Raw genomic sequence first — 485,000 nt, forward strand, 5'->3', positions numbered from 1 at the left:
AGCGGCAAGAACACAGCGCGCACAAAGGTATGAGCCGTCTGCAGACGCATTTCAAGATACGGCGCGCGCAACCTCGCGCGGCCGCGCAAAGCACGAACTTGGCGGAGTCGAATCCGCCCCCCCCCCCCCCCCCCGCCGTCTTCCTTCCACGCTGCCTACTCGCTTTCCTCCATATATGGCGCGCGAGATTGAGCCACGATTAGTGTGTACTAGGCTGCACTCTAGCCGCGATGGTCTGTTACCCTTGCACCCGGTCGCGAAATGCGTAATTGCTGCTGAAGCACAACGCCGCCCCCTTCCCCTCTCCCATCCCCCCACGTCTTTTCACGCGACGGAAGACGGCCGCGTTGGCTTTCCGCTTCCTTCCTTCGCGCGCGCCAGATTGAGCCGCGTTCGTCGGCTTCCCTCGCGTGCTTTCACTCGCGCACGCAGCATACGACGCTCGGCGACGGTGTTATCGCCCTTGGACTTTATGCGGCAGCTCACGGCGACGGCGACGGCAGAAATGCGCCTGGAGTGTTCATAGAACTGCTATCGCAATAAAAGGGACGAGGAAAAGTCCAATCGACATATTGAATAACCGTTGGCGAGGGCCCTGGCTGCCGAAAATTTTGAAAGAGAGTGCTAACGTTGCGGCGTCCGGAGCGTTAGTTTACGGGTGGCCCCGCGTTTCGTGTTCACCGTGCATACGCAGGCTGTCTCTTAGAGCAATGCACGCGTCGTTTTCTCTGGACCGGCCTGAGCCAGAATGTGCCATGCGCTGGCCCGCCCGAACCCGGTCGGGTGGTTTCAGACCTGGCCTGTATCCTGCCCGGATCCGAAAGATTCAGGCCTCGCCCGGTTCGGCCCGTTAGCCATTGAGCCTAAACGAATCATGATCCAGTTCTTGGTTATTGTGAAGTTGCGAGCCCGCACAAATATTCCTTGAGAAAGACAGATTTGACTGTGTCAGGTTTACTACTAGAGTTGTTGCTAACAAATGAACAGGTAAAATAAAAATAAAAAATACATTCCCTGTTTATGATGCTCGTGTGTGATATGAACTGTGTGATATGAACGCCCGCGGTACATTTGGCACATAATTGTGCAGCAATATAGGGAAGGCATAGGTGGCTTGCCCTCCGCTCCGCTTTAAGCCAGCCAGATGGAAGGCCTGTCTGATTGAACGAGGTCTTGTGATCATTGTCTCGCTTATCGCTACTGCAGAAGGTGGTAAAAACAGTGCGAAGCACAGGACGAAAGTGTACGTCGTTTCGGTTTTCATCCTGCCCTTCGCGCTGTTTTCACCCCCTTCGTCATGAACCAACCAGCGCAATTAAGCACACTCCCACAACTGCAGAAGGCCGCAAAAGTGCTGCTGCGATTCCTGAAAGCAACCGGACTGAACGATTGTCTGTGATAAAGAGCTGAGAATTTTCACTACGTCAGCAACATCAACAGTGGACTCTCTCTTTCCTTCTCTTAATCTTTTCCTTCTTTTCTTCCAGTGCAGGGTAGCCAACCGGGCTCAGTCCTCGTTAAGCTCCCTGCCTTTCATTTATTATTCTCTACACCACTAGCCATTTCACTTCACTCTTTAACGTCGAAAAACCATTGCAACGTACAGTGCTAAAATTGGAGCGAATAACATTGGCGAGAATGTAAATTTAAATACGCTGGTGTATTAGCTTTCAGAATTCCTTAACACACCGGCGCTGGAAGCGTTCTACTCTATTATACATAAATACACGACACGAGAGGGCAACGCTCATGTGCGGCCACATTGTTACATGGAACAAGAAAATTTGATTGCTTTATTCGGCTTCATTTTTAATGTCGTAAATTTTTTACTGAGCATTATAATCATGCCCACTAAGATAAGCGAATTTCGAATCTGTCTACTTTTTGTTTTAACATTCGGGGTGTATAAGCACAATGCATGTACAGCTTCTGATGCAAAGTTTGCTTCTTTCCGTCAAGTTGAGACGCCATTCTTCATCGCCCCGTAAATTCAGAGCGAATCCGCGTAGTGCCAGAAAAAACAAATGCAAGGCAATTAACACGAAGTTCTTGCCATTTACTGTGTCAAAATTGTGGGCCCTATAACGTAAAACTATTCCAATATGTTTCTATTCCAATCTCCTGACGTCAAATTTGCGTAACCACAAACTCAAGCACCGGGCGGTCACCCGCAGGGTTGTCTGAACAGACCAATCAAACGCTCTCCTCGTTTATAGGAGGTCACTTTTGTTTGCTTGAAGAACGAATACCATCGTTTACACTGAGCGGCTTGTCGTATCTAATTGGCTGACAAGAGGCGAGGAGAACGCTCAAGTGGAGAGGGCTTCGATGGGGCCGAGCCACTGCACTGAAAGTCGATAATCGGATGAAGAGGGTGGTGCCGGGGTCTATGATTGGTCGGCTCTCCCTTACTTAGCTTGCGGTGGCTGGTCGAAAATCGCGGCGGCATGCAACGGAAGCTCAAGAATGACGCTAAAACGGACCCTCAGCAAAGAAGAGTTGGCAGAATGACGGGGTGAACGTGCCGAAAGTGCTCGCAAACGTTACATGGCCACGCAAGAAGTTTCATTATACGCAAATACACCGATGCTCTCCGGCAGGTGCGAGCAGCCAGCGTCTGAGCGATCGCCGGCAGCCATCTTCTATTCCTTTCCGAACGGGGCAGCCTGCGGCTATTCCGAAGAAAATTCAGTTTTGTTCGGCATAATAATGCATCTTTATCGCGTACACGTCACTTTGACGCGGTGAGTTCTTGCGGTTTTGTGACGTCGCGTGACAGGCAGGTGAAGTGGGTGCAGCCCGAAAACTTTTTACCAATAGCCGAGGGCCAATGGCAAAAAGGGGTCGAATCAGAAATAACTGTTTTTCTTTTTTTTGTCAAATCATGCATAATCAGTGTGTACACATCATATCAGATGGGGAGGTATCGCGGTTTTCGTGACGTCGCGTGACAGACAGGTGAAGTGGGAGTGGTCGAAAAAAGTTTTTGACCAATCGTGGAGGGCTGATAGCAGAATTGGAATAGAAAAGTTTGGAATAGTTTTACGTTATAGCGCCCGTGTTAACAAGAAAGCAAGTGCATTGAGAGCTTATACTTTTCTGCGTTCTGTTTTATTTTCTACATCCCCTTCACGAACGCTGCAATATTTTGCGGTATCTGCGCTGGTTTGAAATGTTTATGTAAGAATACTTCAAACTAGTTAGTTATTCAAATTCAGTTAGTTCAAATTTAGTTATTTTGGACTACCTGTGCGATAAACTATGGCACATTATTCAACTTGCTTGATCAGAGAATAAAGAAATTGATGGAAACCAGTAGCGGTGTTGCACTGTGCCGTGGCACGCACCATAATTAATTCTGATAAATAATTATGTTCCTCTAAGAGAAAGTGTCGGCAGGTTGCTTAATTTTTGTAGTTGCAATAAAATGACCACAGGTAAGGCAAAGTAAGTCGGTCCATTATTCATTACTACCAGATGTCAAAATATTCTTGTGCGGAAGCAAAAGATTGTCTTCTGCTTTTCAAGAATGTAACCAGTTGCACTTACATTTTCTTTCATTGCTGGTGCTTGTGGCTGCTCTACGAAGAGCACTCTGTCAAGGAAAGGCGGTCTAGAAAATTTTTTAATTCAAAGCATTCTTGTCGACTGTAGCCCGGTTTTCCTGCCATCTGTATGTCCGTTTTCGTGGAGCAGCTTGAGTTACCAAACGCCTAGATAGTCACCGAAGTGCCGGTAAAACAGTGTGCAATCATTTATCGCTTGACAGATTCGCTCTTGGCTTCACGAAAAAGCCTTCACACTTACAAAGACGCACACACACACGCACACACACGTGTTCCAGAAGATTCCCCACTCAAATAAGACCCGACTACCTCTGCATGGCTTAGAGCGAAGGTGACCCCATTTTGCCGACCGCCAGTGCACATTTTGCTGCCAGTCGGCTTGCCGTCGGTGAACTTATCGTGATGTGCCCTGTTGCAGGTGCAGCAACTTCCAGAACGTGAAGCGAGGCGAGGTGTGCAAAGTACCGGGCTCCACAGTTACGCCAGCTCCTCCGGGCAGCCCTACGCCCATCCGCCTACCGCACGCCAAGCCTGACGTCTTCCAAAATGTCCTTCTTTACGTCTACATGGGCAAGGTAGGATGCTTTCGACCTCGGTTCGCTGAACTTGTGGTAACCTTGTGGTCCACGAGCTGAAAGAAAGTATAGTTGCGAAAAATTGCTGTTGAAATACAATTACGCACGTGAGACTGCCTAGCAAGCGCTCATAATGCGGTGCGTTGCCCTTCACACCACGACCCACCAGAAAAACGACGTATATGTAGCTAAGCTGACAGATCCTTCATTCTCGTATATGACTGATGCAATTCCTTCAGCCTCGCTACATATGCTCCACAGTTTCGCCCGAAAGGTGAAGAATTGATAGCGATAGCAAAGCATTACATAACTGCACGAAGTAAGGTTCGTAGTTTTATCGGCCGTATAAGTTGCTGTGGACATTCGCTTACTAAATAAATGAACAAGCAGGGTTCCACGCATGCAGAGGCAAAAATTAACAGATCTCGCTCAATGAACGCGAACGCTCGCTGTCACAGGGCTGACGGGATGAAGAGCGCAGGACTAGGGAAGTGAATGGTTCAGGCTGCCCCTCGCATGAACGCGTTGCTGACACTTGAGATTACTCTACCTCCAACCTTAGGCGCACGGTAAGACATCGCACGTGAAGCGACCAGCCATCTCGGCTCGCCAAACATTTGTACCCGCCACATATTACCTCAAAGATACGGCACGTGGCCCGCGTATGCGCTTAGCCGCGCGGACAACCATGCACACCCACGGCCGTGGTAGAGGAGAAGACGCGCGCCACTTAACTCCACCCCCCTTTCCTGCACTAGCGCGCGTTTTATCACGTGACCGCCAGCATTGGGCACGCCGGAGAACGGCGTGCATCAAGTCGCCATTGTTCTCGGCTCATCCTCGCGCGTTTTCCCTCGCACCCACAGAAAACAGCACACGATCTTATCACACTGGGACTTTATACGAAACCTCACGCCGACGGCAACGGCGAAAATTCGTGCGCAGTGACCTCCATTCACCTCTTCCTGTTTGCAAACAGCGTGACGTCACTGCGAGTGTCCCCCCCATCTGCCGCACCTTCGAAGTGGACGCTGGGGCCCTATAACGTAAAACTATTCCAATACGTTTCTATTCCAATCTCCGGACGTCAAATTCGTGTAACCACCGACGCAAGCACCGGGCGGTCACCCGCAGGGTTGTCTGAACAGACCAATCAAATGCTCTCCTCGTTAAAAGGAGGTCATTTTTGTTTGCTTGAAAAACGAATAACATTGCCTACACTTAGCGGCTTGTCGTATCTAATTGGCTGACAAGAGGCGAGGAGGACGCTCAACTGGAGAGGGATCCACTGGGGCAGAGCCAGTGCACTGAAAATCGATAACCGGATGAAGAGGGTGGCGCCGGCGTCTGCGATTGGTCGGCTTTCTCTTACTTAGCTTGTGGTGGCTGGTCGAAAATCGCGGTGGCATGCAACGGAAGCTTAAGAATGACGCTAAAACTGAGCCTCAGCAAAGAAGAGTTGGCAGAATTAGGTGGTAAACGTGCCGAAAGTGCTCGAAAACGTTACACGGCCACGCAAGAAGTTTTATTATACGCAAATACACCCATGCTCTCCGGCAGGTGCGAGTAGCCAGCGTCTGAGCGATCGGCGGCAGCCATCTTTTATTCCGTTCGGAACGGGGCAGCCTGCGGCTATTCCGAAGAAAATTCAGTTTTGTTCGGCATATTAATGCATATTTATCGCGTACACGTCACTCTGACGCGATGAGCTTTTGCGGTTTTGTGACGTCGCGTGACAGGCAGGGGAAGTAGGTGCAGCCCGAAAACTTTTTTACCAATAGCCGAGGGCTACATGGCGAAAAAAGGTCGAATCAGAAAGAACTGTTTTTCTTTTTTCTGTCAAATCATGCATAATCAGTGTGTACACATCATATCAGATGGGGAGGTATCGCGGTTTTCGTGACGTCGCGTGACAGACAGGTGAAGTGGGGGTGGTCGAAAAAAGTTTTTGACCAATTGTGGAGGGCTAATAGCAGAATTGGAATAGAAAAGCTTGGGATAGTTTTACGTTATAGCGCCTCTGGTTGACAACAAACGTCCATGCGAGATGTTCTCTCTGCGTAAGATCGCTGCTTGTATTTTGACTGCCGCGATCGTAATTACGGCATATTGCTATTTTTTGAAGCGACAGCATCTGCGAACTGTGCTTAGAAAGTATAATCGTTTCCGCTTTACTGGCACAACAACGTAGCCTTGTTGCCGACTGCATGGTTCCCTTAAGTCAGCTTGTAGGGATTTCGTAAGAGTGTGCTTCTTCCGTAGATCAAACAGCCACAAAAATTTATTACACTTCGAAAGCGAACATTTTTCGCAGATTGTGCACATTTTCACAGTGCCGAAATGATATTTCGCTTAAATGAATGGTCTTCGCACAAAAACTTATATTGCATTGCTGTTAAGGTACTCATTTGCACCCCATTTACACTGTAGCTTTAAACGATATACAAGATGAATTTCGTCTACAACTCTTAGCCATACCCATCACAGCAGTTCAGTGGAGTCGTACCAAGTGGCGGCGCCTAATTCAGATCAGGGAGAAGTGCAGAAACCACTGTTACCGTGCTTTAGGAGCACGGTAAGATCCCCAGGGGGTCAAAATTAATCCGGACCCCTTTTTTTAGTGTTCCCCATAAGGCGCTGTGGAGCTTAGGGAGGCTATAAACACCATAATTTAATTTTAATTATTAGTCATGATCATGTGAACGTACAAAGCAAAAGCGTACATAAGTACTCATTCCGTTGCGTGGTAATTTCGCTGTGTCTGCTGCCTCCTTTTGCTGCTCTCAACTTTATAAGACCCAACTTCGGCATATTTGTGTCCACAATTATAGCATGAAGTCCGTGCTTTAAAGGTGAGCATAAGGGTAAAGAAAAAAAAAAGAAAGTTCAATTTTACGTAATACCCATGAAATACGCGTTAAAACGCGATAACTTTAGTGGTTTGCCTTATGGGTATTCCCCGTGGTGAAATGTATACAAGCGGCTTCGGCAGTGTCAAAGCATGCTAGGACCTCAGTTATAGTCACACCTGTCAGTCGATATATTATGCTCAAACGATGGTTGTTGTTGTTTTTTTCTGCACGCAGCGCAGATGGTACCGAGATACGTGCGCTCACTAATCATCGCATCTCATTCATCCTCAGCTGTTCAATAATTACGGGTCCTGAATTTCTATCGCCGCTTGATCACTGCGGCTGGCCTTATTTCACACAACATGCGTCCACAGTCTCGCAAGCGAGATGCATTGCTCATCGCGTAGTACGCCACACACAGACGCACACACACACGCACACATACACGCACACATAATGTGGTCCGTTTCCCTGCGCAAAGATGAGCCGATATCATCGCTGTGTTTCGCCGCACACTTTACCACACCACAACAAAAGTGGCGCGTCAATTCTCCGAACTGTACGACATGCGACGAGACAGTAGACATTGACAACTTTCTGTGGTCATGCCCAAAATTCCGAGACGAAAGGGACGCTCTCCTGAAAAAATCTGCAACAAAAGGACCTTCCACATACGTGCCTGCAGCACCGTGTGTTCCCCGATGGGTCAGTTATAGCCCGCAAAGAAACTTCACGTCTCCTTATCGGATTCTTAAAAGAGATTTTGGGAAGTTTGCCGCAAGCAAAACACGAGACTTGAAGAAAGGGACAACACGAAGTGGTTCATGTTGTCCCTTCCTTCAAGTCACGTGTTTTGCTTGCGGTATAAGCTTCCCAAAATCATGAATCACCAACTGGCCTCACCCACACTCTGCTATCTTAAGAGCGACTGATCTGATGGACATGTGGTGAAACACCACAGTGATTTTATATGACACGCTCGGGCGGAGCAATTGCCGGCCTTGATCGCCAGGCTAAACCCGCCTGTTGCTACAAACCACCACCACCGCCACCTCCCATGGAAAAGCCGATATTCTTGATCGCATAGCCCATCCAAGACCACCACGTGGTTCACATTCGCAAGTAAAAAAGGCCAGCGTCGCCAGACTTTATCACGCAGAATTTTGGAAGTTCACGCAAAAAAAAAATAGATAACGTGTCCACGTGGCGCCCACGTATACACCAAGCACTACGCGAATGCACCACGCAGAAAGCCGGCGGCGGCTGTGTTTTTCACTGCACGCGCGCCGGTGACGTATGTGTGTGTGTGCGTGTGTTAATGCTATCACATTAGCACTCCGCTCTTTTAATGAGTCTGTGTCTCATACATTAAGGCGAGGAAAGTATAGGTGGGTGAGGTAAAGCGCACGTACAGGAAGTAAATTGCAAGCTCAAAGCTCGATCTGAAATCATTTTTAACCTTTTTTCCTCCCTTTTGATGTTATCGTGAACTAAAGTAATATGTTCAGAGCAGCACGAAATTTCAGCGCATAAACTGAAGTGAGGACGCCTGAAAGGGCGACAGCGACAATGCAGACCTCTTGCGCATCTGCGCATCATAAGAGAGGAAAAGATGGCAAAATAAAAGGTATATAAAGTTGACAAAGTACCAGTGACTTTTAAAGTAGAGGTTAAAGGAGACGCTCTAAAACTAGATGGTTGTGCCATTATGACAGCGCACCTTAGCGGCCATGAATAGAATACACGGTTCGTCGTCGTCGAAAAATGATCAAAAGCCTTCATTAGCGAGTTGCGGGGTAATATTTTAAAGATTTGCATGCATATGGTTGTACATATTGTACCCAATGCAATATATATATATATATATATATATATAGTCGTATAATGAGAAGCCAACAAACACTGACACCAAGTCATAGTCAACATAGTCAACACCAAGTCAACATAGGGGAAATTGCATGTGCTTAATAAATGAAATAAAGTAATGATAAATTAATGGAAATTAAAGTGGATGAAAAAACAACTTGCCGCAGGTGGGAACCGAACCCACAACCTTCGCATGTCGCGTGCGATGCTCTACCAATTGAGCTACCGCGGCGGCGTTTCCCCATCCACTTTCTTGGGTATTTATGTGTACTAGTAGAAACCCGGGAGTGTTAGCCAGCGCCCCCACACACAGACCTTGGCGGCGGACGTGGAACGTCTTTTTTGCCGCAGGTGTCACGAGAACGTGATCTTTTCGGGTGAAGGCAACTGGTCAATAAACCCACATATGCTACCTGAAGGCATCAATGTTGCCGGTTCGAGACCCTCGTTATGTAATAAACGAGAAGAAAGGGGGTTAACCGAGGGACCCGATATTTATTAGTCGTATAATGAGAAGCCAACAAACACTGACACCAAGTACAACATAGGGGAAATTGCATGTGCTTAATAAATGAAATAAAGTAATGATAAATTAATGGAAATCGGGTCCCTCGGTTAACCCCCTTTCTTCTCGTTTATATATATATATATATATATATATATATATATATATATATATATTTATTTATTTATAGATAGATAGATAGATAGATAGATAGATAGATAGATAGATAGATAGATAGATAGATAGATAGATAGATAGATAGATAGATAGATAGATAGATAGATAGATAGATAGATAGATAGATAGATAGATATCACTTGTTTTGTACGTGTATATAGTGCTCACTGGCCTCTATTTCGCGATTGCAACATGCTGTTACAGTAATTATTTGAGAGCTAATTGCGAAACGTTACATAATATGTTAGCTAATCCGTTGTTATCCAGCACTTTTCTTATTCCCTACACCTTATAATATTGCATCCCCGAAGAATAGACATCGTCTTCAGGGTTCTGTCATTCTCTCTTAATAGAAAACTGGAACATCTTCGTTCAAGCAGGTTGCGCAAACACTGCGCTGTATACAAACATTGCGATTATATACATTGAGGATGCTGCTAAGCATCAAACATACACACTGCGATATTCTGTGCATGGTCAGGCCCTCTAGCGGTATGTTGTTTATTTGTAGCGGTTTCATGAAGCATGTCGTAAATAAAACGTGCAGGAGGTATTAACGTACGCACGCAAAGCTACCAACAGCTAAGGATGAGCTGTGGCTTCATTCTCTTTATTGCGGTAACAATTTATACGGACACTCGAGACGCGTTCACGCCGCCGCCCTTCTGTGCCAGGTGCAATGGCTCATACGCTGCCCACGGGCGCAACGTTGGAGGTCACGTGATCTCTCGGGTATCGCAGGCGCCACACAGTGAAACAGTACATGGAGCGGCCGCACGGAACATTCTCTTTGGGTCAAGCACGCGCGTTCCCCCGCGACGTTCGTTCCTCACCACGCCATCGTTGTGACTGCGAGTGCTCACGGTCGTCAAGCGAATTCGCTTAATGCCTCCATATATACAGGCGCGCGAAACCGCGCATGTTTACTGCAATATATACTGCCCATGAAAATGCATGCATCGTCGTCAATCTATGAACTTAACTTCCGGTCAAGTTTAAAATAATTTGCTAACGCTAAGAATTTTTCCGCCCTTCTGACGGAACTGCAACTTTTTTTTTTATGGTAAGATGTGCATGCGGTTGGGCCCTGTCAGGTTCATATGTCGCCCCATTGCCAGCCGGCGATGTATGTAGTTACACGACTCGCGAAGAAAACGCGTCGAGGGACATACAACGTTGTTACATGTTTGTGTTCTATAGTGTGCAAAAGGGACATCAGTGCGATTTGTAGGAACAAGTTCGATTGAACGTGTAATAAAAATTCAAGTTTTTTAATACACCGCTCTATTATTATGCAGCCAATGTCGCAACTTGGCCATAAAACACTGAAATGAAAAAAGTGAACGAAGTGCGAAAAAGAATAGCATTGGAACCGAATCGTTGCATTATTCTGGCCTTGGTTGTAAGCCCAGCGCGTGTCTAAAAAAAAATTTTATAGCATTGTACATGAGCACAGTTGTATTACGTCACAATTTGCTTTTGTACTACCGGCACCATAGAGTTTCGTACAACTCTATGACCGGCACAGCCCCCAGCACACTCGTCAATAAAGCGCGGAGATGACGTGCGGCAACGTATACGTTTGCGGGGTCTAGTGGAAGTGGCGCTGGGTCGAGAAAGTTTCCTTCTCGGTAAGCGGTGCCTTATTGGCACGCCACAGCTAGTGGCACTTATTTCTGTGCAGCGAAGACAGCCGCTATTGCCTACGCTGACCTATCGCATACAAGACAGCCCCGATCGCGTGACCTATCGGTCAGTCGCGACGCCGATAAGATAGGCCTTTGATTTGCGTGGTGACGACTGACGAGGCTCGCCTGGGGTACAGAACGGTATCGTTGATAAAAGGAAACAGTGAATGCCACTGACATAGCGACAAGTCCGAGTATAGGATACCAGTCCATCTGCGAGGTGATGTCCATAGGCACGTTGTCTCGAACCAGCAGCCTACGTTAGTCGGCGCTAACACACTTACGTTACGTGGATGCACGTCCTCCTCTCTCCACTTCCTTCCGCGCTCTAGACAAGTGTGCCGATCGCTTTACGCGTCATTAAACTGGCCAAGGGGTTAAGGCCTTCCACAATATTTTGAGAAGTCCTTGGACGTATTTTACCATTGGCGGCAGCAGTACGACCACGTGGTAAAACTAAGAACCTCACATCAGTACGTTAATGACTTGGTTGTGATAATTTCTGCTAACAGTCTATAATAAAGCACGTAATAAAACGTCACTTCGGCTACCCTATCCATTCTGTCAAACGTTTCAATTTCAACCGGCGCAACGCATGGGTAGTCCGCAGTCACAACCATACACATACCGCAGATTAACTTACGACAATTACAGGAGTAACTCAACAGTCAAAGCACTCCACATTCGGCATTAAAGTTCATCAATTAGCTGTATGATACCATTTTTCTTTTATTACCGAGCACCCCCTAGTGCTGCAGGAGAAAGTACGGGCATTATATAGACTGCGCTTACAGCAGCCAGGTCGCCAGAGTTTGACGTGGAAGGTTCTCAACAAACGTCTGGGCCTCCGAATTGCTACAAGATGCTTCCAGACAAGCGTAGAACAGCTGCCACCGAAGAAACTTGAAGACCACTTCCAGCCATGCGTTCTTTCCTGAGTTGGTAGCGCGAAACGGAACGTTCGGCTTATGCGTCTGCATCGAGGGATATGTCAAGCCACATTCCTGTCGCTCTTCTGAGCCCCGCTGCATCTTCTTCGAAAGAGCCAGTAAGCTGAGTGCTCGCTCTATTTACTTTCGATGTCGTTTCATAAACTGGTAGTAAGGTCCTTCCTGAGTGTGGCTGTTTCAGTTTCTTTTTTTTTTTCGAGTACAGGCTTTCGAGCAGCACTAAAAATACACGTCTTTGTCGGACAACAATAGCCTGGGTTGTACCTGGACGAAAAAAAATTCCTCAAGAGGCCACACGTTCTCGTAGAGAGGTTCCTGCAAGCACGACAACGTTCGTGCAGTCTGCGGAACAGCACGGGTGGAGCTCGTCCGGAACGCTTCTCCGGACTTTTGAGAATAAGCCTTCTTATCCACCTGGGACGTCAAAACCTCGCAGGCAAACTTCCGGCAATTCCTCACGGTATGGGTTGGCTTCTCGGGAGATTCTTCCTCTCTTAGCAGGAGAACCTTTTTGCTGCTCTGCTGAATAACAGTACAATCAAATGGTGTAGTAAGTCACGGCACTATTCCAGAGACAGAAAAACAAAACTTATTACTACTTAGTATGACTTAATAAGTCGTTAGGAAGTGACAATAAGCGGTTGGGGTGGGACGTATTATGACAATATCGCAAACGCTGACGCTCTCGCCTTGCTGTACTGTACTGACTATTACTCTTTCTTGGTTTGTCGAGCATTAATGATGTGCCGGGTGAACATTGGCACGATGAGTTCAAATCTACTCGACTGTCTTTTTATCTTAACCGACCGCGTAACCTCAGCGCTACGTCGGTGGGTTCCCCAAGATTGTGTCACGCACTCGGACGCACTCGGACGTTTACATAGTATATACGAGCTTTGGAACCTGTGTAACCAGAGCAGTGTCCTAAACAGCTTTTCACTCATCTATAATGCGCTTTGTCATGATCACTTTCTTCTAATCATCATATAAAACGAATAGTTGCGACGTACTGTCTAAACAGACCGGGTAATTAATGCAAGGGCACCGTAGTGATGCAACTGGTATGTGACTGCGAAATGCATGACGTCACCAGAAATAACGTCTGACAGGGGAAAGGTAAGTCGGCGCATGGCATGTCTGGTCGGAGAGAAAGATGCTGTCTTTAATGAAAGTTGAAGATCTTTGCTTGGCTGACGGCCTGGCATGCTGCAAACAACCAAACGGCCAACGCATCATCCACACAAACACAAACTCAACCTGCTCATAAAATTTCACCAGGGCCCGTCGCAATGCGCAAGCAGTGTTTCTCCACGGGCCAAGAATGTCTCGTTTTAAGCTAGAGTCGCAGTGCGCGGTGCCTTCTAAGATTGTCTGTCTGATTGTCGTGTTGGTGTCATAAGCCGGTGCGTTCTGATAGCCTGTGGTATAGTATTCAATTACTGTGATTACAAAACGGCAGCCAATTCACGCAGAGGAGGTTCAACAGTCTGCGTGGCAAGTTCCTTCTCCGTGGCTCCATTGTTTTCGTCAACGCAGTCTCCATGGCTGCGCTCCCCAGAACATGCGCAGATGTTGTTGTTGTTGTTGTTGTTGTTGTTGTTGTTGTTGTTGTTGTTGTTGTTGTTGTCGCAACAGTGGGACCGCTTTTAATAGACAACGTTTGCGTGCCATTTTTCGTTCCTCTTGGGCCCGTGTCTTCTATGCCTAATCTTTCGAATCATGGCGAGTTACAAACACGTCATGCCTTGAGCACGACTATATTTGTTTTTTTTTAATTATGGCTCGTTATTGATCCCCAAGATTTTATTCGCTACAAAATTCGTTTCAAGAGACCAAAGTATAATGGAATTTCGGTCCTCTCACCGTCTTTGGCGTCATTTATCTACATCTTCCCTGCATTGCAGCGCGCGAGGCGGCAAAGACGTGTAGTGAAGCAACCTTTGGAACCCCTACCTAAACAGGAAAAGAGAGGGGAGAGAGAGAAAGAGAGAGAGAAAAAGGAAAAACTTTATTTGAATCAAAAACGTAATCCAATCAAATTTGCGAAAATAACTTTAAATGTGCACCGCTAAGAAATTCTCATATGCTGTGTTTTAAGACAAGTCACATCAGCACAAAGCCACTGAATACGACAGCGGGTGCACATGATGATGGAGATCCCTGTTAATTACCTACGAATACATGGTACAAAACAAATTTTGGATATCTTCACAAGCTTCAACGTTGTCGCTCTTAAAACAAAAATTATATCAATTGAACTTTCAGAAACAAATACTGTTATGTTTTGCTTTCAAATGTGCCTTATTTTTACATTAAACACTTCAATGCGCAATACGCGGCTGAATGCACTTCACACAAAAATTTTCTTTTCCTTTTTAACTTCACAAAACGCTAAAGCTTTTTGTTTCTTTTTTACCAATGCACTCATGTTTAGTTCGGTCAAAGGCAGTTGCTGCAGAGTCGAGTAGCGTCAGCGAAGGAAATAACCTATTTTCTGGCCCTTTATTGTTACTTTGCAGTATACATTCACATGCATGTATTGTTTTGTGTTGATCACTAACATACGTTTTCAAGTATCACGAAAAGCTGCCGAAGAGCTCTTAAACGGAGTGTCCCAACAGCCAAGCGCTCGTCGAAAGTCCCACCGAAAACGCCAGAGGTGTGCGCCATCTACAAAAATAGACGCGAACTAGCGAGGACTGCTCTGCGTTGGCGCTAATTTCGGACCACACCGTTACTTGTTGGCTATACATGAATACGTGTGTGTGTGTGTGTGTGTGTGTGTGTGTGTGTGTGTGTGTGTGTGTGTGTGTGTGTGTGTGTGTGTGTGTGTGTGTGTGTGTGTGTGTGTGTGTTCTTTTTTTAGCTGGTCCCCCTTTTCAGTCTTTGGAACATTCAAGATTTCAGTTTTTTTTCCCGATAGCTTAGCCGGTGACCATTTTCTGCCAGTGCGAAAAGAGGCTTCGTTACATATGAGCGAAAGAAAATTATTTCCGGGGTTTTGGGTGCCAAAACCACGATTTGATTATGAGGCACGCCGTAGTTGGGGGACTCACGATTAGTTTTGACGACCTGCGGTTCTTTAACATGTATCTAAAGCTGAGTACATGGGCGTTTTAGCATCGCAATTCGGCCGCCACAGAACCAGAGAAACCACAAGGAAAAATGATTTGGTATGTTTAATTGAGATATAAAAATATTGCGAAAGAAATGCCAATGAAAGTAGACGTGGTGCATTGGCCGCAGCGGAAAAAAAAAAAAAAACATCGCGTGGGTAACCCGGAAGGTGTGGGTTCGGCTTCCACCTGCGGCAAGCTGTTTTTTCGTCCACTTTCATTTCCATTTTCCTCATTATTTCTACCATTTAAATTAAACATAACGGTTAACTTCCCTTATGCTTTCTTTGGCTTCATTGTCGGTTTTCCTCATTTTGGTTGTAACTTTGTTACTTAAGCGTGTAACCTAAAATTTTATCTTATCGCTGTTTGCGATAAGCAACCGCGGCGACTCGGTGTCTATGGCATTCGGGTGCTAGCATGAGATCGCGGCTTCGATTCCCGACCACGACGCATCAGCCGCATGTAGATGAAGGCGGAATACAAAAAAAAACAAAAAACGTCTGCGTGTGTGCACGTAAAGGAACGTCAGGTGGTCAAAATTAAGGCGGAGCATCTCGCTACTGGTATAATCTCCGATGCCATGCGTCGCTAAACCCCATCAGTCGATCAACCATTGTTTGTAATCACATCCTGATGCATATCCGAGCTAATCCACTGCCAATTTTTTTCAGATACACTTGCAGGACAGCACAGTGTTCGAAGCGCTAGCCCTCGCGCATGAACTGGGCATTGAAGAGTTGCGGCAAAGTTGCGAGGACCACGTCACCAGCACCATGTCCATTCACAATGCGTGCACGTTCTTGGCTTCCGCTTTGGCTATGGAAGACAGGGTTTCTAGCTCAGGCAAGTCTCTTCAGTCGTTTATTTGTTTGTTTGTTTGTTTGTTTGTTTGTTTGTTTGTTTGTTTGTTTGTTTGTTTGTTTGTTTGTTTGTTTGTTGCGTGCATCCGCTGACTCACTCGCTTGCAAGGTAGACGCATCACTGGAAGAACTGGTGGAATTAATAGAGACATGTCATACTTAGGTTACCAAGCGCATTATCTGAGATGCAAGCAAATATTATGCACTCTTACTTGTTTTACTTAAAATTAGGGGTGTGCGAATATTCGAAATTTCGAATACGAATCGAATATTTTCCTTATTCGAATCGTATTCGATTCGAGAAATGCATATTCGTAAATTCCCGAGTATTCGAAGACGGCCGAATAATGGTCGAAACGGCGAATATTCGGACAGACTGTGAATAATTTAGCAATTAACGAATTATATGCTTGCTCCACATTCTCCTAAAAACTTGTTTATTCACTGAGAGCTTCACATGATCCGCTCATTATCTGTATGCTCTGCATCAAGATGGCAAGTTCGGCCAGTTGGTTGGGATTCATAGTAAGGTTCGTTACAGTGTAACACAAAACAAGGACGAAAGAAGCTACAAAACAACGACAGCGCGTTACAGCAGTGTGATCTTAAGTGCTGTAACGAACCTTACTATGAATGTGTACGCTCTGTTCCAGTCTATCTGCATCAGTCCCGTGAGACATGATCAGTTTCGATTTTTCTTTTTACCAAGCTTTATTCCAGGGCTCTTTCATAACAATATATGATGTACTTTCGGGCTTTGTAAGTATGCGCAATAAAATATGCACCTAGAAAATGTTACCTGGACAAATGTTGTCACAGCGCATAGAGAGCCCTTACTTTCTGAACATGTTGAGCAGTCAATTTTCTTCGCGATAATCTGTAACAAGTGTTTACCTGAGAGAGCATTACCTGACATTACCTGAGTGCATTACCTATAATGAGTGTCTCTTTAACCTGAAGCAGCCTCGTAAAATGCAATATTATTTTTAAAAGGGTAATAAAGCTATTGTTACCTCGTTTTGCAATTTTTTAATGGTACACATATATTCGATATTCGATTCCATATTCGAAGACAGTTTTTCGCCTTATTCGTATTCGATTCGTATTCGAAAATTTCAATATTCGCACACCCCTACTTAAAATGGTTTAAACCCTGATTTGTAACCGAAATGTAGCCTTTATTACAAAACGTTGAACCGGCAGAGTTGCGCAATTAAAGCATTCTACTATTCATATTCGGGGTCAAGTACGTGTTTCACTCACTGTTTGAGCGCAGGGAACAAATTTTAACATCTTTTTTTATGGGGGGGGGTAACAAAATGAGGAAGCAGATTTCGTTAAAGCTGACTATTCCAAAATCCCATATTCGTTACCTGTCACCTTGTCATCTTTTAGCTGCAAGCAACTAGATAAAATTGGCCAGATATGTGGGGACGTGGTGAGGGCGTCACTGGTACCGAACAGATGCCACTGCTTCAGTGAAGCTTGCTTTTAAAAGTTTTGCGTAAATACCGGCACTCAGGAGTTCCGCTCATTGGCTTAAGGTGTCAGAAGGAGGAAAGTCAAATTAAGCTATGGAAAGTAGCAGCTACTTGGAGCCAGTTCAGCGAGGTCTGACGTGGTTGTACTTAACCGGTGACAACAGACATGGCTGAACTTTTGGGGTGGCTTCGAACAGTATCTGTTCGGGCGTTAGAGTGAAGTTACCAGCACACGAGTACATACCTGGATTACTAAACACACAGTTCACTCACATGCCATACAAACAGTACTATACTTCACTATATGTAGTATAGTATAGTATAGTATAGTATAGTATAGTATAGTATAGTATAGTATAGTATAGTGTAGTATAGTATAGTATATGTATACTACAGTACTATACAAACGCCATCACTTACAGCGCGTACATAGACAGAGACCAAAAGAACTACGAAGACAAGCGCTGACTTCCAACTGATTTTTATTTTGAGTAACACGTATATATACTGAGACACCAAGACAAAAGCGCCCCCCCCCCCCCACAAAGCATAAAACCGACATGAGTATGCATTCAAAATTCAAAGAAAACATGACCGCCGCCTTAAAATGAACGATAGTGCATGTGCGACCTCCAAAAAAAAAAAAAGTTCGTTATCTGTTAATGGAATTGACGGCTTACTAACCGAGTCACCTTCAGTAATCGCTACTGCTTCAACGATAAGTCTAGTGCATTCATTTGAATGACTAGCTAAGACAGTGGTTTCTTCAAAAAGCGGGATACAGCCGCATTGTGCGCAATGGACACCTAGAAACCCTTCCAGCCCTTTGCGCACTTTATTGCTATGTTCTTGCAACCTAACATTGAGACATCTACCTGTCTGCCTTATATAAGACCGACCGCATTTGAAGGGTATCCTGTACACGATACCTTTCGAACAAACTGTACACTTTTCTCTATGATTAATACTGCAAGTCCTACGTTCCTTAGCAACAGGATTAGTTGTGACGCAAAGCTGGGCAAGTTTTTTTTTTTTTTTGAGCAGAGGAAACAACATCGATACCTGCTCTTTGTCCTATTTGTTTAAGTTTTTGGGAGATCCCATGAACGTACGGGATAACAGCTGTTTTGTTTCTTCGATCATGTACCTGAGGCTCAATGCTGTGAGGATCGGTGCTTAACTTACTACGCAAGTTCTCCGAGACTGAGACAAGAAGGTTGCTAGGGTACCCTGCCACCCTCAACCGAGCAATCTGTGAACTGAAACTAGGTTCTATCAACTGATAACAGGATTTTGTTAGTGCATTATGCAAGCAAGCATGAACGATACCTCTCTTAACCAGTTTTGAATGGGCAGATGCGTAGGATAACAGAGGCTGATTAGCTCGCGGCTCATACATCCAGCATACATGTTGCCGGGTAAAAGATAAATTCAAATCTAAAGACCTGAATGACCCATTCTCCTGAAGCTCATGTGTGAGTGTGAGCGGAGACAAGCATTCTTCAAACAGATCCAACGTCTGACGAACATAGGCCACCAAACAGTTGTCCTCACAATTAAACAGAATTAAAAAATCTTGGTCTTGGTCTCTCAGTATATATGCGTGCTACTCAAAATAAAGATCAGTTGGAAGTCAGCGCTTGTCTTCGTAGTTCTTTTGGTCCCTGTCCATGCACGCCCTGTAACTGTTGTTTGAAACAATGGAATACCAACTAGCCCGTACCCAAACCCTGCTTCTATACAAACGCAACTGTGGCGCTGTTGTAGATTGCACGTGGCCGCTCACGACGATGTCGCGATAATGCTGATGATAATTTACGCCTAATCTCGTAAATTTTCCAATCATATTTTTGTTTCTCTTTGGAAAGAAATCTAATCACGAATTTGCAAAGCTTCTCGTTTGAAAGAATTCTTCATCATTGGACACATCGCTAATGAGATGTTCGCTCGTTGGCGGGCGCCTCTTACAAATCGCTCTGGCGTACTAACTGCTGTGTGCGTAGAGGACAGAGTTCACTCGGGGGCTGGGCCTGGAGCTCGAAATTGATGAAGGCATTGTGAAGGTAGCGCACAGGCATGCATAGTGCGTGCGTCAATTTCTGGCAGCATACTTTGCGTAGAAAGCAAAGTTATCTTTTTAGTGGCGACTCCTTTCTGAAAAGCTGTACAGTTAGATCAACGTTAGCACTTGAGACACGTGCCTAAGGACGTTTTAAATTTTTTCGCTCCCTTGGTGCGAACCTTCTTATCTTATGCTTCTGAATAAATTTATTAGTCACGCAACGATGAGTGCTCCTAATCTATTTTATTTTTGTTGATTAAAGTAGCCAGAGGAAAACGTATGATACGCTATCTGAAAAATAAAAATTTCTCCTTGATTACTGACTCAAACTGAGCGTTCATGTTTATACTCTCAAAAATTTTGAGTAATATGAAACCCGAAATTGAAGGGCGTTCTAAGTGTGCTGCACAAGTGCCCACTTGAAACTAAACCTTATCCATCTTATTAATTCGCATCCTTTGATAGGTTGGCGAGCGATGTAGGTGACCCAAACCCGAAGCATTTACTTTCATTCCTTCCATAGTCCACGTGCCTCAAAGCCACACTTTTCTTTATATGAATTGAAAAAAAAAAAGACAGGAAGACAGGCCTGTTTAGGACCGGCTATGCCAAAGTCCCAAACACTACTCAGTAAAAAATAAAAATAGTGAGGAGAAAACAAGATGAATATAACAGATAACAAAATAAAGTCACTAAATTAAACTCTGGTGATTCACGTGCCAAAACAACGATCTGATTACGAAGCACGCCGTATTGGAGCACTGCGGGTTAATTTGCGCCTCGTTATGCCTCTTTAAGAAGCCCCTGAATGCACGATACACGAGCGTTGCAACATTCATCCCCCGTGGAAATGCGGCCGACGCGACCGGAAGCGAGCCCGCGACCTCGATCTCAACTGTGCAACGCCGTAGTCGCCGAGCTAATGCGGCCGGCCCGGTTCAACAAAAATAAGTGTACTCACTAATGCACTATGTTGTTGTTGTAGCCTGTGGCACGTGTGGCTCCTACCCACGATGTGGGACTGGCCAAGAAATGGGCGGATTATTTCAAAATAATATAGAGCATAAATTTCCTAATATCTATGCGAATAGCATTGAATAGAGTTGAATTTCCGGCTAAAATAAAATCAGGAAGCTGCTGTTGAATGAGGAATAATTAATTTAAAAGTAATAAAAAATAGAATTTAGCAGGGCATTCGTTCAGATTCTGTACGGAATCTTTGGACAGCGAAGCATGCATCCCTGTGGCTGAATCCCAAAGTGGACGCCCCAAACAAAATAATTGCACGTTTTGTCAAGTGCAGGCCAATTCTTCGAAAAGGTGCCTCCAACAATCTTTTTCTTGACGCAGTAAAGCGGCGACAAGATAGAAGAAAGTGCTGTATCGTCTCCTCCTCATTACAAAAATAACAGAGGGGGGAGGGAATCAAACCCGGCGTGTGTATATAGAAATTTAGGCAGGGAATGCGGCAGCGTAATTTGGTGAGGCAGACCTCAAGCATCTTTGTGTAACAGGATTCGCTATGCCATGGAAATGCCAGGTGCTTATACTCTGGAGAAGCTGTCAAATGTGGGTTTGATAAGTCTAATCTAATTGATCACATCCGAAATCTTGCCGCCGTGATCTGTGCTGTCACCGGTAGAATAGGAAGAACAGGGCCGGATAGTGATGCATTTGCCAGTGAATCGGCAGTTTCATTAAAAAACAAACCTTTATGACCAGGCACCCAAATCAATGAACACATTGCACATGGGCAGGAACTAGTAGGTGGAAGATTTTTGGCATGGGTGACTCATAAGTAGCGGTAAGGCAAGAGCATACAGAAAGGGAGTCAGTAAGAATAGCAGCCGTTGTAATCAACTCGGCCGTAAAAATAGGCACAAAATCAGACAATCTTAAAGAAAAAGACCAGTCGAGTGCAGGACAAAACATTCCAATGCCAGCTTTTTCCTCACACTGTGAGGCATCTGTTGCAATGATAATATTTGGTTCTAGGGTGCTTAGGTGGTCTTGCAACATGGCGTTTAGGATGCCGTAAGGGAGTAGTTTCGCGTGGTTTGGGAAAATGTCATCGAACCTGATCTCTGGGCAATTTGAATGCGTATTATTGGGAAGCACATCGGGAATTTGCACATTTAGTGGTCCAAGTAATGTTTGCACAAATATAATCTGTGGTCTATGAAACCTGTGGCGATGAACAGGAAAAATAATTCTGGATCGGAGATGAAAATAATTTGAGGACGGTTTAATGGTGTTCCATATAGCTTTAAGAAAGTCTGAGTGGTCAGAAGGTGAAATCGGCATAAAATTGGTGGCATTCTTGCTTCCAGGTATAATACGGCATTTGCAACGTATTTCGGGAGGCCTAAGCACAGACGTAGCGCCTCTCGTTCTAACAAAACTAGTGGCCGAAGCTTGTATGATGGAACACCTGAGAATAAAACACATCCAAATTCTAACACCGGACAAACGCACATTTTATATACCATCAACAGGGATTTTCCTCGCAAACCTGTTCTTCGATTGCTCAACTTGTGCAAAATGCCCATTGTACGAGCTCCTTTTGTCGCAATATATTCAATATGCGGCCGCCAGTTAAGATTTCCGTTGTAAATAACTCCAAGGTACTTGAGTGACTCTACTTGTGGGATATCTTCGAGATGATATTTAAGCGATATGTGTACTGGGTCTTTAACGGGAAAAACAAGGATAGCACACTTATTAGCATTCAGGTTTAAGTGTAAGCTATCCAGCCAGCCTTCCAGTTCCCTTAGATACTTATTAGATATAGTTATTAGTCGTCGTCGTCGTCGTCGTCGTCGTCGTCGTCGTCGTTGTTGTTGTTGTTGTTGTTGTTGTTGTTGTTGTTGTTGTTGTTGTCGTCGTTGGCAAGCACCATGATGAACAAAAAAGAGGCGTTCTTTAATGATACTTTTGGCAAAATTTATGTTTCTTTATGGCAAACTTCAGTGAGCGCGTGGTTGTGATGTCTGGTTGCGTGGTTGGTGAACACCTGGTTATGACGAGGAAAAGAAAATTCAAGAACTTCAAGAACGTTCGTGAGAGTTCCATGAGTTGCAAGTATTTCACGTGTTGTTAAACGTTCCGCTTTTCAGGTACAAAAGGGGGCAAGTCATTCGTGGACAGGTGCACAGCGTTCGTGGGCGAAAACGCCATAGAGTGCGTCAAGACGAGCGCATTTTTTAACCTCCCCAAGGATGCCCTCATCCACCTTGTGTCTTCGGACTACGTGAGTTTCTTTTCGATGGTGATAACTTGACGCCTGCCCGCCTGACTTGAGCCGGCCATTGACTCCGCACGGCGTGTGTTGCGGCGCCAAGCAACTTCGCCCGCTTTCGTGGCGCGTTCTGTCAACCTCGGAAGGGATATATGAACCCCGCTTCACGGGTGGTCACTTCAAAGCCACACAAATTTGAACTCGCATATTGGAGTCTCTCTCTCTCGAAAAAAATGTATTGTTGTTGTACAACTGCGACAATGTGTAATCGCACAAAATCCGCAACCAAAAAATATGGACGGAAAACCATGAATAGAAAAAAAAATTTTACAACGGCCACGTTTGCGAAAAATCTAAATCGTGAAATTTGCGATTAAAAAACGTTTTGTTGCTTGCCTTCTCGATGCCTTTTTCCTTTTTTCGTTATCTTTCTATATACCACCCACAGGTGATATGCTGTATTGCAAAAGAGAGAAACCGCCGCTTTTTCGTGCGCGCATGTCTAACCAGTAGGCAGACATGTATATGTAAAGCTGAAACAAGTTTATACAAGGAAAAATTATTTTAGTGAGCAAATCGTAGGAAGAATGGAAGAAGGCGACAGGAATGAGCGAACTGTCGCTCAGTGTTTACACAGCCTGCTTATACTTTTCCACAACAATTTACTTTGGCGCAGTTGATTCAATTAGACTTCGGAGACGTAAAGTGAGAAAATGTGGTGACCGTGCACTGCGCGTCTTGTTTTCTTCACGCATAAGTTTACGCCATAGATCCTTGCCCAGGTTGCTTTGGTCATGGGTTTTTTTCCTTCCTGTGTTTTCTTTGATTTTCTTTGGTCAAGTTGGCAATGGAAGAAGAGGACGTCTGGCGAGCAGTGTTGTCATGGGCGAAGCACCATGCTGGAGTCACTCAGCCGACTGCGCACTGGACGGAAGAGGAAAGGGCCAGGATTTGCCAGGTATCGTAGCTCCGGCCTTCGACATAAGCAATAGCAGGTCCAATAATGTTTTAGCCATTCATTTCTATCGTGAGATTGTCACAGAGTGCATGCCCGCGCCCCTCTCAAGATGGCCGCCATTGCCGCAGCAGCAGCAACGCCGCTTGCACGGCGATGGGGAAGAGAGCTTCCCATTGTCCCTGAGCTCGCCAGACCGGTTTGGTCACGTGTGTCGCCTGAGCGCGGCGGAGGGACGAGGCAGCTCGGCGAGCGGCAGAGCGGCTTGGAAGACGGAGCAGGTTGGTCGTGCACCGGGATCTCGGCAAGCACGCCACAGTTAAGCCTCGTGTTCCAGCCCGCTCTCAAAACTTTCCGCCGGACTGTCTTTTTTAATCGCGTTTATTCTTTCGTTTAATTATCCATCGAGTGTTGTTTCTTATATGTCCTGTTAGTTTAGTCTTTGCCGCATTTATTGTCACTTGTATTTTTCATTTGTGTCGCGTATGTTTTGTTTATTCGCGAGTCTTAGGAGCTCCCACGTGGTGGGCTTAGTGTCGCGCGAGTGGCGTCAGGGTGTGCGTTGTGTGACCCGCACGCCTTCCGCGAGCTAGGACCCACTACTTGTAGTTGTATGTTCTTTTTCTTTCGTTATGTCTTGCGCATGATTTTAATTTATTAAACTGAATGTGTGTGTTGTACGTCGCCCTCCGTCTCATGCCTCTGGTTCACGGTAGATCAGGCGTGGACCTTATCGCCGGTCAGCAGTCGAACCCTCACTAAACGCACGCGGGGTGGGTTTGTTGTCGCCCCATCCCCTCCGGTTCGGAGAGTGCGAATTACCCCACCACCAATCTTTGACAGAGATATACAAAAGACGAAAGACATGCTTCGTCATAATTGATATTCTCTCCTTTCTTTCGCAAAGACCTTTCCCTGAAATGCAGTTTGTTAATTAATCAAGAAGATCCGGTAAAGGCTGCAGGAACTTGCGTAAACGTTATAGGGGTATTACTCAGGCTCGCGCGTGCGCACCTGACCCTTCTCTGGATCGCACAGCGCCGGCGGAGCGGCAGTCGCTCCCTAGCACTTTCGCAGCAGCCCTAGCAGTCAGAGCTGTGACCCCTAACCCGCGGTTCGCAGTGAGTTGCGACCACGGCGGGTTCAGGCCAGTGGGGACAGGGTGAGTCTCGACCTAAGGTGTTTATTCACCTTGGTGTACACTGATTCCAACAGACAGCAACAGCCACAACACACACAAACACAACACAACACAACACAAAACCTCAGCGGCGGAGCATTCCGCACGTCTGGGGCGAAACAAACCGCACAATGTGGGAACCACAAAAGAGGCTGATAAGAGTTCAGCTCACCCAAAAGTGGATCCGCGCTCGGGCCCTGGGGCGGTGAGTCGCACACCAAGGTCCGGGCGCCACAGGGGGACGGCGTGCGGCGGTCTCAGCGGCTGATTTGAGATGCGGCCGTTCGCTAGCTCTTCCGCCGTGAGACAAAGATGCGTCGGGGGAATAGCGCTTCTCCCGAGCGGCGGAGAGGGGTCTCCCCGGTTCCAAGAAAGGGAAAGGAGGGAACGGGGTGCCTTGGCTGCAGCGTCGCGGCCAGGCGCGAAGAGCAGCGGGAGTGGCGAAGGTGCCCTCTCCACGCTACCCTCCGCGAGCGAGCACGTGATTATCGCGTGATAACCGCGTGGCCGCTCCGGAGATATCGGGATGCGCGTGCGATCCCCACATCCCCCCCCTCCTTAAAATAACCCTTTAGCCGCTAAGAGGCCGCCGTCACCTGAGGCTTTCCTGCGAGAGGGACATGCTACTCCGACAGCAACACGGTTTGAGTCCATCCATGTTGGTGAGGGAGCAGCTCTAGCTGCAGACCGTCGTTGTCGCCGTGTAGGTGGTCGCGAGCCAGGCCGGAACGCAGGAGGATGGTACGGAGCAGCTTGACAGCAGCGGGATGCAGTGGGAGGCAAGAAGGGCGCTGGGTCCGGGTCATCTTGCGTCTCGGCGGCGTCACCTGCCCAGTCGGACGTGCCGGGTCCGTGGTGGCGAAAGGGTCCCTGGATTTTTCTTGGCTGCCTCGATTACGCTGACGCGATCCCCGAACCAGCCTCGAGATGGCGCAGGACAGCTCTTTTGATGTTCTCGGAGGTCGTTGCCCTCTGGTATTGGCGCACCCTCGCGGTTTTCGGCAGGCAAGATCGGCAAAGGCGCGCCGACCCACCCCTGACGATGGCTTGCACCTCGCTGCGCAGCAGGGGTCCACCCTGTCCTTGCGGGCGAAGTCTTTCTTTCGACCTTGAGGCTGGGTGCTTGGTTGCGGGGCTCGCAACTCGGTCGCGGAGCTGTGCGGCGCGGTTCGGCGAATTCTGCGCCGCCGCGACCATTCCGGACCGGAAGTCGCCCGCTGCACCTCTCACCTCGCTGTTAGCCGCCGGAGGATGTTTTCTCGCCGCCCGTTGCCTGCACTGCGCTGCTGACTGCTTGCGGCCTGCTCGTCCCCACCGGCAGTGGAGATGGTCTTTTCCTTCTTGATTGATGGTTGTTGCACGGCTCCCGACGGGCGGTCTGCTGCTGCGACAATTCTGTTAGCCCCTCTCGCTTCTTCCAAAGAGAAAGCGCGTGCTCGCTCTGGAAGCCTGCATGCTAGACATCGGAGGAGCATTCCGTCCGATATCGCGCACAATAAAATAGCCTCCGCGAACCGGACAGAGTTAGTTCTGCCGAGATCGCAAGTTATAATGCCGCACCGGGCTCGAACCTCGAGCCGTGCCACCCGATGCCGCTGCCTGCGGGCGCGGGAGAGCATTCTCCTCGGGCCACTCGTTCCCTCTGTCATAGTAGGGTTTGAGATCGCAGACATGCACCGGTCGGCTGATCGGTCTTAGCTTCAAGTCCGCCAGCCTGTACACGAGCGAAGAGACAGTCTCTCGCACCCGGTACGGTCCTGCCCATTTTGGCGCCAGAGAAGCTGAGAATTTCTTACTGGCGTCGCTCAGGACGTGATTCCGTCTCAACACCAGGTCGCCCACTTTGTACTGAACTTCCCGATGAGAGCGGTCGTACTGCGCTTTCTGCTCGGCACGTGCAGTGCTCAGGTTCCGTCGCGCTTTTCGTAAAGCCTCCGTTACCTTCGCGCGCAGCCCAGTCGCATAATCGGCGCGTGCCGACGAAACAACCAGTTCCGTGCTGCATCGTTCCTGTAGAGTAAGTTCTACCGGATTCAACAGCTCCCTCCCAAGGTTGAGGGTGGCGGGGGTATACCCAGTCGATCGATTCACTGTCGACCTGATAGCAAATCCAATTTCAGGAAGACAAGCGTCCCACTCATTGTGCGTCCCCGCAAATGCAACTAGCATGTGCTTGATGTTGCGGTTCACACGCTCAGTGGGATTCGCCTGGGCATGGTACGTGGTTGTTCTCCTGTGCTTAATGCCGAGAGCTGCACAAGAGTCCACGAAGAGTTTGGCAGTGAAGTAGGACGCATTGTCCGTTATCAGCTGCTCAGGATAGCCGAATCGTGTAAACACCTCGATCAGCTTTCCCATGATAACGCGTGCCGTCAGCTTCCGTAGGGGGAACAATTCCGCCCACTTGCTGAAATGGTCTGTGACTACGAGAAGGAATCGGTTCCCGCTCGGTGTCCTGGGGTAAGGCCCCATGACGTCACATGCCGCAATTTGCCACGGTGTTCGGCTATTGATCGGCTGCATGAGCCCGGGTGGGCGTCCACCACGCGGCTTCACGCGTTGGCACACGTTACACGAGCGGGCGTAGCGCATCACCTCCCGCTTCATTCCAGGCCAGGTAGCAAAGCGGCACAACTTTAGATAAGTCTTAGGGCCACTTGCATGCCCGGCGATGCACGTATCGTGAAAGTAGCGTAAAAGTGCTCCTCTCAGCGTGCGTGGAATCACCGCTTTGAAGGACTCGTGTGTATCCTTCTCCGCGGGAATGTATCTCAGCAGGACGCCGTCAGAGTCTAGCAGGTAGGAATCCAACGCGCTCACAGCATTACCAGCTGTTTCGGAGCGCCGCGCACCCACAGCAATACCAGCTGCGACCATGTGCGCCGCGGCCGCGCCGCCGGGCTCCCGGAGCCCCTCAAACACTTTCTTACAAAATGGATCCTCCCGCTGTGCCTCTAACAGCTCCTTTCTGCCGAACACGCTCCCCACAGAACTGACGCAGTCCAAGTGGTTCACGCTTTCGTCCTGAGAAGGGGGTTCATCCGCCCTTCCTTCGGGACCAGCGCCGTCGAGCATTGTAGCAGTTACTCTGCTCTTCGGCTGAGTCACTGAGGGGTCACGATGGGTATTAATATTACCCCTCCTGACAACCTCAATCGTTGCAGCGGTTAGTCCGCTCTCAAGCTCAGTTTCGGGCGAGGTGAGTTGAGTAGTAATATCACTCTTCTCACAGTCAACGGGCGCGCGCGAAAGTGCGTCCGCCACAACGTTGTTCTTTCCTCTCCTGTAGCGCACGGTAAAATCGTATCGCTGCAGGAGAAGTGCCCATCGCGCGAGCCGGCCGCTCGGCTCTCCTAAGCGCCTAAGCCAAGTTAGTGCCATATGATCGGTCTCAATTATGAATGGGACTCCATCAATATAGTAGTCAAACTTTTTGAGAGCGAAAATGATCGCCAGACATTCCTTTTCGGTCACGGAGTAATTTTTCTCTGCGGCAGTCAAAGAGCGGCTGGCAAAAGCTACCGGGCGCAAGCTACCTTCGTGCTGTTGGAGCAAAACCACTCCTAGGCCAAGGTCGCTGGCGTCCGTATGAATGACAAATTCTTTGTTCAAATCAGGTAGCCTTAACTCGGTGGTTTCCACGAGCGCGTTTACGAGGTTGCGCAGTGCCTCCTCTTGCTCGGGACCCCACCTCCACTGCTCACCTTTCCTCAACAGCATTGTCAAGGGGGCTTGCAGTGCAGCGCAGTTTGGGATGAACTGTCGATAGAAATTCGCCAGCCCCAAAAAGCGTCTCAGTCCGCCTATGTCTTCCGGTGACGGGTAGTTCAATAATGCCTGAACCTTGTCATCACACGGTAGAAGGCGTCCATTATCCAGTTCAAACCCCAGTAGCGTTACTCGGGTTGCCGCAATCTGGGTCTTGGTCGGGTTTAGCGTTATCCCCGCAGACCTCAGACGCTCCAACACGTCCCTGAGATGGCGTAAGTTCCCATCAAAGGTACGCGAGTATACCACAACATCGTCCAGGTAAGCAAGAGCGTGGTGCCACCTTGCGTCACCCAAGACACGGTCCATCAGGCGCTGGTAAGTCGCAGGCGCACCGACAAGTCCGAATGGCATACGGGTAAACTGGAAAAGTCCCCTGTGACAAGTGAAGGCAGTCTTCTCTCGGTCACTGGGATCTACCTCCACCTGAAAGTATCCTCTGCTTGCATCGAGCGTAGTGAAGTACTTCGCTCCGCCAACGTTGGATACGATCGAGGGAATGCTAGGAAGCGGATATGCGTCCTTGCGTGTCACCTCGTTCAGGCGGCGATAGTCAACACAAAGGCGGGGCGTCCCATCCTTTTTAGGAACCAACACCACAGGAAAACCCCATGGGCTGTCCGATCGTTCAACAACGCCTGTATCGAGCAGTTCGTCCAGAGCGCTGTCTAGTGCTTTCCTCTTAGCCAAACTCACCGGCCGAGGATTACACTTCCACGGAGAGGCGTCGCCAGTCTCAATTTTGTGCCTGTATAGCGTAGTGCAACCAGGCCGCTCTGTGAATACGGCATCGTATTCAGTCAGAAGCGCTGAGAGGCGAGCCTTTTCTTCCCCCGACAAACTGCTTGAGTCGTCCAGCAGCGGGTGGTATCGTTCGCCCCTCACTGCGGCACAGTCTGCCACCGCAGCGGGGGTTATGGGCTTTGCGGGAGGGGAGCAGTTCCCCTCCGCGCCTCTTTTCTCAGCGCGGTTGGCCGGACGGCATTTCGACCCGGCCGCAACCGTTCTGAGGGACCTTTTCGGGCAATCGTTTGGTCGGTCTGCGCGCGAAGCATCATCGAACGAAGTTGTCTCTGACGCTTTTTGAAATGAAACGAAAGGTTTCAGGGTGCCACATGCTCGCTCCCTATATCCTCCGTTGCAGACGTCAATAACAATGCCCGTCTTGGCGAGGAAATCTCTACCAAGAATTATAGGAACCGACAGGCCGGGAAGGTGAGCTAGGCGCTGTCGCCTCACTCGTTTCTCCCACCGCACCACAAGCCTAGCAGCACAGCTCGCGTGTGCCGTGCCGCTGGCCAGTCGGAAGGTCACATTACTCTCTCTCAGTCGGATAGTGCTCCGACGGAGATGTTCACACACCTCGTCGCCAAATAGTGAAGCGCTTGCTCCTGTGTCTAACAGCGCAAAAAACCTGCGCCGGGCGACTGTAACCTCTATGAGCGGGACTGGCGTGTCGCTGGGCAATCCAAAACGACAAGCCAGCGGGGCAAGGAGTTCGTGTGTCTCACTTCGCACCGCTGTAACCGCCGCCGGCCATGCAGCATTGCTCACCGGCGGCCCCGCTCGTTTCCCGAAAGCGCGTGCTCTCGGTTCGCAGGCTGTCTGCAATCCCGGGCGTAGTGCCCCGGCTGGTTGCACCGATAACAGAGGAGAGCCGGCCTTTGACGGGCTTGGCGTCCAGTGCCTCGCGCCGTTTGACCATTGTTCCTCTCTATCGACTGCTCCCTTGCAGGCACGCTCTGCTCTCGCATCATCGAGCCGGCATATCGACCACGATTCTGCATACCTCGGCCATCGGCAGCGCATGCTGCACGCATGGCATAAGTGTATGGATCGAGAGCCCGGTCAGATAAGCCCCAACCGTTTCTCAGTTGTCCGTCACTGAAAGCAACCACACCATCTCCACCGGAACGAGTGCGAAAAGTGTCCCCGTTCCACGCGCATCGCGGCTCAAGTGCCCTCGACGCTGGGGGTGGAGGTCGGTATGAGCGCAAGGCGAGTATGTCCGCCTGTATGCGCTTTGCCTCCGAGGCCAGCTCATCCAAATCCCTGAACTTGCTGCCTCTTAGGTACGCTGCGAAGGTGGGATGAGCTTGTCGTGTGACTCTCTCCACCTTATCGCAGTTCGGAGCGGTAGGGTCAGCGGTACGATAAAGTTCGTCCATCGCCCTGACGTACTCGAGCAAGGATTCGTCCGGATGCTGAGTACGTAACTCCAACTCGCGCCGCAGACGACGCTCGTAATCTGCGGGCAGGAATTCCTCGCGTAATCCCGCTCGGAACTCAGCCAGCGTGCTAGACCGGTAGCCAGTAAGCCGGAACCAGCGGGCAGCGTGATCAGTTAACGACACTGGTACGACGCGTTCCAGCATCTCGTCATCGGACAGCCCCGTTGCGCGCTGGTAAGTCAGCACGCGATCGAGGTATTCGTTGACGCTAACTGAATCATGATACCCGCTGTAGGTGGGTAAGTCCACCCTCACTCTCGGTCTAGCAGCGGCGGCAGATGTCAGCAGAGTGTTCTGCACGGCACCTGTCAACCTCTCAATCAAGCGCATCGCATCCTGCAACAGCGCCTGTTGAGGCTCGCTCTGGCCAGTAATGCCTGGCACAGGAGCAGAACGCGTCGAGCAAGTATGCCGCAGTGGCTCCATGCTCTCCGCAAACACTGGCGAAGGGTTCGGCGTAATGTGCCTCCCGCCTTCAAGGGTACGAGGCTCGCTCTGGCCAGTAATGCCTGGCACAGGAGCAGAACGCGTCGAGCAAGTATGCCGCAGTGGCTCCATGCTCTCCGCAAACACTGGCGAAGGGTTCGGCGTAATGTGCCTCCCGCCTTCAAGGGTACGAGGCTCGCTCTGGCCAGTAATGCCTGGCACAGGAGCAGAACGCGTCGAGCAAGTATGCCGCAGTGGCTCCATGCTCTCCGCAAACACTGGCGAAGGGTTCGGCGTAATGTGCCTCACGCCTTCAAGGGTACATCCTGCCGGAGAGAGCGCCTCGTGTGTAGCGCTACCCTCTTCGAAGCTTATCAAATTCCCAGGGCTAATGTTCGCCGCAGGGCATGACTGAGCGGTAGCAGTTACCGCCGCTTCGAATTGTTGCCTGTTGGTAGCAACCTGCGACAGCGTATACAACGGCTGTAAATCAGCCCCGTATGCTGCCATGGTTCGTTCGTGTCGTGGCAATCACTTACACAAACAGACTCAACCTGTCACACCTCTGGCCCCACGTTGGGCGCCAAATATAGGGGTATTACTCAGGCTCGCGCGTGCGCACCTGACCCTTCTCTGGATCGCACAGCGCCGGCGGAGCGGCAGTCGCTCCCTAGCACTTTCGCAGCAGCCCTAGCAGTCAGAGCTGTGACCCCTAACCCGCGGTTCGCAGTGAGTTGCGACCACGGCGGGTTCAGGCCAGTGGGGACAGGGTGAGTCTCGACCTAAGGTGTTTATTCACCTTGGTGTACACTGATTCCAACAGACAGCAACAGCCACAACACACACAAACACAACACAACACAACACAAAACCTCAGCGGCGGAGCATTCCGCACGTCTGGGGCGAAACAAACCGCACAATGTGGGAACCACAAAAGAGGCTGATAAGAGTTCAGCTCACCCAAAAGTGGATCCGCGCTCGGGCCCTGGGGCGGTGAGTCGCACACCAAGGTCCGGGCGCCACAGGGGGACGGCGTGCGGCGGTCTCAGCGGCTGATTTGAGATGCGGCCGTTCGCTAGCTCTTCCGCCGTGAGACAAAGATGCGTCGGGGGAATAGCGCTTCTCCCGAGCGGCGGAGAGGGGTCTCCCCGGTTCCAAGAAAGGGAAAGGAGGGAACGGGGTGCCTTGGCTGCAGCGTCGCGGCCAGGCGCGAAGAGCAGCGGGAGTGGCGAAGGTGCCCTCTCCACGCTACCCTCCGCGAGCGAGCACGTGATTATCGCGTGATAACCGCGTGGCCGCTCCGGAGATATCGGGATGCGCGTGCGATCCCCACAACGTCAACAAACGCCTCTATGAGAAATCTCAGGGGACACCGTTACATTTCTTCAAGACAACTTCTTGCAGCAAGTTTAGTTGTCAAACTTGTGTAATACACTGTGACAGTCAGTGTACGCCTCTTGGGTGGGTCGCTACTAAGACGCGGGCAGAAGGAGAAGTTAAAGAAAAACGAGCTAGAGGAAGACTTTACTTTGGCTTTCTAACAGGGTGGTTCCGTGCGAGAACACTGTAAAATAAAAGGCAAAAAAGGAACAGACAAAGAAAGTGCAACAGAGTGATCTGGATTGGTGAGGCTTTTACCAAATAATATATGCGGAAATGTTTTTCACTCCCGTGGGACCTTGCAGCACCCTCTATAAGCAAAGGCATGTCATGCGATCTCTCACGTAGTGTACAGTTGCGCCACTGGCGACAAATTCTAAGCAGAAGATTTCATACTTATGTCGCACGAGAAAGTTTGTTGCTTGAATACCCTGGAACACCCACGAAAGACTAGATGGTCTTTATAGTTATGCTGTACAGGCTGTATTACATTCGGGGGCAATACATCATCACTATTTGCTTCCATTCATTTCTGAGACCTGAAAAGCGACGGCGGCCAATGTATGCGAACGCCGACGTTGTTTCAAAAGCGCTTATACGTACATGATTGCTTCAAGTGAAGCTAAAAAGGAATATAAGGTTAATATTTACTATTAACTATAGTGCCTCGGCAATTGGAAAGCATGGGAGCAGCAGGGTAAGCCCGAAAAGGCCGAAAAATCGAAAGACGAGTGGCAACGCCGCCCTGAAGTTCCCGCGCCAGATCACCGTGACATCGCGAATATTGTGAGCGACCAATCAGGTCCTCTTAAGTGTATATCGCTAGAAGGACATCGTTTCATTTTAAAGGAACCAAAAGGGCCGGTGCGGCAAGTTTCAAAAACTTTCCCAGCGTCAAAACGGCTCAAATACGCGAGCATACTTGAAAATCCGTGCCACCATACTAACGCAGCGGCGCTGAGCAGTGGGAAGTGAATTGAAAAATGTAGAGATTGGCTTTCATTTTCCACAGTAAAATACAGACTTTAAAGTACTATTTTGAAAGATAGTATCCGAAATAGTATTTTGAAAGAATGCTTTACCAACCTAAATTGATTATCATTGCTCTTTAAAACCCCTTAAAGGGGCACTAAAGGCAAATAGTAAGTCGACATGGACTGTTTAAATACCATCACAGAAACCTCGCAACACTTGTTTCGCGCCAAGAAAATACTTAGTTTACGAGAAAATTGCATCTGAAGGGTTCGAATGCCTTTTTCGAAATTCAAATCTTCCGCCACCCAACCGGGGGAGTGGTGACGTTGCATACGCCATCACCACCCTTTGCTGCCGTCGTTGCCTGTCAGACTGCGGTACCAAGCCAAGACAGAGCGATGGATTCGCCGCTGCAACTGCTTTTTGGTCAAGTGGCGTAGACCGTTCGGGCATCCCGCGACATCGCATGGAAGTTGAATTATCTGCTACTTGCAGTTTGTGCGAGTTTCGCGAGCCAGCAAAACCAGGGCAGCACTACGCGATAACGGAACTACTGAAATGCTAAAGCGTGGGTGGCGCGGAGTCGAGCGAAAACGAAACCTGTCTACCGCCCGCGTCGTTGTCAAGGGTAATTTCAAGGAGTTTTTTCTGAATATGAAATAGAACTGGACAAGTAACATTTTATTTCGTCTTATATTACAATACAAGGATTGTTTTTGCAACGAGTGGTTGAGTACTAGTATGGTATGGTATGGTAAAACTTTCTTCGGGTCCTTCGGAATGCGCGTCAGCACGTAGCGGGCCGCTCCCACGTCGGTACAGAAAGGCCGAGCCTCTCTGCGGCGTCGCGGGCCCGGTGGACAGCCCATAGCTGTGCTTTACGATCGGGGCTGCTTAGGGCATCCTCTCATTCGGACGACGCGACGCCGTCGCTGTCGCGTAATGCGGGGCACCGCCAGAGCATGCGTTCTAAGTTAGCTAGTGACAGAATTTAACTGAGAAGTGTTTGCGTCATCGGGCAAGTACTTGAATGTCCCGGGGGTCTCTAATCATGCCCTGCATTTACCTCAATTTCTCGATTATTAAGGCTCTGTTAGCGATAATATTGACGCCTTAGAGGTTCTCGAGCACTAATCTATCGCCTTAGCTTAACTTTATGTTTGCCTTTAGTGTCCCTTTAAGTAAGCGTCTGTAAAGCTGGCTTCTCCATTGATAGGGTCTTTCTGGGGAGAAGCCCACTTCTGTAATTCCCTCCAGATTTTCTTAATCAGCTCCACGGCATCCTTTTCTATGGACGCCGCCGACCTCGGACGATTCTACCGTCGGCTCACTTTAAATAATGTTTATTCGTCCTCCTACGCCTCTCATACATACATACATACATACATACATACATACATACATACATACATACATACATACATACATACATACATACATACATACATACATACATACATACATACATACATACATACATACATGCATGCATGCATACATACATGCATGCATGCATACATACATACATACATACATACATACATACATACATACATACATACATACATACATACATACATACATACATACATACATACATACATACATACATACATACATACATACATACACATACATACATACATACATACACACATACATACATACATACATACATACATACATACATACATACATACATACATACATGCATGCATGCATACATGCATGCATGCATGCATGCATGCATGCATACATACATACATACATACATACATACATACATACATACATACATACATACATACATACATACATACATACATACATACATACATACATACATACATAAATGCGTGTGTGCGTTTCTTGGCGCTTGCGTACGTGCTTGAACACAACCTCCTCCTAGTCTCCTTCGTCGCAGTTACTTAGCTTACCTGACCTCTTCGTCATGTCAGCTGAAAAATTCGGGTTACTGAATGAGCATTGCATTAAGCAAGCGCGAGCCATTACAGGAGGATAAAAGTTATTATGTCTATCATGATCAAACCATTTTGTAATCGTGTAGACAGAGCTGTTCTACCGTATTATACTGGTCTTTTTTTCAGATGTTCATGCGCTAAAGCTACTAGTTATAACGCGCGTTCCAAAGTGCTCGTTTTCTTTCTTTCTTCCAGCAACTTCTGGGAGTCATCAATCACGTGCGATTGCTGCTCATCGACAGTCAAGTGTTTGCCGAAGAGGTTGAACCAACGGGTGCTGTTCCAATGGAATTGACGTTGGAAAGGTAGGAAGTCGGTTATTAAACAAAATAAAAATGCTACGTTGCCCGTTGGTTGCTTATCCGCTGTGCCGCATGGTCAAGGAGATTTTTCCTCAAGAGACGTCTGGCGCAGGTACCGGTACGCGGCGCTGCCGAGCAAATTCACGCACCTGGAGGAGCGGCATCTTCAGCCGCGCACCTCGCTGCGACTCTTCCAGGGCTCGCAACTGCTGACTGGGCCCAAGCTGCGGCTCCAACAAGTGCTGAACGCCTGGTACGGTGCACCGAAGCAGCTATGGCGGCTGCTTTACCGGGCCTCCAACCATGGCTACTCGGCCGAGTCATTTCACCACCTGTGCGACGGGCACAGCCCCACCTTTGTCATCGCCCTGGTAAGCATGCGTTCAGGCTAACTGTCGTAGACGCTCCAGTTGTACGGTAACTAAAGATAGATGTCCCAATTCTCTAGAGGTTTAGAGAACTTGTCGTGTTGGAGAAAACAAAGCGCACAATCTAACATCAGTGGCACTCGGGGGCTAAGTAGACCTTAAACTTTTGGCGAAGACAACATACCAGTGATGATTGAGGGCACGCTGTACCGTCAGAATTCTTAAATCCACAGTTATCCGCGGCGGCAATGGTGGGAGCCGAGTGGCGAGTATGAACGGGCCTGCACACGACGCCTTCTGTGCCTCTTGTTCTGAGCGTGCGGCGGTGACATGCAGGGTTCTCAGGGACAGCTATGCGGCGGCTTCAGCGACGTACCTTGGGGCAAGACTGGAGGCCGCGGCCGGTACATTGCCTCGGAGAAAGCCTTCCTCTTCACGCTGATCAACAACGCGGACCTACCGCCCACAAAGTTCGACATCGTTAAGAAGATGTTCGCCATCTCCCACCACCCCGAGTAAGTACCCGCGCACGCCTTGATAGAGAGAGACAGAGGTTAATTTTGAATCCAGGGCTGGCAAATTGTCCTGAAGAATCAGATTCTGGACAGCTAATTGAAATAGGGGGATGAGAGGGAAGCTGAGAAAGTCAAAAGAGTGACGTCCAATAACGGTAATGTAGACTACAAGAAATGCAGGTTCCACGCACTTGTGAACATTTATGTTACGCGAAGAATTTTGCAAGTACTTGGCTATCCAGCATCGTCTGGGGTTCTGCAAGGCGTTACCAAATGGAACAATATGTTTGTGTAAGGCGAACAATTTTGTGTGTGTGACAGCAGCAAGGTGACGTCGGTAATATGACGCCGTTGACATGGCCAGTGATTTATTGTACTCCGGCGAAGAACATATCAGTAATGGGAAAAGATATACCACATCCTTTTATCCCTCAGGCAAAGTTTCGAAAAACACAACCGTATGAAAGAAACTGGCGTGCTCTCGCTTTCATAAGCAACTTGTTGCTATGCGACTTGGCGCGTGCGAAGGACCGTGGTGAGGTTGACATTTGTTCTGGACTTTCATTCCTGCGTGTGTGGCCCGCCCCTGCTCGTGCTCGCGCCTATATAAAGAAATAGTATATGCGACGTGACGCGCGCGCCATTCGTTTACAAGCACTAGATGGCGCTGGCACTAAAGAAGAGCTCATGCAGTAATGAAACAAGCAAACCGCACGTCACCATATAAATGAGGAGTGTTATGTTCGTTAAAGGAGGTATATATGCAATAATGTAGCACCATGTATTGTTTTAAATCTATAAGAACGTGGTGAGGCTGGCCAAGTAAACTGCCTTGCATCTATCGCGACTACAAATTCGTAGGCTGTCTAAAGACGACACATCTTTTTGAATGACTGAAAATTGTCGAACAGTATCTGACTCATCCGTGCGTTCGCTCAAGAAATGGTTCCACTTTGCAACAACCGCTGGTCTCCAGCAGCAGGATCATTCGAGACAGTCACCACTTCCACCGATCTTTATTTCTGTAGACTGCAGTAAGTATTGCGTATAGTCCTTGCTATTCGATTCGTGTTCTAAATTTCCAATATTCGCACACCAGTACTTTTGTTTGTTACGTTTGTTTTGTTTCCTGTGTTTGTTATGTTCAGTTTGCTTTTTTCTAAATATTCGATGACGTGACATATGGATGAAAGAAATATCTTACGTTATCATTGTCAAGTAAAAAAGATAAATCGCATTATGATGCACCAAATCGCATTTCTGGTTTCGAGGCGGCGGGCTTGTTGCGACACTCAAGCCAATAATATCAGTTCCTCTACCGGCCGTGCTTTTTGTCTGTTTATTGCGTTCGGAAAAGTAGCCGTGCAAAGCACAGACGCAAGAAGAACGAGAATGACAACACAAGCGCTTGTTGTCCTTTTCGTTCTTGGTGTGTCCGTCTTTTTGCACGCCGCCCCCCTTCTGCGTTCCACGAATTTCTGCAAACTTCCTCAGCTCTCTGTCGTTTTCTTATCTGTTCATCGCAGATACGGGCCGATTTTCGGGGCTGGCGCAGACCTGAGCATCTCTAATCACTGCAACTCCAACATGGAGAGCTACTCGAACCTACCGCACTCTTACGACGGAGAGGGCGCTTCGTGCACTCTGCTCATGGGCGACTACAACTTTACAGTGCTGGACTACGAGGTCTTCACGACCGTTGGAAAGTGATATACGCTGCGATCGATAGTTCCTTAGGCCTTTTCTTTTTTTTTATTTCTCTCTCTCTTTCTTGTACATTGTGCTGAACTGAACCTGTATATGCTCATTTTACACAAGTTGCGACAACCCTTTTTTTTTCGTTTTTTTTTTCTTCTTTTTTGGCATACGGCGCGCCCTTTCTTAAGGCTCATTTACAAGCCTTACCGAGACTGGACGAATAAACATGCACAGTTTTGACGTCTTGCTGTTCAAAGTGCTTTCTCATTTGTGGAGGGGGGGGGGGCGGGAAGGGGTTGTATTCGTGCCTTTGTACTCTTGTAATTTGTGCCTTATTCATAGAAAGAGTATTCCTGACCAACTATCGGAGAGGATGGCGTTTGACTGAACAGCACTCGGCCTCTTCCGGACATAAATTATTTTGCGAGTCTCTCTCCCGGGACAGCAGTCGGAAGCCCGAAACTGGGTTCGCTCTGCACGTCTATCCTTTTCGCTGTGCCGTCGTTGCCAACCTCAAGACGTCGTCAGGTCACCCCCTCATTCTCAGCTTCATAGCCGCCGTATGGCGACGAAAAAAAACGAAAGGAGAAAAAAATTCAGAGCCATTCCACTCTGTGAAGGTGGATGACCAGTGGATCTGTGTATAACTATAAAGAAAATGAAATAAACAACAAAACAATATTGCACAAGTATGCACTGTTTATGCATGTTTATTTGTATTAACGTTTATCTCGTGACCACAGTAAATACTGCTATATAGTCGCTATGAGAGACGGCCATGGGCTCTGTGATGACACTGGAGATCTTCTTAGCGAACGTTATGTCCATGCACGAGCGATGGCGCGTCGTGGAGACGTTGGTCTTGGGGCGACATTGAAGGCCAAACCTTCCCAAGAGAAACGCTAAGAACCACTTTCCGTAGGGACGAGACACATCGACGTTAATGTCACCTGCATTGACAGCGGGATTGGGGTCCACCGGAAGGATCCACCCAAATCTGTCGTTCTTAAATTCTTCAAGGTCCCTCTTTTACGTTCCGGGATGAACGCATGCGGTGGCGACAACGATTCCGTCCCCAGTTTGTACAGTGACCGCACTACCTTAAACCACCGGAAACTGCCTTCGTCGGCAATTCAGTCCGGTCTTTCTATCCGAGATGATCGTGAATGTACGAAACTAGACAGGCACTATATAAGCCATGATCTTGATCGCCCGTCTCCGAGCAGCATACGCGAAGGGCTTGGCTTTGATCTTAGCCAGACGGCCAGTATCTGGCACATCAAATTTTACAGAAATGTGTACTGCATCGCGCGCGTAGCCTTCCCTGTACTATATCTCTCCGGGTACACTGACGGTACCGTTCACGAGTTCGTCCTTCACATCGATGTCGCAGATCGCCGCACATTATGATTTCCGGACCGCCGAATGGCTTGTCGTCTGGCTCGCCGAAGGGCTCGTCTTCTTCTCAATGGAAACATATGAACTTCTTGCTTCCTGTTAACTTATTGATCTGTGTTATCCATATTTATTTAATAGTTAATATAAATTATTTTTCTGTTTCTGTTTATTGAATAGTGGCTATGCCAATTTTGACGAAGGTGCTATATTACGAAAATAAGGCGATTTATTGTTAATATTGAGGAAAATGTGCTTAACATGAGAGTCTTCCAGTCGCAATAACGTACTCCTGTACAATCTGACACACTTCCTTTCGAGCTCGGCCAAGGAAGGCTCATACGCAATAGGTGCTGCTCTAAGTAGGTCTTTCTCTCAGAATTATATTTTCGGCAAAAGAGGAGAAAACTTCGCGTTATTGAGAGGGACAAAACCGATCATTCCAGGGGAACGCTTAATGTTCGAAGTCCGATGCAGCAAGGAGGGGCTCATTTTTTCTACCTATAGGACTTGTCGCCTTCTTAATCTTGTTGCCGCTAGCAGAGTAAGGTTGGGTAAAAAGAAACTCACTGGCCCAGCAAGCGCTGCCTTTGCCGAGTTGTCTGCCGTCTCATTAGATGCTAGTCCACAATGTCCAAGTGTCCGCAAAAACCGAATTCCTTTAACATGATGGGGAATAAGAAGCGTAGCGATCGGTGCAATAGTGAATTATTGTGCTTTCTAGCGACATAAGAACTGACAGGTAGTCTGAAACAATATTATGTGTGACACATTTTTCGGAATTTTGTATACGGCCAAGCATATGGCCATGAATTCGGCCACATAAATTGGAGTGTAATCGGAAAGACGGATAGCAAAGCTCCCTAATAGTATTTGAGAGCACATGCCTATCGCTGATTTCTCATCTTTTTGTGATGCGTCCGTGGACACTACATTGTAAAAGGAAAAATATTCCAGATACTCACTCAAGAGTCCGACTAGTGTCTGTTTGGCTATGAATTTAGCATTCTTTGGAAAGAGGTCATCAAACTTACAAGTATTATATGTTTTTATTGGAGTGACACATTGAACTGATCATAGGTTAACGTCTATATTTGCTAAAAGACTGCGCAAACACGACTTGGGGGAGCTTGTATCTTGGCCATGTAGAATTGTGCGGCAAGCACCGGGTAACTTGTCCCGTGAACATGTTCGTATGCTCTAAGAAAAGTTTTTGCTGTTAGCCGGTGAAATCTCGATGCTAAATCTGGCATGTTTGCTTCGAAATACAGCACAGAGTTTGCAACATACTTAAGAACGCCAAGACACTGACGTAGGACCCGTCTCTCTATAATAAATAAAGTTTACAACTTATAAGTTTGGAGAGCCAGACATCAGCACACAACAAAATTCAAGAACCGGTCTTGCATAAGCGCGATAAATGTAGATTATCCCTACGCACACCAAACTTCCTGATGCATTTTCTCGTCAACTGGACAAGAGCGATTTCATATTTTCTCACAGCGTTTTTTTTTTATATGACGACGCCAATCTAGGTCAGGATCGTAAGTGACTCCCAGGTACCTTATAGTGTCTACCTGCGGAATCATTTGATTCTGATACAGAAGAGATAAGGAAACCGATTGATGCGTAAGGAATACAAGAAGGGAACTTTTGTTAATGTTAAGGACCTTGCGCAAATTATCCAGCCAGACCACAAGATTTAAATACGCTTGCACTTTTGGTAAAGCATGTGAATATCTTTAGCGCAAGCAAAGAATGCCATGACATCCGCACACACAAACAGCGTGACATCCTGTATAATTGGAATATCATATAATTGTATATTAAACAATAGTAGGAAAAGCACTGAACCCTGAGGTACACCTCTGGTCTGGGAGAACCACTCAGAAGGATGCTTTCCGGTCTGTGCAAAAAAATGTCCTTCCGTGCAAGAAATGCTTTATCCAAACGATGATATGCGATGGAGAGTTTAAGGCAGCAAGTTTATTCAGTAGAATGCTATACTCTACGCTGTCATAAGCTTTTGCAACATCTAGTTTTACGAGGGCCGAAACTTCCAAAATTCTTTTAGCTAACCGTATATTGCTTTCTAAATCGAGTTGCGCGGGCTACATAGAACCACTGCGAAATTCAATCTGAGCGATGCTTAATGCATTAATTTAAAAAAAAATTTCTAATAGACGAATATAAACAACTTTTTCAATTAATTTTACCATCTTAGAAGTTACAGCGATTGGCCGAATGTTGTCCAAATCAAGCCTTTTCCCAGCATTCTTTAGAAGCGAGATAATTCTAGCTATATTCCGCTCGTCGGTAGCCATGTTTTCTTAAGGGAAATGTTCACAATATTTAGCAACTCTCCCCTAAGGTTATGTGCCAAGAATTTGAGCACGCTGACAGATATAACATCATAACCCGGAGCTGCCAATCTCATACAAGCTACGATTGATAGAAGTTCCGACGAGTTTACTTATTCAAAGTCATTTCACTGTGACGGCATTCTGAACACTACTGAGCACTGTGCCTGGAATCGCAATGCAAGGCCATGTGCTCTGCAATCAAGATTAGTCTTAGCTTCCACTGGGGTCAGTACAACGGAGTTCAAAACATGGCTGACAGTAGGTTTCTTATTGTGCTTCATGAATCTGTGTATGGCTTTCCTGTTTTTTGAGTCATAAGTAAGTGTTTGCATTAGCGTTATAATCATCCTTAGCTTTCGCAGTTGTCCACTTAAAGGAGGCCGCATAAAATTTGTAGTTAAAAAAATTTAAGGGGCTCTGGTTATGAAGAAGGCTGGCTCTTCCACGCAGCTTTCCTACGACGATACGCCCTTTCACACTCTTCAGTCCACCACAGGGAATTTTTTTTTTGTTGTTTCTAGTAGAAACTCCTATGTAAATGTGGACTGTTCTGTTGCGTCACTCAGGCATTTTATAACCTGCTCGTCGCGCTTAGCCTTATCAGGCGAAGTTAATGAGTTAATAGGAGATTTCGCAACATTTTTATATCTACCAATATTGACAAATTTCATCGTTTTATCACTGACTCTGCGGGGAACACATGATAGAGAAAATAATGTGGAAATGATCACTGGAAGTCCCACTATCTTGAGATGTCTATGAAGTCACGCTAACTCCAGCAGCCGCTAGAGTTAGGTCAATCACGGATCTTGAATCTGAGCGCATAAATGTTGCAGCCCGCATATTTCAGCAGCGAACATTTTTTTTTATGATAACCATGACCACAGGACTTCACCACTCGTATCTGAGCGAAACCCCCACGTAATATGAAGTGAATTAAGGTCCCCTGCAATGACAACTCTGTCCAATTTACTCATTAACCCATCAAAGTAGTCTGTTCTACGAACACCCGTAGGACACTAAATGTTTAATATGGTAACGGGAGCACATCTGGGAAGGGCTCTTCGTACTCGTACGTGATCTTCACTCCGTTCCCCTGTAGAGTCATGCCCCCTACAGGCTCATACCCTCTTAAGCAATGGCTCACACACCCCTCAACGCGGCCCACGTGGTGATAGTTTTTGCACACGCACATCACGAAACGCCGGAAACGAGCCCAAGACAGCTCCGCTGTGAAAACATAAACACGCTAAGCTTGTTTGTGTTAGCGAGGTAGCAACAGCATACCGGAGGACTCCTAGCTCGTCGCCTGTAGCTGTCTGTGTCACCAGTGCGACGGCAATTGTGGATGGTTGTTCAGGGAAGAATGTTGATGAGAGGTGCATGAACCGAGGAGCACGACACACGTCCAAATACATTTAAGGTTTCTATACCCCTTGTCTCACAGTGGAACATACCGATTGCGGGGAATTGACCGGGGATGGCCACAGGCCCAGTGGCATGATACCCAGTGCCGAAAATGCAGTTGTCTGTTCGGGTTCAAACCCAGTGAGCCAAGTTGTACACTAAACCAGACAACAGCAAGTTGTTCGGGCGCACACACAGTGGACCTATAGTTGTCCACTGGGCAAGACAGAAACCACCACATACCCAATGACACAAGTTGTCTACATATCTATATCCACAAATGAATCCGGCGAGAAAACGACGACGAATGCGAAACCCCTGGGAAGAGGCAAAGAAAGCTTCGATTTCAGGCAAAGCTTATCCCACCGCTTTGGATCGAATTTATGCCCGACGCTCCACTGGCAATGTACAGGTAAAAGGCGGGTGGGGGCCCTGTCGCGCAGCTTTAGTGTTTGGAATTTCGTGCGGGGCTTTGTTCACCACGCAGACTCTGAGATTGGCGGCGTCTGTGCATGTACTTTAGAGGCTACAGCCGGCCATACGTAGCGTACACGAAAACATTTATTCATTTATTTATTTATTCATTTCCTCAAAGGTCTCTGTTGAGACATTACATGAGGGAGTGGGGAGTTAGTGACAAAGAGATACTACAAATTACAAAGGGATATTTCCGATGAGTCGCTTGAATGCAAGTGGGTCGATGATAGTGGCAACGGGCATCTTCGGTTATCCATCCCTGAGAGTCCCGGAGCCAATGAATGTTGCGTATGCGGGGTATCGGGTAGTCCTGGACAGTCCGGGGCGACAAATAAAAAAAGCCCACTGTGTACATCGCAAAGAATATTTTTTTATTTTTTTTTTGAAACGACGGCGGTTTTCGCTGTGAGAGCCTGCTGCTGTAAGTCTGCTGATCTCTGCGATGCTGACCTCCCTCTCCATCTCTTTCCCTCTTGTACGAATGTTGTTTGCATTGAATCACTGGTAGCCTTTCTAGTCGGCCGAAGAAGACCACGGCGAGTTCAAGAGCAAGTGCGTCTGAAAATGTACCGCGTATGCTCCGTATGTGACGACAGAAAGCGTCAACGGAACCACATTAAGAAGACATTCGGAATACACTAGAGTGCCTCCTCTACAACGAATGCCTCTACAACGAATGCCTCTACAACGAATGCTTCTACAACAAAATGACCTGTATAACGAAGGAATAATTACGTCCCGGTTCTATTGTGAGCTGTGTGGGACGCGAAATTTACAACGAATGATCTGGGAAGTCCCAAGCACTTCGTTGTAAAGGCGTTCGACTGTACCACCAAAACGCTTCCACACAAACGATTCCAATTTTCGTTAAGAAAAAGGAAAAGTTCCCTTGTTGTGATCTGTTGAGACCTAAACGCATAAAAACTAGCAGGAAACTAAGCTGCTGAATAATGAAGATCAGCAAAGATGCGCAGGACAAGTGGTTTAAGTTAACGAGACAGCAATGACACGACACAGGCGAGACAGCGTCATTCCAGACATGAAAAAAGAAAACGATCACATAACTAGGGTACTAACCGACGCAACTCCACACCATGAGATAAATGTCACATATAATACGTAAAGCAATGGATCGCTATGAACTCCAGGAAACCGTTATGGCTGACCCGGCCAATCCGCACTATCCGGAATATCGGACAATGAAACCAGACGATCTCATTTTAACGAGGCAAATAAGGATTTCATAAAGACACTGGCAACTAAATCAGCCGAGCTTGCATTACTGGATATAAAGAAAGATAGATGATCATTTTGAGAAAAAAACTATACGCACATAAAGTGTTTGTCGATTTGCGTAAAGCATTCGATACGATGCGCCATGGTGTTTTAACCTAACTGAATAAGTATGGCGTCTGCGGAGTCGCATATTAGTTATTGCAAAATTACTTAACAGACCGATACCAATATGTCGTCCTAAATCACGAGGCATCTTCGCGCGCTCAAGCGAGAGAAGGTGTCCCACAAGGATCAATACCTCGACCACTGCTATTTATAATTTATGTAACTCACCTGTGTTGTGTTCCAGGTTTTACAAAATCAATTATGTAGGCTGACAATACTAATATTCTTTTTTGTTGTTGATGCTTTCATATCTGGCCTTGAAAGCATCGTGAATACATATTTAAGCCAGCTGCTTGGTTGGCTCATGATCAACAAGTTAGGACTTAACGCGAGCGAAAGTAAACATAAGTAACCCGCGGAATTATAACTTGTACGCTTCCAATGAAGGCCAGGCGTTTGAGCATATTAAGGCTCAGAAATTGCAGGGGTTGGTGTTCCAGAAAGCCCTGTCCTGCAACGAAAGCATAGATAAGTTAGCGATAGAATGAAGTAAAAGCGTTGGAGGCGTGTATAAATTAAGTCACTTATGACCAATTTTGCTCACGAAAGCGTTATGCTATACACTTTTTTTACTTACGGTTTAGTGCTGTGTGTTGATCTGAGACACAACGACAGCTCAAAATTATACTAGAATAATCACATTACAATGAAGGTACAACGAATATTTGAGGGATATTGTGGTCACCTGCAACATGTCAATGCTCGCCCGCCTTTCCTAAAAGCTTTCCTATTGAGAGCTAGCCAAATTTATTACCTTAAGCTAATTTTACATATCTGAAATAATAAACTACACGTACAGGTCTTCTCGATGCGTTGAATGCTGTCTCCGAATACAGAGTATAAGAACACTACAGATGAACTTCCTGGACGGCAGCATATTCAATACCATGTATCCATTCTTCTTAATAAAATTGAGAATATTTTCGACTTACATAAACAATTCCCAAAAATTGGTTTAAACAAATTCGTCTTGAAAAATGAATTGAATGTGTTTAAATACTGTTTTAGTGTTGATTAAAAGTGGCATGGGGTTCAATTTTCTCAATTTTTTCCCCCTCAGTGTTCGTCAGTGTACTGCTCGTTTTCTTTTCATGCGTATATTTTTTATTGCGGCTTGTGATTTTACACGTTTGTAGATTTGTCTTTTGCGTTTGTTTTCTGAGTAAATATTGCAATATTGTTTCATATTCTTTATAACTATGACGACAACATATTGTATATACAATTAACGTGTCTTAAGTTTTCTGTAAGGGATACTTGATATTTGTATTAGGCCTGCGTGCCGAACTGTATTCGAAGCAAAAGCCTCCGTCAGGCCGTTGAGCATTCTGCTTTTGCTTCGATTTTTGTATATACACAGAAAAAATCAATAAAGAATGAATGAAAAGGAATGAATTAATGTCAAGACTAAAACGGACCACCGTGAAAACAAAAAGCCTAATAAAGCACCAGACAGACAGACAGACAGACAGACAGACAGACAGACAGACAGACAGACAGACAGACAGACAGACAGACAGACAGACAGACAGACAGACAGACAGACAAACGGACGGACGGACGGACGGACGGACGGACGGACGGACGGACGGACAGACAGACAGACAGACAGACAGACAGACAGACAGACAGACAGACAGACACAGACAGACAGACAGACAGACGGACGGACGGACGGACGGACGGACGGACGGACGGACGGACAGACAGACAGACAGACAGACAGACAGACAGACAGACAGACAGACAGACAGACAGACAGACAGACAGACGGACGGACGGACGGACGGACAGACAGACAGACAGACAGACAGACAGACAGACAGACAGACAGACAGACAGACAGACGGACGGACGGACGGACGGACGGACGGCGTTGGTTCGCGGAAAGGGCGTCTAGTTGCGGAAGGGCGGCTGATGCGCTCTCTCAGTTGGCGTCTTCACGAGTGCGCCTCCGCGGGTGGCAAACCGCAGGTCCGGGATAGTAGGCCCTTATCCTTTCTTCAAGGTGACATTGGTTAGAGGAAGTTCTCCTGTAGAACTTGACAGTTCGAGGAAGGATCCCTCTAAAGTCGCACACACACAAAGGGGCCTGTAAGCACTGCGGGTAGCCAGCCAGACCGGCAACCCCTCGAGACAACCAAAACAAATTGGGAATTCACCCATCGTTTTGATGAGGCATGGTGGTCGAGCATCCTTTTTGCATGCGGTGCTACACGCCAACTGTAACAGAGCATAAAGTATCGCAGAACGTTTACGAGGAGCAAACGGGGCGGAGGAAGTATAGGCGGGCGGGATAGGTGGCACTGCACTGAAGCCACAAAAGCCACAACTGAAGTAGGATAATTGTTGCGGGAAAGTTCAAGATGAATGGCTTCCAAATCTTTTTCTATGTCCTTAGGGGAACTGCGGTTTGTGGCGAACGTTGTATGGGCGCTGCGGCGACGGAACGTTTGTGGCAAGCAGTTCAAGTAGCATCCCGTGTGCATAGGTTTTCGGAACACATTAAAGCGAATTTCTGTTCGTTCACGTTGCACCATAACATCCAGAAAAGGCAAGCAACGATCCTCCTCCAATTCAACCGTAAAACCCTAAACTATGAGCAATCCCGACCAGACGAGTTCTCGTCGAACTCTTGATTACATCGTCCTGTTCATCACCACGAAATCACCCTCGTTATCCTCGGGAATAAGTGTGAGCGCATTGTATTTCAGGAACTTAGCCTTTTTCAAGGAGAACATTTCGCCAAGGGGACGGGACCGCGTTAGTACATCCACTCCCTCTGATACACATCTTTCCGACTCGGCTTCAGGTACTCATAAAACTTCAGGTTTATGGCTTTGATATGACTTTATGACTTCAGGCTTTGATACTTGCCGTATCATTGCCAATTAACAGATCGGGAGCAGTCTTCTATGACTGAGTCGCGAACTTCGGCCCACATCTGAGTACTTGCTGCACCTTGTCTGGTAGTACCACGTCACCGGCGATGTGTACCTGGCTTGCTGATGCTGAACATTTCGCCAAGGAGACGGGACCGCGTCAGCACAGCCACTCCCTCTGATACACACCTTTCCGACTCGGCTTCAGGTACTCATAAAACTTCAGGTACTCGCTTTGATACTTGTCGTACAATTGCCAACAGATCGGGAGCCGACTTCTTTGGCTGAGTCGGAAACTTAGGATCACATCTGAGTACTTGCTGCACCTTGTCTGGTGCACGATGTATACCTGGCTCGGTGATGCTGAAGGCTTCATCTGTACTCCTGCCTCAGGCTTGGTAGAACATGCTGCCATAGGGATTCCGTCGTGCGGTCGATGATCCGGGAGTAACGTCGCCACGAGTGCTCACTTGTTGCAGGTTCCAGAAGCAGCCGCAAGTTTTCTAGTACATTCGCGCTTGCCGATGCCATTCCGAGTGTATCAGTTTGCCGTGGTGCATCAGTTTGCCGTGGCCTGAATCTCGTGGTTAGCTGAGGGTTGATTTGGGGGTGATATGGGGGGGAGGGGCAAGGTACATTTGGGGGTGATATGGAGGTGTACAAACCTTAATTCTGGGGTGATATGGGGATGGACCAACCTCAATTTGACGGTGGTACGGGGATGGACAAACCTGAATTTGGGGGTTCTATGGGGGGTAAACCAAGCTGAACTTGCGGGTGATATGGAGGTTAGCCAACCTGAACCCGGGGGATATGGGGGTGGGCCAACCTAAATTTCGGGGTGACATGGGGATGGACCGACCTGAATTGGGGGGTATGGGGATGGTAAACTTGAAATTCGGGGTGGGCCAACAGGGAAAGAAAAGCCCAAACTAGGCTAAACACAGGGAAAGAAAAGAACGAGCTGAACCAAAGAATGCTATCTATATGCATTAGGAGACAATTCTCTGCATTACTGTAATTTTTTAATCTTTTTTTTTTTTCCTTGAGCAACTTGGCTAGCGTTAGCTGGCACGCACGGTATAATAGGCGCCTCGATACTTGTATTCCAAAACTTCTTCTACAGGACCGCCTTTTATAGTGCAAGTATAGAGAGCCCATGTGATTATTTTCTTGAAAATCTAACGCATACTGTTTTGTTCAAATTCAGTGACATTCTCCATTTTTACACCATAATTGTATCAAGTTGAGATCATCTTGAATTTCGCAACAACCGTTATCAGTACATAGTTCATTATAAAGTATGCAATCGTCGCCAAAAACCCTCATTTGCGAAGCTATATGTACGTTGATATCATTCATATAAAGTACAAAAAAGCGTGGGTCCCAAAACCAATCCCTGTGGCACTCCTGGTGTTGCGTCCGACACACTTGATTGAGCTCAGTCTACAACAACATACTGGCGTTGTTCTGAAGTCGGGACGTCCCAAGTTCCGTGAGGTCGATCTCACCGCTGCCCACCACTGTTGTGAACTCGGGGGTCCGTGTGGCCAACGAAGGTTCCATGGATAGTGCCGTGCCGGGTGCCGGGAGAAATAAGGGTTCCGAGCCACGTTGAAGAGAATGAAAAAAAGGATTATATTAAAATCAAAGTACACCGTTCAGTTTTACTACACGGCTCCATCTATCGGAGCACACTATGGTAGCATCTTTGCATGTCCGAGCGTCTGTCTATTCCACAGCCGTCCGGTTCGGCTTTTTATGCCCTTTTCTTCCCTCTTTCCTTCGTTGAGGGAATCCACTGGCCAATCACAAACACCGAATCGTTCACACCTCCATCGCCCCTCACTGGTCTCCAACGTGGTGCTCATGTCTTCAACGTGCTGCTAGCGGTGCTCCTGTCCTCAACGTGCTGCTCGGGTCTCCAGCGTAGTGCACCTGTCTCCGACGTGGCACAATAGGAGGCAACCACCTGCCGGCGATGCTTTTCCCCGGGATTTCTCGACGATGAGCCTGTCATCGATCAGTAGCCTCTTCGTGACGGTCAGCAGAGGCGACGTTGCTGTCTTCAAGCGAGCTGCCTCGAAGTGAATGGTGAGGCGTGAACATCAACCGTGACAACTGCATGCCGCTGGTGGGGCGTTGCCCGCTCTGAAGGACCGTCAGGCATGACAGCGTCTTTTAAGGCCAAAGCCTGAAGTGCCTCATGGGTCGAAACATCCGTTGTACGACGTTAGCGAAAAATTGACCGTCCGGCGTTATGGCACCAAAATTCAATGGAACCAGAATTGATGGGAGTCGAACTCACGACCTTTAATGGTAGTCGAACCCACGACCTTTGGTGTTAATTAGAACGAAGTTAAATAAGGTACAGGTAATTAATATATCGTTAATTAAGGCACTCGAACCCACGATCTTTGGTGGGAGTCGAACCCACACGAAGATATGGGCGAACCGGCCATACCTCCAAGTCGGATTTTAATGGACATCATGAAGGTCGAGAGTCGAACCCACGACCTTTCGTGCTATTGAACCCTCGTGTGAACCCTCGACCTTTGGTGTTAATTAGGGCGAAGTTGATTAAGGCACTCCAACCCACGACCCAGCATGGAGATATGGGCGAACCGGCCATATCTCCAAGTTGGATTCCAATTGACATCGTGAACGCCGAGAGGCGAGCCTGCTACCTTTGGTGTTAATTAAGGCGAAACTAATTAAGTCACCGTTAATTAAAATATAACTAATTAGGAGATTCGTACCCGCAACCTTTTGTGGGAGGGGACCCCGCGACCTTTGGTGTGAATTAGGCCGAGAATTCGAATGAGAACGCAAGTAATTTAATCAATGTCTCGTGTGCGCGCAGGCTTTCGCCTTCATCGCTTTTAGCGTAAGCTAAAGGGACTGTCAACTTTTTTACATAAAAACAACGTACGCACGCTTTTATTGGAGCTTCAAATAAATAAAGCCACTACAGCTATCTACATAGAAAGATTGAGAGAGACAAGGAACGGCAGGGAGGTTAACCAGGCGCATGTCCGGTTTACTACCCTGCACTGTGGGAAGGGTATAGAAGGGTGAAGAGAGCGAAAGAAGGGAAGAGACAGAGCAAAAGTTGCGTGCACACTTGAACGAGCACATCAGGTCTACAACCCCCCCTTCATCGGAGGCCTGACGACCCGAACGGCACCTCCGCTGTCGCCGTTGAGCCAGTCCTCGACACCAGCTAACTTTGACATGACATCACGGACACCAAACCCTTTCTGCTTACTCAGACCGGACGATCTGGACGTTGACGATCCCTCATTTGGCACAGACGCTGCCACCAGTGGTAATGCCCGTGCATCGCCTAAACACGACGAATAACTTTATGCGTCCATGCTTCCAGTCACCCACATGTCCGGAAGGAGGGAAGCAAAGTTACCCAAGCCTGCCTCCCCTTCATCACAGCCCCTTCCTGCCGCTGGCAACTTTCGCATAGGAGAGGATGCTTCTCACAGCGCCCAGACATCCTCAATTCGTGCTGCGCAAGGTCAAATGACTATAACAATCATATTCCGCCCCAAATACGTTTATTAGGGTTGACATGGTAGCAGTCAGCCTTAAACGCATTGGCATCTTCCACGCAAGCCGAGCCGTGGAACGCCAGGTGAAGACACTCCCGACAGCTGAAACATTCCATATGCACTCGAATTTTTGCTCCGTTGCTTTCTGCGCCAGCGACGCGCACGGCCATGGTCCACGCATGAGATGTATCGTACAGGAAACAACTAGATCCATGGTTTCTGAAGGTGCTCTACAAATCTGCGCATACTTGGGGTCATCGGCCAATAATGAAAAAGTTGGGTAAATAAACTTAATTAATTATGGTGTTATGGGGAAAACTAAAAATTGCCTGAGTTGTTGTAGGCCAGTGCGAATAGTACGCGTTGGGTTCAATTCGCTTTCGACGCGCCTTTTGTTTTTAAAATCTTGGCTCAAGTTACGAGGGCCACCCTGTATATCATTGAAGATTGCAGTCTTCGCGCTGCAGTCGTTTAGGTGGATGAACTGCATGGGCGCGTTCACGGATCCCAATTGGGGAAGTGGTATCTATGTAGCCTCTTCTTTTTTTTTTAAATCCCTGGAGCTCTGCAGACACTTGTGCTACGAATAAAGTATCGTTCTATTTGTGTTGGTATATCAGTCAAATGCACTCCATCGTAATTCCTGCCCGCCGCGGTAGCCAAGTGAACAGAGAGCTTTAGATTAGAGGGACGCTAGCGGGCCCCAATGCTTGCGTCTCCCTAACCTAAAACTCTCTAATATGTCGGTGCGCTGCATGCATAGCTCGAGGTAGCGGGTTCTATCCCGGCAGCGGAGGCCGTATTCCGATGTGGGTGGAATACAAGAACGCTTGTGCACCATGCAGTGGTGCACGTTAACGAATACCAAGTGGTCAAAATTATTTCTGAGCGATCGCCCCCCCCCCCTCCTCACACACTACGGTGTGCCACATTCTCAGATCTTGTTCTGGCACGTAAAACCCCATAATTTAATAACTAAATAGTTCATTCTTAATTACTGCATAGTAAGATCGCCGAAGCGCGTTGCGCCCTAGCTAAACTGCTCCTAAGATTAAATTACGGGGCTTAAAGTCCCCGAACTGCACAGTGCGTTATGATGGACGCTGTAGTGGAGTACTCTGGATTGATTTCGAGCGACTGGGGCTCTTAAAAAATGTGCCTAAATCTAAGTGCACGCTCTTCTTTACATTTAGCCCCCATCGAAATGCGTGGCCGCTGCAAGCTGGGAATCGAATCCGGCACCACATGCTTAGTAACGGAACGTCATAACCTAGCCTGCTTCTCTAATAAAACTTTGTTACTTTATACACATATACCTCTGTTGAAGAGCAAGATCTACAGTCATGCAGCACGTTTCAGCGCCAGCAAAATTAGCCGACTACTTATTCACACACACACACAAAACAGAAACAATGAAAAAAAAAAGGAAACGGTAACCTCATCAACCGAAAAAAGCTGGGGAAATGTCATCCAGAACAATATATTTTTCCAACGAAAAAATTGAATGAAAAGTGAAACACTTCTCGCGTCGGTTCTCGGCCAAGGCAGTGGTCTGACGCCTGCAAAGGCACTGTATTTGCTTGTATCTATAGGAGATATTCCATTCATATGAGCAGAAAAGCGAATTAAATTAGTAAAAGCATCAGCAGTGCAAAGCAAAGGACTCTGGTCGATTTTCTGAGCTGACGTGTTACTTGCTGAGCGGGGAACTTATACAAAGCCAACTTCGTGTGATTAAATTTCATGCTTAACTGGTTGGAACCTAAAGTTATATCTGTTTTACTTCAACAATACCGAAGTGTATATTCATTGTTCATGCATTGGAGCTATGAAGGTGCTCAAGCTTTAGTTTTTTGTCCTACTTCATTAATGCATAATTTTTGTCCCCTTTTATTTCGTCGTAATTACCACGTTTGGAACGTTCATCATCGCTATACTGCGCACCGTGATTATTTTATTACCTTTCCCCAATCGATCTGCTTGCGGAAAGCCGACTGATTTAAGTAAAACGCATTCTAGGACGAAACGGTAACCGTTTGCTATTCGGCGAGTATGCTAGATATTTATTTCTGTCGAAATAAGAACCTGAAATGGTGTGCATATATTTTACTTAATTCACGTCTTCGTCGCTCTGCCAGCTCTGCCATCACCACCTTCCATTACAGAAGCGAAAGCGTCGTCTTTCGATTTTCGGTTTCGTTTCTACGATAGCCAATCACAAACTACCAGCAGACCGCTCTTGAGGTGACGCAACTCTCGATCCTTACCCAGCATTCACCTTGATACACGTGTATAACACAACAATGGCGTCACCGGCGCTCGGGTTGCTGACTTGCTACGTTCTTTTGCTTCTAATTGCTCAAAGTTTAGCCGGGTAAGTGTTCGGAATCCAGTGTTCAGCGTCGGTTAAGCATAATACATACTAGTGCCTTCAGTACGCTCGCTGCTTCGACTGTTTGTGTTCGTTCTGTAACTGATTGGAATGAATGAGATTGTCGGCTTGATCTCGCCCCTAGCGATGCTTTGCTGTCAGATCATATCTTGCTCTAAAAAATTAGTGTGTGTACCGAAGCAACTGTATATTCCACTGTAATTTAATGTGCGCCCCTCGGCTACATGATTACAATTTCTTTGCGATATCGGCTTGATCTGATTGCTCAAAGCTTTCAGTACACTTTGCTTCTTGCTTCGCACCACGTCAACATTATGCAGCCAGCTCAATGGCTTTTATCAGTTCTTGAATATGCTGCTGCTGTTTTAGTTAGTATGTTACTGAGTACGATAGTGGTAGCATCGTGTTTTGTTGATGTATCTTACATGTGTTAGTGGCGAATCCGTTGCAGCAGCCTCGTTTTACGGTGCCTACACGGGGGGTTTTATCGAAATGTATGCTCAAAGTTTAGTTCAGCTTGCTTGGAAAGGTGCGTTGGCACTGTGTGCGTGTACTGGGCCTGCTATAGGTTTGCCAAGAAACAGCGCAGGGAACGCGGACGTAGCGAAGTGACACGCAAGCGCTACGCTTAAAGCTTATCTCTTGGCTTGATAGGTATTGGTAGACGTTAACACATCCATCTTATGTTTCAGGAGGGACTTTTACAGTATTTTGGGTGTGCCACGTAACGCTAATACAAACCAAATCAAGAAAGCATACAGGAAGCTTGCCAGAGAGTTGCATCCTGACAAGAACAAGGAAGATCCCCATGCACAAGAAAAGTTCCAAGACCTGGGAGCAGCGTATGAAGTACTGTCAGACGAAGAAAAGCGAAAAACGTACGACCGGCATGGCGAAGAAGGATTGAAACATGATTCGTTTGGTGGAAGTGATCCGTTCGCAAGGTGACATATCCATTTTTTTTTATTTTGCTATTTGTAAATGCAGTTTCTACAGTTTGTAAGCAGCAAAAAGATTGCCTCTTCTGCTGGTTACAAAATATGTTTCTAATATTTGATTACCGTTCTTTGTAGTCACATACATATAGCAGTTTGGAGTTGTTGCAATCCAGGAAATTAGCATTGGGCAAGTGCTGTTGGGTGCGACTACCTTTGATGCTATGTTGGGGGTGGTGTTTTGGTGCTTTCTAGAGAATAAATAAGCAAGACAGTGCTTTGTCAACCTCTGCATTATGTGCCACTATGTCCAAATGGTTGCTATTCTTGTGTTATTTCATAGCAATACTCCACTTGAATACTTCAAATTATTTTATATGCCTAGAGTGATGAGTAGTATGGAAGCAGACTTTCACATTTACTTCAAATTTTCTAATGATCATTTTAAGACTATTCTCCTATACCAGGTCTTAGCAGTTACTATTATGCTATTGATACATGTTGGTAGTAGTATATACAAAATTTGTATATTTGTAATTCTGTGTAACTTGTTTGTGGTGTACCCAACATATGACAGCCCACATTCTGGCAGTTAGTGCAAAACTCTTCTTTATTCATGCTTTCTGCAGCAGCAGTGAATAAACTTTCTAAGAAAATTTTCTAACAGTATGCTGTTGGTGCCAGGTGCATCAAGTTTGCTTTTTCAGAACTGTTGTTTTTGTCGCTAATTGATGTGCTTTCATCTCACTTTCTTGTCGTTTCACTTTCTTTTGGTAGTTTCTTCGGAGATTTTGGCTTCTTTGGTGATGGACATCGAAATGAGCAACGTGAGATCCCACGTGGTGCAGATGTGGTTATGGACCTTTGGGTCACGTTGGAAGAGCTGTATCAAGGCAATTTTGTGGAGGTTGTCCGCAACAAGCCTGTGGCAAAACCAGCCAAAGGCACCCGCCGTTGCAACTGTCGCCAGGAAATGGTTACCCGACAGCTGGGCCCCGGCCGTTTCCAAATGATGCAGCAGACAGTCTGTGATGAATGCCCCAATGTCAAGTGAGTTCGTATCTTTATGTAATAGTTAGCAATTTTAAACTGGGGAGGGGGACAATTACATAGTGTGAAAGATGAACTTCAATGAAACAACCAGAAAAAAATGGCAGATAACCTTTATTTTAATGGGATAGCAATTATACAGACAATCCAGCAGCACTTACGGCATCGACGTCATTTTTTGGCTTTGCGCAGTGAAAGAAAGACAAAAATAATTGCATTTTCAACTTGCAGTGAGCCCTCTTTCTCTCCCCTTTTCATCTCATTTCCTTCTACCCACAGTCTGTGTTCAGTTAGTGTCCTTGAACACTGAGTAATGCATCATCCCAGCAAGCACTTGATGTCGGGTTGTGTGTGGGATGAACAGTGCAGCTCAACACCGGAGGCGCCAAGACATGGCAGTGCAGGAACATAAGGCTGAAGCAAAGCAGAAATGCTGATAAGGCCCTGCAGTTCAGTAGCAGGATGCGGACACACATCGCACTTGGCGTGAGGCTGCAAAAGTGCCCACAAAGAAACCAGCCTTACTCTGTGTAATGGTCCAATACTTGGTTATTGCTCTTTATTCCCCCTTTGAGAGAAACTGTAGTAGTTTACAGAAAATTTTCGTTGCTTTTTTGAAAAGCTCATATAAAGAAGAGCAAGTGATGTCATTAAAGGGGCATTGAACCCGCCGTGGTTGCTTAGTCGCTACGGTGTTGAGCTGCTAAGCACAAGGTCACAAGGATCAAATCCTGGCCGTGGCAGCCGCATTTCGATAGAGGTGGAATGCGAAAACACCCGCGTACTTAGATTTAGGCGCATGTCAAAAAACCGCAGGTGGTAAAAATTTCCGGAGTCCCCCACTATGGCGTGCCTCGCAATCAGATCGTGGTTTTACGTAAAACTCCATAATTTAATTTTTAAAGGGGCATTGACATATTTATTTTTGGACACATTAACATTAGCCTTCCCAGTTTGTAGCTTTTGTTTTCAGATGTGTATCCAAGCACACCCGCAGCACAGTCCACCTGTTAGGTGAAATATGGCTGAGCCGTGCTGTGAAGCATTTTAGCTTTGACTGACCATTGGTACCTAAAGAAAGAAAAATAAAACCCATTGTTTATGTTAGATGTAGGCGAACAGTATACATTTGAGGTCTATGAATTATTATGGTACAGCTGAATGATATCTCTCTGCTTGTGAACGTGAAGCACAGAAAGTATAAGTCTCCATGTCTCTTATTAATGCTGTGATGTCTGCCATTCTTTTTTAGGTTGGTGAACGAAGAGAAACTTTTGGAGGTGGAAGTTGAGGCAGGCATGAGGGATGGCCAAGAGCAAGTCTTTGTGGCAGAAGGTCAGTAACAAATATAAATGCTTACGTAGATATTGTGCACATACATAAATACCCGTGAATGTGGACATGGAAACAGTCAGCGCTGTAGCACCATTAGTAGTGCAACACAATTGTAATGCAGAGGTTGTGGGTTCAGCTCCCACCAGCGGCAGGTTGTTTTTTCATCTACTTTCATTTTCACTTAGCTTACCATTTCTCAATTAAAACTTTAAATTTCCTCTTCACTTTCCTTGGCTTCATTTGGTTGTGACTGATAAACATCGGGGCCCTCTATTTTCTTTCTCGTTCACATGTAGAAGCAAGGCATATGTAAACCATTTACTGCTCAAAACTTCTCGTTGGCTTTCTTTTTTTCCAGCACTTTCATTTTGATATCTGTGTTCTTAATGGGAATTGCAGTAGAACTGCAGCATTAGCTCAATGCTTTGTACTTGCCAGCACCTTTCCAGCAATGGTGCTCATGAAGTTCCACATGACAGGAATAGAGGTAATGAAGGGTTCAAGGAAATGCATGCCTCTCGAGAAGATGACTTACAGGCCTTTAGTGTTGCTCAGCACAATTCTTGGTATTGATAAAGAAACGCAGGGGGGTCTCCTCAAAGGTGAGGTTTCGTTTGATGCTAGCCATGTTATGTGTTGCAAAATTAAGATGACCACGAGCACCGTTTTTAGGTCAAATCTTGTGCGAGAAAAAAGTGACCAGCAATTGCCCGATGTTGATCTAGGTGATGGCAAGTGAGCTTGAGTCATGAGAGTGTACATTTGATGTGTCAAGCACCATCTAAAACATCTAGTTACTGAAGAAAATGCAGTGCTTTGCTTCTCGTCAGCTTAAATTCGGGGTGACTTTTTCCCGACCTTTTGATTTAGGTGTCAGCTTATATTGGGCAAATATGTATGCTCTGGCTCCTAACACAAACAATAGGATAGGTGATCTATTGTTGTATTTTATAAAAACATTTTCATTTTATCTTGTGTGTGTGTGTAATGAGCAAGGTTAATCGGGAGCCGAAGTGCTCGATTTATGGTAACCACCAAATGAAGCCAACAGACAATGAAGCTGCGGAAAGCATACAAGAAATTCACTATGTGTGTTTGGTGTAACTGTTGAAATGTGTGTGTGCGAAATTGAAATGTCTTAAGTGAGAGGGAAAGAAGAGGGTGTATGATGACGGGGACATAACAGTAGTTGCGATGATTACATAATATTGACCTGGCATGAGCCATATGTTTAATCACCTACTTTTTCTTTATCATTAAGCGTGCTTTTTATGTTTGATTTTGCACCAGATGGTTTACATATGTATATATTTAAAGGTACTATTGAACTGAGGTCAGTAGCTTGTTCCAAACTTTTTCTTTTTCTTGTCCCTATGCAGGGGAACCTCATATAGATGGCGAACCTGGGGACCTCAAGTTGCGGATTCGAACTATGCCGTAAGATTGTTGACTTATGCAGTGTTGATATTTGTTTACTTTAGAAAATCAGTCTGAACATTAATTTATGCTCAAGCAAGTGTTGAAAAAAAAATATACTATATAGGGAAAATATCAAGACTACAGATCCACACACATGAGCTGTTCAGCTGTTACTGGGCTGAGGGGCAGTGATAACAGCACATGTATTCTTTCCGTGACGCACCACAATTGTTGCATACCTCATCAAGGAAACTCGTTGCCCTGAGCGGCAAGCCTGAGGTGAACAGCTTGAAAGTTGCGAGTTCAATCTCAGCCGTAGTGACTCCATTCTGATGGGAGTGGAATGTAAAAACATCAGTGTACCATGCAGCAGGGGCACATTAAAGAACCCCAAGTGGGTCAAAATTAATCCGGAGCCCCCCACTACCTTGTGCCTCATAATCAGATTTCGGTTTTGGCACATAAAACGCCATAATTTTATTGAAAGTAACAGCTTGGTTTCCAGTTGAGACGGTTTGATTGCACTGTTGTCTTATGCGCATGGGTGCACAGTTAGGTGGTGTTTTCCATATTTCAGGGGCTCTCTTTCTTCACTGGAAAAAATGTGCATGTGATGTGTGCCTTGCTAGAAATGCCTCATTTTGACATATCTTACAATTTTTTACAATCGGTAATCTGGATAATTAAAATGAAAATTAAAAAGTTAACTAATTACTTTGAACTAATGGGATGTCAGGCGCTAAACAAAATTACTTGTGGTTTCTCTAAAGAACATGCAGTTAATCTTATTTTCGTAGAATAATCTCTCTCTTTTATTGTGGCGCATGATAGCTAGGAAGGATGCATTATTTCAGGGTTTTCCTAAGGATTGCTTTTTTTTTCACAGAAGCTTACATATTAAAATAGCTCAAGTTAGTAATTAGAGAATTGTGAAAATTGGACTAAATCTTTAACCAATAGAGCAAACCATTGATCCTAATGCATCAATTAAAGGAGTTTATAATTGGTTCTAGGCATACATAAAGCAGATGCTGCTAATTTCTGCAGCGGAATAAACTCTCGACACTTTCACGCAGGAAACCTAAACTAATATGCCAATGAGCACAACTGTTACGTGCTCAGTAGGTATCCTTAAGTGATGGTATTGTTCGCGTCTCACTGTTGGGCAAACATGAAGCGAGTGATATAGCAAGTTGATAAAGATGCTTGTCCAACAGTGATAAGGACACTAGCCCAACAATTATTGCATCTTCGCTACGTTTAAGAATTTGAACGCATTTTCTGAAACCCTGTATATACGTAGTCGCACGCACTTTGCAGGTGGCAACTGGATCGGTGACTGGGAATGTTTATGCACAGAAATGTTTTGGGCTTGGCATAAGAATTAAAAAATGACAACCAAGCATCATACAGGGGTTTGGTTGAACAGAAGAAGCAGATGGGAGCAGATGCAAAGGAGGCACTTAATGAACCAACTCTTACAATGTTTTCTACTTTATCTCTAGTCCCAGCACCGATCCCCATTCTTTTACTCTTTTATCATCGTGGCCTAGTGTGCTGACATGGTAGTATTGATAGTGGTAGTCAACTATATCGCCATTAGGCACTACCATATTTTTCCACATATAGCCTGCGCCCTTAGTTACAACAGCCCGGAAAGAAAAAAAAATCGGTTGAATGCAAAGCTTTTTCCCAATGCAAACTGAATCAAAGTCCAAAGCCAACTACCATGCAACAAACCCAAGAAATGCTGAGCGACCTGATACTATGCATATGTGATTTGATTGCTTGTTTAGTTTGAGCGTTGAAGTTCAATGAAGACACATTGCATTAAATTGCATAGCCTTTATTTTAGATCATGTAGCTGTTGATTACATGCCCACACTTTCAGAGACGACTCTACACTTGCGTTTGTGTATGGCAGCCTCTTCTGTCGTGTGCCGCACCCGCGGCCTACCCATGGTGACGGTCGGGAATGCATTTCGTGATGTGCATAATGCAATGCAGATATATACAGTTCGTCTGAATAGGGTGGCGTTCAACCATCTTTCTTTAAGAAAGGGGGCTTTGATTTTTTTTTCTTTGCAGGTTTAAGACGAGCCCGTGTTGATGCGCACTTGCTGTCTCTGATAAGCAGGGAAGCTTAGTTAATCGCAGCAGGGGTGGTGTCATGCCAAGCAGATGTAACTTGCGCTTCCGGTAAACTTTGTGGGTGCACTACTCTTGCTGAGCTCGTCACTTCGCGCCGTTATCAGGCACTAACCGGCCAGCCAGTCGACGCTGGCGCGGAACTGTAAATGTAAACTGTAGTGTTCTGCACAGATGTGTAAGTTGGCTTTCCTGCAGTGCATTTTTGGCGTTCATGGAGGAATCAGTGAGACATAGAAACCTTCACTTTACAACATTTGCGCGGATAATCCGTGGAAATAATTGCATGCAGCGATGCTAAAATCCTTGCAAAAAGTTTCCATTCGCATTTACACGACTCGTCCATGTTGTATCTTCTGGGAAAGTGGTTCTTTGCCCCTTCCCCCTCTCCTCCTGCGGACATGATCAGAGATGAATCAGTCATGTAACATGATTAGGGTCACTTCGCAGCTAGCATCCGTACAACATGATGACAGTGTGGACAGAGCAGCCCTTGCATCGGCAACGACGATGGAGCAAACGCGACTGAGCCGTATCGTGAAGTGCTTCACACGAACTGAGGAAGCACTGCATGCTTGGGTGATGTGCGTATGATCACATAATATGCAAGCTCAAAGTGCAATGTGCTCCATCGTGTGACAGCTTTCTCATCGGCTTCTGCTGTGGTAGGGCAGCCATTGAGCTCAGCTCATTGTGATCCGAGTTCTAGTTTGCCGGCGCCGCTTAACTACTAAACTCAAGATGGCAATCTCATAAAGAGGAGGAAAATGGGCGACCATGGAAGGGAGAAGGGAGCTTCAACACATGGGTGGGTAGAGGGTGGGGATCCCTAGGAGATAAACTAAATGGTGGGGAACCTCGCCATAATTTTTTTTGCTATTTGTACTAGAGGTTTGAAAATGGAGCCAATTATAGAGTTATTGAAGCAGATGTTGAATATGTAATTAGGTTTTGTCTAGCTTCTGTATTTCTTTAGTTACATTCTACACGACAAAATATACTGATCATTGCAGGCACTTTCTTGTGTATTAAACTTTCACAAAAAATATCCTGCTGTAGTTCATTTAGGGCTTTGTAAATTGCAAAGTGCCAATATGTAACCAAACCGCTTGTGCAATTAGTGGAACTATGCAAAAAAAAATTGGTACACTTAACTAATTTTTCACACTATCCCATGAAAATAATCTTGTGCACTTATAAATGTTCTATACTTAAGAAATTTGGCGTACATACTCAAGATATGTACAATGCTGATATCTACTTCAGATTGTAATCTCTCTCAGCAGAAGTTGCAAAAGTACAAGGTTATATTTCATGGGATTGTGAAAAAGATTAGCTGAAATGTCCTAACTTTTCTTGCATAGTTCCAGTAATTGTACATGCTGTTTAGATAGATATTGTCACATTGTGGTCTACAACAAACTAAATAAGACGCAGCACAATGCTTTTTGTAAAAATTTAATGCGCAAGAAAGTGCCTGGAAAGATTGCTAAATTTTGCCATCATGTAGGACATAACTATATAAATCTAGCAGCTACACAAACGCTAATGACATATTTGAACTCTGCATTGGCAACTTTATAAGCAGTACAATGTTAAACGTCCTAGTACTAATAATAAAAAGAAAGTTTCAAGGAGCATCTCGTCTTATGGTTTGGCTTAATGGTAACGTGTGCTGCGCTGCTGTGAATCCACACTTTAAGGCCAAATTTGCATGTAACCCACATTCAAACTTCACTGTTAACTTTTTAGCATTTTTGTTGTGGGTTATATGTGCAAAAATGCAGAATTGCAGAATGTGCACAGTTGTGCATGCGAAGATAGTGAATCAATGTCAGAAGCACTGATTAAAATTATAATATATAGAATGTCTCAAAACATTTCGAAATACTTTTGATTGGACATGTGCTGCAAGTTTGAATAATAAGTGTAAAGTGCTTCAGTAAGTTGAGTTGGAAGGTAGACAGCTAGATATTTGCCTTCTGTGTCAGTTTGTCTTCATGAAAGGGAAAAGCAAAATCCACCTGAATGTAGCGCGAAGCTACAAAGGAAACCCAAACGGGTTTCTCAGAAAGCTTCACAATTGAGGAAAAATTCGTCCTGGTCCAGGATTCGAACCCTAGACCAGTGCCTTTTTGGGGTGGTCGCTCTACATCCGAGCTAACCATTAGGCTAGCAGACCGCAGTGCAAGAGTGAAATAATTTACAACTCGAAGCACAGGGACACTGAATAAGGCAAATCAATCTTCACGTAGCGAGTTCACTTATTTCATTGTTTTCAGAATGTTTTACATTCGGTACATATTTTGGGTCGGGATAGGTGCTTTCCAAGTATTCGACATTAAAGGAGTACTTACACAAAAGTTTGAAGTGGAGATAATATGCGAGATCGATTTATGTGGACACACACTCATCATCTGCAAGATATCAACGGCGAATATAGCCTAGAACATATTTAAAATCAATTTTAAGGTATGTGTGTGCAGCCAACCACAAAACACAGCACCTCGCCACTTCAACATCAAGGAAGAATTGTAAATAACCGAGAAAACTCTACGTCACGAATTTTCATTGGCTGCCGAGCTGCTTGCGCGTGCTCTTCTCGCTTGTTGCTTGTAGTGAGACGCTGTCTGTGTCGCTGCAACTGCAGAATTAAGCGGCAGTTCTTGTCCTGTCCGCAGATTTCCTGCACTGTCAGCTTGACTCTGCAGCACTGACCACGCACGTATTGCGAGTACAGCACAGTGCCACATATATACTCCGTTGTGGACTTCTGCCGAACACATTCAGGGTTGGGTATAGTGGTGCATCGTTTTCCCCGCGATAGCCTTCGCTGGCAGAAGTGGGCCAAGTTTGTGTGTGCCACTGGACGCTTAGAGTAGACCTCGCTGAAGGACAGCCCGATTTGCTCCCTTCATTTCGACCGTGCTTGCTATAAACAAAACCCACTGATTTGTCCATTGAACATGGTCGATGCGAGGGTCTTGAGGTTCGTCCTTGCCGTCGCCGGCCACAATATCTTAGTCGCTGCTTTCTAGTGGGTTGAATGGAAAGTGATTGGCAAAGTCTAATAGGGTAACGACCCCCCCCTGCAGGAAATTGTCGCCGCTGGGTGACGAAAACGATGACGACAATGGTTGCGAGAACATCGCAAAGCATGTGCATGCGTAGCAGGCAAACTAGTAACATGAAGCTTGTGCGCAGCACGTCAGAGCATACATCATAAGTTTTTGTGATCACGTGCCCAGCTGTGTTTACATTGCTTCTCTGGCCCATCTCCTCGCTCTCTGAAACCGAAACTTGAACTGGTTGCTACAAACAAGACTCCAAATAATTACCTGCTGCACTCTGACGTAAACGAGGTTTCGTGCCATGATTGCTGGGGCATTAGCTACTTAATAAAGCAGAAAGAAAGCAGATAAAATTTTTGTGTCAGTACTCCTTTAAATAGTTCTCATATCTGACATTCCTATGAGGCGTTCTCACATGGAGTCCATTTTCTTTAATCTTGACGAAACTCACTGAAGAATTGAAAATTCCCAATTAATTCGGAAGTTCTACTGTTTTCATGATTCGGAAAGTACAGGAAATATGATGAAACTAAATTTTTAATCGACAGAATTAATTGGCACCTGAAGGGGGTACATATGGATCACTCACAGCCGATTGCATATGTTTGTTTGTAATATAGGACAGTTAATGTATAGAGAAAATGTGTCTATAAAAAATATCTTGGAAATCGGTAAGGTTTGAACTCATTACCGTTCACTTTTGAGCCAGGTTTTGATACACAGAGCTGTGGGTTATGGGCTCGGCACGTTTCCATCGGTTTCCTTTGAGCCAGGCATTACAAGCATTAGAAGACTATGCGCAACAGTGAAAAGGCCAGTGGCAATGAGACATGCCACTTCATGCCTGCTTTGGGAATGACTAGAGCGTGGCATTACAAGCACTGGAACACTATGCACTGTAGTGAAAAGGCACTTATTTCTATGTGTATCAAGATTCCTCGTGGGATGGATAAACCTGAAACAGTCAGAGGGAATGTTGGTGAATAAGCAGTCTGCACACATCACAGTATGGCGATAACATATTCTAAAAAACTAGAGCATTATGAGGTGCTTTTAGAAACACAATTATCAGAAGTATGGCTGTCCCTTAACTATTAAAAGCAGAGTCCCATGTTTTATTTTTTGAAAGATAATTTTAGTTCTGATTAATTTTCTGCTTATACAAAATAATCCAGCAATTGTTTCAATTTGGACATTGTGGTTCGTCATATGTACAGTATGCAAAATATTCTGCCATTTCAAGCCGGGTATATTTCTCCTGACTTGATCAGCCAGTTTACAGTGTTTGGCAGCAGAAGCAAATTATACCTGAGCCACGCAGACCCGTTTCAAAGGCCCTTGAGTCGAGGGCCTTTGAAACTCCCAAACTCCATCGAACTCAAACGAGTTGTGTTGCCTGCAGTTTTCAACAGTCATCAAGAGTTACTTGTTTTTTTAGTTACAAATGAGTGATGCAATAGTTGCCATACCATAGTTGTACAAAAAACAAGAAATAGGGATTGATAATTTGCACTATCGGCTTATATATTAGTAACTCGATGGCTGTCAAATCTGCCTACCTATGTAACACCGGTATTAGTCTCACTATGATGCAGTGGTATTCCCTCAACACAGCAGCTCATAGTTAATGGCACACTAGGTTAAATCCTGCCACTTCAGGCTTTAGGCTTAATCATCTACACCAAGTGGCTCCCATTCTTGCTCTGGTGAAAAAATACCACAATTTGCCTTTAACATTATACATAACCAAATGGAACTCTCTTAAAATCTAACATCTCTGGCATAACAGATCCATCATTATTTCACTCTGCATTACTGGGCTAGTTACAAACAGAAAAACATGGTTAACTTGACATTCCTGGCTCTGTCTTCATCTTGTTCACTTTGTGCATGCTTAATTTTTGCATTGTTATTTTCAATGCTGGTATAGTAGAAGTTTGCACCTTTTTTATTGCCTAAGTGTTAATATGGGTTTGGTCTGTACCCATAGTTACTGTATCTAGTTGCATGATTTCTTTTTTTTCATCATTGCACTCCCAACTGTAAAGCTTGCTGTAATGCATCTTACCCTGTATTCTATAATGGTCCTTGACTTCAAGCTCTTCCTGGATCAGCTCCGCTGAATTGAGCGCAGCACCGCCCCTTGAATGAAGAAGACACACTATGCTTCTCAAGAATTTCTATAGTGCATCATTAAAATGCAGTGACCACTTCTGTTGAGGGGCAGTGCTGCCATCCTACTTCTCAAGTCGAGGTTGAGTAGAGGAACATTCTATAATACAGGGGTTAGGGTTAGCAAGCACCTTGAAGTTCAAGCTTTTACATTTGCTTCATTGTTCTGTTACAGGCACCACGTTTTTGAGAGGAGGGGTGATGACCTTTACACAAACATAACCATTTCACTGACGGATGCTCTAGTGGGATTTGAAACTGAAATAACCCATCTGGATGGTCACAAGGTAAAGCAATATATTTTCACAGTGCTCTCTTCTGTTCCCTTTTGCACTTGTGACCAGCCATGGTTGCCTAGTGGCTTTGGCATTGCGCTGCTGAGCACAAGGTCGCAGGATCGAATTAACGGTTTTTGCATTTCAGTGGGGGTGAAATGCAAAAATTCCTGTGTACCATGCATTGTGTGCACCTAAAAGAATTCAGGTGGTCAAAATTAATCCAGAGTCTCCCATTGTGGCGGGCCTCATAATCATTGGTAATGGTAATTAAAATTGGTAATGCGAAATTCAGAGGTGTCGAGCAGTCATTAGTATCTGCTCAGTAATTTGACCTTCATGCTCCTTGCCTGCTTTGCAACTAGTGACCAAGTGAAAGTGCTTGTTATCCAGTACACTGTATTTGTGCACGTATTGCTTGTAAAAAATTTCAAGAAATTCCAGTTCAAAGTTGGTCTGTGAATTAAGCAAGTATTTTGCCTTGCCATGAGGCCAAAAATCGGCACTGTATACTGTGGTCAGCAGCTGTGAAAGTGCTCATAACTAATCATAAAAACAGAATTGTTTATAAAGATATTCTTCGTGCCTATATTTTGTGAGATTGTTTCTAGGGAGATATGTGCATTGTATGCAGTTATATGCATTTCCTCTCTTTTTCCAAGTGTTAATTGTAATTGAGGCTGTTGGTTACATTCCAGAGAGAGTTCATGGAGCTGTAGAAAAAAACATCAGTTTCTGCTTAATATTGTGCAGTCAAAACTGAATGGGGTTCTAGTGAGGCTTTCACAAACTGTAGGAGTAGGTTAACTTAACCTCAGTTTGCAGACAATCGCAGTGCTCACTTCTACTTGTACAGGAGTACTGCATTAACTGTTGCATAAATATTCTCCAATGATCTCGCAAAATTTGTACAATGTATTGGACGGGGGATGTTGCGTGCTGTGGCCACAGAAGCCTTGACGATCTCAGTAATTTATTTATTTATAGTATATACAGTACACCCTGCAGCGCCGAAGCATTATAGCAGGGTAGTGGGTACAACATGAAGCGACTAGCACGAGAATATAATCACACAAAAGGGAGGGATGACAAATGAGCAATGCATCAAGATAAAAAAAAATATACATGAAAAAAGTACATGAATAACAGTACAAGAAAAAAAGTTCATTCAGCCTGCAGTCATTGGTTGGAAGAAGATTGCAATTACAAATTATTGATTAGTCTTAAAAATGCATCCCGAGGAGCACTCACAACTTTGTCAGCTACTACAGTCGAAACCCCCGATAACAAAATCCTGCAACTATGAAATTCTCGCAACTAAATATTTTCGTATCCCTGGCGAATGCCCATGGGATTCAATGCATTTTGTACCTCTTAACAACAAAATGTTGCTGTACTACATTCTCACATCAACGAAATTTGCCGGAACGTAACCCCACATATTACCTACTTGTGCAAGGCAAGCAGGCTCCAAAATTTGCTCAAATGCGATTGCTTTGCACTAAAATTGCATAAATACCACCACATTAAACTTGTGTGGGCGCTGCCACTTTCCAAAGGGGACGCTCATAACATCCATCCATCCATCCATCCTCGTTCGCGCAACGCGCGATTTTGCGTGCTGTGCACAAGGAAACATGACTAGCGGTATAATTCAGTGCTACATGAATACTGAGGCAGAACAAGCGGATCGCAGAGCGGGATCACATGCTGGAACACTGTAGAAAACGGCAGTTTCGGTACCTGCGCACGTGACCTCACGACCGTGGGAACAAGCAGACGAAGCGGAAGTACATCTCTCTTGCTTACGTGCGAAGTAAAACAGGAAACACGCAGATATTCCGTTTGTGTGTTTTATTATTTCTCTAAACTTTCAATTCGTCAGTTTAAGCAACAAATTGAACAGATAATAGATGTATTGAATAATTCTCGAAGTCACGTGTCACCACGACCGACGTCACACTGCGGACACAATTACGTCACCGTCCGGCTTGGAGCATGGCGGCCGCAAGTGAAGAGGGAAATGGAGTTCGGATTGAAGTTTCAGAAATTTTTTGCGGCGTGTAGCGATGTAATACTTTGCAGGCATGATTGTTATCACGCAATGTATGCTCTGCGCTTGTCAGCTCAATATGGCCAGACCTGGTGAGGGACCCTTTAACGGTGCGGCCGCGCGGGCGCTCTTTCTTGAAACCAGTCTGCGATGTGGACAAAGTACACACCAGCGCGGGCGCTGTATCTTGAAAGTGATCTGCGATGTGGACAAAGTACGCGCGGGCACCGTATCTTGAAAGTGATCTGGGATGCGAGCAAAGTGCGCGTCCGTGCAGGCCACATGTTCAAAGCGATCTGCGATGTGGACGAAGTGCACCCAGTGCCGGTAGCTTCGTATGTGCTGTGCTTTCAACGTTTGCGTTGAAGCGAGAGACAGCACGAAGGTGAATTTGCTCGCTGCTACGGCCGCGCTTATCTTGCTTAATTTGCTGTCGCAATCGATGCTTCGCTTTCGGGCGAAACTGTGACTTTTTTGTTTGTTTTTTACTTTGGACATTCCTCACTCACTCTCTGCAATAAAGTTGTTAGACATCGCAATGAAATTTTTGGAAGTGAGGTGTCTCAGATATTGCGTACTTTGGATAAAACGGACGTTTTTTGTCTGATTATCAGGGTCCGTTGTAACGACAGTCAACTGTATATATTATTTTTCTCTGCAGGTACCAATTACACGTGAGAAAATAACATGGCCTGGAGCAAGGCTACGCAAGAAGAATGAAGGCATGCCAAACTACGAAAACAACAACCAAAAAGGAACCTTGTATGTCACTTTTGATGTGGACTTTCCAAAGGGTGACCTTAGCACCGAAGACAAGGAAGGTATGCCTACCAGTTATTCCTTTCTTTTTCTAAAGTGGGCCTGTTGCATGGTGCACCGAATGCCATGATGTAAAGCTGGGAGAAGACTTGTCAAGGTTTAGTTGAAACATAGAGGATGTCACACAAAGGGGCTTGTATACTAGCATCATGTACATCCTTCTCATAGACAATTGTGATCATCCTCTGTTATAGGCCTGTTTCACCAAATACATATGACACACTGCATTTAAGCAGGTAGTGACAATAGGTGCAATGCGAAAAAAAAAGTAGAGGAAAGCAAAAAGAAAACACATTTGCCATGCCTACTTTGTGAAGTGAAGGTCTTGGCAAAACCCTGTTTGACCTCAATTTTGCTCCCTAAGCTTGTTTTATCTCTACTTTTTGCTGTATATATGAAGGGCAACACATATCCACTCCTTGTCTCCACTATAAATATTGTATAGCCTATGAACATGTGTGACTGGTGCTGTCACATGTTTGAGATGATTATATTGCATTTTTATCATACTTTTGGTGCCTTTCATTTTTTGCAGCCATCAAGAAAATACTTAAAGAGGAAAGCAAGACAAAAATTTATAATGGACTGCGGGGATACTAGTGTGTCCCAGTGGACTGCTATAGTTGTACAGATTTCTTTTCTTTTTCACACATTTCTTATCCCTTCTGTGGAGGGCCCCAAGTGGCATGCCAAGCATGGTTTTAACATGCAGTGTGTACGTGTACAGACTATCTGAAACTGGCCACATTGTTTGTATGTGAGCATTTTCTGTTTTTCATCTTTTGAGTGGTTGCATCTAGAGGATGGAGGGGGAGGGGAGAGTGAATAAAATGAAGTCAAACTTTTGGCCTGCCTGTTAAAATAACTGCTAAGTCAGTGCTGTTCTCTTTTTGTATACTCAAGCTGGTAGAAGTTTCTAACCCAGAATATGACTGAAAAAAAAAAAAAAATACTGGTGAACAGTACTCTTGGTATTCTGGTATAAGGCAGTCCAATCAGAACTGTATCAGCTCAATCAGTCATCTCAGATTATTTGCATTGATTTTCCTTTGTCAGAACGAAGCATCACATTTGCAGATGTGACGTTAAATCATATTTATATAACTGTTCAGAAGGAAGGCTCTGCACCCCTCTCCCACTTTTAGACTACTTTCTGGCAAAATTTTATGCAATTTAGGATATTTAATGCATCATTAATGGCGTGGTTTTGTGCCATTTACAACACAAATGCAGCAGCTGGAACCCTTTGTGATGTCAGGTGAAGGGTTCCCATGACAGCTCTGTGCAGGATCGGAACGTGGCTCCTGTTGTACAGTCAGTTTTTTCTAAGTCGCACAACTCGTGTTCATCACATTATTGAGCCCATTGTTTTTTATTGTTTCACACAAGTATTTCATCACAACTGCAGTGTGTGTTGAAAAAGAGTATGGAGTATGTACTATGCCTAGGATTTCCAAGTCATGTGAAATAAATTATGCTTGTTATACAGAGGACATGTGTGGTAAGGACATGAATGCTTCAGTGCATTTGTGTGTGTGTGCTTGTATCTGTGGTGTTGCTGAACAGCAGTGTTCTGCTTGCCAGAATAGCTGCAATATTGAGTGGTGATGTTTTGGCTCACTTAGAGATAATGAACCAGTGGGGCCTTTATGGCTGAGTTTAAAGGCTAACTGCAACAGAATTTCAATGAAGTTTCAGAGAGTGCAGATATAGAGAAGTCTCTGAGCAAAATTTTGCGTTTGAAATACAAGTGAATGTGTTAGGAAAGGCTGGCAAAAGTAGATATTTTCGATACTGAAACTGAAGAAAACACTGCCATTACTGCTCACCGGAAATTATGCATTAGTCGGAATGCACAGATCCTTAGCATGACCTTGGCAAGATTGGGGGCTGCCCACGGCACGCTTAAAAATCTGCAAGGCAACGTGCCGGGAATTGTGTCGTATCTGCTAACTACCAGAAGCATGCATTATCTGTTTAAGTGCTATCTAAAGGCTGTTAATAAGAAAGTTAGAGAAGTGCCAGCCTTGTAGGTTTGCCAAGATTGCTTCAGTAGCATATACTTCTACTTTATTATCTGTTTCGCCAGAGTGAAATTTTGTGAAGTTGGCCTTTTATTGTAAAGAGCTTGTCCTCACCTTGGGGATATTCAGAAAGCTGCTTTCAAGTTCACCAGTTTCACTCCTTGCTTTTGTGAAATGGCAGCAAATTCCTTACAGTGCAATACAGTAAAAGCTGTACAAAGTACAGCTTTTACAGTGAAATGACAAAAATATTGTCATGGTGCCACTGGAGGGACAAAGACTACGATCACCAACAAAACGAAAGAGATGACGTAGTGGGGCTAACCTAACGTTTGGCTGTACTGGTTGTACCGGCCATATCTCCTGAAGAGTAAGCACGGTCCTATTTAACCTTATATCTCTGCCCGTTTCATTTTTGGTGGAGGTGCTAGGTATTGCACAAGACTGAACCCCGCAGCGGGCTCGTCCTCGGCCGTCCTACCATGCTGACAGATGACCAGGCCGATGGCTTAAGTACAGTGTTAGCATCCGTGACACCGCAACCGTCAGTCGTCTTGACCCATCCGCACGACTCCGGCTCCTTCTCTGGTAACGGCACCGAGAAAGTCGACATCGAAGAATGGCTTGGCATATACGAACACATTGCTGCATGCAACCGATGGGACCTGACAGTGATGCTCGCAAATCTTCTCTTCTACCTCCAGGGACCAGCACGCACCTGGTATGACACGCACGAAGAAGAGTTGACCAGCTGGGACTTATGCAAGCAAAAACTTCGCGATCTCTTCGGCAAGTTTGCTGGTCAGAAGTGCGCCGCTGCGAAAGACCCATCCTGTCAGCCTCAGACAGCCACCAAGTCATACGTTGCGTACATCCTTGATGTCCTAGCTTTTTGCCGCCGCGTCGATGCCAGTATGCCCGAGGCTGGCAAAGTGAGGTACATTCTGAAAGGCATTGCCGATGATGTGTTTAACTTGCTCATTTTTAAAAACTGCTCGACGGTAGACAGAAATTACTCTTGAGTGCAGACGTTTTGAAGATGCAAAGAGCCGTCGCATTGCCGTACAGTTTGTGTGGCTTCCCAACACCGCCGCTAAGTCGTCGTGCAAAGACTCTCATTTGGCTCTTCAATCGTCCACTACAGATAGCGTTGTCCGAATTGTGCGATGCAAAATCAAGGTTGCAGCGCCATCTTCTTTCGCATGCCCTTCTGAGGATACGCAAACGACGATCTCCCTCATACACGCAGTTGTCTGCGAAGAACTGGCCAATGCAGGAATTCAACTCGTGTGCTCCATCACGCGTCCTCCGCTTAGCGCTGCCCCTCTTCATTGACCTCCACCGATGTTTCGACGCCATCGAGATCCAGCCCAATGGTGAACACCAGTCAAGCCGATATGCTTCCATTGCAGCGGTCTGGGGCACATTTCTCACTTCAGCATCTTCAGCCCTCGTTTTCACGCTCCACGTTCTCCTACCGCCACAATGACAACCAGTGCCAGCCATTTCATGCTCCAAATGACCCAACATACCATGACTACGGCCCGTCTGCGTCCCTCAGACGCTCGAGCCGTTCGCCGTCGCCGCACAATCGTCGGTCCCACTTGTCCCTGCCCCGTCGTTTTTCATCGCCTTGCCTTTCTGTATGCTCATCACTGAAAAACTGACAGATGCAGCTCCTGGAGGTGACGCTGCGTTAGACTCCTTTACGGCGTGTGGGTCTCTCGGAAAAACTGCTTTCCCGGTACTCTGGCCCTTACCGCGTCGTTCAACAGCTCAGTGACGAGACTTATGAAGTAGCTCTAGCCGATGCTTCCCCATCGTCCACGTCAACTGATATCGTCCAAGTGGGTCATCTCAAGTCCTATCATGCGGCCGCCATCTAGAAGGCACCGCATTGGCGCTTTTGCTGCCGGTGGCTATGTCACAGTGCCACAAGAGGGACAAAGATGATGATCACCAACAAGACGAAAGAGACGACGTAGTGGGGCTAACCTAACGTTCGGTCATACTGGTTATACCGGCCATATCTTCTGCAGAGTAAACACTGTCCCTTTTAACCTTATATCTCCGCTCGTTTCAATATAATTAGTAAAATCCTATGATTATCTGTTGTGCAGTCACTTGCAAGATGGGCTCATTATTAAAAGCTGTCTTCATTAAGATCTGCTAGCCCTTGCTAATATATCATAAGTCTAGTGGTCAAAATTTAGTGCTTCTCCCTCCAGAAGTTCCTTGGGCATGGTCAATTTGTGCCTCCCTTTCAAACACATGAATGTGACTGCATTGCCTTCACTCCTATTTTGTGCCTGTCAAAGTGCCTGTAAAAGGTCACAATATACAGTGTGTGGTGACCATAACAATGGAGATTTTGATGCTCAAATCACCTTCGCGAGCAATGTATGGTCATTCGTACATAGCTTGTAGCAATATATTAAGTGGTCCTGCGGCCCGTCAGCACAGATACATTGTGCTGCACATATAATTAATCATAGATATAATAATAGATTGCACATATAAGTGCAAAAATCTGGATGAGTTGGCACTTATTTGTAATGTAAAAGCGGTCCAAGCTCTCGAAGTGAATTTTGCAGAAATTTTAGAGATGGCTTTTTAAGAGAGGAGTGGCAGTTTTCGAGAAGGTTCCTCGATCCAGGGTACCCCCGATGCCCGAGTTGCGAGAAAGGTGGCCAGCTACTGCTGAGCCTGCAGTTGAGCCTGCAGGTTGAGGGTAAGGAGGGCAGGAGACCCACTGGGATGACCGCAACACTTGTGGCATCGGGAGGTGGTTCTTCCATGAATGTGTGAAGATGTAGATGTGCGGGAAAAAGAGAAGCTGTTTCAGCTTTTCATATAAGGATGCTGTGCTCAAGAAAAGCTGGGGTGTAGAGGCATAAACACGTAGCAGCCAAGTTGACACGGCTAGAGACAAATTCGAGAAGGTTACGAATCGTGAGCTTGGCCCAGGAAAGTTGGGATCTTGGCAAAGAGTCACAGCTGAGCAGCCTCTGTGGGGAGCAACCTCTAGGATGACCAGGTATACACATGATCTTAAAAGATGTGGGAAGATAAGTTTGGAAAATGATGCTAGAGGAGGAGACAAGCTGCCATAAGTTCCTAAAAATAATGGGTAGATGGGCGAAGACAGTGTGGATGACTGTGACAGGGAGCTGTGGTGGCGTGTAGTTCGGTAAGCATTGGGCTTAACTGAGAGAACTTCCCTATGAAGGATAGCATAGGCGTTCGAAAGAACCACTGTGGCAAACTTAAGTGGGGGTCCGTTAGCGTTGGTGTAGTAGAAATGACTGTTTGCGTGGTCAGAATGACTTCTGCAGCATTGTGGATGCCCAGCTGCATTGGCGGTCGTTGCTGGCACTGATGGAGAGGCCCCAAGCAATTTTCATTGCTTTGTGCACAAGAGTGTCGAGACGATTAACCCTGTTGGGCCCAAACCAGTTCCACATCCAAAAAAATTAAAACAAGTTGTCCACCTTTATCTCTGTGCCAAAATAACTATGAAATGTTTTTTTTTAGTTATAACTTAATTATTACAGTACTTTGTAATTGTTACTGTCCCCGAAGGGATAAATAGGGGAGCTGGTAGCAATAACGAGAGTGCATCCCGAACATGAAATTCGGCTATATTTAGTGACACAGCGCATGAGGTGTAGGTTTTGGTCACCTTGTCGAAAATGTGGCCACCATCATCTTGGATGTGGAGGCCGAGAATTTTTAGGGATATGACTACAGGGGTGGGATGACGATTCAGCTAACGATCCAGTGTTATGAGAGGTGGGTTCTATCAAGGGTGATGGACCAAAGAAAACAGATTTAGCAGGGGAGCTAGAAAGCCAAATTGTTTGGGTGGCAGTCCTGTAGGCGATCTTGTAGATCCTGGTGAACCTAGGTAGCACCAGATGGCTGTGATTGCACAGTGTGGTGCATGCAGGTAATGGATGATGCGCATGACCAGGTTGAAAAGTAGGAAAGAACTGAGCCTTGTGGTAATGCCAAATTGAGGGTGCAGATGTACAGATTATGGAAGGTGTTGGCGAATCATTGGAGGAGCATCCACATGGAAGGAGTGAACATAATGGTACGTATAAGCGAGTTCCTGCAAAATGGCACCATGTTCACATTATCAAAGGCTTTCCCAAGATGAAAAGCTAGTATGGGCACGCAATTTTGAAGTGCTGGGTTCGAAGAGTATATTATGTTGAAGTTGTTAAAAGGCATCTTGTGTCAAGGTGTGTACACGATTGCCCGTGAGAGTAGGAGGTAGGTCGGATGCATCCTTTAAAAATCATTGAAGGTGAAGTACTGAGCATTCCATGAGCTTACTGATTCAGGAGGTGAGGGATAGGTTGAAGAAATAGAAGGGTAAGTGGTTTCCTTGGTTTAGATATGTAAATGATGTATGCATGCTTCCATGCCGCAGTAGTTTAAGTGTTTTAGCAGGGAGTAGGAAATTGCAATTTGAATCGGAGAGATTGCTAAGGTGACAGTTGGTAGTTTACATGTGCCGGTAGTCCAAGTGTTGCATATAACAGGGAGTAAAAATCTTAATTCGAATCAGCAAGATAGCGAACAGGATAATTAGAGAACCTTATCTTGACCCAGACAGATGTTTGTTTGTATAGGCCGGAACAGCTGCATGGAGTTCATGAAAAGTGAAGGGATCTGAAAAATTTGGACTTGGTTAGGGGGATCCCGTATGTAATCAAGATAGCTTGGTTTATGGTATGGAGCAACAGAGCTGTTGTGGAAACCTTGATCGAGAGCCTCGACTGTGTTGTAGGACTTGAGGTATAGTGCTCTGGCTGGCTGTGTGGTGGCAGGATTAAGATGAAAGAGGAGACACCATGTGGAGCTGAGATGCATGGTAGTGGCTTAACGATTGCAAGTTTGAAACGAACTTTCACACATTAGTGTGTTTGAATAACTGGCTATTTTTTCATGAAGTGGGTAATTCGAGCATGTAGATAGTGGTTATGTATGTTGCAGTGCTACCGTTGGAGAAGCCTGCCTCATCATGCATCCCAGAGGGGATTGAGGTGAGTAAGGCGACAGTAACAGTAAGGAATAAGTTGAGCTGGTTGGAGAAACGTTAGCTATGGTGAGCCTCTGCTTTTTGCACGAGACCCCTGCAGTTCTATTGCCATGCGATTAAATCCGAAGTTGTATATATACAACTTCGGATTATTCGGCCATATATGGATGCCGCGCGAATTAAAAAGTAGTCGATCGGCTCATAGTAGGGTGCGGCAGCAACTACGCTAGCAGCGGTAATGATCCGTATCACGGGAACAGTGTGCCAGACGATCGCCTTCACGTATACGAGATTTGGAATAGGGGTGATAACTATATGGTAGACAGTGCATGGTCAATGCAGTCTCGACCCTAATGTGGTTTTAGAACTTTTAGATTTGCATGTATAAGCTTTCACCTCAATGAAATCGGCAGGATTGGCGAGAAGAGGGCAGGCCTCGAGGCAATACTGCTTGTATATATAACTTTTAATGCAGGCCCCAAGATGAGTGGCATCTCCAGAGCAGAAATCTGAGCTGTAGCCTAATATGTGATTTATGAGAAGGAATGTTGGCATCCAGTAGCACGTAACTAAAAGGAAACGCATACGAATTCTTGAGAACGAAAGCTTCAAAGTTGCCCTCTTATGGTGACTGAACCCAGCAGATGTGAGCTAGCTGTGCTGAATTTAATTTATTCTGCAACTAATGTTCGACGCTCCTATCTGTACGATCGACGTACGTAGCTCATATGGCCTATAGCGATGTGTTCCACATCCGTGTGTGCTGTAATTAACTCAATTCTAAGCTGTTTCAACTACAGTAAATTGTGCACAGTTGTCACAGACCTGTGAACGACATGAAGGCACCACGTGTTCTATCGAACAGACAGCGAATGTGGGCACGCTTCAGCGTGCACTATCATATGGCGATTTCGTTTTAAGAATTGCCAGCCTGGCGAAAGCAACCCGCGTTACATTAAGAACCATGCCCCGAATGTAACGCGCAAATTGTTTTGTTTTGCGCTTCGAAATGCGACGCTCAGCCACTAGTCAACTAAGCTATGAGAGGAAGCCGACCACTCGGCGGCAGCAGGTTCTGATGTACCTATATATACAGCACTTAAAATGGGGGAGGGGGGGGATGCAACTCGGCGCCAAGAGGAGACATATAGGGGCGATGGATCAAAGATGCCCGAGAATAGTAAGAACACTTAATTATCAATGCACCCTTGTTGCGGTGGTTCTATTACTGCAGCGGCGCATGATTCTCGCTGCGCAAACGGGCTGCCTCGCGCGCGCGTACAGGGCATTCAGGGCACCCCAGCGCGTCGCCCTCATTAAGCTATTCAGCTTTGGCGGGATCACCATTTTACGCATAGTTTTGGTTCTGGGCAAGTCGTGATTTGATATGCATATATATATGGCGCGAAAACAGCACGGCCGAAAAAGAAAACATTTTGAGGTTTTAGGTTTAGAAAAATTTCCTGTAGTAGATCCCATATGTGCTTGGTCTACTCGAAGAGGCGGGCATTACTTGCAGACACACACAAAAAGTTGAGAAATGCATGCCAAATCGACTGATAAAAAAAGTAGCAGTTTCGCCCAAAAGGCGATAGCATCGATTGCGAATTAGTAGACAGCTATAAGAATTAAGGATAGTAGTTTTGTCAGCCGCATAAACTTGCAATTATAGGCTTTCTAAATAAACTAACAAGCATGGTGTCACGCTCGCACAAGCAAACATGAACACATATCTCGCGATGACCGCGGAAACTCGCTGTCAAAACGCTAGAGTGAGGAAGCGCGGCAGCAGCAACGAGCGAATTGACCGTACGTGCTGCGTCTTGTAGCAATGTGAACTAAGCCGCGAAAACGCAGCGCGCGGCGGACTCTGTCCCCGCCGCAGATGGCTTTCAATTAAGATACGGTGACGGCAGAAATGCGCCTGGAGTGTCCGTATATAGTTGCAATAAAAACTATTGATTTCGTTTACTAGTTGGCTTATGAGCTCAGGATGCATTCTGACTCTACGTATGTACCCCTGCACTTTTCGACGGCATCACGTTTTAAAAGCTGTGGCAATTGATGGTATTGCTCGGGAGACGCACCACGAAACCGGATTCTTGTTGCTTATAATGGATACTGATCCAGGCGCATTTCAGTCATCGGCGTCGCTGTGATGTTCCGCATAAAGTCCAAGTGCGATAACATATATGGCGCGACGTATATGCTGGTGCGAGTGAAAGCGTGCGAGGGTGAATGAATGAATGCATGAATGAAAAACTTTATTTTCGCAAAGGAGGTATACCGGCGAAGGTGGAGACCTCAGTCCAGGGCCCCCAGCTGTGGCCTTTCAGCCGTCGGTGGTGGCTTAGTCTCGCGCGCGAAAGAGGAAAGTGCAGAGGTAGCGCGTCGTACGTCTTCCTCCATCGTGTGCAAGGCTCCGGGTGAGAGGAGGGACGGGGGCGTTCTACTCCGACAGTGGCTGCGTATGGCGCTGCCGCGCGGGCCCTATCTTGAAAGCGATCTGCAATTGGAGCAGAGTGCGCCGAGTGCTGATAGCTTCGTGTGCGCTATTTCTCGTCACTTAGTTCGCGTTGAAGGAGAGGCATCACGATCGGTCAATTCGCTCGCTGCTGCTGCCGCGCTTCCTCACTCCAGTGTTTTGACAGCGAGTGTGCACGGTCATCGAGTGAGATGTGTTCATGTTTGCTTGTGCGCGCGTGACACCATATACTTGTTAATTTAGTTAGTAACCCAGTAAAAAATTACTCAAACCAGTTAAAATTTTCCACTTGGAACGAATTGTATCAGTCTAATCGTGTTTTGCGACACCCATTCGAAAAATCCAACAGGTCCAATTGGCCCAACGGGTTTTTTTAACACAATTGCATGGACCCGATAGGCCTCGTTAATTGGGACCAACATGAAAAACAAAGGAAAGAGAAAAAGCTTAGATGGGCCCTAAACTCCTTTTGAGAAGCATACTCATGCATGAACACACTACGGGATTTCTCTTCATTGACATACCCAAGATTCACCACTTCACTATATGTGAGATACGCACATGGCTATAGGCGATATGTAAGCAAAACCTGGTTGACTAAGTGGTTCATGAGAAATTAGTAAAATTTCAAGGGAGAGCTTTAACTTTATAGAAAGCTAAATTGCTTCTCTCTATCGATCACACCAAAGTACGAATAGCTATTAGTTTACTTGAAACATTATATAATTGACCTATTATTATTATCAACTATTTTGTTTCACGAGATTACTCACCTAGCTGGTGACTTCCAATTGAGACCAATAAGCATACCAAACTGCACTGATGTCCAACTGGACTTCTGATGATGCCCCATTGGAACCAGTTGGGTCCCATTGAAAAATCCAACTGGGCTCATTGGTTCTTTTTGACTGGTTTAAGCGACTGTTTGCAAGTTTATACGGCCGATAAAGCTACTATCCTTTCTTATATAGCTGTCTACTAATTTGCTATCGCAATTGATACTTCACCTTTCGCACGAAACTGCGACTTTTTACCTTCATCAAAGCATCCTTGAATGCTGCCTACAGGTCCCCGAGGTGCAACGAAAACAACGCAGCAGTTCCGCAAGCTAGCTTCTCCGCACAGTTCGCATTCAAGTACCTATCGTTTTTTTTTTTCCCGGATATGCAGTTGCTTTTAACATGTATGAGTGCGCGAAGAGCGTTCAAATTAACGGCATTTTCCATATAACGATTATGATAGCAAAAAAACTAAAACCTCTAATAAACACGTGCTGTGGATTTGCCGATTCGTGCGTGCTAAAGCATTAGCACGTGCATATTGGCTGTGCGGTGAAGCTTAACCATGACCAACTGGTGCTCGTCTATATCTGTGCTCCGCAAGCGAACCTGTGAAGCCGCGCGAAAAATGTGCGACACGAGCTCTATGAAAAGCAAAAAATGAGGAGATGTTATTCATGATTTTTTTTTTATTTTAGACGTTGACATAGCGCTTATTTTTTGTGCGCGCGGCATGAGTCGCCCACCGCGCGAACTTATATAGTATAGATACTTGGTAGGTATGGCACAAATCTGTCCACGGTACTTAGTCTGCGTACTTCGTCCAGCATTTGCGCAAACTCTTCCAAGTCTCATTTTGCAGCCCGAAAGGTACGTATATTGTATATGGCACATATGGTACTAGCGCCCCATCCAAAGAGGCCTCCAGATGATCGACGTTTTTCCATGAGGATGTTGCTTCTGCTCCGACTGGACGCAATTGCTAGATGTTACCATCAGGGAGGGAGACAGTCGGATCTATTTCCACGCAAACAACCAACAATCTGCCTATTCAACTTGCCACAATTCTGGGGGACAATTAAGTTGATTTATGCAACAGGCAACATTACAGTTCAGAGGGATCAAGTACAATCGAACGCAGTCAGCAACCATACAGTTCGCGCACTCCGTGCCGCTCCCCTCTTTTGCTTCCCAACAGGCTTCAAACTGTCTAATATTTCGTTGCAACACCAAGAACAGGCAGGGCAAGCAATGATAATAACAACGAAACGCCAATGGAAATTTCGCACTCAATTCATACAGATAGTGATCAACGCGGTACTAAAGCATTCAAAACACTTAAAAATCTAGCTACGTGTAAATAGCGTTCAGATGAAACGCTAGAAATGTCAAAAAGCCGATTATACGACGGTCAGAAAGGTTTGAATGCCATAAAAACGCACAATTAACAGCTGCACGCTGCACTAGGACCCGCATGTCAGGTGTTGGGTATTTTTGGTTTCTGATGCTTACTGCCGGCAGCTCCGCACCTAATATGAACCGCGTTTCCAAGAATATAAGATGCCGAGTCATAAAAATGCGTTTTTACTGTCTAATTATTTAACAACAGTATTTACCACAGTTTATTGTTGTGATATTTATTTGGATATAAAACAAGTCTTTGATTTATCGACCAATGGTGACAGGAGCGGCGATGGATGTAAACATGGCCGATTAGTGATGCTGTATTTTGAAGTGCAATATTGGAGCTCTCCCTATTTTCACGCGTCATCATGATGTTTTGGTTAACATAGATAGGTGATGTGTGCGACCAAGTCATCTACTGATGGTCCAGTCGACAGCGACGGAGCTTTTCGCTACAAGCCTGGTAAGGATCTTTTGTACAGCGAAGAGTAAGCGCAGAGTTCTGCTCTAGCCTAACGGTACTACATGTCAGATCGATCCTTCGTAGTCTGATTTGCCTTCCGATGCAGAAAGGCGAACTGCCTTCTTAACAGGCGTGAAGAAAAGAACTGTACGAGAAGTTTCTGTTGGCCTATTTTCTCTGTACAATTGTTGCCATCCATTATAATCACATCATGCATTTATGGTGTTGACAGCCGTGAATGCTTAGCGAAGCTGCACATGACGAGAGCGAGGGAGAGAGGAGAAAAAAATAATCGTATGAACATTTTACACCGTCTGGCTTAAGTACTGACGCCTAAAGTGTGGTATTATGAAGGCAATGTAGCGACTGATGGACGTGTAGTAGTTAATATTAAGAGGTTTCTTGTGGCGCGTTGGAATACCGTTATGCGTTTTTACTGCTACTGCCGCATCTTATTTTGTTCAGCTGTTCTGTGGCTCTCATCTGTGGCTACATTGCTCCTATGTGTTGCGCGTGCTCTTGACACACATCTCGTGTCACGATGTTGCTTTGCATTTCACTAGAATATGTATCTGGCGAAATCGTGCGTGCAGTTTTGGGCCGTATTCGACTTTGCAAACGATTAAATTCAGCTGTCGTGACGCAGACGACGGAGCGCACAGCGTGATTAAAATTAGTAATCGCGTCTGGTTCGTTACAAAAGTAGCATGTGCGTTTTCCGTTTGCAAAGCGACAACTGCTAGAGTACTTATTGAATGACAGGCTGCAGTTAATACTTTCGGCAACGTTGGGTTGAAGTGTAGTGTTGTCTATGTGACGTCTGGCATTATACCCGTGCAGACAGTGTCAAAGCGCACCTGTTTTTGGACAGTTCTTGAAATTTCTTTTCCGCTGTTGATAACTGGCTAAACGATATCTACTGCCTCGCGAGCCTGTGTCATTCTATATTCTTAGTGTTCTCCCAGGAATAAAATTTACATTAACAACAGGCAGTATTTACTCATTAAACGCTTAATATGTCTAGGGCTAATTAATGCTGAAGGGAAGACACACCGGTTTGTGCTTTTTTCAGGGTCCTCAAGGATGATGGAGGGAGCACATGAACTACTACCCCTCTTGCAGGAGCGGCTCATCATATTATCTGGTCAGTGTTCGTAGCTTTTTTTTTTCTCATGTAGGAAACAAACAAACTTTGAGACCCATTTACACCTTTCACTTTGTTGTGCTCGACTCGGACAGTTTTTGTTGCAGACAGGTCGCAGTTGACCTTGTGCAGACACTTGATTCTTGTATGTGGTGTTGGTCATAATAAAAAAATCACTTTGTTATACCGTTTCCCAAGAATGATGAGCGTATTCATAATGCGACATGTCAGGCCAAAGAAAGTGTATGTAGCAGTTAGTGAATGGTGCACAGTACTTGGGTATAATTGTTAGGCATTCTTGCACCTAAGCAACATTCAGGAACATACATGTGTGATGATTATTTCTGTGCAAGGGGGCTGCTTTTCAGAAATGTTTCTGTGGGACCTTTGTTGCTATTTTCTTGTATGATGGTGTTGACCTGTATGTAACTCCTGTATGTAACTGCACATGCATTACAATCGTGTGTGTTGGTAGGTTGTGCTTGAGTGGTTGCTTGAGGAAAACTTTTGACAGCATTTGGTTTTTGCTGCTTTTAGCCACTATAGCGCTATCTTAAGTTGTGGCATAAAGTGGCTTATTTATAAGTTTTGCCGGTGTTACGCTGCCACTTCAAGCCCGATCCTGATTGAAATTCTCGACCGTGATGGGCTTGCTCCCACAGCTTGCACCAGTCATGATTGAGAGATCCAGTCCCGTTCGGGCTTAGTTGTGGTCGAAATTGTTACCACGTAATACCCATATTAGTGTAAACTCTGACAAAATTTTAAGTAACAGATGCCTGTCATTCAGCAAAAGAGTCGCTGAGTATCAGTGAAGCTATGATCTGGAATAAATGTAATATGTGGGGCCACTTTCTGTAATGTGCTCATGAAGAGAACATTGAGGCAGTCTACTTCCTTGAATGATGAAAATTTATCTTTGCTGTATATCAGGTATTACACTATTGCACCTTGCTACTGCCAGGCATAATAGCTCGAGCCAGGTAAACATCTTTTGACCTTTTGGGCTCTGAAGCCTTGCGTAACATATATGATAAATGTTTGCTTTTTATTTTTCTATTTCACTGACTGAGCTTTTATTACTATTGCACTTGCTGTTTTTCTTTATATGTTTGGCTTCCACACTTTTACATGAAAACTACCAGGTTTGTGTTGCCTACATTCACAGCAGTTGCATAAGTCATTTCGCTGTTTTTGAGTGTTGGGTTCTTCATGAATTATAGGAAGATGTTGAGATAAAACACATTGTTCTGTAGCTCATGCACTCCCGTAACTTCACTATTTGAAATTGTTTAATATTTATTCTTTCTTTTGTTAATACGAGGGATAACACTTAACACTTAATGGTCTTGAGGAGCAGAGATTGATGCAAGTGAAAACTGTTATGAAAGAAAGCAGTGGCTGCTGTGCAGAGGCACCAGTTCCTGAGCGAATGCGTGGGGCAGATAACTTCTGCTCAACAATTTCCAGTCATTCTATAAAAATGGCTTGCATTTAGGGAGCCTATATACAAATCTGTTTTCTTAGTGTATTATTTGACCAATCTCACCATATTTGCATCCACTTTTGGCCGTGTTTTTCTTGCTGGCGTTATTTTATTGTGAAAGAGTTGTATTGAATGCTGCTCTGCTTCAACAAACACAGCTTTGTATGTGCACCTGGTGACATGCTGTGCCCCTTTTTCATTGTGACCATTGTCATGATGTTCTAGATAACTGAAAGCAGTTGTTTCTCATTTACAAACACCTCAATCATCTGGATGTTCAATTGTGAATGGTATTGCGCACATGTGTCAGATAATGTGTATAGGCCTCATGTTGTACCACATAAACTCCATGAAAAATTCATATTTCACTGCGTCTGTAAGTGTGAAAATATTCTATATTCAATTCAGTATTTGAATATTGGTATTCTCAAACAATCATATTCGATTTGATTAAGAAATTTCACTATTCGAACGTTCCTAATGTTTACATGTCAGGTTTGAATCTATACGTCAAAGCAAACTTGATGTTCCCATTGCTAACAGGTGTACCAAATGCTGACAGATCCCATCGTATGTGTGCCTAAATAAACATTGTGGTCCGGTGTATTCAATTCATAAAATGGCTTAAGTATTGGATTGACCATGTGTCAGCTGAAAGGCTGAAGGCTGAAGTTTTTTTTTTCAACATTCCTCATGAACTAGGGCTTCTCCAGATTTTGTCATTGAGATTGACGTGTGTGTAGAATAGTAATGAAATATGTGCTGTAGAGCTGCATGAAATCAATGTGTTTTCACAAAGTAAATAGGTTGGTACCAAGAGTGCAGGTTAATGCATCTACTGTCTACCAAACTTTCCTTGCTGGGATGGCTGTTGTACCATAATATTGTCACACACCTTCTCATTATCAGCTAGCTGTTGGTGGTGGCAACAGAAGGGGATAGGCTCAGGAATGTATAAGGGCCTGTGTCTGGCTTGGTGAGACAACCTAATAAGGTGACATTTGTGCTAGCCTGTGATTTGTATTCACATGCTAATGGTCGCTGAGTTTGCCATTTTAAAGCGAAGCTTTCTCTGTCTCACTGATTCGTCCGTGAGTGCCGAAAACACACTGCAGGAAAGCCAACTTACACATCTGCGTAGAACACTACAGTTTACATTCACAGTAGCGCACCAGCGTCGACTGGCCAACCGATCAGTGCCTGATAACGGCGCGAAGCGACGAGTTAACCAAGAGTAGCGCATGCGTACAAAGTTCACTGGAAGCGCAAGTTGGGTCTGCTAGGCATGACACCACCCCTGTCGCGATTAACTGAGCTTCCCTGCTTATTGGAGACAGCAAGTGCGCGCATGAACATGGGCTCGTCTTAGGATCTGGAAGAAAAAAAAAGAGAAAAAAATCGGCCCCGTTCTTAAAGAAAGATGGTTGAATGCCACGCTACCCAGATGAATTGTATATATCTGCATTGAATTACACGCGTCACGCAATGCATTCTTGGCCGTCACCATGGGTAGGCTGCAGGTGCAGCGCACAGCAGAAAAAGAGGCTGCCATATGTGAACGCAGGCGTAGAGTCGTCCGTGAAAGTGTGAGTGTGTGCGTGTAATCAATGGCCACATGATCTAAAATAAAGGCTATGCAACTTAACAAAATGTGTCTTCAGTCAACTTCAACATTAATAAAATACAATCCTAAACAAGTAATGAAATCACATATGCATAGCATCGGGTCGCTCAGCATTTCTTGGGTTCATTGTGTGGTCGTTGGCTTGGACTTTGACTTTGATTCAGTTTGCATTGGGGGAAAGCTTCGCATTCAAACATCTTTCTTTAAGAAAGGAGCTTTCATCTTTTTCTGAACCATAAGATTCTGACCAGCTTTCTGGCTGGTGCTTGCATGACACAGAATAAAAGAAAGAAAGAATAGGAGGGTGTGCATTACCTTGGCAGTCATGCTCACACCAACAAAAGAATGTGGAATGGATGTTGTGCACACCATACTTGCCAAATAGGGCATGTTGTTTTATATTCTTTTATTTAATGTATCGTATCCCTAAAATTGCGAGCATACTTGTTTGAAGCACTTTTTGCCATTTTTTTCTTGTTGACTTTATTATGTTGTAAAGGAGTTGTATTGAAACTTATGTATTTTTCCACATGATTGTGCTGCATGTGAGGTGGCTAATTCAAGGTTAATGAATGTCCCATAACCTTTCTTCTTTGATCCTGCACCTTGCTTGCCTTTTCTAGGTGGCCGAGACCTTCGAGGAGGTCCAGTCCTCACCTTCCCAGCTAGGTCTAGACCGGATCGGCTAAAACCGGAAGAAATGCGCAAGGTTTTAACCTACCTGTCTAGCATTCCTTGGTAAGGTTGGCATGACGCTGTGCTCACCGTACATGTTTGCTTGAAAAGGGATTGTTTCGTTCTAAAGTTAAATCTCTGCTCTTTTTCAGTGAGGAAGCTAGAGAACTTGGCTTCTCTGTGGTAATTGACATGCGAGGAGCCACCTGGGCTACGGTGAAACCAATCCTTAAAGTTCTCCAGGCATGTATCTGTGTTTGGTACATGTACAGGCTGTCCCAGCTAACATGCATGAAGTGAAAAGCAGCATTCTATACTGATGAAACTTGCTATATGTTCTTAATGCTAACGCATGCCTTGCAGGACGTCAATAAAGTTTTTCAACCAACCAACCAGCCAACCAACCAACCAGTAGAGCCTAAATTATTTTTTGTCTTCTCCTTAATTCCAATTTAATGATGAACTGACTTCTTAACGTGAAAATTTACAGTCAATATGTCAATGCAAGGTACGTGGAGTACTTTAGAAAACACATGTTTTGATGGTTTGTGGTGCCTTGCCTTTGCCATAGGCCTTTTTTCTGTGTCTGAAAAAGAAAAGAGATATGCCTCCTAAGTTTCTAGAAAAGTAGATCCAGCTTCCTATTTGCATTTCACAGCAATGCTGTCCTCAGGTGCATGGTAAACAAACTAATTCAGTCTGTACAATGGCCAGTCTCATCCATAAATATGACAGGTCTCCTATTTTTGAGTCGGCCACAACATTCGTGTTGCTATTTGGGTTAGTTTGATGGCAGATCAATAGTCTCTGCTATATTTCTGGAAAATGTGGCTTTAATAGATTGCTTATCTTTCTCAACATCTGTGTTGTACAGGCTAAACAAAAAGCTTGCCACTAGCAGGAATTTACTGGCTATACCAATATAAATGCCCTGCCAAATTGATTTAAAGGGAAGCTGAAGAGGTTTTAGAATTGGTAGGTTTATGGCAGTTTGGAAGGCTGCCCTACTGTAAATTAACTCCTAAACTTATTTTCTTTATTATGCATGTAGCAGCTCTGCAATCGCCGTTTTAAATTTTCGTTGAAGCTCCACCCCTCCTCGCACGCCAAGCGTGGTGGTGAAAGACGGGGCAGGAAGATGACGTCAATACCGGGGTCACATGAGTGCTCTATTCAAATCTCGCACCTCGCCGATACCTAAGATGACGTCACGACTGTCTTCGCCATCAGAGCCAATCGACCATTACGCGGCGTCTCCCACAGACACTGCAGCTTGTTATTGCTAAAAAAAGCGAGTAGCAGTGACTTCTAACCTGTCAAGCTATTGTTTTCGTATTCAGGGGATGAAAAACTATAATAATTCGCTGAAAGCTCACTTATTTTAAAAAGTGCTTCAGCTGCCCTTTAAAGGGACACTAAAGTTAAAAATGATTTCTTCTGCATCAGTAAATTACCGTTATACAACACCAAAAACACCACTCTTACAACGATAACACGTTTGGTAAGCCAGAAAAAGCGCAAGAACGAAATACGGGTGGCGACGCCTACTTAAGTTCCTGCACCTTGGGGCTGTGACGTCTTTGATTTTGATGGCATCTTCTAGGGCCTACTAATTATATATAGTGGTACAGATTGACTACATTGTGTTCTAAAGGAACCAAATATTAAACATGGCAAGCTTCGGGAACCTTTGTTCAGCCAACGTGGCCTAAATGTGAAAACATACTTTGGAATCCCTGACATCACGCTGACGTACCGGCGCTGGGGTTTCGGCGCAAAATTCACATACTGATACTTGGACATTCATTTTCTCATCTAATAATCAAACTATTTTTTTGAAATAACTGCCTGCAGGGTTCTCAAACAATGTTTCGTTAGTCTAATCTGATTTATTGTTTCGCTTTAGTGTCCCTTTAATCTAGCCTGGTTCAGCATGGAACATGTTTAAGTTAATTCCTGTGTTTGAGTGCAATACTACTGGGATGTGGAAATGGGCAGCCACGTCGGTGTTTGTGAAATTTTGTAGGCTTTATTTCAAAAGCGGAAGAAATGACTACCCTAAAGATAGTGTGCCACAAACAACAGAAGCATGTTTCCAAATGCTCTCTGAAAGCCTCCTATTGAGATATCAACCATAAATTTATAAAGTTAGTTAACCAGTGATTATGAATTAGTTATTTGATGACAAAATAAATATTACTGGAGGTTCCTTAGGGGGCAGCAAACAACATGCAGTGTATGTCAACATGTTTCAGTAGCATGTACATAGCAATAATTTTCAAGTTCTCTTGTATTTTTTTTTGTGCTCACTTTCAATATTGGGCTCTAACATATGTCTCTGTTCTCTGTTATTTATCCCAGGAATACTTCCCTGCAAAGATTCATGCTGTGTACATAGTCAAACCTGAAAACTTCTGGCAAAAGCAGAGGACGAGTATGGGCAGTTCAAAATATAAATTTGAGGTATGTGGCATGTCTGTGCCCTGCATTAAGTTTGGAAAGGTGGTCTGTGAGTGTTTCATGTTGATCTTCCAAAGCAACAGAACTCGGACGCGGATTTCGTTTTCTTCATTGCAGAGACTTCTTTTACTTTATAATACCGACTGTTGTTTTTATTTGGTGCAGTGTCTGGAGATGAACCTTCATTAGTGTAAATGTGCTCGGCTATAAATTTGTAATATATTTCTTGTTTTTTTTTACAGACTAATATGATATCTCTAGAAGCACTGTCAAAATATATAGATCCATCGCAGCTTACAGTCGACTTGGATGGGACGTTACCTTATGACCATGGCCAGTGGCTTGAACTGCGAATGGTGAGAATGACAGTCTGAGTTCTGTGTCACCTCCTGTGCTTGTTAAAGTTCATTCTGGTGTTCGCAAATGATTTTGAATTTCTACTGTTCATTAAATACGTAGTATTCCGTCAGTACATTGTACATTAAAGCTTTTTTTTATTATTGTGCATTTCAGCAGGTGTAGTTATGTTGGTTGTATGGGCAAATATCAGCGTTGTTATCTTCATAAGCACTATTATCTTCATTATATCTGTCATGCATACTTTTGTAGGATGAGGAAGGACAGTGCTTGTTAGAGAAATGTGTGTCAGCAACCATTTCACACCTTATACAAGGACATTTATTTTAATAATACTTTGATTAACATGGTAGAAAATTCCAGGTATGCATGGTGCAGAATATGCGAGTCTCGTCTACAATGATTCTAACTTCCTTTAAGAACTTAAACAGTTCATACTGTTGGCTGCATTACACCAAAAAGTGAAACAGCGGCATGAAAGTAGCAAATCATCTAGCTTTGATGGCAAGCTCTTGAGGCTTCTGAGATCAGCCCAATGATGCTTGAAAATTTTGGTTATGCATTGGTTATCCTTGAGCTAATTGTGTTACCTTTTTCTTATTATTCATCATGACAGCTGAGTTGCTATAGGATTCTACTACTAAGCACGAGACGATGGGTTCAATTCCCGGCTATGGCAACTGCATTCACTTCAGGACAGAATGCAAGAACTTTCATGTACCAAGCTTTCAATTCACCTTAAAGAACCTCAGATGGTAGAAAATAATCAGGAGCCTTCCACTAAAACTGCGTCTCTTATAGCATGCATGTTGCTTTAACGTAGTTACGGTCGTATCGGTAAGCAGCGATGCTCAAGGGACTGCAGCAGCTTTCTTCTGCCCTTTGACTGGCATAACAAGGGTGTTTTGAATACCTCATCTATCTTCATCAACAACTGCAGAGCTGGCAGCAATTGATGTTGCTCTGACATACATACAGAACGAAATGAGCACATCGAAGGTCGTCATCCTTACAGACTCCCGCGCTGCCCTTAGCAGGCTGTTGAGAAAGAATGCCAATAGTCCAATTCTCTGCAGTATAATAGAGTCTGCTGACAAAATTACTTCTCGTGGGGTGTCCCTCATTGCCCAGTGGATACCTTTGCACATGGGTATTGCTGTAAATGAAGGGGCTGATCGCCTCACTTCAACCTGTGCTCACAACGGGAGTGACTGCCCAGAAATTTCTTGCATGATTGACAACGCCTGTGTGTTAATCCACCCATACCTCCTAAAGCAGCACCCAGACCACTGTGTTGCAAACGGCTTGTTCCCTCCCTGTGTTCGTGGCCATGGCTTGCCTTATAGTGCCAGAGCGCTGTTAGTGAAATTAAGAGTTGGCTCTGTGTTGGTGCGTGAACGCTTGTATCATCAAGGACGTATGGACAGTCCGTCGTGCACGTCCTGTGGCTCCTGTGAGACACTTGAGCACCTTATATTGGAGTGTCCCGCATTCGTCCCACAACGTGCACTGATAATTAAGGATTATGGACTGACTGGACTCGAGGGTGCGACCCTTGACGATTGCCCGTTTCTGAGAGGGAGTGCTGCCCAACGTGACCAGGCCTATAGAACCTTGCTAACTTTCATGCAGAAAACTGATTTGGCCTCCCGTTTGTAGACATTTTTTCTGTGTTCCTGCTTTCTTTTGTCCATGTCTCTGTCATTTGTTTATTTCCTATTTTCTTTCCAATTTTCTTCTCCTCTTTTCATTCCCTCCTCACAACAGAGTAGGCAGGCGTTGTACTCCTCTTGGTGGCAGTTGTCAGCTTGCTCCCTCCCTGTTTCCTTTGTGTGCTTGTATGTTTCCATATTTAATAATAATAATAATAATAATAATAATAATAATAATAATAATAATAATAATAATAATAATAATAGTAATAATAATAATAATGCTTTAGGATGTTACCCACCATCGATTCATCAACCTTGTTTATCCTTGTAGTGTAATGTGAGAAGATTGTGTCAGGTCATTTGTTCTATGCATTTGTGCTAAATGCATTATCAACTGGTTGACCTAAATGTGGAGTCTTGCTGTGTAATACAAGCAAGACTGCATGCACAGTGCAGGATACTGTCCTGCTTTTTGTGCGCTATCCATTACTAATACCACTTGTGTTACAGTTAGTACCAGTAACCATTATACTTCTTTATGCTGGTACCAAAGGCACATTCTTTCACTACCTCGCCCAAGCATTGAATGTTGAGCCTGGCAGTCAATATATCGGCTGTGAAGTGTGTGCGGTCATGTTCAAAGAGGGCAAAGTGATACCTGCAAAAGTTATTTTCTTATCCCTTTTCCCTTTGAAACCCTGCTTTTTCCTAATCATGCTATTTGACTCTCTTCACTTAGTGACATTGTTGCGGCTTGTTAATGGTTCGATTGTGCAAATAAAAACATTAAACAAAAAAGGTGAACAGTGACAGTCGTGGTAACACTATTTTCCCGTCTCATACCCATCATGCCTCATTTATACACACTGTAGAGTATAACTGAGGTGATTATAAGAAAGTGGTTATCTTCCTCACTATCAGTTTCATGATTATTTGAACTTCTGCTAGCATAATTATCTGGAGAGTCAATTAATATGTAAGCAGACTTTTAGTCTCTTCTAGCTTGTGTATAACATGAGTGGAATACTTATTAAACAATTGGTTGGATACAATATTTGTACTTCTCATGTATTAGTCTTCTTTTTCTCTGACTGGCTGTATATACTTTCGTTTAACTCCCATTGTAACATATTACTAGGTGGGAGAAAAAAAATGAAATGTGAATTGGCATCTTCAAAGTCATGTCACTGGTTGTAAAAAGGCTCTCTGTGTATATTATTAAATTTTTCTTTTGTGTAAGGCAAATTGTTTAAAGGTTAACTTTTTGACTCAAGCTGAACTATTTTTAATTATAGGCTTTGGAGAAATTTCTGTGGAAAACTAGCGAACTGCTGGAGCGGCTAGAGATGATGAAAGAAGACCTGGTGAGCACGAAGTTCGCTGAAGATGTGGCAGGAGCTAAACGCATGATTGAAGACCACGTTAATGCCAAGAAGCGTGTGCTACAGATACCTGTAGATGAGGTGGACCTAGAAGGCCAGCAAGTATTGCACAGGTGGGCCCTAGTTCCACTTGGTGTCACGGTGACTTTCTTGGTTATGTTTGCCTCACTGACGTCTATGATGCTTGTTGAGTTGTAGCTAGGGCATTTGTGCGCAATAATGATTGTATCTTGTGGCACCTGTCATAGTTTCCTACAAAGATTACTAGAGGGGACCCTTACACTTGTGTCGATGGGAGCTGTAAGCATGGAGGTTCAACCGGCATGGAAATGATGGTTAGTACATGGATTTGCGTAAACTTTGTCACTGTGGCTGCGAGCAGTTTCAGTCTAGTGCAATCCCCTCACATCAAAGTGTATGTTGGTAACTTCAAAAAGAAAGCAAAATATAGCCTTGGTTGAGCCATATTCGTACTTTATAGACAAATATTGTTGAAGTGTGGGTGTAGTAAACGAAATAAATTGCTATTCTACCTGTTGATCTGCTGTGTAGGTGAGAAATTCTGTAAATTTATTCCTTTTTTTTTGTAGGCCAGAGTGCAGCCTTTTTTGTTTTGAAGTTTGTGTCCAGTGTAGTGTATTTGTCATGGTGCAGTGAGAGAGGATTGGGACAGTCAAGGCATCGAGCTGATGTTAACAGGCAGTGACAGTAGCGTGCTTTAGTATAGTGTAATATGCTTACTTTGTCGTTGGCATGTTATGCAGCAGTAACACTAAAATATGCTGCAGGATGTCATGTAAACTAGTAATATAGAATGGTGTTGGAACTGAGTGGAACACAAATGCAAATGGTTGCAGCACGCCCTGGTTGAGAAACACGAAGTACAAGCAAGAGCTGTCCACCATGGAATCCTTCTGTGCAGTGTTAGGACGTTAAAACCCACACTTGCAAATGCAGTGTATAACCACAAGCTTGCTAACATTGAATATACCATGCTATAAAGGCCATTTTATATTAGTGGCGACAATGTATATTCAATATTTGAAAACTATTTGAAAAATATCTGATATCAGATTCCCTTTTGGCACTATTCAATTAATATTCGTTTCAGTCTTGAAAATTACTCTTTGCACATCCCTAGTCGCTGACTAGATGGAGTAGGACAAGGTAGGCTACACCTATCATTGCTGTAAAATGTTTACTTTATAGGAAAGCATAAGGGGGTTTGACTATTAGAGTGCAGCAATAATTTTGATGCAAGCTTTTCTGTGTGCCTTAAGTGCTTAATTTTTTTTTAATACAAACTATTGATCATTTTAGATTTTTGTATTGATAAGTTAGATAACAATTACATAAAGTTTGTTTTATTCCTGAAAATTTCCATTTGAAAAATGGTGTAAGGCTTATGTTGCACTCGTGCTTAGAAATAAAATTTGAAATGGGAGTTTCTATGAGCAATATGAGCTAGACTGAGTGTCTGCTCTTTTTCAGGCATTTGGCTACATTTGTCTGGTGGAAAATTATTAGTGGAGTTAGCAAAGCAAAGCAAGAGCAAATTTCTCTTGTTGAATGTTGCACTCAAATTATTGCACAAGTGAAATTGCAGATTTCACGGTATCATATTTTTGAATTCGGAATTTTGTGTGGAAAATTATTTAAAGCCTTGTCGGTCATGTTTGAATACGTGTATTTTTAACTGTAAGCTACCAATTATCCGTGGCCATATGTGTGTTTGTGTGTGATGTCACAAGGCGGGGCTTTGTAATTTTAAAGGTGGCTTTGTCGCTTACCTCCGATACAATTTTCTGGCGTACAATTCCCATGTTTTAGCAGGATCGGTGTTTAGGGAAGCTGCTGTTGTTTCATCTTTGAAGCAGCGCACGCAATACCAGTGGCAGAAGACAGCAGTAGTGTGTTGTCTTTCCTTTTTTCCTGGCTCTTGTTTGCACTGTTTCCATTGAAGGAGAAACCCCTCTGCTCTTGGTAAAGGGCAAATGTTTTAAGATGTGGGATCTAACTTTTAGCATTCACTTAATGTGGTCAATCTGATTGAGTAGTGTGTGCCATTTTGGGCCTACAGGTTGGGTGTGAGCAGTGGGGGCAGTGGGAGCAGTGACTCTGGCTACTCGGGTGGAGGCGACCCAGCTGGACCCCAGGTGGGCCGGCTGCTGGAGAGCCTGCGGCTAGCGCGGCAGCATGTGCTCCAGCTTTGGCATGTCCGTAAAGTGCAGCTTGACCAAGCCTTACAGCTGAGCCTCTACCAGCAGGATGCCCACAAAGTAAGTGCCAGGGCCATCATTCTTGTGATGAGAAGTGACTTGGTAATTAGCTTCTGGACCTTACTGTGATTGGTGTTGCTGCCTGATTTGTGTTTACATATGTCTGTAGCAGATTGCATGAAGCTAAGTGTGGCATGATGACTGCTACTGCTACATAGTTGTGTTTTGCCTGAGCGCCGTTGCATTGCAATAGGTTTTATGCAGAGCTAGGAAATTTTGAGTTCTGATGCTGATATAACTGAGAGGATCAGAAAATGTGCATAAGAAAGGTGTGTCCTATGTGTTAAACTTCATTTACTGGTGGCATGTTCATTGCATTCTTGCCTCACTCATGTTCTGACTTCAGCAAGCTGACCTCCTCTGAAGTCAGACTTGAGTGAATGAGCCTGGTCCTACCTAACTTGAGCAAAGTGACTTTAGCAACAGTTTTTGATGAAGTTGTTGGAAGTGAGCCTGTGTGCTTGTCATGCGATATTGCAGTTTGTAGAGTATGAAGCAAAGGAAAAATGCAAGGCTTGTCACTTCTATGGTTTATCAGCTTTGCCTTGGCAGTGTTTATCACAACATAAAAGCTGCCACCTGAATAAAAAAAGATAGATGGCTTGGTGTGAAAATTGAACAATGCAGCTTGTGTGCATAGGGGCTGATCGCAGATATATTTGAACAGTAACTTGTGTGAAATTCTGCCCTTTGTTACAAGGCACTTTGTAACTGTTTCATGCTCCTTGAATTTTGCTGGCACGGAAGAGCAATATCCTTTCTCTTAGTTATGCTATTTTTGTGCAGCTGAAAATATTCATAGTGAAGGATAACGTTACTCAGCAGAATTTTAAAACACGAAGTGCGCAAGAAATTCATTGAACTACTTGTAGCAAAGCTTAAAACACTAAGCTGTATCCCTTGCTGAATTAACATTGTGCTGCCTACACGCTATGATTCCTCTTGATACAAATTCTGAGCAGTTCTTCTTATGCTTTATATGCAAGAGGCCTTTTTATGTAACAAGATCATGCAAATTGTTCCTGTTTGATGAAAATTGAGTACTATTCAGTGTTGAGCAAGCTCAGTGTTAACAGTTTAGTGGGACACCTGCATTTCATGTTATGGTGAGATGAGAAACACACACCATCTCTGCACAGTTTCTCAGAGCATACATGGAAACAAAATGAGAGGAATTTGCTGGGTGACATGAGAGATTTCTTTGTTTGCAAAAGAAGATGCAAGTAACTACCAGGCACCTGTGCTGTCACCGCCAGTAGATTTGATGCACTCGATAAGTCCTTATTTGTTTGTTTAGGTGATTACTTTTGTCATTTTGTTACCCCTTCTTTGAAGTAAGCAATGATTTTTACTTGCTGATGATGGTGCACTCTGTGTTGCCTCAGATAAGCACAGCCACCCTGCTCCTGCCTTCATTATTCTGTTCTTGCATGCATTCCTCTCTTCATTCAAGATTTTCTGGTCCGTTTACTTATTTTCTTTGGTTTGTCAGACCAAACTGAAATCCTGCAGACATCCATGATTGAGTAGCACCAGAAATGTCATGACTTCCCTCTTCCTATTTCAACCTTGGTTATCATTGGACGAGGCAGTGACTCTGCTGCTCATTATTGTAGAAGGAGGAAAGTTCAAGACTCTAATGTTGTGAAATGGCGACTTTTTTGAAATGCTACTTGTCCTGCCTGTGTAACGTGAGTAAAGGAAAAGGATCACTCATGCAGGGCTTTCAGCGTTTTTATTATTTGGCCTTCCTGCTAAGAGTCTGCTAAACACTGCACTTCATATAGCCCTGGAAGAAACTGTTACATTCACATATCATACCTTCAACAAAATGATAATTCAAATAAGGTGACTTCATTACTTGACACAATAGATTTTTGCATCTATGTCTAGATCTAATGTCATGGTTGGAAGCAAATGTTCACAACGTTGTCATACCTCAAGCCTGTATTGGAGTCTTCTTGCTATTGCTGCCTGAGCCCTCTGTGATTAAAAGTTGAATTAAAGCATTTGTAGTCACTTTATTGACAGCAGAAAGTTGGGGGATTCAGCAAGCCCTAACTATGTTTCTGCCGTTTACCCAACACATCTGGAGAAAGGTACTGGCTGTTGCCAAGTAATAATGTGCAGAAAAGCAGAGATAGGCATGTGCATAACACGCAAAATGTGCAACAGCTTAATGGCTTTCTTGAAGTCTACCTCATTATGTTCTTGATCTGCATTGTCACTATGCCCTGTAATATTAGTCTGGGCTGCAAAAATGGCTTAAAGGGACACTTAAGGCAAATACTAAGTCAGCGTGGACTGTTTAAATACCATTCCAGAAACATCGCAATGCTTGTTTTGTGCGAAGAAAAGACTTAGTTTACGAGAACATTGCATCTGAAGGGCCCGAATACAAATACGAAATTCAAATCGTGTGCCATTCAACCGGGGGAGTGGTGACGTTGCATACGCCATCACCGCCCTTTGCTGCCGTCGGTGAGTAAAATGGCGTCTGATAGATGGCGGTACTGAGCCAAGACGGGGTGATAAATTCGCCGCTACAGCTGCTTTTTGGTCAAGTGGTCTAGACAGTTCGGGTATCTCGTGACATCACATGGAAGTTGAATTCTCTGCTAGTTGCAGTTTGTGGTGGTTTCATGAGCCAGCAAAACCAGCGCAGCACTAAGCGATAACGAAACTTGTGAAACACGAAAGCGTGGATGGTGCAGATTCAAGCGAAAACAAAACCTTTTGATTGCCTGCGTCGTTGTCAAGGGTAATTTCAATGAATTCTGTTTTCTAAAAATGAAATAGAACTGGGCAAGTAGCATTTTATTTCATGTTATAATACAATAAAAGGATACTTTTTACATAGGGTGCTTGAGTACTAGTACTAGAATTGAACTGAGGAGTGCTTTTGTCATCAGGCAAGTACTTGAATGTTCCGGGGAAATCTCTAACAATGTCCTGCATTTGCCTCAATCTCTCAATTACCAAGGCTCTGTTCACGATAATATTGACGCTTTAGAAATTCTCGAGCACTAATCTATCACTTTAGCTTAACTTAATGTTTTCCTTTAGTGTCCCTTTAACAGCCACAGTAAAATATGAACGAGTCTTGCTTGCAAGCTTTGTTCTGTTAGAAGAGCCAGTTCTTCCTTCTTTTTGTTTAGTATTATTGGGATATGTTGATGTGGGTATGTTTGACTATTTCATTTTGTCTCCAGTAGTGCTTTCGAGCAGTGCCTTTATAGAAAAGTCTCCAAACTGCCATCCTTAATTGTGCTTCCTTTACAGATGCTAGAATGGATTTATCACAATAAGGAACGGTTCTTAATGAATTATGTGGAAATTGGACATTCCATTCAAGATGCAAAAGTTCTACAAGAAGAACATGATCATTTCACGATGGCTTCGATGGTGAGCACATTACCCATTGTCTAATTTATGCTTCTGTTTCCATTTGTTGTTGGATCCTAATGTGAACTTTTTATTTGCAGAATGTCTATGTGAACATTAATCGGATCTTGGTAACAGGATCGCGGCTTATTGATGGTGGCCACTACGCTTCTGGAACTGTGCAGCAGATTGTGGCTGCACTTGACCATGCTTGGAAAGAATTTGCAGCAGGCCTTGATGAGAGAACCACAGTATTGTCCCTCTCTGTACTTTTCCACCAGAAAGCACAGCAGGTTAGTAAGAGAGAGGGAAACTTCTTCCCTCACCTGTATTCATTAGAATGCCAAGTTCACAAAATACTAGTACAGTTGAAACCCAATATAATGAAATCCCGCAACAACGAAATTCTCGCAACAACGAAACATTTTCGTATCCCCGGCGAACGCCCATAGGACTCAATGCATTTCGTACCTCTCAGCAATGAAATGTCGCTGTACTGCAATCCCGCATCAACGAAATTTGCCAGAACGTAACTCCACGTATTACCTACTTGCGTAAGCCTAGCAGGCTCCAAAATGGGCTCAAATGCGACTGTTTTGCACTAAAATTGCGTAAAAGACCGCCACATTACACTTGTGTGGGCGCTGCCAATTTTGTTCACAAAAACAACCAAGCCCCGGAAGCGATCAGTTCCCTGGAGACACGTCATGGCTGCCATCTTGTTTGTTGATCGCCCGTTTGAAGCGGCACACATGTTGCTACCGACATGTGACGATGGTTTTTGCATGCCCACTAGGCGAGGTCGTCGATCGTTGTTCGAAACGCGCATTCAGTTTGCGTTCCCCACGACTGACAACCCGGCGAGGCCTTGGGCAATAGCGTGGGGCAAAACTGAACGCAAACTGAACGCATGTTTCGAACAACAATCGCCGATTGTGGTAGTGCACTGTGTAATGTGCGCCTCAGTGAGAAAAATTCAGCAAGAACAAGGAAATACATGTCCCACCAACATGGAATTGTTTATGGCACTTGAGATGGCGGTTGCAGCATATGGAGTGCCACGCATCGGTCCATGATTGAGCGGTCATTCGAGAATATGCATCTCTTGCTTCAAGAACGCTGGTTTTGGTGTCACCCGACTGGCATTGCATGCGGATTCAGCGCCGGACGTAGATTTGTGCAAAAGGGCCGTTATCTCGATCGTTTGCCTTCGGGTACACAAGATACGATCACTTTTGTGCTCGGCACCGGACGCGTCAGCACCTACAGGCAACAGCGTGTGCTGGAGAAATGCTGCTGCATGCGCTGTTGCTCTGCGTCCAGTGCCGAGTTACGCAAAATCTCGCAAAAGTGATCGCGTCTCCGAAAGCAATTGACCGAGAATACTGCGCTATGGCAGTACTGCCACTGCTGGTCGACGCATGTGGCACACTTTGTACTGTCGGCAATGCGGTTCTATATCCTCGAGCAAAGCTTGCAAAGTAGGCTAACGGAATATTGACAGTAAAGTTTTGTTCTACAATGCATTACCTATCTGTGCCGTCTCTTTTCGAAACGATGAAATTCTTGTGAAAGCGAATCTTTTGCGTTCCCCACTGATTTCGTTATTGCGAGGTTCAACTGCATACACTTGGGCTTGTATCTGTTGCATACTTTAAATGCTGTGTGAAAAGACAGGGAGCTAATGATGACGACCACAACTGCTTGTTGTTCTCACCTCTCTGTTCTGTGTTCTTGCACTCATTGGATAGTAAGGATGGCATTGAACACTGCGTTAAGTCACTTTCAAGTAGGGATGTGCAAGTATATTCAAATAGCGCACATATAAATCAAGTAGTGGACATACGAATAATTCAGATGCACAAGTTTGTTTGACATGCTGCAGAATTGAATTGGGAATTGTTAAGCCAAATATATATACTATGGCTTCTGATTAATGTTTTGTATTTTTCAATATAGATACATTTATTACAAAGTAGTACACAACAGTTGTATTCATCTCAGTTTTATGGATATCCTTACTTACGGTATTGGAAGACTACATACTTGTCAGAAAGGCTGTTGTAACTTCTATTGTGACTGTTTCACTGCTTTTTTTCTTTTCTTTCTAGTATTTGGCAAATGTGCCATCTTGGAGCAAGTCTAGTGAAATATCCAGTATTCCACGTGAAGTTGCTGACTTGGAAGAGCTAATCCATAAACACCAGTCCCTCTATGAAGCCATGTGCCAAGCTTATACCGAGGTAAGTGGCCTGGTGCTCGGCCCAATTGATTCTCTTGCTGCTGCTGTTTTGTTTAAAAGGAGACATACATGAGTTTTGCAAATCGGGGATTGCAGAAATACTCTACAGTTGTTTAGATGTTTTCTTCATATTTGCAGATATTAGTTCTTGTCTAATGGATTGCAGAATTAGTCCTTGTCTATTACTTCTTGTCTAATGTCTTGGAGGCCATGCCTCGCTGCCGTTTGTTTTCCGCGCCGCCGCTTTGCCCCAGGGGCACTGTAGCGCCACCGACGTTACATTGCCACTGGAGCGGCGGTTTGATGAGGGCGGGCATTGGTTGTGCCTGCAGTGCAGGGCACAAAACTTCGTTAAACTGGAATATTGGCTGTTCCGAAATTCGTTTAGGTGAAACATTTTTGCATAGAATCTATAAAAAAACTGCCGGGGATTTTTAAAAAGTTCGTTATTCTGAAATTTTCGATAAACCAACGTTCATACAACTGAGAGTTTACTGTATCTGCTTCTTCACTGTCACTTCAACATGACACTATATTAGGATCACCGAAGTGTTGTGTGTGTGTGTGTTTTCTTTTCATTTCTTTAGAAACAAGGCAAAATTTAGTATAGTATTTTCATTAGAATTAGAAGCCAGTCTTCTTTTCTGTCTTTTCGAATATTTCTGTTTCATTTTATGAAAATACGTTGCTATTTGAACACCCCTAGGCAGTACCCATACATGCTAGGATTGCCGTCTTCCATCTCTTTCAAGTATTCGCCCGAAAATGCCTAGGTATTCTTGCAACTGTTGTTCTTTATGATTATTTTCTGCTGTCAAAGGCATTGTTGCTGCACAGAAAGAGCAGCCTTACTATTCTCACGTGCTAGTGATGGTAAAGAACACAGCAGCAAAACTGTGAATGGCAAAACTAACTCTTTATTTCGCGAACCTGTGCCCTGAAAAACGGGCTACACTCAAAGCACGATAGCGGCGAACACAGTCGGCGATCGTTGAAAATTTGATCTGTGGAACAAGTGCGTTTGCTTCTATACATGAGTCATCGAGGGTTCCGGAATAATTGCTGGTGCCCGCGTGTCTTCCAGAAAGTACTACACAACTTGCGTCGTGCATACAGTATAAGTACGCGAGGTTCGGTGACAACAGACAATGGATAGAACCATCGATGACATTCGAGAAACTACCGATACATGCAAGTGCGTTCTGCACTGAGGGATAACGTGCCTTTGTTAGCTGGTGAAAAAGTGGTCACCTGAGAAAGATAAGCAAGTAAACGTGTCACTACACTTTTAAAACAGTTGCACCCTTTGGAGTGCATATTTGTTTCACAACAATAATTTCATCTGCCTTGCTTGCGGCTCCGTTCTTGAAACTGCTGCACTTGCCACTTTCCTGTTGAGAATGCTATGTCACACTGATAACGCACATGCCGTACGTGACTTGGAAGCACCGGGCTCGCAGCTTTAAAGAAAAAGAATGTGGGCAAGGCAGATGACGATTATTGTTGTGGGACAAGATATGTCTCAAAGGGTGCATACTTTTTTAAGGGTCAGTCATATCAAACGTGAAGGGGATTGCAAAATAGTTTGATACATAGATAATTAGAAAGAGAAAATACACCTATCTGAAGTTTTTCTGAGAATTTGTCACGTCTCGGACAGTCACTTGAGAATGTGAAAAGTGGAATTTACCAATTGCATGCCCAAAGCCACTCAGTGAAATTATTGAGTGCCATCCATTTATTGTAGTATCGAACTGAGAGGTCTTTTGTGTCCGGGAAGCAGCATGGTGATCTTCTATCCGATAATGAATGGACGCAAGTAGTATGCTTCACTGCACGGCAGTTTCTTCCACTATGAGTATGCTTCATTACATTACACAGGTGTAATACAGTCAAGATTACTAATGCAAATTCAGCATTTTGGAGTGCAAATGAGACCCTTGCTGCACGAGCCCTCTGTATTTTTTGGCATGCACCTTGCTAATTTTCCCTCCATGTCATGTACTACCTTTCGTATTCAATGCCTTGACAGCATCTGCCAAAGCAGTACCCTTTCATCAACATGAATATTTCTGATGACATGAGAAGTGATCGCACTCTCGTTAGGAGAAGCGCACTTGTGCAGCACGTCACAGTGTTCAGTATACTGAATGTGGCGATGAAGGAGAGTGTGATATACACGTAGTGCAGTGATATCCTTTTGTGTGGAATTTCCAAGGAGATGTTACGTCTGTTAGATATAGACGATATTTCAATGTATCTGGGTTCGATATATCCAAGTTTGACTGTACCTCATTTTTAGGCTGCCTGCAGATTTATCTTTGTTTATGTAAAAAGAAGTTTTGTTTCATCAATAGTAGCTCGCCGTACATGCAAAATTAACATTATGCACCAGGCTTTCAGTTATATACGATGCCATATGTACTAAAAAATCTGCAAGTCAGGTGTATTTTCTGTGTTGTCCCTTCCATATCTCTTCTACATTTTAGAAACTCATTTGAATTTGATATCCAAAGCAAGCTTATTCCAATTATCGTGCCCATAACTTCTATTTATTTCTGAATCTGTTGACTTGCTCTTGAAATGCAGTAAAACCTTGTTAATTTTACTCCCAGTTTGTGGAAAATCAGATAATTCACTTGCCATCTGATTCCAGCAAACACATGTTATTCAGTGGCGTGAAAAAACTTGCTTATTGATATGTGTTTCGCCATGCAGCTGCTAATTTGGACGAGCACGGAGCACGATGAGCTGCTATTGTGCAATGCGAGAACAACACTGTTGTTTAACAAAAATTAAGCAACAGTGCACATTGCCACAGTCATCACTTGGAAAGGAAGAAATTCGCTGCAGAAACTGCAGGAACCAAGGGCGAGAGCTGTGCCAAAATAGTGTGGCTTATTCTTTCTTCCACATTTTGTCATGCGTAACTCTGGGTTTGCCAAGTGCCTGTCTGTGGAGCACCGTAGTTATTATTGTTATAATCACATATTCTTTTCCTGTGGTCATGACACACATATGTTATCATGAAGATGCATGTGTCTGGTTTGCTGCCACTGCTGCACTGTGGAGAAAGTTGCGAGGCCCTTACTACTGTGAATGCTCATTATTTGTACGAGATGGTGAAAACCATAGTTTCTGTGCTTTTCCGCTGCAAAATGTAAATAAAGGTAATGAATTTATTCAGTAAGTACAAGCATATTAATGCAGTAAACTTCGTTTTCTTTATCTGTTCGTTAACTCAACATTAGGATAATTCAAACATATTTTCTGGTCTCCTGAAAATTTTTTCTGGCCTTTAATTAAGAAGACCTAATTGTAGTAACCGCATAGGTCAGATCAGTGTGAAGAACCTATGCTGTAGTTAGCGCCTTAAGCTTTTGCAAGAACACGCTACGAGTGGCTATTACTGCTTATTTTTGACCTGAACAACGGCATGAATTGTGTTGGGGCGTTCTTTGCAGGTTCACAGTGCCAGCAAAAAGTTGCTGTATCAGCTCGACCATCTTGTACAGGTCTGTCATCCATCCAAGACAGAGACACACAAGCATGTAAGTTACCTGTCAATTTGTCATCGTCATCATCATTATAATTTATTTGTTTATTTTTCCTTCAGGGGCCCCTTGCGGGGTATATTATACAGCGAGAAAGGGCGGAGGGGGACAGTCATCAAGAAATACAATATACCATAAACATAACATTCTGGTGATGTGTGACAAAACAAAAACACACTTGGACATACAATCATGGTCACATTCTGGTACTATTATTGGGTGCCAAAAAAAAAAATGTGCTTGAACACTTGAACGTGAACTTGAATGCAGATTCTGCATGCAAAATAATGTATTAAGATTTGTCAGTCACTGAAGTACGTAAAAAGTAATATTATAAATTTGATGGGGTCTTGTTGGGTAACTATGTGATCAGGCTAGTCATTCCAGTCCTAGATTGTGTCTAGCAAGAACAATCAGTTAAAAGCATTAGTTGATTGTAAAGTTGTTGTACATACAAAGTGTTAAAAACCCAATGGGATATGCAGTTTGGTAAAAGGAATAGTGTGCTGCAATGTTACAGAAAATTATACTGTAGCTTGTGAAATAAACAAGTCTTAGCATTCTTCCACTGAAGCGATAATGTGTGGAAAACAAGGAATGATGTTATGTTGCACACACTGGTACTGATATTAAATCAGAAAGTGATGAACAGGAATGCACAGTTTTGAGAAACCCCTAACATTTTATCTATTGTTGTATAATTGCACCGTCATTTTTGTTCCCATATAGTGTGATTGAAAAATCAGTTTTTTGGTGGCACTGGTGTTGTAGCTTTGCAGGTTCGGGGCTAGTGTCACAGTCACATGCTTGCAATCACACTCTTGGCTCTGACAAGGGAGTGTGACCAGCACGTGATTCATTTTGAATTTTCCAGGGAGCAGCTGAAGGCAAAAGCTTGCTGTTAGGCTGTCAGGCTGGCGACTACTCGGAAGGGGCCAAGCACGTCCTGTCAGTGATCCACGAAATTCTAGGCCAACACCGGGCGCTTGAGTCCAAGTGGCACACCAAGAAGCTGAAGTTGCACCAACGGCTTGCACTGCGCCTCTTCCAAGAGGATGTTCGTCAGGTAGGGTCTTTCTAACTACTCCACACTTGCTTCATGAGTGAAAGTTGCATTTGAGTACAATTGAGCTTTGTTGTAATGGAGGCGCATTCAAAACAGAAATGCCTTCATGATGTCGAATACTCGTTATAAGCACACGCACTGCAATTGGCAAAAAGAAGAATCGCCATCGAGTCCATGTGAAAGAAAAAAAAGCTTGATGCCTCCAACAAACAAGCAAAAGTCTCCTGTCAATTTTGATCACCCATCAACACATTGCTGTGCCTACACATGACATGTCAATGTTAAATTATAAACACTAAAGCACATTTGTAATTTAACATTAGCTTGGCTTGGCTGGCTTGCAGCCAAACAAACCAAGCCATTAGCCAAAATGTGCATGCACATCCGGAATGTACCGTTGCTGAGTGACATATTTTTGCTATCTTGAGCTGTGAATGAACAAGTATTCACTTAGCTGTAACCAATATTGTCCCAGATCTTGCATTTTTGGTTTCGTTATGAACAACAGAATACTCATTGAAATTAAATATTGCCAACCAAACTTTAGATTTATTTCCTTATATTTGATTCGTTATATTCATGTTGGCTATAGGCTGCTTTAGCAGAGTGTTTACGATCTGCTACGTTCAGATCGACATGTTTTAACAATTCGCACATAGCCACTTTGCAGAATGCTAGCAGTAATGCTAATGCACATGTGCACAATGCTCAAATCGGCAGCTAAATGTAAAACACTGCTCATGTTCTGCTGCGAAAATGATTGAGCGGAGTGTTAGGGTGTGTCTGCTTGGTTTCTTTCTCATTTTACAGCCAAGCTGAGAGCATGTCGCTGGCATATGTGAAAGATGCGTTTGTTAAATAGGTGAAATCAATGCAGTTCATGCAGCCACCAGTGCCCACGAAATGTGAGCGGAGCGTGAGCAACACTCTGTTAAAACTGTCTTATACCGAGGTCTGACTGTAGTCACTGCAAGATAACTTTCATGTTGAAGTGAGCTCTAGATATTTCTTAAATGAATCATCTGTAGCTTTGGACATTTAAGGCAAATCTCAAAATGTAGTTGACAATTTTTGTTCCATTGTGTTTTTCAGGCTGCTTAATTTGTACTAAGCCCTTGCTTGAAGCTTTTTGATTCTCTGGACAAAACAGTACTAAAGTGATGTAGTTTCTGAGAGGCAGCTAAAGAGAGTCATTCGTAGAGTGCTAGACAATCTAAATAAGACTCGTATAGAAGACCTTATGGAGAAATGCTGCCTTTGCTCACCATTTTGCTAACAAATTTAGAACGCATCATAAAGAACTTTTGCAGCTATCATTAGTTTTATGCGTGGTGTGGGTTATCTAGAAAGCGAGCTTTGACTTGCCATAAGATAATGAAGTTATGTTTAGCGTATTTGACTTTTAATTTTTGTTATACTCAAGCATATTCTTCCGTGCAGTTTCAGCATTATGCAGCACCGCATCATCAAATGGTGCTGCTCGTGATGAGTGCTAGTGACTGTAGGGTTTTTGATGTGATTGGCTAATGGTGTTAAATGCTTTAGGTAAAAGATTTGTGAAAAATGTTACCAGCAGAAAAATTCAATAGGAGACGAAGAGCAGACACAGACACCACAAACACTTGGAAAGGCACAGAAAATAGTGATGATGTTGATGTCAATGCCAGGCCTTTTCGACTTTCTGTTGAGCTTTGTGCATTTAGTCAGTGTTGACCAAATGTGGTTGGGCGTATTTCTTGTTACCATGAATAGTTACCACTGAATTGCTTATTAATACCCTAAACTAATTCCTGATTAATCTCTGGTGTATTCACAGATTCTTGTGTTTTCATAAGGCAAAGGAATCTGACATTCAGATGGAGCAGGTGGTTCCATATAACATTTGATGCTGTAAATACAATTTGCATTAATGCAATCTGATTGTCATAAGGAGGAGTGCCTTTTGGACGAAACTGCGACTTTTTTTATTTTTCACAATTTTCATTTCATGTTTTTGACTCGCTGTGGTGGTTTCTGTGGTGACTCGCTGTGGTATTCTGATACTGAGCACAACATCACAAGTTTGATTCTCAGCTACGGTGGCTGCATTTCAATAGGGGCAGAATGCAAGAATGCTTGTATACTTATTTTTAGGTGCATGTTAAAAATGCACCAAGGGAGCTAAATAATTTTGCATTTCTTTACTACGGCATCTCCCATAGCCTGTGTGTGTTGCTTTGAAATGTTGACCTTTTAAGTGCTGACAAAGAAGTCCAGGAAAAGCATTCAGGAAATGACTTTATTTTAAATTGCACATGTGAATAGCAAAGCTTTTGCAGATTGGAGATACATATATTACATGGGGGATAGTAAATTCACAACTTGCGTCTGAAAATACGAAATAACAAGAACCGCGTCTGTTGACCCGAAATTTCAAAGTTTATAGGAATTCAGGTCTGTCGCAACTGCTCGATGCTACGGGTGCATTTTGGAGCAAACATTTGTTGAGAAAGCATTGCAAATCTGAAAAGTCAAAGTTCTTGAACTGCGGCTGTGGAGGATTAGAAGATTGCTTTTGTATGATCTCATAACACGGTATGAGGCAATGTCCCATACTGCTGTGCCGTATCAAAACTATCATTGTAGCCACTGACAACAGAGTCATAAATGCATCTATAGCAATAAAAACACTGCCATCACTTTCAATGCTTTCATGCAGAAGCAAATCATCTTTGGAGCTTGACGATGGAATCAAATGAGAGCTGTGCTTTTACAATGGGCATGGCAACATGCGACTGGCATCTGCCATTATTAAGATCTCTGGTGGAAAAATGGAGTCTGTAGGCCCGATGGTAGGGGCCAATGAGGGAACTCACCATAACGTCAAAATGGATTGGATGAGCCCAGCCAGTTAATGGCCCTTGAAAAGAGTGCCCAAATGCATGGATGAGACAGACTTGGCTCCTTTTGAAAAAAAAAAAGTGACTGAGACTTGCTCATGGAACTTCACCAGGTTCCTCACCAGGTCAAAGGGCCCCTCACCAGGTCTGGTCATTTTGAGCTGACAGGCGCAGAACATACAATGTGCGGTTATGATTGTGTTTGCAAAGTATTACATCGCTACTCGCCACGGAAAGGTCTCAAATTTCAATCCAAACGCCGTTTTTCCTTTCCCTTGTAGCAATCGCGCTCCAAGCCGAACGGCGACGTACTTGTGTCCCTGCAACTACGTACTCGAGTCCGCAGTGTGACGTCAATCATAGAGACACGTAACTTCGAGAATTATTCAAGGCAACATCTGTTATTTGTGTGATCTGTTGCTTGAATTGACGAATTGAAGTTTAGAGAATAAATAAAACACACAAACAGAATGTCTGTGTGTTTTTTGTTTTTGCACCGAAGCAAGAGAGATGTACTTCCGCTTTGTCTGCTTGTTCCCATAATCGTGCAGCCACGTGCGCAGGTACCGAAACTATGCCATTTTCTGCCGTGTTCCAGCACGTGATCATGCTCTGTGATCCGCTTGTGTCTGCCTCAGTATTCGTGTAGCACTGAATTATACCGGTAGTCATGTGTCTGTGCATAGCGTGCAAAATCGTGCGCTGCGTGAAACAAGAGAATCGCAACAGCTTGCGCACGACGCCGTCACAGTGCCAGGGGGGAATGAGGAGAAAAAAGAAATGAAGGTGGGGCCCATGATGTATGCGTCACGCAATCCTCGAGGTCCGGTATGAGAGAACACAAGGAAGGAATTTCGCTTGCGGAGGCTAGAAGGGGCAAGTGGAGAGAGTGTCTCGCTTTGCAGTGGAGCTCGCCTTCTGAAATCAGGGGTTCGTGGCCCTGAAATATTTCTATCTCGGCTATTAATGAGCCAATTTGAAAAATTTTTGCGGCAGAATGCTTCCTAGAGGACATGTAACAACTTCCCGCGTATGACCAAAATTTGGCCTGGTGAGGAGCCCCTTAAAGTGGTAAAACCCATTATTTCAATATGAACTTTATGTTTTTGTGAAGCGTTAGCTCTGGGGGCTAAAGTGGTGGCGGCAGTGTTATTTGCATGCTCTTCGTTTTCTCTGTGGGCACACATGAAGAGACAGGGAGCTTACCAAACACTGGCTCAATAAAATATGTTCTTCCACTCTCTCTCTCCTTATGGGTCTGTAGGTATGTTGAAAGTACTCGTAAGTGTGCATGCAAGTAACAAATGCTGTTTGGTCTTAGGTTTTGGATTGGTTGGAAAAGCACGGAGAGGTCTTTCTGCGGAAAAATCCAGGAATAGGGCGGAATTTGGCTCGTGCCAGAGTTCTGCAGAAGAGTCACGAACACTTCGAGAATGTTGCTCAGGTAGGATAGTTTGTAACCTCTGTTGTCATGGCAATTATATACATTGTAAAACTAACCATGTTGCTAAATCTACTGCCTTGGTTTTTTTTTTTTTCATTAACAGGATAATGTATGTATTGGTTAACTTTTACTGCTTGAAGTGTGGAAATGAATATGGTGTTTGCAGTGTGGCGGTGGTGGTTCTGGTGGTGGGGTGGGGAAGGATGCATTTATTTTTCACTTTTGGGAGCCTTTTTTCTTTTTTGATGTCATTACATGATACGTTGCATGGTGTGCTCATTGTATAATCAAAACTATATAATTATACAACTGCAATTGACATTTAAAAAATGGATGTCATGAGTGCTGTTGGGAGTGCAAGTAGTACTTCTGCTATGCTAACATACCACGTTCTGTAAGTTGGAGCTGTATGATGAATAGAAACATTGGTGCCATTCTGTTATTGCTCATGTTTACTTAGTGAGAGTCTGCATTTGTTTTATTGCCTCACCAGTGCCAATACTGCACTGTTGAACACATGGCCATGGATCTACTTGGCAGCCTGTATGGCTACGTTCCATTGGGGGAAGAATGCAAATGTATTTGTGTCGCAAAGTTCTAGTGCATGCTGAAAAAATTTGGTCTAAATCTAGATATCAATCATGATGACTCCTGTATTGGATGGCTGCAGCCTAAATGGGAAAAATTAATTGCTCAGAACTTGTACTAGAGGTGGTAATGCTTTTGCTTTTTAGCCATAAAAGTAGTGTACAGGTAAGAATCGAAGCGCAGTTTCAGTACTAGATAAATGGGAAAACTAGTGGTGTTTATGCTCAGATTAACTAGAAGTTTATTTGGGTGTGATTGTGGCACCTATTTAGTTAACCTTCATTGGCTGAATTTATCTCCAGCTGTTCTTTGCCATATATGTTATAGGCGATAGACAGTGTGATGCGGCCTTCAATACGCAAGTACTGCTCTTTTCAAGTGCAGGAAGTGCCATGAATGAGTTGATCTGTGTAAAGCCTCCATTTGTCTGAAACACGCCTGATAGAGGTGCTGCATGCTTTGTCACTGAAACAAGCATTTGGGAACTGGTCTGGGAAGTGCATGCGTCATCTCCTTTTATGCTCAATTAAGTCATACGTAATTCCTGGTATTCCTATGCCATTCCTTTTATTTAGATTGTTGTTCTATTTGTTTGGATTGCCAAACTTCATAAAGAATGTCTCATAATGACAACATGATAGGTAATTTTATGCAGGACTTGTAAAGTTCCTAGGGGTCACTGCAGTAAATTAATTGATTGTCGCCAGTAAAAGATGAACTGCACATATTAAGGGATATCTTGGAATTTGCACTAGCAGTGTGGCATGGGGTACGGGATATCTGTTTGTGCACAGTGCCTGGGTCCTGCATGCTTTTACTGACTATTGTCTGTAATGTCGAATGAAACATTTGTTCCTAACAAATTTTTAAGCCAATATAAAGGGACTTAGAAACTATGACACTTGTTGGAGATGTTGACAGTGGGTTTCTATTTAAATGCTCAAGAGGATCCTGAAACACTCTTGTTCCTTTCTCATGTTTTTATGGCTTCACAATATTTCAGTGATCCCGCTACATAAAAAAGTGAAAGCCGCCATAGACTGGCTCCTTTGAATTACAAAATGAAGTGCTCTTGCATTTGTATTAGTGAAAAAGATGGAAAAGGCATAACATTGTCGAGCATTACTGGCTGAGCATGAAAGGCATTATTTCCCATTCTGCACTAAGCCCGCCCCTCTACAGCTTGGTGCAGTTGCAGTGAATAAAGGTAGTGGGAAAGCCTGAGAGACAAGTCGCAGCTTTGGATAAAGGTGCTTCGGGGCCCCTTTGTCGTGGAGGTGAAGAAGGGAGTCAAACAACAGGTGTGCTGATTGATGCTCGTTTACCCAGAACACGTACACAAATGCGGAGAAGCTGCTGGCAGCTGCGGAAGAGTTGGCACAGACGGGGGAATGCAATGCAGATGAAATATGCGGTGTGGCCCAAGATCTGGAAGACCAAATCACCAGCTTTGCGACCCGTGTTGAGCAGCGGCGGCAGCTTCTGCAGCTGGCTGTTATCTTTTTTACACACGACAAGGAGGTAAGCTGTCTCATGAATCCATTGAAACAGTAAGAGTTTGTCTGAATTGTGCAATTAGTTGGGCTTACAGATAAGCCATAAAGGTTGAAGTGAATGCGAGTTGAAAATTGTAATCATCAATCTTAACTGTATTTGCTTGTGGTAATGTTGTATATTTCAGCAAATGATGAATATGTGCCTAAAATGAGAACACTAAATTACTTGGGTGCTTGATTTCTTTATCTGAATTAACTGTTTCAGTTCTGAGCTTTCAATTTTCAAGGAAGTTCCTGCTTGTTATTGTTATTCCCCTGAAGTAGTTCTGCATTACTATCGTCCTGTACTTGAATGAAATATGATAGAGGATTGCTGCGTCAGCACATATGAGTGCAGGTTGTAGTGCTAAGAGAGGCTGTTTGCTTGTCAACACTTGACTGTTTACTTATCGTTGACTGTGTTATTGTGTATCAAATGCAGCTGAGCAGTTGGTTTGAAGAGCTCAGGGCAGAGCTTCATAGCAACAAGGTGGCTGACTCTCTGGAAGCTGCAGAGCAGCTGATGGAACAGTTTACACAGCAACGTGATTCCACTATTGATGCTGCTGTCAGTACCATCAGTGAAGGAGAGACACTGCTTGAAGAGCTAAGGTTAGTGAATGCCTTAAAATTTCTAGGCAGCTTTTTATTTTACTTGAAAGACGAAGGTGTAGAAAATTGGCTGCTGATTTCTTTCACTGGCTAGAGAACCTCCTATACAATTTCTTTTTGTCATCAAAACAGGGTCAGCAAATGTAAACATGTTAACATTTCATTGCAGCAGCCAAGGGCTATATCTTGTTTATTTGTGTCTCGAAATTCTTCACAGGAGCCTTGGCATGAATGCTGAAACTGACACCACCGGGTCATACGTGGCAGTCGAAGGAACCTTGGAAGCTCTCACACGAACTCGGCATGAGTTGGAGGCACTATGGAGCAACCGAAAACTTCAGTTAGACCTGTGCCTTCAACTACGCCTTTTCGAACGAGATTCAGTTGAGGTACAGCTCTCAGCACAATTTTCACCACCCAATTGTGCAATGAACATGGGAGGGGTCTTGAATTTCTCATATTAAGCTGAATTTTGGTTGCACCTGCATACTGTAGTCACTTTGGCAATTTCTGCAGCACAGCGCTCACTGCATGGTTTGCTCTTTCTCTGTTTTTGCAGAAGTGTTGTTATTGATCAGGACTGTTAGTTTGGTATTTTGTTGTCAGGTGCCAGTGGTATTTTATGGGGCAGCTAGTTTAAGAGAACCTAAATACTGACCAGGTATAAATACAGTGAAACCTCATTAAACCATAGTTGGCCGGAGCTCAGAAAAAGTATGTACTAAACGGTAGTACTGCTTAACCGAAATAGCATGAGATTACCCACTTACCTGTCAAAAGTGGAACTTGGAGAGAGTGTGATGAAAGGGGGGAAAAACATGCAGTATTGTTTCACTTCGCGTGACAAAAGTGTTATTTTCGTTTTGATGCCGTCGCGGCCTAGCAGCAACGACAGCAGCCTGTTGTCGGCTCAGTCATGACTGGCTCATTTGTGCAAGATGCGCGAGGCAGCCAATCGCAGTCGAGAATTCCGATCTGGATCGGGCTTGATCGTGATCAAAAGTGTTCACCAGTATTACTGAAGCTGCAAGCCAGCTTTTCAGCGAGCCCCCTCTTCTCGCCAAGCACTTGCATGGCAGATTCCTCGTTGGCGTTGCATGTTCTCCGTGCACATAGGCGGTAGTGTTGCAGAAGTCACAGGGCGCCTTTTTCATTGTGGGGTGCTGTTCTCATCGCGGCGATTCCATTCATGAGGCTGACGTAAAGCGCAGCTTCTGCCACTGTCGGGCCTGAATTGTCCGTGCCGTCGCTTTTCGTGTCGTCCTAGTCACTGTCGCTGGTCGATACTTCAACAACAGAGGCAACGATGGTGAGAAGTCGAACCTTGTGGCCGACATCTCTTCACGGTGGTGGCAGCGCTGCCCAGCAACTTCTTCGCATTTTAAATGCCACACACTGTAGCCAACAGTAGATCCTTGTCGCGTATCAGCGCCGACATCTTCGGGTCACGTTCGATAGCACGAACGATGTCTATTTTTTCTTCTATACTGAGCACTCGCCGTCTTTTTTGTCTGAGCTTCGGCATGACGCAAGTCCTTCTTTGCACGACGCCACAATGCTCTATAACACGGCGCCGAAGTGACGCTGATGTTGATGTGGCTTCACGCGCAAACGCACAGGGCGCTTGAAGGCCGTTCTGATCTCTGAGGCTTGTTGTTCTGCCGGGCCGCCCGATGGAAAGCGGAAACACTTTCCATTGCGACAAAAAGTGGAAACACTACATGTTAACTGATACGTACGCAATAAGCTGGTACAGTTTATGCAGATACAAAACACATTATTTTCCATGGCTGCTGAGTTGGCAATTTGGCTTTACTACTTTTAAAACGAAATTACTGTTTAAGCGGGTATGGTTTAATGAGGTTTTACTGTGTCCCAATATCTCAAAAATCCAATATACCTGAGTTTCAGACTACTGAACTATGCGTGTGCCATATGGACAGGTGTAAACACTTTTGTGTATGTTGGCGTGACTAATGCCTTTGCTTTCTCTTATAAAATTATGTGGCGTGTGTATGCACAGTGCATCAAATATATGTGATACAGTAACTTTCATCGTGTACGCACCATACCTCCAGCTTGTAATGTTTCTTGGTAACTGCACAACAAACATGAATAAAAAACATACAACACAAGTGCCAAGTAACAATAGGCTCTTGTTGAAATGCAAGGCGTATGCACAATGTGTGGGTGCTCCAGTGGTGCTAAAGAACAAGGTTGTGTGCAGCTGAAGAGACTCTTGTCTGGTATAAAACACTGTGAACAAAGAAAACTGAAAGCAGAAGCAAGAAAATTAGGCTGGCATATAACGTAACTGCCTAAGTAGGCCACCTCTTTGTCAAGCTGATCAAGGGATGGTCTGCTAACTGGTGTCGGGCCCTTCTTGTGAACTGTGTAAGGTTTGAAAACTTAATGTGTGCTTCCTGCACGTGAGACATGAAGAAGCTAGTATCTCATGCATTCTCATGTTCTCACTATTTGTTAATTAGTGCCAGCATGCTTAGTTCTTTACCCTATTGCTGTTCTGCCATGCTTGTATGGTATCTGTCTAACCCAGTGTTCCTGGTTTCTTTCTTCGAGTGCAGCTGAGCTCTCAGTTTGAGCTGTGGATGAAGGAGCTGAACCAGATGGAGCTGAGCCGGGAGCTGAGCCAAGCAGAACGGCATTTGCAGCTACATGGAGACAGTGTGGCCCACATGCAGCAGGCGGTTTTCCAGCTGTTGCAGCGTGGCCAGGAGCTGTCACAGGCAAGGCTCCATGGCTTGTTGCTCATATCTGCTGCATGGACATAGCAACACACTGGCTACAATGATCTCTCTTAGGAACTAAATTATCTCTATATTTCTTAATGGGAAACATACAAATGTGCATACATTTTCCTTTGCCATGGTGCAACAGCAGTAGCTATCAAGAAGCACTATACTCCATTTCAGTAGTTCTGTGCAGCAGAGCCAAGGCTGTGCAACCCACGAGCGCAGATTCTTGCGCAGTAGTGCCAGAGTTCGGAACCTGTTGGACTACTAAATGGCTTTGACAAGTAGTCTTGTTGGCAGGTGTTTACTTTGAAGCTTCTTTGCACGTTTCAGGGCCGTTTACTGCGTGATTTTGCATTGCTCTCTAATAAAATATTTGTTGAGCCTCTGTGATACTCCACTTGTTTGAATGAAAATGAGCAAAGAACAAAAAAACAATTGCAACGCTGCCGTACAGACATTTCATGTCATTTTATTACCTTGAGGACTCCTCTAGGGGGTGTTATATAAGGGGTGGATATATGCAGAAACAATTTTTAACAAAGGTAGCCACATGTTAATTCTGCGACAGATAGTCTTTTACATTTTGAAGAAATATTGTCAGGCAGGTGATAGCAACAGTGCTGTGGGAAAGGTCATTCCAATCGGATGCTGCACATGGAAAAGAGGCGGAGAATGTAGCTGTGGGGCTGCGTGTCCGGGCGACTTGAAGGGCATGGCCGGTACAATGAGATATGCAGGCTGGTGGGATGATATACTTACAACAAAGTCTTGCAAATGGTAAAGGAAGTTGCATAGTAATCCACTCAGAATAAAAGGAAAATGCATCCTTGGAAAATTTCTCAAGCTAATCTTACATTCTCTGTAATCTTTACTAATATAATTTGTATTTAAAAAGTACAAGTTAATTGCTTTGACAATGGCTAAATTCATATGGGTAGTCAGCAGAGCCACAAAAACCATGGAGGGCTCCCTTCTTGGTAGTGCTTCATGCTTCGCAAGACTTGCTTGTGTGGTATCGTTCCAAGCTGCTCTTTTACATGAAAAGAATAAGTTGGCGTTAAACATGCGTGGAACATTGCGGAAGGAGTACGGTAAACATGCACAAATTCTAATGAAGAAAATGGGTGCACTTGCGAAGGTTAGCGAGTGCACTGTGTACAAGTGGATGTTACAAGAGTGATCAAGGTATGGCACCACCATCCCGTACGACACACTCGCCGAGTGCTCCTTCTGAACCCTCCGCTTCCGCTGTTTCCGCAACCCTCCTTCTCCTCTGTATTTCAATATATATTGAAGTACACCTTTTTGGTGTCAGAGTGAATATGGAATAAATTTTCTACTGCTGCTATCACAACAGCTGATCTTGCTGCGTAGTTGCACTCTTAGTAGATACTGCTGGTAGCAAAACTGCAGCGTTCATTGCTAGCAGACGACAGGGTGTGGAAGGGCACCTTCAAGATGTGTTCGCCCCCCTGATTAGTAGAAGCCTGTAGCTTCCTCAGTGCTGTAAGGAACTACTGAAACTGAGTATCAGTGCATTCAGATGAAATTGCTGATAGGATTTCTAAGCATGCAAGGCAGTTGGTCCAAAGTCACCTTTGTGATTGAACGAATTAGAAACATGGGGAAATTTCTTTGATTTAGAATTTGGACTGAAGAATGCTAGTGTGGTCTTAGTGTGTACACGTGACATGAAGCATCTTTCAAAAGAAGTGAAAGTTGGGCTAGTTGGGAATTATTCATTTTTAAACTGCGGTGCGTACAAAGGACGAAGGACACAGGCAGCGCCTGTTTCTTAATTTGCCAATGTTCTTTGTCTTTTGTGCAGACTTCAGTTTAACAATGAAAGCATCTTTCCCTACTTGTTCTGTGCCCTGTGCTTCTTAAGAGCTTTTTAGTGCTGTGCTACTTTTGATGTTATTTGACATGCCTTTACTATATACTGACTTGCTTTCAATATCTTTTGAATTGCTTTTCATATAGCCTTTGGCACATTTTTGACATTCTTGCAATTTTCCTTGGTAGTTTAGACAACCACCAATGCTTTCTTCAGACTCGCTCTGCATGCCTGTGGCTGGCTGCGACCACCTTTGCTTATTTTGGTAGCCTTCCTTTCTAGCCTCTCACCTCTTATGTCGCTAAATGGTGCGATACATCACGTTGCCTGATCTGTGCCATCTTTGAACACTGCTTATCTTTGTTTGTCTTGCATGGAGTTCTGCTGTCATGATCTTCTTGCCTTACCTTAGTGGGAAGAGTGGCAAATGGCTTGGCGTTATGACCGCAAAGTCAATTAAAGATGCCTTCTTCAATGCACAAACAGCTGTGCATGAGTGCATCTACAAGCACAGGTGCCCATTTTCATTCACACTTGCATGCCAGTGCTCTGTTTTTAGTAGCTGTGCATAGAATGCAGCTTTCAATACGAGCTTAAATCGCCACATGTAGCCAAAGCAAGAATTTTCAACTGGTATTTCAAGTTGCGTCTATGTGGTTCTAGTCTAAATGATTTACGAAAATAATTTTCTGCTGCAGCCGGGACCAGTTGAAACTGGTTGAAGCTAGTGAAACTCGAAGAAAATTAGGGTAGGTCCAGTTGGCACTCGCCTACCAGATGTACCTTCCTTTTTTCCTTTCTTTTTTGATAAATGGATAGGCATGAACAGACACACATATTAGAAAAGCAGACAAGATGAGCAATCATCTTGTTAGCCCCTCTTTTCTATATGTGTGCTTGTGCTTGACGTCCATTTATCATTATTTTACCAAGGCTCACTCGCAGAGCTCTTTCATACAGAAGGGTTTTAGCATGGCACTGAAGTGGTAGGACGAGAAGAACAGCAGCAGACCACCACTCCTGTTTGCATATGCAGTTAGCAACCAGAGTAAACTGGTTGCTTCCTGGCTCAGTCAGGCTGCAAACTGTATGAAACCAGAATTCACAACATGCATACATGCAAGGAGACAGCATGTTTAGAGGGTGAAACATGCGGACGTGCTTATAGACAGTGACTCCACACCAATAGTGCAGAACTGTGACAAGGTCCATACTACCAGGGATGAAGAGGCTTGTGCAACAGTGTTAACACAAAGAAAAGTAGTTGTTCGACAGCACGAGCCAACTCATTACCGAAATATACTCTGAATGATTTTGCCTTGCAGTGCCATATTGAAGAATCCATGATGGCGTACAATCGTCCCCAAAATTTGGCGAGGCAAGCGAATGCGTGGCTGCACTCTGCACACAGCACCAGTGCAGTCGTGCATCAAAGCAAATCTGCACAGACGCAGTGACGTCTCAAGTTGTGGCTTCGTGTCGCCTGCTACAATGTTTGGGCACACAGATTGAAATGTTTACTGGAGCTGACGATGTAGTGTACTGGGCTTGAAGTGGTTAAAATGATATCTTTTTGCATGCCACACACAAACATAAGGCTGCCTTGGTGCGATGGTGATATGCTACTGAAACCATAATTTCTTTACTGCACCAAGAACATCCTTGGCAGGCCCAAGTAAAGTAGTAGACGACACCAAGCTACGCCTCTATGTTGATATAAATTATTACTCTTACACTGATCTAAAGTGTATGTCTGTGAAGGCCACTCTGCAAATTATTTAGCATATATTAGTTACAACAGCTTGTAAAACACTGTTTATTTGATGCCTGAGGCTACGACAGTTTATGCACGGTTAAAGCATGAGCACTTATATTTTTTCAGTGAACTACTACTTCTTGCATGTGAAAGCTAATGCCACACAGTCTGCGGTGGAACAAAATGTGCAGTTAACTCCTCTAATATCGTTACTGTTGCAATCACAAGAACATCTGGTTGTCAGTGTTGTGTTGGTTGCTTTATGCATACAAAATTGATTTCACTTACAGGAAGAATTATTTGTTCATGACATAACCCTGACAGCCAACTATCCCTGGTAAAATGTTAAATCTGGCCAGCTGGAAAGTTTTCAGGTTCCATGTCAAGCTAGTGCGGGCCCATCAGCCAGTCAAAGGGTCCTAGGTGTAAAATGGCCTCTCCCAGCTTGGCTGGCCTCGGCTAATGATAAAACGGTCCTAAAGATGGTGTCAGCTGAGAACGTTTGACTGCCTGCTTAAGCTTGATGGGCTTTAACTGATCTAGCTGAAACCAGTTTTATTCCCAACTGGTCCCAGTGAAACATCTTAACTTGGGAGGCTGTCACATGCGAAATGGTCTAGCAGTGTTGCATTGGTGCTCATTGACTAGTTGTGACCTCATGCCCCATTGTGTACAACAGGTTTTGGAGTCGTCAGGTGTCCAGCTCATGGCAGACAGCCAGTACGATGCCCAGAACAGGATCCAAACCTTGCTGGAATTCCTGCATGAGCGGGAGATGGATATAGAAGACCTGGCGGAGGTGAAACGAGTTCGTTTGGAGCAGTGCATTCAGCTGTGTCAGTTGGAGAAAGATGCCAATCAGGTAAGAGGTTTCTATTGTGGGTTGTCAGACATGTTTGAGCGGATAATTAATTTACAGCCTTACGTTGTATTTTGAGCGCTTGTATGTGCCTACATTTTACAGCATTTTATAGTTGCATGTTTCGTAGGTTGTAGCTTTTTAAAGCGAAGCTTTCTTGGTCTCTTCCCTCAACTATTTCACTGTTGCTGCTGCTGCTGCTCTCAGTGTATTGCATGCCGTGTGGGGGGTGGTTGAGAATGTGTTAAGGTACATGGTAGGGATGCGGGAAAGGTGTCTGAACCCTTTCCAACGAGAACTTTGAGGACGTTGCTACAGTGTCCTCTGGATGGCAGTAATTAGGCATTAGCCCCCTGCAAAAGCATTGCAGGAACTAAAGCATTTACTTTCGTGCTCACTTGCAACAGCCCAGAGGGGAGGTGGTATTGTTGAAAGAGGAGACAGAATGCGTAAAGCCAAAGTTCTGACAAAACGGGTGAACAATAGCCATTCTTTGCTCGTGGCAGCTTGCATACGTGGGTTGATTGCAGGAGAAGGGAAAGGCGCCTTCAGAAAGCGTGCTTCATATAGGTGCTGAATATGGGGGGGAGGGGGTGTGCTCCAGGGCCCGAGCCCTGTCAGAAGTTTTCCGAGGGGGGGGGGCAAGCCTATTTCCCCCCTCCCCCACCTAAAGTGTCATTACCAGAGTTTTGTCACCCACATAATTTGAGGTTTCTTTTGCTTGCCTCTACCTTTTCTCCTATTTAATGGGGCTAATAGCTTACTGCATCATTGTTGGTGCAGATGCGCACAGCTTTTAATTCATAATTTCGCTTTAGTTCTTCAAATCCTGACAATAAAATGACAAGCGCATTAGAACCATCAGTGGCGGCTGTCTCATCCATATTTTCTCACTTCAACATTGCTTTAAATTTCCATTGTAAACACCATGCACATACAAAATATATTTAAATATATATGCAGGACAAAGTTTATTATATTTTTGAAAGAGGAGGAGTTAGCCAGTTAACAAATCTTTCTAAAGCTATGGATAGCCTATGCCTAGAAAATGAATATGTTGCTGTATGTTCACCTCACTTCTAATTGCTTTGTGTGCCTTTTTGACCTTGAAAGAAAAACCTGCAAACTTGAGTGATCCCCTTGGCAGAGTCTTTTATCAGTGGCGTGTGAAATGCACCTGAATGATATGTGTTTCAGTGTTGCTTCTCTTTCCAGTAAGCAATGTTAATGACTCACGAAAAAAAAAAGAAGAGAAACCTTTCCAATAAGTTACATTTATTACAGAAGGGAACATCATCACTTGCATGCAGAGGTCATAAATATATAGAAGGTGTCCCAATTAACTATGATGCACCAAAATAAAAAAACGTGCAATTGCATTACTTGAAGAAAACCTAGTGCATATTTCCAGTACAGTGGAGTAGCCGCCAGTAATTTTCTTCGTTACAGAAATTTATTTAGGTAATTATAATTAATTATCTAACTCAAGACATACTATCCTAATTATCAAAGTGTCAATTAATGTAGGCACAGACAATAGACATATAATTGCGATAGTTTCAGCTACATACTAATTGCGTACGAATTTTTTCCAACTGATAAAGAAACCCCGCTAAATATGAAAAATACTGCGTGACTGCACTTTGACCTGCATCATAAAGCAGTGCCCTTGAACAGGCTCCTTCCGAGTCAGAAAAAAATAAAGGAAATAAAAGAGAAAAAAAAAGTCGCAGTTTCGTCCGAAAGGAGAAGCACCGATTTCAATAGCAAATTAGTAGAGAGCTATACGATGTAAGGATAGTAGTTTCATTGGCCGCATAAATTCCTAAACATTCGCTTACAAACTAAATGAACAATGATATAATCTGTAAGCACGACTGAACGAGGACATAGAAAGAAAGAGACAGCACTTTCTCTGTGTGTCTGTTTCTTTCTACATCCTTGTTCAGTCGTGCTTACACATTCTGTCATGGACTCAAACCAACATGCCTGCCAACTATCATCTGAAATTATGAAAACCTGAGACAAACCGGTAGTTTCCAGAAACAGCGGCGGAGGACTCCATCCTAGCCTATGCACAGATGTAGCATTTATGGCCTCAAATCCTCATGCTAGCAGGTGGGATGTGGCGGCCTAAGAACCAATTTCCAAGTCATCAGTTTGGAGGTTTCTAGATCACTCGGTGTTTCACTCTTAGCAGCTTAACCAGCACCAGTGCTTGGAAAATAGGGACTTGAAGAATCATCTAGATTTCTTGAATTGGGACCTCACAAAAGCCGACGAGTCACTGGACATTTTGAGCAACATCATGTGCACCGATGAAGCTAATCTTTGCAGAAACGCCCAGGTAAATTTCCATAATGAACACTATTAGAGAGACTCCAATCCACACTGGGTTTATAAAACGCACTCGACACAAGTATGAGTGGTCATTCAATGTATGAAGTCGAGAATATGAGGGAAGTCCGTCTGGTCGGGATGAAACGTACCTAAAGGGAAGAGGTCTGGACACCGACCAAAATGGTTTAAAATGGATATTTACATTTGACTTTATGTTTCGTTTTGTGAACAAGGCTCCCGTTGGGGAGCCAAAATGTAAATGTTGATTTTAAACCATTTTGGTCGGTGTCTGGACCTCTTCCTTTTAAGGTCATTCAATGTGTGGTGCAGAATTTACGCCGGTGCTATATTCGGTCCCATCTTTGATCACACACTAACTGGACAGCAGTAGGGGGATGAAATCCTTGAAGGAGTAGTGGATGAGTTTCTCAGCAAAGTCCCCCTGTCAGGTCTTCCACTTCTGTGGTATCAGCAAGCCAGCACACAGCAGCAGCCATACATGAAACTGGATGGGTGAAACTTTTCATGCACAATGGTTTCGAAGGCACGGGCCTGTAAATTAGCCGGCTTGGTTAGCTGACCTCTCTCCGCTCAATTTCTTTCTTTGGGGTTATATTAAAGATCGTAATTACGTGTTTGAGACGATGACGTCAGATGAGCTCAAGGCAAGGATAACGGATGTCTGCCATAGAATTTGAGCGTTGGTCATCAAGAAAGCCATTGAAGATGTGATAAAGCGGACTCAGTACTACGTAGTGTCGGATCTTGAGGACAATCCCAATTTCTGTCCCCCAGATTTTGGACCTTGCCGTTGGGTCCGGGAGCTGGCCGAGGTTGAGGAGGACTTGGAGATGAAAAACTGGAGGTTTATTTACATTATTTAAAGTGAGAGTACAAAGAAATCAACAGTCATAAATTAATTACGGGTCAGCAGCAACTCGGACGCTGCGGCCCGTGGCAAGAAGCCCGAAGGAGATGAATGGAGGAATGCTCTAGGAATGCTCTACTGCTGCTCCCGGTCTCTGGCTTTTAAGCCCTTCGGTGTCTTGAAGTCACGTCACGTTCAGCCAATCGGCGAGCCCGCTCAGGTGACGCCATTTTCGGCCAATCGGCGAGCCCGCTCAGGTGTCGTCATTTTCGACCAATGGTAGGCGTCTGTGCGATTGTGTCACACCCGGCGCACAGGGTCACTCCTTGGGCCCCAATTGTCCGAAGGCTTACTTCTCTCTGCGGTATTGCCTGCCCAGTCTGCAACTGCCTTTACAAAGGCGGATGGGGGATTGCTGCCAGGGCTTCACGATGCATTACAGCCATCTTGCCTCGGGACCCACATTACCTGGAACAGTGCCAGGCTCTCGCTTCACTTTCGGGAAGAGTGGAGCAGTGAATAGCTCCACCTGCGGCGCACGAGGTCGGGGACGCCAACTCGTTTGCACGTGCCGCGCCTCGGGAACGGGGTAGATCTGCTTCTGCGTTCCTTACTTAAGTGTGGCGCGATTCGATGTGGTCTGGTGCGCTCGAAGTAGACTCAGGAAAAGGTCCCGTATCTAACAGTAGCTGCAGAAGGACACCTATTCGAATATGTCCTCTAGGCAGCATACAGCTGGTGTTCAATGGCACTTATGAATTCACAGCTGATAAAAGCGTACTGAAATCTGATGGTTTTCTGTTTCTGTAGTTTTTTGTGCAGACGTCCCGATTGCCAGTTTGGCTTATTTAGAAGCGATACATTTACTTGAACGCATCGGTTTTGCCTTTTCTCTACACGTGGGTCGCTTCCCCATCTGTTTATATTGCTTTTATTTTTTCCCATGAGCTTGTTCTTGCTGCAGGCATACACTCTCAGGAAAAATAATACCGTCACTTTAATTTGGCTTTCCTCCAAAGCTAGTTTCTGGCGCGAAAAACCGCTGTGTGGGCACTCTTTCGATGCAGTGCGAGCAGAGCCGATATTTTGAAACATTCTATGCTGATTCCATTGCTTTTCGCGTTTCGTACGTGGTGAGAGAGGAGGTTCAGCCACATTATCAAGTGTTTTGTTAACAATGTAATGAGTAGGCCTTGAGAGACGGATAATAAGTGTGACATAAAAATGAGAGGAAGGAATAACTCGTAATGTTTTCTAAACACAAGCGGAGACACATTACATGTTGTTCTTTTTTTTGCATCATTTTTTCATTATGGCTGCTGGATTGTCTGGACATGGCTTATTAAGCTGAAACCGGAGCTGCTGTAGAGCCACTCTATCAAACCAGGCAGAAACGATGATGATGAGCGGGGATTTGCAGTAGCGCCACTTCGTGGGGCATCAGGGAAGCTCCGTTCAAAACAAAAATGGCGTTCAGCAAGTCGAACCATGCACCGGTCAGAGTCGGTACATGGTGCTCTCGACCGAGTTGGCTCAAGGAGTGTCCGAAAAATCAGATTAGAAGTGGCAAGGTGTCCGAACTTTCGGCAGTTGTTATACATTATGGTCTATGGGGAGAATGGCGGTGCCGCGAATCTGACCGAATAATCGGGCATGTCCAAATTTTCGGAGTCCGGAAAATCGGTCGGCGACTGTACAATCAATGCATTTTACCGGAGGCTGACAAAGAAACTTGTGAACAAATTAAGAACTGTGCAAAGACCGATGGAACGAAGAATGCTAGGTATAACTTTAAGAGACAGATAGAGAGCGTTTTGGATCAGAGAACGAACGGGTATGACGACGTTCTAATTGACATGAAGAGAAAAAAAAATTTGAGGACACTTAAGCTTTGCCTTCAAGAGTGGAACACGATAGCGCATCGCACCCCGTTCGCACTGCTCGCTCAAAACGATCTACACAAGCCAAACATCGTGATCGGCACAGACAGCCGGGCCACGACGCGCCATGAAGGTGGACGCCTCGATGTGATTGTTGTCTATCTCGCTTGGGAGCACCATGCAGACGCATGACTCCTCGCCAGCAGCACGGCAAACATCGCAAGGGACGCTTTCCCACCAGACGCGCTACGGTGCAGTGATCACGTCAGAGGCGTCCCGCATCGGATGCTGCACCTAGGAATCGCGCTGTGAGTGGAAAGAGGAGCTGCGTCGCCTAAACACGAGGGTTCGAGTGATGCACGCTGGAAGTTGGAAGAGGAGAGAGCGCGAAAACTTATTAAACGCAAGGGTATTGGGGGATCCTCGCACTGGTACCCGCACGGCCGCAATACGCTCAAACGAGACGGAGGGGATAAGCGGGCGAGTGCTGCGCCACATGTCGGGGCAGCGCCGTACATTGCAAAGAAGGGGTCTTCTGTGTTTGCTGCAAGATGGCTCTCCATGTGCGCAGAGCGCAGAAGAAATGTAGCGGAAACGTACTTCGCTACTCGTGTAAGTGCGACTTCTGTAATTTACATGCTCATAATTACCGATATACACCTCAGTATAACTTTCTATGGCAGGTATCTAAGGCAACACCGCATTCACTAGTGGGATTTTTGTCCCACTTTGAACCATCGAACTTGTGGCTGAGTGGTAGCGTCTCCATCTCACACTCTGGAGACTCTGGTTCGATTCCCACCCAGCCCATCTTGAAAGTTGTTTTTTATTTATGAATTGCCTTCCGGGATTTTTCGCTCACAGCCAACGCCGACGACACTGGCTTTTCTGCAACATGAGCTCCTTAACGCTGTCGCTTTAAAATAGCGCTGGGCAGGTCATGTAATGCGTAGAGTAGATGACCGTTCAACCATTCGGGTGACAGAATGGCTGCTAAGAGAAGGGAAGCGCAGTAGAGGATGACAGAAGACTAGGTGGTGCGATAAAATCAGGAAATTTGCAGTGCTTTAGGAGAGTTTGCAGTTGGGCTTGGTTCGTACATGAAGTTTAGAACAAAAACATCATATTTGCATCAGTGTAATGCAACTACTATAGAATGCGAGATATACCTTTAGGCAACTCAGTATAAAGGAAAAATGTTATTTATAATGTGATCCAACAGTGTGTAATGCAGCCGTGACCATAGACTTACAATGGCATTATTGAAGCGATGTGATCATGTGGCATCACCTGTACATGTGCTGGGGCAAACATAGGCATATATTGTGGTAAAAAATTGCACATACCACTATGTTTGCTATGTTTGCTTATACGTTCCAGCAGAAGCACTGCACCAAGCAATCAAATGTGCGAGTAGATTGAGGTTGCTGCTTTTGTGCATTGAGATGGTGTGGACGCTCATCATTTTAGAGGATTAACTCCAAGATAGGCTCTCTCGCAGTAGTTTGGCACCTCTGTGTCATCACTCCCGTTTCCTTTCATTGTGTTGAGCGTCATTCTCGTTTTACGAACCCACACCATCTTCCATTGATAGGTTGGCTATTCCGCAAAACTTAATCAATTGGTAGTTGAGTTCGTTACCTGCAAAAGCACAAAACTGAGACAAAATAAATCTAATATTTTATTTTAGGCATCATTCTAAACATAGTACATGGTGCTTGTATAGGTTGGAAATTCTGCAAAAGCTTGTTATATTTAATAAGACTTTGTACCGCTTGAGAAGTCTGCGCACACACCATTCAAAACCATGTTCTAAATAAAGCACAAATTTTTTTTTATTGCAACTGTGTATAAGGAGAAATGCAGGTGCTAATAGAGTTGGGGCTGCACAGGTCTGCAGTAAACTAAAGCACAAAAATAGGAGAAGGCAGACATTCCAAAGTAGTCCCATTACTGGATACACTACCATGATGCATGTCTGTGCAGCATCAGTATTTGCCTGGATGCGATCAAAACTGGCTGCATTCTGGCCTCTTAGTGAGTACATTGATGTTCTTTCATAAAATTTTATCATAACACTGTGCTTCATTTGTAACTACAATGGTCCTTATGTGGGTCCCAGCCCTTGTGCAGCTGCACAGTATGATAGTTTATTGCACATTGTTTTATGCTAATACATCCTATTTTAAGTTTGTAGCTATGGTTGCATCACACATTGTAAACTTGCACAATGATCATACATGCAGTTAAAAAAAATAGAGTTGTGAAAAGTTACTTGTATTAATATGCCAGTTCATGTTATGTGCTGGTTTACACTTAGAAATAATGTAAAGCTGTTAGTGAAAAGGTAAGAGAAAACAAAGCACATTTTCCCTTCAAAGGGGTGTACTTTGTTGCTGATGTTGTTGGCATGTACTATGTGACACCAGATGGCATTGTGTGGCTTGTGTTTTCCAGGTGAACACATGGATCAGAAATGGAGAGGCGATGCTCTCTGCCACGTTTGCGATTCCAACTTGCCTCACTGAAGCTGAGCAGTCACGCTCCCAACATGAACAGTTTCAGCTGGCAATAGAGGTGAGAAACTCATTGTTTACATAATGGCAACAAACTTTTCAAGACGCTCCAAATAAACCTAGCCATTGTCAGGCAGTATGTGTGATGGGCAGAATAGATTGTGTTGTTCATCTTGGCTAAATATTCATGCTATGTGAGCTGTGTAAATTATTAAAAGCTTCGAGTATTGCTGATTTTCTTATTTGCCAGCAATGACATCATTGGTATTATTGTCATATCATTGATAGCAGTGCGCTGCTGCAAAAAGACGCCTTGCTTAACTACGTAGAGCTGACCTTGACTCACTTGAGGTCATTCAGAAGACTTGCGATGCCAATGTCGAGTTGAGGGTGTTATAGCGAACACTAAGCTTTGTTCTGATACTGCAGTGCAGAATGAATGACACAAGAGGATACATAAGCAGTGCCAACTTTCAAATGTTCTTTATTTTTCATTTGAACTGTTCACTGCTTTGGTAACATAGCAAACAAATGGGAAAAACAGTGAGCATGCATACAGGAACTGTACTATTGCACTCAAGAGGAGTTGCAACATGGTATACACATCCCATTATTCTTCTAAACATGGGTGCTACCACTAATTGAAATGGTGTTCAGTTCACCTTTTGGAATTTTTCGTGTCTGTCAGGGAAAAAAAGAAAAGAAAACGAAAAAAGTGCATATCTCCTTTGGAATCAGGCATACAACACACAGCTCAGTATTCATTTCAATAAAGAAAAGCACAAAACAAGCGTCAAAACCGCATGATGGATGATAAGGTGCCTGTGAACAATGCAAGGCACGTTCCTTCTCCTTATGTGTGTTTCCCAGTAAAGATTACGGTTGCATAAGCTGTTCCGGTGGGAAAGGGGCAACAGCAGCATGTAAATCAGTGAGTGGTATCACCAAATGTCATATATAAAAGGGAGACCTGCCTAGCAACTAATTCAGTTCATTGCAAGACTGCTATGGGTAGACCACGCAAAGTTCAGGCTCTCAAAGAGCAGCGTGAATATGATGAGCGTCGAAGAGTGCAAAATCATAATGCTCAACAACGGTGTCATGCTAAGACTAGGCAAAACAAAACATTTCATATGCCCATCGACGGCATTTGAGTGATTTTCTAACAGCTTTGCTGGCCATCCACTTTCGCAGGGTTGGGATGACGAGTCAATTTTTATGTTGGCACTTCCGTGCAGCTCCTTGGGCCACAGGCTCCCTTGTTGCAATTCATATAGAACATGACGGTATATCACAGTTGCAAAGAACACCACAATTCAAGACGTTGAAGAAACCACTGACATTATATTTATAAAAGAATAACCACAAACGTAAATATCATTTAGCTCTGTTTTTAGTGGACTGCTGTATTTTTGATGCCTTACAAGTCTATTAGCATGCGTTGTTGCTAGCAAACCAGGGAAATGATGTCATGCTGACCCAGAAGCTGCACGGATAATAATAATAATAATAATAATAATAATAATAATAATAATAATAATAATAATAATAATAATAATAATAATAATCAGCCCATATTTATATCCACTGCAGGGCGACGGTCTCTCCTAGCAGTCTCCAATTACTCCTGTCTTGCACTAGCTCGTTCCAACTTGCGCCTGCAAATTTCCTCATTTCATCACCTCTCCTAATTTTCTGCCGTCCTCGACTGTGCTTCCCTTCCCTTGGCACCCATTTTATAACGCTAATCATCCATTCTACCCTACCCATTACATAGCCTGCCCAGCTCAATTTTCTTTCTCTTAATGTCAACTTTAATAGTATCGGCTATTCCTGTTTGCTCTATGATCAACACTGCTTACTTCCAGTCTCTTAATGTTAAGCCTACCATTTTTCATTCCGTCGCACTTTGCGGGGTCCTTAACTTGTTCTTCAGCTTCTTTGTTAAGCTCCAAGTTTCTGCCCCATATGTTAGCACTGGTAGAATGCAATGATTGTGCATGACAGTGGTAAGCTCTCACTCAGGATTTCATAATGCCTGCCATATGCACTCCACCCCATGTTTACTCTTCTGTAAATTTACCTATGTATGTGATTACCTGTGAGTACTTGACCTAGATAAACCTACTCCTATACAGACTAGGGGCTGACTGGCAATCCTGAACTCTTGTTCCCTTGCCAGGCTATTGAACATTATCTTTGTCTTTTGTTTATTAATCTTCAACCCCACTCGTACACTCTCTTTTAAGGTCCTCAATCATTTTTTGTTACTCGTCCCCAGTGTTGCTGAATAGGACAATATTATCTGCAAACCAAAGGTTGCTGAGATATTCACCGTTAATCCTCACTCCTAAGCCTTCCCAGTTTACTAGCTTGAATGCTTCCAAGCATGCAGCGAATAGCATTGGAGAAATTGTGTCTCCTTGCTTGACCACTTTCCTGATAGGTAATTTTCTGCTTTTCTTGTGGAGAACAAAGGTAGCTGTGGAATCTTTGTAGATATTTCCCAAGATATTCACGTATGCCTCTTGTACTTCTTGATTATGCAATGCATCCATTACTACAGGTATCTCTACTGAATCAAATGCCTTTTCATAATCTTTGAAAGCCATATAGAGAGGTTGATTGTTGGACAATACGCATTTGCATCCCAATGCCACTTTTGTGTTTCAATCGTCACATTGTGAAGTAGAAAGTACTTTGCCTTTGCTGCTGCCAGTGTTGTGTGTGGGTTGTGTGCTACATTGTCTGAATAACGCTATACAGTTAAGCCTAGATATAATGAAGTGGGTAAAATGATCAGTTTGCTTCGTTATATTGAAATTCGATTTTTTATACAAATAAATACTGTTGCCGATGGATTTTTGTTACATAGAAGACATTGAAGTCTTGAATAAGAAAAAAGATACAGTAGGTACGGTTTCATGCTGTGTTGACGACGTCTTGATATCAGCGGTACGAAGTGAAGCCAGCCACGCTTTCGTTTCCACTCCGCCCTTGCGGCTGATAGTGTCACCCGCAGTGGGACATCGCTATCATGAAAAGCGCTGAGAGTGGGGAGCGAATACTTCCTCTCTCTCTCTTCAATGCTTCTCAGAAGCTTAACATTACGTGACCATCATTACTAAACGTGCAGGAGGACAGCGCACGTGATGTCACGTCATCTTGCCACACCCACTCTTTGCATACGTGGCAGATTACCTGTGTGAGTGCGCAGGCTGCATGGGCACTCAGCTGCACTGACAGCCATGCGCAGCCATAGTCGCGCTTACCAACCTGAACACCCCCCCCCCCCTCGCGCGCGCTTGATTGTGTTGCCATGAGCTTGCTCCCCCCCCCCCCTCTTTTCCCTTGCTCGCGCGTGAAGATGGTGCTCATCAAGCCACCATCCTTCTCGGCTCACCCTCGTACCCTCTCACTCGCACCCAAATCATACAGTGTGCGTAGCACAAGAATCTTATTGCACTTGTACTTTATGTGGAACATGACGCTGCTTCACTTCGGCGGTTGGTTGCTCTTAGTCACACAGCATGCAGTTTCAGAGGTGCGTTTGCAAGCAGCTTTGTAATTCAGCCATTTGACAATCTGCGTCTGCCAAAGTTTCCATTTATTGTCTCGATATCCCTTCGCGACAGCAATTAAGGTTCATTATATTGAAATCATGTATAAACACAATTCCTTATATTGAGGTCTTAAATACATGGTGTTCTATGGACAGTAAGTTGTGAAATGTTTGATACTTCATTATATCGAGAATTTTGTTATAATTAAGTTTGTTATATTCAGGTTTAACTGTACTAGCGCTTGTGAATTACTGTAGCATTATGAAAAATGCTCGTAGCACTTTTTGAAGGGTTCACCTATATGAGCAGCATGTAAGCAGTTTTGATTTCGAATTGGGGACCCTATTATATGTCTGGTAAGTGCAGAGTTTTAGCATTTGAACATGCATATATATTTTTTTCTCTTCCTTTCTTTATTTTCTTTTTTCTTTTTCTTTCAGAAAACGCATGCGAGTGCCATTCAGATTCAACAGAGGGCAGAGTCTCTTGTACAAGCAAACCATTATGATCCAGCAGCTGTGCGGGCTGTCGCGGAGGCTGTTGACACGTGGTGGCATCGTATGATGACGCATGCTGAGGATCGACATCGCATGGTCACGGCTGCTTTGCGCTTCTACAAGACAGCGGAGCAGGTGACCACATATTCTGTGAACAGCTTTAAGCAGCAGTTCCATGTGCCATCTGCTGTGCTGCAGCGTATTTCAGGTGTTTTTGTTGGTATTACAGACTCTCACAGTGCTGTAAGAGTAGCATTGTCTCGCAGTGAATGTGTGCTTTTAACTACCTTCGGCATTAAATTTCATTAATTTCCACCTTGAGGCAGCTTTGCTACAGTGGTAATTCGTACCTTACCTTAAAAAGCTCTAATGCAGTTTTTAGGATGACGATGGCAATTAAAACAAATTCAGTGTGTTTCTGAGGAATTTTATTTCATTGCCTCTTGGTGCTTAACGATGCTTCCTGGTAAGCGGTAGCAGCATTTTGAGGGCTGGTTGGGTGTCTTGCTGGCAGGTCTACTCTGTCTTGGATAGCCTTGAGCGGGAGTACCGACGCGATGAAGACTGGTGTGCTGCCGGGGAGGAGATGGAAGGTACAGATCGAGGTGCCCAACTGGCCCAGCTTCTCGCCAAGCATCAAGAGAAGAAGGAAGCATTTCTCAAAGCATGCACCATGGCCCGTCGCAATGCCGAGACCTTCCTCAAGTACACTGCCCGGTGCAGCCAGCATTGTGCAGGGCATGGGGATGCAAGTTGCCGGGGCCCTGAGGCCAAGGTGAAAGGTGAGTGGCACCTTGCACTCGGTCACAAGTGTGCCCATGATTACAGGTAGCACAAAATTAAGTCACGGAAAACAGATGCCTTTTGTTCTTCTCGGTGCTGTGTTAAATATTTTAGTGAATGCATCTTTATTAGACTGTGATTCAATTTATTTTATTTCATGAATAAACTATTATTACATCATTGTACGAAATTGCGGCATGTCCCAAATACATCATTTGCATATGTGTAGGCAAATGGTAAGAAACCAAAAAATGTCAAGAAATAATTTAAAAATGAATAATGACACTGAAAGCACACTAACCAAGCAATACTAAAACCCATGTGTCAAGACTCCAAGAATGCAGAACACCACAATAGGACATTACAGTCGGAACTTGTTATATAATGTTTCATCCAGCATGAAAATGCCTTCATTACATCCAATATTTGTTGTAAGCATGCATTCAATACTTGTTTACACCATTGAGAACATTTTAAAATTACTACATTTTTATATTCTATAATTTGTTACATCTGTGATTGTTATATTGAGGTTCGACTGTACTAGCATGCGCACCCACTTTGGTAATGTCTGATGTGTGGCATTGTGCATTCTCGGGGTGTTTACTGGTGGCTACCGTATTTACTTTCATAAGGATCGCACTCGCGTAATGATCGCATCCCTGAATTCTGTCGTCAAAATTCGATTTTTTTTCCTTTCCCATGTAATGATCGCACCCCGAACTTGCCGCAGCGATATGTCGTGTGCCAAGTCTAGTTAATGATGATCGCGCTTACCATCTGTCAAATGATGTCGAATGCTACGCGAACGACTCTTCAAGACATACCAAGTGGTCTGCACGCACCGAACATTCTAAACAGGTGCCCCATTTCATTCCTTTCATCACTTTCCGCACTTCCATGAAAAAAAAAAAAAGCTACAGCCTAACTTGCCTTGGCTTTATTATTTGTAGGCTTTATAATGGTTGTGGACAACAACAACAACAACAAAAAAGGCGCTTTTCGATTCTTCTCGTCTGCACTCGTGGGCACTCAACAAATCATAAGCGGCAACGATAGCAGCCACGTTTACAGTGATACGTTAGAAATGTACCCTATTCATACGCCGACGCTTGTAACACAGCTAAGATATTCGCTCACCCTTAGCAAAAGCATGCCGTGTTAGGATAGTAGTGAAGACAAATGCCGCAGTTTCCACAACGTGCCCGTCATGGGTTTCTGTCACTGGCAGCTAAGTGCACCCATCTCTGTTTCTGTCCCCTCAAAGTGGTCATGGCTACGTTATTGCCGCAAACTTGTCGATAGTAACAATATTATTCATTACTGATACAGAAGAAACTGTTTCAATGCGCGTGATGTACTCACGAGAAGGAAAAAAAAAAAAATGCATTCGTCGCGTTCGGCTTGCTCTGCCGGCCGCCATTTTTGTTTTGGTATCCCGCACTGTTACAGCGGCAGCAGCCTATTTGTTGACCTGTTGTCATCTTGCAGCAAACACGTAATGAAAAAAAAAAACCCTTTTTTTTCTTTTCACGGGAAATTTAACCCGCGTAATGATCGCACCCCTGAATTTGCATCAATTTTTTAATAAGTGTGATCATTATGCTAGTAAATACGGTTACCTTTCCCACTTTGTATGTTTTTAAACTCTTTATTTTCTTTATTTCTTCTTATTGTTTGTGTACATATATGCAAGTAATTTTTGCATTAAAGATCAGTTTGAAGTTAGCATGGAAAGTTGGGCTTGCTGTTCATTGATAATTATCTGTACAGCGTGAATAAGACAAGACAGACAAGAACACACACAGCGCTTGAAGTTAGTGCTCGTGTTGCCTGCTCCTCATCTCTGTCAATTTTGCACTGCTGGTAACCATAAATTCCTATGAAGAAGCCCAGTCAAATTATTTGTGACATCACTATGTGTTGGGGCCTTCAAGCACTGTGTCATTGAACAAAGCCTTGTAGGCATGCTGACATTTTAAATTACTGCAACAAATAGCAATTAGGCAGCATAGTGCTGAAAAAGGAGCTGTGGGACAAAATTTTACTCTCTATTTTTTTTGTCTTAGTTTCTATATTTCTTGAATGTGTGAACTGACAAGCACCTGTTAAACCTCCACAGCTCTCATGGAACAGCTGCTGAAGCAAGAGAACAAAGTCCTGGAGTACTGGACTGTACGCAAGAAACGACTGGACCAGTGCCAGCAGTATGTGCTCTTTGAGAGAAGTGCAAAGCAAGTAAGTTGTTTGGGTTAGAGTATTACTGAAGCTAGGCCCAAAATTTGGTCACTCCATGACTCCATGTGCATCTGTGAATCAGTGTGCTATTGTTAGCTTAAATATATTTAACTTCTTTTTTCCCCACTAAAGTTGCGTCCTATTTTCATTTGTTAAAGATGGTCGGAACATCTTGAACATTTGGTAGCCTAGACTGTGCCTTTCCTCTTTTGGGAGATTTTTAAGCCAGAGAATGGTCACTGCACTTTGGGGGATGCAGCCATAGCCATGATAAGGAAGGCAATAAAGTTATTTGTATGTGTGTGGGAATCACTGAACATCCCACTTTGTTGGCATAAACTGTCATTTCTGCAATGTCTCGTGAGGCAACCAAACTGTTGCGCATCCTCTCCACTTGAAGCTGATTGTGGCAGTTAGCAATGGTGAGTGGTGGATGGGAAATGTCGGTGAACTCAAGGATAACGTGGCCTACAAATCCATCTTTTGTTCCACTCAGGGAGCACATTGGCTGAAGGTGCATGCTTCAGCAGTTTCTAGCATATGCTTGGGTACTGCTGGAGCATTTACAAAAGACTGCCATTGTTATAGGGACACTAAAGCAAAACACTAAAACAGTTTAGGCAAATAAAGTGTTCTCTGAAAACTCTTCTGTTAATTTCAAAATAATAGCTTGTTTATAAAAGAAAATGAAGGTCAGAGTTTTAGTTTTCAGTTTCGCGCCGTATCCACAATGCTGGTCTGTCATTGTGACGTCACAGATTTCAAAGTATTTTTTCTTATTTAGGCCGTGTTGGCTCAGCAAAAATTACCGAAACTCGCCATGTTCAATCTTTGGCTCCTTTAGAACACAATGTAGTCTATTTTTACCGCTGAAGAATTAACTAGGCCCTAGAAGATGTTGTCAAGATCCACGACGTCACAATGAGCTGGTGCGGGAACTTGAAGGCAGTGTCACCACCTGCATCTTGTTATTGGGCTTTTTCTGGATTACCAATCGTCTTATCTTGGTAAGAGTGGGGTTTTTGATAATACAGATGGGTAATTTAGTGATACAGAAGAAATTCTTTTTCTCTTTAGTGGCCCTTTAATCCTTGTTAGCGCAAAGTTTTTATGAATGGGCAAAAGCACATTATGCACAGGCAAGTCTGTTCAGTAAATGCAACAGATTATGTAGTGCATTTCAGACAACGACACAAGTAGAAACGAATTCTACACACAATTAGTGCCGTGTTTATAACTTGTTTCTTCCTTGTGTCCTTGTTTGTAACACTACATAATCTGTACCAGTGGCACACCAACAGGCCCAAATAGCAATCTTAGCAAAAAAGAAACGAACTGACATTTATTTTAGAAACTGAGCAACTGTGGCAACCTGTCACGTTCGACGACACAGCGTTTGTAAAGAACAAAAAGAATTGGTGGAAATGCGTGCATCATAATCAGGTCATAGTTTTGGCACATAAAACCCCTGAATTAAATTTTTGAATTTAGTTGATGAAAACCAGGTAGAAATTACTTGTACAATGCCTGTCGAGAGCTGATGATATTATCAAATCATTGTACAAAATTGAAGCATGTCCCCAGGGCCCCATCACTGGTCACATCTCCATTGCCCAGGTAACTCTAAAAACATTTTGTAAGACTGTTGAAGCTCTGTAGTAGATTTTTGCAAGAATATTTACCAAGCTTAAAAGCTCATGTGACACCCAGATGTTCAAAAAAGACCATTCTGTTACTTAAACCATGATTCTTCATATTGGCAAAAGTAAGTTTTTCTTTGTACTTTCAAGGGTACCTTCAGTTTACACAGACTTTTTCAATATGGTTTTAATGTTATTGAGGCCCCCTTATAGCATCATATAACAGATGTATCTGAAAAGACAGTTGGGTTTATAATCGGCCACAGTCTTGGTTGTCCAGTTTTGGCAGCAGAGTCATGCTTCTTGTGTCCAAGTACTGAGAATCTTAGATCGCACTGCTCCTCTTTTTTCATTTGATGAATAAATGGTTGAGGTAACATTTTATTCTTGAATGGAAAGTTCACCTCCTGCTTGTAAGGTTACCAATGAACTGTGGAAAAAACCAACTTAATTTCTCCAGAGCATGATTTATAGTTTATTTAGTGCTAGAAAAACTTGCATGGTCTCCTGCATTAGCTGTAAATCGCTTTTGTTGGCTGTTAAAATGTTCCTTGCATTCATTGTAAGTGATTACTAAGTATCATGACATATCCTTTCATGGGACTTTATTTACATAGCATGTCAGTCAGTGCACGCCTTGTATGTGGCAAATACTAGCTTGGATGACGTGGGTTGTATTCTTGTAAATGTTTGATACAGAAGGTATTACTGAACTCAGTATATGAGAAGAGAAACATAGGGGCTCGATTATTGTTAATCACGACCGTATAAAGCCAACAGGCAGTGAAGCCAAAGAATGCATAGGTATGTTTAAAATTGAAATGTATATACTAATGAAGAAAAGGGAAATGAAAGTGGACGATTTCCAGTGGGGAGTGAACCCTCAACCTTTGCACTAGGCATGTGATGCACTGCTAATTGTGCTACAGCGATGGCCATCTGTCCAACCACTAACTTGGGTATTTATGTGCATTAGATCTACTGGGAGTGTTAGCCAGCGCTACTCAGAGTCATGGTGGGTGGATGTGGAGTACCTTTTTTTGCCCAATGGCGTTGCATAACATGTGAACTTAGGAGAGCAGGCACGTGGATAATAAACCCTGATATGCTACCTAATGGCATCAAGGCTGCCAGATTCGAGACCCTCGCTATGAATGAATGAGAAGAAGAGAAACGGAGGGGCTCGATTTTTCTTAATAACAACCATATAAAGCCAACAGGCAAGGAAGCCAAGGAAAACATAGGGGCTATTATCTGTGGTTGAAATTGAAATGTAGAAAATAATGAAGAAAAAGGAAATGAAAGTGGACAAAAAGATAACTTGTTGCCAGTGGGGACTAAACCGGCAACCTTCGCATTATGCGATTAACTGTGACATTGATCGATATAAAAGGGCAAAATGATGAAGCGTTGATTTAGAGGGAAAGCTTGCCTTTCTGTTGATATTTTTTTTTCAATTATTGTGCTAATCAACCACATTAATCTCTTTGTAGCTTTATAAATATGCTTAAACTTGTTTAGCCAAGGGCATTTTGATTTCCCCTTTACCGATTTGGTAATGCCACCATTTAGCTACATTGCCGTCTGAACACTTTGGAAATATAACAAGAATACCTGTATCACTCTTGTCATACTGCACAGCTGTTTGTAAAGGACAAACTAGTACTCATCTTATGAATGCTGAGAAAATTAAGTGTAAAGTAATTCGAAAAATTTTTACCTCATCATTTTTGTTTTGGGTTTTTCCTTATGGGCAGTCTATGTGCTGCGAAGCGAGCTTGCTGGTAGAGCAATCAAATGTGTTGTGTTTCTTCAATGTGCTGATACTACTGTTGCCATTGTATCTTTAGTTTCTCTAAACTAGAACATATTCTTTTATTAATTATGTGAGGTTTGGTATGTTCATTTTTATTGCACCACCAATTTGTGCAGTTGAAAGATTCTAGGATGACAAAATGTCATCCTAACAAATTGCACATCATGACATTTTGCTCCCCATTACTGTGTGCATTTTGCGGATGCTGCAGACATGCAAAGGTATCATTAAATTCATGCAGTTTAGCTAAAATAAAGATTCACTAAATTGAGGAAAATAATGCTACATTTTGCCCAAATACATGTAATCAGAAGGAACTAAAATAACTAAACATTTTATTAAATACAGTTATTTTAATTATGTTGCAAATAAACTTGCCATGTGTGATATAAATTTCTTCCAGGCTCTAGGGTGGATAAAAGAGACAGGAGAACATTACCTAACCAGTCACAGCAGTGTTGGTGAAAGTCGGGAAGAAACGGAGAGGTTACTCAAGGAACACAACGAATTCAAGGGAAACGCCAAGGCAAGGGCTCTTGCAATGCACTATATTGAAATTAATTTTGAGCATGCGTTTTTCTTTTATGCGAAGCATATTACGAGAGCTCAACCCAGCTCCTCAGGCGCGGCGGTGTCGCCTTGAAATCACGTGACACCGTGACGTCACGACAGAGGAGAAGTGGTTTTGGCTCAACTCTTGCAAGACGGGCTGGGTGGGAATCGAACCAGGGTCTCCGGAGTGTGGGACGGAGACGCTACCACTGAGCCACGAGTACGATGCTTCAAAGCGGTACAAAAGCGCCTCTAGTGAATGCGGTGTTGCCTTAGAAACGAGCTGTTTCTAAGGCGTGCGTCTCTTGCTCAGGCGCACATTTCGTTGCCGCGCCGAACGCTGCTTTGCTCGACGCTCACCGCGTCCAATGCGGGGCGCGTAGTCGCTGCCCTGTAGCCCATTGTCTTACACCCCTTGGCGGGTCGACGGGAACGCTGTCGCGTTCCACTCTTGAAGGCGAAGCAGTAATGCATGAGTTGTTTCTTCGTCTAGCCGAACCAAATATAGCCAAGCAACAGCAGTTCACCAGGCTAAACAGTGGTTCAACAACTAAAATAAAGGCTAGTATGCTTCGCATCCTGGGCTTAACCTTACCTAAGCCACAGCCATTTTTTTTTAATGTCTGGTTACTAAGTGTGAAAATAGCATGTAAGCTTTCAGCGATAGTATATAGATGGCAAGCCATTGGGACTTTAACAGTACGTACAAACATTCTTCTTTCTGATGCTTGTTTCGGTGTGTTTCATAGCTTTTTACTAGGAACGTTGCTGTTATGTACACCAAAGCTTGCCAGATGCTTTGGCCCTGGTGAACCCCTTTGTTGGTCTTTTAAAATGTGCTGAGGATCATTTGGTTTTTTTACCTTATGGATATCAGAAAAAATGAGGTGAAGGAGGAGGTACAGCTCAGTGGAGTCCCAACTTACATTTGCATAAAAGTAATCACTTAAATAAGAAAGAAAACAGTGTATGCATAATAGTGGCTGGTGGTGTAAGTTAATTTTTTAGTACCAATGCAGCAGTGAATGAAAGGTGATGAGTGGAGGAGTGTGTGCATCTCTTCGTATGTTTATGGACCTGCTGTACCTCGTGGCTCTCAACGTGTAATGTTCGTAGATTTCCTGTGTCACTGCGTACACAAGGTTGTTATGTAACCCTTGATTAATTGGTTGGCATGCAGGAAACGAGGGAAAAGGTGCGCCTTCTGCTTCAGCTGGCTGACAGCCTTGTTGAGCGGGGTCATGCTCATGCTAGTGCCATCAAGTGCTGGGTGGCTGCTGTTGACAAAGGCTACAAGGACTTCAGCCTTCGCATGGACCAGTATCGTAGTCAACTAGAACAAAAGCTAGGCATCCAGGTGGAGGTGTGTGCCCATTTCCTCCATGTGTGCCTAGTTAATGCTATGAACATGGACATCATGGCATGTTCAAGCTCACTTGTACAATACTGACGCGTCTGTCAAAATGAGATATTTTCAGTGCTCATTGAAGCTGGTCCTCTTTTAAACTTTCAAAGCCCAGTATAGATCAGGTGGCACTGCGTGCACCCAAAGCAGATAGTAGTAGTTCACAAACGTAACATCTAGCATTTGTGAAAAGTTGCAAAGCCCCTGCTATATGACCGTATGTGACTGTTTTAGGGCAACATGCTGCGATCCCTGTAGCACTTTCATTGTCTCAAAGGTCTTATGCTTTACTTTAGTGCCTCAATTAGTTGTTCACCCAACTAGTAGATGGCTGCAAAAATTTTCAATATTTGCTGAAAATCTGAATTGCAATTCACGATGCCTCTTTACAAGTTACCATGTGGCTGCACTAATGAGTGGAGTTTAATGGTTACTTGTCCATCAGCAATGACCTCATGACAATAAATAAGCCTTGCTTATTCCATTGAATTATAATGGGTTGTGACACTTTGGATTTTATTGCAAATAACATAGATAGGATCAAAATTGAATGAGAAAACAAAGAACTAAATAAAGGAATGTAATTTGAATACTATAGTTTGTTGTATGTATGGTGAATGCAGCGCAGAGGCTGACAGAAATTATCATGTACTGTACTTGCACAAACCTAACGCACACCTTTTTTTCCAGGAAGATGTGTTCAAAAATTGCATGTGCATTACAATCGAATGTGAAACCAAAACCGTGTTCACGGCATTTGCAGCAGCCTCCTGTCAGAGCCATCAGGTGTAACATCATGGCCATCACAAAATGATGACTGAGCATGTTTTCATGAAGTTTGTTGTGCGTTCATTTTGTGCTCGGCTACAATCTGGAGTGTCATCCTTGGTCAATCACTTTTAGATAAACTATCACTTTGGTGAAATTTTGTGTGACTCAGAGCCAAATGTATTATCGTATGGCCACCAGCGTTTCTGGCGCAGTGCTATGCGTGCTATTTGTGCAAAGTGCCGGAACAATCTCGGCCGCATACTTCGGCAAGTCCAATACAGGGTCACGTAAAATCCTGTGAAAGTGATAGTGCAGTTTAAACTCGATTTAACGAAGTGCTGACCACGCTCGAATTATTTTGTTAAATCGGACAGCTCGTAAAATCGAGATAGGAATTTTTCGTTCCTTCGAAATTTAAAATTGCATTGTAGCGACACGCAAAGGCTACTGCAGCATTGTATTTGCCGATAATCCTGCCATCTGTCGCATAAACTATGAGATTACAAAAGCAACCACCACCGCCCCTCCCCTACCGAGGTGGTGTTGAGACGGCTGTTCCGTGCATGGGCTCGGCGTGCAGCCTCGTCAAAATAAAGCAAGGGATGTGACCATGATGCCTAGATGGTTTAACACGATAGCTTTAGAGAACACGCTCAAAGAAGAACCTGTCTCTGTCAAAATTAGAAAGAAATCACCGCGTTTTTTGCTCATTTAATTCAAGAAAAATTTCGTTATTTCAAGTTTGGCCAAGTTTGTTTCGTTAATTCGGCTTGATGATAACATTGAACCCTATGGGTACCTGCCGGGAAATGTAAATTTTTTCGTTAGATCGGGAACTTCATAAAGTCGGGTTTCATTAGATTGAGTTTTAACTGTAGTATCTCTATAAGTGATTGCTCAATACCGCCCCTGTGTACTTGGTACCTGTGGCCAATGAACTCAACGAAAGCTCGTTTGAAGAAAAATTCCCTGCTGTGAAATAAAATTCTGCACATCTCGTTTTTTTTTCTAATCTCTAATGTGGAGCGCACACTATTGTTTTCTTTTATAAATCTGGCACATTTTACATTCAGGTGCACTTTTACTTTCTTACTTTAAGCCCTCGAAAACTGGGTGTGCGTTAGATTCGGGTTTGCATTGAAATCTTGCAAGTACTGTACATCCTGTCATAAAAACTTAAGCCAGCAGCCTGTTGCCATTAATATTTAACTGGCTTTTACATTATTGCAATAGTGTTTACATATTGTTACCATTGCTATATTCCTTATAGTGTTACATTGAGGTTCTGATAAATAATTGCAAATATTCTTCTGTACTTGCTTCACTTTCTCATTTTCCAGGAAACCAAGGAGCTTTCTTTAGACCGTAACAGCGACCCGAATTTAGAAAGCAAAGTGAAAGAGTCAGCAGTGAAGGAACTGAATGAGGAAAAACGCAAGAGTGCACGAAGAAAAGAGTAAGCTCTGGCGTGTTTTTCCTGCATCATATTTAGGCCGGTGTATGTTTGCTTACTAGTATTATTTTTCGTACCAGTAGCCTGTGAAAGAACCTGTACTCCATTAGTTTTAGTAAGAACGATATGAAATCAAGAGACAATGAAGTCATGGAAAGCATAAATATTATAAGACAAAAAACTTTTTAAACTTGGGTTGTAGAATAATTATGAATGAGTGAGATTATGAAGTGGCACCAAGGGACAGCTGTTGAGCCATAGCTCGATTGGTAGAGCAGCACCTGTGTCATGCAAAGGTTGTGGGCTCGGTTCCTATTGGCAGCAAGTTGCCTTTTCTTCCGCTTTCATTGCTTTTCTTCTTTATTAAGAACATAGAGCCCGTCACAAATTTCTACATATCACTTAAAAAAGTTATTGTCCCTTAGCTTTGTCACCATCATTGCATTAATTTCAACCATTAGACATACCTCCCTGCAGTGCTTTTGTGAAAATATATGGTACCCTATTTTTTTTTATGTGGCATGCCATAGTCGTAGACTCGGATTAGTTTTGACCACCTAGGATTCATTAACACGCGCCCTATGCATGGTACACAGGTGTTTTTGCATTTCGTCCCCATTGAAATGCGACTTCTGCCACCGAGATTTGGTCCTGCAACCTTGTGCTTAGCATTGCAATGCCGAAGTCACAAAGCAGCCATGACAGATGCTCATTTATTATCATAACCTTGAGCCAACAAATCGCCAGTGCTTGGATGCTCTGGGGCCATTACAGCCTTTGTGCCAATAAACTTCTAATCGTCATTATTCCCTAAGCTGTCCTTAGCTTCATTGTCTGCTGTCTTCATAAGGTTGTTACTAAATATTGTTCCTCAGTTCCTTTGATTCTTCCCGCTCATTTGCCTTAGTAGTTATTCCTTGTTTTCATTAGAGTATTGTTCTTTATTACATCACTTCTGGTTCATGTGGACCAGCCATGGCATCTCCTGGTAACAAGATTCAATGTGTGGAAAGTGACAGCAGTCATTGAAAGCAGCGCTGGCATGATGGACATACTGCGAAATCGCACACTTTTCAGGGACATTCAAGTTGTTTCGACATGTATCAAGGCTTCACTGTAGCCTCTTGATGCGGCCCCACTCACTCACCTTTGTTTTTTTTTTCACAAAGCTGTGTCGTTTATTATTTCTTTTATTTTTTTATTTACAGATACTGCTGTCTCGATACACGAGACATTGCAGGAGTGGGTACATCAAACAGTAAATAAAACAACATACAATCCATTTGAAACCTATTATAAAATGTGGTTAGGAATTCTTTCACAAACTGTTCATTGGGTTTTTCCCACAAGGAACCATCTAGGTTGTCCCAAATGTCGACAATGCTTGGAAAAAAAGATTATTTAAAACAATCTACAAATGGCTGGGAAGGAACAACATTAAGTGGATTGGATCGGCGCGTAGCATGCCCAGTGTAATGAATGAAAGAAATCAGTGCTTGAATGCAACTGTGGCTGTGTACAATCTTATGTAGCAAAGTGATTTGCTCAACCTGGCATCGATGAGCCAGGGGTTCTACTGATAATGCGCATGCATGAGATGAGGGAGAAAAACTGTGGCCATATCGGCGGAAAATTAACCAGATTGCTTTCTTCTGCATGGCCTCGAGCTTTTTTTGTCAAGTGCGGTGTAGGGTGACCATACCACTGAGGCGTATTAATGGTCTGACGAGGGATCTATAAGCGGGTAATTTGCAGTTCTTGGTAGAGTGCGTGAGGGTTCGTTTCAGTATCCCAGTTTCTCAAGTGCCCTAGCGCAAATTGTTTCAATGTGAAGGTGCCACTTTAGATTTTGAGTGAAGGTAGAACTCCAGGATATTTGAAGGTATTTACAAAATCCAGTGATCCAGTATCTTACATTTGGGATTTTTAATGTATGACTTCGAGTGTTGTTTGCAGGGCCTTTGCCAGTATAATGTGAGGCAACACATAAACAAGGAAAATATTGCATTCTTCTTTCGAATATCGAATTTACGCAAATACTGTCGGCTTATATTGATTGGGCACTGACAGGATTGACAAAATTGATTGCATTATTTGGTGAGTCGAATTGAACAAGATGCAAAAAAAGTTTGGCTTAGTTGGCAGAGTAGACATTGCTTAGTTTGATCATGGCATTCTTCCTATGTCATCAAAAGGCTGGCTCTCCTGTACATAAAGGGCGTGTGTTGGTTAAGCTTCCAGGCTAATTGAGGGGTGAAAGGGAAAAGAAAAAAAGAAGTTCTTGCTTTGGTTTGAGCATGGTTACAAATATCACAGGTAGGGCTCTTCACGAACTTCTATAAGACCCCTTGTGGAACAGCATATATGCTTTATAAAACGCTTGAAATATATTCCATGGTATGAATAAATGAGGTGCTTAGAATTAGTTTCACTTCTCTACCCCAAGCAGTTTATTTTTAAAAAGTGAGATGTACTTGTCCCACTGACACTTAATTGCCTTAAAAAAAAAAAAAGTGGGACACATAAGTCCCATTGACCGTCAAGGATCTCAATGCAAAATTTTTTGTGTGGTATAACTAAATGAGGTGCTTAGAAGTCATTTGCAATTAATTACACATCTGTACAGCAAGCCAGGCACGTACCCAGGGGGGGCCCTCAGCATCTCTTGTAATGTGAAGGACAGTTTTCTCGTAGATTCCGCACCTGCGCGATTAACTCGAGATGCGTTCAGCTGTCACCATCTATTCAACCGTCACGCGCATAGCTGTTGCTTTTGTTAGTTCAACCTTCTTTGTTTAGGCTGATCCTGGGACCAGGAGAGGGATGCGGCTGTTACTCAGCTGGTCTGTACTCTCATGGAACGAGTTGCGGCCGGAGGAAACGTCAATTTTGTTTAACTTATCCCTTTGCTTCATCGTTTGCTTGAGTTACGGCTCGCCGCGACGCTGGCAGATGCCTGGAACCATATACACGTGATATGGGTTAGATAAGGTGGGAAATAAAATAATGTGAAAGAGCGTCCATCATGAAATCCTGCAATAACCCTTAAACCCATAAGCAAGATGACTGTCGCCCGTTACCTCGTCTGTTTTTCCCTAACTGTATAGCATTTTCGTGCAAAATTGGCAACTGGAAACAAAAATCGCAAGGAATTGAGAAATTAAGCGATCTACTAAGGGAGAGAGCCAAGGCAACAACCAAACTGCAAGCAAAAGCGAATAATAAAAAAGTTAACCGCTGTTTATGAGAATATTTATGGATCAACATCTTTTTATTTAAAAAGGAAGTAGATAAAGCGCCGCCGGAAGTGGAGAACAATTACTTGTTTTGAATGACGCTTCTACAGTTATCGGTCGAACCGCCTCACGTAGCCACTTCTCTGCTGTGCTTATGTGGGTGTTTTTCTAACCTTTCGCAGTGAGCGCAGTACGTCTAGAATCGCAGAGTCCTGCGCTCTACGCGGTTGTATGGGACTGGCGGCCGCACAGCGTTACGCAATTCGCGGAACTGTCAAAACTGATCAACAAGGCGAAAATAACTGATATTCGAAACTATAACATGAGAAAGACTGAAGAAGCCGTAAAAAATGAACGCAGCCTGAAATCAGTAAAAAAGAAACCTGGCATAGGACAAACCATGATGTATGCACTAAAAGATAAGAAGGATAATGTCATCAGCAATCTCGAAGATATAGTAAAAGCAGCGGAAAAATTCTAAGCTGACCTGTATACAGTACCCAGAGGAGTCACAATAGTTCACTTAGAAACAGTAAAGAACAGGATACAGAAACTCTCCTATAACTAGCGATGAGGTCAGAAGGGCCCTGCAAGACATGAAACGATGACTAGCGGGAGGATAAGGTGGAATAACAGTCGATTTAATCAAAGATGGAGGAGACATAATGCTTGGAAAACTGGCGGCTCTTTATATGAAGTGTCTATCGACTGCAAGGGTCCCAGAAAACTGGAAGAATGCAGACATTATACTAATCCACAAAAAAACGAGACGTTAAAGAATTGAACAATTATGGGACCATTAGCTTGCTCCCAGTATTATATAAAATATTTACTAAAATAATCTTCAATAGAATAAGGTTAACATTGCATTTTGTCAACCAAGGGAACAGGCTGGCTTCAGGAAGAGATACTTTACAATGGATCACATCCATGTTATCAACCAGGTTATCGCGAAATCTGCAGAGTACAATAAGCCTCTCTATGTGGCTTATATAGATTACGAAAAGGCATTTGATTCTGTAGAGATACCAGCAATCGTAGAGACACTACGTAATCAAGGAGTACAGAACGCTTACGTAAAAAGCTTGGAAAATATTGCTACATGCGTGAGGTATTTGTTTGTTTGAACGAGGCGCGTAGGCGCCATCACTCCAGAAAGGAGGAGGAAGAACGAACTGGCTCGCGCTGTGAATCTAACCGGTCAGCGCTGCAACCGTTGTTGTAAATATAATCTGTAAATAGTTTCTCGTCTTACTGACTCGTCTTTCGCGTTAGAATATCTACGAGGTTCTACAGCTACCTTAATTCTACACAAGAAAACCAGGAAGATACCTATAGAGAAAGGGGTCAGACAGGGAGACATAATTTCTCCAAAGCTATTTTCTACATGCTTAGAAGAATTCAAGCTATTAAACTGGGAAGGCTTAGGAGTAAAGATCGACGGCAAATATCTCGGCAACCTTCGGTTTGCCGATGACATTGTTCTATTCAACAACAATGCAGACGAGTTACAACAAATGATTGGAGACCTTAACAGAGAGAGTGTAAGAGTGGGTTTGAATATTATTATGCAGAAGATGAAGATAATGATAAATAGCTGGGCAAAGGAACAAGAGATCAGGATGGCCAGTCGGCCACTAGAGACTGTGAAGGAGTACGTTTACCTAGGTCAATTAATCAGAGGGAACCCTGATCATGAGAAGGAAATTCACAGAAGAATAAAAATAGGTTGGATCGCATACGGCAGACATTGCCAGCTCCTGACTGGAAGCTTACCATTATTATTGAAAAGTAAGGTGTGCAATCAGTGCATTTTGCCAGTGCAATATGTCCAGTGCCAATGCATTTGCCAATGCATTTCCCAGTTCATTTTGCCAGTGCATAAGGGGCAGAGACTTGAGAGCAAGTTAAGGACCACGCAAAGAGCGATCGAACGAAGATTGATAGTCATAACGTTAAGAGAGAAAGAGAGTGGTTTGGATCAGAGAGCGAACAGGTATAGACAATATTCTAATTGACATCAAGAGGAAAAAATGTAGCTGGGCAGGTCATGTAATGCGCCGGTTAGATAACCGTTGGACCATTAGGGTTACAGAATGGGTACCAAGAGAAGGGAAATGCAATCGAGGACGACAAAACACTAGGTGGAGAAATGAAATTAGGAAATTCGTGGGCGCCAGTTGGAATCGGTTGGCGCAGGACAGGGGTAATTGGAGATCGCAGGGAGAGGCCTTCGTCCTACAGTGGACATAAAACATGATGATGATGATAATGATGATGATGGAGGTGGTGGGCCCCCCCCCGAAAAAACATCCTGGGTATGTGCCTGCAGCAAGCCATTGTGTATTGAAAAGTGGGACATATTTGTCCTACTCACTTTTGAGGGCCTCAACGAAAAATGACATGTAACACTCCTCTTTTAAAACGGACTGAAGCACGACGGGCTAAGTGGTACAGTGAAGGCCATAAACAAAATGTTTGTGCACAGTTTTTGCCAAAGCATCAAACACCAACGGCACCAGCACCTTTTTGCATGTGCATTCATAAGGGCGAGTTTTTTGGTCTAGCTATGACCTGAAAATACAAAAACGAATGCTTACTGTGTGCGGAAGGTGTAAATCTAAATGCAGGAAAGAGGAATTACTTATCGGGCATCTTGAGAATGTTTCCGGTGAGCAAATAGACAAATTCAGGAATCATTCCAACAATGAACACAGTTTTTCTAACTTTTGCATACTCATCGCCACTTAGTACCCATTCCCAAAACTATTCTCGCATGAAGTACTGTTGAAACCATTAGGTAAAAGGCAGCACGAAACATTTAAAATCAATGCACCCCTTTGCTTCTGAGTAGCATTTTCGGGCACATAAAGTGGGACGTATATGTTCCCTTGTCCTCCAAAGGGTCAATCTCGCACACAAAGCTGTCACATGCATCTTGCTTGCATGCTGTTGGTTCCCTTGTTCCATTATTGCCATTGTCATTATCTCATAAATTTGTGGCTCAGATATGTACTGCTTGCTTAGGCACACCTTCATTTACCTCCGCTTTCTGCAATATGAAGCAGCTTCACGTGTTTTCATAGATATGTGAGCTTTCTTTATCATGCTCTCATGTTCTTGACAATATGTGACATTGGATATTATATTAAAAAGTGCTATTTTTTAATATTCATATTTAATACTATTAGGGAATTTAGTTTACCTTTATATGCACCTAACTTGCAAATTTGCCTCTTGCATTTTTGAGGCAACGCTGCAGTGAAGTAATGTTAATCCAAGCTTCCTTTCTGGTCTTCTTTTTGTCTTTTTTGTTTTTTTCCGTCACAGGTTTATAATGGCTGAGCTGCTGCAAACAGAAAGGACCTATGTGAAGGACCTCGAGACATGCATTCATACATACATGGCAGAATTGAGGAACACAGAGGCCAACAGACCTTCAGGAGTTGTAGGCAAAGAACATGTATTATTTGGCAACATGGAGGAGATATTCGAGTTTCACAATAGGTGAGTATGCATATGTAAAGCATCTATTTCTGACATTATCTACATAGTTCCATTTGTTTTTAAGGACTATATTCTCTAATGATTTTAATCTTTCTATTTTATTGAACTCTGTTTTTTTATCATTCATCGTGCTAAGTGGTTGATGCCTCTGACGAAGGGCAAAAGAAATGGGAAGAAAAGAATCGTGACAGAATTTTGTTCCAGAACTCATTTTGTGGTGTTTAGCTACCATCAGGCATGCCTTAAACATGCCATGAACATGCCTTAAATAACTTTGTTTTTCTCCAGCAGTCGTATTAAAATTATTATCTTACAGTGCATAGAAACTGCTAGCATGGTTCACCTTCTAAGAACCCTGGTGTTTGCTTCTTGTGCAGGCTACAGCCATTGAATTGGGACGTTCTTGTTATTAAGTCTAACGGTGGCTGTACTTCAGTGCCATATATGGCCCATGCTGAAGCTTCAAATTTATTGTTTAAAGGGACACTGAAGGCAAATAATAAGTCAAGCTTTAGTGATAGATTAGTGCTTGAGAATCTCTAAGGTGCGAATATTATCACGAACAGAGCCTTAATAATTGAGCAGTTGAGGTAAATGCAGGACATGATTAGAGACTCCCTCGGGACGTTCAAGTATTTGCCCAATGACAAAAGCACTCCTCAATTAAATTCTGTCGCCAGTACTGAACCACTCATTGCAAAAAACATCATTGTATTGCAAGACGAAATAAAATGCTACTTGTCCAGTTCTGTTTCACTTCTAGAAAAAAGAGCTCTATGAAATTACCCTTTACAATGACGCGGGTGGTCAAAAGGTTTTGTTTTCGCATGGCTCCGCCCCGCCCACGCCTTTGCGTTTCAGTAGTTTCATTATCACATGGTGCTGTGCTAGTGCTGCTGGCTCGCGAAACTCGCACAAACTGCAAGTAGCAAAGAATTCAACTTCCATGTGATGTCGCGGGATGCCCGGAAGGTCTAAGCCACTTGAGCAAAAAGCAGCTGTAGCGGCGAATCCACCGCTCTGTCTTGGCTCGGTACCACCATCTGTTGGGCGCCGTTTTACTCACCGACGGCAGGGTGGTGATGGCGTATGCAACGCCATCACTCTCCTGGTTAGGTGGCGGGAGATTTGAATTTCGAAAAAGGGATTCGGAGCCTTCAGATGCAATTTTCTCGTAAACAGTCCACGTCGACTTAGTATTTGCCTTTAGTGTTCCTTTAAAGCAGATTTCTGTTGAAACTGACACCAGTCTTTACTTTTATTCCCTCCAATAGTATTAGATAAGCTGGTCTTAAGTAAAAGTAATACAACTGTGCTACGTTTCTAGAAACTGTCTTTTCACTTACCTGATTTGTACATTTTCAGTATATTTTTGAAGGAGCTTGAAAAGTATGAAACAATGCCTGAAGATGTTGGTCACTGCTTTGTCACATGGGTGAGTTTTAACATTGCACACTTATGCATATTCTTATGCTTCAGCTTCCAATTTTCCTGCTTCTTCTTTTACAGGCACAAAAGTTTGAAATTTATGTGAAATATTGTAAAAACAAACCAGAGTCAAATGCCTTGCTTATTCAACATGCTGGCGCATTTTTTGAGGTGAGCACATTTTTTTTTCTTTACATTTTCACCGTTTGCTAAGCTTACTGCCTTTCTCATTGGAAGTCGAGAAACCCATTGCAATGACTTACTGGCTATGGCATTCTGCTGCCAGGCATGAGGTCATGAGTCTGGTTCCTGGCTGCTGCAGCCACATTCTGATGAGGGTGGAAAGCAATAGATGCATGTGTACAGAACATTGGATGCACATTAAAGAGTTCCAGGTGGTTGAAATGTATCCAGAGTATACTGCTTTTTTACTCCATGGCATCACTCATAGACTCCTTTGTCGGTTTTAAATGTTAGACCCAATCAGTAAATCAAAATCAAGAAACTGAAATACAAGATGGCACATATAATTCTTCCGTGCAGTTTGTGACAAGCCATTGTAGTATACTTGTTCCAGAGCCATATGCCAATTTCTGATGAGTATTCATTTGCTAAATGGTGTGTTTTTGTCAACCAATTTCAGGAAGTACAACACAAGCATGGTGTTCCTCACCCCATCCCTGCATATTTGATTAAACCAGTGCAGCGAATAACAAAGTACCAGCTGCTTTTAAAGGATTTGCTAGCATGCTGCGAAGACGGTGTACAGGGTGAAATACGGGTTAGTTGTCATCCATCAGCCTTCCTTAATTACGTGTTGTAGGTGAATGTTTGTGCAATATCTCTTGCTGTCTTTTGTTTTTTTCCAGGATGGGCTCGAAGTGATGTTGAATGTACCAAAGAAGGCAAATGATGCTATGCATTTGAGCCTATTAGATGGCTGTGATGTAAGTTTGTTCTTTTCACTTGTATTACAGTGCACTCCACTGAGAATGATAATCATGAAATTAGAAAATTCAATTGTTCTCATGAGTTAGCATTGTCAGAAAACCTGTTGCAATGACTTGATGGCTATGGCATTCTTCAGCCAGGCATGAGGTCATCAGTTTTGTTAAAGGGACACTAAAGGCAAATATTAAGTGAAGCTAAAGTGATACACTAGTGCTCGAGAATCTCTAAGGCTTTAATATTATCGCGAACAGAGCCTTAATAATCGAAAATTCAGGTAAATGCAGGACATGATGAGAGACTTCCCCAGGACATTCAAATCCTCAGTTAAATTCAGTCACTAGTACTGAACTACTCTTTGCAAAAAACATCCTTGTATTGTGTTATAAGATGAAATAAACTGCTACTTGTCCAGTTCTATTTCATTTCTAGAAAAAAGAACTCATTGAAATTATCCTTCACAAGAACGCGGGCGGTCGAAGAGTTTTGTTTTCGCTTGACTCCGCGCCACCCATGCAAAATGACTATATTTTGGTATTGTGCATCACATAGCGTAAAAACTGTAACAGCTACACAAAAAGTAATGGCATATGTGAAATATGCATAAAAAACTCTATAATTGGCTGAATTTGAAACCTCTAGTACAAGTTTTATAAAAAAGATTTGTTTTGAGGAGCGTCTCCCCTTAACGCTATCACGTTAATACTCGGCGTTACACAGTCTCGGTAAATTTGGAGCCTGTACTTGGCATTCTGCAGCAGGCAAAGCTTGACAATTACATAGTGCATACTTTCTAGCTGCTTCGTGTATGGCAGGCATTCGAAAGGAAAGACCTGATTTGCACTCAAGATTGCCTTGTTCTTGCACTGAAACCAAGAAAGTACAAAGAGGCAGGTTGTTCCAGACAAGAACCCCCTGGCAAGCAGTAATGAGTTGTCTTCTGCACTTACAGATTCATTATTCATCATGCGAAATGCACTGAAAGAAGTTTGAAAATTATGTATGCAAGCTAAGTAACAGCGAAAAGGTTCAGTTTGTTGAGGCTCAAGATAGCACTGCATAAAGAAAAGAAGGTCTTTAAATGCAACGGGAGAAATGGGAAAAACATTGTGCAAATTATTTAACTAAGAATACCGTATTTACTCGAATCTAACATGCACTTTTTTTCGATAGAACGGGTCTGAAAATTGCGTGCACGTTAGAATCGAGTATGACCCTAAATCTGTGTTACCATATTGCCATCGGCATTTCAAAATGGTCACGTTGTTCGCGCTTTGAGCCTGGCTGCCGTAGCTTTCTCCGTGTGCTGTAGTATGTGTGCTTAGGCAATATTTCCTTTGGCTTAGGTTAGTGCACTGCTTGTCTTCCCATTTTCTGCGTTTGCTCAGTCAGCATGGAAGTGACATGCCGAGTTCATCATGATGCTGCAATTAAAAGGAAAGTGACCACGTGTGCGGAGACGGACAAAAATGGGGCCATATCACGGGCTTTCGGAGTTCCCGAAACTTGCGTGTGGGACTGGTGCAAACAGGAGAGGCGTTGTACACTGGCGGTTGCTACTTACGGCGCGGCCACGCGGCCCCTATCTTGAAAGCGATCTACGACGGAGATAAGAGTCTATGCATCTAGGCGCACCATGCTGTGTTCTCGTTGCTTAGTTTGCAACGAAGCGAGAGGCTGCACAAAGGTCAATTCTCTCACTCCTGCTACCGCACTTCCTCACTCCACCGTATAAAGAGTTTCCGCGGTCATCGAGTGAGACGTGTTCATGTTTGCTTGTGCGCGCGTGACACCATGCTTGTTAATTTAGCTAGTAAACGAATGTTTAAAAGTTTATATGCCCAATAAAGCTACTATCCTTACTTTTCGTATAGCTGTACTAATTTGCTATTGTAATCGATGCTTCGCCTTTCGGGCAAAACCGCGACTTCTTTTATTTATTGCAACTTTATTGCATTGGGAGTAAATCTTCTGTTTTTTCCAAGTGAGAGAAAGTTGTATTTCTGTATGAAAGAATGAGGTATGCGGTACTCTAAAGAACCTTTCTTCTTTTAGGCCATGGCAAACGAGTGAACGTTACAATCGAGGGCGTTTTTTTTTTTCCCTTTTTTTCTGTCACGGAAAACGGGTGCGTGTTAAAATCAAGGACACATTAGAATCGAGTAAATACGGTATATTGCTAGCTGATAGCAAAGTAAACAGCTAAACAATAGTAGGCAAGAGCCGCCAAGAGTAGTCAGCAGTGCCTGCTCGGAAGCCTCTTTGGTCACAGGTTGCATCAATTTCATTAGTAAGGGCAAACAACCTGATTGTTTCACTCTTGTCAGTCATGGAACAGCTGCTCCAAGAGCAGTCCTTTGTGCCGTCCTGCTCTGAAATGGCATTCTAGGAGAAAATTGTGCCGAGCCTGTGCCAAAGAGGCATAAGAACAAAAGCTTTGTTTTGTTCATGCTAATAGAACTGAAATCAAAATCTAAGCCATGAATCATCATCATCCTGAATGTCTGCAGAGGTCTCATAGCTATGGATATAGCCTATGCCATTCAGTCCTCCATTTGCTGTTTTTGCTCTTTTGTTGCATTTCTCTTCAGCAAATGTTCCAGTGTGTGGCCACTGTGTGGTCATGTTGTTTGCAATGTTTTTACTGAAGTTCTGCATTCCTCGCACTAGCGAGGGACGGAGCTTGCTCAAGGATGTTGTCAGATTAAAAACAGGTCTTTGATAATGCCCGGTCGCACATTGTTTTGCATAGTTGTTTGCAGTGTACTTCAGAAATATCCTATAGTGTGGTTAGCCAACTGCTGACACATAAATTTGCTATTAGTGGGGATCTTCCTTGCAACCCTGCAAGCTTAAAGGATCAATTAAGGCAGCTTTCACATGATCTAGTACAGTTATATGCAGCAGAGATTTTGCACGTTAGAAGTAAAGAAGCCTCTGCATGCCTTCATCTTTGGTTAACGCACGCAAGACCTATAGGGCATGGTATTCCTTACATACCTTTGTTGCACAATTTTTTTTTCCTGCTCAATTGAAGCGCGGCGAACGTGCAAATGGCTGTTGCAAGTCTAAATTCTAGATGCGGTTTTATACCTCAATATGTGCAGAGGGAAAGCCATTCTATCATTCTATTAAAAATTAATGAAAACTAGTTTGATAATTTCCGTCCTGAATGCTGCATTGATGCATATTAAACCATCTGCTGTATTTATTGACTATTTCGGTACATTGAGACTATATGGTGTGTAGATGTACATTTGACACTGTGTGAAAAGTGCTTATTACTGCGCCAAATTAACTTTTTTTTTTTGCGTGCACCAAGATCTGTGCCAAAAGGTAATATGGCTGTTTTCACCACTGTGTTGTTCATAGTCTATTTATGGATGTCAAACCTAAGTAAAGTTTTGGGCTGGCTACATGGTAAGCAGTTTCAGGTCGACCATAATGGGGTATCTTCATTGACCTGTAGGGATTGGCAGCAAAGGTTTAGGCCAAGTAGTGAAGATGACATAATATAATGCTCGTGTTGGTGGGGGCACATCTGCTGCATACAATAGCTTGGTAGGCTTTGTGTTTGGGACCAGGGTTAATAGTCTTGATCAGTCCTTCAAAGAAACGGAAACAAAACGGAAGGGTTCTATAGTGTACCATCCAAAAGTTTGTGGGCTTTGAATTAAAAAGAAAGAAGTTTGGTAACCATTGTATGGTGGTGTTCTTTTTGCAGGTTTCCCTTGACCAGTTAGGCGAAGTTGTGTTACAAGATTCCTTCCAAGTTTTTGACTCCAGAGCAATTATCCGCAAGGGCCGGGAGCGCCACATCTTCCTTTTCGAATTATATTTGCTCTTCAGCAAGGAGATGAAAGATTCGAATGGCAAAGTAAAATATGTCTACAAGCAGAAGCTCATGGCAAGTGCCGTTTCTACCCTGTTTTTCTTCTGACTTTGTGCTTGTGTACAAAATGCCTTACTCACAAGCATTCGTCAAGAACTGAACGTGCTGTATGCATGTTGATTTCCAGACATCCGAAGTTGGCATAACTGAGCACATAGAAGGAGATGAGTGCAAGTTTGCTGTGTGGACAGCCGTATGGACAGAGCATGGGCCCACGTCTGAGAACAAGATAATATTGAAGGTATGCAAAATTTCTTGGGATTGGGTGACTAGCATAATTGTAGTGAGGGTACATTTCTGTAATATTGAAATGATAAATAAGGTAAACGAAACATTTTTTTTTCAGTTAGCAGGAACTTGTGGGTTTTCTTCTCTGCCTTCTATTTTGATGCTTGGTAATTGTGTCCTTGTGTCTGGCATACTAGGCTATATGAAGGGAACAGAAAAGGGGTTTGTTGACAGCAGTGTGTGTTAATGCATTCTGCAATCACTGTGGGGCTTATAACATTCTTTTGAGGCTTTGTGATACCTGTTAACTGAACTGCAATGCATTACTGGACAATAACTCAGCTACAGAAATATTAGGCAAGCATGGTTTACTCTGGTTAGTGCTGTTTCAACTCCCAACAATATTAAATGATTACCTGTGTAGTTGCTTAATTTAAACATACACATTCATTGCACATAATTGGACTTCTGTTCCATATATTTGAATATTTTTATGGTGTTCTTAGCTGTCAAGTATGCTTAAGACAAGTAGCACAGCATGTTTTTGGCATTTGAATTCTTTGGACGCAGGCATCTTCACTTGAGGTAAAGCAGACCTGGGTGAAGAAACTGCGGCAAGTGATCCAGGAAACATGCTTCAACTCAACCTTGTCAACGCTGAACCTAAACAAGAGTACCAAGCTTACTTCCAAACTTTTCAGCAACCGGTCAAGCAGGTAATGTATCGTTGCTGATATTAAAGTTTTGGGCTAAAAATAAGTTTTTAAAAATAAGCAAATTAATATTTTAATTATCAATGTGAGGCTGCCAATGCCTATTGGGTGTTTATAGCTAATGGTGGATGCATAACAATTAAGCTTTTCAAAACGATAAATAAACCCTTTTTTGCACTCACAATCAGGCAGAACTCTTTGTACCTATGTACTTTAAGTAAGGGCTTTTTGTCTCTTTAGCTGATTTGTTATGAGATCACCATTAGCTACAAATGACTGATTGGCATTAGTGGTCTAACAATAATAAAAGATTAATTAGCAAATCTTGGGTAATTTGGCTATTATTATATGACCCGTCAAGGAGTGTCCTTTCGTCCTCCCCTGTTGTGAATCTTGACCAGCATAACCTACAACTGTGTCTTGAATTCCCTATTCTTAATAATAGACCATTTGCAAAATCCTGTAAGCTAAGAGAATACCAACAAACTTGAAAAAGGAAAAAATCGAGAGGCAGACATAGACAAAGTGACAGGAAGGTGGCTTTGTAAGGTGCCCTGCGAGGTTGTTTTCCAACCAAAAACTGTCGTCCATGGACCGCATTTCTCCTAAGTGCAGTCCTCCCAGAGAGGAAGCACAAGAATGAAAGCTTTCCAAGAATTATCTAGAAAATTTCAGGTCCTTCTAGTGCATCCTCAAATGTTCTCCTCAGCAACAGGAAAGCCGAGGCTGTTGAATGCAAGCAACGGTAATTTGTTCTATTAGTCTATGGATGAGAGTTTTTGGCTAGAAAACAGCCTCTCTTGTGTATCAACAGTATGTATTTGTAAATGGGCCTTTAGAGACGGTCATCGTTGCTGAAACACCCAGTATATTCTACTTTGCCTTATGCATTCATGGCTGTCCCTTTTAACTTCTCATAAACCTCTCCGTATGGCAGTGCAGTTGTGTAGTGTGGACTATGTTTGGCTTAACTTGTAGTCTTATCTTTTGCCTTTCTAGGGACTTTGAGGATTCTTCCCAGGATGAAGGCCTGACTGACATGCAGGAGCGCGTGTCAGTAGCCTCTTTTGGGTCCAGTAACACGACCGACAGTGAAAAGGTTAGTGATGCATGATGTGACCCCTGATTCTCCCTGGATTCGAATCAGTTGCATGTAACCTACCAGCTATGGCATATTGTGACATATTTCTGCCCACACATTACTGCATGAGGGCAGACCACTTTAACCCATATTTGTGCCCTTTCTTTTTATGGAAGACTGGCTCACAGTTTAGCTCAATGTGTTCTAGAGGGAGTGCGAGAGGTCTGTGATTTTAATTTTAGGTTTATCTACAAAATAGGTACAGCCTTGTAAAGTATGTGTGCAATAGAAGATGTCAAATTGCTCACAAACATTATTACTAATTATAATTTTAATTAGAAATATATATGGTATGAGTCTTATTGCACCAGGCACTTCTTCAGCTTTTAAATGCAGTGAGAATATGGTTCTGGCTGTTAGATCAAAAGATTCTGCAGGAAAGAGTTCGTGGCTATAAAGTGACATTACCTTCCTTAACATTAAGTTAGACTGGCAAATTTCCCTTCTAGGAGACCAAATATGTCAATCTTGTAATGTGTGGAGACTTAGTATGCAAAAAATGCGCAAGAGCAAAATGTTGGTGGCGATGCATGAAGTTCTCGCTCGAGCATTTCGTGACATCACATATTTTTATAATGTCTCCCCAAGTCTAGTCAGCATCTTATTCATAAACAAGGATTACATTGTGTTGTAGAGAAAGCTATGACTCATCCTGGAGAGTTTTGAGGACTCTCGCCAAAGAAAAACAGTGCAAAACATACAACTTTCAAAACCGCGATGTCAGACTGGTGCACCGACAAATGCCTTGGGAAATAATCATGAAGGAAAGCATCAAACTTCATTTTCTCCACTAGTAACCAACCCTTTTCAGCCAAATAGGTGGAACCAGAGTCTTGGAAAAATGTTTCGCTGATCTAAACCGACTTAGCATTCTTGTTTAGTGCCCCTAATACGAAAACAGCTTTAATAACTAATGCAGACAATTGGAGAGCTGAGACAGTGGCATATAGTCATGTTGTCATGACTGTGTTGAATATACACTGTCAAAAGTATGACTTGAAAACGTTAACTCTTTATTGGGCAAACCAGTGCCCAGCAAAACAAGTGGCACTCAAAGCTCAATGATGGCGGTGAGCACAGTTTGCGATAGGCAAAATATGATCTGCGGGTCAAGTACATTGGCTTTTATACATGACTCATTGAACGTTCCAGTGTAACCGCTAGTGCCTGTGTGCCTTCCAGAAAGTACTACACATTTTGTGTCACGTATACGATCCACAAAGTTCAGTGAGAATGTACACAACAGGTAGAATCAACAATAATGTTCGAGTAAGTTCCAAATCATGCAGGTGTGTCTTGCACTGAGCGATAATTTCAAGTTGTTAGCGGGTGAAATACAGTCCCTGGAAAAAAGGCTAAATAAGTACACGTGTCAATATTTACGGCACAAGAAGACACACTTTCACCTGGAAATCGCCGGCTGTACAGTGTCTCTTTTCCATGACTAGCATGCTCTTGTGCCATAAAATTTGTTTTGAAGATACTATAAGAATGTGTGCAAATATGGTATTGGTTTGTTTTGGGGGAATAAAAGAAAACTGTGAATTCATATACTATGATGGTAGAAGCAATTAGACACACAGCCTCGGTCAATACCATTGAGGCTACGTAGTTGTTTTCATGGATTGCTGGAACTATTCAGCACTGTTCTTTTTTGTTTCCTTGGATGCTATGCTAGTCAGCATCTATTTAATTTGCCTTCATATGGCTATTAAGCTGCCATAAGTGTAGCATTCTGCAACCATAATTTGCGATTGTGTCAATTTGCGAAAAAGCAGTGTTTCAAGTGTTTCTCTTCAAATCTAAATGTCAAAATGCTTATGTCAGTAACTGCTAGAGCAATTTTGCAAAAGTGCACATATATATAAAAAAAAGTTACCTTTCCTAGTCTAGTTTGTCTTGAAGGTTAAAAAATGTAGGAAAATATATCTAGTGCTTCTAAGCTATTTCAATATGTCACCGTGTTACCGGAAAATGTGTCTCATTTATATAGACTGTATTGTCTAGTGCACTGCCCTATTGCGTACGCAGTGACCCCATCTGGAAGCTGTATCATTTCGCTTACATCATGGTTTGGACGAACACTCTGTGTTGTATGCTAGATATACGCTTGGCAGCAATTGCTGGTGGTTGTTTTTGGCCGGACACTGTCTACTTTGCGTGACTGACATGACATTGTCTATGTTGGAAAAGATTCTGTGAGACCTGATAAAGAGATTTAACTTGATATGGACGGAATTTCTGCTGCCAGTGAAATGGACGGAGCAACCAATACGAAACGTATGCACATGTTTAAACTTGCAATCGGCCTCGAAAAGCAGTTGTGTATTTGTAAACAATTTTTTTCATAAATATGCCCTTATTGCACCATTAAACCTTTAGTTCGGCTATGCTGGGGTTCAGCAGTAATGAGTCATTCAAGAAACGTACAAGATGATTGCAACAGCATGGATGCTGTTCTGCTGTTTACTTTGACAAGTTTTCTGTTATACGCAGATACATTTCACAACTAGTTTTCTTGTTAGTTGTAATTTTTGCTATCAAATAAAATAGTTTTGCTAGCTATAAAGCATGCCATAGAACGCACAGCGTGATGAAAGCTGACTTTTTTTGTCCAGTCTTGTTTAGCCTGTCCTCTCCGGTGCACCCAACTGTTTTGTCACGCCCTCACAATAAGAAGTGTTTGCTTTTTTTTTTTGTGGTGCCCATTCGATATGACTGCTTTGTAGGGCGAAGAGGCAGTGCTAAAGCACAAAGTTTATTACGCATCATGTGGTTTTACCAACTACCTGGATCGCTGTGTTGAGTCACGCCGTCGGCTTCATACTGGAGGCCCAACAGAGACCTTGCATAGTAAAATTGAAAAGTGTGAGAACGATACTGGTGGCTGATGCATGAGAGAAATAAAACCAAAGGAAAGAAAGGGAGGTTAACCACAGAATGTCTCTGGTTGGCCAATGTTGCGACAACGGTTACTAGAACCTCGGTTCCCTTCTACCAGCATTACTTCTGGGTAAGATGGCGTTGTTGGCAGGCCGCAGGTGTTCGGGAGACCATTGCAACCAGGCAACGGTGCGATGATTACTAGTACGAAACTTGCACTGTTTATTCCACCGTAACGAAGTAGTAAAGAAGAGAAGAGAATGTAAAGTTTTATGTACAGAATTACATGAGGATGGTTTACCAGAACAGCTGCATGATTCTCAAAGCATAACACATGTCAAAGTCTTTCCATCTTCGAGCACACTCTTCAACACTCCAGCTCCTCTATTTATGAAGTTGATTTCCCTCCTTCGCTTGACGAGGAAATGCAATGTCCTTTTCAGCCAATTGGAACTGTTGCACAGTTTGCAAAATTCCACCCATGGGGTCGCACCACCTCGCTGCACTCTGCCTCTGGTGTCCAACCTTCGACCCACCCATGATGCAATGAAGATGCGATTTCATGTGAAATCGGGGTCATTGCTGTTCCCACGAAGTCGTGAGTGTAGGCTCTTCAGTAGGTTGCATATGGTCGATGACCCCTTTACAGTTTGGGGTCCCAGAACTCATCTCGTTAGTCAGCTCCAGGTCAATGAACAGACGAAGACGCGACATATAGTAATCACTTGTTAATTATCTTGACATTGATACGATCTCGACCAGGTGAGGTGGGTCTTCACCGCAAGAATCTGGAAATGACGATGAAGCTGGGCATCGTGATGAAAAAAAAAGTTGAAAAGATTGTATTCACTTCGTTGGTACACGGGGGCCAGCACAGCCTTAAATACCTTCTGGCGGTCCTGTGGTCTTTGCCATCTTCTTCTGGAGCCTGTCTTTCCCTTTGCCCATCCTTGGTGTCAGCTCGGGGAAAAGGGTGATGTCGTCTTGAATTTCGGTTTTTTCTTCTATACTTTTGTATCAACTCATGGAGAACGGGGTGGTGTTGTGTCGAAGAACAGGGCAATTATGTTGACGTGGGGAAGCCCGTTTGAATGCTTCTCACGTTGACATGTTGATCATAACAACATGATTCTGGTTCCATTGTCAGCCGTTTGGCATCGAAATGACGAAGCGTGAATGGCATTCTATAGCTGCAGGCTTGCCAGTGTGCATCCTTTGTCCAGAAGGACCACCAGGTGCAACAGTAGTAAACGCCTAATTGTAACACCACCTTGTTACTGTGGAAGCTCATGATTGGCGCTTAGATGTTTAGGAGTTGTGTTGAGCTAGCCGTACATGATCACTTTGATGTTTCAATTCCTGCACCAAGCGATCATATGGTAAGAAGCTTTGTTTTCTAATTCACGCTGGCAATCTGCCGCTGCCGCTTCTCTTCGTCGAATGGGAACCGATGCAGCCAAGTATATATATAGTTCACAATCATACACTGTGGCTGGTGATGTATATCACATATTTGTGCAGCCTTAGACTACAGAGGGGTTCCCCTAACATTCTTGTATGAATTGACATCACAGGAATATTTCACTGAACGAGCTTAAGCTCCCCACCAATCGTTCCACACCACGCGATTGCAGCACATGTTTCTGGCCGAGAAACACAGCATTCTCTTACACCCTAACAAAGTTTACATCCTTTTGAGACCATCTTCTCCCCAAAAAATAATCGTCTGTCTTGCTTGCGTTTAAATTCTTGAAAGCTCTGTGTTCGCTGCATTCAAGAGTGCCATTTTACGCTGATAATGCACTTGTTCTGTTAGGCGTCCACTGCGCACATCGTTCTGGAAACCTATACATTTAATGATTAAATAAGGTATACGTAGACTATGTACAGTGCTCAGTGATTGAAACGCGATACTCTGACATGGCAACCGGTAGTTCCTTGCGCCACCGATAGGCACCGGTTACATTGAGATGATGCATTTTTATGTCCCATGAAAGCGAGAATCTTCTTTGATTCATCGTAACTGCATTCGGCCTCCCCAGCGATCACCGGTGACGCCGCCATGCTGTCTGAGTGTCGCTTATCAATCGCCGAGCGCTGTTGTACATTGCGGCCCTTACGGCCAGTGTTCGCTGAAAAGCAGCATAAATTGCGTTACGTATGGCCAGCCTTGGAAACTCGGGTGCGTCATTTCACTTTGTCGCTGGCGTTGGGCGACCCGAGATGCCTGCAACACGTCAGTCGGCGGTGAAGTAACGCCACTCAGAGAAAAAGAGGGCGGCGAGTGCGCGTGACCTTGCGAGGACAGCGCAGGGAAGCGTCGCGCTGGCGAAAGCGCGCTTGTTCGGGCTCGGGCCGTTTCGGCGACTGCAGGCGAAATCGGAGGCCCCGTTGGGCTACTCGCGCTGTCGCACCCCGAAAAATACACTTATGGCCGCGGCAGAGGATCGAACTTTTGACAGGCGAGACAAGCAGTTAAAGCTTCCGTCGAATGCGAACCGATGCTTCCTACGGCGCGCTCCTTGTTTGTGTTTTCGCCGCTGTACTGGTAGAGGTGGCTTTAGTGAGGCTGCGGCGTCGTTGAGCGGCCCGTCGGCAGAGCGGAAGCGCGCGCGTCCCGGCGGCGCGAGATGCGCCTGCGGGGATGCGCACTTCTGTCGCACTTGTACGTTCGCTGCAGAAGATCGAGATGACGCCAAACGGAAGCACATCCGTTTATGCTCCACGTCTCGCTGGTGGCTGGCTGCCTTTCTGCACTCACATTCCCGCTGATGTGAGCGCTCGGTCACCGGCGTTACGCAGTTGCGTTAATGTTACAGTTCACTGTGGTTGCGTGTTCGGAGCTTCCGTGTATTTATACTAATCTGCATTTATCGCCCTCGGCAGACTACGGGCTGCTCCAGACGTGCTGTGTATTGTTCTCGGGTGGCAAAATGATTTCCACAATGACATCAACACCAGGAAAGAACGCACGCGACACATCGATTACTTCATTTGTTTGTTTATTTATTTATCTTTATGTATTCTTATCTTTTTGCGTGTCTTGTGTCTTCTTTCCTGGCGCATATCTTTGTTTTCTAACCACCGTGTTAGCCCGGTTACTACGACGTTGGTGAGCTCGAAGTCGCCCGTTCGATCCCGTCTGAAAGTGCCGCATTTCGACGGGGGTAATGCGAAAAACTCTCGCGTACTTAGATTAAGGAGCACATTTAAAGAACTCCAGGTAATCAGAATTAATCCGGGGAGGATCCGATTAAACTGGACAAGAACCGGTTGACCTCTAGTACGAGCCCTGCTGCTGTGTGTTATGACTTGGCGGGATTTCATGCTTGTACTTTTTGTGCAACCCTTTTATCGTCTTTCTTGAACTGGAGATCGACGAACAGGCGGAACAAAAGATCAATACAAAATTTCATGAATTTGGGCAAGAATAGTGCAGAAATTAATATATGTAAAATGCCTATGGGAAGGAAGCCCTAGAGGCCGTGAATGCCCCAAGTGCTATACGAACGACCAGTACGCCCCTCTACCTTGTGCGTAGATAAAATCATCGATCGTGTTCGTTAGCTTGGGTTCAATAACCACGAATGACTGTGAGAATGATAACCGAAGCACTTTGTTTGGCAAAGTCGTCTGTTCACCACAGCTTGACTGAAAACTTGGAAATGAAAAATGGTTGCGCCGCGCTCATAAAAAAGTTCGCACCCTTTGGGACCTACCTTGTCCCACAACAACAATCGTCATCTATCTTGCCCGCATTTTCTGCCCAGTAATTTCAGGTTACGAACGGCATGCGCGTTATCAGCGTGACATAGCATTAGTGAGCACAAAATTTTCAAAAAAGAAAACGGAAGCAAGGCAGATGACTATTATTGTTGTGGGACAAGGTAAGCCCCAAAAGGGTGCAGACTTTTTTCAGGTGTGCAAGATGGTGCCGAAATTGCTGACTGCGGTGGAAATAATGTTGCACTGATTGAAAAACTTCAGACGACAGCTATGAATTCTTTTAAGGGGTCGTCACAAGCGATGAAATGGATTTACGAATACGACATCGAACTGAAGTCACAGAGCGAGGAGTAGAAACAGATGTTTTCAAGAAAAAAAAAGAATAAAGAAAGAAAAAGTGTACGGAATAACAACGTAAAAATCAGTCATGTTGATCGTTCTTTTTAGCTGCCATGGAATTCTGCTCTCATGTGCTTATCAGTGCACATAAGCACAACAAACAGTTTTTCGGTGTTTGACCCGTCATTACACTTCAGTAGGTGTACAGCCACTCTGGTAGTAATAACGTCTCCGCACGTTCGCAAAAATAATGTTTCACATCCTTAAAAAAAGTAAAATTGTGGGGTCTACGATGCAGAGTGGGTTATGAGGGACGACGTAGTGAAGAGCTTCGAATTGATTCTTACAACTTAGGGTTCTTTAATCATGCACTCAAATCTAAATACACGAGTGCTTTTTTTAATTTTATTTATTTATTTATTTTTGGGCGGCACCACTGCCTGCGCCGAGGAGTCGTTAAAAGCCAGGGCGCGGCCTCGGAGGCCTCCCCGAAGCGGGCTCCCCGATTAAACCGCAGCTCTGCTGCCAGCGCGTCTGTCAACGCGTCAGCCCTGTCACGCCTCTGGCAATGGAAGCCGCCCACACCAAGTGGCGTCCTGCGCGGCGCAGACGGGCGGGTCGTGCGGAATTCCGACACACAGGCAGCGCTCGTCTCTTTCATCCCCACTCGTTAGTAACTGTTGCATGTGCAACACCGATCCGTGCATCCTCAGTCTACCAGCAGATTGCTTCGTTCCTATGTAGGCGCGCAGTATGGGCAAGAAACCGGCGGTACTTCGTGACAGCTTGAATGGAATAGAGGGCGTCACAACTGAGAAGTACCCGGCCATCACTCGCAAACTTCGACTGATGACGACCACTCAAGAGCACATCTTAGCTTTACACAATTTAATATTGTTTTTTTTTTCGGTACAGAAACCGCAGCCTGAAATGACTGAGACGAAGGTCTGCGCGTTGTTTAGGAAAATTGTGAAACATGGTGCCTCGATCAGCCAGTCGCGCGGCAATTTTGCGTGTATTCGCGGGCTTCTTTCACGCTCGGAAAAATACTTTTCTGTAGCGCGTATTTACCAACAGAAAGCTGTATTGGTAGTTTTTCATGTTGCTCTACAGTTTTCTCATTGGCGCCTAATTATAATATTTGAGAAGTTGATTAATTAAGACTCATTATATAATTAGGCGGATCGCAAGAAATAATCTATCTTCAAGAGACGGTAAACAACATTACCTTGGTTTTATCCTGCTGCGTGGCATTTGCATATATTGAAATCTTCGTGCGTGATAGGACGCGCTGTATATTATTCCCATTTGCGAAATACCGGAGCACCGGGTAGCAGCATTGGCAGCCGCAACTCGTGACGCTTTATTCAACTAGAACGTGTTAGGAACGTTTTTGCGTTGCATGGGTGTCCTTGCCGAAAGAAAAAAAGAAGTCACTATATGTTAATAATTACCGCCGCCGACGCTTTCAGCTAAGCAGCGGCCGTCGCAATTTCAGTTCGTGACCTCTTGTTGAATTCGCCATTACAAGGTCGCGCGACCGCATGTCCAATATTTCGTTAACGGTAATGGATAACCGACGGGTTGGAATGGTTATCTTGTCCGCGAACGCATTGCAGTTCACGGAATACCGGGTTACCGGAGGCGTAAACGTGAACAGTTGCGTGGGTAGTGTCATCTTCTGGCGCAAAGAGAAAACACAGCTTTATTTCAGCGACTCAGCATATTTTATTTAACTTGCACTGTAGAGCGAGGTGGTCGTTAACATGGCCCTTTTTTTATTTAACTTGCACTGTAGAGCGAGGTGATGGTTAACATGGCCCTTTTTTATTTTCCTTAGACGAGAATAGCTATACAACAAAAACTATTGTAACGCGTTGTTCTCCGTAAATAAATGCCAAATACCGTAAATGCGCTTGCGTATACCGGTATACGCAAGGGCATTTACGTAATACTGGGTTGCCGGACGCTGGTAGCGACATATTCCGACGCCTCATCTAAGCACAATGACTTATAGATATGTTTTCGTGCTCCATAAACGTTATTGTCGAAAAAAATGCATCTTAAAAATACAACATGTTGACGATTACGCCACTGCCGAAAATTTATGCCAGAAGCGACGTAAAACACACTTGCTTACTGCGATATTAGCCCTGCATACTGCGAAAATGTGGGCTGATCCCTAAGGTAGCCCAGTCTGAACAAACCACATGCACTAATGGTCCCCATAAGACCTTGTCTTTTTACGATGTCAATCGCTGACGAGGCGGGCTTTTATTGCTGTAGCGGCGGTATTGCGCTGGACATATGGACATTTCTGCTGTCGGCGTTGCCGTGAGTTTCAGTATAAAGTCCACGGGCGATAAGATGGTCGCCGCGAGCCGTATGTGCGAGAGAAAGCGTGCGAGGGTGAGCCGCGATCGCCATCTCGCGCACGCAACGGCGGAAAGCGGGGAGGAAGCGCGCCGCCTTCCGTCGCGCGCGAGGCTTCGGAGGGAGGGGGGGGGGAGGGAAGAGGAGAGGAGGCGTTCTACTCCGGGCGGCCGCGCCGCTGTATCTTGAGAGCCATCTGCGACCGGTACAGAGTCCTCGCTGGGCTGTTTTCTTCAAGGCGTAGTTCGCGTTGATGCGAGCGGCTGCACGAAGGTCAGTTCGCTCGCTGCTACTCCCGCATTTCCTAACTGCAGCGTTTTTCACAGCTAGTTTCCGCGGGCATCGAGTGAGATGTGTTCATGTTGGCTTGTGCGCGCGTGACACCATGCTTTTTAATTTAGTTATTCTCGCGGACTACTTTCTGAGGCTTCGAAGGAAAAGCTACGGACTCAAAGCGCGCACAAGTGAGAGTGCTTCTTAAAGGGCCCCTCACCAGGCCCCATAGCAAATTTTGGTTATACGCTGAAAGTTGTTACATGTCCTCTAGGAAGTCTTCTGCCGCAAAAAAATTTCATATCGGCTAATTAATAGCCGAGGTACAAATAGTTCAGTGCCGCGAACCCACGATTTCAAGAGGCGAGCTCCACTGCATAGCGAGACACTCTCTCCACTCCACCCGCCTAGCCTCCGCAAGCGAAATTCCTTCTTTGCGTTCTCCCATACTGGACCTCGAGGATCGCGTGACGCATACGTCACGCGCCCCGCCTTCATTTTTTTTTCTCCCCGCCATTTTTTTTTTTCGGCGCTGCGCATTTTTGTTGACGGCGTTGCGCACGAGCTGTTATGACTGTATGCATTCGCGCAGCGCACGATCTTGAGCGCTGTGCACAAGGACACATGTCTGGCGGTATAGTTCAGTGCTACACGAATACTGAGGCAGAACAAGCGGATCGCAGAGCACGATCACACGCTGGAGCACGGTAAAAAATGGCGTAGTTTCGGTACCTGCGCACGTGACTGCACGACCGTGGGAACAATCAGACGAAGCGGAAGTACACCTCCCTAGCTTCGGTGAGAAGTAAAACAACAACAAAAAAAAACACGCAGACATTGCGTTTGTGTTGCGACATCGTGTCCCTCTGCAAGGCAGACGAGCGGACTGCCGCTATCCGATCGGCGCCAGGATTTGCGCGTTTGTGGCCGTCACTTTACACCGTAAGATTACTAGCGCAATAGCGTTTCGCGAGTCCGGTATTAGGGTAAACGCAAGCGCAAGGAGACAGGGCCTGGCCGTTGGCCGTGTCATTTCGCGGGATGAGCAGCTCAGAAGGGTTTGCGTGCGAGCTAGTTGGTACAGATCATTCATATTTAAAACAGCGCCAAAAAACACGGACAAGGGAGGACGCAGGACAAGGGAGACACAGGACAAGGGAGAGACAGGACGAGCGCTGTCCTGTGTCCTCCCTTGTCCGTGTTTTTTGGCGCTGTTTTAAATACGAATGAGCAGAAGCGCAAATGTGAATGGTCTGAATGGTCGGCACGGTGCAGCCACCTGGTGGCACAGAGCTCAACCACACACAGTAGCAGTAACGAAATGTATTCTTCTTTGCTGCTGGCAGCGGCGTAGCAACAGGCGGGGCCGGGGGTCCGTGGGCCCCGGGTGCACGGGGCCAGTAGGGGGTGTCATATACGTCTGAAGACACCCGAAAATTGTCGGTATTCTCGCCTTCCTCGACTACACCCGGGGGGGGGGGGGGGACAGAAGAGCAAAGGGCCCCGGGTGCCAGACGACCTAGCTACGCCACTGGCTGCTGGTGTAAATTTTTCTCAGAAGTGTAATCGTTAACACGTTGTCTTTGTAAATGTTTAAAATGTTTAACACTTCGTTAGCACAATATTGGTTCTGTTTGGCTGGTTAAGCTCTGCGGCAACGGGTTGTTGGACCGTGGAGACCGATCAGGCAGCTCACGTACGTCTACACTAAAGTTCCTTCATCAGCTTGAGTTTATTCCTCCACCGTTCCGTCGAAAGGCCCAGCTCGCCTGTGGTTACCGAAATACCAGACATGTTCGGCGCTGCTCGCAACGCACGCTGCTTCGATAGCTCCCGCTTAGAGTCGACCGCCAAGCAGCTGGCGGAGAGTTTGGAGAGGCTTCGTGCGCTCGCTCCGTGAGAACCGGAAGTCGACGACACGACGTATCATCATGACGCAGAGCCAGTGAAGGCGGAGCTTAGCCACGATCACTCGGCGAACGAGTTGAGAAGAATATGCATGACTATGGAGGAGGGTAACTTGTAATCGTCCGTAGCTCTCTTAATATGAGGCGTTTTACACAAATTGTGGTGCGAATTATTAACTTTAGCTGTGCCCTACGCGTCTACAAGATTTATCTGAACCGTTTCAGGGGCCCTTTAGATGCAACAAATTTCATTAAAATCGGTCCAGGGGTTATCTCAGAAATGCGTTTTTGCGTTTTACGTGTATTTGAATAGGCCGCATCGGAGTTGGGTCCGAGCTAAAGCTTCCTCCTAAAGGCGAAGCTTAAGCCTCCAGATTTTTTCCCCCTCCGCGTTTGGAGAAGCGTGAAACTGTCTCACGTGGAAGCTGCGTCGATTCAGCGTCTGTTCCGAGCAATTAGAAGCACTCTCAAACGCTGCCGGACGACTTGGCGCTGTAACACATGTGCAGCCGTCACGCGCCCGTAGCTTTCCCTTCACAGCCACAGAAAGTTGTCCGCGGGTATAGTATGTAAAATACTGAAAGATATCCATGGCGGCTCCACAGCCACCGTAGTCCTCCATAAGGAAAGCGACAAAATCCCAATAAAGAAAGGCGTCAGGCAGGGAGATACGATCTCTCCAATGCTATTCACAGCGTGTTTACAGGAGGTCTTCAGAGACCTGGATTGGGAAGAATTGGGGATAAGAGTTAATGGAGAATACCTTAGTAACTTGCGATTCGCTGATGATATTGCCTTGCTTAGTAACTCATGGGACCAATTGCAATGCATGCTCACTGACCCGGATAGGCAAAGCAGAAGGGTGGGTCTAAAAATTAATCTGCAGAAAACTAAAGTAATGTTTAACAGTCTCGGAAGAGAACAACAGTTTACGATAGGTAGCGAGGCACTGGAAGTGGTAAGGGAATGCATCTACTTAGGGCAGGTAGTGACCGCGGATCCGGATCATGAGACTGAAATAGTCAGAAGAATAAGAATGGGCTGGGGTGCGTTTGGCAGGCATTCTCAGATCATTAACAGCAGATTGCCATTATCCTTCAAGAGAAAAGTGTATAACAGCTGTGTCTTACCAGTACTCACGTACGGGGCAGAAACCGTGTGGCTTACGAAAAAGGGTTCTACTTAAATTGAGGACGACGCAACGAGCTATGGAAAGAAGAATGATGGGTGTAACGTTAAGGGATAAGAAAAGAGCAGATTGGGTGAGGGAACAAACGCGAGTTAATGACATCTTAGTTGAAATCAAGAAAAAGAAATGGGCATGGGCAGGACATGTAATGAGGAGGGAAGATAACCGATGGTCATTAAGGGTTACGGACTGGATTCCAAGGGAAGGGAAGCGTAGCAGGGGACGGCAGAAAGTTAGGTGGGCGGATGAGATTAAGAAGTTCGCAGGGACAACATGACCACAATTAGTACATGACCGGGGTATTTGGAGAAGTATGGGAGAGGCCTTTGCCCTGCAGTGGGCATAACCAGGCTGATGATGATGATGATGATGATGATGATGATAGTATGCCTATGTTTACAAGCTTATACGGCCGATAAAACTACTAACACTACCTTGCATAGCTGTCCACTAATTTTCTATCGCAATCGATGCTTCGCCTTTGGGACTAAACTGCGACCGTTCTTTTTGTGAGTGTACTGTGGAACGAGAGCAGCGGTCTGCCGTATAGCACGGCCAGAGAGCATGTCTCGCGCCGAAGCGGGTACCTCTCGCTTCACAGCTATTTTATCTTCTCGGTAAAATCGAAGCTCTTACCGAGAAGACACTAGAGGGCACGCGCGTGTACACGCACGCACGCACGCACGCACGCACGCACGCGCCTTTGCGTGACTGCTTGCTAAGTGAACGGAATGGCACGCTAACGCTTTTAGCTAAAATAGCGTATTATTACTTATATATATATATATATATATATATATATATATATATATATATATATATATATATATATATATATATATATATATATACACACACACACACACACACACACACACACACACACACACACACACACACACACACACACACACACACACACACACACAACCCTTTGCAGCAAGGATGGCTGAAGTTCGCGGCTGCGATTTCTCCTTTGTTCGGGTGCCAGACTGCTGCTTCTGCGGTGGCAGCTTTAGGGAAGACGCTGGCCTCGTGGGAGCGGGCATGAACACAATGTTACCGGTGTTTGGGACAACCCGGTGCACATACGTGCCAGGTGCGTCCCGTAGACTAGACGCCATGAACTCCATTTACATGAAGTGGAGGTCATGTTGACTAGCTGCTAAATTTTGTTGAGTAATGTCTCCATCGTTCCGTTTTTTAATTCTACCCTTGCCGTAATGCTGCTTCTGTACCTCATTAATAAGCATCCGTCGTTAGTGCAGACTTATATCTCAAACAAATCCGCATGGTGCGATGTCCGCACACGCCGTTGTGATCTTTCTGTCGATGAATACACGTGGCATCGCCGAATAAGTGCAGCCAAAGTCGCCTCAAGAAGAGTGATTGCGAATTTTTAGATGGAAACACGTACACTAGTCAACGAAGTCAGCAAACGCACGGGCTAATAAGAGCGCATGTTAGCGCTGTACCGCCGATGCAAATCTGCTGCATACGCCGATGGACTGCCGTTTCCGCTGCAGTTTTTGCAATTTGAAATTCCCCAAGGGACCTGCTTGGAAACGTACAAAGCTAAAGTCTGACCAACATTTCAGTACTTCTTTTTATGTTACTAGAGGGAGATGCCACATGATATACTTAAAGGCAGAGCAGCGCCAGTCAAAGTAGATCCAGCGCTGGCGGCAAGGCCGGGTTTAGTTCTCTGCGGCGTAAGCATAATAAGAAAGAATTCAGTTGAGTACAAAATTCACGTGCAAAAGGGGACTACGTTGTGGAACATATCACTCGACGTAGTAAGTCTTCTCACACAGCATCGGGGTGTGATGACTTCCCAAACGAGGCGCGAACTTTTCAGAGAAAATGGAACAAAAATACCATATGTAGCAAGTATTAGCAATTTTTGCCCTGAACTCCCTATTTTCTAAACACATTTCCCAAAAGAGAAAGAGGGAGAAAAAAAACAATATGTAAGATGCCCTCGGGCGAAAAGAATAAAGCTGTTAAAGAAGCACTTGCTTGGTATCATTTCGATAAGACACAGCGTGATTGAGACCCTTTACAAGCAAGGCAGGGAGAAAACCTCGCACCTAAAAAAAAAAAAAAATCAACAGTTATGCATGGAGCAAGCAGCAACAGTTCAACATGCGCGAAGTCACGCATAAAATAGATGAAAAAACATGAAGTGCGCGACAGCTGGTGCTATGATTTACCGCCCCGCATAAAACGAGCGATCTCAGTTCTTGCAAGCTTCAGTAGCTTCAACATACAACAGAATGCGCTCATGCAGTCGTGCTGCCTAACTAGCGCAACGCGGTAAAGAAGCGGCAAACGGCATTCGGAACATTATCGAAATGCCTATAAACCGCATGCTGCGCCGCAGACGAACTTCGTCGTTTGCCCATCTATATATGATCGAGTGGAAAAACCGACGCGACAAAGGAAAGGAATAGCGCAAGAAATTTCCCGCCGAACGGCGGCGATCCAACGATGCCGTTGCTCCCGCTGTTGAGGCTTTGCGGGAATGATTAGAACCGTATCGCCGGCATGTTTTCGCCGGTATTACCTCATTATTTTCATTCCTCTATGGGGCAAACACCGAGAAGTAACCCCCCACCCCCACAGTGTGCATGCGGGGTGCAGTGCGTTGAAGCGTCGGGTTGCTCTGCCTGAGGAAACCGTGTGACGCGGCTTCGATTCCGTCCAGCACTCAATGAATTTAAACGATATATGTATATATAGTCATTGAAGAGCGCCGTGAACGAGGTTAGGCCCACATTTTTAGACCCCTAGCTTCGAAATCGGCCCATATTAAAGAAACAAAGAGCAGATGGACAAAAAAAAAAGAGAGAGAGAGAGAGAACTGGTCTGACAGTGCCAGGAATGCTGTTCGCATTAGAAGAGAAAATAACTACCAATAAAGCGCGCACGTGAATATTCGGGAGAGCTCTTCGCGCGCCGCCCGACGTGTTGCTCTCGCTCGTTAAACACGCACGATTTATGTGCAGCAGCACGTGAAACGAGGCTTCGCAGACCGAGCCGTTGATCGAAAGAAACCACCAGCAGTAGCTGCATTGGAACATGCCTGTCTGCCGTGGACGAGTGCGAATGAATGCGACCAGATGGCAACCGGCTGCCTGCTCTGTTGTGTGCTTCGTGCCTGTCGTTCACTTTCGCTCTTGGTTTAATGAATATTTGTGTTACTAAACAGACTGTTTATTTGGGTTGGACTGTTCAGCCGAAATGCTGGTTGCGCCCGAGTTTGACTAAAGATAGTGCACGGTCATGGGAGGTGGGGTTGAGAGAGAGACTGGTTGTTATCGTCCTGCATTGTGCGCTATTTGCTGCGAAGTGGGGCATACTCGAGATTGCACTCCTCTTGCTTATGTTGAATCAAACTTGCGACAATAGAGCCGGGATAGTATGGTGGGGCCTATGTATGCCTATACGTTGTCGATGCAGTGCCACACAACTGCGTTTCTTAATCACTTTCGGGATTTGTCGCTGAATAAAGAGAAGAAAACGGGAGCGGGGTTGAAGGCGGGGGGGGTGGTGATGCCCTTTCGGGCAGAAACAGGTCGAAGTGCTATGCACCCACGCGATATAAAGAGCTCTGCAGAGGTATCGAGAAGGCGTAATAATTAGCGGTCATGCCAGTGTATATATATGTATAATATTCGCCATTAGCATCCCGTGTGTTAGATGTGACGCGCTAGGGAAGCGGCTATCTAAATATATAACCCGTCAGTCTTTTTTTTTTTTAATCTGAGCATTAAACGTTGCTTGAGAGCAGAAACTTCTGGACTGCTGAGGAGATATGACTTGTCCATAAACGTATTCCACTTTACGAATATGCCGGAACACCGGAGACCTCATCTACAACGTTGCGAGACGTGACAGGCAGCAGCAGCGCTGGTGGCGCTTATATAGTGTATAGTGTTATAGCTAAGTATCACTTTGCCCGTCATTGCGAGGGGGTTCCTTGTTTTCTCTTTTATTTTTGGTCTTCACGTCACATGATGATATCACTATTGTTATCAGCCAATTGGAAACGAGAAGCGGCACTGTGTCTCGGGGAAGAAGTAGGGTTATAGCGGAGTGAGCTCCGCAAATACTTGCACTAAAGCCCCTCCATCCGCGCGCCACCGCCGTCGGCGGTGGCGCGTGGATGTAGGGGCTTTAACTTGCACAAGCCTTTAACCGGCGTTGCGCTCAAACCAAGGTAAATATACTTGGTAGCGAAGCTTCCATAGAAGCCCATACGTTCAAAACATGGTGGTTCATCGGCGGTTCATGGGGCTTAGCGCCGTCTGTGTGCGGAGGGAACGCTTCCGGTGGAAGAAAAAACAATGTGACGCCGTGTCCGTTAAAAACAAGTGACGTCATTTTGTTCTCAAAGGCGCGAAATTTGTTTTGGTGGCCTGCCATGACAGCTGTATGTTCAAATGCCCCGCCATTCTAGTTGGTGGCCGTTTCGAGCTTTCAGCGCGGAAAGCGGCGCAAGAAAATGGCAGCCGTACGGGTGTCGAAATCGCGCCCCTAAACAGAACATACGTTCTTTGGAGGCCGGCGAAAGCTTTAGGTGTAGAGTGCCGGTTCTATCGTCGGACTTCAAGCCGGTTGGCCTGCGGAGTCGCACGACAACAACTAAAGCAAGCAATTATCTGGCGGTTGTAACTCACTACTTTTGACCGAACAGGTTGAGAAACGATGAAGCCACCTGCGTCACCAAATTCAGAGAAACGTCGACAAGCAAAACAGCGCAACGTGTGAGGGAGCGTATTCTAACAGGTGAACTTGCGAGAGCGCCTTTCTGCGCACTTCAAGACCTACATTGCCTTGCAAGCGATAGCGGCATCATCTTGCGATGAGCGCTGAAAAAAGGTATTTTTTGATAATGACAAAATAAAATAGTTGTCTTTTCTTTACTCGTCACGCATATATAAAATAGATTAGCGCTTTTATTTTTGTTGAATGAATCTGTCTCTCTCTGATTTAAAAAACAAAATAACAAAAAACGTTTTTATTTATTTCCCAGTCTTCGTTCCCTCCAAACATAGTCGCGCTTCAATCGCTGCTCCCATGACCACCCTTGCTGATGTCGGTGACAATTTGTTCCGAACCGCTTTTCGCCCGAATCTTCGCGACCTGTTCGGATCGACCTTGCTCAAGCTGGGTAGCGGCCCCATGTTCTCGTACCTTGGTAGGCTGACGCGGCCCGTAGCACTTGCCGCACTGCGTTGAGTTGCTGGACATTGTAAAGCGTTCCCTCTAATTGTAGGCTGTTGGTGCCTACATATGGGACCGCTACCCTTTTCGGCGAGGCACCGGATTTTCTTTTTTTCCAACTGTGCGTGCACGGAGGGGTGCGCTCACTTGGGTTTGTGCCACTGTTCCCCCGGTCTGCCATATCGAAGGGGAAGCGGGTTGATTTATCGCATATCGCCGTCTCCTATAGGGACCGACGTAAGTCCGTCTCGGCCGGACAGCCCGGAAGGGGCAATTTGACGCCAGGCTGGCGGCCGCGTTCCCTGGCTCATTAATCCGCAGTTGAGCTCGAGCACTCAAGTAAACGATTGGCCCGCTGTACGCACTGCGCCCGTACGCTCCCCGTGTACCGGCGGCGGCCGAAGGGTTATTGCGTTCTTTCGGTGCACCCGCCGAGCGCGCGCTCGTTGGCGAAGATGACGGCCGCCGTCCCGCTCCTACGAGGAGCTCATATTGCCGCCGACCCTTCGGCCGCGCGATCGAATATCGTCGTGGGCGCATCAACGCGCGCCTTTCTTGCGCGTTTTGTCTCTGTTTTAGTGCGGCCCATTTTATAGATGGTATCAAATTTCCGGACTCGAGCTGCTTGTTTTTGTTTCGGCGTCGTCCGTGAAGGCCGCGCTCTCGGAAGGCCGCGGTGCTCGGGCTTTTTCGTGCTGTCTTGATATCCGCTCGCTGTTTCCTTGCTGGAAGCGATCGTTCATCCGGAACGCGGCTCCCTGCCGCCTTCCTCCGGCGCGGCGCGCACACCACGTCGCCTCCTAGACTGTGCCGGCAGGTACTCCCAAGAGCTGGCCACCGAACAGGGTGCACGGGTAACGTGGCTCTTCTCCTCCACGCAGTCTGTGTATGTGGGCGCGCCCTTTTTTTTTCTTTTTCTATCTGTTCTTCATCCGCGGCCAAGCGTTGCGGCGTTCGCGCTTCTTCGAGTGCCGGCCTCAATCTCGATGCAAATTTGCACTCGGAAGCGAAACTACTGTGCGACTTGGTCTTGGGACGTTTTGCGTGGGTGTCGGGTCTTGCTGATTGAATCATTCCGCGCATATGTAACTGCGTGTTCTGTGTGCTCCCGTCGCGCCCCGTAGCGGGCATGCGTCATGACCGTTTTCACGGCGCTTTCGCTTCGTGTCCGTGTTGCGCGTCGGCCGTATGGAAGCGAGCTGAAAGAGCCAGCTTCGTCGAACTCGTAACGGGAGTGGGGCTCGTGCGGCGACGCGTACGCTCTCGTCTGCGCGCCGTCGTCGCGCGCTTTGGGGCCAGCGGGGCGCCTTCCCCCGGCTGGTTGCGCAATCGCCTCGCACACACCTGGGCGGCACGTGCCCGGCCGGCGCGCGTCCTGGCCGCGGGGAACCCACTAGGTAGCGGTGGTGAAGCGCCAGTGCCGTGCCCCGTCCCACGCTCGGACCGGCATGTCGCTAGTGTCGCGCCGCCTCCCGTCGGGCGCGGGCCATGAAGAGGGTCGGCTGGTTCCGAAGCGTCTCGTACAGCCCCGGCGTCGTGCCGGCCCCAGCGGCGCCCTCCAAGGTACTCGACGCCTGGCCGCGGCTATTTTTGCGCGCGCTCTGGGCTTCCGGCCGGCGAGCACGGTCTCTCCGAGTCACGACATCGCCACTGCCGTGCGTGCTACTTAGCGAGAGACGTGTGGCCGTCGCATGCCGGCAGCCCTTGTGTGGTTTGCTCATTGACCCAGAGTCGAGCCGCGGCCCGCATTTTGAAGCCCGCGCGTGACCGCGTCCGCCGCGCTGCTGCCGCCGGTGCGGCCAGGTCGATGATAGTCCGAGCCCCGCGAGCTTGCCGCCAATGGGCCTGTGGCGGCCGCCGCTACGCACGCCGGAATCGCGTGCGCCGTGTTTCTTTTTTTCTTTTTTTAGTGCGCTGTTATACTGCCTGCTTCGTCATCCTGGGGCACGTCTTTCGATGGTTCGGCCTTGTGCGACGAGAGCGCTGCCAACGTTCGGGGGAGTCTAATTTTGACAGCAGCTTGTCTCCTCCCCCTCGGTGCTGCACATCCGAGCGATTACGACCTGCATCTCTTTCACTGTGTCGTCGTTCAAATAAGCTCCAGCGGGGCCGCTTGCGCGAAGCATTCTACCCGTGGGTAAATTTACGCGCGTGACAGAAAGTTGTCTGACAGTTTCGCGCTAGTGTCATTCGACAACTCGTTGCCACTTGCGCGAAGCTTCTTGCGCGTTTACCCACAGGTAAAATGCTTAGTGCAAGCATTTTTCTCTCTTTCTTTCTTTTTTTTTTTTTTACTACCATAATCCGTCTTCCATCGTGCTTACGGGAATGTCGTTTTGCGGGGTGGGTTCTCGGGGAGGAGGGCAACATTGTGCGCGTGCTTTTGTCATTGCACGGCAGAGCATCGTTACGCATTTATGCCGTATGACGCCTCATTTAAGGTCTCGGTATACCGGCGACGCTTCACTTGCGTGCACCCCCGTTTTCTTCTCGTTTGGACATATTAAATACTTACGCATCTTTAGTGCATCGTTATTCTGTGCAGAAAACGTTTTCTTCCTCATAGAACGCTTACCGGGTTTCTGCGAATACAGCCAGCAACATTTCCGCATTGTCTGCTGCGTTATATCTGCAAACTTTCCAATGCATACGTATTGACACCACGAGCTGCGACATCGGTAATCGAAGGTTTAAGTGCGCGTGTGTGTTGCGTCATGTGCTATACTTACTTAAACCGATAATGAGTTAGGTGTTTTAGCTTTGCGTAATACGCTAGGCCCTTCGCGTATGCGCTGCCCCTGCAGCACCACTCTAAACATGCTGAGACGTGAACGATTTAGCGTCGTCATCGCGTGCCGTGCTATAGCGTCGAACTAAATGATGAATTGAATAAATTACGCTTTTCGAGCGTTCCGCATGCATGGCCAACACATGACCAACGCTAATGTTGTGCCGCCACCTTCTATGCATGTGCAAATGAACTCTTTCCCGGTTCGGTGCCGTCTCTGTAGCCTGCAGTGCCAAAACAAACAGCTGATCTCTCTGATAGCGACAAAACATCCCCAATAATTCACCCTCAGCGTGAGACGGGACTAGACAATGGCTGATTTTATCATTTTATTGCTGTTACAATGGAGATCAAATAGCAATGGCGAATAAGGATCAAAGCGGGTGGTCTGGGCTTATTATGCAATTACGACGCGCCGTTGACCTAACGGATCACGCATCATGGTAACATATCACGCAAAGCCAAAAAAAAAAAACACTCTATTGTGTGCTGTATTGTGAACGAGGAACCCGCGAAGATTCCAGTACATCATCTATAATTTGGTCACTGGCCGATGTTTTTTTTTTTTTTCCCCTAACGTTCTACCTGACCAGCGAGTGTTTGTCGAACTCTTTACAATGTTCCGATTGCCGTCGTTTAAAAACGCGCAGCACGTTTTGCGAGACATCTAGTAGCCTGCATATTGATGACAGTACGTGTGAACGTTTGATAGCGTCCCCAGATCATTAGAACCTTTGCACGTGTGAGCTTTTCCTGCTGCGCCAGTGTTGTTTGCCAGAGCGCCTTTCAATACCTGCGGTTGCTTTGGTGAGCTGATATCATAGGTGTGCTTGAATGAAGATGGTGAGAAATTAGCTTCTTTCATCTTGAGTCGTGATTATCATGGTCCCTTATTGAATAGTTACACGTTTAGGAGGATGGAAAATATTTGAGACTATAAGAGGTGCAATTTATCGCCGACGTTTAGAATCGATGTCACAAAGCGCAAAACCAAGCGTGCGACGTGGCAGATCGATGTCATCTCGGCGCGGACGAGCCACTGTTGACGCTCTCTCTCGAGCCGCTTCGGTTTTGGAGCACCTTGAAGCCCAAAGAAATCATTTTCGAAATGTTAGTCTCACTATAGTGCGCCCGCTTTCATGCTGTAAACTCATTTTATTGCTCATTATCACTTTTTCTTAACAATTCAACTTTGATAAAATACTTAGCCTGCGCACAAACGATCAAGTGAACAAGCACCAGCGTTGCGTGCTCATTTTGTTGCATGGGTACTCGCCGTGGTTGCTCAGTGGCTATGGTGTTGGGCTGCCGAGCACGAGGTCGCGGGATCGAATCCCGGCCACGGCAGCCGCATTTCGATGGGGGGCGAAATGCGAAAACACCCGTGTAATTAGATTTAGGTGCACGTTAAAGAACCCCAGGTGGTCGAAGTTTCCGGAGTCCTCCACTACGGCGTGCCTCATAATCAGAAAGTGGTTTTGGCACGTAAAACCCCATAATTTAATTTTTTGTTGCATGGGCAATTTTCAGTCGGTGCTCGCGTGACGAGGGACGCTTCTTCTGGTGCCGTTGACTAATGCTTATCGCAAAAAAGATAAAAATAGCAGTGCCGTTTCTTTTTTGCTGTATAAAGGAACTTGCACTGTAGCGCGCAGTATGAGCTGCAACGCGCGAAGCGCTGTGCCACGCCCTTTCGCATTGTAGCTCATACCGCGCGCCCCCGCTATAGTATAACTTTAAGTAAGGGGTAAGTTTGCGAGGCGTATAACTGGGGAACTTGATTCTTGCGACGCGTACCTCCGCTTAGGCATAGTACGTCTATTGTGTGTATTGGTTACTCTTCGTGGCCGGTCTGCTTCGTTGTGGGCTCCTGATTCACGTCCGCGTCATTTACCTTGGGTAATAAATGCTTGCCTTGCGTCTACTCCTTCGCGCAGGAAGTGCGCGATCGGTTGCAGGAGATGTTTATTTGCCGCGTTCCTGAAACACCCGGACAGTCTTTCTTACTTGCTTTGAGCAAAAGGCTTGTGCTGTAGCCACTTACGAGCGCAGCATTCCCGGGAAGCGCCTCTCACTAAAGCATGTTAGGTGTCTTTCCGTACCTCCGCGCTCCAAAAAGGTAGTTGCGTAACGGCTCGCCCAGACAAGCGGCGGTTCGGGAATAAACAACAAAACACACCGCGTTAGCGCTCGCAGAACAAACAGCAATAAGTTTGATGTAGTGTGCAGTAAGTTGTTTGCTTTGTGCTTCGATTCCGATGCTTAGTTCCCCTTCTTCTTTGTACGTAATGTTTTCGGGGAGGATTCGTGTCTTTTTGCGGGGAACTTCGCAGCCCTGGAACAGGCTCTCAGAACTGTTTGCAAGCTTGCCCGCAAGCTTTTCGTTCGTTCGTTCTTTCTTCCTTGTCTTTTATTTATATGGCGCCAGGCCATCTTCTGTCCGCATTGACTTCGTACCCTTGCTTGTGTGGGCGGCCGCCAGCTGTGCCTTTCTCCGGTTGTTGGGAGCCTGGCGCGTATGCTTTCTCCTTCATATTATTATTTTTTTTTCTTTGCGAGCTCTTGCAGATTATTTAAAAGTGAGACTTCTCCGTACCGAGTGCGCCCTATTCAATTTGTTTTGACTTTCTTTACACTTACGAGCATAAATTTAAACGGGAACGAAGGAGAGTCATCACGTAAAAGAGCGAAATTTCCGTTTCCGCTTTGAGGTGTGCTGTGGTCGTATTTTCTAACGGCCCTCAGGACAGGACACACAGGACGCGTTAACATCCGCCTCATTGCTCGCGAGTGAATCGTGGTCACGAACAGTGGCCGAGGGGTTGGCGCCTTTGGGACGCGTCGCGCCTGCTGTAACGTAATCGCTGAACTACCGTATTTACTCGATTCTAAGCACCCCCTTTTTTTCACGATCGCGATGCCCAAAGTGAGGGGGGGGTGCTTAGATTCGAAAAATCTAGAATGACCCCCCCCCCTCCCTCTTTTCGCTGCGACATCACGACGACACGGGTGCGAGAAATAACATTTTATTTTGCAAACATTCAAAAGAAAAATCGGTGCACACAGTGAACCCACCGCTTGTGTCGGATGCTCAGTCACTATCACTGCCACTCGAGTTCGTCGCATCGCTTGAACCGCCGCTCTCGGTATCCCACAGCAGGTCGTTTTCCGTTCCGTCGAAGTGTTTTGTGATCGAGCAGTTCTTAAATGATTTGACCACAACGTCCACTTGGACCCGCTTCCAAGCGTCCGAAATCCTCTTTGCGATAGTTGATGGGGACGCTTTCTGTAGCTTTTGCCATACATCCGTATACAGTCAGGCTGTACGGCGTAGTCGCGCCGCGGACGCCGTGCCACCTCGGGATTCCGACGGCTCCGGCTCGATGACAGAGTGAGCAAGCGCCCTGCGGCCTTGGCTACGCGCGCTTCCTAACAAATAGGGGGGTGTTTAGATTCGCATGCAAACTTTTTTCCCAATTCTATCGCTAAAATAGAGGGGGGGGGGGGTGCTTAGAATCGCGAAAATACGGTAACATAGGGCGGGGAAAAAAAGAAAGCAGCAGTTGGCTCGAAAGCCGCAGGAGAGAGCGAGTCATTTATTGTTGGAGATTGTAGGCTCCCCGTTGCATTCAGCGCAATAATATTTGGCTCAAATGTTCACGGCAGCATTGTCTACAGATCGGGAACGCTTTGTCATATTCAAAATGCGTTTGTGTGCATATTTAATGTTGAATTCCAATGGCGGAGTCGGAGCAGCCGATGGACTCCGCGAGCGAGCACTCGACTCTGGCGCAGAGCAACGCCTCCAGATCCGCGAGTGGAACACAACCTGCGCCGCCGGAGCAAGGCGGAAGCGGAACTTCTATCGCCGAATTACCCAGGATACCTTGCGCGTTGTCGTTTCCTTCCGCTATTTGCTCCCAGCACCGCCGCACCGGTCACTTGTCTTTTCAGCGCCGTTCACCTGTTTTTTTTTTTTTTTTTTAAAGTGCGGAATGGATATCTCGCCAAGCGTGCAGCAGCTTTTTCTTCCTCGCGAGTCATGAGCGGTGGCGCCTCCCAGCAGACAAACGTGGTAAAGGAAATACGTCACGCAGAGTTCCGGTCCACTCCGCCGATTTTGGCGGAGCATCTTTTTCTGCTCCACGGACCGACTCCCGCTCTGAATCCCCTCCGACTCTCTCATTGGAACACCTTACTCCTGCCCTCACTCTGCCATTGGAACAAACTTGATCCGAAACGAGCAGAAAAACTTGCTTCGACTCCGCCATTGGAATTCAACATAACATTCTTGTTGCACGACGTGTGATTGAACGTGTGAGTGATTGAGTTTAACGTCCCGATGCAGCAGCACACGGGCTATAACATCCACGGTGGATCATTTTTGACTGTTCGGGAACCTTTAACGTGCGGCTGAATCTATAGAAGCCGCTCTAATCTATAGGAACCACTTGCCCAACACGCGCAAAACGACACGTTTCACAAACGATGACATATTGCACCACGTTGCACGTCCTCACGTATATTTACATATATGGGGTGGGCATCGATTAAAGATATTAACCGGATTAAATAGAAAAAGATTAATTAATTAATTAGATTAATCTGGTTTGTGGATTCACGCAGCTGAGCATAAATAGAATGGAAACTGTCGACTTTCGTACATGAACATCAAAGAATAAACAAGCCGTGCTATTTGAATGGACGGGCGCCTTTTATTCCATTTCAGCTACATATCGCTCGAGCGTATACTCGCATAGCAGGCATATTAACTGAGTCATACGAAATCACGAGTCGAGCTTGCAGTTAGCGTATTCACTTGACCACTTGTTCCGCTGACTTGGGAGTGCAGCGCGCGTGGGCGGTTCTGGTCCAGTGCACTCAGGGACCTTCTAATAGTCTGGACACTCTAGTTCAACCTGTCAGTCGTTCATTCCATTGCTCACCAGGCCCAATTGCAAGTTTTTGACAAACAGTGGAAGTTTCGGGGCGGTGTCTAGAAAGCATTTTTCAAAGTGGTTAATTAACGGAGGAAACAGGAGGAATTCAAATGTGGCATAACAGAAATAAACTTGCCAGAGGGTGAGTTTTACTGCCAACCTAGACACTGACCCCCCCCCCCCCCCTCCTCTTTGCCTCGGCTAACGTCGATCCACAAGCGACATGCCGTCCCTGCCTTCTCCGATTGGCCGCGAGACTGAACTATAGGTGGCAGCGCAGCCTAGAGCTCTGTATCGGTCCGGGCCAGGCCGGGCCGGACCTGGCTCGGGTGTGAAGTCGCGGGCCCGCGCCACGCTCTGGCTTTGGCCCGGGCGCGCTCACTAAAGGGCCAATGTCGGGCCTTCGAGCACACGCGAACGTTATGCATTGCGTGGTACAAGGCATTCTGCGCCAAGCTGATGTGACACGCGCAAAGTATGCCTTACTATATTTTAGTACACCTTAGCAAAGAAAATAGGAAAACAGATGAAGTCAGTTTCTTTTCTACAAAAACGAACATTGTTTTCTCCTAAGGTAAAAATACATTATATAAAAACCACTTTTCTAACCATTTTCCTGTTACCGCTTTTGCGATCGCACTATTACCAGTATCGATACTACTATAATATTTTAGCGCTATGCAAGGGTCTCTCTTTCTCCACACACACACACAGAGATATTATATATAAATATATATATAATATCTCTGTGTGTGTGTGGGTGCGTGGGTGTCGAAGCATTGTTTACGTGACCTCGCCCGGTTAATATCGATGAATAAGAATGACCGCAATTACAGTATTAATCGATTAATTGGAATGTTAATCGCCCAGTTCTGGTATACACTATATAGGCATGCCTATGTGCTATATAATGAGCAAAACAAGAACAAGGTGAAAGCAGGAGCCAACGTTTCGGCAAGTAGACTTGTTTTTTTTTTTTTCCCAAGGCCTTGAAAAAAACAAGTCCACTTGTCGAAACGTTGGCTCCTCCTTTTACCTTGTTCTCGTTTTGCCCATCGTCTTGCGTTTCCATCTCCCGCATCCCCCGTGTTTTTCCTGGATATCTACTATACATATATAGCCCGGATTTTATGTAACTAAACTTGCCGTGTTTTCCCGTTGCATTTCGGTAATATGTGTGGGAACTTTGTGCAGTAGGTGCCGTGAATAAAATGTCACAGATTTTGTTACATATTGCTTCGCACTACCGAACGTCGTGACATGTCACCTGGTTTCAGTCGTTTTCCCTGTCGTCATACTGCGCCTGAACCGACGAAACCTTTCCCTTACGAATTTTTCAATCCATATGTCAGAATTGAACAGAAGACCTTGTCCCCGATACAAAAATTTTAGTTCTTTGCAGCGTGAAACTGTTAAATTTGTTGCAGAAATGCTGCTTTTGTTTGGTACTGGGTTATACAATGAAGTTTAACGTTTGTCGTTGTGGCTTATCCTTTATTGCGTGCGTTCTATTTTCGCCTTTCTCTCGAATGCAGGAACCACCGTGGTAGCTTAGTGGATGTGGCGTTGCGCAGCGGAGCTCAGTGTCGCTAGATGAAATCCCCGGCCGTGGCGATGGGGGCGAAATTTAGAAACACCCGTGTACCGTGCGTTGGGTGCACGTTAGCAAACCCCAGGTGGTCAAAATTAATTGGGAGACCCCCACTACGGCGTGCCTCCTAATCAAATCGTTGTTTTGGCACCAAAGACCTCGGATTTTTGTTCTCGAAAATAGATGTATTGATATCTTTATACCCCCCCCCCCCCCCCCCGCTTCCACACACATAAACAAGTTTTCTTCAGCGTGTCGTTATTCTGTTTTCTCTTTCTATTGGTATATGACATTACATGCGTGATTTGCGCATTGTACTCGCTTGCATTTCTCTCAACTTGATTTCGCCTCGTGTCTGTCGAACTGTAGTTTCAGCTGGAAGCAGTCGTTCCGCCTTCTACTTGTTCACTTGCGGATAAAATGGCGTGAACTGGTGCAAAGTTTGGGCCCGAAGAATTCAGTGGAACGATTGAAGGTCACCTTCCTTACGGGTAGTTAATATTTAAATACTCTCTGGAGAAGCGGCCGCTGCGGCTGTTTGCTCTAGTCGCGAAGGGAGCTTTTGTCCAGGGCTCTTTTGTCCTGCGTTCGCTGCCTTGTTTGCTTATCGCCTCCTGAAAACGAGATAGCGCTGGCGACGGAAGGACCGAGGCAGGCGCGTTTCCGTTCCGAATCCTCGCCAATTCGTTCTCGCGACGTTTGCCATTCGGCGCCGCTCTGGGTTGTCGCCAACCTGACGCTCCTTCCCTCTATTCACGAATTTAAAATGTTGCCCGGACGACAACTTTAGTACGGCTGTCAAACACGTGCGTCGTCCGTTGTGCGTTCGCTTACAACGCGCTTCCAAGGTTCTACCAAATGACATGACACTTGTGATTTTTTTTTTCCACAACTAAGCTTTGTTTCATCACTCCCATGCGTAGCCATAAGTTCGGGTCGCGTAATATGGTGGTTCAAGTCGGACAAGCGATCTCTTGGTTGCACACCCATGCTTCGACTCGTGTAAAACTCGCGCCTGCCTCGCTCGAGCGCTGTATGTGGGTGTCCCAGCTAACTTAATTTAGCCATAGTATAAAGATGTATGAATGCCACGTAACTTGACAGAACCAAGGTAATGTTGTTTGCCGTCGCTTGGCGACACTCAGGTTATTTCTTTTCATTCTACATGTTTACATGATTAGTCGTAATTAATCAATGAACTCGGATATCATAATTAGATGAAACATTTTAATGAGAAAATTGTAGAGTTACATGCAATACTCCCGATAGAGCTTTCTGTTGCTCAATACGTGCTACACAAAAGTGTTTTTCCGAGCGTGGAAGAAGCCAGCAAATGCACGCAAGGTTGCCGCGCGACTGGCCACTCGAGGCACTCTGCGTGTATTCGCGGGCTTCTTTCAAGCTCGGAAAAACACTTTTGTGTAGCACGTATTGAGCAACAGAAAGCTCTATCGGGAGTTTTTCATGTCGCTCTACGATTTTCTCGCTGACACTTTTTCATGTAGTTCTAATATTTGCAAAGTTTATTAATTAAGACCATCTAATTAGGCGGTATGCAAAATATAATTTGAATATCTCCAAGCATCGGCAAACAGCATTACCTTAGTTCTGTGCGGCTACGTGGCATTCGCATATTTTTAAACTCTGGCTAAAGTTAGCTGGGACACCCTGTATATACCATACGGGGAGCCTTTATACGCTCACAGATATGTGGTGTACACGACTGGTCAACCGCAACATCAGAGCTCCCTTAGGAACACTATCTGCGCTCTGTGAAATTTCTGACGTCACAAACACTTCGCTCTGCGTCGAACCTCGTTCATGGCTGCCATGGTAATACCTCGCAGCAGCGGTGTACCATATGGCGCACCGCAGCAGGTCGCATTTTTACTGCGAGCGCGGCGCATGCAACACTCAACTGTGACGACTCGGTGCTGTCCGAACGCCTCCGCATGTGAGAAGTTGTCGCCTCCGTAGGACATGGATGCTCAGAGAGAATGAGTATGCTCTATTGCGGACACCTGGGCCGTTGAAAGACTGCTGTTGCTCTAGCGGAGCCGCCTCAACGCCACGTGCATCCGCGAGGGCGACACTTGTGGTTGGATTCCTATGGTTGGATTCAGAAGTAAAATGAACTTGATTTATAAAGGGTAAGGTGATAAGAAGAACATATAATCCTTCCGACCAATTACGATAACATCAGTTATATATAGGCTGGCGATGCAGGCGGTGAAATTAAAGATGCAGTCATGGGTAGAAAGTAATAGAATACTCGGAGAACTTCAGAACGGTTTCAGAAGTGGTAGGCGCTTAGGTGATAGCCTGTTCGTGCTTACCCAGTGCATAGAAATAGCTAAGGCGGAAAATAGACCTCTCTATTTAGCCTTCCTGGACATAAGTGGTGCATACGACAACGTGAATAGGGAACTCCTGTGGAACATATTAAAAGATGAAGGTATCGGTCATGAGGTAATTGATTTTCTACAGGAAATATATCGAGAAAATAATGTTGAAATAACATGGGAAGGAATTAAGAGTACGACAACTGTCGATGTACACAAGGGATTAAGGCAAGGTTGTCCTCTGTCACCGCTGCTGTTCATGCTTTATATGACAAGTATGGAAAGAAGGTTACAACGAAGCAATCTAGGGTTTTTCGAGCAATCTAAGCTCGAAAAAACAGGCGGCTCTGGTGCGGAACTGCAGCGCATTGCTTCTTCTGTAAATGACATTGAGTATCAGAGCAGAAAGCTGAACCTCGAAGCTCATGGTCTTAAGCACGTTCGAGACGAATGCCTGCTTACAGAAATAAATGCTATCGCATCCAAACTCAAGTTAGACATATTGAATGATCAGTTATATAGTTTCGGCAATCCACAGGCTGCCAGCTAGAGCGGATAAAATTACAGGCGTCTTGATACGTTTTGCGAATCAGTCGGTTAGAGATAAGTGGTTAGAGAAAAGAAAAGCGTTTCCGGCTCTTCAGTCTGGCCTACATGTGATGGAAAACTTGACAACGCAAAACAGGGCTCTACTTGAAAAGGCTAAGGAATGGGCGAAAGCGAATGACTTCCGCTTTCGCCCAGGAAGAAGGAGATAGCGCCCATGTTGAAAGAATGTAGCTGATCTAAACAGTCTCAAATGACGAGTCAATCTGTATACCGTCAGTTCACCATGTCAAGTGGAGATTGGGTATCGCCTACAGGATTACTCGACTTCATCGGTTCCGAACACTGGCTATCCACTAAATGTTTTCATTTAAACTGCCAGTCTGCTCGAAACAAACATAATGAGCTAGATGTGTTTTTTTTTTGGTAGTCTTAATTTAAAATTCGATTTCGTTATGTTATCTAAGACATGGTACAACCACAGTTCTCTTGTTTGGCATCTAGCGGGCTATCAATGTTTCAACCAATTTAGAACTACCTCTCGAGGTGGTGGTGTCAGCTTACTTGTTCGTGACTATATTAATGTCGACTACATCGAAGAATTCTCATGTGTCACAGATGACTAAGAAGTTCTATCCATTCTCAGCGGCAGAAGCGTTTACTCGGTGTTTTATCGTCCACCTGGAGGCAATATTCCACGTTTCTTTAGTTTTCTCGAAAATTTCTTCGCATATGTCTGTACGTATAAGTTTGACGTCATCTGGGGTGGTGACTTTAACATTGATCTCCTAGCTGACACGCGCTTAACTCGGGAATTTCATATCTTGCTTCAGTCGCATGGTTGCTCAAGCGTTATCTCCGTTCCAACACGAGTAACCTACGTCGCGTCAACTTGCCTGGATTTGTTTATCACCAATGTTTCAACGCTATCATAAAAGCCGGCGTTCTTTCGTGTAACCTGAGCGACCATATGCCCGTTTTCTTCTGTCTCAAACGATGCACTGAAAAAAAAACGGACAGCGTCTTTTCCCCAGCCAAGTGATTACGCCAAACCGTCTCGAAACGTTTCGCAGACAGATTCAGTTACTTGACTGGAGCGATGTATATGCCACACAATGTGCGCAATCAGCATATGAGCCATTTCTGCGCATTTTCATCACGTGTTACCAGGAAAACTTTCCTCTGCGAACTAGGCGCAAGCCATCATCGCACATTCGCAAACCGTAGATCGCGGACGACCTCTTTCGCAAAATAAAGTTTAAAAACATGCCCTATAACAAGTTTGTTAAGTCTCGTAATATAACCGATATGCACATATTTAAACGCTACCGCGATAACCTGACAAATGAGCTCCGGAAAGTCAAGGCCTCTTATGAATATGAATACTTCATGTCTTGTCAAAATGATAGTCGCAAAACTTGGAAAAAACTAAATGTTCTGTTAAATCGAGCGCCGTCGTCGCCTGTAAATATTGAGATTATTAAAGATGGCATTATCATCCCGGATGAAGTGCTTCCTGATTATTTTAATAATTTTTTTGTCAATGCAGCTAATTTATGTGTCCATAGAAATGCCACCCGCTATGTTCAGGTCAGGTGCCCCGATAGTATATTCTTATATCCTACTACTGAATATGAGTTAGTCCATTTATTTTCTGAGTTAAGTAATACCACGTCGTGTGACATTGACGGCATACAGATTACACCTGTAAAGCACGTCTTGGACATTATATCGCCTGTTTTTAACATACATTTAGAACCTCTGCCTGACATCTGGGGTATTTTCTGCCAAAATGCAGACAGCTAAAGTCCTTGCACTGTTTATAAAAAGCAATAAAACTGTGATATCTAATTACAGACCCATTTCAATACTTCCAGTATTTTCAAAAGGACTCGGAAAAATAATATTTCGGTGTATTTCAGATTTCTTTGAAAAACATATCCTGTTCAGTGACTGTCGATATGCTTTCCGAAAGGGACGGTCAACCCAGCTCGCGTTACTAACACAAAAGGAATATTGCGAAATTCTGAAAACAAGCTGCTCACGCTCGGGGTTCTTATCGACTTCAGTAAAGCGTTTGACTCTATTAACCATAAACTTTTGTTAAAGAAGCTAGAGTACTATGGTATTCGTGGTATTGCTTTGGATATAGTGAAATCTTATTTAAATCAGCGGAATCAGCTTGTTGAAATTAATGGCATCTGCTCCCAGTTCAAGCAAGTAACAGTTGGTGTTCCCCAAGGAAGCATATTGGGCCCCCTGCTTTTCAATATATACGTAAATGACCTTGTTCTTGTCGATAGTGAACCTAAATACATCATGTATGCAGATGATACTACGGTGCTTTTTTCATCGATTGGGCTGCTGAGCACGAGGTCGCGGGATCGAATCCCGGCCACGGCGGCCGCATATCGATGGGGGCGAAATGCGAAAACCCCCGTGTACTTAGATTTAGGTGCACGTTAAAGAACCCCAGGTGGTCAAAATTTCCGGAGTCCTCCACTACGGCGTGCCTCATAATCAGAAAGTGGTTTTGGCGCGTTAAACCCCATAATTTAATTTTTAATTTTTTTTTCATCGAACAACATCGAAAGGCTGGTTTCAACTGCAAACTTTGTTCTTGAAAAAATACAGAGATGGTCACAGGATAGTGGCTTAAAAATTAACACTGACAAAACAAAAGCTATCTTATTTCAACCAAAAAATAAAGGTGTGAACTTAGAGACCGACATTATGATACGTTCTTCAAGAATTGAGCTTGTTCAGTCTGCGAAGACGCTAGGTGTCTTTTTTTGACAGCCATATGTTATGGACTGATCACATCGACTTCCTTGGAGGCAAACTTGCTCAAGTCGCTGGGGCGCTCTTCAGTTTAAGACCGCTGCCGCGCAAGGTCAAACTTCTTTTGTACAACGCTCTCTTCCCGAGTCACGTTCACTACTGCTGCATCGTGTGAAGTGCGACGTCTGCTGCAAACATAAACCGGTTATTCTTTCTTCAGAAAAAGGCAATACGTAGCATCTGTAATGCTCCAGTAAACGCTCACACTGCACCTCTGTTCAAACAGTTGAATTTACTCACACTGCATTCTCTGTTGGAGTTGAGGCTGTTACTAGCCTATCGTAAAGAAGCAAAACAAAGCCAGTCATACATCACGTCGTTAGCACAATTAATTAGAAACAGAACAGAATACAGTACACGGTCACCTGAACACTGGTATGTGCCGCACCGTCGCACTAACTTTGCTCTCCAAATGTTGTACCATCGCTTACCACGCCTATTAAACACGCTCAAATGTAATAACATAGATGTCACTTCTTTTCCTTTATCGCATTTATATGAGCATTTCAGTGATATTTGAAGACGAATTAATTTGTTGTTTGTGACTGTTTTCTGAAGTAGACTGTCGTCACACATCTCACCCGCCGTGGTTGCTCAGTGGCTATGGTGTTGGGCTGCTGAGCACGAGGTCGCGGGATCGAATCCCGGCCACGGCGGCCGCATTTCGATGGGGGCGAAATGCGAAAACACCCGTGTGCTTAGATTTAGGTGCACGTTAAAGAACCCCAGGTGGTCAAAATTTCCGGAGTCCTCCACTACGGCGTGCCTCATAATCAGAAAGTGGTTTTGGCACGTAAAACCCCAAATATTATTATTATTATCACACATCTCCGTTTGATATTAGCCTCTGTCAACGGCTCAATCATGTCTTATTATTTCCTACAATGATTACTTTGTTAATGATTCTATCGCTACTTTTGTTGTTCTAGTGTACATTGTGGATTGCGTAGTTTTTTATGGTTTGTAATGTTTTTTTTTTCATTGCATTTCTGTTTGCTGGCATACTGTCTAAGCCAACTTGTCATTGTTTTTTTTTTTGCTTATGTATTGTTTTGTCGGTTCTAAATCAGTGCCTGTGCCTTCTGCTGCTGCCCTCAGACCGGGTTTAAGGCCCGTCAAGTTGCTGCGAGCAACTTTTTTTTTATATCCCCCATAAATTGTACGTGTATGGAAATAAAGGCATATTTATTATTATTTATTATTATTATTATGTTTTAGTGCAGCTAAGTCCGGTGGGATGTTTTTCAACGATACAACTGATCACGAGTTTACAATACAAGGCCGTGAAATACCCCGAGTGGCCGAATACGAATATCTCGGGGTATGAATAAACAAAGGGCAGATGTACACGGAAAAGCACGAACAGTCTCTCATAGCAAAAGGGCGAAGACATGCCGGGATAATGAAGCATAGGGCATTGTGAGGGTACAACAGGTATGAGGTACTGAGAGGTATTTGGAAGGGAATAATGGTGCCGGGGCTTACTTTCGGGAATGCGGTCCTGTGTTTAAGGGCAGATGTTCAGTCGAGACTAGAAATAAATCAGAGCTCTGGGAATATTAACACTAGGTGCCCACGGGAAAACCACAAACCAAGCAGTACAGGGGGATATGGGTTGGGCATCGTTCGAAGCACGGGAAGCTTAGAGTAAAATCCTGTACCAAAAACGTCTGAGGAAATTGGACGATAACAGGTGGGCAGCTAAGGTGTTTAAATACCTGTACAGAAAGAGCGTTGACTCACAATGGCGGAAAAGAACTAGGAAGCTAACCAGTAAGTATGCCAGACACGAGGACGAAGAAAGGCAGAGCATTAAACGACAGGTTAAAAACGCGGAAGGTAAAAATTGTATAAATTCAATGGAAAAGAAGCATAGTGTTGAACTATATCGAGACTGGAAACAGCAGATCAGGAAGGAAGCGTTTTATGATAACTCAAGAGGCAGTGCCCTACTCTTTGAAGCTAGGTCAGGATGTCTTAGAACGCGGAGCTATAAAAAGAAACTTAAGCGGCCGCGTAGCGTCAGGATGTTGTTTGCGTGACCCAGGATGGTTGAAACTCTGCTTATGGAGATTTCGGTAATATTTAATTAACATGTACTGCGCATTTTCAGGTGTCTCCCACCAAAAGAATAGCCTGCTTCCGTAAGGTCTCGTCTGTCGGCCTTACGTCGCCCTGAAACGAGCCGCGAACGTGCGAATTCGTCGCGCCTCCTGTAGTTGTGCGCAGCAGCAGCGTCAGCTGCGTCGTCTCTTCTCCCGCGCAGGGTGGCACGGACCCGGACGACCAGACCCCGAGCGGCAGCCAGGGCGAGCCGTCCGCGTTCACCGAGTGGCACGTCCCGCTGGCATCGCGCGACGGGCCCGGCGGCGGTCGTCGCCAGGAGCTGCTGCCACCGGCCGACCTGAGTCCCGGCGGCGGCGGGGGGTCGTCCGTGCCACCGCTACCTTCGCCGGGCAACAAGCGCCGGGGCACTTTCCGGTGAGCGGCAGCTCCCTCCTCCTCCTCCTCCTCACCGCGCTTATGAAACTACGCCGCGCGGTCCGTGGGTGTTCTGGGTCGGGGGAGGTCTCGAATGCGCGTGTCGCGCGCACCACACAGAACGCTTCCCGCGAGCCGCTGTCTTAACTTGTAAGTGCTACGCATAGCTCGAGCAGAAGGTGACGGAGTAAGGAACGAGATGGGACGAATCGCTGAGTAAGAGCTGATACTTCATTGCTGGCTAAGTACAGGAAGTGAAGCGAAATACGCCGACGGAACATGCAACGAAATGAACAAGAATGGAATCGCACGTGTCAAAAGTTATAGCCTGCACGGGTTGATCATTTCTACGTTTCATGTAATTATTGAAGATCGCCTCTTGCAGATAAAATAATTCTGGTCCTTGAACTGGGGTATTCAGAGAGGTGGACATAACTTGCACGAGATATCGAAACGCACATATTAAAACATTTGCTACCTAATCTCTCACGATAATGCCCAACTCTGGCGCTGTAGGTATTTGTAATAAATAAATAAATAAATAAATAAATAAATAAATAAATAAATAAATAAATAAATAAATAAATTCAGAAGTTGTGAATTTTCGTTAGTTTAATCTGTGTTTTGATTTCTCGTACTAATAATATCCGCCTCTCAATAATCCGGCTCAAGGACAAAAATTGTGCTATCTGCCACAGGCAATTTCTTAAAATTACGGAAAACTTCAAAATGATCGCCCGAACTGCCTTCTCCAAAGTTTCCGAAATGCCTTCTACGAAGTGCAGTCTGTGTATATCTGCCATTCTGGGTGAGGGGAAAAGGTTACCTCAAGATTTTTTAAAATTCATTACGTGTCTGTCGTAGGTTCTTTTGTTACTCCGGGCAAACTATAGCAGTGCATATCTTTTGCTTCAAGTAAGTCATTGATTGAAGTGAGAATTATTGCTAGCTGTCAAGCACAAAACTTGAAAAAGAAGAAAACTTGCATAAAAATTACGCACAGCCCTATATGGGATGCTGCCCACTAGTCGCAGTTTCATCTCCATGAGACAGTGAAGCTGTGCAAACTGTTAACACTTGCGAGCTTCACACGCAAAGGCTGGCGGTGTAGTTGCGTAATTTATTTCGCATACTGAGTTCTGAGAGAAACACAGAAGCGCACACATTAAAGTCCACCGCAATAATCAGCATGTCAATATGCGTGCGCTGAACGAGTGTGTATACGTAAACAAGGGGGACGCGTACTGTTACTGCTAAGAAGAAACAAGCAAGACGCGGTGAATTAAATTCGCCTGACCAACGTTCAAAATTGACGCAAACGAAGAGCACCACCACGCCCAATATTCCTCAAAGCTGCATGAAACCAGTAAGCTAAGTTTGCGCCATTGCAGATGCTTTAGGGGGGTATGAATCAGAATCAACGTGCTTCAACCTGACAAATTAAAGAACACACGCACGTCGAGAAAGTGAATCTGTAAGAAAACTGTTAGCGTTTGCTTTCATTTCCGCTTTTTTAACGTCTGTTGTCGCCAAAAGCCTCTCTTGTACTGCGTTTTATTTTTTCATAGACTGTTTCCACCGACTACATAATTTCCTCAGCCCTTTTGAGAGTTTTCATTTTTTTTATGCGTTCAAGTTGCTCAGCTGTTTCTTTTCCATGCCGACATAAGGACACACAGCTGGAAAGTTAATTTTTTCAATGACAGTGGATATCACCAGTAACGTTTGATAACCTTCAAAATTATATAATGTGTTGCATAAAAACTAAACAAAAGGTAAGCGTATGCCATATAAGTCGTTCCCTGCAGCGCATTTGTGCTTATTTTTTTGCTGCTTTGGACCGTTGTATTGGACAACAGTCGAACGACGACGAGCGAGCGAGCTGCTCAGAAAATTCTTGTAACCGTGAGCGTGACATTGGCCTGTGTAAGTGATGGGCGTAACGTGGTATTCTGTCACGTGTACGATTATAAAGCGTTTCTTGTTTTTGTACATGTCGTGTCTTTCGCGCATAAAGAAGCAAGTTTGCATGGTTGCGTGTTTTCTCGATTACTGTACTGCAAAACCGGCTAGTACAGAAGCTTTTTCCTTTGGTAGTCGCGTTTTCCTTCGGTAATCGCGTAATTGCTGCTCGTAGTTTTCGCTGTATCTCAACCGCTACGAACGCGTCTGCAAAATCTGCTCCGCTTTCGCGACCCGTGTGATCAAGAACCTGTTTGGGCAGGCGCGGTATCGGGAAGAGGCCGCGCCCGCTTCTTTCAGAACGACATGCGCGTTGTTAGATATGGAGCTGGTTCCTGAGGCTACTTCGAGTTCCCCAAACCGCTTCGAGTGGCAGCACAGCTAATTGAGGAATGCAGGAGCAGGAAAGCGCATTCCAGAGAAGCGGCCGAGCAAACAAGTTTAAGGCAACAAGTTCGTGCGTCGCCGGGATTAGAAGGGGGCCTGGGACAATGGAGCGCAATCGACCCCCTTCGTCTTTGAAGAAGGCTGTTGCCACCGCTGCGGAGCCGAGTCGCCGGGATTTGCAGGTGGGCGTCGGACAATGGAGCAGGTGCAGCCCCCCTCCTTCTCCGGCCTAGAAGTGATTGCCAGTCTGCGTGGCAAGACCGCAGAGAGCCCCGACAGGTGTGCCCCGCGACACGGGCGCCTACCATTGGTTGCAAGTGGCGTCATCGGAGTGGACTCTCCCATTGGTCAAACATGACGTGACTTGCAGTGCTCGAAGGGCTTATAAGAAGCCTTCCAGAGAGACCTGAGCATTCTGGGACAGACCCTGTTTCCCTGATTCACCTCTCTCGAACTTCTTGCCGCGGGCCGCAGCGTCCGAGTTGCTGCCGGCCCGTAATGACAGTACGTCTGATACTTGACGCTCACCTCTCCTGTAAATAATGTAGAATAAATTCCTCCCAAGTTTGGTTTTCATCCTGAAGTCCCGTCCTCCAACCCCTACATCTGGTGGCAGCGGTGGGATCGCCTCCGAATGCATCAGCTGGTGGCAGCGCTACGGATAAACCTTCGTCGAGAGAGATCCTAAGGAACCGGGAAGAGCGAAGAAGAGAGAGCCTTCGTCGAAAGAGGTCCGAAGAAACTGGGAGTATCGAAGAAGGAGCGAGCCTTCGACCCAGGGAGTCCGGAAGGAGCCGGGAACAGCGGACAAGGGAACCGGATGGCGGGGTGCTGCAACCGTAAGTGAGCGCGTGGTTTTTTTCCTTATGATTCGCCAGACTCAAAGGTTGTGTGTTCAATTTTGATAGTTCTGGGAATCGGGAGTTTGTTGCACTGTGTATTTGCACAAATTAATTAAGGAAAACAGTTTTAACCACCTGTCGGGGCAGCTGCCATGGATCTTAGAAGGTTGACGAGGTTAGATTTGTTGTTGGTGTGCGACGATTTGGGAGTTGAGGCGGACGAACGGATGAAAACGCCAGCTATCATAAAGGCGATTGAAGATAGTGGCAATGATGATAAAAGCATTGAGCTTGCTTGGGAAGTGATACAGGAGCCACGGGAGCGTGTACGTCGTGTACGTTTGCGAGAGCGTCGTGAGCTTAGGAGTGAGCGTCAGCGTGAAGAACGCGAGAATGAACGGAAGCAGGAGCTTCAAGAACTTACTCTGAGGTGTCAGCGTCACGTACGTGAGAATGAACGCGAACGGGAGTATCAGCAACGTAAGCTTGAGCGTGAGCAAAAGTATGAGAGAGAGAAGGCAGCACTGATCAAAGAGATACAGTATTGTGATCAGTTATTGGCACAGAGACAACGGCTGTCTGAGAATTCTGTACGTAGTACAGAGCGAAAGAGTGAGGCAGCATCGAGCGGATTTTCGCCAGAAGCCGACGAGAAGAGTAGTGCCTGTGAGATTAGCTGCAGAGTCATAAGTGAAGGGAAAAGGCTAGCTGCTAACGATGCCTTAGTGGCAACAGAGGCCGTTAAAGGCCAGAGTGAGAGCGACGAGGTGCTGTGCCAGCAGATGACTGTAGAGACAGCTAGGCCAGCTGCGAACAAACTGGCACAGTTACCGAGTGTGTGCGTCGCTGGTGATGTTAGCGAAGTTGCTAGCGAAGAAAAGGGTACTGTTGACGCGACAGACGCGAGCACCCATGTAGAGCCAGATCTGCGTGCAGAAGTGAAGTGCGAGCTGGACGATGCAGTTGAGAATAGTTCTCGGGGTGGCGAGCTCCGTAGCTCACGAGAGAACAACTGCATTGTTCAGGGATCGGTGCGGCTCTCCGCCAGTCTAGATGGCCTAGATAGGGATGATTCAGTTGTTAATCATTCGGACTGTGCGCGTGAGACAGCGATCGATACCGACGGGCTGTGTGCCGATGCACAGCGTGAGCTGGGCAATGTAGCAGAGGGCAGTTCGCAAGAGAGCGAGTTGTCTTACTCGAGTAAAGCCTGCTGCATTGTGCCAGAGTCGGTTGAGCTGTCCGCCAGTCGAGGCAGAGAGAGAGTAGATTTAAATGTAAATCACTCAGACTGTGCGGGTAAGAGACCGATCCGGGCCGACGAAATGTGTACCGGCCAGCACGAGGCACGAGGCGACATGAAAACGAGTGCAAGGAGAAAGCGCCGTAAAAAGAAGCGCAGTAAAGACCGGAAGACGGTAATTAATGTAGCGCCGCCAAAAATGGCGAGAAACCCAAAAGGGCAGGGCGCGAGGAAGAAGGTGCGGTCGTCTAGGACGATGGTGACGCATCCAAAATGGTCGAGCCACCGGTCAAAGGGGGACCGCGAAGAATGTTCTGTACGGACGCGGACAAAGGGCACGAGGCAGCTAAGCTCCTCGTCGTTCCGTAGTTCTTTTCATAGCTCAGCGTGCAGTTCGAAGAAACGCAAGGTGGTAGGACGAGACCAGGGGGGGAGTAGCGACGCGGTCAGTCGAGTTTGTGTTGAAAGCGGGGCGCGAGGACGCAAATTGGCAGGAGACCGTAACGTCTTGGGGGAGCTGATAGTGAATCAGCCCTTTTGTTGTCTCTCGGCAGCCAGAGTAGCTTTCAGACCACGTCCACCCCGGGTTAGACTCAAAGTATGAGTCAGACGTAAGCGTTTGCAAAGGGAGGCCAAGAGCGCTTCCGTAGAAGTGAAATGTTATTTTGCTATTTTGAGCATCGGAATGTTTTCGCGATTTGAGACTAGGATTTCTTTCAAGGTAAAGGTATGAGCTTTATGATTTGTTTGAGAAGCTCCGAGATTTGAAAGACGCGTTTTATGTAAACATGTAGTCTCGCGAGATGCTCATTAATAAGTAGATAGGCTTTTTTTTTTGTGTGTGTGCGAGTAACCTGAAGGTCAAGGTTATCGTCGAAAGGCCTATGGTAACGCGCGTGTGTGTTATTTAACCTTCTTTCATTTTAAGCGTTTTTGAATTTTGTAAGGTTAAGCGCGTAGATTTGAGTGAGTGCATGGTTTGCACTGGGAAGCGTTCTTAGTTCCATTAGCGCATGTCCTGTGTGGACGGAAGGAAGCAGATTTATGAGTGGATTGCTCGTGTGTGTATAGGGCAGCCGTATTCTGACTTCTCTGATAAGTATGCGTGGAACGAGTTATTAAGAGACGCATCATTTTAAGGGTTCTGCGGAGTGTGTAAGTCCCGCAAGTTTAATTGTTCGTTTACGTCACGTGTCCTGTAGGACCTTCAGGGAAAGAAACGTGAGTAAGCGTAAATGAAAAGTTTGCCTACAACGCAAGTACGCGTTCTGTTTAGTGACCACAAGGCTGGTGCACTTGTGATTACGTACTTGTGAAGTTGACCAGATTGTTCAGTGGCACCATTACGTGCGATAAGTACGCCACTGCGATAGATTGGAAACATGCTGTTCGTGTGGTTAGGCCACTTAAGTTATGTTCGGCTGTTTTCATTTGTTGTTTGCATCATCAACGACCCTTTTGTTTTGCAACAACAATAGTGCTCTGGTCTTGTCGGCATTCGGGGAGAAATGGATAGCGGTTTGGAAGGGTGGTTGGAACTGTTTTGTCGAAATTGGGGAAATAAAAGATCAGGGGTGATTTTGACTCAGTAATAGTCTGGCGAGTCAGGGGTGAAGAGCCTGCGCTTACGCGTGGTGCAGCGCTGTGCTGTTTTGTTTGTTTGACGTTTGTTCTCCAGGGCCCAGGATCCCGAGGGTTGTCAAACGAGGCTCGACCCCAGTACCCTGCAGCTTCTTTCAGCGTTCCTCATGGCCAGCGAATTGAGTTCACCGGCCATTCAGAACAACCGGGGCGAGGACGAGCTGTTAGATATGGAGCTGGTTCCTGAGGCTACTTCGAGTTCCCCAAACCGCTTCGAGTGGCAGCACAGCTAATTGAGGAATGCAGGAGCAGGAAAGCGCATTCCAGAGAAGCGGCCGAGCAAACAAGTTTAAGGCAACAAGTTCGTGCGTCGCCGGGATTAGAAGGGGGCCTGGGACAATGGAGCGCAATCGACCCCCTTCGTCTTTGAAGAAGGCTGTTGCCACCGCTGCGGAGCCGAGTCGCCGGGATTTGCAGGTGGGCGTCGGACAATGGAGCAGGTGCAGCCCCCCTCCTTCTCCGGCCTAGAAGTGATTGCCAGTCTGCGTGGCAAGACCGCAGAGAGCCCCGACAGGTGTGCCCCGCGACACGGGCGCCTACCATTGGTTGCAAGTGGCGTCATCGGAGTGGACTCTCCCATTGGTCAAACATGACGTGACTTGCAGTGCTCGAAGGGCTTATAAGAAGCCTTCCAGAGAGACCTGAGCATTCTGGGACAGACCCTGTTTCCCTGATTCACCTCTCTCGAACTTCTTGCCGCGGGCCGCAGCGTCCGAGTTGCTGCCGGCCCGTAATGTCAGTACGAATGTTACTGGACGCTCACCTCTCCTGTACATAATGTAGAATAAATCCCTCCCAAGTTTTGGGTTTCCATCCCGGAGTCCGTCCTCCAAACCCTACAGCGTTCTCAACCTTCCCTTCCTGTGCTATTCTTTCGGCGCAAACAGACAGTGGGCGGTTAGCAGTGGCAAAGGGATTAGAAAAGGTATCCCCAATGGCGGACTGACTGACACGCTCTTAAACGGACGCTAAAGGTTACTATGAAGTCAAGTTAAAGCGATAAAGCAATGCTCTAGAACGTCTAAGGCGTCAACGTAATCGCGAGCAGAGCTTTAGTAACCGAGAAATTGAGGTAAATGCATGACACGATTTGAGACCCCCCCAGCGACATTCCGGTACTAGCCCGATGACGAAGGCACTCCTCATCATAATTTATGTCACTAGTACTCAACTACTCGTATTAAAAAGATCATTTCATTAGGTTATAAGACGGAAGAAAATGCTACTTGTCTACTTCTGTTCGGTCGTAAGAAAAAATAACATTTTGACGTTACCCTTGAGTAGTATGGGTGGTCGAAAGGTTTCGTTTTCGCTCGACTCTGCGCTCGCTAAATGAAATTCGCGTATTGTTAGGCGAAAGAGAAGACTGATGCTGTTACAGCTATCGAATAAACGCACACTGATTGAGGTAAAAAAAAAAATGAGAAGAAACGGACCAAAGGGACCTCGAATTTTCGGCTGCTGCCGTGCGTGTCGTGCGAATTTGAGGCATTTTGTGCGCGCTCGATGCTTTTTTCTTCTTATTTCTTTTATTTTAAATTTTTATTTTACGCTCCGACTGGCCGGCGCGCGCCGTCTATGCCAATAGTGCTGAACTGGTGCTCCCGAGTTCCGGCTTTGCGGCGCTTTCGGCAGCTACCGTGAATTGAACAGCGACCTTGTCGCCGATATTGTTTGCAGGCCATCTGTAAAAAAAGCCTGGGATATAAAATTTTCCCGGTGGTTGCGGCTCAGTTCGGGAAGTCGCAGTTGCTATGCTTTGCGCGCAGGTGCCACAATAATGGCGTGCGAGCTCCGCGCGACGCACCCGTGGCATTTCTCGCCTTCGCTTTTTAGCCCGGAGAATGCCCGGCACGTATGCGAAAAAAAGTTCCGCATTGCCTCGTGCCAGCTGCCTGGGCTTGTTTCTTGCGTGAGCAGTCTGTCAGGTGTTACGTGATGCTATTGGAGTGTCAAATTTGGCCTCTTTCTATATCTGCCTCCCAATCTTGAAATAAAGGAAAAGTAATTTGAAGGAAAATTTGTTGCTCTACTGCAAGTAGCGCGCATAGTGCTTCGAGCGGACCCCTCCCTTCAAACTATGTTGAGCATACATTTTGTCCTGAGGTGGGCTAGATCCGAATCGAAAGATCGCGCTTTCTTCATTTTTAAAAGGGTAGGCCATTTCCGTTCTTTCTATTTGTCTGCGAAATTACGCTTCGATAGCCTACTTACGAGTGAAAAGAACAAAGCGGAATAAAACAAGGAAGCACTGAAAAAGCAAATCTATAGCACAGCCACAGTTGCTCGAGGAACAAGAATTTGGTTCGTCGAGCGCTCGCCATTTGATACACTGCGGCGCCGGCGGCCACTGCTACTCGGGAGGGAAATTCGGCAGCTGTTACGCTAGCTTCTGTAAACCTCGTATTTCAACAAACAGCAGCAAAAGAAAAGTATGTTTTTATAGCTACAGGCTGTTCTTTTGGGCGCTCTCGTCTGAATGTGTCCGCGAAGTCTCGTCGTCGTAACACGTGTGCGCTCAATAGACATATGTATATGTATATGTAGCCTCGCGCCTTCGTGTACTTATGCGCGTAGTGCTGACCGTGAGAATTGCCGCTATGTAGTTTTATGCCGATTTACTTTATCTACGTTTTACGCATCAGCAACAAGCCATAGCCGTTTGAGTGCGTGTGCGAGGGTTTTGTGCTGCACGTCTCCCTTATTCAAGGCGCGTGACTTACGACGGAAGCGGAGAAAAGCCGTCAAGCGGGAATAAAGGCAAGAAGGCTGCCCACATGTACTGTCGGTTAGGTAGCACACGTCATCACCTGGCCTCGGGAGCATTGAGTGGGCAACTCCTTGGGGAGTTGGGCACTTGGAGTTGTAGGTCCAACGACGTGTCTCCTGTTGGCGCAGGCGTAACAAGCACAGTTTCCGTGTGGACAGCCAAGGAGGCACCTCACTAGGTTTGACGAAGCGCGTGTAAACTCGCTTGCAGTGAGTAGGCCGCACCGTGAAGATCGTGTCTACCGTGCATCACGCCGACGTACGCCGCGAAAACAGCTGCAAATTCGAACGAATGCTCGCAGGCCCTTCTTCTCGAAGAAGCCCCTCGGATCGCAAACGAGATGACGTCACACGCATGGCGCTCCCAGTCGCGCGCACAGCACCTACAGCGCACGATTAGCAGCGCCAGCAGCTCGAGAATTCCCGGGAAACGATGAGCGCCTCGCGAAATGTGCCGCGAAGCAAGCTGGGCCAGTTGGTGGGGACACTGCAAGTGCATCGTGCAGCGCCTACGCAGAAGGGAAGAGACAAGAATGAGATGTCTTAACTTTGCTTTGAGACGGTGTTTATCGCTAGCTGCCTCCGCTACATGGGCAGTGTAAAACAGATCAGTGTCTCACTATCACTCAGTGATCACTGTCAGTGTCTTCTCCGTGAAGTTTCCGTAGGCCAATACTTGTTGCAGCGCGTTTCGCACCCTCAGCCTGCATGGTGGCAGTGTCGAGTGAGGATGCTTCCGTATAAGCGTCCCGTGTTACGCAAGTACGTCTGCGCCAATTCTGTTCATCTCCTTCTTACTTTTTAAAAAGTTTTCTCGCAGCTAGCAGCTGTCATCGCGGTCGCGATCGATTCTTTCTTGGGGAGTCGGTGTGTATGGAATTCGTTATACTCGTACTTTATGCTTTGGCGACTAAATATAGCTACTCGCCACGAGTGCTGAGGTGAATGCAGGGCGTCGGAGATGACCGTGGGAAATTGCAGACTGTGTCCAACGTTGGGCTCTCTACCCCCCAGCCGGGTGCCGCGGCGGCGGGATTTTTGAGCGGCTCCTAATGCCCGGAGGCGGCGAGCTCTTCGCGGGGATAATCCGTTTATCCCCCGCTGTGTTTGCCGGCAAAAGGCGCTCGCGTGCGTCCGGAGCGCGAACAGCTGCGTCCTTGATGGAAGAGGGGGCGTCGGTGATACTCGCCACCTTGTGGCGACATAGGTTTTGTTTGTTTGCCAGCAGGGGTTGTGTCTGGGCTCATTTTCGCGCCTGTGGGCGTGCGCGCTCCCGGGCCTGCGGCTCTGTGCCACACCTCCGTCGTATACCGTGCGGTGCGCGTTCCTCAAGTGACCGCTCTATTTTGTGTGTGTGTGTTTTGTGCGTGTTTCTGCGGTACTTATCGATTGGCTCGTGAATACGGGTGCGCGCGCGTGTAGCATTAGGCATGTCAGACCGTTGCCGGTTACGTGCTGCAGCGCGCGTGCGCGAATAACTGCATTCGTGCGGAGGGTGGCGCTGGTCACGTAGTGCTCTACACACACTGGTGGCCGAAATCCTTTCTTCCTTTTCTTTTTGTTTTGGGCGCGCCGATTTTTTAAACATAAAATAGAGCATTTTGTTCGTTCGCCATGCATTGGCATGCATAGAAGTATTGCGTTGTATACGTGAGACGCATATTTTCGCGCGCTGAGAATTTTCCTCGTGGTTTTAACGCCATAGCGTTTAGCAGCTCGTGTCGCAGCGAAATCCGTCGGCGTCCCGCGTCGGCGTCCAGCGTCGGACATCGTGTCCGCGATAACGATTTTCTAACCGCTCATAGCCAGGCCATCCATGTGACGCAAGGAATTTACTGAACTAATTGAATTTCTCAAGCTAAAATACGTGGAAAAATTGTAAACTATCACTTGCACACAACATACAGACATGATAGCTCTCGGATTGTAATTTGACTATACGAGAAAACATAATTATGTTACGTGAAAACTCAGACACCCCTTTTCTAGCGTTTCTACCATTCACAGACCAGCCGCGGCGTCCGCCATTTGCGCGCGCCGGCGCGTGGTTGTCTTGGGTTGTCTACAAAGCGGCGTGCCCGGTTCCTTGCAATGCCTCCAGCTAGCGCTCGCCTCCGTCGCATCGCGGCCCACGCAAGAGGCTGCGTTTCTACCACAAAGCCCGCCTTCGTGCATAGCGTTCGCGGCGAGCGTTTCGTTACATACGCTCCAGTTACCGGGAAGCATGCGAAGCAGTCAGGGATCTTTGAATGCTATGGCGTTCCACTCTTAAAGGCGAAGCTTAAGCGTCCTCCAAATTTTTTACTTTGCCATTCCCTCCTCATGAGGCAGTATCACGCCTTTTCTCCTTTTTACCATCATGTATAGTATACCGTTACACGTCAAGATTAGCATATCTTTTGTCAAGAGAAAAGTATATATTTTTTTTATTTATTTCATCATTCATCATTAGTACAGAAGGAGGTCCCGGAGTTACAAGAACTGTCAGGGGGACCTCCTATTAGTAATTTAACATTGCATGAATTAATACATTTTGGCAACATAGCAACGACAGACATCAGAAAACACGAAGTTAATGAAAAAATAAACAAATACAAAAAGTTGCTTATAATAATTGAAGTTCAAAATACAGCAAATAAAACAGATACAGCGTATGCATAAATAAATATGTGGTAATTGACACGTTAATGAAACACAGGAAATGACACATGTCAAAGAACACGGGGTTATTGCAACAGATAATTAAAAATAAATATATGCTTACAATACGCAAAGTACAAATGTTATATAGGCTATGCGACAAAAAATTTGAAATGTCTAAGAAAGGATTGAAAAAGAAGACAAAGGAAGATATAGAATAATGAATAAATAAAGGCTGTCGATACAATAGGTAAGTACAGAGTCATTGAAAACTGCGAGATATATTTGTACACAATATATATTTATAGTAATGAATCAGTAGCCAGTAGTGTCGTTAGTAAATATTTCTTCGTCTCTCTCCTGAATGTTAATGTTGTGCGGCAGGCTTTAATATGGGGTGGTAGTTTGTTCCAGTATTTAATGGCCGTAAAAAGCGAAGTAAACATTCCATAATTAGTGTTTATTCGAGGGAGTAAAAAATTGTTGTTAGAGGAAAATCTCGTATTGTTAGTGTTGGTAAGAGCAGAGTTATTAAATGCATCTGAAATTATTTCATGATTTAGTGTGCGGTACATTAGTAAAACTAATTTGAGCTGGAGCATGTAACGTAATGGTAGTATTTTTAAGGAACTGAAAATTGGTACTGCATGTGACATGTAACTGGAGAAAGTAATGATCCTTAAGGCTTGATTTTGTAAATGCTGTAGATGTATTATGTGCGAGCAATATGTGTTTCCCCAAACTGAGATGCAGTATTGCAAGTGACAGTGAATAAATGCGTAATAAAGTGAAGTTCTAACGTTTTGTGGAAAATACGAGCGCGTTAGGATTAGTACTCTTATTCCAAAGGCAATTTTTTTTGAGACCATGTCAGCATGCAAGTTAAATTTAAGTTGGGGATCAAGTTTGACGCCAAGGAAGACAACTTCATGTGCAGGTGAGAGAACATGGGTTTGTAAGACGAGGGGTGGCGCGGGTGCGATGACGCGTTTATGTGTATGAAAAAGCATAAACTGAGTTTTCGAAGGGTTGATGTGAAGTTTGTTACTTGTGCACCACGCAGATAAGTTGCTTAGGTCAGAATTTAGTCGTTTTATTACAGTATTTATGCATTTGCTATGAGTGAATATAGTCGTGTCGTCAGCATATAGAATAGATGAAGTACTGGTTAAACAGTGAGGAAGATCATTAATGTACACCAGGAAAAGTAAAGGGCCTAAAAGTGAGCCTTGTGGGACACCCCTAGTGACTGGTTTAGTACGTGAAAGTGAACCTCCGAAATTTACAACTTGAGTTCTGTTAGTCAAATAACTGCGGATGAGCGTAAGAGCTGGGCCACGAATGCCCAGAGCTTCTAACTTGTAAGAAAGGATGTTATGACAGATGGTGTCGAATGCTTTACTGAAGTCAATGAAAACTGAACCAACAATATGGGAGTTGTCAAGGGCATGTTTTATTTTGTCAGTGAATGATGTTATAGCTGTTTCGGTCGAATAACCTTTACGAAACCCGTGTTGTTCAGGCGAGAGAAGATTAAATTTGTGAAAATAGTTTGTTAAGCGGGTTACAAGTAGTTTCTCAATGACTTTGCTAAAAAAAGATAGCATACAGATAGGACGGTAGTTTGAAATTAATTCTTTGTTACCTTTTTTAATATGGGAGTTATTTTACCGTGTTTTAATTCATCGGGGAAAACGCCTGTTATGAACATGCAGTTAACAATGTGCGCTAGTACATCGGCGATATGGGACGATACTAATTTGATTTTAGAAGGGTGTAAATTATCAAGGCCGGGACCTGTAGTTCGTAAACTAGCGATTGAATCAGATACTTCTTTGGGTGATGTAGGGAACAAGTAAAATGAATAAGGGGTTTGCCTGAGTACTGGCTGTGGTATACTGTCTAGTGAATGATCATGTGTAGGACAGAAAAAAGTATTGAATTCATTTGCGATGTCAGTGGCTTCCGTTACTACCCTTGTTCCTGTATTAAGTTGGTTCAGTGCGTGGTTTGGTGAAGACAGATGAAGAAATGACCTAATGGTATCCCAGGTTTTGCGGGTGTTATTTGTGTGTTTAACAACCATTGTCTCGAAGTAGGAACGCTTGGCTTCTTTCAAGAGTCTGGTAAGTGTGTTAGAATAAGTTATGTACCGCGACTTTAAAGTTACATTAAAAGGTTGGCGTTTTAATTTTTTGTGGAGGTTGTCACGTTTTTTAATACTTTTTAAGAGGGATCCTGTTATCCATGGGTTTCTAGGGGCGGAGAACCAGTGAGTATGTTGTGTTATGTTAGTACACTCCGAGTACACGCTTTTAACTTTGTTGTTAAATTGTTCGAATGCTAGGATTGGGTCTGTTATAGAAAGAATCGGGTTCCAGTCGATTTCAGCAATTTGACTAATGAACTTAGTGGTGTGAAAGTTTGCCGTTTTTATGTTTCGTTGGTACGGTGTGTTAATAGACTTTAATAGAACGAATATGGGATAGTGGTCTGTTATGGGAACAGTGACTACGCCAGCACAATGCTCTAGGTGTAAGTTAGATAATACATGATCTATTAAAGTGTGAGATCCGGACGGAGGACATCTTGTGGGTACGGTTATTAATGAATCTAGGCCATATCCCGCATAGCAGTTGGTATAATTAGAGCAATGACTATCATTGGGGTTAGTAATATCTATGTTTATGTCACCGAGGATGACAACATTTTTGTTTTCGTTTGCAATGATGTTCAAGATAGCATCTAGTTGAGAACAAAAGTTTGCAGAGCAAGATGATGGAGAACGGTATACTGATCCAATTATTGTGTTTCGACTGTTAGCTGAAAGAAAAGTTTTATCGAATTCCAAAAATACAGATTCAACGTTAGGGCAAGAGAAAGATAGATCATGGCGACGGTGATATGGATGGTTATCTTGGACTAGAATTGCTGAACCACCATACCGAGCATCTTTACGGACACATACTTCCATTGTGTAACCGCGTATACCAAATAGCTTGCTATCAGCGTTTGTCAGCCATACTTCTGACAGGCAAATGATAGTGAAAGGGTTATTTAGATTAGAAAAGAAATCTATCATGTTATCATAGTTCTTTGAGAGGCTACGTATGTTGAAGTGTATCAGGGATTTATGGGTGAGCCTGCTGTTATTTGGTGAACGTTTTAGTTCTTCTGAAGAAAAATACATTGTTTGGAATATTTATTTGATTAGATGTAGAAACGGAAGGCTTGGACAGCTACGAGGCGATTAGCGAAAGGTCGCGTGTGCTAGAAATAACGTACACGCGGCCTCCTTCTGTCTTTCGTGCTTTGATGCGGCAGTTGTCCGTCCATAGGAATTTCCAGTTGTGCTGCTTTTTTAGTTCGAGGGCTTGAGCAAACAGACGTTTGTTGTCTTGTGTTAAGTGGTCGTTAATGAAGACCTTCGCCTCTGCAGATGGAGGGAAGCCGAGAGTAGTAGTGTTTAGTCGTGCTTTTCTGGCCTTATTTATGAAATCAGTCTTCTTAGTGCGGGAACAGAAGCGTGCAATGATGTGTTTATCCTTCTTCGCAGGGACGCGGTGAACAATGTCTCATCTTATGTCTGTTGACGTTAGAAGGCAACGGCGTGAACGACAAATGACTTTTGGCGGTGCCTCCAATGAAATTAAGAGTCATGCCATCCAGAATTACATGCCTAAATCTTCTTTCAGCGTTCACTTTTGCCCTAAATTTGCTTAGCTCAACGAGCTATGTTGTGCGGCACGGAGTCGGCCCTTGTGAGGCGTACTTTGGCAAAGACTATATCGTGAAGGCACGCGCTTCCAGCCATTTTCTTTCCCCGTTAGGTGCCCGCATCTTTGCTTACAGGCAAATGGGTGAGCGCACTCAGAAATGTGCCTTGATTCGTATATTTGTGTGCATATGATCGTGACATCGTTTAGCTTCATTCTCTGTCGTGAAAGACTTTAAAAGGAACGTTTGCGACAGATGCGGAAGTTTTCTCTTGCACGGCGAGCGTCTGACTTGCGTTTTATCAATTGTCGGAGCCCTTAGTCCTACGTTATTTTCGACTGGTCTTACCGAGAACCCTTATCCTCCATCTGCCCCAAATCCCATTCGGAAGAGCTGCCGAAAGGAGCGGAATCCTTCGTCTGACAAAAGAGAAAATGGTAACCGCGTGAGACTTCCGGCTCGCGGTGATCCGCACCCACCTTTTTGGTTCTGGTTTATTTCGCATCATATTTTCCCCGCGATATACATCCGGACCGGCGTTGTCAGCCCAGATTCCGGCGGTTAGAGCCGTGTGTACTTGTCTCCACAGCATTGATTTCTCCGAACGGCGCTTGCGAACGCGACTGGCTGCAATCGCTATCGCCGTCGCCGTGCGCTTGAGAGAACTTCGGGGCTCATTTCCGACACAGCCCTTTGCTTTTGCTGTACGTTTTGGTTCTTTTTTTTTTGCGCAAAAACACTTTGCTTCTGGGTCTTCCACCAACTTCCTCTCAGAGCTTATGAGGGAATTCACGCTCAGACAAAACCCGCGAGGAACAACGTATTACGAAGCGAGGTTAACCACAGACGTGTTTCTCGGTTGCTGCCGATCGTGGATGGTCGGCAAGACATACGCGCTGTGAGTGCCGTTGTTCATGCCAGTTTCGCACGCAATCCATGATCTTCAGCCTTACCACCCCTTTCGTAATTCTATAGCGATAGTAAGTGGCGTGTCTAGATCGCAGGAGTGACTCCTCCCAGAAAAGCGTCTTGCGCTTCGCCTTTATCCCACCGCGCTTTAACAAACACAGTGCCCTTACAAATGCCATCGGCACGTAGAGGATGTGTCCTAGACTGTTCAGCAACAACCAGTACACCGCAGTGACGCACCCACGAACAGCTGACACTGCCAAGTGTGGGTACGAACAAGACAGCTCGCAGCGCAAACATGTTGCGTGAATGTGGGGTTAGCTGAAGGCTCTCATTGAAGGCTAAAATGAGCGCGATATTGTGCGCGACAGTCACGAGCGATGGCCTCGAGCGACGGATCGGGCCGTCGCTCGGTCTTGAAGTGCGATCGCTCGGTTCTGCAAATCTAGAATTCGTCGCTCGTCTCCCGGAAGTGCTGTGAGCGACTAGCTAATAGCGCGAAGCCGGAACTGGATGTACATGAACTGGATGAACTGGACTGGATGAACGAGCAAACGATTGAATTTTTATAGTGCAAGGATAAGAACCTACTGGAAGACATTAAGAAATATTAATGCTGCTTTTTACAGTAAAACACATCAACTGAAGTTAATAAAGCACGCGTCACGCTAGTTTCGGCGCCTCTATTGCTGCCCTCATACCGGCAGCACCGGGGAGATGTCACTCGAAGTCATCGCTCGCATTGGGTACGACTTGTAGGCGACGAGCGAACGCGAAAGCCATCTCCATCGCGTCGCTTGTCGCTGTCGCGCGCAAGATCGCTTTCATGGGGTTTATACTTCGTGTGTACGACCTCTCCGTAACCCCCCTCCCCTCCATCCCCTCCTTTTTTCCTTCTCTTTTATGTGGAATAGCCTCGACGCACAAGATGTTTCCCTAGCCACAGCCGGACTGGAGTAGGCGCAGTGCCCGCGTGTCCGCGCGTGCTCAGCCCGGCCGTCTGAGGAAGGTGGGGAAAGTGGGGGGAGGGGGGGGGGGACATGTTCACAAAGGATAAGGAAGGACGGGGAGAGCAGGGCGAAGCGATTCGCTGGCGTGCATGCTTTCATGCTTCTACGATGAGTGTTTGCCGTGCATTCCCGACCTGCCGCTGACGTATACACTCGGTCTCACGGGCTCCGTAGCCAATGCTGTGGTTTGTGTCAGCCAATCAATAGCGAGAACCGGCCACGTGCTGCAGAGAAGGGAGGATGCTTCGCGCATTGTGCGCTACCGTAGTCGGTGACAAAGCAAGAATTACAAACAAGCTCCACCCACAAGAAACGCAGTGCGCCTGCCGTTCACGTATGAAAGAGAGCCGAGCCAGATGGGGTTCGCTAACATTTATATAGAAATTGTATAAAACCAGTTAGGTTCGCTTATATCCCTGACGTCAAGCGGTATTGTGTGTTCAAAACAGCTGTCTTTTTTTTTTTTTCGTACAGATCCATCTGTTTTTGGGTTAAGGTTTGAGCATGAAACTTGAATGTCTAGGGTAAACTTTATTGTTGATCCTAATATCTATGCTCAGCCGAAGTTCTTATTTTAGCTTGAAACAAGGATCTTTTATCTTTTACTTAGCCCAGCATTTGCATTAGATGCGCAAATTCACTAAACTGTGAGCTGGCTCGGCTCTCTTCGTGGGGTGAAGCGATTTTGTGGGTGGAGCAAAGTTTGAAATTCTTATGTTGTCGCCGACTATAACCCTTCCATGACGCCTCAACCCAGTCGGCGTTGCTCGGAGGGCGATCAGAGGTGACATAGGAGGAACCATTTTTTTTTTCTTTTCATTACTGGTTTCTGACGCGACACGCAGCTTTCATTGCACAGCCCAAGGTTGGTAACATGAAGAGATGTGTGCTGCAGGCGCGAGTCCCTTGACGTGTACGCGAGAAATCTGACGGTGTCTGTGCTGCTGGAGGGACTGGCTGCTTTTACACTAAAACAAGGGTGCGCGTGGTTTCGTTTTAAATCGAACTAAATAAAATCATTTATAACAGTGCGCCACTTAAGTGTATGAAGACGTAGTTTACGCAGAGTGTTTTAAAATGTAGGGTAGTCTCTCCCGTTTTCGCAATCTATAGCGCATTTTCTTTTTTCAAGCGCGAACTATGAAGCGTGTCAAATAATTACTTCTTTTCTTTCACTTTAGTGAACGGTACACCGCTAGCGAAAGTTTTAATCAACTGCCATAGTCTGATGCAACTGTGCGCATTATAATTGTACTCCTCATGTTTTATTTGTCCACCTTTGAGACTACTATTAGAGGGACCACAGAGCGCTGGTCACTGACTGCGTTTACGTATGACCTCAGTAAACGCAGTTGAATGACAGCACCGTGTTCTGCAAAAAGACAACTTCTATCTCGAATAGCGCACAAAGTTGGGAGTTGTTACTATTTCTTTTTGTTTCGCTGGTGACTTTTGTTTCAGATTGCGCATCCGATACGATCTTTCTCTCCCCTCCGATACTTCCGCGCTTTCACGACAATTTTGGGACTCCGGGCCGGCGCATTGGACACGTTCCCGAGCTCAAGTTGCCATTAGCAACGAGAGGTGATTCTGTATCACGTTTTAGCCGAGAACCGCGAAGCGCCACTGCCGCATCGTCGTTATCCTCCCCGGTGGGCCTTCAGTGGAAGAATTGATTTCGACAGCAAAGGAAAAAAAAAAGTAAAAACGGGGAAAATAAGTGAGGGAACGAACGCTCTTGGTCGCCGCGGAGCATGCGAACCAATCTTTCGAGAGGCCGCGATGTCGGGCTAAAACATGATTGAAGAAAAGAAAAAAAATAAAGCCCACGTGGTAGTGAAAACGCGCCGAAAGCGGGCCGCGCCAATTTTGGCGCGTAATTAGTTTGCGCTGTGGGCGCGGCCTTTAATTTTCAGTGTCGCACATTCTTCCTCGTGCCGTCCTTGGGGGTGCTCTGCCGTGGCCCCCGATTGCTCTGCCTCCACGCACGCTGCCGTTCGCGCGCTTTTTTTTTTTTTTTGTCTATGTGCCGAGCGGGGCAAAATTGTGTGTCCTGAATTTTTCCCCCTGTCCTTTATTGGCGCCGTTCGGGGGGCAGACAAGTGGATGCTTCATTTGCGTTTGCCGGGCACCTTCATTTTGTTCACGAGTTTGAGTAGCATTCCTATTTCTCTCGCTCTCTTTTCCCCTCCGCTCTAATAGGAAATCGAAGCTTCTCCTGTGTGTTCCCTGCGAGCGGCGCTCTAACCTTGAACTAGCTCCGTTTTGTTTTCTTTGGGGGCCGCGACCGGAGTGCGATAGTGTCGCCGGGCGAAGCCGGACGCTTGTGCCCTTTGAGCTGTGGGTGCACGGGCCAACCGGGGACCACTCGCTCGGATGAGAGCCCCGTTTAATTTTGGCCCCCCTTGATGAACGCGCCGGTGGCTTCACTGTGGCAACTGTTTGCAATCAGCATGAAACGGAAGAGCGTCCTATTTACAGACCGCTGTGTAGCCGGTGCTTCGCGCAACCCCCAACATCATACACATACAAGCGCACGCTCACTTTCTTCTTTTTTTTCATTTCTTTTTAATTTGCTTTAACTTTGCACCGCTGCCCTAGCCTCAAAGTGAGCGGCAGGAGCCATTAGATACACCGTAGTGCTTGCATACAAGCACGTGTGGCTGTTGCCTGTACAAGGAGTTAAAGGGGCGTTATAAGGAACAACGTCTGGCCAGTTTTAGACAGGCAGAGTATTCTGTCAATGACCTACTTTTATTTATTAGGCGGAAATGAGGTTTGGCCATGCTACAGGGGAGAAAAACAAGGCCACAGGTTCCTTTCCTGGATCTCTCGCCGAAACATCAGCCCCGGCAATTCGGCCTGACGTCACGGATTTTCAAAGGACTTTCCCAAATTTTATCCGTTTCTGCGCCCAAAAAGAAGTTCTCGACACTTGCTGTAGGTTGAGTCTTCTGTTCCTTCGGAGAGCAGTGTGTTGCACTTCTTCTTTGCCAACAGACATATCAACTATAGGCCCGAGCAGGCAATGTCGAAATCCATGACGTCATCACTTCGATTTCTGGCGAGAACTTCAGGACTGCGTCACCATCCGTCTTCTGTTCTTGCGTTCTTTTCTTTCTTCCCTCCCGCCCCCCCCCTTTTTTTTTGCTTACCAAGCTTTTTGTCGCAGTATAGGAGCCTTGTTGTTCCTGAAGCGCAGTTTACTAATATACGCTGGCTTAATATCCTTTAACGTACTATCTCCCTTTTTTCCTTTTAATGTGTTTTTTTGTTTTTTGTTTTTTGATGTGCAACGCGCAGTCGGCATATTGTCCAGTCCCAGGCGCTACAGACTTTCCTCTCCCGCGTTGCATCATTATGCCGTCTCGAAGCAGAATGAAGTGAAATTTGGTTGCTCGACAACTAATAAAATTACAGGCATCGACATGACCGCCGCGACCACCGCCGCGACCACCGCCGCTTTTTTGACAAGTGTGCATGTATGTGCTCGGGTATTATATAAAACTGGTTCAGCGTTGGCGCAGCATGTCAACTTTAGGTAAAAGCTAAATGTGAATAACTGCCTGCGTTGACTAACTTGTCCGCTAGTTATTTCTGTTTAGGGCCATATAAGAACCGGCACGTGTAGCCCCCTGTAGGTGCTCCCCGAAAAGTATATCCCGAGACGCTCGGTTTCAAGAGCTGCGCAGACGTGTACTTGAATACCTGGAATGCTGGTGAATGTCTCGGCAAGAGACGCTGGTGTTTCTTCGCTGCGATGACTTATGTTATGTCTCTGTGTTTAATACGCCTATTTTTAGTATTCCACCTCTTCTTTGAGCGTGTTTAGGCAGTACAGACGAATCACGACTAAAATACGTAAAAAAAGAAAACAAAACGTAACATGGCTACAAGTTAATAATTTGCTTTGACACGAAAAAAATAATTGAGTACAATACCATGTCGCACTTTTTTTGTTTAAAGGCAGTAAACTTTCTCTTCTGCTTTTTTCTTTCTTTTTTAAGTGTTGGGTGCAGGCGGCAGACTCGGTGCCAGACTCGCTATGTCGGGTATATGCATTATATGCAGGGTATCCCGACTATTGTGCACCAATATTTAAATATACGCAAATGCCACGTAGCTGGACAGAACCGAGGTAGTGTTGTTTGCTGTCGGCTGGAGATACTCAGACTATATTTTGCATTCCGCCTAATTACGTAATTTGTGTTTATTAATTGATCCGCTTCTCTAATATTATAATTAGATGAAAATTGTCAATGAGAGAATTGTAGAGCAGCACGGAAAAACTCCCGATACAGCTTTCTGTTGCTCGGTGCGGGCTGCATAAAAGTGTTTTTCCGGGGCGTGAAGGAAGCCCGCGAATACACGCAACATTGCCGCGTGTCTGGCCGATCGAGGCACTTGGCGAGTATTCGCGGGCCGCGGTAGCTTAATTGATAAGGGCACCGCACGCGTAATGCAAACACGTGGGTTCGTGTCCCACCTGCGGCCAGTTCTTTATTCATGCACGGTAATTTCCACTTAGTTATCATTTCTTTAGTTCAATTAAGAAGTAGAAGTAATTTCCCCTATGCCGTCCTTGGTGTCACTGTTTGTCGACTGCTTATGATATGACTATATATATATACACACACAACATGAACGTGACCGGCTTCCTGCACTTTTCCGCTTTGACACTCCGTATGCTAACACGTTAAAAAATTTCGCTCTGGTGTTTCTTGGAGGAGCGAGTCGCATGCCGTGCTTGCGGTGAGACTGCGCACTGTGTGTCGACTCTGGCGTCGACGACTGCGGCGTTCGCGTCAGCGACTGCGGCTTTTCGTTGGTGGTGACGCGACGGCGCATTCTTGCATGCTGGCTGCTTCTGACCGTGCACACGAAAGTGACGGCCACCTGCTCGGTAGCGCAGTTGGCGCTTGCGACATGTACCCATGCTCGTTGCCAGCATTTTCTTCTTTTTTTTTCTAATTTATTCCAGAAAACGCACGCCTTTTTCTTGACAGAATGCATGCGAGCGTATAGTGAGAAACGTAACCGCAACATGACGTTCGCCGCGCATGATAAATACAACACAGCTCGGCGCGACGCCCCGTTGCTAGGCGTTCTGCGTTTTTTTCTTTCGTTTCTTTCTTTTTTTCTTTTCCTTCTTCTTTTCCAACTCCTCCGCGCTGTGTTTGCGCCGCTTCAATCGTGACAGCGGGCCGTTGCCCGCGTACGCCTTCTATAAAAGCTTGCAGGCGATAGAAGTCACTTCTCTAGAAAAGTGCCAGTGTGCGTGGTGCAGCCTTCCTCGGCCATTTTGCGCCGATTGTAGGTAGTGTACGCTTGCTGCCCCTCAGTTTGAGGGAACGCAAAAGCTCCGGAATAGTTGGAGTATTTTGCGGCTTGAGCATCCTGCCTTACCGACAAAGACGCGCGCTTGCGTATATATACAAGGCCCGCGCTATAAGGTGCAGAATGGGCGCTCCCCTTGCAATGCACGTAGCTGCACACGAGGTCACAGATTCATTGCCTGGTCGCTGCGGTCGCAGTCCACATCGAGTTGAATGCGAGAACGCTCGTGTGCTCATATCTCTCTTTTTTTTTTATTGCGTAAATAAAGAAGCACATTGAGTGCGGCACCTTCCGTGGCCCAGAGTTGAGATTTTGCCGCACAACTGCCCGGATGCGTGTGTTCTGGCATGCGCCCCCCCCCAGTTGCAATATATGCGAGCACGCTCGGGCCGCGTTGCACGTGAGCTTTATCGTGACCTTTCACTCGGATTATGCACTTCGGCAACTTTTGTGACCAGGCGCACCTGTGCGTAAACAGCGGTAATCCTAGACCCTATGCGCGGCAGCAAGTGCGCATGCGCTGCACCGCGGCGCTTGCCAGCAGTCTGCCCCCTGCCCTTAGATACAACGCTGCCGCTGTTTGTGTGGGTCGACCTTGTTCGGCCTCCGGCGGGTGGGGATATCGCCGCTGGTATTGCGAAGTAACAATTGGGGCATAATTTTCGCCCTCATTCTCTTTGTTTACTCGACGAAGGGGCCGCGTCGTGTGCCGACCGACGAAATTGACTTTTCTCGTGCGTCTTCGAGAGCGTATATACCGTCTTGTCGAATTTCACAAATTGGATTCCTGTCCCGCGGCTCTCTGTGATATTGAGGCCCGTGTCTTGCTTCGACTGATATACAGATGGACCTTCTTTTTTTTTCTTTTGTACACTGCGTGGTATGTGGTTGCTGCACTATACTTGGCCGCCTCAGCGAGTTTTTCTTATACCTCGGTCGCGCCTCGGAAATTTCAAGCGGGAGCGTCAAGGCAGAAAAAAAAAAAAGGTTGCACACTGCTGTTGTCGGGCTTTGGCTGTGTACGGAGAGCCTGCAGTATAGATGGCTTGCACTGACGTCATCCTAGGCTCCATAGGCGTCTCGCGCGGTGCTTCTGCCGTGGTTCTGGCACAGACGTCAACAGTGTCGTCCCGATCGCGTCTCTATAACACTGAAGCATGTTGCATGCGGCAGTAAATAAGATACACTGACCTCATCCTAGCCGCGATGTTGGCGGACCAGCAGGGTGATAAGAGCTACGCCCGTCACGTCACCTGCAGAATATCTATAAGCTGATCAATATTTTGAAAACAGCGATCCACCTTTTTTTTTTTCTTTTCGACTCCTCAATTTTGCTTTTTGTGCTTCATTTCAAACACCCTTGGGTGACCGTACTTCGGGTGGCAGATATGAACATGTGTTGTAACAATGGAGGACATTAAACGAATGAGTTCTCCGGAAATCTGCAAATGGGAAACAGATTCACCGCATGGGTGGTTTTCACCCACCCTTATGGGACGAAGCTACGAATGAAACATCTACGTGTTTCTCAGACACAAAGCTGCCTAGTTCTTAGAAAAAAAAAAGTAAATAAGTCCAGAGATTGAGCCGTGTGCCGCCATCTTTCGTGTACGGTCCCTCGCCTGCGAAATTGGACCGCGCGATGGGCCCTTCACCGCCCTATCCGATCCCGGAATCTGTAGCTCAGTTACGTAATTAATTGGAAGGCTATGAAGGAAAAACAGCAGGACAGGACAGGGCACCTTGTGCGATTAACAGAAGCAGAATTTCGTAGACAGAAGAGGGAACAGAAAAGGGCCGGTGTAAAGGTTAACTGAATGGAGAGGAAATCAGCAATGGAACTTTACATCGAACAGCTAAGAATGAGATGAGGTGGTAAGGTGTGCTAAATACTGTTCTATAAGCCAGATCAGGCTGTCTGAAATCGAGTTATGGGATAAAATGTGGCGGTGGTGAGACTATTGCGTGGATTGTGCAAATAGTTCGCAAACCATTAAGCATGTTCTGTTAGCATGCATCGTGGTATCCATCCATTGGTAAATGAGTACGCAGTTATCCTCGCTGATGCAATAGGTTTTAGAGATATCATCCAGTAAAGCTGAGTGAATCTGTGGTGGAGGAGGTTAAAAGACGGCTTGAGGAACCGGCGACTTATTAGTAAAGAAAACACGAAATGAAAAGATAACTTTTTTGAGCCGATAAAATGTTTCAAGATCGCATGGTTTCGATAGCATGAACCACGCATCTTCAGAGGGCCTTCACTGCCTTCTTATTACGTTATTACAAAGCAGGCGGCAACGGTTGTCAGTGTTGTATTACTGTACGTATTAGCACAGGTTTGGATGTTTCCATCATCAACGTATGCAGGCAATCAGTGTAGTCATTACTTGATCGAATCTCGTTAAACGTCACCTCACGGGACCGAAGAAATGTGTTCCGGTTAACAGCAGTTTCGTTTACTGAGAGAGATGCGCTGAGGTGCAGCACTCTATATGTGTAGCATCCTTTGAACGCTGTTGGAGAAGTTAAGAATAAAGAAGTGAGGGTAGCAGCTAGTTTATCCCGTGGCTTGAGCGCGCGGTAGGCGGCTTCGGGGTTGAATATGCATAGGTTCGCTAGTTTTGATTTTGAGGAAGCACCGGTGACGATATCAAAGCAAAAACATCGCTCTTACTGCTCGACTCGGGGGCTGAATCAGCACGACGTCGTGCTGGGCGGGCCGACCGGTGCGCTGTAAGGTGTCTGAAATTTCATTCGTTCTTCTTCCGGCCGTCTGTGGGGCGAATGGCTGTACACGTGCCGCCAAGCTGTCTGGACTGTACCTGCTATGCATAAAATATCTATCAATTTTTTGCTTGCCGAGTCTGCCACTGCTTTTCAAAGGATGGATTTCTGCGTAGAAGACAGGTGTCGCGAAATAAAAATCAAGTGTTTCCTTTTCTTACGAAAAAAAAAAAAATTGACCTTGCTTCTGTTGTTCCGTTTAATGAGAGGTGTTATTTTCCATTGTCCAGATACATAAGGGATCAATATAGAGGTAGTTGTTCCATTTAACTGGCAGTTCGCTTTAAGTGATTTTCGTTTACCTTAAGATTCCACTGTATCTCACATCTGTAAGCAATGTGAAAGCCCCACTCCATCGCGGCGTGCCACAGATCGGAATCCGCTTTTCTGCCTGTTTTTCCATGGGCCGCCTTAGTGTGTTACCGTCGTCTAAACGTAGGCCGAAATAGCATTTGTGCCAAGTTCAGGCGTTCATATTAGAGCCTCTGCGCAGCACATTGGCGAAAATAAAATTTTAGAATATACGTGTTAGAGACAATTGTATGAAGATAATTTCAGGTCTCCTTCCTTGGCCATATTTTGTGAAAAATTTCCCGAAAGCGATATAATTTGCGCATCTTTGCCTTGGTGCTAAGGATTGAAAAACTTAAAATCATTTTGTGAAACTGTTTTGAAATGAAAACACAATGTTAGACAACGCAAGAATGCAAAGTTTGAAAGAATGCGCGAAACAGTCGATTTTTTTGTCAAAATTTTGTTTCGCACATGGGTCGCCACCGTTTCGTGAAATTCAAGTGGCCCTCACGCGTGCGACATTTTATTTTACGCTCAAGATATTTTGAGAAAATACTGTGCTAGTAATGCATATATGAGTGTAATGTTTTTTGTTTTTTTTTTAGAGAAACGGATTTTGTTCGAGCGCCACCGTTGGGACACTTGGCGTGGAATGACTCATTAAAATGATATGTCACTTTCTTTATCTAAAAGAAAATACATACGGTATATCGTTAGGCATTGCGTTTTTCTCACTCGAGCTGCACCAGTGCCCTCCACTATCCCGCGCCATGGCGTCCAGCGCTCCAGCGCGCGGCACTGGGCCCTAATCCGGCATGGCAGTGGACACTGGTTGTTGAGTTTTACAATGGGAGACTCACAAAATTGCAAGTTATCTGAATTACCCACAGAAATTGAGTTGCAGATAACTTGAGTAGAGCTCAGTGGTTATGGTGTTGGGCTGCTGAGCACGAGGTCGCGGGATCGAATCCCGGCCACGGCGGCCGCATTTCGATGGGGGCGAAATGCGAAAACACCCGTGTACTTAGATTTAGGTGCACGTTAAAGAACACCAGGTGGTCGAAATTTTCGGAGTCCTCCACTACGGCGTGCCTCATAATCGGAAAGTGGTTTTGGCACGTAAAACCCCATAATTACAACTCATTGAGTAGAGCATTCAAGTTGCGTACTGTTGTCATATTTGTGAGAATGAACACGCTTGCGCTTGGCAGAAAACTTTATCGGCCACTTGTTGCGTGGCGACAAAGCAGAGAGCAGCGCCGTTCTTTCTTTCTGTGTTGATGCTGCATGCGGGCGGAGAAAGACGGGAGTTTTCTTTATAAAGGCAGTCGTGCCACCTGTTCTACTCGCCATTTATTCCGGCTGCTTCCAAAGCTGCGATGGATACTGCGCGTCCATATAAATGTCGAATGAGACCATCCTTGTATGTTCGCGGGTGCGCAACAAGAAAGATTCGGGTTTGGGGCGCGCGAGCGAATTATGGAACGGCGGCCTCCTCTCCCTTTGTTTTTGCCATCGCGTCACGGCGCCGCGCAACATGTGGCCGCCGACGAGGCTAATTACCGCGCGCTCGCGTCTTTCCTTGCGTACAGATGACGATAGCAAAAGCCTGAAACGATCGATCCCGGCGCGTAGATCACACGGCCCTGAGCGTGTAGACAAACTGTAGCTGTGCGCCGTGAAAGCAGCCGAAAATTCAAACGGAGGGCCAGACACCTCGCCGACGAAAACATTGTCACAGGCCTCGCTCGCCTACCACATCGCAACGTCGCCAGTGGCAACGTTAACAACAGGGTAATTTCGGTGAAACGCAGAGCCGGCCGCCAGAACTGCAGCGCGTAGCAAGAGAGGAGGATAAAGAGAGAAAAAAAAACGGAGAGGCGGGACTCGTGACGTAAGCGTGACGTGCTGGGCCTCGGCAGAGGAAGTAGTCCGGAACGTGGTCGGAGGCTGGCCGGGAGATTGTTTTAGGAGAGGGTAGTTAGTTCCTCGCACCATCGCTTCTATAAGTTTTGCGGAAATCCGCGAAGTGGGGCGGGTTTCACCAGGGGAAAATTATTTCCACGAAAGCAACCTATTTGAATAAGTCATATGCAAGCTTTTCCGGCGATTCGTGGTGTCGAATAATGGAGTTGATAAAGTCACTGTTCCTAAAAGCCGTTGCCGAGTTCGATTCCGGATAAGGCCGATTCTTTTTTTTTTTTTTCATGACTGCGAAGGTTTACTGAGCAAAACGTTAAAGGGACCCTGAAACGATTTTGAAGATTTTTGAAACGTACCGAGTCCTTAGAGTAGGTCCTTCTGACAATTGACGCATCTAAGTGCTCCGCGTAAAGGTGTAATTTATTATAAGGTTTTAAAAACTCACATCGCTGCCGCTCGCAGCACACTGCGCGGCGGAATTTTAAGCCGCCCCTACCCATATGACGTCAGTGGGGCGAGCTATCCGATTGGTTGACCAGGGCGCGTGATCGATAATTTTTCCAACTTTATTTAAACAAATAATGTTCGTAATAGTTGGAGTGTTAGTCTTTTTGTTTTTATAAAAAGAAAGTAACGTAAATGGAATGCACAAGAACAATTTTTCAGTACACTTAAGCACTTCCTACACACAGCAAGTGTCGTCTGCTTGTGTTACAACGTGCTCCGTCTTTGACGAGAGCTCCGCCGTCAGTGTCGGTCTGTCTTTTCGAGAGCGCTATGATTCGACTTTGTTGCGTTGTGGACTGCAAACGTAGCGACTGGCAATATGTCAAGCTGCGACATTGTGTCCCTCTGCAAGCCAGTAGACGAGCGGACTGGCTGCAGCGCATCGGACGTCCGCTATCCGATCGGCGCCCGGGTTTGCGCGATTGCGGCCGTAACTTTACACCGGAAGACTACTAACGCAATAGCGTTTCGCGAGTCCGGTATTAGGGTAAACACAAGCGCAAGGGGACAGGGCCTGGCCGTGTCCCCTTGCGTGTCGTTTCATGGGATGAACAGAAGCGCAAATGTGAATTGTCTGCATGGTGCAGCCACCTGGTGGCATAGAGCTCAACCAGACATAGTAGCAGTAACAAAATGTATTCTTCTTTGCTGCTGGTGCAAATTTTTCGCAGGAGGGTAATCGTTAACACGTTGTTTTTGTAAATGTTTAAAATCTTTTACACTTGGTTAGAGCAGTATTATCTCTTTGTTTGGCTGGCTAACCTCTGAGTGGCTGACGAGTGGCTGGACCATGGAGACCGATCAGGCAGCTCCCCTACGTCTGCGCTAATGTTCCTTCATCAGCTTGAGTTTAGGTCTCCACCGTTCCGTCGAAACGTTCAGCTAGTGCGTGGTTACCGGAATACCAGACACGTTCGGCGCTGCGACAGAATGCTCGCAACGCACGCTGCTTCGATAGCTCTCGCTTGTGGTCGACGGCCAAGCGGCTAGCGGAGAGGTTTTGCGCGTTCGGGGGCGGGCTCCAAAACAACCGTAAGTGGACGATGTGACGTCGCATCGTGACGCAGAACCAGTGAAGGCGGAGCTTAGCCCCGATCGCTCGACGAACGAGTTGAGGAGGAAAAGCATGGCTAGGGAGGAGAGTAAGTTGTAATCGCTTGTAGCGCCATTAATACGTAACGCTTCACTTAAATTGTGGTGCGAATATTCTACTTAAGGAGAGTAAGTTGTAATCGCTTGTAGCGCCATTAATACGTAGCGCTTCACTTAAATTGTGGTGCTAATGTTCTACTTAAGCTGTACCCTACGCGTCTACAAAATTTGTCGGAACCGTTTCAAGGGCCCTTTAATCTTATTTCCTCTCTCTCTCAGTCCTTTTTTTTTTTGTTCAACTTCGCGCTACCCTGAAGTAGATAGCATCTTTCCTTATCGCGGGACGCGTTGTGCATTTGTGCACACAGTTTTTCGTCGCACTTACACTTAAGGCAGTCGTATAAATTTCAGAATTTTTCTTTCTTCAACAGGCACCATTTTGTGGATATACCGACCAGCGTGAAATTCTAATGTGTGCTGCCCTTGGAGATGTGGAAGGATGGGCCTTGCTGCCTCGTCGACAGAAAGGAACGCACGATGTGCCTCGGATTTTTTTTCTTTTTTTTTTTTGTGGCACGCGCCGGCAGAAGTTCCTGACCAAAAAGCTACTGGAAGCTAACTTTAGTAACCATATTACGATAGCGCGTGGAACATTCTCTCAAATGCTAACAGTAATAATAATAAAAAATATGTTCAATTTGTCAGGTTATATAAGTTGAAACAAGCCAAAAATAAAAGAAAGACAAAAGTTAAATATTTGAACAAGACAAATAAAAGATAAACCGATAATAATTTGTTGTGTAACTCAGCTTAGACTGAGAGCCCGTATTACTGAGAATTTTTTGAACGTGTAGAAGGCTAGTTATCTCGGCGGCTACCATTTTATTACGCGTGATGTTTCTGAAAATGCGGCAAACATGCTGTGGCGCGTATTCGCCAACCCGGAAAAGGTATGTTTTAACGCCTTCGGTTGACGCACGGTGCTGGATCCCTTCGTCGCCTTTCCGATGACTTCGCGCTTCTGTCTTTCCCTCTCCCGCCTCTAAGTACGTCACCGGTGTGCTCATCTCGCCGCAAATAACGCCGATGACGAACTCTAGAGCTTCCAGCGTTGACATTCTAGGGAGATTAAAGATAGGCGTGGCTCTGCCATCGCAAGCACCAGAGACCAGTGGAGTGGGTGGAAGGTCAGTAAAATAGTGACAAACCGCGCACGAGCGCCGGCGATGCGTCCCTACGGCACCCGCCAAAGGCGTCTACATACGGCGTCCGCGATTCGCGTAGCCAAGGCCGTAGTAGACGCCGCGTTGTCTCCACTCTCTACGGAGCAGCGGGCGAGGACATCGAGGCACCTTAGCAGCCGCCGGAGAAGAGCCCCCCACCTCCCTCGCTTGACCCCCCTGCCTCGTGTGCCACAGGAGCGGGTACGCATCCGGGCCGCGTTCCTCGCTCGTGTGCGCGCCACTCCCTCACCCCCGCTAGGCTCCACCCACCCTCGCCGCGTCGCCGTGCTGCGCGATGCTATTTTTATACTCTTTCACTCTCTCTCTCAGATCTCACTCCCCCAGCTCGGCGAAGTTGCGCACGTCAAGAGAAACCCAGCAAGCTTCTAAGAGCTCCACTGTAAAAAATTCGGTTTCGCCCGGCGAAGCATCAATTGCGATAACAAATTAGTGCGCAGCTATACGAAGTAAGGATAGTAGCTTTATCGGCCGTACAAACTTGGAAAACATTCGCTTACTAATTGAATTAACAAGCGCATAGTGTCAGCGCGCACACTCTCGGTCAAAACACTGGTGCGAGCAAGCGCGGCAGCAGCAGCGAGCCAAATGATATTGCGGTCTGCCGCTTCAACCCAAGAGCGGCGAGCACACAGCGCGCACAAATGTATGAGCCGTCTGCCGATTATTTTCAAGGTCTGGCGCACGCGAACGCTCACGGCCGTACAAAGTACACACTTAGAGTCGAAGCCCATCCCTATCGGGCTGCCTCCCCGCTTGCCTCCATATATGGCGCGCGAGATTGAGCCGCAATCATCTGTTACCCTTGCGCGTGGTCGCGAAATGTGTAGTTGCTGCCGGAGCACAACGCTCCCTCCCTCCCCCACACGGCCTTTCGCGCGACGGAAAACGGCGCGTATGCTCTCCGCTTTCTTCGTTCGCGCACGCCATATAGAGCCGGGATCGCTGGCTTGCCTCGCGTGCTTTCACTCGCACATACAGCACTATTCGAACGGTTGCACTAATTGGGGTGTATATTTGTCCCACAACCGTAATCGTCACCTGCCTTGCTTGCGTTTCCGTTCTTGAAAACTCGGCGTTCGCTACTTTCCTGTGCAGAATGCTGTGTCACGCTGATAACGCGCAAGCCGTTTGTGACTTGCAAATGTCGGGCTCGCATCGTTAAAGAAAGGAAATGCGAGCGAGGCAGATGACGATTATCGTTGTGGGACAAGATAAGCCCCAAAGGATGTAAATATTTTTTTAAGAGTGAGCATACGACTCGCGGCGACGGTTATCGCCGTTGACTTTATACGGAACATCACGGCGACGGCAAAAATCTCGGGCCCAGTACTACCGCCCCGGCCGCCGCCGTTCGCGCGCTCTACACAAGGGTGACGCGCGCTGTACTCAAGTTACCTTTATTCACGCATTAAAAAGCTTGCATGCCTAACTTATGTTGCAGCTAGGGAGGTCCTATGGTCTAATTTTGCAATCACGCTTGCACCCTATTTGTAGTGAGCCCGTTTGTTTTGCAGAGTGTGTTTGGACACCTGAGTAAAGAAGTGACTTCCCTGTATGTGGCGCCCGAGACTGCCCTGCATCGCTCGCCAGCCCGCTGCACTCGTAGATGGTTTTGGCACCTACGCTTGCCTCAATCTCCTATACGTGCGCTCTCTATGGAGGCGGACACGTTCCGCCGTGGTCAGAAGGGTTGGATATCCCTCTCGCTGCCCGAGTCTTTCATGCCATTTGTGGACCGTACGTGTCGAAGGCAAGGGGGCCATAGCCGACTGAGCAAGCATGAAATGTGCGCAACAAATGGGACTTATAACTCCTGGTGAGCACCAGTTTGGGTTTGAAGAAATAGGCCCACTGTGGCATTGCGAGCTCTCCCAAATGCGACCATTCCTGCTTGGATGGACAAACGTTGTAGCTGTTGAGGAGGACGTCGGGATGAAAAACTTGGGAGGTTTATTTACAGTGAGAGTCGATTAACAGTCTTAAAGTCATTACGGGCCGGCAGCAACTCGGACGCTGCGGCCCGTCGCAAGAAGGAATGCTCTAGGAATGCTCTTCTGTTGCTCCCGGTTTGCGTCTTTTAAACCCTTCGGTGTCGATAAGACAGGTCACGTTCGGCCAATGGGAGAGCCCGCTCAGGTGACGCCATTTTCGGCCAATGGTAGGCGCCCGTGCGATGGAGTCACACCCGGCGAAGAGAGTCGCTGCTCGTGTGTTTGTCCGAGGGCTTTCTTCTCCCTGCGGTCTTGCCTTGCTGACTTGCAATGCGCCGTCACCATAGAGGGAAGGGGGCGACGTCGCCAGGTTGTCACGGCGCATTACAGCCGTCTTGCTTCGGGACCCACTTTACCCGCCACAGTGCCAGGCTCTCGCTTTACTTTCGGGAAGAGCCAAGCAGTGAATAGCTCCACCGGCTGCACACGAAGTGGGGTCCGCCAACTTGTTTGCACGTGTCGTGCCTCAGGAATGTGGTATCCGTGTTTCTGCGCTCCTTAATTAGCTGTGGTGCGATTCGATGAGGTCTGGGGAACTTGAAGTAGGCTCAGGAAACGGTCCCGTATCTAACAACGTGCTGCCTACCTTCGCCTCTCTGAACCCTGCGTGTGATGCTACATTTAGCTCCGATTGCGTCATGCGTGATCATCTTCGCACGCGGCACATGCACGATTGAGTAATGCCGTCTTTCCTCTACACAAGGATAACAAAGTAAGGCGCGGTGGTTTAGTACAGTTGCGAAGATATAAACGATAATGCTATAGCATGCTTTCGTTACATGCGGTTTTAGCAAGCGACCCCCGCTGACGAATTTTAACCAACTTTCACGTCAAACATTGACAGTTTCGCCCGAAAAGCGAAAGATTGAACGAGATAGCAAGGTTTAGCGTTGCGCTCGAATTTGTCGGGCGGTGTTCTAGCTGTACGCGGGTGCGACATCTTGGCGCGACGCGACACTCAAGGCAACTGCTGCTTGGCAGAAGGAACGGCGCCCCGGCAGCTACGGTGAGTCTCAGAACGCTGCCGTGAAGATGAGGGCAGGCGTCGCATGTCGATGGTGGACGAGATGAGGCCGATGGGAAACCGTCGCCCTTAGTGAGCGCCCAGTGAAATATTAGATAACATCACTTTGACCTGTACTGTCCGTTCACCCGCCGCGGTTGCTCAGTGGCTATGGTGTTAGGCTGCTGAGCACGAGGTCGCGGGATCGAATCCCGGCCACGGCGGCCGCATTTCGATGGGGGGCGAAATGCGAAAACACCCGTGTACTCAGATTTAGGTGCACGTTAAAGAACCCCAGGTGGTCGAAATTTCCGGAGTCCTTCACTACGGCGTGCCTCATAATCAGAAAGTGGTTTTGGCACGTAAAACCCCATAATCTAATCTGTACTGTCCGTTCCGCTCAGACCAGCTGCATACGCACAGTTGGTCAGCAGGAACGCTTGGGTGCGGTTCGTGCGCACAACGGTGAACAACGCTCACGCCAGCGGCGGAATGCGGCACGCTTGTAGAATGTACTACGCTGGGCTTGCTCCACCACCCGAGCTGATTGAGCGGAATGTAGACGGTGCGTCTTCTTCGTTTCGTCATTTTTGCAGCCAAACGCACTCCTGATCTTTGGAGACCCTCAAGCCGTCCAAGCATCCGCCGTCGATAGCGGGACAGTACGATGGCGTGATGGTGCTCGAGCGTCATCATAATTGCTGTCGTAATAAAGAGTGCTCCTTGTGACTGGGTACAGTAAATATAAGCCCGGTGGTATGGAGAGTATACTAGTAAGTAGACACGGCAACTGTCTCACTAGCTGCATACTTCTCAACTGCTCCGGCCGGCCGCATGGGAGCCGCAGAATCCGCAGCCACATTTGTCTGGAATGAACTTTTTCACATCTCTGTCAAGTCGGCTTACCTGGAAAACTCCGGAAAACCTCGGCAACTCTCGTTTGTAGACTGCACTCCTACCCCAGGCTTAGAATGTAGCGGCTGTCAAGGTGCATCAGATCATTGTTTTGGTGATCAAAGCGGCCAGCGATGGTTGTGCGCTCTAAGTTGCTCCCCAAGGCAAGTTGCCATTGACATTTCACTTTTGACTATAGAAGCTCAAAATGGACCTGTAAATAAGCTTTGGGGTCGGCGAAGCTGTGCATGGAAGTCAACATGGAAAAAGTCCGTTGAAGTCTTGCAGCCCTTACCCCTGGCGTCACTTCAAGCTTTGGACCACTGTCCGATATGTTCTGCACCTGCTTATGCGTAGCAGCATTTGTATTCTCGACATTCCAGGGGACAAAGGTAGTCTGTGAAAAGATGTTTACGACTGTTAGGTTACGAACTGACCAACAATAGGCTTCAATTTCTCTAGTTTCTCCCTCTCTTTCTTTTCCCTTCCCAACTGCACGCGACCCCTGTGTGAACATAGACTCTCTCCAGCGTGCTTCCTTGGCGTTGTTCGGCGACGTTCTTCACTGGCGCCAAGAAGAGAATGCGAGGCGGGGAACATTCGGGAAAGGGTTGATGCGCGGATGTAAGTATAAATACATTTTTCTGTCAAGCCGGCAGTTCGGTCGCGTAGAAAGCGAGTCGCTCCGTTGTCGTTGACATCGGTTGTGATAAAGTGTCTTGCGCCAGCGGTTACCGAGTTTGTCTTGCCGTAATTTTCCTGCGCTGCGGCGCACGTGGTGCCTTATGGAGCCGGCGATATGCATGTTCTGTAAGTTTGTCTTAACGCTGATCTCATTTGTCTTTCTCTTTGCCGTCACTAACCTAGCGTTAATGGTTTGTCGCGATCGTCCAGATTTCTCACATCTTCTTTATTTACCTCGCATTTCTTCTTTGTCTTTCTCTGTGTCTTGTTTCTCTTGCTTATCGATTTAAAAGAGCAGTCTAAAAAGATAGTGGGGTTTCACATGCCAAAACCATTTTCTGATTATGAGGCACGCCATGGTGGGGGACTGCGGAATGATTTGGACTACCTGGGGTTCTTTAACGTGCACCTAAACTAAGTACACGGGTGTTTTCGCACTTCGCCCCCGTCGAAATGCGGCCGCCGTGGTCGGGATTCGATCCCGCGACCTCGTGCTTATAGCAGCCCAACACCATAGCCACTAAGCAACTACGGCGGGTAAAACAGTAGTTTAATGTATCTTTCTCTTGTCACTTTCTAAATTCTATGCGAGATCACCACACGTGGCGCCGCTCAAGTCCATAAGCCTCAAAAAAAAAAAAAAAAACTAAACGTAATGGTCTCCGTATAGATTTCGCATCGGCACTGTTGATGAGCAGCGTGCTTCGGAATTACAAGCTTGTCGCATATAACCACAAGTTTTCTTCGTGCTAGAGCTGTGTTCGGGGGAAAGGTGCGTAAAACAGGGTCCCACGGAGAACGTATGTATAGAGCTGAAGTTCTTCGTACTGGCGGCACTGCCGCCAGCTGCAAAAACATTTATTGTGCAGTTATGGCCTGACAGGGACCGCAAAGGAAGCGGCGAGGTGACAGTACGCTAACACATCTCAACTAAAACATTAATCATGTGGTTGGCATTTATTTTGTGTCAGTACTGGGTTGCGCCTACAGAGCACGCTAGCGCTACAAATGCATGGCTCCGCTGGGCATTTCCGCGATTGGTCATGGCTTATAGCGCGCCTCTTTGAGACGCTGCGGCAAGTTCACGTGACGCAGTTCAGCTCCCAGCTTCTTGTTGCACGACGCTTTAGTATTTTGCATTTCCGGGGCATTCGATCGTGAGCCGTGTGCTCGTGGAAGTAGCTTTCGCAGAAAGCGTTGTTGCTTTCGACGGCCGCTTTCCCGGAGCCATCGCCCGCTTCAGATCGTGCGGCTCGCAGTTCGGGCGCGGTTTAGGAGAGACTGAATTGATGAGCTCCGGCGTCCCGGACTTTAGAGGGCTGATTGCGACCGCTCGTTAATCACTCGCAGCGCAGGCGGTCGTGCCTTCTCCGTGAACGCGGGCCGGGTGACGGGAGAAATTTAGGGGTGCGCTGTTTTGGATTTCTCGCCACGGGCGCGCGACTTCGACTCTCGCGAGTGCGCGCTGTCCACGTGCACGCCATAAGTCTGGCAAGCCGTCGACCGAGCCTGTAAAAAAACGGAAAGGATGCCCCGCCGACGGCGCAAGAGATCTCCCTAATGCCGCGTTACGGCCGCGTCCTCAATAAGGGATCGCGCGCTTCGCTTATGTGCGAGTGCCGGCCGGAAAATGTGCGTCCTTTCCCCGGCTTCACTGCCGCCGTGCTGTTGTCTGTCTGACGGCGCGCGCAACGAGTTTGCCGGCGCCTCGGTCGTTAGTGCCGTTCTCGTTGACCGCTGGCGGTAATTGTATGAACGACAGTGATCGCCTGCGCGTCGTGCAGGGGTCTCCGCGTCCAACGGCGTGCCACGCATTTCCAGCGTTTCTCGTGCTCTCGCGTAAGCGGAGCCGCCCGAGTGGCGTATAGTGGCAGCTAAACTCGTTCGTTTTTTTCCGCAACGGAAAAATTTAGCGCCGCTGTGGATTTCGTTAAAGGGCAACTCCGGCGTTTTTGTCGATGTCCACTGATCTTAATAAAATTTTGAATATACGTTTTCTTTTGCACTTTGATTATCCGTGCCAAACAATGCGGCTGCAAGTGATATAGTTCTCCTGAAAATGAACTTTAAGGATTGGTTGCGTGTTCTTGACTCATGACATTTTGCTGGCCACCCTGTGTTTGTGACGTCAGAGACTACACCGCCACTGTCGCTGAAATCGTCGCTGTCTAGTTTGTGGGGTCTTCGGGTCTCGCAGGAGTATACGACCACCGCGGGTTCGAGCTTAGCGAGCCACAGGGCCGCGCCAGCCTCTAGCGCCGCTGCGCGCGAGCTCGGGCCGCAAGAGCACAGTATTGCCCCGAGTTAGCGGAAACCGTTTATGGTATCTGGCGGCACCCGACACTGCACAAGCGCCCCGTCCCGAGGAGGGGGGGGGGGAACCAAAGGGGTCCTGCACCAAGGGTGAAAGAGACAGTCAGGGCGCACGTCGCTGCGAGAGCACAGGCCCAAGCTGGGACACGTCGCTAGGGAAAGTCTCGGCAGCTATGCTGCTTGCTCTCGCCGTAACCAATGGGCCAACTCGCGAGAGCTCGGGCAATCTCCTTCGGCTCTGAAGCCAGCACTGACAGTTTTGTGAAGCATGATAAGACGATCGCATGTGCGTGTCTGAGCCAGCGGCTGTATAGGGATGATAGCTGAGCATGCGAGGAGGGTGAGAAAATGGCGATCGTACCTGCCGTATACAAATCGTATCGCTTCCCCCCCCCCCCCCTACAGCTTCAAGTTTATGTGGCATTGATGGTGAGGGGACCAAATTATAGAGGCGTATTCGAGGATGGGTCGAACTAGCGTTTTGTGGGCCGGGAGTTTGCACTCCTTAGTGGAATCTTTCAGCGTGCGTTTGACGCAACCAAGCCTCTGAAGCGCTTTTGAACACATATATATACACATATATAAACACTTATATTGGCTTGTGCCAATATAAGTTAGTCGTGAAAGTGACTCCAAGATACTTAAATTCCCTGACGCATTCAAGGTATTTGTTTCCGTTACTGTAAACGAAATACAAAGGCTCTTTTTTTTTTTAGAAAGTCATCGACAATGGTTTCTTAAAATTAATCGAGATTTGCCAGGAACGGCTCCAGCGGCAAAATGAAGCAAAAAGGCTATTTAACTCAAGTTGGTCTTCAATGCTAGTAATTAATGTTTGTATAAAGCACACAGTCGTCAGCATACATACGAAGTCAGCATACTAATGACTGGCTGCATCGTTAATATATACAGGGTGTTCAAAGTTAGACTTTCCGGATTTAAAGAAAGAATGCGAAGAGGAGTACCGAGAAGCCATTTTTCTACCTAGGTTACGCGGCCAGGAGGTCGCAAACTGTGAGGATAGTTGTCGTAATGTCAGTATTTATTTAAATGCGATAATAACTTTTTATTTGCTGCACTTAGCATGTATGTTTACATTGAAAACTCAGAGGCGGTGGCATTTGGTTACTATTCCATTTTGCACAATTTTAGTCAGGCGCCTGTGTTCTGAGATATGCAACGTCTGAAATTTCAGCCCAAGCCGTCTAATTGCGCATGCGAGACAGCGGCACCCGCTGTGAGGCCCCTCCCTATTGTGACGCAGCTGCTGCGCACGACGCTCCGTCTGACAGGAATGCAAGGTGACAGGCCACGGTGATTACTTTATTACTTTTAGTTCTTGGCCACCATTTTCGTTCGTGGCCAGCGAAACCGAAGGATGACTTTACGTGGCGGCTTGGCCGAGCTCTTTTTTGAAGCAATGACTTGCAGAGTTGGCGACAAAGCGCGGTGACACCGTACACGTACTGTCGAAGCAATCAAGTGCACGATTACGATACTGGCTTTGGTTTTTATTTTATTTTTATTTTTAGTTTTTTTTTTTTCATTTCGGAGGCTCAAAGTCATGCAAGCGCTAAGCATGAAACAAAGGTTACAGCTGGGCAGCACCTTAGTTGCCAGTGGTTACGACAACTATCCTATTGGTTACAACTATTACAACTATCCTCACAGTTTGCGACCTCCTGGCCGCGTAACCTAGGTAGACAGATGGCTTCTGTGCACTCCTCTCCGCATTTTTTTTTTTTTTTAAGACCAGGAAAGTCTAACCTTGAACAACCTGTATAATGAATAGTATAGTGACTCCAAGACCAAGCCATGCGGAACACCTGAAGTAACGGTAGCTGAGGACGAGTGAGCGTTAACAGAAACAACCTGAGACCTTGAATCCAAATATCTAGTCAGCCAGTCAAATAGTTTGTCGTTTTTAACAACAGAGCGTAGTTTAACGAGTTTTTTGTGACAGACTGCATCAAATGCTTTCGCATAATCTATAAAGATGGCAACTATCTGTCCACGACAGTTTAGTGCCAACGCAACGTTATGAGTGAATTCGATGAGCTGCGCGACCGTTGAGTGGCCAGCACGCAACGCATGTTGGCACTTAGAGATAATGCTATTGTCAGCTATAACTTCCTGATGTGTTTATGAATTATATGCTCTGATAACTTAGAGCAAGTGGTAATTAAAGAAATTGGCCTGTTGTTACGAAACATCTGTTGCCAGATTTAAAGACCGGGATGGCGGTGGCAACTTTCCAGAGACGAGGACCAGTGCATGAGTCACTCGATTTTTGGAAAATAATGGCTAGGTAACGTGAAACCCATTCGAGTGAGTACCTTTTTAAAAAGCTCATATGGAACACCAATCAGGTCCATTATTTTTGGTTGTGTCAATATTAAGCAGTAGGTTAAGAACCCCTGCTATGGATATTTTGGTGTTAGAAATGGGCTGCACCATCTCGTGTGCTCTGGAGCTTGGCTTAGCACCATCGTCAGAGACAAATACAGATGTAAAGTAGTTGCTAAATGTTTGAGACATAGAAGGATCAGAACAGGGTTGGTCGTCAGTAATAAATATAGATGAAACCGGTATACAAGGTTACTAGTTTTCCAAAATTTCGCTGGGTTAACTTTCATGAGCGTAACCAGTGTATTGTTATAATAGAAGTATCTTGCATCACGTATTTTAATTTTCAATGTTGACTTCAGTGAGCTTATTTAAAAAACGCTGCTGACTGTTTGGCGGGGAGTTCCGACGCTTGCGAAACCCTTTGACTCGTCGCGTAAGCTGGATGATACACCTGTCGTACCAGGGGCGTTTCAAGTTACGTTTTATGCATTTCTTTGGAACGAATTTCATAATGCACTCTTGGGCAATGTTGTAGAAGTACTCAAGCAAGGTGTTGACGTCAGACAATTCGTCGCGGCAGGAAATGCATCGGGGGGAGTGGAGGGATGGAGGGATAGGGGGCGGATCTTAGGATTCTGTGATCTGTGATTGCTCAACCGCTTTATTTGCCTTGTTTGACGCATTATATGCACTGACTTTTGCTTAGATACATAGCTTTATTGGAGACTCGTATGTATATTTAAATACCTTGCTGGGAGGTTTTGTGCGTACATGCAGTGAACTTTGTTTCCAGTAACACTTCCTTGCCCTTTATCAAGCTGTAGCTTCGTATTTGTATATTCGCATTTCTAATGCATATTTTGCAGAACTCCTGCTTTTTATACGTGCTCTCTGTTGCGACTATAATTTCGGTGCAATTACTCACAATACAAGACCGGTGACAGCTGCTCCTGCGCAATTCATTTCAACGAAGGACAGCGTCATTGAGATTTTTCCCTGGCCGTTGCATTTGTACAAAAATGTAAGCAAACTTATTGAATTACAAAGTTTCTTTAAAATTATTTGTCCTCAACTTGTTCATTTCGTGGCCTCTACGTTTTTCATATCAGTGGCGCGCACTGCTTTGCGGTTTCGAACTGATATTGTTCTAAAGTTCGTGTGATATTTTGTTTACTTACTAAATAGACAAATAATATGGAAGCATTGATGTAACTTATTTCTGGCGCAATTTATTGGACATACGAATATATTCGCTTATGAAAAAAGTACATAAAAAATACACATCTTACTTTACAGTGTGGAGCATGCACTCGAGAATTCGTTTGCAGCATCTTTGGCAATGGCAATGCAGTTATTATTCATGTATTCGATCCCTCGGCAAATTGTATTAGGAGGAGGCCGAGCTGCAACGTGAGCCCCCCCAAACGAAATTTCTGGCGACGCTACTGCATTCGAGGGCAGAGAAGCTAGCAGCAAGATAGAAATTGAGAAGCGATTGAGGAAAATGGCCGGAAGGCGGTGGACTAGGAAAGTTTTCAGTTACTTGTACATGAGGAATGTTGACACAAAATGGAGGAAGCGAACCAGAAAGTTGTCAGGCAAATATTTGGATAGCAGTTGGGTGGGGGGAGGGGGGTGGCAAGCCAAGAAACATCGGTTAATAAAAAGGTTAAAGAAACAGAGAAGAGTCTGTGGAAAGTGGGGATGCAGACGAAATCAGCACTGGGAACATACAGAACTTTGAAGCAGGAAATTACCCGCCGTGGTTGCTCAGTGGCTATAGTGTTGGGCCGCTGAGCACGAGGTCACGGGATCGAATCCCGGCCGTGGCGGCCGCATTTCGATGGAGGCGAAATGCGAAAACGCCCGTGTACTTAGATTTAGGTGCACGTTAAAGATTTCCAGGTGGTCGAAATTTCCGGAGTCCTCCGCTACGGCGTGCCTCATAATCAGAAAGTGGTTTTGGCAGGTAAAACCCCATAATTTTAAAGCAGGAAATTGCCAAAGAAAATGTCTTCGATAATTCTAGGCGAAGCTGTCTATTGTTTGAAGCCAGGACGGACGGGAGGATTGCGGACTAATACGTACGGAGTCAGGTACTTATAGGGATAGAAGCGTTATGCGATGCGTGTGGAAAGGAGGAGGGAACGGCTGAACACCTGACACTTTTCTGTAAAGTGCTTCGCCCTACAGTTCAAAGCAGCGGGGCTTACTTTTTCAGAGCATTGGGGTTTAGGGATAGTAGAGGCAAAATAGACCTTAAGCTGGTAGAAATAACCAAACTGAAGTGATATTGTTGGTGGCTAAAATTGAGGCAAGAGGGAAATTTCACCCTCCACTATAAGTACAATATATATTGCTAGTCATGGCTAGGTGGCGTGTGCCGCCGCCCGATTTAAAGGGCTCAGTCTTATCCATCCATCCAACTTTGCCTACCGCTGTACGCGTTCGTCTGGTTTGGCTATCGCAGCCCTACCTGGTGCTGGTGGCCCTTTCTCATTCCCCACATTGGCAGGCCTAAATCACGTTGTCCGATAGTCGGCACCCGCTGTTCGAGCTAGTTAAGGTGTTTCACGAGTCGCAAAACCGCCGGTACGCATTGCCGTGTTGGGTCTCGCGCAGACTGCGACAGCTCATGGCCTCGTTTCAATCTCGCCCTAATCTGCGAAGCTGAGGCCTCGAGGTCGACCGCACAGAATCGAAGCGAGCCGGCGTGCCCTCGGGCTGCCACGTATCGAGCAGAGAGCGTTGCCGTTTCAGTCGCGCTGGTGGCAGGGGTGCTGAGGGGGCCTGAACAGGCCGCAGTACCGCGTCGTTGTAACAAAGGGCGATAATTGAGGCTATTCAGCTGCGAAAGGGGTCTCCAATTTCGTCTTTTGTCTGTCGGCATGCGGGTAAATGAACCCCCGAATTGTGCGTACCCGCGATACTTTTTTCCGCGAAGGAGAAAAAAAAAAGGGGGGGGGAGGGAAAAATACTGCGGTTTTCGACAGCTTTCTTTTTTTTCTCTCCGATATTCCGAATGCTCGACATGAGATTACTTTGTAGCCTCCAGTTGGGCTCTCTGTGGTTCACTACGCTTTCGGCACCACACTCAGCATGATAGTCCTTCGCTTTTCGCGTGTAAGTTCTGTTCTCGCGAAGATATAGCAATAGTTTTTAGCGCACGTGAGTATATGGTTTGAATTTTTTTCTGTTGGCCATGGACCTAAAATTTTCCTAAGGATAGTGGCCATCTATCCAAGCCATGTATAGTTTTTTTCGAGGGGTTCTTGCGGGGAGCATCGTGATTTTTACAGTGTAGAAGAAGGTGCTCTATGTCTTCTTCAGCCTCTTCCCATGAGAATGTAGCAGTGTTAGTTTTTCTTGTCCTGTACCGGAAGCTTTTAGTATAGGAAGGGCCTATAGTCGAAGCCTACGAACTGTTGTTTCAACAGATCGACTTATTTTAAACGGAGTATTGAATTGTATCCGGGATCTAGGCTATATAATTGACGGTTCTGAGCATCATTTATGAACCAAGTTTCTTTGGACAATCTACCGCATAGTTTGTTCTATAGACATCGCGCATCACTCGCCGCTAGAGGAAGTAGTGATAATTCATTTTCTTGATATGCTGCACGTGCCATGTGATCAGCTGTTACATTTCCTATGGTTTCACAGTGACTTGAAATCATTCATTCCGGTACGTTTTTGTCCTCGGGTAGGCCAGCTCGGGCTTGAAATAGAAACTAGAGCTACAAGCAGCGACGTACTTGAGCGCAGTGTAAACCTTCTTGTCAGAAGAGAAGTAAAGTTTTCCTCCTGTTACGATGCCGAGTCCAGCCCGCTCAACCGACGCAAGAAGGATGCTCTGTAATGAGCGCCTGGCGCTCACTTGTCTCGTCAGCGTACCGCCGAGTGGTGCCGTTCGTATGATCCACACCACGCGTTAGCCTTTTGCTTTGCAGCCTGTTCATATGTGCTGTTCTCGCCTTTCCGTCGACCATAGGATTGGACACGATGATGAACGCGCGAGAAGGGCTTGTCCCGATGACGCCGCGCCCTTTCGTGTCACCGGTGGAGTCGGTCAAGCTGCGAGATGGCGCGCCACTGCGCTCACGCGTTGACGGGCGCTCACCAGGGAGTGTCGCGCTGCTGTGGCCGTTGCGGGCGGCTGATACTCGCGGCGTCCATCGCTGAGAGACGGCTCGCTGTCGTAGCTGCGCTGCCCAATCAAAGTGGACGAGGCGTTCGTGGTCAACTGGGTCTTTTGTCTTTTCAAGGCCGCTCGTCGCCCGCGCTCTCTCTGCACTGCGGCTTCGGTGTAGTTCGCGAACGTGCCAGCTGTGCGGGCAGTGGCGAGTGCTGTGGTGCGAAACCTCTCCGTTCGCTGCTTGTGCTCACGGCATCGATGTTTCGAAGACACGTTTCAAGTCGCGTTGACTAGCGCACTGGGTTGAAACTTGCCAGAGCTATAACCTGCTTAAAGGGACGCTAAAGAGCAACATTGTATGAGTTCATAGTTCTGACAGAAAGCCACATTGAATTGTTAATTTGGCGGAAGAACGGGAATTGTCGCTGGAAAAATTTAATGCCAAACTTTTCTTTTTCAACATCGCGCTTTTAGCTGGGCGCCGGTATTTCGACGTGACGTCGCGGATTTCAGCGTGCTTACTCGTACTTGTGCAGTCTTGGCGCAGGGGGGTGTTCTCGAAACGTGCTAGGTTGAGTCTTTGATTCCTTTAGAATGAAATGCAGTCATTCTCGGACAAGAAACTAACAGTACTCGTAAATTTCAAGGTATGCTGTAATGTAATTAAGAAGTAAATGAATTTTCGTCATTTAGTTCATTATGTGTTTTGATTTGCTGTTCACATTTTCAAATTCAGTGCTATTTCATTTTGCTCACGCTTCGCACCTTGTACTTAATGTATTGTTCGTCATGTATATAACCCCTCCTGCTTAAGGCCTCTAATCACAGGCTGGCAGTAATCTTGAAATAAATTTCTCGTGCAAGTAATGTCGGCCTCTTTGAATATTCAAGGAATAAAATTATGCTGTCTGCCACAAATTGTTTTATTTAAATTATGTGCAACTTAAAAATGATCACCCCGTACATAAATGAAGCCGCAACCACTTTCTGCTACCACCAAAAGTGAGCAGGTGTTACAGTGGTAGAGCTGGTGGTGCACGAGCCAGGGCGTAAAAGACGTGTAGCGTGTCGTACTGTGGGAGATGTTGGAATTAGTCGGTAAATGGGTGGTGCAGCCTTGGCTCGTTGATCATCAGAAAGAAAAGTCACTTGTGACTTGAATTCATAGTTCGCATTTGTGCATGCGCGTGTAGACTTGGAACTCCCTCCTTTTTCTATAGCGCGAGACGTATTGTGTGCCGTCTCATGTGCGCGGTTATTATGTGCGAGACGTGCGGAGAAAAGCTGCTTACGGTGCAAACACTGCGTCGTATATTGTCGGAACGCGGATTTGGGGTGATAGTACGGTCAGATTTGCAGCGAAGTCTGCTGCTCCTTATCGATAGTGCCTGACCAATGCTCCCGGCAAACATGAGAATGCGTTTTGAGACGGCCGTGCGCGTCTCTGTTCTGGCATTAAGAAGGAACGCTGATTTCCTCATGGGGCGGCAGGAGTGTCTGTTGCGCGGCGCGTCACCTTTTCGCTGCTCGGGGTCACGGAGCCGGCGTCCTCCGAACGTTCCCGCGGCATGCGGCTGGCACGCGCGTCGCGTGACTTCGGGTTCGCCGCACAACAGGCGCGTAGCTGCGAGCTTCGATCGGCGCCGGTTGCCTCCTGTTGCTTCTGTGGCTGTCACATGTGCAGCACGCGAGGGTCGTTTGCAAACGCCGCCTATCCGTTACTCGGGCTCCCATCGCCTGGCCTTTGCGTGTATGAAAATCAATCGCGCGGTTACGCGGGACGATTGCCCGGGCGCAGCGCGCGCAGCTGCCAGCACTCGGCGAGGTTTGCTGCAGTACAATGCTTGCGCTGGGCGGCGTTCCCGCTGATCTCGCTGCTGTTGCCCGACGTGCAGCTGCGCGGTTGGGCGGCGGCCGTCTTGCGGGGCCGCCTTTTTTTCCCGGGGATCGCGGACGCCCGCTGTGCTGCACTGGTCGCGCGGTGACTCCTTGTCTTTCCTCGGGCGCCGTGCGACGGCGCCGGACGCTGTAGGCCCCGCGGTGCTTCTCTCGTCGTTGCTAGGCGGCGGCGGCCCTTTTGGGCGCCCGGCCCGCGCATGGAGGTGGCAGGCGGGCTCCCGACTAAGGCAAGTCCGTGCTTACACGCTCACATAAGCACCTCGCTGTTTGAACCGCTTTGACGGGGCCAGACTGCGCGACGTATCGGCGTGGCGACAGAAATGCGGCAGCAGTTCACGGCGCGCGTGGTTACTTGCTGCAGCGCACTTATTTGCGTGTCAGTCTCCGATGGCCGCGCAGTAAACACTGGAGAAGGGCAAACACTCAGCCCTGCTGGGTAGAGAGCTCGAAAGCCGCTCGAAAGCGTCGCTCGATATATGTTCCTCACCTTAGTTTTTGTTATTTGAAACCGCTCATTCCACGCAAGTAACGAAGTTTTGCTACTGTAGCGTTTGCTCTACTTTCTTTTTCAGCCTTATCGCGTGTAGCACGGTCGAAAGTAGCGTAGGAAGCACTGCGGTCCACCAAGAAAACCATCGTGAGAGCTAAGTTTTTTAACTTGCTAGCTTGTTGGCTTGTAACGTAACATTTCTGTTGCCGGTGGCGTGCCTTCTATTTCTGTTTTCCGTTCGATACTTTTCGCAGCTCGCGGTATTTATACAGCAATTTCAAGGTATCAGTTTGAAGTTCACGATGACTCGGGCTGGCGCACCGCACAAAGCTTCTTTCCGGAGAAAAGATGTAAACGAAGTAATAAAAAAAAACCATGGGGGCACATACGCAATTCTTATGGTGTGTAAATGCGAGAGCATTACTTGTCGCTGAGTTTAGTGTTGCGGCCAAATGTTTCTGAGCTTAGCGTTGCTGCGTTACGTTTCCGAGTGTAAAGTTGCTGCTTATGAGGTCACAATAACGCAAGACGACAAACGGGTCATACTACAATCTCTCAGGTGAGTTTTAATTGTGGAATTCTCATTAAAGTAGTGTTTCACGCACATTGCGTCGAGTGTTCATTCTCGATGACATCGCTTTTCGGCACGGTGACGCCACTTTGCCGAGCGATGACAATACTTTTCCGAGCGGCACCATGGCGTTCACGCTACATTTCTTCACCGACTTCGCAGGCAAATTCCTCCTCTTACTCTGGTGGCATGTCGTAGTCGCCGTCCTACGTGTACCTGAAGCGCTTGTCGTCACATACGTCGTCCCTGGGCTCCGGCGGCGGACCCCCGACAACGCGAAAGGCAGATCGAACGGCTGCAGCTCGCTCCGCAGCCGCTCGCTCTGCCATCTATCGCCCGCTAGGCAGAGCCTAATAACGTACACAGCCTGGAAGATATTCATCACCGTCGCCTGTTGCAGCGGTGCACGGTGCAATGGGGCATTGGTTAGCGCGCTCGGCTACGGAGCGGTCGCCGTGGCGGTAGGGTTAAGGACCGAATCCTTATTATTGTTGCTACCCTTTCTTTTTTTTTTTTAAGAGAGCAGCTCTTCGGCGCCCGTTCCTGCGGTGAGCATCGGCGTTGTTCCTCGTAAGTGAGCGAACGAGCTCAGCGAAAGATGAAAGCGAACGATGAGCGCAGCGGGAGATGAAAGAAGAAAAGCGCAAGAGAGTTAAGTGGAGGAGGAGGAGGCTACAGTGAAAGCATGAAGTGGAAAGTGGAGGAGAGTATGGCGAAAGGGTGAGGAGGAAATCAGAGTGCCGCACGAGGCTACGAGATGGCGCCGTGGTATTTGTAATCTGATTGCACGCGCGATGCGAATTGAGTAGCACTTTCTGGAAGGCACGCCATTACACTGGAACCTTCGACGAGTCATCTTTAAAAGCCGACGTGCTTAACCCGCAGATCACGTTTTCGACGATCGCCGACTCTGCTCGCCGCTGTCGTTGTGCTTGAGTGTTACTTGTTTTGCTGGCCACAAGCACGCCCAATAAAGAGTTAAATTTGTAACTCACAGATTCGACAGTGTGTCGTTCTTCCCTGTCACTACCGCGTGACAATATAATCATAATACAAAATAGTGCCAGCCAGTTCTTTCTGAACAATGAGCGACGCAACCGGTGGAAGTGCTTCGGCTGCCGCAGGTGCTAAACGAGCTTCCCGAGCAGCGACTCAACGGCGTCGACGTCAGAATCCAGAGGTGCGCGCCGCCGAAGCACAAGCTAAGCGTCATCCCCGAAAATAGAGTTGTCTGTAACTGTACATGCATACATACTTCAGTATATCGCGAAATGAAAGCACGTCTAGAGCTGCGCTCAAATTTCGCGTTAGCGTGTATCGTAATCGTCGGTCATTTTTTTTTTTACGTAGATGAAGATGGCATAAAAGTAATTCTCTCGCATTAAAAAAAATATGAAGTTCTGTTTCCGTAAAGCTTGGCGCTCTCGGAGTCCGAGCTGGGGCTGTCCAGTGGGCAAATCCTCGTCCGCTAAAGCGGCGACGTAACCTCCATGTTTGCCTTTTCCTCTTTGTGTGTGTGTGTGTGTGTGTTCCACCTGTCGCAATGCGTTGCGCGTATGTTTAGGTACTGTTGGAAAACGCGATTCGTTGCTGTAAACGCGATAGCGGTCATGCATTGAGTTAGTCGGATCCAATCGAAGCTCGTACGAGAGCGCTACACAAGGGCTGTCGCAGCGTGTTGTTACCTCGCAGTTTATTCGTAGGCTTCATGATATCTGCGGATTCAGAGCAGAAAGCTTCGTTTGTGCTTGATGTATACACCGCGGCATAATCCTTCAGTAGCGGATTTCGTGGGGAAAATGTCTATTCGTCGGTGGTTTGTGAATATCTTGGCTTCCTTTTCCATTTCGCAAGCATCGATGCATACTATTCTGTTACATTGCACCCCTTGTGTATCAGTGTAGCCTATAAACGCGAAAGCTGTATTTTACAGTGAATCTCTATTAAGCTACCCTCCGGCGGTGGTCGATGTCCGTCCGTCTATGCGTGGCGTCGACACGAAAAAAAAACAAAAATTGTCTCCAGTTTTTTCGCGAATGCTCTGTAGCTCCCAATGTAATCTAGGTATCTTGGAAAAAGTCGTACCGAAATTGCCTACTAAGACGAAGCTATCATTACGTCGAGTTTCATTTACTTGTCATAATTATAGTTGGTTCACAGGGAAGTTGTAAATATTGTGGAATTCCCGTCGTCCATGCGGCGATGCTTGCACACGTCACTATACTTCATAAAACAAGAATAAATCACTCCGCAGTCATAAAATGTGTTCGTTGTCTGTGTCATTCAGTAATAATTATAATAATAATATCTGTAACAGATAGATGCGTCGATTGAGGTAAAACACGACACAGCTTCGCTGCTCGTCCTCCTTCACACAGTGTAAGGGCTGACGAACTTTTTTTTTTTCGCCATTTAGGGGCACATGCTACCCGCTAATGCAGCGGCACTTTCTGGACTGTTCAGATCGCAGCGCTTGACTCTTATATAGTTTGCCGCTATCAATGTCAACGTCTTAATTATCCTAGTCTGTAACGTAGGGAAAGGAAACACTAATGCGATGCTGGTTTGAAACTCCCCGTGCGGAAAATTATTGAGTCGGTGGTGCATACCGATTTGTGGCGCGCAGCGTGCGAACGCTTCATGCAGCTACTCGCTACGTTTTCTCTCTCTCTCTCTCTCTCCTTTTTTTTTTTCGCACTGTAGCTCAAAGTTCAGGGAACATTTCTGATGCGCCGACCTTGCAGTGCGACAGGCCAACACTCTACGAGACGTATGCAGAAAAGTTTCTGAAAGTAGGGCCTCCGAGTGTACTGGATGTTGTGCCATTACCACAAGCCCGGATTCCGAATCTGCAAGATGCGGAATCTATCCTGCGAGCGCCATAATTCTCCCTTCACAAGACAAGATGCTGCGCCGTCGTGCGGGAGAAGCCTCGGCGAGCAGCGTGTTTTGACGTGTCCGCGTGTGCCCGACAGCCCGGCGCCGCACCTCCCTTGCCTGGAGGTCACCGCGCGCGCGAACTTTGAACCGGGTGGCCAGCGCGGTCGCTGGTTGGACCCCTCGGACGACCGTCGTGTGCTGACTTTGTATTGGGCCGTTTGAGTGACAATGGGCCTCGGGGATTATAAAAGCAGCGACACGCCGCTCGAAAACAGGATCTGCCGACCCCACCGGGAGAGAGTGTCGCTCCCGACTGGGGTGAGATGTGTAACGCGTTTTCGCCGGACGTCGTCGTGCGAGAACAGTCGCGTTTGTTGTGAGCACTCGGCCCCAGTGCCGACCCGTTCATGTCCTGTATGATAACCTGTATATAATGTATAAAGTCCCTTTTGTTATTCTCATCGACGCCAGGCTCGGAGTCTTCGCTACCAACGCTCTGTCACGAAACGGGTGACGAGCGCTACGGGACCACAAAGCCGTAATCGTGGTGCAGCGGTACAAGTTCGTAACACTGGCGGCACCGGTTGGATGTCGTAATACTGGTGGCACCGGTTGGAGTTCGTAACACTGGTGGCAGCGGTGGGATGTCATAACACTGGATGGCAGCTACGGGATTGACCGGCATCAGCTACCTCGGCGCGGTGAGTGCCTGAAGTTTACCTCAAACACCAGACTTTCTCTGACACAGGTTATAGTAGCTTAGGGAAGGATTTGGTGTTGCATTGTGATAACCTTGAGTGTTTCAAGCCTAGTAAGAGTGTTTTGGAAACCAGGGGATGCTGAGGGGGTAAACAGGGCAGTGTGTGAAATACTTGCATATGTCTTACTAGTAGCATTATAGTAGCGTTCGGCAGGTATATTCAAAAAGGGTAGCAGGAGCAGCAGGAGGACAGTGTGAACGATGGAGAAGTACAAGGTGAAGGAACTTCTCGAAATTTGTGAGGAGTTGGGCATTGAGTTGGGCTCAACCAAAAGAAAGAATGCGATCCTTGAGGTCATGAGGACTGGGGACGTAACGGCTGAGGAGGCCGCAGAGGCCTGGGCGGATATCAATGAACGTCGGGAAAGGGAGGAAAGGGAGAAGGAACGTTGCGAGCAGGAAAGGAGAGAACAGCAACGTCGCGAGGAGGAAAAGGAGGAAAGGAGAGAGATTCGTGAGCACGAGCTTAAAATGAAAGAGTTGGAGAACCGAAATAACTCGCCGGCGCCTAGTCTCACTTCTAATGTTCCCAGAATACGCGATCAACTTCCACCCTTTGTCGTCGGAGAGGATATGGCCAAATACCTCGTGAAATTTGAGCACGTGTGTGAACGAAATAGCATTGAGCGATCCCTTTGGGCACAGAATCTGTTAGCGTTGCTTCCTGGGGAGGCATCAGACGTAATAACTTGCTTATCGAAAGAGGCGTTTGAGAGCTACAGTGATGTGAAGGAAGCGCTACTGCGGAAGTACAAATTGTCGCCCGAAGCTTTCCGGCAGAGGTTCCGGTATGCAAAAAAGGGCAAGGAGTCGAATGTTGACTTCGCGTTTCGTCTAAAAGCCGACCTGGTGGAATGGCTGAAGGGCGAAGAGGTTTACGACGACCGCGACAAAATTGTCGAATGCATCGCGTTGGAGCAGTTCTACCGTTGCATTGATGAGGATGTCCGGCTCTGGCTGCAAGATAGGCTAAAGGAGGTTAAGCTAAACAAGGCAGCAGAGTTAGCGGAAGAGTATTACACCCGCCGCAGCTTGCACAGCAAGGCAGTGCGCGTAGAAAAAGCAGATAGGAGAGTTGGGTTTTCCGGAAAGCCCGAAAAACGGAAATGTTACAATTGCAAAAAGCAAGGGCACATCGCTGCGAACTGCCCAGAGAAAATTGCTTTTGCAACAAAACAGCGAAACGATACGACGCGTTCTTTTGAAAAACGGAAACCGTTAACCTGCTACAATTGCAAAAAGCAAGGGCATATCGCTGCAAGCTGCCCAGAGAGAATTGCTTTTGCAACGATACAGGAAACTCACAAGAACATACGTCTATTGGAGCCCTATGTGCAGGAAATTAAGGTAAACGGCAAGAAGTGCCGAGCACTGCGGGACTCTGCAGCAACTATGGACGTTGTTCACCCGTCTTTCGTCTCCTCGAGTGATTTTACTGGAGAGTGCGTTAGGATACGGCAAGTGGCCGAGAAGGAGAGTGTCTGTTTACCGATCGCAACGGTTATCATTGAAGGAGAGTTTGGGAAACTTAACACCGAAGCCGCTGTGTCAGCCGCCCTCCCGGAGCAATTTTCCTACCTCTTCTCAAATAGCTCGGAGCAGCTGCTGAAGGATCAGGGCAAATCATTCTTTGCCGACGTGGCGTACATGGCCCTCACGCGATCCAAAGCGCGCCAGCTGTCGAGGGAACTTGACTTTGAGTCGGTGAGCGAACAGCGGTGCGGCACACGGACTGATCAGGGTAACTTGAGTGGCGAGCAGGCACCGGAGAGGCAGAGCTCGGAGGCTGGCCTGGTCGAGCGTGTCCTGGAAGTGACTGGGAGTGACGCGTCCCGTGCTAGCCGCGATAAGGACACGACGCCGCCGTTAGGCGACGCAGGATCCCTACTCGCTCCGGTTTCCGCCAGCTGGCAGGAGCTGGCTGCAGTTGAAAGAGAAAGTCTGATTCGCGAGCAACAGGAAGATTGTTCACTAGCCGATCTGAGGAAGAGCATCAAACGGGGAGTGAAAAAAAAAGGGGTTTCATTTGGCAAGGAATCTGGCTTATTGTACCGCCGCTACACGGATAAGCAGGGTCGCAAATATAAGCAGCTTCGGATTCCGCGAAAATATCGCCGGGAAAAATGAATGACCTCATTTGCTTCCTCAGTAGTATGTTTTCGGTCCAAGTGATTTCAAGGGGACCATTCTATTTGTAATTATTATTGCTGATTAATAATTGTTTCTATTTTGTTGCGTTGTTAATTTGAAAACTGGTTGTTTGAGCCTTGTGTGCTAGATCGTACACCTGCCTCTTGTTGCAGCGGGAGAAAAAAGGGGAAAACAATTTAGTTAGGTTGATTTGAATTATGGCCTTGTCTGGTGTTTGACGGGAGACAGAGGGCACTTGTTCGTGTTGGGTGTTGCCTTTTGCCGGTCGGTTTTGCAAGCTGCAGAACGACCAAGCGGGACCAGTGGCGAGAAGCAAGGTCTTAGGAACGACCCGAGCGGAGCTGGTCAAGGTGCCTTGGCGACGACGTGGTGAGCAGAGCTCCTGTCCTGGCGAGTCGGACCTGGGCACGTGATGTTCCCTGGCGTCCCGACACTGGACGTGAACTTGGACGAGCCTGACGAACGTGCGCGCCTGGCATCCGAGCCACGTGGAGGCAGCTCGTCTTCCCGGCGCCTTATCTGAGGGCGGGGATGCTGTTGTGCCATTACCACAAGCCCGGATTCCGAATCTGCAAGATGCGGAATCTATCCTGCGAGCGCCATAATTCTCCCTTCACAAGACAAGATGCTGCGCCGTCGTGCGGGAGAAGCCTCGGCGAGCAGCGTGTTTTGACGTGTCCGCGTGTGCCCGACAGCCCGGCGCCGCACCTCCCTTGCCTGGAGGTCACCGCGCGCGCGAACTTTGAACCGGGTGGCCAGCGCGGTCGCTGGTTGGACCCCTCGGACGACCGTCGTGTGCTGACTTTGTATTGGGCCGTTTGAGTGACAATGGGCCTCGGGGATTATAAAAGCAGCGACACGCCGCTCGAAAACAGGATCTGCCGACCCCACCGGGAGAGAGTGTCGCTCCCGACTGGGGTGAGATGTGTAACGCGTTTTCGCCGGACGTCGTCGTGCGAGAACAGTCGCGTTTGTTGTGAGCACTCGGCCCCAGTGCCGACCCGTTCATGTCCTGTATGATAACCTGTATATAATGTATAAAGTCCCTTTTGTTATTCTCATCGACGCCAGGCTCGGAGTCTTCGCTACCAACGCTCTGTCACGAAACGGGTGACGAGCGCTACGGGACCACAAAGCCGTAATCGTGGTGCAGCGGTACAAGTTCGTAACACTGGCGGCACCGGTTGGATGTCGTAATACTGGTGGCACCGGTTGGAGTTCGTAACATGGAAAGCGTAATTTGGCGGGAGGAGTAGGAAGAAAGATGCAGGGGGGCGGGGGGGGGGGGGGGGTCCGCACTGCGCTCAGTGCGGACACCGCGACGCAAGAGTTGCGTGCGGCGTTAATTGAGTTTTGAGTTTATTTATTTATTTATTTATTTATTTATTTATATTTTTTTTCTGCTCGCTCCGCTCAGCCGCTAAGTGAATGCGCGCGATCGCGTGCGCAGAACGCTCAGCTGCGGAGGAGTCGGCGATGATCAAAAACACCTTCCTCTTATCTGTTCTTTTTTTTTTTTTCAATGAAGTTCATACGAAAAGTGAAAGGAATTTCAAGAAGCTTCGCACAAAAGATTTTGTTTTTGTTGGAAGCGGAAGGTTGTTTATCCTCATGCTTTCTAGGCTATTTTGCGGGAGCGAGCCGGCGAAGATTCAAAAGTTATAATTTATCTGCGAAATGAAAGTAACCACACTCATCACACGGAGAAGTGTAGCGGAAGTAGGACTTTACCTTAATGTTTTTTTTGTAGGCAACTTCGATTCCTTTCAACCGTTCGAACGGAAAATGAGTGTCTCTGCGCTAGTGTGTGCTTGGCGCCGACCGGCCTGAACTGACGGACGCGTCCTTGAACAGTGAGCGAGCTCTTTGAGCCGGTATGATCGAGCGCAGCTCTCCTCCCCGTCCCCTCCTCTCTCCGCCCTGCGTTTTCCCCCTTCTAGACACGCTCCGTCGCATGTAAGAGAAATAGTGATCCGGTGGTGAAAGCGTTTATGAAATGGTTCGTGAACTAAACCGGGGTAGTGGGACGCGGACCGGCAGGTGAGAGCGTCGCGGAGGGCGAGCCGGAAGTCCGGAAATCGCAGGGCTTCTGCCTTTCACTTCACGCTTACATGCGCCGCGCGTGGCAACATAGACTGTTTTTCAGGGACACCGCACGTTTGTGTGTGTGTCTGTGTGTGTGTGTGTGTTTTTTTTTCTCCCCGCATGTTCCGCATGTTGTCAACAGACCACGGTGAAGGAAATATTGTTTTGTTGCTGGCTGCAAGACGGGGTACGGTGGATGGATGGAAAAAGTGTTTCAAAACTGTGGTTGTTTCATGTGCTAGACCGTGTAGGATAGATAAAGTGTGTAGGATAAATGGATCTGCGCCGTGCAGACAAGGCTTCGGAAACCACTGATGCTGTTTACCAAGACTGCGCGCTTTGCCATTGCAGAAGCGACATCCAATAAACAGCTTAAAGGATAGTACCAGTTTTCTTTCTTTCTTTCGTTTTTACTGCGACGTAAAAGCTACCTACCAGAGTGTCCAATCCTACAGGGATAACGCGGAAAATATTGTGGGACATTTATTCTCACAATTTTTCGACCTGTAGTCGCGATCGTGTTCGTGAAGTCGTACACTGGAAACGTGCTGGAAAACGGTGATGGGTGAGCGCGATAGCGATTGCGCGCCGGCATGGATAATATTCAGTAGTGCTATTCATGTATAGTGCTGTCACCCGTGTACGGCACAGTTTGTCGATGGTATTTTTGTATATCACAAAACTAGGGGTAAGAGCTCGCTCGCAAACTCTCACGCGTACAAAATCAGTCTTTGGCACCCCCGTGCGATGAGGAACAAAGGTCCTTAATGAGGGACGCCACGGCTCACCTCGGTTCTGCCGTTCCACTCGTTGCGGCGAAGGCAGCGCCGCTTACTATTTTATTTTGTTTATTTACTCCTCAAATACCCCATTCGGGGTTTTACGTGAGATATCTAGGTCGTGGGTCATAGCGTGCACTTTTAGTTTAGGTCGTAATACGTATAAGATAAAGCGCAAACGCCTGTAAATACTGCGCTTTCAAACAATACGTATTGCGCACTTAATAACAACCGACTTACGTACAGTATAATCTGCGGTTACGTGGTCAGCATCCGTCTCTAGTACCAAGGTATCACCGCAAAGAGGCGCGTCATATCATGTTTGGCGACTCTCTGTGCCAATTTAACAGTATACTTCGTATGCTCAAACCGCGAGCAGCATGCTCCACTCTTTAACAATAATGTATGGTCTTCTCATTTTCTGTCAAAATGTCATGGCGAGTTCTGGACGGCTGGCCTTTTAACACATCAATGGCGAGGCTGCCCGCTCGTCAGCTGGGGACGAAGCGGGCTGCCAAAGAAATCAACTAGTAAAAGTGTAGAATAATGAAATGCCTCGGTGGAACATAATCAGCCACTCGCGCGTAGCATTCGACGCACAGCGTTGTCTGCTGGCCGTGCACGAAGATTATCGAGCACGCCTGCCGTCGCACGGAGATTGGGTGCCGTATTGATTCGCTGGCGTCGACTGTGCTCTGTGCAGTCCGAGTGCGTCGCCTCCACCTGCGCAGCGCGGCTGAATGGAAACGGTCGGCGAATGCCGCCCTTTTCTGTTTTGGCCCGCTGCTGTACTCCTCTACGGCTATAGCCCGTTTCCATAGCATTCCTAAAAATAAACCTGCGACGAGTGAAGGTGAAATTTGACATATTTCGGGGCGCGGCGAGATTGATCGGGTGCCACATGTGTTTACTTCGCTAGAGCATTATTTTTCGAAACGAGAAATGTTGTGCCCTTGTAGGTATTTAGAAAACTTGTTAGCCGAGATCAGGGGTCGCGTACGAAACGTTCGCCTGCTTTCCAAAAATAGGAGTGTTTTGCTAGCGCGTTTTCGGTTCTAATAATAGAGGAAGGTTTAGTTGTCCGTCTAAACTATTCCAGTTAGCGGAATACCAGAACATGGAATGGCTGCACCGCTTGAGCCGACATCTCATGGCGATTTGTTCAAGTGTTTGCTAGTGTTTGTGTTGCACGGGGGTCCTCGTCAAAAGAAAAAAAAAAGTAACTATATACGTCAGTGATTGTTGACAGCGGTCACCTTCCTTTGCAAGTCGCGTACCTTCCGTGCATAGAGCTCGAACTCGACTCTTGCACGAAAGGAATCTTCTTACAACGTGCGGAGTATTTACACGCGTATCTACCTGGAGCGCCCGTTAGTACGATTTGATTTCAACAAGGGGCATTTGTTGACTCTGCCCTTTCTTTTTTCTTTGTAACGTTTCGTGAAATCGAAGCGGAAGTGCAGTTGCGATGATGATGTGCCATTGATGCAGGCACGTACCCAGGGGGGGGCCCGGGGGGCCCCGGGCCCCCCCCGAAATCAAGTGGCATACCCCCCCCCCCCCCTCCCCACCCACGCCACCACTCCTCACACATTCCTAAAGCGCCGCCAGATGAATGTTGAGACTTCGCAGTTGATCATCGGTCAGCATTATGCTGCCTTTTTCACTCCTTTTAGATGGCGATAGTTATCGGCATCTCTTGTAAAGTGAAGGAAAGTTTTCTCGTAGATTCCGCACCCGCGCGATTAACTCGAGATGCGTTCAGTTGTCACCATCTATTCAACCATCACGCGCATAGCTGTTGCTTTTGTTAGTTCAACCTTCTTTGTTTAGGCTGATCCTGGGACCAGGAGAGGGATGCGGCTGTTACTCAGCTGGTCTGTACTCTCATGGAACTAGTTGCGGCCGGAGAAAACGCCAATTGCGTTTAACTTATCCCTTAGCTTCATTGTTTCCTTGAGTTACGGCTCGCCCCGACGCTGGCAGATGCCTGGAACCATATACACGTTATATGGGTTAGATAAGGTGGGAAATAGAATAATGTGAAAGAGCGTCCATCATGAAACCCTGCAATAACCCTTAAACCCACTAGCAAGATGACCGTCGCCCGTTACCTTGTCTGTTTTAGCCTAACTATATAGCACTTTTCGTGCAAAATTGGCAACTGGAAACAAAAATCGCAAGGAGTTGAGAAATTAAGCGATCTACTAAGGGAGAGAGCAAAGGCAACAACCAAACTTCAAGCAAAAGCGAATTATAAAAAAGTTAATTGTTGTTTATGAGAATATTTAGGGATCAGCATCTTTTTATTTAAAAAGGAAATAGAGAAAAGGCCGCCGGAAGTGGAGAACAGTTACTTGTTTTGAATGACGCTTCTACAGTTATCGGTCCAACCGCCTCACATAGCCACTTCTCTGCTGTGCTTATGTGGGTGTTTTTCTAACCTTTCGCAGTGAACGCAGTACGTCTAGAATTGCAGAGTCCTGCGCTCTACGTGGTTGTATGGGACTGGCGGCCGCACAGCGTTACGCAATTCGCGGAACTGTCAAAACTGATCAACAAGGCGAAAATAACTGATATTCGAAACTATAACATGAGAAAGACTGAAGAAGCCGTAAAATATGAACGCAGCCAGAAATCAGTAAAAAAAGAAACCTGGAATAGGACAAACCATGATGTATGCACTAAAAGATAAGAAGGACAATATCATCAGCAATCTCGAAGATGTAGTAAAAGCAGCGGAAAAATTCTAAGCTGACCTGTATACAGTACCCAGAGGAGTCACGATAGTTCACTTAGAAACAGTAATGAACGGGATACAGAAACTCTCCTATAACTAGCGATGAGATCAGAAGGGCCCTGCAAGACATGAAACGATGAAAACTGGCAGGATAAGGTGGAATAACAGTCGATTTAATCAAAGATGGAGGAGACATAATACTTGGAAAACTGGCGGCTCTTTATACGGAGTGTCTATCGACTGCAAGGGTCCCAGAAAACTGGAAGAATGCAGACATTATACTAATCCACAAAAAAAAGGAGACGTTAAAGAATTGAACAATTATGGGACCATTACCTTGCTCCCATTACTATATAAAATATTTACCAAAATAATATGCAATAAAATTAAGTTAACACTGGATTTTGTCAACCAAGGGAACAGGCTGGCTTCAGGAAGAGATACTTTACAATGGATCACATCCATGTCATCAACCAGGTTATCGCGAAATGTGCAGAGTACAATAAGCCTCTCTATGTGGCTTATATAGGTTACGAAAAGGCATTTGATTCAGTAGAGATACCAGCAATCGTAGAGGCCCTACGTAATCAAGGAGTACAGAACGCTTACGTAAAAAGCTTGGAAAATATTGCTACATGCGTGAGGTATCTGTTTGTTTGAATGAGGCGCGTAGGCGCCATCACTCCAGAAAAGAGGAGGAAGAACGAACTGGGCTCGCGCTGTGAATCTAACCGGTTAGTGCTGCAACCGTTGTTGTAAATATAATCTGTAAATAGTTTCTCGTCTTACTGACTCGTCTTTCGCGTTAGAATATCTACGAGGTTCTAGAGCTACTTTAATTCTACACAAGAAAATCAAGGAGATACCTATAGAGAAAGGGGTCAGGCAGGGAGACACAATTTATCCAAAGCTATTTTCTGCGTGCTTAGAAAAATTCAAGCTAATAAACTGGGAAGGCTTAGGAGTAAAGATCGACGGCAAATATCTGAGCAACCTTCGGTTTGCCGATGACATTGTTCTATTCAACAACAATGCAGACGCGTTACAACAAATGATTGGAGACCTTAACAGAGAGAGTGTAAGAGTGGGGTTGAATATTATTATGCAGAAGTTGAAGATAATGGTAAATAGCCGGGCAAAGGAACAAGAGATCAGGATGGCCAGTCGGCCACTAGAGACTGTGAAGGAGTACGTTTACCTAGGTCAATTAATCAGAGGAACCCTGATCATGAGAAGGAAATTCACAGAAGAATAAAAATAGATTGGATCGCATACGGCAGACATTTCCAGCTCCTGACTGGAAGCTTACCATTATTATTGAAAAGTAAGGTGTGCAATCAGTGCATTTTGCCAGTGCAATATGTCCAGTGCCAATGCATTCGCCAGTGCATTTCCCAGTGCATTTCCCAGTGCATTTTGCCAGTGCATATGGGGCAGAGACTTGCGAGCAAGTTAAGGACCACGCAAAGAGCGATCGAACGAAGATTGCTAGGCATAACGTTAAGAGTGATAGAGAGTGGTTTGGATCAGAGATCGAATGGCTATAGACGATATTCTAATTGACATCAAGAGGAAAGAATGTAGCTGGGCAGGTCATGTAATGCGCCGGTTAGATAACCGTTGGACCATTAGGGTTACAGAATGGGTACCAAGAGAAGGGAAACGCAATCGAGGATGACAAAACACTAGGTGGAGCGATGAAATTAGGAAATTCGCGGGCGCTAGTTGGAATCGGTTGGCGCAGGACAGGGGTAATCGCAGGGAGAGGCCTTCGTCCTGCAGTGGACATAAAACAGGCTGATGATGATGATGATGATGACGACGACGACGACGACGACGATGATGATGATGATGATGCTGATGATGATGATGATGATGATGATGATGATGATGGAGGTGGCGGGCCCCCCCCCGAAAAAAAATCCTGCGTACGTGCCTGCATTGATGTATGTATTTTCCGTTGGGAGCAGCAATTTCTTATGCTCGGCAGGAGCCAAGGTCAGCATCGCTAATCGATTGATGCCTTACCATCAACGTTAAGGCACAGATAAAAAAATATGGGGCGGGGGGAGGGTTGGCTGGAGGTGTGTGCAGCTAATACCTAATTTTGCATGTGCCGGAACACTCGTCCTTCTAAGGCCTGCCCCGCAGAGGCGTCTGCGTCAGGAGGCGTTTGGTGTGTGGCGACACCACGTACCCGAGCACACGAGGGTTGGACCCTCCCGCGTGTAGCCGTGCGCGGCTTAGCCGTATCTGGGGAAAAGGGGATCCTGGGGGTTGAGCCGATGCTGGGTGTTTGGACCTTTAAGGCCCCCCGGCGGAGGCAACACACCTCTTCGGCCTCGGCTTCACATAGACGGCACCTCCAGAACTGACCCACCTGGAGGAAATCGGCAGTCGCCTTTTCCTGTCCCCCTCTCCAATCTTCGTCTTTCTCTCCCACTTTTCCATCTTTCCTGTCTTCTCTTCACTTCTTATTACTTCCGTATTTCCTGGAGGCAAGGGTTAACCGTGTGTAATATATCCAGTCTTGGGTGTATATATATATATATATATATATATATATATATATATATATATATATATATATATATATTAGGTTATAGCGGCGATGCATGGCTGGCGTCTGCAGGTATAATTACCAACCTAGTAGCGTCCCCTAGTTGGGCTCGGTGGTGGGTGGCTACCAACGCCGCCGAATTTTCCAATGTTTAATGGCAAACGCTTCCCCCCGCCCCCTCCAAGATCGCCCTCAAAAACGAGGGCGCACCGAAGCAACATTTCAGTTCGTATTGAAACCAAATCATGACACCTTCCCAAAATTCCATGTCCTTCATAGTGAAGGCAACACAACTATGAGAAAACTATCGCCTTTCTTAGTATCGAAATACCTGTCAAACACGATTGGATCAGGCTACAAAGCATCAAAGATGGCAAGCGGAGACCTCCTCCTCGAACTAACAAAGAATGAACAAATCGAAAAAACCAGTGAACTGACAAGTATCGGTGACATTAATGTCACAATTTCCCCACATCGCTCGTTTAATACTAGCAGAGGAGTAATATCAAGATTTTTTGAACCTCAGTGACGAAGAGCTCCTTGAGGGATTCCAGGAACAAAATGTAATCAAGGTACAAAGGATAACACTTCGACGAAACGACCAACAGATCCCCACAAAACACGTTGTACTCACATTTGGTTCCAGTACTGTGCCAAGCTCACTCGACGCAGGCTACCTGAAAATCAATGTCCGACCATACATACCGAACCCGAGGTGGTGCTTCAAGTGCCAGAGGTTCGGACATGCATCACAATCATGCAGAGGAAAGGAAACATGCGCGAAGTGTATTGCCAACGACTATCCATCTGACAACTGCAATGCTCCCGCACAATGTGTCAATTGCAAGGGCGATCATCCAGCTTACTCGCGGAGCTGCCCTTGCTGGAAAAGAGAGAAAGAAATAATTGAATAAATGTAAAGGAAAAGATTTCATTCTATGAAGCGACGAAAAGGCTAGCGCACTTACCTCAAGTAAGCTATGCCAGTGCGACGCGGCAGGGGGCAGCGCCACACCGGTCTCAGGAATCTACAGGCTCCACGTCCGGTACCCCTGTAGAAACCCCAACAGCCCCATTGGTGGCTGCAGCCAGTGCTGCTCCATCAGAAACGAAGACGGGCCAGCAGACCACAGTGCCGCAGGGCCCGAAGTTGAACCGTATCCCACGGCCCGAGACGCGCGTCTCGGCGCCTGGCTCTCGATCGTCCAGTGCCTCGGAAAATGCGATGGACGTCAATCCTAAAACCCCGGCGTCATTGACGCCAAAAGACCGGCGCTCCTTGGAGCGCTCACAGAAGGAGAAACATATTATTACTCCGGTGAGAAAGGGAAAGGTAACCTGAACGGTTACCGCCCCTCATAGAGTAATCAGCTTTTAAATACATGTCACCTACAATTTGCAAGCTCACACACATAAGTAATTTTTTTTTCCAATTCCATTAAGATGGTTTTTATAATTCATTGGAATTGCAGAGGGCTAATCCACAATCTAGGTGACATCAAAGATATTATAAATAAGTTGTCCCCAGTGGCATTCTGCCTCTAAGAAACGAATCTAGGACCCAAACATACACATTTTCTTAAAGGTTTTACTATCGTAAGAAAAGACCGCGAGCACTCCAGTCGTCTATCAGGAGGTGTCGCTATTGTCGTCCAAAGCGGCATTCCCACACGGAATGTTTTATTAAATACTCCTTACGAGGCAGTAGCTGTCACCGTTTTGTCATTTAAGACTGTAACCATCTGTTCATTATACATTCCTCCCCATAGCCATTTCACAATTCGAGATTTGGAAGATTTAATTGACCAGCTGCCGGAGCCTTTTGTTTTAGTTGGTGATTTTAATGCTCACTGCACTCTTTGGGGTAGCGATAAGAATGACCAAAGAGGACAACTTATCGAAGATTTTATTTTGACTAATAACATCTGTCTTTTAAATTCAGGTGCGCCAACTCATTTTTCACCGAGTTCACGTACTTTTAGCTGCATTGATTTAGCATTTTGCTCTCCCGACATTTTTACCGAGTTTAAATGGGATGTACTGAAGACATCATATGGCAGTGATCATCTACCTGCTATAATCAGCGTCACATAAACACTACCCATTCTATCTCACAAACCGCGCCGTTGGAAACTACAAATGGCAGACTGGTCTGTTTTCACAGAAAGTGCCAGGCTGGAGGAGCTTACTTTAACAGACTTAAGCATTGACGAAATAAATGAAAAATTCACTAACTGTATTATTTCTGCAGCCGAAAAGGCCATTCCGCAATCTTCTGGCGTTGTTCGGAAAAAGCTTAATCCTTGGTGGACACATGAATGCACCATAGCAAAAAAGCAGCAAAATAAGGCCTGGGGAATCTTACGCAGGTACCCAACACATAACAACCTTCTAAATTTTAAACAAGCCAAAGCGAAAGCTCGATATATCCAGAGACAGGCAGAAAAATGTTCTTGGCAAAAATATGTATCTACGATTAATAGCACCGTTACATCCAAAAGGATGTGGGACCAGGTCAGAAAGTTTAAGGGGGACTACTCACCATACACGATACCCATACTTACACCTTCAGGCACTCAGACAACACTACAAGAACAAGCGAATATACTTGGGGAACATTTCTATAACATCTCTAGCTCGGCTAATTATTCAAGCAGGTTCTTAAAATGCAAACTGTCGGCAGAAAAAGAGAAGCTACCAACTGCGTGTATGTCAAGGGACGAATACAACGCTCCATTTACGTTACAAGAGCTTAACAGGGTTCTCTGTGCTGGCAAGAAAACTGCAGTAGGTCCTGACCGCATTCATTATTCCATGCTTGCACACCTGTCCCCAGCATCCGTAAATGCTCTCCTTAAATTTTTAACAAAGTATTTGAATCTGGAAGCATGCCAACAAGTTGGAAAAACGCAATAGTTGTGCCTTTTTTAAAAACAGGTAAATCCCCCACATCTCCAAGCAGCTTTCGACCCATTGCCCTCACAAGCTGTTTGGCGAAATCGTACGAAAGTGTTGTAAATGCGAGATTAACTTTCACACTCAATGCACGAAACTCCATCGATTTTCACCAGTGCGGCTATAAAAAAGGGTGTTCAACGACAGACCACCTCGTCCGACTTGAACACGAAATGCGTGAAGCATTTCTACAAAAACAGCACTGCCTGGCAGTGTTCTTCGACCTAGAAAAAGCGTAGGACACCACGTGGAGATTTGGAATCTTACGTGACCTCGCCGCGTTAGGAATCCGTGGCAAAATGCTAAACTGTCTCGCTGATTTTATGTCCAACAGAACATTCCAAATCCGTCTAGGCACTGTGCTCTCGCGCACATTTATCCAAGAGAACGGCGTGCCACAAGGTTGCGTACTTAGCACAACACTCTTTATAGTAAAAATGAACTCTGTCACCAAAGTTATTCCCACTTCCGTTATGCACTCCATATATGTCGATGATCTGCAAATAGCATGCCGCGCCTCAAACTTACGAACATGTGAAAGACAGCTCCAGATAACAATAAATAAGCTAATGGAGTGGGCTGAGAAAAATGGCTTCCGCTTCTCTACTAAGAAAACTGGTACAGTGCTTTTTTCGAAAAAATGAGGGTTGTACATAGACCCGGATGTAAAATTGAATGATGTCGCGCTGCCGGTAAAACAAGAATATAAATTCTTGGGAGTAATTTCTGACAAAAAACTAAACTTCCTATCCCACATTAAAACACTAAAGATTAAGGCAAATAAAGCATTTAATATCCTGAAAGTTTTATCTCATAAGCACTGGGGTTCCGACCGAACGTGTCTTTTACGTATTTACCGCTCTCTTGTTCACAGCCTTTCAGACTACGGCTCCATTGTTTACGGCTCAGCCAGACAGACCTACATCCAACGACTTGATCCAGTACATAACCTTGGATTGCGACTAGCAAGTGGTGCCTACAAAACTTCACCTATTCAAAGTTTATATGTTGAGTGTAGTGAACCCTCCTTACAGCAGCGCAGAGCATTACTCACTTTTTCCTACGTACTAAGAATTCAGTCATCGCCACAACACATATGCTACAACATCCTCACACAATGCAACTCATGCCTACACTATACAAATAAACCAAACATGATCAAACCGCTTGTCCTGCGATATGAGGGATATGTCCGGGATTATGACATTCCTTGCGAAGACCTCGAGGATGCCTGAAAGCCACAGCGTTTGCCCCTATGGTACGATTTTGAACCGTTATGTGACTGGACATTGACACATTTAAATAAGAAAGACACCCCACGCGAACACATTACACAAAAATTCCGTGAACTTCAGGACAAATATCAAAATAACGTGCAATATTACACTGATGGCTCCAAAACGAAAGAACACGTGGGTGTGGGGGTCATAACGGAAAATTGGAAAAAAAGTATTCGATTTCCGCAACACGCATCTGTTTTCACGGCCGAAGTTTTCGCTATATGGGTTGTTGTTTAAAAAATTATCGCTGATAAACACACAAATGCAGTCATATACACAGACTCTTTAAGCACACTGGAGGCACTACATCTGAAATCTGAGTGTGAACCCCTGATTGGAGACATATTAAACATGGTGGCTTTTAACGAATACGGGAGGTCAATTCGTTTCTGCTGGTTCCCAAGCCATGTTGGGATACCGGATAACGAAGCAGCTGATACATATGCATTGATGGCAGCACACGAAGACATTACAAACACAACACTCCCATATAAAGATAGCATCCGCGCAATTAGAAAAGCCTTAACGGCGAAATGGCAACGCGAATGGGACCGTTGTGCTGACAACAAACTACATCTCACGAAACCCATAGTTGGCGAGTGGAAGTCATGCTGTCATCAGGAGCGCTTCATCGAAGTAGTTTTATGCCGACTACGCATTGGGCACACACACCTCACACACAATTACTTACTTACGAAAGAAGACACACCAGCATGCGAGAAATGTCAACAGCCACTAACAGTTATGCACATATTACTCACATGTACGCAGACTGAAACACACAGACGAACACTTTTGCACAAATTATATCAACTACACATACCTTTACACCCTGCTCTAATTTTAGGTGATGATCCGCTAGTCCCATTATGTGACGTCCGTAAATTTCTAGACGACACTGGACTTTTACATAAAATATAGATTATTAACAAAGCCTTTTCCTTCATTCACTGGATTTTAAAACACCTCGTGTTTGGCGCAGCATAGCCTTAGCCGCTTTTGCGCCAGTAAACCCCATTTAACTAACTAACTTCTAAGGCCTGCTGAGTGACAGGTTCGATCAAGACGCTAGATGGCACTGATTTCTGAAGACGGCAGTGGCATTATTGTTCAGCCAGAAAGCAGTTATTGTTAAAAAAAGTATAATTGGTTTTCATTCAAGCAGCATATTCAAGCGTCTGTATCACACACACAAAAGTAGTTCACGCTGAGCAAGCCTATAGCTGACAGCAAGGAGGTTATCTAGCTGCAGGAGCAAGAGACTGTTGTAGCGAAGTTCTTAAACAGCTCAGCAGCATGCCTGATCGTCCCCGCTTCTTTTCCCTTCTTCGCTGTGTTCGTTTCTCGCAAGAACGTGGCACTGAGCACGCCACCGTTTCTGCGCGTGGACGGCCGCGTGCAGTAACAGCGGCCGTCTCGAGTGTTGCCCCCTCCTTCCTGCTTTCGATCCGGTTTCTCTTGTGTTGCGCCTCTTGAGGCAGCTTTCGTAAGGCGCTGCTCTCCTGAGCAGGCGTAGTCGCCGGAGGCGCGTTAACGGGATCCGTGCGTGCCCGAGGGGGCTGACTTTCGAGAGCACTCCAATAAGGGCGTCTCCGGAGGTTTCGTGTTTAGTTTTTACTGCTAACGAGAGCTGCGCGAAGTGCGGCCGTGCGTCGTGCCCCTGTCCTGTTTGTCTTCCTGTCCGCGTTGGGCTCTACGACGCAGTAAAAAAACTGCAGGGCGCTGTGACCCGTGAGCCGAGGGAAACTAAGATGGTTGCGCTATGTAGCAGGCAGCGTCTACGAAGCTGTGCCGCTTCCGGCGCCTGCTGCGTTCGGGCGACCGCACCAGCCGGGGCCGGCACCTGTTTTGTTTAAGCGCGTCGACAACGCGAGCATAGTTGTTTACGCGTTATTGGAGTATGAGTGATCAAAGGGTAGGTTCGCTTTACCGCCCGCAATTCCATATACAGCACGGCCTTCCTGTCCGGCGTGCACAAGCGAGCTGCTTCCCAATGTGTCCCCTTACCCGCCGTGGTTGCTCAGTGGCTATGGTGTTGGGCTGCTGAGCACGAGGTCGCGGGATCGAATCCCGGCCACGGCGGCCGCATTTCGATGGGGGCGAAATGCGAAAACACCCGTGTGCTTAGATTTAGGTGCACGTTAAAGAACCCCAGGTGGTAGAAATTTCCGGAGTCCTCCACTACGGCGTGCCTCATAATCAGAAAGTGGTTTTGGCACGTAAAACCCAAAATATTATTATTAATGTGTCCCCTTCGTTCCTCGCCGCACGCGGCTCGGTCCGGCGACTTTCCCGTTAGTCTTTTGTCCCGTGACGTCTTGCACACGTGGTTGCCTGTGCGAACTGTCCCAAATATCGTTTGACTCGCTTTAGCCAAACTAGCGGTCGGCCAGCGCTCGCAGGGAAAGGGCGCCGCCGGCTCTCCGGTGAGCTCAGTGGGCCTGACTTATCGCAGCATCTGCGTCTGCCTGCTCGAACAAGCTAAGCAGTGTAATGCTCCAGCTGGTAAAACGGTTGTGGACTTTCTGCCTTTGGGCTTCCAGAGGACCAAACGAACTCTGCGGAGTCTGGCGGTGCTTATTTAAAAAAGAAAAGAACAATATATCCAGAAGCATCATGCATCGGCACGAGGTGTCCTAGTAGAAAAAGCAGTCTAATTTCAAGTTAAGACCGTGTCCTCTTTTAGCGGGTCACTGAAAGCAAAATTGTTTGTATTTCTCTTTTAGCGGGAAGGCTGCTATTGTAGCGTGAGATAGTGTAACGGCGCGCGATTCATCGACGAGGAAGTACTTTAGCGTTCTCTTATCTGTGTGTACCGTGCCGCGTTCGGTGCAGCTCCTCTATGCATGTCGCAAGTTGCTGTTGGGTGTCACAGTAACTTCTACGTCGAGCGCCATGCAGCGTCCAGCGATCGTGTTTGCCTCTGGAACATGCGCACCTCTCCTACATCGACAGACGAGCGCGCCGTCCTTCTCGTGCGTCCACGTGTTGGGCGCCTGCCTTTCCGTACCGTGCACGCCTTCACGTGCCGCCGCCGCGCGCCATGTTTGCGGTGAACTGTGTCGTTGCGCCCGCTGGCCCGTCTCGCCTCCGCCCAACGGACCGCGACACGGCGGGACTAATCGCCGATCAACGGCGGGGAGAGAGACGGCCGCTCCCCCGGGCTTGTAAAGTAATTGAGCCTCGATAAGGCGGCGGCGTCGAGGAGCAGCCTGCAGGCGCCGCTGATCGCGTCGCTTTCGCTCGTACAGTTTTGACGCGGTGGATGTCGCCTAGCGCGCGCCTTTTCTGATAGCCGCGTCGCTGCGCGCGTTCTCTTTATGGAGGGCGTCTGACGTTGTTAGGAGCCGATCTTGCGTGTCGCGAAGCCAACAGTGCGGCGCGCGTGCAATGATGCGCGCATCATCGATCGTGTGCGTCTCGTCCTTGCGACTTTCGAACGCTGGCAGTGGGCTCGTCTCATGTTGTTCCGAATGAACTTGTTGCGTTTACTTTAATGCGTGTGCTGGGGGTTCGATGATCGGATATAGGGCCGTGGACGAAACTGGACACACTTCGGTTTCTGGGCGAGCTGTTTGCAGGTACCTTGTGCTGCGTTTCCACGGTAAGCACACGTCGACCACTCTACAGGTTCTCGCTGGTTAAATGGTACCGTCTTTTTGGCGCTCTACTAATGTAAGCGTGGTTCTGTTGTCGTACGTGACTTAGTAATTCGAGGCATGCACTGTCGCTGAGAAAGTTGAGTGAATAGTACCCTAGCTGCTGTATATATAACTCAGCATGGAATGTCAGCAAACATCACGCTGTAGATGCTCCGAAAGTCTACCATATAAACACGATCTAGAAAACAGTCACTTGTTTCCTGGAGTTCGCGGGTCCGCGGATGAAACAAGAAGCACTCATCCCCGATGCACTCTTCGAGAATGACGTGAATGTGCGTTCGAAGGTGCATTATATGCGAACACGGAATCCTCTGCATGCATAGCATAGGAAAAAAAGGCTTGCAGGATAAAAAAAAAATTTCTTTCACAAATCTTGGAAGGTATTCGCTGATTGAGAGCAACAAGGTGGAGGGACGAATAAACAAGAATGCGTGCTCGCGGGGGCGAGCGTTAAGAGAGATGTGTCGTGCGTTCGCGATTTTTCAGTGGGGCACGCTGTCGTTAGGAGGTCTTACTGGAAATTTGACGTAACTAAGGCGTGCAATAACACTCTGAACGACGTGACATTTGCGTCGTACTCCTGCCAGGAACACATAGTCGCTTACCGATGCGGTGATATGAAGAGAATGAAGGATTTAGCCAGTGACCGTGGCGACGCAAATTCCTTTTCATGACTAAATGCGCACGCACGCACGCACGCACTATTATCAGAAGGGCGCTTAAAACTTCAGATCATTTTTTTCGGAATCCAGAATTTTGTCGAAGAAAAAATATTGAACAGGCACGACATTGTGCAAGTCAATTGTGACTTGCACAATTGTCATTGTGCAAGTCGTGTGGAATTGTCGCAAGTCATTGTGGCGGGATCCTCTCCTCTTGTCCTTTGTGACTGGTTTTTTCTTTCAACTATGCACAACTGGCCCGGATTTCAACCCTTCTGCAAGTAAATGTCGCAACAGTTGTCGTACAGGAAAAAAAGCTCTGGAAAGTGCGCTTGCTGTTTGATATCGGATAGGTGAAATTATGCGCACCCACGTTAATAATCAAGTTACTTTTGTTTATTTATTTTTTAATTCTAGCTCCATGTCTTCGCGAATGCTTTCGTCAAACGTCTGAGAGCTCCTATTGCGGTTGTCGGCGAAAATTACGAAATGCACTGCTTACTTCCCGCATTGGCTTTTAACAGGCACTATCCATCTCTGTCTGTCTTGTTTCATTTTCACGCTCTTACGGCTTCATAAAGTTGGCCCCGAACTTAGTCCACACCCCTTTATCGTGCACCGACCTAGTTCAGGTCGGTGCTTTCCGTTCGTAGGGGCAGTTTGTAATTGGCCTGGCGCCACCGGTAATAGGCTAATAATATGTCTGACGTCACGATTGGCTGATACCTGCCCTCACGAACAGCACTAGGTATACTCTGGTACTAGCGTAACTTTTTGGTGAGTACAGATCCAGATAGCTGCATGTTTGCATATCTAGAAATTCCGGGGTTTTACGTGTCGAAACCACGACGCGATTATGAGGCACGGGCGACTCCGGATTAATTTTCACCGCCAGGGGATTTTTAACGTGCCCCCAATGCACGTCACACTGGCGTTTTCATATTTCGCCCCCGTCGCGATGCGCCCTCCGCGACCGGGATTTGATCCCGCGATCTCGTGCCGTCATGCCTGGCAGCTCAATGCCATAGCCGCTAAGCCACCAGAGCGGGTTACACCAACACCACCTAGGCAACACAAGGCCTGTTCACTCCGATCTGTGATGTCATGCTACTGGCCCGAAATTTCCATTGCCAAGGTTAGTGCGACGAAAGCGGTGACGTCAAAATTACCGCGGCTTACTCGGGAGCATAGCGATTAGATTCTATGGCAGTCGGGCTACTAGTACGACGACCTGGATGGGAGTGAACAGGCCTTGTGCTATGTAGGTGATGTTGGTTACATATCGCGTAGACAGATACTTCATGGCACGTTGTAATGATTCGTCCGACACGGGACAGATAACTTTGAGAAACGGTTTAAGAGAATTGATTCAATTGATAATAACAGAGGAGGAACAATGCCGATCTAGCGCAGTCTGACACCAAACAGTGTTTGTTAGACTGTGTTTATAAATCGATAATAGGTTTCTTTAAATTCCTGCGGTAATGTTTCGCCGAATCGTGCATGTCGAAAACAGCATGACTTGCGCTTAGAAACAGGACGAGGCCAAGTCACGGCGCAGTAGCTGTCAAGGCCAAGGGGCGTTTCGTTCTCGCACAATGAGTCTCGGATATTATCAGTGCACTTTTCCCTCACTCAGACTTGCATGACTTGCGGCAAAGCCTTAGCCGACAGGCACGACGGCAGGCTTGTTTGTTTGTTGTAGTACGCGCTCCGAATTCGGTGTGTGCGGAGTTCGCGACGAGACCCGCCGCGGTGGGTCAGCGGATGCTGCTGCTGAGCGAGACGTGTCGGATCCATTTTGCGGTCACGGCGGCCGCGGCGATCCGAGGAGGGTGGTACGAAGTGCGAAGACGCTCGTTACCACGCTTTGGGCACAACACGTGCGTGCTGCGTCATTGAACTCCAGGTGGTCGAAATTAATCCGGAGCATCTCGCTCTCTACCCCTCACTTACTGCGTCCGTAAAACGCCATAATTTTATGTAATTCGCTATAACCAGTACAGCCACGCTGTACGGATGTGTCGAATTCAGAGAGCGCTCAACATGAATCGTTTGGTCGAGCAGGCTTAAGGTTGAGCAGGCTGTGTGCGTTTCGCGCTAATAACGTTCGCAGATTTGTGGCTGTTTGATGTAGGACGTAATTCGCTTGTCTGACCTCGTTGTCAACGTGTTCCTGCGCTCGCGGGCTGAAAGGTGTGTGTGACCTTGGCATTGGTGTACCTCGTGAGGATGTGTGCGTGCGTATGTAACCTTGCGCCTCCTGACCATGGTGTTGATCAGCGGGCATTAGGGCCACGGTGTGGGCGAGGTGTTTGTGTGCGGGATCTCGGGGGGCGCGCGGCCGTTCGCCTAAACAGAGCCCGCTCCTTGTGTGCTCGAGACGTAAGCCGCGCCGGCGTGTTGTTTGTCGCGGGGGTCAAGTGCGGCGGCCGCGCGATTTCCCGCGAGGCGAGCGTGGCCCGCGTCCAGCCGTGATTGGTGGCACCCTTTGGGCACCTGCTGCCAGCGAAGCCGCGTGCCCAAACATGGGAGTGCGCGGGAGTGGTTCGCCTCTCTACGGGGCCCGGCTTAACACGGCCGGACTTCATTAAGCGCAGCATTATTTGGGGCAGATTATCTGCCCCTAGTTTGTTGTCCGTTTGTCAGACCCTGTTTTCGCTAACGCTCCGCGGTACTTCAAGATTGAAGGTCGGCATTAATCAGGGACGGAGGAGGAACTCGGGCACTGCGTAGCTTTCCCTGCTGCATTCGGACAACGCGATCGGCAATTGTTCGGTACGCGAGGTACAGACGGTGACTGTAACACAGAAGCTGTTTTCTGTTTAGGATAAAGCTCGCTGAGTGAAGTATAAAATACGCCGCTTTTCATCTTCGCTCCCAACTGAAGTTGTGTGTGCGCGAATGTCGTCTTCATTCCGCAAAGGTGGCAAGGAGTTTAGAAGTAGCGGTCGCAGGCGGCTTTGCATAGCCAAAAATAGTGTCAGCGGCACTTCTCGTGCGCAAAACGCAACTCTGCTCGGGTTGTTTCAAACTTTTTGCGGAGTTTCTTCGTAAAACGCAGTGCCTATAGCGTCCGCTTTGGATCGGATCTCTGTAAAACTTCCGAATGTTCAACGGTACAATTACCTCGAAAAGTAGTTGCTCGGCGCTAAGCTTCTCTTGGTTTTTGAGGTGTTCTATATATATAATACACCGTTAAATTGTGTTCGCCTCTCAGGAACGTTGAAGCGACAAGTAAGCGCCACAATACTGCTCCGTCACCTGGCTCTGTCCCTTGCTCAGAGCCAGCGGACGGAAATCTCACGAGCACTCGCATTTCATTTCCTCTCTTTTACCGCCACGTTGGTGGTGATTGTTCTCTGTCCTCATCCCGACGTGTCCTTTAACGCTGCTCAATATAGGAAAGGACGACACGCGTGCGTGCACCCGTGAGCAAAAGGACCACATGCTCATCGAAAAAGAAAACTGAATGTATTCGTAATTAAAACGCACGAAGTGAACTTGACGAGTGCACTGGAAAGTACGCAATGCCAAGTCTAGCCAGAAGTCCTCAATTCCAACTTCAAGAAATCGAAGGAGAAGAAAATAGGCTTGGGGATGGCGGAAACACTGGTCGTGTATACTTTTGCACATGAGAGTACAGGGCAGGTATTCTGTAAGAGTCCACCTAGTGGATACGTCCATTTGGTCTGCTGCTGAACTGCTGATTGGCAGTGGCGATTGGTTGCTGCGGACGCGCAGCTGCAGTTCAGCCAATCAGAACTTCAACAGCAGACGAAATGGACGTATGCACTAGGTGGACTCTTACAGAATACCTCCACAAAAGAGCTACAAAAAAAAAGAAAACAAAACAAAAAGCAACGTTCATGAGATGACCAGACCACATTGTCGGGAAGCAAGCGTGGCGGCCTAATCTGTCGACGAAAGGAAATTCACAGCGCAACGCCATTTCTCCCTGTACATGGCCGCGCATGTATACATGCGCGGCCATGTACAGGGAGAAGAACAGTGCGACATCCGTAGCCCACTACTATATATAGTAGTGGGCTACGGATGTTGCACTATTACGATGCCGGCCTCTCGATAAATAGGAACACGAGAGACCAAGCGCGAGTATCACGATCGCTGCAGCTTCACTGGAACGGCATCGAAAAGTGTGCCGCTTGCGTACTCTTGCACACTTTTGAGCAACAAATTTGCTTTTCGTATAACTCACACATGGAACCACAGCTAACGAAAGAGCGCTACGCTTCTCTCATGTGCTTCTCGAGGCTGCCGACGCCGGTCGCTGGGGGTTTCTATAAAAAATGAGACTATATGCGTCGCTACTGAAGCTACATACAGCCAAAGGCAACCAGCAACGCGGAACACCTGCATGAGGGCATTCTGTTCATCTGCGTCCTGTCATCTGCACAGCATCTTCTCGTGTTACGCCAGCAAAGAGTCGATACAGAAACGCTTACAGTGCGGCCGGCATTTTAGGCAAGATAAATGCGCATCTTGTTACCGCGATCAACTCCTCGCGTTACGCTTTCTGCAGTGCGGTATTTAAAGGGACCGACAACCGCACAGAACGCGTCACGGCATGTTGACGGAAATGGAAAGGCTATGATTTATAATCACAGAATGGAGCATGCTGTTCGCAATTTCAGTGGGAAATAGAATCTTTAAATTACCGCCGAAAGTTGCGGACAGCGCTATGTCGCCCTAACTGGCGGTGAAACCATCGTACAGTGGTACCAGATATGAATGCACTCAGATTACTATACGCAAGTCGGCTGTAAATTAGGTAAACCATAATTATTGTTTAAAATATTACACAGGTGTTCGCGCTTTATTCTATGCCTCTTATATGCAAAATAATAATAATAATAATAATGTTCACGCTAACAATGTTTGCTTTTGTACGCGCGCGAATTTGCCAGTGATCGTACCCCGAGTTCTGTGGCCTTCCTGTGAGATACAAAATGGCGTCGATTAATTGAGCTGTAAATGGTTGCAGGCACCATCGCTACTAGATACTTTTCAGTTGTAAAACTCCGCCTGGGAGCGGCGCGAGAAGGTGACCCTCTGCCGTCTCCTCTCGCGAGGTGGCGCTGCCGCCATGGTTGGCCCGGTTGGCTGCGCAAGCTTCCCAAAGCAGCAGCGCGCCGCCGACTCAATGCCACAATTTTTTTTTGTTTGCTGCACTTCGTGGCGCTAAATATTCAAAGAATAGCCTTTTTACATTGTGCACTCTGTAAAAAGCAGCTAATAGGTGAATGAAGAGGACAGTGAGGCTTTTCGTTAGTGAAATGTTTTATGTACACATGAAAAAAAAAATAGGACCAGTACAACGCCGGATTGATGAATCTAAGCATTATGCATCGATATTCACAAAAGATGCGCTTTCTTGGTTGCTACAGCTACCTTGTGACTGCTTTCTAGTCGACAGTTTGCATCCCTGGAGTAAAACTGCATCCGCATAACAATGAAGAAATTGAGTACTTCGCACGTGAATGCGAACATATGCGCTGCACAACCAAGAAGAGGGAGGCAGCACCCCTCTAGATAATCTAAAACCTTCCAAAATATCTCTCCGCAAAGGCCTGCCTCATCCAGTGAAGCCGACACACTTTTGTTAGCAGTCTTCATAAAGCCCAGCATCTTTGGCGTCGGGTGCTTTAAGGAACCTTGCTTGAGACTTCTGCACTCAAGTAACTGTCACAGCCAACTGCTGGGGTTTCAAAGCTTATGTCCGTTATGCATAGATAACATGGGGCGCCCTTTGTGACTTTACGAATAATATATCCACACAGATAATAAACAACATTGTCCCCTATGTTCATTGCTCATTGCTATGCTCATTGCAAGCACACTCTGGTGAGCTGCTTCGCTCCAGGCAACTTATCAACGTCGCCTCAATGGCATTGCGAAGACTACTTTTTTTACTTGCAGGCTTCTCTCGTCTGCTTGAATGTGTTGTTGATGCTGACGAGCACAGGTCCTGGCACACCGTCCACACTACCACGTAGCGCTGTTTTAACAGGTGTATACAGGCTTAGAAGGCGGAATATCTGCGTGAAGTTAGTTATAGTAGGATGGGACTCATCTCAACCGAAGGAACGCACTAGTCTAATGTATTGCTGAAAGAAACATGAGAAGGAATTTCCTAGCAAACAGTACAATCTGAATGTAGTCACAACAAATGTGAACAGTGTGCCTTACCTCCAGCGGATCTTGATGTAACTTGGCTGTCGAAACATAGAGCACACCTGGACGCGGCAGATCATCGACAATGTCTAGTCTACATCAGAGTTACTCGCAGTGACTTTGTCGTTTGTTGTGATGCAAAAAGCTTCAGGTTCTTTTGAATTGCATTTTGTTCTGTCAAGTTCAGCAGTTCGAAAAAATCTTTGATGACCTGACATGATTAATGTAACAATTTTATATCCCTTAGGAAATGCGCACGAAGTTCAAAGGCGGTGGTCTGGTAAACTATTTTGACGTAGAATGCTCGCAAACATTTAATAACACAAAAAAAACAGGAGTGAGAACAGACAAAGTGATAGGAAGAGCGCTGCACCCTCCCTAGCTATCACTTCGTCTCTTTCTCGTGTTTTTTCTTGTTTCATTGCCGTTTCATTGATCCATTGCAGGCATGTTTGCTCACAAGGCGAGCAGCATTTTCCTGCTACACAAATAAGAAACACGAGTGAAACGTGGCACGCTTCTGCACGCATCGGCGTCTCTGTCTACCCGCACAAACGTTGTTCGCACCACCCGCCTTCGGGCCGACAGTGTCGCGCGCGCCACCCCGCGGGCGCGACAGAAAGGGGTCAGGTTCTGCGGCGGAGTTTGACAACTGAAAGTAATCTATAGTCGGATACAACTTTAGAAAAAAGGGGGCGTTTACTCTTCCGAGGCGGATGCACACGACATCCACCAATGGGCGTGCACTCTGGACCGACGTCATGTGCCGGACGGCCGGTGACTTCGCCGCTTCGGTCATCTGGGCGGGGCCTCCCCTTTTTTCTAAAGTTGTATACGACTATAGTAACGTTGGCAGGCACTACATGAAATACCACTGCTGGCGTAAAAGCTTCGTTTGGCTTTCGAAAACTTGGCTTGGCTAAAGAGAACGCCGGCTATGACCAAAGCAGTTGGACAGGAAACCACCGAAGCACGTTCCTGTTATTGCAGACATAATTCAGTGCTTAAGAAAACATGAACCGCAGCAACATCGAGCGGCTTGATAAACAGAATATTACTGCCTAACAGCTAGGGCCGCACTTGTCGTGCGCTTCCCACCAACGCCGACGTACAGTCGCTACCGCGCTCACCTAGCTATAAAACCGCTTCCAGCGTGCGACTTATGGTAACGATCGCGACTGTAGATCGGAAAATTCTGATAAAAAAATGTTTCACGGTGTTTTCTCGCGCTACAACTGTAGAATTGGACACTCTGACCGCGGTAAGCTTTCCGTTGCTACCATAATAATTGGCTGTCGATCCCTTTAAGACCCGACGAGACGTGACATGGTTTGCCAGGCTTAGAGATGCTTAATGTCAAGTTGTAGTCGGGAACCGCACAAGACATTTCACGTATGAGATCTTCCTGCCGAGGCGAGGTTAGAGGAGCGAAAGCAACACGCGGTGTGTTAGAATGCGTCCCTAAGTGAGAGGCATGGGTGCCGCCATTTTCCCACGCGGACTCGGTTTTACGGGTCGATCACGATTTCTGGATCAGTGGGTTGTGGGGGTTGAAAATTGCGTTAATAGAATTTCGCGTGCGAATGAAGTATATTCAGAGCGATGCACGTCTTGTGTTGATTTGCTCGCGTTTAGCAAAATCATCCGGAATTTCTTTACTGCGTCTTTTGGCAACGAAAACCTAGACACTCATACCTGCGCTTAAGCGGCAAGCGATTCTCGACCGCGGCGGCCGCATTCCGATGGAGGCATAATGGAAAAGCGCCCGCGCGTTGGATTTCGGCGCACGTCGAAGAAGCCCCCCCACCCCCTAGGGGGCGTTCAAAATTCATTCGCTGCTCGACATACCGCATCGCTCATAACACAGGTGCGGCTTGCACCACGTGCATGAAACGCCCATCTGATTATTCATAATTCGTACGCAGTATTGTTTTTAATTTTCAGCGAAACGCGTAAACTTTGACCTTTTGCAGCAGTGAACGACCGGTGCAAATTTGACAGCCGACTTTGGGTGACCGTGTAGGGGACTACATGCTCCAAACGCGTTCGCGCTCTCTATACTTATTTGGCTTCCTTTGGATTCCGTTTGTCCCAGCGGGGATGGCGTTAGCTTGCGTAGGTCATCATTGCCCCGAAAAAGTACTTCCTTCCTCGGCGAGGCTTTGTAGTAAAAGCTCGTGCGCCGTTTTAGGATTTCATCGCCGAAGCCGCGCTTCGCCGTCGGAATGACTTCGCCGCGCTCGCGGTCTGCAGGGATTCGGCTGTAGCCCTTCAGTGCTCGCCTTTCAATGGGGAAGACGCCATGCTAGAAGCACCCGATGATGTCCCGCGGTCTCATCCGCTCGTTCACGCGTGGCACTTCTGTTTGTGATTCTAGTGCTACCACCTTTCTAGTCGCGTGCTACATGTACGGTAGATTAGAGCTTTATAAATAGCGTACCCAAGCGGCTCGGCGTTCGCGCAGGGTCGGCGACATTTCGCAGGTACAAAACCGAAACTATAGGCTTGGGTTCTTTTGTATGAAGTGTGATTAGCGTACGCTAATTTTGGTACAAAAGGGAGTTTTTAGTTTTTGCGTATGCAGACGGGTTTGGCTACCCAAAGAGGCCTTTGCGTACGCGAAACGCCATGCCCGGCTTGCGTTCTTTTGTGCACCTTTGCGGTTATGTTGTAAGCCCGGCGGTTTGCGTCCCGTGTCTTTGCATGCGCGAAATATAAAACGCCCTGCTCTTTCTAAAACTCCCTAATATCGCAGCGCCTATATGCTTGGCGGCAGTCGCGTTTGTATGAGGGAATTCCTACGTTGCTTTTAGCTGAAAGCTTTTGAATATGCAGACGGTTTCTTGCTAAGTATTCAGTTAAAGGGGGAAAAATGAAAAAAAAAAGGGCGCCAAGCTAGAAAAACTCGAGCAACCCGTTTTTACCGTTTTTTTTTTTTTCATTCGCGGTTCCCTGCTTGGCAAAGAACTATGAGGAGAAAATGATTTAATGTGCTCACCGCCGACTGGCGTCTCTGTGCCCACTAGATCCGCTCTGTTGTACTCTGAATTCTAAAGCGCAAATCGATTTTTGTTTGCCCTGACGTCACGCTGACATGGCAGAGCCTTTTGATGCTCATCAGCGCTCTCGAGTGCTTTGTTCACTTGCTTTGATCAGGCGTGCAGGGTCACTTACTGGGGCTGCGAGACGAGAATAACCTTGCGAATTTTGTCGAGGTCTTTGGCGAGGCTACTTGAGGATACTTGGCTTCCCTTGGCGCTGCCCCAGGAAGAAGGGAAAATTTGGTTAAACGAGCCCGAATAAAAGATGCGTATGCGCCGCGCTACAGGCACGAACTTTTTTGAGCACGTCTTTCTTGGTGACGCGGGGCTAACCAGGCAGCGTGGGTGGGCATTTATTTGCCCTACCCTATACCTGGCTTGTTTTTCCCTGCCTTGTCGCGCGTCGCGTCTTTCACAGTTGTTTTTCTCCGCGAACGCGTCACAAACGCACGTTGTCGCCAGAATTCCCACAGCCACGTCGGGCCGAGCGGGTGTCAAGGCGGTTTCAGTCAACTTAAGTTCAGTCAACCTTAAAGTTTAGTAACTCTGCCCACCCGCCTGCAGGTGGGAGGTTGACTCGCCAGACCCGCTTGGCAGGATTCATGAAACGCAGCCGGGTCACCTCGACTCTCGACTTTATTCGACCCGCTCGCGTTGAGTTCGTGTAAACAAAGAAGTTTTAGAAAGTTTCGTATCCGGTCTTCTGTGCTCGCTCGCCTTTGGGACTTTTGTTCTGTGCGCCTGGAAAGTCTACGGCGGAAGTGGCCGACCACTAGTTGGGAGAGAAAAAAGAGAGAAGGTTGGCGTAAAATGCAAAGTTCACCGAGATCAGAAACAAGGACGAATCTCTCGTATAGGTTCAAGCTTAGCGCTCGAATTTTGACGGCTGTGGTTATCAACAGATTTAAGAACCGTATTTCCAACTTGATGCCTATAGCTGCGCGAGATGCGTCCGGCGCCGCGTGATCATGGGTCTGTGTTGGTTCCTTAGGATCTCGTTGTGCTTGGACGTCGTTGAGAGGACGTTGTTGAGTTTTAGTTCGATCCCTGCCTGTTCGAATCCATGCGAAATGATCACTCGGAAACCTCTGAGCTGCTTTGAGTCGAAGTTGTTACATTTAAAAGAAACAAATTTCATTTATCGTAGGCCCCAGTATTCTTAGATTTCAGCACCTGAGACATTATAAAGAGTTGCTAAGATAGGATGATTTCAGTGCCAAAGAAGCACCCAAGTTTACGACTCTGTAACTCAACTCCATGGCAAAAACTGATATCGCCGTTCTGTGAACGCATATTAAACTACGGTTGGGCGCGTAAATGTTGCCCAGGTCACATGAGTATTGCAGAAGTTTATGAAATGCCGTGTAACTGAAAGCGAAGAATAATATTCAAAATTTATCAGATGTAAAAGCTTTTTCAGGTGCATTTTTACTATTGTGGCGTGTTTTGTGTCGCGGATTGAGTTTTAAACGAGCCGTAAAGAAATACTAAAATGAAAAGATAGCGAGTGCAAGGCGCAACATCAGTTTTCTTTTTCTTTCTTTCTTTTTTTGTCTCATAGTTGCTTTTCACTTCGTGCCGGAATTTCAACGTACAGATATAATCTTACGTAAAAGAAAAAAGAAAGAATGAAAGAAAGAAACCATTCAAATGTTTGCGCAACCAGCAAGTTGACCTGCTATTATATGTACACCCCACCCATCCCTCCTTTTGACCACACTTGTACATCACACGAGATACGAGGGATCGTGTGAAATTTTCATACGAGACTACGGGCTTCTTTTACCCCCCGACTTCAGACTGGTTACCCCAAACTTGAGAGAGAGAGAGAGAGAGAGAGAGAGAGAGAGAGAGAGAGAGAGAGAGAGAGAGAGAGCTGACCCTGCCATTATATCCGCTTGCCTGGATTTCATCTTGAAAACCAGAAAAAGTTGTAGAGCGCTGCGCCCCCTTCTTTGAACAGGGTGTTGATGGAGGTAGGGTGGCTAGAACTTGAGGTTCATTTGTACTTGGCGGCATCAAAAAATAAGTATTGAAGTACAAAAAAAAGCGAGTTTAAAAAAAAAGGATGTTTGATAGCTGGCCACAGAGATACAGCGTGGCTGAAAATTGACCAGATGACGTTTCATGGACGCCCAAATAACCGGCAAAAAAACAATCGCGTTTTATTGTCACGTTGTACCGTTTTGTAAAAGGCAATTTGCGTTTTACTTGTACGGCTCACCTACACTGCAGTTACTACATGTATAGACTCTTTTGGCTCATTGGCCCTCACGCAAACAATGTCCCATTATCTTCAAACCGCTGCTTACTGATCACCTCAAACCCTAACTTTATAATGACTTTAGTGTGTTTTCGTTCTTTTGCGATTGCCGTTTCACATTGTGACTGTTCTGCTGATTTGCTTTTGCATTGTATTCAGTGTGCCCCTTGGCCTTTTTTTTTTTGTTCTCATGCGGATCCCCAGTTTTGTAGGAAATTGCAACCATATCTTTGTTGCTATTCATATCTTCTGTAACCCCCTCCCCCTTATGTAATACCCCGATAGGGGTCCTTAAGGGAAAATAGATTATGATAGTGATGATGATGATGATGATGATGAAAATCGCAGCTGGAATTGTCGCGCGAGCGCGTCTCCTACGCGTACGGGGAGCGGCTTTCCCGCATAACTTTGTAGCCCAAGATGGCGTACCTTGGCGCATCTCTGACTCCCTAAGAGGAGCCTATACAGTAACTTTAATCTACACGCCATCTCAGTGTTCTGTGGAAGTCTGCGATCCATTATTTGGCAGAATCTTGGTGTGCGGTCGTCAGTATAAGCAGAAGGCGCTTTCCGGCCGAGTGCAGACGTCAACAGAGCCCTACGTCACGTACATTCAGGACGTCCTGGCTCTGTGCCGCAAAGTTGATGCACACATGCCTGAGTCGGACAAGGTATCCCACATCCTCAAAGGCATTGCCGATGACGCCTTCAACTTGCTCGTATTCAACAACGTCGCGACGGTGGATGCTGTTCTCAAAGAGTGCCGCCGCCTGGAACTCGCTAAAAGCAGACGTATCGATCAGCAGTTTGCCCGTCTGCCCAACACCCCAGCGACTTCTTCCTGTGCCGACGCTCCTCGTCCCAACAACACCGGCGATATTACCAAGATCGTTCGGCGTGAGATTGAGGCCGCCTATCCGGCTGCCTTCGACTCCAGCCCCACCAACGCACCGGCAGTCACGGTTTCCCTGATCCAGGCAGTTGTCCGCCAGGAGTTCGAAAACATGGGCCTTCACACCATCTGCTCGGCCCATCACCCTGATACCCATCCGGCTTCTTCGATTCCGCCCCGTCCCGCATCGTCTTACCCCGCACCTCCACCAAATATGTTACGTAGAAAGACGCAGACGACAAGCTATGTACAAATATATTTACAAGGAAAATACGCTGCGCTTGGCCAAGAGGCAACAGCCCGCGCTAGCTTCTAAATCGTCGTCTTCGTCTTCTTCCTGCTCAGCTCTTCGTCAGTGGGAGCATACCCCGTAGCACTATTTACGCAGACGTTACTTCTGCTTCTCCTCCGATTCTGTTCATTTCTTATCGTCCGTCGCGCCGAGTCGCCGATACTGGCGATAGTGGGGGCACGGCTTCGTGCGAGGCCTCCATTGACGAAGGTCAGAAAGAATGGAAAAAAAAAAATCACGAGCCATTCCAACCTGTGAAAGGTGGATGACCAGCGAAGCTGTTTAGCATACAACACAGAGGTGACATAATGTTGAACATAGGCATGGACTCACTTGCCGTGATTTTTATGCACACATCGCGTGGACGACGGGACCGCCACCACGGGAGAGCGGAAGGAGATACGCAAGCGCTTGTAACGCCGACGAAGAGAGTGCGGTGCGAACGTAGACATGGCAAACGCGGGTCAAACTGTAGTATCCGTTCTTATCAGCTCAATATCTGTTACGGATTGTATTTGTAACCAGGACGTTAAGCTTATTTTTGCAAGTTGGCGGAGTGCTTGAAGCCTGCTGCACCTCTGCCGCGGATCGGCCTGGTATTTCACTATCTTCGGGATCGGCCCACGGTTTTTCGTCTATATACGGACATCGATCCGCTGGAAACTAGCCATATACAACTTCGCTGTAAAACGAGAAGGGATCGTTACAAAATGCGGCCCCTGTTCTCACGTCCACTGAAATTGACACAAAGGAAACTGCACCTGACATCCGGCCTATCAACGGTAGAATAGACACGTCACGGAATCCGGCTGCAGTCCCGGCGTCTGTCAACTACGAGATCACGTGTTTAACAGGCGCGCCACCATCACCGCTATCTATGCGCGATAGCGAGCACGGAGTTCCTTCTCTATAATGGTGCGACGCGTTTTCTTTGCAAGAGCACCGTTTCTTATACTGCTCTTCCCTAGACTAAGCGCTGTCAAAGAAAGACAGACCGCGTAAGTGTACCTGCATGGGGGTGCGAAATTGAGCAGTTACTTACCTAAGGACCATGAACCATGGCCCATTGACAATAGATTCTATACGTCGGTTTTGCAGTATCTGCATGAAACAGACTTCCATGCTTATATGTAATTTGATTCGGACATTATGCCATGTGTCAACCTAGGCAAATTAAAAAGTAATACTACTAATAAAAAAAAGCTCTGTGGCTATTTGTGAAAATTTTTGCTTTCGCTCCGTTACACTCAGCTTCATGTATGTCCCTTAGCCGCAGCTTTTGGGCCTGTACACGTGCTCGCGAATCATCGCATATACTTACGTTAAAGCGGTTTATAAAACTAGGCGCCAGCCAATCCGGGTGATGGACACATTGCGGTGGACGCAATACTTCTGTGCCGGTATTCACAAGGCTTATTTTATGTAAGTGCTGTCTACGATTAGAAGCTGTACGCTGGCCGATCAGGCAATGCTCTTGGAACTTTAGTGAATATGAATCCTTGACCCCTATTCACGGCCAATCCTCTTTGGTAAGTGCTAACCGCGATTGGCCATCGTCTGAGCGATCGTTTTGTTGTCGCTGGTATCGCTTTAATAAGTGACGTGCACCCGAATTTTGGCTAGTGTGCAGACACTTTTAGGCAAGCGGAGCTTTGTGAATACGCGCCCCCGGCGGCATCCGCGGTCATCATGGGATGGCCTTTCAGCCCACTGGTATAGTGTGGAGGTCGTTCGTCGTGCTTACGTGGTGTAAACAATCGCCGTGCGCTTGCATGGCACTTGTAGCGTGCACGTGCGTCTTAGCAGAGTTTGCGTGGTCGTCTGCCTGCTGCCCTTTCGAGAGCGAATAAACTTTATTTGCTCCAGTGGTGGGTTGTGCAGAGACCACTCAGTCTAGGACTCCCGCAACAGGGTAGCCGAAGCGTTTCCTGCTAGCACTTAGAGTGCTTTAAACTGTGACCGGTCCCCCATGGACGGTGGTCCTTACTGTTTGTGCAACGCGCCGTTCGCTCAGAAGTGCTTCGACATGTGCTCGAAGACGCTGAGCGCCGAGCCGAATCGATCGAGTTGACGTGAACGCGGACGTGCGCTGGCCGTTCGCGTGCATGCATTCGACTGTGATATCGCTCCGTGCTTAACGGCCTCAAATACGGCGTTGCTTGATGTTCGTTTCGTGTGCACGTTCAGATTCATCGTGCATTCGCGTCTCATTAGAGCAGGAGCGCGATTTTATGTGAACATGGCAACCAGGTTTAAGGATTTGGGATGATGTAGTATAGGCGCATGCCATTTCGTAGTGTTGCTTAGCTTCCACTGTGCTACTGTAGATAAGCGGATCGAGATAAGTTAGCTTTCCACCGTGCTGGCTGTACAAAAGTATGGCGGCCTCGATAACGTCAGTGCATGTGCCCCCTATACAACTCCTGCAGTTTCATGCGTTGCTGCCGACCAGGTCAGGTTGTCCTTAAGACCCGTTGGGCATACTCTCCTTTTGTGTCGGCCGCTTACATCACCGCCTCTCCCCCCCTCCCCCTCTTTCCATGACGTGCTCATGACATGCACGCTCTCGCGCGCTTCTAAATATGAATACCCTCTCGTTTGTCCGTCTCATTATTTATGCTTCTGCAAGTTTACTTGGCTAGGAAAAGATAATGACCTTAATGTACTATGGTTATGTACTACGGTTAGCGTGGCCCAATATAAACCGAACCCATCTGGAGTATGGTGCGCTGTGTCGGGGACCAGAATGGGTCCGATATTGGACCCATTATCTACAGATACACAGTGAACTCAGCGCGTCATACATTACCGACATCTTCCAGTTTTTCGTAAAGCAACTGGCACCGCACGAACGACGTTTCGCTTAGTAAAATACGCCTTACAGTTCATGTGTTCTTCACTAGCTTTGGGTTCGGTTTATCTTGGGCCACCCTTGTACCATCCGTTCCCAGCATTTGATTTGTTCTTACTGAATGGGCTCGTTATTTAAACTTGACAGTGCGACTTCCTTGATCGAGATTACGAGTGCGCTGGTGTCAGCGTCGAACGTGCGAGGGTACATATTGTCAAAGATGTATCCGAACGTCTCGGGTGCTTTAAAAGTGGGCGTATATATCTGGGCACGCCGCACCGTAACTTTAGATGACGACTCGTAATTCGCTTGCGCCGGTCGATTCGCTTGCGGCCGCGTTCGTAAACGTTATTCCTCAAATGTATCAGAAACCAGGTGAAAGAGGGCTGCGCTAGAATCGGCGTTTGTTGGTGGACTCTTGCGGTGTAATAAGTGCAGGACTCCTGCCGAGATTCCGGGCTCTCATTGCGCAAGAGAACAGCGCCAGTAATTTTGACGATGCCACACCTTCCCGAGCTGCACTAAACAGCTGTCTGTCGCGGCGCAGGCGGTCAACGCCTTTTCGCATTGTTTTCTTTGCAACTCTGCACACGTCGCCCGCTAATGTACATAGAGCCGCGGCATACTCTGTGGTGTTAGTGGTTATTTTTTGCTTTACCGCCTACGTCGCTTGTGAGGTCACACTTGCGCAAATGTCACAGGTCGCTCTGTTTGCGCATTAAAAAAATTTTTCTTCATTTAGTCTCTTTCCGTTGATAAAAACGCCGAGCAAATTGCAAAAAGTTAATGTACCAGTTTAGTCTTAACGTTCTTCTCTGTTTGGTGTTCTTCTCAAGGTGAAGGTATGGTGCCATATGAAAGTATCCTGGCTGCCATCTTGCATGTAGTCAAGATTCTCCCACCAGGTGACCCCCGCAGGGGCGTCTGCGTGAGCAGGCGTTTGGTGTGTTGCGACACCACGGACCCGAGCACACGAGGGTCGGACCCTCCCGCGTGTAGCCGTGCGCGGCTTAGCCGTGTCTGGGGAAAGGGGGATCCTGGGGGTTGAGCTAATGCTGGGTGTTTGGACCTTTAAGGCCCCCCGGCGGAGGCAACACACCCCTTTGGCCTCTGCTTCACATAGACGGCACCCCCGGACTGACCCACCCGGGGGAAATCGGCAGTCGCCTTTTCCTGTCCTCCTCTCCAATCTTCGTCTTTCTCTCCCACTTTTCCATCTTTCCTGTCTTCTCTTCACTTCTTATTACTTCCGTATTTCCTGGCGGCTAGGGTTAACCGTGTGTAATATATCCTGCCTTGGGTATATATATATTAGGTTATAGCGGCGATGCATGGCTGGCGTCTGCAGGTATTCTTCCAACCTTGTAGCGTCCCCTTGTTGGGCTCGGTGGTGGGTGGCCACCATCGCCGCCGAATTTCCCTGCTCTATATGGCAAATAACTTTCCTCCGCTACCTGATGGCTCCCTGAAGAGGGGGCGCACCGATGAGACTTTCACTTTCTTTATGCAGCCAAAACAATCTTTCCCAAAATACCACGTTGTACATAGTCAGAACGATAAGAAAACAGTCAGAATGATCTCACCATTTGTTGTAGCTAAATCTCTCACTGAAGCAATTGGCCCAGGCTATAAAGTAACGAAGATGGGAAGTGGCGATCTTCTTCTGGAACTCCGGGACAAAGTGCAGTATGACAAACTGTCGAAAGTTGCAGCATTTGGGGAAATTCCCGTCTCAGTGGGCCCACACAGATCAATGAACACAGTGCGCGGGGTCGTCTCAGAAGATGACCTCCTTGAACTGAGTGAAAGCGAACTGCTTGAAGGATGGCAAGACCAAAACGTAGTCAAAGTTCAAAGAATAACATTGAGGCGAGATGACAAGCAAATACCTACCAAACACATAATCATTACTTTCGGAACCTGCAACCTACCTGAAACAATAGAAACCGGTTACTGTAAGCTTCGCGTGAGACCGTATATCCCAAATCCACGTCGATGTTTCAAGTGTCAGCGCTTTGGGCATGGGTCACAGAACTGCAGAGGACGTGCTACTTGTGCGAAGTGTAGTTCTTCTGAACACGCTTCGGACATCTGTACATCAACAAACCATTGTGCCAACTGTGAAGGAGACCACCCCGCCTACTCTCGATCATGCCCTACTTGGAAAAAAGAGAAACAAATCATAGAACTGAAAGTAAAACTGAACCTATCATTTCCAGAGGCACGTAAGCGTTTCGCTCTCCACAACCACTCTAGTCCTTCCTACACCGATGTGGCGCGCCGGGGGGCAGCGCTACATCTTCAGGCGGCCGCGCAAGTCACACGGAGTGTGACGGCGGTTACGCCATCAGCCCCCCTGGCGGGAGCAGCCACGGCTCTTCCGCCCCCTACGACGAAGGGCCAGCAGACCTCCGAGCCTGCCGGTCCCAGGGCCACTGCTCGCGCAGACAGGCCCGAAAAACCCCCGCGCGTGCCCGCTGAGCGGGCGTCATCCAGCGCCTCTGACGAGGCGATGGATGTAACAAAAACTTCTCCGGCGTCTCAGACGCCGAAGGCATGGCGTTGCTCCCTGGAGCGCGCCAACAAAAAAGAAATACCCCGCATCAAGGGGCCTGGAAAGGTCCCTTGAACCAACCTAAGTGATATCTCTTGACACACAGCACATAAACACAAACAAGATGGATACACAAATATTACACTGGAACGTGAGAGGCCTGATCCACAACCTCGATGATATCAAAGAACTCTTACACAAATACAATCCAAAAGTGCTGTGTGTTCAGGAGACACATCTTAAATCTACGCAGACAAACTTTCTTAGGGAATACGCTATTTTCCGGAAGGACCGAGATGATGCTGTTGCATCGTCCGGCGGTGTAGCAATAATAGTAGACAGAGGCGTTGCTTGTCGGCAACTGCAACTCCGAACTCCTCTTGAGGCAGTTGCTATCCAAGCAGTACTATTCAATAAACTAGTTACTATCACGTCCGTATACATCCCCCCAAGTTATCAACTCTCTAGCACAACATTTCAAAGCTTTATTGATGAGCTGCATCACCCTTACATAGTCGTCGGTGATCTAAACGCGCATAACCCACTGTGGGGCGACTCTCGCTGTGATGCGAGAGGACGGCTTGTAGAAAACATCCTGTTCTCTTCAAGTTCCTGCTTGCTGAACAAGAAAAAGCCAACATTTTACAGCTCTACACACAGAAAATTTTCTTCGATAGATCTAAGCATAGCATCTAGTACAATTGTGCCATATCTGGAGTGGGATGTCATTAATAACCCTTATGGAAGTGATCACTTCCCCATCGTTCTAAACCTTAAAAAACAAAGTGAGTGTCATGCACATCTTCCTCGATGAAAAGTTGACTCAGCCGACTGGACAAAGTTTCGCGAACTAACACAGCTGCCCTGGAATAATATCTCTGAACTTAGCTTAGACGACGCAGTAGCATACATAACAGCGTTCATTGTTGAGGCTGCATCAGTATGCATTCCCCAAACAAATGGGTTGCCCTCGAAACGACGTATTCCATGGTGGAATGAGGAGTGTAGGGAAGCCAGGAAAAAGCAGAACAAGGCTTGGAGCCTCCTCCGTAACTCCCCAACCACAGAGAATCTGATTAATTTCAAGGCGATCAAGTCGCAAGGTAGAAGAACGCGCCGCCGCGCTAAACGAGAAAGCTGGAAAAACTACATAAGCAGCATTAACTCGTATACAGACGAACGAAAAGCCTGGAACAGGGTTAACAAAATAAAAGGCCGCGAAACTCATCCCTTACCTTTATTAAATACACAAGGAGACACTCTGGAGGATCAGGCAGATTGTCTAGGAGCACATTTCGAGCACATTTCGAGCACATTTCTAGTGCATCTCATTACACAGATACATTCCTAAAATACCAGCGACTAGCAGAACAGATGAAATTGGGTTGGAACAGCTCATCCAATGAAGCATACAATCGTCCATTTGGAATGGCTGAGTTCCAGGCCTCACTAAACAGTTGCAACAAGTCCGCTCCAGGAAGTGACAGGATAATGTATGAGATGATCAGACACTTACACCCCGAAACCCAAAAAACACTACTGTCACTCTTCAATTCTATGTTCTCCGCAGGATACATTCCGTTTGCCTGGAAAGAAGCAATCGTAATCCCCATTCTCAAAGAGGGCAAGGACCCTTCCTCACCCGACAGTTATAGGCCCATAGCTCTGACAAGTCGTATATGCAAATTATTTGAGAAAATGATTAACCGTCGCCTCATCCATTTTCTTGAAAACAACAAGATACTCGATCCCTTACAGTGCGGTTTTAGAGAGGGTAGATCCACAACAGATCACCTTGTCCGCATCGAGACAAATATCCGTGATGCCTTTGTCCACAAACAGTTTTTCCTGTCCGTATTTTTAGATATGGAGAAGGCATACGACACAACCTGGCGTTTTGGAATCCTTCGTGATCTGTCTGAAATGGGAGTTAGAGGCAACTTGCTATGCGTCATTCAGAGTTACCTCTCGGATCGCACTTTCCGTGTTAGAGTTGGTAACGTTCTCTCTCGTCCATTTACGCAAGAGGCTGGTGTTCCACAAGGAGGTGTGCTGAGCTGCACTCTCTTTATTGTCAAAATGAACTCCATTCAGACTGCCATACCACATAGTATGTTTTATTCTGTATATGTAGATGATATCCAGATAGGTTTTAAATCCTGTAATCTAAGTATCTGTGAGCGACATGTACAGCTTTGCATAAATAAATTGTCTAAGTGGGCGGACGAAAATGGTTTTAAGCTCAATCCGAGAAAAAGTACCTGCGTCCTGTTCACTAATAAGAGAGGTATACTGGCGGAACCCGTAATCAATCTCAATGGAGAACAGTTATCTGTGAGCTGTGAACACAAATTCTTAGGGATCCTTCTAGACAGTAAGCTAACCTTTGTGCCACACCTGAAGTATCTTAAGGCAAAGTGCCTCAAGACTATGAATCTTCTGAAGCTGTTGTCACGCACAGCTTGGGGAAGTGACAGGAGATGCCTATTAAAGCTGTACAAAAGTCTAATACTAACACGCGTTGACTATGGCGCCATAGTCTATAATTCTGCAGGACCTAGTACTCTAACAATGCTAGATCCTGTCCACCACTTAGGCATTCGCCTTGCTACAGGTGCCTTTAGGACTAGCCCTGTGCAAAGCCCCTACGCCGAATCTAATGAATGGTCCCTATACTACCAAAGGACATATTTAAGTCTTTCGTATGCCTTGAAGGTAAAATCAGCTGTGGATCATCCATGTCATTCAATTATTAACGACTCCTCCATGGCCAGGCTGTTCCGTAACCGCCCATGTGTCCGGCCTCCTCTGTCCCTCCGGTTGGAAGCACTCTCAGAAAAAACAGGGGTCTCTCTTTTAGAGAATGTCTTAATGGCGCCCTCTCGGCTTCCACCGCCTTGGGAGTGGCAAACTATCCAATGTGACATCTCTTTCGTAGAATTACCTAAACACGCACCTGAGGCTCACATACAGTCACATTTTATTGAACTTAAAGAGAAGTATTCTTGTGACGAATATTACACAGATGCTTCGAAGTCTCCTGCTGGTGTTGCTTACGCAGCTCTCGGACCCTCATTTTCAACATCAGGGCCACTAAACCCACACACCAGTATCTTTACGGCAGAAGCATACGGTGTACTTTCGGCTATTAAACACATAAGGCGCACAAATGTCGCTAAGGCTGTTGTCTTTACAGACTCGCTAAGTGTCGTGAGAGCGCTGATTAGCTTACGAAAGCATAAGAATCCCGTTTTGAATGAGTTGTATAGTTTGTTGTGCTCCGCATATATCTGCAACCAAGCGATTATCCTATGCTGGGTACCTGGCCATAAAGGTATAAAAGGCAACGTAGCTGCTGACGAAAACGCTACGTCAGTGAGTTTTAGCGACACAGATGGAAATATCCCCATTCCTGCCACAGACCTAAAGCCCTTTCTGCGCCGTAAATTGAGGAAACATTGGCAAGCAGAGTGGGATACACAAACATTGAACAAGTTACATATTATAAAACCAAGATTGCGGAATTGGATAAGTGACAAAACAGCACGGTACAAAGAAGTACTTCTTTGCCGATTAAGAATAGGACATACTTACAGTACTCACTCCTACCTCTTAACTGGCGGGGAACCTCCTACTTGTAGTAGGTGCGGCGATGGCCTGACTGTCATCCATGTTCTTATCCAGTGCCCAGCAATAGAAACGGAGAGGAAAAAGTATTTCCCTTCTGCATATCGCGAAAATATACCTCTCCATCCTGCATTTTTTCTTAGTGACGAACCGCTTTTCAAACTGCAAACAGTCTTAGATTTTTTAGACGAAACTGACATCCTGAAAATCATTTGGCCAGGAAATTTTAACACGTGATTACCAGCCCTTGCATTCGAGGGCCGTCTTGATGATTTAATGTAACTGTTGTCTTGTTTTCGTATGTTTTTTTATCAAAACACAACTGCCATCGTTCACATCCATAATTAATCAGTGTCATTATTTTACTAGCTATATATTGACGTCATCTACAGCGAAAGTTTTTAGGCCCTTATACAGCCATGTCACACCTACCATAATAAATTCACTGTCCACCCCATTCAGAATAAATCCTTTAAATTACCATTTGTCATGGCGCTCTTTGGCCATAACTGGCCCTTGCGCCATTAAAAACCACATATCATCATCATCTCCCACCAGGTGACGCCACTCGGTCAAACAAAGAACATGGACGAGGATCAGACAGAAAAGGAGCTTGTGCCGAGAAGTTTTAACTGGAAGAAAGCCGAAGAGAAAATTGCTAAACGCATGGCCCAGGGTGACAAAGGTTCCCGTTAGGCTGATAAATGAACTAGGACCAAAAAGTAAAAGAATGGGAAGGGATGATGTTGAAAGCAGTAGAAAAAAAAAAAGCTTTCAGAATACCAGACAGTTGTCAACAAAGTGGAATGAATTTAATTTATAAAGGTAAGGGGGAAAAAGATAGAATTCACTCATATAGACCGTAGGCCATTACATCGGTAATATACTGGTTAGCAATGCAGGCAATTAAATTAGAACTGCACTCATGGGCGGAACATTATGGCATATTGGGAGAACTTCACAATGGCTTCAGAATCGGTAGGTGTCTGGATGTTAACTTATTTGTTATTACTCAGTTGTATTGAAATATCTAGAGAAGAAAGGGGACAGTTATATGTGTCTTTTTTTTAGACATTACTGGAGCGTATGACAACGTAGACCGCAACATGTTGGAGGATATTTTGGAAGGGGAAGGCTTAGGCAACGACTGTATACAGCTTTTGAGAGAGATTTACCTAGAAAGTACCTATTGCGCTGAATGGGAAGGGATGAGGAGTGAGGAGAAAGTTGAGGTACCACCAAGGGACTGAGCCAGGGGTGCCCTTTATCCCCGCTGCTGTTATTGGTGTACATGTCAAGGAAGGAAAAGATGCTAGAAAGAATCAATATCGGATTTGATCTCTCGTACAAACAGGCGGGCACAATAGTAGAGCAGCAGCTTCCAGGTTTAAATTGTTTTATCCGGACGACATTGCATTGCTTGCTAACAAGTGATATGCAGTATCTGGCTAATATCTGTGAACAGGAATGTGCGAATTTAGGATTAAAATTTAACGTTAAAAAATCAGGTGTTATGGCATTCAATGAAAACAGGGAACAGACAGCGTCAATACAGAGTCCCGGAAATACCTCGGGTAAAAGAATACAAATACGTTGGTGTATGGATAAACGGAGGCAGTAGATATATGGACACACACCAAAAACAACAGTAAAGGCGAAGATAAATGCGGCCGATAATGAAAAACATAGCGCTATGGGGATACAATAGGTTCGAGGTGCTCCGGTGTATGTGGAAAGGTGTAATGGTTCGAGGACTTACATTTGGAAATACGTTTGTTTGCTTGAAGTCAGGGGTACACTCAGGACTCGACGGCAACCAAAGGTCAGTGGGACGCCTCGCATTGGGGCTGTTACGAGTGCGCTGGTGTCAGGTGATATGGGCTGGACAAGTTTTGAAGTGAGGGAAGCTCTGAGTGAAATTGATATTGAAGAACGACTGAGGAATGTGAAAAAAAGTAAATGGGTTTGGAGAGTGTTCTGGTATTTGTACAGGAAAAACATTGACTCGCAGAGGAGCCAAAAAAACTTGGAAGCTTAACCAGCAAGTATGCGACCGGTATAGTAAGCAACATGGCAACAAAGAACGTCAAGCGCAAAGTCAGAGAGGCTGAGACAATATCATGGGTGGCGGAAATGGGGAAAAAAAAACTTGTTTTTAGTTACTACCTAAGAGGAAAAAACGAAATCAGGATAGAAACAATTCGTGATAACTCAAAGGGAAATTCCTTACTTTTAGAAGCAAAATCAAGATGCTTTAGAACGCGTAGTTGTAAAGAGAGGTACACCAAGGAAAAAGAAGCATGTGCTTGCTGAGCTACAGGTAGGGAAACGATGGAACATGTTTTATTGGAATGTGAAAATATCTACCCAGATGTCGGTTAGGGCTCCTTGCCCTCCTTGAAGCTCTTGGGTTCAGAGATAGCATGGGGAAAGTAAACATGTCCGCAATAAAGATTAGTAAGAGGCGATTAGAGGTTTGGTGGCATAAAACTAGGGAGTCCGCAAGCAATGAACGCGTACAAAAACAAAGTTCCCAGTAGTGGTGCAGAAAGTTTGATGCTGGGAATTTTTTGTGTATATGTGTGTGTGTATTTAAAGATACGTAGGACATTAGGCAAACTAAGAACAAGAGCTTGGTGGCGCAACCCACCACCCCGTTTCAAAGGCCACGCTCATAGCATCCGTCCATCTGTAGTTGAGAAGAATCCCTGAATGTCGTCCAGATTGTAAACTGATCTCATCGAGAGACGTTTAGCGGTAAATGATACGAGTTGTCATTTAGCACTGTTTAGAGACATGCATCACTTCGTGCGCCAATCATGAATTTTGGTGAAATCACTCTATAGGCTGCCGCCATCATGATCATTATGCACATTCCAGTAAATGACGCAGTCATCTACATATAAGCGCACTTTGCACTGAAGACCTTGTACCATATCATTGATATAGACTGAAATTAACAGAGGCCCCAAAATAGACCCCTGGGGTACGCCAAAAATTGCAGTGACACCAGTTTTTTTGTTTTAACTCCGTTGATCAAAACTTGCTGTGTTCTCACGGACAAGTAATTTTTAATCTAATCGACTGTTGCAGGATGAATTGAGAAAAACTATAATTTATGCAATATGAAGTCATGAGGAACGTGTCAACGGCTTTTCAGAAATGTCAAGTCGAAAGAGTGAAAAAGATGGTGACAGAATTCTACCAGTTGTGTCGTGCAAGACAAGCCAGTCCTGAATCCATGTTGAGAATTTGAAAAGAAAGAAGCTGTTGCGTTGAAGATTTTTTACCACGGCACTGCAAATAAAGTGTTCAATTGTCTTGCGGCATAGGCACGCAAGAAAGACGGGCCTGTAATTCTGTACTGTATTTCTTGCACAATTTTTATGAATAGGCATGACATCAGCTACCTTCCATTGTGCTGGTGTTGAACCGATGTGTAAGGATTTATGACTAAGTAATAATTAGTTTCTTGAGAGCAAGCTCGGTGTACTTGGGGCGACATACCGCCAGCACCTCCAGCAGATTTGTTTTTAGATTGGAAAGCAGCTCGAGAACACTGCTATACGTGAAAGTAACCATGGGCATACTCTCGTAGGCTATTTCTTGCATTTTCTGTTTATTAAGGAATACCTTTCTTACAACGATTTTAGGAAGGCATTGGGTAAAGGGGCGACCACTGTTACGTAAACGCGGAACAAGCGTTATTCAAAACAACAAAAAAGGCATCGGCGTATCCAAAAGCAGCATTCGCTATACACAGTAGCACGCAACTTCAAGACAGACAATACAAAAATTAGGTTAAAATGAAATCTAAGAACAGGAGAAATACTCGTGGGAAGATACATGCAAATATTGCATGAAGATCATTGTATTACAGGGTAAGCATACATACACGAGAAAATACATATCAACTGGTGAATTACCACAATGCAAATTAAGAGGGAAAAGCAACAGTAAACTGTTGTCAACGATAGGCTGCAGGTTCACAGATTATAAAGCGTGAACTCACACGGGATTTGTTTAGAAAAATAAATAGTGAACATAAGGCACGCACTGAACTTATGTAGCCCAAGTCAGTGAAGATGCTTGCAAAGGATCGGTATAAGAAGCTACAGGGAAAGAATAAAGGCACAAGGAAAAATGAAAACACGTAAAAACTAAGAGGGCTCAGGCGGCAAAGTATACGATCAGTCGACTGCGAAATGTCAAGGTTGGATTGGGAAGCGATGTTATCAGGAAGAGCGTTCCATAGACGGATAGCACGATGCAGAGCTGAAACATTCAATGCTTGTGTAATGCCATTGATGTGGGAGTGGCTGAACTGATTGTGCAGTCTCCGCGACGTATAGAATGCCTCTCTCAGATTTATTTATTTATCCACGTTACCTCTAAAGGCCCTCCAGGACAGGGTATTACATAGGGGGGTGGGGGGGGGGGCGATACAGCTATTAATAAACGCGATACATTTCAGTAATAAGTGCAATAAAACATAAGGGCATAACACAAAAAGGAAAAAGAACACAAACAAAAACGACAAATTTTACACATTTCCGTCACAGCGAAGAAACTCTTGGAATTTTATGATGTCAGTTTCTGTGGCGATGGCTGATGGTAAATTATTCCATTCGATGATAGTACAGGGAATGAATGAATGAATTGGCGTGAGACGAGGAATGACACTTCACACGTTTAAGTTTGAAGGAATGATCACTGCGTGAGAGAGAGAGAGAGAGAGAGAATCAACTTTTGTGCTGAGCCCTTAGTGACGGTTGGTGCGCGCTGGCACCAGATGGGGTGGAACCTGGCATGAGCTGACTGAAGCAAATCACTTCGAAGGGAGGGGTGGTGATAGAGCTTATGGAAAAGTGTTAAACGAGCAAGTTTGCGGCGATATGACAAATCTTCCAGTTCGGCACGTTTTTTAATGCTGTAACACTTGTGAAGGGTGAGTAGTCTGAAAATATGAAGCGAACAGCACGGTTCTGCAAAGATTCGATGTTATTGATAACGTAGGCTTGCTCATGGTTCCAGATGGCCGCAGCATATTCGATTTTAGGGCGTATTAGAGTCTTTTTACGTGCATAGGGACGTGTCTGAGGTTAGGTTTAAGAAGACCAAGTAGGCGGTTAGCAGACATTAGGGTGAGGTCGATATGGTGATGCCACGATAGGTGAAACTGAAGGGGCACACCAAGGTATTTGTATGTTGTTGTTATTTATAAAGTATTGTCGTTAAGAATATAAGTCGTTGGAATGCGATCTGCGCGACGAGTGAAAGACATCTGTTTTGTTTTAGAAACGTTTAATGACATTAACCAGGATGAGCACCTTAAGCTTACTGCGTTGAGATCAGATTGTAGGGATCGGCGGTCACTGTCACTAGTAATGTTATGGTAAATTACGCAGTCATCAGTGAAAAGTCGAATTCTAGACGTTATACAGGCAGGTAAATCATTAATATCGATTAGAGAAAGCAAAGGTCCGAGCACACTTCCTTGCGGTACACCAGATGTCACATAAGCAGAGGAGGAGTTAGAATGATTAAGCGAGGTGAACTGTGTTCTAGATGACAGAAAGTCCTTAATCCAAGCGAGCACGATACGGTGGATTTTAAGCTGTGCTAGTTTCAGTAGAAGTCTGTGATGAGGAACCCGATCAAAAGCCTTTGAAAAATGTAGAAACACTGCGTCGACCTGAAAGCCCGCGTCAAGTGATAATTGTAAGTCGTTAACGAAGACAGCTAGTTGAGTGTCACATGAAAATCCCTTGCGGAAACCGTGCTGATAATTGAAAATAATGTCATGACCTTCGAGGTAGTTAATGACTTGGCTGTGAATGATATGCTCAAGAAGTTTGCAAACGGTGCTGGTTAACGAGATGGGTCCATAGTTCAGTGCAGAGGAACGCTCACCTGATTTAAATATAGGTATCACTTTGGCTATCCGCCAGTCTTTAGGAATTAGTCAGTGTGATAACGATTGGGAAAAAAAAAAAAAAACAGGACAACTCAGTGCAAATGCTTTGAGATGTACTCGTAAGTATCTTATTGTTAAAGCCGAGGTGATCCGAACTACTAGTAATTTTAGGATTGTTTAATAAAGCTAAGATACCTGTTTCATTAATCACAATTTCAGGCATGCAAATGTCATAGATTGTATTTAAGTCAGGGGAAGAGCTAATGTCTCCTTCGGTGAATACTAATGAAAAGGTGTCATAAAAACATGGGCACATTCAGACTCATCAATTATGACGCCGTTAATGTCGGTAAGCAAAATGTCAGGATGAAAGCTAGGATTTATGATGCGCCAGAACTTACGAGGGTTGTTGGTTAGCAGAGATGATAGGTCGTGATTGAAAGAGTGGCGTCTAGTGGATTTTAGGAGTGACTGGTAGTTCTTGTCGCATTTCTTATACTTGTCCCACGCGCTTAGAAGACCATTTTTTAGTGCCTGCCGGTAAAATCGCTTTTTCTTACTATTCATACGTCGCAACTTCTGATTAAACCACGGTGCACTGCAGCTATATCGGATGGTCATAAGTGGAACGAAGTCATCAACAAGTTTATTAAAGGAGTACTGACACAAAAATTTGAAGTCGAGATAACTTGTGAGGTCGATTTAGTTGGTCACACACACATCGTCTATAGAATATCAGCGGCGAATACCGCTTAGAACATATTTAAAATCAATTTTAAAGTACGTGCGCGCAGCCAACCGCAAAACAGAGCACCTCGCGACATTGACATCGAGCGGGATTGTAAATAGCCAAGAAAACGCTACGTCATGAATTTTCGTTGGCTGCCATGCGGCTTAGATGTGCTCTTCTCCTCTGTTGTTGCTTGTTCTAGCTGTTGTACTTGTAGTGGGACGCTCTCCGTGTCGCTGCAACTGCAGTTTTTGTCGTGTCAATCGGGATATTTCCCACACTATCAGCTTGACTGCACTGCCACAACGTTCAACGCCGATTTGTTGTCTTACCATTGATCGTGGCCGATGCGAGAGTTTTGTTCAGGTTCGTCCTCGCCATAGCCGGCCGCAATATCTGAGTCGCTAAGTGATTGGCCACGTCTAAAGCGCGAGACACGTGGTGCGATTTTCCGTGCGATCTGTCGTACGGCGCGTCGTGTGCGACTTGCCGCATGCGGCGATTCGGGACACATGGTACGAATGAGCGAGCGGCGGGTAGCTCCGCCCAGAACCGGCTCCCCTTCGTGGAAGTTCGGAATGCTGCATAACTTCGAACAGAAAGTGCAAACAACCGTATTTGCGCAGCTGTCTTGTTTGAAACAAACGATGGCAATATAAACACGTCTATGCGAGCACTGTCGACGTGTTTCCGCAAGGCCGCGTTAGCAGTATCGGATCCGTTGACAGCCGCCCATGGCCAGGAGCCGGCAGGCATAGCTCGCTGGGCCATCGAATCCGACACCGGTTGCGCTTGTGACACGATCGCTTGCAGCTCGTATAACGAAGCGCCTATGTTAGTCGGCAAAACGTGTACACAGTTATGTCACGCTTAAATTGCAGCACATTTGATTTCGTTGGCGCCGACAGAAGCGAACGAGCACGCCAGGCGAGCTTGCGATCGCTGGGAGACGATATAGGCCTAGCTCGCCGGCCGTCTATCCGGGGCCGAGGGTCCTTGCGTGCGTCTGCAGCTCGTAATAAAGCGCCTAAATTCGTCAGCACAATCAATGCCTGAACATTTATGTTTCTCTTAAGTGAAAATACGGTTAGTTTTCCCGGTGCCGTTAGTAGCGATGAGTAAACATGCCAGTCAAGCAAGCCGCTTCGCAAGACGATTGCTCGCGCGTTGGCGCTTACCGCGTCCGAGTATAAATCACTCCAACGATTTACTATTTCGCACAACGTTTTATTAAAAATTAAATTATGGTGTTTTACGTGCCAAAACCACTTTCTGATTATGAGGCACGCCGTAGTGGTGGACTCCGGAAATTTTGACCACCTGGGGTTCTTTAACGGGCACCTAAATCTAAGTACACGGGTGTTTTTGCATTTCGCCCCCATCGAAATGCGGCCGCCGTGGCCGGGATTCGATCCCGCGACCTCGTGCTCAGCAGCCCAACACCATAGCCACTGAGCAACCACTGCGGGTACAACGTTTTATAACTCGCACTCTTTCGAGGTCACTTTATTCTAGAAGTTATTTCGTGTCAGAAACAAATTGTAGCCGATTTATGTGCCGCCGTCAGCGGCGAAAGGCCCACGTTTCGACCAGGGAGAGAAAAAAAAAATAACAGACATGATCAGAGTGGCGAGGCGCCCGCTCGCCGGCCCCGCCCCGCCGGGTCTACCACGTGGCCATGACATGACGTTCACGCTACCGGCGCTGTCATTGGCTGCGGTCGTCCGACCGACGCGGCAGTCGCACGACAATAGCAAGTTGTTCGTGCACGCTGGCTGCGCGTCAGAGCATACGTCATGGCTTTTTGCGAACACGTGACCACTTTGTTTACATTCCCGTTTCTCCCGTCTCGTTGCTCTCTGGAACCGAAACTTCGACTGGTCGCTACAAAAAAGACTGCAAATAATTACCTGTCGCGCTCTGAAGTAAATGAGGTTTCGTGCCGTGATTACTGGGTCATTAACTACTTACTAAAGCAGAAAAAACCACGTGGATTTTTTTTTGTGTCAGTACTCCTTTAAAAGTACTCTTGAATAAATTCCAATTCTGCTCAACAGTGCACAATAAATATTGTTTCATGAACTGGGTGGCGAAATAATCTAATTCGGCATTTATTTTTTCATTGTTAGCTCTGTTGTAATATCTGATTTGTTTAATAGCAGTTTTCTTTTCGTTAAAGGAACCAGTAATGCGTCTTGTTATTACTTCATGATCCGAAATGTCATAATTTGATATGTATAGGCCAGCTTTGTGAATTAACTGATTAAATTGACATTTGTCTATGTAAAAAGTTCAGTGCAGCTGGTGGTCGCTCTAGGGCGTGGTACGCGATCCGTTACTGGCATTTATCTGTCTGCAGGCTGCTGGTTCATCGGAAACAGTCTCGGTAGATGGCCTGCAGAATGCAGTGCTCACTACCCCGGCGGAACACGATCCCTGGAATAAATAATAATAGGGACAGACTAAAAGGGACGGAACCTTACGCGACGTTGACGGTCAACTAGTTTCGTTGTTTTTCCGTGCGTTCCCTGACTCCCCCTTTTTTTTTTCCATTCTGCAAGGTACGGGTCCCCGAAGCCAAGGTTTGAACGGGAATGCTTCATAGTTAAGCTTGACATGGTAAATATAGATTTGGTGTCTGTAGTAATTGGCTGTTTATTTATATAGAGAGGTAGATAAAGGAAAAGGAAGGAAACGCAATGACTACTAACCGCAAGTGCAGGCTAGCGCAATCTCGTAACAGTGGTCAGCAGCAGCGGAGGAGGGGTACATATAGTAAAGGAACAGGAAGAGATGGTAACGTGAAAGATAAGTATTTAAAACGAACTGACTAGCTAAGGAAAGAAAAAAAAAAGCAGTTCGCTTTGTGGAGTGACTTGCCCGAGAGAGTTTGTCACCGGCTCCTCACACCAGCACTGTTAGGTTGGCGTAGGGCGGCAGGGTGGCGTAGTGGCCGAGGCGTTGCGTTGCGAAACCCGCAGACGCGGGATCGAATCGCGGCACGGCCGCATTTTGATGTGGGCGAAATGCAAAAACGCCCGTGTTTACTGCGCATTCGATGCACGTTAGAGAACGCCAGGTGGTCAAAATGTAATCCGGAGGCCGCCACTACTACTGCTGCGTGCCTCACGACCATATCTAGGCTTTCGGGTGTGACGAGGCCCGACTGCTCGAGGACGTGACCCAGCGTTAATTGGGTGCTGCATCTGCATGCCGCTCACGGTGGAGGGACTGCGTGCACATGCACATAATTCAGTGTGGCTGGCAGCGCCGCCGACGCCAGTTTTGTGCCGATAGTAATAGAGACTTTAACTTGTACGCTATTCCGGTAAACGGGAGCGGTTTGGGCGGATTACCGGGTGGTCGGGGCGTAAACGTGAGCGGTGAAGCCGCCTGGTGTTGTAGAGCTCAACCAGACAAACGCATAGCTAATACTGCAGTAACTCACCATATCCTGCTTCGCCACCCGTGCAAATTTTTGGCAGCGGCGTAATTGTGAACACGATTACGCCACTGTCGAAAATTTACGCCAGCAGCTAAGCAGAATATAGTAATTAGCTCTGTGTTTGTGTGGTTGAGCTTTGCGCCACCAGCTGGCGCCACCAATCTGGCCGCTCAGGTTGGCGCCCCCGCTAAACCGGAAAACCGCCCGCGCTTGCCCGAATACCGGACACGCTAAACTATACGGCTGTCGCGCAATACGGAAGGCATCGTCGAATAGAGGGCTCGTTGCAAAGCTGAGGCACGTGACAGCGCCCACTTCAAGCATGTGCAGCCTGATTATACTCCATTCAACGATGGTGCCGAATTCTTTTCGATTGCTTCGCCTGTGTGCGTCTATGGTTTTATGTAGCTCACTATATGTTGGTGTGGGACGGGGTGTGGAGAGAAACTTGAGAATGATGCTGTTTATATCGTCTAGCACGGAAAAAGACGGAATTTGCAGTTGCGTTCTTTCACGCGAGTTTTCATAGCGGTGCCCGTACGATGGTACATTGCAATTGCAAATGCAAATGGCACATTGCAATTTAGCGGCATAACATTGGAGGCATTAATTAAACAAAAACTTTTTCTTGAACATATCGAAAAATTAAGTCATTATTAGTTCCAATGTAGCGCAACACACGCACAGGGATGGTAAGTTACAATTTCAAGTACAATGAGCTAAACAGTTTCGAAGCTACAATTCAAAGTACCTGATTTTCTGTGCTACACAATCTCGACAAATGGATTGACACATGAGCATGTAGCACCATCATCGAGTGCATTTCTCGCGATTGGATTGGCTTCGACCGTCCAGCGTGATCCGGGCGTTGAAATGCTGTAAAAGTGTATAAGCGCGACTGGACGAGGACGAAGAAAAAAACAGATACACAGACACAGCGCTTCACTTTCAACTATAGATTTTATTTTCGCACGCATCGATAAATATATACCGTGCGAGCGGAAACAAACGTAACTGCAAAAAGGGAACATTGAGTGGTACATTTCGTTGAACCGGACACGTGTGCAAGGCAAGGGCAAAAAAAAAAAATGTACTACAATCGTCACAAAGACAAACTAAGGAATCATATCTCCTTTTCCGATAGTGACACCGAAGGCTTGCTTACGCACTTTTGCACTAATTTTGCTATCTCGTAGGCCTCTACAATCTCCCTCGTCATCCTGCTGTGAGCCTTATACAGAACGGAAGTGCTTTCAAACATGGGCTTGCAGTCATGTATGCGTCATCCTGCTATGAGCCTTACACAGAACGGAAGTGCTTTCAAACATGGGCTTGCAGTCATCATGCAGTTGGGTCATGTATTGCTCCCTGCTTAAGTGACTTCTTTCTAGCTAACCGTGACCAGGTTCTTGATGAACGCCTAAAGAATGACACTGATGTCCCGAAAGTGTTCAGATTCGTTGACGATTTTCTAATCATTTTAACTATCAAATCAGACAATTTTGACTCGCTGGTTTCAAAAACCGTAACCTCATTCATTAAAGTGTTATCCCCTTTGTCTTTGACACATGAAGTCCCCATAGGCAATTTCATAAGGTTTTTAGGCTTGGGATTGTACTTTTATCCACAAATGACATGCTGGAGTTATCAGCCGAGAGGCAATAAGCCAGTCCTACCATTTCATTCCGCTCATTCAAAACTTGTAAAACGCGCAGTAGTGACATCGTGTTTCAACAATTCTTTGACGAAGTCATGTGACCACAACTTGGAAGCCAGTTTCAAAGAGCACGCCAAGCGCCTGGCAGATTCTGGTTACCTGATGCGCATGCTAACTTCTGTCGCGGAGGGCTTAAGCAAAAAGTGCAAGAATGCGTCGAATGCAAGCAGTACCAATGCTAGAGCAAAGAAAGTTGCTGTGGTACCATACATTCATTGCATTTCACATAATCTCAGAAGAATAGCGGCGAAATCGGGAGTAGACGTGGTTTTCTCTGCCCCTGAGCGTCTACAGAAGCAATGCAAACAGGTTAACACAGAAAATAACAAAAGGCACTCATGTTCTACCCAACATCGCAAACAATTTGTAACCTGTACTCATAACGTTGTCTATGCCATCCCACTTTCATGCGGAAGTACGTATATTGGTCAAACCGGCAGATGCATCAACGAGAGATTAAAGGAGCATCAATATAACGTCACTAAGGTAATCTAGGGTCATTTGGGTATTCACTGCCGAGATTGTTCCTGCAAGCCCATGTTTGAAAGCACTTCCGTTCTGTATAAGGCTCATAGCAGGATGACGAGATTGTAGAGGCCTACGAGATAGCAAAATTAGTGCAAAAGTGCGTAAGCAAGCCTTCGGTGTCACTATCGGAAAAGGAGATATGATTCCTTAGTTTGTCTTTGTGACGATTGTAGTACATGTTTTTTTTTTCTTTTTTTCCCTTGCCTTGCACACGTGTCCGGTTCAACGAAATGTACCACTCAATGTTCCTTTTTTGCTGTTACGTTTGTTTCCGCTCGCACGGTATATATTTATCGATGCGTGCGAAAATAAAATCTATGGTTGAAAGTGAAGCGCTGTGTCTGTGTATCTGTTTCTTTCTTCGTCCTCGTCCAGTCGCGCTTATACACTCTACCATGGATTCTAACCAACTAGCACGCCAACGTGTTTCAACTGTCACCTTAACCTCAGCGACTTACGGTATATACATCGAGGGCGCTTCGAAAAGCGCTGCTGCTGCGGTAGCGGCAACAGGTGCGAGCGTCGCTTGTGCATACGGAGTTCGTTCAACCACTGGCACCGCCTCCGCGTCTCGTGCAACTATATACGGAAAGCGGGAGTAGCGGACCATTGGTGTCGAATCGGTCGTTAGTTGGCGACTCGGAGTCGGCCTCCTGAGCTCCGCGCGCAAGGCTTGGCTCTCCTGTCTCGTGTGCCCGCTGTTGGTACGACTCTGGATGGCGCTTGCGATGCCGCTCATTCCTTCTTTTCGCGCCATTTATTATTCTTCGAGAAACAGACCGAGGAAGAGACCTGCGACTGAGGGTGTTCCAATTCTGCGCGTGTTCCAATTGGAACATTGATGTTAGCCTTCCATTGTTCGTGCTCGCCCGATGCGTGCGCTCTACATCCCGCTGCACGGTGAACACGCAGTGGCTTCGGGCTGTTTTCGTGCTGTGCGAAGATGTCGCGCAGCGAGGATTTTTTCAATTGTTTCGGTCCTAAGCCTTCCGGGGTGCACAAAAGATGAAAATGGTTTAAGAGTGGGTCGAAGTCGCGCCCGCAGTGTCAGTCCGAAAGTTATAGACCCGGACTTAAGTCGCACATATCTTCCTTCGTTCATGTGATCCTTGTCGAACTTCTTTCCCGCCGAAAGCGTTTACTTTAATTGTGCTCAAGATCGCACGAATATTGGCCCGCAGGCCCTGTATTCCCGGTGAGTCTATACTTCTGTAAGGCAGCGCCAAGAATTTTTATCAAGATCAGGGCATGTATAATGTAACGACTCCTTTTGCCCAGCTCATTTCATTCTTCTGATGCGCCGCTCCAGACCGACTTATTCTGGTGATAGCGTAGGTGGGTCAAGCGTAGGTGGGTCACTGTATAGGACTAAGAAGCAAGTGCAGGCTGAAATGGAATTTCGAATAGAATTGTTAAATTTTTCCGTCTTTGTTCGAAAATGAATCTCGGGGCGTGCGCCTATACATCTTAGTTTTTTTATATTTCGTATTTATTATTTTTTGCGCGCGCACGTGTGTGTGTGTGTGTGTGTGTGTGTGTGTGTGTGTGTGTGTGTGTGTGTGTGTGTGTGTGTCAGTCAACGTCGCAGAGGAATATTGTGTTCGACTGTCAAAATATGTTCGACGGTTACGATACTCCCAAATGCGAAATTTGCGCGCCGCTTTATACCTTTATACGTGTTTTCATTTCGCGGTATATTGAGGCAAAGAATTTCAGACCGAAATCACCGCATCGACTGGCTGTAGGTCGGCGCCGTCAGCGCCTTCGCAGAGGGAGGGGCAGTATGGCAACGCTATAGCATGGTGAGCGCCATCGGCTCCAGCTGTGGAAGACGATGACGGCGAACGCGCGAGCAGTGGCACGCGCGCGTTCGCGCGGTTACGCCGATGCCGCGACGACGCTCAATCCAGGAACGAGCGCCGAAGAGCTGTGCTCTAAAACGTAATCAGATGTAGCTGGTTTCTTGGTTGTGTGGGCAAATCGGCCTGGCGGCACACGCAGCAGCAACTACAAGGTTCTATCGGAAACGTGGACATTTCTCCTGGAACGTGCAGCTGCATGCAGGTAAAAATGCGTGCTTTAGATGGCACATCAGCAGTGTCACGCGTCTGGTTTGGCGGATTTGTTGAGTGTTGTTGGTTTTTTTTTTTTTCTTGGAGATGGCGACAGCGACACGACACTTGAGTTGCCACCGAAGTATGCTGGGGCTGGCGACTCTTGACTGCCAAGTATACAGAGGTCTCTTAACTGGCGCTTCATGCACTGCCGCGGTTGAGACAGACTGCCTGGTTCACTCATGATGGGAGCAGCCGCCGCCAAATAAGGTCCGCTTGCTGGCATGTTTAGCCTAACTACCGTGCTTAAAATTGCGCTAACAGAAAATACTCCATTTATTGAGGAATATATCCTCCAAATTTCATGCCGAAGCGAGCTCTAGAAGTGCTTTAAACGTGCCACCAAAGTTACCTAGAGCCCTCTAAAGATCGGCTTGGCTTCATAGCGATTTCACACAACTCCTTCAAAAAAAGAACGAGAAAAAGCAAGAAGCATACAGAGCGATGCTCTCTCTTTTCCTTTTGCAATTAAATTTGTGCTTTCTTAACTGATTTTACCTATCTAGAGTTTTTAACATTCACAGAAAGTTGCATTACCGTTGCGGCGGCTTGCTTGTTTGTGCATCAGCGATTTTATTCATCGTAGTTCTAATTTTATAAAATATTTAATACAACCTTAGTTGTCGTGCTCACATGCAACACTCGGAAAACGGGAATGCTTCATTTCTCATCAAAACTTTAAGAAGCGCAGGTTTTTCGGTATGCTACCCTGTGTCAACAGTCTGGTTAAGCCGCTCTCATGTGTTCGAGCCCCATGAAAATCGCTGGTGTCTCGCTCAATTACTCAAGCAATCCGAAAAGAAAACCTACAGTCATTTCCAGGAAGGATTTCGCAATGGAATGACTGGTAAAGGATGTGGGCAATTATGTCCCTGGTGAATTTTTGGCGTGATGGGTTCACAACTGAACATGCACTTAAAGGGCCCCTCACCAAGCTACATAGAAAATTGGTTGTTATACGCTGGATCTTGTTACGTGGCCTCTAGGGAGCGTTATACCATAAGAATTTTTCAAATTGGTTCATTGTAGCCGAGGTATAAATATTTCAGAGCCACATACCCATGATTTCAGGAGGCGAGCATCTCCGACGACACACACTCTCTCCACTTGCCCCTGTCTAAGCTCCGCAAGCGAAATCCCTTCCCTGCGTTCTCCCATACCTTACTGAACACATCGGAGCTGGAGAATCACGTGACACACGCGTCACGGGCCCCGCCTTCCCCCGCCCCCTTTTTTTTCTCGCATTTTTACTGCGCGGCGCACTTCCGCTGACGGTCTCGCGCGCCAGCTGTTGGGTTTGTCTTGTTTCGCGCAGCGCACGTTATTGCGCGCTCTGCACGAGGACACCTGACCAGTGCCACAATCACGAGCAGTGAGGCAGGCGCGCGAGAGGTGAAAGAGCATGATTACGGCACTAGAAAACGGTAGAAGATGATAGTTTCGTTCTCCGCGCGTGTGTGACTGCGCGACATGGAAAGAAGCAGACGAAACGGAAGTGAATCTCTCTCGCTGCGGTACGAAGTAAAACAAAGACGCGCATACATTCGGTTTGTATGTTTTGTTATTTCTCTAAACTTTGATTGGACTATTGAAGCAACAGATTAAACAAGTGATGTTGCCTCGAGTAATTCTCGAAATCACGTGCCACTATGTGTGACGTCACAGCACTGCCATGTACGTAGGCGCACTTGTGCGATATACGTCGACTCTCTGGCTGGGAGTGCGGCGCCCGCGATCAGAAAGGAAAATAGCCTTCGGTTTGAAATTTAAGAACTTTCCGCGGCACGTAGGGCTGGAATACTTAGCGGACACGATCGTTAGCGCGCATTGTATGCACTGGGCTTTTCACAAGCTCAAGATGGCCAGACCTGGTGAGGGGCCCATGAAACGCAATTTCTGGAAAACAACGTTTTTCCTCACAAAATGAACACTATCTCCGCAACTAAAAAGATTTTCAGTGCGATATTTTGCCTGATGGTTGTAATTTTTCTTATGCGTCTACTGAACCAAAACAGTTAACTTGCTAATAGCAAGCTAACTGTAGATTCAGTAACTGTAGAAATCAGTAGATTTCTTTTAAAAAATATCTGTCTTGCCAAATTGCATTTATATGTGTATGTCATTGTTCGAATCATTATTTTGAAGTGAAATACAATGCGAATGGTATTCTCTTTGTCCACCCAAAAGCCCACTTTGTGGACAATATTTGGCAGAAATCTCAACGCACTTATTAGGTATATTTTAAATGTCCCTTGACAAAAATACTAAAATGTATACATATGAATACTTACAATTACGAAAGCTTTCATTATTTTTAGATAAAGCTTAAACTTCGTATGCATAACCAGGAACATCTTTACTAAGTGGCTGCAAACTTTCGGAAATTTTCATTCAGCGCAACTTGAGAAAATTACAAAAATGTCTAATGTCCCGTATGTACCTATGCCATTCCCCGTTAGCCACGCCACTGCAACAGGCTGGCAATGAAAGACTGCTTCTCGCTTTGACATGGGCACGTGTCGAGCACAATACGTTTCCCTGCGGCTGGACCTTTTTTGAGGTGATTTCGCCGAAGCACTTGGGCGAGGGAACGCGCCGGACCGTGGTGTCAACGCAAAAGGAGTACGCAGGTAACGAACGCGACGATGGGAGAGGAAGCAGGGCGGCTGCCCGTCGGAGGTGCCCTTTGTTCGTTCGTCTGACTGGATCGCTTGTCACTGCGAATGGCCGGGATGTGGTGGCCGAAGGACAATTGCACGCGCACCGAGATAACAGGTCGCCGCCGCCGCTTTGCGTCCTTCTTTGTCAGCCAGTTCGTTTTATTGCTCGTCGAGTCGAGTGTATGTATGCCAAGACTCGTAGGCCGGACGCTCTGCTATAATGGGAGGTGTGGAAGAAGGTTTGCTCTCGGCTTTGGCCAAAACAGCGGCACTGTGGTGAGCAAAGGTTCGTGGAACTTTGGTGTCGCCCATCTCTGATAGTTTCTTCTTTCTTGATTTTTTTTTAAATGCGAAACTTTGCCTCGTTCATGGCACTTTACGCTTGTAAGTTCCTGTCACGCATCGCTTTAATGAACAGGAAATAACGTGTGGCCGACGATGGAATCGAACCTCTGCCGTAGAGCACAGCAGCTCTAACCATTAGGCAACGATAGCCAGCCAGCTCTTTTGAAACGCTCGGCGCGTGCAGCCCGTGCCACTCTATCGTTTTCTTTCCTTGCCGCACTCAGGCGCCGCGAGTTCTCCGGAACCGGCCCACTGTCCTCGGTATTTTCCTCGTGTCACGCTACATGTAGTGCGTTGGAATTGTGCGACTTCATGATCGTCCAAGTTAATCATGCTTTAACATTTTTTTTTCGACGGAGTACACCTGTCATCGTCGTTTTAAATACTCCACGTGACATAGCCATATATACGTACAATTGCATAACAAGTAGTCGCTGATGACGTCTCTCTCGTTTATGCTCGTCCACTACCCATGTAAAAACCCGAAATTTCTGTGTAAGCTCGATTCGAACGGCCGGCGTAAAAATGATGTCGTTACCGTCAGATGATCGTCTTCAACGTAGTCGTCACAGGCGCCTACCCTCACGACCCACATATACTACTCAGTTTACACAAACAGGTTGGTCCACCTGATATCGCATTGCGGTGCCTCAAACTAAGCTAGGTAGCCAGGTAGCTGCCAAGTGCTATACATAACGTCGATTCCCACAGTGCGTGGGATCTGCACATTTATTTTGTTTATATCTCAGCCGGAAGGGCGGCTCCTACTTCAAATACGAGCGGCCGTCTATCCATGCACGGCCGCTCCATGCATGGACCAGCTGGCGACTCATTCACAAATAATCTCGTCAGCTGTTCAGCGCGATCGCTTGCAAGGCTGCACCCGTAAGTTCCGCCACTTAACGGATCCCGTGTCCGAACACTACCGCGGTGACTCTCTCTCCCCGCCCTTGAAATATATATCGAGGCTCCTTATGTTTGAACGACGTTGGCTGCTGAGGGGCTACACATTGGTCAACGAGTTGGAAGTGCGCTCTGGGAAAGGGCACCTCCGCACGCTGGCCCCGCTTCCACCTGACAGTCGCCAGCCTGTGGCTGGCCTTTTCGGACAGCCGGCCGCGACTTTTCAAGCGGCCGGTGTTCTCATTGATTGGCCGAGCCGGCCATGGCTGCGGCGACGGGGCTACTGGCGTTCCGCGCAGGCCCTCGCGTCGGCTGTAAATAATTGAGCGCGCGCGCGTAGGAGTACTGCGGCGCGGCGCGCGGAGCATGCGCGGCCGTCAGAGCCCCCGCGCGGCCCCGCGGCCGCCTATGGTGCGTCATGGCGGTCGAGCGGCCAGGAGACGCCCGCCGACGCTCGCGCTGAGCGAAGCTCGCCGGCGACGCTGCCGCCGCCGCCGCCGCCGCCGCCTAGCCGGTGAGTGTGTGTGTGCCCCTTTGGTCGCCGCACGTGCACGCCCCGGCGGCTTTTCGGCCGTGCAGCCGCGCTCGCTGGGAAAGCCCGCTTCTGGGCTCCGCCACCGAGAGGTTGCAACGCACCGGCAGCGTGTGCCCTGCGATGCCGGGGGCTGCGTGCGGCGCGGGCCTGGGCGTTGGCGCTCGATTCGCCCTCCCCCACCTCCGCTTCTTGAATTCGTCAGTGGTCCCTTCTCGGTGAGGACCGATTTTGTCTGACGGCCCCTGTTGCGTTGCCACCCCCCTCCCTTTCCGTAGGGAACCGCAGAAAGGGGGCGGGGGTTATTTTAGAGTGGCCGCTATTTTTAGACGTTAAGTGCGCCCAAGACGCCCTATCACGCTCTACGCGTAGTGGTGGTTTATTTCTTCCGCAGCGCGGCCGACCCACCACGTGCTTGTTTGAGTGGCTGCACAAAGATCGACTCCCCTCTGCTTTTGTTTCGCGTTGTTCTCGGTCCACTGGACGCAGCCGCGATGGTGGGCTGCGTTAGTAGGCGTCTGGCGTGCTCGGCCCCGTAGAGCATTGCCCGACGCCTTTTTTAATGCTGAGCTTCCATGCCTGCCCTGCTGCTGCTTTGTCGGTACAATCGCCTTCGTTCGATGAGCCCGCTCGGCACTTTTCGGTCGATCGTTCCTCCTGCGCGCTCCACACGCTGCTCCGAATCGGCTGGACTGGCTACCACTGCCGGCGCTGCGCGAGGCTCTCGACGAGAACACGGCGACCACTTTCGGCTTCGAGTTTTGGTCTCATTCGATATCATGTGCCTATGTGTGCTCGTGAAGCTGTCTTGGCTACGACGGTACTCCGATCGCACGCATGCGGTCACTTCTGGCTAGCGTCACTCGCTTGTCCGTCTGTATGCGCGAGCACCCAGGAACAACCGCTGCACGCGCCGCCTTGCACCTGCCAACTTATTGCGCTGACGAGAGAAAACGCGCTGCGCTAAGTGCCGCTGTATGCGTGCGTGCGTCTGTGTTATGTAAACAAGCAACCGACTGTCGTTTCTGTATGCATGAGGCGTTTGCTTATCTTTCTTCAAGTTTGCCTGCTCAGCCATATTCATGAAAGGGTGCAATAGAGAGCTCGCAGAGTGTCCTTCTGGCGGGCTCATGTGATGGGTGTAGATGTGCGATTTAGTGACTTCGGTAAAGCTTGTTCTTGCGTCAAAATATGTAACTTTCCGGAGTATTACAGGAGCAGTTGTACCCGCCGTGGTTGCTCAGTGGCTATGGTGTTGGGCTACTGAGCACGAGGTCGCGGGATCGAATCCCGGCCACGGCGGCCGCATTTCGATGGGGGCGAAATGCGAAAACACCCGTGTGCTTAGATTTAGGTGCACGTTAAAGAACCCCAGGTGGTCGAAATTTCCGGAGTCCTCCACTACGGCGTGCCTCATAATCAGAAAGTGGTTTTGGCACGTAAAACCCCAAATATTATTATTACAGGAGCAGTTGTGGTGGTATAAGCTTGAACTGTTTTTCCTTTGACTATCTTTGCTTGACTGTACATATTGTGACAAAACAAGTGATTGATTGCATTGGTATGGTTTCACCTATTTGTGGAAGCACCTAGTGCACTGTAGTGACACATCCTTTGTCGTTGTTTTTTATCCAAGTGAGGCTGCAATTAAATTTTTTTCCTCATTTGTGCAGCACCATCATTTAGGCATTGTTTTTCATGCAAAGCCATACTCATCTTGTATGAGGAATTTTCACTGTCCACAATGTTGCATGTGAGTGTGCTTGCAAAAAGTGTCAGATTATTCTTTAAACTTCAGTTTATTTATTTTTTGTGTCATCAAACAACAGTTAGTGGTTATGGTGCTGAGCACTGTGATGTGCCTGTAGGCACACTTGCAATGCATTTGAACACACCTTCTTTATTGGTCTGAAATTAAGTAAATGTATCATAGGGCAGAATGGTTCACAGCATTACTGCACGATTTATTTTGATATAGCACTCACTGCGCTCATAAGATGTTATTTAAGCTTGACCATCACTCTGTTTAACTTCCATAGTAAGCATTAGTTTAGTAATGGGCCAATATTTTATTCATATAATTCAATCTTTCAGTTGAAATTGCGGATTAAGATTAAGGATCAAAATGGTAAGTTTGGTGAGTTGGTAGGTTAACATAATCGAAATCAAACATCAGGAAATGAATGAAGGACAATAGACTCAGACAACACTGAGCACTGACTCACAACTATTTTATTACACTGATGAGATATAGACTCAAGAACAAAGGTACATGGTGTATCTAAAGTATACAGGGTGCATCAGCAAATCATGCCAGTCATGAGTTTCACTACTTTGTTGTGCAGTTACAGTATACGGGGTGATCATGTTTAAGTTCTATGGATTTTTTAAAAATTGCCTGTGGCAGATAGCATAATTCTTGTTCTTGATCAGGATTATTCGAAGAGGCAGCCATTACTAGCACGAGAAATCAAAACTTATATTCAACTAATTAAAGAAAGTTCACTAATCACCTTCTTAATTACTTTACGGCCGATATTGCAACTTACGAATTGTAGCAATTGAGCTTGCAAGATATATACACTTGAAATGAATTTCCAGGATGCAACCAGTTTCGAGATGATAGTTCCCAAACTGTGGGACGAAATTCGTGTGTGTCCCAGCTACTTTTGTGCTTCAATGCATAGAAGAGTGTCTTGTTAAAAATTAAGTGGAATAACAGTAAATTTGTATGGCAAGTTTGATGGCGCGTACCTCCAAAGTGGCATCATTCAGGAAGTTAATTCCTAGTGGGTATGCCTTGCAAACTCGCAGTCTACAATTTCTAAATTGCAATATGTGCCCCAAAGTAATTAATTGAGTAGATAATTAGTGGTTTTTTGTTAATTCGTTGAATAGTTGTCAATTTCTAATGCAAGTATTGTCCGCCTCTGAATGATTCAGCTCAAGGGCAAAAATTATGTCATCTGCAACAGGCTATATTTAAGAATTCAGTAAAACTTTAAAATGATCACCCTATATATCTCGTCAGTGTAATAAGGCATTTAGTTGCGACTCCACACTCGATGTTGTCCGAGTCTTGCCCCTTTGTGCATTTCGTGCTGTTTGACTTCAATGATGCCAAAATGAAAGGTTTTGTGAACTGTAGTGTGATTATGTGTGCTGCTCTACCTTCCTGTGTGTATACCAAATAATATATACCATTTCTGCTAAGCAGACAAGACTTAAGTACTGCTCAATTCCAATTTAGCAATTGCAGCTTGGGCTCTAAAGCTAATAAAAGGCAATAGTTCTTTCCTTATTAGCTACCAGTATATTGCTATTTCTCATGCAGATGATTACTGCCTCCTTGAGAAATTCACCTGAATTTGTAGAAAAGCACTGCCACCGACAGTTTGTTTTAAATATTTGTTCTGATTAAAAAAAGTTGTGTATATATTGAAGCCATTTTTATTTAGTCTTGTAATTTCTTTTATTGACAGCATTTTTGACTTGGGGTATGGATGACATCATTACACATGCATGGTATTTCTTTGTGCTTTAGAAAAAAACTACTTTGATATTCAAGTTACTGAATTTGCCCAGTGTTCTCCATTTAGCACACTAATTTGTCATTTTTTGTGTTTTATTCTGTTGTCAAAAATACATCACAATACCCATATTGATGCGTGTAAGGTCTGTCCAGAAATTTTGGGTAACCGTTAGCAGATCTAGTAGTCTTGTATGCATTGTTACACATTCTTGAAAATTGATCTTCATTTATTGTTCTGTTACATTCATTTGAGTAAGCTGTGTTGATGACATTTTGTGGTTTCTTTTCCCCTGCTGAAATTGAGGAGCAGCAGGTTTGGACACATTCAGGAAGCAGATTTGAGGGATCAGGATTGTCTAAATGTTGCTAGCACTGTTGTCTGGTTTGGGCACATAAAGCCCCAGAATTTAATTAATTTAACTGCCATATGGTGCAGATGCTAGAAGGCAGTGCTAGAATTTGTTTTCAAGGATGCAGTGGTACAAACTTTCAGCCACTGTTCTAATTCAGAATTACTGTTGCTTGCGCTTGGTTTGTTGTTGGTTTTTTAATTTATTGCCAATGACTTTGAAGCCACACATTGTCTTGTTTTCGCTTTAGTAACATTTTTTTGGTTCGGTGTCATTGCATTATCTATATTCTGCCTAATCACTTGTGAATGTGCCTGCTTAGAACGTTCATGATTCACTGCAATGGCTTTGTCGCTATGGCGTTGTGCTGCTACGCATGTCATCGCTAGGTTGTTTCTCGATCGTGGTGGCCACATTTCTGTGAGAGTGAAATCCAAAAACACTCATGTACTTAACATAAGTGCACATTAAGTAACCCCAGGTGGTCGAGATTAATCCAGAGTCTTCCATTACGGTCTGCCACATAATCATACCACAGTTTTGGCATTTAGAGCCCCATAATTAAATTTCATTTGAATTAGAACATTCATGCTTTGTATTTTTGTAGCAGCTTACAGAAAATCCAAGCTTCTCGCTCATTTGCATTGTGGCCCTGGTCAAAACTTTGAGCTTTGAAGATTCTTACATTGCATATGTAAACCACTCATTGGTCAGCATACTTGCTAATGAGTTCACTCATTTCTCATGCGTGACTGTGAGTCTCGGTGAGTTTCAGTGAATGGGGCTGGACATTAGTGGAGGCCAAAAAACACTATTTTAAGCCCAAGCGAGTGTCTACTAAACTTTTGGTGCTTTCTGGCTGTCATATTTTTCCTGTGAATTGACCTTCGATGAAAAATTATCACAAACATTGGAGGACGCTTAAGCTTCGCCTTCAAGAGTGGGACGCGACAGCGTTCCCGTCGACCCGCCAAGGGGTATAAGACAATGCGCTACGGCACAGCAATCACTTACGATGCGCCCCGCATCGGACGCCCACCTATCACGCGGTGAGCGTCGAGCAACGCAGCGTTTGGCGCGGCAACGAAACGTGCGCCTGAGCGAACGAAACGAACCAAAGAACTCGGTGTCTCGGAGGGGAAACGATCTACGCCAGCCAAACGTCGTGATCGGCACGGGCAGAGAGATAGATAGTAATCTAAACCGGAAGCACGGCGAAGCGTCGTCAGGGGAGAGGGAGTCCCGCGACGCGCCTGGCAGCGGTCCCAATGCGCGCGCGGCGCGCCTCCTGTCGGGGCAGCGCCGTACATTGAGAGGAGGGGGTCTTCTGTGTTTGCCGCAAGATGGCTCTGCGTGTGCGGAAAGCGCAGAAGAAATGCAGCGGAAACGCACTTCGCAACTCGTGTAATTGTGACTTCTGTACGTTACATGTTCATAATTACCGATATACACCGCAGTATAACTTTCCACGGCTCGTTTCGAAGGCAACACCGCATTCACTAGAGGCGCGTTTGCACCGCTTGGAAGCATCGAACTCGTGGCTGAGTGGTAGCGTCTCCGTCTCACACTCCGGAGACCTGGGTTCGATTCCCACCGGGCCAATCTTGGAAGTTGCTTTTTATTTATGAAACGCCTGCCGTGATTTATCGCTCACGGTCAACGCCGCCGACGCCGACACCCGACGCCGACGACACCGGCTTTTCTGCGACACGAGCTCCTTAACGCTATCGCGTTAAAATTGTTCCGCTACCGCAAAACAGACTTAAAAGCAAGGATTAAGAAAACCTAATAGGAGAGAAGCTACAGTAAAGCAGAGTTAACAAAACATCATTACTACAAGTGGTGCATAATTTTTTGGTGCTTCTCATTTGTCAACACAAAACACTGTTGCTGATCAGCTTTTAGTGCAAGATCCATGTGAGAATGGCAAAGCTGTCAATCCACTAACCAGGAAGCAGCCTTACTCAAGTATGTACACTGGTGAGTAAAAGTTTGAAGACCATGACATTAGCAAAAAATTGAAATATATTCAAGCGCAGCTCCGTTACCTGGAATTGGTTTAATAGATTGTATTGGTCAAACAAGCACACATAGTGCACTCTTGATTTCAGCCGAAATGCCCAGGCTGCGAAAAAAAAAATCCCAACACCTTTGGTCCCCAGACTTTTGCTCACAAGTGTACATGCATATTTGTGCAGCGTACATGTACAGCATATTCAGCAGACCTTAAAAAAATATGGGGTGCTTAGCATCCTCAAACTGCCCAGTGGGTTGTGAGGCACACTATAGGGTGGGCCTCCCGATTAATTTGAACTGTGTGGCGTTCTTAGCATGCACCTAAATCTAAGTAAAGTATTGTGACCAAGAATCTTAACTGCCATGAAGACAATATGGCAAGTCTTGAGGCAAGAAATGGCTAGTGGCGGTGGAAATGCCATTTTATTTATAGTGTGCAATCTAGGCCGGTAATAAGGGTTTATAATAGTAGAATTGAATATGGTACACCAGCATAATGAGTTGACAAATGCGGAGGATACGTCTGCAATAAAGCCAGAAACAGTCCTTTGCTCCCACTATTGTGTGTCAGAGCTGTCTGCTGTCACTGACATCCCCAGGATTTCTGGACATGTACATGGCGCACCATCTTTCGGCAGCGGCCTCGCGCCCCGTCGTAACTGAATGGGGAAAGGCTGAAAAATGTTATATCGCACTAACTAAATTAGTTATTGAAAATGACTTGCACTTATCCATACTAGCGACCCACTGGGACATTCTTGGAAAATTCCAGTAGTGTGCTGCAAAGCAGGTTCCCATAACATTTGAATATTTTATAACACACCCTATGTGACTCTCCCATAGGCACTGTTGCAAAATATTCAAAGGTCTTAGGAACCTGTGTGCTTTGCAGCACGCTGCTAGAATTTCACCAGAATGTCCCAGTGAGTCTGTATCAGGCATTACCTCTAGCCATTTTCGATGACTAATTTTGATCATGAGGTATAATTATTTTCGTCTTTTCCGCATTCAGTTACTGTGTGTGTTGCCACTGAAGGATGGTGCAACGTTTACTTGTCCCAAAATCCTGGCCATGGGCAACATTCTGTTCCTCCAGCTCGCTCCTTCGTAGACATGCTGTAGGGTATTACATCACCCTTGTGAGCTCTTGTGCACGCATGATGCTGTAACATGATGGTTGTGTGCTTTGTGAGCCCAGTGTGCTCACTGCATTCTTTCTCTTTGCCTCTCACCAGAAAGTGGCTGACCAATCCAGTGCGGAAGCTGAGCCATGGGCGCCTGGATAAGGCAGATCCTGCTTCTGCAAAAGGCAATCCCACACCACCTTCGAAAAAGCTGGCACCTCCTGCTGCTGTGGCACAGTCTTCAAAGGCAAGCACTCCGCTACTTCTGCAGGTTTCACATACACATGGCTTGTATGCGCTCATGGCACCTCATGAGCAATTGCGTTAATGCTTCTCATTAGTGTCCATTTGAAAGATGAAATTTCATCAGGTCAGCTACCTCCTGTATTCTAGAATATCCCTCCCTTCAACGCTCCACCTTGGCTTCAGACGTGGGTGTAGCCAGGGGGAGGCACACCAGCCATGTGCCTCCCCCCCCCCCCTGTATAAGTATAAGTCAGTGTAGCACTGACTTATACTGACTAGCACTATAAGTCGGTGCTTCACGAACACTGAGGCAGACGCAAGCAGATCACAAAGCATGATTGCACGCTGGGATGCAGTAGAAAATGACGTAGTTTCATTCTCTGCACGTGCGACTGGAAGACATGGGCACAAGCAAATAAAACAGAAGTATATCTCTCTTGCCACAGTACAAAGTAAAACAAAGACACGCAGACATTCAGTTTGTAGGTTTTATTATTTCTCTAAACCTTAGTTTATCTATTGAAGCAGCAGATCAAACAAATAACTTTTGTTGCCTTGAATAATGCTCGAAGTCATGTGTCACTGTGAGTGACATTACAGCACTGCAATTTATGTAGGTGCACTTGTGCGATTGGCATCTTCTCTCTGGCTGGGAGCGCGACGCCCGCGAGTGAAAGGACACACAGTGTTTGGTTTGAAGTTTTGAGCTCTTTTTGCAGCGCATAGCAGTGTAACACTTCGCAGGCACGATCGTTAGCACGCATTGTATGCACTGCTCTTGTCAGTTCAAAATGGCCAGACTTGGTTAGGGGCCCTTTAAGGTATGACGCCATTTTCAGCGAAATATTTTTTTGGAAAAGTGTAAAAATATAAATTATTATTTATCTTATAAACACAGTTTTCAAGGCAAATTTAAGTGTTATTTAATGTGTAAAATGTTTAATTATTATTTAAAAAATTGTTAACAAATATGGGTTCCCACCAGCACTCGTAACTTCAATTTAACTTGCCATAACGGAACAATTTTTGGCAGTCGCATAGGAGAGATATTGATATGTGCAAGGAACCAAAACTAACGAGATACGAAGAATTTATCAAGCGTAATGTGCTCCCAAAATCCCCAAGTGCTCGTAAGATACATTCAGCAGAGATAAAGTTCTCCAAATTTGTAGGTGGTCTTCTCCAGATTCTTGTTTTTGTCTGAATTTCCCCATGGGGCACCTCATATTTATTTTTCTAGCTTGGATTGCAGCATCGATACCTTAACGGGAGGCCTTCACATTGAGCAGCCAGTGAATTGTGAGACAAGTTTTTATTGTGTGAAGGCCAGGTTCTATTCTAATTCGTTTCATATTATAAAGTGTACCTCTTTTGACATTGCAACAGACACAGAGCATCAGATACACCAAACTTGAGAGTCTGAAGGCTTATATAGGTGTCTTTGGTTTCCCTTTGCCAATCCATACTTTATTGAAGCTCTCATTCCAGCCAAGAAAACGTTTGACAGAATGCCAAGATCTATTATTGTTTGCTTCCAGTGCGGAGCTTGATTCCAGAATACTGCAGCCACCGTCCACATTAATTACCAAGTTTCAATGTACTTCCTAAAGCGCACCTGTCACCAGGTCCTTTGCACACTGTTACTTTTGTGTATTGATTGCTGCCAAACATTTGTTTCCCTCATCTTTGCTCTCTGAACTTTGCCATATGGTAGCTACTATTTTAATTGAGAAAACGGAAGTGTATCATCACAAGAAAGAAAGGCAACTTATTGTTCTTTAGCTTCTTTAGTTCACAAAAAGCTCAGACTGTGTAAAGAAAATGTTTCAAACTGGATGCGTCCCCATGAGACTATCGCAGATGGAAACAAGCTACAAGTGCTGAACCTAATGTTAGCTTAAAGAAAGAAGACAGCACTACAAAATTTGAGTACTTTTATGTTACATATCGAACCAGTACCCTCAGTTTTGCTTTCACCGATCTTGGGTGGAGTTACATGTTTCAACACACCTTTTCAGTGAGACAGCGCAGGAACACTTTTTTGTGTGAAATGTCCTCCAATGAATTGCATGTCTGATTAGACAGGAAACAAAATCTACGTTTTTGAAATAAATTGCGTTAACATGCCATCATACCTAAATAATCTGGGACAGTTGTCACAGAAAGAAGCGGTACCTTGAGTTGCATTAACTATGTGTTCAAATAGCTTGTACAAATTCACCATATGTGTATCATATTTCAGTAACTGGAAGTTTTGGTTTTCAGGAAAGATCAGGTAACCAATGTTTATTCTGTGTATGCTGTGCTATTCTCTGTACACATGAGACACTTTTGACAAAGTTTGGTGCAAATATAAGCACGCTTGTCACATGATTTTGCTCAAATATGTAACATTTGTGGTGTACTTATTTGAGAGCCGCCTCACAGGTCATACTAATGTGTAATTGAAACTGACAGATGCAGCATAACAAAAAATGTAATCTCGAGTGTTTTATTTGCAGCACAGGCTATGGGGGGGGTAACTAGCTTGTGAGTAATCGCACCTTTTACTGGTTGTTTTAGAGAGCTCTGTCGGCGCTCCAAATGTACTGCAATAAAGCATACAAGCTGCAATGCGAGAATAAATTAATGGTCTCAAATAAAGATAATAGGGCTTCATTATTGCTATTTGAGCCGACCTATTCATGCAATAAAACCTAGTTACTATCATACATTGCCTTTCTAGCGCTTTCCGAGGGTTCTGAAATGACCAGTAAAAGGTTCCATTTCTGCTTTTTGCATTTGATGACTGTAAAGTCATACGCTTTCTGTTTGTTTGGCATAAATCAAATTCCAGTTGTTAAGCTACAAGGAAGACATGGGCAACAAGTCATCTTCTCCAGGGCCTCCATCAAAACCAAGTGACAGTACTGAGGTTAACAAAGCTGAGGTACGTGTGTTGTTGAGTTACATATGAATTTGTGCTGTTAAAGAAGACCTCATTCTAAACGTAGCAGATGCCAAACAAAGGAACCTAGTTAACAAAACTGCTTAACCCCGCAAATATAAACTTCTCTGAAGCTACTGCATGGGCAAACATGCACATATTTCAAAATTAGCTACGCCTAATGTTTTAAAAAACTTTGCTATAGTGAGTTAGGGGAGCATTGTATCGTGGCACACTGTTCATTCCATCTAAATGGAATGGAGAGTCTATACAGGGACATTTCCACTTCATTGTTGGCGCTGTGTTTTGTGGTGATTGTTTTCTTCATTCTTTCCACCGTCCATCGTTGGCTGACTTGCTTCTGTGCCAGGGTCAGCAACATAGCTTGATGTGTGGTAACAATAGGATTAAAAGAAAAATTGTTACATAATACAGTCTCTGTTGAAGGGGCACCCAAACACTTTTCTCCTGAAAAACAAACCGTTAGGAGTGCAATATGAATTGGGGTACATAATGAGCACTATGTTTATTTTCTTCACTCCCTCTTCAACTGATCAGCTCCTCTCAGCTGGGGTACCGTAGATTGCTGTGTCCTGCCTCCTGCTTCTTTCTTTCTTTTTCTTCTTCCTGCGGTGTGCTTATGGTAATCTTTCAACCTTGGCGTCTGACAAAAGTACCTGAGAGAGTGACAAAGGAGCAGTAGCAGGACAGGCAAGACGTGTTAACTGCATTTTCCCTGTTTCCTAGAAATGCCTGTATAAAATAAATGTCCTGATGCAAGTATTCTATCAATCTTGTTCGGCTTCACCGTATTGAAAATGAAATCAACATAAATCCTTTCCTGCTACAAGGCATGAACTGGAAGCAGTACTCGACAGCTCAAGGCATAGCCTTAACTTAGTCTTAACTTTTCAGCCAGGACATGCTGTTAAACTGGTGCACACTGGGGCTTGGGTGGAAGCTGACTCTTTGTGTGTTGACACTTGACAATGCTCGAAATGCTTTGCAATAACCACAGTTCTTTTATTCCTACATCCACTAAAACTAACTTTATTGTAATACTTTATGTTCATTTTGTTCACAGATGGCACAGCATTTTTTTAATAATATGAACCTTTTAGTTGATCTTCTGTAAGCACTACAAATTTAAATGATGCCAATTGTAGTAGCACGATCAGTAGTTAGGTTATTTCATTAAACGTACTGAATTTCTTACTTTCTTACCTAATTGAGCAGGTGTTGGCTGCATTTAACAAAAGTGCAGAATCAAAACATTTGAGAAGTGTTTTTATTTACATATAAACTATAATAGCGGATCATTTTGTGGTCTGTAGGTCTTTGTGCAGATTTTTTTTCCCCTCCCCTTCGCCCTTTTTTAGTAATAAAATTTACCTAAGTTGGGGGTCTTCATCTCAGTTGCCCTTCTTTCTTTTTCTTTGTGGTCAGCATAAACTGCACGTTTGGCACATCAATAGGAACAACTTTCTGCCTGACCTTAAGCATTATTAATCTAAGTATGTTTCCTGGTTGAGGTGCCAAGCGTGCTGTATAGGGGCACATTATTGAAATCAAAAGTTTAATGTTTAATTGCCTTGGGATCTTGGTTAGGTGCACCATAATTCATTTCTTTCTTTTTTCTGATGTCTATGAAATAAATGCTTCCCTTGTTTGTTTCAATTTTCTTCATGGAGAAGTCAGCTGTTCCATTTTTTAATAACTGTTATTAATTTCAGACCTGTAAAAGTAAAGTGGTTCTGACTATTCATCGACTGCTAAGTAACTCCTCAAGTGCAGCACTTTGTTTTGGCAGCAATAATTTTTCTCCCCCTTTTTTTTTTCCTGGCCTTGTGTGCACATCTGTTTGGAATGAGTCCAGCTGTTCAAAGATTAGTTTAAGGTCAGAGTGAAAAGCAGTTCTTGTCAAGAGAACAATCGCCGTGTCGGTGAAGGCAATTGCATCCTGTACGCGTCCATAGCCTCCTATCATGGCTGTTCTCATTTGTGTTCAGTATGGGGGCTACTTGAATGCGTGAATATTTATTTGCAGCTGGTGAAGGCACGTTTTGTATCAACATTTGCCTTTCTTCTCGAAGTAACAAATAACATTTTCCAGCAATACATTAATAGCGCCAAACCATTCATAAATTCCGAAGTTGTATGCTTGGAAAGCAGTGGGTATTGCCTGCAGGTTTCTATATTATATATTGTTGATGTTGCTTAGTGGCTAATGGAAGGAATTGTAGTTCAGTACCTCGAGTGCATAGTCCTTATTTTGTGAAAAATCTGTGAATGTAGAAGTTTCAGTTGTCATCTCATCGAGTTACTTTTAGTTAAATAAGAAGGGGGGGGGGGTGTAAGAGCAACCTAACATCATCAGTAATTTCATCAGTGAATAGCCCATCAGTCATAACTATTCAATTCCTGAGCTCTGTAGGCATGTAACAAAAGCAACACAATAAAAGTGCATTTATGCCAAGTATGAATATGCTTTATTTTGCATGATGTGGTAAATATTTTAGGCAGCACAATTTTACTTTGCTTGATTGTTTTACTCTAATAGAAACAGTACTTTGAAGGAAACCACGGTCACCTGATTCAGAACATATTACCGAATATTATAACATGCTCATTGTCTACGGCCCTTGTTCACATGTGTCAGACTCTTGCTGAGGGACATCTACTATCACTTTTGTTAAGAGCAATTACTGCTAGTCAAACAGAAACATGCTGAATCTACGGAATTCAAAGAAAAACCCCCCAAAGTGCAGATTTAACAGAGGTTACCTTAGGAGAGTCTGCCGTAGAACTAACCTTTTCAGTGAATATATATCTCCAGGATATAGTATGTTTACAAAACGTTTTGCATTAACAACTTTAATATTTATGTGTTCCTTAAAAGTTGGTGGCAGGTGTTAATGTTGTAGTTGCACATTTCAGTGCATGTTGGTTCAAAACCTATTGCGGAACATAGGTATTCTCTACAGCTTTGAAGAACCTGCAGTGCTATAAGTGCTCTTCATATGGCTCTGTATTTACTGTTGCTGGTGATCCTTTTGTGCATGAAGCAGGTGTTGCAGGGGAACTTCAGTGTACTCAGCATGTTCACATGTTTTGTGCTCTTCTTTTTCTTTTCTTTTTTTTTTTTCTTAGAGAAAACACATCTTTACTGCAATGCGAAAACAGCCGTGTACTTAGATTTAGGTGCACGTTAAAGAACCCCAGGTGGTCCGAATTTCTGGGGTCCCCAACGGCGGCGTGCCTCATAATCAGAAAGTGGTTTTGGCTCGTAAAAACCCATAATTTAATCTTTACCACAGTAGGTCTGTGTTGAGAGTTTTTCATTTTCATAAAGGTATCCTCACTTGGCTTAGTATTTGTTGTGGCACCTGCTGCAGCAGTGGGTGCCACCACTCTTCCGTTGGTGAAATTTGATGGAGCCAGACTACGCATTGTGTAGCGAAATATAATTGAATTAGGAACTTTCAGGTGCATCACTCCTGCTGAGTGATTGACGTTCTCAAATTTTAATTATTGTGAATCCCTTGATCCATGCACAGGTTATTCAGGAACCTACCCAAATACATTCTCAGTCTGTGACAGTCTGAGTCTGTGGAGGGATTCTTGGAGTCTAAAACATTTAAGAGCCACTGACTTGGACCACACTTTGTATTGTCATGTTTGCTTAGCACCTTTCACATGCATTAAGCCAAATTTTTGTCTGTTGCTTGCTGTTGGCATAGCATGACATGTCATTATAATTACTGGTGTACAGCTTTATATCTCTTTCCTGTGTAAGAAACTTGGGCTATCTTTCTAATCTGTGAAGTCCATGATCGCCAACACAAGAGACACTGTGATTTAGATGAGATTTGTTCTTTCAGCAGCCAGCACAGCAAAAGCTCTGTGCTAGTACGAAGTCGTCATCTGTGGATGCTGATCCTGGTGCAACAGCTGAGGAGGAAGAAGTGTGTGAGCTGCCACCTCCAATGGAAATTCAGGATCATCTTTTTAAGCCTCAGCAAACTCCAGACTTCACTATTGATCCTGCAGTAAGTGCGCTTCCTTAAGCCATATGGTGTCATCATCATCACCCTAATTAAGTCCACTGCAGGATGGAGGCACAGCAATATAGAATAAACTTGTACTGCAGGAAATGGACCCATTATATGCCCACAGATGTCCTGGTCTAGCCGCCCCGTCTGATTTGCTGCCACTCTTCATTGCATTTTCCTTTGTTTAGCAACCATTCTGTAACTTACACAGACCTCTGGTTATGTAGTCTGTGGATAATATGGCCTGCTAAGCTCTACTTCATTACTCTTGACTAGGATATTATTTGCTTCCACTCGATTCTCAATCCACACTGTATTTGTTGTATATCCTAATGTTATACTGTTCAGTGCATAGCAGAATATATTTATATACTTTTATTTTGATGATACCAGTAAGTTGCCATGCACAAGTTGGGAGTGTCTGCCAAATGCGCTACAAACCACCGCAGTGGCTTGGCGGCTGTGGTGTTGTGCTGCTAAGCATAAGGTCGCAGGATCAAAGCTTGGCTGCGGCATGAAATCCCTGCCGCGGCAGCCACGTTTCGATGGGGATGAAATGCAAAAATGCCCATGTCCTGTGCATTGAAGCACATTAAAAATCCCCTGGTGGTCAAAATTAATCTGGAGTACCCCACTATGGCGTGCTTCATAATCGAATTGTGGTTTTGGCACATACAACCCCAGAATTCAACTCAAGTGCATTGCAACCAATTTTTATTTTGTCCACTGGTACAACGTTAAGTATATATATATATGTTTTCAGGAACCTGAAGAAAAGGCATTGGCTGGAGAAGTTGAGGATGCAGCAAAAGAGAAGCAGGTAATTTTTTCTTACAGCATACCTAACACAATATCAATACCAAGTTGTTTATTTCAGACAATCAACTACACAGTGGTAATTTTAACCTCGAATATTTGTTTGTGACAGGAGTTTCTCACTTTCTCGTTGTAACATGTGGCATAAAATCTTGCACGATTTTGAAGAGACCATATGTGAAGCTGTGATTGTATCCTTTTTTGTGGTGAACATCTGCATACTCCTTCGTCACATTCAAGCACACACACCGGTGCTGTCAAGCTTACGTTGTGTACCTGGGTGTGTAAATACCTCATGAGCAGATAAATTGCAAATAAATTCTGTGCAAGTCCCCCATTTCTTTTCACAAATAGCACTTGGGCCGCCCTGAGGTATATCAAGGGGAAAAAAGAATACTGTTTTCACAAAAAATTAACTTCTATTACTTGACGTTCGAACTGAAAAAACGTTTAAGCATGGGCACTTCTTGAAATTCGTGACACAGTTGAAAGAAAAGGAAATTCAGCAAAAGACCGCTGCTGCTCAAAAAGTTATGATGTTATGATGTTACGGTATAGTAGGCAATGTGGAATGTAAAATATTTCTGCATAGAAGCAGGTGCTTTCCAACACTGGCTGTCAAACATTCACAACAGAGCATGCCATGAAAGTTTACTTTTTTTTTTCCCTGCAACAGTGGGTGTTGAGTACATGTGTTGCTTTTGGTACAGGCACTGATCACTCAGGATGATGACTCCGAGACCACAACTTCACAAGAAGATCCACACGAAGGAAGCCTTGAAACAACAGTACCTGATGGCAGAGAAAGGGAGAAGTCCTTGCAAAAGCGCAGGTATGTACAGCTCACATGTGCACAGAGTTTGTGCACTTGCAATATTTAATTGGTTTATTAAAGGCAGGGCAATATCATAAACTTCATTTGGGGTCTCTTACATGCGCACACACATTTATTATTGCAGGAATACAGAAACATTGGTTTTTGCTCTAAGTCTATGGAAAAAATGTCAGATACTGGCATGTATTACACAGTATACCCCATGACAAGTATTTATAGCACATAAGTGAAATCCAAATTCTGGTTTGTATCCTTTCTAGGTTATGCATGTCCTTTCCTTTCTGCATGAAAAATGACATCATTGGTTTTACAAATTAAATTTCACCAAATTGTATGTATACTACTGCCGTACTAGCCTTAGTTGAGGCAGGACTTTCATTCTTTCAGGGGTGTCACTGACGTTTCCGATGTTCTCCACTCTCTCCCTTGGATACGAAGAGTGCATTTTTCATTAACCATGTCATTTTTTCCCATCTGTGTAACCAAAAATAAACTGTCGTTATCATTTTATAATATTCGAGAAAAAAAAAAACCTACACCGGGGTGTCATCACCTCCCAAAAATCCCAACACTAAAAGGGTTATAGCAACATAAAAGTTCACACAAATGCTGAGTAAGTCACTGGCAGAAGAAATTAAACATAGCGAGTGTACTAAATTTGTAACATTAAAATGTATTCAAAATTTGTGTGCACATGACACAATGCCATGAATGGCAGAAGCCTAGCACCACTGCGACAATAGTAAAATAATGCTGTATACGTGAAAAATAATTCTAAAATATCTTAGTAGATCATTGTTAGTTCATTAGTAAGTCTGAGAAAAGTGAGTTAATGTTCAGTATACTTACCATGCAAGTGCAAGATTAAGACAGGATTAAATGTGAGAAAAAAAGTGGCCGACAATTACGCTTCTTGGTAATGCGATCTTTGAGCACAGCTGCTGCCTTATTTCAGCAACAGGCAACCACATATAGAACACGCACAGCCGAACAGAGGCGGTTCTACGTTTCGGATTGGGCAGCACACACTGCGATCCACCGCTATCGAGCTGGCGCTCCGGCGACACGCCATCATGCCATATTATAGTGGGTCACCGCCGCACAGAGGTGGGAGGTGGGAGGTAGGGGGTATTAGTAATTATTATTTAGTGTTTCTTCTGAGGTGGGATGAGGAGGAGAATAGGGGTATTGAGTAGAGCTCGCACACTCATTCACTCACAGGCAGGCCTCAATGTGACCGCATAAGGTTGGGGTGGGAAGTCCAAGTAAAGGGACGAAAAGCTATAACTGTCTTTCGAGTCACCGCAACGGCACTGCGCCAGGTAAGGGGAGGCATAGGGCAAAAGTGGAGGCAGGAGAAGGACAACCAGAGGCGCCAAATGCCACTAAGGAATGCGTCTTGCAAATGGGGAGGCGAGAGACATGGCCGAGAGCTGTTTAGCCACGCCACCAGCACCGCAGCAGTGCTGCGACAGCAGGAGCAGGGACGGCAAGGGCGGAGTGGATGGTAGTGGCGAGAGTCACCGCAACGGTGCTGGGCGGAGGAAGGGAGCAAGAGGATAGGCGAGAACACGTGATCGGCTTTAGAGGACAAGGGTAGTGCAAGACTCACGCCGCACGCGAGAGATGGCAGCAGGAGCGCGCGCAGCTGGAGCAGCGCGCACTGATTAACTTTGTTACGGCGAGGCTCATCCACGACGTGAAACGCAGGAATCAGCACCAAAGAGCGGCGCTGTAAAATAAGGAGCTTTACTGTTTATTAATAGTAAAATGAACGTTTTGTATATAGGTAGACGTGCACACACAGACACCTGCAACAAAAATGTATCCAAGTGTTATTACAATAATGAATCTGTAGCAGCACCGACATAGAAGAAGATGAGAACAGCGGCTGGCTAGGGACAGGCCATTGCCTAGGAAGAAAAGCGGGTGTGTGGCTGAGATCACGCGTGGCCAGCGCGAGGGTCAGGAGATATATCTGCCGAGGAATGACTGTCAGCTAGGGTTTTCTGCTTAGTTAACATATGCTCCCGTTTGTTGTGGCTCATCGTCATCACTGATTTTGCATACCACAAATTTTTCTTCTGCACTGTCATGCTACTTGAGCTTGCAGCAGTGTGAAATTACATAATGAAGCTATTGTGTAATCATTATGTTTATTTTTTCCTTAACATTGAACAGACTTTAACATGGTCACTCATGGCAGATAGAACAATTATGCCCCTCAAGGAGAATTACCTGAAGAGACATGCATTACTCACATGGCTAATTGCAATGGTTACTTAAGTAAATAACCAAGTTTGACTTGATAACTTCTTAAATTGTGCACATTAAGGCATGTGTTGCAATGAAACTTGTATCGATTGAGCACTTATCCAGAGATGAGTACCAGTTTTTATGTATACCCAAATTCACTGGCAAATCCATTACTAAGACAGCTACTTAAGGGGGTCCCGCAATGTACGAGTGAGGTCTCTGGGAAACGGGTATCAATTACAATGCCATTTTTGTAGTGCAGTTTGGAGACTGATGTTTTATAACAAGTGGTAATATCAGTATTTCCGCTTAATAAACTTCACTTTATTACTGCCTTGTTTCAGTTGTGCCGTTGCAACATGTTTTCTAATGCAAATAATTGAAAAACTAATTAAACTGCATTAATCACTTTATTGAATTTAGGGTAGAATTTAGGGTAGTTTGTCATGCACATCATGTTTCTCTTCAAGTAATCCATCTGGATGATGAAATTGCACTGTCTGCCACAGGTATATATATTCTTTTTTTTTATGCTTGAACTAAAAAAGATATGTACAGGATCTGTCTTTACTAAAAGGTGTAAATTACTTCTTTTATGGCATGTGCACTTTATTAAAAACCAGTGAGTAGCTAAAGATCTTGTGCAGAACAGCTAAGGCTTCAGACCCCATCATTTTTGGTGATAAAAAGGTAGCAGCTGAAGTAAGTGTGAAGTGTTCCCTTGGAGAAGTTTGCATTAAAAAGAAGTGCTGTTGAAAGTAAAATTTTTCTTTATTGCATCAAACAAAGACCAAGTGGCCTCACCTTGTTACTTTGTTTGGTTCACGTGAGAATTCGTTTCTGCTGGCCCAGCTTTATGCGTGTGCTTGGTGACAAGTTTTCCTCAACATTCCGTAGAGCCGTTTGTGAACACATATTTTATTTTGATTAATAGTGCTTTGACATTTTTTGCCAACCTTGTATACCGAGTCATGGTGTGTAGCAACCATGAAAACCATTGAATACCATAATGCCATTTTCAAGGCTTTGATAACCCTTAAAGGAGCCCTGAAACGCTTTTTGAACATAGTAAGAAAATGTTTCTGATCTGTAGATGAGGCTTCTGTGAACATAAGAGCCAAATATTATTGCACTGAATGCAGTAGGGTATTAATCTGTGTCAACAACGGTAAGATTGCTTGCTCTCTCCTTTGTCATGTCGTCAGTGGCTACGTAGACGGCGGGAGCAAGTGGCTGAACAGTTATTCGCAGATTTCATGATCTCGAGAACACTCTCAGTAATACTAATGTCGGAAGTTTTGAGTTAAATAAATGAAAAATGCACGTCTATGTTCTCAAAAATAAAAATATAAAATATTGAATCTTTGCTCTTTCGGTCTCGATTGACAGTTGTCTGCTTAATGTTGCGTTTTCTCTTCCACTCATGTGATGTGGCACAGGGCGTACTACATCTGTGCTCTTTCAAACATTGCATACCTGAGTCGGTCACTTGTCTAGTATGAAGACCATTACGACAGTACTCACCAGTGCATATCATCATCTTCCTGACCACTGACCACAGACACGCTTGCCTGCGCATGCTAGCTTGCTTCTGCATGCCTTGCGCCTGCTGTGCTCACTCTTGGCTAGATGCTTTGGTAGATATCACTTCGTATTGAGCTATTTATAGTACTTCAAAATGCACAATCTGAATTTGGCTACTACCCATCGGTTAAGCTGGTGCAAGACAAAGGTGGCCTGCACCACATAGCATGGCCAGACGAGCGTATGATCATAAGTATGCACTCCAGCCATGCCACGCTCATAGCAGATGTTTTACATTCTGCTATACGCTCAACATTTGCACATAGCTGCGTCTTCTGCGTAGTGTAGATACTGCAGCAGATGCAGGGTGCCATGATAAGCCCTCTCGCCTTCACGCTCTGACAACCACATGCTCCGATTGGTCTCTGTGGGTGACAGGGGCATGGCGACCTAATAGAGAACAGTGGCACAAGCATCCATCTTGCGTCGAGGGAGTGCCACATATGCCTGAACTGAAAGTAGTGTCGTAAAGAAAATGCCCAAGTTTTGAGCGAGTCCTTGACCCCTTGCCATCCACCCTGTCTAGCTTCCATTCGGCTAGCGAAGCTGAAAGGAGAGAGAAAGCTGTGCATTGGTGTGATAACTACCTCTAACTCCACATATAGTAGTTGGAAGAAATCGAAAAGTTTTTGTGACTGGAGATTCATGAGATAACGTCCTCTAATAGTGAGGCTATTCTTTGATTATTTAGAAAAGTGTTTTAGATCCGCTTAAGCCTAATTAAGTGGCCTTGAATTTCCTTTTCTGCTGACATCTGGCACCAAGTTTAGTGCAGTTCAAACCTTTAGCCATTCCAGTCCTACTGATTGTCTCTTGGTTGTTGGCACAGGTCCACTTACTAATCCTTTTTCTTTTTTCTTGTGCTTGTTTTATTTATGATGAATTAAAAAGAAGGGCCAATGGTTGCAGGAAGCATTTAGTTTTAAAGGTGTCACGCATAACATTGCTTTGCTTCTTTGCTGTCTGGGCCTTACGGGTCCTTATATGCCGTTGAATTTTATCGTCAAACACTGCTACAAACCGTGTGTACTGTCCAGCACTGAAAAAAAGATTCATTATGGTAATAACACATGGATGTATTTTGTTGTAAGTGTTTAGCCCAGACCACACGTACGCTTGCGGACGCGCGCAAGCTCGCGTTCACGCGCCCACGCATGCGCACACGGTGCGGCATGGCTCGTACGCGTCGAAACGCGGCGTGCTCTCGGGGAACAGCTCCTCTCTATTATCCGCCGCTTGGATTGCCTTGCGTCGGCGCGCCTGGCTACGCAGCTACGGCGCGGAGCGTTCAACTCTCAGTGAAGCAGATTTATATCGTGCAAGAATGTGGCTCTTCCTTCCTTTTTGCACTGATCTAACAGATATAAAAATATAACAATTACGTTTATAAATATCGAAGCATCTTGAAATGCTGTCAGTAACAAAGTACGAAGCGGCGCCTGCCGAGGCGTCTGTGAGTGAGCCCAGTGAGCGCGCGCTGTCACGCATCTTTGTGGATGCAAACCACCATTACTCGCGAGGTGCGGCAGGCGCTAGGCGCGCGGACGCGAGCTAGCACACGTCCGCAAGCATACGTGTGGTCTCGGGTTTAGGTGTGCGAGGCTCATCGGTAGCAGAAATGTTTTTGTTACTACTAAACAGAAAAGCTCCCTATTTATCTAACTTTTTGCTGATTTAGTCTTGCATTTACATGCTAAATATACAGCATAATGATTCAGTGCTTTCAGACGTTATTAATGGCCTACCAGTGACCTATTAGCTCCCTTAGAATTATCTTTCACATATACATAATTATTTTACTGTTATTGCTGTGTTTGCCATTGACATTTAATTTGCATTTGAAAGAGCCTAATATATTTTTTTAATGGTTCATCTACAGCTTCGTGTTGAAGGAGCTTGTTGACACAGAGAAGCAGTACGTGATAGACCTTGGCTACGTTGTAGAGGTATGGCATCTTACTTGTTTATGAAGCTGTTATTTTATAACTGCTCCAGAAAACAAAGGCACGAATGCTCTTTCATGTGCATGCTGTTACAGGGATACATAGCTGTGATGCAGTCAGGCGAAGTACCCATGCCGGAGGACTTGAAGAATGGAAAGGACAAAATTATATTTGGAAACCTAGAAGCTATCTATGAGTGGCACAGGGAGTGAGTACTTGTTCAGCAGCAGCATCTTGCGTTCTCATAATGTATCATGTCTGAATAATCCTAATGTCTCTCTTTCTTTTTTCTCCTTTCATCTTTCCAGCCTGTTTTTAGCTGAGTTAGAAAAATGCCTAGAAGAGCCAGAACGTCTGGGTTTACTGTTTCGGCGCTATGAAAGGAGGCTCAACATGTATGTCGTTTACTGTCAGAACAAACCCAAGTCTGAATATATAGTTTCTGAATACATCGATACTTATTTTGAAGTAAGTACTCCTTGCTTATTTTTATTCTGCAAGCTGTTTTTGTCCTTGCTAAAATTTTATGCTGCCAGTCTGGTCCTGTGAGACATAATTGCTGCTAACAGAATGTACACAAACTACAGACACAAAATAAGAACAATCACGATGGCACGGTCATAATTGTTTTTCTTTTCTGTCTGTGATTTGTGTTCATCCTTTCCTCGGCAATTATGTCTCGCAACAAGTACCAACTAGGTCAACAGCAAATTCTCCTGCAGCCTGCTACTATCGTGCACATTGAGCAGTCAGGGATGTCTTGGAACAAATGCAGGGGGGAAAAATTGATGGATATGCCAGAACCAAGAACAACAAGACCCAGTGCGTCTTTCTTGCATCCTTTTGCCCTTGCTTTTATGCTCCGTCTTTTTTTTTGTGCTTTTATTCCAAGATGACTATGTTCCGAGTCGCATACCTCCACTCGTTAGGATATGTGATAGCTTTTTGCCACTGCTACTGTACTTTTCTAAATGCAGGTTGCATAATGGTGTTCTAGAGTTTCTGCACGTGGCTTAATATAAAGGTGCTGTTATATTCACATTTGACATGAAAGTACATTGTCTATATCCAATATTTATTATCAGCATTTATATCTGTTACACAGTGATATTAGCAAGAAACGTTGTTTTGGTGTCTTAAGAAACAAGCTGTTTTGGTGTCTTAATGACAGGTTTAAGGTGGTGCATGTTCACAAATTGTTCATTTGTTGATCTTATTTTCCAACATACACAAATGTTGGTTGCCTCCTAGGAAAGGTAGCTATCAAAACTGCTTGGCAGGGACAAGGAGCCACTGGCAGGTGATAAAGCATTGGTGGAATAGTAATGTAAACAAAACAAAAATATTTGGCCTTACATGCATTCAATAAATTTGTGTTAAAAATTAAGGAGTCAAATAATACACATATATATCTACAAATCATAGATCATACGCTTGAAACTGTGCTGTTTGCTGAATTACAGGCATGGGATATGTAATAAACTGATCAAAAGTCTGTTTATATGTACTGCCAAACACAAAATGGTATTGCAAGAAAGTTTTATATATACATTTGGCATTTCATTTCATTTCACAAGTGTTCAGTTGACATCGTTGCTTAAATCTAGAGTTTCAGAATTTATCAACGTAAATGGCACAGAAATATCTTGCATGCTTGAATATTTGTATGGACCACGGAGGAATGTGTTCATACTGGCAGTGTAATGTTTTTACGATGGCAGTGTCCAAGCAATGGAGACAAAAATATGTATGTGGGGCCTCTCCCAAGACTTTATGCCGTGAGTCAGCAAAGAAGTGGGAGGTGGTGTGGTGGGGGCACTGCTTTGATACTCTTCCTGCTCGAGAGCGCCCTATTGACCTTCAGTACGAGCTGGAGTGCTTTACAACAAGCCAGAATTTATTTATGCATTTTTTGTGCAAACCGTTTTCAGTTTTTTTTTTATATATATAATGTAGATTGATCATTAGGTGGAACAAAAGATGATTATCACATTTCATAACAATGGGTTAGAAGTTTATCAAATGTCATGACAGGCCTATGGAAAGGGTGCCCTGAATGAAATAACTGTGTTCAAGTGGTTTCAGCATCTTTGGGAAGGCTGTGAAGGTCTCCAAGGACAATGCAAGGTGCACCTCACGTCAGAGTGTAAAAATCAATTGTGTATATCCTGTCATGCTCAGCGACTGCTGAATCACTGTTATCAGAAGCACTCGGTTGGAAAGGACTCTGATCGAAAATTAGGAAATGAAAAAGAATTGTGCCAAGGTGGTACCAAAATTGCTTACTCCCGAGCAACAGTTTTGATGAAAACAATTCTGCATTGATTGGAAAATTTCAAATGAAAGAGATGAATCATTGCAGAGTCATCACTGGTGATGAATCTTTGATTTACAAGTACAATATTGAGCTGAAGTCGCAGAGCAAGGAGTAAATAAAAGGAATGTGTGAATGTAAAAAAAAAAAAAGTGTGTTAGAGCAAAACAAATCAGTCTTGTTGATCAAGTTTTTTTTTTACTGCTGTGGAATTGTGCATTGTGAATTTAGAACTGAAGGTCAAACTTTCAATGCAGCTTTCTATGTGGGTGTTTTGAAGCGTCCCAACATGTGCTTCCCATGTCACTAAATTTGTTGAAAGGGGGGCACTGGATTCTGTGCCACCACCCTGCATTGATATACAGTGCACAAGTTTTTGGCACCTAATTCAGTCATTGCGCTTAAACACCCTCCCTACTTGCTGGTTTTAGCACCTTGTGGCTTTTTTTGTTTCCTAAATGCAAACTGATGCTGCAGAGGTGGCATCTCTGGGGTGTCACGACAAGTGAAAAACATTGCTACTAAAATGCTTCAGAGACACCATCTGTCCAGGGGGTTTCCAGAAATTGAAGAGGTTGAAGCAATGTATTGTCTAATGGGAAGTATTTTGAAGGTGACCACATTGATGTGTCCGAGCATTTGTCAATTCACCTTTCTCTTTCAATGTTCTGCATAAACATGTGGAACAGACCTCATATATATATAAATGTGGCGCTATGTAGTTGCCTTGAAGCTGAAGTGCCATTTTGCATTTTTTTACGAGATAGTCTTACTATATAGATATGTATAAGTTTCTTCTGCTGTCAGCCATAACATGAAGCGGGTGCATTTATTTATATTCCACTGAATTGGCTATAACCTTTCCTTTTTTGCCCTTCACAAGATACCTTTCTGAAAAATTTTTGATTGAAAATAGCACTGAATGTTTTATATGCATGTTATGAGTGGTCACTAGAGAGTTTTAGAATAGGGGCCCCAAACGTTTTGGGGCCCCAAAGAAATAGCGTCGAAGCCACTGCGCATGCGCGAGACGCAAACTGCGTTTGGGTTTTGCGTTGGGAACGCTATTTCACCGATTTAGTGGGAGCTCAAATAGCGTTCCCAAAAGCTTTGCGTCAACAAACATGGCGGCACCCATCGAAGCGACGGCTCTAACCTAGCACCAAACTGGGTTCGATTCGCGGTAACGCGTGAAGTTCGCAAGCTAGGAAAAGTGACTGCAGTTATCGCTTTCTCTCAACTAGCGTGTGTTATGAAGATTGATTCATTAGACGCCGCTGATTCCGAATTCGTGTGTGGATTTTATGGCTCGTAGGCCTAACATGGCTAAGCTTGGCTGGTGAAGGCACGTAAAGTTGGTTTTGTTGCTCAAAACTAAGCACAACTAATTGTTTGCTGCTTGAAGAATAACCTCTAAATTGTAATTATACGTGAATACACGCAAGTAAAAATTACTATTCATATCATCAAATGGTATATTTTATGTAATTATTTTTAATCGTTTTTCTTAGACGCCGTAGTGGCGCTGTCAGCGCAAGACGCTATCCGCAAACGCAAAGCCCTATTCTAAAGCTCTTCAATCCTGCGTGCCCCAACGCCAACACCCGTAAAGCTCTTTGGGGCCGCAAAATATTGGGGCCCCTATTCTAAAACTCTCTACTGTTTTTGCAACTGCAATTTATTATTATTGCCTTAAGTGTACAATAGTCTGTAAATACCTGTCACACATGTGCCATGAAAGTATCTTCAGTTAGTTGCATCTTGTTGTGCAAGCACTTATGTCCTTGTTGACTAAATTGCATTCTTCTAACATTGCTGTAATCAATCCTTGGTTTCAGGAAATCCGTCAGAAGTTAGGGCAAAAGTTGCAACTGCCCGATTTGCTCATCAAACCAGTCCAGCGCATCATGAAGTATCAACTCCTTCTGAAGGTAGGCAGGCACAAGTAAATGGCAGGTCTTTCCATAAAACATCATTTGCTGTGAAAAGCAGAATTGTATCTCAGTTGGCGCAGTGGATACCCTTGCCCATATTTCTTTTTCTTTCCAGGACATACTGAAGTACACTGAAAGGGCACAGTTACATAAGGAAGCCGAGGACCTCCGGAAAGCCGTGCACATTATGCATGTAGTTCCAAAGGCAGCCAATGACATGATGAATGTGGGAAGGCTACAAGGTTTTGACGTAGGTGCTCTTTCTCATTTACCCTTCTGCATTCTGGTTGCCAAGCTTGTAAATCCGCCCTTTTAACTCCTAGAAATTTTTTTTTCTCCTAGGGCAAGATCACTGCCCAGGGTAAGCTGCTCCTGCAGGGGCTTCTTTTAGTGAGTGAACCGTCAACGGGTGCCAAGTTTCGGGAGCGTCAGGTGTTCCTCTTCGAGCAGATCATCATTTTAAGTGAAGCAGTTGGCGCAAAGACACCTTTTTCGAATCAGGCATACATCTACAAAAATCATTTGCAGGTTGGTATAAAAAAGCAGGCTCTTGCATCAGGTTCACTTGGTGCATGATTGCTGGTTTTTACTATGTAAGATCTGCTACTGCCCATATAAACTAGTGAACACAAGAAAGTGTGATGCTGTGGTTTTGCATCCTTTACTTCTTGCACTGAATACAGACAGATTTTGAAAGGCAGTTAAGGGCCCCAGGTAGTGAGGAAGTGGTTGCATCTGCCTGCAATGCAGAAGGTCCTGCGTGTATGTCTGAGAGCCCCTAAACCACCACCCCAAGGTCGCAAACTTTTCGACCGATGGCGATGTGTACAAGTCTACAACAAACCTGCAGCTGCAAGAATGTTTGAAAATGATGGCATAAAAGCACAGTTACAGGCGTTTGATGATCATGAATGCAGCAGCCACTAGTTTCTCCCTCTCCTTTGCATCTCTTCTCACCATGTACTGCTCTAAATGGCACATGGACACGTCATTACCAACGTCGCGTTCGCCTTCTTTTTTTTTTTCCCCCCCGAAACTCTGTCCGCATTCAGTTACCACAGCTCCACATTTTTCAGCTACCCACTGTCACTGCTGTGCTGGCCCATCCCCAGTGCTCTTTGAAGCAGTACCACAATGGACCCTGTGTTGCAAATGATATACAATTACTGACCTCTTTGCTTACGTGCAATATGTTATTAGAGGCCCCACAATCCACCGCATAAATAGAAAATATTTTGCACGAATCTGTGTTATACTATATTTTGGCTGCTTTGGAAATCCTCATTGCTAAGTTTACAGAGCTATGATATGTTTCTTGGTATTCTCAGTACTGAGTTGGAGTTGTGAATTTGGGGCTTTGGGTTTTATTATTTGTCTCTTTACATTAATCTTTTGGCCAGTTTTTTAAAAATTATGGTTCTAAATGAAAAGAGTACTTGGAATTAAAATCTTTCTTTTAAACGCAATAAACTTCATTCAGATGGGTTCACCATTAGCAAGTTCGAGCATTTTTAGCTACATCTTGGGGGATACAAGGTCACAGGCTCATCCACAGATTCTTGCAAAGATGTGGCAATGTTGCTGTATAAGGAAAAGAAAATTGAGTAGCCTTACAATGAAATAAGGAAGAAAAATTTATTTCTCTCCTTCAAACGTGAGTGCCACGTATCTGCATAAGCATTCCTTCAGTTTTATTTTCGGCAGCTTTAACAGTAGAAATTAGTAGATAAATTTGGTCACTATAAATTGGTTGAAATGTTTCGGGGTACCAGTAAATTGCTCTGTTTAATGTTGGTTTCCTTGTTTAATTTACAACTGTAGCTCGCCTTGCATGGTAATTGCTCTGTGGTTTCTGCAAAAAAAAAAAAAGCAAGACATTAACATCAAGCTTGTTTGCTTGCTTGTTGGCAATCAGGTAAACAAAATGTCGCTCAGTGAACATACAGAAGATGGCGACCCACTCAAGTTTACGCTGTGCTCCAAGGACCCGCATCAGGAAGGCGTCTATTTTGTGATCCAGACACCTTCTATGGAAGCTCGCAACAAATGGGTCTCAAATATTCGGGCTATACTGGAAACCCAGCTGGACTTTCTTCGAGGTATGATTTTCACATGCTTATTTGTTCCATGCTTGAAAAATTCTTTGTTCAGTTGTCAGGATCAAGTTAGCTGGAAAAGTCCGGATCTGAGAATGATTGAAAACTTGTCCAGAGAGCTCTTCTCTTGTTTCTAAGTTTTAACATGTACATGGAAAAGAAGGATAATTTTCAGTGTTGCCTATCCAGGAACAAAGGCTTCTCGTGCAGTTACAATGGTATGCATGCTGTGAAAATGCTCTAGTAAGACATGATTGGCAATGAAAAATCCATCTAGAGAACGTAATCATGAATGCACCAGCGTGGCCTGGAAACATGCCTGAAGAGAACAGGGCATGAGCTTGGATGATTACTCAACAATATTGATTTTAAGTTCACAAGTAAGCGACATACTATGGTGAAAATTTGTCACATTGTAGGGCCGGTGTCACATGGTCACGCGTAATTCTAGATGCCTTAGCCTTTTAATATGCCGAGGACTAAACTGTTTTGTCCACCCATTGTTTTCCTTAAAATAAATGCCTAAGAGCGGGAAAACCGCATCAATGTAATTTAGAGGCTCCAAGCTGTTCTTCCTTCATTCGTTTGCTAGTCTGCCAACAAATAAAAAGTTTTACTCAATGAGTTGTGCTATTTGTGCTTATCAGGAATGAGAGTTTTAAAACATCGCCATGCGACATCATTTCTTTCCCTTTTTATTCTGTCTGTCTTCTGCTGATTTATTGGCCTCTGATCAGGATTTCACAGTTCACAAAAATGACTCAAGCAATTTGGAAGGCTGAGACTCGGATAGCCCTAGCACTTCAACTGTTAGCAAAAGTATGGTGTTGAGTGACAAAGGTGGATGCAGCAAATATTAAGTTTATGCTTTCTCACTTGCACTTTTATGGCAGACCTGGAATAACCATTTAATCTATTGGCCAAGCTCTTCTTAAGTCTACAGTTAGCAGGCTATGTATGTCTTGCAGGTATATTTAGTTTTTAGTTGACTCTATCTCACCATTGTCAAACATTGCCGCATATCTATTAGGTAATATTGCATACTACTCTATACCATTATTTACCACAAAGGGTCCTACACCACTGTATTTAAAAGCCACTAACATATAGAGTAAAAAGTTCTCAATTCAAAAAATACTAAATATTTTTCAACAGCATTTCGAGCTTGGATCACTGCAGAGTTAGAAGTACTTTCAGGAGTATTGCATGACCTAAGAAAGAAACATAAGCATTTGTACTTGCATTTAACTCTGTATTTTACATAATTGATTTGCAGGCTTCAGAGTGTCATTTCTTATAAGTGGGTTCATTTTGCATTGGATGGACTGCTTTGATAGCATTGTGCTGTATTGTTTTGTAATGAGCAGTTGAGAGCCATTTATGCATCTGAGCCCTAAGATTACATTGGTGGTAGACAAAGGCATTTATAATACCATTGAGCCAGTTTCAGTGATAGAGCTTGAGTTTATAATAAGCTCATTGGAAAGAGTTATGCTATGTTCAGTGAATATTTTTGCGACAGTGAGTTTTTTTATTATTGGCTTGATTCCCATTCTTTCATTCTCTTTATTTTATTCTCTTGTAGCCATACAATCTCCTATAGCTTATCAGAAGGAGCTCACGAAGGATATGTAAGTATCAAAGTGTTTGGTTGTCTTTGGCTACATGATCCTTTGCACTCATGTTATAAGTATTAGCGTCGGTCTGAGTGACCACCTGTTTCATAGGCAGGCATCTCACTGTGTGAAAACATCCCACAGTGTCACTGTCCCAGTGACATCGGTTAATGAACTTGACTGGGGATAATGCAAATAAGCCAATTAAATGAACATGTCAATTTTTTAATTGTAATTCGTGCTGTTGGCTAAAGCGATTCTTGTATTGCTAATGCTAACCTTGTATTTTATTAGTCTTACAATATCCAGCAGCCATTTAAACAAGTCTTAACACCTAATCAAACATAAAACTGATGTACTAACAGTGCAAGTGGTATCAGGACATGGCAGACGTTGTCAGCTTTCTACATTGAAAGTGGTGGTAACTTGAGTGGCTTTTTCATTTCTATTGCTCTTTCACCAAATGTCGTTACCAGTGGTGGTAATAATACTAGTAGTAAATAATTTGTTAAAGGGGGCCATGTAAGCCTATTGAGCATAGCTGAATAAACCCACCACCTAGTTTATCAGCAATGCCATTTTTAAGTAAAAGCCCTTTGCTTGTACAGCTTCTTCCAAAAGCATCACTGGTCATTTCAGGGTGGCTTACTGACTATATAGGCTAGATTTCTTCAGTAGCTGCGACCAATCAGTGCAAATTGAAGAGCCAGCAAAGTGGCGGAGAAAGAAAGAACTAAAAGTCATAGAGAAAATTAATTGAGCAAGCACAGTGGCTCACATTCCAAAAACTCGCCAATCCAGTTTAAAACATGCAAGACAGGACCAGAAGGGGGAAAGCCACTGCATTGGATGAAACAAACTTCTGTCTTGTTAACTGTTGCAGGACCCCTTTATAGTTTAGAAAGAACCAATTTTTCTTGGCCCTGGTGCACTAAAAATTTCACTAGAAGTCAAGTGCACACAAGCCTTTGTTGTCCGTCTGCTATTTAGACAGGTAATCAACTTCAGTATTGAGGCAACTCGTACCTTTTAAAGTAGCCAGGTTATGGAGTTCTCTTCATGAGAACCAGCAGCCAATCCTAATGATGTGCTTACGTATTTATGAGATATTGCAGGCTATTATTATTATTGTATGAAGGTGGAGGATCAATATTCTGTCACCTTCTGTGCTAAAGTACACAACAGTTAAGCCATTAAGAATAAATGGTGCATTTCTTTATTGATTGTCATTCATCACTTCAAATCACCATTTTTGTCGGTCAAGCTCCACATTCAGTAAAAACTTGACTTGTGTATTTAATGTAAGTCTTCTTATATTGATACACTTGTGTGCTTATTGTCAGTGAGAAAAAAAAAATAGTGATGTATTCTGCATTCGCCTTTGAAGGTCTGTGCTATGCTTATTGCATTGCCTGTGCAAGCTTGAGTGAATATCCTTTTTTGTGCATCAATTTGCTGAACTCTAAGTTTATTTTGTGTAGCACTGAAATAGCATTGTGCTGCTTACCCGAGGCAAGATATACTGGCTGGCTTACCCATAGTCTTTGTGGAACTATAAAGTGGTTTTAAGTTTTGTTGTTGTAAGCATTTTGTTTGGCATTTTGTCGCGGAGAGCAAAGGCCCACTGCAGTCCTTCCCCCACTATGCCTGGCTTTCATCCCAAATGAGGATGCCTTGTGTGAGGTTATCTCTGTGCTCAAGGAACTTGCATGCCATCTGTATTGTTGAAGGTTCCTCTGCTTCCCTGGCATTCCTTATGGAAATGTGTAACCCTGGCTTTGTTTGCCCCCTCCCCCAGGCTACCTTCCCCAAGCAAAACATTCAAAACTTGATCTCCTTCCAAAAATCCTGTATAGCCAACCCCATGGTTCTATTTTGTAAGTAAGGTTGTTGTCTCTGCCCGACATTCTTTCTGTGAGCTTCATAGTAAAGCCTTGTTCATCTGGCACCTTTACCACCTTCTCAGCCTGAACAGCACTGCAAAAAAAGTTTACAATCTGTTGGGCATTCATATTCTCTTGTTTAATGAGCCATTAAGAATTCTGTGCTGTTATAAAAAGGTGGCATTACACACCAATCTTTCAAGAAGCTGTGGTTGGGCGTAATGTAAGTCGACAAGGACAATCTTCCTCTTGATATTGCATATGAAGGGAAGCTGCTAAATGTTGGCATGGTTCTTTCATACACCACCTACTACATCCCATATCTTGGACTTTTCACTGTACGTAACAGATGAAGTGACTAAACCTTGCAAACGCTCACTTACAGCACACTTGGTGCCACTCCGTTGGAACAGTACAATCGGGGTTTATCACAGTAATTATATTGTGCATTCTTCCTTTGGATTATGAGCACTAAAGCTTTCATGAAGAATGACAATAATAAAAAAATATTTCAAGCTCACATTAGACAGTGGCCCTGTAATTATGGTTACCATGACCATATTCTTCTCAGGATCAGCTCACATTTAGTGAGTTTACCTTCTGGATTAGGAGGTGTTTGTAGATCCTTGTTACAGTAGGAGGCTTCTTGTTATACTTGTACTGGTGCTTAGGAACAAACTATGCTGTCTTCAGTGGGCAAGTAATGGGCCATCATTTAGTAAGGTGTGTGTATAATTAGCCAAAACAAAGCCATCAGCAGTTTAAGAAGTTGACATTGCTCCTTGTTCCCAGTGTGCATGCTGTTAAAATTGCATGCGTAGATAGTAGTTGTATGTCTGATAAACAAGGCTTGACTTGGCTCTTTCTTTGCTAGCACATTGCTTTGTACCCAACTTGTGTGGCGCGTAAATTTTTTTTTTCCTTTGCATTGATTGGCGCTGCAAATGGTGCCCAGCTTACAATCGTAGCTATAATATTTTTTGTCTGCTTTATCTTTTATGTCTCTTTGTGCCTCTTTGCTTTTGTGCTTACTTGTAAGAGCCATGCATTTTTGCAATGCACTTCTGAGATCGAGGCATGCATGCTTTAACTCGAGGTGGCTCATTCTAATATTAGAAGTAGCAGTTTGCTGCATGATATTTCACTGCTTACCAAGTTCATAGGGTAAACATTGCTAATCACATTATTTTTAATTCAAATTGAGAAGATGAATATTATATCAAGTGTAAACGTTCTGATCACATCTGACGCATGTATATCATCTACAGTTATGGTTGGTGTTTATTGATTGCAATGTGCACATCTCACACACCCTAGTCTGGGCTGTGTGAAAGGCACAAGAAATAATGTAACATATACAAGATCTGTGAACAAAATTTCGTTGTGTCTGTAACGTTAGCTTAGAACGTATTAGCATTCAAGCAGTAGGAGAATATCTGTTGGGTGCCCTGTGCAAGCTTGTGCAATATGGGTGGAAGTATAGTGTGTGCGCCTCTTGCAGCTCGGCCCCTGAACTGAGCTCACTGTGGAACCCATCACTGCGCAAGACATTGTCACATCCAGCAGCAGCGCACAAGTGTACCCGGGGCAGTGTGTCAGTGGTGGACAGTGGCACGTCAAAGTCCATGCGCCAGCGTGACAAGAAGCTGGTGCGGCCCGCTGAGGCAGAGGATCGCAAAGTACCGCAACACAGCCCAGGCAAAGGGAAGCGCACCTTCCTCGAAGGCTTTCGCAACACGCTGCGGCCTAAGGCAGCTGCCAAGCCCGAGGCTGCCCTTTGCTTCAGCCACAGCTTAGACTCGGCCAGTCGGACAGCAGCAACACTCGAGCCCACGGCCGATGGCCGTCGCTGGTCCGAGACGGTAAGGGCTCCTCTCGAGGCCCCGTTGGCCGCTAGTGCGGCTCAGGACTGATGTGCCATGCTTGTAGATATGTACAGAGAGCTGCAAGGTGATAACTGTGTTCGAAAAGTGTGCCCAACTTACCATGCATGGTTGTTTGTGTCACCAATGCTCTGTGCAGGGGCACCCATGCAGGATGCTGTATGTGTGCGGCTACTCACAGCATTGCTAACCCGAGTCTGAATGTTGTACATAGGTGTAAATGACAGTCAATGTATCATGGGCACGAGACGTTTGGCAGGCTGTAGTTAGGCCTAGCTGTTGTTCGACTCACATCGGTGTTGTCCAACGCAAGTGCTGCCTTGTGACAGGGTGTGCTCACCTGGGTTGGTCGACTGCAGGTCCCTCCAAGAACAAGGAAAAATGCTCAGCTTCCCTGAAATGCTCCATGCTAGTTGGGAGTTCGTTCGTTCTGGCTGTTGTGCTCTGCATTGTCGCACCAGTTGTTTCCTCTCTTGCTCTCCTGATCAAGTCTCCAGGACCTGTGCTTGAATGATGAGTTGTAAACTAGCAATTCAGCCAAATTGATATGGTGGAAGATGAGACTACATGAAAACACAGTACCTTGACAAGCAGCGCTGTGGCCAGTGTTTCCCGGCCAGCCGTGATCCTTTCCTCTCCAGTCTTTCGAAAATGGTTTTGAGCAGGTGGCTTGGCTGCAGCACTTCTGTGACTGGGCAAAGCAAGGGAGATGCATAATATTTTACACCGGCAGGAGAATGGCTTGTTTGTATAGTGTGAAATACGAGCTGTACATTATGTGAGTCTACTTCAAAGACCCGTGCAGAATGGAAGAAGCAAGGGATGTATAAAGTACTAGTCAGTATTTATGGCTAAATGATTTTATAATAAACTTGTTCACTTGCATGTTGTTTGTGTGTCATAATCATCGAGTACCAAGTGACCCTTCTGTACTAACCATGCAAGCACATTTCCTGGAGGACGGGCATGTACCAAAAGCAGGTAAGTAGCAGCCTTGCATGCAGCTTTGTCACCCTTACTGTGAACCAAAAATAGCAACAACCAGAAGCAAGTTTTTGTCTGTGTGTGTGTGCTTCCTGATGCTTCTAACTCGCATCCAATGCATTGAAATTTCTATGCTCAGAGGCATTTGGTGGAAAGACCTTACATCTGTACATGAAGCATCCATCTGTGATGACTGTTGCACTCTTAATTCATTTGGTCTTTTCTGCATTCTGCAAGGTAGAATTTAACGCTAGCTTGGTTTCATCTTGCTGTTCCATTTACATTGCCAGTTGAAACTCATTACAGAAAGCAAATGTAAAAAAAACAGTATTATTTTTCAATAAATCAAGGCATTTGTTGAGCTGAGTTGCTAAGTGCAGGTGATCCAAATGAAAACATAAAATATTGCTTTTGTAATTTAAATATGCTCACAATGATAAATTGTCATTTTCTACGTAGACACGATTAAGTTCAATATAACTGTTGCAGCAATTTGAACACTGGGATTCCGGTAGACAACCTTTTCTCCTTAAATGTATCTATCCCTGCTCCGTAAGCTCCACCTCCTGCAGATACTTGAATGACGTGCCTTTCTCAGTAGTAGTGATGCCATTGCAATTTTTCTGTTACATTTGTTGTGTTAGGCACCAGTTGACACATCTTGCTACAGTGGATGGATGAAAGTTCCCTATCGTAGATGGATGGAGGGATATTAGGAGCATCCCATTTGAAATTGGGTGGTGGCCGACAAGCCACCAAGCTCATCTCTTAACCTTTGTTCTGTGTTTAATATCTTTCCTTAAGATCCATGGATCATGTAAACCTTGAACCTTAAGGAAATTTATTGTCCTAAATGGTAGTCTTGTCTTTTGATTCTGTTTATTCCCTGTCTTAACCCCACAAGTACTCCAGCAGTCTTTAAGTATTCTCCACTCTCAATTAAGTTTTTTTTTGTTTCTCAATTAGCTATCTCTTGGTGATCCTAGCATCTATAGCGATTTGTTAAGGCTCACTCACACTAGGCTGACCCGACATCGATTTCGGTGTGCAAACTTTCAGCGCCAGCGTTTTTTACCTTCGTGTCGGTGCCTCTGTCGCACTGTACCGATGCCAAGCTCTCCACCAACCGTCGGCGGATTGTCGGTGTCGGTACAGCGCGACAGAGGCGCTGACATGAAGGAAAAAATCCTGTCAACAGTCGGCAAACCGAAATCTGTGTAGAGTCGGCCTAGTGTGAGTGAGCCTTTAGACCACACGTTTTTCCAGCTTTTGAAAATTGTTCTGAAAAGGAAAGTTAGCATGCACTTGAAAATGGCAAGAAACTACAAAAAAAATTCCTTCCCAGAACAACTTTTTCAATAAAACTTTTGTTTGGGCCAGTTGGTTCATAGCTGAAAACCTTGACGAGCAGTCGAAAAAACACGGACAAACACGACACAAGTACACAGATACATTGCACCCATCCTTTGTACTTATCTTCCTTGTCAGTGTTTTTTTCGCTGCTCGTCAAGGTTTCCAGCAAATTTTCTAACTGTAAAGCATTCTTTCTTAGGAAACGTGTTTCGTTTGCAATGTACTACTATTTTCAGGTTGTTTTCCCTTTCATGAAAATTTCTCTGCGTTGGCAGATTCATATTGAACTCATTTGCTTATCAAAATTGGCTGTTGCTTCTAATTGCTAGCAAATTTTCAAGGTTATGTTTGAGTAACTCTTGTATGTTGCAGCATCAGGGGTACTTGCATGTTTAATTTTACCCATGGTTAAAGAGCTTTCGCACAGGTGTCGGTAATTTGCTGCGCAGCAAGCTAGCCCGTATTTCATGTTTCTCCTTCTCCACTCCAGAACTCGCCGTGAAGGGAGTGACTGTCATTTTCTCAAAGCTTTTATAGTTACATGTAGAGAATTGCCCAAGGGTAAAGCTTCACGCACGCAGCTCTTGATAGCTCCTGGTACAAAACATTTGTGCGAACAGCTTTCCACTTGGCTCCTACCAAGCCTTTGAAGCTACTGACATGAGCACAGAAAAGCTGTACGAGAAGTGTGGGTACATAGCACCTTGGCATTTTTGTGCTGGATAGCAGAATGAAGGATAGCAGAGGTGCTTGCTTGGTCTCTGAATATTAATGGCGCTCATCACTGGTGTTCTAGTCACCCTTTTGCCTCAAACTGACCAGAAAGAACAGGAACATGCATCCTGGCATTTGTGCAAATTTCTGCTGCACTTGTGTTTGTACTCTGACAGGACTGATGCACCCCGAGTTGCAATAGCCGTAACGTAACGTTAAGGTTGTCACACACTTCGAAAATTGCATTGCGAGCATAGCAACTCTCGGCAAGTGCTACTTTGCTCTCAAGATGCTAGTGCTGGATATAGTAGCTGAGCTACAGTGGCTCAGAGGCTGAGGTGTTCGGTTGCTGAGCACATTGCTGTAGCCCCATGGACTGCGAGCAATGCAGTAGTGGGGAGCTACGGACGTTGGCCTCAGGGAGGTGCTGGAACATGTCGCAGGGATATTTACCCATGTGAACTACCACTGATCTATGTACCCTATATGCAATCGTGGCCCAATGCTTTACATGAGTTTGAGGCCACTGGCCCGCGGTTCTTTAACATGCTTACAATATCTTTAGACAGGTGTTTATGCTTTCCGCCACCATGGGACGCGGCTTCGCAGCTGGGATTAGATCCCATGATTTCGTGCTCGGCAACGGAATGTCATAGCCTCTGAACCATCGCAGTAGGTGGGATGAATTAACGTTCTGACTGGGCATGTTGTAAAAAGAAAATAATTAAACAGTAAAGAGAACAGCTATTAGCTAGCTACTGTTACCGTTAAAAGCAGCTTGGTAAGCCATAAAAGAGGAAACAACGAAAGACTGTGGCGACACCACCTTGAACTTGCCGCACCATCTCGCCATGGCGTCGTGGATTTTGACTGCTTAGTTTGTCATGTGGACTATGTTGTAACCGAACAGAGCCTAAAACTAAACTTGACAAGTTCCTAGAACTTGTACTGAGCGGCTAAAAAACAAAAAAAAAATACTTTGAAATCCTTGAGGTCGCACCAACGCACTGGCCGTGTGGTTTCGGCGTGAAATTCCAAAAATAGAACTTTGAGCAACATTCTCTCTTTTTAACAGTGAGCCTATTGCCGCGCAATTAAGGAAAAACAGTTTTCGAAGGCTATTTACCCAGGTTCGATTTTTGTTTTGTTGTGGTATGCTTTTTTTTCTTCTTTACTTTCAACATAAGGGTCCTGAAAATTTGGTTGCGCGTGTTCGAAAAAAGATCTTGTGCTCACCGCTGCACTGTTCTTGCTCAAATTTTGCAGAACGATCGCATTTTGACGTCGACTTCGTTTAGTATTACACTTGGCGCGATTAGTTGCCTGTTTTTTTAAGGCAAGAATGAGAAACTGTTTTCGTCTATGGGAAAATGGCGTCTGAAAAGCTGGCCCTGGCACAGACTTGTATCGTCATCTGCAGAAAGCAGCGTTTCAGGGAGGGCAGCCGCGTGTTGCCCGCTCCTGAAACAGGCGGCTGCCCTCCCTGAAACGCTGCTTTCTGCAGATGACAGGTGGCGACACAAGTTTATGCTTGCGCCGTCGCGGCAGCAGCTCACATCCCCATAAGCGCAGGCAAATTTGCACTTTTTTCTTAGAAACCAGGCAATTAACTGTGCCAAGTGTTACAGCAAACGAAGTCGACGCCAAAATGCGATCGTTCTGCAAATTTGAGCAAGAACAGTGCAGCGGTAAACAAAACTTTTTTTTTTTTGAACACTCGCAGCCAAATATTCAGGACCCTGTAGTGTACGCTGCTAAAATAAATGCGTCACGGGAAGCTGGTGCAAGTCTTTCATTGCGGCTTCGCCATGTCTTTCAGTCTTGCTTCCGTTCGAGTACACCGTACAGTGCGCTTTCTATCTCACTAGTTCTTGCAGCCAAAGCTCTGATTAGCTGAAGCCTGTTTACCAATCCATGGAGTACCCTTTGGTAGCCACACGCGCGCACACGGCAACCGGCCGTAGCTATCTAAATCTGAAGATGTTAGCAGTAATTGGGGCTTTGCAACACCTTGGTTCGGCATTAGGACGCCATTTGTTCTTCCCTTCTGGACTGCGTGGTGTGGCGCGCCATAGTGTTTGCTGCATGTAATGGTACGATGTAGTGATATAGCTATTATATACGAAAGTTAAGATCGAGATCGGATAGGCAAAAGTCTAGATGACGAAGTATAACCTGAATAAATCAAGCAGGCTAGATGACTATCTCCTCCCCATTTCAAACCGGATGCGAAAAACATGCTGACAGCGGTCGTTTTCTCCGGTGCGGCACAGCAGTAATGAAAGGCGCACAGCAGACGTTAGACAGAGGCCTTTGTGATTGTTTTAAATGTCAATGGCTTTCTAAAGAACGTCATAGAGATCGATTTTTGCGTTAACCTATTGCATCGCGATGCTCTGCCAAGGGCTGCATATGATCCTGAAGGGAGTTGCATTGTGCCAGGGTAAAGCGGGGTTAACCCGAGCGCTGTGCAGAGTTTCAGCCCATTATATCTCTTCTCGTAGAGATGGCTTTCAATTGATTGAAACACTCCGGTGCTATATACGAGCAGTGCACTGTGTAATTTGTCAATCCGCGCTACTTAGATGCGTTCTAAATTTCCAATCATGTATTGCAGCATACGGCATGCGCACTAACTACGCCGTGAGGTATCATTAGATACATTTACAGCATGCAGGCACCCAGTGTTATGATGGTGCAAGGGGCTGAATGCCGGTCTCAGAATCGAAAGCGTTCGTTCTATGCATACCCCTAAATTCGTGTTTGCGTGAAGTGAATGGAAGCGCAGAAGCAGGTTTCTCCTCACGAGTCCTCACGTTGTGGAGAAAGCAGCTTGGATGAGCGCTATGCGTTTCGCTGCACCGTTGACCAAGGGCAAACTGGTAAGGTGCTTGTAATTTATTCGCACGAGGGGCGTGTCTGCGCTCGGTGGTGTATCGGTAGGCAAATCAGAGAGGTAAGAACTCTTGCGCCTTACCGCCTGCGACCGAGAACAGGAAAAATGAACAAATGAATATACAATGATGAGAGAGCGTGTAAGGGGTGAGAGGAAAGTACAGTGGAAATGGCAATGGTTAGAGAATGAGAGGGGGAAAAGAAAAAGCGACTCCGCGACGGAGGGAGTTGGGTCGTGATGTTCAATTCTCTCGCGACCAAAAAGGCGGAGAGGTTGGCTGGAAGAGCTCGTCTCTGTAACCTGCCTACCTAGCTTAATCTTTAGTGTTAAATTTTCGAAGTGCCGATTTTTTCACAAAGTCCAGTGTGCTTGCGAAGGGCAAGCTATAGCTCGGGCCATACTCCTATGCTGCCTATTCAGATAAATACAAAACGAAAAAAAAATTTTCTCATACTTTTTCCTGAGATAACCCTTGGACCGATTTTAATGAAATTCGTTGCGTTAGAGAAAGAAATATACATTTTACTGACTGTTGGAAGCGAAATCTTAGTTTGAAAAATAAGATATAGCAGTACGAAGTTTACAAATCCGCAACTCTGCATCAAGGACAGATATCGCAGTTATGTAAAGAGCATCGTTTAGAACATCCAAAGCGAAGAAATTTTATATATTATTTTATCTAACGAATTTTTTACTACGTTTACAAGGGTTTTGCAAAAGTCGTACTCGTAATAGTGTATTTAGGAGCCATGTATGGTACATCAATTTTGTCCACTTAAGATGTATTATTCGGTGTAATTTACAGAATTGCGGTATCATATTTCATTGCCGAGTTAGAGTTGTAAACTTGATAGTATTGTTTTCTGAAAATTTTCGATTTATAACAATGTTTATAAAAAATCAACGTCTAAATCAATTTTGCTGCCAGCAGTGGCTAATTTCAGCCTTTTAAAGGAAAACAAACCTCATCAAATTCGGTGCTGTGGTTAGCAAGATAACACAGTTTCGTCCGAAAGGCGAAGCATCGATTGCGATAGCAAATTAGTGGACAGCTATACGAAGTAAGGATAGTAGTTTATCGGCCGTATAAACTTGTAAACATAGGCATACTAGCTAAATTAACACGCATAGTGTTGCGCGCGCAATCAAACATGAGCACATGACACTCGATGACCGCAGAAACTCGATGACAAACGCTGGAGTGAGAAAGCATGGCAGCAGCAGCGAGCGAATTGACCTCGCATCAAAGCGAAGTAAGCAGCGAAAACAGCGCACGGCAGGCTCTGTCCCCGTCGCAGATGGCTTTCAAGATACAGCGGTCCGGGCGCGTATTTCCAATTGCTAGTAGGCACAGCGGGGCGTGGCACTTGCGGAGACGCTCCCGCTCTTACTCGCGCGCATGCGCGAGTAAGAGCGGGTGCGAGATAGGAAATGTGGGGACTTTTGCTCCTTGAATATACGACTCTTCCTAGGCACCACGGAGGAGTTTCTTGACGAGCATTGTATGCGCTTGTCCCTAGGCGTGCCGGCATAAGTAGCGGGGTGCGGTAGTGCAGAACTTAGCATCGCAAGTTGGCCGCTAGACGCAACTATATTTATTCAATCATGTTTTTACTAATGAAAACAACGTGTCATTATTTCGCATTATTGGCGGCGCCTCCAAGACACCAAAGCGGCAACGGGGACATCAAAGCTAGAACCCGGACTGGTCCGTGGGTTGGGGCTCGCAGAGGCCTGCGCGTGCCAGGGGAGTATAAGATCGGCTGTCCGCTATCGCGGACAGCTAATTTTTTATGCGAACCCCCGCGGGCACGCTTCGGCCTCTGCGGCCCCAACCCGTGGGCCGCCCTGCTTCCAGCTTTGATCCCCCCCCCCCCCCCCCACTGCTTGGGGCCCCGGAGATCCTGCGCCGCCTGCTTTAATATAACCTCAGGTGCTCTCCTGAAGCCTCCGTTTACCGTTTACATGTTCCCTCCTGGAGCAGTGCTTGTAAAAAATCTAATCTATCGTCGCGACGAAAAAAGCGACCCGCGACTCATACAATACCAGTCAGAACATTGCCCCTTCAGACACAGCGATCACCAAGCGGCGTCCGCGCCCACTGCCTCACCGCGCGGGCAGCCAGCGGCGGAGCGTAAACTCGACCGCACTCCGCAATGCTGGCATGTCTAGGGGACAAACGAATACAGCGTGCGCTAAGAAACCTCCTCCGTAGTGCCTAGGCTGAGTCATATATCCAAGGAGCAAAAGCCCCCAGATTTTCTCTCTCGCGCCTGCGCAGAAACTTCGAGCGCCGTCAAAAGCGCCACGCCCCGCTATACCTACTAGCAATTGTAAAAATGCGGCCCGGGCGAACGCTCGCAGCCGCCCGGGCCGTCCGGAGTAGAACGGCCCCTCCCTACTCTCCCTCCGGAGGAGCCTTGCGTGCGACGGAAGACTGCGCGCTTCCTGCCCGCTTTGCTCCCTTCCGTGGGCGAGATTGAGCTGCGATCGCCTAAAGCCCCTTAAACTTCGTAAAGTAGTGCTACGCTTTGAAGAATGCCGCTTCCTCCTCGCGCGCTCTGCCTGAGGCCGCCGCCGCGTCGCTATTGGCCTAATAGCATCACGTGGGCCCTCGCGCCTTGCTTCAGCTCTTCAACTCCATTTTTGCGCGAGAAGCGTCTACTGGGTGGCGAGGAGCGCATGTTGGCGCCGTTGCTACGCTCGAGCAGTGTAGGTGGCGCCATGGTCGAGGAGGGTGCGTGAAAGAGAGGAGAAACAAGGAGGAGTGAAGGCGGAGGAGGAGAGTGTCGCTACTTCACGAAGTTTAAGGGGTTTTACAATCGCCGCCTCACCCTCGCACGCTTTTCGCAACGTCGCATCAAATAACGTTTGATGCGACGTTGCGATGCCGACGGTTACGCCGACGGCAGAAATGTGCCTGGAGTGTTCATATACTTGCTATTGCAATAAAACGATTTCTCCGTTAACATGTAGTTTTCGAAGTTCATATAACCGGGGATATATATATATATGAGCGCCCAAGCTAAAACTTCCTTTTAGCTCCATTCCCGGGTTGTATGAACTTTGAAAACGTCAAAGTAGAACATATATGTGCCACTTTTTGGCGTTTTGATTAACAAAATAGGCATGATTAATTTGAAACAAAAGGAAAATAATTTGTCCGATTCGGTATTCATAACTCGTCTTCAGAAACTCGGCGTTTCTTTTTTTCATGTGCATCAGTCATGAATCATTGAGCATATTGAGAACTATCCAAATGAATTCTTCCCGTGGAGATAGCTGTCCTGGTTTCATGTTTTCGGAGTTCCAAAGGAAGCATGCGAAATCTGAAAACGTGCCATGTAACTAGGGGCTTACGCTTTACAGAGTGTCCCACGTAACTTTAGCCAAACATTAAACTATGCAAATGCCACGTAGCTGGACAGAACCAAAGAACCAATTGGTAATGTTGTTTGCCGTCGCTTGGAGAGAGAGAGAGAAAGAAAGAAACCTTTATTGTTCTGAACAGTGTCCCGAGCAAAGCCCAGTATCATCCTGAACCCTCTGGCTTGGACTGCCCTGTTGGCCCTGGCGACGAGTTGTCGTTGGCCTTCCAGGTCCCCGAGGACGAGCTTGACCTCCCCCGTTTTGAATAGGTGGTCTTCGTTCGCTTGTTGTGCTTGTTTCGCATCCGTTTCCGGTTGCATTTCACTGCCTTCCTGCCACGGGCATTCCAGAAGCAAGTGTGCCAGGGCGTCGGGTACGTTGCAGATTGGGCAGAGGTAGCCGTGGAGCGTCGGGTAGAGGCGACGCATTGTCGTTCCGTGAGCGTACGTGTTACTTAGCAGGCGTCTGAGGATCATGCGTTCTTCCCTGTCGAGTTTTGGGTGCCGTGGAGTGTACACCCGGCGCTCGAGCTTGTGGTGTTGTAATATGGCTAAATAGTTGGTGGGTACGACTTCCGCCTCTTCTGCCGCGGGTCGGAGAGCGCGTGGGACGAGGGGAGCCCGGCTGACGTGCTCGCGGGCTGCGGCGTGGGCCGCTTCGTTCCCCTCTAGACCCTCGGGTCCGGGTAGCATTTTTACAAGTCCGGGTGCCCACGTCACGTGGGTACCCGAACATGCAGGCGTACGGGAGCGGAGTGGTTCGCCGTTTTAGCATCTTGAGTGCATCGGCCTAGATGCGGCTCTTCGAGAAGTTTCTACACGCGGCGTGAGAGTCGGTGAATGTATACCCGCTGCGTCTGTGCATGTGGTGGTGGCGAGAGCGATTGCCGCTTCTTCAGCCGTTTCCAGGCTGCATGCCTTGATGGTTGCCGACGCTAACTCGCAGCCTCGGGAGTCTACGACGTTGAGAACGTACGCGTTTCGATGCGGATACTTGGCCGCGGGACGAAGTATCTCGCTTGCAGATACTCAGATGATTTTTTTCATCCCGCCTAATTAGATAATTAAACAATTAAACTTCTCAAATATAATTAGATAACATACGTAAAATGCCTCTAGCGACAGGTCGCGCGGCAATTTTGCGTGTATTCGCGGGCTTCTGTCATGCTCGGAAAAACACTTTTATGTATAGCACGTACTGAACAATAGAAATCTGTATCGGGAATTTTTCATGTTGCTCTACAATTTTCTCATTGGCACTTTTCGTCTTATTATAATACTTGAGAAGATGATTAATTGAGACTAATGATGTAATTAGGCGGAATGCAGAAAATTATCTGCAGACGACGACAAACAACATTAACTTGGTTCTGTCCAGATACGTGGCATTTGCATATTTTAAATTTTGGTGCATGATAGTTGGGGCACCTTGTATGCTAAACGCAAAAAAAGAGAAAATAAAGCTAGCGGGACAGATTCCTGTGCTCTATTTGCCGCTATACGTACTACATGGTTTCATTTACTCCGTCGCTTCAGCAAGCGAATTAACTACACCTATCGCAGTCTAGCATGTTGCCCATCTCTTCCTAGCCTTTTCTTTCTTCATAAAAACCTCCATCTCGATATTGCTCAGTTACCTATGCCTGTAGCGACTACGGTGCTATCAACCTCGTCCCTTATTTTTTTCTACCAATACTCTAAACGTCGCTTGCTTATCTCGTCTGCTGACCATGATTAGTGCTTCCACCCTCTCAATCTCTGCGCTTACTGAAGGTCGACGTTTCTTTCGGGTGTTGCTGAGTGGATATCTTGAGATTCCATTACTGTGTGCCGACTCGTCTCCGGACTTTGGCTCCAGCAGACAGGTCCCGTTGCGAATATTTGTTCCGGCATGATTTTGTCCTCGGCCAGCCAGCTTGGGCCTCAACTAGCCAGGCACTCCCCCCTTTTGTGTTACTGTACAGATTTTCCTTCCTGGTTTCTTTCTTGCAGTATTTGTAAATAACCATGGTCTTTTTTGTTTCCATCGTGTGCATCCAACTTGCCTTCTCTCTCACTTTCTTTTTGATGACTCCGGGTTGTCTGTTTACACTTTCAATTACCCTGTACTCGGTTGCCAACTTTCTTGACCTCTTCGTTCATTCCGTGTCTACGCTTTTGAGGCACAGATATTTGTGCACTTTAGCCAGCCATTTCTTTTCATACGTGTTTCAAAGAATCTCTTCAAAACTAATTTTGCTCTGCGCTTAATTCTCTGGCTTCAAAAGAGGGCCAACCCTTGTCGCCCTGTACTGCTTCATTTGTGGGCCCCCACTGCCAATCGGCACGCTGACCTTTGGCTAACTCCCAACCACGATCGAAGACCTCCAATTTTTAGCACAGAATGGCACTTACAGTAAACGTTAGTGCTGGCACTGTTACTCCTTTCCAAATTTCTCGCAAGACCTGATATTTATTGTAGCCCCGAAGTGCTCTGTGTTGCATTATTGCTGCATTCCGCTTTTCTTTCATATTTAGATTATCTTGGTGGACGCTTGAGTAGGTATTTCCTTCGTTTATGCATACGCCCAGGTATTTATATTGCTTTACAATGGGTATCGGAGTTGCTATTAATTTGATGCCGCGTCTAACACCCCCCGAGGAGCGCTAGCCAGCGCTACTCGCAGCCATGGTGGCGAATGTGGGGCCCTGGGATTCGTCCTCCCAGGATTAATCTTGCTGCTAAATGCGCCGGTCCTCGCCATGTCAATGAAGTTAAACGGCATTGGGCCCAGTGTGCCCTTGGGTAGGAGACTACCTGGGAGGACCGGGTGCTGATGTTTTTTTTTTTTGTTGTTTTCTGTCGCGCCTTAGCATAGGTGCGCACCACTGCACCTAAGGTAGATCCACTGTATTGCAGCGGCTTGAACCAGCGATTCCGTGCACTGCGTCAAGGCGCGGATATAGTCCAGCATTTCCAGCTTGCCAGGAAGCGGCCGGCGAAGTCGAATACGTTATATGCCGGCGACGCCACAGGATCGCCGAAAATTTGGCCCCCGTATTGTTCGGCGCGGTGAGCGTGACCCCCAGCACCGCGGCGCTCAACTGTTGCGGCAATGCATGCTCTCAAGTGGGCGATGACCGGGCGGTTTTGCGCTTGGCGGAACCGCAAACTCGGCGCAATCTCTTCGGTGCCGCCGAACTGGCCAGCGTGCTGCCGGCCAGCCGAGATAGCGCGCGATGCACTCTGGCCTAGCGGCTCCGGCGTGAGATAGGACGTGCTCTATTCCTGTGCTGGCCGCGCCGAAGCGCGCAGAATGAAGCCAGGCACGCTGGCCACGCGGCGACACTAGACTGTAGACCGTCCACTTTGCGCAGGCGTTGCGTCGGACTTTATCCGCGCCTTCAATCCGAGATGCGCTGACTCACTCCGCGGACCCGTTGTGCGGCCCCGTCCTCCTTATCATATTGCGATACACATGGCGCGCCGGGGCGTACTCTTAAAGGGACACTAAAGAGGAAAACAATCAGTTTAGACCGACAAAGCATTCTTTGAAAATTCTGGGTTGTTAATTTGGAAATAATAGGTTGCTTATTCGAGGAGAAAATGACGATAAAAGAAAAAAAAATGAAGATTTCGCGCCGGAAGCACAGTGCCGATACGTCAATGTGAAGTCACGGATTTCAAAGTAGTTTTAGGTATTCGGGGCGCGCTGGCCCTGTAACTGTTCCCGAAACTTGGCATATTCAGTGTTTGCCTCCGTTGGAGCACAATTTAGCCGATCTTTGGCGATAAACAATTAACTAAGCCCTACGTCATGGCGTATGGTGCGGGAAGTGGGCGTCGGCAGCCGCCTTTCCTTGTTGAGGCTTTTATGGCTTGTACCAAGCGTCTTCGCGCGGTAAGAGTGGTGCTTTTGATACTGTAGAAGGGTAATTCACTGTTACAGAAGGTTTTTTTTCTCTTTAGTGTCCCTTTAGCGTGTTATGACACGCTTTTCCAAGGACGAAGCAACGTGCTCACATAGGGTGCTCACAAACACGGTACGAGAGCCACGTGGTTAGGAGCTTCGGCCTTTTCCTCCTTCCCGTCGCCCACAAATGGCAGTCTACTATCTGCTAACCCCTACAGTTTTGATAGACTGCCGATTGAATGCGTGAAATTTACATATTAAGCATGGTGCTGGATACTACAGTGAAAGCAAGTGAACGTTGTAGGTTGACGCTTTGGGGCATTTTCCAGTGAGCCATAGAACGCAAACGAATGCCTACTTATTGTGCAGTTAGTCATATTGCATTTCTTCCTAAAAGAGAAGAAAAAAAATGCCCAGTTCAAGGCGCATGAACTAGCTATTTATTTGCTGCAAGCATATTACGAGAGAGGAAAGATTTTCTCGCCGTTGCTGACTGAACGCGGCACGTCAAACACGGTATATATAGTGCGTTCAGCTGTGTGGCCGTCTGTATACATTGCACTCAGTAGGGAAATGGATACATTTAGGGTAAGCTGGGTATTCAATTTTACCCAAGCTTACGAGTAAGCTTTAGCTGGGGGCCAACTGGATCTGACGCCACTTATTCAAATACGTATAAACCGCAGAAATGCCCTTATGAGACAACCCCTCGACTGATTTGAATGAAATTGGTTGTATTTGAAGAAAGTTAAATTCTAGCGGCTGTAGTAAACAGAAATTTTATTTAAGGTGTGATATCGTTCACAAGAATTTTCGAAAATCGGCAAGTTCGAAAAACAAAAGACAGAAGCACGAAGTTAACAAATCCGTAACTCTTCACCAAAAGCAGATGTCGCACTTATGTAAACTGCGTCCGTTAGAGCATTTAAAACGGACGAATTTGATAGTGTATTAATTTATAGCTTACGTGAATTTGTTACAACGCTTACGAGGGTTTTGCCAAAGTCCCACTCACAAATTAATGGTATATTTCAGACCGATGTATAAAATACCACTTTTCTCCGCTTTATAGGTATTTTAAGTGTTTTTTTTAGCATAGTTGTGAGATTGTTTTTCATTACTTAGTTAGAGATGTGCAAACTTCATAGTTTCAATTCTTGATATTCTGTCATTTCCAACAATATATATTAAAAAATCGACGGCTTAAATAAAACATGCTTCTTATAGTCACTATATTTTATCTTTTTCTTTTAAATTCAAGAAAGCTCATCAATTTAGGTGCCGTAGGTTGCCGAGAAAAACGATTTCCCCGTTCCCATATATTTAGGTAGGAGCCGCCGAGCTAAAGCTTCCGCTGTATGTCCGCGGTAAGTTCCTTGCCACCGCTGGAAAGAAATGGCAAAAAAACTAGTCGCGTGCACATATGTGCACACTGCTTGAAGGGGCTAACCACACGGATGTCTCCATGTGCCTTGCGCTCTTACGGTCACGTGGTTGCAATTTCCAGATCCTCCTCCCTTCTCCCTCCTTCTTTAGGGCACTGAATTCGTCCACCATCTACTGAAGCAATGGTGGTCACCATTTTAGAAACTTCGCTAAATGTAACAAAGAAAAAACGGTTTACTTGAAATTTATTACAATAACGTGGTACATTTTTAACAGTCACAGAATAAGTAGCACTATAGCGTGTCCCAAAGTTAAAGAACTGTCGGGGGGGCACCCGAAGAAGTACGGTTTGTCGAAATATTCTTCGGTAAACGATGCCGTGCGTGCCAACGCTCGAGCGACGGCCATTCGCGATCCTTCATCGAGAAATACGACGCTTAGAGCGCGCGGCCAAAGCAGGCAAGGACTCGGAAGGATTTTCAGCTGCTTCGTTTTATCACGGCGCGCCTCAGAATGCTCCGCTCGCACGTGGCTTCACCCATGTTGTTTTGTAATCGCGCCGTGGACTCGAACGTGTGGCCCCGTCCACGATACCCTCCTATGCGCAAGCGAAGCACGCGGCGCTAGACCGCGCTGCCGTGCATTCATTCCGGCTCATCGGGCGTTTTCTCCTCTTCCGAATGACAAAGGCTTCGCCGAGCGGTTCTGCGCCGACCGAGGAGTCGCCGCCGCCGTCACCCAGCCAGCAGCTGACACCGCGCGGCAGCCCCTGCGACGAGCGGCCGTCCCCGTGGCGCCGGGTGGCCAGCTTCACGGCAGTCGGTCACAGGGCAGGACCCGAGGACGGCACGACTCTGCGGAACGGGTGAGTATAGTGCCGGCCCGGCCACCGACAACCGCGTCAACGTGCAAATTTGCGCTTGTGACAGAAGCAACGACGCCTCCGCAGAGGCGGAGTTCCACGCGACACACTGTATACTGAGCGCAGACAGTTGGCACCGTGTCTCGCGTGATCTTCGTGTTCTGTTTCATTGCGCTGAATAATTGAATGTCTTTTCCCGCGTGAACTAATTTTTGCCCCATGTAAAACGCTCAATGTTAAGTTAACTTTGCGTGACTGCACCCATCGGGAAAAAGAAAATCTAAAGAGACGAATTAACAAATCTACGGCCTTCTGATATATTTAGACGGCTTAAGGGCTTTCAGACATGGATGTTCTTGTGAACTTAACTTTTTTTTTTCTTTTAGCAGGTAGTATACGCATATTATTCTGCAGGTTTCGTTACTCGACGTCACTGCCTCGTCTGGGCCGAGAATTTTGCAACATGCCCGTAATTTGAGCCCACGCAAGTGGTAGCAGCGATGACAAAGCTGTGCGATATCACGTTATTTTTTGCGCATGCATTTCTACGGGAACGTCATCAGAATACTACCGTGTGAGATAAGCTCGGCTTGCTTTCTCTGGAATCGCAGGGACACAATTTTCAGCTCGCAGGCATATTCACACTAAACGTTGACATTTCAGAGAGCGCATTGGACTTGTCTGGGCTCTCGGTATGACAACTTTTATGCAAAAGTTTAAAAAAAAAGGGGGGGGGGGTTACTGAGAGCGCTCATTCTGCAACTTGTGCATGTTACAATCATCATGAGGTATTTTGCGCAGGAGGCCGTGGTCATTGCGGTTGAAGAAGACTTACAAGAGTGATAAGAAGCACCGAAAGTCGCAGGACGATAATTCTCTCTCCACTGAAGGAAACAGCCCGACTGAGGCGAGTATACTCTTTAGTGTGCCTGCAGCTGACGAGATATCTTGCACGCTTCACTTATGTATGCGGATGGTCTTTATTTATTTTTTAAGCGAAGCTTTGCTCACCTCTTCCCCCACTTTGCGGGCGCGGCTGCTGCTATCTTTCCAATTATGCAACAACTTGAGCACCGGCATACGAGTATATGTACAACTGGGCGTGTTCCGCTGGGTATGTGTCCGAATAGACTTCGGTCTCTAGGTATGTGCAAATTGGGCATGTTCACTGGGTATGCGAACATTCTTGGCAAATCCTCCAGAACGGGTATGTGCCACTGCTAGGAGCCCGAACAGACAAGCACAACAAGATACAAGAATTGAAAAAGCCGGCAACAGAAAATTGAAGAAGTCAGCTACAGCGAAGTGAAAACGTCGGCATCAAAAACAGCGGAGCGTAGAGAAAGCAGTGAAGGGAACACAGAATGGCGCGTACTGACCGAGTGTGCGTTATGCTATACAGGGAAGTGAAGTCGGTGACGGAAAACTGAAGTCGCCTACAGAAGTGGAGAAGTTGGCAACGAAGCAGCCGAGTGTGGAGAAATGAGTTAAGTGAACAACCAATCGATTCTTGGCCAATCCTCCGTAGTGAGTATATAAACCGTAGACTGAGGCAAACCAACCAACCAAGACGGGACCATTGCGTGCCAGGAGCGTTGAGCTACATAGAAGGGAAGATGGAGAAGTGAAGCGAAGACATTTTGCACGAGCCATGTTTTGAGCCAACAACATTTCAGCAAACATCAACGAAACGTTTTCTTCGCTTATAACGTATTCCCACATTGACGTGGTATATCCGCCGATTTTTTTTTTAATTCAGAAGATTTGTAGTAAAAATATGAACCAAAGGGGCATAAATTACGTGGATGCGCAACCCTGTGTGATCCAGGTGCCGCAGAAAAGAGTTTGTACATTTGTGGTCCGTTATCGTACGGGTACAGTCCTCCAGAACATTAGACTTTAGCCTCCCGGGGCATCTTGTGCCTTATACCCTGACTACCAGGGCACTACCACAGAAGGCAACGAATGTACGGATGGTCTCGACTATTTGGGTTCCACGTCCTGTGTAAAATCGTGTTCCAGGACGAGGGAAGCGCCTCGTTGTTTGTTCATCTATATGTTGAACGCAAATATTTCAGCACGCCGTTTGAATGCCACACAAAGTTGTACCCGGCGATTTCGGTCTCGCTTGGCAGATTTGGCGTGTTTGGTCTCAGTACAGTCAGACGGACAAGACCGCGTGTCGTGGTATGCCTCTGCGCCTGCGTGACTGAAGTATTTGCGGCTATCGATATTCGCAGGGGGGGTCAACCATCATGTACACTCGGTCGGCTGAATTTTGCTGCCGCGAAGAGTCGAGTCTGACATATGTAGCGTTTGTTGATGGCTTCGGCGTCAGACAGATCTTCCGAATGGAAACGCTAGTGCCTCGAGGGCCAGCACGTGCCAGCATCGATGGCAGCGAGAGCGCAGACTTTCGAAGTGGCTTCATATTCTATCTGCGCTTTCTGCTGTACGTCTCACGAATTAAGTTCTGCATTAGAGTTTCAAAAAAAAAATGCTATGGTGTTGGGCTGCTGAGCACGAGGTCGCGGGATCGAATCCCGGCCGCCGCGGCCGCATTTCGATGGGGGCGAAATGCGAAAGCACCCGTGTACTTAGATTTAGGTGCACGTTAAAGAACCCCAGGTAGTCAAAATTTCCCGAGTCCTCCACTACGGCGTGCCTCATAATCAGAAAGTGGTTTTGGCACGTAAAACACCATAATTTAATTTTTAATTAATTAGTTTCCAAAAAAAAGTCCATCGCGTGACTGGCGAACAGTCAACGAAGAACTAATGAGACAAAATTCTTTAAAACGAAAAAAAAATGCCAAAAAGTGATAATAATATGGAAAAAGGAGGAGCAAACATTGTGTGTGTTGCATAATGTGTATAGAGAAGCTAAGGTGCCCAATTCGGTTTACAAGTACCGACAGCGAACCATCACTGATACTCTTCCTACTCTGCTCCAAACCGAGCTGGTTCGTTGCAATAGTGTGGCCGCTGTTTGTCTTTCCGCAGCCGACGCCGGCGAGCGTGGTAGCGGCAGCGCCAGGCAGCCGCGCCGTTCTGCGCTGCCAGCTCGACGTTCCATCCCTCCCGTCGGCGGCCGGGGCGGTGTCGTGGCGGCTGCCGGACGGCAGCAGCCTCCGGGCCCGCGCCCCGGGAGACGGGGCGCCCGTGCTCTTCCGCATGGGAGCCTCCGTGGACGAGGGCGAGTCCGCGGCGTCGTGCCGCGAGCAGTCGCTGGCCGACCGCTGCGTAGCGCGGCTGCACGCCGACGGCTCGAGCAGCCTGGAAGTTGCCCAGTGCGAGCCCCTGGACGCCGGCCTGTACGTCTGCGACCGCGTCGTGGACGGCGCCACCCGGCTGGCCGCCTCCACGCGGCTCGTCGTCGCCGCGGGTGCGTAGTGCGTGTTGTGTACCTGTCCCGAGCGAAACGCGTTTTTTTTTTTTATGCGAAGCATACTAGCCGCACAACTACGCTCTTCCTTGCTGCGCCGCGCGCGGCCGCGTAGCTACCATATATGACGTCATAACAGCTGCAAAAGCGGAGGCTCAACTCGTGCGCTCGCTTGCGGCCGCGTAGCTACATAGCCGGGTCTCAGCTCGTGCGCTCGCCTGCATGAGTTGTTTCTCCGTCTAGCCGAACCAAATATAGCCAAGCAACAGCAGTTCACCAGGCTAAACAGTGGTTCAACAACTAAAATAAAGGCTAGTATGCTTCGCATCCTGGGCTTAACCTTAGCTAAGCCACAGCCATTTTTAATACGGGCAGTAGAAAACGGAACAGGAAAATTTCTATCAAAACCGAAAAATCAGAATAGCGCGTGCCTTGCGTACCCCAAGCTATGAGACATATCTTTGTGGCACATTTCAACTTATCTCTGCGAGGTATGAATCTTGACTGGGGAAAAAAAATGGAATTGGGATCCACTACAGAAACCTGCTAGAACTGCGTTCTCGTTCGAATCAATTGTCATGAAAATTTCCGTATTCCATGAGGGGAAAAAAAAAACGAAGATAAGGCTGTGCGACGGTTCGGACACACCACTCTATATAACGTCGCCACTTGCTTGAAAGTCACGGATTAATGTCCAACTATTTCTAAATGTATCTATCCAGTTGTAGGGTTTTCTCACGGGGATAGAAGCACCTTCATATTGTTGATCCTTCTGCAAGTTTCCTGAGGTTTCGCTGCGCCTTACCACATAAATCTCAAGGCTACTCGTACTTCCGTGACTGAGCATTCCACAAAATGAACTCAAGCGCATAAAAATAATAATAATAATTAAAAAAAACGTCATAGACGGCAGCATTCGTTAACCGGAATGGTACCTAATACTTAACATTATGGCGAAACCCTTTTATGGGACTAAAGGAACTGTCATACTGCATCAGGCAGCTTTTCTTATAAAAGAGTGCTGTCTGCAGCATGCTGCCATCTATTTCGGAGTGTTTTCCATGCGCCCGAGTTAATTTCATGGTGTGGTATGTTCGTTTTAGTAAATAATCAGGTTGCTGTTACTTTTTAAAACACTCCTCCACCTCCGGAGACTAGCACTAGTTTTTAGACACCGGCCCACAAAGTTGCGGCGCAGTGCAAATTGCCGTTACGCTTGTTTTCCCAGAAAACCTTCTTGAAGCAATGTGGCATAAAACTGATCTAGAACACCAATGTATTTCATCTTTTATCTTCCGCCGCGAATGCCGAGGCTACCGAAACTCATGCTAGTTCACAGGACTCCTATACTACGTAGACATACGTTGAGAACACGCGCCTTAATGTAACGAATTAAATTTTATTCGTGAAATTTGTCAAATAATTATTTTATTTGCAATCACCGCCCAAATTGTTATGTCCGGCACTTCTGTGAACATCGATAAGCAAGATGATAACTTTATTTCGAGCGAAACACCTGTCATAAAATGTTTCCTAGTTTCCTTGTAGTTAACTATTTGTTTGTTTGTTTGTTTGTTTGTTTGTTTGTTTTTCATGGTCCTTTCTGGCGCAGCCGATATTGTGGTACCTCCGGGTAGCGTAGTTTCCTTGCTTGCTCCTCAAATAACAGCACCAGACCCCTACAGGTGGTACTGGCCATGAAGTTTACAGGAAAACGAGCTTCTTCGTTGCGTTTTGCTAGCATTCTTTCACGCGCGGTCGTCGACTTGCTTATACCGTGCGCGAAGGAAGCCATGGCGCTGACATCAGGATCGTGAAGGTCTTGACTGCAAGAAAAGGTACAAGAAAAATAACCCACGCGTGTAATCTTCTCTCTTTCCCTTTCTTTTTTTAAATTCTTTTTGAAATGCCGGCTCGTCCTGAAGTACACCGAGCAACGATACCGTTGCAAGAAGAAAAAAAAAAAACATTTGTCGGCAGGCAGGTCTCGTACTCGTGAAATTCTTATCCGCTGCGCATGTCGGTGAGTCAGTCGAGGCCCCTTCAGGCGGTACGGCTCCGCGGAATATTCCTTTGGTGTCTCTGATTTGCTCCATTATTTGTTAAGCCGTGCTACGTCACCGCTACAAATGGCACCTTTGTTGATATGCTAGCGGTTCTCACCTCTGACAGAGGAAGAATAGGGAGATGGAGCAACACATGCCCGCCTCTTCCTTGTTATCCAAGTTGGCTTTTAATTATGAAGGAAAAGATATAGACAGTTGGGGCTTCGCTCTACACATTGCACCCGCAAATCGTCACGTGGTCAAAAAAAAAAAAAAAACTCTCCATTCAGCAGGGCGAACGACTTTCTTCCAGGCAAGCCGAACGAACCAGGGCGACCGGAGTTGTTAAACGCCCAGGGGACCAAGTTGCAATTAAAATGGGAACCAGCTCAAGCAACTGACGACTGCCCAATGACCGGATACGTGGTTGAAAAAACTATCAAAGGTATGATGTCTCTCCGCTCTGGACGGGGCCCTCTCTCTTTTGTGTTGGTCGCTGTGAAATGAATTTAGCTGCTCTTTCACTCAGGTTTGAATGCTTGGGAGCCCGCCGGGCCAGCGACCACCCTCTGTACGCAGGTGATCCACTGCGATCCAGGCTGTTACACGTTCCGCGTCGTCAGCCATTCGGAGCTTGGAACGAGCAACCCGGGCCCACCTTCTGACGCAATTACGGTCACAGGTGCATGCGCTTATTTTCACCACACAAAAAGCGTATTGAAAAAAAAAGAAGCAAGTGTACTAATTGAACTGTCGTCAAATGATTGCGGCGCACTAAGTACTTGGGCGGTTCCTTATTAGAACACCAACCCCTTGAAACACCGTACGTATGTTGCCATTGTGCCCGTCTGAAGATATCGCGGGAACGCTCAGTGCGAAGCGAGTAGATTGTTCTCTCCTCGAGTGCCGATATACTCAGCTCCTAAGCACTGTAGACCTTGTCGTCCTTATCGGTGCTGGAGCAACACGCACGCTTTTGCGGCATCGTCGTTGTGCCGCGGAGTCAATTCGTAACGAAACGGTATAGGTCAATCTGCATTTTGTCCCGAACACCACCGTAGTAGGTTATCCCCTTACTTGTACGTGATCACGCGCGACTTTGCCATCTCCGTGGATACGCGGAGCTCCGGAAGCATCCATGGTGCGGATCTGTGCCGCACTTGCCAAATAAAGCAGCTATTTCCGAGGAAGTCGAGTCCCCTTGTCGGAACGTTGGCTCCGTGTTGAGGCTTCGCTTGTTCGGTCATTGTTCATCAATTCGTCTGTATCTTCCTTGACCCCATTTGTCCTGTTTGCATGCTTAAAGGTGGCAGAAGGAAAGACATCTAGATACGTGGGCATAAACGCTATCGCGCTTAAAACTTTGAAAAATAGAATTTATGGATTGCAGCCAAATACGCACGATCGGTAGCGCTGTGCAAGCAACGGGAATACCATTTGCCTGTACTCCTTGTATGAAAGTTACGCTTGGTGTGCAGTAAACAGTTCGATAAAATTGACACTCGTGTATATCGACGCAGGTGACACAGCGAAATCCCAGTCAGGTGTGGTCGAATGGAAAAAGAACTTTTCCGGATACGTCGAAGTGAGAGAGTGTGGAAGGCAAGTTTTCATTTTAGTTCTGAGTACTATATGTAATGTTTTGTTGGATCTCTTCAGCGGAAGCATTTTCTTTATTTGCTAGGCGAAGGAGGTTGGGAATTTTCTGGGGCATCCAACTTAAAATAATGATCTAAAAGTGAGCGCAGAGTGTTCGCACACGCGTCAGCTACGCCTGTATTTTGGGTCGATTATCCTTAATGAAAGGCGTAAATTACGGATTACAGTTGGTGAAGTAGTCGATGCCGGCGTGTATAGTTACTTCTGTCGCTGCGGAAGATAATCAGTGGGTAACAACACCCTTCTGCAGTTCTTTCTTACAAACTGAATAAACCACACGAAACTGACGCTGAATGCTTGCTCACTTTTAGTCTCTGTATTATGTTTCCGCACTGTTCTTTCTCTATAGTGCGCAAGGTATCCGCCAAGCTTGTAACGTCTCCACAATACGCTCATTAGAGTCGCCTCAGTTAATGTTTCGGAGGTTGAGGTTGAGCTCGAAACCGTTTGTTGTGCCTGGTCGAATCTACAGTCGAAGCTCGTTCAACAGGTGACGCGTGGTGCAGTGGAACATTCCCGAAGTTCAGATGAGCGGATTTCAGGATCAATTGGCATCACCTCGCCATGCCCTTTCTTTGCAGCAGTCGTCCACCTTGAAATGATAAGCATTGTATTCATCCACCGCGGTGGACGTATAGATCCACCGCGGATGTATACAATGGATTAGCGACTATGGCGTTGCGCTGCTAAGCACGAGATCGCGGTTTGGCATGGCGGCCGCGTTTCGATGGGGGCCAAAATGCAAAAACGCTTGTGTACCGTGCGTTGGGTGCAAGAAACCCCGGGTGGTCAAAATTAATCCGGAGTCCGCCACTACGGTGTGCCTCATACTGAGATTGTGGTTTTGGCACGTAAGACACCAGAATTTTGCTTTTCTTTAATAAGCTCTGGTTCGCGCCCTTGCGTGCTGTCAGTCTATATGTAGGTCGGCACGTTATTTCTCGCGTTTGCAGACTGACCCCCATTATTCGTTGAGGTTATTAGCTTACAGTTTGTTACCTGCTCTTTCAGGGGACGATTTTCCGTCGTGAAGAAGTGCATCAACAACGTAACAGGTGAAAGGGTAAGCACTTCCTTTCATTACTTTTAGAAAAGCCTCTTTTAGCACGTTGTTTCGCGAGCTGGCAGCTTAGGAGACAGTATATGTAGTGCGCATGGGTGTCAGTTTATAACTTGTCTGGTGTGAAAACCCTCCCTTTTCTCTTGTGTTGTCCATGTTAGTCTCGCGTCCCGATTCAGCTGGTGATCCTGCAGCAGCCGATATGCATGGAGAAAAGGAGCTCGAAAACTAGAGAACTTGCGACAAACTCCACTCTTATAAGTTTTGTTGAAACGGCATGTCGACGCGCCGCTTGTTTAAAAGTTCTCTTCACATAGATTGTCGCGTGCGAGTTGTGTCTGCATTTTTTTGTTTTGTTTAGAATGTGCACAGTCGACTCATGGCCTTACACTTTCTGCCCGGTAATGTCTGCGGACTTTCTGCAAACCACCCGCTCGGAAGTCTGTGGACTACGAATAGACCATAGAAGCAGAATTGCTATATATTATATAGAAAGTATGTAAACTTCACATAGGCAAAATGATAAGCCTGTAAGAAGTCGATGTTTTTTTTTATGTATAATAGTAACGTGTGACGGCACGATATTCTTCGTCTTCCAATCCATTGTAACTATCGTCCCCATCAATGAAGAGCTTTTGGCCTCGCGCCTTTGCTGCAGGCGCGCGGCCTCCGCATTCCTGCGACGCGTCGCTTTTGTCCCTACTAACGTGCGAAAACCTGAGTGATGCTGAGCCTACTTCTCGAAGTAAAACATCGGCACAGAGCTGTTAGGCGTTGCTCGAATGCGTTGACATTGTGTAACTGCGCGGAACAGGGTGATGTTTATGTTGCCCGCAGCTTATCTTCAAGTTGGCCGTTGCTCATAAAGCTATAGACAACCGATCAGTGGAGAAACAAAAGCTCGAAGAGCGCTAATTTGTCCTCTTGTTTGCGTGACCTGCCCTCAGTTGACTTCCTCTGTCCGCAGGTAGCAGCCAAGGTTATCGGCTTCCAGCAGCAGTCACGTGCCACAGTGGAGCACGAGTGCCGTATGTTGGCTAGCCTCCAGCACGACGGCATTGTTGAGCTGCTCGAATGCTACCGCACGCCGAGCAGCCACATCCTAGTGTTCCCATTGTGCGTAAGCTTTGGCGCTTGTGTTTTTGGCAATGCATGAGAGCTTTCTCTCGCAAGTAACGCAAAAGGTCTCTACTCCCTGCTGACATGACACGAGTATAGAGTTATTCTGAAGCTTCGCAGTTCAACATTATGAGTCATTCCGAAAGTACACCATTCAAAAACACGTTTGGGAATGCTATAAAAAACATACCATTCGTCGTAGAAGTCTTCTTCCTCTTAGACGTAAGCAAACTGACCTTGATTCAAGCACTTTGTGGCACGTACCTTTGGATATTATGATAAAGCGATACTCATTACCAAGGGAAATATATATATATATATATATATATATATATATATGTAAACGCACAAAGCTAATAAAGTTGGATGGTTGTGGTGTAACGGATAGAGTTGGCGTTACCGCATTTGCTGTCCACCTATGATGCGGAAGGAATGTCGATCGGGTTCTTGGCGCGTGTTGTGCGGCTTTGTTCTACAACAGAGAAAACGAGAATAACGGGACTTTAAAAAAAGCCTGTAATTTTTTTGTGCAGTTCAAAGAGAGAGCGAGAGAAGGCTCTTTATTAGAAGGCAGATATTTCTGTCAGCAGATATTTTTGCCGTGCTAATCCGTTAAAAAAAATATGGAATGGAGAATAAAAATAAATATGAAATGCGCGACCTGCACTGATCATAATATTTGCAGGTGAGGCAATGGGTGAATCCAGGTTTTCCTATATCATAAAGTGAACTTTCCTTATAATTTTCAGAGAAACACAATTTATGATAAGTATTCGAGCAATAAATCCAAGACCCGCCTCTGTATTGAAGGGGCAAGCATAGGACCTGATATGCTAGGTAACGTTAGCGGAGCGTGACAAATCATGCCATGCAGATTCATGTGTGGATAATCGGTTCAGCGTTCACGGGAGGTGGTTGTCAGCAGAGTTCTACTGCACAAACTTTCAGTACGACGTGCCGGTTTTACTTGACTTTGCTGACGTGCGATGACATGCGTGTCTACAGATTTGTTTTTCTTTATCGCCGAGATCGCGAATTACAAGCGTTGTGGTTTGTATTGGTCTTTTGCAGCATCGAAGGGCTCCGGCTCTTTGATCACGTCTGCGTGCAGTGGAGCTTCTACAGCGAGCACACGGTGTCGCATTACTTGGCTCAGTTGCTCAGCGCTCTTGATTACATTCACCTCTGTGGCATTGCGCACCTTGATATAAAGGTTAGTGAAAAACAAAGTGCATATTTGCTCCATTCTCTCCGTGCATTAACTTTTAGCTAATTGTCGAGGGCAATAAATAATCGCGGAATTTTAGTTTTCGTGGAGTATGTGATGAGCAGCGTACCACTGGTCATACGTGTCTGTTCTGAATCCTTACGCTTTTCGCGTTTATTTGCTCCGAGCTGAGCTCATTCCACACGATGCTTCATTTCATGGAAGCAACAGAAAAAGACCACAAAACATCCGAGTAGTTGTCAATGGATTAAGTGAAGGAGGTGTCACAATTCTACAACACAAGTCATCGAAGCTTTTCCTTGTCTGCGTAAGCTACAGTTTGGTCTATATATACACGCTCCTCAGTTGGAAATTAACATTGTATCCGTTATATTGCCAGTAACCTGCCGGAACCGTGGAACTACCCGTCACCACCCCGTCACATTCAACTCTGCCTTAGCAAGCCACGCCACTTGTCCGAAATATATTGCATAAAGCGCGCAGGGTGGAAAGGATTCCTAATTGTGCAAAAGGCTGTGTCATTCTTCTGCTGAGGACGAGGTCGCGGCTTCAATATTTCCGCTTGCGACAGTCGCATTCTAACGGGCGCGGAACTGTAAAGAGCTTGTGGACTGGCCTTAATTGGTGCACGTTAAAGAAATCCAGATGGTCTAAATTAACCCGGAGGCTTTCTTTTTCGTGCATTTTCTCACCTCCTCTCCCAACCGAAACGGAAGGAACCCTGGCGTATAAAGGAGCTATGAAAGATTTTTTTACACAGACACACACACACACACAAAAAAAAGTGGAGAGCGTGTTTTACCTAGTCTTCATGCAGCGGCGCAGGTATGCTCCGGAGGGCCCATCTCTGAACTCCTATACGAAGATTTTATCACATCCGGAAGCAATAAAGCCACGTAGGTGGCGCTGACGCTCCTGTGATGCTATACAATATTATCCTATATGGGATACGACCGAGAGACTGGGGTGTCCTCCATCACACACGAGGAGATTTCTGCCACTGGATCCTCAGTGTCACCCTTTTCCCGTTCGATAAACCTATCTCCCTTTCCCCAGTTATAGCCGTCATATGCAAAGTAAAATGCTTTATTCGTTCGTTTATTTACAGAAAGTTCTATACGGCGGGCTGAACTAGCTTACCCTGGGTCTGCTGCACTGCAAAATTCACGCAGGATTTAAATGCTGGAGAGGGGGAACAAGTTTCGCCTTGAATACATATAGCGTCCCAGCTAGAGATGCCTGCAAGTTTATGCGAGTCCCGTGTACTGGTCTGTTTTCTCTCCTTTACAGCCAGAGAATCTGCTCGTGGAAGAATGCAGCGACAGGTTGAAGCTGATTGACTTCGGTAACGCTCGTAGAGTGTTCGGAGACGAATGCAAAATGTCCGTAATCGGCACGGCTGAGTTCATGGCGCCCGAGGTGCTCAAAAACTACCCTCTCAGCACCCGCGCCGACCTCTGGTGAGATTCTTACTTATTGGAATTGTGAATGAACGTGTTCTTAGCGTCCTTCCAGGTTTCGTGCTCTCTGAAATTCACCAGCCTGCATATTTATTCGTGGTAGCTATCACCGCAGAAATTCACACGCGGACAAAAAAAAAAGAAAAGAAAAAAGAACGACTAGAACGTAGATGAGAGCACTGGAAAGACACGAAACTCTACTTTAACAATTGTTTCAAAGCTTGGAATTTTTTCAGGCTCAATTGTTTCTTTTTCCTTTTTCTTTCAATGTTCATTACGTACACTAAACATTTTCACACCCTTAAAGGTGCTGGTTTGCTAGTTTATTCCATTGCACGCCACAGCGAGCTTGAACTGCACCTGCGATAAAAAAAAAAAAAACTCTAGGTTGAAACTGGTTATTAGTCCTGGCCACCTGGTGCGCGCATCTAGATGTCTAACACAAAGGTTTGATAGTGATAGCTTTAAGGCTTAGTTCAGGAATTTTTCGTGTCATCTTTCACAGCTATCATCATGCCTCAAAGTCGCATACTTTGGCCGGTCATTATACGGGTGTTTTATTTTAATGCTAACAGAATTTTTCTTAAATCGCCAGTGGCATATAGCGCAGACCTACTCAATAATCTGGGTCACTCAAAGAGGAACAGAATACTGAGACTAAAAGTAATTATGCGAAATTGTATAATTAACAAAATTTTCCTAATAAGTTTTTAAGGTTAATTACATTAGAGCACATCTTGCAATACGCGAATTGAAGCCAGTGATTTCACAAGGCACGTTCAAGTGGAACGAATTTTGTAACTAACACTAGTTTTGAGATAAGCGATGTCAGAACTGCGATAAGAATGCACTGTTGTTCCACTTAGGCTTTTAACAAAACTGCTTTCTATATACTGTAGAACAAAAGTTATTGGAACACCAATGCATTTTGTGGCAAACTTTGGGAACGTACACCTCGAAAGTGATGTCGTCCTCAGATTTTATTCCAAATGGATATGTCATTCGAAGTCACCAGCTGCAATTCATAAATTACAATTAGCGCCTTAATCTAATTAGGTTTAATGTTAATTATAACAGCTTCGCTAATTAGCCAAATATTCATTTTAATGTTTTGCGGAAATAATATTAGCCTCGGAGAGTAATCTAACTCAAGGAAGAGAATTGTGCTACAAGCCGCTGGTGATTTTTAAAAATCCTGCTGGTGCAAAAAAAAAAAAAACGTATGTATGTGTGTATGTATCTGGGAAAAAGAAATAGCGAATAAGTGAATTCGAAAATTTAGCCAATTAATCTGTACTTAGTTATATAGGCCTCATTGTTGCATAACCTATCGTTCTTCACATGGGTTCATTTCGCACTCTAGAATAGGACAAGTTTTGCAGGCTAGGGGGCACCGAGCCCCCTTCATAACGTTTGCGGTGCCCCATCTCTCCCGATCCCTCTCCCTTTCCCTGACTTCTCGCCTGTGGATGCCTTCAGGACACGGAAGGCGATAAACCCTTTTCGCGGCGATCCCGTGGGCGGCGCCACGTTTGATTACCTGGTGACACGTCCATTGCTTGCCTCAGCTGCCTCCGTTGCCTCCGTACTTACACTGAATGTACGTGACGCCGGTGCGGCTCAGAAAAGCTTTGTTTCAGCGGACATCGTAGGTGGTAACTAGGTGGACGACACGAAACTTTGGTCACAGCTTCAGAGGACATTTATGCGTTTTCAGAGCTCATTACGTCTTGTGCAAACGGCACGCTCAGCGTGTACGGTGCTTGTACTAAAAGCGGGGCTAGAGATGTATTCGAAACTGTCCAAACCTAATTACGCTTGCGAATTAAATCAGGATCGATGTGTTTTGCTCTTCGTTCATAATTTGGCAAACACTTCGAAGCAGGGGCTTGTCATGTTTCTGACTCGGTAAAGCTCTTTGGTGCGGTCACTATCTGATTGATTGTTTATTTTCTGCCTAATCGCTCGCGGGTGGGCTCAGTCGCGATATTTTATTCTGGCTGCGCACAAGAGCTTGGAACGTAGGTGTGCCTAAGTAACGCTTTTGTACAAAAACTAGCTTGCATGCACTAGATCGCGCGAAACTTATTCTCGAACGAAAACAAGCCGTGGGTCGCGGGGTCGAATCACGGCCGCGGCGGCCGCATTTCGATGCGGATGAAATGCAACAACTCCCGTGTACCGGGCATTGATTGCACCTTAAAGAACCTCAGGTGGTCAAAATTAATCCGGAGTCAATCACTACGGCGTGCCTCATAATCAAATTGGGGTTGGGACACGTAAAGCCACACAAGGTAATTTCAATTTTCAACATATATTAATTGGTGCAAGATCAAACATTGGTGTCAATTTAGTTCACCAAGCGCAACCGATTGTGAATGCAGACAAGTCATCCAGCCGTGCTTTATGAATTTTTCGTGTTGCAAAGCAGAAATTATTTTGACTGATTTTATGGCATCGTGTTTTCCAGTATTGTACTACGTTATACAATTATACAAACCAGCACATACCTTACTGCTTTCTTAGAGGATTTACTGCTTTATATAACCCGTCCTCCATCAACCCCCGCCCTCCCCATTCTGATGATATACCTGCTGTCCCAACTAAATATCAACAAGAATTTTAAAACATAACGGAGGGCTTTACGCGCACGGGGCCCATGCTGATGAACGTTATTCATGCTATACACGAATATTTTTAAAAATTGTGCACAGTTAATTACCTGATTAGAATAGTTAGCTAAGCATGAATTCATTTAACCGATACGTTGTCAATGCAATGTTGCGGAGGATATTGAGGATAGGGCGATAACAGTGTTTGCAGCAACCTATAGGTCTTGCGGCGAGTGTCTCATTTCAGGAATAGCCAGCCGTTTGTGCGCAGGTGCGAGTGCAAGAGGGGCGAGAGAGAAAATCTGGGGGCTTTTGCTCATTGAATGTCTGACTTTGCCCAGGTACTACGAAGGAGACGTTTCTTTGCTCGTTTTGTACGCGTTTGTCCCTATAGGCGTGCCGGAATTGCGGTTTGAGGTCGTGTGTGTCTGTGTCTGTTGGTCGTCCACAAGTGCACGGGTGTTTTCGCATTTCGCCCACATCCAAATGGGGCCGCCGTGGTCAGGATTCGATTCCGCGATCTCGTGCCCAGGAGCCCAACACCATAGCCACTAAGCAATCATGGCGGGTGCGTTAGAACAAAAGACAGCACAAGACAGGTTGCTTTAGGTAATTTCTCGGCATCCTCTTCAACGTTTGCGTTGACAACTTATCGATTAAATAGCTTAATAAGAATTAGCTAATTAGCCTAATTACATAATTATTTGTACACAATGAAAAATACCCATGACTAGCACGAACCGACGTCCGTAGAGCGCCGCTCGCATAAAGCCATCCTGGATTTTTTCTTCTTTTTAATTTCTTTTCTTTATTTGCTTAGGGCAGTCTGTATACATGTGTATATACCAGGTGTTTCCGCGAATACTTTAGGTACTATTCAAAAATAGCCGTTTTCAAATAAAAGGACGTTCCCTTTGGAGGCATCCTTCGCGCTGCGGATGTCGCACCGCGCTGGCTGCTCGCTGCTGGGTGGCGCAAGCAGAGCGTCGCGTCAAGGGGCGCGGCTTTGCGCTGGCTGTAGCCTCCAAGTTTACCTTTCGCGTGCTCTGATGGCCGAAACTCGACTTGCCACAGTTCTGAGGGTAATCGATTTTTTCCAGATCCAAAAGTTCATATGGTTTGTATGGAGAGCCGGCTGAAACTCAAAGTTTAAAAGTTACTTAATGGATGTCTGTTAATCAGCGACTAACTACCCCGTACCACACGTCACCCCGTGGTCGCCACCAATGAAGGCATGCCTCCGAAGGAGCCGCCCTTTTGTTTCAAAGCGGCTGTTCTTAAGGATTGCTTAAGATTCCGTAGAAACACCCTGTATACATACAGGCAATTTTTGAAAAATATAAAAGCGTTTGCTGAAACACCCGGTATATTAAAGCACCAACATAAATTAGCAGGGAGCTGCTTGCTGAAGCTTCATTTATTTGGTACTACTTTATATTTGCACGGGCGGGTCTAATCAAACACAGCGAGTTCTTTGTTCGTTCTCGTGCGTGTTCATTTGTACCGCTTCAATATAGCAGCTCAAAAGAAATTGCTGCAGAGCCTTCGATCATAAACATTGTATTACCGGCTCCGTGCTTATGAAGGGTGCCCAGGAATGATGCAATCAGTTACTTCAGTACTTTTCATTCCTTTTCTGTTTGCTCTCTCGGTCGCTCGTGCGTTTGTTTTCTTGCTGACTTTCTTTATTTCTAGCTCTTCTTTGCTTGCTCGCTTGCTTCACGAAAACTCGTGCTGAGCAGCGTGATTTGTTGGCTGAACGAAAATCGTTGCTTCGTCATCACCAGCAGGCGGCTAGATGCTGACGTACTGCTGAGCTCAGTCGGAGTGTCAGAACTCTGCAGATCTGCTTGAATTCGTTGGGCATACTGATATGGTGCAATTGACAGAAAGTGCATCCTAAAGGGATTCCGAGTGCATTATGTACTCTCCGGAAAGTGTATATATATGTGTGTTTTGGCTGAACTTAGCCGAGTTATTATTCTGGTAACCGTTAACCGCTGCGCCTTTTACAGGAGCACAGGCGTCCTGCTATACGTGTTTTTGGTTGGCCTCTCACCTTTCCTGGGTGCCACTGAGAATGAAACATGTGCGAACATTGAAGCTGCAGCGTATGCCATCCCTACTTCAGCTTCCGTCTCTGAACATTCACTTGATCTTATATCCAAGCTGCTGGCTGCGAACCCACAGAAGCGTCTCTCTGCCAGTAAAGCTCTAGCACATTACTGGATAAAGGCAAGTGATCCAGAGCGTAGTTTCTTTCACATATCTTCCAGAACTTCATGGACATTTGCCTTCCTTCCTTTACTGTTGTTTTGTGCAGGAGGCACCAAGAACTCAGAACTTAAGCTCTTCTCCTCTGAGAGAATTTGTGAAGCGAAGAGATGAACTGGTAGGCTATAAAGTGAGTACAGAAGGCCTATATATGAAGACAAATGCATGAATATGCATTTTTTTTGTTTTTTGATAGGTGCTGACAACTGGACTGACACCATCATGACAAAGGTTGGATTCAAGGACAGTCATCGACTAGTGTATATATGGGCACCTGCCGCAGAAGATTTTTAATTTTTAAGATGGCCAAGTGGAGAGACACAGTCAAAAAGACTGTGAGATGGCCAATTCCATTTATATTATGTAAAATAAAGACTGCACTTGAAGAATGTAAAGAAACTTCCAACGCAACATACTATGGCTTGAGTTGCAATTCCATGACCTTGTGCCCGATAACATGGCTAGTTGGTGCGATTTATTGCAACCTATCAGCTTTTGTGTCTCAAACTGTGCATGTGTAATAAATCATTTTCATCTTTCTTATTTACGGGATTGAGCCACACTCCCCAACGTTTGGAAACTCATCTCCACAACGTTAAATTTTCATAACTGTTGTCGAAATTGCATGTCTCGAACTTCCAAGCCTCTTAAGGTAGTTTTAAAACGTTGCATATATATATATATATATATATATATATGTATATATACAAGTGCAAGTGCAAGTATATATATGTACTTGCACTTACGAATTGAATTAAATAAATAATTAATTAACGGGAATGAAAGTGGATGAAAAAACTTGCCGTAGGTGGGGAACGATCCCACGTCTTCCAATTACGCATGCGATGCTTTACCAATTGAGCTACAGCGGCGCCGTTTTCCCATCCACTTTCTTGGGTATTTATGTTTTACTACTAGAACCAACCCTGGGAGTGTTAGCGCCACCACTCACAAACCTTGGTGGCGTATGTTGAACAGCCGTCAGGTAGCATGTGTGGTTTTATTGACCAGTTGACTTCACCCAAAAAGATCACGTGTTCGTGGCGCCCGCGGCAGAAAGGAGCACACTTACGACAAAAAGCAAAAGAAAAAGCATATTTACTTGATAACGTTTCGGCCATGGCATGGGATTTCGTCAGAGTAAATCGAGATACAAAAATCGTGAGCCATTCCACTCTTTGAAGGTGGACGACCAGCGAAGCTGTTTAGCACTGGCATAGAGGTGACACAGAACTTCGGACAATGGTACGAACACATTTATTTATATACATTTATACATTATACATTTATACATTTATATATACATTACACACACACACACACACACACACACACACACACACACACACACACACACACACACACACACACACACACACACACACACACACACACACACACACACACACACACACACACACACACACACACACACACACACACACACACACACACACACACACACACACACACACACACACACACACACACACACACTGTTGTGCCATTACCACCAGCCCGGATTCCGAATCTACAAGATGCGGAATTTATCCTGCGAGCGCCCTCTGGACAAACCCGGGGCTGCGCCGAAAGGCACAGCGCCCTATTTCTCCCTTGACAAGTCAAGATGCTGAGCCGTCAGGCAGCGGTGTCCTGCGGAGAAGCCTCGGCGAGCGACATGTCCAAACGTGCAACCAAGTGCTAGACAGCCCGGCGCCGCACCTCCTTTTGCCTGGAGGTCACCGCGCGCGCCAACTTTGAACCGGGGGGCCAGCCCGGTCGCTGGTTGGACCTCTCGGACGACCGTCGAGTGCTGGCTTTGTATTGGGCCGTTTGAGTGACAATGGTTTCTCGGGGATTATAAGGCCGGACGCGGCCGCCTGGAAAACCGGATCCGCCGACCCACCGGGAGCAGAGTGCCGCTCTCGACTGGAGTGAGATGTGTCGCGCGTTTTCGCCGGATGTCGCCGTGCGGGAACAGTCGCGTTTGGTGTGAGCTCTCGGCCCCCGTGCCGATCCGATCTTGTCCTGTATAATGACCTGTATATAATGTATAAAGTCCCTTTCGTTATTCTCACCGACGCCTGACTCGGAGTCTTCGCTACCAACGCTCTGTCACGAAACGGGTGACGAGCGCTACGGGACCACCTCAAAGTCGTAATAGTGGTGGCAGCAGTGCAAAGTCGTAACACACACACACACACACACACACACACACACACACACACACACACACACACACACACACACACACACACACACACACACACACATATATATATATATATATATATATATATATATATATATATATATATATATGATGACAGTGTTTGTTGACGCAGAACAAAAATGCACTGAAGTTTAGCCATAAACAACTTCGGTGTAAAAGTGCAGCCGCTTTTATGGGCATCCACACGCGGGTCATATCAAGAATACAAGGTGGTGCAAATGCGAGGAAAGATAATAACAGTGCGAAAGACGCACGCGTAAATCTAAGTGTGCCTGGACCACACACATGAAAAAATACTGAAGTCAGGGCAAACTACCACATTCGCCACACATTTAGCGATACTTGCAGATGAAGTAATAGCAATGAGATAGCAAATGCTCCATAACCAGAATTTGTTAGAGTAAGTGCAATAACACGTTGCTGTAAAACAAACAATGCCATAAGCAAGACACAATCATCATATCAATCATCATCATACACAAATACATATGGTACTTTCCCTGCGCTCTCGTTAATACCAGTCCGTACTGTGCTGAACTAATGAATTAGGAAAGATCCCCGTACTTCTCGATCATGGTGTGATTTGAAACCTGATTGTAAGATTGTTGCTTTGATATTGTCAAATGTATGACCCGGCAGTGTTGAACGGGTTTAGACAACGGAAGATGTTAAACAGGATGCGAAAGGATGCTACGTTCATGATGATGATGATGGGATGTTACAGTCTGACCGATGCACTACTGCATATGACACACTGAACACTCAAGTAAGTAGCCTAGATAACGTTAGTCCTGCCACAAGTAAAATCGTTATTGATTGAGACAGAAAAATTGTATGCCATGCTTATGGCAGACTTTGATGCGGTCATACGCGCACAAACTTTACAACGCGGTTATGGTAACCGCTAGGAGCAGAGACGAGGTTACCATCTCGTGCAGGTTCCGGAAGTGGCGATAGACCACTTTTGGCGACTCTGCGACACTGTTCTTAAGGCGGTCGCTTGGTGTCAATATGATATCCCAAGAAATTCTTCTTATGCATCATCAGTGCATAAAGTCAAGGGTGGTCCGGGGAGGCCCGGCAAGGTCATCATCATCATCATCATCATCATCATAATCATTATTATTATTATTATTATTATTATTATTATTATTATTATTATTATTATTATTATTGCCATCTCCTTTGAAAAGGGGCGGGGACAAATCATCACCTAGCCTGCTTGAGTTACTCAGGTATGCTATCAATGATTTTGCTTCTAGCATTATTGTATACATCTCTTTAATTTTCTCTACCTACCTTGTACCGCTGTCTATGTCTGTAATGCATCTGGTCGTATCAGTCTCTTCCCTGCTTTTTTTTCCTACCAATACTCTAAGCGTCTCTTGCTTATCTCGACTGCTGACCGGTTGATACTTCCGTCTACTTTAAATCCAAGCGCTTCTGGAAATTGCGCGTTACGTAGTGGTCTCGCTGGGTGGATCCCTTCGCATTACATTAGGATGTGCTGAGCGGTCTCCGGAATTTTGATGCAGCATACACATGCCTCATATAACTGCGAATATTTGCTCCGGTATATTTTCGTCCTTAGGCAAACAGCTCGAGCCTCATATAGCAAGGCACTTCCCTTCGTGTTAACATACAAAATTTCCCTTCTAACTTTTTTTTCTCATTTTTGTAAGTCTCCATGGTATTTTTCGTTTCCATCCTTTGCATCCAATTCCCTGTCCCTGTTTCTCTCACTTTCTTTCTGATTACTCCTGGTTGTCTATCTGCACTTTCAATTGCCCTGTACTTGGTTGCCAACTTTCTTGACTTCTTCCTCTATTCTGTGTCTTCGCTTTTTAGGCACAGATACTTGTGCACTTTAGGCACCCATTTATTTTGATCCATGTTCCCGAGTCTTTCTTCAAAACTAATTTTGCTCTGGGCTTCTCTCTCTTCAAACAAGGCCCCTTGTCCCCTTGCACTGCCTCATTTGTGATTTTGCCATGGGCTCCTAAAGCCAGCCGGCCAACCGATATTTGGTTAACTTCCAACCCCGACAGTATATCCGATTTTAGGCACAAAATGGCGCTTGCGAACGTCAGCGCTGACACCATGACTTCTTTCCAGATTCCACGCACCACCTCACATTTGTTGTGACCCCAAAGTACCCTATGTTTCATTTTTTAATTATTTGAATGCTGCACAATGTATGAGACATATATAATATACATAGTTTGTCCACTGTGTCACTTGTGGCATCGCTCAGTGGTTTGAACGGTTTTGAAATTGGCGCTATCTGGGCTTGGCTAGTTGAGTCAGTAGCTTGGCCTTAGACATGGCTTGACTGAATACTGTTGGCTTTTCCCAATCTACGTATCATAAGATAATTTTTGAAAGTTAACAAATAATAAACGAATATATATGATATATATTACTTAGAAAATAAAGTTATCTTTGTCAATGTTTTTAACATTACAGATAAATTCACAAGTTAAACAAAGGATGGAAACTTCCGCTGCTTTTCTCTGCCTCGGTACGCGTTTAAACTAAAGCCATTCAACTGCGGCCAGTTTTTCCCATGTTTGTGCCATTTTAATGCAATTATTTTACTCGATTAATGCATGAACACGTATGGACAGTGCTTGACTATTTGTGACTTCAATCTGGATGGGGCACGTCAAGAACTAATTGTCCTGCGTCGACTTGGGTAGCTGTCGATTACGACGTTCGAAGCGTCCTGTGCTGGGCGCGAGCTCGTAGCGCTAACGTAATCCTTTGGTTAGTTCATTTCGCTACTTGTTTCTATGGATGAAGGTAGGCGAGATCGAACTCTCTGGTGCGGCGGTCTCGAACCCAAGGTAACAGAAGAGCTTCTGCGTGAGCTGTTTGTTCAGGTATGTACACTGGGCAAGGTTCTGACTGGTGTAGAATTCGCGGGGCGCTTTTTTGGTTGCTGGGTGTACAGTACGTCGAACAAACCTTGTCGCGCCTGCGGCGCTTGTGCTGAGTCAGCCATGCCGGATTATACCTTTCTCGCGCCTTACGGCGCTCTACCTTGAATGTAACATCACTGATTCTTCCGGGGGAGCAGTAGAATCCGTAGTAGAGACCCTGCCTGCTCTGCTGGAGAGGCATCTTCGCTCGTGCCAGGCTTTTCGTTGGCTGATCTCTGTGACCTTTTGAAAGCATTTCTAATGATCCGTTTTGAGTTAAATAAACGTCCTTCTGCAAAAACAGGTGCAAAAACGAGTAGGTGTGAGCCACGGTGTTACACTGATGTGCGTTAATATATAATTGCACATGCTCATTGTACTTCTTTTTGTGCTTGTTAGGCAGGGCCCGTGGAAGACGTAAAAATTCCAAAGGATAATAATGGACGGACCAAGAACTTCGCTTTCGTCACGTTTGTTCATCCGGAATCGGTCGGATACACACTAGCACTCATGGATGGCATTTCGCTCTACGGCCGGCGGATTAGATTGGAGAGGAGGCCACATGCTGCTGTCGATGACACATACGTGAACATGATGAAAAGACACTACGACTACATGGATTCCGTCAGAGCGAGTGCAAACACGTTTAACCATCCTGTCGGCATGTGGAGCTCATCTTGCGCACTTGAGCCCCGAGGACCACCGAGACCACCAATGTTATATGCTTCTGATCGTTCATTCGGGCCTGAATGTGTCCCATTTCACCGCGAGTACAGCCGATGCGCTCAAGCCTACCCGCCTGCCAACGAGTCCAAACAATACGATCGCTACTATGGTCAAGATCGCTACGATCGACAAGATCGCCACGATAGACAGAATCGTCACGATCGAGAAGATCGCCACTTTCGGGCACCTGATCTCTACAGAAGATCTCTCATAGGATTTCGCTGTGACAAAAACGACACAGACATGCACAGCAAGTACCGTGGACAAAATGGATACGACAGAAGATATGAGGAGCCGAGACACAGAAGGCCTGAAGATCGAGGTGACTATTTCACAAAGAGACGCCGTTACTGACAGGTGAGTAATGGTTACCCATTGTTTTTGGGCAGACATAAGGTCAGATTGGTAAGGGAATCATCCGTACATTGCACTGTGTCTTTTCAACATTTTCTAAGGTAGAGTACTGCCGAGGGTGCTGTCAAAATAGTAAATGCAAGATGCTGCCGCGCTCTACTGTTAGTACAAGTACAAAAAATATTGTACAAAATATGGAGGCTTGCCTCTCAGTGACCACTCACCAGTGGCAGTAGCCTCAGTCAGTGCCCGCACAACTGCTAATCACTGCGAACACTTAACTCAAGTGAGAAATTGCCGTTTGCAACTAATTGGGTTGAACTTTCATTGGTTGGTAATCGGTGGCGATCTGAATGGACAATGTGCCTGTAATGAGTTGCTACTGAAAGAGCATGCCCCTGCAACCTTGGATTTGCTCATAGAGTAAATGCATTGCAAAGTAAATGCATTATCACACTTTGGTACGATTGTCAACTACCTTGGCCACTTGAGACACATTGTATGAGAAGCAAAGAAATACAGCACTGCATCTTGTACAGTCAACATTGAATTGTTTACTGCGTGGCATGAATCATCTGTTACACACACTGGCATTAAGCTGAATCCTTTTGTGGGATTGCCCCATTGTTGACTGGCTGGTTGTTATTCTTAATCTCTATACTGTTCTTGGTTAGCTACTTTGATTCGTATAGATAGTGTCCTTTGTTTTTGGGTAAAACCCAAGAATTCCAGATTTTTGCACCCCGAACACGTTAAATGAAAATCGTATTAAACCGGATTTCTCCCTGAAGCTTCACTGTTTCTTAATAGGTAGGAATAAATGCCCTCGTTACAAAACCAGTGAACACTGCTCAATGTGTGTGAGCAAGTGGTCAAGATATGTTGTGTTAATGTTATTTGTCTATGATTATGATATGCCTCCTTTTCATTGAACACTCAAGCAAAAACTAGCATATGTAATATGTTCAGAGCATGCTGGTTTTGCTGAAAGAAAGCTTATTGCCCGTTTTGTAGCTGCATTTAGTATGTGGATGCAACTGGTGCATTGCAGTGTAAATAAGGCCTGCCAGTGAGAGCTTGTATAAATAATTAGGTAACATAACTTGCAAACAGCTCCCTTTGTCATTAGTGTTCAAATGAAATGTTTGTGTCCAAAAGGGGGCCATTGCCTGTGTTAATTGTTCGTGAAAGTTAGCAAAAAACCCCCTGAATCTTGGGCTGCCAGACAAAAAGATCCGATTTCTCCTCAGTTTTCCTCTTTAAAAATAACATACAATTTTTGCCCCTCGAATACCAAAACGAAGGACCCTACATATAAACTGCTAACACGTGATCTTTAATCGTATTCATGAAACGTAACAGTTCTTGAACGTGCTATTTGCTTGAACCCTTTACAGTTCACAAACTTGGTTTTCTTTCGTTTAGATTTGCAAGTGTTCCTTTAGCAGCTTGACTGTTTATAAACTTTATTTCAAGTTTACGGCCAAAGGCCTGTTGTAGCGTTTGGTTCATGGTAAGGTGTGATATGCTGTTGATATGTATTGCATATAATTTTTATTTGGAGAGTGTTAGTTTACCTAGTTATTTAGGAAGGCATTTTGTGCAGGTATACAAAGAAAAATGTTAAAATACACTGATAATGCAGTGAAAAAAATAGTAAAGCAGTGCAACAAAAAATTGGTCGAAACAAATGCATGTTATGCTGATCAGTAGCTACTTAGGTAAGATTGAGGAGAATTGGAGAGTGCTTGCTTTTGCAAGTGGTAGAAACTCATTCAGTCATTGGTCAGCACGTGAGAAGGAAATAAAACTTTATTGTTGCTTTGCGGTGGTCGATGAGCAGGAGGCCTCAGGCCAGGTCTCCCCTCTCAGCCTACAGTGGATCTGATGTATGCTGCCAGATGCTCTTGGTCCTGAGGGGTGGTGGCCACGGTCAGCCACCCAGGGTTGGGGGATGGGGATAGGGACGGGAGCTCTGGGAGTGGAGGATATGGAGAATGGCAGATGACTATATTTAGAATGCACGATTTACAAAACATTCCATAAATAGGTGTGTCGTGTCTGTTCTGGATACGCTGGCTCGTTAGCACTCAAATTTCATACCAAGGTAACATTTCACAGCGGATGCATTTAAATACCACATTACGGTGCATCAAGTGCCTGTTTCATTTAGAATAAATGCCAAACATTAAAGTGTCTAGTTTGCAGGAATGGAATGGTGATGCTGTCTGTTATTGTTTTGCCATTATGATGGCAGTCTGTTTGATTCCTGCGAATTCCACACTTCTCATTTGTCATCGCCCTCACGACACAAACTTGTTTATTCTGTATGAAACTGGCAAATAATGCTCCCAGACGGGGTATTAAAATATATCAACCATGAAATGCCACCACTCAGCAAAATTTAAGTGTGAATTATTAAGACGGGAGGTTAGTCAGAAGTGTTACGTACATTTGGTGCTCCTATTTTCTCAGTGTTCACTATAAATGAGAAGCACTACTGAGCTGAGCCCACGGTACACTTTCAAAGAACGCAATCATAAGTGATATCATTGCTCAACTTGTAATACGGGGTTTACTGTACAGAGCGCCCTGTCCACTTCTACTTCTGAGCGTCCTGTCCACTTCTACTTCTGTTGTCCGTGTGTTTATAGTGCAGTAACCCCTGTATTACACAAGATGAACTTAAACCAACTAGCCCAACTTGCCGCTCATTGGTCAAGTATTTGCAGGTTTCGGGTGATGTGCTGGGCTTCTTTGCCTTCATGTGTAGAATTATTCAATATGAACAGATTGGGCAGTTATGTGGCTTAAGAAGTACTAGCACAAATTTTTTTTTTTACTTTTCTTGCTGTGCTAGCTAGTCCATAATCGCAGTATGAGGCTTCTGTGGCTTGTGACCTCTGCAACAGGCTGACTGACATGTGCATCAGCAGTTTATGATACCACATAAGTACTACTTTCAATTTTTGTTGCTTGTAGAGTAACCCTTATAAATACACCCTACGCCAAGAAGCCACGCTCCATTTGGTACGCATTTTGAATTCGCTGCATTAAAAGATGGGAAAATTCATTTTTATGCTTGTTTGAGGAATTGAGACATCATACCGTTATTAAAGAGACACTAAAGAGAAAACAATTTGAGCTGGATTGGTAAATAGACCTTCTACAATACCAAAAGTACCACTCTTACTGTGAGAGGAGACATGGTAAGCCAGAAGAGATGCAAAAAAAAGAAAAGACAGGTGGCGATGCTGCCTTCAAGATCATGCACCAGCTCACCATGAAGTCATGGATTTTGGCAGTGTCTGCTTGGGCCTAGTTAATTTCTTATTGGTAAAAATGGACTACATTGTATTCGAAGGGAGCCAAAGACAGAGCTTAGCAAGTTTTGAAAACTTTTACTGAGCCACAAATGCCCTAATGTGAGAAAATACTTTGAAATTCATGAAGTCACACTGTCATACTGGTGCTGTGGTTTCAGTGTTAAAAAAGAAAGGAACATTAAGCTTAGCATTCTTTTCTAAGAGTTTGCTTAGAACCGTAAAATTAATGAAAACAGACTTTTTAAAGAATACCTAATGGTATAGACGGACTTAGCGTTTCTCTTTAGTGACCATTTAGGATTTGGGTGGCATCTAATGAAGCAAGAAAAGTGGAATATACAAATTTTCTTTTGTGTCGGTACTCCTCTAAAGGGAATATGTTTAGGGTAATTACAGATCCTTCCAGATCAACACAAATTCTTCTAAGTTGGGATTTCCTAATGTCCTGTGTGGCAATGAGCTTTAGGCCAAACCAGTTCTGTGGAAGCTTGTAAGGTGGAGGGAGTTCTATGGATGGAAAGCATTGTCACCCACCTGAAAGTAGCACAAAGCTACAAAGGAAACCCACGGGGGTTTCTCAGAAAGAAAGCTTTGAACCCGGCACTACCGTCTTTCCAGGGCAGTTGCTGTAAAATCTGAGCTAACCAGGATGCTAGCAGATTGTAGGGCAAAGCAGAGTTAATCGATAACTCGAAACGTTGCCGCACTGATTATGGGAAATCAGTTCTGCAGAAGTCTGCAATTTGAAGGAAGCTTTATGAATGAAATTTGTGTAATGATTGGCCATGTGCAGTATTTTACACAAGTGTTTACACACAGCTGTACCAAATTTCTACTTGCACAGCTAAGTATGCATTCATTGTGTGTGTCAAACACATGCAAAAAAAAGTGTAAGTTGTGAACAATGTAAGCATTAAACTAAGGAATATGCACCACCATGTTACATGTAAATACATTAAAAGGGCACTATAGGCTTGATGTCATTTTATGTGAATACCGGTCTCTCCTTACCACTGCATAGTGCCACCATTGAGCCACAAATCTTTCATTTTGCATGGTGTGCTGCTTTCTTTTTTTTGCGTGTCCTGTTTCTTAGTCTAACAGTGTGGTCTTTATTTCCATGCTTGAGCTGCATGTTAACAACCCCAAGTAAGCAGTCAACCCTTGTTCATTTAATGCTCCTGCCGAGCTTGTATTTATGTAGGCACTTCTTGGGTATTGCTTGTAGCTGAAAAAAAAAAATTGACTCTTAGTCACGTAAACCTCTGTGTGAAAGCTAGAATATTGGGGAAGGATGGATTAACAACTAGGTGGTCATGCTTATTTCAGATTTTCACTTGCTTATTTTGTTTTGATAATCTCACATGATTGTTCTTGTTTACCTTCCAGTGCATCTTGCTAAAGCACCGCTACCACCCCTCCTGGCTATTTGGTAATTGGTTATTCCACTTTGCTCTCATTATTCATACAAGAACATTTAATCATATTTGTGCCACAGGTACTGCATTAACAATGTACTTAAAAATTTCATGGTTTGCTCATCAGATTCGCAGCGTCTGTTTCACCACTTGTTTTATCACACACAGGGCACACACAGCCATTTGTAATGTTCAAATGTTAACAGGCTTTTGTACGGGCAGTGAATGCCATTCTAGAAAGTACTTGGGCAGTATTTCGCTCACCTTTAGTTCACTGTGGTATTTGTTTGCTGTTGACAAGTAGAGATTTGCATGTAGTTAAAGATAATCAATTTTTGTGCAACATATATGAGACAATGATGTTACTGCCTCTGGTTTTTATCGTCCACAACTGGTTATTGTCCACTGTTTATTTTGTGTGCTTGAAGTACAGTCTGAGGCACAGGCATTGTCAGGTTATTTATGAAACTTTTATGGGGCTTTTCATTTAGTTTGATATTGTAAAGATATGTTGTGACAAGCGCTGAAACTTTTAAGGGAATCTTTATGGCAATCTGATTGCCTTGCGCATGTTAATTGACTTGTAAAGTTTGTATTGTGAAGCTTCTTATTTAAGGCTCACAAAACTAAGGCTAGTTCCCCTATGTCCGCCCTTATTGTTCTAACCCCCTTGGAATCTTTAGGAAGTGTACACTGTAAATAGCTGTTATGAAATTGTACCTGTGCAAGGCTCGTGATGTATATGCAATTGTAATGCATTTCACACAAGTGTAGTGCATGCCATTGCAGCTGTCTTACATGTAGAGAGGTGGGACTCTCTCAGAGAGTAGTCCTTCTGGGTGAGGAAATATGCTCTTGTACAAACCATTTCATCTTTTGAGACCTGACGCCAGTCATCTTATCACTGCATAATTTTTTTTTTGTTATATGCAATACACAGAGTTCCGATGGATTTCAATTTCATTCGTACAAAATGTGACATCTTCACTTTGTACTTGGGCATTCATTGGTTTGATGTACATTTGGAGGTGGCAAAATGTCACCACTGTCACTAATTTTCAAATGTCGTGATGTGTCACGGAGAAAAAAAAAAAGAAACTAAAGGTACCTGAGCACACTGCTGCATATATTCTTTTTCTTTTGTAGTTGCTCATCATCAGATCTCACTTTTATTTTTGGAAACATGACTGGTAAGCTGAAATTACATCCTTGTGCCAACTGTTATGGCTTTATTTGAAAGATGAGCATTTTTATTTTGAAAATTATGTGCAGTGTTTTGGCAACTTGACTTTCGGAAGGCACTCATGAAAAGTAGTTATTTGTACTAACTGATTTGCTGGGTTAATGCAGCCTTATTTCAGGCACGAGGATGAGGGTTTTTTGTTTGTGGAACACAGAGGTCTTAATAAAGATGTCAGCTCTACTCCTTCACTGTCACTTTCAGTTGTGTATTTGCTTTTTTAAAACAGCTTCTACTTCTTGGAGCCCTCACAGCATGTCAGTTGTGACAGTGTGGGAATTTTCGTGGCACATGCAGTAGATTTATTGCAGGAAAAAGAAAAGTGATGTGGCGAGTTTCATGCTGTTATAACCATTAAATTTGTTGAACAGCATTTGCAGCTTGTGCTTAAGCGTGGTAATAATTTTCTAGTGAACTGCTTTTTATTCATAGTTGTTGCAGCCTTTCGGGTCTGGCCATTTCCATAATCACTAATGCAGGAAATGCTGAAAATTGTACCGCGTTCCTCAGCATTTTCCCAGAAGTGCAGCACTCAAGCAGGTCATAATATGAACATAAACTATGCACAATGCCACTGGATGGATGGATGGAAGGTAGGAGCGTCCCCTTTGAAACGGGGCGATGGCAGTTGCCACCATGCTCAGATTTTTATTTTGCCTTTTATTTTTATCTGTGTTGTGTGTTATTGAATTTCTCGATTTTCTTTAAATACGTCTTCCTACCCTTTTAACCTTATGTCACCTCTCTGCTTTTGAGCCACCAATCCTCCAATCGCCTTTTGCTAATTTCCACCACATATTTATTTACATGATTATCATTATCTCTGAACCCTAGGGCCTCAGAAAGGGTGACTGTGGCCGCATCGACATCGGGATTGGTACCATCACATTTTAGTATGAGGTGTTCCATTGTTTCTACATATTTACCACACACAGTGTCTTCTTCTTCGTTAAATTTCTTTTTATAGCTCCGCGTTCTAAGACATCCTGATGTAGCTTCAAAGAGTAGGGGGCACTGCCTCTTGAGTTATCATAAAACGCTTCCTTCCTGATCTGCTGTTTCCAGTATCGATATAGTTCCACACCATGCTTCTTTTCCATTGAATTTATCCAATTTTTACCTTCCGTGTTTTTAACCTGTCGTTTAATGCTCTGTCTTTCTTCGTCCTCGTGTCTGGCATACTTACTGGTTAGCTTCCTAGTTCTTTTCCGCCATTGTGAGTCAACGCTCTTTCTGTATAGGTATTTAAATACCTTAGCTGCCCACCTGTTATCGTCCAATTTCCTCAGATGTTTTTCGTACAGGATTTTACTCTGAGCTTCCCGTGCTTCGAACGATGCCCAGCCCATATCCCCCTGTACTGCTTGCTCTGTGGTTTTCCCGTGGGCACCTAGTGCTAACCTTCCCACAGCTCTCTGATTTACTTCTAGTCTCGACTGAACCTCTGCCCTTAAACACAGGACCGTATTCCCGAAAGTAAGCCCTGGCACCATTACTCCCTTCCAAATGCCTGTTAGTACCTCATACCTGTTGTACCCCCACAATGCCTTATGTTTCATTATCCCGGCATCTCTTTGCCCTTTTGCTATGAGAGACTGTTCGTGCTTTTCCGTGTACATCTGCCCTTTGTTTATTCATACCCCGAGATATTTGTATTCGGCCACTCGGGCTATTTCATGGCCTTGTATTGTAAGCTCCTGACCAGTTGTATCGTTGAAAAACATCCCACCAGACTTAACTGCACCAAAACTGAAACCTAAACTGTCTCCTTCGTCCCCACAGTAATTAACCAGAGTTTGCAAATCTTCCTGGCTATCTGCTAACAGTACAATATCGTCCGCATACATTAAACCCGGTAGTCGTTGCTCAACAACCTTTTCGCCTAATCTGTACGACAGATTATATCCTAGATTGCTTCGTTGTAACCTTCTTTCCATGCTTATCATATAAAGCATGAAACAGCAGCGGTGATAGAGGACAACCTTGCCTTAATCCTTTGTGAACCTCGACAGTTGTCGTATTCTTAATTCCTTCCCATGTTATTTCAACATTATTTTCTTGATATAGTTCCTGTAGAAAATCAATTACCTCATTACCGATACGTTCAGCTTTTAATATGTTCCACAGGAGTTCCCTGTTCACATTGTCGTATGCACCACTTATGTCCAGGAAGGCTAAATACAGGTCTATTTTCCGCCTTAGCTATTTCTATGCACTGGGTAAGCACAAACAAGCTATCATCTAAGCGCCTACCACTTCTGAACCCATTCTGAAGTTCTCAGAGTATTCTATTACTTTCTACCCATGACTGCATTTTTAATTTCACAGCCTGCAGCGCCAGCCTATATATAACTGAGGTTATCGTAATTGGTCGGAAGGATTTTATGTTCTTCTTATCACCTTTCCCTTTATAAATCAAATTCATTTTACTCTGCTTCCAGCTGTGCGGAATTTGCTTATTTGTTATGACTGCCTCCAATGCTTTTATCGGCGTTTCCTTGCTTCTTAGGCCGAGTTCATTAATTAACTTGATTGGAATTTTGTCTATCCCCGTGGACGTGCATTTTGGAACATTTGCTTCCGCCTTTTTCCAGTTAAGATTGGTCAGTTCTAAGCTGTTTTCTATTATGCTATTCTGTGTTGCTCCCTCACTTGGGGCGATTACCCTGTCGTCTTTCCTAAATGACTCTGCTATAACTGAACCAATGTAGTTCACAGCGTCATCTCCCTCTAAACAATTTTCTTCGGCATCGTGAATCTGTTCCTCTTTTCTGTGATTAGCTTTACTCAGCCAGCTTATATGATTCCAGAATTATCTTGGCCCCCCTTTAGTTGCATCGCGAACTTCAGCCAGCCAGCGATCAGAGGACTGCTTTATTTTAGCCTGGACGAGCACCTGCACTTGTTGTTTCTTTTGTCGATAATATTCCCATTTTTGGCCTATTTCCTCTTCAGATAACTGCGCCCTCTTTGCTTCTCTGTGTTCCCGAGATGCCCACCGTCGTTGTTCGATGGCCTCTCTAATTTCCTTATTCCACCAACTTCGTGGCTTCCCCTTTCCTCTCTAGCGGTTTACTCCTTTTACTTCTTTTATTTTTGTACTAATGAGTATTTCTAACTGATTATAATCCGACCTTTCCATGGGATGTTTCTTTATTGCTTCCTCTATGCCAGCCGCTATTTGTGCTATTTGCGCGTCATTTAATTTTGCGTACTCTTTTTGGCTTCCCTGCATTTCTCTTTTGAGTAGGGCTCCCAACTGTAGACTAATACGCTTATGATCTCTTCCGAGGCTGTACTTCCCCTCTTCGTCTATTTCCATTATTGCGAGCTTGCTATACAACCCCTGCGACATTAAGCAGTAGTCAATGGTCGTTTGTCTGTTACGGGACTCCCACATGATTTGTCCGTCACACTTAGTTTGTCTATTTACTATAACTAGGTTGTGTCGCTCACAGAAGGCTAGCATCAACTTCCCATTACAATCTGTGTATCCATCCAGATCCTTGATGTGGCCATTCATGTCACCCAGCAGACAAATATCGGCACCTTCTCCAAACTGCTTTATATCGTCATCGAGACACTTCACTAGATCTTTGTTCTCTTGCCTGCATTTGTTTCCTGTCCCTAAATAAACTACTCCTAGCCATGCCTTTTTACCGGCGATTGTACCTGATACCCAGACATGTTCTTTGCAAGTTAAATTTATTCTTTGCCAATTTGTTCCTTGGTGTATGAGCATACCTACTCCTCCTCCCTTCCTCTCCGTTGTTCTATTGCTCCCTTCCCAGATGTAGCCTTCAATAAACGGTGGGTCTTGTAGATCCCCGAGATGTGTTTCGCATAGCGCGTATACACCTACTCCTTCGTCCTTTAACTGCTGTTCTATTTCTAACCACCTTGCTCTCTTTCTACCGCCTTGCATGTTTATGTACCTGATCCTGGTGTTAAATTTCTTGGTAGTTTTCTTCCTGGACCTCCTTGTGGCCATTTTATTGGCGTCAGCCTCTATTGTTGCACTTTCTACACTGTTTCTACCTACCCCTACGCCCTGAGGTGCAGTGGACTCCCTAAAAAAGCTACTTCCCGACCTGCCAGGCGCCAGCTGATCTCGGCTCCTAGCCTTCCATTAAAGTGGATGCCATCTCGTGTAAAGCCTCCGCCAAAGCCTGCTCTATGCACTTCTCTGTTTATGTCTGCCACTTCAAATCCTTTCTCCTGGCTTAGCTTTCTTATTTCACAATTAACAGCCACAACGTCCTTGGCAATATCTCCGTTCCTTCCTTGCACCTCCGCCACTGTGCATACCACGATCTGGACTTGCTGTGCTATCGCCCTTAAATCGTCAACTCCCTCCGCTAATCTTTCCACTACTTTTGCAGCTTCACCATTCAACACATCATTTAGCCCCGCCGCTACCACTACCAAATTGCGCTCTGCAACATTCTCAGAAAGCTCGCTTTTTGTTTCTCTCAGTACTGCGTCCATTGTCCTGCCTGGGAACATCCCGACTGCTACCTGCTTATCACCCTTTGCACGCTCCATTATAGCTCTTTTGCACCTCCTCATATTTGAATCACCACCGATAAGTACTAGGGCATTCTTTCCCTCCCTCCTAACTTCCAGGTTATGGTTATCATTGGCTATGAGCTCATTCCTTGGGGTTAGCTTGTTCCCCTCCTCTCCTCGCGCTCGCTGGCGCCCCTGTGACTGCAGCGTCGCCTCCTTCGGGGCGTGTTGCGCTGCTTCGCTATAACTACGCCGATTCACCGGCGGCGAGCCGACTACCGCTTGCTCTGCCACCCTGCCCCCCACTTCGCATGTAGGGTCTACCCTACTTTCTGTGCTTTTGCCTCCGGCTTGGTGTCCCGACCCATCATTCTGCGCTGCGTGCATCTCAAGCGCATCGAGCCGCCTATGCAGTGCTGCTCTCCTTTCCCTCTCTTCTCCAAGCTCGGCCATGGTTCTTACTAATTGCGCGGCCTGCACCGCTTCCACCTTGACCAACTCGGCGACTTTTGCCTGCAAAGCTACCCGCTTCTCCCTCTCTTCCCTCAGGTCTGCTTTCAGCTCTTCGAACATGGCTGTCCAATTTCCTTCCAGTTTTTGGTCTGCTTCCCTGACCTCTTCGCACAGCCTGCATGTAAAGCTAGACTCCTCCGCGTCTGCTAAGCTCTGGAAACTGGTCTCGTCGAGGGAACACCAGCGCAGGCACTCGTCGCACTGCACTTGCTCCGCGTTCCCCGTGGCCTTCCCTTTCTTTGGTTTCATCGCTAGGCCTACGTCCTTAGGCTCAACGAGCATGTCTGCCAGATCGCTTCGAAGAGCTAGCTGAGATAGTTAAATAGGCCTATCAAATAGGTCCCGCCTAGCACCTAGGCCTAACAAGGGAAACCGCCAGACCTAGACAAAGCCAGTACGTTTACCACGCTTACCACAAATTCAAAATTTGCGCTCCTGCTCCATGCAAAATAAAACACTTCAAAAACATCAGCTAATAATAAGAAAAAAGAGTACTTAGCTTAAACGAAGTCGCTGAAGCCTCGACACAGGAGCTGAACAGGTTTAAAAGCGCCACCTATGGCCGTCGGTTGAACGAAAGTTCAACCGACGGTAACACTACATTGACTAACACTAACATTGATAAGTGCTTCCATCTGGTGTCGAAAACTGCAACTAGAATCGTGCTGTTGGATACACTTATTGATTTACACTGTGAGAAATTTTTCCTCATGATGGCTATATTTGCTAGTGGTAGAGAAAGAGTTAAATTACTTTAATCCTTTGTTATATTTATTTGAAGATCAGTGGTCATCTCAGCGAAATGAATTGTAGCCTGTGTTGAATATTGCGAGCTCTGCATTAGGACGTGTGACATGCATATGAAACATCAGGCTACTTCTATCTTGCCCGCCGTGGTTGCCCAGTGGCTACGGTGTTGGGCTGCTGAGCACGAGGTCGCGGGATCGAATCCCGACCCCGGTGACCACATTTTGATGGGGGTGAAATGCGAAAACACCCGTGTACTTCGATTTAGGTGCACGTTAAAGAACCCCAGGCGGTCAAAATTTCCAGAGTCCTCCACTACGGCATGCCTCATAATCAGAAAGTGGTTTTGGCACGTAACAAACCCATAATTTATATAGTTATAGCTTTATCTTAGCGATCTTCACCATTGTCTCCCTTGCAGAATAAAAAGCAAGAGTTGAAGGCTGTCAACTCAACAGAGCCCTTGCTCTAGTTACTGTTGGGTCACATGACATTAATTTATGTACGGTCTCTGTCAATGCTTCCAAGCCACAGTGCACACTATTGATGTTGCTGTGTAATTGTGCTGTGTTGTCCCTACTCTGTTCTTGGAGTGTAGAGTGAGAGTCCTCCACACCCTTCAAGAGCTTTGGAGCTCTGGACATGCAGACACAGTATCAATTGCATCTCCCAGAGCAAACTTTAGTCATCTCTAGAACTGTACACTCAGTTTTGTCAGGGCTGAAGTCCCAGCATGTCACAAGAGCTGGGCAGGGATGGTAGCGCCCTTCCTCTGGATCCACTAGTGCTGTGACACTTTTTCTGGGTTGGGATCACTGTGTCAGTCAATGGATGCGGCCACATTGGGTATGTGGTAGCTAATAACAGGGTGACACACTTGATTACATTTTACGCTAATGCTAGTTCTGAAAATTCTTGCAGGTGGCCATTCATTAAAGAATGCCCTGTATTTGCTAGAATACAATGCAGCTGTTCATATAGAGGTACCAGGGCTTATTAATTTGGCCGACTGGGCAGATGTTTGCAAGGTTTCAGCAACTGACATGCAAGTGGAAAAATAAAGAGATCTGTACACGTACAGTAAATAGATGTTTCACATACCAGTCCTGTGCAGTTATGTGAAGAGTTCAGGCTTTAAAAGTTTGGCAATGAACTTTGCTGGCATGCAGACCTAGTAAAACATGTTGAGCTAGTTGGTGCATTGTGTTAAGAAAAAAAAAAAACAGCCAAAACACTTATTACACCTGTCTTGAATGTTTCCTGTGTGCGTCTTTCTATGGCTAGTTTTTTCTTAATACAGTGAAGACCTGTATAATCTAATATTTTCCAATCCTTGCCACTGCTGTAAGCAGGACACTGGCTTATCCACAACATGATGATCTTAGTTTCGCATGCAGAGAGAATCCAGAAGCTGCGTAATAAATCTTTAACAGCCGTCCGATGTAAAATAGGTCCTTGTGGGGACTGCAGTGGTTGAATTGTTTAAAATAGGCTTTCACTTAATTGTGCACGCTCAATCATATTCTCTTCATATTCCTTTTTCAAAACCGAAATGTGAGGCTCATTGGCGATATATTTGTATCACACGGCTGCATCATCGCTGGGTTAACATATCTGTTTGAGCCGAGATGGACAAATTTATTTACAGAAAGTTGGAAAGGCTGGCCTGGTCTATGGTTTGTTTAACCTGCTATTCTACACTGTGGAAGGGGAAGGAAATGAGTGATGATGAACACCGCATTGCGACATCTCTAAAATCAAGTGTCTAGCCCAGTGACTTGTAAAAAGGCTAAAGCTGCCCTCATAATCACGGCTGTGCCATTTGTGTCAGGCCAAGAACTCAATACAAAGTCATCACTTTGTAGTTGGCTAATGACAGACTGTGTTCAAAGCGAGAAGAAAAAACCATAATGAACCAAATAAGTGGCCACTGCATGGGAATTATGCTTAGAAAATGTTTTAAAGGAAATATTGTCTCCTCGCTTTATTTATTTATTTGTTTATTCATTCACATATACTGCAGCACAATATAGAGCTATAGCAGAAGTGGGAACATAATACTTTACTATACATTACTCATTAAAAACACACATAAACTAAAAAAAAATGAATGGTCTAAAAGAAGCGCTTTACATGTTAGTGAAGTGCTTACCAGTGGTAGCTATGAAATCTTTTAGTGATAGTGAACGTATGTTACTGTGTTGAGAATTCCAAAGCTCTATTGTCCATGGAAAAAAACTGTACTTGAATGTGTTAGTACAGGCATAAATAGGTGTTATGTTCAAGGCGTGGGAGCTATGGGTACATATATGTCTGACATATATATCATAAGAAGCCAACAAACACTGACACCAAGGACAACATAGGGGAAATTACTTGTGCTTAATAAATAAAAAAGGAACGATAAATATAATGAAAATGAAAGTGGATGAAAAAAAACTTGCCGCAGGTGGGGAACGATCCCACACGATTAACATTAATGACATATATATGTCATATGTCTGACAATCCTTGTTTGCAGTATTTCTGGTTTAATTCTCTAAGCCTAAAGTATCTGCTCATTTGGTAACCATTTTATGTACACTCTCTTGCAAGAAAGTAAGGACCATCCAAGGGTTGCTGGGATTGGCAAACTGGTCTGTACCTTTTTTATAGATAGGCTGTTCATCTTAAATGTTGCATTTCTTATAATGCTTTCCAAATGTATACTGTAGCACTCGGTAGGACCTGAAATGTGATGCCGGCAATTGGAACACATAAATTACAGAAATATGTAATGCAACAAAAAAATGCTTATAATTACATGAGTGTGCACAGAGTAGGGAAGCATGCAGCGAGAGTATTAAAAGCTAATCAAATTGGTACATGCTCATGGTAGTTTAGTATGCAGCACTCGTAGTTAGGATGAAGGATGAAAGGAGAGACATTGGACATGTGCTGTCCTGTATCGTGTATGGTACTTTTTTTCCGTCTTAATTATTTATTAGCACTGCATGGACTACTACTATAAGCATTGTAGTTGTATCAAAAACAACATGCACTACCTGCTGGTACCATTACAGTAGTACTGGCTTTTAAAGTCTTAATCCCTTTTAAAGTCTGGCTTTAATGTCTTATGTGTGCTGTAGTACCTGTGATTTTCAAACATGAATTGGTACACACTGGTGGAAAACCATTTAAGAAATTGCCTTGGCAGCACTCTCATAACTGCGAGCTAGTAAGTAGCGGGGGCACTTCTTTGAATAACATGATGCGGTTTTGCTACAGCAGCTGCCACCAGTTTTCAAGGTGTGAGTGTCCTGACTGGCAAGTGTAGCTGCACATGCCACTGAAAGGCTGGGCATAAAACGTGCTAAAATTTAGGTGCCCGCCTCACGCATTAAAATGTGGCAGTGGGCTGTGCAGCAAGTGATGAAACATGGTCTCTTCTCATGCAGTTTCGAGTGCCTCCTTCTTTTCTTCTCTAAGCCCATAGGGCTTGGAGAATAGTGTCTGTACATTGAAATCTTAGAGAATCTTGGAGAATGGCTGCAGAATAATGCACAGTGTCTACACAGCGAAATGGTTGGAGTGTCTTCTGGGGAGTGATGGTTCCCATACCAACCCATCTCACGCTACTGCATTTCATAATGATTCCGTCTCTTATTGTATGTTGCCACACTCCCATCACTGGAATGACTGGTGGTTGTCTAGCTCTGCGCTACAGTGACAATGCCATTAAAACGATGGCTACTTCCAACAAGAGGCCACAAAGTATGGGCTGAATATGGCAAATAAGCTCTGCAGAAATCTGCAATGTGGAGGAAATTTCATGAAAGGGTAAAATTGGCATGACTGACTAATGTGAAGCTACAAAAGCAAACCCATACGGGTTTCTCAGAAAGAAAGCTTCGAAGTTTAAAGAAGAATTTGTCCTGGTTTAGGCAATCGAACCTGGGACCATATTCAGTGTCCCTGTGCTTTGAGTTGTCGATCAATTCAGCCTCGCTCTGCAGCCTGCTAGCCTCCTGGCTAGCTCAGATGGCAGAGCAACCACCCTGAAAAACGTTGGTTTGGGTTTGATCTCCGACCAGGATTAATTCTTTTTCGACTTCGAAGCTTCCTGAGAAACTTGCGTGGGTTTCCTTTGTAGCTTTGTGGTACAGCCCAGATGGATGCCAGTGTTGCCCTTTCATGAAAGTAGGAAATGGTGATATCTTGTCTTCCTCAGCTTCTGCAACTCATGCAGAGATCATACTCACTGTCTTACCTTGTGCAGGTCCCCTTCTGTCACAATTCAAAACTGCTCACTGATTTCTTAACTTTTTTCTTTTTCTCGTGATGCTTTCACGCATCACCAAGATTCATGTATGCAACTTAGTGCATTTATTTTTTTTCCTTGCATCATTTCATTTCTTGGGTCACATACACAGTTTGGGCATTTATGACTGTATAGAAGTCAAAGAAGCGCTCATGAAAAAACATTACTTTTGAAGTTCAGTTCAAGTCCATTTAAATAAAAGTAGCCATGGGAAGAATGATTGCTTGTGCAGAGGCAGAGGTGAAAGTTGTGTGTCATATTCCAAAAATGTGTCCCAATGTGCAGATGCATTACTAATCAGTGGCTTCGTTCCTACTACAGTAGAAGTTTATTTGTTTGACATCACTCGGGAACATACAAAATGTTTACTACAGCAGTAATTTTACTGGGATTTGAAGGGAGACAGCCTGAACACTTCATAGAGCTAACAAAACTATTTACTGTATTTACTCGAATTAGCGAATAGTTTTCAGTTGGCTTGCATTTGCGGAAAGTTTTATTTTCGACGTTCCTAATTTGGCGGATTGGCTTAGAATCGAGGCTGGCTTAAATTCAAACAAATACAGTATTATCCCGTTAGTAGACGGCCAACAGTCCAAGGAGGGAAGAAAAAAAATTAGGAAGGACGAACTTCGTTGCCCTTTGATTTGCACCAGCACTTTTACAGAAACTGCCATGCGATACTCTAAAAACAGTTGCACCCTTTGGGGTGTATATCTGCCGCACAACAATAATTGTCATCTGTCTTGCCCACTTTTCCTTTCTTCAATGCCGCGAGCGCGGTACTTCCAAGTCACGAACGGCATGCGCGTTTTCAGCATGACAGAGCATTCTCGACAGGAAAGTAGCGAGCACAGCGTTTCAAGAAAGGAGACGCAAGCAGGACAGATGATTATTGTGTGGTTTATAAGCCCCAAAGTGTGCAACCTTTTTGAAAGTAGTGTGACGAAGATTCAACAGAAATCGGAAAGCATGTTGGCTTGCTCAGGCCGCCGCTGTTAGTTGTAACGGATATCTTGCACTCTAAAAACAGTTGCACCCTTTGAGGTGTATATTTGCCACACAACAACACTCTTAAGAAAAGTTCACACCCGTTGGAGTGTACAATTGCTCACGCAGCGATAATCGTCATCTGTCTTGCCCACATTTCCTTTCTTGAAAACGCTGCGCTCGTTACTTTCCTGTCGGAAATGCTATGTCATGCTGATAACGCGCATGTCGTTCGTTACTGGAAAGTAGCGGGCTTGCCGCGTTAAGAAAGGAAATGCGGACAAGACAGATGACGATTATTGTGTGGCAAATATACACCCCAAAGGGTGCAACTGTTTTTAGAGTGAATAATCGTCATCTGTCTTGTCCGCATTTCCTTTCTTTAACGCGGCGAGCCCGGTACTTTCCAGTAACGAACGGCATGCGCGTTATCAGCATGACATAGCATTTCCGACAGGAAAGTAACGAGCGCAGCGTTTTCAAGAAAAGGAATGCGGGCAAGAGAGATGACTAGTATCGTTATGTGGCAAATGCATTAAACGTCCGTGTGCCGTGCTTTACAGCTGGTCAAAATTAATTCTGTCTCCTCCACTACGGTGTCGCTCTAACCCACTACGCAATTTCCGGACGTTAAAGCCATAATTTAATTTGTGTACCCTCGTCCATTTTACCGCACGTGTGTTCGGCTTCAGCTCTCTGGACAGAAAAAAAAAAAGAGGCTACTGACGAGTAAGTCTGTGAATAAACTTTATTCAATCGGCGATGCGCGCAATGTTTTCTTGTTCCCTGGTGAAATGGCGCAACCCACTCTGGGGGATTGGCCTTGAATCGGGCGGTGAAGGAACTGTTAGCATAAAAAAAAAATTAGGTTGAAATTAAGTACTTTGTCATTGGGATTTGAAGTACTGTTACAGGTATGAATAATGAATTATCTGGATATTTCTTTTTGAATTTTGTGAATATTACAAGCATTTAAAAGAATTCTAAGATGCAGTTCGTTTTGTCTCGCGCAGAAAAAAGCAGAGGGCTTCACAAACGTTCCTGTGGCTGTAACCCAGTACGGTAGCCCCAAAGGAAAGAGTTGCAGAAAGAGTCAAATTCAAGCGAAGCTTTTGGGAAGGTTCTAAAAATCTTTTCCGTTAAATAATGAAACGGCGGCATCTAAAAAAAAAAATGTTTCAGAGATTCACGCTCATTGCATAAAGGGCACAAGGGCGATATAGCCAGACCAGACCTGTGGAGGTAAAAGTTCAGTGGGGGTACTTGGCACCGTAGTCTTGTAATCGTTACTTCAATTTTTCTAGGAGCGCCATTAGTTGTTCCAAGGAAAACTTAAATGCGGGCTTAGATGCTGGAAATCAGATGTTGCAAATGGTGATTGCGAGAATTTATTTGTAATAGTATATTTTCTGAATCGCGCCGCAGTGATGAAAGCTGACGAAGGTAAAATGGGGACTATAGGACCATCGTGGGATGCTACTGTCAGTATATCTGCATATTCGTTTAAGGCTAGACCTTTGTGGCCTGGCACCCACACTAAAGGAACGAGACGTAAGTGTCTTGGGAGAAGAGAATAGAAAGTTTGTAATGAATCTGGCAATTTGGGTGTGGTTGGTGAAGAACAGACAGACAGGCAATCGGTTAAGATTATGGCTAATGACAGAGATGGTCGTAATTTGCGTAAAACTAAGACAGTTGCCAATAATTCCACCTGAAAGATAGGCGTGAAGTCAGGTAGCCGAATCGAAAAAGACGAATTTAGATGTCATAGGCGGAAAGTTTCAATTTTTCGGGGGGGGGGGGGGCAACCAGTTTTCCTAACCTCATATATATATATATATATATATATATATATATATATATATATATATATATATATATATATATATAGCACTTTAAGAAGCTTCGTGTGACCTCGAAGCATTGTTCACTGAAGTGACGACCTTATATGAGAATTTACAATACTTCATATTAGGAGACACTTCAATTTCACAGCCTGAGTTCTCTCCCATCCCCAAGAATCTGGCGTCTCTCGGTGGTGTAATGTTCCTTCGTGTAATTGTCGTATACTTCGCTATCACTAATACTGCTTCGCCTTTCCGGCGAAACTGCAGCCTCTCTCCGTCTTTTTCTTTTTTTTTCTTTTTCTGTGAGTTCGAGTATAAGTCCGGCTGCGCATGACTGCTCTTGATTCTGATTTCGAGGGAATCCGGCTTGGCCTCATTTCGGTTACTGAGTGAATTATACAGGGTGCCTCCAGCTATCATGCACCAAGACTGAAATTAAGAGCAGTTGCGTTGCTCGTAGAAAACCTAGTGCATATTGTTTCCCGTACAGTGGAGTAGCCGCCAGTAATTCTTTCGTTCCTGAAATTTAATTGAACATTTGAAATTAATGATCAAATTCGAGAATTACTGTCAAATTGTCAATGAGGCATTTGTAGGCACCTCCAGGCACCCACAGATGACATGTAACTGCTGTGTTTTCAGCGACGTACTGATTTCGTACATTTCTTTTCCGACTGGCAAACAAACCTCACGAAATATGAAAAAATGCGATGTGACTGCGCTCCCACTCGCATCATAAAGCAGCACCCTCAAATAAGCTTATTGAAGGCAACTGCATTGCCTGTCGCAACCCCGAAGAGAGCGCATCCCCATTGATATGGTACGGAAAGAGCCCCAACAGCAAGTTTCGCGGCTTTGCAGCTATTCCTTCCTAACTACGTCACACTTATCCGTTTCTCAAGGCCGACTGATCTTATTGATAATAAAAGCTTATTGATAACGCGGCCGAAGTGCCACTCTGACCAAACGCGAAAAGCTATGTAAAAGGCATAGCATGTTTCAAAATCCCGGCTTTGCTCGCACAGCATCGACAGAGTGCGCGCACAGCTATATTTCGCGCTAGAAATTTGCTTCGGACCAAAGCCAAATTAATGTGACGGTTTTATTTTTTATGAGTGTATACGTGCTGCAAAAACAGGGTCGTGGGAAAAAATAGAAGCGAAATAAACAGACTGGGATGGGAACTGACCCATGTGTAGAGAAAAGGCAAAATCGATGAGTTCAAGAAAGTAAATATAGCACTTCTAAATGAGCCGAATTGGCAGTCGGGACGCCTGCACAATAAAACGAACAAAAATACATCAGATTTCAGTGTGCTTTCATTATCTATGAATTCGTAAGCACCGTTGAACGCCAGCTGCTGCCTAGAGGACATGTTAGAATAGGTGTCTCCTTCTGCAGCTACGCAGTACTTAGTCCGCTTTGTCGCATCTTCAGTGGCTTTCTTGATAACGGACGCTGGAATTCGACGGCAGACATCCGTTATCCTTGCCCTGAACTAATCTTACGCCCGTCTCGATCATATAAGCACGATCTTTCTCATAACCTCAAAGAAATCGAGTAGAAAGAGGTCAGGTGACCTAGCCGGCCAATTTACTGGCCCGTGCCTTCCAATCTGTTGCGCATGAAAAGTCGCATCCAGCCAGTTTGGTGCTCGGCTGCTGCTTTGTGCTGGTGTCCTCCCTTGCTGATACCACAGAAGTGGAAGAAGTGATAGCAGGACTTCGCTGAGAAACTCGTCCACCACTCCTTCAAGGATTTCGTCCACCTAATGCTGTCCAGTCAGTGTGCGATCGAAGATGGGAACGATCACAGCACCGGCGTAAATTTAGACAAAGACATGGCGACTTTGACAAAACAAAACGCACCTTTAAAGATTTGCACTGACGTCGTCAATTCGCTTTTGTGGTCATTGGTATTGTGGCAAACAAAAATAAATAAAGAAACATCCCCGCACTTTATTTACGCTAAGACAACAGCTATCACATCTTGTTTCCAACTAACACCAAACGCGACGTGTTACTCCGGCCGAGGCACGGCAGAAAAGCCACTAGCTCGATCACGATGTTTTACAGCGAAGCTGTATATGGCTAGCCGATTCGTCCGTCCGTCCGTCTGTCGCATGTACGCCGAAAACTCCTCCGGCGCAACCCCATGCGAATGCACGAAAAAGCGAAGAGACGCAATTGGCTGCGCCAGTAGTGACGTCGTTGCCCTCCGTCGCAGCTGAGCGGGCGCGCAGCAGTTTTTCTCCGGCTCCGACACGGGTAGGCGACGCGTCATATGGACTCCTGAGGAGCAGGCAGCTTCCGATCAGTAACGTCGCGAGCAGAACCCGGAACGAGCTCGTCTACGCCGTCCCGATGATGCAGCCCGGGCACAAGAACAGGCTCGTGCAGGCGAGCGCAAGCAGCAACTACGTACCGAGGACCCGGCCGCCTACCAAGCCGTCGTTTAATGAACCATCGGGATTAACCCAGTGATAAACACCGGGGCCGCACGTTTCAGCTTCGCTGGTTAACCATCTGCTCGGAGTGCTTGGGCGCTGATATTTTCTTCCTTCATTTCGTTTTGTCCAACTCGGAAGGATCGAGCCTGTCCGAAGGCGCTGCTTTATAATGCGAGTGGGAGCGCAGTCACGTGGTATTCGCCATATTTCGCAGGGTTTATGTATCAGTCAGAAAGAAATAGTACGCAATCAGTACGTCGCTGAAAATACCGCAGTATTATACCGTAAATACCGCCCTTGGCTGTGCCTACAAATGCCTAATTGACACTTTGATAATTATGATAGTACGTCTCGAGTTAGTTAATTAATTACAATTACCTAATGAATCTCAGTAACGAAAAATTACTGGCAGCTACTCCACTGTACTGGAAACAATATGCACTAGGTTTTCTTCGAGTAACGCATTGCTTTTTCTTTTAAATCTTGGTGCATGATAGTTAATTGGAACACCCTGTATATATTTATGACCTCTGCATGCAAGTGACGATGTTTCCATCCCTAATAAATGTTGTAAATTATTAGAAGTGCTTTCTTTAATGAGTAGTTAGCTTTGCTTACTGGAAATAGAAGCGAGACGGAGACACATATTCACGTGCATTTCACACGCCGTTGATAAAAGAATCTAGCGAAGGGATCACTAAAGTCTACAGGTTTTTCTCAGGGTCAAAAATGCACGCAAATCATCTAGAAGCGAGGTGAACATACGGCAACATATTCATTCTCTAGGCATAAGCTATCCATAGCTTTAGAAATGATTGTTACTATGCTACCTCCTCTTTTTAAAAATATAATAAACTTTTTCTTGTGTATATATATAAATATATTGTGTATGTGCATGATGTTTACAGTGGAAATTTAAAACAGTGTTGAAGTGAGAAAATACGGATGAGGTAGCCGCCGCTGGTAGTTCTAATGTGCTTGTTCTCCTAGTCAGGATTTGCAGAAATAAAGCAAATTATCAATTAAAATCCGTGCACATCTGCGCCAACAATGATGCAGTAAGCTATTAGCCACAATAAAATTTTAAGTGAAAAGGTCGAGGCAAGTCAAAAGAAACCTCAAATGATGTAGTTGACAAAACTAGCAATGAGACATTAGGTAGTGGGAGGGGGGGGGGGTGAGGGGTAGACTTCGGCATCGGTCAGACCCCCCTGTCCCGGAAAAGTCCGGAGGGCACTCGGGCCCCGGAGCCCCTCCTCCCCCCCCCCCCCCCCCCTCGCCGTAGTCGGCGCCTATGTATGGATGTGGTGATACAATGCCCACACCTGCCTTTTCTTCACAGGCAGACAATAAAATTTTAAGTGAGAAGGTCGAGGCAAGTCAAAAGAAACCTCAAATGATGTAGTTGACAAAACTCTAGCAATGAGACGTTAGGCAGGGGGGGGGGGGAGGTGACGGGTAGACTTCGGCATCGGTCAGCCCCCCCCCCACCCTCTCTCCCGGAAAGTCCGGAGGGCGCTCGGGCCCCGGAGCCTCCCCCCCCCCCCCCCCCTTTCCGTAGTCGGCGACTATGTATGGATGTGGTGATACAATGCCCACACTTGCCTTTTCTTCACAGACAGAAGCATCAATTGCTGCATGGTATCCAGCTGTGCAAGGTCGTCTTCCAGAATACCATTCAGATATTGATAGAGATGATGTTTAGCATTACTTGAAAAAAATGTCAAATTCAATTTTAGCAGCTGGAACCGAGGAATTTAGTAAGACAACCTCGCATAGGTGAACGTTTAATGGATCCAATAGTTTTTGAGCGAAAACAACTTGAGGGCAACGTGAGCGATTCCCCTGATAGTTAAAAAATGAGGCCGGTTCATTAACGAAAACATATTGTGATCTCCTGTGTGGTGATGCATATATCTTTACGAAAGTTTGTACTGTTAGGATATGAAATCGCATGAGAAGAGAAGGCAGGCGTACTTTTTCATATACTGTTAGCGACAAATTTTGGAAGCCCAAGACATAAATGTAGCGCCTCTCGTTCTAATAGAATCAGAGGCCGAATTTTGTATGCAGATCCGCCAGAAAACAAAACGCAGCCAAACTCTATTATCGGGCGAACATACATGCACCGGGTCATAATGAAAACATGCCGACGCAGCCCTGATAGATTGCTGCTGAGTCTACACAGCATTCCTACTGCGTGTGCTCCCTTTGAGGCAATATGTTCTATATGTGGACTCCAATTAAGCTTTTCGGTGTACATCACTCCCAAATATTTAAGTGAACTCACCTGTGGGATACTGTCTTGTCGATAAAGAACCGAAATTTGCCCAGGAACACTTTGAGGGAGAACTAGGACGGCGCTTTTTTTGATATTATGAGAGAGGTTCTATCAAGCCACATTTCTATGCGGTTCATATAAGACTGTAGAGTTTGATGCAAAGCATGTAAGTCTACTGATGCAGCAAAAAATGCAATGTCGTCGGTACACATGCACATCCTGTTGCAAAGATACAGTACTCAGTAAACAGCAATGGCGATAGGACTGATTCCTGTGGTAGACCTCTTGACTGTTGATAAGTTGATGAAGACAATCCGCGTAGAGAGCAGTAAAACTCCCTGCCGCTTAAATATTCATAAACCCACGTGACAAAATCTTTAGGCAGACCAGCAATCTGAGGCGCGTTTATTAGGCTTACGTGTTCTACGCTGTCATACGCCTTAGTTATATCCAAAGTGGCTAAAGCTGCATATTTTTTCTGACATCGAGCTAGTTGGATACGACTTGCTAGGTCGACATGGGCGCACCAAATCGAGCACCCACGCCTGAAGCCAATTTGTTATGGGCTCAAATTCATGTTCTCTATCAGCCAATGAGCTATGCGGTCGTGGATTCTTTCGACGAGTTTTACTAGGTTATATGTAAGAGATATTGGTCTAATGTTATCTAATTCGTAACCAACGCCTTGCTTTTTAATTAATGGGATATCTTTTGCAAGTCTCCATTCCGGGGGAATCCAGGAATTTTTAATCGAATGGTTTACCACGGTAAGTAATGCTTGTGATGATATCTTAAATAAAATTTTTAGTATGCCGTAGTAATGTCATCGTGGCCTGGCGCTGAATTAGGCAGCTTGCTTTGTACATTTTTCAGTTCCGAAATCGTAACTTTTTCGAAGTCTTCACCAGGAGTAGGCGGCATAGCGTGACTGGGCAAAATCGACTTAAAGCGACATTCTAGACCTTTAGCCGTATCTTCCAGTAATTTGGCCAATTCTCAGGGTGTTGGAACCACAGAGGCGACGCTTATTTGTGCCGGAAGGACCTTTTTATTTCTCAGAGAGCGAAACAGTGCTTTTTTGTTGCTTGCTGAAAGAAATTCGAAGTGCTCACAATCGAAGTTGTCTTTCGCATTTGCAACTGTTGTTTTAAATGTTGCTGCCGCGAACTTATAGTATCTCCAATTGCTAGGGCACTGGTTATGAAGTAGTTTTTGCAACGCTGCTTTTCTTGTCCTGTAATGGCGTGAGCACTCTGCGTTCCACCAAGGTTTAGAAGACCCGCTTTTAGTGCAGTGCAGAGTGAATTGAGATTTTTTTACGGAATCTTTGAAAACCGACAATAAATTTATGGCTTTTTCTTCTTGATTATGCAATGGCTGATTCGATAAAGCCATGTGTAAGACCTTCTTGAATTTGAATATGTTGAAGTTAACAAAACTATTATAATGCGTAGTAATTTGAGTCAATGGGCGTATGAGCTCAAAAAGAATAGGAAGATTGTTATTGCTTGTGCCCGAGTTTATAGCAGACCAAGTGGAGATAGACAAATTAGTGCTAGCGAAGGTGAGGTCTATTGCGGAAAGTGACTTACTACAAATAAATGTGGGTTTTCGTGCGTTAATGCATGATCAATCATTGTTAGCAGCCCAATCCCACAAACGTTTACCACTCGAGTTGGTCTTATACTCCCCCCCCCCCCCCCCCCCCCGCCATGATGTCTCCGGAAAAAATGATTTCATTTCTGCAGGACGTAATTACTGTATCTAGGACACTAATTTTCAGAATACCTCCGGGGAAATATACATTAACTAAAGTGAGTCGGATGTGGCCTAAAATAGAAATGTCTATAGCTAGAATTTCGCTTTCTAAAGTCATAAGCTGGTAAGCCATTTTAGTCAGGCGCGCAATTTTCGAAGAGATGAAGATAGCTAAGCCACCACCACGAGAGGGGTGGTCCAGGCGAAATGTGCGGTAATTTTTTAGATGAAATGCCTTTTCTGCTGATAACCAGGTTTTTTGCGATGCAATGATATCAAGTGAGTGTTGGCTACAGAGGTAATATAAGTCAATAGCAGCGGAATAAATGGAACGACAATTCCACTGCAATACTTTCAGCGTACCTATGCTGTGTTAAGATCGGCAGCAGAAACTGCCTTGTCGAAAATGCTATCCTTCAGAAAATATTTTTTTAGAAATATTCTCCTTCTGACACTTTTTAGTCTTCGTGTTATGTGTCGATGTAGAACCTTGCGCGACAGGAGATGCGCGGCCTTTAAGAGCGCGGGAGTCAATCTCCATGTCCTTTACTTGCGAGCCACAATCTGAGCTCCAGTCTGATTCCTGTTCTGCATGATACACGGGAGAGGTCTTGCTAGGTCGAAGTTTAGAGGGGCCTGGGTTGGATGTTTCTGCATCATTCGCATTGGAAGGCACTGGGAGTTTAGAGGCCATGGTTGGGCGCGCAACCACCTGAAGGAGTTGAGTCATTTGGGTGGTAATCATTTGCGCTAATGACTCCGATAGGCTCACAAATAGATTTTCCATTGCCTTCTGCGTTGGCCTCTCTGCTGCCGAAGCTATGTCACCGAGAAGTGATGAGTCATCTGCATGAGATAGCCGATTGGCTGCACCGGCATACCCGCGAGATCGCTCCGCAATGATAAAACGGGCTTCCCGTCTTGAGCATCTCTTTTGTTCAATTATTTCTAAAATTTGTAATTCCTGCGCTCTCACAGAGCAGTTAGTATGATCAGCTGAGTGAGAACCACTGCAGAGACAACACCGTTCTTCCTGTGATGAACCATCTTTTCATGATTTTCTCTCCATTTACGACGCCGAGGAACTGACCGACATCCCTTAATGCTGTGCCTGTAGCGCCAACACCTAATATACTGAAGGGAGCGAGGAGATATCGATTCAACCTGGTAAATGGGTGGCCACGCCTTGATCTCTGTCGGACGAGTTGTTCCAGCGAAGGTAACAATGACTGATTCTGTGGGTATCTTCTTGTTCTTCATTAAGCGAGAACAACGAAATACGGACACAGCTCCGGCTACAGAAAACATGTCCAAAATTTTCTGAAGGGGAAAGGCTCGAGTCGACCCCACGAACTAGTTATTTAACACAAGCTATGTGAGCAGGAATGAAGGAGCTCACTGAATGTGAGGCAAACGCTGTACATTTGAGCAGGTCTGTGATACTGGCCTGGTCTGGCGAACAGCAGAGAATGCCACCGCGACCGAACTGCCGTACTTTGGTGATCAGTTTGTAGTGGAGTGTCGCCTTCTGGAGTTCTTCCTGAATGAATTTGGGGATTTTTATTCGAATTGACTCTCCATTGGTCGGTACCAGGGCCACAGGAACGTTGGTCAGTCCGCTGCGCAAGAGAAGTTTAATCGGATAACCATGAGGTTCAAGTGAAGCCGACCAGGCAGTGCTTGCCTGGCCGGGTGAAGAAACAGCCATCAGTCTGGTTTGCCTAAGTCAATCACTGCCCGATATCCAGCCGCTCCTTGAGAGGGTACACCAAGACACCAGGAAGGGGCCTCTCCCGTGAAACGGTTCGCAGAGTCGCACGGCAAGGAGCCGTCGAAGAACCAGGTAGGCCGAGCGAGGTGTGTTTCACGCTCGTGCCAGAGCAATCGTCTTCTCTCACCTTTGCGACTCATTCTGCAGGATTCTGCTTCGTCGTTTTCGATATCCTTGCCACGTCTGCGAATGGCAATGAATGCAATCAGTAAACGTTACATGTAGTTAAATACCCAAATCCAGCCTATACATGAACTGCAATGCACGATCATATCGTCGGCGTATATGGTATGCAGAAGCACTGTGGGCATGTGTCCGATTGATTGCGACCCCAACTTTTAATTGTTCAGCCCATCGTGACGGCGTGGGATGATGAAATATAGGGCTCACGCGGGAGACGAGTGTGAGCATCGCCTCCTTCTACTGACGACCGCTTTTTAACACTCAGTTGCGTGACCTCGACAAATTCTCATCGAACCATGCTGTTAGGATGAAATGTTGCCTGTTAGCATGGCTTGTGTAAGCGCTGGTGGGCGTACTGCGTAAACCGCCTGGGAAATCCCTTGGCAACGCGGTCGTCATCGGGCGGGTCTGGTCAGGTCGGCAGTCAAGAACAACCAGAAGCTGGGTTACTAAGCGCAGCTGCAGGTACCACGTCCGCCAGAAACGTGTTCATGTAAACGTGGTTGGGCGGGTAGTTCGCACTGTAGTCAACTTGCATTTCTGGAAACAGCCATTTTCTTTACCACGTGGATATGAATGTGCTGGCCTGACATCCCAACCCGACCAGCACACGTTGACAGGTGCGGCACCAGGATTTTTTATTAAGGACGGCGCGGGGGGGGGGGGGGGGCGTTGCTGTGCAGTGCAAGATGGCACTCTATCACATGGCACTCCATGGTGCTAGGAAGTGGGTAGGACAAACTGTTTAGGGGAGAGGGGCACGCCCCCTAGCTTTCGAAGCAAGACCTGCACGTCGGACTCTCCTCTCTCTCTCTCTCCCCTCCTCTCTCTCTCTCTCTCTCTCTCTCTCTCTCTCTATATATATATATATATATATATATATATATATATATATATATATATATATATATATATATATATATATATATATATATATACGAGTACTTAAAGTCGACGCAACAAACAGCTTCGCTCTGCTTCGTTGCCTTCTTCCGCGCTCTAGTCACTGCACCCCCGCTACAGCTGCCATCACGTGCGCCTCGTGATGCATAACTTCTTGCGTGCTTTGTACATTTGCAATAAATCGCGGCTGCGTTAGGAGCACCCTAGCCGGCGGTACTCGCATGTGCCCTTTACGATGCAGTTAATGTACCGCCTGTGTATGAAGAATGCTTCCAGTGCATTGCATTTCAAAATGCATTGCGGTGCCTGCTGAAGCGCCGTCCTGCGAGGCTCTGCGTCTGACGAGCAGCGGTTGCTCGTTACAGATGTAAAGCGTTCGCATTCACTTTCACGACACCTGAATCTCGTAAGAAGGGAAGACCGATGACTCGGTGCTTGAGCTAAGCGAATATATTGGAACTTAGACGCGAGACTGCGATTGCTTCCCTGCCACTTTCCTTTCTTTCTCTTCTTCTTTCTTTTTACTGTTTTTTTTTGTTTTCAGAGCAACCGAAATTCCAATGCTAATAATGGAACAGAGCTCAGAATTCCTGAGCACTCCATATATTCGATGCTTTGTATGACAGGTTTTTTCTTACCAGGGGTTTTTGTATATCGGTTTTCTGAGGCTGTAACTGACGCCAGGGTGTGTTTAATGACGCACATGCAAATATGGTGCACGGCAGCAGCCGGTGGTTTTGTTTACTCGCTGAGTAATGGCTTCTCGTCCCCTAGCAACACGGGCGGTGCACTGATTTTGGCCTGCCATACGCGTCATTGGTAGCCACATGCGTCATAGATATCACATGCGTCCTAGGTAGCCATATGCAGTTGTATCGTCATATAGCGTCGTATGCGTATTACAGCAACGCGTCAAAAAAGACGCAAGGACAAGAAAAAAAAAAAAGACGGGCGTTGGTGATTCTCAGGGATGTCGCACCAACTAGCCCAGTAGCTATCTCGATTGCTCCTCGTTGGATGTTTTCGTAAGCTGAAACTACTTTTAAAAAATACGCGATGCAATTTAACTACTGAGCTTTCAAATGGATGAAGCAGGAGCACCAAAGTCGTTTTTTTTTTTTTTCACCTAGCCCCCTAGAGCGTAAAACCTTTATTTTTAGCGCCTGGGTTGCCAGACGGCATAATGTCGGAATGAAATTAAACATAAACATTAAGGTCCTGTTTCATGCAGATACAGCTTTCAATAGTCTTCCATTACTTTAAAGAAGCCCTCAGCAGGTCTGGCCATTTTTAGCTGACAAGTGCAGTCCATGCAACGCGCGCTAACGATCGCGTCTGCTAAGTATTACGTCCCTACGCGCCGCGGAAAGAGCTTAACTTTCAAACCGAACGCCGCTTGCCCTTCTCGCAGGCGCCGCGCTCCCAGCCGAAGAGTCCACGTCGATCGCACAAGTGCGGCTACGTGCACTACGTGCACGGCGGTGTTGTGACGTCACTCACAGTGACACATCGCTTCCAGAATTATTCAGGGCTACATCAGTTATTTGCTTTATCTGTTGCTTCAATAGCCGAATCAAAGTTTAGAGAAATAATAAAACTTACGAACCGAGTGTCTGCGTGTCCTTGTTTTACTTCGTACAGTAGCAAGAGAGATATACATCTGTTTCGTCTGTCTGTTCCAGTAGCGCGCGCAGAGAACGAAACTATGTAACTTTCTATCGTGTTCCAGCGCCGTGATTATGCTTTTTCATCCTCTCGCGTCTGCGTCAGTGCTCGTAATTGTGGCATTGACTTATGCCGCCAATCAGGTGTTCTCGCACAGAGCGCGCAAAATTCTCCGCCGCGCGAAGCGAGACAATCGCAACAGCTCGCGCGCGGAAACGCGAGAGAGCTAAAAAAAAAAAAAAAAGAAGGCGGGGCCCGTAACGTATTCGTCACGCGATCCTCCGGCTCCGGTATGGGAGAACGCAGGGAAGGAATTTTGCTTGCGCAGGCTAGACGGGACACGTGGAGAGTGTGTCTATGTTGGCGGTGACGCTCGCCTCCTGAAATCATAGGTTCACGGCACTTCAAATATTTCTTTCTAGGCTATTAATGAACTAATTTTTTTTTTTAAATCTTGCGATAGAACGCTCCTTAGAGGGCACGTAACAACTTCCAGCTTATGACCAAAATTTGCTATGTGGCCTGGTGAGGGGCTCTTTAATGTGGCAAATGATGGCGCTTCTCTCCTGGTGCTTTCGCCATGTCCTCACGTGTTTCCCGGATCACGGCTGGGCTGGATGGGAGGCGAACACGCCCGTCTCACCTCAAGTTCGGCCGTGCCCGGATTCAGTCTGCACTAGCCCGGATATGTCCTTGCGGTGCATGTACCGAAAACAGCGGTGGATACTGGGCAGCGTAAAGGGGGGTGGTAGGTGGTGAGTGGGCAAGGTCCCGTCTCTGGATCCAACAGAGGGGCCGAATGACTGCACATTGTTCAAGTTTCCTTTATTGTATGTTGGCATGTTAATTCACTCATTTAGTACCAGAAGAACGTAAGTCTGTTCAAAATTAAATTGTGGGGTTTAACATCCCCAAACTGCATAGTGAATGAAATGAAATGAATTGAAGACGCTGCAGTGGAGTACTCCCACCTAGGTTTCCTTAACGTCCACAAAAAGCACGGTACACAAATAGTTATGCATTTAGCTCCCATAGAAATGCAGACGCTGCAGCCGGCAGTCGAATCCGCGACCTCGTACACCCATGTCACGATTTATGTGTATTACAGAGACGATGGAAGGCATAAAATGGGCTACTTATATATCCAGCAAACACTTTATTCTTTCATAGGTAGGCTCACTTGTCAGCCCGTCGCCGGCCTGCCCGCACGCACCTGTGGGAGTCATCATCATCATAATCATCATCAGCCTGCTTACGCCCACTGCAGGGCAAAGGCCTCTCCCATACTTCAACAACCCCGGTCATGTACTAATTGTGGCCATGCCGTCCCTGCAAACTTAATCTCATCCGCCCACCTAACTTTCTGCCGCCCCCTGCTACGCTTCCCTTCCCTTGGAATCCAGTTCGTAACCATTAATGACCATCGGTTATCTTCCCTCCTCGTTGCATGTCCTGCCCATGCCCATTTCTTTTTCTTGATTTCAACTAAGATGTCATTAACTCGCGTTTGTTCCCTCACCCAATCTGCTCTTTTCTTATCCCTTAACGTTACACCTATCATTCTTCTTTCCATAGCTCGTTGCGTCGTCCTCAATTTGAGTAGAACCCTTTTCGTAAGCCTCCAGGTTTCTGCCCCGTAGGTGAGTACTGGTAAGACACAGCTATTATACACTTTTCTCTTGTGGGATAATGGCAACCTGCTGTTCATGATCTGAGAATGCCTGCCAAACGCACCCCAGCCCATTCTTATTCTTCTGATTATTTCAGTCTCATGATCCGGATCCGCAGTCACTGCCTGTCCTAAGTAGATGTATTCCCTTACCGCTTCCAGTGCCTCACTACCTATCGTAAACTGCTGTTCTCTTCCGAGACTGTTAAACATTACTTTATTTTTCTGCAGATTAATTCTTAGACCCACTCTTCTGCTTTGCCTCTCCAGGTCAGTGAGCATGCATTGCAATTGGTCCCCTGAGTTACTAAGCAAGGCAATATCATCAGCGAATCGCAAGTCACTAAGGTATTCTCCATTAACTTTTATCACCAATTCTTCCCAATCCAGGTCTCTGAATACCTCCTGTAAACGCGCTGTAAATAGCATGGGGGAGATCGTATCTCCCTGCCTGACGCCTTTCATTATTGGGATTTTGTTGCTTTCTTTATGGAGGACTACGGTGGCTGTGGAGCCACTATAGATATCTTTCAGTATTTTTACATACGGCTCGTCTACACCCTGATTCCGTAATGCCTCCATGACTGCTGAGGTTTCGACAGCACCTGTGGGAGTGTATGTTGACAAAAGAAAATGATAATAATAATGTGACGAAACCATGGACTAAGATTGTCAATGTAAGCGAATAGCCCGAGCAAGCAAGCGAGCGGCAGTTTACCCTCTCCCTCCTTAACGCCCCTCACCGCAACTCTTTTGCACGAAAGCACGTGCCTTTTCCCTCGGCGCCTTTGTATTGCAGGTGTGACCACCAATCGCCGTCAACCACGAAAGCGGACGAAAAAGCTGAAGAAATCTATTCGTGGTAAAAAGGAAATAGAGAAAGTGATGGTTGTCCAATCTGTTCTATCGATCCTTCCAGGAGAGGTGTCGATTGAAAACGGCATACGGATCTATACGGGGCAGTGGGTGTCATGAACTATCGGTCCGTGGTGTGACTTATAAAATAATGATGATTATGTACACAGAAGCCCTATTCTCGGTACGCGGCGTGCTTGAACTCGACTCGAGACGAGGTAAATTGGCCTACAAGTCTATAGAAGCATGGACGCACTCACAAACAGGCATTGTACACATTAGACATCGGCCCCAGGTGAGCCGATGTCTCACCTGAGACATCGGTGAGACATCTCGGTGAGACATCGTGCGTGCGTGAAAATTTATTTTCACGCATGTAGGCGTGAAAATAAATTAGGTCAATTAGGTCTTAGTGAAGACAGCGCGAAGTGCGGACAGATGTGCTGATTGTTCTCGACAACGCTTCAAAAGAATGCTGCTAGACCAGCGGACGCTTGGCAACAGCGAAAACAGCTGTGGCACGCCCGTGGAAAATGGACACTTTGACATCGAGGCAAGCGGCTAGACAGTAACAACAGTGTTAACTGCAGTATCGACAAGGAGACCACACTGAGCGACGTTCTCGGGATGGGGGATACACCACGAAGAGCTCAGACAGCCGTAGACTTGACCACAACTTGCCAACGATAAGTAACTGGCGTGTAGTCCACTAGATTACGAGCATGCTCTCCGTGTGACGACCTCAGGAGCTAGAACCAGTATAGTGCTCTGAACTTCAAGATGAAGTTCTCAATAATTGCAGCCTACATCACTTGTCTGGTTGCGCAGAGGCAGTCTCAAGGGGCCAAAATGTGTGTGTTCTGTCAGAGAGAGAAATAAACAAGTCAGAAGTATTAAACAACGATTGAGCACTCTGTATAGTGAATTAACGCGGCGCGTCACACTTCTGAATCATCATCATCAGCCTGGTTACGCCCACTGTAGGGCAAAGGCCTCTCCCATATTTCTCCAACAACCCCGGTCATGTACTAATTGTGGCCATGCCGTCCCTGCAAATTTCTTAATCTCATCCGCCCACCTAACTTTCTGCCGTCCCCTGCTACGCTTCCCTTCCCTTGGAATCCAGTTCGTAACCATTAATGACCATCGGTTATCTTCCCTCCTCGTTGCATGTCCTGCCCATGCCCATTTCTTTTTCTTGATTTCAACTAAGATGTCATTAACTCGCGTTTGTTCCCTCACCCAATCTGCTCTTTTCTTATCCCTTAACGTTACACCTATCATTCTTCTTTCCATAGCTCGTTGCGTCGTCCTCAATTTGAGTAGAACCCTTTTCGTAAGCCTCCAGGTTTCTGCCCCGTAGGTGAGTACTGGTAAGACACAGCTATTATACACTTTTCTCTTGTGGGATAATGGCAACCTGCTGTTCATGATCTGAGAATGCCTGCCAAACGCACCCCAGCCCATTCTTATTCTTCTGATTATTTCAGTCTCATGAACCGGATCCGCAGTCACTGCCTGTCCTAAGTAGATGTATTCCCTTACCGCTTCCAGTGCCTCACTACCTATCGTAAACTGCTGTTCTCTTCCGAGACTGTTAAACATTACTTTATTTTTCTGCAGATTAATTCTTAGACCCACTCTTCTGCTTTGCCTCTCCAGGTCAGTGAGCATGCATTGCAATTGGTCCCCTGAGTTACTAAGCAAGGCAATATCATCAGCGAATCGCAAGTCACTAAGGTATTCTCCATTAACTTTTATCACCAATTCTTCCCAATCCAGGTCTCTGAATACCTCCTGTAAACGCGCTGTAAATAGCATGGGGGAGATCGTATCTCCCTGCCTGACGCCTTTCATTATTGGGATTTTGTTGCTTTCTTTATGGAGGACTACGGTGGCTGTGGAGCCACTATAGATATCTTTCAGTATTTTTACATACGGCTCGTCTACACCCTGATTCCGTAATGCCTCCATGACTGCTGAGGTTTCGACAGCACCTGTGGGAGTGTATGTTGACAAAAGAAAATGATAATAATAATGTGACGAAACCATGGACTAAGATTGTCAATGTAAGCGAATAGCCCGAGCGAGCAAGCGAGCGGCAGTTTACCCTCTCCCTCCTTAACGCCCCTCACCGCAACTCTTTTGCACGAAAGCACGTGCCTTTTCCCTCGGCGCCTTTGTATTGCAGGTGTGACCACCAATCGCCGTCAACCACGAAAGCGGACGAAAAAGCTGAAGAAATGGTAAAAAGGAAATAGAGAAAGTGATGGTTGTCCAATCTGTTCTGTCGATCCTTCCAGGAGAGGTGTCGATTGAAAACGGCATACGGATCAATACGGGGCAGTGGGTGTCATGAACTATCGGCCCGCGGTATGACAAATAAAATAATGGTGATTATGTACACAGAAGCCCTATTCTCGGTACGCGGCGTGCTTGAACTTGACCCGAGACGAGGTAAATTGGCCTACAAGTCTATAGAAGCATGGACGCACTCACAAACAGGCATTGTACACATTAGACATCGGCCTCAGGTGAGCCGATGTATCACCTGAGACATCGTGCGTGCGTGAAAATTTATTTTCACGCATGTAGGCGTGAAAATAAATTAGGTCAATTAGGTCTTAGTGAAGACAGCGCGAAGTGCGGACAGATGTGCTGATTGTTCTCGACAACGCTTCAAAAGAATGCAGCTAGACCAGCGGACGCTTGGCAACAGCGAAAACAGCTGTGGCAAACCCGTGGAAAATGGACTCTTTGACATCGAGGCAAGCGGCTAGACATCAACACCAACGTTAACTGCAGCATCGACAAGGAGACCACACTGAGCGACGTTCTCGGAATGGGGGATACACCGCGAAGAGCTCAGACAGCCGTAGACTTGACCACAACTTGCCAACGAGAAGTAACTGGCGTGTAGTCCGCTAGATTACGAGCATGCTCTCCGTGTGACCTCAGGAGCTAGAACCAGTAGTGCTCTGAGCTTCAAGATGAAGTTCTCAATAATTGCAGCCTACATCACTTGACTGGTTGCGCAGAGGCTAAAATGTGTGTTCTGTCAGAGAGAGAGAGAGAAATAAACAAGTCAGAAGTATTAAACAGCGATTGAGTACTCTGTATAGTGAATTAACGCGGCGCGTCACACTTCTGAACGAAGCGAATTAATTTCTGTTACTGCGTAGGAGAATCAATAAGTAAATCTCAGTACCTCCCTACGTTTTCGTCCTTAATTGCTTTCGCATTAAGAACATTGAACCACTAGATTATAATTGCGGCTCCGAGCCTTCTCTTCATTGTTTAGATTCGCATTCCGGTAAGCAGACACGCAATCAGAACTGCTCTAAAACATGTTGCAAGGTCTCGCCCAAGCCCCGGTAGAAGGCTTGGGCAATGCTTCCAAGTCGTTCTTTTCGCATACCGCATGTTCAACGCGCGCCGGTGTGTTGGCAAACCCTGATGGTCTGTAGGTGCGGAGTAAGCTTTGAGCGAAGCCCTATTATTTCAAAATAATTTAGCTCGGTCACAGTGTAGAAAAGCTTAAATTTTGGATTCTGCACTCTAGCTTCCGTTCTTTTTGGGACTTAACACGCATACGTTTTCCGTCCCCAAAAGGACGGAATATGTAGGTGTGGAGCAAGATTCCATGCAACCTTGCGCCATCCTGTTAGATATGGACCATTAATTAGCATTGGTCAAGTTCTCCGAACGCAACCACTGGTCGGACAAGTTGTCTAACCCGCGTTCGTGTGCCGCGCGCGGAGCTTTTGTCTCCCCCCTGTGTGACGCTTCCCGAAAGTGAAACTAGAGGCCGGCACGGTTCGAAGTAATTGACTCTAGTCCCGAGAAAAACTGCTTTGCAGCACTTGAAGGTCGTTCGAGGATGACCAGCCCCCTCCTTCTAAGCGCCTTCCAGGCGAGGAGGTAGCGCCGGACGGAGGCAGCCATCGGAGAATTGAGCCCATGGAGTGTCCCTATTGGCCGAACGTGACGCCATTGGCACGGGCCCTAGGATTGGATGAAATGACGGCACCTGTACGGGCTCGCCGATTGGTTGAAAATGACGGCACCTGCATGGGCTCGACGACTGACTGAATATGACGTGACCCCGACGGACTGAAGGGGTTATAAGCCATCGAACCATCGGAAAGAGAGAGACGTTCTTCTTGTTACGGGTCGCAGCGTACGATTTGCTGCCGGCCGTTGATGACTTTTTACTATTACCGTATTTTCGCGATTCTAAGCACCCCCCTCTATTTTCGAAAGAAAACTGGGAAAAAAGTTTGCATGCGAATCTAAGCACCCCCCTATTTGTTAGGAAGAGCGTGTAGCCAAGGCCGCCAAGCGCGCTTGCTCCCTCTGCCATCGAGCCGGAGCCTTCGGCCTCCCGAGGTGGCACGGCGTCCGCGGCTCGCGTACGCCGTACAGCCGGACTGTACGGCTGTACGGCGAAAGCTGCAGAAAGCGTCTCCATCAACCATGACAAAGTGAATTTCGGACGCGTGGAAGCGGGTCCAAGTGGACGTTGTGGTAAAACTTTAAGTGCTCGATCCCAAACCACTTCGACGGAACGGAAGACGACCTGCTGTGGGATACCGAGTGCGGCGGTTCAAGCAGTGCGACGAATTCGAGTGGCAGTGATAGCAACTGAGCATCCGAAACAATCGGTGGGTTCATTGTCTGCACCGATTTTTCTTTTGAATGTTTGCAAAACACCCGTATCGTCGTGATGTCACAGCGAAAAGAGGGAGGGGGGGGGGTCATTCTAGATTTTTCGAATCTAAGCACCCCCCTCACTTTGGGCATCGCGATCGTGAAAAAAAGGGGGTGCTTAGAATCGATTAAATACGGTATGTTACATGCTTCTAGTCCTGCACATGCTGTAAATAAACTTTCATTTCTCTAAGTCCTCCTCAACTTCGGCCAACATATACAGAAAGCGAGCTAGACGAACTTAGACGAAAACCTGGGTAGTGAGGACTTTATCATCAGCATATCCATAGCGTCCCCGAAATTTAAACGATCGATAGGCCAGGTAACGATTACGGATTGGGTTAATTACAGGAAATGTCCTATACCCGAAAACAGGAAATGTCCTATACCCGATAACATTCCGAGCAACGCCAGTGAGTGGCGGTCTTCATCAAATAAGTACATAAGAACACCTCTAAGCAACTAACGACAATGGCAGATAATGCCAGTTGTCGATCGCACCTTCTACATACGAGGGTCGTTCAGGTCAACCCGGGATTTTAAAGAAAACAAATAAGACGAATTTCAAAGTGTGGAAAGTGGATGTATTTTACACATAACTTCCGGTTACAGTTATACACTTATCCCAGCGTTTAACTAACGCCTGGAATGGTTCGGCATAGAAAGATTTATTATTACGACGGAACCATTGTAGGACATTCTTCATCATCAGTGTTGAAATGTTTTCCTCCGAGGAATTTCTTCAGGTGCCCAAACAGGTGAAAATCACTTGGTGCTAAGTCAGGACTATAGGGGGAGGTGTGGTAATATCTTCCAGCCAAGTTCCTGGATTGTTTGGGATGTGCGTTGAGTGGTATGTAGTCGTGCATTGTCTTGCAAACCACACCCTTTATGATCAAACCCGTACGTCTCTTCCGAAACTCTTGTGCACATCACGCAAAACATGGCAGTAATACGCACTGTTGATAGTGACACCATGGGGTAAAAAATCAACGTGAATAATTCCTTGTTTATCCCAGAATACACTTGCCATCACTTTACCAGCAGACGCAACTGTTCGAAATTTCTTGGGAGGTGGTGATTCCGTACGCTTCCACTGCATCGATGCTCTTTTTGATTCTGGGGTGAAATGGTGAACCCATGTTTCGTCACATTTCATGATGCGATTCAGAAAATCCTGGCCTTCCCTTTCATAGCGTTCCTTCAGTTCGATACAGACTTCAACTCTTCTGTGTCTGTCAAAAGCAGACAGCTGCTTTGGCACACAGCGTGCACTTACTTTTCGGAACAACAAATGATCATGAATTGTTGTGTTCACTGTCCCTGACGACAGATTACACACCCTTGCAATTTCACGACAGGTTATGCGACGATTGTCCACGATCAGCTGCTCCACGCACTGAATGTTCTCAGCAATGACTACCGTGGGCTGTGATCCCCCACGACCGGGATCGTCAGTAATAGGGATACGGCCTTCTTTGAAGCGCTTACACCATTTCAGATGTCATACTGCCACTGAGTGTCTCATCATCGTACTGAGCCTGAAGTCTTCTGTAAATTTCAGCAGGTTTATGCCCTCGTTCACTAAAAATTTCAACAGAACACGCTGTTCCACGTAGACGTTCACACTGTTGTCCGCCATCTTGAATAACAGTCTATCCAGAAGTGCGGGGAATGGGCGCCGTCTTCGAGTAACAGGACACAGGTGCCAGTTTCTACTGCGTACAAAACCTCCTGCCTAGGCGTCCATTTAAACCGGGAAAGAACCAAAAAAGTCCCGGATTGAGTTGGATGACCCTCGTATGTGGGAAAGTAGGCGAGGGCCTACCAAAAGAAGGAAAAGTAAAAGCTCAATCGTAAGCTCCTTAGGAGAATTGCGGTCATTTCAGAGCAAGCCAAGGAGTATGCGCGAAAGCTCGAGACGGAGCGCTGGATTTATTTTTGCGACTCCCTTAGACACACACCAAATTCGTCTAAGACCTGGGCTATACTAAGCAGCATGCTAGAACCAGATAGGACCAGGATGGCTACCAACCGCACCCTTCAGAACTTAGCAATGATTTCGGAGGAACGGACCAGGAGCTTTTGCAAGCACTAATTACGCGATATCTCGGAAACGAGAAGAGCCCTCCGTGAGACCTCGAATACAACGGACGAAGAAACCAAAAGTTAGATGCCTCAATATCGAAGGCGGAGCTTTTCGCTGCAGCGCAGGCAGCAAAGCGGAATGCGGCTCTGGGACCGGATGAAACAACAAACGCGATGCTGAGAAACATGAATGATGAACTCTTAAACCAACTCACCGATTTCTTTAATGAGAAAGTCTGGGAGTCTGGCCCGGGCCCACCGAGCTGGAAGGAGGCTAAAGTAATTCTAATTTCGAAACCAGGCAAAGCCCCTACCCTACAATCCCTGCGACCAGTATCTTTAACGTCATGCATGGGGAAACTCTACGTAACAGTAATACATTCGCGACTAAGCGCCCACTTGAACGGACAAGATCTGTTTCCCCAAAACATGTTCGGTTTCAGACAGGGCCCGTCCACCCGGGCTATTTTCCTCTTGCTAAAGGAAGAGGTCATGAACAACATACCTCAAGGAGGAGAGCACTTAGTCCTGGCACTAGATCTCAAAAGCGCTTTTGACACAATGGCGCATCACACCATCCTATTTGAATTAAGCGAGATTGGCTGTGGCATGAAGGTATGCAACTACATCAAGCCCTTCCTAACCAATCGCACAGCCACCATCGGCCTTGGTTAGACGAGATCTAACACAGTAGATATGCCAAACAAAGGCACACCGCAAGGCGCGATACTATGACCCCGCCTATTCAATATAAGTATGGAGAAACTTACTAAAGCCTTAGACCAAATACCCAACCTATGGTATGCTATATACGCCCATGACATTACGCTGTGGGCAACATCCGGCTCCCTCGGCCAAAAAGAACGGACACTGCAAAAGGCGGCCGACGTAGTCTCGCTGTTCGCCTGAAACAGCGGCATGAAATGCGCCACGGACAAGTCCGAGCTTATAAGCCTCATGGACGGAGATACAAAAGCAACGGGACCTTAGACCTTTTTCTGGATAACCAATGCATCGACGAAGTCCAGAAAGCGAGGATTCTCGGCTTCTGGCTACAGAGCAATGACAAAGATGATCACACCGTCAAGACCTTAAGAACAACTATAAAACAAATATCCCGTATAATACGTAGGGTCACCTGCAATAGGAAAAGCTTTCAAGAAACCGACACGCTTAGACTCGCACAGGCTCTCGTAGTGAGCCGGCTAACATACAGTCTGAGTAAGAATGAGGAGGGGCAGGCAGACACCATGATAAGAACATCCTACGAGGCGGCACTGGGCCTCCCAAATGGGACACCCACGGAAAGGCTACTAGCTCTATAGCCTGCACAATTCCTTTGCTGAACTTCGGGCGGCAGTGTGGATGTCGCAACGGGAGCGCCTCAGCAACTCCTAATCGGACAGAGCAATATTAAGCAGGCTGGGATTCCCCCAGCACCAACAGTACAGAAACGAAGACTTAACGTATCTACCAAATGATGTTTGGGAGAACATAGCAGTTGCTCCCATCTCCAAAAGCATGAGCCCCCAGTACCATCAAGGCCGCCGACAAGCGCGAGTCAGAATCTACAAAATCAGTATGCGAATAATTCCGAGATGGTCTTCACCGACGCGGCATGCTGTGGGAAAAACAGATACGCACTAGCTGCAGTAGGTAACGACAGCGAAGCTGGTCTCATAACCTGCGCAACTGCAACCACACACTCGCCGGACACGGCAGAGGCGATGGCGATTGCCCTGGCTTTCCGTGCCAAAGACATATTAGGCTCACGCTTGGTAGTAATCACAGACTCTCAGGTAGCATGCCGGCTCTTTATGATCGGGAGAGTCCCACGCTGCGTTCAGAAAATCCTAGGGGATAGGATAGCCCACCAGCACAAGTTGATTTGGCGCCCGCGCCGTGAGGGCCGGGCAGGTAACGAAAGAGCGGATAGCGCAGCTCGCGAACTTAAGCATTGAGCGGCTGCTTTGTCTCAACCCCAATCCCAATATCAGTTTCCCGACAGACCGTGTGACATCCTAGAACACCACCGACGCGAGTGACGGGAATGCGCTCTCCCCGTCCAGATCTGGATGGCGGGAACTCCCACGATTTTCGAAGAATCCAAACAGACAAGTATCGAAATGTCCGCTGCGCGAAGCGAGATAATTGCAACAGCTCGGGCGCTGGACCGTCATCGGATGTGCCAAACAGACGCGTATCGAAATGTACGCCGACTAGACGCCGTGTCCCCCACGGCCTACCCGAACATGTGCCCGTGGTGCGCAGGCAGGCCCACTCTCGCCCACATCTTGTGGGAATGCGAATCTCGGCCCTACAAATTCAACGAACCGGCCCTGCCGGGAAATGTTTTTTAACGGGAGTGACGGGATACTCGCCTCGCCAGCGAGGACCGAGAGGCGCAGCTAGCACTTCTCGGCCAGGTCAGGCGGGCAGCGGAAGCCAGTGGAGCCCTGGAGCACTCACCTGCTCCTTCTACACCCCTTCACTTCAATAAAGGTTATATATATATATATATATATATATATATATATATATATATATATATATATATATATATATATATATATATATATATATATATATATCCTGCACTCAATGGCGAACTCCAGTAATCCACAGCTTCAATACACAGAAGCCAGTTGCACTTAATTGTGCAAAAATTACATTGATATGTCTCTCCGCTTCTTTTTACAGGTAATGAGCAACATCAAACAAAATCTGCGATGTGTAATCCACAAGGATAAAAAAGCTAGTAAATTTTGCAGTGTCTCTCCTCGTCAGGACAGAGACACTCCAGTGTTTATTTTTCGAGCACATGTTAGCACCGTTGCCTGTCCCTTCCTTACGGTCTGTTCCTCGCGCTGTTTTTTCTGCTCATGTCTCATCTCTACTTTTCTCTTTATATCGCTTCTCATTATAGCTCATTCAGCACTTATTCCCACCCGTTGCCGTCCTTCTTACCCATATATTTAGTTTTCAGCATGAAATGCTTTTAGCTCCTGTTGTCGGCGACCTTCAAGTGACATTGAGCCAAAAGCCAGAGCCGTTATCCAGGCACTCAAACAAGAACATCCGGGCAAATCGCGAGAACAAAACGAGATCAGCCGGGCAACCAGTCAAGACTGCATTACATACGCTAGTTACTTCCCAAACAAGTAAAAAAAATGCTTCCGGGTTCTGGCCAATGTTTGTTCATAAGATCACTCAAACTGTGACTTCTAGTACGCTGAAGTTTTATTAACGCGACAGCGTTAAGGAGCTCGTATCGCAGAAAAGCCGGTGTCGTCGGCGTTGGCCGTGAGCGATAAATCCCAGCAGGCACTTCATGAATAAAAAAGAACTTGCAGGATGGGTTGGGTGGGAATCGAACCAGGGTCTCCGGAGTGTGAGACGGAGGCGCTACCACTCAGCCACGAGTTTTTTTTTTCTTTATTGCCAACTTGGCAGAATACAGTGAAAAACACCATCATAACATCACATTAAAAATGCTAGCTTGTGTCTGGCTAGCATAAGTGGGTAAAAAACGCTTTACGGTCAGGAGTTCGTCCAGATAAACACACCAATCTGGCTTTTCTTCCTTCTGTTTGTACACATCTCGTAAATATGCGATGCTTTCGTTGAAGTTGTCCCGGGCTGACCTCGCGTTGACGTCTGCATTACGCACCGACATTCTGGTTTTCCAAACACTGTGCATTACTAGAATCATTAGCATATCGTACGGCACACCTTCGCTTTCGACGGGAAGAAATCGAATGCCGTAGGGTGTAAGCGGCAGTTCCTTTTTCAGGGTTCTTTGCAAGATGTCCCATAAGAATACGGCATCCCAACAATCGAGAAACATGTGCTCGATTGTTTCAGGCCTTTTGCATATTACACAGTCAACCGACCATGGTACCAACAACCCTTTTTCCTTTAGCCACGGTATTGTAGAAAGTGTGCCACTATGGAGCATGAAAAAGAAAGTTTTGACTGACGATCGGATAGTCATACTTTTAACCCTTTTTAACACATTGCTGCCTGGCCCAGGATTGTACATCCTTCGATACAAGGGAACAGGCATCATCACATCAATTAGATCTTTGTAGAGGCGTTTTCTCTTGACCTCGCTGAGATATTCCATTGAAAATCTTACTTTTAGAAACTGCACAGCCGCAACAATTTCATGCATGTATCCGCGGACATTGCGTTGCATATGGGCGCATGATGACACAATGACATCTGGCAATGCGTTCGCCAATCTCACTTGCATAACACTTCTTAAAAAAGGATTTCTTTCATTGCGATAATATACGAACCTAGAGACAATTTGTCTCACGAACAAATGAATCAAACCCAGTCCTCCCGATCGCACTGGAAGGAACAAATTTGTGCGGCTCACCCTTTCCCACGATGAGTTCCATACAAAAACAGCCAACACTCTGTGCAGTCGTTGAATACTCATGCGCGACATGTGCAACGCTTGCAAAACATACCATACTCGAGCAATAATAAAAATGTTACACACTGTGGCACGGGAAAAAATTGATAGGTCTCGTCCTCCCCATTTTTGTGTTTTCTCTCGAGCCTTGTCTGTCTGTTCTTTCCAGTATTCTTGTGTATCCTTGTAGTGTTGTAGTGGTACGCCTAGGTATTTACTTGGAGTAGTCGTCCACTGAATGTTGGCGTACGTGACTGGCACACTTTCCCATTCACCATGCCAGAAACCCTGACATTTATTCCAGTTTATTCTGCTCCCTGTGTATTGACAGAAAGCTGTGGCATCTTTTATCGCATTTGTTACACTTTCTCTATCGGTACAGAAAACAGCTATGTCGTCGGCGTAAGATAATATTTTGACTTCACAAGCCATAATACGAAAGCCTCTTATTTCCTCATTTTGAATAATCTTTAAACAAAATGGCTCTAAATAAATGCTAAAAAGTAGTGACGACAGAGGACACCCTTGTTTCACCGAAGAGACGACATGGATGCTTTTGCTGACTTGTTTGTTAATTATAATTGAGGCAGAGCATCCAGTGTACGACATTTTTACACCTTCCAGTATTATTTTCCCTACATTTACATATTCCATAATGGCAAACAATATTTCGTGCGTAACAAGGTCAAAAGCTTTTTCCAGATCTATTTGGAGCATTGCCACATGGTTGGAAAAAACATCACAACACTCCAAAATATTTCTTGCTATATGAATGTTCGTCGTTATGCTCCTACCTTTAATTCCGCACGTCTGGTGTGGTCCGACTATATCTTTAATAAAACCTTGTAATCTTCTTGCCAAGACCTTCATGAATATCTTGTAATCTACGTTAGAGAGGGTAATTGGCCGGTAAGAACCTACCAATAATTGCTTAAGTCGGTCGTCCGTTTTAGGAATGAGAATGATATGTGATTGACGGAAGGAAAGGGGAAGCTCTTCTATGTCATATGCCTCTTGTATTACCGCATGCAATGCCTTAGCTATAGGAGTTTTAAATTTCTTATAAAACGCTGAACCCAGTCCATCGGGACCGGGCGACTTTCCGGGGTTCAAATCATCGATTGATTTTTCAATTTCCTTTAATGTAATTGAGGCTTCTAGGACTGATTTTGCATTTTCATCTAGTTGCGGCATAAGTGGAAGAAAAGCGTTTACAAATCCCTTGTTTACTTCTTTCCTTTCACCAAACAATTTCCGAAAGTGCTCTACGAAAGCGTCTTCTATATCACTTTTCTTATCTGTGACTACACCTCGGTACCTTATTTCTTTGATTTCTTTTTTGGTCGCGTATCTTTTTTCGTCACTAAGGGCGCGTTTGGTGGGCGTTTCGCCCATCCACAAATGCTCTGCACGAGCCCGTATCACTGCTCCTCTATAATTTTCGACATCGATAAGCTCAAGTTGTCGCTTGACGTCTCGAATTTCTTTACTGCGCAGGCCGGGGGTAACACTTTCTTGGCTGATCAAGAAGTCTAACTGAGCTTGCAGTTCTTTTTCGTGTTTTATTTTACTGTGCTTAAGTGCAGAAGCCCGTTCTATCGCCTTAATCTTTATTTTTTCTTTGAAAAGCTCCCATCTGCCAATTATGTTCTGGTGATCTTCAAGTAAGTCATTAAGGTTTTCCATTGCGTAATCTACGAAAGGTTTGTCATCCAATAGATTATCATTAAGTTTCCAGAGCTGCCAATTAAATGTACTTTTTCTTTTTTCTGCTCCAAGCGAGAAAGACACTAAGCTGTGGTCGCTGAAAGAAACATGATTGACTGTGTAATTACTGCACAAAGGTACAAGAGCTGTTGATATATAAGCTCTATCTAGTCTAGCGTGGCTATTTCCTTGAAAATGAGTGAACTGGGGGAAGTTACATGAAAACAAAGACCCCACGTCATCTAAATTGTGTTCACCCACTATTGCGCTTAAAAATATTGCACTTTTATCTCGAATAGGTCGTTTGTTCACTCTATCTTCTGGTTCACAAACACAGTTGAAATCACCCAGTAATATGACCAGCTTATCGCATAGCAGGTGTTTTTCCATTTCCTCAAATAACACTCGCCGGTCATGTTCCTTGTTCGGTGCGTACACGTTAATCACCCTCCAATTTTTCATTGCGAAGGTGAAATCACAAACAATATAACGACCACTTTGACTGACACTCAAAGATTCCTCAACAATCTCAATAGAATTTCGAAGAAATAGAGCACAACCTGCTGACAAGCCTACTGCATGACTTATGGCAACATTGTACCGATTTCTAAAAGGTGATACCATGCGATCACTTTGTTCCTGCGTTTCTACCTTTGTCTCTTGAACTGCTACGATATCCAGCTCATTTTCTAACAGCAGGCGACTAAGCTGGTACTGACGTCTCCTAGACGCCAGACCTCTGACATTTATCGTCGCTATGCGTAGTGCTGTGCCTGATTTTAACGCCATTTCTTTTTATATATTCTGCAAAATGATCGCATTACAGTACCCCTTTAGAATCTGAAAAATTTGTTAGCATAGTATAACACTTACAGCGAAGATGAACCTTGTAGACACATCACGTATGCAGCACAATGTGCGCTATAGGCATCTTCTAACCGGAAGGCTTCACGACACTTGCAAATGAGTTTGCTCAGAGTCCCCACGTCTTCCCGAAGACCCCAAAAGGTTGCGCTGCGTGGAGAGTCGGCGTTAAGACGGAGGTTTTTCCGCCGGCCGCCGCTCAGCGGAAAAATTCGGCCTCTGCTTCACTGAAGACCGTCTTATGCCGAGTCCCTTCGGCGGTGGTTCTGTCTCTTCAACTTCTTTGTCTGCTTCCTCGACGCTCTCCTCCAATGGCCGCTTGGTGGACTGTCCAGTGAGGCTTTCGACGACATCCATGCAGGTCTCTTGGGTTTCTTCCACTTTTGTATCCTCGCTGATAGGTTGACAGGCGTCCTTCGATGTGGTGGCTTTTTCCATGGCCTGGTCTTTGGTATCCCGTTCGCGCTCTGCTGGTTGACGCCTTTCCTCCAAAAAGGGTTTGTTGGCTGCCAGCGTTACCATTTTGCGGACTGTGGTGTCTTTTGACGGCTTCGAAGCTTCTTCAGCGTCGTTTTCATCCATGAGAAGTTCGGATGAATCCTCGCCACTCGTAGGCCCAGCGACGCTGGCGTACGTTTTAGGGCATTGACCTTCTTCATGTCCGAATCTACGGCAGGCACTGCATTTTGGAACCCGGCAGTCGCGGCGAATGTGCCCCGTTGCATGACAGCGCAGGCACATCGGCGGACGGCCTGATACGACCACCAAAGCTTGTTCACCTGCGACGTTCAGCTGGTGTGGTAGATCTTCCAGCTTAACGCCTGCCTTGAGACGCATGGACACCAACCTGGTTGTGGACCCCTTGTCACTGATTCCGTGTACTCGCCACCGCTCTCTGCTAATGTCTGTCACTTTTCCATAAGGAAGGAAGGCCACCCGCACGTCATCATCTGGAACGTTGTGCAACAGCCAGTGCACTTTCATCTTTACATCTTGGTTTCCAGGATCAATGACGACGCAGCGCCGGCCCTTGACCTTCAATTCACTCGCGGCGAGTAACTTCTTCACGGCTTCGGCATTACTGAAGGTTACGGCCCACACGTGGCTCATCCGATACGCCCCTAAGGCGATCACTTCAGGAAGCAGCGACATACCAGACAACGCGTCGCGAAAATCTTCGACTCGGTAAGGCCGCGCTTGAACATCTCCGTGAAGAAAAACTGTATTAACAACAAAACGACCTGTTGGCAAATTCGGCAAAATCAACTCGTAGCCTTCTTCAGATGAAAAGTTCCTGTTGCCGCGGCTGGCAATAGCCGCTGTAGCCGCTCCGACGGAGCCCGTCATCGCACGTCCGTCACGCTCGGTGGCCGGAAGTAGACGCCCTCAGCCACGAGTTCGATGCTTCAAAGCGGTACAAAAGCGTCTCTAGTGAATGCGGTGTTGCCTTAGAAACGAGCTGTTTCTAAGGCTCAGGCGTGCGTCGCTTGCTCAGGCGCACATTTCGTTGCCGCGCCGAACGCGGCGCTGCTCGACGCTCACCGCGTCCGATGCGGGGCGCGTAGTCGCTGCGCCGTAGCCCACTGTCTCACACCCCTTGGCGGGTCGACTCTTGAAGGCGAAGCTTAAGCGTGCTCCAATTTTTTGTCACTTCCAATAACGATATTCAAAAGGCAGATACAGAGCACTATGTACTTGATTGTCATCTTTTTGCGCTGAGTGCTCTTTTCAACGCCAGCGGTCCGCGAGTTCCGCGGCGCGTCCTGAGCGCCGGCGGCACCGGCAGCGTCCAAGCCGGCAGCATCTGGCGAACCATTTGGCCGAGATGATACTTGCAATGAGGTTCTGTCTGTGACGGGAAACTATTGCGTCCATATGGACCAGTGCACAGTATGGCGTGGCGCGGTGTGATGTGATGGGGTGTGCCGTTGCGAACATGCACTACACCCATTTTAAGATTGCTGCTAAGATCATCTCCAACCTATCCCCTTTGCCGGTAGCTATTTCATTCTTACATCTACTCTCGATTACGGGAGAACCAGCATTTTTTTAATGCGTAAGCATTTCTATGCCTACGCAACGAGGAAAACCGTCCATTCGTCCGTCAATGACGTAAGATGAATTGCTATAAAGAAATTAATGTACAACATAAAATGAACTCTGCCGTTTTACATGCCAAAACCAAGGTTTGATTATGAGGCACGCCGTAGTGGTAAAACAAAATGAATTCGAAAAGGAAAAAAAAGTCGCAATTTCGCCCGAAAGGCGAAGCATAGATTGCGATAGCAAATTAGTGGACAGCTATAATGTAAGGATAGCAGTTTTATCGGCCGTGTAAACTTGTAAGCACAGGCATACTGAATCCTTACCAACTAGCTCAGCTTTTTGTCGTTTCAAGCATGGTGTAACGCCCGCTCAAGCAAACGTGAACTCATCTCACTCGATGACCGCGGAAACTTGCTGTCAAAACGCTGCCGTGAGGAAACGTGGCAGCAGCAGCGAGCGAATTGAACTTCGTGCTGCCGCTCGCATAAACGCGAACTAAGCCACGAAGAGACAGTGCAGCACGGACACGGTGCCCGTGGCAGATGGCCTTTCAAGATACAGCGGCCCGGCCGGGCGCGCGCCGGCGCCCGGGCTACCGACGAGTCGATGAGTTGATATGGTGTGATGAGGGGTTATATATGGGTCTCATTACGGTCGATAATGGTTCGACGCGGATGGAAAAGGTGCTAAATATCGATAAGGGTTTATAATGATCGGAGAAATTTTGATATTGTTGATGAGGACCGATAAAAGTTTTAAGAGTCGGATCATGTCCGATAAGGTCAATAAGTACAGGCAGAGTCCTGTACAGGTAAGGGTGGATAAGGATCGCATAGGTTGCGATAAGGTTGATAACGACTGATAAGAGTTGCTAAATGGTGGATCGAGTCCGATAAGGCTGATAACAACCGATAAGAGTTGATAAGGGTCGCATCTAGACCGATAAGGTTGATAACGACCTATAAGGATTGATAATAGTATATACTGGTTGGATCAAGTTTGATAAAATTGATAATGACACCGGGCTGCTTGGAGTTGAGCAAGTGTCACAATGCTACGCATACTTCGACAACTACAGTGGAGTTTCTGCGTGATTTTTTAAAAGTCCCTCATAGTAAATATTCTTCTACAAAATTTACACTCCTTGGCTTTATTTTTATTTTTCGCTGCTTTCTTTTTCGCTTCAGGCAGCTGAAGAAAAATTCCTTTCGCAGGAACTCATTCTGCTGAGACCCTCGGCCACAGAAAGTACTCCGCGCCTCTTCCTCACAACGAACGGTACTAACCTTTACGCCCTTTTCGTACACATATTTCACTCAGTCCTAGAAAGCGCCCGCCACAACGCTTTCTGGGCGTATGCCCCCCGAGCACAGTCTAAGCTTTCACTTCTATCAGTTGTGACCCGTGCAACATGCGGTTGCTCTCTTTGGTGAGCTTTCTGCACTTCGGGAGTCCCTTATATATAACCTACTCCTTTAACAGCTGCTTCGCGTCAATATATTTCTCGATAGTATCTGGGTACTGCTTGTATCGTCTTGCCAGCAGTATCGGTGCTTATTGCCTTCTGGCTGATGAAGCCCTCGTCTCGTATTACGTAACTGAACCAAAAGTCTTCCGTGAGCCTTGAATCAAATGTTCACAACTTCGTTCCTTGGATGCAGTTGTCTCAAACTTCATCCTTCCTTGTCGTCGCTCCACATCCATCTCCGCATCCACATTTCAGCCGCTTGGATATTCTGAATGTTAGCGTCCTTCATTGGAGACCGTTTTGTTTCTGTACAGCAGCTTGTTGTGACATCGCTTTGCAAATTTGACGTTCGGCATTGTCAAAGAACCCTTGAAAACACACTTCCAGTCTTTCCACCCTGCCAGAATTCTCGTGGCGCTTAACTTGAGCTTTCACATGAATTGATTGCGGCGTCGTTAGGCTGTGTGTTCTATCTTGCTTTAGCTCATCCTCAATTTCTTGAATTCGGTTTTACGATTCTGCTTCAACACATTATTTTGGCGTAGCACATAAACCAATGCCATCTGAGCAAGTGATGCTCTAAGGTACATCTCCCGTACGGGGCTCCGTCAAAATATCGATCTGAAGTGGAGGAAGAGGAAGGAAGAGGAGAGGAGAAGAGGGAGAGGGTTTAGTGCTGATTCTTGGTCCCACTTGTCTGTGATGTACACAAGAAGCTTTGAGGAGCTTTATTGAAGAGGGTTAACAACTTTGCATTTGGACCCGAGTCAACAACGTTGGGAGAGGACAAATGTAGGCGAAAAACGAAGCGATGTCATTACCTATCAGCTATCTTTTATCGCACGCGAAGAAAAAAAGAAATGAAGCAAGAAGCATGCAGCCAGAAATATGCACGATAACGACAGAACTCGGGCACCTCCCATACACGTGGCGCACATGGGAGTTCTTTAGCGTACAGCGGCGCTCAAGGCGCAATCACACGGTATTGAACGGGCGACCAATGCAAAAAATCCTCAACGAATTTGCGTGCGGTCTGGTGTCGCTAAATTATTGATATGTTAATCGTTGCAAACAAGAGTTCCCAGCCGCATTTCGACCAATGGGATGCTATCAAGACACCATTTGGAAGTGTGAGATGTTACCTAAGACTGCCCTTGATGCACTAGCCTGTTTGGCTAATGTTGAAACGTCCCTAAGTGGGGGGAATGCTGTAAACAGCACACTTACGACAGAAAAAGAAATCCTTTCGCGTTTCGTTTCACGTCTGGAAACCGCCTCGGTTGACTAACAGAGGCTTTACAAGCAAGCTTGCTACGGGCAGGAAAAATAAATAAAATAAAAGAGTAAAACGAACTCCGGCTTATTCTGAAGACTTTTATGCGGTGTGATACCTATAGGGACTCGCAAGGCCTGATTGAAAGACGACGGCTTGTCGCGACAACGGAGCCGTCCTCCAGTTTCGTTTTCTTTTCTTTCCTTTTGGTTGTTGCACATTTCTCCATTTCCAGTCTGACAGCCGACTCGCAGCGACAGCCGATAGCAGCACTTCCAGAAATCCCTCATTCTGCTGTTTGTGCGAGAATCAGGCTTGCCGCATATAATGCGTCGAGAAAATTCGGAAGAGAAGCCCAATGAATCATTTTGCAGTGCCACACTTGAGACGTTTCTAATGCCATGAGTTGTACAAGAGTGTATAGGCTTTTTTAGGGTGCGATGGGGGGGGGGTGGGGGGGGGGCGGATGCACATCACCAACGCACTTGGTCATTATAAAAGTAGAAAAATAAGTTATTCCCTGTAAGAGCAGCTCTAAGTTCTTTAGCAAACAGCGCGAATAACGGGTCACAGAAAAGAGACACATGACACAGGTATTTTTTCTGTGTCCCGTTATTCGTGCTGTTTGCTAAACTTGCTCGTACCAACAAGCCCGGCTAGCCTAAGCTCTAAGTTGTAGATTACGCAGTGTAATTTCCACTTATTCTTTAAAGGGCCCCTCACAAGGCCACATAGAAAATTTTGGTTATACGCTGGGAGTTTTTACGTGCATCGCAATAATTTTTCAAGCTGGTTCCTTAATAGCCGATGTAGAAATATTGCAGTGTCGCGAACTGATCATTTCAGGAGGCGAATGTCACCGCCAAGATAAATAAATACTCTCTCCGTTTGCCCCGTCGAGCCTCCGTAAGCGAAATTCCTTCCCTGCGTTCTCCCATACCGGAACCAGAGGATCGCGTGACAAGTACATCACGGAACTCCCCTTATTTATTTTTTAGCTCTCTCGCGATTTTGTTGAATGGCGCAGTTCCGGTAACGATCTCCCGCGCGCGAGCTGTTGCGTTCGTCTCGCTTCGCGCAGCGGACGATTTTGTGCGCTCTGCACGAGAACACCTGATTAGCAGTATAAGTCATTGCATCACGAGCTCTGAGGCAGACGCGGGAGGATGAAAGAGCATGATCACGGCCGTTACAACACGATAGAAAATTACCTAGTTTCGTTCTCTGCGCGCGCGACTGCGAGACGTGGAAACACTGCAGGCAGACGAAACAGAAGTATATATCTCTTGCTACGGTATCCGCCCCCGGCGCAGGTGCGGCCCGCGACTACGACACGGTAGTTCCTTAGGACCAATTAAAGTTTCTTGTCTGTCTGTCTGTCTGTCTTGCTACGGTACGAAGTAAAACAAAGACACGCAGACATTGGGTCCGTATGTTTTATTATTTTTTTGAACTTTAGTTCGTCTATTGAAGCAACAGATTAAATAAGTGATATTGCCTTAAAAAGTCCATCCAGAAAGGCGAAGCATCGTTAGTACACATGAAGTAAGCATAGTAGTTTTAGGAGCGGTATGAACTTGTAAACATTCGCTTACTAACTGAATTAACAAGCATGATGTCACGCGCGCACAAGCAAACATGAACACATCTCACTCAATAACCGCGCACACTCACTGTCAAAACACTGAGCGAGAATGCGCAGCAGCAGCAGCGAACGAATTGACCTTCGTGCTGCCTGTAGCTTCAACGCAAACTAAGCGGCGAGAACAAAGCGCACACGAAGCTATCAGCACTCGACTCACTCTCCCCAATGCATCGCACATCGCTTTCAAGATCGAGCGCGCGCGGCCTCGCAGTAAGCTGGCGCCGCCGGAGTAGAACGTTCCCTCTCCTCCCGGTGCCATACGCGCGACTGAAAACGGCACACTTCCCCCGGCTCTCCTCCCTGGCGCGCGCGAGATCGCACTCTGTCCAATGCCTCGCAGATTGCTTTCAAGAAAGGGGGCGCGCGGCCGCGTCATAAGCAGCCGCCGCTGGGATAGAACGCCCCCCGTCTCCTTTTCCTCCCCACGGTGCCTTGCACGCGATGGAAGTCTACGCGTTTCCTCCCAGATTTCCTCCCTTGCACGGGCGAGATTGAGCCACAATTGTATGCGCACCCTAGCACGCTTTCACTCGCACATAAACATACGGTGCGCGGGCGATGTTATCGCCCTTGGACTTTATCGTGAATTTCACGGTGGACAGCAGAAATGCGCCTGGAGTGTCCATATAATTGCTATCGCAATAATTCTCGAAGTCACGTGTCACTATGAGCGACGTCACAGCACAGTCATGTACGTAGGCGCACTTGCGCGATATATACATCGGCTCTCCGACTGGGAGTGCGGCGCCTGCGAGTAGAAGGGCAAACGACGTTTGGTTTGAAATTTAAGCTCTTTGCGTCTCGCGTAGCAATAATACTTTGCAGGCACGATCGCTAGCGCGCATTGTATGTACTGCGCTTGTGAGTTCGGAATGGCCAGACATGGTGAGGGGCCGCTCGCGAGGCACTTTACGTGCATTCGCGGGCTTCTTTCACGCTCGGAATAACACTTCTATGTAGCTTATTATAATATAAAAATTGCAATACCTGAGAAGTGTAATAATTAATATAAGAATAATTGTTTAATTAGGCGGAATGAAAAAATAATTTATCTTCAAGCGACGGCAAAAACATTACCTTGGTTCTGTCCAGCTATGTGGCATTCGTATATATTTAGTTTGGGTAAAGTTAGCTGGGATGCAAAGTGCCTGGAGCGGCCAGTCGCGCGGAAAGTTTACGTCCATTTGGGGGCTTCTTTCACGCTCGGAAAAATACTTCTATGTGGCACGTATTGAGCCACAGAAAGCTGTATCGGGAGTTTTTCATGTCGCTCTACAATTCTCTCATTGACACTTTTATTCTAATTATAATATTTGAGAAGTTGATTAAATAATTAGGACTGATCATCTAATCAGGCGGAATGTAAAAATTAATCTGAATATCTCCAAGCGACGGCAAACGACAATACGTTGGTTCTGTCCAGCGACTTGGCATTCGCATATTTTTAAACTCTGGCTAAAGTTAGCTGGGACACCCTGTATACTTGTCTACATTGGAAACGTTTTCTTGGAAACAAATGTGGATCTACACTTGCGATACATCATCATGTGCTACATATATTTCAGGCATTAATCATGCAGTACATCTATATTCTGTAACATTGCTGAGGGAGGTACATAGTCGTGCATATAAAGAGTAGAAATAACGATCTTCGCTTACTGTGGCAAGAAAACGCCGAGCAGTGCGATATTCGCAAAGCAACAACGTCACCTTGAGAATGGCACAAATAAATTTCGTCCCCGAGACTGGCAGTTATCTGCTCGCAGTCACCATATCACCAAGACCAGGCGATGTTGGTGAATATGTGGAACTGTATTTAGTGTGAGAGAAACACGTGAATTGCACCTTTTTCATCTCTATATATCACCATAACCCTGTGTCGCACCTTCTTCACCGCCGTAGCTTGGTATCGGCTCCTCACAAAGCGGCTCCTCACAAGTGGGGGAGGTGCTGCGTATCCATTGCAATATCTGTCGGGAGAAGTTGAACGGGTGATTTCAGGAGAGGAGAGGAATACGCGCAATTCAGGAACGAACTTGACACTTGAATATTCCTCTTAATCGGACAAATATAAGAACTGATTTAGGGCCCATTCGTTAAATATGCATTCAACTGGGTACATTGATTCTAAGTAGCCATGTACAACTGTTGGTAACTTTTTTTTTTAAAAGGTCGCCAGGTTGCGGCCCAAAACAGTCCATCTTTAGCGAAATGTCGTCAAGTGATAATGATGATGACTTTCTCAAAATTTTTTTTCTTTTTCATGTTTTAGTTGTTTCAAGAACGCTTCCTCATTGTTTTTTACACTATATAAATTTAAATTACCTTAAAATGTAAAAAAAATCACCTCATGTGGTTACAAGGCATTAAACACTCATTTTACGAGGAACAAGGCATACCATTCAGCAGGTAGAAATCCTTCTTGTTATAAGTATACAACTGAATGAGAAGCAAATAGATGTCGAGGTCAATGAATTTAGTTCTGCGCAAACTGGGGCCGGGGGGGGGGGGGGCTGATAGTATAGCTGGCATGTTTCGTTTCTTGCAAGCAACGTTTGACGAAAAAATGGCAGCCGTCCTCTCAGAGCTGCTGTAACAACACCCGCATGAGATTCATGTTCATTTTCATTAGGATAACATTGATCTTGCGATAAAAGAATATATGCACATGCTACGCGAATGTGCTGACAATCCACTGACATCCGACTGGTCTTACCAAGGATTAACGGGTCCCTGGCATTACTGGTCCATCGCGTCTACGAGATCTTCCACGGCCGAATGTGAAGCACGTGCGCTGAATTCGGGAAAAGAAAACAAGAGGGGCGTCGGTGAAGCCTGTTGCGAAGTCGAGACAGGGTCCTGAATGAAAGACGCCCATTCTGCTGTCAAGCGAACACCATGCGTAAACCTTCTGGAAGATGTGCATTTTTAGAGGTGTTTGGAGGGAGGATATCAAATCTCGAAAGCGCACACATTGAATGCATATGCGAAGAAGTTCATTCGCAGGCGTACACAGCTGGTTTGTCCAAGCACTAGGGTAGCGATTCTAGACGATAGCGACCGGCGGAGAACGCTGAAACTGGAAGAGCCTAAGAAGAGACTCGGGTAAGAAACAAGCCAACAAGACATTGTCAAAGGTCGCTTGAGTGACACTTGAGCGATGAATCCTTCACATAGGTCACGTAAGGGATCTCTGTGAGGGCTCCATCGTCAGTTAACGGGACTCTAAAGAGAATTGTAATTTTGGTTGTAATAATAAATCACGGCTCTGCAATGCCAAAAAAGTATCGAACTAAATAGGAATATTCAATAAAAATGACATTATGACGAAACGTTATGCGCTATTTCAACTAATTGATTTCAAGAAAAAACTATTTCCTAATATACAAGACATGGTATGCGCAATTTCAGTGCGCACAATACTGGAGGTAATATATTTTTTGTTGTTGTTGAAAGTAGCGCTTCGTATATATACAGGGTGTTTCAGCGAACACTTACAAAATTTTAAAGGTTGCCTGTGGCAGGTAGCTCAGTTCTAGTTTGTGAGCTGGTCTACGCGAAGCGGTGGACACTACTTGCAAAAAAAAAAAAAAAAAGCTGAAATGCAGAATCGACTAATTAACAAGAATTTATCAATTAACTTTTAGCTAATTATCTTATGACCCATATTGCAATTTACAAATTCAAGCAGTGGACTTCGCAAGACGGATCCACTTGGAACGAATTCTCAGGACGACACCAGTTTCGAGATATAAATTCGCGAACTTTACAGAGAAATGCATTGGCGTTCCACTTAATTTGTTAACAAAACGTCGTTTCATGCACTGAAGCACACAAGTAACTGGAATTCTCCGCAAAGTTCGGGAATTTATATCTCGAAACTGGTGTCGTCCTGAAAATTCGTTCCAAGTGGATCCGCCTTGCGAATTCCACGGCTAGAATTTAATATGGTCCATAATGTAATTAGTTAAAATCTGCATTAGTGAATTTTTATTAATTAGTTCAATTTGGATATCAGTTTTTTGTGCAAGTATTGTCTGCCGTTTCGAGTAGACCAGCTCATGAACTAGAATTTTGATATCTGCCACAAGCAACTTATCATGATTTTTGAAAGTGTTCGCTGAAACAATATATACTTCAACTTTTCGAAAAAAAAAAAAAACCTCACCCGCACGAGGCCCGATGACTGCTTATATGGTACCATCGGGGCTACTTAAGCAGCCTCGCCATGTATCTGTATGGTTTTTACTCTCTCTTCGCACCTCAGTACTTCACCGTGTTCTAAGTAATTCGTTCAAGTTTTAGAACGCGACGTCGTCATTCCTGCCCGGTGCGCTGGTCTCCTGGTGGCCACGGTACGTCAAGCTAGGACCACTGCCCGTTAGGTAACGGCGAACGGCGAGCTATATACGAGGAACGAGAATTCGGCGCCGTAACAGGTGAAACGACTGACTGCAAGGCTCCCGAGCCGAGACGCTGAAGGCGAAGCTTCGTCCTTCGTGGCTTCTCAGTCGTTTTGCACTCAGTCAAGCTGCTCGCCGCTCGTATCTCTGCGATAAACGCTTGTAGAAAGCGTGAAATCTGCGCTGCTCCCCGATGGCCCTGAGCTTGTGATGAGCGGGCTGTAAAATAGGCTAATCTGAAGCCCGCTATTCTTGGTTCGAGTAAATAGGAGGGAGATGAGGTTGGGTAAGCGTGATCGGGTCACGGTTCTTAGAAAAATAAATCAATGCAAAGTGACGCGTACGCAGGGAATAGAGAAACGTGATTAACGAGGATGAACAAACCTCACTTGCGCAAGTCCTCAGTTTTTCCTGCATGCACGCTTCTTAGTTTCTAGTGAATGCGTCGTCTTTTGCTCTGATTTCTTTTTCTGGAACTAACTATTAGTTCTGTTAAACATATATCTTAATTATTCTTTTCCCTGAAAATATTTTTATTTTATTTTGTAATGACAATATGTGACTGTATGGCTAAATTGTTACTTGATAACGGTGACCATGTGCGGTAACTCTAAGTTAAGATAGGTAAATTTTTTTTCCGTTTCAAGTTTATTTTTCATGATTATAAGGACTCATGGAGCAACCACCTAAAAGCTACTGCACTGTACAGCTAGGTGGTGGCGACTGCCCCCTTCTTTGGCCGCATTAAACAGTGTTTTACTTGGAACATACTTAATCCAGAACAAAAAAGAAAACACACACACACACACACACACACACACACACACACACACACACACACACACACACACACACACATATATATATATATATATATATATGTGTGTGTGTGTGTGTGTGTGTGTGTGTGTGTGTGTGTGTGTGTGTGTACACAACTCTAAATGCGCATATTTGGTCGAAAAATTTGACCAGTATTTATGGAAGGAAAAACTCTGTGTAAAAATTTTTTCCTATCACGTGGGCAGTGCCGGGCACGCACCCCTCTTTCATTCGGTCCGATAGCATGGGGTCCTTTGTGCAGGTCCGGCTACGAGGATTGATAACGTGACGACTGGGACAAAGGGATCCTGCTTGCTGCCTCAGCGGGAAAGCCCGTACGAAGGCTCTCGGAAACGCTTGTCGGGGGCGTCGGTTATCTCGTTTTCAGCCGACCGTAAAGTACGCTACGCGAGAACATTCTGCCGGCACGCCGCGAAAAGAACTGGTCGCCCCTCGGCAGTCGCCCGTGTGCTGGGATTCTAACCAGGTAAGCATTCCGCCAGTGCTTAGAGCTCCCCTGTTTCTGGCGCAGGCTGAGGCCGCCGCCAAACGAAGGTTCTGCTGTATGCGCCTCAATCGGGCGCGAAGCCAGCCAGCCTCCACTGGTCCCCTGTGTGTGGAATGGCTGTTGGGAGAGACTGTGTCCTAAGCGGAGCAGTGGCGGACAAGTGGCCTCCCCCTGCCCATGTTCCGCCGCCCACGTATACTTAGTGCTTGCAACAATCCCGCTATGTATAATCTCCAAGAGAACAGTCGCCTGGAACTATAGAGTACATACCGTTGACGGATATCACTTTGTGTTCTTCGCTGATGTCTAGTTTTTTAGCAGTGTTAATGCTGTTATGTTGTTCCTGCAATCTCGCACCGTTGATGGTGTGTGAGCCACTATGAACTAGGGATAGTGACTCACACTCTGATGGCATAATCGGTGCGCAGTGGTTGGGTGAAGTACTGAATCGCAGTTGTCAGGGTTGCTTCGCTTATGTGCGCACGCGAATCGTATCGGTTGTGACGCGTGGATAGGCGATCGTAGCAGCAGCGATATGGCGGCGAAACTTCCAAATCGCAGGCGGGCGCGTGAGCCTGTGTTCATTCTCCGTATGCGCGCTGCGACGAAGAAACACGGTGGTTCGTGTTATACAGTCGCAACTGTCGTAGTGATTCTGAGTAGTTACGTGAGGACAGGTACTCAGGAACCTATTTTGTTGATTAAGACCCCTCCCCCTTCCCGACCCCTGGAAAAGCCTCCACGGTCTAGCGCACTGTATTTCGCGTAATTAAAGTGGCAGAAAGGGGAACGTTGCGGCTTTCCTTGAACAACGTATCCTGTTCAGTTCTCTTTACCAATCCTAGCTCCCTCTTGCACAGTTAAGATCAGGACGAAAGGCAAAAATAATGTCCTCCCTTATTATCAAGTTATCGGATACAAATAGAATGGCGCTGACGCGTATGTGAATGTCTTCCAGCCGTGTTGTTCTCTCCCATGACAGCGTTGACCGAGTGCGCATCTGATGCAGCCGTTCGCACTCATTTCCTTCTCTCGACATTGCTTCCAGCGTGCGCAATGTCCGCGTTATTAGCATCAATTGGTTCAGCGCTATAAACATCAATTTAAAAAAGTCATAGCGATGATGGCGTTATAGAGCGGCCGCACGCTGTTCTTGTGCCAGCCAGCTATGCAGGATGTCTGTCGGAATAAGCCTTAATCTACTCATATCGATATTGTAGTAATGCTCGAGTACCAGCCATATCGGTCATGCGGGCTATTTCATGTTAGATAACAACAATCAACAGCATGCATAGGTATAGGGAAGCCTCAATGCAACAAAATGGATTCCGCTCGCGTTTCAACATAGCAGGTTATGCTGCAATTAGCTGATGACAGTGATGACGCTCGTCTAAGCGCAACGGCAGTCAGTGGGACGTGGTGCATTAGTTCCTTACATAAACGTTTCAATTTCTGTGGCATTAAGCGTTGTTTAGTGTTAAAGTGCAAGGCATGTACTGAGACTTGCCCAATGTTCCTCAGCAGGACCCTGTCTGGAGAATTCATATGGGCCATGAAATGAGGTTTGAAGAAACGGTAAAGGTGTAGGAATGGTCTCATGCAAGGGGAATTTACCATCCACACGACTGTTTAAGAATGTTTACCAACCTACACAGAGAACCAGCGCGAAAAAGCAAATTTTGCATTTCAGTGGTCAATTCGTTCGCTCATTTGGTTTCCCCGGCTGATTGGTTGTTTCAAGCCTCCTGGCTTTTTGAGTTTCTCGGTAATTCGACTCCATGTTAACCACGATGCTGTAGCCCGTCATTTAGCTACGTTGGCAGGAGAGACAAGGCGAGTGCACTGGTCAGATGGGAATTCAGAGTTGGAAATTTCTGCGAATTAAGAAGTTTCATTTTTGATGAGGGCAGTCTGCTCCTCTGTACATGATTCTGCTTCCTTCAGCTCGATAGCGAACTTTACTTGCCTAATTTAAAGTGACGAATATGTTCATGTCCGACGTGGTCATTTCGGACAGCTGGGACCACATTATTCTTCGGCGCTTGACCAGCTAAACAAAGAAGGTACGTATGCTCGAGCAGCGTTATCACGGCGAAAAGGTAAGGGAGCTGACAATTGGAGGAGAGGGATGGGGCGAGGAAGGATGTTTGACCATGCGCACGGGCACTTGCGTCTCTCAAGCGCTTACTTCAGGCAGCGTCAGCTTTTGTTCGTTTCTTTCTCCTTTTTTTCATCGAGTCTACATCTGAGAACAACGCGGACAAGCTAAGGCGGGAAAGTGAGAACATTTCTCGAGCGAGATGTCCGCTAGATTTTTTTCGTTAGCCATTTGAAACATCCTCGTGCCACTCGTTGTGCAGAAAAAAACAACCCCATGGACTCGACGCAGGTCGACAGCGGGGAGGGCGCGCTGGAAGAGCGTCCCCGCAACGCCGTGCTTCTGGGCTGTTCTGCGGCATCGATGGTGACCACCGCAGCCGGCCTGTTCGCCGGCATCTTCCTTCACCCGGCGCTGCTGCTGCTGCTTGTTTTTGGAAACGTCACCAGCATGGCACTGGCGATGCGCTTTGGCTACCGGCCTCACGAACCGTCGGCGGACGAGACCAAGGCCACCGTCGGCAGGGCGGTCGTACCTGTCATCCAAATCCACCCGCCCAAGATGGTCACCGAACTCTAGCGCAGCTGCCGGACCGCGGAACGCCGATGAACGTTCTGTTTGGGCCTAACATTCGCATTGCGCTGAGAACACGTGTAGGCAGTGTGCCCACTTTTCGATTACGTGACCAGTGTGAGCAACTTCGCCGCGCGAAGTTGCCTGCACTGCAAACACGCGTATACACGCTAGCGACATGTCGTCACTTGAATTTCATTTGTGCGGAAGAACACATTGCAAAACATACTGCGCGATAGTATAAATACTGCGTCGGTGCGCTGGCGTTAGTCGTTCGCGAAGTCGGTTTGCTGTAACCCAGAAGAATCAGGGAAAAAGGCACTATGCTATAGTGATCCTACATTAAGAAGCTAATGCCATCGGACAAGAGGGCCTTCTGAGAGCAGTTTATTCCTAATCCTCTCGCACACGAAAAAAAAAAAGGAAAAAATAGCTGCTCCAGTACTGTGCGTGCGGCATGTGCTAAATTAAAGTTTTAATTCTTTGCGTGTTTAGTTTAAACAGGGGTCAGTTTGTGTATACTGCTACCGTGGAAAAAAGACAGGAAAACACAATGATGCTGGATCAGTCTTTCAGCGTGACAAATTACGTTTCATGCTTATGTTTTCTCTTTTTAATGCGTAACCATGCCGGTGTTTTGGTGTGCACTATTCGACCGACTATCCAGGAAAATGAATATAAAAAAGACCAAGAAACACACACACACACACACACACACACACACACACACACACACACACACACACACATATATATATATATATATATATATATATATATATATATATATATATATATATATATATATATATATATATACGAGGGTTGACCCAGAAGTAAGGTTCCCATCAATTTTAGCAATAGACAATATTGTTTATTCTCATAGAAATTTACATCATTGGAAAGATGAAACCTTGCTCTAAATTTATACATAATCCCCATCGCTTTTCACGCATTTTTATAGACGGTGCTCCAATTTCTCTATACCAATGTCGTAGAAGTCCGCCGCCAACGCATTGAGGAAGCGTTTCACCTTTGACTTCATCGTCGCTCCGGAAGCGTTGGCCACTCAAGCGTTCCGTTAACTTGGGGAGCAAGTGATAATCACTTGGCGCGAGGTCTGGACTGTATGGTGGGTGGGGCATGACAGTCCGCCCAAAGTTTATCAAAAGTTCCTGGGTTTGACGAGAGACGTGAGGTCGGGCGTTGCGGTGACGCAGCGTAACACCGGCTGCCCGTCGTCCCCGCCGGCGGTTCTGGATAGCATCGCCTGAGTTTTCTTAGTGTTGGACAATAACTGTCTGAGTTTATTGTTGTCCCACGTTCCATGAAATCGATCAGCAATATCCCCTTACGATGCCAAAAAACACTGGGCATGACTTTGCCAGGAAAAGGAGTTTGTTTGAACTACTTTGCGACTGGTGACTGGGTGACGCCACTGTTTGGAGTTTTGCTTCGTTTCGGGAGTGAAATGAAACGCCCACGTCTCCAGTAACCATGGAGTCCAACAATCCTTCCTTCTTGACACTTTTGAAGAAACTGATGAGTGCAGTCAAGGCGTTCCTCCTTGTGGTCTGATGTCAATAGCCGCGGTACCCATCGAGCACAACACTTGTGATACCCCAATTTTTCAGTCAAAACTCTTTCCACTGCTACCTGAAGGCATCAATGTTGCCGGATTCGAGACCCTCGTTATGGAATGAACGAAAAGAAAGGGAGTTAACCGAGGGGCCCGATTTTTTATTAAGCAAATCATAAAAATCCAACAAACATTGACACCAAGGACAACATGGGGGAAATTACTTGGGCTTAATAAATGAAATAAAGCAACAATAAATTAATGAAAATGCATATATATATATATATATATATACACGCATTAAGAATAAAAAGAAAAGAAATAGTATGTTCGATTCTTTTCCTAATGGTTCTTGCCGCTTGTTCTAGGAGATCTGCGAAAGCATTCAGGAAGGAAAATATTATCGAAATGAAAGTTCACTATCCTCTGCAAGCGGTTTCTTTGCCATGTAGGTCCGATCCATTAAATATTTGGCTGGAATATAATTCCAAACAGTCAATAAACCAATAGCAATCAATCTGTTTTATTAATTAATTATCGAGAAGCGCGCGCGCACATAATATTTGTACTTGGGCCCATAGTCAAGAGGATATTTGCCGCTCAAGAAGAAGAAAAGTCATCAGTTCAAATAGCTGTACCGCATGGAGAAATGAACTGAACAGAATTTAAAGTTATCTCGAAGCAATCTCAACACGGCCTAATTACAGCGTACCCTAATTGGTTTACCGCAAGGCAAGTGGATGTGTCTGTCAACCGCAGTAAATACGGGCGAGAAGAAACACGTGCAGCGACTCTTGCAGCCGCATGTATAACATCGCGCTACCAGAGGTAGACAAAACACGACGACACTCGAGTAGTGCGCAGTGTCAGGTAAATGCAACGCGGCTCCTGCTACAATTCGCGGATGCAGCCGTACAAGCGTCGACATTGTGTGGCTTTTGCAAACGGTGTTGCAAGTGGAATGCCAAATCCGACACGAATCGCAGCTTGCTTCGGCGTGGTGTTCCTGTTGGAGCGCCCCATTGGACCACTACACAGCGTTAGCCATATATAGTGTCACCGTCAACATCCTATACACGCATGCGGGAACCACTCTGGGGACACAGGCGGCAGCGGTGGCTGTTTACACAACGAGCGGCAGAGCTTCTGTTTACGACCTCGAAGTCCTGTGAGAGCACGGCACGCCTACCGAGCTCGAACGATTTCGGTGGAGTTTACATCGCCATGGGGGCGAGAGAGAGAGAGAGAGAGAGAGACGCTTTTATGTGCCGTGCCTTGACCGCGGGGAACTTACTTGGAAGAGAGAAGTGGCTTGTGGGAAAGGAAAGGTTGGCGCTATCTTCTGCAGCCCTTGAGGCAGCATGGCTCAGCGCTTTACTTGGGGACAGCCACGTATAAGTAAAAGGCCTCGTGAACTGATATATATATATATATATATATATATATATATATATATATATATATCGAAGGCACAGATGTTGACCAGTCAAGAATCCGGTTGGCTACCCGACGCTGGGGCAAGGAAGAAGAAAAATAGAAAGAAAGGAGAGAGAGAGAGAGATGGGGGGCAGAGAGACGGTCACGCGGACTGCATGCACGGGCGTCTTTCACTCGTGAAAGGAGAATGCTTAAGCAAACCCAAGAGGAGGGTCTGGGGAGACCGAATTCGGAACGCGCCGAGTGCGCGTCTTGCAATAAACCAGCTGCATTTATCATCACTCTCCTCTCATCAGCGGTCTACCAGAGCCGGTTTCCTAAGTCGCAGTCTAGACTCGTGATAGTGGCTCCGAACTTCACTTATACGGTATATGTAATCACAATCATCACAGCGTTGTTTTTAAACGAACTTTCCACGCGTCTATGTGGAAAGTTTGCTTTCCGCTTGCGAAGCACACACGCGCCAAGTACAGGCTTTTAAAGAGCAGTCCTTCCTCGGTTTGCCGTTTTTTCTCCAAAAGCGGTGCGTGCGTTTCGGTGCCGCTTTCTTTTCCCTCCGTTTACTGCACAACGCGCGGCGAACGAGGCGATTGACCTGGTTGCCGGATAACTCACTCCGAAAAAGCATATATATCTGTATATACGGGCGGCTGTGCGCCTTGAATGCGCAGCTTATGACGACATCGCTCGTAGCCTTCGGACTTTGGCAGCGCGCCCGATGAGCGCTGCTGGCATTGACGATGGATTCTCGAGACTCGGACGCCGCACCGAGAATAAGCAGGCCCTTTTAGTGGTGGCAGTGCTTTAAGGACCGCTGTGCAGTGCGGAAGCCGGCAGCCGCCCTTATAGCTGGCGGTGCGAGTTAGTATTTCTTTCTGAGCGCGGGCGCCGGAACCATTGTGTTTCATTGCGAACGAGACAAAGGAACTTCCCACGCTGCAGCGTCTAATAGTGAGTGCTTCACTTTTTTTTATCTCATATTGAACTGCGGCCCGAGCCGACATGGTTAGAACGAGCAGGCTTATGCACGCGCTAAAAATTATTCAATGTATCAAGTAATTCGAAATACCCACACTCGCCTATAACAAACTTAAACGAACCCTTGTGATGCGTTCTTTATGCACGAATTTCTTATCTCAACTGGGACTAAGAAGCAAGCAGGGATCTGTTGATTGAAAACAAAACGGCACGTGCAGTAGACAGCAGTTTCTGCCTGTGCCTTCAACTCTTTGTCAGCCTCATTAAGAAAGGCGTTCTCGGGGTGCGAGATTGTGTGGACGTGCTTCACTCGATAAAATAATAAATGACAAAGAACAATAAAAATAACTCTACTGAACACTGCGTTCGCGACATGCAAGCGTACTTATGGTGTTTGCAGCGGACGCTCAAAGATCAATATATTCAATGTCAAGCTCACTATTAGAGAGTTTTATTGCGTGAGTTTCGGTCAGGTGGTTTCGCATGTTCAGTATGCAGAATGATTCGCTTTTACTTGTTTCGTTATGTCGGGGTTTGACTGTTTAGGAATCGAAGCCGGAGCCATGTGGCCCTCAGCCCGCACACCATTCCGCACGACGTATACAGGTGCACCGTCTTTACAACTGTACTCAAGAAGTTTGTCAAAGAAGCTGTGACAGTAGAAGATTCTCTATGCGAAAAGAGGCAGACTGTATGCACTCGTTGGCCGTGAAACTTAGCATATCTCTGCGAGAGCCGCTGACGTCACAACAGGCACGCAGTTTGTGACGTCCTTGCCTCTATATCTTTGCGCAGAACGTACGACCTCCGTTTGCGATATTCTTTGCTACTACATACGCTGTCTTTCTCTGACAGCGCCAACAGAGTTTCTAAGGGATAATATGCTAGTTTAGTCTTAGTTAACGAAGTTAACGCCTGGCATGGTCAGAATTTATAGAGAAATTACAAATATATTTCTCTATCGTGAGCTTGTGTGGCAGAGCAACAAATAACTTCGTCTTGGCGGGGGCCTTTAATGTAGTTCCCTGACTATGCGACCTCATCATGCCAATCAATTTTCTAAAAAGGGTGATGAATAAATGAAATAAAATTTACATTAAAAATATAATACGACGAATTTCCAGAAATATTAAGCTCGCATGTTAAGGTAAATATACCGGTAGCAAGTACGTATTCTCCGCTAGCGATCTCCGACTATCAGGGAAATAATAACAGGGCGACCCACCCTCCTGTCTCAGACGATTCAGAGACTGTACTGGTAACGCTAAGATCCTCGCCTGCGTCATAGCCGCGTTTATTGTTCCCAATGCACGCAGCGTTGTTAAGAAGTTTGCTGATCTGGAATTCCCGCTGCTTTCAGAAACATGGTATTGATAATAGAAATGGGGCTTCACTGTGGTGTACATACTGACGTAATAATTGTCCCTGGATGTACAATGTCTAGTAAGGACCTTGATTCACGTGGTGGATGAGTGTGCATCATATTAAAGGATTCTGTGCACGCGGCCTTAGTTGATAGTGACGTGCCCGAAACAGTTTGGTGCAAGATTACTTTTCAAAATGTTGCTTATCTTGTCGGTACAGTGTATCGGCCACCCTCGACTTCCCTTGAATTTCTGGAGGGATTGAGCACGTTCTTTTGTACCCATGTAAAAAGGAACACACGGCTAATTGTGGCCCAGGACTCCATTCTACCACATATAAATTGGCTGAACCTAGCTCTTCCACGGCGACGTTGAGGTGTCCAGTGGCGATAAATTATTAAATATAATGTTTTCTTTTAATCTAACGCAAATCGTTCATCAAGACACAGGAATAAATTCTACATCACGATCATTGCTAGACCTAGTGTTTCTATCCATTAAAATCGAAAATTATTCGGTTGCGATAGAGGATGGTATATCTGATTATAAAATGATTTTAGTGAGTATAGCCGTTAGCAAGATGCCTGTCACGAAAGGCTGTGTTAGAGTAACAATAAAAGACTACGCGTGGATGACAATGAACACTTGATTCTTTTGGAATTCGCGCTTGACGATTTTAAGCAAAACGCCAACAACAAAGCAGACGAGCTGTGGAATGAATGCAAGGTATCGGGGTCGAAATCACTGCGTGGACCGATTTGTGCGATCGCGTAGAGAAAGAATCGCGCAGAAATTCCTCTGGGAGTTGTCTACGTATGTGCAAGCATTGTGCCACTTGCTCATCTCCATGCAGCCCGGTGCCGTTATCAGTGTTATGAAACGTGATCCGGCCAGTACAAGCGACGCAAGGTGAATTGATGACGCAAGCAAAGTACTGCAGGTGGCGGCGCTAGGTGGCACTGATGACGTCCCGATCATCATAAGCTATTATCACTCCTTAGCGTCTTGCCCGTCCGTGTCGAACCATTATGAACCGTGACCAAGCGTACTCGGGAAGCGGCACGGACGGATCAAACGTATTCTGGCATGGACGCTCGGGCCGTATCGTGAAAACGATCTGCGATGCGGACGGTCGACTGCTGATAGCTCCGCGCGCTGTGTTTTCGCCGCTTCGCGTTGAAAAGAGTCGCGCGGGCCCACATCTTGAAAACGATTGGCGAAAGGGGCCGGGTGCGGCATGTGTTGAGAGCATCCTGAGCGCTGTGTTCTCGCCGCCTCGTTCGCGTTGAAGCAACAGCCAGCACGAAGGTGAAGTCGCTCGCTGCTGCGGGCTCTATCTGGAAATCGATCGTCTTACGGGACGGACGGACGCTGGGTAAGCATAGAAATGCTTACGCGTAAAAAAATTAAAACAACAGCGACCTTGGGTTAACCGCGGTGTTATTCGCATGAAGATAACTCTAAAGCACGTGCGCAAAAGGAGAAAAACCTCCGATGAAGTATCGAGACTTCACATTGACTTAAGGCGCGCTCTGGTGCAATCTGTGAAAGTTCTTCGACCAAGCACTGAGCGGCTTCTTAAAAAGTTCCCCACAAATGTTTTGGAGATATTTCAGAAACAGAAAAGGTAAAATTGTGGAAATAGCGACCGGGACAGGAAACATGAAGACAGGCGAGCACCTGGAGTACATGATAGGCTATCCAATGGAAGAACTCGTAATCACTCGAGGGGGAGTACTTATATTGCTCCTGAATTTAGGCGAAAAAATAGCCTGTTGGGCCCGACGAGATTTTTCCTGGATTTTTGAAGCGCTATGCGGAATCGATATGCGATTATCTTATGATAATCTGCGAAAAGTCACTGCACACGCATTCTTTGCGACAGGACCAGCGCAGTGCCGTTGTTATACCGGCAAACAAAGGCGGTGATCGGAGACTTGCAAATAATTACGGTCCTATTTATTTATTTATTTATTTATTTATTGTACATACTTTCAAGGCCGGCAGGCACAACAGAAAGGAGTGGTAGAGTAGATTATTTGCAGAACGAGAGAAAAATAAAAAATATAATGAAGGAACTATAAGGCACTTTGAACAGCAAGCTTGAAATTGGTGCTGTCACAAATGGTGACTAAGGAGGCGGGAAGGCGGTTCCATGCAGTGGCGGTTCTTGGTAAGAATGAAAAATGGTATAAATTAGTGCGGCAAGTTGGCACTTCAACTTTGTGTTGATGATCGATGCGAGATGAGATGTAACTGGGTCTGGTGAAGAGATTTTCTTTCAGGAGATTTTCTTTCACTCACATGCACATGTTGTAAACTCAAAGAACATATAATCGCAAAACATATGTTACATTTTTTATTCCTGTCAGTATGGATTCCGAGTTGGGCTGTCGACTATTACACAACTAATCGAAACAGTTCATGACTTCGCCGCAGGCATAGACGCCCAGCAACAGGTTGACGCCATTTGTATAGATTTAGCAAAATCCTTTGATAAAGTGCCTCATGATAAGCTCATCCTTATATTTCGAGCAATTGGTATCGATGAAAGCCTAGTGGTTTGCATAAAAGAATATTTCAATTGTAGAAAACACACAGTTTGTTTGGATGGCAGTAAGTTTTCCGAGCCCATTTCGAATACTTTCAGGTGTTCTTCAAGGTTCGGTGTTGGGCCCGCTGCTATTCCTGATATACAGGGCGTCCCAGCTTTATCAGAGTTTAAAAATATGCGGATGCCATGTAGCTGAACAGAACCAAGGTAATATCGTTTGCCGTCGCTTGGTGATGCGCAAATAATTTTTTTCATTCCACCTAATTATGTGATTAGTCATTAATTAATTCATTAATCAATTAATGACAATGAAAGCAATGAAAAATGATATCACAATTCTGTGAATTGCATCTAACAGTAAATATAAAGCGGACAAAAGTGATACGTCACACGTGATTAAAACAAAAAGTAATATGGAAATACAACTTTTGCAGAACCCTTGTACACAACGCAACGAATTCACGCAAGATATGAATTGGCATATCGATATTGTTCCATCTGAAGGATCCAGTAGATGCCGTTAACTAAATCCCGATATCTCCTTTTGATACAGAGTTAATAATTTTTAAACTTGGCGCTTCTTTTTTAACTTCTGTATTTTTGAAAATTTTCGTAACAAAATTAAAGCCCTAAATGGAAATTCCGCTACCAACAGTCACTAGAATTTAACTTTCTCTCTCAAATACGACAACTTTAATTAATATCGGCACAGTGGTTATCTGAGAAAAGCGTTTTTGCATTATGCATGTGTTTGAACAGGCCGCGTCGGAATTGGGCCCGAGCTAAAGCTTCCTCTTCGCCTTAACTCTCGCCAAAGGTTGTGGGCTTGACTACTACCAATAATCTATGGTTCAACTCCCATCAAAGGCCGAGGATTCAAGTACCTTAGCTATATCTCAATTAACTGCGCCTTAATTAAATTTCCCTTCCTTAACATCAAAGGTCGTGGGTCAGACTCCCACCAAAAGTCGTAGGTTCGAGTGCCTTAATTAAATTCGCCTTAATTACCCCCAACGATGGTGGGTCGACTCCCACCAAAGGCCGAGGGTTCGAGTGCATTAAATCTATCCCAATAGCTGCGCCTTAATGAACTTCGCCTTCCTTAACGCTAGAGGCCGAGGTGTCGACTCCCACCAAAAGTCGTGGGCACGAAAGCTTTAATTAACACTATCTTAATTATGTGCACCTCAATTAACTTCGCCTTAATTACCACCAAACATGGTGGGTTCGACTCCCACCCAAGGTCTAGGGTTCAAATCCCATGAAAGGCCGAGGATTCGAATACCTTAGCTCTATCTCAATTAACTGTGCTCTAATTTGCCTTCTTTAACACCAAAGACGGTGGGTTCGACTCCCACCAAAACTCGTGGGTACGAGAGCCTTAATTAACACTATCTTAATTACATGTACCTCAGTTAGCTTCGCCCTAATTACCACCAAAGGTCGTAGGGTTCGACTCTTACCAAAAGTGGTAGGTACGAGTGCATTAAAAATTAAATTCGCCTTAATTACCACCAAACGATGGTGGGTCGACTCCCATCAAAGGCCGAGGATTTGAGTACCTTAGCTGTATCTCAATTAACTGTGCCTTAATTAACTTTGTCTTCCTTAACACCAAAGGTGGTGGTTTCGACTCCCACCAAAAGTCGTGGGTATGAGAACCTTAATTAACACTATCTTAATTGAATGTGCCTCAATTAACTTTACCTTAATTACCACTAAAGGTGGTGGGTTCGACTCCCACTCGAGGTCTACGGTTCAATTCCCATCAAAGGCCGCGGATTCGCGTACCTTAGCTCTATCTCAATTAACACTGCCTTAATTAACTTTGCCTTCCTTAACACCAAAGGTTGTGAGTTCGACTCACAACAAACGTCGTGGGTATGAGCGCCTTAATTAACACTATCTTAATTACATGTGCCTCAATTAATTTGGCCTTAAATACCACCGAACGTGGGGGTTTCGACTACCACCGAGGTCTAGGGTTCAACTTCCATCAAAGGCCGAAGATTCGAGTAGCTTAACTCTATTTCAATTAACTGTGCCTTAATCAACTTTGCCTTCCTTAACAATAAAGGTCGTGGGTTCAACTCCCACCAAAAATTGTAGGTTCGAGTGCCTTAATTAAATTCGCCTTAAAGGGACACTAAAGGTTAATATTAAGTCAACGTGGACAATTGAAATACCATCCCAGAAACCTCGAAACGCTTGTTTCGTGCGAGGAAAAGACTTTTATTTTAAGAGAAAATGCGTTCTGAAGCGTCTGCGTACCTCTAGCGCAGTTCAAATCACCCGCCCTCCCATCGAGGAGTATTGACGTCATGGTCTCGTAGTGACGTTACGCCGTCGGCACGGAGGAAGGAAACTAAGGAGAGGCCCTGACGTCACTCTTTGTGAAGCAAAAGTGAAGCCGGAAGTTGGCGTTGCTCATGGCGATGCTCCGCCTTTTGTGCCACCCTCCTCTCGTGTTTACATCTTTCGCGAAACCACGCCGCGCTGCGCAACATCCGGCAGAGCACGGTGCAGGTAACATAGCGCAACAAGACACGGTGACTAACGCAAACCCGCCCACACAGCGCCTTTGCCACGGCACGAAAGCTACCAGAGCAACACGTGTGAGCGCTCAAAAAATCAGAACAACGCCGCCATTGTGGCCCAAAAGGCGTGGCCATGCAGCAAAAAAAATAAAAAAGCAGCAAAAAAAATGAGAACCTATACGTCATTTCCGCCACACTTTTCTCCTAGCGCGCGGAGGGGGTAGGGCCTCTCCTGCGCCGTCGCTGAGTAAAACGGCGCCCGCAGACGGCGCTACGGCTTTTCTGCGCAAAACGCAAACGCGCGGCCAGAAACAGCCAAGACAGAGCCGACAGCAGCGCGAAAGCGGAACTATGGTGGCTAGCGGAAGGGAAAGCGCGCGATGATAAGCTTGTTCTTTTTTTTATGACGCCAACTTCGACTCTCGTTGCAATGTACGACCCTGACAACGACACATTGGCTCGCGATGCTGGGCTCGAGTTCAGCGATTTAAGCACTGATGAACGTGAGCTGCTGTTGAGGACTGGCACTGCCGGCGTCGTTGCGTACTACTACGACGACGGCCTGCTTTGAAAGGCACTTCGCGCGACTTCAGTAAGTCGGCGTTGAACTCGTAATCCTCTGGATGAAAGTGCAGCGAGCACACTATGTGATTTTTCGGCTCTTTGCCAGCGCGCTGTGGTAGAGGTACGGCACTTAACCATTTCGAACGGAGAGGTTTATTCGTTGGGACACAGTGGTAAGTAACGTTGGATTCGCCGCTGCAACTGCCCATGGCCAAGTTCCGCGGACCGTTCGCGCATCCCACGACATCACATGGACGTGGCATTCTCGCTGCTTGTACCAAATGCAAGTTTCGCGAGCCAGCAGGACCACCGCAGCACGACGCGATAAAAAAACAACTGAAACTCCAAAGTGCGCGCGGCGCGAAGTCAAGCGCTCAGAGTCGAGCGAAAACGAAACCTTTCGATCACCCGTACTACTCAAGGGTAACGTCAAAATGTTATTTTTTCTTAGAATCGAATAGAAGGAGGCAGTAGCATTTTATTCTGTCTTATAAACTAATGAAATGATCTTTTTAATACGAGTAGTTGAGTACTAGTGACATAAATTGTGATGAGGAGTGTTTTCGTCATCGGGCTAGTACCGGAATGTCGCTGGGGGGTCTCAAATCGTGTCATGCATTTACCTCAATTTCTCGGTTACTAAAACAAGACTCCTCCTCAATCCAAGACCAAGTCTTCTCCTTCACCCAAGAAGCAGGGACCTCTTCCTAAGAAAAAACAAGACGAAGATTGGCCTCTTCTATCCGCTGCTGCATCTAACAACAAATCAAGCTCTCCTCAGGTAAGCTGGGCATCGGTAGCTTCCCACAGCTTGCCTAAACCTAAGCAACCCGATGCCCCAATCTATGCCCTCCTACAGCAGTTACAGGACGAAAATCGCCTTCTGCGTAAACAAATTCTCGACCTCCAAACCCCTTCTCCATGTACGACTACTACCACTCGATCTCAACCCTCTGCTGATGAGCAACCCACTGTAACTCCTCCCCCTGTCAGTGAGAATGGCGATCAATCTCTAACCATGGACACTTCTCCTCCTCCCACTACCATAATCGCCACAAAGCGCAAATCTAGTGATGATGGGAGAGATACTTGGGAGGAACACGATAAGCTAAGTCGTAAACTCACCGCACACATTAGAAACTCTAACAATCGCTTTGAGGCCCTTGAAAAACGCATGGATGCCGTAGAAGCCAAGCTTGAGTCCCTCACTACTAACGTTCATAGCCTCAGTGCCCATATAAATGCTAAATTTAACCAGGATGACGCGCGACTTAGCCAGATTGATGAGCAATTCAACCAAATTATCGAAAGACTCGATCGACTGCATGGCCGCATCCCCCAAGCGCTCCAACCTAGTTGTTTGGCAGTGGAATTGTAGGGGCTTTTCGAAAAAGAAGGCCAGTCTGCAACAATACATAGCCAATCTCACGCAACCGCCCGCAGTCATTGCTTTACAAGAAACGAATGGTTATGTTAAATTCCCCGGATACAACACATTCCAATGCAAAAGATGCGAACGTCCCAATACCGCGATCCTAGCACAAAAACATTTGACTGTTACTTGCTCCCATTTTGAGAATATCGACATTGATCACGACTTCGTAGAAATACTTCCTAAAAAGACCAGGTCAGCTCCTATTTACATCCTTAACGTTTACAGCAGTCCCAGCTCTTAAACACCACCGTTTTACTACCCTTTTTGCTCGTGCTAAACAGGAAGCTCGAAGAAACCCGTTCCTCATTGTTGGCGATTTTAACTCTCCAAATCAACTATGGGGTCACACTACTTCCACACCTAAAGGTCGAGCTTTATGGACCCACATTCAGGATCATCAACTCACCCTCCACAATGACTTCGACACACCCACTCGCTTAGGAAATAGTGTCTCCATAGATACATCACCAGATCTCACCCTCACCTCTCGGGTTAGCTTAACTAAATGGGAAAACCTTCAAATCAATTTTGGTAGCGATCACTACGTCATACAGATTTCTGTTACCTTCTCTCACAAGCCCTTTCACACTCTGCCTCCCAAACTTACGGATTGGGACAAATTTCGGAAAACTCGTGCAAATAATGCTCCCAATTCCATTCTTGATCTACAGCAATGGATTAGTCAACTCCAAACGGACGTTGACAATCATACTACAACTATGCCACCTGATGCTCCTTTTCAAACAGCTGATGCCAAACTATTACACATGTGGCAAGCGAAGGAATCACTATTAAAGCGGTGGAAAAGACGCCGCCATAACCGCAGGCTTCGCATACGTGTAGCTCGACTTGACGATGACATACAAGCATATGCGACCCAACTAGTTAATCAACAATGGGGCCAAGTATGTGAGAGCATGCATGGTAATCTCAGTAGTAAAAAGACTTGGCAACTGCTGAGACATTTGCTTGATCCCTCGACCTCGCGCGCGCAACACAGTCACTACATCACTCAATTATTGCACAAACACAAGGATAATATTCCCCATCTTTTTCAGGAGCTTGCACGATTACACCTCCCTCCTACCACAACCCATGAAAATTCAGATTATACAGGCGATGTTAACGAACTTCTAGACGCCCCAATAACGGAGGCAGAAGTGCGACATGCCTTAGCTTCCCTTAAAACTACATCTGCTCCCGGTATAGATAATGTAAATAATAAATTACTCCGAAATCTGGACGACAAATCAATCTCTGCCCTCACAGAATACTATAACCATTGCTTCGATAACAGCTTTCTTCCGAGCTCGTGGAAAACTGCTAAAGTAATCTTTATTCCCAAACCCAATAAACCCTCTGACATAGCTAATCTTAGACCTATTTCCCTCACGTCGTGCTTGGGCAAAACGCTCGAACATGTCATGCTTAATCGCGTCAATAAATACGCGGAAGACAATCAGTTATTCCCGCCGGAGATGATTGGCTTTCGCCAGTCGCTTTCTTGCCAGGACGCCATGCTAAGGCTCAAGCATGACCTTCTCACTCCTACGTTTAGTAAAGACACACAAGCCATCTTAGGACTCGACCTTCGCGGTGCATTCAACAACATAGATCATGGATCTATCTTACGTGAGTTGAATGTTATTAACCGCGGTAGAAAAATGCATGACTACATTCTTACCAATCGCACAGCTATCATGAGTCTCAATGATCAAACTTCGCCCCCAATCACCCTAGGTAGCTTTGGCACTCCTCAGGGTTCTGTGCTCTCGCCGTTTCTATTTAACCTAGCTATGAGGTCTATTGCTGGGAAGCTAGCACAAATACTGGATCTCCAATATTCTTTATATGCAGACGACATTACCTTATGGATTAAGGGTGGCTCGGATGGCTACATTCAAGATACCTTACAAGAGGCTGCAGACGCAGTGGCTACGAGAGCTGGGTTCATGAACCTCGAGTGCTCGCCCACCAAATCTGAGCTGTTAATTCTATCCGCAAATAAACGTGTTACGCCGAACATTCAGATTAACATTAACGGGAAGGAAGTTCCCGTAGTAGACAAAATCCGTGTACTTGGCATGCACATTCAATCTAACAGACTCAATACGTATACACTTCAAACGGTTACTGCCAGCGTAGGTCATACCACACGGCTAATAGGAAGGGTGTGCAATAAGCACGGAGGTCTCCGCGAGGCAGAATTGCTAAGACTGGTACAGGCGTTTTCTGTCAGTAAAATCACATTCTCCCTACCCTATCTCCACTTAACTAGGGCCGAGGAAGATAAAGTTAACTCACTGATGCGCAGACTCTACAAATTTGCCCTTGGAGTGCCAAGTAGAGCTTCTACTGAGAGACTTTTGGCTACAGGTACCTTCAATACCTTTAGTGAGCTCGCAGAAGCCCACCTGACCGCTCAATACCAGCGCTTATCGAACACCCACACTGGTAGGCACATCCTAAACTCCCTAAGTATTGCCCCAGCACCCATGACCAATGAGAAATTCAATATTCCCCACTCGATACATGAGCACTTTCATATCCCTCCTCTACCTAAGAATATGCACCCTGTTCATCACGAGCATAGAAGGCAACAACGAGCTAAAGCCCTGCAGAAAAAGTTATTTAACTACAAAGCCGTGCTCTATGTCGATGCCGCAGAGTATCCATGTGGACATAAATTTGCCATATCAGTCGTTGACTCCACTGGCAGTATTGCGACGGGAGCATCCATTATAGCCTCTTCCTCGGAGGAGGCAGAGGAGGCGGCGGTGGCACTCGCTGCAACAATACCCAATTACTCTGTCTGTCATAGTAAGTGACTCCAAAACTGCCATACACAACTTTGGAGCGGGTAGGGTTTGCAGGACAGCCCTGGCCATTCTATCTCACAATCCGCCAGCCCAACTTCTGAGTTTAATCTGGACACCTGCTCACGCAGGCCTAATCGGCAATGAAGCGGCCCACCTAAGTGCTCGAGCTTTCACGAACCGAGCACAGGCAGGGGACGGTTCAGACGCCAATAATCTCCCTCTAGTATTCACTTCCAAAGACAGATTACTTACGTACCACGACATTTGCGGGCATTACCGTCTAGGTCGCCTAACCCTCCCTCCTTTAATGATTCGGTCGTCACGCATACACGAGGTACTATGGCGTAAACTACAGACTCGCACTTTTCTATCTCCTGCCTTACGTCACAAAATTCACCCGGGAATATACCCTACTTCAGCCTGCAAGTTTTGTCCTGCTAGCAGAGCGGACCTTGACCACATTATGTGGCAATGCAAGAACCACTCCCCTCCCCCTAACCTTTGTAGAGTTTTAAGTAGTAGGGAGCTGTGGGAGGCTGCCATGCGCAGCTACAACCCCGAACTTCAGGAAGCTATCCTGAGGTGGGCTGAGGTGGTAGAGGAGGCCTACCGCGAGTAGGATAACCTCCCTCGCCTTCTTCCCGCACTTCCTTTCCCTTTAAGATGGGATAAATAAAGTTGTCTCTCTCTCTCTCTCTCGGTTACTAAAGCTCTGTTCGCGATAATATTGACGCCTTAGACGCTCTAGAGCATTGCTTTATCACTTTGACTTGACTTTCTGGTAACCTTTAGTGTCCCTTTAAAAAGAAACTGAAACACTTTTCGAAAAAAAAATGAGTTCCCTGCGGCATTCTACAGTTTTTAGTCCATTGAACACGAATATCTAGTTTAAAAAGGGCGGAAACAAACGCAAGCGACTGTTTTTTGCAAGAAAACGCGCACCAGCGCCTGAGGGCATCGCGTGAACGCCGCTGTTGTCAGTGATTGGTCGGGAGCGCTGTGACGTCATCCACGGGGCTCACCGGTCGGCGCCGCCGTTTTAGAGCGTAGCACGCTGTTCTAGTCTGGCTTCACAGATGAGTTCTAAGCATTATGGAACGTTCTCGCTGTCTCAGACAGCTTGTATTGTCGCCTTACATGTTCGAACCGACAGCAGATACAGAAAACGATGGCGGCAACTGCGATGTTAAGTGTGCCAAGAGCGAGAACGATGTGTGCAGCTTCTCGCGCATTGGAAATATTAGCTGATACGTATGTTTTTTCATGTAGCTGCACGTTGCAATGACAAGAGAAAAAACGCGCTAAAGTGTCACTTGGAACTTGCTGCTGGAAGAATGTCGAATGACTAACTTCTCATTAGATTGTAAGCACGGGTACATTTCCGCGATGTCAAGCACCTTTCCGCTGCTTGTCTAAATTTCGGTGTTTTTTTGCGTGTTGATACACGATCGCGAACATAAGTACCGCGTTTCAAAGCGCGTACATACAGTGCTGCGAGGTAGAGTCATGGAAGTTGCTTATCATACACATCCAGATCGAGATGGCCAAGGGGATTATATGTACAATATTCAGACTATGATTCGACAAGTTTGCGATTGTGGTTCGATCAAGAATTGGTATGTGCGCTGCATGCTAGTGTTGACATACAGATATTAGGCAGTTTTAGCACCGCCGTGTAATAAACACGGTAACTTTACGGTAACTGCAACCGTACGTCGAATGTCGCTAGGTAAGCCTAGCAACGCTAACAACAACGCGTTTCCGCATTGGTCATAAGGCTATCCGGCTACGCTAAAACTGTGTTACCAGACGTTCATGGCTGCAAATATTCGCATTTCTCGAGTGCATCAATGTGGGCACCGGAACACCTGAATTGGAATACCGATTGCCCGCATCGTCGTCAAGCTCCGATGATAATCACTGTCGCGGAAGTGGTCCGAGCACAGCACAGTTGATTTCGTCGGCACTAAATTCTCTCCTCACCGCACGGACCCACTGCGCTGCTAGCTTCTTGTCCTTCGGGGACATGTGAAACACCACATCGTCTTGCCCGCCTGTGTTCGCACAGCCGAATGCTGCGCAGAACGAGGACATGTTGGGCGCCCTTGGCTGTAGGCACTCACGCAGCACAGAAAGGAAGCACAGTTCACGAAAATTGCAAAAGAGAGCAAACGTCACGGCGGCAGGTCTCTCGTAGCGTCGTTTAGTAAAGCGCAAGACGGAAAGAAACACGCCAGCACATGTAAGCACGCCGGACTGGCCGGACCGCCGGCATGCTCCCCGGGAATGACGTCACTCTCTCCTCCGGCTACCTCCTCACCCGGCACTTCGGGAAGCGACGGGGGCGTTTCCGCGGGGGGATTTAGAAAGGAATTTCCGCCCCTTATATTAACAAAACGAAGAAAAAAATTTAGAACCGTAAATTAATAGGTCTGTTCTTCCCAACCCCAGCAATTCATGGAATTTGAAAACCGTTTCAGCTTCCTTTTAATTACCACAAACGATGCTGGGTCGATTCCCACGAAAGGCCGAGGATTCGAGTAACCTAGTTCTATCTCAATTAACTGTGCCTTCATTAACTTTACTTTCCTTAACACCAAAGATCATCGGTTCGACTCCCACCAAAAGTCGTGGGTACGAGAGCCTTAATTAGCACTATCTTAATTGCATGTGCATCAATTAGCTTCGCCTTAATTATCACCAAAGGTGGTGGGTTCGACTCCCACCATAGGCCGAGGGTACGAGTGCTTTAACTCTATCTCAAGTAACTGTGCCTTAATTACCTTCGCCTTAATTACCACCAATGGTGGTGGATTGGACTCCTGCCGGAGATCTAGGGTTCGACTCCCACCAAAGACCGAGGGTTCGATTGCTTAACTCTATCTCAATTAACGGTGCCTTAATTCGAAGTTAATTAAGGTTGTGCGTTCGACTCCTACAAGTCGTGGATTCGAGGACCTTAACTCTCTCAATTAATTTCGCCTCCATTAACAGCAAAGGTCATGGGTTCGACTCCCACCAAAGGTCGAGAGTATGTAGCCTTAATACCAGAGGTCGTTGGTTCGAATCCCACTTACCGTCGAGGGCTCGTTAAAAAAAATTAAATTATGGGGTTTTACGTGCCAAACCCACTTTCTGATTATGAGGCACGCCGTAGTGGAGGACTCCGGAAATTTCGACCACCTGGGGTTCTTTAACGTGCACCTAAATCTAAGCACACGGGTGTTGTCGCATTTCGCCCCCATCGAAATGCGGCCGCCGTGGCCGGGATTCGATCCCGCGACCTCGTGCTCAGCAGCCTAACACCATAGCCACTGAGCAACCACGGCGGGTGAAACAACGTCGAGGGCTCGTAACGTTTTTGTACCTTTCGTGTCGTCGGCGCGTTTTCGCTCAAGGTCGAAGACTTTAGCCTTAATAAATACGTACCGCATAGATGCGGTATTGTACGTCAGCGATGGTGAACACATTCGTTACCTTTTACTAAGCCCGTACTTGGTGCGCGACCCAGGTGTTTCTTCGGGGGAGTTAAGTGGGACACTCGAAAGGGCTCCGGGCCGATAGAAGACGAGTGGCCTTCCTTGGCATGACCGACGATTGTAGCAGCAAGCATTGAAGCAAAATGGCCTTAAAAAGACTGGCCTCTTCACAGAACCAGAAGTACATATATCTCTCTATTACTCTTATCCCATCCTCAGCGATATCACTGAGGGGTTGGACTGCCTGCAAGGCTGGATTGCGCGAACCTGTGTCAAGGAGGGATGGGAAGAGGTGTTGGTTTGCTATTGCAGGCGGACCTATAGCCTCGCGAGCATGCTGCAATCGCTCCGCCCAAGGGCAGCTTTTCAATTCAGACGGATGCTGAACGTTCAACAAATATAAAAGAAAGGCGTGCTCAATAATTACGCTAATTGATAATTACTCTTCGCGGGCCAAGTATGTCCCGAGAAGAGCACGCGCAAAATGTTTAAGCTGGGGATTCCGCGAAGGTGGTTATACATAGATTGGGAACGCGAAACACACGGGTCCTTTTGAAGCAGTCACCTTAACTATGGTTCTAATTAGCCAGATAATTCGATGAGTTGCGCCCATAAACTATTTAACTGGTTCATTTATATTGATCATCGTAATTTCGAACTGGCAACCAACGCGGGGGTAAATTCACGAGTCCTCGTAAAAAAAGAAAAAAAAAGAAAAAAAAGGAAATAACTATTAGAGGAAACACTTCATTGATGTCCGACCCTGCATACTACTTGAATAGTTCCTCATTTAGGGTAATAAAATGGTGCATACGAAGTCTGACGCAGATATGTATTGATGAAAGAATATAACCTGGAGTCCTTAATTTCAAGCATAAGCTGCCGTGAGCGCTCGACTTTGATGGCATTCCCCTTAAGAGGAAGCTTTAGCTCGGGTGCTCCTATCTAAATACATGTAAAAGGAGAATTCGTTTTTCTCGGCAACCACTGCACCGAATTTGACGAGGTTTGTTGCATTTAAAAGAAAAACTTTTGGTTCCGAATTCTCGACTTAGGTTGTGATTTTTTTTATTGAAAAATGGCGACAATCTAAAATTTTCCAAAAATGAAACTATGAAGTTTACAACTCGCTAACTCATCAACAAAAAATTATAATACAATTCTCTGAAATGCATCTAATAGTACATCTAAAGCGGACAAAATTGATATGTTACACATGAATCTCAAAAAAATTAATAACATGGAAATACAGCTTTTGCAGATCCCTTGTGAACAATGTAACAAATTCACGTAAGATGTAAAATGACATATCGAATTTGTCCGCTTTCAGTGATCTAATGGATGCCGTTTACAGAACCGCGATATCTATTCTTGATGCAGAGCTATGAATTTTGAAACTTCGTGCGTCTATTTTTTTTTCAAACTTTCGAATTTTTGAAAATTTTTGTAACAAAATTCAGGCCATAAATCGAAATTCCGCTTCCAACAGTCACTAGAATTTAACTTTCCCTCGCAAGTACAACAAATTTCATTAATATCGGTGCAGGGGTTATCTCAAAAAACGTTTTCGCGTCTCGTCATCTGGCGTAGCTTCTCAAACAAAAAAGCAACGATTAAAAAAATCACGGGGTTTTACGTGCCAAAACCACTTTCTAATTATGAGGCACGCCGTAGTGGAGGACTCCGGAAATTTTGACCACCTGGGGTTCTTTAACGTGCATCTAAATCTAAGTGCACGGGTGTTACTGCATTTCGCCCCCATCGAAATGCGGCAGCCGCGTGGCCGGGATTCGATACCGCGAACTCGTGCTCAGCAGCCCAACACCATATTCACTGAGCAACCACAGCGGGTAAAAAAAAAAAAAGAGAGAAAAGAAAAGCAACGATGGCACAACACATTAAAATGACCGCAAAAAGAAAAAAAGCCCGACGTAATTATTCTCCAGGAAACATTCGAACACGCCAAAATTACCGGGTACGCCACCCACAAACAACGCACAAAAGGGACGGGGAGGGACATAGTCGCGACCACATTAGTCAAAAAAGGACTGGTCGCGATCCCACGAATTATGAGAAAAATTACGGGCGTTAGCCACGTCCTCGTAGAAGCCGTGCCACGCAACAAGAAGGAGAGCAGCACTTTCGTCCTGAACGTCTACAGCAGCCCGTCAAAAAAGGGGCCTAACACACAATTTCGAAGATTTAATTAACGAAATGATGACCATCGCGGGCGACAACAGGCTCGTCATCGGAGGGGACTTCAACGCTCCACACACGCAGTGGGCATATGGACACTCGTCCAAGAAGGGAAAAGATCTGGCCGACCTCATAGAAAAGGCCGGCCTAACCCTTCTCAACGAGCCAGCCTCACACACCAGAGTGGGTGCGGGCCCCCATAGGGACACCACACCAGACCTAACGCGATGCAGGAGAGCCGGGAGAAACACCTGGGAGAACACCTTCGAGGACCTGGGGAGCGACTGAGGACCAGGCTGTCCATCGCGGCGATGACCATTACATCATTCAAAACGGACAACTTCGATATGTCATTTTATATCTTATGTGAATTTGTTACGTTGTTTACAAGGGTTCTGCAAAAGCTGTATTTCCATATTAATATTTTTTTAAAAATATTTCATCTGTAAGATATCAATTTTGTCCGCTTTAGATGTGCCATTAGATCCAATCCATAGAATCGTATTATAATTTTTCGTTGTTGAGTTACAGAGTTGTAAACTTGATAGTTGCGTTTTTTGAAAATGTTCGATTTTTGCCAATTTTTAATAAAAAATTGACGACCTAATTCGAAAATCCGAAACCAACAGTCACCAGATTTTATGTTTCTCTTTTAAATGCAACAAACCTCGTCAAATGTGGTGCTGTGGTTGCCGAGAAAAACGAATTCTCCTTTTACATGTGTTTAGATAGGAGCACCCGAGCTAAAGCTTCCTCTTAAGAGCGGGCGGGCCATGTATACAGATAAGTATCAAGGCACAGAACGATGACACGCGCTGCAGTGTCGCGTTACTACAGCCTCGTGTCGCCAGAAGCGTCGCAGTCTGCCGCCGTTGAAACACTCGCAAGGTTTCTGCGCAGCCATGTAATTGACATTGCGTTTGCCCACGTGCGCTACACGCCGCGTCGGGCGATGCAGGCACGGTTGTCGAGTAAGGACGATCACGACCAGATAGCGATTGTTGCGAGGCTCGAAGAGATATGCCAGCGACAGGCCTTTCATTTGGACCCTGGAGGTTGCGCTTTCATCCGCCTCTTTTCGGTTTCGAGCGTAAAGTGAGTCGAGATTAATCGGGCGACAGCGGCTAATTGCATCGTGCTTTGTAATAGAGGCACTTGTGGATTTGATCGAGTTTCTATTCCAGTCAGAAACTCAACTGACCTAGACGTGTACAAGAGAGAACACGAAGATGGAAACGAAGGCCTGCTTAAAGAACTTAGCACAATAAAGCTGAATAATTATTCAATTACTGTGCATGGTGATTTTTTTACGTTCTTCACTTTCGTTAAGGTAGCCCTGTCGAAGCTCATGACGCCCAACTGCAGGGATTTCATAGGTAAACAATGAGGACTTCGTCCCTGCATTTTATCGAGACAAGGCGTCCCGGCGTGCTGGTGTCGTCGAGTCTGGTTGCTCACGAGAGCACGTTCAGCCTTTGGCACTATTTTCTCGCGTGGCCGTCGTAGGCTTTGCCAGCGACACCGCGACTGAAGGCGGCGCTACTACACCGACTTAACGAAAAAAAAAGAATACGACAAATCCATCGAATTTATTGATGCCTTCATAGTGATTCACGTCGCAAAGCGCTGCTGTCGGGCTATGAGAGATGCCGGAGCGGATGACTCCGTATTACCTCTGACTACCTCGAGTCCTTCAATGTGCACAGAGCTATACGGGTACTTTTGCATTCTATTTCCCTACGCAATGTGGTTGAGGTGGCCGGGAATCAAGCCCACGACCTCAGTATCAGAAAAGCATGGTCACCGAATCACCGCGGCGAGAAAAAAAAAAAAAAATGTGCGAGAGGGAGCATGGGACAAACAATTTCGTTGAATCTTTTCGACGACGGTCTCGAAATTCCTCATTTAAACACAAAATAAAAATTTAGTAATTATTTTTTTTAGATCGAATACAATATGTCCAGAAATGGCTGTTTCCGAGTGCAGTGAAGAACCTTGTTTAAACGACTGCTATTTAATGAGCTTCCATGTACATCGCGTACGTAAAGCATCGCTCCGCTGGAGACGCCGACGTTTAAGCAATAGCACTAACAACAAAAGAAAATCTCTTCGATGCTCTGAACCAGGATTGAGCCCTCCCATGGCTTTAGCAGCTGGTGCTGCGGTTGCAGCAGGCGGAGCTTGCTGGGAGATGATGATCTGAATGCATGAACAGCAGCCGCATAAATGCTACTGGTGCTCGTTTCGATTGAGCAGCCGCCATCGGCAGCTGTGAATGTTCGACGAAAGCACGTGTCAATGTCTTCAACAGGAATTCACGGTGAAAATCTGGGTATCAATACGTCGAACGAGGCAGACGAGCTCCTAACCGAAGTACTGCGTGCGCTCTGAGCGCAGAAAAAGAAGAGCGAATTTATAGGTTGTATAGCGAATGCATAGCGAATGCACAGCGAATGCCCAGCGAGTGCCCAACGAATGCCCGTGCGTCTAGCGGAATTTACGGATGATCAACGACTACTGGTGAGCCTTACAGACACGTGAGCAGTACTCGTGCATTAATCTGACTATACTGGTGTGCTTGTAACACGCGCTATGTGTAAGGTTAGAAGCCTTTCATTCGAGACTGGCAATGTGCAGTGTGACTACGCGTGGACCGTGGAGACGTCGGTCTGCAGCCACTGCGTGTTTACATGTGCGCGTCCAGCGTGCATGTTCTCTAAGACAGTTTTTTTTCCGTGGTGGTAATGCACTAGTAAATGCCTGTATGCATGTGTGGACGACGTACAGATGAATCTGCCCTTGCACTTTAGTATTCGCGCTGTGCCGAGCACGCGATATGTGATCGTAAGGTTCTGCGTCAGCCACCATCATTTCAATTTTGTTGCCGCATTGTGTTTCAAGCCCATCAGGAAAAGCGCCTTGCGTCGTTCTAAACGAATGAAGTGGTCCTAGCGAGACGCAATCTTTGTGATACGACGAAACATGAAACAGCGTGAGACTCACTCAGCAGCAGCAAAAATTACTTTCTTAAGCACTCCTACCATATACTGTATACACTTCATCTGCGTATAAGTGCATGATTGTCGCTAAATGGTTACGCGATTAGACTTATCCGTGCCTAAAGTCTCATTTTATTATGTGGTTATGATCCCATACAAATAAATAATTTTGTCTCGTGGATGAATTGAGGCGCCTCAGTGCTTTGATTCGCTGTTACAAAAAGTAAGTCTGAGTTGACTATATATGAAATGAAGATAATGTGTGACGTGGCCGTCACTTCATACGGGACGTTAGAACATTGATTTGCAGGTGGCTCTAAATATACGTGCTTCAGTGTGACGTCCTTAGTTTGACGGAAGGTAGCGGCCATTATTTGCTTAAAAAAGAAACAACATAATACCTTGGCCCTTAAAGTAATTTGAAATGTTTCACGTCACAGTTGTGCACGCGTAATCATGTCAATACAGCTTCGTGCTTGAATGGGATTTTCTTATTGTTACTGCGATAAGAAATAACGGCGTGTGAAGCAACACGACGATCATACTAACGCACTGTCACTTACAGCTTGTTCACTGAATTTATTTTAAACGATCTTGACTTGAAAAAAAAAATGCAATGCGTACAAGTGCGTACCAGCGATGAAGTAGAGGGCACATTAACAGTGAACACATTAACAGTCTTTCTTGCTTCTTTAGAACCAGTGCAAGAATAGCAGCAAATGCTGCATTAGTTGAATTTCGCAACAGGAATGCCATCTGATCCGGCAGAACGCAAGCGGAACACGGCCAAATACACCAATGAAGTGCCGAAGCAGACTGTGGCTGAGTGCCAGTCCCCCTTTGAATGACAATGGCGCTTCTTTCGTGCAGAGTCGGAACGTTTTGCGCGCATCGAGCAAAACTATGTCGCTGGATATTATCAGTTCACCGGAATCAGCACATTTTCTCAGCAAACAATCGGCTGAAATCGCCAGACAGTGAAGCGCCCCCGCTTACATTTCAATACATGCCGCCGACCACCTATCCACACCAATGCGACGGCGGTGCTGCCACCTATAGCTCGATCTCCGGGTGATGTCACATAACAGGTACAAAATCCTTAAACGTAGCTTTAGATATGTGTCGTAGTTATCTGTGCACACACCAGTCACCGCCATTCTTCCCCGACAAGCATCATACATCGCCTTCGTTCTCGTGACCTCTTGCACTGCGCGTCCGCCTAATTTGTTGTTTGCATTTCGGCATAACCTTGAACAGTGCAGTGCATAAACGTAAAAATTGCATGAGATTAAAGTTGTGATCTTTGGTGCAGATTAACGTAAACATTGCATGATATTTCACGTTGAATAAGGTGTAATCCTATGCCGGTAGCTTTTTTTTCTTTTATTGCGATAAAGACTTGCCCTTAGGGCATAATTCTTGATGCGTATATGTGTATTATATGTGTGCTGTGAGGCCTGTGTTTTGTATGAATTGAAGCAGTGTTTTGTGGAATCTGTTGTCATGTATCCAGCGGTCATAGCTGGTTGTCACACTGTAGCGGAGGCCGGCTTGCAGTAAGAGACGCGAGCGTTCCGATTTTAAACCAGTACACGTCCATATTAGGTGGTATGCATCTGCTTCCATCACATGAACGGAGTAGTATGGACACGTAGCACCCAGTGGTAAATACGACCAGTTCCACCTTGAGATAACAGCCGGTGTAAGGGCCACCCCGGCCCGAAGCCTCCTAAGCACTTCCTCCGCCCTAGTAAGGTGAAGGGGGAGGGAGCAGACACAGGGTGGGATAAGAGCGCGTGTGTCCTGCCGGAGCAAATTTTACGGACTCGGAACGAGTTAAGTCGCTGGATATTATCAGTTCACCGGAATCAGTAAGGGTTGAGGTGGGAGGGGAATAGGCGGAAGATCAGGATTAGGAGGGCAGTGGGCCTGCTGGTCACCAGCAGTGTTGTGAGGGTTCGCTGAATGGCCTTGAATCCAGTGTACCTTGACGCAAGTAGCTGTTTTACTATTCATAGTGTGTATTGTCTCGCAGATTTCCATCGCCTTATCAACCTTCTTGAGTTCCTGAATAGCCGCTAAATAATCAGTGAAGATATCTAGTTGCTTGATGGCAGGCAGCTTAGATGTCGCATCTTGCACAGCGTCGTGGATGGCTTGAAGTTCCATTACTAGAGCGCTAGCTTCCGTAGATAAATAGCGCTGGTGGGCGCTGATGAAATTATGCGTAGTACTCAGGAATGATGTCCTTCCGTCGTCTTGGAGAATGGCAGCACCCGTATAGACTTTGCAGGTGTTAGCGCATGACGCATTGACGATATTGTGTTCGTCAATAATACCTGTTGTATCGCTGAGTCGTAACTTCGTTGGCTTATTAGTTGTGATGCTGGTGAATTACCAGGGAGGCATTGGATAGGGCTGATTGTCAATCCGAGAGCCGCGTTAAAAATGAGCATGCAACGCAGCGACAGCCGGAATAAGTTGCTTTTTTATTTCACGTGCTCTTTCACGTTGCAAAATTAGCTCTGCAATTGTGTTGAGCTGGGCATGTTCCTGTAAGGTTGGTAGCGGAGTGATGCCGGTAGTTGTAAAGCATGTAATTAACCGCCTCACTAAAGCTTCGCTTCGCATGGATACCAACGTGTGCGTTGCGATATGCGTACTTCTTTTTCTTCTTTTGGTTCTTTTTCTTTTGCCCCTTTGTTTTCCTGATATTTCTTACATTTCTTAGAGGCCTATATTTATTACTGTTGACCGAGGTAGTTGGCTTTTTGGTGACCCCACGTTCGTGTAACTTAACAAACAGGGAGAAGAAAGTGCGTTCGCAGCAGTTACAAACGTTTTTGTATAGACTCCAGACATGCAGTGGCAAGAGGTACACATTGCGTCAGACGTATGGTTTTATTGATAGTCATCTGAGAGTTGCTCTGAACAAGAATGTAATGGCCGTCATAGACCGTGGTCGATATTGTGGAACTACAATTGAAGCAAGTGTCTGTGCTTCAGAAACTTTTGGCAAATGGTTAACTAGGTGTGTAAAACTTAGCACTGTATGTGACTGAACTACACGGGAAGGCTATTGGCCGATCTTTCTTTCTTTCTTTCTTTCTTTCTTTCTTTCTTTCTTTCTTTCTTTCTTTCTTTCTTTCTTTCTTTCTTTCTTTCTTTCTTTCTTTCTTTCTTTCTTTCTTTCTTTCCGCTCTTTTTTTTCTTTCTTTAGAGAGGTGGTGTGAGAAAATGAAGCATTTGGCAACAAAGCGCCGTGAAAGCTGAAAACTTCAATAAACATACTTGAGTAAAAACAATTTTTTTTGACATCCTAATAAGTCGTTGTTTTCACATTCTTCATCTGGTTCATCTTCTATTGTTTCTATCTTGCGTTTTGTCTTGTGTCGTGTAAGCAGCAGGATTGTTGTTAGAAATGTTCGTTTGCTGACATATTTCACTGAAGGAAATGTTTCGGTACTGCTTCTTCCGTCCGTGTTTGCTGTCGACGTTCAAAACGTAATTCACAGCACCTTGACGAGCAATTCGGTTGGTCAAGGTTAGGTTTAATTTTATATTACTCTGGGTGAGTCTTGTAAAGCTATTAGTTAGTGACATCGTCAGACTAAACTATGCTAGTAATTGTTACAATAAACAAATCACGTGGCAAGCTGCTGAAAGTTTCCAGGGCAGCAGTCAATGAACATTCGTCGCAAAATTAACTGAACACGGAAAAACGGATTAACGTCGTTTCACTTAAGTTATCAGATTAATTAAAACAGTCGTGTTTTACGTATGCGGTCACCGCATGTTGTTTGTAGGACAGCATTTTCGAGGAACAACGGTTTATCTGTTTTGTCGCAGCCTCACATTGCATGCGCTGCGTTTAGTTCCTTTGGTACTAATAAATGTTATTTCTCTCTCTCTCCCCGCGACTTTTCCGCGTGTCCGCGTGCAGGCACTTATATTCCAACTCTGGCGAACCCGTGCGATGCCCCCAAATACAGGGTTGTTATTTTGGCAGCACACTATATTCTAGTGAGACTGGATCAGTTATTACGCACACCACTCTATGCCAATTTGTTTCTTCCCAACATCTCGAATCCTACGCGGTATTTGTTGAACGGAGATGAGAGAAAGAAGAAAAAGACAACGCTGCTAAGTCTCGGCGCACCGGGCAGGCAGCTCAGTCGCGCACCCCTTTGGAACCGCGACTCCTTCAGGTCGTCAAACTCTGCCCTCTCTTTCAGCCCTATCAGGGCTGGCAATAAAATAAAATAAAATAAAACACGCCAAGCAACTCGCTCAGGGCGCTGCCTGGAGTCAACGGTCATGAGTCAGGGCATCGGTTCCACCGATCACCGCCGGTGGCAGTCTCGTTCGGGGGGAGATGCGCTAAAGACGCGAGACCCCTTTCGCCTCGCGAGCAAGGGAAGTCGCGCAGGCCTCAAACGCTCGCTTTCTTGCTTTCTTCTCGGCAGCTGGCGGAGGACGCAACACGTTGTCCACTCGCGTCGCGGAAATATATGGCCCGGCGTCGACCGAATATAAAGCACCCTTGCGTGAAATACATACGAGAACAGTGAAGGCGTCGCCGATAAGGCCGGCCTTGTTCTGATGGGGGCTTCGGAGAGCGCGCGCCGGGGCCGTGTGGCGCAGACGGGAGTCCTTGGGGGGCCCAAACAAGTGGGCGGTGTCGGCGGAGCACTCGTGCGCGCGTTGCCCGTTCGCGAGCGCGCGGACTTCGTGGACGGGCGTGCGCGCCGCGAGAGGTTTCTGTTTCTAGTGCCGCACGACGGCCCCCCCCCTCTCTGGCCGAACCGAACGTGATGTCACCGCCGCCCGTGTGAAGCGTCGCGCAAGGGGCAGGCGCTTACACCTGCACCGCGTCATCCAGCCGTCACTTGCCTTTTGCTTTTTCTTCCCCCCCCCCCCCTGCATTTCTTCGGCATTTTGAACGCTTCACATGTTCGGTGAGTTTCTTTCTACTCGTTCTGCTCCCTGCCGCAAGGTTTCGGTAGATTGGAGTCCGTGCATGGTGTTATCACCCCCTTGCCCCTCCTCGCGCTGGAAACGGATGCACGCAGGCGAGAGCATTGTTGTCTCCGCGCCGGTGGAGGCAGTGTTTTCCCATCTGCACTTCCGCGTTCGGCGGTCCATGCTGCAAACGCGACGGGTACGGGATAAGGGACGGCGGCTTGTCAGTGCTAGAAGGGGTAATACAGATAGGGCTTTAGATATACTAAAACCCTCACGTTCCAGATGAAGTCAAAACAAGGAGGACTTTGGAGAGGCATTGCAAGAGTGAAAAGTTGGGCTAGTCGGTTCTCTTTGATACTAAACACTGTATCAACAAAAACAAACAAACAAAAAAAAACGTCTGCTTTTCTGCACAAGCTTTCTTTCCGACATAACAGTGTTTAGTCTCAAGACAGTCGCTCCACGCGCGGGACGCGACAGGTGCAGTAAAAGGGGCAGCGTGTCTGAGTCGGAAATCAGCGCTCCCCCATTTCCGTTTTCGGCTCCAGCATGTCAAGGATCCGCAGTCGTCGCTGCGCAATGTTTTCCCTTTCGTTATTTTTTTTCCCCAGCTTTCTTTTTTTTTCAGCTATGTGCGGAACTCTTTTATCGCGCGTTGTGCGGCAAAGGCGAGCCACCGAACGTGCAAGCCAGCAGCGGGCGCCCAGCGCGAGCTATTAGTCATGCATTGTGAGAAAAGGAGCCGCGTCGCGCCGGCGCTGCTCAGAGCGAGGTGCGTCGCCTCAAACTGCGCGCCGCGATGATCGACGTCGCCCATTCACGTACGTACTCGCTTTCTCCTGATCTGGCATACGGGGCTCGCGGGTGTTGGCAACAGCGTCAATCACGCGATCATACTTTACAGCCAACGACCGCCATGCAAATTCAAAATCACAGCATTTACCTTCTTTCTTTTCGCGCACGGCGTTGTCCGTTGAAGATTGTGCGGCGTCGAAAACTCGTGAAATACGCCTCTTCCGTGTACCCCTGACTTCTATTTCTTTTATATGTTGGTGTGCAAGCTGTGCGCGTGTTTTATGTGTAGCTGATCCGATTACCGGGGTGGAGAGGGGGTGTTGAAGCTTTTGACGCGTCGTTTTTCAATGTAAACGCGTCTGTTTTGCTGGGATCCCTTTCTGAAGCAAAAGTGCTTTCGGAGCAGTGCTCGCTGCTTTTCTCTGCGTAAGAAACAACAACAACAAAATATTAGAAAATATGCACGCAGCACTGCATTTTCTAAGTAGCGTTTGCGTTTAACGCCGGATATGTCGCGAGAGAAGTCATTTGCAAATTAGTGGGTAGAAAGTGCGTATGTATGTATGTATGTATGTATGTATGTATGTATGTATGTATGTATGTATGTATGTATGTATGTATGTATGTATGTATGTATGTATGTATGTATGTATGTATGTATGTATGTATGTATGTATGTATGTATGTATGTATGTATGTATGTATGTATGTATGTATGTATGTATGTATGTATGTATGTATGTATGTATGTATGTATGTATGTATGTATGTATGTATGTATGTATGTATGTATGTATGTATGTATGTATGTATGTACGTGCGTGTGTGCATGGGACATGATAACAACAGGTTACAGAACGCTTAAAAAAGCTGTCAATAAAATTTATGCCTACAGTAGAGTAATGACAAATAAGCACGCTCAGAAATGTCCTTGCGCCTAACTTTAACTATAAATAAATTTCCTTCGAACGTTCGGCGATGCAGATTATTGTTCCAGAGGCGACGTTCTAACTCACCGTCGCAGTGCCAGGCTTGTTTTAAATCGCCAGCGCAAATATGTGGCGGCGTAATGGAAACGATGTGAGCACCGTAATAGTAACAGCACGGCGTTCGTGTTGTCCACTTCTCTACTCTTGTGTCCTGTCTGCACGCCTCACCTCTTACACGCAAAAGTTGCAGCGACTTGTTCCCTTATTTAAATGGAGCGCGTGCCTCGCTCTATACTGTTTCCACGGTAGCAAGCCGCAATCGATGAACGAACGCTTTATTATACGACGTCGGCAGCAGCGCAAGTCGCGGCTGTTCAAGGTAAAATCAAGTAAATTCTCAAGCAGTTGCCCCGTATTGTGATAGAGGGTTGTTTAACTCGCTAAAGTAGCTACAACGACAAGGAGCCGGCGCATCTCCCGCCGGGGGGGTGAACGTAAGTATATCGGCCCATGCCGCCACTTGTTTCATGTCGTTTTGTTTATTTTCACCTTAAAGGCCCGGAGGCAATTACATAAGGGAGGGCTTTAATTCTTACGACAATATCAGAAAAAATGAACAGAGCAGCCAAAAGAAACAGCAAAAACAAACGAAAGGTCACGTTCATTATCGCGAAAGATGTTATCTTGCGCCGCTAACTCTATTATTGAGCATCCGGTCTTTTATCACCGGATGCCCAATAATGGCATAGTTAGAACTAAGTGTGCGCCAAATATGCCTCTCTTATACATTTCAGCTGTTTTGACGCGTGTCAGTGGTGGGTAACCTTGGGGAAACATAGTACTTCCCCTGATATCTCAGTGTAATGGAGAACAAACAAATGAACTGAACTGAAGTTCATACATCCCCCCCCTAAAAAAACAAAAAAAAGCAGTGTGTTGGAACGTCGAACTGCTTTGTGCGAGCAGTCATATTATTATTATTATTATTATTATTATTATTATTATTATTATTATTATTATTATTATTATTATTATTATTATTATTATTATTATTTCTTTTTTTGAAAGGGGGCAGAGATAATTTGGTGGGGCTTTGCTATGCCGTATATGGCAGGTCTGTACCGGTTGCTACCACGTTGTCATTTTCAGTAGGGTCTGTTGTCGCGTAGCTGCATGTGAATGGTCGTGAAGAGGGTGGGCCATGATTTCGTCGCTGTTTTCGGAGCATTACGGAGGCGATTTTGGTACGCACCACGGGTGCACTCTTGAGTTCGTGCAGTGGGAGGTAAATGAAATCGCTGCTTTCGGATAATTCGGCGCGCATTCTCAAGTACCGTGACGTCTTCCCACAAACGTTACAGTCAACGGACGTAGCCTTGAAAACGTATGAACGGAACGCTACTCACATGTCCTGGGACCTGACCTTCACAGTTTTTGTTATACTATTAAGCAAGCGGGGTTCAACAGCGGGTTTCTGTATACTATTAAGCAAGCGGGTTACATCTATATTAGGACCAACAATATTCTTGCTGTATATAAACGATATTGTCAATATCCCCTGACCACTGACATTGTCCTCTACGAAGATGATACAAATGTTTTTTTCACATCTAATAATCTTTTGTCTCTCACTCGTACTGTTAATTTATTGCTTCAAAATTTCTCCTGCTAGTTAGATGCAAATAAACTCTTATTGAATGTTAGGAAAACCAAATACATTGTCTTCTCATCCGTTAATAAACCAGTTCACCTTGATAGATCTATAACGTTTAAATCATGTCCATTAGAGCAGACTTCGGAATACAAGTTTTTAGGGGTACTATTTCATGAAAATCTTCGATGGACAAGTCACGTGAATTTTATGAAAAGGTATCATTGCTAAATCAATTGGAATGCTAAATAGATTGCGGAAGTTGTTGCCAATAAGATTAAAACGGCAACTTCATTTTAGTGCAGTACATTCCCGTATACGATATTGTCTACTAGTTTGCGGGGTTACATCAAAGTATAATTTGGAACGACTACACATAATGTAGAAGAAAAGTATACGATTCATTCAAAATATATCTAGTCGTGATCATACATCCCCATACTTCGCCGAGAACCGGATACTTCATATATAAATGTTGTATAAAGAGCGTTTGTTGGAATTGATTTTTCGCGAATTAAAATCAAATCGCGAGCTGTTCTTTCATACAAATACAAATACGGAGACACCATATTTTCTCAGAAAAGAGCTTCATAAAGATTAAAACGAGAACTATATACGGTATGCAATTATTAAAATGGCAACTTCCGAACTTTCTGAATTGTTGTCCACTGTTTTTAGATACAAAGAAAAGTTCTTCCTCTTTGCTTGCTTTCAGAAAACTAACTAAAATGTATTTCCTCCAACAGTTATAATTTTGGTGTACATTTGCTTTGTTCTCTTCAGTCCAAGTTTAGTCCATTGGCCTTAATAGTTAGGTGTCATGTCGATGATGAATGTGCTGACGACTAATTCTGTCATTCTTCCTTATATTACTTTATCGTGTTTGATACTCTGTACGTGCATTTTAATTTGTATGTGTTGGATATTTTGCAGTGTGTTTTGAAGTATGTTGCGCTCATGTTGTCTACTGCGCATGCTGCCTGGTGTCAAAGGCCTAGTCATGTGGCTTTTAGTGCCGCCTTTTGCCTTGGCACCAAGACAAACCGCTCTTGAGCGTTGTTTTGTCAATAAACGTTTTGTCAACAAACAAACAAACAAACAAACAAACAAACAAACAAACAAACAAACAAACAAACAAACAAACAAACAAACGAACAAACAAAGAAACAAACGAATTCGGCGCCATGTACCAATGGACTACGTGGGATACTATTGGGGAATTTTATCCCTCTCTCTTTATTTGTATCCTGTTTCTAATCTATTTTCCCGACCCCAGTGAATGGCAGCAAATCGGAAGCTATCAACTGGTTAGCCTCTCTCTCTCTCTCTCTCCCCCCTGCACGTTAATCTTAATCAGGGCTAGGTTTCTTTTCGTTCCTCTGTGAGCGAAAAGTTGCCAAGCCCGCGATAACTATAACTAGAATAGTGCGTCCTACGATGTACTTCTGCCATTTTTGTTTGTTTTAAATAACTGCACCGCCAAGTCAGCCCAGAGCTTAATGTCAGCTGGCATTGTTTTCGTTTGATTGTTACGTGCTTGTAAAACGAGAATCTACACACGTGCGCTCGCACTCACAGCAAAACGCACATCGCCACAGGCACTTCTACATACAATGCTCGGTCAACATAGATGTTGAACCAGTACGGGCCAGTATGTATTTAAAAAAAAATGCGGCAACTGAACAGACTGAACAGATCAAGCCATCTAAGCGAACGCGCATCAGGGATATTCCGTCGCACACGGAAACGGAATACCAAATGACATTATGCCTTTCTGTACGCATGAACTACTCGTTCTTTTTAACTCATTCTTTCTTTTTTTCCGCCTCTCTCCTTCCCTATTTCTCTCACCTATTCCCTTCCCCACGTAGATTAGCATGTCAGCGATGTCTATACGCCGGCTAAAATCTCTGCCTTTCATTAAAGGGTTCTCTCTCTCTCTCTCTCTCTCTAGATGCTACGTGGTAAATACGGGCAGGAGTAATAGAACTTCGCTTTCGCCAAACATTGCGGGCCTGTTTTTACATCGGCATGTTTGGCCACTGTGCATCGTGAGACGTTAGCCAAAATACTAGGGCGACAATTGAAGGAACAATCATAATCAACGAGAATGACTAGATGAGGTAAGCTTTGTTGTCGCAAGCCCACAGCCACGGTGTTTGCAAATATATTAAGATTGGTCGAATTGGTCTATTTCTGGTCGGATTGGCGTATTTCGTCTGGAGAAATGCAGAGCGTCGGACAAAGCGCATTGCGCTTCCCGTATGTGAATACCAATTCTCTGCAGGAGTGTTCGAAACCACTTTTTCAAAAAGTTCTTACACAGCGACTGAAAAAAAGAGAAAGAGAGAGAGAAAAAAAGAAAAACTAAATTACACTACGCACCAAATTCTCGTTCAAATGCTTAACTACGTAATTCAAAACAACAGGCATGCTTATAATAAACAAGAGGCTATTGAAACAAATCACCGCAACAGTTCAGCAATTTAAAAAGCAACGTTTTCTAATAAATGAAGCTTGTTGCAACTTACGTCCCATGTACATTTATGAAGCACTGTTCTTACGGCTAAAATTTGAGCATTTCGGACCCAGCGTTGGGTTTGGCTTCCACAAACAAGGAATCTAGAATCTGAAAAGCTGGAATGTTTTGAGAACAGAAATACACATGATAATTTTTTGAGTATGTTAACCAAGGAGAAGGTACAATAAGTGATTATTAGCTACTTATTATGTTGAAAATTGTACATTGTTTTGCATGACCATCACGAATGTACCACGAAAGCCGAATTACTTGTTAACTAATTCCCAAAACGTAATCAAATGTTCTTGTTAAATAAATTCTCTTTCGATAGAGTATAACTTGTCGTTCTCTTTTATTCGATCAACACTGACGTTGCCTGTTACAGCCAGTGACAGGGAAAGCTGATTTAAAGAGGCGATGCTGAGGGTTTAAGAAGTGTATTGTTTCTTGTTTTTACATCACTCATGATGGAGAAGGTTGTTTTATTTGACGCTTTATAGGTGCGGTAAACGTAATACTGCGGGTTGGGCCAACGTGGACGTATTTATGAACTCTTCTTTCCCATTAGCATGTCTTTACCTCTCTGACTTTTCCCCAGGAGGATGCGATTGAGTCCGGCTTTCTCGTCGCTGGCAAAATTAAGCAGGCCGCGTTTCCCTCTTGTTCACTTCTCCCTGGATTAGGCAACAATCGAGCATTCTTCAGAAACGTGGACAGCTTCGTTGTGGTCCCCTCACTTACAGCAACAGTTACTGGACTTCATAAAACGCTGTCCAGAGGACGGCAATCCTTTTTGAAGCTCGATGTCTGCTGTCTCATGACGAACTGGTGGTGAACTCGGAAGTCGATCGTGCAGTGCAGCTGACTCTCCAGCTTAAAGGGACACTAAAGGCAAATATTAAGTCTAGCTAAAGTTATAGATTAGGGCTCGAGAACGCCTAAGGCGTCAATATTATAGCGAACAGACCTTAAGCAATGGAGAAATTGAGGTAAATGCAGGAGACGATTAGAGACTCCGGCGGAACATTCAAGTCTAACCGATTACGAAGGCACTCCTCTTTATAGTTATGCCACTAGTACTCAGTGACTCGTAATGAAAAGATAGTTGTATTGCATTATGATACGAAGGAAAATGCTACTTGTTCAGTTCTGTCTGATTTAAAAAAAAAAACTAATTAACGTTACCATTGACAACGACACGGGCGGTCGAAAGCTTTCGTTTTCTCCACTCTGCGCCACCTGCACTTTCGTGTTTCTGTAGTTTCGTTATCGCGTAGTGCTGCGCTGGTTTTGCTGTCTCGCGAAACTCACACAAACTGCAAGTAGCAGAGAATGCCACGTCCATGTGATTTCGCGCGATTCCCGAACGGTCTACTCCGCTTGACAAAGAGCAGTTGCAGCGGCGAATCCAACGCTCTGTCTTGGTTCGGTATCTCCATGGCCTCGCGTTTGCGCTTTGCTCAAAGAACCGCAGTGCCGTCTGTCGGGCGAGTTCTACTCACCGACGGCAGTAAAGGGAGGTGGTGATATATGCAACATCACCACTCCCTGCTCGAGGTGGGCGATGTGAATTGTGCGTAAGGTATGCGGGCCCTTCAGACGCGATTTTCTTGCAAACTAAGTCTTTTCTTGGCACTAAACAAGCGCTGCGAGGTTTATGGAATGGCATTTTAACAGTGCACGTCGACTTAGTATTTGCCTTTAGTGTCCCTGTAACAGGAAGCATTACCTCGTGAGATTTTTTTTATAAACATTTGGACGGAACTCACCTACGATAGCTATCTAAGTATGCGAGCAGCCGAAGCGCGTCATGTATGGGGCCTGCTGGGCTTCTCTCTCGCGCTTTCCTCTGGACTCGCTGCGCCTTCTAGGGGCGCCGCCGTGAAGTCCGCGCGAACTCAGTAGCACATGCCTACGAACCCGAATTGACGTCAAAGAGCAGCACAAACCCAGCGGCGCATGGCCACGCGTACGGCCCACGTTTTTAGACTGTACTACTTTCGGGTTCGGCCCCCATTTTTAAACTGCAATATCTTCGAGATCGGCCCTCATTCTTAAACTGCACAATCTTCGTGATCGGCCTAAATTTTTGGTGGGCTAGCTAGATAGCCGGAAGGAAAACTGGTCCGACAATGCCGAAAAGGCTATTCGCATTAAAACACGTCCACCGGGCATCTATCGGTCCTTTCGTTACACTTGAAAACAACTCGTGAACACTTCTAAGTCCGCAACTGTTGTGTCAGTCCAAGATTGCGACCCGAAGAAAATATCAGAGAGAGAGAGAGAGAGAGAAAATGATAAAAGAAAGGCAGGGAGGTTAACCAGGACTGAGCCCGGTTGGCTACCCTACACTGGGGAAAGGGAAAGGGGGACGGAAAGATGAAAAGAAGAGAAAGGCCACTAGAGATATCAGTCGGTCACTCAGTCCGGATCACAGACGTTGACTCAACCCGCTAGCTTTCAAATATCGCAGCAGCGCTTTTGTGGCCTTTTGTAGCTGCGATATGCGAGGCCATGGTCCCAAGATCTTCTTCAAGGTGAACGGCTTCCCATCTAGCTGATTGAGAGCTGTGCAGAGGTCTTGCCTTTCGTTTTCATAAGATGGGCAGTAGCACAGTAGGTGTTCTATGGTTTCCTCGACACCGCAGGCATTGCACTCGGCGCTATCAGCCATTCCAATCAGAAATGCATAAGCATTTGTGAATGCGACTCCCAAACGTAAGCGGCACAGCACTGTTTCCTCATTTCGCGGAAGACCTGGTAACAGCCGCAGTTGCATAGAGGGATCGAGGGAATGCAAGCGGTGGTGAGTGAATTCAGATGTGTGCCACTTCTCCAATGTTAAAGAGTGCGCTAGCTTGCCTAAGTATTGGGCTGCGTCGGTCCGCGATAAAGGTATTGAAACAAGGGTTGCTCCTTCGTGTGCTTTTCTAGCAGCTTCGTCAGCGAGGTCGTTGCCGGAGATACCGCAATGACCAGGCAGCCACTGAAACAACGCTGAAACACGACGTCGTGTCCTTTCGCGATCATGATATGGTGCATTTCTCGTATCTCCGACACGAGTTGTTCACATGACCCGCGACGAAGAGATGCCAGAAGACATTGTAAGGCCGCCTTGGAATCGCAGAATATAGCCCACCGATTAGCCAGTTGGTTATTAATATAATCAACGGCACCTCGGAGGGCAACAAGCTCCGAACCAGTCGATGTTGTCAAATGAGAAATCTTGTATTGGATGCTTAGTGATCGTGATGGTATAACCACTGCGCTGGTGGAGCTGGTCTGAGTGGAAGAGCCATCCGTATATATGTGTATTCGATCAAAGTAGAAAGTGTGCAAACAATCCAGAGCTGCTTGCTTCAAGGCCAAGGTAGGCAGGTCGGTCTTCTTTCTTATTCCTGGAACCGTAAGACGCACTTGAGGTTGTTTTAAACACCACAAAGCTGAGGTTGAACGTGCAGAGGGTGTGAAACCCGATGGTAAGGAGGCACGATGGATGCTGACCTTGTTGCAGAAAGACGCCTGTGGTCGTCGTTCCGGCAGGCACCCAAGAGAGCTTGACTGCATCCGTGAAACATGACGAACATGGGCTCTAAGCGTTTCGGTACTAATATAAGTCGTGATCGGATGGTCTTGAGCCATTACAATGGTTCCAGCTGTTGAGGCGCTGCGCGGAAGGCCTAGGCAAACACGTAGTGCCTGCGCCTGCACGCTCTGAAGTTCTCGAAGATTTGACTTGCATGTTTTAGCAAGCACGGGAGAACTGTAGCGTAGGAATCCGATGAACAGTGCTCGATATAACTGTAGCATGGAGCCCACTGACGATCCCCATGTTTTGCCGGCGATGAACTTGAAGACGTGAACAATAGATGTGAGCTTCTTCTTTAAGTGGGCAACATGAGGGCTCCAAGTAAGGTCTCGGTCTACAATGACGCCCAAAAACCGGTGACTTCTCTTGTAGGAGATAGGCTGACCATTGATGCATACCGGATAAGGAGTCATCGCTTTTCGCGTAAAAGCGACTAACGCACATTTTTCTGTTGAGATGGTAAGGCCTTGTGCGTGAAGGTAGTCAGATGCCTGTGTTGCTGCTTTCTGTAGCCGTGCGCGAACCTGCAGGCGAGTGACCGCTGATGTCCAGATGCAGATGTCGTCGGCGTATATTGAAACACTCACTGTTTCCGGTAGGGATTCGGCCAGCCCAACAAGCGCGAGGTTGAAAAGAATAGGGCTTAGAACACCACCTTGGGGAACGCCTCGGTATGTGAAGAAAATATCAGTGTGTACTGATATGATAGGGACGTCTAGTTCATGGACTTCGTTGTTCAAAGAACCTTTAAGATCCTTCTTAAGAAATTGAATGGCGCATGAGAAATGGCGATTACAGAGAGAGAGAAAGAAAGGATCCATAGAAAGGCAGGGAGGTTAACCAGAGGTAGCTCCGGTTGGCTACCCTGCACGGAGGAAATAGTAGGGGGATAAAAAGAAAAAGAGACGATCACAAACAAACTGCGTACTCTATAGAGCGGCAAAAGGGCGTCGTCCTTAAGAGGAAGCTTTAGCTTCCTCTTAAGCTTTAGAAGCTTTAGAAGTCGAAAGAAGTGGAAGTGGAAGCTTTAGAAGTGGAAGCTTTAGAAGTGGAAATAGGGGAAAGAGGAAGACGTCAGTAAGTCTAAATGGAGCGTATGAAAAGCAGTGCATGAACAAGCGCTCAAGGAAAGCCTGCACCATTCGGAAACTCAGCGCTGCAATAGAGCGAAACTTCACAAAGCTGCGAAAACAACATATACCCACTGTGTCTCCAAACACTAAGAAAAATAAAGTGTGGCAACAATTGCGCTAACACAGAAGCATGCACTACCAAAATACACGGAATCTTGTCAACATAAGAGAGAGAGAGAGAGAGAGAGATACTTCAAGTTAGGCTCATAGTTGACAGTCTGGTTGCGATGCGTTAAGAAAACTTTAAGAGTTATGTGCGCTTGATCATGCGGGTAAGCACACGCACGCGGCAAAATAATAATTTCTAAAGTGCTGTCGAGGCCAAGAGATAGTCACGAAAGAGCGTTGAATGTTGTTGGGCATACACTCGGCATCCAGACAAACACCTACAGAAGTGAGGTATGGAGAGCGGCAATAAGTATGGAAAATGCAGCATTAGTTCCCGCACAAAATTTGGTCAAAGACACGTACTGAACGTTAAATATAAATATGTCTTGAGGTGAGAGAAGTAATGGTTTTACGAGAGGCCCAGTTTGACGATTACGATCAAGATCGGTATTTCCACAAGCATAAGATTCGCCGTTGGTGTAGGGCTCATATTGGCTCTCACCAGAGTGCATCAAGAGTGGCTTCATCTGGGCGACATTATCATAATCACCCTTCACGACAAGGAAAAGCGTCGCTAAGTAATGCTTCATCGATTTTTATTGCTGAACGGACGGCATGAAGATTTATATGTATGGTCTAGTGGACATGTCGGAAGCAAGCATAGCGTAATGATAAAAGTTGCAGTGTTCGGAGCACCATTTTGGGCATGTGGTTCTTCTCTCCACGACTGGCAGCTGGTGTGTGCAGTGACTGGTTCACATGGAATGTATGTTTCAATAGAGCGTCTCCAGTCGTGAAAAACGGTGCAGTCACGCTGCTGGGTTGGTTGCAGTAATCGAGGAGTAGCCGCCGTGACCAGCCTATCACACAGAAATCCTCAGCGATGACAACCTCTTGCCTGAATGCGGAAAATCAGGGCATGGGTTACTTTATTGTGTAAAGAGGCGAAAACTTTGTAGACATGGGACAAAGGATTGCGAGGTTCAAGCGGTTGGCAGAAGCTCTTCTACCGGTGTCCTTCAGGGCCGTCCATCTGACGTTTGATTTTCATTTAACTGGATGCCCTGAATGTAGCATTAATTTTCACCACTTTTGCGTTTAATTCTTACATAGGCGTCTGTCATAGTTCAAATATTGCACGCAGGCAGTCAAGTTCACTCAGTCAGCATTTTCCACGGACAATGGTTTAGAGATAAACTTAAATACCTCGGCAAGAGGGGTGTGAGCGCCTGTCGAGTTAACTTGGAGTTTTTAAGGCAAAAGCCTGAAGTGGCTCGTGGCAATGGTATCATACCCGAAAAAAGCGGCGTCTAGTCCAGTGAGACCAAGAATAATAACATCAGGTATGGCTGATACCCCCGTAAGCAGACAAAGATGCAATGACTGAATATGAATGAAGAAACGAAAGAAAGAAAGAACGAGGAAAGAACGAAGGAAAGAACGAAAGAAGGAACGAAAGAAAGACCGAAAGACCCTTTAGGTATAGCGCACTGGGTGCTCGCATGTGTCGTTGAGGAGGTCGACCTACAGCGTCATGCGTTTACTTCACACTGCGGCTTATTGTCTTGCAAGATGTCTGACTAGTCACCTCCAATCGTATAAGTTTATGCACTACCACCTGCGCAGCAGGCTTTCGCTTTCACGTGTTACAGGAGTGTAACATGTTACCGAATTTTTTATTCTGTTCCTTTGGCTTATAGTTTTTCTAGATTATGATTTCTTGTACTTGCGGGATCAGCATTCACTTGCGGGATCGGCATTCACTTGCACATATGTACCCGCCGTGGTAGCTTAGTAGCTATGGCGTTGCGCTGCTGAGCTTGAGGTCGCGGTTTCGATTCCGACCGTGACGGTTGCATTTAGATGGGAGCGAAATGAAAACACGCTCGTGTACTTGGAGTTAGGTGCACGTTAAGGAATCCCAGATGGTCAAATTTAATCCGGAGTCCCTCATTGCGACGTGCCTCACAACCAGAGCTGGATTTCGGCACGTAAAACCTCAGAATTCAATTGTACGTGTGTGATGCTTTAAAGAAAAAAAGAAAGTGGTTGTAAACAAGTGCTTGTGCTTTCATCCTTCTCGCTGCTGTTTTTCTTCCAGTTGCGAGATGAACGGGATCCGACTCGCCCATGGAACCACAATGGTGTCGAAGTGTTCAAATACACAATTCCTACGTCTACACTTGAACGCAGGCGTTCTGACTGTTCTCAGTTCAGAAATTTAATAAATTCTCGCAAAAACGAAAAAAAAATATCACTTCACCTGTATAGAACAATCGTGGACTTTCCTTGTTTTCTGGCGGTCTTCTCAAGGAGCAAGATCGCACCCACATATCGCTCATTTGGTTGAGTACAAAAAAGATTAGCGAAGAAAGGACGAAAACAAAAGTGAGTGCCACGACGGGCTCAATCTTTTGTCATATTTTTCTCAATTCCTTTGTGTACGGAATCAAAACTTGCCGACAGACCGTTCACCCCGCACTTCTCTATTACAAGGTAACTCTTTAAAGTGATCTGGACCACGTGAAACCGGCTATACTGTAGTACGTTTCCAGATAGTTAAAGCTGCTGGCCGCATCCGTTGACGGCAGGGAAGAACAAAGGAACAGGAAAGATAGGGAAAAAGAAGAAAGGCAATGTGTGCACTGCCGCAGTTTTTGAAGCCTACTGGCCTGGCTTACCGTTTGCGGTTGTGCTGTGCTTCATGCAGTGTACAGCAGTGTTCACTCACTCCCCTTCTTATGCGCTTCCCCACTTTCTCGTCCCCCACCTTCTTTCGGGCAGTAAGACCGAAGTGTTTCGTGGTTCACTGCCTCCACTAACTTATATTAATATTGCGCGTTTATAGATGCGTACGTATGCAGGGAAAAGGCGCTCTGACCTCCATAATGCGCACCATTAGGGTATACTTATGCAGATCCGTTGACGATTAAAGAAAGGCCGAATGTGCATCATTCAGCCGGAGAGTCAAAAAACAATCCAGCTGAACACGAACCATTGCGTTTCTGGTTGTCTTGTGCACCTGTGCCCGGCTCTTAGAAAAAAAACAAAACAAAAATAAGATTGATCGCGCTTCTCCAATAATTACTTAACTGCACGTAGCGCGCTTCGTTGCGCAGCATTGTTAGCAGTCTTTACGAACGTGCTAGGCTGGCGCATTGGCTGCGGTGTTCTGCTTCCGAGTTCGAGACCGTGGGTTCGGACGCCAGCATTCCAATGGGGGTCGAATACAATAACGGCGTCTGTCATAGTTCGAATGTTGCAGGCAGTCAATCGGTCATTCAGTAAGTCAATCACTCAATTACTCAGTCACTCAGTCAGACATTTCCCGCGGACAGAAGTTGCCACGTTCAAAGGTTGCAAGCTATGCGCTGATTAGCTTGAGCATGATCACAGTTACATAATCTACCGTTGACGGCACCTGAGGCCTTGGAAACTATATGAACATTGACCGTTACAGGACTTTAGATGGGATCACAGTTGCTTCTTTGGTCTATATTCGTTTTCTCAAGCTCGCGGTGTTACTGAACAAGTAATCTGCTTTCGCTAAAGAAGCCTCCATATCGTCTTCGTGCGTGTGTGTGTGTGTGTGTGTGTGCGTGTGTGCGCGCGCGGGTGTGTGTTCGTGTGCGTGCGTGTGTGTGTGTGTGTCTGTGTGTGTGTGTGTGTCTGTGTGTGTGTGTGTGCGTGTGTGCGATGGAAACAAGGGTCATGGGATGATGTATTAGTTACATTATAAAATAAGTTGTGGGGTTTTACTGACGGAAAGGCAGGGAGGTCGCCCTGAGCTAGTGTGCTCTAGCCTGCTACTCTACACAGGGATAAGAGAAGCTTAACTTCACGAAGCTGCATGGTAGGCTTTGAGGGACGCCTTAGCGGAGGGCTCCATATTATTTTTTGATTACATGGAATTCTTCAGTGTACATTTAATGCACGGTGCACGAACATTCTTGCATTTCGTCAACCATATAAATCCGGCCGTTCGTGACCCAAAACCGCGACCTCGTGCTCAGCAGTGCGGCGCCATAGCCACTCGGCCATCGCGGCGCGTATAGTTAGTCATAACTTAGAATTTGTACAATGATAACTTTATAGAGAAATTACTAACATATTGCGGTTAACTTTATAAACTGTAAGCGGTTCGAACTGGGCTTATGAATACAGAGCTCGGCTGACCTGCAATGCACTCAATGCATTTTTTTTAATGACCGCCAAGCCACGCAGTTATTCTATCAACGCGATCAAAGAAGTGAACCACGCTGCCGTACTAGAAGCCGAAACTCCCTTCGATATTTTGGAGGGTAGAGAGCAATAGTGCACGTACAGTGAATTTGCTTAGTTAGTGTCATGTAAATACGAATCTGCAATCTACATTGCTTTGTAGTTGCGATCACAGCGTTGCGTCGAATGTACTCTTTGTTTCGCGCCCGGGGGGCAATGCGGTAACGAAAGCAGGCGGAAAGAGAAAGCGATCTACATTGCTTTGTAATGGAGATCACAGCGTTGCGCCGAATGGACTCCTTGTTTCACGCCAGGGGGGCAATGCTGTAACGAAAACAGGCGGAAAGAGTGAGAGCGTGGGGTACAGAGAGGGAAGGGAGCGCACAACGTGAGGCGGCGACGAGCCTGACATCACGCGCCTCCTACTTCAAAACGGCTGCCCGTGGCTCCGGGCCGCCAGACTCCTACGTAAGAGAAAACGATGATGAGGAAATTGAAAGCGTATGCTTAGTTGCATTGGGCACGTGATAATTGGAACACACAGCCAAACCTAACTGTGCCGTTGAGCAAGGTGAACTTTCTGTCGACGGGAATATTGCTTGGAAAGGGGAGTATGGTGAAGAGACAGGCTGGAAATAGTAGTTTGCGTTGTTTTTGATGGCCTTCCGGTGCACGTCTCGGGGTCATAATTTTGGGAAGTTACCGCAAGCAAAACACGAGACTTCAAGAAAGGGACAACACGAAGCGGTACTGACAACTGATGATCTAATGAAGTGAACGCCGAGCTTATATATATCAGACACACGTGTGCACAAGAAAAACAACGTAAAAACCAATAAAAACATAGAGCGACCTTAAACAAGGGTGCGATACAAATACTAAAATAAATGCTGACAGGCTACTTAGCACCAAACACGTGTGTATCACAAGGAAGGAAACAAAAGTTGTCTGACAAACCGCAACTGACGGCGAGCTAACGCAATCACCATCCTTAAAGCGTTGCATGGCCACTGTCTATACAATCTCTCTTTCCAGCTGGCCATTTTTTCTGACGATAATCACAGTTTTCGAAAACAAAGGAGAGCAGCCCAAGCAACTACGACAATGAATAGCGAAGCTCGGCGTAATTGGTGAATGGTGATTGCGTTAGTTCGCCGTCAGTTGCTGTTCCTCAGAAATAACTTCTGTTTCTTTCCATGTGACACACACGTGTTTGGTGCTTCAGTAGTCTGGCATCGTTTATCTCAATATTTGTATCGCACTCCTGTTCAAGGTCGCTCTGTGTTTTTATTAGTTTTTTATGTTGCTTTTCGGGTGCACACATGTGTCTGATCTATATCAGCTTGGCGTTACATTTCATTAAATCATCAGTCGTCAGTACCACTTCGTGTTGTCCCTTTGTTCAAGTCTCATGTTTTGCTTGCGCTAACTTCCCAAAATTATGAGCCACCAACTGGCCTGCACCCACACTCAGCTATGCCTCTGTCATGTTCAGTGTCCGAAAGGGCCCACCTGGCTTGAGCCACGGTTAAAACTTTTAACACATGCCGTCACGTGGTCTATATTCCATAGGGCAGTGACATGGACGTCGTGGTGACGTAGCAGATTCTTTTAAAGCTTGGCAACCGTCGGCATGCAGTCGACTGGACTGCCATGTGTGCTTGCAAGAGGAGAAGCTGTATATGTTTTCAATGACGCGAACGAGTGATAATTGCAAAAATGATCGTGTTTTCTGTAAATTTCTTCATTATGCGTCGTCATGGGCAGATTTATCTGGACCTTTCGTTCTTTGCATCCCGGCAATGAGAATTTATTAATTGTCGATGTGGGAAGTCGAGTTAGGTGAACGGAGGGTGATTAAATAACCAACATAGAAAACAGCGTATATGCGAGTGGGCATGTTGGTAATCCATACAGAAAAGAACAACGCAGACAGAAGATGAGGAGGGAGGAGACTAGATGTAGCGTTAACTTACAAGATTTTATAGCAATGTCATGCAGAAATCAGGGAGCAATACATAAAAAGCTTGGGAACGCGCGGTTCTTTCGTGACTTCTGATTGTCAAATTTTCTTTCTTTTCTGAAACTTCTTTGTTTGTTTTCGTTTGCTGTGTGTCCTTTGTTTTGAGCCAGGTTGAGCCAGGTTTTGTTTTGAGCCAGGTTGCTGGCTGCCGCGCATACGCAAGCTGCCCTACTTTGAATGTATATTTGCACCGCATTCCCAATGAAATCTTAGAAGTTAGCGCTTCGTCTTGCGCGTCCTTCCTCGTCTTTTTGTCTGCGCTGTTCTATTCAGAAGACAGCGCACACGCACGCACGCAGACTTACCAAGTTGTTTATTACTACTTCGGAGGTGCAATAGGCTAAAAGAGTAACGGTGTTAAAAACTGAAAATGTAGAACTGTATTATGAACGAATATTCGAGAGATATAGCCTTCAAATATAAAATAGAATACTGAATAATTTGTCATTTCTACACAAAGTGAAATATAATTTATGCGTGTAGTCAATCTGGTAAGAAGACTTTTCTTACATTATCGGACACTGGTATGTAATGCCGTTCACAACTGAACGGCCTGTCAAGCGAGTTCTTTCAGTTATCTGGTGCAACAGCAGAACTGCAAGAGGAGTGTGGAGTTTTCGCGAACAGAAGATGGGCAGTTGTAGGCGAGACGTGAAAAAATGTCAGACAAAAAGACAGACAGACAGACAGACAGACAGACAGACAGACAGACAGACAGACAGACAGACAGACAGACAGACAGACAGACAGACAGACAGACAGACAGACACGGACGGACGGACGGACGGACGGACGGACGGACGGACGGACGGACGGACACAGACAGACAGACAGACAGACAGACAGACAGACAGACAGACAGACAGACAGACAGACATGGACGGACGGACGGAGAGACACAGACACGGACGGACGGACGGACGGACGGACGGACCGACAGACAGACAGACAGACAGACGGATGGACAGACGGACAGACGGACGGACGGACGGACGGACAGAGAGACAGACAGACAGACAGACAGACAGACAGACAGACAGACGGACGGACGGACGGACGGACAGACAGACAGACAGACAGACAGACAGACGGACGGACGGACGGACAGGGAAAAGGCGCTCTGACCTCCATAATGCGCACCATTAGGGTACTTATGCAGATCTGTTGACGATTAAAGAAAGGGCGAATGCGCATCATTCAGCCGGAGAGTCAAAAAATTGGAGGACGCTTAAGCTTCGCCTTCAAGAGTGGAACGCGACAGCGTTCCCGTCGACCCGCCATGGGGTGTAAGACAATGGGCCACAGGGCAGCCATCACTTACGAGGTGCCCCGCATCGGACGCGGTGAGCGTCGAGCCATTATGGTCGAGCAACGTGGCGTTCGGCGCAGCAACGAAACGTGCGCCTGAGCAAGCGGAGCGAACCAAAGAACTCGGTATCTCGGAGGGGGAAATGATGCACGGCAGCCAAACGTCGTGATCGGCACGGGCAGAGAGATAGACAGATAGCGATCTAAAGAAAGGAAGGACGCTTGATTCTCCAGAGGGAGGAAGGCGAAGCGTTGTCAGGGGAGAGAGAGTCCAGCCGCGAACCGCCTCGCACCGGTCCTCGCAGCTCCAATGCGCGCGTGGCGCGCCATCTGTCCGGGCAGCGCCGTACATGGAGAGGAGGGGGTCTTCTGTGTTTGCCGCAAGATGGCTCTGCGTGTGCGGAAAGCGCAGAAGAAATGCAGCGGAAATGCACTTCGCTACTCGTGTAATTGCGACTTCTGTAAGTTACATGTTCATAATTACCGATATACACCGCAGTATAACTTTCCACGGCGAGTTTCGAAGGCAACACCGCATTCACTAGAGGCGCGTTTGTACCGCTAGGAAGCATCGAACTCGTGGCTGAGTGTAAATAAAGAAAAAAAAAACTCGTGGCTGAGTGGTAGCGTCTCCGTCTCACACTCCGGAGACCCTGGTTCGATTCCCACCCAGCAGATCTTGGAACTTGCTTTTTATTTATGAAGTGCCTGCCGTGATTTATCGCTCACGGTCAACGCCGCCGACGCCGACACCAACGACACCGGCTTTTCTGCGACACGAGCTCCTTAACGCTATCGCGTTAAAAACAATCCAGCTGAACACGAACCATTACGTTTCTGGTTGTCTTGTGCACCTGTGCCCGGCTCTTAGAAAAAAAAATAAGATTGATCGCGCTTCTCCAATAATTATTTAACTGCACGTAGCGCGCTTCGTTGAGCAGCATTGTTAGCAGTCTTTACGAACGTGCTAGGCTGGCGCATTGGCTGCGGTGTTCTGCTTCCGAGTTCGAGACCGTGGGTTCGGACGCCAGCAGTCCAATGGGGGTCGAATACAATAACGGCGTCTGTCATAGTTCGAATGTTGCAGGCAGTCAATCGGTCATTAAGTAAGTCAATCACTCAATTACTCAGTCACTCAGTCAGACATTTTCCGCGGACAGAAGTTGCCACGTTCAAAGGTTGCAAGCTATGCGCTGATTAGCTTGAGCATGATCACAGTTACATAATCTACCGTTGACGGCACCTGAGGCCTTGGAAACTATCTGAACATTGACCGTTACAGGACTTTAGATGGGATCACAGTTGCTTCTTTGGTCTATATTCGTTTTCTCAAGCTTGCGGTGTTACTGAACAAGTAATCTTCTTTCGCTAAAGAAGCCTCCATATCGTCTTCGTGTGTGTGTGTGTGTGCGTGTGTGTCTGTGTGTGTGTGTGCGTGTGTGCGATGGAAACAAGGGGCATGAAATGATGTATTAGTTACATTATAAAATAAGTTGTGGGGTTTTACTGACGGAAAGGCAGGGAAGTCGCCCTGAGCTAGTGTGCTCTAGCCTGCTACTCTACACAGGGATAAGTGAAGCTTAACTTCCCGAAGCTGCATGGTAGGCTTTGAGGGACGCCTTAGCGGAGGGCTCCGTATTATTTTTTGACCACATGGAATTCTTCAGTGTACATTTAATGCACGGTGCACGAACATTCTTGCATTTCGTCAACCATATAAATCCGGCCGTTCGTGACCCAAAACCGCGACCTCGTGCTCAGAAGTGCGGCGCCATAGCCACTCGGCCATCGCGGCGCGTATAGTTAGATAGTCATAACTTAGAATTTGTACAATGATAACTTTATAGAGAAATTACGAACATATTGCGGTTAACTTGATAAACTGTAAGCGGTTCGAACTGGGCTTATGAACACAGAGCTCGGCTGACCTGCAATGCACTCAATGCATTTTTTTTTATGACCGCCAAGCCACGCAGTTATTCTATCAACGCGATCAAAGAAGTGAACAACGCTGCCGTACTAGAAGCCGAAACTCCCGTCGATATTTTGGAGGGTAGAGAGCAATAGTCCACGTACAGTGAATTTGCTTAGTTAGTGTCATGTAAATACGAATCTACAATCTACATTGCTTTGTAGTTGCGATCACAGCGTTGCGTCGAATGTACTCTTTGTTTCGCGCCCGGGGGGCAATGCTGTAACGAAAGCAGGCGGAAAGAGAAAGCGATCTACATTGCTTTGTAATGGAGATCACAGCGTTGCGTCGAATGGACTCCTTGTTTCACGCCAGGGGGGCAATGCTGTAACGAAAACAGGCAGAAAGAGTGAGAGCGTGGGGTACAGAGAGGGAAGGGAGCGCACAACGTGAGGCGGCGACGAGCCTGGCATCACGCGCCTCCTACTTCAAAACGGCTGCCCGTGGCTCCGGGCCGCCAGACTCCTACGTAAGAGAAAACGATGATGAGGAAATTGAAAGCGTATGCTTAGTTGCATTGGGCACGTGATAATTGGAACACACAGCCAAACCTAACTGTGCCGTTGAGCAAGGTGAACTTTCTGTGGACG

The 485,000-nt window shown here is 45.6% G+C and overlaps 6 protein-coding genes, 1 long non-coding RNA gene and 1 pseudogene across 16 annotated transcripts in view; 7 read left to right on the forward strand and 1 right to left on the reverse strand.

The window, feature by feature from the left end:
* Nucleotides 1–38,965, forward strand: part of LOC135901640 (serine-enriched protein) — a 189,319-nt gene extending 150,354 nt beyond the window's left edge. For both annotated transcript variants that reach the window (XM_065431492.1, XM_070531122.1), the window contains 8 exons: nt 3,985–4,141; nt 15,970–16,141; nt 22,818–22,951; nt 23,781–23,897; nt 36,032–36,141; nt 36,251–36,509; nt 36,843–37,021; nt 38,548–38,965. In XM_065431492.1, the coding sequence (XP_065287564.1) occupies nt 3,985–4,141; nt 15,970–16,141; nt 22,818–22,951; nt 23,781–23,897; nt 36,032–36,141; nt 36,251–36,509; nt 36,843–37,021; nt 38,548–38,731 (1,312 nt within the window). In that variant the 3' untranslated portion in view covers nt 38,732–38,965. The remainder of the gene's footprint in view (nt 1–3,984; nt 4,142–15,969; nt 16,142–22,817; nt 22,952–23,780; nt 23,898–36,031; nt 36,142–36,250; nt 36,510–36,842; nt 37,022–38,547) is intronic.
* Nucleotides 38,966–54,461: 15,496 nt separating this feature from the next.
* shv (DnaJ homolog shv) lies at nt 54,462–71,367 on the forward strand. Its single transcript, XM_065431399.1, has 8 exons — nt 54,462–54,581; nt 55,292–55,543; nt 56,312–56,584; nt 57,837–57,919; nt 59,299–59,356; nt 66,905–67,016; nt 69,719–69,878; nt 70,412–71,367. Exons 1-8 carry the CDS (start codon nt 54,511–54,513, stop codon nt 70,474–70,476), a joined length of 1,074 nt encoding a protein of 357 aa, XP_065287471.1. The 5' UTR covers nt 54,462–54,510; the 3' UTR covers nt 70,477–71,367.
* Nucleotides 71,368–81,907: 10,540 nt separating this feature from the next.
* On the forward strand, nt 81,908–336,559 carry trio (trio Rho guanine nucleotide exchange factor). Of its 3 annotated transcripts, XM_065431403.1 has the most exons (51): nt 81,908–82,081; nt 83,154–83,225; nt 86,959–87,073; nt 87,163–87,253; nt 89,372–89,473; nt 89,713–89,826; nt 92,778–92,977; nt 94,945–95,143; nt 98,426–98,548; nt 98,629–98,820; nt 100,639–100,770; nt 104,234–104,320; nt 105,198–105,389; nt 109,590–109,712; nt 111,630–111,821; nt 112,278–112,447; nt 112,665–112,836; nt 115,033–115,194; nt 119,476–119,658; nt 127,201–127,320; nt 131,263–131,454; nt 131,834–132,101; nt 134,225–134,340; nt 138,200–138,322; nt 139,529–139,711; nt 141,865–141,980; nt 148,544–148,720; nt 150,086–150,155; nt 150,230–150,319; nt 150,792–150,929; nt 151,018–151,095; nt 154,821–155,003; nt 155,116–155,229; nt 155,787–155,932; nt 156,929–157,028; nt 192,304–192,518; nt 309,402–309,537; nt 312,373–312,465; nt 316,344–316,511; nt 317,278–317,334; nt 318,041–318,162; nt 323,885–323,951; nt 324,044–324,156; nt 324,257–324,416; nt 328,101–328,193; nt 328,312–328,446; nt 328,539–328,724; nt 330,112–330,295; nt 331,878–331,923; nt 333,707–333,785; nt 335,293–335,433. In XM_065431403.1, the coding sequence occupies exons 1-50, from the start codon at nt 82,015–82,017 to the stop codon at nt 333,738–333,740; spliced, it is 6,711 nt and encodes a 2,236-aa protein (XP_065287475.1). In that variant the 5' UTR covers nt 81,908–82,014; the 3' UTR covers nt 333,741–333,785; nt 335,293–335,433. The 3 variants fall into 3 exon arrangements, with proteins under 3 accessions (XP_065287475.1, XP_065287472.1, XP_065287473.1); XM_065431400.1 differs by lacking the exon at nt 333,707–333,785 and having other exon boundaries at nt 335,293–336,559; XM_065431401.1 differs by lacking the exon at nt 333,707–333,785 and having other exon boundaries at nt 316,347–316,511; nt 335,293–336,559.
* LOC135901656 (U2 spliceosomal RNA) lies at nt 274,796–274,975 on the forward strand (annotated as a pseudogene).
* Nucleotides 336,560–350,653: 14,094 nt separating the features above from the next.
* Nucleotides 350,654–368,382, forward strand: LOC135901583 (kalirin-like). Its single transcript, XM_065431404.1, has 13 exons — nt 350,654–351,133; nt 351,932–352,037; nt 354,133–354,514; nt 356,873–357,004; nt 357,089–357,241; nt 358,080–358,161; nt 359,230–359,281; nt 360,246–360,394; nt 361,469–361,610; nt 362,916–363,085; nt 367,713–367,932; nt 368,021–368,101; nt 368,168–368,382. Exons 1-13 carry the CDS (start codon nt 350,949–350,951, stop codon nt 368,195–368,197), a joined length of 1,884 nt encoding a protein of 627 aa, XP_065287476.1. The 5' UTR covers nt 350,654–350,948; the 3' UTR covers nt 368,198–368,382.
* A 10,546-nt stretch (nt 368,383–378,928) lies between these two features.
* Nucleotides 378,929–435,760, forward strand: LOC139054309 (uncharacterized). 2 transcript variants are annotated; one of them, XR_011511117.1, is made up of 3 exons: nt 378,929–378,963; nt 432,338–432,562; nt 434,944–435,760. It is a non-coding gene; the product is annotated as an uncharacterized lncRNA (long non-coding RNA). The 2 variants fall into 2 exon arrangements; XR_011511118.1 differs by having other exon boundaries at nt 434,973–435,760.
* Nucleotides 401,219–463,884, reverse strand: LOC135901589 (uncharacterized). Of its 3 annotated transcripts, XR_010564192.1 has the most exons (3): nt 463,756–463,884; nt 428,739–428,823; nt 401,219–401,537 (listed from the first exon to the last, which is right to left on the reverse strand). XR_010564192.1 is itself a non-coding variant. In XM_070531124.1 (2 exons), exon 1 carries the CDS (start codon nt 421,766–421,768, stop codon nt 420,590–420,592), a length of 1,179 nt encoding a protein of 392 aa, XP_070387225.1. In that variant the 5' UTR covers nt 421,769–421,786; the 3' UTR covers nt 401,219–401,537; nt 420,431–420,589. The 3 variants fall into 3 exon arrangements, 2 of the variants coding, with proteins under 2 accessions (XP_070387225.1, XP_070387226.1); XM_070531124.1 differs by lacking the exons at nt 428,739–428,823; nt 463,756–463,884 and adding an exon at nt 420,431–421,786; XM_070531125.1 differs by lacking the exons at nt 401,219–401,537; nt 428,739–428,823; nt 463,756–463,884 and adding exons at nt 404,801–404,908; nt 420,431–421,786.
* The window catches only part of LOC135901585 (uncharacterized), a 99,511-nt gene continuing 52,826 nt past the window's right edge, over nt 438,316–485,000 (forward strand). Inside the window, exon 1 of one of the 4 annotated variants that reach the window (XM_065431408.1) lies at nt 438,316–439,221. Coding sequence is in view for 2 of the 4 variants with exons in the window: in XM_065431406.1 (XP_065287478.1) it covers nt 464,960–464,981 (22 nt within the window). In the remaining 2 variants the exon portion in view is untranslated. Of the gene's footprint in view, nt 439,222–458,607; nt 458,717–464,024; nt 464,154–464,859; nt 464,982–485,000 lie in introns of those variants that run through there. The other 3 variants (XM_070531126.1, XM_065431407.1, XM_065431406.1) reach the window with 3 other exon arrangements.

This window comes from Dermacentor albipictus, chromosome 1, assembly GCF_038994185.2.
Source record: "Dermacentor albipictus isolate Rhodes 1998 colony chromosome 1, USDA_Dalb.pri_finalv2, whole genome shotgun sequence".
Taxonomy (NCBI): domain Eukaryota; kingdom Metazoa; phylum Arthropoda; class Arachnida; order Ixodida; family Ixodidae; genus Dermacentor; species Dermacentor albipictus.

Excerpts from the sequence above, each read along its gene's own strand:
- shv (XM_065431399.1), top strand. The coding sequence starts at position 54,511 with ATGGCGTCACCGGCGCTCGGGTTGCTGACTTGCTACGTTCTTTTGCTT. Across the intron at positions 56,585-57,836 it reads GATGAATGCCCCAATGTCAA|GTTGGTGAACGAAGAGAAAC; the intron begins GTGAGTTCGTAT and ends ATTCTTTTTTAG. Across the intron at positions 67,017-69,718 it reads CCCATCTGGATGGTCACAAG|GTACCAATTACACGTGAGAA; the intron begins GTAAAGCAATAT and ends TTTTCTCTGCAG.
- trio (XM_065431400.1), top strand. The coding sequence starts at position 82,015 with ATGTGTGCGACCAAGTCATCTACTGATGGTCCAGTCGACAGCGACGGA. Across the intron at positions 141,981-148,543 it reads AAGAGTGCACGAAGAAAAGA|GTTTATAATGGCTGAGCTGC; the intron begins GTAAGCTCTGGC and ends TTTCCGTCACAG. Across the intron at positions 318,163-323,884 it reads AAGTCCTTGCAAAAGCGCAG|CTTCGTGTTGAAGGAGCTTG; the intron begins GTATGTACAGCT and ends GTTCATCTACAG.
- LOC135901583 (XM_065431404.1), top strand. The coding sequence starts at position 350,949 with ATGACAAAGGCTTCGCCGAGCGGTTCTGCGCCGACCGAGGAGTCGCCG. Across the intron at positions 354,515-356,872 it reads GCGGCTCGTCGTCGCCGCGG|GCAAGCCGAACGAACCAGGG; the intron begins GTGCGTAGTGCG and ends ACTTTCTTCCAG. Across the intron at positions 368,102-368,167 it reads ATGAACTGGTAGGCTATAAA|GTGCTGACAACTGGACTGAC; the intron begins GTGAGTACAGAA and ends GTTTTTTGATAG.
- LOC135901589 (XM_070531124.1), bottom strand. The coding sequence starts at position 421,768 with ATGACGGGCTCCGTCGGAGCGGCTACAGCGGCTATTGCCAGCCGCGGC.